This window comes from Python bivittatus, unplaced genomic scaffold, assembly GCF_059951505.1.
Source record: "Python bivittatus isolate LINGU-HERP-01145 unplaced genomic scaffold, Pbiv_v1 ctg000060_np1212, whole genome shotgun sequence".
Classification (NCBI taxonomy): domain Eukaryota; kingdom Metazoa; phylum Chordata; class Lepidosauria; order Squamata; family Pythonidae; genus Python; species Python bivittatus.
The window spans coordinates 16,490,611-17,067,326 of NW_028277044.1; the positions used below are offsets into that span (position 1 = coordinate 16,490,611).

General features: G+C 38.6%; 7 protein-coding genes, 1 long non-coding RNA gene and 1 pseudogene across 20 annotated transcripts; 3 read left to right on the top strand and 6 right to left on the bottom strand.

Annotated features, from left to right (window-relative positions):
• Window positions 1-24,976: 24,976 nt before the first annotated feature.
• On the top strand, window positions 24,977-117,199 carry EDAR (ectodysplasin A receptor). Its single transcript, XM_088136561.1, has 12 exons — window positions 24,977-25,252; window positions 94,071-94,139; window positions 97,327-97,449; window positions 99,044-99,225; window positions 100,246-100,331; window positions 103,995-104,081; window positions 106,704-106,832; window positions 107,102-107,176; window positions 107,468-107,540; window positions 108,279-108,438; window positions 112,003-112,063; window positions 113,492-117,199. Exons 2-12 carry the CDS (start codon window positions 94,089-94,091, stop codon window positions 113,809-113,811), a joined length of 1,347 nt encoding a protein of 448 aa, XP_087992687.1. The 5' UTR covers window positions 24,977-25,252; window positions 94,071-94,088; the 3' UTR covers window positions 113,812-117,199.
• A 15,369-nt stretch (window positions 117,200-132,568) lies between these two features.
• On the bottom strand, window positions 132,569-160,987 carry CCDC138 (coiled-coil domain containing 138). Of its 3 annotated transcripts, none has more exons than XM_025166314.2 (15): window positions 160,845-160,987; window positions 160,224-160,284; window positions 158,231-158,360; window positions 157,931-158,049; window positions 155,965-156,143; window positions 155,699-155,857; window positions 154,628-154,747; window positions 152,784-152,861; window positions 152,592-152,669; window positions 149,930-150,094; window positions 148,215-148,331; window positions 147,330-147,522; window positions 140,454-140,630; window positions 134,978-135,116; window positions 132,569-134,035 (listed from the first exon to the last, which is right to left on the bottom strand). In XM_025166314.2, the coding sequence occupies exons 1-15, from the start codon at window positions 160,908-160,910 to the stop codon at window positions 133,864-133,866; spliced, it is 1,953 nt and encodes a 650-aa protein (XP_025022082.1). In that variant the 5' UTR covers window positions 160,911-160,987; the 3' UTR covers window positions 132,569-133,863. The 3 variants fall into 3 exon arrangements, with proteins under 3 accessions (XP_025022082.1, XP_025022081.1, XP_087992688.1); XM_025166313.2 differs by having other exon boundaries at window positions 152,592-152,696; XM_088136562.1 differs by lacking the exon at window positions 152,592-152,669.
• A 1,085-nt stretch (window positions 160,988-162,072) lies between these two features.
• On the bottom strand, window positions 162,073-198,293 carry RGPD4 (RANBP2 like and GRIP domain containing 4). 3 transcript variants are annotated; one of them, XM_088136563.1, is made up of 30 exons: window positions 198,056-198,293; window positions 195,538-195,605; window positions 194,610-194,721; window positions 193,222-193,374; window positions 192,408-192,638; window positions 191,352-191,497; window positions 190,923-191,115; window positions 189,829-189,919; window positions 189,252-189,461; window positions 188,882-189,060; window positions 188,614-188,789; window positions 188,142-188,265; window positions 187,668-187,829; window positions 186,697-186,834; window positions 186,467-186,613; window positions 185,399-185,578; window positions 185,235-185,318; window positions 183,797-183,932; window positions 181,667-181,764; window positions 176,997-181,458; window positions 175,877-175,954; window positions 170,207-170,371; window positions 168,205-168,291; window positions 166,928-167,130; window positions 165,976-166,240; window positions 165,549-165,647; window positions 165,275-165,420; window positions 163,877-164,150; window positions 163,439-163,773; window positions 162,073-162,656 (listed from the first exon to the last, which is right to left on the bottom strand). In XM_088136563.1, exons 1-30 carry the CDS (start codon window positions 198,128-198,130, stop codon window positions 162,351-162,353), a joined length of 9,123 nt encoding a protein of 3,040 aa, XP_087992689.1. In that variant the 5' UTR covers window positions 198,131-198,293; the 3' UTR covers window positions 162,073-162,350. The 3 variants fall into 3 exon arrangements, with proteins under 3 accessions (XP_087992689.1, XP_007427690.2, XP_007427689.2); XM_007427628.4 differs by lacking the exon at window positions 175,877-175,954; XM_007427627.4 differs by lacking the exon at window positions 175,877-175,954 and having other exon boundaries at window positions 170,207-170,374; window positions 198,056-198,292.
• Window positions 198,294-200,596: 2,303 nt separating this feature from the next.
• LIMS1 (LIM zinc finger domain containing 1) lies at window positions 200,597-271,610 on the bottom strand. 5 transcript variants are annotated; one of them, XM_007427626.4, is made up of 10 exons: window positions 238,097-238,779; window positions 222,624-222,783; window positions 218,841-218,907; window positions 216,924-217,044; window positions 215,144-215,293; window positions 213,731-213,881; window positions 212,537-212,629; window positions 209,957-210,005; window positions 207,334-207,409; window positions 200,597-204,214 (listed from the first exon to the last, which is right to left on the bottom strand). In XM_007427626.4, the coding sequence occupies exons 1-10, from the start codon at window positions 238,201-238,203 to the stop codon at window positions 204,100-204,102; spliced, it is 1,089 nt and encodes a 362-aa protein (XP_007427688.1). In that variant the 5' UTR covers window positions 238,204-238,779; the 3' UTR covers window positions 200,597-204,099. The 5 variants fall into 5 exon arrangements, with proteins under 5 accessions (XP_007427688.1, XP_007427686.1, XP_025022078.1 ...); XM_007427624.4 differs by lacking the exon at window positions 238,097-238,779 and adding an exon at window positions 224,986-225,535; XM_025166310.2 differs by lacking the exons at window positions 200,597-204,214; window positions 238,097-238,779 and adding exons at window positions 206,415-206,609; window positions 271,454-271,610.
• Window positions 225,109-244,526, top strand: LOC112540565 (uncharacterized). 2 transcript variants are annotated; one of them, XR_003084657.2, is made up of 4 exons: window positions 225,109-225,228; window positions 230,999-231,133; window positions 238,893-239,009; window positions 242,263-244,526. It is a non-coding gene; the product is annotated as an uncharacterized LOC112540565 (long non-coding RNA). The 2 variants fall into 2 exon arrangements; XR_003084658.2 differs by having other exon boundaries at window positions 238,896-239,009.
• LOC112540566 (U5 spliceosomal RNA) lies at window positions 242,416-242,518 on the top strand (annotated as a pseudogene).
• Window positions 271,611-281,171: 9,561 nt separating the features above from the next.
• GCC2 (GRIP and coiled-coil domain containing 2) lies at window positions 281,172-312,627 on the bottom strand. 2 transcript variants are annotated; one of them, XM_007427622.3, is made up of 23 exons: window positions 312,509-312,627; window positions 309,354-309,416; window positions 307,331-307,415; window positions 306,978-307,045; window positions 305,592-305,696; window positions 301,935-304,412; window positions 300,414-300,474; window positions 299,424-299,524; window positions 298,257-298,355; window positions 297,457-297,576; window positions 296,725-296,889; window positions 296,540-296,644; window positions 296,162-296,324; window positions 295,610-295,710; window positions 295,433-295,510; window positions 293,138-293,275; window positions 289,415-289,530; window positions 287,938-288,114; window positions 287,483-287,700; window positions 286,821-287,015; window positions 285,731-285,870; window positions 284,456-284,657; window positions 281,172-283,778 (listed from the first exon to the last, which is right to left on the bottom strand). In XM_007427622.3, exons 1-23 carry the CDS (start codon window positions 312,512-312,514, stop codon window positions 283,708-283,710), a joined length of 5,055 nt encoding a protein of 1,684 aa, XP_007427684.1. In that variant the 5' UTR covers window positions 312,515-312,627; the 3' UTR covers window positions 281,172-283,707. The 2 variants fall into 2 exon arrangements, with proteins under 2 accessions (XP_007427684.1, XP_025022075.1); XM_025166307.2 differs by lacking the exon at window positions 312,509-312,627 and adding an exon at window positions 310,085-310,424.
• A 1,844-nt stretch (window positions 312,628-314,471) lies between these two features.
• On the bottom strand, window positions 314,472-323,842 carry SULT1C4 (sulfotransferase family 1C member 4). The gene is made up of 8 exons (XM_007427621.4): window positions 323,527-323,842; window positions 322,997-323,203; window positions 321,850-321,978; window positions 320,651-320,748; window positions 319,648-319,774; window positions 317,969-318,063; window positions 316,527-316,707; window positions 314,472-314,712 (listed from the first exon to the last, which is right to left on the bottom strand). Exons 2-8 carry the CDS (start codon window positions 323,166-323,168, stop codon window positions 314,600-314,602), a joined length of 915 nt encoding a protein of 304 aa, XP_007427683.1. The 5' UTR covers window positions 323,169-323,203; window positions 323,527-323,842; the 3' UTR covers window positions 314,472-314,599.
• Window positions 323,843-404,587: 80,745 nt separating this feature from the next.
• Window positions 404,588-433,822, bottom strand: SLC5A7 (solute carrier family 5 member 7). 3 transcript variants are annotated; one of them, XR_015795407.1, is made up of 10 exons: window positions 433,282-433,822; window positions 431,981-432,205; window positions 425,559-425,672; window positions 424,009-424,164; window positions 418,283-418,431; window positions 415,732-415,875; window positions 414,355-414,508; window positions 412,123-412,340; window positions 410,140-410,814; window positions 404,588-406,201 (listed from the first exon to the last, which is right to left on the bottom strand). XR_015795407.1 is itself a non-coding variant. In XM_088136565.1 (9 exons), the coding sequence occupies exons 2-9, from the start codon at window positions 432,156-432,158 to the stop codon at window positions 410,194-410,196; spliced, it is 1,734 nt and encodes a 577-aa protein (XP_087992691.1). In that variant the 5' UTR covers window positions 432,159-432,205; window positions 433,282-433,822; the 3' UTR covers window positions 404,588-410,193. The 3 variants fall into 3 exon arrangements, 1 of the variants encoding a protein (XP_087992691.1); XR_015795408.1 differs by having other exon boundaries at window positions 410,116-410,814; XM_088136565.1 differs by having other exon boundaries at window positions 404,588-410,814.
• Window positions 433,823-576,716: the final 142,894 nt, after the last annotated feature.

The following is a 576,716-nucleotide window of genomic DNA, read 5'->3' on the forward strand; positions in this document are numbered from 1 at the left end:
CAGAGAACATAGGATGAAACCGCTGCATGGGGCAGGAAGGGGTTTTGCCAGGCACTGGTGCCAATGAAGTTGGAGCTGCTCCTAGAATAAAATGAAATGTTAGACACCATCGGCTCTGAAGGGCTTAACGGGCCTGAGGTTACTAACACACACACCCCTTGTTGATGAGGCCTTGTTGAAGAAGAGGAGGCCAAAGGCAACAAGTTCAGAAACTTCAATGGTCACAAAAGTAATAGGAGGGGCTGATATGCATTAATTAATTTTAATAATTGTAATAAACATACACAAACTTCTATTCTTGTAACTATTCTTTTGTCCACACAACTAAGACTACATAAACTGCAGAAAAGGAAGATTGCTCATTCTTAAAGTTGCACATTATGTGCTACATTGCCCTATCTCTGTGTTACAGAACGGTAGATGCATAAATGAAAATTTTGGTGGCAAATATTTTAATAAACAGAGCATCCATCAAGTGGATTCTCAACTGGACTGCAGAATTATCCTGCCCGTATCTTTTAAATGGATTTTAAGGTAGACTTTTAGGATGATAATAATGTTCCCCATCATCTGCCTTTTCTTTCCAGACGGCACTAAAAGGTGGTAACTATTTATTTATTTCATTCCGTTTAGGTGCTATCTAATTCCAATCTGACTCTGGGCAGTGCACAGTATAATAAGCAATAAAAATCCAATGCAAAACAAAACAAGATGGGGATCTGCTCGCTCAGTACAAAAACATAGACAAAAACACATCCAACGAGAGGCTCCACCCTAATGCAAAGCCTAAACCGAATAATTTTTAGAACTTTGGACTATGAACTCCAGAATTCAAACATCTTATTTTTATATTGGCCACAAAAAAATGGATTTTTGAAACCAGTCATATAAGGACTGGTACATATAAGGATAGTTGTGTAAGGAGAGTCATATAAGTCATATAATTGCTGAAATTATCCTTTATTAGGTAAATTTTAATAATCTGTAGTCTACAGTATGTTTCCAAAAAAATTTTCTGTTGGCCTAGCAGGCTTTAAATCCTTTTGTAGTGCATGAGAGAAAAACTTAGGACATTCACAAAACAGGAGCACCAGCAGGAGCTGGTAATCCACAACATACATGTCATCCCTCCATCCCATTTTTGCAACCACACAAAGAAGATTGCGTGGCCAACATTTATAGCAAGATTGCATGGCCAACATTTATAGCAAGAGTACTGCTCTCCAACAGTACATTTTTCTTTAAACCAAGCTATGGATAAGCTTTTTAGGGCCAGATAAAATCATATAGAATGTATTTTTAATTAAACTTCCCCAGCACCCACACAACCGTGAAAGGATTGACAAAAGGACCTATCCAATGATTTGGAATAACAGCAAACTCACAATGATATTATTTGATAGCATGGTTACAAGTTATATGAAATAACTGATTGTTAGGGTTGGTTGGTTGGTTTTTAATTATCTGGGATTGGATCCAGTTAGCACTGGAATGGGAGACCAAGAGATATAAGGTCGGAAGCATTCCCTGAACTTTGGGCCATGGGACAACCTTTCCTTAATCTGGTGTTCTCATCATCCATTGAACTAAAACAGTCTGAATTCTAGTGATATCTGGAGAGGACTCCATTAAGGCAACAGACTTAGAATGCTCATCTCTCTATATCTATAAATCAGTGTTTCTCAATATTGGCTATGTTAAGCTTTGTGGACTTCAACTCCCAGAATTCCCTAGGGAATTTTGGGAGTTGAAGTCCACGCAGCTTAACATAGCCAAGGTTGAGAAACACTGATCTATATCCATGAGATAACTCCTTCCATTTTCCTTTAATAATGATGATGAAAGCTGTAGTATACTGTAGTATATTCAGTTATACTGAAGCTTATTTTTTCATCCACCACTTGCAAAACTATTGTAAATGGCTACATTTCAACTCAGTTGATGTAAAATAAAAATGAATTGCAAACTGCTTGTAGAGCTGAAGTATTTTATTTGTAGAGAGGGAGTATTAAATAATATAGGTCCTCACTTTTTCCCTACGCAGCTGACCTTAGCAGTTGAGTCTATTATCCTTCTGCACATTCACCACCTGTGCTACTAAATCAGGGTGGTCGTGGACCAAAGACACAACGGATCAACAGGCCATGTTTTAAAAATGATTACCAAACATATATTTAGAATAGGACAATTTCTCTGCCTCAGCTGATAAAGCATCTGGAGTCAAACTTAATACAGTACACGTCAAGTAATAATTTGTAAACTACTAAGAAATATGAGTAACACTATCTTGAAAAGAAACCTTCACACACATGGAATACCATTTTTATATCTGTCCACATATTCAAGCTATTTTACAGGCGTGTAGCTCTTACTAAGAAATATTATACATTAATTTAATGGGGAAAAAAATTAAAGCTGTGAGGTGGGCCTTTTTTAAATAAGCTAATTTTTGTCCCTTATATTACCTGAGTCTACAGATTTACCTTGCACATTTTCTTTTTCTTTTTTATATCCCACACTAAGGAAGTTATCTGTGCTCCTAGAAGTAATGTTGGCAATCAAAGGATAAATGTCAGCAGGCCTGAGGACTCCAGGGGACAGGTGAACTAGTGAGGTGACTCTATTACTTAATATCCCTTCACCCATTATTTTCCTTTCCTAGTTCTGTTTTTATAGTTTTTAATGTTTTTAGTAATTATTATATAATGGCTTTATGTAATGATTGTTTACAAATTTATTGTTTTATTGGACTGTTGTACGCCACCCAGAGTCACTTTTTGTGAGATGGGCAGCCATATAAATTTGATAGATAAATAAATAAATAAATAAGTAAAATAATATAAATAATCTGTCACAGAAGTGTTTGCTAAGCTAAATGTAGTCACGTTTAACAAAACCGGTAATTTATACTGATAAAATGTAAAAAAAACTCTATCTGCATCTTTTATTTCTTGTTCAATATAATGTATAGGATCCATATCATTTTTCTATATGAAAGGCCAATAAGAAACAATCGGAAGAAAATGCTACTATACAGAATGATTAATGCCCAATTAAAATTTATGCAGCACTTAAAAGCAACTTGAGAGCATAGAACCATTACATTTCTGAAAGAAAAAAAATTGTTAAACATGTCATAGCAGAAATAATTCTGCTTAAAATAGCCTCAAGAATCCTGTTTTATCTTTATTTACATATGTTTTAAACCAATTGCTTACTTAAGGTTATGATTTATAATTAGATGCTAATAAAAGTATGTCACAAAATCTATTTCACATCCAAATTTAAATTTAAATTGTTGGATGTTCCTGATGTTCATAATTTGCTTTTAAAGAGAATAATTTTTGATTACCGCAAGATAGAAATGAAATAAATGAATTACTAAAATGTTACGACCACGTTTAGATCAAAGAAGGAAAAGTCACCCAGAACAGGGTCTGGGTAGTGCCATCTCTGTTTGTGCTCAGAGCAATGGCATCTGCAGCAAACTATGATAACATCAACATGATATCAACATAATCACACATATGCTGCAATTATGTACAGCATTTGTGTGACTGTAATAATGACGTGTCATTCTCCTATCCCTACCCTGGGGATGCCCTTGGCTTCTCTTATCTAAAAGAAAAGATAATAATGCATCTGGGCAAAGTTAACAATCACTTTCTGGGGGTAATGGTTTTAAGACACTCCTTATAAGAAACAAGACTAATACAGTACAGCCTTTATACATACTTCATCATTTTCTCAATAAGTACATTTATAAGTAAACCATTTATTGCAAAAGGAACTGTAAGGATTCACTCAGTCTAAGGAAATTGGTTGCCTTAGAATTTGTTCTGTGAAGCTTGGAAACATTTGTTCTTGCAACTAGGTTCTACTGAAGTCTGTATGAAAACTTAATCATGGCTTAATTTCTTTCCTATTGCCTTTAGTGGGAATTAAGTACAAGTAGTTTGCAATGCAATCCTAACCCCCAGATTTGGCTAGCTGGAGAGGGACGAGACTAGTTAAAGATGTTTTCTGCAAGCAAAAAGGCTGTGTCCATCTTGGTTGCTCTACTCCATCTTCAGACAGTTCCAGAGATGGAAAGATGCCTCTATTGGAAGTAAGTACTGTATAAACCTCTACAATGGCACAGCTTCAAGGCAGAACAGGTTTCCTTGGACTCCAGGATTGGGTTTTCAATTTCACTATTCTAGAGTTCTTAAAGAAAAATCTCTGTCCTGTTCCCACAATAAAGGATGAGCTATCTGTTTTGTGGATTGTATATTCTTCTTTCCAGACAAAGTCTGATCATTCCACTCAATAACTTCTATTTCCTCTACATCTCTTTTTTCCACGTGCACAACTTTTTTGTCAGGATTCAGGGTATACTCACTTTGAATGAAACATTTTGATGGGAGATGATAGTGAGTCAGTTAGGGATAAAAGTGTGTAGCAAGAACCAGCAGTTCCAGAGTTGAAGGGAAATGTAATCCATAGAGCATTTCTAGCTCAAGCTTCTTCTATAAAATACTTACAGATTTTCTTTTAAAACAAAGCTTCCTAACAAAAGTTTTTGAGGAAACACATTTTGTCCCCTTTAAAATGTATAAAGGATTTTTGATGTGCCAGGTTTAATAGTTTATCTTCAATAGGACAGTTTAGAAATCTAGCAAAATTATCTGTTGGAAAGCCACCCTGTGGGAGACTGTCTGTTGTGGCTCTGTTATAGCTCTGACTTATATTTCTGGAACTATTTCAGAAAATAATTATTCTGCATGCATTATTATACTCCGCATTCTGTTTGCTTCCTTCACATTATGAATTCTCAGGTTGTACATGCAGTAGGATCTAGCACATGATCCTCCAGATTCATGCTGATCTTGATGAGTTTTACTTTAGTTTAGTTGTGTCATCGTCACTTCTAAAGCTTAATCTGATGCCTTCAAAACAATTAATCTTGTTTGTCAGAACCTATTCTTTCATCTGGAAGGTTAATAGAGTTCTACCAATTTTGCTTTAGTTTTTCTCTAAATGCTTGTAATTAACTGCTAATTAATCTTCATTACCTTTCCCTACTTTCCTGATGAAAAGTATGTCTTCTCTTGCTCTTTTTCAGTCTTCCTATTCATTTCCTCTTCCGTATGCCAGTCCAGAGTTGCAATTAGACATAATGAACTTGTTTCACATTGTCCTGATCCCTGATGTGTATTCTTTTAAAAAATTTTTGCTGAACTTGAAACAGCCACATCCTATACGATAAAAGAAAGACTAGAAGTAAATGAAGAGTTATTCTACCATCTTTGAGTGAGTTCTACGTTTTCATGTGTTTTTCATGTCAGAATGATGGCTAATGATCACCTGGACCCCAAATAAACATTAATACATGATTATTTATAGCATAGTTCAATATAGTGTAATATAGACACACTATGAGAGACTAAGAAAAGTCCTATGATTGTATGTTTTCTAAGCATCTATAAATATTCCTTTTTAAATATATTAGGAAAATATTATTTATCTTTTTTTGGATACAGTACAAAAATAAAAATAATTGTAGAGCCAAAGTGCAACACAAACAACTATTAAAACTGAGCACAAACATGTTTTCATGCCATAATGTATACAGTTTAGCATTCTTACTATGACTTCATTAAGAAACACTCTGATAATTGTTATCTGAACAGTAGTTGCAGATAAATATCTTATCATACAAGCAATGACAGGATCAGGAAGATTAAACTTAAGAACATTTTTCCTAAATTACTGCTTACATTTTCCTACAAAGTTGTTTCTGTAATTGATTTGACTTGAAATAAAATTAAAACAATAAAAAATAGAGCCCCAATTCCAATACACAAAATAAATATATTTCTTTATTCACTAAATAAAGATGTTAAGTTGTACAAAGCATTTAAAATTCATACTGACGAACTGATTAACCAAACAAATGCCCCTACAGCAAGAAGAATTCTAAATGGACATGAGAGTTTTGCTGTGAGATTATATATGAGTTATATGCGAGTCTCATAAGATTTACCACTCCAGATCTGCTTACTTGCACTCGCACATTTTCAACTGTTGTTCTGTAATCAATCTGTTATGCACCTCAGATGTGATGAAGGGCAAAGCAACCATGAAGACTGTTTCTGTCCATATAACCCACCATTTAATTTTATAAATTTACACATATATCTACATTCATAAATAATCAATAGGTTGTCTTGTTTTCATGTCCATAGAACTTTAAGGATTAATTGAAATGGGATCAAAAGCTTAGAATTGTGAAATGTTGAAACCCAAGGACAAAATGGAAACATTCCATTACCTGTGACTGGGTTATTTTTCATTTATAAATCTTAGGGTGCTTTTCCCAGTGGAACAATAATTGGAATGCATACATACTTAAGAAAAATATTTATTTATTCTTTATTTAATTATACAATTTTTAAACTGCCTCAAAGACTCAAGGTGGTACACAAGAAGCAATAGTAGTGAGCCAATACATTAATCAATACATAGAAACATAATAATGTTAATTTAAAAATTATATTAATAATTTCACATCAACATGCCTAGAACCAATAATTCCCACTAAATCAGGATGCAAAGACTCTCTGGAACAGCCATGTTTTTATTAGCTTCTGGAAGCCAAAAAGTTGGATGCTGTATACAGAACAAGAGCTCTCACAGAAAATGCCCTTTTGGGGTCATTTGCTCCCATATTTCTTGGTAGGTGGAGACCTTCAGGATGTCTCTCTTGGCTTGGACAGAGTGGGAAGAATCTGGCTGGGATAGGTGGTCTTGTAGATATCCAGGTCTTGAGCACTTTAGACTTTATAGGTAATAACCAGCACTGTGAATTGCTATCTCCTTACTTTCGCCAAATAACTGCAGCAATCTTTTGGTGGTGGTTGAAGAAGGCATCCAATCATATGGGAACAGATGATAGCACTGCCCTGCTAAATAAGGCAGCACTCTTTGTTGCAGCATTCAAACAATGATGCCAGATGATTAAATGTTGCACTCAAGTGAAGGCCCTATTCAAGTCATATAAACAAACACCAGTAGCAATGTAGCTGAAGATGCAATTGGGCCTGATCTGGAAGGAAGATCACAAGCTGGAAGACATCTACTTTACAAAGCATTGATACCAAGACTTTCCACTTTAGTAACAGACAAAATGATTAGGGGTACAACAGAAAATAGCAGTGTAAGCCATGTAGAAAACTAACCCACTGTAAACATCTAGGATATACAAAAAGCATGCTCCATAAATAAGATAAGGGCTGGATAAAAGGAAGGTAAGACAAAATATTGATTAGCAGAAATGTCCGAGACAAAGTAGGAAAAAAACTTACACAGGTTTCAACACATCATGTGAAGGAGGAGATAGAAGGACATACAGCTCACCCTTTTGATTAGCAGAAATGATGACCATCAAAAAGGCAACTTTGAACAATAAGTAATGATAGTTCACCTTTGCTAGAGGTTCAAAAGCCTTATAGGTCAACGCAGAACAAATAAAGGACAGTCTCCACATTGGTACTATTTTCCCAAACAGGGATACAAACTGATTTGATTAATCAACCAAAGTTCACTGAGAAGCAAATCCAAACATTTTTGTTTATTCGGTGCTCAAAAGGAAACCAAATGGCCAGGAAGAACCTCATCTAGGAATCAATTTCTCACTAAAATCTCCACCACTGTTTTGGAAGATTCTGATATGGGATCTGTACTGTTGCCTCACTCCTGTGGAAGATGCAGAAAAGACCACAAATACATCTAAAAATAATTGTAAAACTGGCACAGCCAATAATACATTATTCCAAATAGACAATATTTATACGTGATGTACAGACAGAATTCCATGTACTGTATATGCAATTCCATGTATACACATTTTAAAATGTAAATAACTGTATACTCTGCCTTAATACTGACTGAAATAAGAGTTTAAGGTATAATAAACCTTAAGCTCAAGGCAGATGGTGTGAGCATGACAAAAAGGGAATATAATGTTATGGCCCCAAACCTTTTCCAAGTTCAATTGTGTTTAACTCTCTAGTTGGACAATACCTGTTGTAACATATTGTATGTAATCTTATTAAAATGATCTCAGATTTGGGAAACATAATAGAAATTAATTTAGACCAACAAGATAGAACAGACTCTTTTAAATGGATAAATGTAATTTTTCATAGTAACAGCTGTCTTTGGTAAAACGGCACAGATGCTAATAGTTATTGGATACGAATGCAAGGTTGGACTGTCATTCCATTTACAGGATTTACAGTATAACCTAATGTTATATTAGGTTACACTGATGGAATTATTCAATTACCTTCAAATGTATTGTTATACATTTGTTTTAATTGTTAGAATTATATAAATTGGCACTGGATGCTGGAGTTTGTCTCTTTTAGTCAGTGTGCAGCAAATCAAAATGCTTAAATTACTATACAACATTGTTATTGATTCATATACAAACTCAAGTTGCATTTGGAACTGATTTTACATTCACTTTTATCTACTGCTAACTTGAAGCATTTTTATTTGGACATTTTGTGCTCTGAACTTTGTAAATAAAAAATAATAATATAAAACCTTTTCTTGTTCTGAATATCTATTAAACAATATTGCAATATGAAATTATAAATGTATTTAGTTATTTAGTTATTTATTAAATTTGTCCCCCACCCATCTCCCTCCAATGGGGGACTCTGGGCGGCTCACAACACATTAAAACAATAAATAAATATACAATTAAAACCTATAACAATACACATTCACAAAAATAAAAGGGAAAAAATCCAGGAGGCCGATGGTTCAAGGCAGCAACGCCAGGCCACTAAGGGACTAGCCAACCCCACACTTGATGATCCCCCTCCTCGCCCCAGGCCAGATGGCAGAGCCAGATCTTCAGATCTCTCTGAAAGGCCAGGAGTGAGGGGGCCAATCTCACATCCAGGGGTAAGATATTCCAAAGAGTAGGGGCTACAGCAGAGAAGGCCCGTCTTCTGGACCCCGCTAGTCAGAGTTTTTTTATGTGTGTGATTGGGTGGGACAGGATGAACTCATAGGGGAGAGGCAGTCCCTCAGGTAACCTGGTCCCATGCCATGTAGGGCTTTAAAGGTGATAACCAACACTTTGAATTGGACCCAGAAGCAAACCGGTACCCAATGCAGCTCACGAAGCAGTGGTGTTATATGGGTCCTTCTTCAGGCCCCAAAAATAGCTCGTGCGGCTGCATTCTGGACCAGCTGAAGCTTCTGGATACTCTTCAAGGATAGCCCCATGTAGAACACATTGCAGTAGTCTATCTGGGAGATAACAAGGGCATGCGTGACCGTTCGAAGGGCATCCCGATCCAGGAAAAGGCGTAACTGGCGTACGACCCGAAGTTGTGCAGAAGCCCTCCTGGCCATATTAAAATTCTAGCATTCTGATTCTAGCAAATGTGGACACTCTGTCCATAATGTAACATTTCACTATGTTTTTGTAGCTTATGAATGTTAACCTAAGACACAAAAAAGGTCAGATATTTTCTCTCTGAATTCAGGAACAAAATAGAATGAAGAATTCAGAAAAAGGCTAGTTAAAACAGTTGATAAAACAGCAGTGTTAATATTTTCTGCTAATTATGTGATCTAAGAGTGAAGGGGTTAAATAATTGAATGAGTGAACAGAATTCAGAATAGTTCATGGTTAAACTGGTCCCTCAAACTATAGAATTCGAGGAAAGATAACTCAGATATGACATAGTTCTATATCTCTTTATTCAATTTTTTTTTTAATCTTATTATTTAGAAAAGCTAGTTAATGAATTGGGAATTTGCTGTTGCTTGTAAATCTAGAGATTCATAAAAGAGAACAAGATACTTCAACATGTGAGAATCAGTTGGGTGTGGTAGTTAAGGTGTTGGACTAGGAGCAGGGAGACCCAGGTTCTACTCCACCCACAGCCATAGAGTCTTACTGGGTGACTTTGGGCCAGTCATTTTATCTCACCCCAGCCTACCTCACAGGGATATTGTTGGAAAAATAGGAGGGGGTGCACTATCTATGCCATCCTGAGTTCTTGTACAAAAGGCAGCATATAATCTAATTAAATAATCATGTAAATGGCTGTCTATTTGTTTACAGATAGTCCTTGACTTATGACCACAATTGAGATCAGAATTTCCATCACTAAGTGATGCGGTTGTTATGAGTCATGCCCGATCTTACAACCTTTTTTGCCGCGGTCATTAAGTGAATCACCATGGTCCTTAAGTGTATCATGTAGTCCTTAAGTGAATATGGCTTCCCCCATTGACCTTGCTTGTTGAAAGTCCCCTGGGAAAGTCACAAATGACCCTGGGACGTTGCAACCGTCGTAAATACATGCCTGTTGCCAAGCACCTGAATTTTGATCATGTGACCACAGGGATACTGTGAAAGTCATAAGTGCAAGGACTGGTTGTAAGTCACTTTTTTCAGTGCCATTGTAACTTTGAATGGTCATTAAATGAATGGTTGTAAGTCAAGGACTACCTGTATCTATAACATTTTAATCCTAATCTCCATTCAAAAATCTTGAAAATATTACTAAATTCTGGAGCTCTCACCCTCAACTTGCTATGATGGTTCCTTTGTGTCATTATGTTTATTCACTGAGCCAAGGTGGGGGAACCTTTCCTTACAGCATGCATGCAGACCAAAAATGGTCCCTAGAACACAAGAAGTATGTAGGACTTGAGAGCCAATGAGTTCCCAGGACAGGAGGGAGATAAAACCTGAGTACTGCAGGCTTCACTCCAGTTTTCTCCTGACCCTAAAGCAGGAGTCTCCACAAGACTCTTCCCCATTGGTTTGCAATGCTAAGGACTCTCTCTTTAGCACTGGGGGAGCTATTTCACTGTTAGGTGAGAGCTATCTACCATTCATAATTGAACTTAGCCTTAGGATTGTTTTTCAAATAGGGATGGATCTGCAGGGATAGTGTATTCCCACTCCCATATCTTGGGCTGGTGGGAGATCTAGGAGGCCCTGGGTGCTACAAGAGCTGGGAAAGGAAGATTAATGGATCATAAGCAAAGATCATGGCATCACAGAGCTGAAAGGAAGTCACCGAGTCCAGCCTGCTGCTTAGAGCAGGAATCCAAAATGAAGCATCCCTGACAGAAGGCTGCCTAGTCTCTGCTTGAACACCAACCAATAGAGCAGAATCTAACACTTTTTTTTAAATTTGTAAATTTTTATAATATTCTATCTGTATTGGCCATTCTAAAACTTAAACTAGTAATTCCATGTCTGGAACAATAGCAAATGAGTCATGATCTCATTTTGTGTCATACAAAATTCTATGTATTTGAAAAGTACAGTTTTTTCTTCTCAGGGTTATCTTATCCATACCCAATTCCTTCATTCTCTCTCTAAAGGGCTCGTTTTTAACCCCTAGTCATCCTCACAGCCATTCTCTGAATCTGAACCAGCACTACTATTTGTGCGGATTTAATTTCAGCTTGTTTTCTCTCAAGTAGGTCATTACTTAGATTAGGCAGAGTTCAGAGTACTTCCTTAGAAGAAAAGGAAGAGTAAAACTGGGTGTCATCAGCATACTGATGGGATCCCACTCCAAAGCTCTGAATGACCTCCTGCAATGCTTTCATGTAGATGATGAACCGCATTGGAGGCAAGATAGTACTATGGAATATAAAAGGACAATGACCCAGATGCTGAATGGTAATTCTCTAGCAGCAGTTTCTGGCTATATCCCAAAATTAAGGACCATGCTCACTGCAAAACAATGCCCCCAAAGACCAACCCTACCTGAATGTCCAGAAGGATACATGGTTAATGGTACTGAAAGACACTGAGAAGTTCAAGAAAACTAGTAGAGTTGCATTCCCCCCATTTTGTTTCCAGCACAAGTCATCCAGAAGGCTATCAAAGCAGTACCCTTGGAACAATGGAATGAAAATGCTTTACTTGTCCATCTAATTACCAGTAATGTTCTTCAGGTACAGAAAAAAAAATCTGTCTTGGATTCCAGCCAGTCAGACCTCCAACTGCAAATAAACATGGAACAAATGACCAAATGGTGAACCCGCAGCTTATGTTGCAGTACGCTATGTAATAATAGGAAGTCAAGTATTCCAAATCATTTAAGACATGGAATATATCTGACAAACTTTAGATTTTGATCATTTAGCATTCTGTCATACCAGATTGTATGGCACGGAAAATATGACAGCTGTTCAGTGTCCAGCTGTCCAGAGATGCACTATGAAAGATGCTTTGCTAATCTATTTTCACTGGGAATGGAGAATTCAGCAGTAAGTCTTATTGGGAAGAAGCTGCCAAAATCACACACAATACCATCATGTACACCAGGGAATTAAATGAAGTGATTTATGTTTCATTGTTCTGTTAGGCTCCTTGTACTATGTGAGCATGAAACATTTATTAGTAATCCCATTGGAAGTTCTTTAACAGTTAGTTTAAAGCCAGAGGCAATACATTCATATGGGCCATTAGTTGAATACTGAGCATCTAACAACATGCTCATTAATGTATGTATAAAACACATGCAGATCATTTTATGGCAACGCAATTCATTCTCAGCAGGTGAAAATACAAAATTTAATCCCCCAAAGAAAACAAAGAGATGCATGTTCTGTAGTTTCATATGTCACTCACTGACATACTGAGTATATACACTTCAATGGTTATAAAGAAACATAGAGAAGTAAATTTCCTAACCTGCATGTGAGCCAGGAAAATATTTTCCACCATCAGGGATGGAAGGTAGGGCAACCTCATAGGTTGAACAGCAAACCAACAGGCACACACACACAACACACACAACACACACACACACACTGTCTCAAAGTCATTCTAAAGCATCCTTCCAGTACTTCATTTTCTATGTGGACTTCTATCTGTTTTATTCATATATAAGAAATATATTAAATTGTGTTAAAGTCAGTATTTCTATGACTGTGACTGAATATGTTAAAGTTATAATTGCTATAATAGAGCAGAAAAGGCAACAGAATCCATTTAATTTAATTTCTATTCCTTTGGCCCATTTCATTGTCTTTTAAAATTCTTCCCATTCCATCTATACTGGTTTGTATTGAAGCTTACATTCTTTTCAGTGGATCCCTCTCATATCAGTTGCTATTCTCAGTTGCAGGGTGTTTCTATTGACTTTTAAAGAACTCCTATGATTTTCTGTAGTGACTTTCATTCTTCATTTTAATACGACCTTTTTGGACACGTTTTCTATCGTGCGTTTATTAATTTACTTATTTATCTTACTGTGCTTATAACCCACTCCTTACATGGGTACTAACATGAATTCTTTTTAAAATGCTTCTTTCTCTTTTACATTTTGTTACTTTAAATTCTTGAATATTAATTTCCTGATTATTTACTCAATGTTTATCACTATTTGTACTTGAGAAAAATATTGGTATTAGTAAAGTTTGTTTTATATTAGGGTTTGCACCATGCAAACATTCTTAGGAGTAAATTGCTTAAATCTGTCCCAAAAGACTCTGTGACAGATTTATATTTCTAAAACTGTTTATTGGAGCTATCGTAGGTTGCAAAAGTCAGACTTAGTAGCATTAGTGAATATTAACTGAAATGTTGGTTACGCTCTCCATTCTATGCATAGATTAATACCCTCCCTCCCTCCCTCCCTCCCTCCCTCCCTTCCTTCCTTCCTTCCTTCCTTCCTTCCTTCCTTCCTTCCTTCCTTCCTTCCCCAGTATATGTATCCATCCAGTGTTCATACTTTGCCTTCTTTAAAACAAATGTAGCTAAAACTAAATCCTTCCAGTTATGGCACCAAGGTTCTTGAACACTTTTCCAAGAAGGATATTTCCACCACCTGTTTAAATGACTGTAGTTGATGAGTATTGATGGCAACTGCCTTTCAGAGAAAATTTGGAGTCTGAAGGGATTTGATCATTTAGACATTCTTCAATGTTTTCTTTTTTGTTTTCCCTATCTGCTCACCCTGAATGAAATGAATGAATGGATTATTTTCTGCATCATGTTATACTGTATGTCATTTCAATATGCACTTGATTTTTTTTTTACTGCCTTGTAAGGCCTTTGTTGATTCAAGAAGCAAGATAAAAAGCAATATGCAGTAGAAATGTTGTCTGCTGTATCTGGTTTTCATGGAACCAAGGGAAGAGGAATACATTGTTGGAGGTAACCTGCAGAGTGCAGCGCTAAAAACAACCAGTAATCACAGCAGGGTTGATCATGTTTAAGTAAATGCATGGGTTTGCTCTTATAACAGGGAATGAGTGAGCCATTATCATGAAGTCAGCTACAAAATAAGGCTCCTGCTGTGGATTTTTTCACTGTGAGGAGGAGACCTAACCAACTTCTTTATTCACACTGAGTTAATTTAGAAATTCCACACAGCTTGGAATTTGGCAGATGCTCACTCATCACAAGATGTGGGGCCAATGGCTATGTTAATTGAAGTTTCTGTTTTGCTTCCAAGAGTGTAAACTCCTAAGAAATCCTTTTCCAGGGTCAGTTTCCTTGGTACAAGGTTTCACAGTTTGTAATCAACGATTAATTCCAAAAATACAGCTTGAGCGGGTAATAAGCAAGCAAGCAAAATATGGGCAGATAAGGTATAGCCTCAAAGCAACACTAATCTGAGGCTCAACTTCCTTTTCAAAGTGGCTTTTGCAAACTAGCTATCTTAGGCAACTGTTTATCATCTGGGAGGAATCAATAGTGCTCATTTTGGATGCTTAAAATAGCCACTGTCTACAAGAGGAGGACCTTTGACTTGGAATTATTTTTTAAAATATTTTTTTAATTTCTCCATCCAAAATTTTCAGGACCCTTAAAACTCTACCTTGTCCAACCAAGCTAGACAGCCTATTAAAGTAATTGTATTTGAAAAAACACAAAAATGATATGAAAACGCTCATGATTTTTTTGTTTGTTTATTTTGGTCTCTTTTTCCTAGCGATGCTTTCTTTGTGGTGATTCTTTCCCAGCTATTTTTCTCATTTTGATGGATGAGGTGATATGTGACTTCGTCATGACACAAATGTGAACTTGTGGTTCTCTAGAAATTGTTGGACGCTTATGCTGTAATTGCACTATTTATCACTGGCATCTTATAGTTTCATTTATTTTTTCTTCTTTTTTCCTTTTAGAAGGTTTTTAGAACTTTTAATGTTTTCACTAACATCATAAACTGCCCAGAAAAGACATGTTAGTAATATAATAAATAAATCAATAAAAAACAAATTGGAGGGTGACAAGTTCCCCACTCTAAGGCATGTGGAGACTATGGCTGTTGCCCAGATAAGATCATCAGCCAAGTTAAAATGGAATAGTCAACTGGATAGAATTGTAATGGTCTGGGGGAATGCCCTTGGGAGACAGGAGGAAGAGCCATAGACTAGACAACCACCATGCAAAAGGTATCTCAGTCCACAGAAGCAGAGGGGGCATGGGAAGCCTTTCAGAAGGGACCCTCCCTAGTTTTCTGGAGAGTAAAAGGAAAGGAGGAGGGAAATACTTTCAGACTTGCAAGATTTTGTTAATGTAACCTTACAATAAAGATAGAGCTAATTGTTGGGCTTCTTATCTGGATTACCTTAAAGGGCTAACAGCAATCTTGCAAGTCTGAAAGTATTTCCCTCCTCCTTTCCTTTTACCCTCCAGAAAACTAGGGAGGTCCCTTCTGAAACGCTTCCCACTCGCCCTCTGCTTCTGTGGACTGAGACACCTTTTGCATGGCAGTTGTCTAGTCTGCGGATCTTCCTCCTGTCTCCCAAGGACATTCCCACAGACCATTATAAGAATTGATAGAGAACCTCAAATGAGGTGGGGGGAGGGATATTTCTAACAATCCAACTAGTTTAGTATTCAAGAAGTTCTGGATTCTCTTTACATTTTCTACTGGAAAGCTATCTAAATTTATGTTCTGGGAGAGATGTTATTATGTATTTTCTACAGTATGTATCCATAGAAATCTGTTATTAACTCTGTATGGAGGAAAGTGGTTGTCTGTAACTCGCTTAGCATTGCTATTCACTTTGTCGACTCTAGAAAATGGCACAATTCACTCCCTATACTTATGATAGTCTTTCGGGTGTTTTTCATCTCTTGGTTTTGTGAGGATGGCAAGACAAATTTGATTGAACTCTATAGTACATTGATGGAAAAGCAGTTAGGGTTTTTTCAACAATGTTATATTGACACAAAGCCATTCTCTGCATCTTGGCAAGAAGAACTCTCAGAGATGACTATCTTGCTAAGTACCATGCTGATAAAATTGGCCTGACACTTTTTGACATTTTTTGTCACATTGCCTAATTGCATATCTAACTGTGCTTTTTCCTGGACTTCTGCTTTTCCACTGTTATATTTTAACTGTCTCTTGATTTCAGCGACCCAAGCAAGCACAGGATTTGCAAGGCCTCTATCATGTATGCGGCTGACTATTAATTATCTTGGCTAATTAGATCAGCCAGAAGGGAACTGACCTGTGGAGTTCCTGAATATCTATTTGGGTTAGGGGGAAGGCATGTCTCCAATAACTTGACAATGTGGTGTTGCCATTCCCAAGAAAAACAACAGTTCACTCAGTCCTATTAAAATGTTAATATTCCAGCAGGATTCAAGAGCAGTGTTTCTCAACCTTGGCAACTTTAAGATTGGTGAACTTCAACTCCCAGAATTCCCCAGCCAGCATGCTGGCTGGGGAATTCTGGGAGTTGAAGTCCACACATCTTGAAGTTGCCATGGTTGAGAAACACTGGTGTAGAGAGGTGAATAGCACAAAATGAAATATAAAACCCATGCATTCAATTCTGTTACTATTGCTGGCAATGTTTCCATGACCTTACTACATCTTATTGGCTGTTTGTTATCTTGGTTATTCTTCTGTCTGGGGTGGCCACTGAATTAAAGAAAAGAATTGGGTTTAAAATGCATTCTGAGAAAGTGGGGGGTAATAAATAATTATTTGAACCTTGAATTGCAAATAGTATAATTGTTAACTTCCTTCAATCTGACTCCTTAACCTAACTTTCAAGGCTACAAAGCAGAAAGCCAATGAATAACCTTGTCTTGTTTATTAATCTTAGTACAGCCTGGCCTAGGGATAAACTCCTATGTCACCAGAAGAGCAATCCATGAAGAAATTTATAACATTTTAACTAACTGAAGGGAGAAACCAAAAGGAGATTTAGGCTGTGTTAATAGAAAAGGCACTAGGGAACAGAAATTTTCTCCTCATTCAGCCTTCCCGAGGAATTCAATTACAAGTATGTAGCTATGATCTAGAATCTATTACTTGGATAGTACAAAGGCAATCAATAAAATATATTAGAAAGTATCTACACTGTGTCATCATTTCTGTAATAGACAAAGCCTCATTATTCCACTTGTTTTGCAGCTGCTGTAACCTAATTTTTAAGAGTTCCATTTTGGAATTATATCAAAGATTATTAAGTTTTACGTCTCCAGACATGGGTTATATCTACAGGAAAAAAAAATCAAGCCAATTATGTAACAGCAAAAATCTGATTAGGTTGTACTCAGAGACCAAATATATCATCTGAATCTGAAAAGGGCAGAATAGCCACAAAGTGACCTCTACATTTTATGGCAAAGAATGAACAAGTTACTCATCCTCTAATGTGCATATAACTTTGACTGGGCAGGAAGAGATGGCTGGATGAAGATATAGGATCTATACTGTAAGCAGCCTTCCTCCTAGAAGCTAACTGTGCAACTTTGTATGCTTCCAGACATGTTCTACGTGGAGAATTGCCCTGACATTGCAAGTTGATTGAGATCAATATTCTGCAGCATATTTACTATTTGCAGAATACTTAATGTTATCATATATAATTATCAGGTAAAAACTATTAAACTAACACTGGGGCTCAACCCCTTATTTCTGTACCCTCTGTAATCTAGTATTCTATCTACTATTATTAAGCTTCTGATTATTCGAATCCCCCTTTTGCACCACTTTTGATTTGTTGTTTCCATCTTTTAAATTTTCTTATGTCAATAACTCAGGGTAGGGACTTCTCTAGCATTCTGTAATGCACCATGCACTGTATACTGGCAACACCATATAGATAAGTTCATTTTTTTTTTCATCCCCACTATTAAAGCCTCTTCATCATACAACACATAGAGAAGAAATCTGTCCAGTTCTTTTTTTTTTTTTAAATCGAGCTATCCAGTTTGCACCTCCTAAATCTATATGTGAACAGGAAATCCTTTGCAGTTCGAAATCTGCACTTTGGGGAATTTATTCAGCCTTTATCAACTCTACCTATAGAGTTTCCTACCTTTATGGTATTAACATTCTAATCATTTTAAAATCATCTCTATCTTAGAGGGTCATTGTAAGGGGTTCAAGGGCGTGAAAATCCACACCCCCCATCTACCTTCCAGGATTGTAATGTGCAGCTGTTTGAGTGAAAATGAACAAATCTACATTCGAGGATGCTGTAAAGCCTCGCTATAACTCAGGGAATTGCTTCCTTTTCCCTTTATTTTTTTTCCTAGGGCATAAATCTATTACAATTTATGATCTGTGGGTATCTCCCTGCAGCTAAAATTGAAGTACTCTTTCACGTTGGTGCTACGTTACTGTTTACCATTTCCTTTGTTCTCTTTATGGCATAAAAATCTGCTGCATTTTGTGTTTTATGAACATCTGAGGATATCCCTTCAACATCTTCACACACCTTTCATAAATCTTGGTTTTGCACCCCTTTTGTATTTCTGGATTATATACCCTCATCCTGGCCTCTAATGGGTTCAACAGAGAGAGAGAGAGAGAGAGAGAGAGAGGCTGAAATTTTATCAGGCTTTTTCAGATCTGCCCTATGACATTATTGGTCTTCTAGAAAGCTCTCTTTCTCACAGTGCACGACACAGTCAGAAATATTTGCCGCAACCCTGAAAATGTTGTATCCCAAGTGCTACGAAACAGTTATTTTTCCTTTATGTTCCCTGCTGTAATGTTCGATCTGCGACTGGCTTTTATAGATACATCTCATATATGGGACTGTGGCAGAAGAATCCTCTTTGATGCTAATCCTGGCATTTCCCCTTCTCTTTGAAAACTGCCGCATCTTGTGGCTTGCGGCTATCTTCTTTCCGGCGCTAGGCAAAGGAATCCGCAGCTTGGGTAAAAAAAGTCAAAATGGCGGCTATAACCATGTGACTTATGACTCACCTCTTTTTTGCATGCTTATGACCCTCAGGAGATTTAGTAATCTCAAAAAACCTCATTATATCGCAAGGGTATACTATCTCCAAGACTTTATATCATTGGTTTGGTAACCATTATCTCAAAAAACCCGTATTTTAAAATAGTTGGGCTTCCTTGGCAAACATCTAGTGATGAACCGTTGGACTTTTTGGCTACTAATCCTTGTAATTTCCCCCCACCCCCCAAATCATTTGAATACTTAAGTTTTCCTTATTTCCTTTTTTTATTATTCATGTGCCTTAAAACATGAGGCTGTGAATGCTTCAACTCTGCAACATCTATCCCCATTTTTATTTTTTAATTTCAGGGCACGTTGGCACATTTCAGCTCTGCTGCTTGGGTTTAGTCACGCCTTCTGCAATGTAAAACATAATTAATTAAACTTAAAATTGCCCTTTCATCAAGGAAAAAAGACAGCAGCTGTACCTGCTTACAAATACAGTTGTAATATGCTCCGTGGAATTAAAAGACATGGTAGTTTCCAGAAATACAAAAGTAGAATTTGGCATACTTAATGCTACTCTTCAGCTGTTACACGTTCTGCTGTACGTAAGTGGGAGGAATTGTGCACGTCAACCTTACAGGACTGTTGTAGATGCTTAAAATAAATGAACAAATGCTTGCTTGCTTGCTAGCTTGAGCGATCAAATATAATTCAGGTCTTGAAGAGTGGAGACAAGTCTTTTCAATTTCATTGACGTTTTGAAAGGCGACTATAACGTACCGGGATATAGTTGTAAGCATGCCTATGATCTGCTACTGTCACGCTGACAAGTTATATTGTAATTCTTGCAGATATACCAGACTTCATTTTTCTAGACGTTTGAGTAAAGAAAACAGCAGAAAAATCTATTTCTGACTCTACTATCTTTTGCTAGACCACTAGAGAGATGAAACGGTGGCAAGAGAGTACATCTTTTAACCTCACCTTAATTTTGGAGGTGAGAAAGGGCCGTTTAAAAGAAACTGAGCAAACAGGGAAAATAATGCTGAGTAATCTCCGTGAATAAAGACAAGGGAGAAAAGAGCACAGTGGGATGTCTAGCTTTATTGGAAAGATTAATGTATTTGATAGTGCAACGGATGACTGATCACCGTACACAGACAGACTTGAACATTTTTTGGACGCAGATAAGAAGCTTGCTGGAAAAAAAGATTCCTGTTTTACTGACGTTATATTTTTCATATATAATGTTTATGAAAACTTTTAAAAGGGAAGATTAAAAACTAATACAAACTAATATAAAGAAAAGAAGAAAAGAGAAAAAGAAAGGAAGCCAAGAGGAAGGAAAACGTGCAGGAAAAGAAAAAAAGTTAAAGAAAAATAGAAAGGAAAGAAAAAGATTCAAAGCAGTGGCTTCTGATATTCTTCACAGGAGTTATAAGTACAATTATATTTTAACCTCGCTCTCTAAAGTTACATCATAATACCCTTCTTTCTGTTACGTTTTACTGACATTATAGTAGACAAAGTAAACTGCTTACATGAAGCTTAACTAGCCCACTAAAGTTCTCATAATTCAGCTTTGCAGAACTAGTAAAAATAATCAGAAATATTTGGCACCAAAATCTTACGGATTGCAGAGTGTTTCACCTTTCATAAACACATAGGAAAAGAGGAGGAGTCTATTGCACCATACCTAGCTGACCTTAAAGTGATGTTTTAACAGATTCATGCCAAATTGAGCCACTATACCACATTACTTGAACACTTTATTACAAGTGGAGAAGGCATGGCAGGGGGAAAACAGTGCAATCAAGCTTTCGCAGAAGCAAAGAAAATGATGACATCCCACTTATCAGTCAAATTGGCATTGGTGTGGCTATGTCACATGCCATGAAAGGCAGCAGTGAACACCCAGTACGTTTGCATCACACACTCACACACAGCTGCAGAGAAAAATTATGCACAAATAGATGGGAAGCCCTGAGGTTGGCTCAGGAAGTTAACATTTCAACCAGAATCTGTTTACTCTCATCACTGATCACCACCTACCAACAGATTAGCTGAGAGGCTTGTTCAAAGGCTCAGGAATACTTTGCAGTCAATGAATCAATAGCTTGCAAATTTTCTATTTGCATATCGCAGGACAGGAGGCACAACAAATCAAATGCCTTAGGTTGTACTTTAAGTTCAAGTCTGCCCCTTCTCAGATTTAATTTGAGAAGAAGTGTTCAGGTCAAGCAACTAAAAGAAGCTGAGAAATCTTTTCATGCTGAAATTTGATATTTATCCATGGACAAACTGTGCTAACAAGAGACTACAAAGAGGAGTAAAAGTGGACAACTGGAGTGATCAAAGAAAAAAATTGAATTACCTTTCTATGCTATCAAGATTGCTCCTGGTAACATTTGGTGATGACATACTGACTAGTTGAACAGACGAGAAGAAGGAATTGTGCCTGGTGTGGCAGGAGACTAAATCACCTCCTGAATTGCCATTTTTGAACTTCCTTTTTCTAATCTGATGACAGTAGTTATCCTAAGTTTGACCTCTTTGCAAGTTGAAATAACTTTTAGAAAGTTATGTTTGCACAATTTTGTTTTAACATTTATTAAATTGCTCCAGAATGCCAGCAATGGTGTTTGCTATTGAAAGTGGCAGACCTTAGCTGTTTACAGTCTTGTTTAAAACTTGTTAACAGAAAAATTTCCTTCAATTCTCCAAGAGCATTTTCTTCTAGGAAAACAGCTACAGAAAACTACACATCAGATTATGTTTCAATTCACATTCATTTTTACTGCAGGAAATCATACACTCTTGAATGTTACTCAGCTTGGATCTATCACTCTGGCTTTCAGCACAGGTGATCAAGGCAGGTCTCCTGGCCTTATAGTCTCTGTTTTAGATATTTACAAATCGGTCCATTCCTTTTCTAATTGCCCAGGATAGTTAAGTTTTGTGGCCTTAAAGAAATTTCCTATTAGTCCATAGGAGAGGAATAAGCCCATAGAAATATAAAATTACTTGGCTATGCCAATTCATGTAGGTGTTGAAAATGATCCTACTGAACTTTCTAATTGGTTCACCCTGGGAGTCTAAACCTCTTTTCATTGGTTCATGTTGGTATAGCTTGCTCATGGAGAGGGTTCCTCACAACCTCACTAGTACAATCCATGGAGATGCAACAACTTATTCTGGTTGTATACATCTCAGAGTTCTAAAATTATTTTCTGTTGGTCTGTAGTGAAAAAGTGCCTTCAAACAGCAGTCATATCACCCTATTCCTAAGATGCGACTGCAGGCTGGGGGGAGGGCCTTTGTTAGCATCAAGGCCATAAATCATGGGTTATCTTAATGTCTCAGGCTTCAGATCTAGTAGCAGTTGTTCTTTTCTAAGAGGACAGTCCTCCTTTTCATAGTGGTGTCTAGTTCAAGTCTGGATGAAAGAAAAAGAACCATAAAAAGAAGAAGAGGAAGCCTTAACTCTTGTTCATCAAGAGTTAGCAATATATTGTCAACTTTTGTTGCATGTCCTCTTTCTCTCCTATTTATTGATGATGCATTTCCTGGGAGAGGCAGATAAGTTAAAGGCAGACTCCAGACTTTTCCTGCTAATCACCCCCAAGGACAGTGAAAGTAGCAGAGGTATCCCAAATATATCCATTCATATAAGAAAATTGTATTGTGCATGCTTGGTGTTAAAAGTATTTGGAACATCAGACTCACACTGCTCCAGCAAAAAGTTACACAGTCATGATACACATTTTCTGACCTGGATGTAGTCCTACACAATCCTACTCCATTTACCTGAACATAAATTCTGTTGAACTCAGTGGAAGCTAATCTGAGTCCATGTAGTCTGTCTGAAATGAAAACAATTGAACTGAGCACCCCCAGCTATAGGTAGAACTCTGTCTGCCAAGGAGATTACCGGTATCTAAAATAAAATAAGCAATTTACTACTTGTAAAAATACAAAGATGTAATATTGGTTCATAGATTACCATTTATTTCTTATATAAATTTTATTAAAAGTTTTAAAGAGAAGATAAGAGGTTTCCAGTCAGCCATAAATGTAGATTTTGTCTTTTCTCTTATCAGGGAAGTCAATTTAGCCATCTCTGCAAGTTCCATCATCTTCACCAACCATTCCTCCATTATGGGTAGTGTAGATTACATTTACTTCTGTTTATCTCACTATTGGAGAAAAGAACCACTCTGATTATCTCCACCACCTCTTTCTTCTCCAGCCTCCCTTCAATTTACTCTGGATTGCTAATCCCAAAGTAGCCAGCTCTGTGGTCCTTTGCTGCCTTTCTTTCTTCACCCAGCTGGCTCTGTGCAGAGCAGACTTTGGCTGAAGCTCAGCTTGGCACCGTAAAGGGGCCCTGTGCCAAGTGCCTGCAGCTGAGCAGGTGGAAGGTCAGGATGTGCTGCCAGCACTGTAAACAGTCCCAGCACCAGTGCCACCCTGAATAAAGATGTCAGTTCCTATGCCCGCATCTCCGAAGGCCATCAAATGGCTGGATTCTTCCACTCCTGCTTCCCCCCCCCCAACGCTCCATATTAAACTAGCTTTAAAAGATAATCTTTCTTTTGTAACAATAATACTGACAAAAGAGTCAGTCTGTTGGGGGTTCAGGGTGGTGGTGTTTTCAGTGGATTAAAACATATTTCCATATCTGTTTTCCATCCACAGTGTTTCCTAATGCAGAAACTTATTGAATGCAGCTTACCCTCCTGTAAGCAGTTATTAATATAAATTCCCCAAGAACCTTTTTTAAAGATTGCAGATTTCCTACACAGACTTCTTTATAAAGCCTTTTAAAACATACATTTCCCTGGTGTAATCTCCCTCTATTATGTCAACACCCTGTTTTGTATGCAACTTTCAGAAACAAATGTTCTGCAGGAGGTTCGGTGTGGAGTTTTGAGAAAGAAAGGAAATCACTAGCAGATTCCATGCAGAGCGGCTCATGCTGTGGTGAAGACTATTCTGGTAGGTTTTGCAAATTAATTCTGTAAAAATCTGTGGACGATTTCTTTTTCACCCATGCTTGCAACTGTACAATTCTCTGCCCACAGACAGTATATGGGAGGACTAGCATTGAAAAGAAAACGCTTGCTTCTGAGTAAATGTCATAGGAGGAGCCTTGCAGTTTGCAAGATCCGTAAGAATTGCTGCTGTAAAGTCTCCTGCTCTTTATTCTATTTTACACATATAGGAATACACATAGTGGGAAAGTGACAACTACAAGCAGAAAATTATTTACTCAGTCTCTCCTCTTAGATCCCCTCACTTCCCTTAGCTGCATGTCTACCAGTATTATTGAAACTGGCCGGAGCGAGTAACTTCTGATCTACTTAGTAGCAAACTTCACTAGTAAGAAGAACATAAAACCGCTCCTCTATTATCAGGGAGGAACTGAGTGGTTCCAAGAAAAACAGACCTCCACTCTCATTTACACTTTGTACATATCCTTCACTGGCTATATTATGCTTTAATAAACTATCTCGCATTTCTTTGTCCCTTGATTTGCAATGATTAAAAACCCTTGCTAAACCTGAGCATGACATGCTGGTATCTGTGTGTCAAAGCAAAGAAGGGGGCGAAGTAAACGATACCGAACAAGCAAAGTCAACGGGTTCCCTAGTGTGAACCGGGGTAAAGCCGGCCCTAGGAGCTTTCCTCGTCTTGTGACCTCTAGATGGCGCAGGCGCGTTTTCACGAAAGAGAAGCCCCTGATGAATCGCCTCGTCTTCAGTCCTTTCAAACTGGATGGGAAGCAACTTCAGCGAAAGTTGCAGAGAAATCTTCTGAGGCTGGGAAGTCGGCGCAGGATTAGCAAAGTGGAGCCTACAAGTGGACCCTGGCTAATACTAGGCGCAATTACCTACCTAGATGGCCTGCAGCATCTGACAGTGAAATGTCCAATGGCAGCTGGAAAGATTCCGTAGCCTGAAACTGGATATTCTCCACAGTTTATTAACCTACTGATTGCTCAGAGGGGTTTGGGTGCTGGCATTTATTTCTGTATAAGGTACGGTTTTTTTTTTTTTTTTTTTTGGAATGCAAGAAATTTAACGTTGAGAACGATTAGTCGTATTCAGGGCAGCAACTGTTTCCTAGCAATCTGGTAGAGTTTTCAAAATAGTAATATTCTGGGGTGAGGGAAAGGACCGCTATGCGAGGACGTGGCTCTGAAAAGCACCGTGTATCTCTTGTTCCATGTTGTTCTCTTTGCTGGCCGTAGACAACCGTGCTGGTTTTCTTAGTCGGGGACTTGTTCCAAGTGAGATTTCCTTTGCGGCACTCGTGTAATGAAGTTTGAGTTTTATATCAAATCTGCTTTCTCTTCGCCGTACGGTTTTTCTGCAGGAGCGCGCAAATAGTTTTAGTGGACTTTGGCCTTTCAGGGTTTCTGTGGAGGGATTGCAGTTTCATTCCTTGAATTGAACAGAATAGCAATTGAATATTTGTAGTTTAGCTGTGGTCTGGAACAAAGAACGTGACTGCGAGGCAGTAACTTGCTGAGATGAGGTTGATTGAATGTGGGGAATTACATACCTGTAAATACAAGTTTAGCAGCCTGCACACTTTTGTATCTAGAGAAAAGTTTTCTCAGGGTTGCTCGTCAGGAGCAACAGAGAACCGAGCACTGGTGATTAAGAGACAATCATTACATTCTGTGGATCTCTGAGGGTATAATTTAACTTATCTGGTGAACAGTGAAAAGGTAGGTGGGGAAATTTATGAGTTGAATGGGAAAGATTTTTACAGTCATCCAGACTAAAGTAATTTCATTAACTTCTCACCGTTTCAGTAGAAAGGTTTCTAAATCTGCAGCCACCGGTTGAGGCCAAACATTTTTTCAGTGTAGAAGAACATAAGAAATGTGTAGGCCAATAGGTGATCCTCTTTTGGCCAGCAGTGGTGACTACATGACTGCAAATGGAATGGGCAGACTCAGAGGAGTTGTTTGTTTCAATCTGTTTCAAGATTTAGGGATATCTTGATCATGAGGATCAAACTCCAAAGAGATAGGCACCTTGTTAGTTATTTTGGACTACAGCTTCCATAATTTCTCATTGTTGACTGCTGATTGTTACTTAAAATTGGTAGTCCATTTAGAAGGAACCATGGAGCTTACTCTTGACATCAAACATGTGTCTGAACATTTGTAGAGATTGGGCTTTGCATGCATAAGTCCCATAATTTGCTTGAGGCACTTGGTTGAGAGTAGTTCTTATTTCCAGTCTCTTTGACAAAGCTATAAAATTGGTTTTCAATACATTTGATGGCTGTGTGATTTACACAGCATATACTTTCCGTAAAAAAGAAAAGCATCGGTCAATTAATCTCCTAGTTTATGGCAGGACAACTATTGCTCTTTTGTCACCCTGCAGCCACAAGCATCTAAAGTTGTTGATAGATTTCAGTCTTAATAATTCAGAGCTTTCAGTGTTAACATTATTAGTGGCATTAATCAGTGTAACATAGAGAAAGGTTCTTCTTGATCCCAATTCAATCAGACTCTGATCATGGGGAAATTCTTCTTGATGTCACTGAATCTTTCTGATGGCAATGTTAAGGTCCTCCTTGCCCATGGGTGAGGGCTTGGTTGTGAGAGCCTGTTATGATTTTCTTCCAAGAAGAATGGACAGAAAACAATTTTACATGCTGTTGAAAGAAGCTATTCTTAATTCTTTGACCTAGCCTATAATACCAAGGATTTTTCCTATGCATATTTCCAGGTTAATTTAATATTTTAATTTCCGCAATATATTAATTCTCTTTTTGTTTTAGCTGTTGGTATTCTAGGCATTTGCTGATGCTATTATTAAAATAATTGCAGTATTTTATTATTCCCTTAACATCTACTATTTTTACTATCCTCTTAGATTTTGTAGACTTTCTTCTTCTGTCATGATTGACTGAAGTCCTTTGGCTTCCTGAGATGGAGCAGCAATCTGTCTACCCCTGTTCCCCACATGTTAAGGTTCATGGTAGCTAAGACAGGTCAGATTATTCTGACAACTGAAGTATCCCAGAACTACACCTCCTTCACTCTAAAACTACATTAATAATGAAATTTAAAACTAACAATTTGCTGCCCTTTTATGACATTGAAAAGCGATAAGACGACTGCCTCACTATACCAAATGGCAGGGCTGGATCTTCTTTTTCATCTCTTCTTTCTTCTAACCTTTCACTGGCTGAGGGTTTTAATTTTGTAATCTCTCAATATGAATCGCCGAGCCTTTTCCTAATTGCCTTCAGTTCAAGTGAAACATTGAAGGCAGTGACTCCAATTGTGTAAATGTTGGCTTATGCATGAGATGTTGTGTACATCTGAGCCAGCGTGGCATAGCTCTTAATTGTTAGATTTGGATTGGAGCCACCCAGGTTCTATCCATGAAAGGGTGGGTGATTTTACGTCTTTCAGACCAGCCTACACACTGGGTTGTTGTTGTGTATAACAGCATGTATATATTGTATAACAGCGCGCACACACACACACGCACACACACATATATATACACACACACTGTACAACAGCATATATATACTGTACAACAGCATATATATACTGTACAACAGCATACACACACACACACACACACTATTGGAAACTTCTGTGGCAAAGATCATCTATAAATCTAAGAAATAAATGAACAAATTCTGAAAATTTGATTGTAGGATACTTTGAATGTTTAAAAAAGATCTGTTAATCAGCGATGTTAATTAAATAATATTTATTCATCAACAGCTGGATAAAAGGGGTTCCACATTTTTTATTCACCTGGAAAAAGGACCGGGCACTGTACAATTGGTTAAATTAAGGGCATGGAGCTGCTGCAGAGTCTAATTGTAGAACTAGATAAAATCATGAAAACTAAAAAGTTAATTGGTTCAGGTGGGTAAAATGAACTTTGCTAAATGACTAAGATTAGGATTTATCTTTCTTGGCTGAGAAATTCTGCAATCATTCATTTATAAAGCAGCCAAAGTGAAAATAATTATTAAATGTTAATCTTTGCAAATGCTTCCCCGAGGCATTTTTTAAAATTCCTGAGTACACGAGCAAAAACTCTAAGCAAATGAAATCACTTACCCCTGGCAGTAGCCTCTTTGGCTTCAAATTGTACTCTTTGTGCCAAAGTCTGGCCTGGATTAAACTGATGCAAATGAAACCTGGACTTTGGTCAGTCTAATAGTCTAAACAGGGAAAGCCACCATTTCTTGAGTGGCATGAGGACAGAGCAAAAGACAAGCATATCTAAACTTGAAGACCAGCTGAGGCCCCTGTATGGATTACTCAAAGTAGCCCATTCTGCTCAGTAGGATTTACCCACAGGTCTGTGTGCATAGAATTTCATCTTTGTGGATTTTAATAACATTATGATGATGTGAACATAGAAAGGAAGAGTGCACAGCAGAGGAGAAGCAATGCTACCTTCAGTTTGTTCAAACTACTGCTGAAGCATGGCATTTGGGGTTATGTTCATTTTTAACAAAGGCCAAAGGAAAAACTGCAAAAAACTATTCAGAGGAGAAATAAGGAAATGTTTAAGGCTTGGAAACCATGCCTAACTTTTCATGTCAAAAAGAGAAGAGGTGGGTTGTTTACAAGTTACAAATACTTTGATGAGGACAAAGTATTCCATAATGAAAGGCTTTCTAATCTAGAAAAAGAAACGGTGATATTAAAATACGTTTTAGCAATGAAATGCTAAAACATATTTTTAAAAGTAAGAAATAGTTACCTAGTGCATGAAAGATTTAACCATGAATATATACAGGTAGTCCTTAAGTTACGACCATTTGTTCAGCAACTGTTCGAAGTTACAATGGATTTGTAAGATGAAAACATGGATTTACAACTGGTCCCCAAAGTTACGGCCATTGCAGTGTCCCCATGGCCATGTGATTGCGATCTGTGCACTTGGCAACCCATTCACACTTAAGACTGGATGCCAAGCATCCCATGATGATTGTTATTTGCAACCTTTTCCAGAAGCAGAGTCAATGGGGAAGCCCACAGGGGAGGTTGCAAGTCACTTGGGTAACTCTCCCCCATCTACCCCCGCCTTTCTTTGCAGATACACACTGCATGCTCCTTCCTGTCTTCGCTCGCATGCATGCACTGTGCTCTCCTTCCCCCTTCACTTGCTCGCACGCACCATCCTCCTCCTTCCCCCTTCACTCACTGGCATGCACCAGTGCCCCCTCCCCCCTTCGCTCACTTGCATGCACTGTGCCCTCCTTCCCCCTTTCCTCGCTGGCATGCACCATGCCTCCTTTGTGCTGCGCTGTGGCTCTGGGGCTTTGCAGGAGGAAGGAGAAAGCCTCATGAATGGCTAGCAGCTTCCAATGTGAGCTGCAGAGTGCACGCCAGAAGTGCCCCCGGAGAGTCCTTCAGCACCCAGAAGCACCCCTGGAGTGCTCCTTCAGCACCAGAAGTGCCCCTGAAGAGTCCTCAGGAAGTGAAGGAAGGAAGGAAGGAGGGCTGTGGTGTGTGCAAGCAAGTGAAGGAGGGAAAGAGGGCAAGGTGTGTGTGAGTGAGCGAAGGAGGGAGCTGGTGTGTGCGAGTGAGCAAAGGGGGAAGGAGGGCACAGTGCATGCGTGTAAGCAAGTGAAGGGGGAAGGAGGGCGCTGGTGTGTTTGAGCAAGCAAAGGTGGAAGCAAAGGTGGAGAGAGGGCACAGTGGTTGTGAGTGAGCAAAGGGGGAAGGAGGGCCAAGAAGCCCCTGAGCCACAGCGTGGCAAGCAGCCCCAGAGCTGCGCGTTTCTGGGCCTGCTTGCTGCCCGGCAAGGCAGGGTAGAGGGCGTTTCTGGGCCTGCTTGCTGCCCGGCAAGGCAGGGTAGGGGGTGGCCAAAAGGGCAGAGATGGGGGGAGATAGGTGGGGGGGAGTTGAAGGCAGTCCCTTGCCTTACTGAAGCTCAAGGCTAGGAGGGACCGAGCCTGGAATGGCTTGGATTGTGGTGGGTCCTTGGCTAACACCCAGTGGAATTCACTTAATGTTGGCAATGGGGAATGCTGGGATTGCCATCGCTAAGCCATGTGGTCATGTGATATCTCGCTTTGTGACTACATCACTTAGCAATTCTGGTCCCAATTGTGGTTATAAGTCAAGAACTACCTATATTATCATGGAAGTGGAATTTGGTCTCTACCATCTTACCATGCAAATTAGACATTATTTTGGTCTAAGCTATTTGAGAAGTGCTATAAAGTAGCACTTTCATGGAAAATTAAGATTGCAATTATGTGTTATTACAATTAAGCTGTAATCATTGGAAGGATTGATAATGAAGCTCAAGCTCAGATACTTTGGTCACCTAATGCGAAGAGAGGAGTCTTTGGAAAAGACCCTGATGTTGGGAAAGATTGCAGGCAAAAGGAGAAGAGGGCGGCAGAGGATGAGATGGTTAGGTAGCATCACTGAAGCAATGAGCATGAAACTGAGCAAACTCAGGGAGGCAGTGAAGGGCAGGAAGGCCTGGCACGATATGGTTCATGGGGTCACGAAGAGTTGGACACGACTTAACGACTTAACGACTGAACAACAACAACAATTAAGCTAATTCAAAGGGGTTTATTCCTCTGAAGATTATAGAATGACCTAGAACCATTATTGAATATAAGAAAGCAGAATTCTATTATCCTATTTCCATGATAATTACAACTGTAATACATCAGAATATAAATGCAGATACGAATTCTGGGGAAAAAACTTTGCTGTTAGTAGAAGCTTTATGTATATCTTTGAGTCACTGTATATTCAGGTTATCTTTAGAAGTAAACAGTAAAGACTAGATAGTACAGAAATCAGGTCAGTTTAGATTAGGGATGAAGAACCCTTTTTGGGCAATTATTTGGGGGATGGGGATGGGGGAACACATAGACTCAAAAGAGTGGGTTTGGGCAAGGAGAAGTAGTTGCATTGATGAATTGATTCATTACTTTTCTTTAAAGTGAAATACACTGTAATTAAAATACTACATAAGCTTTTTTTTTTTTACTTCTCTACATGATGTTTCTCTTTCTCTTTAGCAGCAGCTAAACAGTTCACAGTTTCAGAGCCCCAGCCTCTGAAATAATTCTAGGGTATCTCTGCAGAGTGCAGACACAGATGCAGAAGGAAGAAACTGTAATAACACTGGTTTGGTGGAAAGTTAAATCAGTTCAGGGATTAGCAGTGGCTGAAGCCTCTAGACTGTCCCAAGGACTTTAGTGAAAGATTAATGATGTGCTGCCGAGCGGGGTAGCAAATTGCTAATCCCAGCGCAAGCTGCTTGGAAGATAAATGTCACATAAAAAGAAGAAGCAAGTCAATTGTCTCCCTCACATCCAGCCCCCAAGGAGATTAGACACAATACCAACAACATCAGAGATGCTGCCAAAATCACCACACTTCAATGCCATTAGCAAAAATCAGCTGACTGGGGGGGGTCACTGTAATGTCCCCTTCCACTTCAAAGTTGACTTTGTTCTTGTTCCATTGCAGCTTATCTATATGCCCATGGAACCACATTTCCCACAGGGATAGTTATAGGGGAGAAGGTCCATAGACTTCTGGTTGACTATTCCCAATTTAGACTAAGAGGAGAAAATAGAAGGAAAAAAGGACAGTGATTCATGGACTTCCATGTTTAATAATCTAGGCTTAATTTTCTAGTAGAATACACTAATTATCAAGTACTTTTAGAAGACACGAATACACATCCAGGATATAAGATTGGAAGATTAATATTAGATCTGTTTTTAATTGCATGCATTCATATTTCTTATGAAACAGAATATGGTTAACATTCTTTGCTTACTGGCCACAGCATCAGCTAATAAATAGGATATATAAATGAGCTTTACACCCCCTTCATTTAATGTCAAATCACCTCAAACACCACCTCTTTCATGAGACACCCCTTGCAACTGCCTGAAAAGTATCAAGCAGCTATTTCCAGCACATAGACAACATGAAACCCGTAAAGATAACCTCATGGCATTTGTGAGGCCTTCTCCACTTTTGAGCAAGGAAATAGCCTGAGCGACATTTTCTGGGATTGTATTATACTCACGGGATTGTAACAGATTTCAAACCAGTCGCAAGGTGAACTAGCCACAAGAGATTCACCATGAGAATAAATTCCAAAAGTGTTTGTTGGCCCCAAAGAACTGGAGACATTTCTGGGTGATCAAGGCACACGTCGTTAAGCCTATATGTCAAACAACTCAGAGATGCACCCATTACCTGTCTGATGAAATAGTTTAATCTCACTTATCACTCAGGTTATATATTTCCTGTTTTTTAACAAGGAATTTTAATTAGAAACGTAGTTGTAAATATAGGAAACAGAACACATAAAAATAGTGTATAAATACTAATCAATGAGTAAAGGAAACTCAGTGATTATTTTTTAGGGTATCATCATGGGAAAGCTTGTGAGACATTAGTATAAATATTCTTAAGGAACAGTATCTAAGTTTTGACATAACATTAATCATAGTATGAGTTTCAGTCTATAGATATGAAACAATCAAAATATGTTTACCGCAACTCTCTTGCTACAGATCTGGGGCAGATAAAACATTATTTACTATCTTTATATCAGACTCTTATGCAGTAGTTTGTATCTAATTTTTTTATTACAAGAGCAGCCTACCCTTTTCATCTCTTCCCTCATGCCCTTGAGATGCGTCGGATTGCAGCTCCTATAATCTCCAGACAAGGGACTAAGCACATCTCGAGGGTATCAGATTAGAGAATGTAGATCTGCATCCATAGAATTGCTACCAGGTCCTACAACTGAAAAAGTTTAGATTAGTGATTACCAGGGAGATAGGTTTTTTAATGAATGCATCCCACATACCCCACCACCTGCTTTTTTGGAATTCCTTTTGCTTTGAATGTTTGGACTGCTCTGTTATTTCTCAAATAGCTTCTGAAAATGCTTTTATTCTGCCTAACTTTTCACTAAATTATATAGATGGCTCCCTAGGTTTTAATCTGATGTTGTAAATCTTTTAATCCTAATTCCTTATTTTTTTAAGTGTCCTGCAAGGGACTCATAGAAGGGCAGGATAGAAATTGCATAATAAGTGATTGGGGATAGCTGTTGTAAATGCTGCTTTTGGAAATATATCTGGGGTTAATTTTTTACTGCTCATATTGCATAATTGCTCATAGCTATGGACTTGTGTTTCTATATCACCTTTAAACCATGTAAAGCAGCCTTCCCCAATATGGGCCATCCAGATCTGTTGGGTTTGCAAAAACTCCCATATTCACAAATGGCCATTTAATTGCAATTTAGCACAACTGGAGTACATTGACTTGGGAAAAACTGCTATCAGTGTTTCAGTATAGGGGACTCTGCTTCAGAATCATTTATCAATAATGTTATTAGAATATCAGTTGTGTTATATTTACTCTGAAATTTATAAACCATACAAATGCCCAATCCTAATATGAGCCATCCCAGTTCTTGAAATAAATGAGGTTGCCTGCTCTCCTTATCTTGAAATAAAAAATGAGTTGCTTGTTCAAATGACTGTACAAGTTCATGGAGTTTCTAGTCAACTAAATATCTGCTGCCAGTAGGTCAAATAAGCCAATATTCATGGCTGATTCTATTAAGTCTATTGAAGGAGACAGTAGTTTTTTTAAAGGATGAAATATCACCCCATTGTGCCTTAAATTCTGCGTGTCTAATCTTTTATACAAATTCATTGTCCAGACAACTCTCAAGAGCTGCATTTTGATTTATAATGCCTTCTTGGAATACTCTTATTGGTAAGCTTACTTTCAGTTTCTCTCCCTGTACCCCCCCTCCATGGTTCAATGAAATTATGCAAATTTACATATGCTTTCCAAATTGCCTTGAAATTATTAAATTGTTTTATATGCAGAAGTAATCCAAAGACATCTGAGTTATTTGATAATTTCCATTTGCATGACTTAATATCAACTATTAATAATCAATTATATGAGTTTAGTTTTGCTACTGATTATCATTGTTTCTAGAGCATATTCTCCACTGTCTTTGTTGGAACTAACACTGGAAGAATTTTTTATAAGCAGAAAAAATAGTTGCTAGTATGGATTTGAATGTTAAAGAATAATGAAAAATCAACTTTCACTGTTAACAACAGAATTGTGTTTGCAATATCTGCTGTGTATCCACATGCCCTTTACATACAGTTCCATTCATATTACTCATGTATTCCATTCTCTTAGGACTCATCCAAGATATTCAGATATGCATATATTTGTCACACACTTCACCTAACAATTATTTATTGTTTGTAATTTTTCTCTCAAGCTAGAATATTAATGAAAATTCATAGTTTTCATAGCAGTTCAGGCAATGTCAGGACAAGATGAAGGATTTATCATTTCAGCAATATGAAGTCAGGTCTCCTGCAGCCAAGAATGTAGGAAGTTTTCTGATAATGTAGCCTTCATGTTTTCTTTTTTGTTGGTAGTATTGGTGAGAAATCAACACTACAAATCAATTCCCAGGGCTTTAGTTTAATACATACATTATTTTATATGCTCTTAGTTTGGCTGTAGAATGTTTCTTCCCCACACATATGACAGAACCCTTACATTGCAGATGTCACTTTTGTGTGAAGTGAGGTCAGCTTCAGCCCAGCATACAGCTAACCAATCCAGTTCCAAGTGTCTTTTTAAAACTCTTAATGGCATTGTATTATTAAATATAGTAAAAATTGAAATGTTTGCTTCAATAATTGTGTACTAATTCCAGTTCTGACAATCACTTTTTTTTGCCAATGCCTAAATTTTGATCACTAGTATAACTTTCCAAAGAGCCAAGTCCCTGATTGCAATATCATTTTTTTTTTCTAGGAACAAAATGTTATTCAGGCATTCTAAACATTACTTGTTACAATGCATGATAATGAAAGACAAGAAAGAGCCTTGTAGCTCTGCCTTCCTCTCTTATTTCATGCTGCTATCCTTGCGTACAAAGCAAGTATTTGAAGCAGGGCATTTTTTTATCCACGTAAGTTGTCTGTCAAGTGTGAAACTGCCCCCAAATTGTTTTCTGCACCATACAGCAAACATCAAAGACAAACATTGTACTCTGGTTGAAGTGTTTGTCTTTACAAGAGAAGGGCAACAAGAATGGGGAACAGAGGGCAGAGACCATATTCTCTGCTTTGCACCTATGGCAATAATTTTGCAATGCCCGAAAGATTATGGACCAATATTATTATGACATTTATGCCTTATTTCAGAGCTATCAAACACAGGGCCCACTGAGTTCTTCTGTGTGGTTTGTAGTGCCTCAACAATTTAAGGTGTTGGCACACTGCTTTGCTGCCTTGTTTTTGTGTGTATGCACTGTGCTGTCATGTGTGAACCACAACAACTCAGAAATTTAAGGCCCAGCCAGAGCATTAATTCTGTAAAGCTGCTTCGCAAGCCCCTGATCTCTGCCACCATGGAGAAGTGGTGTATGCTAGAATCAGTTTTCAGAGGGAACATTGCCTGTGACATCGCCATTTGTCCATGCTAGTTTGCATCAGGGGGATGTGCAAGATGACACAGTGGTGGGGCAGGGACAACAGACAGATCAGAGATTGCAGCTATGACGATAGAGTATTTTACTATTTTACCAGAGCTTCTGGTGGCAATGGCGGGTTGAATGCATCTCTTCCAAGAGCTCCGGTCTCAAAGGACCGTTGGTGCGGTTTTTAAGGCTTGGGCAGGTCCCCTTGAGCCTGAAGATTTCTCTAGAGTTAAGGAGAACACCTGAAATTGATCATATGTCCTCTGGACAGCTGTTCCTGGCAAGGAGATCACGAAGTGGAGCTTGTTGCGATCCCCTGGTGAGTGAGCAGCTGGGAGGCAGGATTTCCACCCACTTCCAAGCTGCGCCAAAGCCAAATTCAAATGGACTCTAGATCCGACCATCCCATTTCTTAATTTTTATAGATCATCTTTTTACAGTTAAAGAAAGGCTTTTCTTGGGCACAGAGGGCTATTTCCTCTTGGCAATTATAGGTATTTCAAGGGAATATTGATCTTTTTTTAACTGTTTGCTTATTGGTTTTGCCTAAAAAAGCAAAGAGTAATGGAGTTTGAATTATTATGGACTCTTAAAGAAACAAAGAAAAAAATTCTTTTTTTTCTACTTTTTTATTAGTAATTTTTTATTAGTAATGTGGCTTCATATTCATTTGAGTTTGAGACCCCTGATTTAATTGATTGAGATCTGTGACTGTCACATGTCTTAAGACCAATCTATATATTAGTCTGATTTCATTAGTACTCCTGATCGGAGCTCAAAAGAAAATGCATCAATATGGAATGTTCTTGTCCATGACATCCTTCAGGCTACTCCGTCCCATTCTCTTTACAAACTAGTGTTCCATTCCCCTATCTAACAATTAGCCTGTATAATGTGCTCACTCAGCATACTTAGAATGGCCCATTGGGCTATATTATGGTTTCCCTCTTTATTTTTTAAATTCTTTCCAGATATAGTTGCACTTCAGCAAGCTTTGGGATTCTGCAAAATATGCTATTACCACCCTCTAATGCAGTGTTTCTCAATTTTGGCAACTTTAAGATGTGTGGACTTCAACTCCCAGAATTCCCTAGCCAGCCTTGCTGGCTGGGGGAATTCTGGGAGTTGAAGTTCACACATCTTAAAGTTGCCAAGGTTGAGAAACACTGTTCTAATGCATGAATGGCAATCTTTAGAAAAAGAAGACGATTTGGGGAATATTTTATCCAAATCTTCTCTATTATGTCTAGTGGTGTTAACTAAAGTTCTGTATAATTTTCTGTGAAAACAGAGAGAAATTATTTTGCAAGATTTAATGTGATCCACTTCTTTTTATTCTCCTCAGTGATAAGATGAACACCTAGATGCTAATACAGAACAAACCTATCCAGAAGGAACTATAGAAAGATGTGTTTTTTAAATCCAACTCATGTAGGCTCTTACATCAAAGAAGACTGTCATTTTTTTTTAGTTATGTGTTGTCTCTTTGAAGAAAGCGGAAGAGTTTCAGAACCCCAGATGTGTTTTAACAGTAAAATCAATTCTATGTAGCCTTTTAACATTGATTATTTAATTCATATTGGTAAAATCTTCATATAATCAGCATCAGTCAAAGATGCAGTTTTCTGGTAAGACATCTAGCAACACATCTCTAGCAGCATATCTAACAGAAGTAAGAGAAATCTCGCCCCCCTTCTGCAGAGAAAAACATTGCTACCAATTTCCTTATTTGTTCGCAGTTTGAACATTCTTTTGAAAAAGAAAGAAGATGACATAGTATCACACATCTATCCACCACCTCATAACTAGAAAATAAAATAGGAGTTTCAATATACACAGTTTCAAGTGCTGATAGGAAAGAGGTCAAAATACTTTTTGAAATTATAAGCCTTTTGTAGAAAGATTGGAGTTTCAGTTACTTGAGATGGAGACAATCATTCTGAAACTGCTCAGATCTGTTACAATGGAACTAGTAATACAGTAGTAATACACATTACAAAGCCTCCTGAAACCCCACTGCCATCACTTCTTTTCAAATATGCAGTTCTATACAAAGAAAGCAAATTCAGGCTTGTTCATCCCCTCTACAACCCGAAATGAGGGTGCAAGACAAATAAGGATTAAAAGGACAGGAGCATATGTCCACAGCTCAGTTGAGGGAATTCTAGGAGAAGGAGTTTAGTAAACAGCTTCATTTGGGCCTAGCTCAAATATTGCTCTTATTTCCAAAGAGAACCATCCAACAGTCTTTCAAAGTATTTATTGTTCTTGCAGAAGTAAAGCTTCTCCCAGCCATCAGGACAAGTGTTCAAAGGGGGAATGTAGCACCTTCTGGCTGTCAACTTCAAATCAGGACTTGACAGCTACAGAATAGCATCTTATGGAGGTATAGTTTTCATGGCCCACATCTTTGCAAGCAAATCTTAATCTTAAGGCTGTGACTGATTGATTAATTAATTAATTAATTAATTAGTTTTATGGCACTTAGGAAGGGGCCAGTCTCTTCCTCCTTACTTTCACACAGCCCAGCTGGGGGCTGAGGAGATGCTTGGAATGTCACTCCCCCTCCCTGTAACCCTGAAGCTCCCTTCCAGAATCCTCCCTGCTCATGCCTTCCATCACAAATAAATTTGTACGCTGTCTAACTCTCAGTGGCTCTGGGTGGATCACAACAATCAAACGAAGAAACTACAATAAACTTAAAGACAACGTACAGAAAACAAAAACTATAAAAAAACAACACTCAAATATCACAAGCCAGCCTGCATGACAAAATCTGTTCTTGTCTGAAGGTAATCAGACCTAGTATCTGCTAACAGTGATGGCAGAAAATGTTGAGATTTTTGCAGAGGTTTCAATAGACTGATTCCTTAATAGGAAGTGCATAATTTCTGATTGGGATCATTCCATATATCTGCTAGTAAGGAAAGATATTAGTTCTGCATCTCAGAAATGGCATCGATAGCAGTTCTACAGAACATGTGGAACTGATTCAGCCTCTCTAAGGTTACAAATATGTGTTCCTAGGAGGGGATATCATTGAATATTGCTTCCAACACTTTTGAAAATAGAGCATCACATCTCACTGATGTGAATGCCCTTCTATGGGTAGCAGAGACAATATTATACATTCATATGATTGAATAATAAATGAATTTATGTTATGAATTAATTACAAAAATATTCAGGGATGGTGTAAAGGGAGTGCTAAAGTCCATGAATCAATAATATAAGCTTTCTGATCTGTCCTTCTGTAGATCTCAGTCCCTCTGCTTAACTTCTATCAAGTTTTATGTGGGCCCAACATAAGTAGAGAGTGAGTTGGCAGCCACAGTAAGCCTGGTTAGAGGCTATGCGCTTCTTCCAAAAGGAAGTGTCTCTGTCTGTCAACCAAGATAAATTGGACCAGGGACTCACCCCCAAATAGTTATTTTATCTAGTACTACTACTTAGAGCAAAATTTCAAAAGTTGCAGCCAAACAATGAATGTTCTGTCAGTGGAGAACATAGAGCATGGTTCTCATTAATTTAGACTGGATTGCTTCTGAAAGAGTTAAGTGCAAAATTGTGCTTTTCAGGAGACTTAACACTTCAGCTTTAAATAAGGTGTCTGCTGCAGGGACATAGTTATTGCTCCTAAAACTTGCAAATCTGATTATTGCATTGAGGGGCTGTGTTGTGAATTCACAGGCTTGATGTTTCTAGGAAGCAGAAGACTGGAAATTGGTATCTAGGTATTTAAATGTTGTGATCTGCTTGATTTGGTGGCCATTACTTTTCCAGTTATAGAGATGGTTATTGTGGTAGTTATTAAATACCATCACTTTTGGTTTTTAGTACAGTTAATTTCCCTTTTTGTGTGTGTGACTGCAGTATGTTGTTAGCCTTGACATCTTTACTGGGGGATTACTTGAATTATAGATGATATGATGGCATTATCAACATATAAGAGGGTGGGAGCTGGATTATGGGCCAGGTCAATGGAATTCACATATTGTGAAGACCTGAACAATGTTATTGACATAGAAATTAGATAGTAAAGGAGCCATGCTGTACACTGCTTAATCCCCTTATGAATGGGAAATGACAGGAGGTGTCAGGTCATCACTAACCATGCTTTTAACATACATGAAGCTACTCTCATGGAGAATCATTACTTCTGAAGGAGGCAGTGATTGAGAGATGAAGTTGCTAATTTCCTTCATAGCTTCTCCCAGGGAATTGAATCAAAAGGCACCTTCAGTTCAATGAAGGCAGCATAGAGAGACTCTGTAGAGAGCTGGAATATTTTTCTGCCAAATATTTATTTAATCATTCTACAATTTTTATAGCCACCCAACTCAAAAGACTCTGGCTGGGTTACACACTTAAATTATAAATGCCACAATAAAATAAATCAAAATGATAAAAACAAGAGTAACGGTAAATCAATAAGATGAACATAAAGTTGAATGCCAATAAAACATACCTAGGGTTGAAAGCCTAGTAAAAAATAACAATTATTAATTTTTTTCTAAAAAATATGTGAGAGGGAGCTTTATGGACCTCTGTGGATAAGGAGATGATATAGGGTAATACACTAGTCATCAACTGAGTAGCCTATTTAGTAGCCTAAAACTGGCTTGTTCCTTGGCTAAAACGTTCTCAGTCAAGGAATTTTTGATTAAGGTCCTTGGCATATAGCTTGTGGATGATACTTAACAAGCTGATTGGATGATAGTTGTATGGATTAGACTTACATTGTACAATGTACCATTTGTACATTGGTGCTGCTATGAAATGGCTCCTCTCTTTAGGCATCTGCAAAGAGTTATTGATGTAGTGTCATGAGTGTGAGTGTCATCAATAAGGGTGCCAATACAGAGACCTACCATTCTGGGTTTGATTGAAGGAGTTCTGGGGGATTTAAATCGCATCTAGACACTTTGCCATTCTTCAATTAGGCAATAAGTTTATCTTTGTAGAGAGCCACAGAGCTGACTTTGGAGAAAATATGCAGAAACAGTTAGGAAAACAAAAGCATGTGCTTTTAAGCCCAGGGAAAAAGAGAAAGCCATTCTGTATCATTTCTCCAAAGTCATCTCTGAGGCACTCTGCAATCTCTAAGGAGGAGACTGGGGACCAAACAGGAACTGTTATGTGAAATAGCTCACAAAGTGAGTGACCTATCAGATCTCCAGCTAGATCTGAGATGAACTACATTCAGTTCCCAGTACTCTCAGAATATCCAGTTATTTAATCTTGGCAGTCTATTTAAATGAATTAGAGGACAACTCCCCCCTTAACTTTGGGTCTAAAGGAAGGTCAAAAGATAACATAGAATGGATGGAGTACAACTGCGTACAATAGTTAGAAGAAGAAAAGAGCTCCCATTCAGCAAGACAATCAGGATGTACCTACACAAATGGCATCAAGAGAGGGAGAGAGAAAAATATGCAGGAAAAAAAGGACGGAAAGAGTTAAGGCACTCTAAAACCGCTGCCCTGCACCTCACCAACACAGGCTGGTAACTTCCAGGTAACTCCTTTTAGGTTATATTGTCCCATAGGACTCACTCATGCATCTCCATCACTGAAAAGGGTGGAGACAAAGCTCTGCAATCCTTGTCTGAAACGCAAAATCCATGACTATTCAGAAGTTGTGCATGTTTGGGTGATTACTTTTGAATCAAGTTGTTCCATCTGGTAGGGTGGAAACAATTGGGTAGCTTCAGTTGTGGGAATCTGGTGTAAGCAGAAATATGCAATATATAATACAATCTTTATTGTGATCACTGAACTATACACATTAAGATATAAAAGCATATAAAAATAAATGCGCAGTAATCAGGAATATAGTACTTGATGATGTGTCTTGATTACTGCCATGGAAAATGTGGCCACAATATTGGTGACATTGTCATTAGGATCAGAAAATTTAAACTTTCTATGACAAAGGTTGGTCTGTCCAGGATGTTGTGGCAAGATAGATGAAATGAATGAGTTCCTTGGATTGGTTATAAAAACTACAGTACAAAACTACATGGGTGATGGTTTTGATTTTTTGAGTCCCTCATGGACAAGTCCCTTGAAGTAAGGAGGTTTTTGAGTATCTTCCCACCAAGAAAGCATATGGCAAGATGTTATGCCATGCCCAAAAGAAGTCCTTCCTCAACCTAGGGAATTTGAGAGATGTCCCCTTGAAATCCAGGTTCTGCTCTTATATGGAATCCTACTGACCTCTAAACTGTACTCCGTATCCTTAATGCTCTGAAGAAGTATATGTCTGGCCTTACTGTAATCCAAAGTAAGGAGGAATTCAGTTAAAAAACCATAAGATCTTAGTTTGGATTCTATAAGACCACTCCAGCTTGAATTATGTTTCTCTGTCAATACAAGGGTTAAAAGGCAGCTAGAGAAAAACAAGGTTTTAAGCAGTAGCTAGTCATCTGGCTCTAGGCCAGCATCTCAATTTTGGGCCTAGGTTTGAAGGTAGTATTGGATACACATCTTGGGGTGGCCAAAATTGCTCTTAAGATTTTCAGTTGCACCACTTCCATTATGTTTTTTGTGGCATAGCTGCCCACCTGTGCTCCATATAAAACCTGAGCTAATGGTTTAGCTTTCAAAAGCTTGAGAGCAGCAGAAACTAGCCCCCCCCCGGTGAAAAAGAATATAGGCAGAAAATCCTTCTGCTTCACTACTAGGGGATCTCAATCCTATGAGTAGGATGGAGTGGGGTACTAGTTAAACAAAAAGTTGGACAGAGATCCAACAGAACTTCTACCCTGCAACTGGTTTGGCCTTCCGTTTCCTCAAAAGTTGGCACTTTCTGATGGTGGCATTGTCTATGAGCAGCAAAAGACAATGTGATGTGGCCTTACTGGCTCTCTCAGATCAACCAACATGTTGTGTTGCAAATGCTTGCACACTGCGGAGAGGAAAAAACTGCTAAATTGGTTTGTGAGATTTGACTATATGCAATAGGCAAAAAAGTGACTAAAATGAAATGGAGAAGTACGATCCCATCCTAATCAAATTCCTAATGATGAACTTCACTAGTAATTAACAAATTAATTATTTGTTCCAGTATATTGATTCCACTAGACAATGATGATAATAATGATGATGATGATGATGATGATTTATTAAATCTATACGCCACCCAACTCCCAGCGACTCTGGGAGAAACAAAAATTCCAATTAAGAATCAAACTAGGCATAATACAGCATCAGTTTTAGCTCTGTAGAGCTAAAAGAGTTAGAGGAATAATTTGAATAAGGAAAGAGTGCCACTGATTTGCAAGGCATGGGATTACTAATTAGTAAAACAAAAACACATCTTAACTTTAGGAGATGGTAATCACAGATTTTCCTGGTCATCATGTGCAAATTGATCTTGAGGCTTGTCAAGAATTAATGCTTTTTGAAACCCAGTGCTTTATACAAATGAAATATGCTTCTTAAAGTGACCTTTGCTGATGGAACTACTGTGAAAAAACTCCATACCGTAAAGCAGTTGTGTGGACATTCTTTCTCTATGGATCACACCCTTTTTCTAACAAATGAAGTAGCGTGTCTTGTGAAAAGCAATTCCCAAATCAGCATCATTGTACAGGCATACCTCATTTTATTGCGCTTCACTTCATTGCGCTTTGCAGATATTGCATTTATTAAACAGCATTGCATGCTACAGAGAAATCTTTCTTGAAAGGAAGAGTCATTCGATGCAGCAAACTTCACTGTTGTCTTATTCTAAGAAATGTTTGAATTAAGGTATGTACATTGTTTTTTAGACATGCTATTGCACACTTGTAGATTATAGTATGGTGTAAACATAACTTTTATATGCACTGGGAAACCAAAAAATTCATGTGACTCGCTTTATTGCAATATTTGCTTTATTGCAGTGGTCTGGAACCAAGCCCGCAATATCTCTGAGGTATGCCTGTACCCACTGGAAGAAGGAAATCATTGTTTTGGAAAGTCTATGAGCTACTTTGGTGTGTGTTTGTTTTTTTAACTGAAGGTTTATAAGATGACCTTGGAAAAGTGGCATCTACATGTTTGGTGACTAGTGATGGGTGGGCAGTCTAATTTACTTTTTAAACTTAGTTGAAAGCCCACAGATATTTTCTTTTTCAAAACAAGGTCAAACTATTGCTTATGCATTCACTAAAGCAGTGTTTCTCAACCTTAGCCACTTTGAGCTGTATGGACTTCAACTCCCAGAATTCCCCAGCCAGCCATGCTGGCTGGGGAATTTTGGGAGTTGAAGTCCATACAGCTCAAAGTGGCTAAGATTGAGGAACACTGCACTAAAGTGTAGTTTAGGTACGCGGCAATCTTAGTCATTTTTTTTTCTACAAATGTGCATCAAAACATGTCAGAGAACTCATTTTTCTCATGTGTTTGTGTCTTTATATGTTTTATTTTGCAAATGATGTAGGCCAACGTAGAGCCACATATTGAGCTGTGGAGTAACTATGAAACAAGCTAAAGGAAAAACGCGACCCATTTTCAGAACCTGCCCTCTGAAACAGCATCTCCCCGGAGATTCAAACCATCAGTATCCTGCCTATCTTTAAACAAGCCTTGAATCCTAGCTCTTTCCCCAAGTTTTGAACTAGGGTAGTTGCTGGGCTCCATTAATTGGACATTGTACTGGAGAAAAAGGTTTTATTGTTCCCTCCAGATGATTATTTTCTTTCTTGATAATTTGATCTGTCTTTCTTTTAATTTGTAAGCTGCCCAAAATTGTTCTGGAGTTCATTTCTATAAAATAAATGAAAACTAAGGGTAACAGTAAGCAAAGAACATCTGAATGTGTGTAAAGATGGTGGAGTTTGGCTGCTTAATTGTGCCAAGCACAGAGCATATGCAGAAGTAGAAATAGAAAATTAACTGGTAAAAATAAAGTATAGAAATGTTGCAGGCTGGTCGGTCGGGACCAATTATATAGCAATGTCCAATTAATTTCAAATTAGGCAAGATCATTATTGATCACATGTGAAAACAGGCTTTTTGCTATATTGCAGAAAGAGATGAGGTCCTGGAGTGTGGGGCCCAGAATGATGAATTTCAGTTACAGGGCAGCAGATTCTGAATGAATGTTAGGAAACCTTATTAACAGTAAGAGCAGTTTAGTTGGAACTAATTACACAGAGAGGTGACAGGCTGTTCCCCTTCATCAGATGTGTTCAAGCAGAAGAGACTAGACTGTCTGTCAAGGAGGCTTTAATTGGATTCTTGCATTGAGCATGAAGTTAGACTTAATGGCCTAATGGTCCCTTCCTGTCCCTTCCTTACTACATATTATTCCAGTGTTTCTCAACCTTGGGAACTCTAAGATGTGTGGACTTCAACTCCTAGAATTCTGGCTGGCTGGGGAATTATGGGAGTTGAAGTCCACACATCTTAGAGTTCCCAAGGTTGAGAAACACTGTATTATTCTGTGGTTCAAGAAAGTGCTTTGCTCCTCTTTCATTTGGCACAACTATCATACTGTACTATCCCTAATAACAATACTAACTTCATTATTTGTGTTTTCTGTAGTGGTTGTTATTGCATATCCATTTGTGAAGAGCACATTCCTATTCATATTTGTTCAGATGGAAGCCCCAAGCTCTTCAATGGAAGTGACTCCTTAATGAGCAAGCATGTGAATAGGCCTTATATTATACGAATTATAATCATATCTTCCAACAACTGTCCTAGAGGCTCAAGGAACAATTTAGTAACATAAATGGCCACAGATTTCACTTTCTTTAGAACTGCATCCTCCGTTTTTATCTCTTCTAGTAGAGATTAGGTTCTGTATCTTTGTGAGCCAAAGGATCTGCATTTTTTTAAAAAGATGGGGTTGGGGGTAGGGAGTGTAGCTGAAATGGAACTAGGCAATGATTCTTTTGTTGTTGTTTTTGTAGTTGTTATTGTTAATAAAGAACATACATCAGGCTGAAATACATCACTGTATTTTATTTTACCCTTTAAGTTATGTTAGTGGAAGCTTTGAGATAAGGTTTGGGGTAAAAAAGTTCATTTATGAAACAAGATTAAAGTTAAGCAATTAAAGGATAAGGCTCATATTTAATTTTCTCCCTGAAAATACCATTTTTCATGCAGTGACAACCTCAAGCTCTTTTCAAGTTTTATAGCTATTTCAAATTTGGCAGAAAGAACAGGAAGCCATCTGTAGCAGACCAAGATCATTGTGGGCCTATGCACTGATGGGGGTTGGGATGGGGGGAGATATTAAAAGCAGTGAAATGTTAACTTTAAATGAAGGCTTTGAAATTGTGAGAAGTAGGATGCTTGTTTCTGCCTGAGGCTATGAACTTTAGAAACAAACAAAAAAAATGGTTTAAATGTTTTTTTAAGCATTGTAGTACAAGGAACACTCAAATTTATGAAATTTATCCTTTTGTAGCCCATTTCTGTGCACATTTACTAGCAAGAAAGAGTCAGTGAGGCTGCTAGGCATTAATCAGGAGGTCTTCCATACATATTCCCCAGACTGTTCCATCCTGCCCCCTCTTCTTCCTGCTCTTCCTGCCTGGAGGCCCTTTGGAGAAAGGAAGAAAAGAAAGAGTAAGTGGGGAGGGGGTTATGGTGACCCTGAAATTAGGAAACTGGGCATGGAGCACTGAAGAGTGTGTGCGGGCTCTCACCTTTCCTTCTAAATGCTAACTGCACCGTTGGGCAGAGCAATACTAACATCCGAGAATGGCCATCGGAGCACTAGTCGAGGGCAGGGTGGAAGAAGTGCCCATCCACTATTGAACACATCTGCTACAGATGTTTCCTGGATACCCCTGGAAATTTCTGTGACTGTAAAAGTAGAGTTTTTGGTGTTTCCGCCAGTGGTGATCTTTGGTCAATTTAAAAGAGGGAGAAGGTTTGCAGATGCAGAATAATCAGTGAACCAGATGACTGTGATCCTGCTATCTAATTGAATAATTACCCTTTCTCTCAAGTGGCTTCATTTACCCACGTGACATTGTCACTTAGCCAACTCTTACGGGCTGCGTACGTTCACGACTCTTTCCTCATTCACTCTGAGATTCAGATTTGGCTAATTACCCTTGTAAGATGTCAAATGTTTCAAGAAAAAGAAGCACTGAAGCAGTTTCAGGGAGTGGAAAACACGGTCCTGTCATGTTCACAGTAGGAATCTCTCCAATTATGTTGGCTGTGCATTCTCCCAACATGGCTTGTACTGAATCTGCAGAATGAACCCCTCTGCATTGTACAGGCATCATAATTCCTCTCATATATTCAGCTAGACATGTGGATGTGGTCAAAAGGGTGTGTGTGTGTGTGCCTCTCCACAAAAGGATTAATAAATGCAAGCAGGGCTTTTCAAAAGTGAAAACTTAAGAGGGGTTGGGAAATATTTTGTCCTCCACCAAAGCTCATTAAGACTGAATCATAGGAATATTGGTAGAGAGGCCAAGTCCTCTATGATAGGCCATTGGAGAAGTTTGCTCTACGTAAAAGGATTCTATATTTCAGGGGTGAAATATATTTTTGAAGCAGAAAGTTGCATGTGAGTCTTGAATGAGCTAGACTCCAATAAACAGGTAGAGCCAGGATAAAAACTAACTTGATTTAAGAACTACAATTAAATGTATTTATTTATTTAGGAAACTTATATGGCTACCTACCTTATACAAAATAATCCTAATAAACTATTATTTTGGTACAGCAGATTTTAAGATTGGGACGCCAATTTTGTGAATGTGGCATCTGATACTGAAAATAGCCTTCTGGGGAATTGCTTCCAGGAGATTCCACATCTAAACGAAACACTGTCAATCATTTTTAGTTGCTTGCAATTGGCAGTTTTGAAGTTGATGTTATTATGGGTGTCATTCTCTTAATTTAGAAGAGTAAAGGGTTTTGTTAGGGGAAAAGCACGTACTTGCTAGTTTACGGGAAGCATTATATTTCTGCAAGTCCAGGTCCACTCTCCTGAAATGAGAATGACAGCCTCCCTTCGTGTAATTAAAACAAACAGAACAGATATAACTTCAGAGTAATATTGAACATAATCCTTGCCACATAAAGGCTCACTGTGAGCTATTCACAATTAAAGTTGACAGGAAATGAAATGGTTTCTGAATTGGTCATATTTTGCATAAATTCATTGAAATTAATGGGAATTAATTATTTGTCACAAACCTTAGTTCCACTGATTTCAGTTGATGAAATGACACGGTAGGGTTGGGGACACAAATGTAGTTTGCTTCTCTTCTTGTTTAAAAGAAAAGCATCATAAAGCAAGAAGACCACAGCTACCACTTTTTAATTTAGAGACAAGCAAATACAACCTGATAGTGGAATGGGGTGTGTCTTGTCATTAATGATGTAGGATTCAGTGTCCTCCATGCGTCTTTGAAAAACATTCAGCTAGACTCTCATGATGGCAGAAACAGGACTAAAAACTTTGAAACATTTGTATAAAGACAGTGTATTTTAAACTTGTAATTCCTAGCTATTTTTATTTGATTGCAGCTCTGATTTGCAGTTTTTCACACTTGGAATTAACAGTGCCAAATGTGAATAATGCCATAGATGAAAGACTACATGCCTATCAATTCTGTCTTGGCATCTGTCACATTAATAAATAGATATGTAAATCTGATGATTAGGTGTAACTCAAATGTTAAGTTAGTGCAGACCTTTAGGCTATGATATGCTCCTATGATCTAAATTTAAACTTCTGAATTAGATGATGAGGCTTTGAGCTATGTCGGTTTTCTTTTAAAGCTATTTTGAAAAGTTGATTTATCTCTCTCCGTCTCGCACACCCTCACAAGATAGAAGGCTGTTCCACCTTCTCAACATCAAGTACTAACCCTAGCTAGGTAGAGAAGCTAAAGCTGCAGCAGTTCGCTCATTAAGATGGAGGAGCAAAAAGAAGGAAGTAGAACAATGGTAAGAAAATAGATCAGAATGATATTGTTTCATTGTTCTTCAGTAAAATGGATATTTTGCCAGAGATATAATAGATTTAATCTTTCTGTGCGCATAGCCAAATATATCTAATCTGGAAACAATGAACAAGTCATAGTTGTAAATATAAGTGAGTTTTCAAAATTAGCATGTCTTTGTGGTAAAAAGATAGGATTTCATGGTTTCAAAGCCATTATGACAACTTTTGCATGATGTCATTTGACTGTTTTATATAATGAAATATATTATGGTGTAGGTATCTCTTTTCAGACATTATTTATTTAACATATTATTTCAGACAATTATTTAACATCTGCCTGTGCTTAAACATGGCATTCACTTAAATAAATGACTTAAACTGAAGGGTGGATATAGAATTAAATTAATGAATTCTTGAATACTATGCAGGCTTGATTTTTTGCCTAAACTAAGATTTCTGAAGTTCTATGAATTGTCAACTTAGTCTCTGGGACACATTGATACAACATGAAGAAGTTTAGATAAGCATTGATTTCAGTGAACTGTTGATCCTCATAAATGTAATTTTGTCTCTGGGTCTTTAAGCAGAAACCAACAAGCTGAATTCATTCAACTTTTTTTGTTTCAGTAGAAATTGCTACCCATCATTAAAGATGACTTTGAATTAAATAAAGCAATAAAAAGAGTGACTGAATATGTAATATGAGAGAGGAGTGCTTGTATGTTTAGTTTCATCTCAGTTTAAAAGTAAAATAATGTATTTATACAACTTCTTTTTTTTATTGAAGTTTAGAAAAAGGAGAAGAAGCAATTCATTGCAATAATGTTTCCAAAACTTTTGGAACGTACATTTATTGATCCTTGGGGTATGAATTATAGCAGACAAATCTATTTTTCGGTATATATGCTGTGAAGAATTGCGATCAGGGAGTTGAAAGGAGTTGAATTTTCTCTAGTTGTTACAGAAATCTGATTGGTATTTAAGAGTTACCTTGGTATTAGTAGTTATATAGAACCAAAATTTAATCTCAAGGGCATCATCTTGTTGATGTGGTTATCAAAGTTGATTCCAATAATATATTTATATTACTTTTGTATGGCATTCAGCTATATGTTGTTGGTAAAAGAAAAAGTTCAAACACTGTTATAAAGTCTTGTAGTCATTTGGCTACAGGTACTGTTTTACTTGTGTTTTGTTTGATTCAAATAAATCACAAGAAAACATTGTGTTGTTATTTGTCAATAGCTACCCAAAATTATTTGAAATCCTATCCTTGACATAAAAAAAAAGAAAATACATTTAGAACCCAATATATAATATTCCTATACCACCTATTGCTAATGATTTTTTAAATGCAAGTGTCTGCTGGCAAATCCAGCAAACCCAGTCAATTTTTCTGTGTTTATGCTTACAGAAGTATATGTTTCTCTGGAGGGTATAATTTCTTATTGCATAGTGGCCAGATTCACTGAAGTCACTGCCAACTGCTTACTGATTTCCGCAAATTACAGTTATCCCCTTAAAGCATACAGGAGCCTATATCCCTATGGCTTTTAATAAGAAATGTCTTTCTCCATGGCCTAAGGCTCAAATTATTGAAGTATTATGTCATGCTATCGGAAGACTTGGACCCTGAAGGAGGAGGATTCATAGTGAAGGATAGCAGTTCATACAACAGAATTGTTCTCTCAGATGATACTGACAGAGGGACATTAAAGAGCTTATTAAAAAATCTGTCTTCATATGTCACTGTAGATGTGGCTTAATCACTATAAATAATGACATGATGATATATGGAAAATATATAATTTTCAGGAAAGCAAAGTGTTTGTATGTCAACCAGATTCCCTCAGGGATGCTTTCTAAGTGCCACAAGTGCCATATAGAAGGCATTTTCACTATTTCCCTTGCTAATTTCATTGCTGATAATTTGGGCTGTATCTTTTGTATTGGGGTTTAGATCTTTCTAAACCACACGCATGCGTGCATTCACGCTCACACACACACAAACACAATCAGCTCAGTCCTTTCCCTCTTGCAACTTCATATATTATGAATGGATACATTCCAAATCTTATGTGAAGCATTTTTCAGAGTCAGTGAGAGACCTATGTATATTTTATGCTGGGATTTCTGGATCCAAATCATAAATGCAAAATACAAAGTGGCAGTTGTTGAGGCACTGTTTTGTAAAGTTAGCACTTAACATTATAATAGCGTGTGAAAAAGACATTCTTCTTCCAGGGAAGATTGCCTTGATTGACATATATTCTGTAGCTCAAAAAGGAGTATGTTAAAACTGTTACTAAACAGAGACAACAGGCAAGACATTTCAGTAAGATACACCAAGAATTATCAGCCAAGGACAATATTAGGCCCAGAGCTTTTGAATGGTGATTCAGAAACAGTCCATGGAGATTATATTATACCATACCATACCATACCATACCATACCATACCATACCATACCATACCATACCATACCATACCATACCATACCATACCATACCATACCATACTATACTCACACACACACACATACAGAGCCAACTGGGCGATGTTGGGCCAGCCCTAGGAAGAAGAAGGCAAGGGCAAACCACTTCTGAAAATGTTGCCAACAATAGTGCATGGATTTGCCATATGGTCTCCAGGAGTCAAGACTCACTGGAAGGAGATACAGTAATACCTCGGTTCACGAATGTTTCTGTTCACGAACAGTTCGGTTCGCGAACAGCAGCGGTCACAAATTTTTGCTTCCGTTCGCAAACTCCGCATCAGGTGACGAACACGACCCGCGGCCATCTTCCCTGCTCTGACACGTGGTCATGGCTTCCTCTAGGCGAGATCACGGTCACAGACAGACACTTGCTGTGAAGCTTTTTGGTGTGCTTTTTAGCACATACAGTACATCCAGCATGGCTCCAAAGAAAGTGCAGAGCAAGCATGATGGTAAAAAGAAAGTGCAGAGCGGTAATGAAGGTGACAAGAAAGTGCAGAGCAAGAATGGTAAGAAGAAGGTTTTGAAGAAAATAACCATTGAATTGAAGAAGGAAATTGTAGAAAAGCATGAGCATGGTATTCGTGTGACTGATCTGGCCTCGGAGTACAAGATGACGAAGTCGACAATCTTGACTTTTTTGAAGAATAAAGGTGGTTAAAAAAAATACATATGGTTCAGAACGGATTAACCTTATTTACATTGAACCTTATGGGAAAATTTGATTCGGTTGGCGATCATGTTTGTAGGGGTCAGAACGGATTAACCTTATTTACATTAAACCTTATGGGGAAATTTGATTCGGTTTGCAACCAGAATCGTGGAACGAATTAAGTTCGTGAACTGAGGTACCACTGTAGGTAGGTAGGTAGGCAGATAGAGTGTGTGTGTGTGTGTGTGTGTGTGGAGAGAGAGAGAACAACACACTAAAAACTGCAGCAAGAGTCAGGTTCCAGTGGGAATGCTGGGGAAATCAGCCCTAGTGGGTTATAAGGGACAGTTCTTGCATGTATAGATTAGTAGTAATAACAATCAGACCCAATAAAATATATATTTTGGAGGAATCTAGCCATTCTGTTTGTGGTGACTGCTGAGCGTATCTTTTCAAAGTTTTCATGGGATGACCTTGGGATTCTAAACCAGCGGCAGACAACACGCTTTGCAAGTAGAAGATTCAAGGTTTGCGTTCTAGCATCTCCAGCTAAGATGAGGAATGCTTGGAGAACACTTCCATATCAGTATTTTGTTCTACTTTGGGATCAGTTTTGAACCTAAGTGATCTGTCAGTGTTGTTTAAGAGAAGTTAGTAATTTATTTCTGATTCAGCTGTGATTTATCTGAAACTGCAACAATGCTGGCATTTTAAAAAAAATTGCAGACATTATGGGTATAAAATGTCTTGCAGATATTATTGGTGATCTGTTTTCCCATTGGTGGGAATTCTTGCTTCACCCTTTTCTGGTCCTGGCCTCAAGACAGCAATTACTGTCTTGGAGTTTCAGCATTCTCCTCCTGGAACTTATATTTCCATGTAGTTTAGAACTTATCTGCCTGTTTCCCTAATCAAGCTGCCATAACAACATGCAACCTTGCATCTACCTATTGCAAGAGTGTTCTTTTGCAAAATTGCTGACAAGATCATTTCATCTTTGCAACTCTATAAAGTATTTTTAATACAATAAAGGAATGATGGTTAAGAAACTTGAAAGCCTTTGAGGGATTTCAGTGCTTTGGTTCTCATTTCTACAACTAAACTTCCCTCACACAGTTTCCCATCATATGAACCCTTCTGATTTGTTTTGATTTGTTCTGTTTTTGTAAACTGCCAGGCCAGGCGGATGGGCTGCTAGCTCCTTGTTTTAGTTTTGAGCGGAATTGGGGATTTTTATTACTACAGGATCAATGATAGCTCAGAAGACTTGACACTGATTGGATAACGTTCTTGCATTTTCTTTGATCGTGATGGAAGAGAATGACCATAAGTACTCATTACTCATTATTTTGACTGTTGCAGAAATGAAGATAATTGTAATTTAGGACCCTTGCGTCAGCATGGCATTCTATGGACCTTAAAGTTGTGGCCAGCTTCATGACTTTCAAGTTCTATGGCCACTTCCTCTATTTTTGACATGCCCAAAAGTTTTATTAATGCAAATTGTCTTCCCATAATAACTGCACTTATTCTATTATTTGGGAATGAAAAAGAAAATGAGAAACATGTTCATTTTGACATCTATCTACAATGTACCTGGATTAAAAAAGAATACATTTTTCCATTATGTTTCTTGGCACAAAGTGTACGTAATACCATACAGATTGTTAACATCCATGGGAATACCATTTCCCTGTGTCTCTGGTATTTTAACTGATATGTGTGTGGAACAATGTGTGTGGAACAGTAACTTCATTGACAAAATATTCACAAAAGATCATCAAAAGTATTTGAATATTTATGGAGTTAATTAACTGTCACTTGCAATGTGAGTGAATTGATAACATATACATACATACTTGGCATTAAGAAATAGAATTAAGAACATGATATTTAACAAAACAAAAATAAATCAGTTGAAAGCAAACTTAAATATATTTTACTGTACATGAATGAATGAAACCCAGTGAACTTTAGGGCATCATTTTGCTTGTGAAGCAGAAACCCATCAGGTGTGTAAGGTCCTGAGTCTTTGCACTGAAATGAGCATTAGTTTTGACCTGTGATTGCAGACTATTTCAAAGAGTGTTGTCTTTATCCCTGGTTCTTGGGTGGTGCTGTGGCAGATGGTAAATCACAATCCAGACTTTCAGTGTAATTATCTCTGTGAAATTCCTTCCAAATTTTTCCAAATATATTATCAGGCTTAGCTTGTGGTGAGCAGTAAACATCACATCTTCAGAATGTAGTTGTTTCACTGCCACCATTTGACATTGAAATCTCTTTTGTAATTTACTTCCATACTAAGCATTTTTTCAGTGAAATAATTCCTGTTTCAACCTCTGTAATGGCACAGCTATACAGTAATTATCTTTGGGTAGGACATATATATATGAGATGGGCAGCTATATAAATTTGAAAAATAAATAAACAAACAAACCTCTCCAAGCATTATTGGAAAACAAATGCATTCCAAGGACTCCAAGATATCTGCTGTTCCTAAATTGTAACAAGTGTATGCAATAAGCCCGTTTCCCCACCACCACCACCATGCCACTGAAGCGGTTCAACATTAATTTTGGATTCAGAAGGATCTCCATAGCAGAGTACTAGACGGTTTTGAAGGAGGAATTCAACAACTGTTATGTAAATATTAGCTTAGTCCAGATAGACAGGAGGAAAAAAATCAGGATTGCTTGTCCTTAATTCTCTTTAATTTAAGATAGAAGACACAGAATCTCATTCAGGCTTTCAATATTCAGTTATTATACCCTATAACCAGTGGTGCATTGGTAAATATTTAAGAACTGGCTCTGCAGGTTCCGTGGGCACCACCACACCACACCATTAGCCATGGAACAGCTGATTGATGTGCTAGGCATAGCGCACAGCTCTGCTCTCCATCAGCTTGAAAAATTGGTGCAGAAAATTAAACAATCAGCTCTTGCAAGCTGGTACAAGTCAGCTCCAGCACACCATTGCCTATAATAATAGAGTTCCTGTAGTTCATGTGGTATCTGTTTCCTGCCTTGGTCTACCTTGAAGAGCTGATGATCTCCTTGCCTAGTATCTATTAAAGGGAAGTGGGATTCCATTCAGAAAAGGCATAGAGCACCAGCAGCAAAAACTCCAGCTTATCAAATTTCAGCTTCATCTTATTCTCCTAAACCTAATCTTTTATGGCCTAGAAGCTAGTCTCTTAAAACATTCAACCCATGACTTGGATGAAAGGAGAAGACACCTGAGTATCATTAGCATCTGAGTATCATTACATCCTAGCATCAGTTGAGTCCAAACTCACTAACTTTCCCAGTGGTTTCATATAGATACAATATAACTTGGAAGACCATATGGAACTCTGGAGAAACCCTCTAGAACATGCCCAAGGCTCTAGCAGATATCTCTTAGCACTACCTTCTGAGAGTACCCAAAGAAGTAAGAGCAGAATCTCAGCAAAGCAGAACCCCCCTTCACACAGCCCCTTCAAGATTTCAAAAGGGTAGTATGATCAACAATATTAATTGCCAACTGAGAGAAGAGAATTGCATTGCCCACCTCTCTCCAGTTACAGAACATCCATCAGCAACTCCCTAGCAAAAATTAACAGATTGGTTTGGACAGGATGGCCTCAAAGAAGCAGCTGATGTTGCTGGAGGGAAAACAGTTTTCTCACAGGTCAAGACCTCTCTCCAAAGTGGATGAATGGCAGAACCAACTCCAACTTCCGTCAAATCATGTAATCTGCTAATCTGCTCTGTTATGTCTGCTAGAGCAAATATAAAGCATAGCAGAATGGGATGTATGCAGGATTATGGCTTGATAAACTGCATGAACATATTGTCTTTTCCCTTGCCTTGAAGAAAGAGAAGGGGGCCATCATGAATGGAGAAACTGCTCTCCAAAGAGTTATCCTCTGGTGAACTATGTCATGCAAGATGGTATAATCAGTTCTCCTTAAACTCTCTCAGGACATCATTGGTATATTGCTTGGGGGTTAGGTGCAGAATATTCAGAAAGCACGTAGGTCAGGATTCTGTAACTAAGCATTATGCCATGTAGGCCAGAGGCACCAGACAAAGACTTCCGCCTCTCATCTCACCTTAGAACCAAGTGGATTGATGACTCACATTGAATTCCTGTATTTTGGCAAATAGGTCATAGTTCCCCTTTAGGGGAATTTGCTAGAAATGGAATTCATCTTTTCTTCTCTGCATCTGCATGGAATCAATGATTAATATACTTTCAGGAAAAAAAAGATGTTTTCTGTGTTTGTCAAAGCAGAGGTGTTCAGTCTAAAGAATATGCATAATTACTTCTTTTAAAAGATCTGATAATTTCTAACAATTTTTGCAAGGTAAAACTTGAGCCTTTGGAAAGAAATATTTTTTTTCCTGCTTATTTAGTTGCTATAGTTCCATCAATACACCACTTTGAAAGGGGGAAACTGTTTTAGTACATTTTTAAAAAATATTTTTAAAAACCCTGTAGCATTTCACATCACTCAAATATATGCAACAGAACAGCAGAGGGCTGCAACTGAAAATTGCTATTTTCCTGCGTTCCTTATCTAGGCCTGGGGGGAATATAACATGAGAAGGGAATCATAACCTGTTGCTGCGTGATTAAAACTAATGCCTCCCACTTAAGATCTGTTCTTTGGCTCAGAAGCAAAAATATTATTTTCAACTTCATACATAAAAGTAACAGCAAAAGAGGAAGTAGAGTATCGTATCATCTGTTACATTATAACAATTATGCTCAGACCACTAAGAATTCTGTAGCTCTTTTCACATCGGCATTATCTGGAGCGCAAATAGCACAAAGTTGTCTTTGTTTCAGGTGTTTAGCCAAAGCTTTCTGAAATAATGCTGTGTTAGTTTTGAAAGCCAAAATTTCTTCTTTCTCAAGTTTCATCTGGATTCATCTAGGTGACAATTAAAAAATTGTATCCTGTAATTAGAATTTCTCCCATATGTGGAATGTGCTTGACAGAAGGCTTGTTTTCATAGCCAAAATGGGTACAGTTGGATTTATTTTAGTTTATTTGTTTTACTACATACATCACATATCAGCAGTTATAGGCTGCCTCATTCTTAATCTGTGCTTTTGAGGTGAAGGCTGGGTTTTCATGTCATAATGGTTTCTGTGTAGTGGGTCTTGCCATTTTGCTAAATCCAGCATGGATTTCTTTTATAGGTATAGAATGGGAGAAAAGATTATAGGAGTACAGTGGAAGAAAGTTCAATCTTACCCTTTTGATAAATTATATCATTTAATTCAGTTCAACAAACAGACAAATTATAAGCACCTCCCATTTCAAAACTGAAAAGGAATTCACTTTCAAATCCTTGCATTTATTCTCTAAAACTGAACAAACTTCATCACCTCTGAAGTTTATATTCTGCTGGCAAACTAGATTCCATTTTGTGAAAAAATAGAAACAAACAGCTATAGCCCAGTGTGTGTTTCTCTATTAGTAACAGTCTCTGATTTAGTCCAAGTCAGATCCACCTGCTTCTGAATCACCTTTGGAATCCAAAGTAAGCCTAGTTTAGCCCATTGATTATTCTATTGTTATATTCCATGCAACCTATCTTAAAGTGTTTTACTATATCACAATATTCTTGAAAAATTACTGTACAGTGGTACCTTGGGATACGAACGCCTCTACTAACGAACTTTTCGGGTTATGACCAGCTCCGGCCTCAAAAATTTACCTCGATGTGCGAACTCCGCCTCGGGATACGGCCATTTTCCTGCCCTGACACGTCCACGGCCATTTTCCCACCCCTGACACGTGGTCCGCGGCCGTTTTCCCGCCGCGCCGTGCCATGCTCAGCCATTTTCCCGCCACGCTGCGTGGCGCCCGGCTGTTTTCCCGCCGCGCTGTGCCACGCCCGGCCGTTTTCCTGCCGCACCGCGCTGCGCCTGGCCATTTTCCCACCGCACCGCGCCTGGCTGTTTTCCCGCCGGGCCAGGTCGTTTTCCCGCCCCTGATGCATGGTCCGCGGACACCAGAACGGATTAACGGTAATTACATTGAACCTTATGGAAAAATTTGCTTCGGGGTGCAACCAAATTCGGAGGGCGGAACGGATTAACAGGATTTACATTGAACCCTATGGGGAAATTTGTGTCGGGTTACGACCAACTCGGGATATGGCCAGAGTCATGGAACGGATTAAGTTCGTATCCCGAGGTACCACTGTATTCCTCTTTTGAATGCATTATCCACAATATTGCGTGGCCAAAGTGTAATGGACATACATGACTAAAATGTGGTGAGGTGGTATCCTTGGCTTCCTCGATTGGGAGTGCTAAGTCCCCCCCCCCCAGAATCCTTGATTTCATTTTCCCACACTCCTGAAGGAAGCTTGCTCAGTACACTGCCATTATCCACTTTGTTCCGGGGGCGGGGTGGTTTACTCAGGAGAAGGAAGTGGCAAACCTCTGCCCTCTCAGTAGCTTAACTGCTGACCAGGGAGAGGTGTGCTCAAGTTAAAATCCTTCTAGAATGAGTGGGCTGATCAGTGAGAAATGCAGATTTTTATTATGTATCTCAAGATTAAGGCAGTTGATAGAGTTGGAAGAGAATAAAACAAAAGGATTTCTCTCAGTTGCCTGTTCCCTTAGCCAGGATCTCTCTCTCTCTCTTTCTCTTTCTCTCTTGATCACACACACACACACACACACACACACACAGAGCACAAAATCCCAAAAACTCAGATCAGTCGATAAATACTCATAAATCCATATGGCATCTAGTTCCCTGCATCCCAGCTAGCTGTGTAATTTCTTGAATTCCAACACGATCTCAGATCTCAATGCATTGGGGCTCTGTGCTTATCTAGCTTTTAGCTAGCCATATTGTTTTTAAAGCTCACTTGAGGGAGGAATTTAGTCTCCTTCAGAGTTTGATTTATCTGGATTGTGGCGGTCTCTTGACTACTACCTAGACCAGTGTTTCTCAACCTTGGCAACTTTAAGATATGTGGACCTCAACTCCCAGAATTCCCCAGCCAGCATGGCTGGCTGGGGAATTCTGGGAGCTGAAGTCCACACTTCTTAACATTGCTAAGGTTGAGAAACACTGACCTCGACTGACAGATTAATCAGAGTTAAAGTTTTCCTTTAGCTGCTTTTGTATATGAACTTTTTGGAACTAGACTCTCCCCATTCACTGCACAAACATATACAGGTCTGCTTCCCTCTGAGGTCAGTGAGTCTTATTTGCAGATCATTGTCTAGAACTGCAAGTACAGGGCCATTGATGGGATCACAGGCAGAAAAAAGGTAACATTTGCAAAATTCTATTAAATTATAGGTTCTATAATCCCACTTGTTTAGTCTTTACAAAGATACATATATTAAGAACTAAACCATTCGAAGTTTCATGTCCAGTCAATTCTTATCCATGTCCACTGAGAGAAAGCATATTCTGTTATGTTAAATGGGATTTATTGTAAGTCTGTGTGCAGAGGACTACATTCTAAATATGCTTTTCACTTGATGGGACCCAGATTTGCTATTTTCTGCTTTCGCATTATGGAAAGTATTTTGGGGTTATCTCTTCTAAAGTGAATTAGCCCTTATTTCTGAATCAGCAGCACGATAAAAAAAAACGGTATTGACAAAAGTGCAGGAGAAGACTTACAATGGAATATTTGAATTCCTTTGAAAATGTCTTTCCACTGAGAAAGGTAAAGATTGTCTTAGACAAGCTCAGGTCCTTGATGACATGCTGTTTTCTTGGCAGCATTATAGAAGTGGTTTGCAATTACCACCTTTTAGATGGATGGATGGATTGACTTCTCAGCCTAGTTAATAGGAATGGTAATACATGGCTGTTCTCCTGGATTGGTAATAAGCCAGTTTATCTTCCTCTGTGCCACAAAAAGTAATCCTAATGTGAAATACAAGTAGCAGCCCATATTTCTAAGGATATTTTTCTGTAGCTGCCATCTTCATGGCCTTCCACCATGCGAGATGATCAAATGATAATAAACACTTACCCCTACCCAGTGAGAAATATCAACTTTTATAATATTCAGTTCATAGCTTGAAGAAAGCTCTTCCATGAGGAGAAGATTATTTTATGTCTAGTTTGATTTGCCTAAACTTTGGTTTGTTTTTGAAGTGTTGGTTCTTGGCAGTCACTTCCACTGATATCTTAACAGTCATTTGTCCTTGAAATAACTTTTATTATGTTGAAGGATCTCTTCTGTGTGTGATAATAGAAAAGAAATTCTCTTCCAAGGACCAAGCCTGCTACATTTAAAGAAAGATTCTAAAGTAGAATTACAGAAAGGAACAACAGTCACTGTTCTTCCTGCCTGTTTTTGTTCGTTTGTTTAAAAAAGAATTATCATTGCAAAAGGAGCATTTCTGGAGCAGTTCCCTCTGCATTTGGAATCTGATGCAATGCTAGGTCGTAATTCTATTTGGAGGTGTTGTCAATGGATTTTCCCAACCTTGAAAGGCTCTAGCATCACACTCTGACAGGGGATCAGGAGAGATATCCAGTATTTGTTGTCCCCCTTCAAGGTTCCAGCTCTGCCTCTATTGCATGAACAGAGAATCAGATTATAGGAAGCACTAATATTTGCCTGTTTAATTTTTTGAAACAGGCAAGCAAAATTTATTATAACTCTAAACTCAAATGGGCCTTGTGTTGCAATTCATAACTTGCCCATTTTTTGTTATGTACACTGCTGTTTTCATGGTGTGCATGTAGAAAATGTTCTAGAGTTTGGAATTATAACTTGCATTATAACAACCATAGATAATAACATTTCTGGATAATCCCAATGCTGCTAAAGAATCTAGATCAGCGTTTTAAGGACATTAAGAAGAAAAAGGGAGGATCCCAAAGCCTACGTATCTAGACCACTTCACATCACTGGATTTTGAACATTTGTATCATTGTAAAGATTTCTACGCATTCCAGTAACTAATAAATGGGCTATATGACTGTTAATCTGTTACTGTGGTTTCAGATATACCACAGCTAAGCCAGGAAGAAATTGGCTCCACTCCTGAACAGAGTCAGCCTCATGGGTCACAGAAACCTGGAACTGTTGGCAAAATCTGTACTTGAAGTGCCATGGGTCAGATGTGAGCGGCATGTGGGATGTTCCAAGGTGGAAGAGTATGGGTCTCTCTGGAGTGGATCAGATGCATGATTTGAAATGCAAGGTTCTCTTCTCAACAGCTATAGAATTACTGCAAAGTACTGTCTGTAGGTTTTTGCATCTCCAGCTTCCAACATCACCAGTTCAGATGACAGCTTGTAATGACTGATGGGAATTATAATCCAAAACGTCTGAAGGGTGGTATTTGGGGAAACCCACAATAGCATGCATTTATCTTCACATAAAATAAGAATGGAATACGCAATGCTGCTTATTACTCCTCACAGTTTCTGGAGTATGCCCAATTGCAGCCAGTCTTCCTAACTATTTGTATTTGCCTGAATTGGCAGTTTCTGTGGCCAAAAGCTTGTAGGGACCTTACATCTCATTCCTGCTACCATTGCCTTCCTGTGGCATTTCTTTTCCTTGTGCGTCCTGTCTACCCATCTTTAACCCAGATCCTTCGTGCTTATGAACTGCGTTAGGGATCCAATTCCTCCCCCTCCCTTCCTTTTGCCACACACACCTTTTCCTAACCCAAAAAGTTATCCAGGCCTTGTGCATTTCTCCCAGCTTATGTGGTCGTCATCAGATGAAGTACCTCGAGCAGGCAGTCTGCGGTTGATTTGAAAACAGGCGAGTCTCAACAACAAGCTTAAAGAAAGGTGTCAGGTATAAATCAAGTCTTCAAACAAGCAGGGTGCATTCCAAACTTCAGAGAAATTTCTTTGTACAAAGTGATTTTTCTCTCTCTCTCCTCTACTTTTCCTTGTGCCTGGAAGAGGATGAAAGGGCAAGGGTGGGGGGTATTCATTTAGTCTAATAATGAGGGTGAAGCTCACAGGCATAGTAATTTGGCAGCTGTTCTGCTTCCTGTAACAGTTCAACTTCATCTCTCTCACACACACTCTTTTTAATCCGGGGGCTTCTCAAGGAAAACGCCTTTTGTTGTTAAACTGCTGGTGGTTCATTTTATGTAGGAACCATGCAATTAATCTTGTTTGTATTTAAAAAGACAGGTTGCCTCAATAAGCTTTCTTGACCTATAATTAAAGCATATCAAAACTGTTACAAAGATGTAATGTTGAACGTTGTTGGATAGGTGAACTACTTTTTCAACCACCACCAAGGAAAAAGGATTCCACTTCTGCTTCACTTGAGAAAATGCCATATATTCTTTGCTACGTTGTTCTCTTTGTTTAAAGGATAGAAGCACCTAAAGCTCTAGTCTTCATTACACATTCTGGCATTTTATGTTAATTCTCTGGGGCCAGTTGTTGTACTGTTCTTTATTTCTTCTCAGTTTGCTCATGGCTGCCATTTTAAGGTGGAATTTCACATTTGCTTGGGAATGCTTCATCACACACTGAGTCATATGTGAATGTTGAATAACTCAGTGGAAAAATTAAACATATCCCAATTTTGAATATGCCAAAGAAAAGTGGCATATACATCCAAAACTCAATCTGCAGGTCTTAAAGCTGAGTTACACAATGTTGTAAGCACAATCCAAATTATTCAGGACATAGAGGAAGTAACCCTATCAACTTTCTGACAAATATTTGAACATAAAAGATTTAGCCAGATATTTCTGAATGGTCTTGCCTTAATTCAGTAACATGAAAATATTTTTAAACAGCCCCTTATTCTTAGTTCCCTCTATTTTTCAGGAGAAGTTATTCTAATATACGTATTTACATATTTGATAAGGAAATATGCAGAGAAATAAACCTCATCGGTGCTGAAGATGAGAACCTGCACATCAGGGCAAAGAAAAAATAACATTACAATTTATTTTAGCAGGAATTATGCTTTACTCCGAAGTCTGGTCAACACAACTTTCTTGGGTAGTTTGGCCATAACATCTGAAGGATAGGAGTGGAGAAGTTATTTAGCTACCTCAGTGTTTCTTTCTGAATAGGAAGGAAAGACTATCTGTTATTTCTCTTTCTAATGGATGGTTTTCGTAGCCTTAATTCCGTTCATTTTAAATATCTTCAGAGACTTCTCTATGGATTCTGGCTATAGTCCAAAATCCAAAGCTTTATATAAACATGGCTTTCATAGGAAACTTTCAGTTATTTTATTTTCATTTAAATGAACACCCATTTCACTACTGTAGCTTAAGTATTTGCAAGGCAGTATGGTATTTGATCCATTTAAACAGAAACTGAAAGCGCTCATCAATTTGCAGAATTGGACCCATAAAGAAGTTTCATACAAATTCTAAACTGAGTACCAAATAGTTTCATGACTTTATACTATATGCATTATTTTTAAACCCAAATGCTTTTGCCACTTCATAGAGCAAATTCCCTTTTGCTTTGCTGCTCCATGAAGTTATTAAGTTGATATTATTAATAAGATGCTTGATTATAAGTAACAGTAGATGAAAAATGATTCTGTAACCACTAAACCAAAACACAGCTTCCTTTGGCAGTATCAGTCCAAGTTTCTCAATTAAAAAAAAAACACAAAAACATCAGTAACCTCATGGTGGGTGTGAAATGAATAATCTGAGGTGATTTGATTGATAATATTTGTCAGTTCAAAGAACTGCAGAAAGATGTTGATTCTTCTGTAAATCATTGAAGTCAACACTGAGCCAGCTGCTTCTGAATTCAGAACATATCAGAGCTTTGGAAATGTAAGAGATCCAGAACATGTTTTCATTCCTTTGTATCATGGGCCAAAGCTGGGGGGATAAAATGGTTTCTTTTAACCTTTAGGTTTTGCACTTATGGTACAAGCCACAGAACAAGTCATTCTGATGTATTCAGGAGATTTAAGTGAGATTATTCAGCTGTTACTGCTATTCATTGGGTTGATCCCATGAAGTTGCTTTGGTTTCATTTGTTCAAATCCTGGCTTGTTTTGCCATTTTTAAGCAACATGTTGTATTTTCTTGTTCTCTGTGAGAGGGCTTGTTGATATTGAATGTTGGTACTAGGGATTGACTGAGGATTCTCTTACTATGTCACTTTTCTGTCAGATATGTAGAGACAAAGCTAGTCTCAGAGCTGGTGTTGCAGTCTTCCAGATAACATGGAATAGGACCTGGTTATTCCTCAGGACTTGGGCTAGAAAGAGTGGCACATTTTTTGTTGGGTTGTTGATGATGAACTCATTAACACAGCATTTGGAGGTACAACTTGTTCAAAAGGAGTGGAAGCAATAGAAAAAGAAAAGTTAAAGTACCCCCATCTGTACATGTAACAAATTTGGTGGCATAGCTGAGAACAACTGGGTTAAATTAAGTCAAAAAAGGAACAAAAACAAGACTGTTACTGGTATTCATTACGGACCATCGAACCAAATAGAAAGTGTGGATGATGCTGTGTAAAAATTAATTTAAGATCTTTCAAGGTGACCTGAAATAGTAATGGTAGGTGACTTTTATTATCACAGTACCTGTTGGTGGACAGGCTGGGCAAAACATGGCCCTTCCAGGAAATTCTTGATGGCTCTTGTTGAGAATGTTCTCCTTTATTAGATGGAAGGAGATCAAATATTCTTGACTTTTGATTGATTGATTGATTGATTGATTATGTGCTATTAAGTCAGTGTTGACTCCTAGTGACCACATAGATTTTCTTCATGACAATAACCTTGACTTAATACCAACCAATAAGAGAGTAGCCTGAAAAGTCGGGACAAAAAGTAGCATGAAAAGTTTGGGGAAAGTGGCTATGAGTTTAAGACAAAATAGAGGAGAGTGAACATCTTGGACTTAAAGAAAGCAGATGGCAATAAACTCAGAACAGTGATAAGTAGATTTCCATGATAGGGGACAGTAATGGGAAAAGGTGCCCAACATGGGTGAAATTTCCTTAGAAAGGAATTACTAAAAGCACAGTTGCAATTGCATGCAATTTTAATGAGGAAAGAAAATGGTGGAAAGCCAAAGAAGTCAAGGTAGCCCAGAACTGTGCAGAGCTATTAGGAAAACCAAAGTCAGGTTGAAGTGTGGACCCAATTAGCCAAAAGCAGACAGGATTTTTAAAGGATGTATTCGAAATACAAAGAGAAAAGAAATAGTACACCAGCTGCTCAGCGAAAATCCCAAAATGGAAATAAATAACACAGAACTACTCAAAATCTATTTTGGCTGTCTGTTTTGAGAAAATATATGCATTCAACTGGGTAATTATAACAAGCGGTTAAAGAAGCAGATTTCCAGCTTCTGCTTGATAGAAATTTGGGGCATTTCCATGTAACCTCTGGGTCTGATCCTCAAATCCAAGGTGGCAGTCTTAAGCCACCATACAAATGTGCCAACTGCTGTTGACTGGATGGAGATAGAGTCACCCAGAACTCTATCTGGGTAGAAAGATAGAAAGAGAAAAATAATGAAACTCTAAAGTAGGAATAACAAACCCATTCCATAACTAATGAGAAGGCACTTGCTCTGCAACTGCAGAAGGAATGCTGCAAAAAAAAAAACACTTTTTTTTTCTTTTTCTCTGAAATACTTTACCAGTTCAGCTTCCCAAGCCAATAGCTTTCCAGGAGTTGCCTGTGAAGGGGCTGGAAGGCAGATCCGCCAGGTAGATCTATAGATGGTTTGAAAATTGTGCTGAAAGAATTCTGAATGATTCCTCATCAAAATGGAGAGTGGTGTCAAATATGGTGCCATAGGGTTTGGTTTGGGGACCAGTGTCCTTCAGTGTTTTGATTAATGATTTGATTAATACTGGAAGGAATGCTAATCAAATTTGCAAGTAGCACAAAACTGTGTGGGAAAGCTAATACTCTACAAGATGCTTAAAGAAGTGGGATGTAAATGTTTGTTTCCTTGTTAAAATTATTTATATCTCACCTTTCAGGACAACAGTCTTCTCAAAGTGGCTTACAAGCAATAGAAAATTAAAAACAAAAAAACTCATCATAAATATTACTTTAAAACAACTAGGCTCTGTTTTACATAATCACCTATAAAGAAAGAAGAGAGTTCAGTGGAACCGGTATCTGTGGTGGTTGTATCATAGTTTCCCCTTTCCATTTTATTTTCTAAAACAATATCATGAAATCAATAAAGGCAAACGCAAAATGTTTCACTGCAGAGTTTCTTCACTTTTTTGCACAAAGCATCTAACAAAGGTGGGGGTCAATTGCATGATCATGATCACCATCTTACACTTCCCATGGCCCTAGTACTTGTGCAAAAGATTTGGAATTAGAATTGGTGATAAGCTGGATATAGGTCAGCAGTGCAATGTGGCTGTCCAGAAAGGGTGTAATTTTAGATTGCATCAATAGAAGTTTTCAAGTCATGGGAACTCATAGTTCCATTATATTCTACACTGATCATATCCCACAATGACTACCATATCCATTCTGAGCATCACATTGTAAAGAGATTGCAGGCAAACTCAGACAGATGCAAAGGAAGGCAATGAGACTAAACAAAGAATTGGGAAATATATCTTGTGAGGAGAGATTGAAGGAACTGGCTTCCACATGGAAGAAGGCCATGACTTTTTTATCATCTCAGAATGCAGGATAGTAATTAAGTTACACAAATGAAGATTCTAGTTGAATGTTAGGAAAGACATTCCTAACATTAAATTCATTAATGGAACCAGTTTCTGAGCTCCGTTTTGCTCAGACAAAAGCTGGACAGCTATCTGTTGAGGATGTTTTCATTTGGATTCATGCAATGACCAGGCTGTTGGTTTCATGATCTAAATAGCCCCTTCCAATTTTCTGATTTTTTGACTTCCTGCAGTATCCCTAACTCAGTAACTCTACTGGCATTGTGGGAAGTTGAAACAGGAAGGAACACAATATTCTATTTCATCAACCATTCCTTTCAACCTGAAGCCAGCCTTGGCATTAATGATGCGTTGAATCAACTAAGTTATATAAGCAGTTAAAATCAGCATCAAACTCACTTCTAGGACATTATTTGAAGGGATTAAAGACCAAGATGAAAAGAAAACAAGCTCTAGGGCACTATTTGAAGGGATTAAAGATTAAGATTGCCATAAGTAGAAGGAAGGAATATAAAGTGGGTTTATTTGATCAAGATATGTTATTTCTGATAACCCTTAATGGACTTTTGCTGACCAGGGCTGAATGACAAGGTTTTAAGGATCTGTTTATAGATAAGAGATGAGATATGGGAAGAAGAGATCATTTATTGCATGTTTAGAGAAGGTGATAAGTTGTTAAATTGGTTATACTTGTTGTGATGAAAGGGGAAGTTATTTCTTTATATATTTCTTTTCTTTTTCTTTGCTATATATTTTTTTCTTTTCTATTATTTTTTCTTTATTCTTTTTTCCTGCACTTTCTATTTTTTCTTTTTCTTTTTTGTAGTTTGTATTAGTTTTTATCTGTTTAACTGTAGTACTCAATAAAATTGTTATTAAAAAAATCAACATCAAACTCATCCATACAATATATTTCAATATATTTAAAAGTAAGGAAATGAGTACTACTATATTACCTAAAGTTTAATTAAAACAGACAAACACTAGTGTCAGCAGTTTTCTAAAAGATGTTACATATGGAAAAAATTCTATTGGAATCTGTAAGATGTGAACCCATAATATTTATGAATCCATGTTTATTTTTAAAAGAAAAAGAAAAATGGATACATCAGCCTTTGCCATTCCATACAGTTTTATGTGTTTCCATTACTTTGAACTTGTTTTAGAATGATTACTTCCTATAAAATATCAAATCAGCAGGCAACCAGCATGTTCCTTACTAATGCACTACTTATCTCAGCTTTTTTTAAAAAGAAGGCATTCAAAGCTGGAAAGTTTGGAACTGATTGGCAAACTTCGTTTAGCAAACAAAGACATGGCGATTATGAGACAATGCAAATTTCGTATTTTAATGTTGTGGTAAGCTCTGTTTTTGAGAAATACTAGAATTCTAGCCAAAGTCTGAAACCCAAATTACAGAGAAAATTACACTTAGGGGAAATTCAGTTGAGTGGCTTCATACAGTTTATATATAATAAGGCAATTATCTGAGAGTGTTTTATACATTATTGGGCTGAATGGTAAATAAAGATGTATGGTCCTCTAAACTTGGACCTGGCACAAGGTTTTTTTTTCTTTTCCTAAGTGTTGCTTCCTACAGATATTGTTTCATAAAAAATGAAAGTGTGATTTACTATATTTATATTTCCTATGATATCCAGGGGCATATAATATTGCCTTATATAGATTGGATTCACAAAGAGAAGCTAAGCTATTGTTTGTTGACTAAGCCAGGGGTGGGCAATTTGCAGACTCAGTTTTGCAACCTCCTTCCTCTCTGGATTTCCCGGATTGCATAGCTAAAAGATGGTGATTGAAAAATGGCAGCTAAAATTTGGTGGATATCTTTGTTAATGGGATTTTTCATCTTTTGTTCATGAATTAAACCCTAAAATGGTGTTTTAAGCATCTGCAAAGTTTTTGTGTACTTTTCTGTGTATTTTTTCTGTGTAATCTTCCAGCCTTCCAAAAAAAGAGGCTAAAAATGTTAACCCTTCCTATTGCCACATTCCCTGTGATTCTTGGAAGCCAAACAGCAAATAATTGAAAAAAGTTGTTTATACTTGTGTTAACCACAAATCATGGGTAGAATGGATAGAAACTACAATAGCTTTGTTCACACCACATATTAAGCCAAAACCAAGTAGACCACAGTGTGAAAATGCAGCCCTTAATAATCAATCAAACTATTGGTTAAAGTAGTGCAGTTCTGACTGAGATTCATACCACACACTAAACCAAAATATGGCCTGCTTTGTGACTTGGTGGGTTGTGTGAATCCACTGATGTTGTTTATAAACTATGATCTGTGATTTAGTATGTAGAATTCTTCCATAAAGTTAAGTTTTCTTGAGACTTAGCATCAGAATCCAGTCTTTGTTCCAGTAGGGCCTAAATATATCTAGCTGCTTGCAAGTCAGGAAATTAAATACTCTTTTTGCTATATGGTGATCAAAGTAATTGCCAAGATCTTAAGAGAAATAAATAATAGCTTTCCAATAAAGCCTATCAGGGTTCATATACAGTTAAATTCTTATTCCACATACATACAGATAATAAAATAAACACCCAGTGATATTTCTGAAAGTCTGGCAAATTAAAATCTCCTTTGTTAAAAGATAATCTCATTTTAGCCAATGAAATTCTTGGTGACCTGTCTTTCCATTTACATTTCCTCAGTAGTCTATTGATCTGAATAAAATATCTATTTGGAACTAACATTAGAATGCATCTTAAAATATAAATCAATTGGGGGTAATAGTCATTTTAATAACAATCCTACCAACTTAATGGGTTTTAATCCATCTATTAATATCTGTTACAATCTTATCTGAAAAATATTCATTTCCACATTTTTGAGATGCTTTTGTACTATATAATCCTAAATATTCGACATGTTCTGTACATATCCCAAGAACTTACATTGATCTATTGATTGATCAGATCCCAAAGAAAGTAAATCAGATTTTTCCCAATTAATCTTATAACCTGAATATTTACCAAATTGTTAAACCACCCATATTAAAGTAGACAAGGAAATAGAATAATTATCCAAGATTGCCTAACACTAAAAACCATCTACTACAGATGAGCAACCAGTAACTGAATCCAAATATTCAGAGCAGGTTTTATACAGCATTAATACAGCTCAAGGCAAGGGTGGCAACATTGTGCCACAGGAGTCAGGATGTTGAGGGTGTCCCCACCCCCATCTCAAGAGGTATCTTACTCCCAATCATTGCAAGTTCAGCATCCGGGCAACAATGGATTTCAATTTCAGGGTTTTGTGCAAGATTTCACAAGATTTGTAGGGATCATGCAAGAGTTTGGTAAACTGAAGCGAGATCTCACCAGATCTCACTGAAATCCCTTTTGCAGTTTAGGAAGACCAGCTCCAGGAAGCTCTCAGAGTAGAGATGGCCCCCTGCGGGTAGTGCGTGCTTATGTGTGAGCTTGTTTTTGTGGCTATTTGAAGCTGTTCATTATTAATAGTTACTGTGTATTGTTTTAATCTTTGCTAGGAAGCAGAGTGTTTGCTGCTTAGATTCAGCAGTGATGGAAGAGGCCCGTGAGCTAAATAAACAAACAAATACTTGCAAGATTTTTTTTTCTTTCCCCAGAGGAGTGTCTGGGATGTTTCAGTTTTGGAAGTTCAACATGTACATGTTTGTATAAGATGTAAGATTGTGGCCAGAGCAACTGATTACATCATACGGAGGAATATATTTATTTATCTGTGTGATTTGCATATTTGTAGTTTGTCATGTAAAACATCTGGTGAAGACCAAATGAGGCATGTCATATCGAGCATGTATCAAAAAATAAACAGGCTACAATTCTGTCAGAGTCCTTGGGATCTGCACGCAGAACCGATTCTGAAGAAGGAATGTTTGTTGGCACATCTATTATTCCAGCCAAACTGGCGTTCTTTTAAAGTTAAGGAATAAAATCCAAGTCAGAACCAGGTGGTAGAAGCTCCTGTTCTCTGTTTCCTAAGCTTACTCAAAAGCCATCTGATTTCAAAGGGAACCTGTTAATGTGAAACATGTGGGTAATAAATCCTAGAAGAACCAAACATTTGTACAGGTGATTAAAAAAAGATAAAGGTTCAAAAGATGAAGATCTAAGGACCAAACAAAACTCAGAACTATATACAGTGGTACCTCGGGATACGAACACCTCTACTAACGAACTTTTTGGGTTACGACCAGCTCCAGCCGCAAAAATTTACCTCAATGTGCAAACTCCGCCTCAGGGTACGGTCATTTTTCTGCCCTGACACGTGGTCCGCAGCCATTTTTCCAACCCTGACACGTGGTCCGCGGCCATTTTCCCGCCGGGCAGCACGGCGCCTGGCCGTTTTCCCGCTCCGCGGCGCCCGGCCGTTTTCCTGCCCCGCCGCGCAGCGCCTGGCCGTTTTCCCACCCCTGACGCGTGGTCCGTGGACGCCAGAACGGATTAACGGTAATTACATTGAACCTTATAGGAAAATTTGCTTCGGGGTGCGACCAAATTCGGAAGGCGGAACGGATTAACCGGATTTACATTGAACCCTATGGGGAAATTTGCGTCGGGTTACAACCAACTCGGGATACGCCCAGAGTCACGGAACGGATTAAGTTCGTATCCCGAGGTACCACTGTAGCTGCCCTTTCCCATTGTTTATCCAGATATACAATGCAGATCTCAAACATTTTATGGTACATCACTCCTTCATTTGTTCCAAGCATCAACAAATGTGCCTGAGGTTGCACAAATAATATTTGTAGTGGTTTCCCATATAAACCAACTCCAGAGTAAGCCCTATTGAATCCACTGGGGCCTACTTCTTGGTAAGCATGCATAGTATTTCAACCTTTGACAATTCTAGGTTGGACTTTTGAAGGCATTCCAATTTGGTGATATTTTATCTCTTTGCCAAAACAGAAAGTTATTCACTTTGATTTTGACTCTCTCTTGTGTCAATAGAACCATTTTTTCCTTCTATCACACCTTTGCGCTATTCAATACAGCAGTGCAGGAGTATTTGTATTATCAGTTAATGGGCCACTGTTAAGAAAGGAATTATTCTCCCTGCTTTCTGTATTTGATTTCCCTGTGATCTCACTGTTTATCATTATCCTTCCAATGTGGATGTATTCGGGAAATCCAGGAAACACTTCATGGATCTGATGAAATGGATTCTAGTCCACAAAAACGAATGCTACAGCTTCTTGGCCTTTCGGTAACACAAGCCCCCTTTCTTGTTTTCCTTCTGATAGTGCATTAAAATGCCTATTTTTTACTATCTGCATTTTTCAGAACTCATGCCCACCCCATTCCATGTCACTCGTTTGATGTTTACCAAAAAATAAGGTTCAGGTGCATATTTATGAGAGAAAGAGGCTAGCCCCAAACTATCAGTAATTACGGTAAGAAATTCAAGAGAAAGGAAAGAGGTTACTGTGGAATATCCTTTGTCATCGTTGGTGCTGGATGGGGTGGCACTGCCCCAGACAGACCCAATGTGTAATCTGGGGGTCCTCCTGGACTCACGGCTCCTGCTCAAAGAGCAGGTAGCAGCCGTGGCCAGGAGGGACTTTGCACAACTTCGGGTTGTGCACCAGTTACGCCCTTTCCTGGATCGGGGTGCCCTTCGAACGGTCACACATGCCCTTGTTATCTCCCAGGTAGACTACTACAATGCGCTCTACATGGGGCTACCCTTGAAGAGCATCGGGAAGCTTCAGCTGGTCCAGAATGCAGCCGCATGAGCTATTTTTGGGGCCCGAAGGAGGACTCATATAACACCACTGCTTCGCGAGCTGCATTGGGTACTGGTTTGCTTCCAGGTCCAATTCAAGGTTGGTTGTCACCTTTAAAGCCCTGCATGGCATGGGACCAGGTTACCTGAGGGACCGCCTCTCCCCCATGAGTTCATCCCATCCCACCCGATCTCACAGAGAGGGCATGCTCCGGACCCCCTTGGCAAAAGAACTCCAACTAGCGGGGTCCAGAAGACGGGCCTTCTCTGCTGTAGCCCCTGCCCTTTGGAACATGTTGCCCCCGGAGGTGAGACTGGCCCCCTCACTCTTGGCCTTTCGGAGAGATCTGCAGACCTGGCTCTGCCATCTGGCCTGGGGTGAGGAGGGGGATCATAAAGTGTGGGGTTGGCTAGTCCCTTAGTGGCCTGGCGTTGCTGCCTTGAACATCGGCCTCCTGGATTTTTTCTCTTTTATTTTTGTAAATGTGAATTGTTATACGTTTTAATTGTATATTTATTTATTGTTTTAATGTGTTGTGAACCGCCCAGAGTCCCCCATTGGGGGGAGATGGGCGGGGGACAAATTTAATAGATAGATAGATAGATAGATAGATAGATAGATAGATAGATAGATAGATAGATAGATAGATAGATAGATAGATATGCCTCACTGGTACACTGATGTAAAAGCATTCCAACGTTCCATTTTTTGCTCAGCACATCTACATATTGAGTGTAATGTCAAAGCATGAAAGCAGAGTTCAGGTTTCATGATGCAAGTGTTTTTAATAGTGCTTTGGGTATAAAAATAGAGTTATGTTGCCATTATGACTCTGCCAGCTTTCCTGGCACGTTCAAGCAATGTCTTCTTCATATGCCTGTTTTTCCTTCTTATTTCAGATATAGTTTTTGAGGAAACCCATACTTTTGATATTTCTTAGGGGGAACGTTCTTTTTATTCCACATCCAGTGACAATTTTTTTTTTAAGAACACAGCATTTCAGAAAAAAATAAATACTGTGCTCCTCAACTGAAAGGAGATATTCAGTTGTGGAGGAAGTCAAATGTAGAAGCAAAAAAAATCTTCAGTTTTCATTCAGTGAAAGAATAAAAAATGGACCGGGTAATTATTATCTGCTCCCCTAAAGCATGGAAGGGGCTTGAAAATGTTGTGTCATGCAGCTATGCTACTTAAATCCAATGGAAGCTGATGGAAATTTAGCAGCTTAGTTGCTTATTTGAAATATTACTTACTGATATTTTTTAAATGTATATATCATCTTAGTGCAAAATAGGAATTCTCAACAGATAACAACAACAGAAGAACAACATACAATATTGGAAAATATATCAAGTCAATCCTTTAAAAAAAAACTGTACACAACAGTAATGTAATAACCCCAGAAGAATAACATTCAGGAACTTTTTAAAGCAGGGACAATGGAGGCAATTAACCCAGCCCCCACCCCTGGAGGGAGCCCCACCCAAAGCAAAATGTGGTATTTGAAATAAGATGGATCAATATTGTTTCATTCCAGCTAGCAACATTAATCATTTAAAATATAATGGCAAGGGTTATTTCAATACTTCATTTTCTGTATGCTCCTGATTACTAGACGACTGACTTCAATCAGCAAAAAATAATGGAGAAAAAAAATTTATTCGCTGTAGCATGCAGCAAGAAGGCAGTGTAGAGAGTGTTCAAATGAAGTTTATGCCTGTGAACCTCTCAGTCTTAAAAAGGCCCTGGTAACACTTATAAACAATGCTAATATAATAAAACAAAAGGAAGAAAAATGGTACAAGATTGTAATCTCACTGTACAGGACTGTAGCATCAACAGCTTTTAAAAGATTTATTCAACAGATCTCATGAACAAATTTATTCTAGAACTGAGCCTGATATGATTTAATGGGAGTTACCTGTGTAGAATTGCAATACAATCCCCTACAGAAGTATAAATAATAACAAATTTATTTTTTGTCCAAAGGTAGGTTATATACCCCCCAGGGAGAAACAAACAATGGTTTTAAGATTTTTCCTAGATGCTATAACATTACTGTATGCTAATTACAGATCCTGCACTTTTAAAAAAAAGTCTGGTTTTTTTCCTCAGATATTAGTCCCCAAGGCCACGATATTCAATAACTTGGCAAAAATTCTATAGCAGAACAAATTTCCCATTCAATGTCTACACTTAGGTATCCTCATGCATTGTGTTGCCTGAAGTAGGTACTAGTGTAAAGTTCGTGAGTTAATGAGATGCATGTTAAGACTCCTGCTTTGGAACAATGCTGAAAAATATTCCCATAGCCACTGACAAACTGCTCCTTATATAGAGGAATCAGATCTTCCTCTGGTAAATATTCTTACATTTTTATTTGTGTAAAAAAGAAGCGTCCCACGCTTTCAGAGACTCAAGTTTGAGCCAGGAGAGGAAGAATACTTAATGGAGGATTGGATTTAAGATATCTGGATTTTAGCCATTTCAAATCCTCAGAGCTGTTACGAGGAATGGAACAGTCCATGAAGAGTGGGAAGAGTGAGAGACCAAGACCCAGAATTAGAGAGATTCTGCAGAGATTCTAGATCAGATTCCAGTTTATCTTAATTATACAACATAAAAAATACTGTAATGTAACCATTTGGGATCTGAAATCTTCCTTCACACACATTGATCATTTTCTAAAATTATGTCCTTCCCCATTCCATAAGTGGATTAGAAATAGAAAACAACTCCATTGGGATCACTTGGTGGACAGATGTGCTGAAACAGGGAATGTGGGGAAGGAAGTGGTTATGCTGGGACAATATTGGAGGTAAACAAATATTATTTCGTTGTTAGCATGGAATTGGACTCTGACTCTGGAAAGCGATTCTCAGAGGAAAAAGGGACAGGAAGGAAAGTAATAACCAGGAAGAAAATGTGGAGAACTAAAATAGGAATAGCATGCTTTTTCCCAGCCTACAGAGCCCAGCAGATATTTGTTTCATGTCCACCCTAGTAGCAGAGGCTAAGGCACCAGACAGGTTCAAAAACTAATTCCCCCATCTGTGAGTTATTGTTTCATTTCGTCTACTCCCCCATTTTGTTGACTGAAAAACCCATTGTTTAAAAGTCTTCCTCGCACACATTTCATTCTTAAACTCAATGAAACAATGTTTATTTGCATGCTGCTCATTCCCTTAATGCCTCAGGACAGCTGAGCCATTAAAGCAAGAAACATTAAAGCAAGAGAAGCACAATTAAAAGGAACCATAAAACATTATTAAAACAATCCATTTTAAAGCAATGAAAACAGTAAAAAATATTATCGGAAGGCCTAGGCAAACAAGTATGCTTTGAGCCTTCTCCTAAGGCAGTGTTGTCCAAACTTGGCCACTTTAAGATGAGTGGACTTCAACTCCCAGAATTCCCCAGCCAGCATGGGTGGCTGGGGAATTCTGGGAGTTGAAGTCCACTCATCTTAAAGTGGCCAAGTTTGGACAACACTGTCCTAAGGTAATAAGGAGTGATGTTGTGTAACGTCACCACTGACCATTTCTTCCACAACGTGGAGCTTGCAGAATTACTTGCAGGTGTCAAATCTATCTATGGTGGGACCCACAAACATTATTTCATTGATCATCTAAGAATGCAGGGCAGACTGAACAAGAGTAGACAGTCCTGTAAGTAACTTGCTTCCCTCCCCTTTCCTCCTTTAGCTGAAATGCATACAAATTATTTGCCAGCTATTTATTATTACCCTATGGGATTCCTATCAGGGAGGGCCTGTCCCCATAATATTCCAATAATTACAATTTTATCTTTATTCATAGAAATGAATGGCAATTATTCCCTTATGTGGGAGCAAAATAGTTAAACAAAAACTGTGGTTCACCATCCCAAACATGAACATGTTCAGTGTTCAATTTCAGGGGTGTCCCCAGAGTATGACATTTTTAAAAAGGCAATATGGTGACTATGATGGTGCAATTGAAACTTTGCCTGTTTTTATGGTCATCAGTCCCACTGTTGTTGCTGCTATCTTGACTTTTTTTTGCTATAACCTGAGGACACCTCAGATTCATTTTAAGTTCTCAGATGAGCAGTATTCCAAATTTGTTTACCACTTTCGTCACTTGGTTCTGTCCAGATGTGTTGAACTGCAACTCCTACATTCTTACCCATTATGGTGCCCAAATGGCAATTAGGAAAGTTGTAATCTCTGGTTGGCAAAGCTACATTAGATGCAGAGCTGCGCTCCATGATGGAGTGAGTCCATGCATCTGATGAAGTGAGCTGTAGCTCACGAAGGCATATGCCTTTTAATAAAATTCAGTAGATGGATAAGTGCTACTAGACTTCTTCTGATTTCTGATGATATATTGTTATTTCTCAGCTAACAATTGTTCCATACTCAATGCCTCATTGCTGAATGCTTGCACTGAATCCATATAAAAACACTGCATTTGCAGTGATACAAAAGTCCCATCCATGATGCTGGCTATACGATTGCTTCTCATCCTCCTGTTCAAGCTGCCACTTGATCCTACATCCATCAAGAGATTGAACCTGCGTGTGAAAACCAGTCCTATCATTATTTCTTCCCGCTCTGTAAAGCAGATTATCTTTAAAGTTGCCAAGAAATCTCTCTCCTTACACAGTGAAGAAGGCTAACAGTTAAACACCCGAGGACAAACATTAATTTGTTCTACCAATTCTTCTAGAGTTCTTTATATTAATTCTGTCACTGAAACCTGCTTGCTTTAAAATAATGCTCATTACTTTAAAAATATCCATATCATGGCCTTTAGCTGCATTTGTAACGCTCAGGGTAATTTGCAACAGTTTAAAAATCAATACAATCAGTAAAATAAAATCAATAGCAACAAGTGAACATGAGTAAAGAGAAAGACAGCTTCAGCAGATGAAAGAAATCTAAAAATAAAGGGGCAAAGATAAAAATAAAGGGGCCATAAAAGTCATGTCCACTAACATTACAAGCTAAAGTTTCAATGATAGCAAGAGATTTTCTACTGGCTTGATAATCTGATCCCTTTTGGAGCTTCTTGTTTCCATATCTTAAGTTGTAAGGCTTTTAAAATAATAATGATGAACACCCCAGACTTAACAATTGTTGATAAGAAAGACAAAGTCTGGATAGTGGACACTGCAATACCTGGAGACAGCAGAATAGAAGAGAAAGAACTGGAGAAAATCAGAAAATACAAAGACCTGCAAATAGAAGTAGAATGACTATGGCAAAAGAAAGCAAAGATAGTACCAATAGTTATAGGTGCCTTAGGTGCAATCCCAAAACATCTGGAGCACCACTTGGACACCATCGGCATTGACAAAGTCACCATCAGTCAGTTGCAAAAGGCAGCTTTACTTGGAACAGCTTACATCCTGCAACGATGCCTCTAACACCATCATACAACAACATCTGCCTATCCTAGGTCCTTGGGAAGGACTCAATAGGTGGATAAAAATGTCAAATCCAGACTAAACATCTGGCTGGCTGTGCGACCAACCATAATAGCCTGTCAAATCAACACTACTTCAGTTATCCCTGTAATGAGAATATTCCCAAGTATTTCCCAAATATTTCCCAACCAAAGCAAAACCTTCACTGCTATGGCCCCAAGCCTGTGTAACAATTGCCCTGTAGGATGGAACGATTGGCCCTCATTGCTTGCTGTAATAAGGGCCTTTTTGGACTGGCTGATCCATAGGATGCATGCAATGATGAATCATAATACTTGAGAATTTTAACTCATCAGGAACGGCCATGCACGTATGCATCCTGGTTCATCTGATTTAATTTATGCAAGTAGGAGAGATAGCCAAAGCAGGTTACTTAGTTTATGGTTTGTTTCAAGTTATGTGCAAAATGCATTTCCTAGTTTGCTTCTTTTCTAACCAACCAGAATCATAAACCAAGAACAAAAGTTGGTTTTTTAAGAGAAGAACACGCCAAAGCTTTCTTGATGCATCAGAATTCTAAATAATTATGCTTATCACAGTGAGATGAATGTTGGCTTAGCAGTTGCTTTTAGTTTTATTTTTCCCTGTTCCTGTGCTCCTTTCAAAACATGTTGGACAGAGCATTTTCAGGATTTACATATAATATTCCTCTGTTTCCAGTGCTTAGGCTCTCAGTGTTTTTGTACCTCCTACACACTAGAAGAGTACAGCCCACTAAAGTTTGGAATCTCCAAATTAATGCACAAACAGGAATGAAATTATCTTTCTATTTTTCAGTTTACTTCATGAACTGCAATTCCCTGATTTTAAAGTATGCAGGTACCGTATTTCTGTAAATTGCATACAGAATACACACACTGCACATAATGATGCATATATTTTAGGGGAAAATGCTGGTAAAACAGGTGACAAGAATACATATCAGGAAAAAAAAGCTGTAGAAATCAAAACAGGCAATTCCACCCATTTTTAATAGTTTCTGTGATATCACTAGAACCTGACGGGGAGGAGTTGGTCTGGCCTGAACAATATGCAGAGACTGAGAGTGATCTCACATTGTTCCACTGGCCCAGTAACATTGCAATAGCTATGCTAAAAAAAATGATTTTGTGAAATATTAAGTGACAGGGAGTGGAATATGACATCTGTTGCGTGACAAGGGTGTGTACCTGAGTAGCAGTAGATCTGGCCACGTCCCAGGTCATTGGCAGCATCACCTAAAGGCTGACCAATTACTTTTCAAAGGAACATACATTCTTCAGTGGCCTGAGGCAAAATTTTTAGTGTCATGGTTGCAACACAGTAGATGTCCTGGGGCACTGCAGAACATATGTGGGGACTGGCTGACTGAACAGAAGAGACCTTTTTTGGAGATCTTATTGGAACTGAACAGAATACACAGTGTGATTTTATCCACATTTTATAGCATCTTCAACAAAAGGGGAGGGGGCTGGATCCGGACAGTCAAAATTTACCTTGTACAACCCCTTTTTCCATTAGTATAAAAGAGAAAGAGAAGAATAGAATGCTGTTTTTAGATTATTAGATATTAAGACCCCAAACACCAGAAATATTCCTCCAATGTAATTTAAATGCACAGGTTTTTAATTCTTGTTTTACTAGACATCTTGGCAGCATCTTTCCAAAATTCCTGAAATATTATTCTGAAAGTACTTTGAATCAATTAATACCTTTCTGTCTCTTCACAGACTTAGACAGTCTGAGGGCTGTAAAAAAAAAAAATTGACAACACATTTCTATCTTAAATTTCAATAGCAGTAATCCTTACTTTTGAAATTAAGACATTAATAAAAGGATTAACTTTGAATCCCAATAATTCCCACGTGTTTCCTAGCCCCTGTTCTTCTGTAAACAGCAAACAAACGGTCTGGCAACTTATATTCGGTGCACAAGAAAAGTTTCCGGTCTTAATTGTTTTGCACAATCCCTTCATGTCTTTTTGTATTTTTCAGGGCATTGGGAGAGAAAATAATTGATAACACCATTCCCTCCACCTCCCTGCTTCCCCTGCAGAACCAGTTGCACAAGAAATCACATTTGACAGAAAAAAAAAATCCAGATTTATGCCTTTCTTCATTCATGTTGGACTGGAATTTTTTACCACAATTTCCTTAAGGAAGGACTTTACATGGTTATGTATAACTTCTGAACATCTCAGACACCTCCATGATCAAATACCATCTGTGACTAAGGCAGTTCACTGTCCGTGCATGCAGAAAAGAGAAGTTTCCTTAATCCTCTGGGTGGGAACAGACAGCTTCAGAATTAATTTATGAACTGGATTTATAGTTCCCTGCTCCTTAGAAGAATAAAATCCCTTAAATTCTCATGCTCTGTTTTAAACACAGAGGAGACCAGTATCTGCTGCCATCACCACAATAATTCCATTATTTTATCATCCAAACTTTCAATTTGCCTGGATTAATTCTGTAAATTATTCTCCTATTGATCTTCATTGTCATGCAGTCCAATGTATTTTTTTCTCTTTTCCTCCAGTTATCAGTTATTTAGATGCACTCAGTGATGTGCTACAACACAGTTTTCCCTAGCCATCTCTATTTGGCCTTCTCTATCTTTTGAACTTTCTCTATCAGACAGTGCAAAACTGAAACTATATAAATCCCTTAACACTTAAGAACTAAATGTTAATTTAAGCCGAGTCCCAGTATCTGTGCTGAAGTAAACAGTCTAACACAGTGTTGTCCAAACTTGGCCACTTTAAGATGAGTGGACTTCAACTCCCAGAATTCAATTCTTTGCAACTGATTGAACTGCAGTTTCAATGCATTCAATTCTGGGAGTTGAAGTCCACTCATCTTAAAGTGGCCAAGTTTGGACAACACTGGTCTAACAGGAAGTATGGTGCAAGGGGATTTGGAATCAGGACAAACCTCAAACCGTTCTTTTTAAAGTATTTTAAAATCTGGGGACCAGGTTACCATTGTCAGGAGCAAATATTCTGGATGCTAGGATGTGTTTCAGATGAAGAGCTATTTGTGCAAAGCAGCAGCCAGCAGTGCCTGCAGGAGAAGCTGAGGGAGAAGAATGGCAAAAGCAGCGTGATGCGGTCACGACACAAGTCTTACACATACAAATGGTTGTAGGAGAAGAGCCGTGTGAGTCTATGGAGGCAAAAAATCAGAAGCAGTCTGATTTAACAGGCAGGGGTAGCAGTCTGATTTTTCAGCACCTTTTCCATCTAAATTTTATTAAAAAGCATAAGCTGTGAGCTGAAGATGCCACAAGCTTATGCCTTTTAATAAAATTTGTGAGATAGAAAAGGTGCTACCAGACTCCTCCTGATTTTTTTATTTTATTTTTTTAACATAGAAAAGGTGTGGACCTTATGGTGCGATGTCATGCTGTTGCTTTCATCATTTCAACACAAACACTGGATCCTGTAGATGCTCAGGGCAACATCCCTAACTAGTGATTGCAAGCACAAAACTCCTGAAATTTTCCCCACTATTGGTGCTTTGATTTTCATTGCCAAAATAGGTCACTCAGAATAGTAGCCATACAGCCTGCAGTTGGTAGCCCTGGTGCATAAAAGTGGGCTTGTGAACTTTCAGCAGCAACCCAGCTTGCTCCAGTGGGATTCAGAAGCACAATTCAACAACGGTAAAGCTAAATTAGAGGAGAAAATGATACCTCATAGCTTATGAATAGACTTGCATCATGAATGATGCAGCCATAGCATGAAACACATTTCATGAGCGTATCACAGAATAGGACAGATTTCAGATTAATAAATTCTGAAACAGAATTTCCCTGATCAGATGCCCACCAAACTGGATGCAAGTATGCAGAACAGATGGGGCCCTTCTTGCCTGATTGCCCTCCCTCAGTTACTCTTGTTGCCTTGAGCCAGCCGGCACCCCATCCACCTGGCCAGCTCCAAAATTAAACAACAAAGCAACCCTTTACAGGTAGTCCTCGTTCAGCAACCACTTGTTCAGCGACGGTTCAAAATTATCATGGTGCTGAACAAGGGGATTTAAAACCCTCTCTCATAGTTGTGGCCATTGCAGTGTTCCCACAGTCATGTGATCACAATTTGGGTGCTTGGCAACCAGCTTGCAATTGTAACAGTTACAGTATCCCACAGTCACACGATCACCATTTATGATCTTCACTGCCAGCTTCCAACAAGCAAAGTCAATGGGGAAGTTGGCAGGAGGTCGTGAATGGTGATCATGTGACTGCAGGATGCTGCAACCACGCGGGATTCGCCGAATGACAGCAACTGGGACCGCACAACTGCTGTCATAAGTCGGTGTGATCATGTGATGTCGTGCTTTATGACGGAGTTGCTTAATGATGGGGTTGCTGGTCCGAATTACCATTTTTAAACAAGAACTACATATCTGTCAGCCCTTCAAGGTAGACCAGACTAAGAAACGAATGCTATATAAGCCAGTGCTACTTTTATTGTAAAAGCTATAGTAACAGGATCTTGCAAGTCTTGAATATGCTTCCTTCCTTTTTCTTCATGTGAACAAGGGAGTCCCGGGCTTGCGTTGAGAGGAAAGCCATGTGAACCTGATAAAGAAAACCAGAGCTAAGTACTTTGGATCTGTCTTAGCTGTGCATCATCACTGCATACACAAGCATTGGTTCAATGGTGCAAGATCAGTTTATTTTTATTTATTTATTTATTTATTTGATTTGTTAAGGGCGCTCAATTCCAAGAAGACTCTGGGTGGCATATGGTTGTATAAATAAAAGGCAGCCTCCTTTGACCTTATTTTAAGTGATCTGACTTATTTACTAAAATGTTTCCAAAGGTAAACATCTCAGAAGGGTTATTTCCATGGCATTTGGACTTTACCCCTGCTAAGAAAACTTGCAAAACTGAATATGATTTTTTTTTTAAAAAACTGGTTGTACATTAGATTTACAAATACATGAACATTGCCTTTGGTGGGAATACAAAACCTAGGTAATAAAAATTCAGAAAGCAAAATTGTATCTATTCAGAAATAACTCCCTTTAAATTCTGTGGGGCTTCCTTTCAGATCACTGGGTCCTGGACTGTGATCTTAAAATTTGCACTTCCAATCCCAGTGGATCCCCAGAAATCAATCCAAGTAGAGAAGAAAAATCCTTTTAGAGACAAAGTTCAGGCAAAAAAAGACAGATTCTGCTTCCTCTCTCTCCAACCTGTATTACCAGAACCAGACAGGCCTGCAGCCCCCGTGTTCCTTTGCAATTAAAGGATGGCAAAACCAGGATAAGTGGTCACCCCTCTAGCAGTTTTGAGTCTTCTCCCTTGTGTTCATGTCGACTAAGCACAGCATTCTCATTAAAAGAGCCCTCTTCTTGCCATTTACATTGCCCTAAATTAATTCATCTGCAGTAGATTAACTACAATCAACCGCAGCATGTAAAGGATTTTAATATCTAGCAAAAGGGTAGATTTTTAAAATGTATTCCTGATATTTCAGCAATATTTTGTGCTTCCCACTTTTTATCTGGTTCTACGTAATGTTTGATTGATATACACTTAGTTTACAGACACCCCTCCCCATCCACCCCCAAATTGCCACACTGGAATACCTTCAAGCAACAACCACCCATGTTGGCAGTCATTAAACGGCTATAAAAATCTTGACAATCCTCCAGATGAACATCAAACCTTTCCAGAGTTCCTCCAGGGCTGGGGAGAGATTAACCCCCTCAAAATTAATATTAAGACAAAAAACAAAAAAACCCACCCCACATAACTCACTACTCCCTACAGCTTTGCAACTAATTTCGAATCTCTACAACCTTGTGCCAGTACATCAGCTCTACTTAGCAGGGATGTTTTTGCTATCAAGCTAGCATCTCCCTTGACTTGCAGCCATGCACCCTCTGAACACTGGCCCGGGGGGTTGTTTTGTGTATGCTTAGAAGTCTGTCTTACGTGACGCTAAAAATGTCCTTCAAGATCAGTCGGGAAGGGGAAGGTTGAAGGAGTATTATAATCTCTTTGCTCATTTACAGCCCCCAGTAGAAACAAGCTAGGAGAGCGGTTTTGTTCTAGAGAAGTTGAAAGGCAGGTGGCCCCTCTGTCACAATGTCCCTGCACCTAATGTCCCTTCCCCACCTCCTGCTCCAGGAATTAGATTCTAATCATCTGGGAAGGATGAATTAAGTGGCTTCTGAGTTCATACTGAAGAATTATATCCATAAAGTTGGCATTGTAGAGATCCGGTGATGTGTGGTTATGTGTCAGGGAGTATTTAATGGTGTACAAGACTCCAGGTGTGCTTTCTCCCTACATTTCTTCTTTACTAAATGAGATTGATCCCCCACCCCCCGGTCTATACCTCCAGGGTTTGCCAACCCTGATTTACAGCCTCTTCGGCAGCCAGCTTGCATGAAGTGACTTCTGCAATTAGCTGGGCACGTGATGAAGCTCAGCATGGGGAAGCACTTCCAAAGCTTTGCACATGTATGAATTCTGCCTGCAGCTTGTGTGGCTTCAGATTCCTGGAGATCTTGCTCGGGCCTGTGAGCTGGCACGGGAGCAGGATCACATGCTACAGTCCTTCCAGAGGCTGCTGCTCCTTCCCTTAGCAGTGCACACCCAGCTTTTCTGCTGATTTTGCAACAGAACAAAAAGCAGATCTGACTTCCCATCCTTGCCCTCTCCCCTTTTGGACTGCCACCTGGTGCAGGTTCAGTGCATGGTGTGGCCCAATTACTGGATGCCAGAGAGCACCGGAAAACCTTTGCAGGGAAATGTATGAATCACTACCTTTTGTAGTTGCAGTATGTATTTATTAAAAGCATGAAGCATTTAGAAAGTATGAATCACTACCTTTTGTAGTTGCAATATGAATTTATTAAAAGCATGAAGCATTTAGAATGACACTGAAATACCAGCCTAGAGTATTTTAAGTGTTATTGTTTCCTATTAATGACAGCACATCCTTTACTTTGAAGAACATTACATATTTGCAAGGGTACCTGCTCAGTTTTCTTACAGAGCGTCATATAGAAAGGATGAAAGTGGTAGTGTCCATGGGTGCATAAAAATATCAAGATGACACTCACAATCATGTGATCAAAATCCTGCCTCTTTCAAAGGCACACAACTATAGCCACAATTCTTTCTGCCATCCCTTTTTCATTCAGGAGGAGGAGGGATAAAACAATCAAATAATAATAATGCATAAGAAATTATACAAATAATGGAACCCATGTTTTCCTGCAGTCCTCTTTGCATCAACAACATATTTGTCACGAAAGAAGTATCTTCAATGCCGCAAATTTTATGCTGGGGAACATGAGTGGGAGAGTGCCTCCTAGTGGATTTTTAAAGACCATCTATTTGCCAAACCAGATGCAAATGTTCTGATCTAGCAACTTTTTTTCTTATAATCTAAATACAGAAAGGCATTCCTGAATCAGAAAGTGGTGTGTTTCAGCGGAAGCCAGCATGCATCTTACTATATCGGGCTGTGCAGGGAATTCTAACAAGTGGTGTCACATCAGCATGTTTTGAACATATGGCAAGCTTAGATCTCCAAAATAGACAGCATAGCTAGATGTAATGGTATGTGGGAATGACCTTGGGAGACAGGAGGAAGAGCTTGCAGACTTGCAAGATTGATATCAGCCTTGTAAGGTAGTCCAGACAAGAAGCACAACCAGAAGTACTAGCTCTAACTTTATTGTAATGTTACCTTAACAGAATCTTGCAAGTCTGAAAGTGCCCCTCCCTTCTTTCACTTTTATTCTCCAGAAAACTAGGGAGAGTCCCTTCTGAGATGCTTTCACTACCCATCCTCCTTTGGACTGAAATTGGACCGTTGTCTCAGCTGTAGCTCTTCCTCCTGACTCCCAAGGTCAGTTGCACATACCATTACACGAGATTTGGTGGAACCATTTTGCAGTTCTGCTCTGAATGGCCAATAGGACAATACCTTAGAAGTAGGGCAGAGAGTACCACAGGCTGCACTGTGGTTTCAGAGTCTGTAAGGAAGCAGCTGTGAACATCATCCCAAGCAATGGAGAGAAATGCAAATAAATATATCCAAGAGAGGACATATGTAAATGATCTTCCTGGTGCAAAGATGATAGAGACAAGGAAGCACAGGGTTGATGAATGAAATGGGAGGGAGAATGACAAAATAATAATGTCTCAATTTAATCAGGGCTGTCAAAAGTTGGATGCAAATATCTGGACAGCCTTTTTTTTTTTAACAAACATCCAGTAAGTTGGCCACCTGTATAGGAGGAGGGATTTGGGCAAATGCACTTTGCCTGATCCTGACATTAAAATGGTGAGGGTTAAAATTCTCTCTTATTTGCAACAAAAGTGAAGAGCCACTGCTGTCCTTTTCATCTTAATTGCTGGACTCTCATGGATTGTTCTATTTTCAGCTGAATCACTACATTTGCAGTAGCTTTAACTGAATTCTATACATTATGTCTCTTTTAGACAATCTTGATAGTCTGGTTTCTTTGTGATACTGTAAAATGTAAGTTGCTTCATTTCACACATGATACGGCTAAGGAGCCTTTTAAATATGATTCTAGCTATCCAGGAACTGCTGATCCAATTCCATTCTACTCAAGCTCATAAAGGGCCTTATCACACAGGGTTGTTTTGTATGGTCAGGCTGTTGTAAATGGTTAATTGGTCATTAGACTGTTCAGGACAAATGGATCACCCATGAGTAGGAAAATTTGTAAAGGGCACTTTCATTAGATGTGTCTAGAACAGAGCAAGAGGCCAGTATTAGAATACAGAAAAAGAATGAATTAAAGGCAGAAAAAACTGATCTAAAGCACAAGCAGTGATATATGAGATTAATTTCTAGATTAGATAGAAAAGACCAAATGGAGTTACATGATGAAATAAAAGTTTGCAAATGTTATATTTGACCCAGGAGAAATATTAGCACCCCCTGCAGCAAACCCTAGATAAAAAATTGGATTGAAAATGTTTCTTTATAAGAATCTGTTAAGTTTTAAAAAGAACCTGTACAGGGTAGTGATAAACACAGATTATGATGGTTATTTTCTCATGCTTCCTTCTTGTTCTGAAATCACCCAGATTGCATTGGAAGTAGGATATCAGTTTAAAGGGAAATCTGATCAGATTCAGAACTGATGTACAATGGTTCAAGCCAAGGAATGCAATCAGGAAAATGGATCCATTGTGTGTTGTGAATTCCAACAGTTTTTGTACCGCATATGTACCTTAATGTCCCTTGTTAATACTTAACCATAGATTAAACAGTTCAGAACTATGTGAGTCTTGATAACTTGTCACAGGCTGCAATAAATCACATATCCTTTCCCATTTTGTAAAAAAGACAACTCTGTAATTCTATAGAAAATGGTACTGTTATTGGAAGCATCTAAATTGTAATCTTGTGTATGATGAGTATCCATTGTGTTTCTGGAATCTGATAATGACTCACTATAGAAACTCTTGGCAATCACTTGTAATACTTGCAGATAGAGTTATTTCGTTGTTTACATATCTATATCTTATTTGGATTATTTAACTGTGGCCTTTCTAATTTAGCTCATCTTATCAGAAAGATAAGAATCTAGCTTCTAGCCAGTAAAACCTTGGTTTGCGAATATAATTCGTTCCAGAAACATGCTTGTAATCCAAAGCACTTGTATATCAAAGCGAATTTCCCCATAAGAAATAATGGAAACTCAGATGATTCGTTCCACAACCCAAAAATATTCATATAAAAATGATTACGATACTGTAATATAATACAAAATAATAAAGAAAATACAAAATATAAAGAAAAATTAAACAAATTAACCTGCACTTACCTTTGAAAACCTTCGTGGCTGGTGTGAGGGAGACGAAAAAGAGGAGGGTTATTGTGTAGGACAGTATTGTCCAAACTTGGCCACTTTAAGATGAGTGGTCTTCAACTCCCAGAATTCCCCAGCCAGCCATGCTGGCTGGGGAATTCTGGGAGTTGAAGTCCACTCATCTTAAAGTGGCCAAGTTTGGATAACACTGGTGTAGGATGACTTTCACTATCACTAGCATGGGAGATGATCACCCACACTCCCGCAGCGAGAAAGAGAAGAACCATTGGCTCAGTTGTGATCATGTGATGTTCGGTGTCACATTCTACTTGTATTGCAAGACATCATTCGTTTATCAAGTTAAAGTTTTTTAGAAATGTTTGCTCGACTTGCAGAACACTCGCAGATCAAGTTATTCGCAATCCAAGGTTTTACTGTACTGTATCTTAGGACCACAGAATCACAAAGATTTAATCAGTCATGTCCAAACCCCTGTTCAGTGCAGGAATCCCAATGAAGATGATTCTCTAGTCTCCACTAAGAGTCTATCCAGTGAAAAAGAGCCCACCACCTCTTTGGGTAATTGATTCTGTTTTTGGAATCTGTGTGGGATCCTTTCAGGTATTCAAAGAAAGACTTTGAGAATTGCCCTCTCAGTTGTCTCTTCTGAAAGCTAAATATACCAGACCTATCACTCTGCATAGAGCTTAGGTTATCTTTTTGATTTTTGTCTTCCTTCCCTGAGCTTGTTCCAATTTCTGGAAATGATCTACTGTAAAGATACAGCCTTTCCTTCATCTTGGAAGACAGTAGCAATGGAGACTATGTGAAGTATCTTTTCTGATGGAATGGGAAAATAAGTCTACAGGCTGAGCTTGGAGCTCCCTTTACTGTAACATTGTCACTAAAGTTAGTCAAGCATGTGATTTACCAAAACTGATGAAAAGTTAGCTATCTGATTGCTGTATGCATATTTACATACATCTTCATCCACTCCTGTCCTTAATAAATTAAGGTGCTACAATAAATTTCAACCACCATCACTTCATTTATCTTTTTTTTAAAAAGCACCAGGAAATTAGATGACAACAGTAGACAGCTTTTGAAAGATTATCACATATCACTCTTCCGTACTTCTTTCCCCCAAATAAACAGGAGTTTCTCAGCTATTACCTTTCATTTCCTAGTAATGATAGAATTTAGATACATGTATCAGCTGGATAATTTTTTAAAATTTAGAAATTCCCCAAGATTATACATTAAAAAAAATAAGTGGAATCCTTGGTACTCTCTGAGCTTCGTTGTTTGATTGCAGACGTTTCATTGCCTGACTAGGTAACATCATCAGTGCTAGTGAGTGTGCGATTTGCTCCCTGTTTATATACAGTAACTTGCCCTGCCAGTGTTGGTGGGGGTGTGGTTTTCTCTTTGGTAGTTCCTTGATTAGGGTATTGTTTTCTGCTTGATTGTCTGGTGTTAATCTGGGTATTGGTTGCTGATGAGGAGGTGTCCTGGTCTTTGTGTTTCCTTCTTAGCTTTTTAATTGTCTCTTTTGAATGGTCTAAATGTAGTTTATCTCTATGTGCCTATTGAATGCTGATGTGGCAAGCTTCCAGGAATTCCCTAGCATTTTTGGATTTATCCTGGTCTAGGATGCTCAGAGTTTCCCAGTTGAAACTACGGTTGAGTCTGTCCATGTGTTGTGAGATTAAGGAGTTTTCATTGAATGTTGTGACTGCTAGTTGGTGTTCTTGGATGCATTCTGCTAGTCTTCTGCCTGCCTGTCCTACAGAGTGGCTGTTACAGTCTTATACTATACGTTGTAGATGACTCCTGTTTTTTTTTTCTTTTTGGGCTACTGGGTCTTTTGGTTTACTTAAGATGTTTAGGAGGGGTTTAGTTGGTTTGTGTGCTACAGTGATGCTGTGTGGTTGTAATAGTCTGTTGGTAGTTTCTGAGACGTTTCTGATGTATGGCAGTGTTATCCTTTTCATAGCTTGTGTTGGTTGTGCTCTAGTGGGTTGAGTGGTCAGACATTTTTTGATAAAGTTGTGTGGGTATCCATTTTTTTGGAAGATGTTGTATAGGTGATCTGTTTCCTTTTTCTGGTGTTCTGGGTTGCTGAAGTGCATTTGTGCTCATCTGAATAAGATGATATTACCTAGTTGGGTAATGAAACGTCTGCAATCAAACAACCAAGCTCAGAGAGCACCAAGGGCTCCACTAAAAAATAAGTACTGAGAAGAATCAAAACTCTGCCATTGCTCCTACCTTTGATTTTTATATTATTATTATTATTATTATTATTATTATTATTATTATTTTGGTATACTGTACATATAATGGCCCATGCATGAATTTCTGAATTGCTTTCCATGGAATAGCAATTGCTTGCCACCAAGGATGGTTTAAAAACAGATCTTGTCTTTTATAATAAAAAAATGAACTAGGAACTTCCTTCCTCAATCATTGTTATGTTCATTCGTTAGCTGAAAATGCTGAAAGATAGGACCCTTTTCATACAGTACCTATAGTTAGAATACCAATTGCACATTTTGCCTTCTACCATATTTTTTAAGATCATCTTCCTTTCTTTTCAATGAAAAGTGAGAATCTGAAATTATGGCTCATGTGGGGCAGTTCTTTCCTCCTTCTTCCCAGGGGGCCATGATAATAAGTCTGGAGAATGATATGAAGAAATAGAATTAGTCTAATCCTGTACTCAAGCAGATTCTCTACACTAGTGCAAGGTATCTCTAGAAGCATTAGTCTTGTGAGATAGTCGAGACAAGAAGCAGAACCAGAAGTACTAGCTGTATCTTTATTGTTAGGTTACATTAACAGAATCTTGCAAGACTGAAAGTATTTCTCCACTCCTTTCCTTTTACTGTCCAGAAAACTAGGGAGGATCCCTTCTGAAACATTTCCCTTGCTCTCCCCCCTTCTGTGGGCTGAGACATCTTTTACATGCTGGTTGTTCAGTCTGTGGTTCTCCCTCCTGTCTCCCAAGGTCATTCCCACATACCATTACAAGAAGTGAGCCTTGAGGCCACCAAAGTAGGGCCCTCTGAAAGAAAGATCTGCATGGGCTTCCTAAATTGCTGGAATGAAGTCAGAAATGAAATGAAATGAAATGAAATGAAATGAAGGTGACAGTGCAAAGATGAAGGGTAGGATAATGACATTGATAAAATGGGAAGGTGTGGAATGATTTGGCACTTGGTGTTTATCTTTTGAAAAGATGGCGGTGCTTTCATCTCCATGTCACTTTTCTAACAGAGTAACCTAAAAATCCCTTGGGCTATAGAGTTTCATTTGAAAATGTTCTTCAGTACCATTCTTCTCAAAGTTTACATTAAAGCTTGAATGATTCCACAAATTCTGAGACTAAGATTAAATAGGTACAATGGGCTCATGTCAGTTTGGGGGCCTTCCATTTGTTAAGATATAGAGCATGTACACTGTGCAACAAAGGTGTAGTAAACTCATGGCAAAAAGGCAGTCTCACTAGAGACTCACTAAGACAGTCATTTGGAACTTGTACAGAATTTGCTGTGTCTAAGTTGGACCCTGATGCTGGTTAAATTCTCATTTCACAACATGCTGAACAGCCTTAGTGCCCCAGGAAGAAAAACACAAAGAAATAATATTAGCACTGGAGCTGCATTCATTCTGCTTTCCAAATTAACCCTTTTAGTGGATTTACATAATTTATTTATGTATTCATATTTATAATTTCAGTTTAGAAAGCCACCAACTCAACACTGACTCTAGGTGGTGTACTGTTATTGTTTAAAGGTTTGCAGAGTCATGGTAGTCTGAACCTCAGATGTGAGGAAAATACTATTCCAAAAATCACAACAGAGAAGATGCACTTCCTAGGCCCGTCAGACAAAATTGCTTAATGAATGGGATAGGAAGACCTGTTGGATTTATGGGGTGGCCAGAAACAATCGGAGAGAGGCAATCTGTCAGATAGCCAGTCCCTATGCCAAGAAAGACTTTATAGGTAATAGCCAGCACTTTGAATTGGACCCAGAAGCTCACTGATAACTCACTGATGAATCATAAACTTTCAAAAGAGGCTGAGCTTACATAACACGCTAAGCCAGAAAAAAAATCTAATCAAGGATAACACAAAACTACCTTAAGGCAGCTGCTAGGTTTTTATTTGACTTAGTTAATCAGATTCTGTGAACATGGCTAGACAGATGTGGTGAAGGTATTTAAGAAAACTTACATAACTTCACCTTGATTCCCTGGACCATATTAGTGGTAAAAATGATGAACACAAGGGTGCCTGTTTCTCTTTTATTGACAATACAGGAGGATAGTTGTTAGGATGAGACCTGAGTTGTTACTCTAGCAACATCTTGCTGCTAGAAGGAAGTTTGCTTCAGAACAATCTAGCCTAAGTTATAATTAACACTGTGGTATCTTCATCAAGTCTTGCTTATCTCTGAGATAAATCAGTGGTATTTAAGTTAAGAACAGTTAATTTGCTTACTTTCAGTCAGACAACTACATCTTTTATGAATGGTCTGCAGAGGCAGTGTAGAATCAATCTTCATAACAGTGTTTAGGTACCAGCTGTCCACACCTGTGCTATAGCTGAGGCACAGATAAATGTAGCCTTGTTGGGAGTGATCTCCTGGAATGTGTCTAGTGGAATGATGCCTGGTTGTTAGAAGGTTAGCCAGCTTCAACATCGAATAAGCTATAGAGTTATGCAGGAAACCTTTTTCCCTCCATAGTTACGAACACACGATTCTATTCTCAGGAGAGAGAGGGGATAAGAAAAGATGTGATCATGAAATGGTATTCCTAATACTTGTATTCAGGTGACCTAAGATTTTCTGCTCTGACCTCTGCTTTGGGAATTTTTCGAGGCACCATCTAATCAAAGTTGTGAAGTTTGAACTGCATCGATTTCAGGTGAAAATATAATGTGTGTTTCATTCATTTCTGGAGAAATCAGTAAGACTTTTTTTTAAAGCCTGACATTGGTTGTGTTGTGTTGTAAAGAAATTATGTATAGATAGATCAGGTTCTTTGCCTTCCTCTCCCCATCCATAAAGTAACTTGTCTGAGCTAGTCTACTTGCTAGAAGGAACATATGCAGGGAGTTTACTACTTAGTAGTTCAGCAGTATAATTAAGACATAAACTGTATTAATTTTAAAACTAATGTCTGCCTGCATGTGAGAGAGAGTGCCATGATTTAAAAGTACACTGTATAATGCAAACCAAACTACTGAACCCTGCCTTGAGATTTAGAAAAAAAACTTAGACATATGCATTCAAAATGGATTTACAGAAAGGGAGTTAATGCTTTCTGCGAAGACCACACTGTTACAGCCACACCTCAAATATCAGAGATATTTAATTTGTTAAAACCCTGCAGCATAAGTTTTATAGCAAACGTTCTTTTTTTCTCATCATGCTGAAGGGCAGGATTTTTACTCCCCTTTTCCCAACAACTTCACTGGAGAAAAAAGAACAATTAATGATCCAATCAGTTGTCTGTCATGCTTTTGGTAAAAACAGGGTATGTTTTTGTGTTTTAAATCTGGAAGTTCTTTTTGTTTAATTTGGGAGTACATTCATACCAGAGTCTGTCTGTCTGTCTGTCTTATTTATTTATCAATTCATACTTTGAGCTACTCATCAGATCTCCAGAAAACTCCCCGAGACCCTCTGAAAACCCAAGGGATCCATTAGGTGCATGGACAGGCCTCTCTAATAGGTCATTCCCCCCTGCAGAAAGAAATGCCACTTCAGTCAACCACGGTCTGTCCATGACAAGGGGAAAAGTTCAGTCTCCCCCATGTTGTATCTGTCCCAGAACAAAGATCAGATCTAGTGTGTACCCTCAGTAAACTGGGTCAGGTCCATGGTTGCCGTAGTTGCCATGAACTCCTGGGCTACTCCAGACCCTTCATCAAGGAAGGCAACTTAAGGTCTCCAAGCACTACCAGATGGTGGAAATTTACCACCACCCCAGCATTAATGTTAAGCATCCCTGGCAAGGATGCCACAGTGTGACAGGAGGACCAATCCGCAAGCAGCAAACCCGTCTGATCCTTTGAACTAGGAAGCATGAGCAACATCATGCTCTTGATGCCAGCAGATGACATCATGGATGACAACAGTTGCCCCCCTCCCCTCCCCCTGGGATTGTGACTGATGTCAAACCCAAAACTTGGGTGGGCAGATCTCCAAAAGAGGAACTCTTCTCTCTTCTCTCTTCTCTCTTCTCTCTTCTCTCTCCCAGGTTTTGATGGGCAAGCCAGGTCTGCCATCTCATCCACAGTTAAATTGGGACCCTGCCTCTCAGGATAAGGAGAGAGACTTCCCAGTGCTATTGTGCTTTTAATTAAAAGTTTCCTCCTCAGGAAATAACAACTTCCTTTGTCTCTAATTGCTTCTTGTTCAGAACAACTTGGCATTAACTAATGAATTCCTTCAAGCATTCTTTTCCTATAAAAATAGGGACTTTTTTGTACCAGTTTCTTATTGTGCACTAACAATGATTTAAGAGTAATATGCATAAGAAAGCATTCTAAATGTGACTTTTCCCCTGCAATAACAGTTAATCTTTCTTTTCTTTTCAGATAAATTATCAAGATAATATGGTGTATCTGGGAGAATGCAGATGGACTCATATGTTCCCTTTTCTCATCGTAGGTATTTTGAATACATAAGCTGCAGGTCTAGCCATTAACTGTAGCAAATTGAAAGTAAAGAAGTGTTCATTAGTGCTTTATTAACCAGAACCAAAATTATCCATGTAGCTACTTCAGAGCAATTCATTTTAAAAATACCTTTTTTACTTTTAAAAAAGTCAAACCCATAAATGTCATTAATATTGTTGAATCTCAAGGGGTTAGGTTAATCTGATTGACAAAGCACATGTAATGTTTATTATTTTCACAAGATTCAAGGTTTATGTTGGATAGAGATGGAGAAAGAAGAGAGCAGAATTACCTGCCAGCTCAAGTAGTTTTCATTCTTCCAGTCTGTGAAATAAGACTAGAAAGGGATAGAAGAGATTTGTTGTCTGGGACCATGGGTTGTGCTACTGGATTATAGACTGCTGGGACAAGATAGATTGCCTCTCATAAAGACTGCAAAAAATGTTTTTGGCAGAAGCACGTCAAACTTCTCTATGGCAGGAGAGGGTAAGGGAGTAGCTACACAGGAGCTTATTAAACAACTCAGTTAAAAACCAAGAAGAACATGGATTCATAAAGTTCATGGCCTTCATTGTTTATATAAAACAAGGTTCAGAGCATGGAAAATAAACAAGGGGTGAGCTTGAACTCATTACAGGAAAGCATATCCAAATTAACAGACAAGATTCTCACGAGTATAATACAGCTCTTGAAAGATTCCATTTGTTCCAAAGGAACAGAAGCAATGAAAAGGAAGGAGGAGTTATATGTTAAAAATATGCATATCTGCTCAGAAATTCAAGTGGATGACCTTGGTTTACTGTAGAAAGCATCTGGGTTAAATTAAGTGGGAAAACAGCAAAAGCAATAGCGTTATTGGTTTACATTACTGACTACTCAGCCAAAGGGAATATCTTGTAAAGGGCCCGAAAGTAATAGAAAGTAACAGAAAGTAACAGCCTGATTGAGGATAAACGCTACCAAGTTTAGGAGGAAAGTTTCAGGAAATTTCTAACATGATCAGAAGGTTCCATCACCAATTAGCAGAAGAAACAAGGAGATCAAGTATTTTTGACCTGACCCCAACCAATAGAGAAAATACAGCAGATAAACTAGAAGTAGTAAGAAATCTTACACACTGCTGGAGAGTGTAGTCAAATGCATACCTTGGTCTTCAAGAAAGCATATTTGAATAAACTCAGAGCACTTTTAAGAGCAATTCTGTAATTCTATGATTCTCTGAACCTGGGGTAAAAGCTTAAAAGCTCCAGCTTATAAACTTTAGCTAACAGAGGGAAAAGAGATTTGGGAATTATTCAAGGCTATAGATTCTTCACTCTTACTTTGGGGATAAGTGAAGTTTCTAAAAAAAGAAACAAATGAAAATAACTTCTCAAAAGAAAATAATCAGTTTAATTTTCAAATGCTGAAAATTGCCTTACAGTCAATGCCATCTTATGTTCAATATAAGATAGGATTCAGAAAAGTTTTGGAAATAAGAGAAAACAGACTCCTTTGATCTTGAGAACAATAGCTGCAGAAAGTTAATTTTAAAGAGCAGTACTAAGAAGACACAGAGCGTTCAGTATTTTTTTGTTCATAAAAGCATTTTTGCTTTACCTCTCCACCCAAAGATAGGCAAACTTTTTGGACCAGCTTGGCAGATTTGAAATGCTGAGAGCATGAATTGGGCGCGCTCTTGAAATGATTAAAAATGAGGAGGCTTGCCTATATACAGAATGACTGCCATACTATCTGACTCAGTGTTTCTCAACCTTGGCCACTTAAAGATATGTGGACTTCAATTCCCAGAATTACCCAGCCAGCATGGCTGGCTGGGGAATTCTGGGAGTTGAAGTCCACACAACTTCAAGTGGCCAAGGTTAAGAAACACTGATCTGACCATACTCTCATGAATGATTGTTTGTAGTAAAGCTGAAAATACTGGTAAGTCAGTAAGAATAAAGCAATCTTAGGCTTCACTAAAGAACTCGTGAGTGTACTAAGAACAAACGCCATGGTGAGACCCTAACCTCTGACCTGAACGCACAGAGGACTTATAAACAACCTCCCCAAGTAACACATGAGGAATTTGGAACTGGATGCTGTAAACAGCGTTATAAAACTGCATCCTTGGTAAACCACATAAAACAATTCTGCAATCTTGTACATTACATCTAGAAGTCATACCCTTTTTGCCTCTTTTACATTTTATTATGCCCAGCAGATAACTTAACAAGATGACATTTGTGAAAGGAGATGCCCATCCTACAGAGCAGATGCTGGTCATTTTTGCATCTGTGTCTTATAAAATCTTCATAGCATCACCCAGCCATTGTTGAAGTGATACAAATCTTGTATGCGTTGTTGTTGTTATTTTGGCACAATGATGGATGGATGACTCTTACACTATAAGCCACTAATATGGACATAACCTTAGGTATCTTTTTCTAACAATATTGCCCTTTATATCCCATTTACAGACAATAAAAATACAATATATCTTCACTAGATATTATAGACATAATTTATTCAAACAAACCATTTGGGAGTTTCTTATTTCAGATCCACAGTTAGTTTGCAATAAATATAAATTTATATGTCTTTGATTAATATGCAAGGCTTTACATTCTCTTTAAAGGGACATAATTTTTATAAACAAAACTGAATGTGCTTTTTTTAAAAAAATGGATTCCATAATTACTCTTATATTTAACTTATTCTAGTTTTGAAATCTACCTTACAACCAATGAAAATCTAATTTCTACTCTTTCACTTCCATTGTTCTCAACAGATACTTTCACACATGCCTTAAATCGTAATGTCTCATATTTTAAAAAAATTTAAAAATTGAGAATTTTGAAAATGTAACTACTGTTCCAAATAACACAACCTTCATATTTCTGCCTGCCACCCAAATGAGGAATAGACATAACCTTGTTTGTAGTCCTTTCTATTCCAAGAAAATGTAGAATCATGGAAGGAACTCAAAGTCATCTGATTTAGCCCATAAAGACCAGAAGATCTATGACTGCTTCTGATGGGAGGTAGTTTGTTCAATGTCCAGTAGCCCATATAATTGGGAAGTCTGGGTGTGTATGTTTTAAGCCCAGTGATTCAGCTATCCATCATGTCTGCTTTTAGGTAAATGTTACAACCTGGCAATGGAAGTAACCAAGATTTATTTTTGATTCAGGTATCACTTGTGTATTCTGTTAATGCTGAATATTCTAATTGTGGTGAAAATGAGTATTACAATCAGACAACTGGGATGTGCCATGAGTGTCCACAGTGTGAGCCAGGAGAAGAACCTTATATGGTGAGTTTTCCACATCATTGTCATCTTCTTGAGTTCCTTTCTTCTAAAGTGCCAGTATGAAAAGTGGCATCACACAAGATAACAATATTATTAAGAAGTGCCTCCAAAATACTGTAAAACTGTATTTTTGAAAGCATTGCTCCTTCTGTCCTCATATAGCCATAGTCAGTGTATCTTCCATGCAGAGCAGAAACTAAAAGCGGCAAAGAGACATGTTCCGTAAGGAGAAAGGCCATAGCTCCTTGCTTGAGTATAGACCTCTCTCTGCAAAGTTCCCAGATTCAAGTCGAGTATCTCCAGCTAGGTACTGTATGGGGTAAGGATTCCTGCCTTTTAGCCAGAGCAGTAAACAATATCAGACTAGATACGTCTGGTCTTGTATAAGGCAATTTCTGATGTTCCCATTTGTCCAAATAAAAATAGGACGCTGTATTGAATCATATTCATGGGCCCAACAAAAATGCGCTTTTTTGAGTCGTGTTCGACAATGGCAGTGAACAATGTCATTTTTCATGCTGTGCAGGGTATCATTATTCTAAATTTCCTCACTGCCAGGAAAATAGCCTCCGCATGACTACTATGAAGTAAGAAAATAGCTGTCGTGTTCCAAACAGGATTTCAGACAAGGTTGCCGAGTCCAGCAAAGCAGGAACAGTTTCTCTCCAGTGCAATTTCAAATAATTACTTTACCTTACAAATATAATTATCCCTGACAGCACTTTTTTTAATGGGCACCATATCTTGACTGGGAGAGAATGAAAGTCTGTCCTACGTAAACCTAGTGGTAGGTAAGAGGGTCTTAGAACCCCTCTTTCAGAGCAAACAGCAGTACCAAGGCTTTGCCCTGATATTTCCTTTTTTTTTTTTCCCTCCCCCAATTCCTTGTACCTCACCGCCTTTCAGTTCTTGAATGTGAATGAGCGGGATGGATATACAGTAAGAGGGCTTTGACAGAGTCTCTTGTTGTTCACATGGAAGACTATGAGGTTTAAAATGCCCCCTGCCTGAACTTAGGTACCTGTAGTGCTGAGTTACTAGTGAATTTCTATGCCAGAACTGACAAAAAAACCCAAAAAGTTAAAGCATATTTTTAAAGACAAAAGATAATCAACATTTTGATTAAGTAAGATTAACTGTGCCTCATAAAAGCTTAGTGAAAAAGAACAAATGTTACTACCTACCAGAAACAAGAAAGAGAACGGGCCACAAACATCTTCTGGGGGGACAGAGAGGAATTCCAAAGATGAGGTGCCACCCCAGAGAAGGGTTGGTCTCAGGTCCTCTTCCTATAAGACTAGTCACAGACAACAAAAGGTGTGCCAGGTCATTCCTTCAGCTGACTGAGGGCATGCTTCATATTTCCTTCGAAACTGAATTTGGAGAACAACGCAATAAAAAGATCCGGGTCTTTCCACTCTGTTCCAGATCGGAGTTCTTATTTAATCCTATCAGGAAGACAAAGAGGAGACTACCAAATTAATCTTCAGTCAATCTGCCAAGGAGGGCAGTAGGGGAAGGGAGGAAGGGCCATCAATTTCCTGTTTGTAAAAGTCATGGAAAAACTGGATTCTTTGAAACACTCTTATTCTCACAGACGTGTGGGTATGGCACTAGAGATGAAGACTATGGCTGTATCCCATGCCCATCAGAAAAGTTTTCTAAAGGTGGATATCATATATGCCGGAGGCACAAGGATTGTGAAGGATTCTTTCGGGCTACGGTGATGACCCCTGGAGATCAAGAAAATGATGCTGAATGTGGGCCTTGTCTCCCTGGGTAAGGATTTAATTACAGCCTTAAAAAATAGCAAGACTGAATGACATACAGTAAGTGTATCTGTTTCATTCGTTCTGTGCACCCTCTATTTTTCTGCATTCAATTAAATCCATGATAGTTACCGGTATATGAATAATAAAGATGGTCCCAAAGATATGCGTTAAATCAAAGAAAGTAACAAGGCTATTAAAGCAAATGAAATAGCAACTGAAAGGTACACCTGAAAGGTACAACTCTGGGTCCAACCCAAAGAGATGAGTAGAGTAGCAATCTTTCCATTCTTCTCATTATAAACAAATGACTTTTTGCTTAGCGTTCATCATAATGTTGATACAAGTTTTGCTTCCTAAACGTGATAGACCAACAGTTGAAGCCTGATAGAAGGCATCATAAAGGCACGTAGAACTTGTTCCCTGATCCACATGAATGCATTGAGGTCTTGCCTTGATATAATTCCCACTAGCAAAAGAATGGATATACAGGATAAATCTTAAGTTTCTTCCCACCTTAATCTTCTAGAAAATCCAAACTGAGGATTGACAAATACATTTCTACATGTGCAGCCGTACACAGGATATTGCCAAAGCACCTATAAACTCATTGGGTGTTTATTTTAACTATCATGTTTGTCCTAATCATGTTAGACCTTAGATTTTTCTGTACCTAAGGATATTATTTTTGTGCCAGTTAGGGTTAGGATCTGCCTGGAAGATTACCTCTGCAAGAAATTTCTGGTGCATAAAATCTAATGTTAGAAACCTGAACTTTACTGCAAACTTAGTGTACAAATGTATGTCGGATTCGACTGTGAGATCAGTCTTGTCATGCATTTTCCAAGCTTGATTTAACTAATCTTATGAGGCTGCGGAGAAAAGACCTTTTCTAGTCAAGCAAGGAAAATAGACTGAACACTGAAACATTTAAAGTAGGGTGTTTATACAGTAATTCATTACTTTAACCATAGTTAATATCATAAACCCAGTTTTATTAGTTTTGCATTGTCTTGCCCCTTTTTTGCAGTTATTACATGTTAGAAAACAGGCCTCGGAATATTTATGGAATGGTTTGTTACTCGTGTTCACTGGCACCTCCAAACACAAAAGAATGTAAGTTGGTTTCCATTTCCTTCACCTTACTTTACATTTAATCTACATTTTGACATTTTGAAATGCTGTGATGTTATACATAGGGATCTGTTGACTGGGTAGCTTTTCGGGTTTTTCACAATTCTCTTTTGTAAGAATGCAGTTTTACATTTTCTGTTACAAAAATCAAAAGCTGAACAGCAGAAGACATCAGGTACAATGCAAAACTGCCTGCCTGCGTGCATATACACACTCACGCAAATGCACACACATCAAATCACATTATTTTCCAAAACCATATTTCTTTTGCCAAAACTGCATTAACAAACCTATGGATATTAAGTCCATAATCATATACGTTAGGGTCCCCTCCATCATTTTATAATTCCTGCATAATGAAGTAGATAGCCATCCTTTTGGGGTGGGTGGGTATATTCATCTCATTTGAAGAAAGAAAGAATCATACTTAATTTTTTAAAATGTACCTTAACCATTGTTTTATTAAAATAAGGTATTCCAATGGTCTGTTTGAAAGTTCTTGCACACAATAATATTCACTTTAATAATACTCTTTAATGGTCTATAAAAATGCTGTTGATTTGCAATGCCCAAAACCCATATCAATGCTGAGAGTAATTCAGAAGGAATTAGTCTTGTCTGCCTACCTGGAGCTGCTAACCCAAGTTCAGTGGTAATCAATTACAGTCCCAATATCTTTTTTCACTAGAGAGTTGCCAAATACATTTGGTCTCCCAACTGTAATCCTGGGCATCTGATTTGAACTAAATACAGAAAAATAAACTGGCATGGGATGTGATCTGGCTTGCCAGGAGTATGTGGGTAAAAACATAGCAATACGTAAGCAAATAAACAGATTGAAGATATCTAACTAGCAGTGGAACGTTGTAAAACTTCTTATTTTATGGATCTCCGTTAAATCTCCAACTTTGGATGCAAAGAACAAAACCTGAATTCAAATCAGTCCAAACGGTGTCTGCATTTTTACATAATTTATATACATTTCTGTAATTTATGCTACAATTATGTAAAATAATGTAGTGAATGATGGAAAACGTACAGACATTATGTGAACTTGGATATAATGGGACCAACTTTTATTGTATATGAAAAAGATTGTAAATGGTACATCAGTTAACTGTCCTCACCAGACAGGGAGGATAAGGATTTAATGACTAAAAATGTCCTGAAATAACTTGTAACAATTTTTTTTTTAAAGGTGTATGCGTGTGGTGGGGAGGGGGTGGGGGACAAATATATCAACTTTGCCAGGGAGAGACTAAGTAAAAAATGTCAGGGAGCTAGCTCCAGATTCACTGGACCATCAATTTAATTCACAGCAATAAATGTCAGCACAAAGTCACATTACAGATAGTGAATTCAGGCACTGCTGAAACGGGCCAGTTAAATAAAACCAGTCTATTAACATTGCATGAATACTATTTGGATTTCAAATGAGCATCCTTAAAAATTAAAGGTATACTATATTTCACAGCTAGTACTGCTTGGAAAATACCTCCTACTGTTCTAGGAAAAATTCATTCAAAATCATGGGTACTCTGTTCGGCAAATTAAAATGGATGTCACTTTCTAAAATATTTTACATAGTATAGTATATAAACTTTTATTTAATACTACATTTTATTAAAAGCCTGTGCATTACTTCACCTCTTAAGTTGCGAGACATTTATCTCATTCTATTAGAGAACTGAATTTCCTGTCCCATTTGTTTGGCGTGTCTGGGATAAGAAAAAATTCATATTCCAAAACTGCAGAATGGTAGCAATGTTTTCACTGTGGAATAGTGAATTTTTCTATCCCATATGTCCCTATGCTAACTTTTTCTTTTGTAAGGGACTGAAGTGCAATAAAAATAATAAATTATTTATATACTACATACAACAATATGCTTTTTTCCTTTTTGCTTGGACGTGATGCAACTCAGATATTCCCATACCATTTTTCCCTCCAGCACTGATATATGATTATCAATATATAGGATATACGAAAAGCTGCAGCGCATCATGACTTATGTTCCCTCTAAGGTGCACTGGGCATGCACGCACACTACTGTACTTGTCAGACCTGTGTACATGATATAAAGTTGAGTGCACACAAAATTAAGTTACCCCACAATAAGAATAGTACATTTAGGCGCCATAATGCTCCAGGCTTGTGAGTTGTGAATCAGGAGGAGCCCTGCAGAAGCTCCCCGCCTCGGCTTAACCACAGCAGCGAGGGTGACTTGGTGCTGCTACAGCGCGGACTGAGTGGGAGCTCCTGGAAGAGGTGCCTTTTGTGCCAGATAGCAGACAGATGGCCCTCTCCTGGCCTTGCAGCTGCGGCCAACCTGCTCTGGATCGGGCCCAGCCAGAAACACAACAGGTGCAACCCCAGACCCGCCTGTGCATGAAGACGCGCCTCCCTCCAAAAAAGATTTAATCAATACCTGTTGAGTTTCAGGCCACCCAAGCTCTGTGATTTAAAAATTTTCAATTGATAATAATTAAAGTTTAAATAAGTTCAGAATACATCCTGAGAGGAAGGAAAGAAAAGGGGGCAGGGGAGCATGAAAGAGAGGAGGCTTTATACATGCTTTTTATACAATGCTATCCTTTTTTTCCCTGAATTTTCATTTCATTCCAATATCAAATTCCACAAAAAAGAAAAGAAACCGTTTTAAATGCTTAAAAAATATGGATTGCAACGATCAGTTATCAGTGACTAGCGAGTTTACATTATAATCTGTAAGGATGTATAAATAAAGCCAATTTGGGGCACTATAGCAGTTAAGGTATCAGGCTAGGATCCATGTGAGCATATGACATTATTGTTATCCATGTGAGCATTATCCATGTGAGCATATGACATTATTGTTATCCATGTGAGCATTATCCATGTGAGCATATGACATTATTGTTCAAAGGAAGCAAGTTGCACCATTTGCACCATTTGTCCAATAACACTATGCCATGTATGAGGTCCCTTTCTCCTCTGGTCTCCCCCTTGCAGCTTTTCCCACAGATGCCCAGGCCTGTTTTGTTAAGGAAAAGTACCTTCTTTTGTAGAAATGTCATTCTAAAAAGACAAATTAAATATGGAGGTTTAAAATGTTTGTATTTCTCTAATCTTTCTTTCCTTTTGATCTGGTTGTTTTGGTTCTCCAACAGCCACATTACAACAATTGAAAAAACAAACCCAAATTTTGTTATGGCAAAATTTTTTGTAGACCACACTCTACTTCATCCAGTGCATAGAGGATAATACTGAAAATACACCTCTTTCAGCATAAAATACAGAGCTGATGTAATAGATCATAGCGTAAGAAAATGTATATTATGATATATATTTTTAGTTCTCCTTTAATGGCATTTCTCCTTTAATACAATCAATAACTGACTTCTGAAAAAATGTTTGGGATCATAAATCTGCCTCTCTGCTTCAGGTAAAAATGGGCGAATCTCTACATTCAGACACAAAATGTGCCAAGTCCTTATTTCACACCTTGGTGGGATAAATCTGCTCCTATAAAACCATCTTTTAAATGGACAGGAAATTCAAATAATTGGTCTCTGTTCACACACACACACACACACAGAAGCAGTTCAAAGTTGAGATTTTGCACGTAACCAGCAAAACGTGTGGCAAATTTGTTTCTTATTACAGGCGCAGGCATTACTTCTGGTGCATCAGCCAGTTTCCCGAGCACTTCTGGCACAAGCACTCATTCTCCTTTTCAACCTGTGCACAAAGGTAAGAGAAGCAGCTCCTGATTTAATTTTTCCTTGTAGCTAATAGCAGGGTTCAGACCCATAGTAGCCTTGGTAACGGTGGTGGAGGGAAATTTGGCAGATGCAATGACGCAACTAGGAAAGACGGAGGGAATGATTAGGCCCCATTACGCATCCAGAGCTCTCTCTTGATCGACAGATTGCAATTGTAAAAGGACAGGCTGTAAAAGGACTGTAATCAACAGTCCTTCACAATGACTTCTTTTCTCAGTTTTGAGGAATCCTCAAAATTATCTTCAGCAATCAGTCTACTTCAGTAAAGATGAATTATATGATTTCAGTTTGCAAATGGGATGCACGTATTCAGGCAAGTTAATTTAGTTGCTTTATCTCCTCAGGTGTAACTGACTTGGAAAGTAGAAATGTAATGGAATGTAGTCAAATGAACCACCTTTTGGCTTCTCCCCCACCAGATCCCTTCTTAGGAGACATATATATGGAAATTACATCCAGCCCAGTAATTGGAGTGTGTGGGTTATGAAGTCACCCTTTTCTTCTGATCCCAAGAATAATAATGATTATTCTGATCATTATAATGTGTGAAGAATGCCCAACAATTTCATTAGTTAATTGCAGAGAGGGAACATGCTGCACCTCCATGAAAATAATTTACCAGGCATTAGTGAGCCTTCTGTGGCCTCTTACACATGAACAGGGAACACCCACATTCAATATGTCTCAGTTTACATATATAAAAATTGGGGATCTTCCTAAATTGTGGCAACTGTACCTTCTTTGGCCATGTGAAGCTTTATCCAGAAATGTTTGGAGTCAGCAACATGTTTCAAACTAGCACAAAACAAAAATCAACAAGTTGTGGAAAAATAGATTGAGATGCCTGCATGGCACAGCAGGGTTATTCAAGGGATAACTTGTTAAAGCTCAAATAAGAACCAAAAGAATCCATTCAGAAGAATCAAGGAACCTCATGGCAGATCCATTTCTATTGATACTGCAAGTCTTACCTTTAGGCAAGAATTGTAAACAAAAATAGATGCTAGCTGCAGAAGAATTTCAACTCTAGCTTCCACTTAGTTTTGATGGCTTTTCATGGCTAACACTCAAAAGGCTGAATAGGCAAACCTGAATAGTCCGGGGGCTGCTATAAAATGTCCACATTCCACAGTGAACGTCATGTTCTGAGATGGGTCTTGACTATTGAGGATAGAGCATCCAAGACGACATTTTCTCTTATTGTTGAGGGATTGTTTCTGAATGAGCAATACACATGCAGAGAACGATGCTCTGTGGCGAATGGACAGTGAGAGAGTGATTGAGAGAGTGAAGGTTCGATTGCAATCTGAAATGTAGAGGTTTATAAAGACCACTCCTTTATTCTGCTGCAAGCAAAGAACAATTCAGGTGAATTAAAATACAGCATTGCAACAAAATCCTAGGTATAGTTACTGTATATTATTAAAATGACATCAGCTCTACAGGCTAGAAATGTAAAAGACTGACTGCTAGAAGAAAAGGGTTTGACCAAGGAGACCAGGAGCCTGTTCTCCCAACTCTAGTCATTAGCAGTAGGCATGTTGGAGTGCTTGTGCAGAAACAATACAGTCCTTCACGCAGGTTTAGTTATTCGTCTTTGCTGTAGACACATATCTATTTTGTATTGGATTGCCTTTACTTTGTGCTGATTGCATTCCATAAAAACGTGATATGACTCCATTGAAGCACTTCTATTAAAGGAGCTGCGCTCCCCAAAGCTGAGAAGGGATGTTCATCTTCTCCCTGGACATCTTTAGAACCTGCTCTGGCAGACTGGGAGCCTTCTTAAATCAATTTTTGGGAAATTGGAGGGGAGGGTGGAGAATTACACTTCTCTTCATTTTCACTAGGGAAGTTTACCCTTTTTATTGCGTTTAGTTTGATTATATTACTCTCAATTAATTGGTTAAGAGTACAATCATATAAATGTACATTCAGACAAATCCTCTGAGTTCACTTTCATTTATTCTCAAGAAATTGTAAATTATAGAGGTGAGCAATCTACAACCTCTAAGGTGTTTTCAACCTTTGATTGTATTTTTTATGGCCCCATTTTTGGCACATACAAAATTAAGACTTTTTACATAAATCTGAAGAAAATAATTCCCCGGTATCTCATACCCTCCCACTAGGATGATATCACTATGCTACTGCTGTGTGCCCTACAGTCCTTCATTAAGTGAAATAATATTAATTTTTAAAGCATTATTACCAATAGGTTGCCAATTCTTTGTTTATAGGATTGCAATCTTAGCAGATTAAAAAGTAACCTCCATTGAACCAGTTAGCAGATTTTTTTTTTAATTATTGTTGCTTATTGCTTAACCAAAGCTGGCAAAGCACCATCAGAAACAATTCTTTACCTTCTTCTAGCATCCAGAATGGCACCCTGGTTTAAGATGGTACTGGGATTGCCTGTGTGACAACAACAACACAGTGGAAAGATGTTACCTGCTTTAGAAAGATTGGGTCGATCCTATATACATTTAATCCATAATTAAATTAAATAGAGGATGGTTAATCCTGAAAATGTCTCTAAATAGGTTCTCTCTCGCTCTCTCTCTCTCTCTCTCTCTCTTTGTGGTTCCAGGAGACCTTTCTGGACAAGGGCATCTGGCTACTGCTCTTATCATTGCCATGTCAACAATTTTCATAATGGCTGTTGCTATTGTCCTGATCATCATGTTTTACATTGTGAAAACTAAAACTTCAGCTCAAGGTAACTGCCAGTGAATCACAAGGATTCCAGTTTTGAAATCAGTGGGGCGCCCGGGAGGATCAACAAGGTGAGCGGACAGTCGTGGCAGCCGGATTGGAGCCCCGCCCCTTTTGTATGTGTAATGCAATGAAGGGGCGGGGCTTCGATCACACGGCTGTGTCTGCCATCTTGCCTTTGTCTGACCTCACCTGCTGATGCCGCCACTGTTCAAAATGTCTAGATAACTGCTGTGAGTTAATCTTAACAAGAGATGTATTCTGACCTTGCAGCCTGCTGCAGCAGCCATTCAGTGAAGACAGTAGAAGCCCAGGCCGACATGCAAGAAGAAAAAACGGAAGCCCAAGGTTGGGACTGTTTTGTCATTTCTGCTGTTTATACATCAATAACCACAGGGCTTAAATTGCCTCAGTGCAACTGTGTGAGCTCCAAATGTTAGCAGAAGAATAATTGGAAAGGCATCTAAACTAATGAAACTCCAGGTCTGCATTTGGTGATTTATGCATTTATATCTAGTTGGAGAAGCTCCAAAACAATTGTATTCACAATTCAAATGCTGGGTGCTTGTGTGTGTCTGGGTTTTTTTGGGGGGGGAGGGTTTGGCCACTTCATTCTTACAAATCCTTTTTCCATTGCAGAAAATGTGGTGATTTTCTCAGAGAAAGATGAATTTGGAAAACTGACAGCAACTCCAGCTAAGGTGGTCAAAAGGTATGTGATATCTAAACAGCATGCTGATAGCGGGGATGTAACATAGCAACAGTTGCAGTCTCTTGGAAAAAAAGATGTTTGTTCCTAAACTACTTAGAAATAAGCCCCATTGAATTCAGTGGGTTTTCCTTCTTGCTCAAGTGTTTTTACAATGGCAACATCATGGCTGGTAGAAGAAGAAGATAAGATGAAATAAATTAGTAATGGCAAAGTAATGAAGGATCAAACATTATTTAAGAGGGAACAGTTTTCCATTAATTGAACTCTTTAAAATTAAAACTATAAACAAGTAATGCTGCTCACGTGCATATATGGTTCAGTCCCCATTAAATTAAATGTGAGCATTGGATCTATACGTACAGAGAATTCATTCACGGATATTCAGTGGAATATTCACCAGGGCTGGACTTGGGCATATGGTTGTCACAAGTCCCGTTGGAACTGGAAGTGCACAGAACACTACAGTCCTATACTGCTGAAGAAAACCAGAGTTGCTGGTGAATAAATATATTGCTAGACATTAATTTGTTTACAGATACGAGTGAAGAGTGTTAATGCTTTGCCCGTTTTTTTGCAGCATTTACTTATCCCCAATCTAATATTCATCATCTATATTAAGTAAACATTTAACAAGTATGCAATTTAAATCCAAAAAGACATATCTCAAATTCTGCACGGTACTGTTTTAGAAAAGTGATCCTGATTAGCATATTCATCGGTTGGTTTGTTGCTTTCCAGTGAAAACGATGCTTCTTCAGAGAATGAGAGGCTTTTAAGTCGCAGCATGGACAGCGATGAAGAAGCTGCTGTTGACAAGCAAGGAACTCCAGAATTGTGTTTGTTGTCCCTAGTACATTTGGCTCGGGATAAATCTTCAACAAACAACAAATCAACCGGGGTAAGCGAATTGTAAATTGTGTTGGAGCAGTGACCTTTTTGGTGATGTGTTACAGGAGTTAGTTGCAATTTTAACAGACAGTATCCAAACGAAGAATGAATGAAACAGCCTTTGTGATGTGCTGATGAGAAAAAGGCTGAAACCGGGAGGGGGGGGGATTAAGCTGTTTCTCTCAAGCTGCTAAAGGCTGCTCACAAGCTAAAAAGGCACCATTTTCACTAGTCTGTGTGCTTTTCCTTTGCACACCTGAATGCCTTCACCCCACTCCCCATCCTTTCCCAGATTATCTCCTTTGGCACTAACACAGACATTTTCTTTTCTTCCCATGTGGTATCATTGTAGCTCTGATGCCACATTAACATAAGCAATAGGGAACAGGTGGTTCTTTCACTCCTACCTTCCTCTGTAGGTCCATGAAAACTTTAAAGCAAGGGAAAATGGATAGTTCAGCTTTATAGGAACAAAGAAGTCATGTTCCTATGTTGCAACTTAAAGGTGTTTAAAAGATAAAGGAAAAGGAAGTTTTGCAGTAATGTGGCCACGGGGTGGGAAAGCTAAAGGAGCATGCTTCACCCAACCTGAGCAGAAACGGGAAGGGTGCACACAGGGAGATGTAAGGGTTAACCAGAACATGAACTTTTAAAGGGAGAAGATCATTGGCTTAACAGGGCATTGTTGGATCAACTGCAAGATTATAAAAAAAGGTGGAGAACTTAGCAGCCCAGTATGAAATGGCTTCATGGGGGCAGTGACTAGCTGCTGGAGGGGAGAGGCATGCCTGGCACTGATCAGAACAAAGTGCTAGAGATCATCTGTTCTGAAGAGCTTAAGGTGGCTCCAGTTGTAAAACAGCAGTTTTGAATCACAGCTGGGCCCGGGTACATTTGCAATGGCCTGGGAGTGGAAAGAGGATAACATCCCCTATTCTTGCGTGTAGGAAGGGATAAGTGGTCTGTACTGGTGATAGACCAACAAGAAAGTGCACATCTGTTCTACAACTAGTTTCTAGTATGTGCAAAATTTAAAAATTAAATATCAATGTTGCTCAAAAATAATAGGGATCCTAGGTCACCAAGTGCTACCGAAGAGAATTCCCAAGGATTGCAGAAGTGGAAAAAACTTTAAGGGAAAAGAAGACTAAGGGTGGGGAAACTGAGTTTTGAGAGAGAAAACTGGGGCAGGGGAGGAGCATGGGAAGAATAAATGTCTGAAATGCTACAGTCATCTATTTCTCCATTGGAAAAAGTAAACGTTAGAACACATTGAGTCCAATAACCCAATGAGAGAAGAGCTGAGGGTGACCTTTCTCCCATCTTGCCTTAGCCAACCACCCTCTTCCCTCCATGTTTGGGATGCCTTAGTTTTATTTCTGGCAGCAGCTCTGGAATGGGCAAGATGGGCGGTGACAAATTTGATACATAAACAAAATATAAATAAATAAATTTAATGAGATGATGATCTTACATATGTACAACTTCAGCCTGACATTGCTGGGAAACCTACATTGGAAAAAGACCTCCTGTCATAAATGGTTAAAAGTGTGCGCTTTTCAGGAGTTGCCGGGTGTCAACTGTCTACTGTAGATGTGTGCTGGTTAGATGTTGCAGGACCTTTATGAGAGAAGCTACAGATTAAGGTTTAGGCTAAAGATGTCATCCTTCTGCAGCTTTCTCTGAATGAAGTTATTTGAAAATTAGATTTTCTTTTAACAACATATTCCATGGCAAAGCAGGTTCTCTATGACATCAGTAACTCAGGAAAGCTAAGGGAGCATGCTTCACCTAGCCTGAGCAGAAACTGAAAGGGTGCCCACAGGGAGATGTAAGGGTTGACCAGAACATGAACTTTTAAAGGGAGAATAATAGAAGAGAATATATGTAGCTCAGCATTGAATGGTGGAGTCTCCAATGGTGCTCTCCAAGCTTGCTCATTTGCTTGCTTTCATTACCTGACTAGGTAACATCATCAGTGTGAGTGAGTGAGTGTGGGGTTTGCTCCCTGTTTATATACAGTAGCTTGCCCTGCCAGTGTTGGTGGGGGTGTGGTTTTCTCCTTGATAATTCCTTGATTAGGGTGTTGTTTTCTGCTTGATTGTTTGTTAATCCCTGCTTATCTGGGTGTTGGCTGCTGGAGAGGATGTGTTCTGGTCTTTGTGTTTCCTTCTTAGCTTTTTAATTATCTCTTTTGAATGGCATGTAAATGTGGTTTATCTTTATGTGTCTATTGATGGCTGTTTTGTCTGAATGCCAAGCTTCCAGGAATTCCCTAGGGTTTATGTATTTATCTTGGTCTAGGATGCTCACAGTTTCCCAGTTGAAACTACGGTTGAGTCTGTCCATATGATGTGAGAGTAAGGAGTTTTTATCATGTCTTCTGACTGCTAGTTGGTGTTCATGGATGCGCTGTGCCAGCCTTCTACCTGTCTGTCCTACATAGTGTTTGTTGCAATCCTTACACTGTATGTTGTAGATGACTCCTGTTTTTTCTTCTTGGGCTACTGGGTCTTTTGGTTTGCTTAAGATGTTTAGGAGGACTTTAGTTAGTTTGTGTCTTACAGTGATGCCGTGTGGTTGCCGTGTTGGTTGGTTCTGAGATGTTTTTGATGCATGGCAGTGTTATCCTTTTCATAGCTTGTGTTGGTTGTGCTGTAGTGGGTTGAGTGGTCAGGTACTTTTTGGTAAAGTTGCATGGGTATCCATTTTGTTGGAAGATGTTGTACAGGCGGTCTGTTTCCTTTTTCTGGTGTTCTGGTTTGCTGCAGTGTGTTTGTACTCATCTGAATAACTCTTGTGGGAGGTTGGTTTCTTATTTTGGTAATGGAGTACTTGATTAGTGTGGGTTGTTTTTCGATAGACTTGCATTTCTAATTTGCTGCCATTTCCTCTGCTGATGAGTATTCAAAAAGAGTAGTGTGTTGTTGTTTTCTTCTTCCTTCCTTTCTTCTTTATTATGACGAAGGTGTTATCTACATACCAGATCCATAGTTTTGGTTGTATGTGTGGGAGTTTGATGGACAAATATACCAACAAATCAGAGGAACACCCATGGGACCAACATTCTCAGGACTCATAGCAGAGACTGTAAGACAGCGTCTAGAAATTATAGCCCTCCCACACATACCAGCAAAAGTATGGATCCAATATGTAGACAACACCTTCATCATAAGAAAAAAGGAACAACTAGAGAAGACACATGAAACCATCAACAACATCTTCAAAGGAATAACATTTCCAAGAGAAGAAGAAGACAACAACACATTCTTCCTGGATATCCTCATCAGCAGAGAAAATGATGGCAAATTAGAAACACGAGTCAGTAGAAACGCAATACAGTAGATTTCACTTAAAACACAAACAACAACATAGACACCATTCTTTCTTCCCAACTAGGTATGTAGAAATTTTTAAACATGCCAGCCAAGATTCATAGGCAACTATGTTATACCAAAAGTACTGCCTACATCAAAGCACATGCATAAGGAATGCCATCCTTGTGTCTGTCTCTTCCTGAACAAATTATGTTCAGTCTTGAAAAATAAATGTTTTTGTCTTTTATTTTCCTTAGATACAAAGCCGGAGGAAAAAGATACTTGACCTATATGCTAATGTATGCAGTGTGGCAGAAGGTGAGTGAAAAGAAAGAAAATACAAAAACCGAAAAGATATATAAACTGCTTTCTTAAGTACAAGTCTTTATGTAGCTTCAAGACTGCCAAGGGGTCACAAATACTAGATACAGATTAATCCCATTCTAAGGAGATTTTTTTTCTTAACGTTTATTTTAGAAGCAGTAAAGCTGAATATTCTAATGCCAGAATCAGGTTGGCGTTTTATATATTTGGACGTTCAACAGGGAAAAGTCGAGAAGACTTCTTTTGTAACCAATATCCATGAAAAATTCCAGCATTCTGCCTTTATCTATGATGCTTAGGAATTAATTCAACAGTTATTCTAGAAGACAGATGGCACAAGATGGAAAGTATTAAAATATACTTCCATTGTAGGGTTCTTTAAGCTGATTGATTGATTATATCTATACCAGAAAATAACCCTCTGTGGTTTATATTATGAACCCCCCCCCCCGGTAAAATAGACATATAGACTATTTTGTAAACTGCCTAGAGTCATTCAACGAGATGGGCGGTAACAAGTTTGATATATAAAAAATAAATAAAATAAATATAAACATACCTTATATACGGCATCTCTAACTTATACCTGTGTGGATGTAAGCTGTTCACATCTGTTTTGTTTGTTTTATCTCAAAAGTTTGCTTCTGAAAAAAACAAACTTTCAGAGCTGAATTTGTTCTAAACTGTAATAAGATGTGGGAAGTTAACTAATACAGAGTGTGCATTGCTCCCAAGATGAAAAGATTTTTTAAAACACCCACACACAAACCAAAAAAAACCAAAAAAAGATTGCAGGAAGGTTCTTTTGAGTTTCTCATAAAGGGGTGCTACATATGAGACCTTTCAAATATTACTGATCTAATACTTCCACCATCCTTCATGAATAGCTGTGTGGGCTGAAACAGTTCAGACATGTAGTTCAGGAACCCCAAATTCCCAATTCTGGTATAAATGGACAATTTCTCCTGCCTTTCTTGAGGCTGGAGGCCCACACCTCTCTCCTTTAATTAAATTTTGTTGTTGCTTCATGTGAAGGTTGGCAGAAGGTTATGTCGATAAGCATCTAAAGGGGGAGAAAATCACAAGGGGTAGAGAAGCTCTGGATTAATAACTATTTCAAGAAAAGAATAAAAGAATACTTTGAAACAGAAAGTAAGAGACCTAACAATATTTATTGCTACTTCTTCTACAAGATGAAATCAAAGCAGCAGAATAGAATGAACTGTGATGAAGAATGATCAGTACTGGGAAAAAGTACCATGGAGTAGAAATGGGGACGATCCCTCAGATACTGTCAGCTTTGTAAATGCATAATGTAAATATATCTTTTCCTTTGTAATATACAGTCTACTATTATCTTAAGGGAGAGGTCTGTGAAATAACATGGCAGGTCCAATAATCTGACTGTGAACTTCCTTCCAGGCCTGAGTCCCACAGAGCTGCCCTTCGATTGTCTGGAAAAGACCAGCAGAATGCTCAGTTCCACGTACAACACCGAGAAGGCCATTGTGAAGACCTGGCGCCATCTTGCTGAGAGCTTTGGACTGAAGCGGGATGAAATTGGTGGCATGACAGATGGCATGCAACTCTTTGACCGCATCAGCACAGCTGGGTATAGTATCCCAGAACTGCTGACAAAACTGGTTCAGATTGAGCGATTGGATGCTGTGGAGTCTCTCAGTGTAGACATCTTAGAGTGGGCCCAAGTGATGCCCAAGCCTGATCCAGCTGTGACCTCCTGATTTGCATTTTTGTGATCTTCATTTCCATAGGACTGATGGGATGATTCAAATAACAAAGGGACTCAGGAGGAGATAAACTTTTGAAAGCCTCCATAGCTTTTGTTTCAGTATCGTTCTTGCTATTGAAACAATCAAGGGAACCAAGATTTGTTCTTGGTTTTCAGAACCAAATACAAAGAGCTCAAGCTGAAGACTTTTTCAACAAGACTTGTTTATGTCCCCAAAAGATATTACAATTCATTTACAGTGCCATTTACAAGCATCGGTAGAGATCAATTTACTAGTATCATTGCTTGCTTTGAAGAAATATGCCTTAATTTTGTTTGTGTCCTGGATAATGAGTGGATCACATCAAAAATAGTGTTGGTAGATACATAAATGAAGATCAGTGCTGCTACACCTAGTATTTTATGAATTATCATTTTCCTCTCATATATCATGGATTTTGGGGAGAAAAAAAATCCAGGTCTGTAGGTGAAGTTAGCTGAAATATAATTGTTGCAAGATCTATAGCTTTATTTCAAAATTTATTCAAATTTTAGCAAATAAGATTTTGTATATGTGGCCCACACAGAGATTTTAGCAATATTTTCATAGATACTAGTGGAAACATATAAAATAAGCAGAATTTATTTATTAATATTGCATTTCATAAACATCTCATTGTGGCCATCTTTTATGCACTAGAACAAACAAATGGAAACATTTGCTAACTCTTGAAAACAGATCATTAATGAAGCAGAAGCTTATAATGCATCTATCAAATTGATCAGCTTTAGATGCAGATGAAATTAATTATGGTTTCAACTCTTCTATGGAAAACATATTATAGGTTTCTTGACTAGAGTTGTTGCAGTCACCAACAGAAATGGAGGTGGTATGTTCAGTATTCCTTCTGTGCTTTACTTTACCCAAACTGTTTTTTCTGGACAACTGTAATAGGAATACTAAACAATAGTAGTTAATGGGGAAACAGAAAGTATCTACTTTTGAAATGAGTTCCCTCTTACCTTTGAATATGGTGAACTATAGTTCTTATGATCTTGGTTTTTTAACAAATCTGGCTTATGTCTGAGCAAACAAGCACACTAGTCCCGATGTTTCACAGGATGTGAACTTGCAGGGGGTTTGGGCATGTTTGGGGATGCGTTTGATTTAATTCATCTTTTACTGGGTGGTATCCATCTGCCTATGTCCCATGTGAATTATATTTATCATAGTCATCAGGGCTTCAACTGCAGATGAGGGCTCCTCAGAAGTCATCAGTGGAGACTTTCTTTCCTAACAACAGGATGTTGGACTAAGTACTGACCAATAAAACTTTATTGCTCTAAGTTATTTTATTTAATGTTAAGGTTCTGATTTTTCCAATATTCTTTAAAGTAACTCTGTAACAAGTTTGAATATGAAGCCCATGAAAATGTTGATTGTAGGAATACCATACCTATGATGATCTATAGTTGTACAGGCATAGTGCCCATAATTGGGGCATATTATCCTGGAGAATCCCCTTAGGGCCCTCCTTCTTTCTTACCTTCCATCAGTGCTTGAGAAACTTGCATCTGGACCAGTTCCTGTGACCCATCCTGCTAAACTACTTTGTGCAAGAACGAGAGAATAATATCTATTAAACTTTATCCCAGTCTCTATTTAATGTGCCCTTGGATAGAATGGGCTATGATCTTTATTTGTAGATTTAAAAGGAATAGTCCCTGTTTTTATTGGCAGGAATCATAATTACAGAGCCCAAGAGTTGGTAGAAATTTAATTAGCAAGTTTGTTAATATACCTATCAGAAACTGCTATGTGGACAGATTTCAGTAAGTTATTATTAAAAGAAACAACATGCCTTTAAAACATTTTTAATTACAAGAAGCATGACTGAATGAAAATGCTATAACACTATAACTCATGTTCGGGAAAATAATAACTAGGCCAACCCCCTAGTGCCTTCATTCTAAATAAAAAAATCAGTTTCTACTCTAATGGGGTCACTGAGATGAATATTTAATATTGTTGTGTCTCCATGCAGCATCCAATTTGTTAGCCTGTGAGTTCTTGCATTAAAGTATATTTTACTATCTCAGATGTGTCCTTTCCCCTCTGAATATGATAAAATTATCTCCTGTAATTAATTTGTGAAAGCAATATTTGTTATAGCTCTTTTTTTCCAGTGCAGCTTGAAGCAATCTTTACATCTCTTTTCATAGATACAAATAAACAGAATTCCAGATTAGCACCTTGAAAAAGGGGAGGAAGTAGCTTTGGGTTTTATCCTGAGAATCTATGGCCTGTAATCTAGTGCACAGCTTGAATATTCAGATGGATGCTCAGAGCAAACCCAAGCGATCTCTCTAGTGAAAGGGGACAGCTTCTCCTTCTCCTGTGGAATTAGCATTTGCAAATACCACACCATTAACCATTACATCATGAGATGTTGGATGGCAGAAGAAGACCATCCAGTGTTGCTATGCTCAACATCTGCCCCATGACAATTATCCAAAGCTAGGCAATTGTCATAGCAGGTGGCAGGGTCTAGCCAAGTTTGGCTGATCTTGAAAAAGCTAAGCAGAGCTGGGCCTACTAGATCAGAAATAATAATAATTTATATCCTGCAGTGATACCTTCAAACAACATCTGCCTATCCCAGGTCCTTGGGAAGGACTCGATAGGTGAATAAAAATGCCAAATCCAGTCTAAACATCTGGCTGACTGTGTGACCAACCATAATAATAGCCATACCAGAATAAGACTTTGGCAAACTGCTTGTGTAGTGTTGCTGAGAAAACAAGATGGATGTATCAAGTAATCATGAGTTGAGCTGCACCCAAGGGAGATTTTATCTATTTTTTTTTTTAAGATGGTGACACAGTAAAGTTACCCCATAGATACTTTGCTGGGAACTGGATCTGGTTCTTCATTCCAGCTCTGTAGTATTAGCTTTGGTGGAATCCAGAAGCGCTGTTTTTTTTTTAAAAAAAAGTGCCTTTGGGTCATAATTTTGGGATTACAACATGCAAGAATTTCAAATCCATATTCTGCAGCTCCATATAAACGCAGCTCCCAGCCATAAATAATTATTCAGATCCCCACTTCCTACTGACAATGTTATCTTGGAGAACTAAAGAAATGTCACTAGATTTGTTCTGGTAATTGTTTAAAAATACATATTTTATGTGTGGGGAACATCAAGGCTTTGAAATCAACAGTACCAATGTGAACAGAGGAATATTTAATATTTTGTTTAATATAGAGAGAAGCTTTTTATTGTAATTTAAAAAGCAGCAAAAAGTAAAATTAGTTCTGCATTTCTTGATAAATACTGTAACAATTTTGTGTAATTTTGTATATATAACTTATTGTTGTACATTATGACAAATAAGATAAAAAGATAAAGCAACACAACACGTGTATTCTGATCTTTTTAGATTGCACCATTTTCTTTATATAAATATACATCATTTCACTGTCTCCTGTTACCAGAAGCCAGTTTCTTTCTTTTTAATACAACAGGCAAGTTTCAAAGAGTTCAATCTGGGTTGCCAAAAGTTAACACAAGTGTGGTTACATTTTCTAAACATTTATTATATTAATTTAAAGTCTAACTAAATAATAAAACAGCAGTTCTAGCTGAAGCTCCCAAACATCTGTCTAAAATAGGCTTCAGCATCAGATGTAGTTCTCCTACAAAACTCTTTTACTGCCTATCACAAGAAGATTGTCCCACATTCATTGTGCATGGCATAACATGCAAATCCTTCAGTGAAGGGATCTAACTATGTGGTTAAGTTATGAACCACTTTTATTCTGAGTTAATTCATTGGCCAATCACGTTTGGCACTGTCCATGCACCAAACCAAGGTGGATTTTCTAGTACGAGCAGCGACTTTTTCCAATTTAAAACTCCATGGACCAAATTGGAGGTCTTCTAATGAGGCAGTATACCATTTGTGAACTATACTTTCTCTAGGGACCCTGATCATTTTTTTCAATAATTTTACTTGAATCACTGCCTAGTTTCTTCCAAGAGTCCCCCACCTTTCTCCTGTACCTTCAAAGCAGCTGTATTCCTTCAGATGTATTTAAATTAAAGGTATTAAGTGGACCACGTGCTACTCTTACTGGACTATTGAGGCAGAACATTTTTTAAAGAATATCACAATTAAACTACAGGCCTTCCTACTCCATAAAAAGTGGATCTCGGACATTTCTTTAAAGTAGTGAATGTGTGCATCAAACTGTGTGCTACATTTTCCACCAGCTCTGTGGCTTCCCTTCAGTTGCTTATTGTTGTTAAGATTCTCCTTGTCTGCTCTTAATTTTTCAGGTGTTCCAATCTGAGATGTCTTTGTTAGCTTATGCTACTGCATAAAAGTGTGTGTGTGTGTGTGTGTGTGTGTGTGTGTGTCTGAATTGCTGCATATCTTTGCTGCTAAATGTTGACAGAACTTCATGTGGGTCCCACTTATATATAAAAGAAGCAAATACCCAAGTATGGTACTTGCTTCATTTATTTCATAAACAAAGTAATTCAGAATGTAAAGTCCCAGTCTGAACATAATACTCACCCCAACTCAATAAATTACATTAAGGGATTAACTATGGGCAGTTCTTTCAGTACTCCATTAAACAATGAGGGCTGTTTTGGGTCACTCATGCTTTATATCAATCTTATAAAGTTTGGTTTCAACTCATCACAGTGAAGTTTATGCAGGACAAAATTCTAGAGACATGACATGCCCACTCAAAAGAAATTTCTGAAGGCCTCCATTAACAAAAGTCATTAATACCTATCAATCTGCAAAAGACTATAGCACAATTTCTGAAGCTCTGGGCTTCCCCAATTCACAGTCAGAGATGTACTCTTGAAATTGAGACCATCTGGGATAATAATGAGTCTTCCCAAAATCACTATAAGAATTCCACATAGAATGGTCCAGGACAACATCCATGGATTTTTCAGGTCAGTCTCATCTTGGCTAAAGTTCACGACTCACTTTCAGAAAAAGTTGAGTCAAAATAGGATTCGTGGAAGAGTAGCAAGGCAGATGCCACTACTCTGTGATGCTCATCAGTGTTCACACAACTTGTGTGCATGAACCATAAACCATCACAAATGAACTCCTAGTTTTTCTTCTTTTTGTGTCATCTCCTACCAAAGATTGGTGACCAGCAACATTATTTGTTCTTTTGATGTTTCTAAACTGGGACATGTATTTTTGCCAAACAATGCATGTAGATTTTTCAGCTAGGATTTGCGCCATCTGCCAGCACCAAGTTTCCTTGAATCTTTCCTAGATATTTCTGATTGCTTATCCTGTATGCTTAATATTTCAATGTCCTTTTTGTGATGGTATTCACAATTTCCATATACAATATCTGTTCTTTGGAGGACCATCTCATTTTGTTTACATTCATGTTATTGTAGTTTATATAGTTTTCTATAAAATCCACATTTCAAAGGTTTATAGTCTCTTTGTTGTTGCATGAATCATTGTCTATGCTTCTACTCTACATCTAAGAACTGGAAAAATGTAATAGCAGACACTGGCAATTTTTGCTCCAAAACACTCAATGGAATCACTTCCATACCTCAAACACCTATTAAGCAACTGTTGTAAAACTTACATGTGTAATCCAGCTGTAGCTTGTCTTATATCTACAATATATTCTACTATTAACAAACTTTTAAGTCTTTTTGGTGAAGAAGAACTGAAAGGACAGGTACATAGGCTTTGAGAAAGTGTGGGGCTACCAGATCTGGGCTGCAAACCTCTCCATGGTTGATAGGTGGCAGCAGAGAGTTTGAGGTTTATGTGTTATTTTGCTTCCATCTAGTGATCATTCAGATTTTTTCAGCTCAGAGCTTAAGATGGAGATTTGTCACAATCTACAGTCATTTTCTATTAATTTCATTCAATAGAGAAAACTGGACTTCTTGGGGTGATGACAGATTTAAAATCTTGCTTTGAAAACAACACCACACAAACATCAACACTTTGTGCTACATGGGGTACTTCTCCACAGGTCTTTGCATCACAGGCATGAAATAGCTGATGCCTGAGCAATCTCATGTCATCACTTGTGTTTGATGAGCTGAGCTGCTTTTGTGGGGGGGTGGCGGGGGGTTCTGGCTCAGCTTGTGTCACAAATTGCAGAAGAGATATTTTTGCCATTTGCAATGCTGAAGCTCTTGATACTTATGGATAGGCCTCCTCCACATTGGTGGGCACTCTTGCTTCACCCCAACTTCTGGCTTCTCACATCGAACAGGGATCACTCTCTTTGTCTCTTGCATCTAGCTTTAGCATCCTGTCACTCATCTGTCTGGTGCTGGGAGTTTATTTATTTCATTCTATTTGGAAGGCAGGGGAGGAGGTGTATGAAGCCCTAGGATGTTGCAACTTAGGGTGAGCAATTGGATGGGAGATGTTTCTATTCTCTCCTGTTGGGAGCAGAAGGCGAATGCTGATAGACTTGTGTTGCCTGTATATATACAGCATTTCATGACATGCAGGTGATCACAGATTGGCTTCCAACTTCTTTGGAGAGATTGGGGAATGGAAATAATTATAGTGGGAAGGTGCTCTGAAGTCCCCCCCCACCAAACAGCTGGGTTTCTCCTTCCTTTTTTCTGCCTGCCTGAAGTATATGTTAAAAAAAAGTCATTTCATACAAATGTAGGAACTTTTGGCTCATGCCAGCTGAAATGAAAACTTTTTAAGTGCTTCCTTACCAACTATCTCCTTACCTATCCCTTTTGTCAAGAAAAAAATGCTTGCTTCTTTGCTCAGCTACCCTAAAAACCTGCTGCATCACAATGTTACCACCTGATGGGACCTCAGAGATGTGCCTTCTCAGTGGCTGCCCCAGCCCTTTGGAATAGCCTCTCACCTGATATCAGAGGGATCCCTATGCTTTTAACCTTCTGGAGGGCTTGAGGGCCTGGCTCTTTCTCCAAGCATTCGGCTAGGATGGGGGTTGACCTAGGAAGCTGTTTGGTCTGGCACCTGGGGGGAAGGATACTTCTGCTTTTATCTTTGTTTTATGGGTTGTTGTGAGCCACCTAAAATCATTATATGCGATAGGCGGCCATATATGTCCTACAAATAAATATTTATTACTACAGTTACATCTCACCTTTCCTCTGGAAGCTCGGGAGAGGGTATCTGTCTTTCTTCCATTTATCATCACAACAATTTTGTGAAGTAGATTGCAATTAAAGACAACAATCTGCCCAAAGATACCCCAATGGGTTCCATTGTCCACTGGCCATTTGGGGCCTGTGTCTCTTTAGGTAGAGTCAGTATGGCAGCCCAACCTATCTTCCAGATGTGTTACATTTCCACCACTGTTAGCCATGCAAGCTTGAGGTTATGGAAGCTGCTGGCCTGAACAATTATGGTGGTAATCAAGTTAGGGAAAGATTATAATATGCAAGCAAAAGGAACAATTGGTCCATCAGGAACCAAATCATTTTGTTCTATTATAAATAATTTTCCAAAGCTCAACAATTTTGGAAAACAATTTATAATAGGATGACACGAATGTTAAAGGTGAATGTTTCTTTTCACCCTATTTTTTAATTAAACATTACTAACCTTATATTCCAATAGAAGAGAATATCTGTAGCTCAGGGTTGAACTTGGTGTTTTCTGAGCCTGGTTGTTTGATTGCAGACGCTTCATAACCTTATAACAGTTATGATTCTTTATGCTTCACATTGGAAATTATGAAATAATCCCTTCCATAAAGGAATGGCAATTGACGTTATAGGAGTATGTATCAATATCAACATTAACTTCCTATCTGAAAAACAAATCTGATTTAGAATTTAACTCAATGTAGAAATTATTTTGGATTACATTTTTATAAATGGGTTCATACCACATTAAAAGTTTGGATTTTTACCGAACATAAGGTTATAATACTTAATTCTTTTATGATTCTTTTATTATTTGTCTTATGATTATAATTTGTTACACTCACTACATTTTAAAAATTAGATAGAAATGATTGCAACTCCTTTATCTTGGTTTATAATTTATAATTTGAGCCATATAGGTCATAGTTGTTAATTATGGTATAATAACCTAATTTTTATATTGACTTACTTTAGTACTGACTTAAATCCTCCTATTGATACAAAACATTTTAATATGCAGATTTCAATCATTGTTCTTTTGAAATTTTATGGCAAATTTTATGATATGTGTAAATTCCCTATTTTCTCTTTTATTATTTTCTCTTCTCATTGATTGAATTTGTCAAAGCAATACATTATAATAATAAAAAAAAGAAAAAGGAACCATCTTTTGCAACTGATAGCAGTAATTAATTGTCATTGTTGCAACTTTTACCCTTGTAGAGTTGTTGTTTTTTTAATAAAGGAAATACTAATTAAATCAACTGTTTGCCAGTCAGTTCATTTTGCTGTGATTACATTATAAATAAAGATAATTTCCTTATTACAGAAATAACCTGTGGAGCTGTGCCACTTCCTCTGTAGCTGCTTTTTGAAAAGTGATCCTTTCCATTATGCATTTATCTGTAATCACTAAACTCCTGTGAAATGGAAAGGATGTTTAATTAGCTTGTATTGGCTTGAAACAAACAAACTTTCCTTTGAACAGAGTCTATATTATGTTCTAATTCTTGTCTCAGAAACAAAATGGCTTTTCTTTCCATCCAGTTGATTTTTATCTTAGCCCGCACGCACACAGTGAAATATACAGTATGGTATTTCTTTACTTCAGAATTCTAAATTCAGACACTTCTGATCCTGCTAGATTAAATTTAGGTGATTGATCGCTGAAAGATGTTTTTATTTGCCCTCAGAAGCACTAACAAGCTGATGTAAAGAAAGGGGCACATTTTAGCAGAGCGACTTAAAATGTACTGGTGAATGTTTCCTCTCGGTACACATCAACTGACCTCTAATATGAATCAGACATACTTGTTTTGAATGAATCTGGAAGAGTTGCATACTTCTGGAACAATGAGCTCCAGCAATTTCCTATTAACACTGATGTCTCGGAAATATCATAAGATTATAGTATCTGTGGAATAGGAGAGGCTGTCTTTGGAGACTGGACATTGAAATTGAGTAAGGAGCGAGATGCCAAGGGCTCTGGTTCTGTAAAATTTGATGGTTGAAGGAGTCACTTGTAATGCTCCCCATATGAAACTGAGTTTCTGAATGCCCCCCACATGGAACTGGAGTTGGAATTCCTTTCGTTATATTCTTCTTATAAGGAAAAAAATGAAAAAGAAAAAACAGAGCAGGGCAAAAACTTAGGGGAGGCTGTATTGAACTCCTTATCTCAAAAGAACAACTGTTTCCCAAAAGTGTATTTGGAGGACTTTACATATTTATTTCTTTACTAACAAATCTATGCTACTCTACTCCCAGTGGCTCAGAATAGTGTGCATTGAACAAAAATCTGAAGATTTAAATAACAAAAGTCTCAACGGTGTGCATTATAGCAGGACTAACCAACCTTTAACATCCCTCAAACACTTTTATTTCTTTATAGAAACTTTTTAGGGAGGAGGAATCTCTCATAGTGAGTGAAAGCTCTTCCATAAGATGGGTACCACCATGGAGTAGGCCTTACTACTTTCTCTGAGACTTTCTCTGGGTCCTCTTGGAGTTGAAGTGGGTGGAGAAGCAGAATGGGATATAATCTCTCCCCATTTTAAATTATTTTTACTGTTTTAAGATGGTTAATTACATATATGTAATAGTTGCGATTGTATGTGTCAGCCATTCCAAGAGTTCCAACCTGCTGAACAGTGAGATAAAATGTATGAGAAATAAATGTAATGTCTCAGGAAATATTCCTCAGATATAACCCAGATGTGACTTTTTGGTTAGAATAGAAAGGGATTTAACTATGTAAACATTAAACCACAATCCCTTGGATTATATGGCCTTTCACTTTAATGTCCCATTTACTCCTAGCCAGAAAAAAATTCCCAGATATGTATAATCTTGAATGAGCAGTGCAATCCATTTCAGAACATTTTGCCACCTCAGATGAAGCCTTTCCCACTTCATGTTGCAAAACCACCCAGACGAGCAACCATCTGAGTCTTATTTCAGTGACTGCCTCATTCAGCAACCATTTGAAGTTATGACAGTGCTGCCTCTCAGTCATGTGATTTCCATTACAGTCAGTATGCTTTGTCCTCTGCCTGACCTGTTGTTTTTCTTTTTCCCCCTTCCAACATGTATTCTCCCAATGGAGAATTCTCCCAATGGAGAATACACATTGAAAGCAATGCACTGATGCTGGCAACTGCAAGCATGCTATGTAAACAGCCTGGTGTATTCCCTATTGTTTGCCTGCTTAGTGTCTGGTAATCCCTTCTTCTCCAATCTCTCCACTCTGCAAGGAGTGAGGTGAAGAAAAAAAACAAGCAATTTTTGTAGGCAATCTCTCCTGTGCCTGACCAGTTCTCCCCTGCCTCGCAGAGCAGAGAAATTGGAGAGGAAGAGATTGCGAGTGTAAGGAGACACACAATGGGGAATACACCAGGCTGCTTGTGTAGCACACTTGTGGCTGCTGGTGCCAGTGCATTGCTTTCGATGTGTATTCTCCATTGTGTGCCTGCTTACTCTCTTGTAATCCCTTCCTCTCCAATGAATGTAAATACAAACATTAATTCCCTTCTTGTTAATATCCCAGCAGTGGTGTGAGCATTCCAAAGGGCAGGGAAGTGGGGAAAAGGAAAGCACAGCCGCAGTCACATGATTTCCCACTTAGCAACCACTTTGCTTCATAGCAGAGCAGAGCTGCTGGTCCCAATTGTGGTTGATAAATGAGGACTACCTCATTAAAATACCATCTTTTGTTGCATCTCAGAGCAGCCAGATTAGGGGCTGTTGCGCAGACCACAGAGCATATTCAACTCATCTAGGGATGGATATTCAAGTTTTAATTTAATTTTCATTTAGTTTCTCAGTGAGTTAAACTCCAGAGAACAATAACAGGTTCTATATACATTAATGGACAGTTTTCCCACTCATATTGACACAAAGTGGTGCAATTCCTGGGGTTTTTAAAGCCTTCTGTTGTAAGCATTGCTTTAGGAACTGCCTTCTCCAATACAATACCCTTCAAACTAGTTGGGACTGCACCTCCCAGAATTCCTAGTCAAAGACCACGCAGGCTTGGAATTCTGGAAGTTGTAGTCCCAGTGCAATTGGATTATGCCAAGTTGGAGTTTATCTGGAAGGGTTTGTGAGCAGGAAAGCACAGAGTAAACTGTAGGGCAGGTAACCAAGAAGATTCCAACCACATACTAGCAGTCCAGTTAGAATTAGATGTTAACCACAGAGAAAAGGTAATAGAAGTGAAAGTTACTGATTTTGGAAAGTATCTTTAGAACATTAAAACAGTTTTTAATTATTATTAAAATAGAACAAGGCAAAATTCAAAGTAAGCCCTTGGCTATCAAAGAACCATCATGTCATATTTAATATCACTACTTCTTTTTTTACTAATGAGCATTAGTCCCCAGGAAGTAAGATTTAATTTCCAAAAGACCATTAATCTTGTTTACCTAGCTGTTTGATATACAGGAAACAGGTGACAGCTTTCTAACCACAACTGTGTTTCTGACTAACTGAAATGCTAACTCAGCATAGCAGGCTTAACCTGCATTATTTATAACACAAATATTAGTGAAGTTGTCATTCATACTTTCTATTGTAGCCCCTTCTTCTCCTGCAGAGCCTTACATGGCATTCCCACATTTTAGGAATACTCCCTTGTGAACACCTCCAACATGACAGAGATTGCTGCAGCTCAGAGAGGGAACTGCTTCAAAGTTGCGTTTCTCCAGCTGTGTCCCCCATTCCTCTAATTCCCTGGTCTACCCTCCCCTTTTTTCTTGGGTTTGAAATGGGTTCAAAAGGACTACAGTTTTCAACAAAATTCCTTTTTTTTCCCCAGGGATTGTTCTGTTCCCACTCTCTGATAGCATCCCCAAATATCTCTTTTCCAACTTTTTTCACTGTCCTTTTATTTCCCTTGCTGGTTTTCTACTAGCCCTTACCTCCAGATTCCTACCTTCCCTCAAGTTTACTCCAGGTGGAATTGCTCTGGCCTGTACAGAGATATAAGGGGGGGGGAGGGCATGTAGGCATACAGTGATACCGTGGGCGCTCTATTGTTGGCATATAATTAGTAAATCCATTGATAGTTGACTTCTTGTAAGCATCTAATTGAACAGTGAGAGATTAAATTACAAAAACAATCATAGTTATATTTCTCTGGAAAGTAGCAACAGCCTATTAAAATGTATACCAATATAGACATTCATCTGTTATTATTTTCTTTAAGGAAATACAGCCATATAAACAGGTGGGGTATAATTATGGATAGTCATAAAGTCATCAAAGAACAAAATGGGTTCAGAAGGATAAAAGTTTTGAACAAGTAATGCAGAAAACTAGTGCAGGGTCTATGGAAGTGGGTGGCAAAAAGTAACAATTATAATAGTAACAACAACAATAACAGTAATAGTCCTTCTGAACATTGAATGATAACACAGATTTACTAACATCTTAGCGGTGAGGTTGACTTTCCTGCTGGTTTGGGTCGGCCCCAAAATGTCTTGGTTAAATGAGTGAGTGAAAGATTTTGAACTAAGATCATCTGTGAAGAGCTTAATGAATGAATGAATTTCTGGTAAAAGAAAGAAATCTCCTTTTAGATCTCTGAAACAGAGAAGTTCCAAGTTTCCTTAGTCTAGAGAAGCGTGTGAGCTATTTCTTCACCTAGTTGAGAATTACAATTGGTTCTCTCTCATCTAATTGCCACAAAGAAGGAAGATAATTTTCCATTTAACTCACAAAAAATGTTAGAATTGCCTACTTAGGCAAACTCTGCAAGAGAAGATGAAAGGAACTGCATCACTTTCCTGGGGAAAGAAAAGAAAAGAAAGTCATCTCCTAAGGGTGAGGGAAGCTGCTCAATTTATAAAAACTGCCCTGTAGCAACTATGAATTATGAGCTTTGCTCACAGCTCTTCTTTAATTTGAACTGATAAATTATATCATTCAGGATCATGACATGTAATGTGAATGAAAACTCTTAAGGGTGAGAGGAGATATGCCAGGGGCATATTTCCTATCCTTCAGTTAAAGGCATCTACTAACACTTTTTCCATTAATTTATTCTTTAAAGGCAGCCTATGAAACATGGAAAAAGAGGAACTCAGTCATACCTAAAAGTGGAATTGCTAGCTCATAAGCAGCGCCGGAGAGTTTTGGGTTTTATTAATTGTTTTATATATTGGCTATACTGTTTGAACTGAAATGTGGTAAATCATTGAGTATTGCTGCAATGTGGTGGTTTAGAGCAGTGGTTCTCAAACATTTTGGCCTCAGGACCCTTTTACATTCTTAAAAATGATTGAGGACCCCAAAGAGCTTTGGTTTATATGGGTTATACAGTATTTATTAATATTGATTGTATTAGAAATTAAAATTGAGAAATTTTAAAATGTTTATTTATCTGACTTCGCGGACTCCCTGAAAGTCTTGGAGTCCCCCAAGGGTTCCCAGACACACTTTGAGAACTACTGTTCTAGAGGAATTCTAAATCCATAAATTTTTATTTTATTTTATGTGTGTGCCTTAGAGTCAGTTTTTGACTCCTGGCAACTGCCTGGACAAGTCCCTGCAATTTTAGCAAGATTTTTGAAAGTGGTTTGCCATTGCCTCCTTCCTAGGGCTGAGAGGAAGTGACTGGCCCAAGGTCATCCAGCTGACTTTGTACCTAAGGTGGAACTAGAACTCACGGTCTCCTGGTTTCTAGGGTTAGGGTTAGGGTTAGGGTTAACCTTTCTTTAATTTGGTGTTAGAAAATTTAATTTTCTAACCATCACACCAAATGGCTCTCTAAATACATTAATAGCTACATAGCTACATAGTTATGAAAAAACACAATTAAATCATGGGTGAATAGCAAATTTCAGGATGAATTTTGCTCTTAAATAAATGAGTTTGATCCCCTGATAATCAATTTGACCCAAAATATATTTTTAAAGTCTGCTGTATTAGCAATATTGAGGTTTTGGTAAAGAGTTAAAAAGAGAAATTGATGTATATGTTTTAGTATACATATTTTTATATGTTTTTGTTTTACATTATATAACATGCATTTTAATCCTGTAGACCATGTGGAGCTGCAGAATCAATTAAACAAGATGAAAATATTGCAGTTAAATAAATCATGTAAAATGACTTACCAATAGTAGACATAAGTTTTTTTTAGTGTGGCAAATAGCATAAATTGAGATCTGCAAAGTTCCTCTTGTCAATGTAAGTTGAATAGTGTGGCTGAGAATACACACCAGTGTGGAATCGCTTAATATCCTGCAATGATAAGCTAAACTTACTTTAGAATTTCAGAGTCTTTAAAAAAATGATTGATCATTTACGTGCCATCAAGTTCTTTTTGACTCCTAGAGACCATATAGGTAGATTTTTTCCCAGGACAATCTATACCTAACCTGGTCTTTCAGGTCTTCCAACAGTGCACTCATCACCATTTTAAGTGAGTCCATCCACCTTGCTGTTGGTCATCCTCTTCTTCTCTTTTCTTCCACCTTTCCTAGCCTTAGAGCCTTTTCCAGAGAACTGGGTTTTTGCATAATGTGTCCAAAGTGGGATAATTTGAGCCTGGTTATTTGTGCCTTGGGTGAGAACTCTGTTGATTTGTTTGATGGTCGATTTGTTTGTTTTCTTGGATGTCCATGGTAACATTTTAAAAATACTTTAATTAAAAAAAAGATATAATACTTTTAAAATAGTCTACTTCAGATAAAATATGATTGTGTCTCCCATCTATCATCTCTAACGTGGAACAGTCATCCTGTCAAATCCAGTTTGGGCAAATCCATATTATACCATATCTAAATAAATGGGAGGAATTAATCATAACTTCATTGATTTTTCTGGGTTTTCTTCTAAGGATGCTTGCATCTGAATTCAACCCATTTATCACCTGGCCATTTTTAGATTCTTTTAGTTAGGAATAAATAAATGGAAATGTGACATGCTACCAATCAAAGCCCTAGCCTATGAATCATATTTAGGTATATGGGCTATAGGCTCTTTTAGGACATAAAGATGCTGGGTGACTGACACCCAGTACTTCTGTTGGGAAGTCTGCCCAGTCCACCTACCACCCAAAAGGTAAAAGTCAACTCTGAGGGGGTGTTGGGGAACACTCTCAATTTGCCTTCAGGCCAATGGGTGTTTGCGAATGAATATACCTCATGGAGGTCATGTTCTATGGACAGGTAAGCCGCCATCATCATGACATATATTTCGCAAAAGCACCCATAGTTTGATTTTAAATATGCCCCTTAGCTCCAAAAATATTATCTACAAAAATAAGGCTTCTGGCAGACAGAAGACAGTTGATTAGCAAGTTTCTTTGAAGTTTCCCACAGTTCAAAAGAAAGAAGAAAGATCAGACATGCCTTTTGAAGGATGTTTAAACAGCAGCAGGCTGTGCTGTATTTTAACAGGAGAAAAAGAAGAGTCCTTTCTGACAAGGTAGTCTGGAGGATGAACTGCCTGCCTCTATCACAAAAGCCAGCAAAGCAGACATTGTGGCATCTGGGAGACTGGTAAGACCATCCTAAAATAAGGATAAGTGAAACAACTTTTTTTTAACCTATTAGGACCTGTAGCAGCTCTTCCTATTATATGAAGGCTGTAGAATTGTGTGTGACTTTCACAGGAATATGTGCTTGCAAATATTGATAACAACAAAACAATGCCCAGTATTTGCAGAAAATATTGGCTGGTGACCTTAAACATCCACTTTAATCCAGAGTTGGCTTACTTCCAAGTGAGAAGATGACAAAAACTAAGCCATGATTGATAGATTTTGAAATACCAATATTTTAAATAGATAGATATTGATAAATCTGTATGGGCACCCATCTCAACATTGTGACTCTGGATGGTGAACAGCAGTTAAAAGACATAAAATAACTGTAACAACAAAATGTAACATTATGAATGTAATATATCATTCTTATTTATATAGGAATCCAACAAATTTCTATTCAGGGTGCAACAGCAGGTGGCTATACAGAAATTTGTTCTGAACAGGATAACAGTTCCTTCTGAATCATAAACTCCCATTGTTGCCATTATAGTCCTTCTGAACCACAGTGCTATTTACTATGAAAAAAAATGAGTTAAAATATTTGAATATCCACTAGATAACAGGAAATAAGGCTGCACAAAAGCTTTTTTTTTTTAAATTGACATCTCTCCATTCCCATCGCCATACTATAAATATTTATGTGTTCACAGAGCCAAAGTTACAAGCAAAAATAAAGTACAGATTTAGTAAAGCAAGATCTCAAAGAAGAAAGTTTATATTATTTGGGAATTCTTTTGTTTCGAAACATGGAACTAATGAAGGGAAAATGTGATAGCATGAAATTATGCCTGCTGTGTAAAAAAAAACAAAAAACAAAACCCCCCTCTCAATTCAAGTTCATCCCCCCCCACCCCAAAATCATGGTGGGAGATTCAGAGATAAAAGTAGAACTGTGTGGATATTTAGATTTGAAGAGGTAAAGGTGATTCCGAGTACATATGAGCTCACACCATACCTATCTGTACTTCCTTAAGTCAAACATTCCTGTTGTGAAGTCCAGGAGAAGATTTGGCATCTTTAAGACATCTGGTTGGTCACTGAGGGAACAAAACTAGCTAATCCTGCACAGCTATTCCCATGTTCTTAAGGCTGAATAGGAAGAGCTAGGACCAGAAATACACTCCCCATCCATCAAAAATTCTGTGACCACTCATTCAGTTAAGGTGCTGTTCCTAGAAGGAGATAATCAACTGGAATGGAGCAAAGAGCCCACTGTAGACTCAGACAAACTACACCCAGCAGTGGCGGTTTTGGGCCAGAGTGGGGTGTATTGAAAGAATACAACCAAGCTCAGAGCACCCCAAGGACTCCACAGTTCAACCCTGAGCTACATATATTCTCTTCTATTGAAAGAGAATATATGTAGCTCAGGGTTGAACTGTGGAGTCCTTGGGGTGCTCTGAGCTTGGTTGTTTTTCTTGCAGACATTTCATTACCCGGCCAGGTAACATCTTCAGCACTGAAGATGTATCCATTCAGTGTATACAATCTCTGGCTTGCCCCAGTAAATCTCTCTCCCTGATCCCCCCATGGCTGGATCTTGAATGTTCAAAGAAGAGCAGGAAGGCTGGAATAACTACCCAGAGGCAGTAATGCAGCAGAAACAAGTGCAGGACAGAAGCAAACCAAAGAAGGGCGTAGGTAAGAGAAGTGAAAGGAGAAAGACACTCCGCAACCCATTTATCAAATTAGAACATGCTGATACCATTTTATTTTTTTTCTAATTATAACCTCCACTGCGTTGCCTGCAAATAAAAACTGAATTTATTAGACACCATGGGACAAAAAGCTAGCACTTTCCTAGAAATGAAATCTCAGAAAAGCTCCCCTACAACTGTTTTGTTAACTGAGCGTTTTATCAGAAATATATTTGTGTTCTGATCACTGTGTCCCACGTTCTATTCCTCATTGTCCCAGCTGCATGTTTGCAATACAGAAATCATGCCTGGGCATGTCTGTTTTAGAGGTTAAGTGGCATGATTATCTTAGTTACAATTAAGTCCATAAGTCTCAAAAAAGTTAGGGCTATGGAAAAACTTAGCTGTGTGCGCATTTACAAAACCTTTGTAATGAGTTACTAACAAGTTCCCTGGTTTTCCGTTCCTATCTTTGGGTTTTTACGTATTCACCTTACGCAAACTGCTGTTCTCATGTAAGTTCACTGTAATCACAGGTTTACTATATGGCTGGCTTATTTTAGTTTCCAAGAAATGGCAAGTTTTTGAACTGGAGATTTGCAAAGATGAGAGAGCATGTTCCCAGATGAGTTTACCAGGGAGGGCTAGCACTAAGTGAGGAAACCAGCTGGCCTGCTTTATAAAGATGAGTAGGAGGAACTTGTAAATCAAGTGTTTACACATCCACCACCTATTTTTTAACAGTCTACTAAGCACTCTAATCAAGCTAAGAGTTTTTTTTTTAAGTTATCCCTTCCCCCCAGACCTGCTCCCCCACCTTACAGTTGCTTTTAGAACAAAGATGCTATTTCCCTTTCTTTCATTAAAAGCTGAAACACCCCCAATGAAGAACTGTTAGGGCTGTCCAAAACATTCTAAAGAAATGTTTTTGCAACATGTGGTAGCTTGCATGAAAACTTCTTTTCAGACTGTTATAGCAGCTGCATCATCTGCAAGGCTTGCCCTCCTACTTGGTGACCTACCTGTTTTTGGCTGTCTACGTGTGTCTGTGCCCAGACAGCCACTTTGCTCATCATGCTCCTGTCATTTTGCTGATTCCACCATTTCCTTGCAACCTCCTGAAAAGCTGCTGTGTGGGTTGGGGTGGTTCTATGGAGCAAAACAAGAGGTGACAAAAGGGCTGTGGGCAGAATAAGGATTCAGACAAAGGCCATCTCCTGCCCCGTTTCTTCCAGCAAGCAGTCTCAGGGTACTTAGGACCTTCTATGAATGGAAGAAGCCCTTCCTGTTCCTGGAATGGGCAATCTAAGTTCAATCCAATATATAAAGTTGTCAGTGAAAAGGCTGCACTCCCAAAAAGTAAAATTGCTCAAAGAATATCTTTTCTTAAAAGAATAACACTGTCAACATAAATAAGGGTTTAAGATTGTTATTTTATTACATTAAAATGATGTAAAACTGGATTACTCACTATAACATGACAATAGACAATAAATACACATAAAGGATAAAATGGAAATTATTTTTGAACCTTATGAGACCCTGCATATAGAAAATATCAGAGAGTAAATTAGTATCTTCCAAGATTATGGGTTTAATAACTGGGCTTTTTCTAACATAAAAAAATCAGGAAATGTTTTAAATGTTCTGCTCAATGATTCAGAAGAGGTACTTTGGAATGCATTATAGCACAAGCACACAATCTCTTTAAAGCAACTATGTCTTTAATGTGCCTTCTTATATAGCTACTTTAAATAGTTGTGTTTTCACGTGTTTTGAAGCATGTCTTTAAAATAATTTTGAAAACATGCATGGTTCTATAGATTATTGCTTAACTTGAAATGGTCTGAAGTAGGCTTCTTCTGAGGGTGACCCATAGCAACAGTCTTCAGGTACACCACATTCTTAACACTGACAAAGCAGTTCTTGGAAACTCAGCTAAAAATCAGTGCTCTCTTTCCATAGGCCAACACCAATCTTTCCAGCTACTAATAACTTCCACAAAACAGGTAAACACATATTTAATGAAAAGATATACCACTGACCTCAGTGAAACACTATCTTCTGGGATGAAAGTGCCAGGAAATCTGATCCTGTCAATTATCACTGAAACCTTGGGGTCAAACATTATGAGGAGGAAATGACAATCTGTAGAGAAGGTCCAGCTGCCCAGGCAAAAGAATATTACTATTCTTTCTGTACTGACCGGTTAAGCAACCTACAGGTCATAGGACACAGGCTGGCTTCCAACCACATTTCTCTGGCTTCAATTGACATATCAAAATTTTGTGCCATGATTTTTTCATGGTTTCTAAACAAAAATGGATGCATTAAGTTTCTGTGAAGCTCCACAATGTGTCCATTTTATCCCTATTGCCTGCCCTGTCCAAATGGATGCAAGATTACTTATGCAAAATGATGCTGTCTGTGGCTCTATTCGGCTTTGGCAGGATTGGTCACATCGCAAGGACAAGGTATTGTGGGCTGCTGTATGCCTGTCCTTTTGGCTTAAGACCAGTCTAAAACAAGTAACGTACTGACAGGTAAACAATCCAGCATTATAAAACTGAAAAATTCTCATTAAAGCAATTCTAACTGATGCATTCTGAAGGCTGGTACAATCAAGACACCTATTGTGACAATTCCCATTCCACATCTTGTTAGTTCATATAACACAAACAAGCCACTGGAAACAAGATTTAATAAAATGCAATCTGCTAGTCACTTGCATTTTGACTATTTTCAAGGGGGTTGTTTTTTATTAAACCCAAATTAAAGAGAATTGAGTTAAGGTTAATACATAAAAAGGCATGATCTGGATGTGCTGTCCTCAGTAGCTCTTGAATCATCAGGTGGATAGTAAACAGCTCAAACATCTTCTTATTACTCCTGTAACACATTTTGAAAAATATTATGCAATTTAAAAAATCAGTTCAAACAACTAGAGTCAGAAGTTCAATTTCATTTGATTCTGAAGTTTCAACTTTTCAAACGGGAATAAACAGTATGTGCTGTTATTCATAGATACTTTATGTTGTTATTTTTTAAGAAAAGTAGTCTATTAAATTTATAAACATCTGACTCCCGGTGCCTCTGGATTTTTGTTTCTACAGCCTGGAAAATAAAGTTCATAGGCTGTACACAGGATATCCCTTCTGAATAAATATGACTTTCAGTTACAGCACCATGACTCCTGCAAGACACGGCACCAGTATTCATTATTGTAGAAAAGGGAATAGAAAAAGAACAGACACAAACAAGTTAGAAAAGCCTTCAAAAGCTGAAAGAGAAAGCCGTTATTCCCATATTTTTTGCTACGAAGGATATGCTCAGATTACATTATTGATGTTTTTATTTATTTAAGATGTTAAAAATATCATCTGTACAAATATAATTTTAAAAACAAAAACTTCACTAAGTATTTATTATTACATTTGAAAGCCTGAGGACTCTCCTACCCTGCTATATGGTTGGTTGGTTTGCTTAATGCATTTTTATAGCTCCCCATCTACCCAGGGAACTCTGGGTGGTGAATGGAAATAAAAACATAACTGAACTATACCTGTAGAGCTGCTGAAAAGTTTCTAGTTTCTATAGTTACCGACCAACCTTCTGTCTCTACCATAAATCTATGACTTTCCTTGGTGGTTTGTGATTGGCTCTGCCCTATTTTATTTTGGTTGACTGCTGTCTAGTTCAGCTACTGCATCCATGTCTTTTCTGTTAGCTTTCCCATGAATGTCCTGAGCTATGAAAACCCTGGGTTGCCCCCACTTCAACAAATAGGTAATATTAATACTGAGAAAACTATGTTGAGGTTGGAAGACTTACTTGATTTTTGAAAGTTTTTGAAGCAGAATGCTGAGTTTCTCCAGGAGCTGAGTATCAAGTGTAGAATTTCGAAGTAGCACAGAACAAGTGCGGAAAAAGAGCTCATTGCTACAAGCTTCCAGAAAATGATTCAAATACCCTGCAAAATAAAGTGCTCAATAAACACAGGGAGCTCAGCAATCATACTTGGTGTGTATAAATATAAAGCATGCTATATCCAAACATCCTCCAATCTGGGATTCAGCAAACTATCAAGCTTTCTAAATTCAAATTTCAGCAGATATTATAAAAGTGATGATGTGCTGGTGTTGTCTCAAGTTTTTGCTTGAAAATCATCAGAATTCATTCCAGAGGAATTTAAATTCTGAAGTGAATAAATCTCTCATGCCCATCATGCATACATACAATCAGTTGGGGGGAAAAATGATATTATAGCATAATTCTACAATTCTTTCCAAGCTGCATGGCCCTCAACGGATTCTGGGAAATATACTTTCTTGCTCAAGACCTTTGAAAGAACAATGGCAATTGCATCTTTAATCCCTGTCCTTTAAAGAGACGGCTTCTTGGAATATTCTACCATCGTCTTGACTTTGCCACATAGGCTTTGATACTTCAGCTGAAGAAGAAAAGGTATGAAGAAGTTCCCATCCATGTGCCTCACTTTTGACTTCAGAATGCTGACCAACTGTTCTGAACAGCAGCTCACCAGGACAAATTTTACAAATCAGCCTCAGTGATAGTTCACGAAGATCTCAATCCTGAAGGTTTAAACAATACCGTTTTCACCAATCCATACATGTGAAGAGTACGGTTTTCAATGCCTTGGCTTTCTTAATGGTGGGAGAGACAGCTGTCTTGCTTAGCGTAATTCTGGTTTTTCTTTAATGGTCCTAGTGCTTGCAAAGCACAGAATTGGCCTAAATGTTTTCAGGGTTTCGTTGGATTTCTGAAGTATATTAAGTAGAAACCCATGTAATTCTGATTTCCCAGCAATATAAATAAAGCAAAAAATACCAGGAACACCCGTGTTTTCATATTCTTTGACACAATCATCAATATGGTGGTATCTTTGCAACATTATTTTTAATGAAGGGAAGTTTCATTTCTTAAGGAACTAGCTGATGTTTCATTTTTAGCAGGAAATGTTTCTCTCTCACTGTTCGTTCCCATTTCCCCTCTGAAGCAGCTATCAAATTTATTATGATACAGCAACATATTTACGCCCTGCTTTTGTAAGCAAAAAGCTGAAGAATCTTTGAGTGCAGCCCATTCTGAATAAAAGGAAAAACAAAATCTTATGAACATGTAGGAGAAAAAGACAGATTTTGGGCATCAAATGTAGGAACAATATTGGAATCCTATTTATTTATTTATTTATTTATTTGTATGCTGCCCACTTGTATAACTGTAGGTGGCTCATAATATATCCAGTAAAACATCATAAACATCCATTGTGTTACTTTTTAGTTTGCTCCAAATAAACAAACGCTTTAAATATTAGTATAGAAAAGCCACAATGTCAAATGAGTTTATAAAATGCTTTAAAGGTTTCCTATTAATGCAATCAGCGGTTTCCATATGAATGCAGATTTTCAAAGGAAACTCTGATTACATATACACTGAGTGTCAGATGTAAAAGTAAGATTCTCACTCTGCTTGTTTCCACTGCTTCTGCCCTCCTATGTAGGGTTAAGAAGATCTCCTTGATTATTCTTTTTGCCCCATTAAGGATACTGCCTTATACATAATCAGACTCTTTGCTTATTGAATCTAGCAACCTTTGCTGCTCATTCTATATAGTAGAGATGCCAACATCCAAGATACCTTAGAAGATATTACTTATTTACAAGTACCTCTAGTACTAGAAGATGAACTTAGATCAGCACTTTAGTCATTACTAAGTCAGAAAGCTACAGGACTTAATGGAGTATGTACAGAAATATGGCAAGCAACAGAAGAAGAATCAGTAAAGATTCTAACCAAAGTATACCAGCAAATCTGGGGAATGGCACAGGGGACAACAGATTGGAGGAGTCAGTCTGTGTACCAATACCAAAGAAAGGAGACTTAACAGAGTATGTAAACTATTGTACAATATTCTTAATTCTATATGCAAGCAAAGCAATGCTTAGGATCATCCAACACAAATTAGAGCTGTACATGGGAAGAGAAATGCCTGATGTTCAAGTTGGCTTTAAAAAAGGCCAAGGAACAAGATACACTATTTCTGATGCCCACTGGATAATTGAGAAATCCAAAGAATACCAAAAATAAATTGCTATGTGCTTCATTAATTATAATGGCCTTTGACTGTGTTGATCATGTCAAGCTGTGGAATGTGCTTAGGAAAATGGGAATCCCAGAACATCTTATTGCTCCCATGGAAAACCTATATACAGGACAGGAAGCCATGGTATGGACAGAACATGGCAAAACAGAATGCCCTGGTTGGCAAAGGAGTGAGCCAGGTTTGTACATTCTCCCCTTATTTATTGCTTGGTAGGGTAGCAATGAAGGCCTTAGAAAAGATATTCAGATGCAATGATGCCTCTATACCTACAAAGATCAGAATTATGCAGGCAAATGGATGTTGGAGAACACTCCCAAGAATACCATGGACAGCCAAGAAAACAAATGGATCACAGAACAAATCAATCTAGAGTTCTTATTCAAGGCACAAATGACCAGGTTCAAATGATCATATCTTGGACACAGCTCCGTTGAGAATTCCATAATGCTGACAAAGGTGGAAGGAAAGAGAAAAAAAGGACAACTAGCAAGGTGAGTGGGTTCAATTAAAAAGGTGATGGGTGTCTTTTAGAAGACCTGAAGGGTGAGTATGGGGACATATTATCCTGGAGAAGGTCTATTTATGTGGTCACTAAGAATCAACATAATCAATCAATCAATCAATCAATCAATCAATCAATCAAATCTTTCCATCCAAAAATCTATCTAAATCATGCATACCTACAATCTATTGCTATTACTGATCTTTTTTAAGTTGAGCTTTGGTTTATTCACTGTTAGTGTTATTTCTGAATACAAGTACAATCACAGAGACTTCAATCAAAGCCAACTTTTCTTTAGCGCTCCCAGAGGGGTGAAATCCCAAACTGTGTGAGTTCAGACACCTCAGTTCTGTTTTGTACTACATGGAACAGCACTGCTTGGTCATAGGCTGACCTCTGTCTTCAAATTAGAAAAAAAAGACAATCCAAACCTACCAGACAGAACATTACAGACAGGATGAGGAAGGAAAGTCTGGGATAGGGAATCCTTTAAAAATGGTATGCTGCTTATCCTACATAAGCTATAAAGTAGCTTCCTCTCTAACTTCAAATGCCTCTGTTTAAGATACGTTTGCACCTGTCCTTTAAAAGAATAAAGGATGGGACGGATTAACCCTTGCAGCAGTGAACACAGTTAATGCTATGGAGAAATAATGCTAAGGCGAAATCATATTCACAAAGTCAAGAATCCAAATCTTATCCTTTTAAAATATGTGGTAAGAATGTGTAGGTTCCTTCTTGCATAGGCAAGAAACAAAAAAGACGCATGCTAGAAGCTTAATAATTAAGAGAACTGTATCTGTAGCTACACAATGTTCACTGTTTTAATTCTAGATAACTACGTAACTTCAACCTTTCAACAAGAGTTGGTGCAAAGTTATCTTGAATAAAAAGCAGCAGTTGAATTCTTGTTATCTGCTCAACTATTCATCAGTGGCACCTTGAACTAGTTAAAAACCTTAGCAGTTGAATTGTTTTTGAGTCTGAAGGATTATGTTGTACACCTTCCAAAGAAGCAGGAGAGGAGAATATGAAATTATTTCCACCTAATTTCAGGCTAACCTTTACCCAGATCTTTCCTACTAGGATTTAGAATAGAAAGTCAAGTTGGAACAAACCTTAAAAGGCAAAAGCCTCATAGAACCTCTTATTTTGAGAAGCGTTAACACACATCTTATTCTCAGTTGTCCCTCCATATAACAAACAAACAAGCTTTGAAGTAGCCCCAGTACTGCTCTTCTGAGCAGGATGTTTAAACTGCAAGGGTAAAAATGCAATGTTTTCAAGCAAAGGTGAAGAACTTAGTTGTGATGAAGGATGCAGTCCTTCAGGGACAATTTTGTGCAATGGGAGAGGGCAAAGCCAACTCTTTTCTCTGCACCAACCTTTCCTTCTATTTCTCTCTGCAAGTTCATTTAATTACTGTGTCTTTAATAATTTCGCATATGCTACCACTTAAATGCCAAAATCTGGTAACAAATAAAGCAAATCCTGTGTGGTATCTACTTAGCAAAATGCTAGGTTCAAAGCTGCCACGTGGATTTTTTGTGCAACTAACATAAAAGAAACATATTCCCAACAATGTATTAAGTGTCAAAACAGCTCTCTTTACATTAGGATATGGGGGGATAAAGATAAAAAAGAGAGTTATTTCCTGGTTAAGATAAAACAGCATAATCACTCTAGGGAGAAATTGTGGGATGAGTTCTTAGCAGTGATTTATCTCAGTGGAAAATCAAGCTGTCTTGTTTGATAGGAATGCAGAGTTCTTTCTTTTAGCGCCACAAACTGTGAGTTCTAAATGCAGAATGATTATTCTGTTTGGCTGGAGGCACATCTGCAGTTCTTACTTAATTCGATGTTAAAGTATGACCACAGAGACAGAAATTACGGTGTTCTGTAGAATGGAACCAACAGCTGCAGTACAAGAGTGTTTACACGTGAAAGGTTATACAATTCAATCATCTAGGTAACAATTTAAGAACTCATTAATTAAAACTGTAATACAAGAAACCATCCACAAAGCAATCCTGTAGATAAAACTGTGGTGTGCGTGTTTGAGTTTATTTCTAGAGAGACAGCTTACACGTACTAGGAATTCAATAGCCATTAGAAATCACAAAGAATTTAAAGGGATCGTATTACTAGGACTGATATTTTCATAAACAGGCCTATGCTGATGCTCTCAAAGCTTGTTGAAAAGGCCAGCCCTACAATATCCAGCTGGACATTGTGCTTCCATACATCAGAACCTCATACAAAGATCCAATGGGCATAAGGCTTTAAATCATGTACTTTCTATAACAGGGTTTCTCAACCTTAGCAACTTGAAGATGGGTGGACTTCAACTCCCAGAATTCCCCAGCCACCCATGCTGGCTGGGGAATTCTGGGAGTTGAAGTCCACACATCTTCAAGTTGCTATGGTTGAGAAATCCTATTCTATAAAGTATAAATCTTTAAAGGGCATTCTATTTTTTTAACTAGCTGCCTAACACAAATATTAAACTACAATGGGGGAAAACACATTTTCTTTACAGTTTCCTGTTCTGCCTAATATTAATAATTAAAAAACTCTCCTTTGCAATAACTTGTCAAGCAATATACCCAAAAGTAAACTTGGAAGGCATACAAAATGAGCAAAACAATATAAAAAAAAGTATGAAAAGAACGATCACTTACTAGATTCTGTTGTCATCTGAAGTAAACTGTCAATGGCATTGGAAAGGAGGCCTTTCCTTGATGTTCTCAGGTGAGTCAATATAATGGGCACAGCTTGGTAGTCCAAAAATAAGACTTTCCCTTCATCTGTCTTCAGATCAATGCAAAGTGAATCAAAGGCCTGTGCCAAATAATCAGCTAAAAGATGCATTAGAATTTAAATTTAAATTAAAATAAAATTTAAGATGTACATCATTGTTTCTAGTTACCTATAAAGGCCACCACTAATGTGCATAAGATCCTACACAATGTGCTATATCCAAGTTTTTAAAGTATGCCGCTTACTAAATGAATTATTAAATGAACGTTTGCTCATTACGTGTGTCAAGCAGCAGCATATTAAGAAAGTTGACTTGAGGCAAATTACGCTCACAAAACCCTGTTATGTTTTATTAAACACAACCACTTCAACAGCTACATAAACTTTACACTTACAGCATGCCCAGGCTATTTTAAAATGATTAGAACCACCTTTTACAGTAACAAAATCCTTGCTCGCTGGAGCCAATGGTTTTTTTGCCCGTGTTCCTTTTGTCCAGTTTACCCCCCCACCTTAGGACCCCAAATTTCCAGGACAGGATGTGATTTAGTTACTATACATACAGCACAATTCTCTTTTCCTTCTTATTCATAATGGAGGATGTTTTGAGAGGACCAATATTCCAAATTTTAGAACTGACCAGATGGCAAAGTCAACTAGTTAAGGAGCAGCACTCCAACCTCAGGTAAGCGCAGGAAACAAGCTTTCCCAGAGTAACACATGGGACAGCACAGGCCCAAATTGTGTGACAGAGATAGCCTCTAGTGAACCTCTGGCCTTGCACTTTAAGCCAATAAACTGCATGTGAAATGATTTATAATCCTTAATCCCAGGGTAGGCAATCTTTTTGAGCCAAGAGGCATATCTGAAACGTGGCCTGCCTACTTTGAGTCCTCTCATAAAACAGCTGGATGAAAGATGCCTCTTCACCATGATGTGACAGGCGAGGATGGTATCACCCCAAACAACATGCTTTCTAGCATCCCCAGCTTTTTTTTTTTTATGTGTGGACTTATTTCCAAGCAAAGCTTTGGGTTGCAGCCACCACTATTTATTTCTCTTGAAGTATTTATGGGCCTATGTGAGTACAAGAGATATTTGTGTAAATAATGATGTTAGAGAATTTGGCACAGCATGCCAATTTTTAATTTAAAATGTCTAAAGCAGAGACTCAGGCGAGAAGCCTGGAAGAAGGACCTAATGGGCCCTTTGCTGAATATCCCTGGTTTACAGACCATTTAAGGCAGTGATTTTCAAACTTGACAACTTTAAGATGTGTGGACTTCAACTCCCATGCTGGCTGGGGAGTTGAATTCTCGATGTTGAAGTCCACATATCTTAAAGTTGCCAAGTTTGAAAAACACTGCTTTAAAGTGATCAATGCTCAGTAATACTCATAGAGAGAGGTTTTTGGGGGGTTGTCTACAAGTCAGGGTAGGTTTTGGTTTTTTTGGGGTGCCTTTGAGTCAGTGTTGACTATTGGTGACTGCCTGGACTAGTGAGATTTTTGGAAGTGGTTTGCCCTTGCCCTCTTCCTAGGGCTGATAGAGAGTGACTGGTCCAAGGTCACCCAACTGGCTTATGCTCAAGGCAGGACTAGAACTCATGGTCTCCTGGTTTCTAGCCTGATGTCTTAATTACTACACTAAACTGACTTTCTACTCAGAGGAGTAGATGTAATGAAACCAATGACAGTTCAGTCACAATTGATTTAAGCCCCACTTATTTCCATAGATCTATTCTAATTCTGATTACATCTGAACCTAGCCCACTTTGTCAGATAGAAGATGCTTGTTTCAGTTTCAGAGATTATAAGTATAGCTATAAGCACAAGTACTTTGCATTCAGTTTTAATTATAATCAAGCTATTCTTTTAAAAAGACAGACATTTAAAAAAGATAATAAACTTTTGTCATTCCTCCATGAGAAAAAATGCATTTAGAACAAAACTGTAGACAATGAAGCCTAAAAGATGAGAGAATATAGGAAATTTTGTAGTAGAATTCTTGTAGCATTATGATTCCATGGTCTATTTCTCTCCTTTCATCCTTTTAACAGTGTAGGCTGCACTCTACAAATGTAATAATTTAAACATACTGCAGGATTTTCTGGTTTTTGTTTCAACACGGCTTGTTCTCTGGAACGGATATAATAAAGTAGAAAAAGATCAATAGATGTTTAGATGTTTGAAGAATGCTAAGACTCCTCTACTCTGAATACACATGACTGTGAATTTTTCACTAGCCACTGAAAGAGTAACTTATTGTTCAAGGGTTATGTGAAAGGTTTTTTTGTATATATCCTTTGCAAAAGAAGTTAGGTCGCTTTGTTAAATGTTTGTATATGTATTTTTTCCTCTGTTGCTTTTCTCTTTTTCTGTTTTCTAATCTACAGTTCTACTATTTTTCTCCTTTTGCAATTCTTCTATTTCTCATGCTTTTATTGTAATCTTTTTTTCTGTCATTTTTAATTTGTATATTATGAAAAATAAAAATAATTGGAAATGTGAAGAGTAACTTATTGTTGTATTGTGCTGTATTTAACCTTCAGTGAAACAAAACAAATCCATATAGTAGCTTGCTAACATCAATCTGAATCATAAAATGTTGAGAGAGAAAACTAGGAGCAGCAAAATCCTACAGATGTTTTCTAAAAAAATAAATCCCATGGTGTTCAGGGTAGGTTATTAGTTAGTACGTTTAAATCTATACCCTAAAATAGCAAATAGGTAATAAGTCTACTCACAGTGAATTTTCCACTGAAAAATACTGGCATCTTAACCCAAACTACACTTATTCTGGACATATTTCAAATACTGTAATATGTATGTAGGTTAATAATGTAATATTGTTTTCTTGCAAGACTATATAACTCAAAAATGGCAAAACCTTACTTTGAGTGCCCCCTACTGTATCATGTCTTTGAAACAATACATTGTTTACTAATTAGGTTTCAGTGCGTTTAATTTAATTCATAATGTACACACATTTCACAATTTCATCTGAGAATGGAATTTTGGCATTTATTGAGGCTTCCCCCCTCCCCCCCATGATGGACTGAGGGCATCCTTCACTGCTCACACTTGCTTTAATACTTGCTTTAACTGACTGAAGCTGAGTGTTTGCACAGTTTAACCTCAGTAATCAGGGCAGTTCAGCTTCATTTATGACGGCATGGGGATCAAAGAACTTTGAGTAGATATGGTCTGCTCAGCATAGGATTCAGGGCTAGAGCAACCTCTGTAACAGCCTGTATTTTGACAGTATAAAACCTGGACTCTCAGGCAAGGTCCAACAACAGCTAAACATCCTTCTCCTGAACCTGACCACATTATTTGGGCGGATTGTGGGAAATTTAAATCAGAACATTCCTGCTGCTTAATCCACTGCAGCTCAGGCAGAAGCCGTGGGTGTAATTTACAACAGGCTGAGCAGTTACAGTCACAAGTGTCTCTATGTCTAAATGACCTAGCCCGTTTTTATCAGAACTGAGTCAAACAGAAATTGCCTGTCGGTAGGGCAAGGGACAGCCACTAATGAAAGGGTGAGTTATACAGCTCCTCTGAGAGAAACAAACTTGGGGTGTCTCCCAGCAATGGCTTATTAAAAGGGTAATAAAGTTTCAATGTCTAGAATAACTTATATTTGAAAAATAAATCTGATTTTTTCCAACTCTATTTGAAAACCATTTTAGACTAGAATTTATTCATGGAATTGTGCCACATTCAAAATTTGGATTTTGGCGTTTATTTTTTAACTTGACATATGAAGTACATATAATTTATAGTATTGTCTTAATGTATTGTTCATTATCTATGATTTGCCTCTCCTTTTCCTTTAATGACTTGAACTGTGTTAACCAAGTACCTTTAAGGTTTAATAGATATTAGTTACATTTTGATTAGTACTGTAGAAGATTCATTCTGAATCATTTCAAAGGACTCATTCCAAATTCATTAGCACAGCCCTAGTGATGGCAGATTTTTCTCATAAGCTTATATTTCTCTGGATGGTTGAACTTTGAAAACGAAACCAAACTACTGTGCCATTGAGTTTCAAAATCTATTATGTAACCTGCTGTCACTCTGGTAAGAAGATTAGATTAGATTAGATTAGATTAGATTAGATTAGATAGATATACAGTGCTACCTCGGGATACGAACTTAATCCGGTCCGTGACTCTGGGCGTATCCCGAGTTGGTCGTAACCCGACGCAAATTTCCCCATAGGGTTCAATGTAAATCCGGTTAATCCGTTCCGCCCCCCAAATTTGGTCGCACCCCGAAGCAAATTTTCCCATAAGGTTCAATGTAATTACCGTTAATCCGTTCTGGTGTCCGCGGACCACACGTCAGGGGCGGGAGAACAGCCGCGCGACGCGGTGGGAAAAAGGCCGGGCACGGTGCAGCGTGGCGGGAGAACGGCCTGGCGCGATGGGAGAATGGCCGGGCGCCGCGTGGCGGGAGAACAGTCGGGCGCTGCAGCGGGGTGGGAGAACGGCCGGGCGCCACGCTGCACGGCGGGAAAATGGCCGCGGACCACATGTCAGGGGCGGAAAAATGGCCGCGGACCACGTGTCAGGGCGGAAAAATGGCCGTACCCCGAGGCGGAGTTCGCACATCGAGGTAAGTTTTTGCGGCCGGAACTGGTCGTAACCCGAAAAGTTCGTTAGTAGAGGCGTTTGTATCCCGAGGTACCACTGTACATGTCTCTCTTCACCCCCTATAAGGTTACCAACAGATCTCTCTTCTCCCCATAACCCATCCTTTATCTACAAACAAATCCATAAGACGTCAACTTTTCAGTCCTGGTGTCAGCAAAAAGTCCGTAAAGAATTACCAGAATTTTATAAAAACATGTATTATTTTAACCTTGATCAATTAAACCAACTTTATATCCCTTCCTTTTACTTCTGAAAATCTTAATCTTTAATTCATTCAAATATTGTAGGATTTGATCTCCAATTTTTCTTTGTCCCATCACATAGGCTTCTTTGAAGCTTTAACAAGCCATTTTTTGTAAATCCAATAAAAAGACATTATCCAGGTCATTCTCTTGGTTTATCATTTGTATTTCCCCTTTAATTTTTAAGACTTCAGCCAGCTTCTTTTGTATATTCAGTAAAGAGTCCTTATCTGGGTCATTCTCTTGGCTTGGCATTTCCACTTTAAATGCCTTCTCTGTCTTGTAATCCATACTTTTTTTTAATCCAACATTTCTGATTCTACTATTTCTGCATCAAGCAAGATTTGTTTAACATCTGTCATTCCTTCATTAACATCCTTTAGACATAGTCTATCCATAGAAGCAGACATCATTACTGATATTGTGGCTACTAATTTCTGGCCCTATTCTTCAAAGATCTCTTTTAATATTTCAAATGTTATGGAAGTTTTTTTTTTCTTTTTGCCTGGAATCTTTAGTCCCCTCTAGTGTCCAATTTAAATCATAAAGTCTCTAATCTCTATTATAATTTACAGTAGACCAAATAATTTGGTTCCCACGAAAAGCTGTTTATTTTATATACTTAGTTCCAAAAACTTACAGTAAAAGTTTCAATATTCCAGATTTGTCTGGACCCTTAATTCGTTTATAACTTTCTTGGTTCAAAATCTTATTTAGCTTTTTTGCCATTTACTTCAAATTCTTTAAGTTCTTAAACTTATAGTTAATTTTTCTTTTGTTCAGAAATGAAGATAGACTCACCAGGTGGCTTTTCAAACTTGTCATTCTGAAGATCTCTAATAGCTTTCAGATGGTTAGATAAGCAATTTCCAAAAGTGATTAAAGTGAGGTTAGAGAACCTTTAAAAGGTTCTGCCACAGTTGTGACCTTGATGATTGATCCCATCATCTCCTGTCATTCAAACCTGTGGGAGACGGCTGTCCTAGAGCCATCTGGAGCGCATGTGGGCGATCTCCTGTCCTCTTCTTCTCTGGAGAGGTTCTGAAGAACCAGTGTACTCACCGGTTTTTCAGTCTATGCTTTGGAAGCCTTCCAATTCAGATTCTGACTTACCAGACAGGCCCATAACCTGGAACTAGTATCCCAACCCAAAGGGCTGCTTGACTCCTCCCTTAATCTTCTTCTCCCTGTTCACTCTCTGATGACAAGAAAAGTACTGCATGGTAAATCCAACTACCATTCTTGGTCATCAGAGACTGAGATGACAGGAAATGCATATACTACAGCCAATATTTCCAGGGTGGTTCAGAGTAATAGCTTATAGCAGTCTTTGCAGGTGCAGCCTAAGGAAAGACACCTCCAAGGTGCTCACTGCCAAGATATAAACTGAGCTGGTGTGTACTCTGCTGCCACTCTGGGAGATAGCTTCAAGAAGGAAAAGGAAGGGGGATAATTTATGCAGGAGGTTGTTCATCTAGAATCAAAGCTGATGGGATCCATTTGCCTGATGGTTATGTTCACAGCCATCAGAAGATCCTCAAACACGTCTCTGGAGAGAGCCAGTTATCTGCCCTGTGGTTTCCATGATGGTACTCACTGAAAACACTGAAGAATGGACCTTTCAGAGTATTCTACAAACCAAAGATAGGACCCTAACTGGTGGTGAGTGGTATCTGAGAATTTTGTGATTCTGCCTGATGCAGCAAACGAGAGGACCAAACCTAATAAAGGATAGCCTCTACCAACGCTGTAGGAAAAAGATATGTTTCTGCACCTTAAATAACTTGTATCAATTGTAGGAAATCAGCAACTTTTAAAAAAATCTCTAAAGAGACGAATAATTTTCCTAGGTTCCTAGTGTTTAATATTTTCAAAAATATTTATAGAACTTACCTTGTGTAACCACTTTGATTATAATTAAAGTTGATACAACTCGTAAAGATAAACTACAACTTTTAAAGAAAGATGCAGTCTTGGGCTTGGAATCAGTAGCATGTTCAGAAGTACTGTATTGACTTCCCTTAGGGGCAACACCTTTAAATAAGTCTTCACCCAGCCTTCTCATGGTTGAGGTCATTGTTGCATGCTATTTTTCCAAGCAATAAAAAGTAGAAAGTGATCATAGTATTCTATGTTATGTATTGTCATAATATATTTATTCTATATACATTTTATGGTAATTTAAATACTATAGACAAAGATTATCAACACTGCAATCTGGTCATTTAAAATATGCAATGTTCTTTCAAACCAGTGATCTCAGAAGATAAACACTTAACGTAATAAACCATTTAATATGTTTTATACTCTGAGTTAGAGTTGAAGGTGTTACAGTCCAGACTGAAGGTAGATTTGCTTATGGAAATGCTCCAATTATTGCCTAGCACAAATCTGTAATGAAGATGCATTGTTCCATAATGATTAATTATAAGATTGATACAAATTTGCATCAAAGCAGAAAAACAAAAGGAGATCATGATGGCTTGAGGCAGGTAAAAAAATCATGTAAATTGTATAAAGAGAACCCTACAATTTTACAAAGCAAAGTATTCAGATCTAGAATTCTAAGGGTCTCTGCAAGATGGATTTACAAAAGAACTGTGTCGTACAAGAAAAGAAGTTGTGGAATATAACTGTATTAATATTAAAAATGATTTACCTAATATTAAATAATACTGAAGCATTTCATTTTTAGATTAAGCAATGCCATAAAACTTGAAAGCTTCAAAGAAACAATTGTATCAAAAAGCACATTTCCTGCAGGAAAGCAGAGTTTACCTGGGTACTTCCATCTAACTGCCTTACAGCCCAGTAGATGCACTTAACCACAGGGAAGTGCAGGTTAGGAGTCACAAAGGGCAACCACTGAAGTTGTTCCGCAACGAGAGGCAAAAGCTCCAAAATACAAACAGAAAATTGCAATTATTTTCCAAATTGGGGTCTTACAAATAGATTCTACTTGGAAGCTGGGTCTTATGTTTTTACTCTTACGTGAAAAATAAATGTTGAGATAATAAAAAATTAAAATCCTCAAACGTTAAAGACTAATCTGTGCTGAGAAAACATCTCTCAAACTGTGAACTAGAGGAACACAACGTGCTAAGATTTTTCTCACACTGATTTCTCCCCTTATTTTTTCCTTGCAAACCTTCCAAATCCAGGCTGGAGTTCCAGCCTGCCCAACCCCTTTCTGGCTGATCCAGGTGCTAGGATTGTGATCGGATGTGATTAGCAATAAAAATGTGGATATGTCTCTATAACTTTTAATGCTAAAAACTTTAATTTTATTCAAGCAATAATGAATCCTCCCCCCCCAAAAAAGGGTTGATTCTGTCTTTTTCTGTGAAGATCCCAGTTTAAATTATCTCAATCCTTTTACAGATTAATTTAATCCTTAACAGTCTACTTTTGCTACCAGAGTCTAACTCAGTGGTTTGCCATTGCCTTCAGCCCTGGGATATGGCTTATGGTCACCCATCCAAGTATTAACCTGGTCTCTCCTGCTTATATTCCCGAGATCAGCCAAGATCAGCAAGATGGCACCACTTATTAGGGCCACAAACAGCTATACAGGGTAACATTCTAGGGACACAAATGGCATATCAACTTCTGGCTATTTTGCATAATAAGTACCATTTGGATCTGGATTTGTTTATGATGGCTGGGATGAAGGAAGGCTGCTGACGTAGCAACACCATTATGGAATGAGGATACTCTCCATTAGGGGAACCTTTACATACTCTGTGAAAATCCTGTACTAGGAACACAAGCTGGAGCACAGCGTTAATGGAAGCCTGTTAATAAAATCCCTACTGCAGCTAGGATCTTGAAACATAATTTTCTGAGAAATAATATGTTTGACATCATGCTGCCACTAATAATTTTTAAATATTTTCTGTCTGCAGCTTGGCTGAGAAACAAGTGTTTAAAAGATCTCTTTAACCCCCCCCCCCCCCCCACTAAACTCATTCTTCTGGCATTATCACAACTTTTCTATTACAGAGGAACATAGGAAGAAGCTGACTTGGGCCTATGTGGAATGGACAGGACAATCCCATGCATGCTGAATTAGAAGCAAGTCCCACTGTAACCAATTGGCTTACTTCCAAGTAAGCATGTTTAGGACTGCAGTTTTGTAATTGTATATATATTAAGTAACCATCAGCTCTAGTTTAAAAAATTCTTAAATGATGCAACATCAGAAACAGTTTATCTGAGCTGGCCTGGAACCAAGCCAAATCACAATGAGCAAGATACGCTAATTACATATCATGAAAGACACCTGTGGTTATATCAGAAGTTGCACCCAGTAAACATGGATCCCTTGTTGTAGATAACAGGCTGTCTAATGATATTAAAATGAAGAAGGGCCTGGGATCTATAACATCAAATTATTCTATTTAGCCAGCAGAGCACTTACACATACAAGTACTGAACATACAGATGATACCAACATAACCTTTTTATAAAATAAGTTGGAAAAAATCCTCTACTTTGACACATTTCTCCTGTGTGTAGTTTCTGTTGGAAGCAAGTGTGCCTGTCAGCTTGTGAATGTTTCCTTTCTCTTCCTCAACAATCAGTTTGCAGAGGTGCTGCTCCGAGATCCAGTCCATTAATACCGTCAACAGGTCATAGATATGTGAATTAAGTGGTAACTGCAAAAAAATAAATATCAGAAGGGAGATTTGAAAAAAAATCACTACAAGATGATATTGACAGGATGTGCCAACTTGTATGTTTGGCAGTGCAACACACACCTGGTTGCATGAGCTGCCCCAAAAGTGCATGGAAATCTGCCTGTGACTAGTGCTGGAGGGAAAGGAATTTTTTTCCCAACTTGACGTGCATGGATAATACATCCTACGAAACTGAAAATGGAACTACAGCTGGCTCTTCTGTGGGGAGCCCCTACAGGCAACTGGGACCAGAATTTCCGTTTTTAAGCAATGTGGTCATTAAGTGCAATGATGTGGCCACATCGCTTAGCAACAGCAATCCTGACAGTCCTGATTGCCATTGTAACTCCAGGAGCACATGGGTCATTAAGTGGGAAGAGGCAGGAGTCCCAGGCAAGCAGGTCAGCAGCTGAGAGCTGCAGGGGGGTGGGCAGGTGCCGTGGCAGGTGCTGCAGGCAGGGGCTAGTGAGTGTTGGTGGGGGTGGGTGGGTAGGTGCTGGGGAGCGTGGGAGTGCATGGGGGCCATGGGTGGGTGGGCGGGTGCTGTGGTAGACACTAAAGAGTGCGGGCGGGCCGGCAAGCAGCAGGAGTGACTTGCAACCTCTTGCCGGCTTCCCCATTGACTTTGCTTGTGGGAAGCCAGAAGGGAACACCAAAAATCATGATCACGTGACCGTGGCTTGCTGCAACATTGTAATTGCGAGCTGGGTGCTGAGCGCCCAGATCGTGGGGATGCTGTGATCATGGGGATGCTGTAGGTTTCCGTAAGTTTGAACAGTCGCTGAACGAATGGTCATAACTCAAGGACTACCTGTAATTCAGTGAGGATTTTTTCTTATTTCTTGTTCCTTTTCAGAAACATGCTCTTTTGTTTTTATTCTAGCCACCCTCAATAACTTACATGCATTCATACACACTTACCAACAATACTTACATGCATATACTGTGCACCTATGCATACAGACATATATATTCATCAGCATACATACATAAATCTCCATCATGCTACTGCCTCAGGAGATAAGTAATGTTATACAAAGCACAGAAAAGGAATAATAAATAGTAAGCCAAAGTGATTAAAGTATGAGATAAAAAAGGAGCAATGGCTGAATCTGGATTACACCAAGACCATTCACTGTGCTGCATCTTGCAAATCATCCTTATTTCCTGCATATCCATACCCCGTATCATGTAATTGTCTTTTGTTCTTTAAATTTCTCACCTCTCTTTTTTTGAGGATCTCATCAATGCCATCCAACCACGACTTTCTCAGTTTTCTTTCATTTATCTGTTCTGCAACTTGATCTTTGTTCGCTCTCTCTATATGACTGAGGCTCCTGATCATACTCATTTCACGCTGGTTGCTCACTTCTGTATTGAATCCATATTCATTCATCAGCCATTCATTCTTAACCCTACCTTTTCTTGTTTTACTATACAAATTTCTTAAATAACCCATTCTTGTTGCACTCAACTTACATTTATGTTTCTTCTGACATACCCAATCTTCCATATACCAAAGGGGAGAGAAGCACTTTCAACAAGCACTTATTTCTTGCCACAGACCACCTACTACCTACTACTGTTCTACCAGTATCCACATATCACATATTCTGCCACCCATTTGATTACACATTAATACACATTGATACACATTCTCCCAAAGAACATACATTCATCTACTTGCTCTAAGTTTTCACCACTTATGGGCAATCGTTCCCTCCATTCCCGTCTAGCACATTAACCTGGGTCTTAGATTATTTTTCATATTCATATTCTTCATTGCTTCATATAATTTGTCTAGCATTCCCTGAAAATCATTTGAGGTGTCAGACATCAACAGTTGTACGTACAAAAGTACACATATATTAACTGTCAAACAAGCATGCCTCTAGTATAACCGCAAGCACTCCTTGTGTGTTTAACCACCGCCATCTTTGTCTTACTCCCTACTCAATGCTGAACCATTTGTGAAGCATTCCATTTCTTCTCATGCATCAGCTTAATGTTGACTGGGACTTGGTTGCTGGAGGCAGAGGGATTATACATATAGCAACCAAGCTTCAACTCCATATTTGCACAAAGCATTCCATAATTTAAGCAGATTCTCTAAATCAATAAACATATGCAAAGATTTTAATTTCAGATTTCTTTAGCCCTTGATCTTTTCCACTTCTTTCTTCCTTGAACATATATGCACAGTTGTTACATAATGTAAGTTAATGACATAAGATAGCATTAGCTTATTAAAAAAAGAAAAGTTATTTGCCAAGAGTTGTTAAAATGATCGCTAGTAATTCTGAGAACTTACTGATTATCTCCAATAATCAGTGATCTCATATATTAAAAGGACAATCGTACATTTTATACGCATAGCTACCCTTTCCGCTTACAGCCCCTGACAAAATAATGCCTTTATGGCTTTAACATTCTGAGTTGGGGCCATTGGGTGTTTTATAGCATATGCCTTACTTACTTTATAAGCTTTTGATGGTGCTATCACTTTTTCTGACTTCACAGGTTTACTGTCTTGTAATGTGGCTTCTTTAGATCTCTGTATTAATAAAAATTCATGCTTTCTCTGAAATAGGTCAGAGACAAAATGTAAGATTTCTTGCAGTGGGATGGGTAGAGGGCAAGGATAACAAAAGCCAAGATTAAATGTTACCTGCAAATTTTCTAAACGAGCCTGTACTTTTCGAGACTGGACTTCCAGCTTCTTGTTTTGCTCAGTCACATCACTTAACTAGAAACAGGGAGAAAATGATGAACCCAACCTTATAATTGTTTCCATTATGTGAAAGTCTGCTTCCCAATAACTGAACTGTTAACCAAAGGACTGATTATGTATAGTTTGTTTTCCCTTCTGATATGAGGAAAAACTCATTTAAAGTTCTAACTCATCTAAAAACGGAAGACTCCATACAGGCGGTTAGTCCAGAGTCCAAAATGACCTAGGAACATCATCCATCGGTATGAAGATCAAAATCATGCTATCAAGAAATTCTGACTTCAATCCTAAATACATTCAAAGCATATTTATCTAATGGTATGTTTTACTGAAACTGTCAAGGTTTTTATTTTTCAGCATTGGTTAAAAACTATTTCACACATATTTTCACATTTCCAGCTTCATGTTGACAACATCAAATCAAATAAATCTTAATTAGAGTCATAGACCAGCATAAGGGAGTGGGGTGTGGCTAATAAAAAGAAACATGAAACAAACCTCATAGACATACTAAAGGAAGCAATAAGATCAAACTGTAATTTATACATCATAGTTACCTCACACTTTCTGGACACACACATGCACATACACAAATACCATGGCTATATAAACTTTACATCATGAATCCTAGTTCTGCTAACACAGAAGTCTTTCATTTGTCTTCCCCATAACATCTTTTTTAGTGCCTCCATATATTTATTTATTTATGAAAAGATAAAAGATAAAAATAGTCTGGCAGAAGGGGCATGTTGCGGACCCCACCAGTCAAGGAATTTCGACTGGTGGGGTCTAGGAAGAGGGCCTTTTCTGCCATGGCCCCTGCTCTGTGGAGCAACTTACCACCCGAGGTATGGTGTGCCCCCACTCTCATGGCCTTCAGGAAGAGTGTGAAATCTTGACCATGCCAGATGGCCTGGGGGCCTGATGGGAGCTTACACCATTGGAATTGGCTCATGGGGTAACTGATTCTACCCCCGTCATCTTGAATGTTTTAGTCTTTTTATGTATATGGTCTTCTGATATAGTTTGCCTTTTTAACTAAATTAATGTGGATATTTATATTTTTAACTGTTTTTGAGGTTTGATTTTAATTGTGAGCCTCCCAGAGTCACCCTCTGGGGGAGATGGGTGACATATACATTTAATAAATAAATAAATAAAGTGTGTGTAAATAATAATAATTGCGTGTGTGTGTGTATATGACATTAAAGGTATAAAAATATAAAAAGTGAAAATCTAAAAGAAGTTGTAAAGAGCTAAAATATAGAAGGTATAAAAGATATACATTGTATAAACTAAAATATATGAGACACAGAAGGTATAAAAAGTGAAAGAAAGATGAGGTGGGAACATTAGAAGAGCATACGGGAGCATTAAAAGTTAGCATGTGAAAGGCTATATTTGTTAGGTGACAGAGCACCCCAATAGCAAACTTGGGCACTTATGTCTACTGCTAAAACATATGAAACTGTAACAGATAATTTGAAAACTTTAATTTTCAAATAGAAGAACTTAAATCATTAAAAGACTATTAAGCTACACTAATTCAAATGCTAATTTTTTTTAAAAAAAACCCTATTATGCATTAGGGTATATTAACATGAATTTTCCTGGCCACTATATTTCTTAAACAGCATCATTTGTAGATACTTGTCACTGTCATCATCGTCGTCATCATCATCACCATCACCATGGTATTAATACTTCATTTTAAAAACAATAACCTTCTGTTTATTGCATTTATAACACCAGATTAATGAGTCAGTTAAAACTGTTATTGCCTGTTTTCTCAAGGTGTCATTCAGCTCCTTTAATGTTTCAAATGATGTCTTCAGCCTTTTGTTCTCCTTTGTTTTTTCTTTCAAGGTATCGGACAACTCCTGTATTTCAGCTGCATGTTGCTGCAAACAAAACTAAGAACTTTTAAAACAGGATTAACCATGGTTTTCAAAAAGCACTGTAAATCAAAGACTGTCTCTGCACATAAGGCAGACATGATATAAATGCAATATATAAGGAAATAAATAATTGTACCACCCAGCACTTTTTCAAATAAAAATCCAATATTCTCGAGATCAAATAAGAAAAAGATAAACATTCTAAAGGAAGATGAAACTTAATCTTCCTTGAGTAACCCTTCTGTCAACATTTTGAAATATAGTCCTTTCTAATACAGGGCAGAAAAACTGGCTAATAGACCATGGAAAGAAAGGAAAAAAGAAATAAAACAAAACAAACCTCATAGACATACTAAAGGAAGCAATAAGATCAAACTGTAATGTATACATCATAGTTACCTCACACTTTCTGGACACACACATGCACACACACAAATACCATGGCTATATAAACTTTACATCATGAATCCTAGTTTTGCTAACACAGAAGTCTTTCATTTGTCTTCCCCATAACATCTTTTTTAGTGCCTCCGTATATTTATTTATTTATATTTATTTATTAAATCTGTCCCCCACCCATCTCCCCCCAATGGGGGATTCTGGGCGGCTCACAACACGTTAAAACAATAAATAAATATACAATTAAAACCTTTATATGTCCTTTGATTACCCAAATGTTTGTTTTTCAGTCCACTTCCACTACTGATGCCCTCTGTTTAGTGTCTTCTGTAATTACCCAAGAAAAGGATTATTTCTCTCTAGAGTGGAGAACTGATACAGTCCAGTGGGGCCTGATTCCCCAGCTGCACTGCATTCCCAGCTACATGGGCAATGTGGATGTCCTGAGGGAAGACAAATCCGTAAGTTCACAACTTCTGTCTGATGTTATAAATACAGCCTGTATTTTAGTTAGAATAATTTTCTCAAACTTAAGAATCCTGTAAGTAGGAATACCTCCTTCATAATCTGAAATTTTGTGTGAACTTCCTCTTCAACGCCTCTTATCTTGGTCAAAGCAACTTCATGCCTACAAAGCTGGACTTCCCGTTCAGCTACGAAGTGTTCTCGCTTTTCAAGTTTCAAAGCATACTCTTGCTGACTTAATTTCTCTTGCTGCACCATAAAAGACAAAAGAACCAAAAACAAAATACAGCAACATCTGCTGACATTGAAAAAAACAAGAAAAGATACTGATATCTGAACCATTATTATTATTTTACCTGTAGCTTCTGATGGATGATAGATAATTCATGATAAATTTGATTAAACTGAGGTGTTACCAGGCTTTCCCCATTCAGCTCTTGGGTTTCAGAAATGCTCACGCTCTCTCTTACTGCATCACCTTCACTATTATAATCACAGTATGTGGCCACTGTTAAAGTGGATGGCAGAGTAGTATCTAATAGATGAAAATGGAAGCAGCATGATCAGCATGTTATTCCTCTATTTTACAAAAGCCATTACAAAGGGATTTTTCCAATATGGAAAGATTGTATGCTGGCTGTGTGACTAACCATTTTTCCAGCTGATGACATAGTAAGATAGGGTTGTGTCTGTCAATTAGTTCACATTATAAGTCATCATCAACCCGCTCTGTAAACAGGGAAGTCTAATGTTTGGAGACAGTTCAACTGAATTGCACAGTATAATTAAATTATTTAGCAGTGAATATGCGTGAACCAAAATGTTGTCCGATTATTTATTCTATAGATTCTCCCTTTTGGCAAAACTTCCCATGAGGTACCTTAAAATAGAAAATTATCCATAGGATACAAATTAAAACAGTTAACAATAGCAAGACAATGTAAACAGATCACAATTGAATCAATGAACACGCCAGATTTCACCAGGGAGAGAAAATCCTGTAGGTACTGAAATTTACATTCAATTCTTTTTCCCCTCATCCCAAAGCAACTGTGGCCTTTGTGGATCTCTTTCACATCTTAATCAGACTTTTTGATACATGTGCATCTGACTAACTTAGCATTCCTTAGGAGTGTCAAACCTTCTCTCCAGTTATGTGGGTGCCAAATATTAACAACAACAATCACAGCAATCTCTCCCCTGAGATCTCATGTTGTCACCTGAAATCTCTCAAGATTTCTGTGTTCTGATGTTTGGTGAAGTTGTGAAATTTTAGTGCAATTTTTAACTGCATGCAAATGTCATGCAATGAAATTGTGCATGATTTAGTATGCCCATGATAGTTACATTGCCAATACCTTTTACAGCTGTTATATCCTGTTATTTGGAATACAACACATCCTAGCCACAACTTTGAAAAGTACTCAGGATTACCGTACTGTTGAAGGCTTTCACAGGCGGAATACGATGGCTGGTGTGGGTCTTCCGGGCTGTGTGGCCGTGGTCTTGAAGTCTTGTTTCCTAACGTTTCGCCAGCATCTGCGACCGGCATCTTCAGAGGGCAGGAGCACAGACAGGAGCAGTTCTGTCTGTGCCCAGGATGATGTGCTCCTGCCCTCTGAAGATGCCGGTCAAACGCAGGAAACAAAACTTCCAGAACACGGCCACGCAGCCCGGAAGACCCACACCAGCTACTCAGGATTACTGTTAAAGAAATACACAAGAATCAAACCTTGAAAATATCCAGAGTGATCTCTAGTTGCTCTTATGGTTCCCTCAGAATGGAGAAAAAAGATTTATTTTTCTCCATTCTGAGAAGAATGAGTAAAGTTAAAAGTCCTGGGCATGACCAACTAAAGTAACTTGTAATGACTGTTTTGTTTTAGACAGGTAGATAAAATGAGCTACGTAACTAATACCACAAATCGGTGTTTTGTTATTCAGCAAAACACAGATTTAGTGAAGAAACTTGCCAATTCAGGACATGAGATACTCCACCCCTTGTCTGGAACTAGGGACAAATATTTCCTCCTCAATGACATGGCAACAATTTGTCATAACTAAATCCTGGAAACCTCAATATGGTAAAAAAAAAAAAAAAAAGGTGTCTCCATAAGTGAAATGCAAATATGAATTAAGAGAGGGCACAAGGGAGGGGCTTAGAATGCAATAACCATCTTGCATAGGATGACCCCAATGCTGTAGTTAAGAGGCTAGAAAAAATGTAGCAGCAGATCAAGCTAATTATAAATTCTGCATAATTTCAGATATGAAAATGTTATTTTGCTCAAGTTGTGTTAGAAACAATAAGCATTTGATTACCTGTTTCTGAGCATATGCCTTCACTTTGGATTTCACTACTTCCAAGTAAATCACCAATCAGTTCTGGCTGTATATGAAGCTGGTCTGAACTATATAGGGAATCCAAGTCATCATCTGGCCTAACAAACATAATTATTGTGGTAAACTATGCACAATATAAGACAATGCTAGAATCACCAGAATGTTTTAGGATAATAAAAGACAGTACTTCACAGGAAATTACTGAACTGAATTATTAAATGACCTTCTAGGTTATGTATTATAAAAGGATATGTTTCAAGGATTAAAGAGGTTTCTTACCAAGCCAAGTTTTTCAAAGTTTTTGAGGAGTCCAAAAATGTTCTGTTATGCTTTCTTCTATAGTACAGAAGTTTTGATTGTGAGGAATTTATCAGTATAGATGCAACTGTATCATCAAGTGAGCTGTTTCCTATGAGGAAACTTTACTTTACTGAATTATAGTTAGAGACCATCATGCATTAGTTACAGAAGAGTATCACTGAATTAATTATGGAATGTTTTGAACTGTATTACAGCAAACAAAGATAAAATGCCCAGCTATTAAATGAAGATGCACACCCCAAGTATGCATACTGCCAATTCTTTGATTTAAAGGGAATTTTCCACCCTTCCTTAATCTTCCAGAGTAGATCAGAGAGGCACAGTGTTGGGATGGAGAATCCATTTTACTAAAAATGCCACTCCATCCATGGGATATCTCTGTTGGTTAAAAGCCTGTTCCTTACCTCATTCTTTGCCCTGTAGCCAACTAAAATGTCTCCCCCCGCAACACATCATTCCAATTTCTTTGGAAGGTGAAACCCTTCCTAAATAAAGTAGTAAAATAAGGTTTGGAAAGATGTCTTTGTCTCATGGTGGCTAATTCTATCCTCTCCAAATTTGTGATGATGCTTGTGTATTTTCTAAAAAGCAGCTGATTGCTTTATACAATTGCTCAGTATCATTAAGCATTTTTGGGGGGCTGATCTTTGGCTGCAATAATAAAATTTGATTTACATACTTTCACTAAACAGAATCTGTTTTTATGAAATTGTGATATGCAAAGTCCTCTTGAACCTATCCTGTTTTCTTGGCAACACCATGGAAATGGTTGGCCATTGTCATATTTGATATCTGACATATTTATTTACTTCCCAATCTAGTCTTCAGCTCTGGAATTTCCTCATTGTTTCCCTTCCAAGTTCTAATCAGCCTGAGCTTAGCTTAGCTTTTTTGAGATCAACTAAGTTTGAGGAGGTGCTGCCACTTGGCATGACAAAACTGGTATAATACATCATTTTTAGGTCAGTACAAGTCCTACTGATTATTTGACTCTTCTGAAGTTTTCACATAGTATCAGTGTTATTAAAAAATGTCAGAATATTAGTTGTTACTACCTGATATTTTGCAATTTTAAGGTATGGAGGGGAGCAGCTAGTTTATACCTATATTTAAAAATATAAATGCTTGGTGTTGTGTAATTATTAAATGATCAATAAACCAGCCTTGGAGTCTAACTGTTATGAGCAATATATAGCCTGCAGAAATATGCTATATAGGATACCCACTTTCAAGCCCACATTTCAACACTGGTATCACTGATCAATGAGATTATTTCTGGTTGCTAAATTGGTGGTAACCCTATTGAACACTTTTAGAGGGCAGAGATCAAATATGCCATCACTCAGTTTTTTTTTACCTTTAGAGAAAATGTACCAGTAGGACTTAAAAATGACATCCTCTTTGTAAGACCATACAAAAACACTCTACAAAAACCAGTAATATTCTCTGGGCCAGATTCTATTTTTACATTAATATTTCATTATGTATCTGCACAGAGGGCAGCTATAGTATCATCTTGGTCAAGGCCCTGATCTAGAATCACTTCTCGTGACATCTCAATTACTCTATTCATACTCCGGCATGCGAACCCAAGACCTGTTTGTGTGTTTAAACTTGTACACAGTCTTCATTCATAAGTTCAGAGAACCAGTTTTCATAAATTTGGAATGAGAGAGCAGAATCATTGACCAAGAAGAATCTCAGGAAGGCATTGATAGTAGGAACTTAATCAGTTTATGATTCAGTATATTGGATGAAGTTAAGTAACTGGGTTAATTCAGTGGAATGTGCTCAGTAAATTGTCACTGTGTTGTGCAGACAAAGCTGCTATTAAGAAAGTACCATCCTTACCCATTGTTTTTGATGGAGAGACAGAAGTAAATTTTAATAAACTCTCTCTACTGTACCTATTTTTGTTAACAAATTAAACACGTCTTTTTAATCGTCTTACCTGTAGCTATCAGGGCCCTTCTACTTTTACTTTTGGCTTGTGTTACATCCAAAAAATAATCCTGAAAGAGGAAGTATATGCCAGAATTAGGAGCATCATCTACATGGTTGCTTCTTACATACACACAGATTTTTATTGTTCGTTTGCTCTCACTCTTATCGTTCGTTTGAACTCACTCTTAAGACTCTCCCACCAAAACCCTTTTCAAACAATGTTCCTAAATCGGACTGAGAACCAGTTAATAGGGCCACTGAGTGGGGGGAGATTTGATGCCCATCACTGACAGTCCAAGCCAGGGAATAAGGAGCACACACCCGCTAGGAAGGACCCTTCTCCGAGCAAAATCTGGATCTTGCTTTGAAGCTGACCTGTCTTATGCGATGCAAGAACCCACAACAAAACCGCGCGTCTCTGAACACCTGCACGTTACCTTCCCAACCCCAAGTGCAATGGCCACAGGCAAACCAAGCCCACCCTTGCATTTCAGGGCAGCGGCAAAACCGGCACTTCGGAATTAAATACGCAACGCCTCTACCAAACTCCACTCCGCGCCCGGAGCTCGTGGGGATGGAGCTACACGTATTCAGACTAGCTCCCGAGCCCCCCGCGCGCTGACCCCACCTCTCCACTCAGATAGCGCCTCCTCCAACGCTCAACCGAGCTGCTCAGCTCTGGGGAAGCCTCCATGGAAGAAAAACCAGGCAGGCAAGTCTCCCCGCCGGCCTCCCGCCTTTCACAACAACCGCCAAAGAGGCGGGCGGAGGTAGAAGGGAAGAGAGAGGCGGACGAACTAAAAGGCGCTTGCGCAAGGTGGCTCTGCTCCGCCCCCGCCATCCCGGGCCCCGCCTTGTTTCCAGGGCAACCGGGTACGCCGCGTGCTGATGGCGGGCGTTCTGTTAGCTGCCGCGCGACTCAAGGTGCGAACGCGGGACTCCGGAGAGCCGGGGGCGGCGGCTGCTCGAGGCTACTAGTAGTTCCGTTAGCCGCGCGGCGAGAACCCCAACTAGACGGGCTTTGTTTGCACGGCATCTTTATGTACGATCTATTTAGTTTTCAGGGTTGCAGGACACCAGGAACCGTAAACCGACTACAGGGGCTGGGTTTGCACAGCTTGCTTTGCAAAACTGCGATGGTGCAGAATTCTGAACCGCGATGCCGAACGGCCCTCGCGCTGGAAGATATTTAGGGAGCTTCACGTCCTTGTAAGGGCACGTCTTGTCAAATCTGATGAGTTAGAGCAGAACAAGCAACTTTGAATCTGGGGTGCAGGCCCAGGCTTTTCTCTAGAACCAAGAGACAGGCACCACAGCGTGCAAGTTGTTTGCCGTTATCTCCCGGGATTTCCCGCCCCCCCTACTTCCTACTGGCGCCGATCGCCCTTGTACTGCCTGGCACTATCCAAGTACCAATCAAGCCCAGCCCTGCTTAGCTTTCAAACTCAAAAAGTTCAGCCAGAAGTTGCCACCTGCAATTATAACTGATAAGAGAGAGAAACAGTGCCAGTAGTTCCCTTCAGTTTTAATACATTGTGCACCAGAGTTCTTAATGGCCCCATGTAAATGCTGTACAATGATGGCAGAACTAGTTTCCAAGCCGAGAATGCAAAACAATGCACCTACCACCTATAATTAAAGGCAGTAACCTTCAACCTTTACTTGAAGACATTAAAACACCAAAATAGTTTTAGGGCAACTCAGTATCACCACTTAAGCAATTAGCGACATTTTGTTTGCTATGGGAAAACATTCTCTAACACAAGGAAAATATGTAGAATAAAGTATTATACATTACTTCGTAATATTATTTGAATCATTCAATTAAGCCAAAAAGCATACACAAAGTAGAACACACAACTCCAGACACCTGGGATTTCATTTTAAATTATTTAATACAAAAATCAGGAGGAAACAAAAGTACACCTGAAGTTGACTAGTGTTTGAACATTTATTTCACAACATGCAAAGTCAATTGAAACACATTTTAAAAAGTACTCAGCTATGAGCTGTAACTTTACATTTATACATCAGAAGTGTTCATTTTTTAAACAAACAAAAAACCCTGAACATAATCTTGTCTAAATCTGCTGAAGATTTATATTTAATCTCTGAACATGTCAGCACAATCATTTTATATTTGCCCACAATCTGTAATCACAATTCTTTTTGACACTGTTCCTTTGGGAGAGCCAAAAGATTCTATTTTCTTCACAATATCCATCCCATCCTTTACAAACCCAAAAACAACATGTTTAAAGTCCAATTGTTCTGCCTTTTTGAGAGTAATAAAGAATTGAGAATTGTTGGTATCTCTGCCACGATTTGCCATTGACAATAGGCCAGGACCAGTGTGTTTTATTTCAAAGTTTTCATCTTCAAATGAATTTCCATAAATGGACTGTCCTCCTGTGCCATCATGTTTAGTGATGTCCCCTCCCTGGAATAGAAGAAATTGAGAAAGTTTAGTGAAATATGTAATAGAAGGAAACATCTCCAATACAACCCCAAACATGTTTACCAATAATAATGCATCCTTAAACAGGAAAGAAACCCCCACTTGTCAGTGGCAGTGGCAAATTATATAGGATCCAAATTGATAAAAAATATATATATTAAGGATATTCAGCCTATTCATATAGATGGTGGCATTCAAACATAACAATAAACTATGTTTTGCTTTTACATGAATGAGCCCAAAGGTTTAAGCTAACATATTCCATCTTCTAGACCTAAGATTCAATATTGCTCAAACACAATGGCAACAAAGCCCAAATGCTACTCTCATTTCCAGTTGTGTTTATTTTCAAATTGTTTCTTACTGGAAGACATAAGAAACACTTCAGGTGAGACGGACGGCAATATAGATTTGACAAATAAAATAAAATAAAATAAAATAAATAGTACCCAATAGGTAGAGGGTTACTCATGATTACTAATGCAGAAGAGAAGACTTGGAATAAATTCTGTGCCAGTCTTAAGAATTTCCCCTTCTGCTTTTTTCATATTTGATTCTATTTTCTATACTGGTAACTTTTTCTGTATTGCGTCTAAATTGGCTCTAATTCAGAAGGGTTCACATGTGGATTTGAAACAGTAACTCCACATTTTTTTTGAGTCACAATTTCCTGAGGAACTCAGACCATTATGCAGCAACACGTGGACTGCTGAAACTGAAAATTAAAGTCTTTTTGATCACACTTTGAATATATTTTCACTTACTTGACAGACAAAATCTGGAATTATTCTGTGAAATCTAGAGTTTCGGAATCCAAATCCTTTTTCTCCTGTGCACAGTGCCCTGAAGTTCTCAGCAGTTCGAGGAACAACATTGGAAAACAATTCTATCGTTACATGCCCTAGAGGTTCACCATCAACAGAAATTTCAAGATATACCACAGGGTTAGTTTCCTTTGATAATTCTGCTGCCAGGGATACATGTCCCTTCTGCTGTTCTGACAAACTCAGCTGACACTCTTCAAATCTCCTCTTGAAGGAATCAGCCAGCTCCTGGGTTTTAAATCTAACTGCAAGCTGTTCTATCTTAGCTTCACCATCTGAAATTGAAATTCAAATATTATACATAGCACAGTGTTATATTATGTTGTGTTATATTAGGAAAAAGGTGAAGCTATGGGACATCTTTACACAAATACTCACCAGCATAATCTGTTGCAGTCCAAACCATAGCATTGTTTGAAGAATTTAAGGGTTTTAAGTCTATTGTTTTTGTGATTATATGGTTTGCACAGACTTTGAGAACTTGATCCCTTCTCATTAAAATTCTGTAACATTTCTTTTGCGTGTGGAAGAGAATCTTTATTTCTCCAACACCACGTTCTTTCCACTGATTGACTTCTCTGTCCCATCTGTATAATTTTGCCCTCTCTTTGAAGATAATTTCTTCATCTTCTTCTCCAGATTTTACTTCAACCTGGCAGGAATAATTTATCATGTTGAATCTGGACACTACTACAGGAATGTTTAATTGGAAGGATAGAGTGATAAGGCCTGTGGGTTTATTAGTGGAGTCCTGAATGACAAGACTTTTTAGAAAACTGACAATTAAATGTTATCTACAAGTTTGTCTAATTAAGACAAAGTAGAAATACTTATGTGAGGAATTATATAGTTTATCATCATCACACATGACACAGAACTTAAGGGAGCTGACACTGCACATCAACTAAACTAACCCAAAGATTAAAATAGGAAGCAGATTAAACCACATTAACATATGAGAGACTCAGAGAATAAGCAAATAAAATTCCAACATTGCACTGAACAAAAGCAGTTTAAAAGATTGAGACATGACAGGTATCAATTTCCTTAGCCAAACAGGAATACCCTGAAAGGCTGCCTTAATTCCTTCAAAACATAGCCAGATTGAACCAGGAGATGGCACATTCCAGTTTGAATAATCTTTATAGATTAAAACCAACAATCAGAGTTATCCCCGCAAACATATATATAATGAAGCTAGTCTACATTATTTAAAAAATGACAATATAATTCAATGTATTGTCGAAGGCTTTCACGGCCGGCATACGATGGCTGGTGTGGGTCTTCCGGGCTGTGTGGCCGTGTTCTTGAAGTTTTGTTTCCTAACGTTTCGCCAGCACCTGTGACCGGCATCTTCAGAGTGCAGGAGCACAGACAGGAGCAGTTCTGGGCACAGAGAGAACTGCTCCTGTCTGTGCTCCTGCACTCTGAAGATGCCGGTCACAGGTGCTGGCGAAACGTTAGGAAACAAAACTTCAAGAACACGGCCACACAGCCCGGAAGACCCACACCAGCCAACAATATAATTCAAGTTAGTCTTTCAGAATTCTGGAGATTTTAGTCCCATCACATCAATAGGCTACTTTCTACAGTCCTATCACACAATAGGCTAATTGCCTAGTCTTCATATTTTAATCTTTTTGCTTATTTCATGCAAGATCAATACTGACTAGTGAAAACAAGTAGCTGACAAATAACTGGAGCAATACTGTGTGTGCATTATGCTAGGAAGCTGACAAAACAGATATATTCCTAGGTTCTGATTAGAAAACTTACCTCTGGGAGTGAGACTATTGGTTCAAAATGAATATCATCATTATGCACTACTTCTTCATCACTTCCATCATCATCATGATCCCCTTTCGTGGCTGTCTGCACTCCAAATACAGCTGCTCCTGTATTTGCCCACTTAAAGTTTTTGTCTGTATAGATGGGGAAATAAAGAGATTAAAGGTTTTATATGCAGTTCACTTTTCTTCTCAATTTTTTAAATAAAAGCTTCAACTAGTTTTCTCACATTGATGGTTGATAAACAACATGTATATCGTACCTTTAGAACCAAAAGCAAAATCCCCAGAATTGCTTGAAGCCAGATCAGCAAATGACAAACCCGATGTGTTACGAAGAGCAAAGGAAAAGAGGTTATTCTCTACAAGAAAGGAAAATGTACAATTTTATCATCCATTGTATACTAGAAGCTTTCTCGTTCATCCTCCATTGTGATAATGACCTACACCAAAGGGCAGATAGTGAGCAATACAAGTAGGATACTGCTGAAGCGTTAGGCATCCCGTTATGCATGCAAAAAATGCATGCTACTAACTGAACAAGCATATCATGCTTCTCGTTAAAGCTCTTCTACCTCCATGGAGGCCATTTTTTAACCAACTTGGAATTATCTGTGCAGTTAATAGTTTATTTTATTTTTGTCTAGCATAGGACATTTGACATTTTATATATCAAACAGATAAGTATACCTTCATTTGCAGAGGCTGTAGAACTAGAATCACTTTCCTTTTTAGTTGATAAGTCAACAGGTTTGTCATCTGTTCCTAAATTCTGAATAGCGTGTGTAGTTTCAGGAGTAGAATTGCCATCTGTTGTTAATGTATCCCATGTAGTATAAATAGGTTTGGTTGTAGAATCTGACTCCTCGGTAATGATGCAGGCCACACCTGGCTCTCCTTCCTTGCTGGAGCACACATCATCAGTTGAACTAGTTACTTCTTCTACCTGAGCTTCCTGAAAGATGAAACCACATTTGTTTTTATTGGTTTTGTTTTTGTTTTAAATGTAACATGCATTTGAAGGTTGTTTAGGTAAGATCATCAGATAGCACTTGAAGCACAGGCATGGTTCAGGTAATGCAAGTGTATAGAAAACCTACTATCTTGGCTTCATATTACATGCTTGCATTAGTAAAAAAGAATTCAAAGAGTTACACAAACCAGACTGTTATCCGTAAGTAAAGTGATTCCACAATGTTCCACAACTAGAATAAGCACTGAAAAATGTTGAGAACTATCTCATGCAAATGAACCTAGCCAGATGTGACAGAACAAAGCCAAGATCCTGAGGATTACTTCTACTGTGTTTTGAGCTTTTGCAAGTCACATCAAAAGAACTCTGGGTACATCTCTATGCCATTCGACTTAAAGTTAGTAAATGAGCAATTCTTGAGTTAACCAAAGCATATGGAAGACTCTATTTTATATTCAACATGCACAGGAAAAAAATGGCCCTGAGTACAGCACTATCAGTACACATATTTTTATACTAGTAAGACAGTTTTAGCAGCAGACCGAAGTATAAACAGCCCCTTGAATTGGAATCTGAGGGAGAATGGGAAATAGAGAAGGGACAGTAACACATCAAGACTATGAGAAAATCACTTTGCATGGATAGTACAGCCAATTCTTCTGTACTTACTTTTGTTTCTTGAGTTTTTCTAACTTCTGTCTGAAAGTCTTCTAAGTTGTCATTGTCTTCATCAGTGTCGCTGTTAATACCACAGAGAAAAGTTGGGGGAAGCTTTAGAGTTTCTGCTTTAGCTTTTTCCTCAGGAGTTGGTTTCTTTTCCCAAACAACAATACACTCATTCCTACTTTCCGGTTCAGTATGTTCTACAGCACCTGAGCAGATAATACATTATAATTTACAGAAAAGATCAGCAAAATAGGCCAATGAAATAAAGCTTCTAAATATGCTAAGTAAATTGGAGCAAACTCTTACACAGAGTCAAGCTAACATAGAGACAGAAACTTTGGAAACAATGTGAACACAGAAATCAAGATGAACTTGTTAGGGTACAAATTTTGTTTGTCTCATTTATGGCAACAATTAAGAGATATTTAAGAAACAATATAGATTCAGCCTAAGGTTGAGGTGTCAACATGTTCAGTTAGAAGAACTTATAATAGCCAAATAAAATTACCTGAAGGATAAATTCTGGAGGCCAGATGTTACAACTCATATGGATCTCAAAGTAAGTCTAATAAATTAGTAACAGTCATTTCCTTCTGTACTGATACACTCTGAACTATAAAGCTACTTTGACAACAGTAGCTTTAGAATTAACTTGTATGATGCCGAAGTGCAGTTGGTGAATAGCTCTTGCTGTGAGACTGTCCAAATCTGACGGGCCTTTTTCCCCATATACACTAGGTTCCAACACATTCAGAAGAAGAATGTAAAATAGCTTAAGCAGTATTTTTCTCATACTGCTTAAGACTACAACGAAAGTCAGAGATCTATAGACTTATAGATGTTACTGGCTTCCAATTCTTATCCACCCAGCAAGTCTGACCAATGCTCAGAAATTACTGGAATTGAAGTCCAACCACATGTGCAAGATGCACAGGAATAAGTAATATTCAAAATGTTTAGAATTCTAACCTTTTCAATTTGAAATCGTCCATTCAGAGTTCAAAACAGATGTTTCAAATTTGAAAAAACTTTCACATCCAAAAGAGTATGTTTTTGATCATTTTGTAATGGGGCGCTGTGAATTTGAAACATTTCACATAGGAACAGGAACCCAATTAAAGTTACAATAAATTTAAATTTCCCTTTTTCTTATACTTTCCAATTCTATTTCATTCTGAAAATCTGTGCTCTAGCAGGAAATCATCAGAAGAGTTCAAAATTCCTTCTCTGTTTTGTTCTTAGAAACTATAAAATAGTTAAATTAGATTAATATTATTTACTTGTATCCTTTATTTGTGTGTCCTCTTTAGGTTCATCTAAATACAATTTTCCATTAAGCCTTCTGACAGCTGTTTCATAGTCTTCATCTAAAATATGAAAACAAATAACCATAGAGTGATACAACATAAATGTTCAACTGAAGTTTACATGCATAATATCACCTTAAACAAAATCAGCAATAAATGCTAATATCTGTTTAACATAAAAATAGTATCACAGCAACAACAACAAAAGTCCAAGAACCTTGGAAAGGAGAACCCACATATAGTCTAGCACTCTCCCTAATCACTACCTGCCTTTTCCTCAGAGGCAGAAGTAGAAAAACAAGGTTTGACTGGCTTTAACAGTTCAACAAAAGTTATATACGCCTAAGTTCTTTACTTCCAAGGGACAAATCCTTGTCCTTGAACTTTCTGCAGGAAAGAATGCATGACCAGCATTCAAGAGTCTTTGAGAGACACGGAGAGATGCACAGGCACTTCTAATGCTCCTTTTCAGCTTGAGCTAGAAGAGAGGTGCACTAGTTTTCTCAACCTGTACAGGTAGTCCTTGCTTAATGACAATTGGGACTGGAATTTAGGTCACTAAGTGATGCAGTCATTAAGCAAATGATCACATGACCACTTTGCTTAGTGACCTCAATCCTGGCTGCCATTGTTAAGTGAGAATCGCAGGTCGTTAAGAGGACAGAGTCCCAGGTAAGAAGCACCAGAGTGCCTCAGGGGAGTGGGGGAGGCCCTGGGTGGCCCTGCGCAGGCCATGTGCAAGTTGGGAGGTGCTGCAGTGCAGCACAAAGCCCCAGCCGCCCCAGCAGTGCTTATGACTACAAAGGTGCTGCAACTCCCCCCATCCACCTATCTCCCCCCCATCTATGCCTTTTGGCCACCCTGCATAGTGGCATTTGGCGGAGGCAGCACCAGGGCTGGGGCTAAAGTAGAGGCCCAAGGCCTTCAGCAGTCTCAGCCAGCTGCTACCGACCCCAGGCCTCAACTTCAGCCCCAGCGCCGCTGCTGCCACTGAGAAATGCCACCTCAAGCCCCACATTGCTGGCCTTCACCACCTCGCACATTCCTCAAGCTATGCCTCTCATTCCTTCCCTAAAGCCATTGTGCCGCCATCCCATACCTTCTCCTTTGGGAAGGAACCGGGCAACAGGACAACAGCTTTAGGGAACGAACGAGAGGGGCAGCTTGGGGAACAGTGCGAGGTGGTGAAGGCCAGCAGTGTGGGGCTTTAGGTGGCATTTCTCGGTGGCAGCGGTGGTGCTCGGGCTGAAGTTGAGGCCTGGGGGTGGTGGCAGCTGGCTGCTGAAGGCCTTGGGCCTCTTCTTCGGCCCCAGTCCTGGTACTGTACAGGACAGCCAAAAGGGCATAGATAGTGGGGGGAGATGGGGGGGGAGTTGCAGTGCCTCATGTGGGGAGGCTGCCAAGCACCAAATTTTGATAACATGACCATGGGGGTGCTGCAACAGCCATATCTTCAGGCATGGGTTGTAAGTCCATTTTTCCAGCACCGCTGTGATTCTGAATGGTCGCTGAACGAATGGTCATTAAGTGAGGACTACCTGTTTATGTTCAGACTTGAAGCAAGCTTGTGCTCTTCCATCTTAAAACAAATCAATCTGCACTAGCACTCAGGAAGCGCAAAGCCACAATAAATTCCAACAATCTACAGATACTTGGGACCAGATTCACACTTCCTTATGCTCATCACACTTCCCAAAGCCTGGGACCCAGACCATCATGGCAAGTCAGATTATCAAATCCTGCTGCTTGATGTGGCACTTTAGAATTAGTTTTTTACCTCCCTTGAGAGAGGCAGATGAAAAATAAGGCAAGTATCATTTTCACCCTAAATCTTCAGATAACTTTCTTTTGGAGGGCAAATTGATGCAGAAAAGCATGGGAACAAATGAAACCTTGCAGAACTGGCTCAAGGCTTTATCCTTTCTTATTCTTGGATCCTGTGAAAGATAAATAATTTTCAAGAAATCTTCCTTACCATCTTCATCTTCACTCAGATACCCAGGTTTGTTCTTATAGCAGAAGAATGTTGGTGGTAATTTAAGAGATTCTGCAAGAGCTCTTTGCTCAGTAGTGGGTGTTAACTCATACACAATCAATACATCATCTGATGGGACTGTATTTGGTTCCTTCTTAATCTCAACTGCTAAAAAAAGTTAAAATTAATTGATTGAGCAAGTCAGAAATCAGAAATTACAATACCAGCACATTTACAAAGCAGGCAAAAGTACATAATTAATCTGAAGACAATATAATTTATGTCATTCAGCAAGAAGGAAAGCTTAGTTGATATGAGAAGGAATTTTTTGTTTTTTCCAGCCAAGAACATAGGACAAAATCATGCCATGCTTCTCATTACACAACTATTTCCAAACATATGTTATTTCCCATTCATTCCTTTAAAGAGAACAGAAATAGGAAAACAACCTCCTTACAAATGATGTTATACTGCAATTTCCAGCAGCCTCACCCTGCACTGCCAACAAGATACTGGAAGCTGCAAATCAGCAGCAATTTAGCTGCCCAGAGTCGCTTCATATGAGATGGGAGGCTATATAAATGTGATAAATAAATAAATAAAATCTTGAGTGATGCAGGCTGAAGCCTAAAGCCTAAAAGTAACTTTACATGGCTATGCACTTTGTTTCAGAAGATTCCTCTATGGAGTTAAATGAATTTTTTTTTTTTAATTTATATACCAAATTTGTCACCGCCCATCTCGTTGAAAAGCGACTTGAACAGAATCATTCAGATATTAAACTTGTAAAATAGTAAACTTACTATTCTGTTAATTTCTGTAGTAGTTTTGGCACTGGTTTTAAAATCTGAAGTATCTTTTAACAACTGTATACATCTTTAGACCGTTTATTTTAGACCTGGGTTTTTTTTCCCCTTCCCCTTTTCGCTGGAAGGTGTATTTTTTTCTCTGGGGGAACATACTGAGGGTGAGGGATAAGGGAGCTTTGGATCCAAAGCTTCCCATGATGTTCTTCTCTTCTCTTCTCTCTTCTGAGGACCTAGCATACTGATCTACTTTGGTCTTAAACTCTGCATCTTTCCTCCCCTCTGGAAAACAGGTCTGAACTTTTAATTTTGTGAATGTGCCACACTTCATTTGGCTACTTGGAATCCAATTTATTTTAATGAAATTGAATTTGTAATCAATTTGTTCTGAGAGGAACTCTCCTCTTATGGATTCTGTATGCTGCTGCTGTTCTTTGATAGCGTATTAACTTTTTCTTTTTTATTGCAATGCGTAAGCCACTCAGAATCTTGTTTGGATTAGAGCAATATACAAGTTACAATAAATAACAAACTTCCTATGAGAGAAGGCTTTATAGTAGAGTTTATTCTGAATTTTTAAATTAATTTTAGGTATCAATATTTTAAATGCCAACTCTCAGGGCCAGGACTAATTAGGGACAAGACTTGTCCAAAGATTAAATATTCCACTGATTTTAAAAAGGGAGGGGTTTAAGCGTTTGCCAATGAACTGTATTAATGGAATCACAACCCAAAAAATAGTCTATGTAATTCAGGAATTAGGGATTGTCAGCACTACAAGGCAGACCAGACCACAAAATAGACTCCTCAGAAGACAAAAAACTACTTTTATTTAGAGTGGCTATAATCCTGCATGTCTGATTGTGCTTCCTCTTCTCCTGCTTTTACATTCATGTGAAGGGGGGGGGGGGGTCTGCCTGAGACGTTTTCATAATCCTCCCCCATTGTTTGGCCTTAAGCAATATTTCCCTTGTGGCTTTGGGTCTTCCTTCTCTTCGCCAAGGTCATCTTCTTTACTCTCTACAGGAATGCAGCATGCATGATACCCCTAATATGTGTCCCTACCCTGCCAAAAGTAAGAATTGCCAGTATCTTCCCTTATCTCTGTATCCTGAAAAGGTTAGGATTTGCTGATAATGATAATAATATATACCACTGCCATCAATATTTAAGTAGCTATATATGCTGGTCTTTGACTATATTAAAGATCTGATTAAGTAGCTATAAATAAGAAATCAACTATTCTGTTCATTTCAACCAGCATTATGTTGGCTTTGTCTATTCAGGACAAATGTATAAATATTGGTTTAATTGTTCTAATTATATAATTCTGGAAAAGAATCAGAATAAAGAAATGTGAAAGCCTCCAAATTCGAAAACTTCTGCTGGTACAATGTCAATTCAGCATTGTAACATAGGCAATCAACTCTAACCTATGGTACTGCTGACAAATTTGCATGTATGTTACTAAAAAAACATAGGAAGCTGTGTCAATAAGTCCTCTGACAATACATTTCAATCAAACTCACATTACTTCCTTGTCCTGCTTAAGAATCACTCTTTTTTATAATAAACCTGGGTGGTGATAGTTGGGGGGGGATGTTATTTAAACTTCAAAACGTAGTCAACTAACCCCAAACCTGAGAATTAATTTTTTTTAAAGATTTTTTTAATCAATTATTGTTTTCATAAATAACTCAAGGTGGTGAACATACCTAATACTCCTTCTTCCTCCTCTTTTCCCCACAACAACAACCCTGTGATATGAGTTGGGCTAAGAGAGAGTGACTGTTCTCCTTTCTAGCCTGGTGGCTTAACCACTAGACCAAGCTACCCTAAACTATCCCAGTTGTGTGTGATATGCAAGCAAGATTGACTGGATTAATTAACTCCAAAGCAGAACTGCACTGAAAAAAATCTGTCTCCTACTTTTTTTCCTTCTTGTGTGCACCCCCCCAAGGGTGGAAAGAAGGTGGTTAAAAGAGGCAGAAACCATCAGTGGGTAGAGAGTGAGTTTGGTTTAGTGATCAAAGGCAACAGACTAGAAACCAAGACTATGAGTTCTAGTCCCCCTTAGGCATGAAACCAGCTAGATGACTTTGAGCAGTCACTCTCTCTTACCCCCAGGAAGAAGGCAATGGCAAACTACTTCCAAAAATGTTGCCAAGAAAAATCAGGGACTTATCCATGCAGTCACCAAGAGTCAAGGATGATTCAAAGGTACCAAAAACAACAACAACCACGAAGTATTAAGCACTGCTTCTAGTGCAAAGCTTATTTGGATTGCAAAATATCTTTGAATGGCCAATGCTATAAATGTATTGTGACACTTAAAATGTGACCAAAACACTACTGTAACAATTCCAAAGTGAAATCAGATGGGAAGGCAGACAGTAAGATATTTTAAGTTCGAGAAGAAGAAATCTCTTTTAAAATTTAATTTAATTGGTAGGTCTGAGCAGAAAAGATCCAAGTATAGTGCAATAGTATTAAATAGTTGACCAATTAAAAGAAGAAGAATGACAGGTTCTTTTAATCACAAAGATATATTAATGGTAAATAGTTTAGAAACCTTTTCAAATTTCTTCCACTCAGATACACATGAATCATAGTTATCTATTTAGTCAGAATTCCAGTGAAACCACTGAATTGTAGTTCAAATGATCCTTCCCCAAATAAACTATATGCTAGCTGCTAGACATTTAAATTTCCAACATATCTTAGACTGCATAATTCCAACATTGTGTAATCAAAATACATCCATGCCTGCTTACTGTATCAGTGTGTATGTTTCCACTAAAAATGCTAGCCAAATCCTGAATGGGTGATAGGACTGAATGTTCCAGAATTCTAACAGAAATGTAGAATTAAGGGTTCTAAAATGCATTTTTTGTGCAAAATGAATGCTTTAGGAAAAAAAACGGAATTAGGTTCAAGTTTAATAAAATCTAAGTCTGTGAGTTTTTGCTTTTTAATAATCCTACTTATTAAGCTGAAAAATGAATCAAGACATGTGGCAACAGCATAACTATTTTTAAATACAAATGCCATTCACTTCTGTTTCCACTAGGCTATGTTCTTAAGGGTACTCATTTTAGAGTAATTTATTTCTGTATAAGCCTGCCAAAAAATCGTACTACTATAGATGTCAGATCTGACAACAGAATATGTACAATTCTTTGTGTAAGTTGCTTCTATAACTGCTCATATATTAAGATCACATGAAGTGCTAGAGTGTGAACCATACAGGTTGCTTCTTGCATTACTTTCCCTCTACTTACTTCATATATGAAATTAATTTGGAAACTGCAAATATCAATATGTCATTCACTTTTCAAAGTGAAAATCAGGATTGCAATGTTTGGTTCATTAATTGATTAGATTAACAAAAATACTTCAGCAGTTAAGATGGTTATCTCCAGTAATTAGGAATAATATTTTTTATTTTAGTACAGAACTAAAGGTTGATGCCAGTTTAAAAGACATCTCAATTGGAAATAAAGGAAAATGTCTCTTTTGAGAACCTGGCTATGTATGCATTATTTAAAAATAAAGTATCTTTTGTCTTCAGATCTGAGGGCTTTTTACATATAATTATCACTTTGATGCATTTTATTTTGAATGCATAAATAACTGTACATCAATACAGTATACACATTCAAATTTGCAGGAAAATGTTATGTTTAACTTTGTAACATAGAGAAGTTGTGTCAACATTCTCTTCACTTAGGGATTTACTGAAACATAGCATTTGACCAGGAGTGCCTAAATTTTGGAAGCAACTGCATGACTATAGAGGGTATGTATGTATCTCTCCACTTATCTCTGCATGCATACATGCACACACATGTGGGGAGGGGTTGCAAGAAAGATGTATGTTTGCACATATTTATAAGTAGCCTTGAAGATTCCAAAAAGTTCTCCATTCCAGCAATGGAGAAGGCTAGCATAAAAAACTCTTGTTTCAACCAAATTTAGAAAATGTGAATGTTAGCATTTATAGAATTTTTGGCTTGGATTTAGAGATCTAAAGAGTAAAATTCTATTTATAAGATGACTGTGAATCAAATATTTACCAGAAGCTTCCTATGCTATTCCCACCTGCTAACAATCTCCTCTGGAATATTGAAGGACCTATGAAAAATAGAATAAGAAGTTACAGAAGGAAGTGGCCTCTTCCTTACTGCTTTCTCTCCATGGGAACCTCTCTTCAATCAATAACTCTTCCACAAAACAGAAGAAGCCCTTCTGTTCACCTATGAGCCAGTTTAGATTGAGGATATCGTATCTGTAATGCAAATATTTTGTTTTTGTTTCTACTAACACTGTAATTTTTTTAATTGGATGAAAAGGCACCAGCTATGAAATACTGAAAAAGAAAAATAGAATTAAAAACAAAGATTATGGATGACTGCTACTTCGGTATTCATACTTATTCACAAATAAGCCAAATCCTCTGGAAAGAATTTTGGAAAAGAATATCTCTTATAGTTTAATACAATAGACCCCCATCATCAAAGTTGACTTCAAAAGGATAGTACTTTCAACAATCCTCTCAAATTCTTTCTAACTTCCATTAAGACCAGCAAGCACCCTTACTAACTTTTTAACATAATAAATCAAGCAACAGTTGAAAGCCAACAGATAAGCGCTTGGAAGATAAAAGAACTAAGCAATCCAAAATGGTAAGGGTTTAAAGAATCAGCCTTTGTATCACAAATCAATGCAGTTGTTACTATTTTTCTTCAACATGCATGTTAATCTTTCTATTTCCATACTGTTAAAATAATAGTTATTTGACGAGAATTTGAAAGCTGTCAGTGATTTCCAAGAAGTGATGCACCACTTCATTCGTAGTAAATACCTTCACTACTGGGTTGAGAGGGGGATGAACTCGTCCAAAAGGCCATTGGGTTAGATTTAAAAAGACTAAAATTAAATCCTAGAAAATAAATTGTGTGGATATAAGTATTGAATTACCATTACTAAAGGAGAAATGGGCACTGATGAATAACTAAAAATATCACTAATATTGCATGTTTATAATACCCCAACAAGAATTGTATTATATTTTTATTATATTTCTAACTGCAGCAATTAAGCAGTAGCTACAAACTTAAAGCAAAACTTGCATGACACGCAGAGTCCTACAAGTCTTTAATCAGATCAACTGTACTTTCTTATACACATTACAAAGGACTGAGCTGACGGTGAAAATGTTGACTCTAGTTTCCACTGTCCCTGAAAATGACAGCAGAAAGAGCTCAAACACTCTATTAAGCTATCGTTTGTACTGATGCTGTTTTTCAGTAAGTCACAACGACTATGCTCACACACTAAGCTTTGACATAAACCATTATATAGTTTATAAACTATAATGGCTGGATTCATATAAAATGCAAACCGAAAACCAAACAAACTGTATTATGGTTTAAAGCAAGGTGTATTATCCAGCCAATGTTGGTATTATGTAAAACGAGATCACCTCCATTCAATTTTCTGATTCTTGCCCCCACCATTCTAGGCCTTTCTTGAGGCCCTTTAATCCTTAAAGGCGGCTTTTTAGTGGATCAAATGAAGAGAAGGAAGCCTGGATATAATCTAGGGAATTCAACTGCGCTCATATCCCTAAAATTTAACTACAAAAGAACTCTCTGTGAGAAATTTATAGAACAAATACTCTTAAAATATTAGGCAATTTCATTAATTAAGGTGATTCATCTGTTTTGGTTTTTCAGGAAGTAAAAAAGCAGCCAAGTAATAGCCAGCATCTAAAGCCATACCAGAACATGTAATTGTAGGTATCAAAAAGAATCTAAAGACAATGATAGAAATCTCTCTCTAAACCAGAACTTTAAGTTTAGCATAGTAGGTTTAGTAAACGTGTATTGATAAGCATCCTAAATTCTTGAAGGCAGGTGATACAAAAATACAAAGACTTTAACTGCAGCTTGCAAGGAAGCTAAAATTCAAGAAATGCTCACCTTTTTCTAGAGTTTTAAATGAAAAGTTAGAAACCCCTTCCGCTTTTGAGGTAGTCATTGGAGTTTCTTCTTTGCCTTCCGAAGGCTTCCAATTAACAGCACTACCATTTTCTTGGTATTCTGCAAGTCTGCAAGTGGTAGCATCTTCTGCGCTATCTGGTTCTTTCTGATTCATGGTCTGACACATTGAACCGTCACTTCTGCTCTTGGGAGGGGCATTAAAACTAAAACCAAAGAGTGATCCTGTTGCTGATGTGTTTCCAAATGTAAAAGGCTTTGATTTTTTGTTATTAAATATAGTTTTGACAGATTCTGAGCCAAATACAAATTTAGGAGGTGAAACAACCGCTTTGGTTGGCATCTCAGATGTGCCCTCAACCACTGAAGTCTCTGCAGCTTGTGTAACTGTTTCTTCAGCCTCCTTTAAATCAGTTCTCTCCCTGGTAGTTTCTTCCAATACTGCAACAGCAATCTTTCCACAGGGAGATTCCTTTGGAGTATTGGTACGGGAAGAGAGTGGTGTGATTAATATGTCTTTTTCTTGAGCATGTTTTGCTTCCTCAAAAATTTGCTTAAATGAATCAGCAACATCTTGCAGTTTAAATCGCACAGCCAAGAGCTCAATCTTTCTTTCCCCTTCGGCAAAGTCACATGCAGTCCATACCCAGGCTCGCTCTGCACCTTTCATTTGCTGGATGTTCATATCGGGGGTTATTCTATGGTTTGCACAAAGCTTTAGCACCTGATCCCTTCTCATAACTACACGAACCTGCTTAGTGTCATAGTTCTGCAAGATCTTTATATCCCCAATACCCCTCTCTTTCCATTGGTGAGCATCTTTATCATATCTATATAGTTTAGCTCGGTGACTAAAGACCACTTGCTCATTCTCTTCACCACTTGTTACTTCTACAAGGTCAGGTAAAGGTACAACTGGTTCAAAATATGGACCATCTCTTTCATCTTCTTGGGTGACATCAGACTCTTCATCTGTACCAATAGAAACCCTACTCTGATTCTGTTTGGAAGGAGATTTGGAAGGACTTAGTGCAGATTTGAAACTAAAGTTAAATCCTGTGGTAGACTCTCCAAACCTAAATAGATTTTTCCTCACAGGGCTACTTGCCCGAGGCACTGCATACACTGAACTGTCGGTACTATCATCTAGTGCTTCGCCACGCAAGTCATAGTTGTCCCACTCTAAAGTAGGTCCAGTACTTTCAGCATGTGGTTTTATAACTAGATCAGAACTGTTAGAGGAAGACACTAAAGTTTTACTGTCTTCATCTATGAGTTTAGTTTTATCATCTGTAAGGAAGGTTTTGAGATCTTTCAAACCAGTTTTCATTTCTTCTGCTTTTTGTATCAGCTCAGCTGTTTTTCCAGTATCTACAAGTTTGTGTGGGGTTTGAAGTGGTATATCCAGCAACAGTCTTTGACACTCTTCAAATTTCAGTCTGAATTCCTCAGCTTGTTCTGAAGTTTTGAATTTAGCTGCCAATTGCTCCAGTTTTGCATCCCCATCAGAGAAGTCATTAGCCAGCCACATCCACGCTTTGTCTGAGCCAGAGAGATGTTTCAGATTCATGGTAGTTGTGATCCAGTGATTTGCACAAACCTTCAACACTTGTTCACGCCTCATGAGCATCCGTAGTTTACCATTAACTTCATTCTTCAGGATTTTCAAGTTGCCCACTCCACGTTCTTTCCACTGCTTAATTTCTGCATCAAACCTGAACAGCTTCACTCTTTGTGAATACAGCACCTTCTCATCCTCTTCACCTGTCACAAGTTCCACTTTCTCAGGCATCTGAACAACAGGTTCAAAATGAATATCGTCACTATCTTCTGTTTTATATGCATCATCATCCTTTTCAAGATCAGCAGAAGTATTTAATTTGGAAGACATTTTAGCAATCTGAGAAGAAAAGAGTTTTTCACCTGCACCTGTGAAGCCCTTGAAATTAGGATCTTTTTTACCAAACTGAAATCCTTCACCTGTTTTGGCAAGATCAGCAAAAGTGAAAGTATTACTTTGATGACCAAAAACCGAATCACTGCTTGGTTTGTTACATGCATTGTGTAATTGTATTTCAGCATCTTTCTCACTGATATTCTCTTTATCATCAATACTTTTAAAGACATTACCTTCTTTATTCTGTTCATCATTTGCAACCTCTTTACTAGAGTCCTGAATACCGAATTTAAATTCTCCTGGGGGGATAGGCATTGAAAAATTAAACCCTCCCTTTATAGGCTTTGGCTCAGTAGTAGCAGGAATCTGAAATGGAAAGGGAGACTTTTCTTGCTCGGTGGGAAAGCCAAATTTAAAAGTCTTGTCTGATATTTCACATTTAAAACCTGTTTCTTGTGGTTCACCAGCAGATTCAGATAACTTGCTTTTGAAGCCAAACACAGGTGGTGGACCATTAGCAGATAAAGGTGCAGCATCACAAGATGGTTTTGGAGCCTGACAAGCCACACAAGTTAGTGAAGAGCCTTCATTTCGCACTAAACATACGCTACAGTCCCACTGTCCCTCACTCTTCATAAAAGCAGGTCCAAAATCACTCTGTGGAATTTTTGAAGTATCTTTTGAAGTATCTGTTTGGCCAAATTTGAATGCGGTTTGAGAACCAAACATTGGAGTGCTAATTCCACTGGGATTCTTGCAGCTAATACAATGAGAAACACTTGCTTCATTTTTCCGAGAACAAATCCTGCATTCCCACTGGTTCTCCACTTTAGTAGAAAGGGGTCCAAATGTACTCCGTGTTCCCTCACTGCCAGGCTTTAAAGCGACAGCTGATTCTACCGGAAGCATGGCCTGTGCTTCCCAACTAGATGGGTTTGGAGACTGGCACGCTATACAAGTTTGTGAGGTTATTTTATTCTTAACTAAACACGTGTTACATTCCCACTGGTCTTTCTTTAACATGAACTGCTCTCCAAATCCATATGTTGCATGTGTTCCAGAAACATCTTTCCCAAAAGAAAAGGATGCAGGTAGAGTTCCACTCGGTTTAATTGAGAAAGTGCTCTTGGTATTAGTGTTTTTTCCTGTACTGTTAATATCAGGACTAGGAACCTGAGAGCTACCACTGATGGAGTTTCCCCCACTCTTGAAGTGAAACCCAGAGTTCAGGAATCCAGTTTCAGCTTTACCAGACTCTTTTCTATCCTGTGTAGCAGTTTCTCTTGATGACCTAATGTTTGGAGCTGCTTGTCGACCAATGTCTGATCCAGCACCTTTCAAACTATTTTGTGCCTCCTGAAATTTATGCTTGAAAAGGATTGCTTCTTCTGGAGTTTTAAATCTGATGGCAAGTTGCTCAGGTTTTGGCAATTCATCTGCATAATCCAAGGCATGCCATACAAAAGATTTGTCTGACCCAGCATTTGGTTTCAGAGTCATATCAGGATTGATATAATGATTTGCACAAATTTTTAGCACTTGTTCCCGTCTCATAAGTAGTCGAATTTTGCCTGTTATTTTATGTCTCAGAATTTTCACATTACCAACGCCTCTTTCTTTCCATTCTCGGTATTCACTATCAAAACGGAAAAGTTTTGCTCTGTTACAAAAGATCTCTTCTTCATCTTCTTCACCTGTTTTTACTTCAATCTTGTCAGGCAGAGGGACAACAGGTTCAAAATGAGGACCATCATCATCTTCATCACCACCGTGGACACTGCCACCATCTGTTTCATGACTTCTGTTTGCTCCATCTGAGTTTGGAGTACCAAATATGGGCTTGCCAGGTTCTTGAAAGCTGAACACATCATCCTTACCAAATCCAGAGGACTTGGGTTGATTCTGTCCCATTTTATCTGTTAATGAAATACCAGAAGAAGTTTTGCCACCAAAACTGAATATGTTGCGCTGTCCTGGGACATATTCAGTAAGTGGTTTCTGTCCTGAGTATCGATCCTCTTTGATAGGTTTATCTGATGTCAAAAGACCCAATAGACTGTCACTGTTATTATAGTTTGTATTATGGGGCTGTGCTACAACTTGAGGTGATGAAAAAGTGAAGTCACCATCATTAGATTTGAAATTAGAATTAAATTTAAAAGTGGTTGGCTGGGTAGAAGTTATTAATGAAGGTTTTGCTCCCTCTGCTGATACAGGAGGCTGTCCAAAGTTTGTCTTCCCAAATTCTATCACCTTTGTTTCTGCAGATCTGGAAACTGGAGGTGCTGCTGAAGGTTTTGTAAAATAACCTGGCTCAGGGAGGGGTGGATTTGTGCTTGATGGTGGCACACTATAATTGTAGTAGTCTTCACTACCACGTGGAGACAAAATTCCAGTTGCAGGAGAATCAAAACGCAGCGGAGTACCATACATTTCTTGTGAAAACATACAAGCAGAAGTATTCTGCAGTGGAGGAGTATGCATGGGCTGTTGATATGTATATATATGTTGCTGGGGTGTAAGTCTATTCATGGCATAGACAGGAGCCTAAAAAAGGACAAGGCTCAATGTTAGCTTTAATGAATCCTTTATCAAATACTGAATACTAATTTTAACAATCTTAATAATTGCTTTGCTTTCACTATCCTTTGCTAGTTCCTGCTCTGTTCCATAAACTATGTGACTGCTTTTTAAAGATTTAACATAAAGAATACAACTGATAGCTTACCCCACCTTCAGAAGCACTGATCATTACCTTTGTGGGAGTCACATTGGTTGCTGCTGTTCGTAGAAGATATTGAGAATTATATGCTGGTGATGGGTTGTAGTAGACAGATGGCCCTGTGGTGGCAACTGAACACACAGAGAACATAATAGTTAAAAAATGTAAGCATTTACGTATCTCCCTGCATTTCTACTATGTCACCATTTTATGCCATAATATGATGTCATAGCCTTTTGATTAACAGGCTATTCCTCCACGCATGGTCCAGAAGCTCAGCATCAGCAATTTAAACCATAAACATTCCCAAAGGGCCATCCAATGAGAAGATTGTTGAAAAAAAGATATATCAGAAATACATCAGGAGAGATTCAGGATCACTTAGATTCACCAGTAAGGCTTCCTTGGTTTCTTACTAACCTAACCTTCACTCAAACTGAACCATGAACTCAAGGAAGTCTAGTCCTAACCCTAACTTCACAGTAATACAAATAGAAATTTTAAATACTGCAGTTCTCCCAGCAGACAATCTCTAGCATAACATGAAAAAATTAATAAGACTATTTATACTAATAAAAACTCATAAAGCTACCCTCCATTAAGTATAACCTTGGACCTCAAGGTTAACCACAAAACAAATTCTTTATCCCAAAAGTGACATGAGAAACAATCCATATTGTAACAGGAACATAAGACTACCAATTAAGATAACAACTCACCAAAAACCTAACAGTGCCATTAAATGTAATCCTAGTCCTTAAGGAAACCTAACCATAACTCTACCTTCATACTTATGACAAAAGAAATATTACCATAAAATTTTCAGAGCAAGCAAACTCTACCTTAATGTAAATGTAAGACTTGACTAATCATTAAAATTGACCAAAAAACCTAACTGTTCCATTAAATTTAACCTTAGACATCAAGGACATCTAACCCTAACAGCAAAAGAAATATATTCTATAGGTTCTCCCAGAAAGTGTTACCTACTGTAACATGAGTTTAAGTCTACCACTAACCAGAAAAATGTAAAGCTAACTCTTACATCAATTGAACCACATATCTCAAGGAAGTCTAACTTTACATTAACTTCACTTTAATGACAAAATATATTTTGTAATCTGACTGTGCTCTCAGAATTCTCCATTGCAGGATGAATTGAAGACTACTGATAATCATAAAAATATACCCTAAAGCTAACCTTCGCACCAAATTGAATTATGCAGCTCAAGGCAGTCAAAGTTAACCTGTCACTGTATTGAAAACAGATTTTTTTTTTTACCCCAAAGGTACCTTGGAAGCAATCCATACTGTAAGATGACCATCAGGTTAGCAATACTGATAAAAACTCACTGAAAAGTTAATAGCTCCATTAAATATAACTATATAACTCAAGGAAAGGTCTACAGTTAGACCATAATCCTCCCTTCAAACTTCTGCCAATCAAAATACAGTAATCATACAAACTTATCCTAAAGCTAACCTTCACACCAAATTGAACCTGAAACCTCAAGGAAGCCTAATTCAAATCCTACCTTCATCCTACTGGCGGCAACAACAACACAAAAATTACCTTTAAAGGTACTCTGGTAGGCAATCCCTACCATAATAAGAAACTTAAGACTACTGCTAATCAAAAAGCTCACCCAAAAGGTACCCATAAATAACCCTATGGAAGCCTAAACCTAAACCTAATATCAAGAGAAAACTCCTCCCAGACTTTAAAAGGCCACTCATGGACCTTCGCTGCAGCCTTTTTTGCACGTGTGTAAAGGAAGTGGGAACAATCTTTACATCCTTGGCTGAAAGTGAACATGTGTAATTCCTTCCACCCTTTGCTTTCTTTTCTGAGGGTATTCTAAGTGCCTTTTTAAATTATGATGGTCTCCACTTACAAATTCTAATTCCACAGCAAAAGTTACTTTGCTTGAAGTTTTTTTTCTCTTTCTCTGGCACCCAAAGAAACTGTTCATTCCACATAGCTACCTGAATGCTTCTTGAATGGCAAGAGAGGCCTCATCCCAGTCAAAACGACAGTCCACTGGTACAAGAACTGATTTTTCCCCAAGGTAACAGCGTGCATTTCTATACTTGCCTCTCCTACTAAATAAACTACTACTGGCACTAGTGCCACTAAAACTCTTATTTTCATCATGTATTTACCAGTTAATGGTGCTCCATGAAAGTTTTGCGCTCCCTGGTACCCATCTGGCATTGTCTCTGTTGCATAGCTTTCAGCAGGCCACCGATTAGACAGATTTGTGTTAGAATTGTTAAGTTTCATTTCTTGCATTTCATGCTACCAAAAAAGAGAGGGCTGACATCAGAGACCCTGACACCAATGTACTTTCAAAAAATCATAATACAATAGAAAAAGGAAATCAGTGCATATATATGTTAATATATCCTTCTTGACAGAGGTAAAATTCCATTAAACCTGTGTTGCTGAATCACCACATAAACTGTGGATCATGAAAAAGTCAAAAGTGGAACCTACAACAAAATGTTGCAATTAAAATAGTGTGTTTATATTGAAGACTTCTAGGCTGGCCAGATCAATTCAGGCTTCAAAAAGGGAATTTCAGGGGCAACAGGCAAAAGAGTCTTCACCCAGTCCCACCTCTGTATAGCTTTACCTTTTTCTGTGGTGCTCTATAACATTTAGGGGCTCCTAGCCCCAAATCTGAGCATTTTAAAGCCACAACAAAATATGGAACAGGGAGTTCTAAAGAATAGGAAAATGTTGTTATTGGGTATAACTTTGTGTGAAACATATACTTCCTTCCATAAAGCGAATCAGAGAGAGATCTAGTCTATCAATGATCTTTTCGTTCCTATCATATTCACCCCATTCTAATGTCTTTTGTTCATTTTTCTCAGAATTGGAGCCTACAAAAAGAAGGAGCATGAAAATATATCTCCTTATCTTCTTCCACATCCCACTCTGGAGTCCTTGCCTTCTTTCCTAGCTAGCCTCTTCATCCACCAGCAAGTAGCATTTCAAAACTGTGGGCCTTGCATGGCTATATAACTCTGCATCAGCTACTTCTACCTGGTTTCTTTTTTAACTGATTCAGTCATTGTTCTATAGTTTCTGTATTAGAAATTTTTTTCCCATAAGTTTTTTGTACGGCTGGGAACTACCAAGCTTGCAGTATCTCTTGAACATAGATACTGCTGTTTCACCTATATGGAAATATAGTCTAGGGAATCAAGCTCAGTGGTACTAATAATAATAAACTTAAGTGTAAACCAATTGTGTAAAAAGATTAACATCATAAATAGTCATTTGCCCAGCAAAGTGATTGTATTAGTCAAATTTGTAATCAAAGACATCAGATTTGAATCAGATTAGTAAGAGCTGCTGCTTCCAAATAGTTCATCTACTAATTTTAAAATAAATATCTTTCCTAATTCAGGAACAATTATCCTCCAATGAGATAAATCATAAATGCTCTAGGATATTATTATAATCACTTATATATAATCTTTTGGGATATCTGACACCCATCTCAATTCTGCCTTCTAACATTAATGTACCACACCTTTGTACTAGAACAAAACTTACAACATATGCTCAGTGTACAATTATCTGGTTTACCTTAATCGACTCCACTTGCTGACAAATCATCTGTAGCAGAGATTTTTGATCCTCGACCCAACGAGGGGGAGTTTTGGGAGAGAACTGAAAAAACAATGGTTAGACCAATTAAACTAATCAAACTACTTAAAATAAGATAGCTTTCAAACATTTGTTTGACGTACCTTGTAGCTTTTACTTGGAGATAGTGAAAATGTTGTGGGTGATGGAGTAGAATGTTTTACTTCTGATTCCACTGGATGGCTCAAACTATTCATAAGAAGACTCTTTTCTTCTCCACTGTCTCCAAGTTCTTGCATTACGCATTCCAGCATCTCCTTAACCGTCCTGATGGATACAGGTAACTAGGGCAAAAATTACAGAATAAGTCTGATTTTAGATCCACTGTAGATATATATTGGGTAACTGAAGAACTGTATGTTCTGCTTTGATGAAAACATATGTGATTTTAGAATTTGCTACCTCATTTCATTAATTTAATTGATCATATGCACTTAAGCCAGAGAGGTTTTTATAGAAGTGTAAATATTCTAATTTACACTATTCACAATTTTGGCTTAGTGTGATTCACAATTCCATAATCATAATCTTTCTTGGAATCATAATTTCTTTCTTGGAATGGATTCACACATCTCTTTGATCCAAAATAATCACATTATGGGCTAGCATAATGTATGACCCACAGCAAAATGTAAAAGCATGTGGTAAATTAGAGATCAAGTCATCTCTTACAGTGGGTTGAGGAGAGGGCCACAGAACCACCATGGGAGAGCACTGGAGCTCAAGAGAAGTACAGAACTGAAAGGATGCGTGCACTTGTATGATGGAAGAATAAGTTGAATGGGAGGAGGTCTACTAAAGTTGTTTATTTAAAAGAAAGCCTGGGATGAGCCTAAAACAGATATGTAGACTATGTGGTTTTGGAAGGGATGACCACAAAATGGAGTAGTCCTTGTGTGGTGTCTATTAACTTGAAGAAACAAACCTGATGGGTAAGAACTTTGGAAACTTTGAGAAAAGTAACTGGGTATCTTTATGGGAAGTGGGTTTCTATTTAAGCAGGAAACTGAGTTCAAAGGAACAGGTGTTTGTGTTGGGGCTCAAATGCCACTCTTCTTTGTACTTAGTTTCTTGAGTTTCCGTCTGTTAGCCTCTAAGCTATCAAATCTAAAATGTTTCCTTATAGAGATTTCCCTAAGAACTTTTTAAAAAAGTTTAACTAAATCATAAACCTTTTCAAGTACAGATGAATCATTGCAGCTCTCATCAATTATCTTCAGGAGATAATCCCTGCTCTTTTTCAAATATTTCCTGCCTTCTTCTTGTTCTTCTGGTGACAGACCATCATTTTCTATCTCTTCAGCTTTCCTCTGGAAAATCTATCAAATCAAAAGAGCTTGTTATTTGGAATGCAATTCATAAAGAGAGGATAGAGAGATCACATTTAGAAATTCATACTTACTAAAGCAAGATTCCAATATGCAACAACATTTTTAATAGCTTCAAATGCATGCGTAGCATCATCTGTTTTCCCATCAACGGCATCCAAAATAGCAAATGCTATACGTGCTTCTTCTTGATATTCTTCAACCCGAGAAACCTAAAAAAACCAATTTACGTTGTTACCTTTACCTAAACAATTTCTAAATATATAATTGTTTTATAAATGTCAAACTAAAGATAACTGATAGAAAATAGAATGACGTGTCACTACAATGGTTTAAATACATTAGCAGACAGAGTACCTAAATGTGTAATACATGCAGTAGAATTATCAACCTTGTTTCTAATTAAACAGAATGAACTGTCTTCACTTCTAATTCATTTCTTAAATACAGGGGAGGGCAGCCCACTGCCCTTGAAATCATGCTCACTAATATTTGGTGTAGCAATACGTGAATCTCTGTATATGTATTTGCCCTTTTTTTGATCAGCGCCATAAGTTTCATGTGTAGAGGGCATTGAAATCAGTTTTGAGTAAATGATTATTTAGACATGGAGGACACACTCAGCAATTCTTTACATTATAGTGAAAACATACAACTGGCTTAGCATGCAGTATAATGGAGAATCTTTATACCAAAGGTTAATATCCTTCAAAAAATTCCTTCTGGTTGTGAATTCTATATAGTTCCAGTAGACCATTCCTTAGACAATTTAACCTTTTCAGATAATCCAGGAAAGCTGTGAAACAATGGTCATAATTGCCATGCAGTTTATGAAGGGATAATAACTAAAACTCTTCATGACAGATAACCTTGTGGATATGGACAAGGAGGAGATTTAACTTCCAGTTCTAAAAAGTAGAGGGTGATATTTGCTTACAGGAAGGAAGGTAAGCAGGTATATATTAGAAGTGGAAACTGAACAGAATATTAAAAAAAGGATCTGATGTAGAATGGCTAGCACAGGATAATTCTTAATCTTTATTACCTGGATATCTTCACTATGAAAATGTTTGAACAATGGGTCAATAGGTTCAGAAATACTCCTCTTTTTCTTTATTGTCTCAAGCATTGGCAAAACTTTCTTCCAATAATAAACACTTCGTCCAATGTATTCTCTTTGGTCATAGAAAGAATTGAGACTGCAGCCCTATGGAATAACACAGCTTAAATTATTCGTTATTAGTTATAATTCTTGTGACCTAGCTCACATTTCTCTTAAAATTCATAATTCTATCCACACTGCAGAAATATATGTGAGTTCTGCTCTTTTTAAGTCATCAAACGTAGACCTTGGTAGACATTTGTTAGAATCACTCATTAGATAAACTACACTAAGAAACAGTATCAATTACATTCTAATCTGGATTTACCGTACCAGATCTAAACAACCCTGAATTTAATGCTATGCAAGTTTAAACAATAACTTTACATTTACAGAAAATAGCAGTGGCCTACTTACTGTTTTAAGGAGACTTTTTGCCCAGTGCACTATCAGAGATGGTTGAAGACCATGTTTTCCTAAGGCCCTGAGGATGTTAAGTTCATGTTGAACTAAAAGTCTCACTTTTGCTGCTGTCCCAGGTCTGGAAAATAGTATTGATACAGAAAACATTTCAGCTGCATAATATTCAAATTACTGGTTTCTCTTTGGTTAACAAGCCAATCCATTTTTAAACATAAATGAGAAATACAGAAATCAATCCAATACCATAAATGTATGAAAGCCAGGCTTCTCAGACCTCATATCAAACCAAATTATTTATTTATGATGCCAGACCAATACAAATCTAATATCAAATTTCCAAGAAAATTAAGAACTCGCTTGAATTGACCAATCTGGAAAATGGCAAAGAAGCAAGATCAAATGTGGGCCACTGAATAAAGGCTACTCGGGAACAACTACAAGAACAACTACAAGCCAGGCTACTTACACTGCTTGCTTATGAACGAGCGTACAAACGGCATCCCACCAAGCTCTTTGTCTTTCAGTACAAAGTTGCTTGCATATTGGCAGTGGTAGGAATCGAGGCTGATGTACAGTGTACCGAGTATTAAACTTCTCTTGTAATTGCAAGTGACTGGTGAATATTACCCCAAGTAGAAATACCTGTTCATAAAATACACATGTTAAATTGTACTAAAAATACAGTATATGCTTACGATATTTCAGTAAACTCAGTGTGGAAAACATGTTCTTACTTCAAGATCCAGCATACAAATTGATTCGGGAGCATTGGTTTCAAGTCTTGATGTTTCCTGGGGCAAATGGAAAAGCTGCTTTAGCCATTTACGAATGGTTGGCACAGCTGGTGCGGAATTCCACTGTAGACCAAGCCACGTGATGTGCTGGAGATTACCATCATGTGCTCTAATAGCACCTACAAAAGAAAGATTAAACCAACTGACTTCTGAAGATACAGGCACAATGTAAGAATACAGGAATGAAACTAGTGTTGTTTTTTTTACTTTTTTATTTAATTACCTTTAATTAGAGTTTAATTTAACTATTTATGTATCTTATATATGTAGCATACATGAAAAAATTAAGCACTCAAACCAAGTATCTTACCAATATCATATCTAGCTAGTTCTACGCATTCTGGTGCCTGTGCACAAATATTTTTGATATTGTCTGTGCCAAGAAATGAGTTCTCTTTAGAGGAAGCATCCCCAAAGAGAGCATAAAATAAAGCAGACTGTCCACTCTCATTTGCAAATGACTCAACGATCTCTGTTAAAAAATCCTGCTTGCCATAGCTCAGGTTTAACAGCATATAGCCTGAAAAATAAAGAGACAATTATTAATTACAACAACAATAGATTCTATTACACCAAATACTACATTAGAACTCTGAAACTTGAACTCAGAGACCTTAACTTTTAAATTTAAATACTCTTAATATTAACAAGAAAAGAATGTAAGTCTAAAAATATCCCAAATTGAATGTGATTTATTGTCACTGAGGGGCTAAAGACTATCTCAAGATACTTTGATTTTTATCACTTTCTAAATCAATGCAATCATTTAATTTTTTAGAATTGTGACTATTATTTAAAATTTCTTCAACTTTCAACAATTTAATTGCATATTTTACCTGACAATGCACTGATTAATTTAACAAAACTGCTATTTTAATTCTTATTACCAGACTGGCTCTGTCGGTCACAGGCTAAAATTTCCAGCTTCTCTTGTTCAGCATGATCTCCTTTTATTAGTTTTGACTTTGGTCTAGGAACCTGTTAGAAATTAGACAAATATAAGGAATTCTCTTGGCAGAAAAATATATGGAAAAATGCATTTATTTTCTCTCCACAAACTTCAAATATCTTGGAGAGTCATAAAATTTATCTTACTACATTACAACCTGAAAACAACACTCATTTTGATATTATGCTATATTCCAAGTCTACTGGATACAGAATGGTCTCAATCTCATGAAAAAGAACAGCATTTAGCACAATAAGGATTGTTTTTGCACTTGAAGACACTGACAGAACATTTAAAAATTAAATGAAGAGAGTCTAGGGAAGTATAGGACATAGGGAAGATAGAAGGAATGGAAGAGAAATCAAGAGAGACCAAAAAAAGGCTCAGGAAGAAATCCACATAGATCCAAGAAGAGGAGAAATACAGACAAGCCACACTCTTTTGCCTCTCATTCCATTATTTTATTTCATCCCATTCTCCCCATCCCACCCCCATTTAGGTTGCATTATCCTTCCACAACCAGGAGATTTATTTATTTTTATTTTTTTATTTATCGAATTTGTCACCGCCTATCTGCTGGCAAACTATTTCTGAAAAGCTATCTCTATCTTTTCATCCTAGTCATTCTGCTTGGACACCAGAAATATTGTGTGTGCCTTAGCCTGGAAAAAGTATACAAAGAGGCAATCAGGAAAAAAAAGCACTCCTCGCATTTCTAATTTTATCTCCAGAGAGGATGTGAATAAGAGCCTATTTCTTTAATTCCTACTCATGTTAATACTTTTCAAACCACTGTCTTTCTATTTCTGTGGAAGAGAAATAATGGGCAGAGAAACAGGAATGGAGAAACCCTAAAGCTGTTAAAAGATGCCTTTATGTGTACCATTGTGTACCCAGGCAATATATCAATGTACCACCTTGGTAGGCGTAACTAATTTCTAGTTTGGGGAAAAGAAAATGTATGCAAGAATACGAAGGATGGATCCAAGGTTCGTCCCCAACAGAAAAGAGACTCGCCTGAAAACGGTTTACCTGAAAAGCATGAAGATAACACAAAGCTGCCAGTTCAGAAACAGCCCTCCACTGCACCTCCCTTTGCTGTGCCATTTTCAACAGCAGAGTCCCAGCATGCATATAGAAATGTCCTCTCATCTCCAGGAAAGTAACAGAAAGTTCATCACTTCCATCTGCATGTGATTTTACCAAATGAAGTGCATGATCAAAGCTACAAAGACAGAAACAAGTACAAATAGCATTTGGTCACATTACCAAAAATAAATTGGTTCAACATTGCAAATATGAAGATCCTCCCTCCCCCCAAAGAACATGACAAAGCGATCAGTAAAATACTAGGCTGAACAAAGAATCTCTACTGAAGAGACAGCATAGAAACATAAATGCTTCTGAATCAAAAGGGACAGAATTTGAAGAGTTCTGTATTGATCATGCAAAGTGAAATACCTTTCAAGTGATTCTCTACTTTCTTCTACATCTCTAGCAGAAAGTGTCATTACTACCAGATTAGAGTATGCCAATAAAAGATCCCTTTGAATCTTTCTCCAGCTAATTTTATCTGATTCAGAGTCCTCTACAGATTCCAGATATTCCTACAGGAAATAATTCAAAGTAATAAACAACATTGTAATACTATTTAAACATCAGATCTTCATTGCATTATATTTCATTATGCAAGGACAGAGCCTATCTAATTAATTCACTCTGAATAAATTCAGTAGTCTTTAAATAAAGTAATTGGATATGAAGGTTATAGAAACTGTTTAAAGACACAGCTTAAAGCTGACTTTTGGAACACAACCTGTGGCTCACTACTTCATCAAATGCCTAAGAAAGAAGCAAAGCTAAGATCTGGGAAGTGTTATTCCCAACAGACTCATTTGAAACAACAAGGAATGCTAATACATTTTATGCACTCCAGGAGATCCTTAATATCCGCCTTAGTATCTTAATGTCAACCACACCGTAGATCAATGACACAAAATTCCACCTTAGATAGGATAAAGTAAAATATGCTGGATTCCAAGCACTGCAAGCAGGAAAAAAAATAGCCACTAGACCCATTCCACAGATGCTTCATAAATTCATTGATATGCAAGTTTTAAAGTTGTTTTTATGCTTTTGCTTCAGGCTGCAAAAATGCAACATCTCTGGCTATAAACTCAACCTTTTTTGCATAATGCTCTAGGACAGGAGGCAATTGGTGTTTTCCAGTTATTTTACATTTCAGCTCCATAAATCTCTTGTCATTGGCCACACTGAGTAGAATAATTAGCAGTTTTAAGTTCAAAACACAAGTACCGGGCCATCTATGAACTGAAAAACCTTCAACAGCTGGTAGGAAACATGAGGAATCATCACCACAATAAAAACTGTAGCTGTGTAAACCTAAGTCTATCTTTATTTGCTTGCTCAAACAAAAGCAAGAATGCATGCTATAATACTTCCTATAGAAAAAGCACAAAGATTTTTCAATATCTATAAGAACACAAGTAAACAAACCTTGAATGTTTGAACAACACAGGAACACCATTCCAAATTTGACCGTAAGGATATTTTCTTCTCTGCTTCCTGGCAATGTGCTACAGCATCTCCAAGTCTTTTATTTGACAGGTATAATTTTACTAATCTGATATTAACATATACATCATCTGGTCTAGTATACAGTTCTGTTTGAATCAAGTCAAAAAGCTGGTTCCACCCATTTTCACTTTTGCGATCCAAGAGGCTTTCCTGTATCAAAGACAAAAAGGTAAAGAGTTTTAACATTTTTTAAAAACATGACCATTTGAAAAATAAAGAATAGTATCATTTTTGTTTCCTTTTTCTAGAAAATGGCAGAGATAAATATACTCATTTAGATATGTAGATTCTAATGCTGATTACAAGATAAAAATGATCAAGGAATCTACTGCTGTTTGTTTAAAGATTTTAATACAATGATTGTTACGTAGCAATAGATTTGCTTTTTAAAAATTAGTAAAGAATCCCCAGACTCCACAAGTAATTTTGATAAACTATTATGTTATTGCCACACTTAATTTTGCAAATAATCAACACCACCTAGAACTTCTGACCAAAACTTGTGTTTATCAAGATTCAGTCTATATACTGTCATTTATCTATTTGTTACCTGGTGCAATCTTGCAGCAATCAACAGACAGAATGTTGTAATCAAACAGGAACTGGATTAAAGCAACATGCAATCCAAATCACAAAAAAATATTAAGAACAAGAAGATGTGCAGGTGATGACACCAAACGCTTGGGAATCACACAACTATGTCATGTTACACACATATACACAAAAAGATTACCTTCAACCGGAAAATTGAAGGACTTCCAGGAAAAAGTTTGGCTGCTCTCTCAACCCAGTATTTTGCTCTTCCATCAGTAATGTCATTATTGCATAACAGTTCTGCAATCTTCAATACCAGGTCTTTCTGTGTTGGATTCAATTCCACTGAACGCTAAAGCCCCAATTAAAATGATGAAATGTGTGTTCAGTTATGTTTTGAAACATATACCAAGGTATTAAAGAGACTTTAAAAGTATTTGAATATGTGTAATTATGTTAGACTGAACATAAAGGTAGAAAATAGGAATATCAGGCAATCATTTTTCTTGTGCAGTTTTTACATCATTACAAATATAGCTTTTCAAAAGAATTCAAAACAGGGGCACATTGTTTTCCAGGCCAAGAGTCATGTGTAGCTACAAATGAAATATCAGGAGCCATGTCTGAAAGAGTAGACTGACCAGGAAAAAAATCCTAAATTAGATTTAACTTAATTACAGTTAAGATTATTGTACCCCATGTGTTTCACAATTTTCTTTTTCTGTTGCACTTATAAGTTTTAGAGAGGCTCTGAGACCTACATTAAAGGCTTTGGCAAGCTATATACTACCAAGGATCAACAAGAACTGAGGATCCACAAGATACAGATTTTCTAGGCTTGAGAAATATGCTTAATAAATTTTCCATGCTTGCTGTTATTAACTCTTACAAACTCAGTTACATTATTTAGCCTCTGATTCAACTGACCATAAGGTACTGGTGTAAGCAAACTGGCAAGAACTCCTGAATGGTCAAATGACTTTGATGATTTGTGCAGGGCAGGGAGCAGTCTCTAGAGACAGTAACAGGCAAGTGTTTCAAGTAGATTCCTTGCCCAAGAGGACTTACAGCATTCTAGCTAAACTAACAGAAGTTTGGCAGGGGAGTTCGACTGAGAAAAGGGAAGATCTAAGGTGGATGAGAGACTGTATTGCTGACAGACTTTGATTGTGCATGATTAAAGTATTACTTCTTGTATAGACACTCAGTTGTATTGCATGGTGTACTTTTAAATATGTATGGTTGTTATGTTTGGTTAGTCTTAGTTGCTAATATCTGTTTACTGGTTTAGTTATTAAACTGTAAATTGATTTCATTGGATGGAACTTTGCAATTACTGTGTTATTCCAAATTGTACCATGTTTGATAAAGGCAAATAAATAAATACTAAACCTTTTAAAGCTTTATGTTTAAGCACTGCCGCTTTTGGAAGCAGCACAACATTTTATTGGACATTAGGAATTAGAAAGGTATGCTTAACAATTCTATGTTATCATTAAATGAAATATTTAAAATATATTTTATTATTTAAACATACAATAACCACTAACAGCAATGTAGGAAAAGCACTGAGTCATAATTACTTACTTTATAACAGCCTACTGCTTTTTCAATATTATCTTCAGCTTCATACAGTTGTCCCAAGAATTTGTGTGCTTTGGGATCTCTTTCTTGGACACTGAGATATATAGATATATACCTTCAGAAAAACACAGCATGTTAACATTATGGCAATTAATGACTAAATCAGTTCAGTCAGGACAAGTCATACCAATATTTTCATAATTTCTCTTTAAATTAGAATTATGAGCCCTAAGTTTTATATAAATCCAGTGATTCAAAATCACAGGACATGATATTAAGCAATGTCTACCATTAATCTTACATATAGTAAAATGATAGCATATTGATATGACTATGCAGCATATCACTAATTACAAAAGAAACTAACTGAAAATCTGGGAACCCTCTCAATTAGTAAATCTTCAAAATACAAGCAAAGCCTCAATTTAACAGACTAATGGAAGGAGTGTCCATTAAAGATGGATGTTCATTAAAATAGCAAATGGGATTTTTCATGCTGGAAAATACACTCAGATAAAAAAAGAAAAGGAATTCAAGCTACAACCGAGGAGTCAGCATGATACACAAGCATTCAAGTGCCACTGATGAAGGTCCCTTCAGCAATCACAGGTGCAGCACACTGGGATGCCAGTGACATGTTGCAGCCATGAGAACATATGAAGGATGAGGATCAAATCTAAGAAACTCTGGAGCCAGAATGATCCCTGGTCTTATAGACCAGGATGACCCAGAAACCAAAGGTGCTTCCAGAAGCAGTGAAGAAATCAGTGGCATATAGCACACTAAGCATTAGGCAGTTTCAAATGCAACACCCTCCAGACCCAGCAGATTTTGTCTGTTAAATATGAAGCCTATTAAATCAAAGGTTTACTGTATAATCATGTGTTAAAGCAACTATTTTGAAGAATAAAGCTTTAAAGAGTTTTATTACCTTTTAGCAAGTTCATATTCCTTTGCTTCATAATACAGCTTAGCAAAAAAGAATCCTTTCATGGATTTCTAAGAAGAAACAAGTAATTTCTATAAAAATATTGCTTTTGTCTCAGAAAATGGAACATTCAGAATTCTATGCACATATTCCTATTTTAAGACTTAAGCATTCTACAATAAGAAAGTAGTTTGAGTTCAGCCCTAAATCTTTAACGGCTGTACTCAGATATTTGAAAGAAATTACAAGCAATTAAATTTAGATACAATTTTAATTTCTGTTCATTGCTATGCCTTTTTAAAGTGTTCAGATTTTCTTCCTCTATAAAGTTTATTTTTTATCAATCTGATTTAGCAGTGGCTATCCACCATCTGAAAATGTGGTACGTCTGGCTTTCTGCTTTTTAAATCTTAACAAATTTAAAAAGTCAGATGAAAAGCTGTCTGTGAGTACCCCATATAACAAAAACTAAATTTGTAAATTCACCTATTCACCTCATTAAAAAAACCCACTTACTTAAAGCATAAGATACACATCATTTAAGCACTAAACAACCTAAAGAAATATTCCATGTGATGTGATTTATTGTAAGCTTGGGCTAGCAAATTAATGCCACAAACTTCTAGAAAGCCACTAGCAAAGACTTACAATTTTCTGTACCTTTTTGCTGACATAAAATTGTTGTTTGGATTTTACAATACAGATTTGGTAGCCCTACTATGTCATTCTGAGTGTGCTAGTTACAAATATTTTTTCTACACCATCATACACATGATATATTCTGATTTTAGATCAGAGAGGACTCATGTATTCTAAATCTTACTTTCTGTTAATTTTTAAAATCTAGTTTAGGAGTTCTCCAATCATTTTGGGCTGATAGACACGCTTAGAATTTTGAGATACTGTAATGGGCAGCCTCACAAAATGGATGTCATGGCTGCTGTAGCCAAACACTCATTATCCAAAGGCAAACTGGTGAAGGTGTTTCCAACTGCTACCCATCCTCTCAATATTCTCTCTACAAGCCCAGATTACTTTTGTCTTCTTTCTTGGGAAGTAATGTCAGCCCTTCGAGGTGGACTGGGTCAGGAAACAGACACCACAAGCAATATTAGAGTTCTATTTTATTGATATAAGCTATAACAGAATCTTGGAAGCCTTTCAGTTTCTCCTTCCCTCCCTCTTATACCAGAAAATCAAGTCAAGGTAATCTTGAGATTCCTTCTCACACCTTCCCTTTCCTGTTTTTCTTGGCAAATTCATGTTTTCCTAATGACTGCCACATATTTTCTTCAATGCCATCTCATCTCCAGACGGATACACTTTCAAAGAAAGCATTAGGTTGCAACTACCTACCATGTTATCTTCTAATTCTGCAGCAACATTTTATGCTTAAATATTAAATTATGCTTTGAAGCATGATAGTACTCCATTTTTTGAAAAGGCAAAAAAAACAACAATAAGAAATAGATGAAATAGGCAAGCTGGGTGATGCCAAGGATCACTGAATTTACAGTTGAATACTGTATTACCTACCCACAATCTACTTGCAAACATGTTTAAAGTGATAACTATTTGGAGGAAAAAAGTTCCACTCCTAATACAAGTCTGAAAGGGAGAGAAGTAGTTCATCACTTGGTTATGGCAGAAGGTGATGGATGCACCAATCTAGTTCTCTGGCCATTATGATCACCTGACTTGTCCTGCTTAACGCCAACTCCAAGACAATCCTCCAGAGGTTGGATCACTTTACTGAAGACTGGTTGCAAAACTATACCTACAGTATTTCTACCTTGTCTTAGTTATTTATTATTTGTCTCAAAACTGTTTCTAAATACAAATCAAGAATATCACAGCATGAAGACAACATCAGCAGTTTCATGTTGCAAGTAAGATGTGCAGAGGATTAAGACAGTCATAAGCCAATGTTCACAGAAAAGACAAAGTATCATCTTGTAGGGCTGACCTTCTCAGGACTAAAATTACTGTAACCCTACACATCCCCAAAGCCACCGTGAATGGACAGGTACCATATCCGTTATCATTAAAAGTTCAGACAAATCAAAAGAATGGCACTCTTCCCTTAGTGTCATTTTAGTCCTCAAATTAAAGCTGAAACTCAAACAATTAATGAGTGAAACTTTTGCTTGGCTGCTGCTTTTGCTTTCCATACTGATGAAATAAAGATTGTTATATCATTAGATCGGGAAGAGCCCCACTGAGTTCAAAGCCCAGCATCAGAAACTTAAAAGTCGCAGGCGACTACTCTCCGGGGTAACCGAAATTCCTCCCCCGGTTTAAGCCCTAAAAAGAGGCACGAGGGGCGCTTCCGCCCCCAACCGCCTTCCATCTCCCAAGAGGCGCAGCGCCCGGTCTCCGGCGCACATGCCGGAGCTCGTCCATTAATTGGACAGCTCCGAAACAGGCCGCCGGGAAACCCAATCACCGGCCGTCTTTGAACGTCTTAAGAACGGGGGGGGAGAGACGGAAAGCACCCGCCCCCACGACTTCCCTCACTTACCTCCTTCGGCGAAGGGGCCGAGGCCTGCAAGGAGGAAACATAGCGGTCGACTTCCGCCCTGTTGCGCCTCATCATGGTGGCGACCGAAGGCAGCCCGGCAGCGCCCAGGCCCCCGTGTCCTTCTCGGCTGACGAGGCCGAGCGGGGGATCCCAACTGAGCCGGAGCTAGACTGAAAGCAATCACCTCTCCCACAACGGTGACGCTACCAGGCGCGCCAGCTCACGCAGAACTAAATACTGCTGTTGCGTCAGCAGGACCGCGACGGAAAGGAGAAGGGAGAGAGCGGAAGTGACCTAATAATAGGCTCCGGATTTAGCTTCATAGAGATAAAAAAAATTGAAGACGCTCAGTTTGTCTCATCTACGTCAGTGTTCCTCAACCTCAGCAACTTTAAGATGTGTGGACTTCAACTCCCAGAATTCCTCAGACAGCAGGTGGACAGCCAATGAGAATTAGCGTGAGGAAACGATAGTGAAATCCAGGAAATTGAAGAAAAGTGATGTCGATACGGCAGTAAGGAAAATACGCTATTTCTACCTTCCTACAGCCTGGAGAAATCTATCTGACCGCTAACAGTCGACGCCGGCTTGATGACACAGAATGAATCAGTTACGGAGCAGCCGCACATGCATAGGCAGGGAAGGGAGGATACGTGAAAAAGTGACGCTGCTGCAACTATCTTACGTATCTTTCACTCTCTTTTGCCAGAAAATGGATATTTGAAGCCCACTTGGCAAATCGACATGGACGATATTGTCTTCTCCACATATATTATTGTGCAGCAGTCTTCTAATGAAATAATTTTTACGTACTGCAATAAAATATGGTCTATCTACTTTTATAAGCCCTATTGGCTGTGCCTCATTTAACAGGAATTAAAGGCAAATATCAGATTGAATAGCTACAGAACTTCTTTCTTTAAAAAATAATTTTATTAAAGTTTTTAATAAGCATAGTAAAACCTAATACAAAGTAAACTAAAAGAAAAAAGAGAAAAGTGCAGGAAGTGCAGAAAAGGAAAAAGACAAATAGAAAAGCAAAAAGAAGAATATAGTAAAGAAAAAGAAGTATATAAAGAAATGACTTCCCCCTTCATAGCAAATATAAACAATTTTAGTAATTTATCACCTTCTCTTAAAATACAAATGATCTCTTCTTCCCATATTCCATCTCTTATCTATAAACAAATCCATAAAGCCATGTCATTTCAGTCCTGATGTCAGCAAAAGTCCATTAAGGGTTACCAGAGATAACATACCTATTTTAACCTTGAGCAAATAAACCAACTTTATATTCCTTCCTTTTACTTCTAACAATCTTGAACTTTAGTCCCTTCAAATACTGTCCTAGAACTTGATTTCATTTTTTTCTTTGTCCCTTCTCACAAGATCCTTCAAAACTTTAACAAGACTCTTTTGTAAATCCAATATGAAAGTTATCCAAATCGGTCTTTGAAAGAAAGAGCTGAATGCAGTTGCTTGTATCTGTAGTTTATTTGCTAACAACCCCCTCTGCGGCCCCGATAAAATAAACCTCAAGATTCTGGAATTTTTGCTGGATCAGTCTGTCATTACCTTCTGCACCAACTCTGGAAAATCTGCCAGGCTGTCAAGAAGTTTTTTGTGGTAGCCACTCACTTCAAGGAGAGATGCTACTGGGTTAGGGTGACAGCTATACAGAAGCCATTCAGCTTTCATTCACATAGGTCAAGCTAGGGATTGACCCTAGGACAGGATATCTGACCAGCTTCGTAGGCCATGGTTTTGCCTCTCCATCAGATCTGAGAAATACAGTTTCTGAGGTCAGTAGTGGATTTTGAGAATGATCTGTTTAGGGATGTATCCAGCCCTCTACCAGTCTTGCACTGTTTGTCACTCTGGGGAGTATGAAAATAGTGGGAATGCCATGGAGATGGCTGAGAATTGACTGGTGTCAATGGAACAAATCACCTTGTTTAGCTGTTTTGTCAGGTGTTGTGATGGAAGACTTGAGTGAGGAGGTCCAAGGTCATAGGGAGAGGAATCTCAAGCATCTCCTCAGCCCACAGCCTGAGCATGTGAAAACTAAGAGGATGAGACTTGCACCACCCTAAGGAATTCAGAGTGTTTAGTTGCTGTCGTTGGGGGTTAGAGTTAGTTTGGCAAGATTCTGTCTAGTAGGCGTAAGCTAATAAAGTAACTGAACTATTCCTGAATTGTCCCACTGAGTTTCTTGGGCTGAACCTGACAGGTATCTTGCTTCTACTGGGCGTGCTGGGAGGAGAGCCCAGGCTTGTTCAACTGTGGCTCTGACCATGAAAAATGTTGCTATTGTCACTCTGATTATGTATACCACAGACCATGTAGCTGCACTGATATGTTTCAGGCTCTCTTCACCCCTAATATCAATGATGGAGTCTCCACCCTTAGCCTTTGGGACATGGCCATCATTTTAGCATCAGTTATGAGTGGAGACCACAGCAGTGACTGGGAAAGGTAAATACCAAGGTATTTAAAAGAATTTACTTGTTCCAGTACATTGTCATCAAGAAACCGTTTATGTTTGTCTTTTGTAAAAAAAAAAAAAAAAAAAACCTTGGTTTTAGGGTAGAGGGGCAGGGTGAGATGCCTGATCGGGTCAGGAATGTAAAGTAATCTTGAGGTTCAAGATGTTTGTCTTTTCCAAAGCTATGTAAAGAGTCACATAGAGATTTGGAAGCTTTCTGCCTAATTAAAGGCACCCATGAACAGGCACATTTTGCTTTTAGTGGAGATATGTAAGGGCAAATGCAGTGGGCTGTTGGTGTTGTGTGAATCAAGGAACAGTTGGAGAAACTATCTCTGGAAGGAGGGAATCTGCAACTGGGGATCAAAGAGAGATCTGTAGAATGGACTGGCTGGTGGAAAATGAGTGAAGCATTTGGAAAGGACACATTGGGAGTCAGAGAGGAAAGCTTGACCAAGGGGTTGGAATCCCAACCAAAGTAATGATATGAAACATCAATTTGAGTGAGATAATTAAAACTCTGTATGGAAATTAATGTATATAAATGAGCAATGTGGTATGTTAAGGACAATGCATATATTAGAAATCAACCTAAAATATTTGCTGGAGAAGCACTGTAACCGTAAACACTGCAGTAATTTAAAGGACTATGTGTGTGGGTCTGGAGAGTTCCTGTCCTCTTTTCCCACCGACAGATAATTAATTACAAGTGGCTGTAATCTACAGTTTGCTCAGGATTTTCAAAAGTCTGCATACAACAAGCTGTGTAGTTGAAAGCCACATCATCTGCATATAACAGAATAGCTACCTTGGCCAGTAGTTGGTGGAAAAATGGGGATGGGGGAGAAATGGCACTAGGATACGACTCTGCTGCATTTCCCTATTTGTTGTAATTATTCCTATAAATCTATTGGCTTGATCTATATGCCCTTGCATAAAAATACCATTGTAATTTTTATATAGGTCAGAGCCATCCGTCTTCTGTTCATGTTTGAGGCTATCAACTTTCCCCATCATCTAGCTCTGTCCACCAAGTTAAACACTACAGATCAATACGTACCACATAAAAGCACCCGGATGGTTCCTCAAGTAATTTCCAAATCAAATAGTGCAAGGTATTTATTCCCTCAAATCCTGCCTGTAGGATGGAACACTTGACTCCTCCCAAGCCAGAAGCTTTTGCCAGAGAAAGCTTGCATACAGTGTACAGCTGATACCAATCCACCTAATAGGTGATAATTTGCTAGATTTGTTTTGTCCTTTTTTGGGAGGTATCTAAGTATCACTATATAAACCATCCTTAAGGGATCTACCTCCATGGGACTGATGTAAGTGAATAAGGCAAATGGCCACTACCAAGGTGGCTATTTGTTGTTGAACTTTGATGATACAACTTTGGGCTGCTGAGAGCGGTATGTCCCTCAGCTTTGCCCACCCCTGCTATAAGATGGTGTGGCTTTTATAATTCCCTATAGCAGGGTGTTTTAATTATTTGGTGTTCAAATGATTGAGATTGAAGTTATAGGATTGAGATTTATGCTTCAGAAGTTTAGTCTCTGAATTTAAAATCCTTATTTTGGGTAAGTATGTTACATGATTATTTAGCATTAAGATTTTAATTTTTATACTGTAAGATTTCCAAACTGCACAGTCGTAAAAATCAAAATAGTTTATTAATGAGAATATAAATAGTTATTTCGGAATTCAGAATTAGTTAACAATATGTTCAATCTATATGTTTACTCAGAGGTAAATCCCTTTGAGTTCAAAGTGCTTATTTTAGATAAATGGATTATTATAAGTTTAAGTACCACTGAACTCAATGGATTTTACCTCTGAGTACTGAGGATTGGAGTATTCATCTAGGTCAGTGTTGTCCAAACTTGGCCACTTTAAGATGAGTGGACTTCAATTCCCAGAATTCCCCAGCCAGCATGGGTGGCTGGGGAATTCTGGGAGTTGAAGTCCACTCATCTTAAAGTGGCCAAGTTTGGACAACACTGATCTAGGTCCTATCTAAGTGTAAATAGACAGATAACTATAACTGTATTTTGATGATTCATTAACACAATACACTGTCCATAATAATTGAAATATGTTCAGGTTTTATTTCATGTAAAATTTAAAAATAACTGAGCCGAAGAGGGGAAGGAAGGGAAATGAAATGTGCTTTGCATCCATAATACTTTCCATTATTTTAAATGTGTTTAGTATATGCCACTTCCTAGAATACAAGGCATATATTTTCTGAATAAAATAACAAAGAGTAAATATTTTGATAAATGTTGTAAATATACAGCATAATTAAGGCACAAGGAAATAAAATACAAAAGGATCCAAGAAAAATCCTCACAAAATTCAAGTAATTGAGTTCTATTCTAGTTAACACAGAAATATGTTGGCATCTCACACTTTGGGGTTCAGTCTTGCCAGAATCTGGAAACATTCACTGCAGTTCTCAACGAACTAGTCATCAGAAACTTTCTGAACAAACCACTTCTGCATTTGTGATAGTTTGAAATAAGGTTCCATTAAAATTCACCCCCAATTTAGCTGCTTTTTAAAAAAGAGGATCTCAATAACTTAAAATTCTTTCCGTTGAGCTAGCAGACAGAATCAACAAGATGTCCCGATAGAATATGAACTCTTCCTAAATCTTGAGAATGTTTGCTTATATTATTACCATTTTCCTTATGACAGCAATATAATATTGGAAAACCATTGTGTTTCATCCGTTCTCAAGCTGAGGTTAAATAACAAGAACTCAGTGCCTACAAAAAACCTTCAATCTGTAATCTTTGGTCTCACAATTTTTAACGCCAGGGTTGACGGTTTACAATCAAAGGAAAGGCATCTCAGCATTCCTTAGAAGGAAATGCTTCTAAGACCCCACACCACAAGAGATAACTTGTCTTCTAACACACAAGTCTGATTTTTATAAAATTGTCCCCACCTGTGTTGATAAGTACTATGGCCATGAGCCCATGAATTTTTTTAGAAAATACTTAACCATGTAATCCTGTTGATGAGACTCACTTAGTTCAGTGGAACTTACAAGTGTTTGTAGATTTCCTGACTTAAATTTCTAGTTTGTTTTGCTCCAGCAGTCACTCCCTGACAGGCACAGGATGCTGAGATTTGGTCTATTTGCCAAGAGAATTTGCTTTTCTAATCTGTTGGGCTGGTTGAGAATTCTGGAAATTAAAAGCCCAGCACATCGGGAGGATTCTAGGTAAGAGGAGGCAGTGCTAGATTATGTTCAGCTGAGATCAGCACCAGTGATCTGATAGAGTGACTTCTATTGCAATTTAAAGACTATGTTTTCATCTTCCACTTATGACTGAGTTATCTAAAAATTTATAAAAGCATAGAATACATAATTTAAAGGGTAGATATAGCATTACATAAGACATTAAAGATTTTATGGTAAGGCATATATTTTTGTATCAAGCTAGTCATGCAGAGGTTTTTTTTAAAGCTTAGATTTCATAGACACAATGAAAATAAGTTGGAACATCAATCTCATTTCCTTAATTTTGCACAGCTACATGAAATCATCTCATTTCCTTCCTAGAGTTTCAGCCAATTTCTTCAGTCTCTTCTTGAGCTCCAGTGGGAACTTCTCATAGCACTTCTTACAGACAGGTTTCATATCAAATTCCACAAATTTATTTCTGGAACAAAACAAAAACACTTATGTTGTTGAAAATTAACCTTCACAATATAAATTAACATTTACAATTCACTGTAAGTTACTTATTTTTTCTTACAGCTTTAAAAACACAAATAATGAGCCCTCAAATATCTCACAGTTTAAATCAGGAAGAGCAGAACTTTACAGCTTGAGACTTGGTCAACATCAACAATGTCAGAACCTGGTCTTGGATGTCATTCCAATAAATCTGCCCAACATCCTATTATTAAAACCTAAGACCATTCTTGGTGGAGTAAGAATGAATAGTTGTTGTTTTTTTTCCAGAAAATCACCCTACCTCAGCATATATAAACATCACATTTAGTTTCTGGCATGATTCTCTTCTCCACCATACCTTCCAACATGTTATGCAGAAAAATAAACTTTTCTATGTCTCTTCCTAGTCCCACAACTTTTGCCACTTCAATGTTTAGGAATGAGGAAAGATCTGAGAAACTAAATGACTGCTTCAGGCAACTGCTAAGGATAGAAGATGAGCATTTCAGACAACTAATTAGAACTTCCAACTGTTTGGGACAGCTGCCAACAGGAAGAGCAACATCAAAGAACTACAGATCAATGAGATCAGCTGCCAAAAGCAATCTCTTAGACTGTTAAATGCTTGGTCATCTTTGGCAGCTGATAAAAGCAACTAGGAGAAACAACCTGTTCAGCTAACCTAAGCAATGCTGCTCTGTTTCCCAGAGTTGTTGAAAATTTTCAAAGTGCAGCAAAAGTCTGTTGGTAGGAAAGGTATAACCAATGCATTGGGAAATAGTTTTACAGAGACGTCTGTGGTGTGAATGAAAGCAGCATTGCTCTGTAAGCTCCACCCATTTTGTAATCAAACTATGATATCATGCATATACAAAAGGAGGGGGGAAACCTGCATTGAGACTTCTATTATTTTGATGAATGCATTGGATCCTGCATGTACCACTGCAGCTTTGATAGAGGATTGGTATTTAGAGGGCTGGTAGTTTTCCATCTCTAATTTATCTTTGGGTGCCTTCACACTTAACTTTTGAGTGGGGGCTTCTAGATATAATCCTCTTCATCATAGTGGGATATGCATATGCAGAAAAAAGAATAAGCACAGCTCCACAATCAAAACAGTCTATGACATAAAGCAGCCAAGAGAGACCTGTAGCTTCTTTGTACTAGTGTTTGCACAAAAAAGTATTTTTTTTAAATGACTTTAAAACTCCAGTACAGCACCCTACTGTGCAGCCATGTGTGAAATAGCGAGCTACAAGACTTAGATAATGTCTAACAAAGAGTTTCTTTTTAAGGGGATTTCTTTCTCATTTCTTAACAGTGTTATGGAAATATATGAATAGTGTTAATGGAAGACTTATGCACAATGACTTTACACATTCCTGAGACTATACAAACTAAGAGTTGATCTCCATGATAGGCTAATTTTCACATTTAGAGGACATATGACGTCAAAGCTTTTTCAGACAACTTTCTTGCTGAAATCTCTCATGATTGATGAATTTTAACCAATAGTTCCATGACTGGAGGTATATAATGCTTTGGGGACCCAATGAAAGATTTCATGTGGCTATTTTATCTTTCCCTCCTTAACTGATGTGGAACAAATAGGTTGGAAGCAGCAGAGGGAAAATACAGGAATATTACAAATTAAGACATAAAGCCTTGCACGCACGCTGTCTGGAATAATCCATTTTCTATATAAATCTCCATAAGAATTATAGAACACAATCTGCTTCAGCAGAAACAGAGTACATCCTGCTCCTGCAGAAAAGCATTTCTCAATCAATTTGAGAATCGAGGCCAAATTGTTTGCGGGGGGGGGAAGCAAGTTTAATCATAGGGAAGAAGACCTATCAGTCTAGTCCTGGGCTGAATGTGTTGAAATTCATTATTTATATATTTAAAAACACAGTTTTGTGGAGTCCTTGGGGTTCTCTGAGCTTGGTTCTTTTCTTGCAAACGTTTCATTACCTGGCTAGCTCTGAAGATGTTACCCAGCAGCACTGAAGATGTTACCTAGCTGGGTAATGAAATGTTTGCAAGAAAAGAACCAAGCTCAGAGAACCCCAAGGACTCCGCAGTTCAACCCTGAGCTACACATATTCACCTCTATTGGAAACACAGTTTTGCATATCACAGGTAGAAGAAACATAAAGAAAAAACCATTCTCACAAACTAACCCAAAGAAAGGGAGGAGCACAGTTGGTGAAAGATAGAAATGAAAGATTTACAGACAGACAGGCTTTTTCTTTTTATGTTTATCCTTATCCTTGGCTTCACGCTCCCGCTTGGCAAGTCTCCGTTTAAATTCTTCTGGCATTTTTTCATAACAGTGTCTGCAGACAGGTTTGAGATCAATTTCAACAAATTTGTCCCTTTCAGGTTGAGCAAAGAAGGAATGGAAGAGAGAACAAGAAAGAGTCAAGATACAAGTAAAGTAGAAAGAACTCTGCAGAAAAAGAGAAATTAAGAGAAAGTAGTGAATACATGCATAGGAAAGGATATCCTTGCTATTTCCCAGGGACTGTATTATTACAGTAAGAAAAAGACTTTATCACAGTATAAGTGCATTCCTCTATGGAGTACATGTCTAAGTTTTTAAGGGCAGCTCTTCTATTTCTAAAGGCAGAAGACACACCCCAAGTGCACTGCAGATACTCTAGGAGAGGAAAAAAATCACTCTGAACCTCTTGTGTGTTAGAGAGCAACCTGAGAAACCCACTAAATTTACAGCTGCTCTGTCCTGAATTGCTCTTCTAGTTGAACTTCTATGACTTCCATCCAAATGCAGAGTCAATAGAAAATTTATAGCAATCTGTTCTCCGCTTGGAACCACAACACATTTCTGCTTATTCTGTTCTGCAGAAATGCAGAGCAAACAGTATTATAAGCTCCTGAGCAGATTAAGCACTGATGAAAGAAAGCAGGACAACATTCCAGAATGTAACCTGGCTTCTGCCTTGATTGGACAAGGCCCTGGTTTGCCTCACCTCCTCCTCAAGACTTGCTGCAATGATCGTAAACGTTTTCCAAGGGAGCCCTCAATTTACAAGTGACATCATCAATTCCGTGATTATCCCCCAAAACTGATATACTTACTTGAGTGTTAACTTGGTGTTACAAGTAGAACATGCAAAGCAGTTTACACACCATGCTTTATTCAAGGCAGAGACAACTAAGAAAGAACAAAGAAAAGACAAGATGAATCCAAAGCTGAACCACAATACTGACTGCATTTATGATCGTACATTCATAGCATATATTGCTGAAGTAATACTGAAGAAGACAAATACAAGGCTGTCCAAATCATCATGCATAGTCTAAAATTACATATTTGCATAGGCATCATGGGTGGCAAAACCTTATTTTGGCCCTATGATCATGGGCATATGTACAGCATGTCAGCCACAACATACTCATACTTGGGCCTTACTTCAGGATGCATCACATCCTGATATGGTGAATCAAGGGCTGTAAGCCTCACCTTGAATGGCTAGTGGGTAATGGCTACAAGGCTAGCAGCTCAAAAGTCTGAAGAGCATCAGCGTGTCTATTCCTGTCCTAAATGCTCACATTCCAGGCTAAATTCAGCAACTGGTATCACAGGACAGCTGCCAGAGTTGGAACTGATGGCTGTTACAGGCTACAAGGTCTGGAGCCCAGCCAGGGTAAGTAGTTGCAAAGTTCTGGTAATCTAATTACAGTAGCAAACAGCTTGCAGCTGCCCAGTAGAAGTTGTTTGCTCTGTGGTTGCCATCCCGTGTTAAGTATAGGGATTAAACCTGACTTCCCTTACAGTGTCCTGTAACTGTTTGGTCCTTCCCAATTGCTCACCAGACTGGTTCTAAAATAATAACCAGATGGAAACTGTACAAAGACCGGAGTCTTGCCTTTATATATTACATTTTTTTTACCAGTCAGAAGCAAGCATGCAGTATTATCTTTCCAAGTGTCAATGTTGTCGTCACTGCATTTAGACATTTTTGTCGAAGTCTATGGTTTTTAAATGTTCAATGTTAGGGAAATCATTCTACACCATTCTGCCATGGAAACCCTGTGCTCTGTAGCAGAAAATTCTACAACACCCTATAGCAGTGTTTCTCAACCTTGGCAACTTTAAGATGAGTGGACTTCAACTCCCAGAATTCCCCAGCCAGCCATGCTGGCTGGGGAATTCTGGGAATTGAAGTCCACTCATCTTAAAGTTGCTAAGGTTGGAAAACACTGCCCTATAGAATGATTCAGGAACGGAAATTGCTAGGCCTTACTATTGAGGTATCTGAACTTCCCAAAAATCGGATGACCACACTAAATGCATCAAATACTCTAAATCTGCTGGAACCCAGTGAGTGTCTGAAACTTTCAGCCCTATTAGAACTACCATACAATACTATTGTGTATGTTTGTATTACATTCAAGATGGCTTACTATGTTAGATAAGCAAAAAGTTTTAATTCCTTTCTTTTACTAAAAATCACTAGAAAAATGGTCTAAAACTATGAAACCTCTGTAATCTCATCAAAGTACTCAAGCCAAGCGTCTAAAGTGATTTTCTACAATCTTGCCCTGAAGGTCTGAGAAAAGTCCTCTCCCGCTTTTGCTGGAGAAAAAAGGTCCCACTAAAGTAGTGGGCATTTCTAATCAGCAGTGGTCTGAACTAAAAAAAATGTCCAGAACACAGTCAACATTCCTCTGATGCTGAAGGTCATGAATGAGAAATGATCTTACTTTCACAAACTGTCTGCTCTTGCTGTATTTAAGGCTAAGAGCCTCCAAAGAACCCCAGATTTCCCTAGAATATGGTTTTAAAAGCCCTGCTGAAGATAAGTGAATCCATTTTCGTTTATCTCACTACTGTTATTCTACAACTATTCTGATTAAAAGCCAACTTGTGGATATGCTTGACTGAAGGGAAAGAAAGCAATGCCTGAAAGAGCCATTCAGGGTTGCATTAAGATCCTTGTAGACTTTAGGCACATTTATATTATTATTATTATTATTACTATTACTATTACTATTACTACTACTACTACTATTACTATTATTATGGTTGGTCGCACAGTCAGCCAGATATTTAGACTGGATTTGGTATTTTTATCCACCTATCAAGTCCTTCCCAAGGACCTGGGATAGCAGATGTTGTTGTTTGATGTTGTTAAAGGTATCGTTGCAGGATATAAGCTGTTCCAAGTAACGCTACCTTTTGCAATTGACTGATGGTGATTTTGTCAATGTTGATGGTGTTTTATTATTATTGTTGTTGTTATTATTATTATCCTTGTTGCAGTAAGATTCCAGATGCTTAGGGTTATAAAGATATTCCCTGGACCTATATTTGTCAATAAGCCACATAGAAAAAGTCTCAGTAAGTATATGTATAATAAAGTAGTAATACTATCTTAAATATATTTAATTTTAACTTACACAAATTTTGATTTTACTGTTACTTTCATATATATTTCATATTTTCATATCACACATTTTCATAGGCCCTAAAGTTCTGAAGACACCAGGCACTGTGCTAGTGTGCCTAATGGATAATACTGACGTGGATCCATTGAGGGAATGGGTGGTGTATCATTTGTTTAAATATATAAATAAAATACATTAAATGCTTTCAGGCCCAGGTTCAGCATTTTGGGCATTTCATGACTGTTTGGGGGATTTTATTTTGAAATGAATGTTTTAATGATAAGAGAAGTACATATCCATGGAAGCTCACCATCTCCTTCGATCACACGGTTACAGTGGAAGCACACATCGCCAAAGAGCTGTGGAAATGGAAAATATAAGTCCCAGTCAGAAATTAATAGAATTTGAATTGGCAATAAAATTAGCAATGAAACGTATTAAAAACATTTGTGGGGAAGGCTGTAGAGAAAGTGTTGGATGGTAGCTATAGGAGGAAACAGATTATCTGGAACTGTTTCAATTGGGTTTCAGGCTGGGGTATAGTATGGAGACAGCATTGGTTGCACTAGTCAATGACCTTTGGTGGAGCTGGGACAAGGGTGGCGCATTCATCCTTGTGTTCCTTGATCTCTCAGAGACTTTAGATACCGTCAACCATGGAATCCTTCTGGATTGGCTGTGGGGGTTCGGAGTGCGAGGCACTGTATTGCGGTGGTCTGCCTCCTTCCTCAGTGGTTGTTTCCAGTCAGTGTTGATGGGACAGGAGAGATCATGCCCACGGCCCTTCACTTGTGGCATGCCCCAGGGCTTGATGCTCTCCCTGCTTGTGATGGAATGTATCTATGAGGAGGAGAGTGATGTGGGAGATCAAGGCTACCAGGAAGGAGGGGCTGCATTCCAGCAGGGGAAAGGAGACAAGAAACAACACAGTCCGCAGGGGGAGCGTGAGAAGAGTAAGAGATTTAGGATAGCTACTTTCTAGAATCTCCCAGGGTATATCCGCTAGTTGCTGTAGTATAGATTTAGTTTGGCAAGATTCTGTCTATAAGGTATAAGCAAATAAAGGGACTGTATTCGATTTGACTGTTTCATTGTTGTTCGTGGGCTGGGCCTGACACCCCTTCTGTTTAACATCTACATGAAACCATTGGATGAAGTCGTCTGGCAGTTTGGGCTCTGGTATCATCAGATGATGGTGGCTACCTATCTTGGGGTTTATTTGGGTTTATTTTTGTTTCTTGGTTTTATTTTTTTTAATTTTTGACATCGTTCTGATGTACTTATTTATTATTAAATTTTATTTTTGTTGATGTGTTATGCCACCCAAAGTCCTTTGGGGTTGGGGCACATTATATGTTCTGTAAAAATTAATAATGAATAAAGCTGTGGCTCCAAGTCATCACTTGGTGGAGCACTTTGAATATGTCTAAACTCAATTGGACACAATACAAAGTTTATAATTGGGCAATACAAAACCTATGACAATCACAGAGATCTCAGATTGCCTGCTATTCTTGACTTTTAAATCTTCATTAAATTAAAAATATTTTTCTGCCCTAAAGGTAGTTTCAGCTCCTCTTTCCTCCCCTCCCCACAATGCCCCTGCTGCCCCATGGCATTTTTCAGTTAGAAAAGGAAGGGGGCAAAAACTAACGGTCAAAATTCTGCTTCTGAGCCAATGACAAAATTCTGGGGATTTTTTTTTTCTAAGAGAAAAAGAAGAAAAAACTGCTGTGCAGTTAAATTTGGAGAACCGGGGAGTGGCAGTGCTAAGAAGCAGGAAGGGTTGGGAGCAGGGATGGGTCTGTGAAGTATGTATGTAAAAAGTGATAATAAGGTGAGAAAAAAATAACTAGACTGAGTGGATCTTGAATGCTGTGAGTGTAGGGTGAGAAAAAAGTTGGAGGAAGAGATCCTTAATGAGAGAGGGAACTATGAGTTCAGAAGACTAATTTTGGATCTCAGGTCCCATATTCTCCCATATTTTCAGTATTCTGAGGAAGCTACTTATCATTTAGCCTCATCAATTCCTTTTCTATAAAATGAGCTTCTTTGCAAGCAGAATACTGTTGATTCAAAACATTATTTTGCATTTGGGGGCTCATTTGTCTTTTATCTTGCCATCTTCAAATTTTGGAAAACCTTGATCTAGGATATCACAACATATTTTATTATTATTTTAAAATAATTTTTAAAAAGCTATGGGAATGCCTACTTCTACAGAGTTTGAATTCAGTGCTGACATTCAAAACATGTCGAGTTCAAAATGCTCTTTTCCAAGCTCAAGATAATTGTTCAAGTTCAAACAGGGTTATGACCGCTGCAAGTGTTTCGAGCTTGAAATGGCTAAGCTCAAAACACTAGTTTGACACTTGAAGCAGAATGTTCCAGAATGATTGGAGAAGCATACTTCAAACCTAAAGTTCTTTTAAATTAGAAATGGAGTGTTTTGAGCAAAACAACAACAACACTTCAAATTTGAAACTTGCTGTATGCCCATGAAGAATACTGTAAGACAGAAATTAGGAAGCTGTTAATCGTTCCATAAAAAAATGTTTTGGGGGCATGCATACAGTGAGCATATTTTCTTGGAAAAAATAAAGGACAAATCTGAAAAAGGGGGAAATCTGAAAGAGGTTCACAGGGATAAAAAAATGTAATTGTTTAGGTTTATAACTTTGCTTTACAAAAGAAAATTCAAGAGCAAAACCAAGAAAATAAATAATTAAATTAAATAAATCTAGAGGACAGCTCTTGGAAATAAAGGACTGTCCTTTTGGTCACTGTAGGCATATCGCACCCTTAATTCTTATGAACTGCAGTTTTAGATTGAAGGTATTAAAAGTCCCTGGCTGGTTATTAAAACATAAAATGCAAGATGCAACGGTACCTGATTATAATGGGTTTCACAATATGCCAGTCCCTTCCTTTCGTAGTGACGATGTCCCAGGAATGGTTTCTCACACTTGGCACAAACAAAATGCTATGGGATAAAAAGGAGAGGGTTACCTTTATTTTTAAATAAAATAATTTCCTCACAAGCGTCAGTCTCTATGCAACCATGAAGATATCAAATTAAACTTTGCGTTTAACACATTCACAGGAGCAAACTGTACAATGCCTGGCCTTCCTCTCCCTTGTATAAAAAAACATCCTACTAGTTTAGCATCTACCTCCTCACACCTCACTGTTTTGCAAGGCTATTTTCTAAGATTTCCAGAGCAGATTTCAATATTTTAATATTTTAATATTTCAATATTCTAAACTAATAGTTTAACAGAGTATTCCTGCACTCATGTTACACTGATTTAGTGAAGATTTTTAAAGGAAAACCTTACAATGGTATGTGAATCTAATTCAGAAGAAAGTTATTGGTGAGTCCTCTTTTTGTGAAGATCTTTGAGCAGAGATTGGACAACCACCAATCATGGATACTGGAATGATAACTGGACCGTAGGTCTATCCTGAGCATTGAATTGGACCAAAGGATGCCCAAGAGTCTTCCATGTACTACTTCATAAGAAGTAAAAATGCAGCACGTGTCTACAATCTGGAAATAATCTCTGCTCTCTCTCGCTTTCTAAACTGCATTCTGTATTCACACTGTTATAAACAATGGTGTGATCCAGAAATTCAGATCAATCTGATGTACTGAAACTGAACCTGCTCTCTGCAACCCTTTGCGTAAAACCCTGTCTATGAATACATAATGTGCTTTTGGACATGCACTTCCTCTTAGCTTCATCTACCACAACCGAGTGTGGGACGGGAAATTAAAAGCATATGTACTTGAAATCAGCCACTCAGACTAATCTGAAAGTTAATTTCACTATAAAGCACACAAAGTACTTTCAGATAAATAACACTAGCACTCATTTTTTAACTATCAGAACATTCCCTCTTTTCTATCAGTTCAAGAAGACAAACATTTCCATTCTTATGATGGAAGAGTATGGATTTGTTCATTACAAAGGATCCTCACTATAAAACGACACAGGGCTTATTGAATGTTTTGAAGATTCTTTTTGAATCTTCCAGGTTGAATATACCCATAAATACACTAAGAAAGAAACAGAAAACTTACCTCAACATGCCACTGTTTGCCCATAGCATTTACCACTCGCCCCTCAATTGGCCTCCTGCATGCCCCACAGATGGGGACCCCCATTTTATCATGGCAAGGCAAGCAATACAACTCCCCCTTCAGTTCTCGAGCTTCTGCAGTAAGTTCCTTTCTGTTCACAAATTAAAGAAAGAATATGAAGCCATGGCGATTGAAATACAGTCACTTGAAAATGTGGCTGGACATTCTCTGAAAAAGCCATTTTTTTGTATAATAAGGATTCCCATTGTGAAAAAATTAGTATCACCAAAAGATGATAGTAACTGGTGTGTGCACAGACCACTGAATTAGTCTAATGTTTAGGTCAGGGTTGGGAAGCTTCTAATCATCCAGTTGTTGATAAAGGAGAAGGATCAAACAACATATAAGTTATAATTAGTAGTTGTGTTTCTTTTTTTTAATTAACAACAATCTAGCAGTTATTTTTTTCTTTTTCTAAAATAAACTTTAATTCATTTCCCACCCAATCCTAATCCTAATCCTAATCCCAGTCTGGGTTACAAAGCTCCCATCTGATTTCACATTAGCAAAAATAATCCATTGCTCACTTATAAATTTCAAGCATGGGCTCCCTGTTTAGACTGTGCTTGACATACTGATAGAGCTGTTGGAAGTTCAGCAAAATCTAGAAAGTCAAAGTTGCCCACCCTGATTTAGACAGATACTTCTGGAATAAAGTGAAACCATGATCTTAAAAAAGAAATTTTCGTCTTGCCATGAAATTCAAGAAGCAGAGTTCAGATTTGTGGTTCCATAAGCAATACTGTGCTGTTCAAACATAGTAGAATCCCTTCTCTTGAGAAAATGAGACACTCTGATAGAAGAGCCAAGAATGAAGAGCAGGCCTGCACCTAAACTGGACCAACTTCTTTCTAATAAAATGGTGTTGCTGAGGAACTTATAGTGATTAAAGCTACAATACTTGATCAGGAAATTGGCTTGGGATCAAAGGATCAAACCAGATATTACTTTACAAACATAACAGTTATGTATTTGTAACTTTATAGTAAATGTAAGGAACCCAATCTGGATTAGATATCTAGTCTAGAAGTAGGAGGCTTTAATCCTTTGCCCCTAGCACAGTCTAATTGGGGAGCCCATGCTTATAAGTGAAACATAACTGCTAATTATAAGTTATATGTTGTTTGATCCTAACAAAGTGACATGGTTTCAGTCCTGAGCACAAATAACTGGTGATTTAATTATTGAACATAATGGGACTTACACAAGATTGGGACGTGCGTGGCTTACGGAATATCTTGCTCATTGTTTAATCTTTGATAGAGTGGATATTTTGCTTTCAGATTTGATTATCAAGCATTATGATACCAACATTTAAATGTTAAACTTTCTTTCATAATAGGTTTCCATTACCCGCAGTTGGCACAGTTGAAATGATCAGGATGGTAAGGGTCATTCTTGAAGATGAGCGGCTGTTCATCAATTATGGCATGGCACTTTTGGCAAATATATTTACCAAGACCTCTGGCTTTCTCCCGATTATGGCACGGACGGCAAAGATGTCTAGAAGAAATCAAGGAACAAACAGTAAGAAATATTAGAATACTGCAAAAACAAACAAATATTTAACCTGAGCTTTTGCTTCAGTCTTGTATCCAGAAAGTTAACAACTTTCTGTAAGGAAAAATGGTGCCCTTTCCTTATAAGGAAAGATTAAGCCAGTTGCTTGCATTAAGATCTCTATTTCTCAAATAAGTAATATCAGAGATGATATTGCTCTGATTTTGACCATTTAGGTATCAAGAACTAGTTCAATAATACAGTCTTCTATCCTGCAATGAACAGTTTCTACGCTTCAAATACATTATAACCTTGTCATAGTTCTTAGTTATTAAGTATGTGACTTCTTAGGACATTACACTGATAGTTGTAAAATCTTTTGAGCAGAGGCAGAGTATCAGGTATTATTTTGATTTATACCCCCCACTTTGTATTCAAAAGGTACTTAAGGCCCCTAACAATAATTTTTTTAAACAATTGAAAAAACAATTCACTATTAACTAATTCACCAAAAAGCCCTGAAAAAAATTAACTCCTTTTCTAGAAGGTGAAAAAGACAACCAGTGCAGGTCTATCAACATGGGAGTAATATGCTCCCAGTATCATACTCTGGTTAGAAGCCTGGCAGCCACATTTTGTAGGAAGTTTCTAGAAACTTCTCAAGAGCTAGTATAGCTTAGTGGTGAAAGCACTGGAGAGATTCCAAGGAGATTCGATTTCGATTTCGAAAGCACCAAGGAGATTCGATTTCAAGTCCACCCACCACCCTTGAAGCTTGTTGGGTGACTTTGGGCCCGTCCTTTACTTTCAGTACCGCCTACCTCACAGGGCAAAAATGGCAGGGGGGGATTGTTTTGGTTAAGGCAGGAAACAAACAAGCAAGGAAGCAAAGCATTGCCACATACAGTACCTTGCCGTAGTCAAGTTGGGATGTCATTAGAGGATGGGTAAATTTTGCCAAATTGACTGTCTTAGGAATTGTCATAGCTGGCACAAAATACTGTAGACTTAATTGTACACACACATTCCTCCTTGTCACCAGTTAGGAATCCAGAGATAGCTAGAGGTCAAAGTGCACTCTCAAACTATGGTTTTGCTCTTTCAAGGTGACTGCAGTTCCATCTAGGACAGGCTGAAATGTAACCTATTTTCCAATTTCTTCCATCTTTTCTGAATATAATTTCAGCTTACATTTTTCCAAGTACTATTTACTACATATCTGTAGGTACATATTTTCCTGGCAGACCTTATGAAAATATGTAGCTGATAAGTTACAAATACAGTTATTTCATATAATGTGAAAAAATTCTCAGAGCATGAAGTTCTAAGTTGGAGGAACGACAGAAGAGTTGGAATTTTGGGTTGTGAGTGAAAATAGAGAACGAAGCTGGTTTTTATATATATTGGTTCCAACTTCAGTTTAGCAGAAAGAAATACATTTTCAGGGAAGAATGAATAAGGACAGAAAGAAGTAGGAGATTATTATCTGAAATTCACAGGCCTAAAAGTTTCTGATAAAAAACAGAAATAGGTCCTTGACATAATTATGGTAAAGGAGATTCCAAACATTTAAAAACTGATAGAAAATCATTATGCCCAGATTTATAATCAAGGAGGAAGAAGTAACACTGACCTGCCAGCATTCTTCACAAATCCTATGTCTGCCAGTACCTGTTGGCAGAGATCACAACAGAAGCATTCTGGGTGCCAGCTGTTGTTCATAGCCTTAATAACCCGACCAATAATAAACTCTCCTAAAATTCAACAGGAGATATTTAAAAATAAGTTAATTAAAATATTAAAATGTGAGAGAGAATATGATAGCTGTGTCTTTCCTTAACAAACAAACAAAACATCACTGTTATTTTGTGTCACTGTCTCCTTCCATACTTTATGACTATATTTAGATAAATTATGCCTAAAATGTACTAATTTGCCAAGTATAAACTGGTATTTAATTTTGATCCTGTTAATTAATTGTCAATATCAGATGTAAAGCAAAAAAAAAAAAAAAGAATATAACAACTGTTGCATTACAGATTGTAGAAATTCTGGGAATTGCAACATATTTAGATACTAAATATGACACTTTGAAGTGTAATCAATATAATTTGATACATTTAAGTAGATTTAGAAAAGTAATTGACATGTCAAAATATATTATTTTGTAATGTGGTTCTCCAATTGTTTGATATTCATATTTGTATCCCACTTTTATCTAATGGGAAGATGCCAGGAAGATGAGGGCACTGACAGCAAGATAAGGATGGCATATTGAAAAATAACTGAGGTTCAGTACTTAACATAAAAATAAATAAAAGGTTCAGGGCTATGATTCTCAGATGTTCCATTAACTACATGTTCCTCCTATCTAGGAGTTACCTCTCATCATCTAGCTTTGATATAAAATATCCTTTACTCATGTTGGCCGGGGAGGGGCACTCCTTAATAGAAATAAACTATTAAATTCCTCCTTTTCCAGGCAACTGAATCTAACTTGTTATCCTGGGTCTCTCATGATTGGGTAAAACAACAAGAATCTTGGGGCTCCTTAAAAACTAACTTATTTTTTATGGCATAACCCTTTGTGGATCAGAATCCTCTCCATCAGATACAGAGAGTATTTTATATATGATTCAGCCAACTCTGGAAAAAGATGCTAATGACTGAGGAAGATGAGCATTTATGGGCTGGTAGAGCAGAACACTTTCTTTTCAAAGCTGGCAGAAGAGGAGATTGATTTGGGCGTGAACATCGCTTTAATGTATCATGGCAAACAGAATCAAAATGGGTGCTTCCAGTTTTTTTCCTCTATAACTAGAGTAACTTTATCAAGAAACTTACATATGCAGGTACAAAACACCTACAGGCATATAAGTACACCCTCATACCTAATTTAATTTCCTCACAGTATTACTGATAGCACTTCTGATTTCTTCTGTTATTTATTTTATATGTTACAGCAGGAATTTCCCTTCTCCTAGAAACGACATGTCTGCACTTGATAAAGGGACTATTATCTCATTCTAATTAAGTTATGTGACTTGATGCTCTTGCTAAAGGGCACACCAAGGGGAAATAGATATTCTAGTCTGTTTTTTCCATAGCAACGTACACTTCATATCTAAGTGGTACAAGCTTGGGTTTAAACAGGATTATGTTCTAACAAAATCTTCAGCTTAATTTAGCATGGCATAAAAATGTACTCATTACAGAATAAATGTTTTTGTGTCAACTAAAGGTGGGTCTGGAAAAGTGTTTAATATGATTGTTCTTGGGTGAATACGATGTGGCATATAGTCATCTTTTGAGAAGAGCCCTCCCCAACCAAGATATTCATATATGTTGGATTTTAACTCCATTTGCAAATGCAGGGTGGGATTACAGAGGCTGAAGTACAATCCTTGAAGAAAACAGGAAACATTTTTAATAGACATATGCCTTGTTTGTTTTACTGTTCACCTTTCTTTTTAAAACAATGTATACTTTATCTCTCTCCTCTTGTAAAGGCCTATCAGACCTTTATGAAATATATTTTCCTGAAACTCACCACATTGATGACAGCAAGGGGCAAAAAGCATCTGAAAGTCATGTTCACAGTACTTCCTTCCTTCAAACTGAAAACAGAAAAATAGGCCAGGCTATCAGAGAGGAGAACAGGTAAGCATGTTTCACACATACTGTGGCTATACTCTTGAATTGCTAGGGTTTCTAATATGAGAAGTTCCAATATGAGTTTATACTTGAGCAAGCTACACTTATATAACATGCATTATTTTGTAAGTAGAGAATGGCCCCGCACAGAAATCTTTTTACCCAGTCTGGGTTTATGCATAGTTGCTAATGCTTCTGACAAAATGATCTATATCTGGGCACAAATCAAGAGATATTCTCATCATGAACATCTGTTTTAATGTTCAATGCAGGAAACATATTTTGTTAACCATCTATTTCTTTCCGTCCTTTACATTTCCTGAAAGGCAGCTCCAGGAAAATGGCTTTGGAAAGATGGAAATGATCATGCCAGGTCTTTTTTTCCCCCCAGAAAACATCACCTTCTTTCCAAAGTATGTGATAATATACTAAAGTAAACACAGTTATTTTCAAGTAGATGTGAAATAAATAAGGCATTCCTAAGACACCATCATCTTATCAGACAGCCTAATATTATGGATAGTCCTAGTATTTATTTATTCATTTGACTTCTACCCCAACATTACTCCAGGAGCTCAAGGTTAAGAGATTTCTCTTCATTTTACCTCCAGAACAACAAATCTAGGAAGTTGGTTGGGCTGGGACTGGCCCAAAATCAATCAGGGAGCTTCTCTGGACTTAAATCTGTTCAGTGACAGTTACTCCTATGTAACTCTATATAGAGGCATTAAGAGGATAAATGGGAAGGATGATATTTCCAAATTAATGGATAAAGAATGAGCAATGAACTAGAGAGTTCTGCTGAAATGAATATTCAGCACCACATACCTGAGCAACCCAGTGCATGTTTACTAACAAGTATGAGTGTGTACAATGAATTTACTAGGCCTAGAGCAGCAGTTTAAAGCTTGGGAAGACATTTAGGCAAGTTACATATCTTAAATATGGGGGAAAATTCACTGGTGAGTACAAAAGAACTTAAGAAACTTCTAGGAACATGTGTCCCTGACTACCTGAATGGAATGTCAGGAATATCTCTATTTGCTTTTGCTTTTTTTAAAATGGAGACTGAGGCTAGTTTGAATGGAGCTTAATTACCAAAGAGCTTAGTTATTATCCTAGTCATCAAACCTGATGTTGGTGAAGACTACTATACATTTCACAACGCACCACAATTAAAAAAAAAAAAGTTAATGCAGCATTTTAGTTGTTGCAATATAACACAAATCAGTGAGAACCATTGTGTAATCTGTTAAATGTTTTTTCTGTAGGTTGCCCTATTGCATTTTACAAGAACTGTTGCAACCAAACCACAGTTAAATTGGTGGGCATGTAAAATTGAATTTGATTCTGAGCTTCTCTTCCTAAAAAAAAACATTTGTCTGAAATTCAGTTATCTGAATAGTTTATGATTTATCTTGCTGAGTAACTGTAGCAGAGTACATTGTGGATATTCAGATGTAAGATTTCATCAAAATGGCCTTCAAGATGGGTGCCCTTGATCATAGCAAGCACCTTAAGAGGGTGGATGGCCAATAAATATAATGTGTAAGGAAGCAGAAGGATAAAGTGCTTCATGGATTAGTAGCATCAAATGGTCAGGCAAGTTTTGTAGGAGTGAAAAAAGGACTGTATAAAATATTTTTAAATGCTGTATGCAAGTTCAGATGAATATATGTATGTTTTCAGCCTTTCATGGGCGTTTCTGAACTCAGATTCACTATTCCTGATTTTCTGTCCAAGTCTACTTTCATTTTGTTGATCTATCAAAAACACCGAAAAGAGTGTAATAAATACATACTTTTGCAGTGAAGTCTGAGACTGACACATGTCTAGGTTCTCAATACTAGAGGCTCCTAAGGAGAAATCATATCTCAAGTTGCTATAAAACAGCTGCAAATCTCTAGAGCTTTTACTAAAAGTCTGGATACTCCCTTCCCCAACTACTACAATAAAATAAATCTTGTTAAGATTGTACTACAGGTCTTTCAAATAAAATACTCAATTGTGAGGTATTGGAGCTATCAATACATAAAATATGGTAACAATTATGTACATTCTTAGCTTGGGCCAAAAGAAAGCAAACCATCACATCTGATTCAAGACCTTTGAAGGTGGGTCTGTGCACTCTGTGGGCAAATCCTCTGGGAAACTGCCAGAGAAAACTATCCAGCCTTTGGAAGAGATTACAAACCCTGAACTAACAGGATCGAGGAATTCCTTGGCTGAACCAGAACTAAACCATCCATCTTTGATATAGCCTGCTTAAATTTTCAATCTACCATATTATGCACAGCAGTGCTGCTCCATTGTGATGACAGAGATCTTATATAGGCTATATAAAGTAAAAACAGGCTCTCCTCTATCTCAGCTGGTTGGGCATGATCATTTTGTACTAATTCAGGAAGCAGCACTTCTTCCTTTAGGAAACTGTCCTGACCAAAGCAAGCAGAAATATTTTGACCGTACCAAATGTTGCAAAAGTTCTTATCAGGGCTGTATTTTAATTCCTGCCATGTCCATGATTCACAGCAAGTGTGTTAGGACACACCAGTAGCTTGCAGAAACCATCTGAATATGTTTTCAGGATGAGCACAATACCCAAAATGACTCTGCTTAAAAAATAATTGAAGATGAGTTCCAGACAAGGTGAAAGACAAGAAGTTCAATTATTTTTAAAGCTGAATCTCCCTTATTAAAAATCTGACATGCTTTGCATTTACAGATAGCTAATAGTATTTTTACCTTAATCCTCTATTCTAGTAGCTTTCTTATGTAGCAGGGCTATTCCAACTATCTCTAACCAATGTAGCTGACCTACCATTCATTGAACCTCATGATAATGGTAAGTATGACAGGCATCTTTTTTCTTAGTGGCATAGTTCCTTGAACTTCCTTGTTTGTATATTACTTAGATTCAATTTCTTTGCTGCTCTGGATTTCTTGGCACCAAGATACAAGCTATAAGAAAACTGCTCCTGGTTATCCATTTGTGTATTGCTCCATGGTATGCCCTGTAGGCAAAAGCTACAGATGATCCAATTCTGCAAATGATGGTTTATGATGATATGGATGAAGTGCTAAGGTTAACCAGGGAGACAATTCAAATCCATGTTCATTCATGACCCCCACAAGATGATCCCAACCCAGATTTAATCTTTCAGTGTTGCTTATTTTACAACACTGTTATGGAGCTGAAATGGAAGAGGGGGAGTAATTTTAAGCTCTTGAAGGAAGCTGATAAATAAGTTCCCATGGTTCTTTTAACACATGGCAAATGGATATATTTATTTACTTAATGCAGTCTTTCTTAATGTCTGTTGCCCACCAGATGTATTAAGACTGCAAGTTCTAAAATCCCAGCTAGCAGGGTCAACAGCTGTACTATTTATATCATCTGGGAATTCTGGCACTTATGAACCCAGCACCCCAGGAGAGAAGCAATAAGGTGAAGGCTGACTTTATGTGAGGCTGGCAATTGGTTTCCAAAACACATTATCTGATGATAAATTTGGGGTTTCTAATATAAGATGTGCTGGGGTGCACTGTGGTTGTATGGCAGGAAAGATCACTGAATTCTGCCTGCTTTCAAAAGTGTCATCTTCTATATTTGAAACAAAATACTGAAACAAGGATTAAAACTTCTAAATGCAGAAGCAACAGCTCAAAGGAAACTGACCTCATAAAAAAGTCCCTCAGGGAATTGCTGGAAGCACTGGGCACATACAAAGCACTGTTCATGGTACAGTTCCCCGTTGCTGTTAACAATCTTCTCTGCAGGTGCAAAGCCTCCTCGGCAGCGTTCACACATGGCATTGGCAAGAGCATTGGCCATATTGCTATAACAAAAGAACAAAAGAGAACTGCATGAGAACCTAGCTCTGATGATCATGCGTTTATCTCAATAGGCAGCTCATTCAGCTTGGCAATAAACAAGGCAAGTCTTTTCTATGGATTTTATTAAGAGAGGTAATCATTTGTAGCACGCTGGCCCTACCCCAAAGCCAGTGGGGAAAAAGAAAGGAAAGATCACCCCTTCTCAATCAGCACTGGCTCCTATTTGAGAAATCAGAAGTTGGTAGCAAAGGCAGAGTAAGCAGATGAAAGAAGGAAGGAGTCAAGGAAGCTTTCACTCTCATAGAAATCCTTGGTATCTGTGGGAAAGACGCCTGGAGATGTCAAAGGTAATCTGGAGAGATGTTCTCCCCTACTTCTCCTTCCCCACCAGAATTCTCCTAGGACATGGCCATACTTTAAAGAAAATCACTGAACTGCAGTAACCATACCAAAAGGTGTGTACAGCCTAGAGATCTCACATTTCCTTCCCTCTGTGCTGGGAATGTCCCTCAGTGGCATGGGGTAATCAGAGGGGTGTACCGACTGACCATGGTCGTTTTCAGAGGTTGGAGAGAGGATGAAAGGAGTGGCCCTGATGTTCATTGTTAATTGGGCAATTATTTAATGTCACAGAATGTACTGGGCATATATTAAAGTTCTGATTTAACACATGCTATGTGTGATAAAACAATACTGAGATAATACTCTGTCCCAATTATGCATCTGTCTTTGGGCTGTTTGCTATGTGACACAGATCTACCTCACAATCTTCCTCAGTGTTAAGATGGGATGCAGGAACAAATTAATAAGTCATATGCACAGGTATTTCATCGGCATATCCAATTGGTACATATCCTTTGTCCACATTTGTAGCTTTCTCCAGCATATCTTTTATGAGTTACACATAGAAATCCAAATTTTCACATCTCACTGTATGCAGCATGTATCATGGAGTTGGTCAACTGATCAAACTATAGGAAAACTGTCACATATGAAATAGTTTGAAGTTCCCTTGAATCTATGTAACATAAGTCTAAAACACTTAAAATGTGTTTAATTTGCTTTGGATTGTGCCAAAAAGCTATCTATTTCTGCATCCCTGAGCAATGACTGTACAAGATGCTCTCAACCGTTTAGAAGAATACTTCAGACAGTTTCCACTCACTGCATACAGAATAAATAATTTGGGAAATGCCAAGCATTCTAATGTTATCTGGATGTAGATTAGAGTCCACAATAAGACACCATGCTTCCAACTACAGAACAACATAAAATGTTTGCAATGGAGGATCTATGCTAAACAGTTTGTAATCTAAGAAACTGCAGATCTTGCATTCAGCATTAAGTGAAGGGCAGTAGATACTAGCTACAGTATTACCATACAGAATTGAGACAGCTGCAGAACACAGTAGCTCATTTTCAGCTACCACTTAATTCCCCCAGCATTTGCAAAGCAATATCTCTATAATACTCATGATGTGGAATGCACATCTGCAGCGCCTGGCCCCATTTTTGCAACATAAAGTTCCTTTAAATTAAACTTTGATTGCAATATCGTTGTGAAAGTCCAAAATATGTAGCTTGTGCTATTACAGTATGATGCGTTTTTTCAGAAATAAGTTTTTACTATGCTCAATGGAATTTATATTCTGCTAAAAGTAGCCTGGGTTGCAATTTAAAGCAACAATCCTATGTATACTTCCCTGGAAATAGTCCAACAGTTTGAAGGAGGCACGTATAAGATTTTTCTGCCAGGATTCAATGCTGTACATACTACTAGGAAATGAGCCACCTGAAAATATATTTTTCCTCTGCTTAAGGATTAGGATGCATGGCTGCTTCTATACTAGTTAACCCAAATAAGGAATTTTCAATGGAATTTAGAAAACATATTTTACATTGCAGGCAAGTATTTCATACTCTTTATGAAATAGGTATTGCCACTTTATATTTGTAGACTGTAAAGTACCCAAAAAGGACATCAGGAGTCCAATCAAGGATGTTAGTTTTGGAACCAGAAACAAATACACATATTACATAATACAGTACACACAATACCCAGATTAAAATACAAAACTTCCAGAGCATCTTACTGGGTAGATCATGCTCTATTCTATCGCTCAGCCATATGAACATCAATCAAGACTATGCTTGAAGAAACGCAAGTAGCCCAAGTCCCAAAGCAACTGAGAAGGTAAACTTACAATTTTGCATAAAAGTCACATATTTCTTTGTATACTTTTACGTCACTGTGCCTGCGCTGCAGTTTTGACACGGCTCTTTCCCCCGTGTTTGCATGGCTATCATGGTTATCGTTCTGATGAGCGTGCGATACTTCTTCGTTCTCTGGAATTGCATAGGAGTGTCCTCTGCTTTGGAATTCCATTCTTAATTTGCGACCGTTTGAAAAACAACTGTAGCAGAGAGCTCTGAAGAGGCCACCAAAGGTAGGAATAAGGAGAGGAACAATCCTTAATGGGGACTTGACTAAGAACTGGATTTAGCTGCGTGCAGTTTGAAGAGCTTCAAGTTAAAAGTTCAGCTACAGAACAGTTTGAATGTCACTGTGAGGTTAGGGGTGTCAGAGGAACCTAAGCAGCAAATTCCATTGGAAGGTAGTAACAGCAACTTAGACAGAGCAGATGATCTCTTCTATTTACTGCTATTAGCAAGAGTTGGACTAAGGCGCTGCTCTTAGAAAGCTGTAAGCCTGGGCACACTAGTTGTCACTGACCGTTTAATGTGGAAAAACTTACTCCAGTATGCTGGCATGCCTTTATATTTATATCAGGACTGTTAACGCCTTTGCGAAGATTAGAAGGAAATACTGTATTAGGAAAACCTCATTCAGGAAAACTGTTTTTTAAAAAGGACCTTTTGCAAATTCTTGGTTTGTTTTCTGGGTAATTCCTTTGCACTTTACTCCCTCTCCCCTTGTATCTAGGGCTGAATAGTCTGCATGTTTTCTGCTTCAGCACATTAGCAAGAGTGACATTGGGCAGGTAGGATGCATGATCATAGTATCTTCATAGGATGCCTTTTTGATATGAAAGATGCATTTTCATGACAGAAAAAAATATTGACAGTAAGAATATAGCACTATGGCGCTTTTCCTAAGACACTTTTTTATAAGTCAGGGGATTAAAAAAAACTTAGCATCATCAACACCGCCACCATCATACAATTCCTCTAAGATAATCCAATGAGTTTATGTCTCATAAACTTTTAAATGAGGTTTGAAGCAGACATTTCCTACTGATGGTATCTTTTAACAAGGGTCACTGGGTCATGCTAACTTACTATAGGAGTTGTTCTAGTTTACTGTGATGTATTTGTGGCAAGATACTTGATTTGAAAATTCTTCAACAGGAATAGCATGTTTTTGGAAGAAATTTTTATAGCAAATCTAACTCCATGCACGGATATCTCATTATATGAAACTCATTAAAAGGTACAGATGGTAGTACTAAGGACAATGGGAGGTACAGAGAGAGGCGTACCAAGGATGTGAAAAAACAAGTTAAGGAGTATGATTTTTTTTAAGTAATAATTTTATTAAAGTTTACAAAGACAAAAGAGTAATATAACCTAAGAGAAATATAAAAAGTGAGGAAAAGAAAAAATGTGTGAGGGTGCATGGGGGTGCGCAAGGGTGCAAGGGAGGTGTGGCAAGGCTCGGGGAGGACATGTGGGAGTGCATGAGGGAGGTGCAGCAAGGCTCAGGGAGGGTGCGTGATGGTGCACTGGAGGTGTGGCAAGGGTTGGGGAGGGTATATGGGGGTGTGCAAGTGTCTGGCATGAGCACAAAGGGGCTGGGGAGGGTGTGCAGATGGGGGAGACTTACCCCAGCAACTTGTGAACTTTCTGGGGAGGCCAGTAGGGAAGGTCGCACATGGCTATCACATGATTGCAGAGCACTGCAACCAGTCATAAGTGCAAGCTGGTTGCCAAGCACCCAGATTGCGATCACATGACTGTGGGGGTGCTGGGATGGCCAGAACTTCGAGGACCAGTCATAACCACCATTCATTCAGCACCATTTGTAACTCTGAACGGTCACTGAATGAATGGCCGTAAGTTGAGGACTACCTGTAGACATGTAGATGGATATTCAAGACATGTTTGCTGTTGAACAGAGATGCCAGGAACTGTCTCCTAAGTCTACATTTATAAGGGTTTGAAATAATGTATATTCGCCTTAATGTCCATTTTATCAAGGGTCAAACTATACATTCTATCAAGCAAGCTAGTTATATTAAAGATTTGTCATTATACTACAAATATTTGAGTTTCCCATACAATTCCCATAGCTTCTGTACATTGTGGCCAAGAGAATAAAGAATTATAGTTATTACAGCCAATTTTTTTAGTACAGCATTATATTTCTGCCCCAATACAATCTCCACATTTGAATTCCCCTGAAATGCAATTTACCTTAAAAGGTCCCAGTTTCAGCAAGAGAATAGCTTCAGAAGAAGGTTTATCTCCTTCAGTGCTAATCTGCTTCTTGAGTGAAACTGTATTTTTCTTAAAAAAGAGAACTTGCAGCCCCTAAGCAGATTTTTAAGTAGCATAATTCACATGACGTGTGGTTTTGCCATAAATTGGCTTTTCTTCTTGAATCTGGTTAATATTTGCTGCTTAGCTATCACTTAATGAGTGCACAATTCTGGATGAAAAACTTGTGGGAATCCTACATAGGCATGGAAAATATGTCCAGTAAGTATTCTGTCCTTACACAGCATTCCTATTAACCCATCAGTGTGTCTTCACCCTTTTTAACTGAAGGTAGCATGAGAAGCAGTTAGAAGAGCTTGTGGGAGAGATGTAATTTAGAGATTATCACTGTTATTTCTTAACAGTAAAGCTTTTTAAAACTATGGCTTATGTAAACTTTATTTAAAGAGCTGTATAGTGGTACACACTTCCTTTACCATTAAAGGATAAAATATTTAAGAATATGGCAATCATGCAAGTAAGACCTCAGACGTTATTAGTCACCTACTTGTACATGTCTCTTCAGCATTTCAGAGAGACTGAGAACAAATAACAAAAAGAAGACATCTTCCTTTGGTTTAAAAAATGAAAGATGTTCATCATTGCCAATATTTTCCACAAGCAACTAGGGAAGTGATTTATGTTAAGTGGCATACATTTTAAAAACTTGCAACTGGTATTGGACAGTTTCTGAAATTCATGCTGTGATCTTTTCTTAGAACCTACATTTAATTCAGGGAGATTTTCTATTAAAAAGGTGTTTTTAGGGAACCAGTATGTTGTAGTAATCATGGACTGTAGTTCGAATTCCTACCCATTTGTGAAAAGTATGACACAAAATCAGCTTAAACTATTTGTTTTCAGCTTATATGATGCTTAACTATAATGTGATCTGTGAAATTATGGTAACATTATGTGTGAACCTGGTCACATAATTAAAAATCCAGATTTAGCATTATATGTAAACTCAGCCATAGAGTTCTTGCAAGAACAAACCAGAACAATCCCAAGATCCCTTAAGTACTACAGGAAAAAATGACAAGTACAGTATAGTGTAGTGATACTTTTCTCTGCTTCAGTCCTTCTATGCATTCAACTTTTCACATTACTCTTTCAGGATTTTGCTTAGGAATCATTGCACAAAACAAGGCACATGATACAGGGATTTTGACAGAACCCATCTCAGTTCACTGAGTGAGTTCACTGAGTTGCAATTTAAACTTTCATATTACAGTAAAAGTTGGATTCACAGAAGTACTTTGTTTAATCAGAAGCTTTTAAAGTATTAAGCTGCATTTCTATTCTGATATACTTACTATAAAAACATGTTTTCAAAAATTACCTTAAAACAAGACATTTCTTATTTTGAACAATGAACAGTTCACCCAGTACTATAATTAAAACCTTGATTAATCTAGGTGAAGCTTGCCATGAAAGACTTCTCATATGTCCATCATGTTCCTTATAAGGTTGGAGTAACTGTCAACACCAGACTTTCTGGCTCGAAATTACGTTCTTATTATAGTAACGACTCCATTGGAGATACCACACTGAAGATTGACCTTCATCGAAGGTGGAAAAGGCAATATTGATTGCTCTGCTAAATAGAATGTCAGTCCCACAGAGTTTGTAAACAAGCAACAAAATCTATGTTTATATCAAGAGAAATAAGTATGAGTATTTTAAAGATCACGTGTTTGATTATATAAAAATAATAGAAGAACTATTTCCATCTTATTCTACTTCTAGCTTATAAAAACTATTTATAAAATCACAACTCCACTGTCTAATTAATTAATTAATTAATTAATTCAATGAAAAACAATACTTCAACAAGGCATGTAATGACCACCAATTCAAAATGTAATTAAAACATCACAGACTGTTCAAAGACAGGCTATTTTCTCACATAGAGGAGTACTGCTGCCAAATAATCTAGCATATTAAAGACTAAGAATTCTACCATAAGTGCAGAAAACTTGCCTCCAAAATGTGTTCATCTTTAATATGCTACAAAACTTGTAGTATTTACTTACAGAGAGATGGCAAATATCAACTGTTTGATTATGTTTTAATCTGGATCCAGTTAATGATACTTAGCGTAGATGTACAGTCAGTTCCCATTATTTGCTGTAGTTATATACTATAAAGTCACTGTGAATGCTGAATTAGCGAATACTGAAACCTCAGCCGGGAACGTGTGTATTGGGCAACTCAAATTTTTTGCCGCTCTGCTAGTCTGAGAATGACCGCAAAAGCGCTGCAAGTATGGATTCCATGGTTACAAATAAATTTTAGTGAGTAGGTGAATTTGCAAGTATGGAATCTGCAAATAATGAGAATTGACCGTATTAAAATCAGTAAGTTATTAATTAGTTCTTTTTTTGTAATAATTTTATTAAAGTTTACAAATACAAAGATAAAAGAGTAATACAAAAGAGAGAAATATAAAAAGCGAGGAAAAGAAAAAATGCAGAGAGAAAAAAAGAAAGAAAAGAAATATAAAAGTGATTCCCCCCTCTCTCTAGACAAGTGTAAACAATTCCCACAACTTAATACCTGCTCTAATATTTCAATAATAAAAAAAGATCTCTTCTTTCCATAACTCATCTCTTATCAATAAACACATTGTAAAAACTCATCATTCAGCTCTATTCAGCAAAAGTCCATTAAGAGCTACCAGAAATAATAATATATATATTTTAACCTTAATGAAATAATTCCATTTTGTGCTCCAACTTATCACTTTCTCTAAGAGATAAAGCAAAAGAAATCTTTCCCCAGTTGTAAGCAAATCTTTAAAGCATCTCATTTGGTCCTGGTCATTAAAAAAATTCCACTAATACCTACCAGAAATCACAATATACATATAGATTTTAACCCTGATCAAATAAGTTCACTTTGTAGTCCTTCTGTTTATTTTTAAAAAGGTTGGTCTTTAATCTTGACAAATAGTGTTGCACAAGTTGATCTTTTTCTCTTTGTCTCCTCTCAAGGACAGCTTCAATAGTTTAACAGATCCCTTTTGTAAATTTGTTCCCAGACAGCTTTAATTTCTTCTATAGTCAATAATATTGCTCCATTTTATTAATAGGTCTCTTCTCCTTTAATTGTAATATTTAGTTCTCTCTGGTTCCCTCTAGTCAACCTTCAAAGTCCTCTTTTATCATATGTTTATCCTCCAGTCAGCAAAACTTTCCTACAGGAGAATGTCTTACAGTTAATTTCAAAATCTTCATATATACTTTTATAAAATTTTAATCAACCCACAGAAAAAATTCTTTCAAGCCCATATGGCCCCTTAATTTTCCAAAATCAACATTCTAGACACTCTTTTGCTGTTTTCCCCAAATTAAAATTTTTCTATTTATCTTTAAACTTACATAAAACTTATTTCATCCAGGACAGAAGGAAGCTCTCCCGGTGTGATGAAACTTGCCCTTTAGAAGGTTCTTAACATCCGAAAGGTCAATAATAAGTAATTTCCTAAAGTAGTTAATAGAGGAAGTGGGTGAACTCAGTGTCTGTTTGAAGGTGCCAAACCACCGCTTAGGCAAGGTGGTTTTCCCCTGGCTCCCAGAGCTCTCAAACCCAGCAGAAATTGTTATTCTGTTATCTCTTCACAGGTGAGCCTCTGTATGGAGCAAACTTGATCCTAATCCTCTCCTTGATCCAGAGAGGGGTTCCGAGGAGCTGATCCCTTCTGTTATCTCTTCACAGGTGAGCCTCTGTATGGAGCAAACTTGATCCTAATCCTCTCCTTGATCCGGAGAGGGGTTCCGAGGAGCTGATCTCTTCACCGGCTCTTCTTTCCACTGTGGCCGTCAATCTGCCATTGCTTCCCCAGAAGTCCAGGTATTAATTAGTTCTGATTAACAAACTCCATTGGTTTAAATAGGCCTTCTAAGTATGACCTAGTTGATACAGTCCATTGACAATACAACACTATACCCACTTACTGGGAAAGAAGTCCCATTTCTAACAATATATTTACTAGAAAGTAAGTCCCACTGAGTATAGCTGATTTATATCTGAGTGGACATCCATAAAATCTTCTTTCTACATCTGCTTATCAGAGAAATCAGTCTATAAGAATGAGTAAAATGCTTAGGACTGGCCGAAAATACTCCTGACTTTTTCTCTATGTATCCAAAAATGAGCTGAAAGGTAAAACGTTCAAAGTAACTATGAGCTCTAAGAAGAGGGCTGCAGTTTCAGTGTGTTTGCCCCCATCACTCATAATATGAGTATATATTATGCATTACTTTGAGAAAACTGTAATATATCACGCATAAGTGTTCAATAGAAGTCATAATTAGGTCACTGATATCATGTCATCATGCAAACTACATACTGTAATTTGTGTCAGTCCTGTCACAACACAACTGATGCAAGCTACATAATCTATGTCATTCACACAATTATATTAGCCAATTATGGTTTAGTAAATAAATCATAATTAAACAAAACTTTCTCTGAGTTTTCCTCCAGAGAACCTCCCTGCCTTCCAAATAAGCAGAGAAAGAGATTCTAACTTAGTTTACTCTATGGCACGCAGGGGACTTTTTAAAATGAATGTAAAGACATATAAACAGCATAAGAGACAAAATCTTGGAAATGTTTTATTCAGATCTTGCTATTCGTGGAAGCTTTTAAGTGAAATGCTACTCTAATGCAATACTCTTGTCACATGACCATTAGCTTAAAGTCAAATCACTACATTTACTAGATTGCCGCAAATAATGCTTAAAATAAAGATGCTGAGAACAGTTACTAGTATGTCGCTTATACCAGTGATACGGCATGAGTTGTAAAAGCTCATTGGCTCCATTTTTAATTTCGTGAAATGAGAAGTCTTCCATTTGAGGATGCAGGGAAAACTCACTGTTTACCAGAACAGAATGTAAACAGACTAGCCAAGGCTGATTCCTATCCAGCAGATGACTGATAAGAAGTTTCAGTAGTTGTTTAAGGAACATTGAGAGAGTGGATTTACTAAACAAATTTTTTTCAAGGACATTGGGAACATGCATACAACACACTGAAGTATTCAGGGTATTTCTCTCTATCTCTATCTCTATCAATTAAAAGAACAATAATTAGGGATTGAATCTAGAATAACTGGAACATTTTCAGAATATTATGCTCCTGGTGCCTTTTACCCAACCACGGCGGTTGCTTATTGTATCTTTGCTGCAAATGTGGATCTATCACACTGAGCCCATACCATAGTCGCTTCCTGCTTAGGCCACAGCAATCTGTCCTACGTGGGCTGCAAAGGAAGGTTTGAGGCCTACAGATGGTTCGAAATGCTACAGATAGGATATGGACTTTGCACAGCTCCTACATTAATTATATTAGCTTCTAATTTGTTTGAGGTCATAATTCAAAATGTATACTCTTATTGATAAAGCCGTGGCAGCTTGAGATCACAGCATTTTCTAGAATGCCTCTTCCAACATGAACTATTCAAAGGTTACCATTTTCATCTAAGTGCTTTGATTAACAGGGGGTTGCAGGACAGGGCCAACTATGTAGCAGCACCATGGTTTTGGGACCCTACAATGTAGAGAGATTCAATTAGAAATGAAATGCTGTTTAGTTTCTAGTAGGAAGAACCTTCCCCAAACAACGTAAGAGAAAATATTAAAATACATTTTTTTAAAAAATGGTTTTCCTATTGAAGGCAATATGAAGACAAACACTCATATGTGAATATCTACTGATTTCAGCCAAGTACAATTAGCTTAGTTTGTATCTCACATTTAAGTTCTGATCTGACGGAATGCATAGAAACCTATTTCATCATTTGAAGGCTTAAACTAATGAAATGGCTATATAATACATTCTGCAGGAATGTATTGGAAAATCTTTTCCCTTCCTAAGGAAATAAACTACTGGTTTTCATGCATATTAGGGATATACAATAGGAGCTGTGGTTTGGCCGAAGGCAGGTTAGCAAACCTGATGTCCCCCAGATGTTTGGGACTTCAATGCACATTAACCCAAGTAAGCATGGCCAATGGAACTGTTGAAATAAGGAGAACACTGGGCTTGCTATTCTTTGCCTGAGACGAGTCTTCCTTGAAAAGGAGTGAGAGAAACTATGAACAAATGCAAACGAAGGACAAAATTTTTAGAATTTCTTCATATTGTGGAAGAGGAAATGTTAATTTGAACCAGCCAAAAACAATCCTAAACTAGGTTTCCACATCAACTTCTACTCACACAGAATGTCCTAGTTTGCAATGTGAATTATTGGCCAGGGAAATGCTAATCTATATCTTGCCTTTCAGTCAGATTGGATTTCATTTGTTCATGTAGCTGTGGTCACAGCTCTTTATAGAGTTTCAGGAAGAAGTCTTTTCCATCAACAACCATCTGATCTTGGCAACTGGAGATGCCAGGAATTAAATCAGAGAACTCCTACATATAAAACCTACAAGCTACAGTATATCCCTTTGAGCTGTAGTTCCTGCCTTATGCCCCTTCTTTCCCCATGCTGATACTGTACAGCACCCTCTCTCAGTTGACTGCAAAAGAAAGACATCAAAGAAAGGCACGTCCATGTACCAGAAAGTGAAATCAACTTTCCTGGCTACAAACCTAAGGACAGGACAAAACCCATTGTGTTCAGTTTATGCTCATTCTCTAGGAAGAGAACAGCAAGTTGAGGATAATAGGGTTTGATTAGTCTTCTTTCTTGGACTAATGACCTAACAGCTGCATGAAATTAACTGTTTAACATTCAACATCAGGATCTAAAATGCAGTTGCTTCCAGGAGAGGAACAGCATACCAGAATTATAACATATGTTGGCTATCATACCTTTGGCTCCCTCATAAAATGTACTGCAACAGAACAGATAATCAAGTTCCACTCAAGGTGTTGTTGCCACATACTTGCTCTTCCATCTGAAAGGAGGATGTGTTACCTCCTGCTTATTTTCCCATCATGAGTGGCCAAACACAACATAGTTGGAGGATCTGCTGCTGGCATGACAGCCAGTCATATCAGGGAGTACAATTTCTTCTACACCGCTCCCCCATCCTGTCATTCTGTACTCTGGGGCTAGTGAGTAACTCTGAAGGCATTTTAAAAGAATGATTAAGCAACATCCCTGCAAAAGCGCTAAGGGTAAAGGCAAGGGCATGAAAGGGAGGGGGAAGGGGGGGAGGGCTGCAATGCTCCACACTTATTCAAGCCTTTGAGCAATAGAAGTATAATAAATATAATCAGGCTTTTCAGCCACACAAAACAAAGGTAAATGTCAGTAATACAAGAAAAACAGCAGTCACTGTTACTGTTTTTAAAACAGAAGTGGAAAAGGCTACATCAGGAACATCTAGTTGTATAAGAATCTCTCTTTCTCAGAATATCTATCTACACATATATAAACACACATACACACCCCTTCCAAAACAGTGGTTTCTTCCTGTTGGATAGGGCCTAAAGGCACAGCTGTAATTCACATCATAATAACAGGCTACATTAAAATTGTCTTAACTTTTAACTCCAAAGCTAGTGGCAACTTGTATTGAACTTCAGAAGTGATCATTCAGTTTTTAAATAAGGCATTTTTAAAGGGGAGAAAAAGGAGATTTAATGCAGTCGAATCCATCCATCCATCCATCTTAGCAGATAAACCCAACGTGATAGTCAGGCTTTTATCAAAGTTTTCTTTAAAAAACAGCCTCACCCAAACAGTGGTTTTCCTGAAGAATGACCCAAAACTGTGATGTTGCTATAAGCACCCACAGGAACACTGAAGTGGCCTGTATTCAGCATGGAGTATTTTCTCAACGTGCAGCCATAAAGCTTAAGATAATACACTTTTGCAGCTAACTCTGTCAGCACACCAAATTGCATGAACCTTTGCAATGCACAGTTGTAACATAAGTTTCCTGATCTGCACACAGTTAATTGCACATGTTTATTTATAAATGGATCACTTTGTAATTAAGATACAGTACATCTCGAAGAAGATAGACTGTTGGGATTAAGGGAAACAACATAGCTAAGAGGAATCACAAGTTATTGTGAATACACTTTATGTTTTTTTTCCTCAAATGCAAACTGCAAGGAAAGGATGACTAATGCAGCTACAGAATATTTCCAAGATGCACCAGAAATTTTTCAGGCTGCTTAAATACTGACCTGAAGATTTGACCTGAGAGTTCACATCAATGTTCTAAAAAACTGTAGGCTCACTCTTATTCTAATTTTTGAATACACACACACACACAGATTTTAAATGTATTCAATTTCTACAGTCATATTCATTTTTAAAAACAATCCCAAAGAAGAGAACAATAAAAACCAATTCATAATGAATTAACAACAATTTTAAAACGTGGTCTAACATTAATGATAAAATGCAATCAAGCTTATCTAAATTCCCACACTTTTACAACTATATATCTCCTACCATTCCTTTAAAGAGCTTGGGTTGGCATAATTGACCTTTATTCTTCTCCTCTACAAAAGATAAAACTGAGAAACAAAATTTTATTGCTGAGTGACAATTTGAACCCAGGTCTTCCTTATCTGTCAAATACAATATACTAACCCAGGAGTGGGTAATCTGGATGCCAGTTCCTACAATTCTGACCAATCTGGTTGAGGCTGAAGAAGAGCTGAATCTAAAATGTTTCAAGGCTTCCTGGTTACCTATCACTAGTCTAAACATTATTTATTCATTTATTGGAATTAAATCCTGCTTTTTCTCTGGGAGTTCTCTCTTCATTTTATCTCTTCAACAACCCTGTGAGGGAGGATAAGATAAGAGGGAGTGAAGTCAATTTCCATGGCTGGGCATAATCTAGAATCTGGATCTCTCCAATCTTAGCCAACTACTATACTTAATCCTTAATCTCACAACACATGGACAGACTCAACCACAGTTTCAACTGGGAAACTGTGAGCATCCTAGACTAAGCCAAATCCAAAAATGCTAGGGAATTCCTGGAAGCTTGGCATTCAGACAAATCAGCCATCAATAGGCACATAGAAATAAACTATATTTACACACCATTCAAAGGAGACAACAAAAAGTTAAGAAACAAAAAAGACCAGAACATATCCTCTCCAGCATAACACCCAGATAAGCAGGGATTAACACCAAACAAACAATCAAGAAGAAAACAATACCCCAGTCAAGGAATTACCAAGGAGAAAAGCCACACCTCCACCAACACTGGCAAGGCATGCTACTTGAATCAGGGGGAGAAGGGAATCTCCTTCATTGCAAGTATTTTTCTTTTTAGAGTTACAGGTAGTCCTTACTTACTGACCACAATGGGGATCGGTAACTCCATTGCTAAGCGACACGGTCGTAAAGTGAAACTTCATATGACCATGCTGACTTACATCAGTTCTGGCTGTGGCCGTTAAATGAATCACCAGGGTCATTAAATGTGAGTCACGTAACCGCAACACACTGCGACCATCGTAAATGTGCACCAGTTGCCAAGTGCCCAAATCACAATCACGTGTTTGCGGGGATGCTGTGACGGCAGCAACTTTGAGGACCGGTTGTAAATCTCCTTTTTCAGGGCCATCATAATTTTGAATGGTTGCTGAATGAATGGTTGATAAGTGAGGATTACCTGTATTTCAAACTGCTTTGGGATCCCCCAACCCTTCTGAAATCTCGCAGAAGTGGATGGTGCATTTTTTGGCTACAAAAAGAATTCACTTCTAGGCACTGCAAAAAAACAAAGTGGTGGTTGTGGGGAACTGCCAATTGCTACAAGTAAATAAACTGTCCTTTAAGCTTTTTCCTGAATTGGCAGTTGTCTTTTATTTTTACAGGCTACTCCGTATTACTCCAATGCCACAAACAATTTTGCAATTTTATTTCTGAGATTAAAGAATTAAGCAGCCCCATAGTTCTACAGACATCCAGAAACCCTTCCTTTCAATTAATGCCTTTGATAACATTTACTCAAAGATTTCTCTTTCTTTTTCTTTCTTTCTTTCTTTCTTTTTCTCTTTTTCTCTTTCTTTCTTTCTTTCTTTCTTTCTTTCTCTCTCTCTCTTTCTTTCTTTCTTTCTTTCTTACAAACAGTAGGATACAGGCACCAATTATGATCTAAAACATTGAGTTCATTTTAAAAAGTAACAGGACTTTTCACTGACCTATATTTTAAAAGTCAATATTTTTAAAAGTGTGCATTGGTAGGGGAAAAATCATATTGCTTTAAAAAAGGAATCCAATTTTTGGACTCTAGCCCATATCACAAATATTGCTTTACCTTTTTTTTTTTTGGTTATCCTCCCATTAAAAGTGGTTTTACTGCATTCTTTTGTCAGAAGCATTTCAATAAAAAATATCCAATCCAAAAAGAAAAAAAGAAGATAGAACATGACCTAACAAGTAACATCTTTTTTTTAAAGAAATCCCCTCTCGAATAATAGATTAGCCCCATTCAGCTCCCTAAAGGGCATCTTTCTTTCACTGCAAGTGGGTTTTGCTGACTAAGACTTATTTTTAAAATATTGTCCAGAAGTAATACATTGTGAAGAAAAGTAAGCTGTAATCCAAGGTCTGTGGCCACTTCTAACTGTCACTGCTAGCACTTCTGTAGCATTTAGAGTAATGAACAAACTACAGAGCTTGCTTCCAAAAGCTCTTTCCTCTTAAGTCCACCTAAATTATCTGCTCCGTGATTATTTCCGATCATGCACGTCTTGTAGCTAACATTATTACAACCCACCACCCTGTAGTCTATGTGATACTCTTTGCTAAATGGTTGCATTAAATAAAACCCGCGCTGAGCTCTCGTTAACCATTAATACCTTTTCCCTACCACTCACCTTAGCTTCTGCTCAGGTAACCCCTGAAGACCCAGGCTATCTGGGCGATCCCGTCTTCTCCTGTATAGACCTGAATGGGATAATTCTTTCAGCTGCAACGCAGTCATTCCGCTCTACCCTGTTCTCCCCCCAGAAGAGTTTCTGCTGAAGGGCAGCACAGCTGCCAAGATGCTTGGAGAAAGTACGTGGAGCAGTGTGTCTGCACACCTGCCCAGATCAGCATTAGCACTCTCTTCACACAGGCAGCTGCCGAGCTGCCTTCCTGTTTCTCATAGGTACACACCCTCTAGAAGAGAACTGCATTTCCTTTCAGCAGCAAGTCTCGTATCTAAGGGATGCTTGTAGGGTAAGCTGAGGGCAACCGTTTCGTACCTAGAACAAATGCAAATCAGGCCACTAACTGTGCTAGAAGGATCCTACAAGCCATCAAAAGCAGCAGCAAAATCTCTTCAGTCCTATTCCTGCTTCTCACAATCAGATACAAATTTCAGCCAACTAAACTGTTACGCCACCTTGAATTGCAACAAAAAGAAATCCCAGGAGTACTTTATTGATCTGGGGAAGCCTGTTGCTTTAAGTCTAGAATGAATTGATCTGATCTATCAAAATTCAAGCAGAGTGCAGTGAAGTCTAAAATAAATTAATCTGACCAGGTAATATAGAAGCCAAGAGTAATGAAAGAGAGTGAACGGATGAAAACTTTCTTTAACCTTTTCTTTCACACGCCTTCAAGGTGCCAGACAAAGACTAAAGTGGGAGGTGGAGAGAACTCTCTCAATATTCTGGTTCTGTTTAGCAGCATCAAAAGTTGCATCATGCCTTGCCTATCATCTCACCGTGCTTTGAGACAAGGTCCACAGGAGACTATGGAAACCAGAAGGAAAGAAAAGGCTTCCTGCCAAAAGAGAAACTGGTAACTAGAGATTTCCAAGTCATTTAATCTTGAAATAAAGAGTGAGCTCTTGATTATAGAAAGAAGAGACGAATGATGTAACTTTAGAGAGAGAGATTAAAATATAATTGTACTTATAACTGCTGTGGAGAATATTGGAAACTACTTCTTTATAGCTTTATATCTTCCTTTATATCTTCTTCTTATTGCATTTGTAGCGTTTTCTATTATTTTTCTCTTTTTTGTTTTCTCTGTCCTAATTTAGTTTGTATTAGTTCTTATTATTGCTCTTAAAACTTTTGATAAAAATTATATATAAAAAAAGAAATAAAGAGCCAGCTCTTCTAATTTTCAATAGGATACAAACTGACTGAAATTGGGTCTAGATTGAAAAGCAACATTGCAGCACTATCAAAATGTCGAAGCTAACCCCAAGTAGAAGCAACATGGAAGGGAATATGCAGAGAACAATATACATTGAAAACTAATATTTGTATTTATGTTTCCAAAGGAGTGTCCGTGTTGCTCTTTTGCGGCAAAAAAAAATCTCCAGCACTTACGTTATAATATAATGGTTTGTCTTTAAGGCGCCACAGGATTGGGGTTATTTAAAAAAAATATATGATAAAAAGGGGGGTTTTGCTCAAAGGGTTCTTACAAATCAATCAAGATATTTTTGGGCAACTATTCAGTGGCATAAGAACACAAGAGCAGCTCTGGTGGGACAAATCAAGATCTGTTTAATCCAGTATCTAGTTTTGTTGAGTACCCAGTTGTATGTAGGAATCCCCATAGACAACATGAAAGCTATGGCTTAGCAAAACCTGTACATTGTAGTTTGTAAACCATGGTGCATGATTTAGCATTAGGTGTGAAGTGGCCACAATGACCTATTCCAACAAATTATGCTTAAAATGGAACACAGTTTCTGCTTTCCCCATTTCTACAAAACATGATTAGGACTATCTCTACATTGTCTACATTCTCTTCCTTTCAACATTTATTCTACATGAAACAAAAACCCCGTTCCTTGCTCTTGGGTCTGAAATGGGACATTTCTTTTTATGTGTCACTTCCACTTCTCATGGACACGCCTAATACAAAGGGAAAGACCTGTTAAACAAAACCACAGTTAATATATTCAGGGAGAGAGCTGGCAGAAATATTTATTGAGGAGACTGCAAACACAGTTCACGGAGGCACTGGCACTAGTACTGTTTTATCCCCTTTAGACCCATGCGAGGAAAAAAAAATCTCTCTGCAGAGAGTTTCTTGCTACTGTGCCTAAGCAAACAGTGATTTAGCAAATCTATGGCTAAGCGTACCCAAGCAGTGTATGACACTTCCTCATTTAGAGTAGATAAAATCTGACATTGTTAACTAACCATTTTAATAAAAGTCCTAGCGATTTGTGGTGGTCAGCAAATATTCTAATCAGAGATCTTCTTTGAGAGGGGGTTGGATTGGAAACAATAATCCCTAAATGGCTTACAGTTGATTCTGATTTCAGTCTGTCTCAGTTCCTCCTATAACCTGGTTTCCATGAATATTCACATAGATTTGATTCACACTTACTGCTAAATATATATAAGATGGTGGACTGCAACTGGAGAGACCAAGGTTCATGTCCCACTTGATGATGGTCTCCCCAGTTCAGTGACTCTCTCTCAGCCCAGCCTACCTCAATGGTGGGGAGTAAAATAAGGTGAGACCCCACTTCTGTGCATGCATATCCAGAGAAAAGGCAGAATATGCATGTAACCAATGAAATGTACAAATAAATAAGCACAGTCTAGCTTGCTTAACCATGATTTACAGAATCACCCACAACTGGCTGATGCACACAATAAGGTAAGTCGAAACCGTACTGACCACATTATTGTTTAGTGCAATATGCGAATCCAGTAAATAGTTAAAGCTTTATTTAACAATATAGTTACAGGAACAGAAGGTACATGGCATAAGAAGTTGTTTCTCTTTCAGTAAGTATATCATGTAACCAAGGGCTACTCTTGTATGCTTAATTATAGAATAAATGACTTTTAAAATGCACATTAAAATGCACTGATTTTCTTCTCCCCCCTTTTTACTGTCCCATAGTCAACTGCCTCTCCTTCTTCTTATTCCACCCTTTTCCAAGTTCTCTTAGCTTTATAGTTATTTCCCTTATAAGGAAGTTGCTAGTTAACTCTTGCAGCAAACAAGACAAATATCCCACTGAAATAATTTAAATACAATTTGACAGTTTTCCCAAAATACCAGCATAAGACTTCAGCAAGAAATGCTAAAAAAAATGATCAAAATTGTATGAATGGAGTACCTTACCAGTGTTTTCAATATATACTTTAAGCTAGTAAAAAAAAAATCCAACTAATCCAAAACTGCCTCTGTATTAAGTTTTTGTTTTCAGGATAAATGTTGAATATTCAGTATTGACATAACTCCATGACTCCCTCTTCCCCTATCTCAGGCAGTTTTGGTTCTCTTCCTGAACTCCTTATATGGAAATTTATCTTCCTTAGCTTCAACACCAAACTGCTTAATAATTATTATTTAGAATTTTTATGCAACCAGAGGAAATGGGAGAAATAAAGTCATTTCATTTCTGCTGAAATATTACCTCCGGTTCCTGAGCTATTTCCATTCAGGTGTATTATTCTAAGTATTACTACGTAATATTACAGAATTGGCATTTTGCCTCCCACCCCGCACTTCCCTCCCTATCCTTTTTCCTGTCCTCCCACTTAGATTGTGCCCTAAAGGCAGGAACTGTCTTGCTTTACCGATTTTAAATAAACTGCTCTGGGTGTCTATTTCAGCTGAAGTAAAATGCTTAGATGAAGCATATACAGGTAAGATGGTTTCAGTTGGCCCTCTGTCTCAGTGGAACTAAGAGCTTGGACACTGCAGTTTTGTTACAGACCTCCTTTGCTTCTCCTTTAGGCCTAGACAATGGGAATTAATGGAAAAGGCAAGGGGTCGATGGAAGGAGACAGGCTGAAAGAAGATATGGCTGGCAGGAACTCCACGGTCACATTGCTACAGTTCTTGTTATAAGTCATACTATCTATGTGATAATTTTTTTTTTTTTTTGCCCCAAGATGGTATGGGTGGAGCAGCCCAATTGGTAAGCTCCACTCAGTGCTTGTTTTATTTGGCTTCTAGCAATTGTTTTCTGGACTCTATTTTTATCTCATTTCATTTCATCTTTGATTTATCTTATTTTAGTCCCGCATTTTTACTTATCACATGAATCCACAATTCTGCCCTACAGCATGAAAATTCCCAACACAATGGGCAAGAAGAAGAGACAGAGGACCAGCCCTGGAACTCTGAAACCAGCCAAGGCTGCCAAACAATTTAAGATGAACTAACTCTTGACTAAAAAGGCTCTTACAGAAATCCTAATCTCCTGCAATTCAGTGGATTCAACTGGTTTCTCTTCAGACTGCGTAAATCTTTCACCTTTTACTAAAGATTTCTATGGAAGGAAACATTTGCTTTGTAATTATTCAAAGCACTCAAGTATTAATAAAAGTCAAGACTGGAACTTCTTCATTAGCTTTTCCTACAAGAACCTTCCCATTTAATTGCAAGTATTTTACCCTCCATTAGAGACTGTGTGGTTATATGCTAATGTGTGAAACCACACTGGGTTTTTTTTTTTGAACAACAATGACAACAATGCCTTTTCAAGAGAGGAGTATTCAGAGCACAATAGTGTCAGCAGGTTGTAATGAAACTCAATGTTTTCGCCATGCTAGATCATATTTTCAGGGGGGCCCTGCATGGTTTAGACTGAAGTTTACAAAAAGACTCTCTGCCTTGTAGACTGGAGCAGAAGTATTTAACAGTATAAAACAGTTGAAACTAAAAGTGAATGAAGTAATGGCATGTTATATAACTATACAAAACATACATTATTATTTGCTTTTCTAACTTTAAGTTTTCAAGAAAAACCAACAGAAACTACATATGTGTGTATGTGTTAATGTATTAGTGGTGACAGCGTGGCACAATATTAACATAAGAAAAAAAAACATTGTCCTTCTACTTCTGTACAATAATTCTTCTGGCCATCCCCATGAAGAAAAGGTCCACAATTCCTGATATCCTGGGTAAGTCTAAATATTGGAGATATAACCAAGAAGAATATATGCATTGTTGGTAAGCCTGTGGATTTCCTTCTTTGCTTGCGATAACACTTCATAAAGCACAGTAAGTTTTGCAACATCTCCCTCTGCTGATAGAACAGCTGCTATGTTTCTGTGGCAACATGAATCATATCAAACTGTGTGCCTATTACACACTTTGATGCTTCAACCCACAGTCTCTTTACTTCCCTTTTTATTTTCACTGGCCTATGTAACATTTGATTTACCATGATTCTGAATTAATGTTCATTTCATATGTATCAGATTAGTCAGCCTAAAGCTTTCCTATAGTTTTTAGGATCTACTTTATACAGAGAACTGATTGATTGGTTATGTGCTGTCAAGTCGGTGTCGACTCTTAGCAACCACATAGATAGATTTTCTCCAGGAATACAGAGGATGTATTCTCCACTATTACAGAAAATGAATTTTAACTATGGAAGAGGGATATTTATTTCTGGATTCCAGGGAATGGAGAAGGGGTAAATTTGCTACTCTTCTCCCCCCACCCCCAGTGGATCTCTTGAATTTCTATTCATTAAAGTCACCAAACCTCAAACACAATGAAATTGGCAATTCTAAGACTGGCAGTTCATATTCACAAAAATTTGCAACTTGCAAACATTATTGAATAGGTAAGGAGGTTTGAAATTGTAATCCAATATTTGTGGAAGGCACTAGTCAGAGGAAGCTACAAAAAACAGAATTAAAAACCTTTCTTGTAAAAAGAAATGAGTGATGTGGACATATGTAAATATATATATTAAAACAGGAAAGTAGAGAAGTATTTTTAACAGTAAAGAAATAACAGATCAGTTGCATTTCTGCTCTTTTGCAATGAGTCAAGAACAGAATTTTGATCCTTGCACTCTCCAGAGTATGAAGGAAGGTTATAAATCAAATTAATGACTACGATCATACTCTTCTTAGAAATTAATCACTTTTCTTGAATTGCTATGCCCTTAAAGCAAGGAGGAAATTATAGAGCACTCTAGGCTACAACTGATTATCAAGATACTTGCTTTAAAATCCCATATAAATGTAACCACAGAAATCTGTCTACAAGATTGCTTCAGACACTATCACAGAAAAGCTGAAACAAACTTAATGTTACTCTGCCAAGTATTCGGATATTGCCTAAACTGTTCCTGTGCTCGGAATGGCTTTGAAATGGTTTTAATAATTTAAAACGTTTAAATACAAGAAAATTAACATCTATAACTGTATGTATATGTAAAAAAAAAAGTCTTAAAAAAACAATAAAGCTAGCAAAAGAATACCTCCCTTTCCACTCCTTCCTTTCTAAAACTAGCCAGCTAACCAGCCTTGTTTTCCCAAAAGAATAAAACTGACTAGCCCAGAACTACTTTAGTCTCTCTTGACTCTTCTTGTGAGGAACCAGAAGTACTGTTCAATACTGTTCAATACTGTTCAGTACTGTTCAATACTGTTCAAGTACAATAAGTAATCAGGACCTCGATAGTATTCCTTGCTTGCCAAAGAATCCCCGAGCTGGAAGATGATAGGGACTGTTGAGTACAATCCCTTTCTTGGTTCAAGAAGCCAATTAAAGCCACCACAACAGATGACCGTCTAGCTTCCAGCTGAACACATCACACAAAGACGACGCTGGTATAATTCTTCAGGAGGGGCCTATGTACACTCCCGATACCTATATTTTTCTTTAAATTATTCTGCAGATGTTAAGTAACATTCCGAGAAGCACCATTAAAAATACAAGAACAAGAGCACAATTGGAGGCAATGCTGTCAGATGTAAAGGGTTTAACTGCAGTAACTCAGCCAACAGATATAACCCTGCAAGTCTGTCTTCTCTAGAAATGTCTAGATATCCATATAAGGCTATGTTTGTTAAGATATCTTTCTGAAACAATAAGACAATACATTAAACAGTAACACAAACCATGCACACTGGAAGAGAATTTAGCTTCCTTAAAAGAACAACATATGAAAATGCCAATACTCACCCTGTATTATTTGCCCGTTGACAAAAGATCTAATGAATAAACTTGAGCTGTATATAGCTTTAGGCAGAACATTTAGCATTCACAGAACTTCCTCATGGTCATCGCTGACAGCGGTGATAGAAGCCAGTGTGACTTTGCAAACCACTTCCTATTATTTTTCACTCTGAATTTAACTTGAAAAGGAAAACAAACAAAACCTCATGGTCTCTGATAGCATCCACATCACTTCCATTAGCCATTTCAAAACTGAGGGCAGAGGGGATTTTTTTTTTTAAAAAAAAGAGCACTTTCTTGCTCAAAAAATTGTTATTTTCCCCCTCCCCTCTATTCCAGAAATATATCTCAAAACACGACATCATCTCAAACACAATTAGAACCTCATGTACTGCAACCATTCTGAATTCCTTGAAGGAGTTGGATACAGATGTGTTATGTAAAACAAGTGCTACAAGGCCTGAATTGCAAAAAAAGCACTCTCTATTTAGCCAGAGGTGGGAAAAGTTCTTAAAGCAACTGTATAGCAAAAGGACTGGGACGGTCCTGCAACATTATCAGCTACTACTTTTACAAATGAACTCAGGTTTTTTTTTTTTAACCATGTTTTCTTGTTATTATCACTTCCTTAACTTGCTGCTGCCAAGAGGAGTGGGACAGAGGTACACAAAAGGTATGGGACAGGTTCCAGGATAAGGAGAGAATGGCGAAGAAGTGGATGAAATTTCAGGGTGGCTGTAAACTCTAAGGAAAAAGCCACAAGACCTATCTGCGCAATGAAAGCGAATGGCTCAACAAACTTAGATGGCCATGTGGAGGGGAGAAAACCTCATACAAAGCCAAACATGATCTCCAACAGTGATGGTGGGAGGGGGCGACCAGAGGTTGATGGTCAATAGAGTGCTTGTAGGAAGCCATGGCTTGTTCCAACTATTCCTTGCGGAGGGGTTAAGCAACTTAAAGGTTCCTGGAGAAAATGGGAGCATTCTGGAATGGCAGGGGGGTGTGGGGGGTAAAACTGGAAAAACCCAGCAGCAAGAGTAGATGCCTTTGGTGGCCTGAAATGATAACTGTGGGAGCAGAAATTGAGTTTATTATAAGTAAATCCAGCCTTGGGTTAAAAGGCCAGGCCAGCTGTTTTGGTGATAGTTTATATAACAATTAAGGTACTGTTCTAAGGAGGCATTTATCCTCTCCATCTCTGCACCTAACTGTGGACGATGGACCAAGCACTGGCAGACCTTTGCATTCAAAAGTTGAAATATAGCCTTCAAAAAACTTGCCTTAAATTGTGGGCTTCTGTCAGAAATGATATTATTTCCTTCTGAAAATTTGTTGAATGAGCAGATGAGCTGTTTCAGAAATGCAATGGAAGCCATGTTGGAATGAAATGGGTTAAGAAAATAAACTGCCATCCGAAAGGTATCCAGACTTCTGACATATGGTAGGTTAGTTATAAAGTCCAAAAAACCCAGGTGGTTTCCCATGGCCCCTGCAGGAGATTATGGGATGCAACAGTCTAGACCAGGGGTCCTCAAACTTTTTAAACAGGGGGGCAGTTCACGGTCCCTCAGAATGTTGTGGGGGAGGACTATAGTTTGAAAAAAACATGAACTAATTCCTATGCACACAGAGGATCCCTCCCGCAGAGTTTGAGGAGAGGAGGAGAGCCGCCGGACCCGGCATACCTGTCATGTAGAATAGTTCAGCTCTGTGATCTCCCTCCTTGTGCATGAGGGGATATGTGATATTCTGAAGGATTGAAAACATCCCATTTCTTTCATGACTTTTAGTGGCCTTTCTATATTCGTTCTCATCCCTCTAGTTCAGTGTTCCTCAAGGGTGCAGCTCCCAACACAGCCCCAATACTTCTGCTTCTGACAGACAGCAGCGGCGGCCAATCAGGCGGGCGGGCTGGATAAATGACCCTGGCGGGCCGTATCTGGCCCGCGGGCCGTACTTTGAGAACCCCTGGTCAGTGTTCCTCAACCTTGGCAACTTTAAGATGTCTGGACTTCAACTCCCATGCTGGCTGGGGGAATTCCACACATCTTAGAGTTGCCAAGGTTGAGGAACACTGAACTAGAGAGATGAGAACGAATATAGAAAGAAGAAATACAGGAATTAATAACTGATCCAACATGAGGCCACTAAAAGTCATGAAAGAAATGGGATGTTTTCAATCCTTCAGAATATCCACCCTACCAGCTACCAGACATCTTCCTTCTAGGAAAGAGGGATGTATAAGCCAGTCGTTTTGGTGAAGTTCTTCACATTCCCAAGAACAGAGGGAGTAAGAAGGCAAACTGTCCCCCTAATGCTCACTTATCTGAGCTGGCATATATGGGTCCTGCTCCTTCTGAGTACAGATTTGATCACAAAGGGAAGGAGTTTCCCATCAAGAGTCTCATAGAGTGGGCCAAGTATCAGATGTGGGTATCAAAGTTTTCCAGATGCAGAATGGAGTTAGACAAGGGTCATAGGACAAGAAATATTCAGACTTACATAATAAAGCATCAACTTTATGTTCATGATTTAGGAATCTAAGAAATATAAATGTTAAAATGAAAACAAAGCTAAAATGAAAAGAAATCTACCTCACTTTGGACTATGTAAGCTCTGGGGAATTCTTTTGACCAATTTGGATCTTGCTAGAGTGGTAGATTCAGTCCATCTGCTATCTTGTGTGGTTTATAGGTAGTCCTCGTTTAGCAGCCACAATTGGGACTGGCAATTTGGTCATTAAGTGAAGCAGTTGCTAAGTGAAACTGCAATTGTGCTTATGATCGTACTTCAGCTTTCCTTTGCTTTACAGACCTGCGAAAGTTGTAAATGTGAGGAGTGGTCACAAAGTTACTTTTTCATCACTGTTGTAACTGTGAATGGTCACCAATAATAGACTACCTCTATTGGTTCACTGATGCCACTTGATTCTGATACAAGAGTAAGGCATTGGCAACTTGACTGACGTTTAGTGGGGTCAGCCATTGTTTTTCTTTGGTCTTGAGGCAAATGGGAATGAGGAATAGGCAGATCAAGCTATCAAGTGTCTCAGAGCAAATCTCAGTAAATGCTCTCTGGAACACTAACTCTTCTGGGTTACACAGCGAGAGTCTCACAGACACAAGTTGGTTTGATTAATTTATTGCCAAGAAGAAGGTACAGACAGGAGATCTGTCTACAGAAGACAAAAGCTTATATATCTATGGTCTGGGGTTTGTAGTCTAGGCATAACTTTTTTCCTGGTCAGGTGTCACATTTCCTTAGGGTTAATCTGTCTGGATCTTCATGCCAATGATGGGTGTTACTGGAGCATGTGGTCAATTGGGGCAAAATCAAACCTGACTGTTCTTTCTTTCTGACTCTGATGCTTTCTTCTCATTCTTCCAAACAACAGACTGTTAGGAAGGGGGCAGGTTGGTACATTTCACAGGAGTAACCTGCTTATTTGAGGAGAAATTAGCCAAAGAGCAACATTAAATCTGGCCAAGAGCTGCATTCAGTGCTAGTGTCACAGGCTGCCCACCCTTGACCTTCCTCAAATATTTCAATTAATGCTACAACTTGAAATCCTTTTAGATTACTTGAGCAGTTAAAAAATAAAAATTTAAAATGAATGCATATGCTGCTTCTCGCATTTCAGGCTTTGCTGCTACGGATTCTACAAAACAAAGTGACTGTAGCAGTTGAACTCCCCATAGATTACACTGCTGTTATATTTCCCCAAATCAAATTACACTCCTTTGTAATTGATTTATGTTATGATTCTGAAATGCTTTGAAGATAATTTTCCAGGAGAGAGTAGAAATATGGAACCATTTTTTTAAAAAAAGGCTTCCATCTAAACTTTGTATAACCTGCTTTCACTGTTGCTCATAGAATTTAAACATACATGTAATAGTGTAGCTGAAAGAACCCAAGCAAGCATGTATCTGGGATTCTTTTGTTTGAAGGCAAGGACTCAGATTGTAAAACTATTCAGGGTTTAAAACTTGAAATATCTCAAGCTAAAAACACTCTCAATTCCTGGGAAGGTTAAATATATGCTTCAATGTGTCTGGGATACTTAAAGGATAGAACTTAAGTGGAACTTAAAAGACCTTAATGTTGGTTGCATTCAGCCCATATTTCTTTGGGTACCATTTCAACAACATTTGTTTATTTATTAGTCATATTCATATCTGCATGCTTCTGGTACAAACCAGCAGCTCATTATAGATGAAAAGTGTATTTCTTTATATTGTGCAAGACTTCAGAAGCTAACCACAGTAGCAGACAGGAAATGTGGAATGTTGATTCATGATGACACTAACATTTTCTATGCCTTAAAGGAAAACTATTGTAAGATTTCACTGCATGACACTGGGGCAACTGTGAAGTTTTCCTCATCTGTTTTTCACAAAGTAACAGAGACTCTAGTCTTCAAGCCATTTCCTTTTTTCAAATCACTATGTCTGAAGTCAGTGGAACAGTTTGAAAGAAGATGAAGAAATATAGTGCTGATTACACAAAATAATACATTCTACCATCTCAAGATGAGTTTTGCAGCTTGAGATAGAAAAAAGCAAACATTCAAACAATACAAAGGAAGTGCAAAGTCCAGCTGACTAAATCCTGCTTTCCTGGCAAAACAAACAAAAATATCATACAAGGCATACTGGATTTGCCATCGTGGCCTAAGAGGTGAAGCACTGTTTTATATACTGATTTAAAATACAGTACTCTCAATAAGATTAAAGGAATACCATAGTAAGCATCAGAAAACAAGCCTGTGACAAAAATGAATGTATGTTTCCCAAAATGCAAACCCACCACTTCGCAACGCAATCAAACCCACCTTCAAGAGAAGGTCACAGAAAATGAATGACAAAAGAGAGAAACTACTGTTGCACTGGGGGAAAACATCTAGCCTGTTTCTTTTGCAGTGGGACTCTCCGTAGCAAAATCAGCATGCACGGGTCTTATGGAGATCCCTTCTTTGGGACCAGAAGTCAGTTTGAATTTGTACTGTAGACAAGGCTGTGGGGCGGGGGGGAACCCTACACTGCAACACCATTCAAGAAGTCATCTGCCTGATCCTGTCAACAGAAACCTTATGTTTAATGCATGCATAATTCATTTACCAAGCCGACTTGACTCAGTTTGCTTCATCTCAGTGAAATCCTACCCTTATCATCCAGAAAGAGGTGTGGCATAGTCAACTGCCATTTGAATCAGAAGGATTTATTTGATTCAGGGTGCTGCTGATGTTCTTCTAATGTTTTCACAATGGCATTTGCAAGAACTGTAATATAAAAAAAATACTGTGGGGAGGTAGAATTTTATATAATTGGAATAGGAAATTGTAGGAAAGCTTTACTACCTCCTGTACTACTGTAAGAGACCACACAGCATGAGGCATCCTGCTTCTACACAATACTTTACCTACAGAAGATATCAAGATTTGCATAGGCTAGTCTGATCAGTGTGCACTGAGTGGTCAAACTACCTCATGCAAATATTGGTTCCTTCTGCACATTTGATGAAGATCTTCCAATATTTGGAATATAAACCCTAATATAGAAATATTCTTTGTGTGTATGTGTGTGTATGTGAACAAAAAGTATTACATCAGCAACATGTGCTGATTCTATAAGTTTGTAAATAAAATAAATGAAAAAGTATAAAGAGACAGAATTCAAAGATTATTGCAAGGGAGGAAATAGACAGAAATGTGTTATGTCTATGACTTTAAAAATCCACAAGGGGTGAGGATTTGGGAGAAAACCCTGAATAAATCATGCCACATGCCAAAATAAACAAGGACAATTCTTTAGTTTTTGTAAAAACACACATGCAAAAGCCAAATCTTTTCCAAAAACAGGCACAGTGGGCATAACCATGCTTGAATACGCTCTTGCTTCAGCCAAAGAAGTTTCATGGATTTCTGCAAACATCCTGAGTCATGTTGAACAACCACTAGAGCAGGCCAGCACAACTCGTAGAGGGAAAAGGACCACATTGCTACATTAAAAATAATCACAGACCGCAAAGGAACAACTGGCACACCAGTCAGCTGCTTGGTGGCTAGTAGGATCTTAGGCCTGGAAGTGTTGGGCAGTATGTCTTTTGGTAAATGAAGTTACTGCATCATCCCTGAGTGCTTTTGGATGGTATCATATTCATATAATAGTATGAGTTCTAAAATGTCTTACTGCTATTCAATCATTATCATCATCATCCCAAATAATGCAATGCAGGATGAAGGCTTCTCCTTTGAAGGTTATGGTCTCCCCGTTTATACTCCAGCAGCTTAACCACTACAAAGCAAAGGTGCAAAGGAGCAAAGGTGGCTGTGAAACACTAGGTAGGGGCAGCAGATCCTTCCTTTTGGTGGCCAGGTTTGGTGGTAGTGAATTTGCTGAGTTTTCAGGAGATGCTAGTGGGCCACACAAGACTGCTTGGTGGGTCCCACCGGCTGTATGTTGCGCAGGCCTGTGCTAGAGCATATTTGGTGTTCCACTCATTCTGAGGCAATTAATTATCTGCTAGAGGGGACAGTTGTGCCACTGCATAGCAATTCAAACTTACATTGGTGGTTGAGGTTTTTCTTTTTCTTTTTGTGCCTCTGAGTCAGTGTTTGACTCCTGGAGACTGCCTGGACAACTCCCTGCAGTTTTCTTGGCAAGGTTTTTCAGAAGTGGTTTGCCCTTGCCTGCTTCCTAGGGCTGAGAGGGACTGGCTGGCCCAAGGCCGCCCAGCTGGCTTCGTGCCTAAGGCAGGACTAGAGCTCCCAGTCTCCTGATTTCTAGCCTGATGCCTGAACCACTACACCAAACTGGCTCTCTTACTTCGGTTAAGTATTTTGTATTCTCAAATACCCTTCAGCGGAATTTTCTAAAGCTTGTTGTCATCTGACCCAGGAAATAAATGTGCTGATATCCCTGGAAACCTACTGTGATAAATTTGTTAGACACTTTGAAGACAGAATTACTCATCTTTAGAGTGATCTGAATGACAAGTTAATAAGGATCTGATGAGATGGTCCAACGCACTACGTGGCTGAGGTACTATATGTAAATCTGACATACAACAACAATGCCATACCTATGCCTTCTTGAACTTTTGCCCACCTTTGCTTTTCAGACCCAGCTGTTGTGGGAGGGGGGTGCTAATGTCTTTTCCACTTCTGGAAAAGGCCTTGGACCAAAAAGCTTATAATAACTACTGTTCAGTTACAGATGCCTTCTTTTCGGGCAAAGTGCTCAAGATGGTGACAACAGCAATATTTCAGACCCTTGAAGAAGGTACACATTATTTGGGGGATTCAGTTTGATTTCAGGCTTAGTTTTGGAATGGGACAGCCTAATGAACTAGAACACCTGGGGAGAAAAGATAAGCACTCCAACCTGCATGGATTGGGCCTGATCGGGATTGGAATACCGTACACTTTCTCTTATCATCTTCAGACTATTAATTAAATGTAACATGTTCTAAGATCTAAATACTTATCTTGGCTTCCTAAGTTCTTTGATACACTAAACAGTATCCTACCATTAATGAATACAAACCCCATGATGTATTGTTTCCTGATTAATATCTGCCACAATAAACTGCAGTATTATCAATCTTTGCAAGCACTGTTTCCAACAACTTTGTGTGTAAGCATATGTACTCTCTCCTGCAGGGAGTCTTTTTATTGGGTATTTTCCTGGCCAGTGTAAATACTGAAAACTCTATGTCTAGTAAGATATTATAACTTTCTCTTCAGACATCTTGCCTCTTCCCCATTTCTCCAACAGTCATTGGCTTACATCCTTAACGATAGAGAATGTGGAAGAATACTCAATATGGAGGAGCTTTTCTATACTTAATAGCAGATGTTTCAGACTTCTAGGCCCTCTGTTTAGTTGGAATTGGCTACGCTAAGTAATGTTTCCTTTTAATTGATATCCTTAAATCTCATGAGAGGGGTTGTTTCCCAGGTCTCAGAACCCAACTTGGAAAATGCACTTTGCAGTGGGACTGCTGTGAGCTATATTCCTCTGCCAGCTATTTATTTGCTCAAGAAGTTAATTTCTGGATCCCCTGGACATCAGGGAGATGCTGAGGCCATACTGCAGCAACACACAACACAAGGACTAAGGAGACAAAGAATGTCACGTGCGACTAGAGATTATCTTTTCTAAGGTGATTAAAGACTTGGAGGTATTAGCGGCTGGAAAAGCTACATATGTGGCTTTTCACCATCTGTTTGGCCACAGTGGGACAGAATCCCTGACAAGCTTTTGGACTGAATTTGAACTATTTTTTGTTCCAAAAAGCTTAACTCCAATAAAGGTGAATTCTGAATTCTGAAAGAAATATTACTTATTACAACACTTTCCTACAGTAATACAGTATCTGAAAGACAAATGAGCCATTGGCAATGATGGGAGGAAAAAGTCTGTAATAAAATTTAGCATTATATGGAGAAATAAGGAGGAAGGTTCTCATTGTCAAATCTGAAGGATATTTGGAAAATATTGTGCAAAGCCCTTTCCTTAGGAGGCGAGAGGAGAAAAAGGAAAATATTCTGAATTTTGTTTCTTAGAAATATCAACTATGAAATGAAAGGAAAACTCATGCATTTATTTTGTAGCACATGCATTCAGAATGCAGTCTTGAAATTGTCAAAGCAGCATAAAGTGAAATAGACCTAGATGGAAATGGAAAAGTGCACCAGGAATAAAGATGGCTTATAGTAGCTGTATCAGAAAATATTCTCTGTAAAATGGAAAATAATGGCCTTTCTGGAGTAATGGTATAGTATCATAATTTTATACTCTGGATTTAATTATTTGAGGGAAGGGGGAGGGAATTAAGGTGGTATTTCATTTACTTCAAAAGATGATTGTTCTGGTAAGCGAGACCCTGAACATTTGTCCTAAAGTCCTGTCTTGCTAGCATCATTGCTCTGCAGCTGAAGAGATCTCAAGAGCAGATTAATGAAAAATAAAATGTTGCCAGCAGCTTTTCCACCAGCAGATGGAACTAAAGATCCATTGTGTTTATTACATTTATGTTATGCAATCAGCAAAGTCCAACAAATGTGACAGATATTAGTTCTGACAGAGATGCTTAGGATCATGTGGAAATCACAAATACATTCATTCTAATTTTCTTCAACTCAAGGTTCTCCCTTGTTTTCACCTTGTTGTTCAGCCTTAGAATAAACTATGCAGCTTAAGCATATTTTAAAGCTTAAACACATTTGTTTAAGAAACAGTCAACTGCAAGTCTAGACAACTCTACAAGGTAAAATTAATTCATTGTTGTCTTTCAAAGATAAAGCAATAACATGGCATATAATGCAGGAGAATGTAATACTAATCTACAGGTATTATATCTTAGCACAGAAATACCATCCATTCTTTCAATAATTCAAGAACTGAGAAAGGAAAATGCACTGAATTTTATTTTCTAGCCACTTAAGTGAGAGGCTTATGAAACTCTTTTTAACTCCTTCAGAATGGAATGCTATCAACTCTTTTTAGATGTAAAACCCATTGTGCTTAATGGATCTTATTCCCAGATAAAGTGTAGAAATGCAGCCTTCTTTCTGAAATCCAAAATGAATGGATCTTTTCTCATCCCTGGAACAGTGGCTGTTTGCTTTTAGGATTAAGGACAGAGTCTATGAAACAAGACATCTACTTCCCTCTTTTGATTCTGTGCTATTTTTAAGAAAGAAAGAACCAGATCAACATTTTTTGCTATTCCTATAATTGTGTAGCAGAAATGAGCATGTTTATTTATCTTGTTTGAAAAGGAGCAACTTTGCAGAAACTGGGAGAATGCCAAGACTTGCGACTAATCTCAGCAGAGATGGCCTTTGCCCAGTGAGTAGGAAATACTGGATCAGCAGACAATGCAGACCGTGCCTTCCTGAAGGATGACAGTGTAGATACTGGCATAAGGTTAGGGAAGAAGTGCATGGAAAAGGCAATGAAAAGCAGAAGTAAAAGCAAAGGCCACTCTTTGGAACATTTGCTTTTAGTGTCTGATGTTTATTGTGTCTAACACTAAGAACTGAAGCCACAGGCAGCTGGTTAAGAGCCAAAGCAGATACAATAATAAACATATCACCTACTGCCACCTATAATTTAAAAATAAGTAAAATAAAATAACAACAGCTACATGGAAGCAACCTGTATTAGGCAAGGGAGTTGCCTCATTTTCCTTTCTCATCATAATCCCAAGAAAAACCCACTTCTACCCAACCCACAGTTGTTATTACTTATAGGAAATGTTCCACTGTCCCCAGTAAGGACTTCCTCCCTGTGCTAAAAGCCGTCCCCAAAGGGCAACTCTCACTGAGATGGGACTGGGAAGGGTAAGAAATCTAAGGCCTTCGAATGGTGGCTAATGACAACTTCCAACAGCCTTAGTCACCATGGTCAACAGTAAGGAAAGCTAGAATTGCAGTTAAGCTTTTCCCAAGACAAGGTTAACAATTCTCCACAGTCGTAATGAAATGCAAGCATGCCTGTGCCCATCCCCACCTCACCTTCACATGCCAGCAAGATTTGGTGAGTGTGTGATTGCATGTTAAGTGTCATGCTTGGCACTTCTTTTTCCCCTTCTCACAATTTCTTTTGTGAGGACATCAGGAGCAGGCATTCTTCATCACATTAAAAAGATGCATTCAGACAGATGATCTTGTGAAAGGCTGGACTCCCAGGTTTTTTCATCAAGGGCTGTCTCCCAGCTTCTGTAGACTTAAGCCCTGAATTTTAATATTTTCCCTCTTCCAGTGTATATTCCCCTCAAAGTCTTACTCTGCTGAAGACTTTCTTCTTCCACAATTTTACCTGAGTTTCCTTCAAAGCCACATTTCTGCTTATGTCCTGTATTGGCGAACTGAATGCCTTCCTTTTACCTGTAAAAAATCCCTTTTTTACCACACAAGCTGAAATATATTACTCAAAGCCATCAGGGCATCATCAATTTTGCTGGAAGGAGAAACAAATCTCTCTGCCTGTATGAGTCACATTAAAAGTGAGAGAAATACTTTACTCCTTTTAAGGTGGAGACTGCAGTGTTCCCTAATACACAACTGGCATTACAAAGCTTCTCACAGAATAAGCATGAGAAGAAAGGAAGAATGTTCAGCTGAGAAAAAGCATGGGGTGCTCACCGTTCTCAAAGCACGAGGACAACTCTACCCACATCTCAGGCTATAGGATAAAAAGAGCGTGTATAAGAATACAGAACTTTCTTCTCGCAGTCTTAACATCAGGACTTTGTACTCTTCCACAGAGGGGGATTTATCATACTCTGCATCCAGTAATGCCTGCTGTGTACCATACACAGTGGTATTTTGGCATTCTGGGCCATGGTTAGAAATGTTCATGACAGCTCTCCACCTGCGCACTGCTGCACAAGAGGAGGGCTTGCTGAGTCTGACTTGATTCTTTTCTGAGATTGCCCCCTGCCCTGCAGCAGATCCTGTCTCCATGCAATGGTGCATCTGTGGTTATATCAAGCTAACTATGATGGCATTTTACAAATATCCAAGTTAATTTTCATGACATCCAGAGCACAGGACATGTAACTGAGTCCAAAGAAAAGTCATAGTCCAAAGACAAGAAATGTACCTTGTTCCTTTATAGAAACAGAAACTCCAACTTAGAACTGTTCACACAGAGCTGTTTATATGTATAAAGAGCTGTTTATATATGTACGTAACCCCCAGGTTAAGAATGCCCACATTACAGATGACCCATAGTTAAGAATGGAGCCTACTGTAGCAAAATTGGAGTTGAATACACAATGATTCAAGTTCAATACCCAATACTACTTATACAGTATTATGCAATAATACTGTTCCAGCTTACATACAAATTCGACTTAAGGACAGATCTTGGGAATGGAACTCGTCTTAAACTGGGGACTACCTGTATATAAAAAAATTAATCAATTAATTAACAATTGTACAACAAACTAATTAAAATTATGAAATGGGCTTGTTCTTGACAGAAAACAAGCAGGACATTGATATGTTCAAGAATATCTATCCATATATAATGTGTAATTTGGCTTGTATAACTATAACTTACAGTATGATTTAATTATTCTGGAGAATTTGCATTTGTTATACTGTTCCTACCCCACTTCTCTCACTTTATAATGTCAAAACAAAGTGGATTTCCTTATTTAATATGAGTATATACTCTCTTAGTCAAACCATTCCTCTGGCTGCATTTCCAAAAATAAGCAACATGAACTCATTTATTTTAATAATCCTTTCAACATCTCATTTTCCTGTTCTTTCACAGAATGTTGCTTCCTTCAAACTGTAAAGGAAAGACTGTCATTTTCAGTCTGGTTTTTAAAGAAGCAACAAGATAAAAGCATTTATTTTTCCAAACACATTTAATTGTAAATACAATGAATGAAAATTATGGAAGAGGGGCAACATGGAAAAGGACCAGGAGAAAAAGCAAAGGAGAAAACATTTGCTAATTTTCTTAGGCAATCAAAGAATGCCACCATATTTGTTCTTGTTCAAAAAACACAGAGAAATATTTTTTGGAAATATTGCCAGTTAGAATGGCAGTGGTTGCTTTATGCTGAAAGCCCCACCCAAGCTGTGGCGAGAAGCTGTAAGAGCATGAGAAAACTATTTATGGGCCGGTCCAGCAAAATGCCAACAGGACAGAAAAACATTCTAAGTACAGAAGGCCCACTTTCCAGGCGTTTGCTATCTGCAGAGTTTAGATCACTTCACTTGTTACACCATAGCATTAGCAACAACAAAGTAGAATAAACAGCCTTCCCCAAGCTGGAATTTTCCAAATGCATTGGATTTCAACTCCCAAAATTCTCAGATAGTATGTGCCTTTTGGCATATCTTGAGGACTTCAGGTTAGGGAAAGTTGCACCATAACCTGAAGCCTCTTTCTAAGCTTCTGCACTATTGTGATGCTCCAAGGTCACACGATGCTGATAAATCAAGTTTGACTTCTGGTGACTTCATGGCCATGGCTATGTAATTTTCTTAGGAACAGTAAGGAAATGTTTTGTCATGCCTTCTTCTGGTATACTACTAAGAAACACTAATATGGACAAAGTAAATATATCAAAAGATAGGAGGCAGGAAGACACTCAGGAAAAAAAGGGAATTAGCCAAAATAAGCTTAGTACGGGCACAGATGTAGGTCTACAACAGCTGCTAAAAAGAAGGGCAAGGGGAAAAAAAGCATTGTGGTTAACTTCCTAATTAGACAATACCTTTTTGTAGTGTCTTTGTTCTTCAAGATATGCAAGGAGAGATTTTTCAATATGGCATTAACCCAAACTGCCATTTAGTGCTTGGATTTCTGACAAATTCAATCTAACTGGTAATGCACATATACTTCAGAGCAGAAAAGTTGCCTGACCATCAGAAAAAGGGGAGTAGTTAGTTATATCATTTCTATCAATTTGAAGAAATGATAGGGACAATGGAGGACAATACAACAGAAGCTAAACCAGAATTACCTGGTTTAAAGGGGCCTGATAACTCAAAGTGATCAGGAAAACTGAAAAGGGGAAAGGAAATGACATGTTCAAAAAGAATAATAAAACGTGCTATGTGTAGATAAACAAGATTTTGCAGAATCCACAAACTTCGAAGTATTCTACTGTGTCAAGTGCTTTTTTGCAGCTTCAGGTAGGCAACAGAAATGAAGATGAGTTTTTGTAGACTGGTCTACTTGGTTGATAGACCCTGCAATCAATGGACCCACGTCCTTGTACAGGGGCAGATGAACACATTACTTGGCCCTGCTATACTTGCACAAATGTAATGGAATAATTTTTTATCTCTGTTTTATTGCTGAAAACCAGCTTCATCTTGTCTATATATGCCCGGGGGGGGGGGAGAGAAAAGTACCTAAACTGCTTATCGTGAAAATAATTTCTAAGTAGTAAATATAAAATATAAACATAATACAAGTGAATAAAAACATATCAAGCAGATGAGTTCTCCAGATATTAATATCAGCATCAGAATCAATGCAGCCCTGAAAACAAATTGTTGAAAGCACAGCACAGAAAATATTTCAGGGTTGCAATTTGAGAAAACACTGTCATGCAGCTTGAATGTTTTTGCGCTTTTGGCTTGATGGCGCACAATTAAAGCTGAATTTACTCCTCTTGCCTTTTCCAAGCCAGCTTGCCTCCGGCTGGAAAGACATTACTATTACCCCACTCATTTAAAAAGGCAATATAGGCAATATATAAGTATGTTACATCAATACAGGATGCTTATAAAGAATAATAACAAAAAAGCAGGCCTTGCCTCAAATGTCATCAGGAGGGAAACAAAGAAAGGCAAGGCAATACTGTAATACTAAAACTACATGCATTTATGGATACTAATCAGGAATTGCCACGCTCTTAGCTTGGTGAAAACAATGCCACATTCTTAATATACAATCTCACTCATATATAGGTGTCAAAAAGCCTAATTTCCATTCAATCCATAGGTTGCAGTCAAAAGGTTGTTAACACCCCAGAATAAAATTAAACACATTTCATTAAGAGTAAAACAGACACTCAGACAAGCACAAGATCATCAAGAAGCCAAATTTGTGAGGCCCTGGCCATGGATACCCGTATCACCTGCTGATTGCTGCAATGCATTTTGTGGGGCATCCTCTGAAGACCACCACTTGGAAGCTGCAGTTGGTGCTGAAAGCAGCAGTTCACTCCTTGGTCAGGTAATGCTGGTTTTGCAGGTGCTGCGTCCAGCTCCCAATAGGCTTTTGAGTACAATTCAAAGGGCTGGCTTTAACCAGTAAAGGCATTTATGATTTGGCACCTAGGTGTCTGTAGGAACACTTGTATGGTGATGTTGAGAGAGCCCCCGTGGGATCAGGGGAGGGACCAGTGTATGTATGTTGTTTTTTTGGCTGTGCTCATGTATTGTGGAATATCTTACCTCTAGAGATCTGAATTCTTACCTCTAGAGATCTGCCTTCCTTTAGAGTTTTTGGAAGGCAGTCGAGACAGTTCTTCCGTAGAGCTTTGATGACTGAAAAAAGTTACTTATTGGATGCTGAGTTTTCTTTTGGGGTGGGGGTTATTTTACAATTTTACAGATTTTATATGTAGCTGTTGGAAGTCTTTGTGAAGTCATTGGTATAAAAACGCCATAAATAAAAATAAATATATGCACGTAAAGGCTGAAGGTGCTGTTCAAAATTAATCCCTTTAGAAATGCTTAGTTGCAGATATTTCTTCACATTTATCTGATAGTTATCTAGTTACATAATCATATATGCCTCTGCCTTCTCTGAAACCTGCTCATTCATTTAGCATTACTCTCTTCTTTTTTGCAAGATTTACAAACTTTGCTTGCTAGAGGAATTAATGGAATGGTTCAATAATTTGCATATTCTCTTGTATCTTCTGGTATATGTATATGTGTGATCCTTGTATGATCTCCTCTAATTCCTAGGCCACACTGGGAGCATTCCCACTGCCTTTTCTTTCGTAATTTTAAACAACTCAGTAAGTGTTTCATCTGCATCCAGTATTTTCCTATTTCACAGCTATCCTACCTCACCTTTTAGTGGATTTAGCTCCTGAACTCTCTCTGAATTCTCTCTATATGTTTCTGTAATATTTACAATTCCGTTTATAAAAGGTTTAATTCAGAGTTTGCATCTTCCTTTATGTAACAATTGACAGTGGTGAGATGGAACTTTCTGATTCTCACTTCAGTGATTTATTCAATATGACAAATTGTCTTGAGCCTATGCATATCTTTCCCTAATTGCTTATCTGACTGAGCCCTAGTCTGCACTTCAGAGATTCTTAAACTTACTGCCCAACCGAAAAATGGCAAACTGGACAGAGAAGAACTGATCCCTCCAGAGCTACTAAAATAAACTCTAAATGGCGGGCTACCTTTATTTACGGTAGTCAGATTGACACGTCCTTACCGATAACCAAAGAGTGGAGCCATTCCACAATAATAGCAATCCAAAAAAAAGGTGACAGGTCCAACTCAGCCAACATCCAGTTAGCTGGTTAAACATGATAAGCAAGTTACATGCTAAACATTTATATCATAAGCTTCTTGACTAGATGCTCCAAGAGAATGTCTTAGCTACAGAACAAGGTTTTAGTTCAAACTACCCAAGTGGTGTTCAGTGCATCACGCTATACCATCTGGCATATCTGCTCCAGCCTCCCACAGGGATCTCTCTAGGCTGCCTTTATTGATTTGAAGGCAGATTTTGGCTCAATTCCCTGTGAACTGAGGAGAAAATTAGCAGACTCATCTATAGATGTCTGCTTCCTCAGTTGATAATGATGCTTTATGATCTGTCTCTATGCCTGTCAAATACTTGCATAATGGCAAACTGATGATTCCTATCTTCATACTTAGGGGAGTCAAGTAGGGATGTCTTTTGGCCTTCTTATTATTTAAGTTCTGCATTAAAGACAGCATGCAGATATTTACCAAATGGGAATTATACACACACATGACCTTGGCCCATGAACCAATTCCTAGTTTTTTATAAGCTGCTGCTGCTGCTATCCTATTAATGTCCCCAGTCAATTTGGGATGATGCTAACATATTATCGCAACAAAAAGTCATAAATCAGTTATTCCAAAATGAATATGGTTGTATTCTCCTAGGTGCCATTTCATCAGTTGTAATGGTATGTGGGGATGACCTTGGGAGGCAGGAGGAAGAGCCGCAGACTAGAGAACAGTCATGCAAGAGGTATCTCAGCCCACAGAAGCAGAGGGGCCGTGGGAAGCATTTCAGAAGAGACCCTCTCTAGTTTTCTGGAAAGTAAAAGTAATGGAGGGGGGAAATGCTTTCAGAACTTGCAAGATTTTGTAACTGTAACCTTACAATAAAGATAGTGTTATTAATCATGGTTTATTCTTGTCTGGACTACCCTGAATGGCTGACATCCTTACCCCAGTTTTTCATGGCCGACAAATAATCTCCTCTTGGAAGAAACCAACAGATCCTGATTTGGCTTCCTGAGGACTCTCAACCACTCTCTGCTTATGCTAGGATTAGAAAAAGGCATGGCTGAGACCAAGCACTAAGTATTTAATTTAGACCTATAAAAATATACAGCCAAAGCTTCACATCACTGCTCTATTGCCTTCATCAACACTTTCTCTGTCATCTGAAATACCTCTAAATGATCCTCTTTGTCCCACACAGAAGGTGATATTTGATGCCTTATCTTCAAAGTGACAGACTGGAGATTCAGCATCCCTTTTCAAAAATAGTCTGTGTCTGCATTTGCACAATTACAGCTAGTGTGCCAACTGCAACCCTTGCTGAGACAGCCAGACCTTGCAACAGTTATCCACACCTGGACTGAAATCCAGCTTAACTACTGCAATGAGCTCTATGTGGGGCAACTCTTGAAAAGTACCAGAAATTGCAGTTGATATAAAATGTATCAGCTGGGCTGCTCACCACTGCAAAGTATGGTGATAATATGCTGCTTGTACGGAAAGGTCTACACTGGCTACCAATTACTTCCCTGACACAATTCAAAACATCGGTACTGATGTTTAAAACCTATCTGCAGAATCACCTCTCCTGCTATGAACCTGCCTAGCTACTTAGATCAGCAGCACTTTTGAAGATCCCTCAGCTGTCATGAACTTGACTATCTGGTAGACAAAAAGGATCTTCTCCAGCACAGCTCCCAGGCTATGGAATTCATTCCCTGGGGAGATAGAAATGGCTCCCACTCTCCCAATACTTAGCAAAATGGTAAAAACACATCTCTTTTGCCATACTTTTGTTAACAGATTCAAATATTTAATTATAATTCTGATTTTAATTGTATTAACTTTTAGCCTATTTTGTAAACCCAAAAGTTTATTTATGTGTAATGTTTAGATCCTGCTTTCTTCTCCCAACAGCTCAAACTAGCTAACAATAATCCGAAGTTTCACTTTTTGCAGTTCTTCTGGTCCCTGAGTTCACATAGTATAGGCTGCTTTTTAGAGGAAAAAATGGCTCACACATATACCATTGACAAGAAGAATGTTTCCTTGTATCATGGAAGGTCTCATGATCCCTGCATGACCCCACAGGACTCAAGTTGGTTATACACAGTGCAGTGACATTATCCATACCAAATGTGACATTATCCATACTAAGTAAAATAAGTAACCTAAGAAATGTAGAGAGTGCTTGCTTACTGACAAACACGTGTAGAAGCAATTTACAAGCATCTTCCTTATCTCTGGTCTTAAAATTCTTCTTATTAGTCTGTTCTGAGCCCTTATTTACAGATTATTCTCAACATGTACAGGATTCACAGTCTGCACATACTTACTTCCTAAAGTTCTACATGGGCACCATTTAGTGTCATGTGAATTGTTTCTTTTTCAGTCAACATTATAATCCTCATCCATCATAAGATTGTAATTCCAAAGGTGTTGAAAAAGAAAAGGGAAAGCTTTGCAGAGAAAAGGGAGAACAATGCAGAGAATTTCAAAGTTGCATTTCCATTGCTTTATAGAAAGGATATATTATTTTCTGGACCTAAAAGCCGTATCTCCATCCTTCTACAAAAGTATTTCCTCCACCCTTGTTCCTTTTGGGTTGTTTTAGCTCCTCTCTCCCTCTTTGCTTAGAAGACTACTGGGAGAAAGACAGATCACTCTCACTAGAGATCCAAACTACAGGTCGTCCCCGGGTTAAGAACGCCCGATTTACGGATGACCCATAGTTAAGAATGGAGCCTAATGTAGCAAAATTCAAGTTAAATACATAATGATTTGAGTTAAATACACAATGGTTTGAGTTCATTACACAATACTACTTATGCAGTATTATACAATAATACTGCTCTGGCTTACATACAAATTCAACTTAAGGACAGATCTTGGGAATGGAACTCGTTCTTAAACTGGGGACTACCCATAATCACTTAACTTTCAATTTTGGAAAACAGGCCAAGGGCTGCACAAAGTTAGTTGAGAGCCACAGGCGGCTACATTCCTGAATTAATCTTTAAAAGGAAAGTAATAAAAATAAGTCTACACCAAAGAGTTCAGGCAGGAGCAACTGCTAAACTTATTTACAGTCAAAACATGGCAGTGCCAATTTTCTCAGCACAAAACGGAGTCCTGCAGCTTCAGTTAGCAGTGAAACAAGCCTTTTCAGAATGCTGCCTAGGCTGTTGCACTGAACTCCAGAATCCCATGCTCTGGCTCATTAACCTTTTGGTATGGCTTTGTAGGACTGTCGGAACTCTCTCCCACCAGCCATTGTGCTCGCACTGTAGGAACCCCCACTCTTCCAAACTTTCACCCTCCTTTCTTTGAACGCACCTTTTCTGGCACTACTTTTAGCAAATTTCAGCCCCTTTCTGAAAATTAGCTTCAGCCTAGCGGATAGTATAGCTTTAAATTTACTATGGAGTAGCCAAAAATGATTAAAAAACCAAGTAACAAAATGCTAATGCAAAGTAAGGAAGGGCTAAATATGATTAAATGCTTCATTTATATCAGTCTTTCATTTATCTGTTTGTGAATAAAGCACAAAAGGTGGGACTAAATTTAAGCCAAAGTGGGGATTGGAGCATGACTCCATTATTTGCCCTAGGAAATGAATGAGAGATTTTAAAAAAAATCAGTCTAGCTTTATTACAAGCAATCAGCCCTGCTGGGAAGAAGATGACTTGGAATTTTGGACCAAAAGAAGCTCCCCATGAATGGCGATATATAAGTACCCTATACACATCATAAAATTATGAAACTGACTAAGTGACTTTGGGCCACTTACTTAATCTAACCTACCTCACAACTCAGAGAAAAGACATGCAATAAAAATAAATTGTGAAAAGAGTCAGCACAATTTATTTTTATTACATGTCTTTTCTCTGAGTTGTGAGGTAGGTTAGATTAAGTAAGTGGCCCAAAGACACTTAATGAGTTTCATAATTTTATGATGTGTATAGGGTACTTATATATCGCCATTCTCTGAGAAACACAGTCATTACAGATTGTTGCATTTTGCCTTTTTCAGGACAAAGAGGAATGGCACTTCAGACATGCCATTGTATCTTCTTCATATTTGACAAACTGATGGCATAATTAGCAAACAAATCCTGTTGACAGTTACAGGTCATAATAATCCACAAAGGGAGGAAGTTCAAACTATTTAAGGCTAATGAGTTCAAAATGAGAACTCTGAATTACACTTAACAGGCCATAACCGAGGCCTTTGCAAGAACAATGACAACAATAAGAGAAAAAAATAACCTAAATCTCTGTTGAACTGACATACAATGCTAATCCAGAGCAAGAATGACATTAGGAAATAGACCAGGCATTTCATATCTCATCCTTGCCCTTTGAATGTTCTCTTGAAGACTCTCTACATGTCTAGAGAAACTGTATTTATTCTGGCAAGAACAGATGTCATAAGAAAATATTCTAACTATACAACATCTGCAGAAGATGATTTGCTATTTAGATCCTGGGAACGTGACTACATAAAGTAATTAGGTAATTAAAACCCCAAGAAGCCCCAGGTCTGGATTTAATTCTCCTTGAACTGAAACAAACCCAATCTGAATGGTGGGCTCTAGTGTTGGCTTTACTTTTCACATACATTGATAAAACAGCCTCCACCCCTAGAAACTGGGGCACATAATTATTCCCATCTGGAAGAAGGGAAAAAAGATGATCTAGGCAACAACTGCCCAGTGAAACTGTGTAGCATAATTAGTAAAATATATGATAGACACCTTTACTGGAAGCTCATAGACTGACTGGAACAACAGAATCTCCTAGCAGAGGAACAAGCTGGGTTTCAGGCAGGTCACTCTGTATTCAATCAAGGATTGATACTCACCCATTTGGTTGAAAAATATACTAATCTACCTAAGTTAGTATTTTTTGCCTTGTCTGTAAATCTCATGCAGGCCCTTGACTCCCATCTCTAGAGAAACTCTTCGGAAGAAACTCAAAGCATCTACAACTGACAGACAGCTACTCACCCTATTACAGGTAGTCCTTGATTTACAACCACAACTGAGACTGGAATTTCCATCACTAAGCAATGCAGTTGTAAAGCACGACAACATGTGACCGCATCATTTAACGATGGCAATCCTGGCACTTCCTGTTGCCATTGTTAACCAAATTCCATTGGTCGTTTAACTGAGGGGTGGGTCCCTCCCAGTCCTGAGCCTTGGTTCTTCCAATTCACCCCAACTGCCCATTCCCCCAGCATCTCTGCCCTTTTGGTTGCCCTGCATTCTGCCTTGCAGGGCAGCAAGCAGCCCCAGAACTGCACGGTTCTGAGGCTGCTTGCCACACTATGGCTCAGGGGCTCCTTGGTGTGCTGTGGCTCTGGGACTGCAAGTAGCTCCTGAGCCACAGCACGGTGCAAAGCCCAGCCCCAGCCCAGCCCAGCAGCACGGTGCAAAGTTGCAGTCACTCCAGCCCAGTCCCAGACACAGTTGCCCTCGCCACCCTGTGCTCCGAGGCCCTGCTACCCTGTGCTCTGCCGCCCCAGCTGACCTTCACCGTCTTCTTGCTCCCGCTGCTGATGAGGCATGCCCAGCCTGGCCCTTCACAAGGCAGCTGCTGGCCATGTGAGGCCATCTTCTCTAGGTCTTGCGAGGAAACCACCATGCACAACTGGGGAAGAAAGCCTTGTGCAGCCAGCAGCTGCCTCACAAAGGGTCAGGCTGGGCATACTTGGTCAGCAGTGGGAGCAAGAAGACAGCAAAGGTCAGCTAGAGCAGCAGGGGCCATGGAGTGCAGGGGGCCAAAGGGGCATAGATGGGGGGGAGACAGGCGGGGGGGAGTTGAAGTGCCCCCTGTGGTCATAAGTGTGGGCAGATTGCCAAGTGCCCAAATTTTGATCATGTGACTGTAGGGGCACTGCATCAGTCATAACTTTGGGGACTGGTTGTAAGTCCCTTCGTTCAGCACCACTGTAACTTCAAATGGTCACTGAACAAATGGTTGTAAGTTGAGGACTACCTGTATATGCATTTCTTAAGGATACCAGTTTGAGAGTGAGATGCCCTACAGTCGGGCACCTCTCAAATTTAGTGCCAACTAGCAAAGGGGTTAAACAAGGGTGCATTTTGGCTCTGTTCTTTTTAATTACCATATTAATGCAATGGTAGATGCCTTATGCTAGCAAGAGTTCCACCCCCAAAACTGGCTACTAGACCTTTATCTGTATTGCTTTATGGCCATCACACTAGCACATACACCAGTAGGACTTAGAACAGCCATGGAAGCACTGGTCTATTTCTGTAGGGAGCACTCATTACAGATTAACTATGAAAAAACAAAGGTAATTAATTTTGCAAGGGGCTATAAAAAGATCCGGCAATGGAAACTTTTAAATAAAGAATTATTGACACAGATTTACAGACAGAATATACCAGGATGTCACTTAGAGGTCAACTGAGGCACAGCTAATTTCATTTTAAATTAGTATTATTATAATCTGGCCCAACTTACAAATAACAGACTTTGGTGTTTACTCTAGTGGGATTTAATATCTTGGCATCTATGTTGGAAGGTCAATACTACAAAATCTCCTATGCTGAAACGCTTTTTCCCTGCAAAGATGGGAGCACTGATCACGGGAACATATTCTGCTATACTGTAATTTTTGCTGAGACACCTGCAATGAATTATTAGCACCTCCTCTTAGCCCATTCCCAGGTCAGACAAAAGAATTCTATGTGCAGCTTCTTTGGGCAGATAAAGATTGCAGGACGATACTTGCTGTTGTAAAGTTTATATCTGTAGCCTGTAGAATTCATGCATTATTGACAGTAAAGTAAGATATGCATGACCACAGGCCTTTTTATCATATATGCTACATATTAATTTTTATTACTAACACACACATCTTTCTCTTTATATTTTAATGAAGTTTGGGTCAGTGACATGTAATAAAGTTTGAAAAGGATCCAGGAACAACATACAAAATACATAAAACTCAGATTCTTGCAAAATGTGAAATTCATATGAAAAGATGGCTCGCCATATGCACTTTTGCTGAGGAAAATGACCTTTTAAAAGAGAATACCCAGATCAATTTATCCTAGTTTCCAATGGTTCCTCACAACTATAACTGCCCAGGTGAGCAGCATTCCTAAAGCAAACTATGAATGAAAAGAGGCCCTTAAAACTCTGTGAGCTAGCATCTAATTATTCCAGATAAACTATTCCTTGGAACACATACAGTATATGGATAGTTTAGGGATATGCAACTGATATGACTGCTTCAGGAAACAAAAATATCCGTATAAAGTATGAAGCTGAGCAGTGAATGAGAACTAAAAAGAAAGAAAGAGGAGAGGAGAGGAGAGGAGAGGAGAGGAGAGGAGAGGAGAAGCTGGATTTTTTCCACAAATTTGAACAGATCCCATTTGTTTCAGAATGTTCCACAGAACAGATCCTTGGCTTTATGAAAAAAGCTTTTTTTAAATCTTCCATCTTACTTAACAAAGCCATTCAGAAAGTTTTGACCAAAATAATTTCTACTATGTACAGTAACTACTGCAGATCAGAGCTGTTCTACTGAATAAGAAATGCTGACAGTGGGAGGAGGGGGTATATAATTTCAACCATGTACCACACTTATCTTGGGTTAGATGGGATAACAAATGTTGTGGACGAGTAGCTTTGATGCAGTTATTTGCAGGACTGCTTATAGTGATCTATTTGCTACATGGGTAACATATGCATGTAGGAATTTGAAGCACCCCACAAATGACTTTATATGTTTTCTGAGTACAGAGGTATATTATATTGATATGTTAAATGGAAGTGAGGGGTGGGTTTGTCAGGAGAAACATAAAAAATGAATGCAGCGGGAATGGGGCACTTAAGTGTGTGCGGTAAAATACAGAATCAGAAATGAACGGGTAATGTATGAATGCGGATTGAATATAACAGTGAGTGATTAGTATATAAGAGCTACGTTGAGGTATTTTGAGAGAATGCATGAGTATTGAATTATGAAACAAATATATTAAGGAAGAGTGAGTGGGCTAAAAGAAAAGGGAAGAGTCATGATTGATGAAACTGATGACATCCTCAAGAAGGTAGAAGTGAGAAGTTTAAAGAAGAACACACAACATATGAAACTGGGGGTAGTCATGGTGGAAGCAAGCGTGGTTTGCAAGGGCAGGAAAGTATGGGAAACCATAGTGAATAGTGTTGATATAGTCTTACTGCTTTTTCTTTCCTTGTCTCATGCCTTTAATTTATTCTGCTTCCTTCTCTTTTCCTGTGTTTTGTATAACACGGCTTATTCCAAAAGGGAATCACATGATGGGTATGATGTATGGAAACAGTCCTCAAGGCTGCTTCACGTATTACTGTTATTTGATTTTACAGATTATTTCATGTATTATTTTTATCTGCATATATGTGACAGAAACATGCATTTAGGAAAAAATGTGTATCACAGAGGTAGCCTTATAAAGAGAGCTGTGTTGGACTATATGTCGCTGCCTGTGAAGTGCATACTTTTTTGCAAGCTGTGATTGGCTGCATTGTAAAGGAATGTGTCAATTGGCATCCATTGCTATAATCCAAAAACTGGCAACCTGAAGCCCTCGGGGTAATTTCATTTCAGGTCTTGTCCCAACTTCAAAACACATGCAATGAATCAGTTCAGACTCTGGCAGAGCTATTTGTCCCTTCCCTGTAGCCATTGCTTGAGAAAGAAACTGGGCAAGGAAAGCGTGCAGAGCAGTGGCCGTAAAAGGCATCTGCCTATTCTTTTTAGTAGTGAGGTTTTATGTCGCATCTGCGTGTGTATTTCTGCTTCTCCTCATTCTTAATTAATTAATTAATTAATTAAAGAACTAAGAATTCTCCGCATTCTTAGTGCGGACGTGTCCACTGGAAGCACAGGGCTAGCGGTGCAGGTCCGCTCAAGGTCACATGACTGGAAGGGGGGAGGGCAGAGAATGGAGCAGTCACCAACATTCTGAGCCGCAGCCTCTCCCGCAGGGGCACACGGCGAGATTTTTTTCTTCGATTTGGTTTTATCTGCACCCCCCACACACACCTGATCTAGCCTATTTTTCAATTTATTTCTCTCACCACCTTTTCCTGACACAGTAAAAAATATTTTTATTATGGTCGGTCGCACAGTCAGCCAGATATTTAGACTGGATTTGGCATTTTTATCCACCTAGCAAGTCCTTATTGTTGTTGTTTTATTTTATCCCACCTTTTTTATATATAGCTCAAGGCAGTGAATATACCTAATACTCCTGCCTCCTATTTTTCCCCACAACAATCCTGTGAGGTGGGTTGGGCTGCAAGAGAGTGACTGGCCCGAAGTCACCCAGCTGGCTTTCAGGCCTAGAGCCCACAGTCTCCTGGTTTCTAGGCCAGCACCTTGACCACTACACCAAACTGGAAAGAAAAATAATTTCTTTCCAACACTCTGTTGGGCTAGAAAGACTAAAGAGAGCATCAGAAGGACTCAAAGGGAGAGGAGGAGTGACTTTGGGCTCTGGCCCCACCCACTTCTTGCTTCTGCCCCACCCACCGCATGGCTCCCAACAGATTCCCCCTTGAAGTAAACGTGGCTTTCCGCATCGTTGCTCGCAATCTGCATCCATGTCGAATTTAGAGGAAAAGAAATAAAGGAAAAAAGCTCCCGAACCGCCCGCCTGCTTTCCTTTCCCGGACAGCACTGCTCTGAACTTATTTATGGTTCTTCCGTTTCTAAACTGTCTCCATGTGTCTGACATAAGGTGTCTGCCGCCACGAATGCCAAATGCTGTCCCCCCCCCCCGCCCCGGCACCCGCCCGGCGTGCCTCCGCTTCCCCAGAAAAGTTCTGCTGGCCCACTCCGCACCCAGCCTCCGCTCCCCGATCCTTGTGCACGCCCAAACCTCCCTCCCACTTGCTCCAAGCCCAGGCGGCGTATTTCCCGGTCTCCCCCCAGCCCTCTCCCCAGCACAGCCTCCGCCGAATGCCGCCTCTTCCAGGGGCCTCCGCGGCTTCGGCGCGCCCTCTGGAGAACCTGGATTCCGCCTGCTCTTGGTGCTGGGGCTGGTGCAGGAGGGCGCGGTGGGATTATCTCATCCCTCCTTCTCCGCTCGGGAGGGAAGGCGATGCGGCCCCTAGGAAAGTTAGTGGAGGCGAAGAGGAGGTGGAGGGCATCTACCGCGTCTCCCCTCCGAGCAGCGGGGAAAGAATCCGCAGGAAGGAAGAGCGCGAGGGCAGGGAGGGCGGCCCGGGGTGAATTTCAGCCGAATTCCTACAATGAATGGAGAGATCGGGGCGCTGTCAGAGGCATTCGGGACAGACTTACCTGTTGGTCATTCCAGCAGCCGCGATCCCCAACATCGCGAAGCCGAGATAGTCCCGCAGCCTAAAACAACTTTTTCTTTCCTTCCTTCCTTCCTTCCTCCCTTCCTGCTGGTTCGGACGCTTTGGCTTTTCCAGGCAAGTTCCGCGCGGCAGCTGCAGGCGGGGCCGCCCCCGCAAGGCAACACAGGAAGGCAGAGGGAGGGAGGGAGGGAACGGGGGGGGGAGGCGGCGGAGGCGGCGGCGCGTCACTGCTCAAACCACCCCTGTTCCAGCCCCCTCCGCCGTCTCTTCCCGCGCCCGCGGCGGTGGAGAAAGGGCGGCCGGTGTGGTGTCCCCCGGGCGCCTCGCAAGCAAACCCTCCAGGAGGGAGCTTCGGCTGGGCGCCCGCGGCTTTCTGCCCGTGGAGCTCTTCTGAGAGTTCTTGCCTTCTTTTCTTAGCCATGCGAGAGCTAACTGACCACCCACCGCTGGAAACCCGCCTCTCCCCCCCAAAAGGGCCTGACCAGAATTCGTGTGTGTGGGCGTTCGCGCGCTTATGAGGCAGGGGGCTTATTTCCTCCCCGTCTGCCTTCACCTTTGCTGTTTCTCTTCTCTTCCCGTCGATTCCTCGTCCACGCGGCCCACCCCACCCCAGCCCCCTTTCGAGTCCTGGGCTCGACGTTCTGCAATGCGTGGAAAATGCCCCCCGCTCCTATATCCTGCTTAGCTCTTAGCAGTCAAACACCTCTAGATAAATATTTATAAGCAGGAAGCTGGTCGAAATAATTAGGAATCCTCCCGGACTTTTTGGATTCTTGAAACCTTTTTTCTTACCTCGGAGTTGTTATTCAAAAGGGTCAATGATGGGCAGCGTTAGCCGTTCCCCTCTGAAGAAACCTTGAAAAAGAATCGAGATAATAGCTGTTTTCCTGGATGTCCATATACTGTACTTAAGAGTATGTCTACATACGGTTTCAGTTACCCAAATGGCCTACTCAAGTCACTGAATTTTATTGGGTGGTCTAGATTACATCATCCTTTTAAAAAAGAAACCATTAAAACCCAGAATAGCAGCCAGATACCTTTAGATTGGTAGCGTCTTCATCCTTCAAGGATCTCAATGACCATGACAAGAACAAGGCTTTGATAGCTGTAACACACTGGTGGAGCAGCACAGCTTAACAAGAACTCAGATAAGCAGTTATTGTATTGACAAAGAGTTCAAGGCTACAAAGATTTGGAAGCAACTGCAACAATAAATAGATGCCTGGAGGGCCCAGAGTTATACACTTCTTTGTCAGCATAGCACAAGAGTCATCTAAAAAACTAAATGTCTCCAAACTGCTGTTAAATTGAGCCTGCCTGGTTTTAACCAGACAAATATAATGGGGATGACAGCCTGAGGAGAGATTAGATGAGATGTGAACTGTGGGTTTAGTAATATGGCAGAAGGAATATCCACAGCTTTCCGAGTTGAAAGATTTAAAAATATTGGCTGTTTAATTCATACAATAGATATGCTAGAAGAATGTTGGAAGTAGAAAGGGTGACAGCTGAAATAACAACAGGTCAACTCTCTAACAAGATTTAAAAGTTCAGCTGGGTGATCATTCAAACTGCACATCATAGATGATCCTAGAAGCATTTGGGAAAGTGAGATCAGTGGATTTAGTTGCTTATCACTCTACAGTAATCAGAGCCAACACTGACAGTTACGTGAGCATCACTTTTTGCAACAGTATCTCACATTTCTTTACCTGGCACTTCTACTATCTAAGATAGTAGGAAGAAAGACACAAAATACAAAAACAAAATGAAAACAAAATAAATTACATCAAAATAACAATCCAGCAGTAGGAAAGGTAATGGTATTTTAATCTTGCCATTATAATTTAAGATGATGAATTAAAAACTAGAGCGAACTGAAAACAGATCTATCTGGTGCTCTGAAGGATTCCCTTGAGCATCTGGTATGCAGAGTTGGAGAAAAAAGCTTTTGCAGTTTTCATCTGATAGAGAAGTGCTTCAGCTGGAGTGGTATCTTTAAAATAATCTAGTCCAAAGCAATATAGTAAGCACCAGCACCTGGAAACATACAGAAGGGTCAGAAATTGTCACCATTCACTGTGTTAGATTTTTAGTTTGGGGGTAATGCCTTCTTAAGCCAAGTTTGACAGTAATCGAAGCAGTGTCCTGCATAAAAATCCTATTTCCCCATCCAACCACTATGCAGATATCTGCATGCAGGATATACTGTATGTAAGTGTGCGTGTGTGTGCATGTGCACCTGCGCACCTGCAAGTCAGTATTGACTCCTGGCAACTGCCTGGACTAGTCCCTGCAGTTTTCTTGGCAAGTTTTTTTCAGAAGTGGTTTGCCACTGCCTCCTTCCTAGGGCTGAGAGAGAGGGACTGCCCCAGGGTCGCCCAGCTGGCTTTGTACCTACGGCAGGACTAGAACTCATGGTCTCTGGTTTCTAGCCTGATGCCTTAACCACTACACTAACCATGAAATAAATATTTACAATCATTCGTTTTAATAGTTTATCAAGAGAAGAATGATTTTATACACACCCATATAGTTCATACATCAGTGTGGAGCTGCTGCTGGTGGACTCCTTCAGTACAGCTTTATAAGTAAGAATCTGTGCCTTTATTTGGATTAATTAGCTAGTGGGCTGCAGCAATTCCTTACTTGGAGATATGCCAGCAAAAGGGCTTCTGAATCTCACACAGATCAAAATACTGTCAGTTTCTAAGGAAACTCTTGCAATGGTCACCAATTAGTAGCTGCAGGGGGAATAACAACCACCTACCACCCATACGCTATCCTAAGGTAATGTGGACAGGCCTCCAGGACATCTCTCTTCATGACGTACAAGCAGCTAAAAAACAGGAAAGCTCTGATGCTCTGATTTCCCAGACGTTCCTATTGTTGGGTTCAAGTTCCATGACACGTGCACGCTCAAGGTAGTCTGGTATATCCCAAATTCCACAGAGCTCCGTTGGCAGCCTTCACATAATCTTTATGGGGACAAGTGAGAGGAAAATATTTTTCCAGGCAGTGGGGATTGGATGAGGAACAAGGTGATATGTAGCTCTATAATGTCATCGGCCACCACCTATGGCTCGCAGATTTAGGGGAGAAGGCTAGAAAGCAGGTGGTTATAAGTTCAAGAGGAAATACCGACCCAGCCACTTTTAGCACACCTAGCAATGAAGTAGTTTTAGGCAAGCAAATAAAGGGAGCACCTAGGACTTCACCCACTCTGTAAACACTGAGGAACAATTTCCAACCTATAGTAATAGACAGAAAAAGCCACCAGAGGGCATCTGTCTTCCTTCAGCCTCAAGAACCAGCCTTCAATGGGAGCCCAAACTGGGTGCAAGAGGTCAAGTCTCATACGGAGGTCACTCCAGCTTTGAATTCAGCATGTAGTTCCACTTGGAAAAATGGTCAGAAGGCTCTCATATATACCATTAAACAAATCAATAGCTGGACCAGGTAGACCAAGGATGGCAATCTTTTTGAAGTTTTACTCTCCTTTTAAAGTATTTATTTTGGCCTCTGAGGCCTTCATGGGGCATAGAAACGGTATAGCCTTCTTCCTGGGGTTGGCACCGGATGTTCAGCCTTTGTGTTTTTTGGGGGAGGATGGTATCCTCTATGTCCATTCCAAATCCCGGCAATGCCAAAATAAAGAAAGAAGCATTTTGACATCATGATGTAAGGTCTGCCCATTTGACCTTGTGTCACAACGTTGCGTGGGAGTATTTAAGGGGTAGAGTTTGCACTACAATGTCACGATGCATTTTTTGCCTCCTTCCTGCCCTGTGGATGCCCATGGATGCAAACTAATGCATTAGTAAACATGACACGTAAAGAAAAAAAAAAATATGCCACTGAACACCAGTGGTTCTGCTACTGGTTTTCAGCTACATGAACTGGGCTTCTGTTGAGGCAACATAAAAAGAGCCAGGGGCACATGCAGTCCACAACCCCACAGCTGCCCACCCTGGCCACTGACTCAAGGTGGGGAAATGTCACCCTCCAGATGCTGCTGACATCCCTCAACATGGTCGGTCTTGAATGCACCTACCAAGAGTTGGAGTTCAGCAACATCAAGGGGTGGCACAAGTTCGTCAACATAAATCCGTGGCCTGTTTCCTGCTTGATTGACTTGGCTCTCCTGTCTCAGACATCACCTTGGCAACTGATACAACCAACCTCACCCTTTTACATGCCAGAACATCCCGGCAGACTTCTCACACATTGTAATTTCACCCATCCCAGATGGACTAGTGGAATCCTTTGGCAGCAGTTCGTGCTAATGAAACATCCAGTGGTTGTGCTGCTGCGCCCCAAATAAGCCCTGCAACCACTTCTGTTCAGCAGCTGGATCCATGTATAAAATACTTTTGCGGTCAGTTTATTTTTCTATAGAACTATGAAGTTTATTGTGCAAGGCAAAAGAATCCAATCATTTCTTTCAAAGAACATTATAGTGAGTTGGGGACCGTGGCACAGAAAAATAGGCTCCAATGTTACCATTAAAGATGTCTGTTTTGGCAGTTCCACTTCCACTTCCAATGCTGTGAAAAAAGCCCTAGGGCTCCTTAAAATTCTGTGAAATGTTTGACAGCAACATTTATCTTGAGTGATCATCTTTAACATATGTCTGATATAGTTTAAAACTGTTTACTTTCCTCAATGTATTCCTGCATTCTAAGTATTCAACTGAGTAGAAATCACACAGAATGTTCTTTTGCATAATTTTAAAACAGAGCCTTAATATATCTATTTTATTTTATTAGATTTAAGGGCCACCTGACTCTGGAATTACTTTGGGTAGCTTACATTTTAAAAGAGAAAAATAAAATAATAAACAGAGGAATGTATGTCTAGACAAGACAAACTCCATACGCTAGAAAAAACACACTCAACAGGGGATCAGCAGCCACCCTACCCCAATGCCTAGGAAAACAGCCAGTTTTTAAAGAGTTCTGGAACACCATCAGAGTAGGAGTAACACTGATAGCTGGGGAAATGTTATTCCAGAGAATATAAAACCTTTCCTCTGGCTCTGCATCCATAATTCCACAATCTGCCCCCCATGGTCTGTTGCCAGCCACTTCTAAATCAATCAGAATTAAGTCCATAAAGCTTCTCTTCTGTATCACAAGCTCGTTCCAGCCAACTGCATGTTCGTGCAAGTTACACTGTGAGACTTTCTAGAAGGCCCCTATGACTTGCTTAGATTGAGCTTTCAATGCATTTGGAGAAAAAGAAAATCACTTAAAACTACGTCAAGCCACTGGTTAGGAAATGGGTGTACATGTAGTGTGTTGGTGATATGTATTTTATTTATAACTATGGACTCACCATCTCATTCTATAGCTGAATCAGGGAATGAGATAACCAACAAGTTGTTGGACTCCCCGTTAGCTCCCACATGGCATATCCCAGGTTTTTTTTTCAGCATACAGTCTGCTAAATCCGCAGGACTGATACATAGTCACGTACGTTTGTACCCAGTTCTAATGCTATTTTGTACAATGAATGACGTTTGTCTTTTAATCCTTCTGTGATCGATAACACTTCAGAAGTTTTATGGTGTCATGTTTTATATCTGTTGCTCACTTGCTGGGAATGACTGGAGTCTTGGTCTAAATCATTTGGAATGCTCCGAAATAAAATATAATAAATAAAATAAAATAAAATAAATAAATAAGTATATGCCAAGAGTTTTATATTGTTTTTGATCAGATGGTAAATATCCCAACATGTATACAGGTTCTCTAGTTTTTGAGGGAGTTTAAAACGAATGAAAATAATATCCATATAAGAGTCGGTAGTGAGACCTTCAGAGAATTAGCTTCACATGTTGGCATTTCATATTGTATTTGAAGCCGTGAAGGCAGATTCATTTGTGTTCCCTAAAATAGCATTTTAAAAAGGTATGCGTTACAGAATGATGTATTGTGCTGTGCTGTACAAAAATAGAGCAAGATTACACTTAGTATATTGGCAGAGTTATGTTAGTGATCAGTTTGATTTCCTTTCTGATTCACTGCCAAAGTTCTGTCTGAACCTTATTAGAGATCCACCTTAGGAGTTTTATTCCAGCCAGCTGGCTTGGGAAGAAGCAAAACAAAATAACCAAAATAAAATATTGTCATTTGTCATCCCACCCATCCAAACTATGTTTTTAAAGTGTTTACCCATGAAACAAAACCTTCAGGAGTCACCCAGAAATTAAGTCGTCTTCTACAGTGGAACCTCGGGTTACGAACGCTTCTGTTAACGAACTTTTCGGGTTACGACCAGCTCCGGCTGCAAAATTTTGTCTCGGTTTGCGAACTCCACCTCGGGGTACGAACAGGATACGCGGCCATTTTCCCTCCCGTGACATGGTCCACGGCCATTTTTCCGCCCCTGACACGTGGTCTGCGGCCATTTTCCGCCCCTGACATGTGGTCTGCGGCCATTTTCCGCCCCTGACACGTGGTCTGCGGCCATTTTTCCGCCCCTGACGCGTGGTCCGTGGCCATTTTTCCGCCCGACACGTGGTCGTAGGGAGGGGGACTCTCCCTCCAAGCAATAGCCGCCTCCCTGTCCTCCACGCCAGAACGGATTAACGGTAATTACATTGAACCTTATGGGGAAATTTGCTTCGGGTTGCGACCAATTCGGGGTGCGACCAGAGTCACGGAACGAATTAAGTTTGTAACCCGAGGTACCACTGTATATTCATTCCCATATGCATTAACATTACAGAACAACTTGTTTAAAATATTAGGTTAGCATCCAACAAACCCAAAAGGTATTATATTACTATATTATGAACTGACGATGTGCTCATATTTAGGTAGAACACTGCAACTTTCTTATTTTTAAAAGCAGTGTACTGCCAGTGTAACACATTAGCTTTAGGAATATTTATGGCAGTAATCCTGTACAGAACACAAAAGTCAAAGATATGCAGCTGTGCAGTATTGGCAGCTCCTGATGTTCTAGTAGGCATTTGGTAAGACTCCAAAAAACACACAAACCCAACCTCAGTAAATCACAACTGACACATCAGAGCTCCATGTGACCGAAATATACTGCAAAATACTTCATGCCCATCTGTATCTTCAAATCCACATTATCTTTAAATATCTCATGTGCCTTTGGCTGAAATCAGACTCTCTGTTTTGTAGGGAAGGCTGGGGCTATTCTTTAATTCCTCCAGTTTGAAGGAGGATTGAGCAATTTTCCTTTAAAATCATGCCAGAACTTACACTAATTTTTTTTCCTATCCCAAGATGGCGGGAAACATCATGGAAACAATTTTTGACCGCTGTCCTGCTAAAATTCATAAGATCAAAGAGAACTGTGGGAAGCCAAAAGTGGTGTGGTCTAGGATCACAGGTTGCTTACTCCCACATTAGTGCATGGAAATGGCAACTTTGCTGTCTTTACAAAAACAACTGTCCCCACAGGAATTGTGCCATGTTCTACTGGTCACCCATCCTATCCATAATTTTGTTGGGCCAGCATAAGATAAGAGAATGCAACCTCCTCCACTCTCACGCTCCTGCTTAAGGTTTCCAAGGAGTCAGTGTCCCAGCATTACTGTTTGGGGGGAGGAACAGATGAAAGCTTCAAGTGATCCTGTTGAAAACTGTGTAGGGAAGAGGCATGTGGAACTTACTCTTCTACAACACCATTACAGTAGTGGTATTGTGACAGGAAATTGGACAAGATATCCTAGGTTCCTGCAGCACGACACATGGAGGCCTTGAAAGTCTGCAGGTGACCAGGGACAGCTAATGTCTGTCTTCTTGGTGACCTTCTCAGATCTAACTGTAGTATGCTACTACTTTCTATCTTGGCCTATTAACAAAGTTAATTCTTTTCCCCATAGCACGCTGCACAAATTTTCTGTTCCTGCAGTATTTCCACATAGTAATGTTTGCATTAGTGCCATCCTCAATTTGTCACAGGTGATAAAAAATGGGATATAACATTCTAGGTAAACTTCTCCAATATTCTGTGATACTTCCCTCTATCTAGCTTTGATTATTCATTTAAAGTATTGTTTAATTGCCTTCCCCCCTTTTTTTTAAAGCTGCATCAGACTGACAGCTAAGTCATGCTAAGGTTACCTGGGATAAGTAGGTGATACTTTTTTTCCCCACTCATTCTTCCATCAGCTGAAGCATAAGGTTCTGGGGGAGGTGTCAGTCAGAATATATGCATATAGGCAATTATTACGTTAAAACTATGCAAGAGCTCAGAATGTGTAGCAGATCTTATTCAGATGACACTTATTAATCTAGGATGTCGTAACTGTGTTCTGGTTTGAATGCTGTTTTTTCAGCAGAAGATAGAGAACACATGTGTGGGCTAATCTAAAACAGCTAACAATTAAATTAAAAGAAAGCACTGAGACATCACTTTTCTGTCTTGAAGCTTTGTTTAAATCCATGCAAATTATGTTAAGTCTGGTATTATCTTGCTAATGGGCAAATAGTTTGGCTATATACAATGTTTTGTAAAGAAACCAGATGTATGGAGCTCAGAAAGACTCTTTAAATATTTCAGTGACAGATGAGCCAAACTGGAAAGGGCAGAAAAGCAATGCTTCTCACTGTATTCTCTAAGAATACAGACAGGAATGTACCATGTAGCTGGGCTTTGGGAAAGTAATTGGATATCATGGCAGCCCCCTTTTGTAATTTGCAGCCCTGTTAGTAAAATTAGATTGGAAAACAAGGCTACCTCATTAGTATTTCAGTTTGGTTATGAGACTGTAATCAACTGAAACAATATTCTGCAAGACAGAATTGAAAAGTTGCAAGTCCCTTCAATTAGAAAGTCATTAGAAAAGAAGAAACAGAGTAATTATGAAACAAGAATGTAGTCGTTCTCAACTGTCCATAAATCTCAGATCTAATACTATGTAACTTTTAAAAGAAATACAATAAAATTAGGGAAGGGAAATCTGGTGGTGAAATTCTCATTTCCAAAATTCTGCCAGGTTTGCACTGGTTACGGCAGAATGTTTCTATGTGTGTATAGAAAAATAAGCACACAAGTTGCAGGGGGGCCTACCACTGTGGGGGAACAAGGATGATTTTTTCCGAAGTCCTCCATGTGCCTCTTCTCTCTCACCACTGTCGGAACACTAACCTTGTAGAAGGGATGTCAATGGACATAACTGCTCCATTGAGATGGTGATTTATAGAGGGAGACTTTCACCTACAGACAGACATAGCCATTGGTCATGATGATGGTCATGATGATGTCAAGATAATGTCTCTGTCAGCACACAAATGACATTATGTAACTAGTACTGTAATGTCTGACCCATACGTGTCATTCGCATGATATCATGACACATGTTGTCACCTCCCACCCCACCCGGTAGTTATAGATCTGTCCTGTCTGTCCAGAAGAAGGAGAAGGAGATCCACTATATTCAGTGAACCTCTGGATGCCTTCCTGAGACAAGAAGACTGTGCCCTTAACTTTGTTTTGCATTTCTCTGGAAACAGCTTTATATATTCTAAAAACAGCAGCCCAGCAAACTCTTACAAAACGCTACATTTTCCACTCATTATTTTAATTTGGAATCCCCACCCCATCACATTATCCAAAATCTTTCTCTGAAGTATAAAGTATATTTAAGGCACATTACATTTACAAGTTTTGTATTTTAATATACTGAACATACAACTGAAAATGAAAAGTAATAAACAAAGCTATATGCATAATTTATTCACAGTCTGAAACAATAAAAACAGGATTTGAAATGACCAAAAAGACAAAAAGTTCATATTGTCACAGCTATTATTAACAGTGTGCAGATAAGGAAATAATCAGTAGAAAGTATTCAGCTATGCTAATTCTGGAAATAGTGAACTATTAATGATAGTTCAAAGATTTTCCTGCTCAGATTAAGTATGTAATGTACATGATAGGGGACAAGCCAAACTATTGACTCACAAAATTCACACTTTTTAAAAAGGAAAATGGAGACATCCAATTCTATTGTTTGGGATGAGGTCAATGAGCACTCAATGACAAACTTTAACATTTCAAGCAGCTTTCCACACTTACTGCTCCTCAGATATTCAATTTCGTTTCTTTGGGCCACGCTGGCTAAGAATTCTGGGAAAGGAACTCCAGCACATTTGGAGGAGACCAGGATGGTGAAAGACATGGCTGAAGTGTGAAGGCTGGGATCTGAAAGTCACAATATTTAGCTTTCCCTTTCGTACTGCCAGTGCTATCAAGACTAAGCAAAGAGACTTATGATATGATCAAGAAATGCCACACAATTATTATTACTGAAGAGAAACATTTTACATACTTAAACTGAGCTCACCTTCCAAACACTTTCAGAATGGTGGAATTTGACAGCCACTGTAGCACGTGGTAAAAATGTGCTGAACTAGGCAGAACAGCTGAGGGCTGTGTTCTCATGTTATACTTCAATGATGAGGAATATTTTCCCCTGACTCATATTTGAATGTCTATGAAAACTGATGGCAACAAAGATATTGATTTGCTTGGATAGGCATCTCTGAAATAGCTTTGCCATTCAGATGTCATCTCTTAGTGACTCAATATTGCTTCTTTCACGTAATAATTACACTATTTTCAGATACAGGATATTCACTCATGGAGGAAGCTGGTGAATATGCACTAGATCTTTTCTTTCAAGAACAGAGATCTCCCAAAGTTCAGATTTCATTCACAGTCAACATATGGCATAATAGCATCAGCAGCTTCTTCACTGCAGACAACCAGTGTACCAAGATAATTGTTTCTTAATTCATCTTGGTTTTGTGCTGGACTGTGGCAGAAACCTATCTGACAGCACATATGGCTGGTGGTTGAGATATTCTGCAAACAATGGCTTGCCCCCCAGCTTCAGTCAAACTTATTGAAATAAATGGATTTTAAATTATTAATGGATATTAAGTTTTGTGGACTTTAAATCCAAGCATCTATATATTTCAGCATCTTTGTACATAAAGAGATCCAATACTGAAGCAGATAGTATCCAAAGGTAAGTTTGGATGTGGCAAAATGGTATTCTTTCTTTACAAACCCATAAAACTGGAGATTACATTTCTGTATTTTTCTTTGGATAATATTCAATTTATATAATCCCCAGCAATTATATTTTGGATTTGCCATCCATAGCAAGCTCTATCCCTTTTGAACTTTAGATATCACTAACATAAGCAATGTGTCAATGTGTCCTGAGAATGAGAGTAGAATGCAGTTTCTAATTGATGTTTTAATGATGCATATTTGTTTTGAATGTGATTTTTAAAAGAATTTGCTTTCAGTCTTTCTCAAGTAGTAATTGACAGTACACTGTAATAATCTGTCAAAGCAACATCCCAGCATAAGAGGGTAGAAATTAATTTGAGGAATCATTAAATAAGCTTGGGAAAATTCTTAGGGTTAAGTAAAGTGAATGAAGGGAAGACATTCACTTTATTTTTGCATTCAGCTTTCCCTTCCAGAAAAATAACCAATTTTAAACCTCAGTAAAATCTTATTTTTTTTAAGTTTTGGGTACTAAAGAAACAATGTTTTGAATGGCATAGGAAGTCAGTGGTCAGCATTTTCTATCAATGATAGGCTTACCACAGATCACCAAATTGAATCATACTTCTTCTCCCAGACAAATAAAAAGGAGGATGCAAGCGGGAGTTCAGCCTTCCAAAGCTAATACCCTCTGGATGTTTTGAACTGCAACACACAGAATTCCAACCACAAAGCCAATGACCATGTTGGCTGAATATTTTAGAAGCTGTATTCTATTACCGGAGGACAGCAGATTGTGGAAGCCTGCTACTGTCAGACAACCCAATCCAGGAATGTCAATAAACCTACAGAATTTTGCTCTGTGAAAGCTTATAGATTTATCAGATGAATGAGGCAGCTCCAACCACAAAAAGCATGTTATGTAAAACTGTCCCACCAGTAAATGAAAAGGATAGCTCTTGCTGGGAGGGAAGTTCATTGGATGTCTGAAAACTTCCATACTTGCACTAAAAAGGGAGTCAGAAACTGAGACTAAAAGACATTACTTCAAGTCCCTCAACAAGTCTTATTCAGAATAATATTATTTCTTAAAATAACCAACTGAGGCAGGGGAGAAGACTCCAAACAAGAGTTACCCATGCTACATATGTATATGGTCCATTCTTCATGGTGGAAATTCTTCCCAGTGCAGCTGCAGATTTTGAAGGCTGGAACAGTGAGAACTCATCGGAGTCCTGACCAGCTGTGTAAGTACGATGCCCATCCAGAGGTCTGGGACATGCTCTCTTCGTCACCTTACAAAACACAACACAACACAACCCATACTGGTTTTAAATATCAAGCCCCAGATTTAAATGACAGGACATAAAGCACAATTCAATCCTTCAGTAAATTACACCATATCTTTAATGTGCATACTTAAGATGATTAGTGTGATTAGAATCAAAGTAATTACCAATGGTAGGAGAGCTGTGTTAGTCTATGGTGGCAAAAGACCAGAAGGGGTCTGACAGCAACTTTTCTAACACATTTTATTAAAAGGCACAAACTTTTGTGAGCTGTGGCTCACTTCATCACATGCATAGAGGATCTACAAAGGCAGAGTTAAGCAAGAATTGTCAAGGATCTGCCATGAAACAGACCCTCTCTTATTGCATACACATTGACTGGACAATGATTTTCAGACACATCTGCTGAATGCTTTTTTAAAAAATGAATACATTAAAAAAACATTCTGAGAAAGAAAATCATGTCATTAGTTAAATGTTTCCGATAATTTGAATGTAAGGAGTCACAGATGGCTCCTTAGAAGCAGCAGTTCAGATTGTGCTATTGCTTTTGCTAAGTAGTCTTTTTTCAACCGTTTCAAATATAGGAAAACAAGTTAGGATTAGTTGCAGATATACCACAAACAAATGTTGCCAGGTGTCCCTTCCTTTAATAATGCTAGTAGCAAAATAGACTCCCATACCTTGAGCAATTGCGACAAGTTTCCCTTTTTCTTCTGGGCTTAGTTGCAACATAGTGTCTATTACTGGAAGAAGCCTCTGTCTCTCGCTGCCTGATTTTAGGAATATAAACTGTAACAGAACATTCTTCAAGTATTCCAGATTAGCAACAGATTTCTCTCGTTCTTGGTTTCTTTCTAATCGCCTTATTTCACTTTTAAGAAGCTGAGAATGAAAACCAAAGAAATACATTTCTTAAAATGAAGATGAAAAAGCATGGAGTTTATTAGACAAAGTTATATTAGGAAAAAAGCCCTGAAGAGTATTCGCAGGACTGCCCTGTTAAAAGATCCAGCGTAAACTTAATGTAGACTTAATACTTAATGTAGACTTAATACTGGGGACAGGAAGGGTCAGTCTGTGGTCCTTCAGGTATTGTTGAATATATTCCTCCCAATTCCTAATCATTAGCTATGTGTCTGAGGCTGAGGGGAGTTAAACTCACAATTTCCTGATTTCTCGTATAATCTAATACATTCCTCCGCACAGTCAGGCAAGGATTAACCAAGTGGACCAACAATCTTAAAGAACTCTGTCTGGAAGCTGGAACATTGCACTGGGCTCTTTCTGATTTCAAGTGTCCCATTTGATGGGAAAACACACCAGCCTCTCTGAGTTGCTGGGGAGATGAAGTGTCTCTCACTTCTTCAGACCTCTATGACTCTCACCCAGGCTGGGACCTACAAACTGACTTCTACTCCAGGCCAACATCTGACACACGTCAGTCAATCTCGGGACAACGTATCAGGTAATGGACTCTGTCAAATGCTTCTACCCCTAAATGCAGCTTCCAGCCTTTTCTCCTCTTTTGCAGGCCTTACACCTCCCGATGCGTCCATGTAGTCACCCAGAGCCAAACTACACACAGGGGAGAGGCTACATTATTTACCTTACATTCTCAGAAATAACATTACATTTAGCTAACTACCAATGCCTTGTTTTCTTAGAGCTTTTTGTAAATAGCTTTTTTAAAATGGTTAATACAAAAGAAAAGATTATACATCAAATAATGATTATAGAGTGAATGGGGGGGGGGGAACCCTAAATAGGTTATACTAATTAAATGAACTATATGTAAAAAATCTAATTAATAAAAGGATTCATATGATAAATATAAATACCTAAATAAAACGAATTAGTGTGTGAATTGTCAAGTTGTGCAAACAAGAGCAGAATGTCATCAAATTCAGATATACCTTTAATCTAAGTTGGAGCATGGTACGTATATGCCTACTAACCTTTATTTGTTCCATTAGGATAACATTGGTTGCTTCTGACTCACGAAGCAATCCGCTTAAGTGATCAGCACTCTTTGATGTTGTATTTAACTTCTGGATCAACTCTTGTTTTGTGAGCTCTGCTTCCCATTGTGGAGGTTCTAAAATTGTTTACAAGGAGACGATTTCTGGCTTGCTCAGTACATTTTTTAACTATATGGATTCTAATTTATGGCTATAACCCAAAGTTATATGCATTTTTAAAACTTTTTGAAAGTTTTAAAGTCCAAATTTCCATTCTCACTCTTGCAAACAATATCAAAAGCAAAACCCTTTTAATTTATGAACCTTCAGAATGCTAGCCACCAGCCATTCCAAGTATTAAGCTTACATACTTAATATTGGTCAAAATTGTTAAATTTGTCAACATTATAAAAATAATATATGAAAATTCTGCATCTAACTATTTAGAATACTATCAATTGGCACCATCAGTTTAAGAACAGCAGAGATTTGTAAGACAAAGGTACTTCATCACAAATGGGAACTTAGGAGTTTTGTTCCCTTGTATCTCTAGCTCTAGTGGAAGATGCAAAAGACCCCCAATAGCAGCTAGCTCAGTGTTTCTCAACCTCGGCAACTTTGACGTGTGGACTTCAACTCCCAGAATTCCCCAGCCAGCATGGCTGGCTGGGGAATTCTGGAAATTGAAGTCCACACGTCTTAAAGTTGCCGAGGTTGAGAAACACTGAGCTAGATGAAGAAACGTGCACCCTGAAGAGCTAACAACTGGCTATTTGGCAGACATAGTCAGGCCAAGGCCATTCTCCTCTAAATTTCAAAAGCAGCCCAGCACTGGGAGCATCTGAAGACCCATGGAGAATTATAAACAAGTTTATTCCCATAGTAATGCATAGCCTAAAGATTCAGAGGTAGAGTAGCAATCAGACTGTGCATATCTCTTAATAATTTGTCTACTTATTATATTTTAAATGCCTAGTAAATTATATTCAATTTGTTGGTAGGGTATAAAATATTTCAAATGAATGATTCTGGTAATGTGCTAGAAATAAATTCTGAACTCCCATATCCCACCATATAGCCATCTTACCAAATTTCATTTCTGGAGTATTGAGAAGCTGTTCTAAGGATGGTACATAGGTACTGGCAGAAGATACAGACTCTGTGTCAGTGGTTTCCATTCCTTCACCTTCTTCTCTAGTTACAGCATGCACATCAAGAAGAGGAAGGTCAGTGCTCCTTCGTTCTCGCAAACTTTTGGTTGGTAGATTGGAAGGAGCAGAATCTGAAAAAAACAAATGAATAGAAAATAATTGACTAGACCCCCAACTAGTTGGGGATGACATGAGCGCTATAAAATTATATAATAAAACAGCATCAAAAACACCAAGTTACTGAACAGAACTGCTCCAAAATATTTGTTTTTAAGGCAGAAAATCCATTACTACCCATTGTTTGTTGCAAATGAAGCCATTGCATTAAATTATCAATTATATAAATTACTCTTCAGAGAGGCCTCTCACTTTGCTACCTGAAGTAAACTGCAGCTGAATCTTCACAGACCACAATGAAATAATAAATCACTTGATTTAGTGAAAACAATTACAATTCACCTTAAAATTGTTTATTCAAATGTACGTGCCTCGGGAAGACAATAATCTTAATTTAAATTTAGGCAAATGAATACAATTGTCAGGTAGCCTCTGTTGAATTTTCATTTTTTCCTCAATGACAAATGGCCCACTAGCTTACTTTTGGTGCTTGGCTCATTTCGGAGTTGAAAAAGCTGGGTTTCAACTTTAGATAGCTGCTGTTGTAATGTTTCCACAGTCTTTCTGTGCTCCTCTTGCAGGTGCCTGACTTGATCCCGGAAACTATTCCGAAGAGCTTCATTCTGGGCTGTCAGCTGACTCACAGTCTGTGCATGTTCTGACTTTAGCACCATGTTTTCAGATTGTATTGTGCAAAGTCTGGAAAACATCCCACCCACCCCAAGTTTCAATATTAGAAAGAATAATAAATATCCTGAGACTAAGAGGAAGGAATGTCTACATTACCACTGTTGATCATTTCTCTTAACAGATTACTTTATTAAGAGATATTCCCATTACAGGAATATTGACTTTAGGAGATATTTGGACTCATAATTAAAAAAAATATGGCAAGTCACAAGCCAACAGGAAAAAGTATATGCTAAGGAAACATACTTTTCTCGGAGCTCTGCTTCCTTTGCTACAGTCTCTTGAAGAATCTTATTGTGCCTGTCCAGCAATGTATCATGTTCCGACTGCAAGGTCTGAAGGTCCACCACATTAATTTGTAAGTTATGTTGTGTATCTTGCAATTTAATCTTCAGTTGTTCTATTACCTTTTCCATGTGTTCTCTAAAAGAAAGTAAATATTCACAAAATATTAGAAAATGTGTAACTTGTTACAAGTTATTACAAGTTATTACCATAAATTACATGTGAGCAATTTAAACTATTCTGAACAAGAAACTTCATGAAAAGTCCTCTCTCAAGTTTGAACTGGGCCTTTTTGAGCATTTGGTGAATGTGGCACATTAAATGTTTCAAGGGATTTTATTTAATTATTTAAATAGCACCAAGAATCACTGGGAGTCAGGCAGCAAATACATTTAATATTCATTCATTTATTTATTTTGTAGGCCTCTAAAACAGTTTATTCTGTATTTTATTGGATATCACCATGGGATCTGTATCAGTAAGTAACAGAATTGTAGAACAGTAGTAACAGGAATGATTTGATTTTCTGCAACCACATCCCAAAAATATATTCACAAGTATGCATACCTCATGAAACATACACAGAAATGCCACGTTTCGTGGCTACTGCATGCATACGGGCCAAAAAATTATGCTGCAGGGGTTGAGTCCTATCTATTACTCTAACTTCTGGTGCACGTGCATGGTATGCCAGAGCAGGAGATTGCTTTCCTGGAGAGGTCTCGACCTTTGAACCAGACTTTATGAAATGGCAAAACAAAAAAACATGGAAGCCACCGAAAGCTTCAGTTGGAGGCAGAAGGTTCTGGATAAGATGCTTGGCTGATAACAAAACTAACTTTCTGCTATTATCGCTGTGGAAAACATCTAGGCTGTGGGAATCTTTCTTGTTTCCCATCTCTGGGAGAAATGGACCCTTTGGGAATCTAAGGTACTGCTGTCCAGTTATTACATTAAGATATACATATGGATTGAACTGTAGCTTTTAGTTTATGGTTTTCCTTGAAAAAGAGTATGTTGGATCTGGAACACACTGACATGACATATTTTTATATAAAACACAAACTTAAGGTCAACTATTAAGACAGCTCTATATTGCTTCTTTAGATGTTATTTTAGTTATGGTGAGGTCTTTACAGAGAAGAAAGGGAGGATAGGCAGAAAAAACTGTAAATTTTCTTTTATATTCCTTTCTTGAAGAAAGAACAAGAGGAAGACCTAATCTGATTACTAGCATATTAGCTCATTTAGCCAATTTTAAAGGTAAAAATAGCCAACTGATTACTCTCTGTTTAAAATATGAGAATAGAAATTATTTAGATTTTATAAAAGTAGTGAAGTCTAGATAACCACCCTTCCTTCTTCAAAGGTGATTCTTGAACCTGGAATTAAAAATTTGATTCAAAACAAAATTCAACCCATTATATGTAAAGCTTACCTTTCTTGTTTGGTCACATCAGTTTCAGATTGTGAAGATTTATTCTTCTGTTTTAATACATTATGAACACGGACTTTGTAGTTTTCAAACTCAGAGGTTACAGCAGAATGTTCTGCCTGCAATGAGATACAGGATAAAATGAAAATAATGACAGGTAGTCCTCAACCTACAACCATTCATTCAGTGACTGTTGAAAGTTATGACGGTGCTGAACGAATGGTGGTTACAACCGGTCCTTGGAGATCTGGCCATCCCAGCACCCCTAGTGTCACCTGTTTACAATCTGAGTGCTTGGCAACCAGTTTACACTTACAAATGGTGCAGCATCCCATGATCATGTGATTGCCATTTCCAATCTTCCCTGATGGCTTCCCCAGAAAGTCAAGGGGGAAGCCAGCAAGGAAGATTGCAAGTCGCTGGGGTAAGTCTCCCCCACCTGCGCACCCTCCCCCAGCACCTCTGTGGCCGTGCCAGCCACTCGTGCACCCCCATGAACCCTGACCCATGCCACAGCTCTACGCACCCTCCCTGACCTGTGCCCGCACCCCGGTCCCAATTCCGATCCCAACTGCTGTTGTAAGTTGAGGACTACCTGTACTTTCTATATAAACAGTTAAACAATCACTTATGATTCAATTGACATATTCACTTAAAAAAACAAGAAGCACGTAATTATTTCTCTTTCCTCATCTTTGTAAGATAAACTATTCTTATATAATGAATATACAGGTGAAACTCGAAAAATTAGAATATTGTGCAAATGTTCATTTATGTCAGTACAGCAACTCAGAAGGTGAAACCAATATATGAGATAGACGCATTACATGCAAAGCGAGATATGTCAAGCCTTACTTTGGTATCATTGGGATGATTATGGCGTACAGCTTATGAAAACCCCAAATTCACAATCTCAGAAAATTAGAATAGTTTGAAAAGGTTCAATATTCTAGGCTCAAAGTGTCCCACTCTAATCAGCTAATGAATCCATAACACCTGCAAAGGGTTCCTGAGCCTTTAAATGGTCTCTCCGGCTGGTTCAGTAGGAATCACAAGCATGGGAAAGACTGCTGACCTGACAGTTGTGCAGAAAACCATCATTGACACCCTCCATAAGGAGGGAAAGCCCCAAAAGGTAATTGCAAAGGAAGTTGGATGTTCCCAAAGTGCTGTATCAAAGCACATCAATAGAAGGTTGTGTGGAAGGGAAAAGTGTGGTAGAAAAAGGTGCACAAGCAGCAGGGATGACCGCAGCCTGGAGAGGATGGTCAGGAAAAGGCCATTCAAAAGTGTTGGGGACTTTCACAAGGAGTGGACTGAGGCTGGAGTCAGTGCATCAAGAGTCACCACACACAGACGGATCCTGGACATGGGCTTCAAATGTCGTATTCCTCTTGTCAAGCCGCTCCTGAACAACAAACAACGTCAGAAGCGTCTTACTTGGGCTACAGAAAAAAAGAACTGGTCTGTTGCCCAGTGGTCCAAAGTCCTCTTTTCGGATGAGAGCAACTTTTGCATCTCATTTGGGAACCAAGGACCCAGAGTCTGGAGGAAGAATGGAGAGGCGCACAATGCACAATGCTTGAAGTCCAGTGTGAAGTTTCCCCAGTCTGTGTTGATTTGGGGAGCCATGTCATCTGCTGGTGCTGGTCCACTGTGCTCCATTAAGTCCAGGGTCAACGCAGCCGTCTACCAGGAGGTTTTGGAGCACTTCATGCTTCCTTCCGCAGACGAGCTTTATGGGGATGCTGACTTCATTTTCCAGCAGGACTTGGCACCTGCCCCCACTGCCAAAAGTACCAAAACCTGGTTCAATGACCATGGGATGACTGTGCTTGATTGGCCAGCAAACTCGCCTGACCTGAACCCCATAGAGAATCTATGGGGCATTGCCAAGAGAAAGACGAGGGACATGAGACCGAACAATGCAGCAGAGCTGAAGGCTGCTATTGAAGCATCCTGGTCTTCCATAACACCTCAGCAGTGCCACAGGCTGATAGCATCCATGCCACGCCACACTGCGGCAGTCATTGCTGGAAAAGGGGCCCAAACCAAGTACTGAGTACATATGCATGCTCATACTTTGCAGAGGTCCGATATTGTTCTATTTCCAATCCTTGTGTTATTGATGTCATGTAATATTCTAATTTTCTGAGATTGTGAATTTGGGGTTTTCATAAGCTGTATGCCATAATCATCCCAATTATACCAAAGTAAGGCTTGACATATCTCGCTTTGCATGTAATGCGTCTATCTCATATATTGGTTTCACCTTCTGAGTTGCCTTACTGACATAAATGAACATTTGCACGATATTCTAATTTTTCGAGTTTCACCTGTATGCCTAATTTTGTGTGAATAGCAAAAAAAAAAAAACTTTTGTTTCAAAACTAGTATTGACATTATTTCACAGCCTCCCCATACACCATGAATGATGGAATAAATACAATGCTATTTGTAACCAAAGTGTACCCAGCTGCTTCCCAGGACAATTACTATGCAAGCTAGGGCAAAAATCCTACAAGGCCTGATTTTGCCATGACACATCCAGACGTAAACCAGTCCCTTTCAAAAGGTACATCCATCAAAAGCCTAGTTATAATTACATTCTGAGTCATTCAATTCTGCAAAAGCAAACAAGATTGAAAATTACACATTAAATCTTCAGGAGCTTGTTAAAGAGCCCATAAAAGCACTGTGCTATAAATGGAGTATCTATCTTTTAGTCTAGTGCACTCCACAGATTATTCAAACAGGCCTCCCATAGTACAAGTATTCTTAGCATCTTGTCATAATTTGATTTTCCATCTGCTTTTCAAAATGGTCTTCGGGAAATTGAGTCTATGCTTCTTCAACTACTATTATCAAGAACAAGCTAGCTACTGAAAATGTAAATTAGTTCTTCTTGGGTCAGTTCCCATAGAACACACACTTAAAAGGTGAATTTTTAAAAGCCACTTTTTATACAATCCTATGAATTAAACCTTGGTATTTCTGCCTAAAACATACACACAAATAGCTTTTCACAGTGCCATACCCAGTTTAAGTACCTTGCAATCAACTGAAAGGCACGCCTTGTCTATGCAGCCTTTGGCGCAATGGTATAATACTACAGGGAAAGATACCAAACGCTTACAATAGTGGATGTAAGAGACAAATCGTGTACCAACTGGCCTAGTTGTGACAGGCATGGATGATGAAGTAATACTTCTTAAGGAAAGTGATACATCATGCTGACCATGTTAGAACTTTTCTATTGTCTTTTGATATGCACTCTTCAAAGCTGCCCTCATGGCATCTATTCAGTAGGAAACTGATCTGAGAGGCCTTCAACACCAGGTGCTTAAACACTACAGTATGCATGGTCCAAATGACTGAATGCAAACCCTGAACAACTGTAAGCTGATATCAGTCCCACCTGGTGGGCCAGACTAGGAGATCTGTAAGAAGGCTAAAACTATTTTTATTGAGACTGGCCATAGTAACAGAACCTTGCGAGTCTGTGCTGTGCCTCCTCCCGCTTCTTCTATTCCACTGAATTAGGGAGGCCTCTGCCTGAGCCACTTCCAGATGGGATCTGGCTGCTCTGGACTTTCAGCCCCTTTTGCCTAAGGAACAGTTCCTGAACATCTCCATTGAGGACATCTTCCTTACCCTCTAAGATGCCTACTGAATTGTTCACAGAGGAATTGTTAGAGGGAACCGGACTAAGTTAGCTTGAAATACCTTTGCTGTGCTACATTCTTCTTGGAGAGCGGCTACTTTCTGCTGGTAAGTACTCAAAACCCGCTGATGCTGCTCTAGCGAAGTCCGCAGATGCTCCTGAATTTTATGTTTTTCGGAAGTTAGCTCAGACAGCTGAATCTGCAAAAATATATTTATTTCAGTAGAATGATTCTCGTTCACTCAAGATGATTTTTTTTTAAAGGATAATAGTAAACTGAGCCATCTGGATCAAAGCTTTCACCTCTTGTATAGCAGCTGATCAGGTGGCTGTATTCACTGTTTTGAATCGCGAGCTAATATACATGATTGTGGCAAGAGGAGTTTAATCAAACAAAACTCAAGACTGGCAAAGCCGTGAAGTGCTACATCCAAGTAAGCAAATCCAATTTACAGAGGAATGACCGAGACAACACTTTTCCTGTACAGTACAGGAAAAGTCCCCAACTGATGTAGATCCTGACATGTAGATCACAAAGGGATGCAAAAATGGCTGCTGCTGTTTTTCATATGCATAAAATGGAGGCTGCCATGTTTATGCATGTACAAAATGGTGGCAGCTGTATTTGCACATGCATGCAGCCCAGGATCCAAAATGTGCAAAAATCAGCTTATGCAAAGGTTCTTGGAAAGGAATTCTTGTGTAATTCAGGAACTGCCTCTAAAGACAGGAATTCCACATGCATCTGGGCCCAATTCGGGGATCCTCTGTAAAAGGCAGGGTAGACACGCTGCTCCTTATACTCAGGGCAACTTCCACATATTCGTCTAGAGATCTGAAGGGGAATCTGTACTTCGAAGTAGACAAACACAAATATACACACAACTCTCCTTTAAAACCTCAGCTAACCACCCAGTGGTCAGAAATGTAGAGAGTGGGTTGTGTGCATAGCCCTACCAGGTAGTCCTCGGTTAATGATGATAATTGGGACTGGAGTTTCCATTGCTAAGCAATGCAGTTGTAAAGCGTGACATCATGTGACCACATCACTTAGTGATGGCAATCCCGGCACTCCCCACTGCCGTTGTTAAGTGAGGAGTGTGGATTGTTAAGCGAGTCCCAGGTGGCTTGCTGCCAGATAGGGGAGGATGTGCAGGTAGCTTGTGAGGAGCAGCATGAGCATGTGCTAGGGGTGGCTGCTGCCGGGTCAGGGAGGGTGCAAGCAACTTACTGGAGCAGCTTACAACCTTCCCTGCTGGCTTCCCCAATGACTTTGCTTGTGGGAAGCCAGCAGGGAAGGATGCAAAGGGTAATCACGTGACCACGGGAGGCTGCAATCATCCTAAGTGCAAGCTGTTTGCCAAGCACCTGGATTGTGATCACGTCACTGCGGGGGTGCTGGAATGGCCGGAACTTTGAGGACTGGTCATAAGTACCACTCATTCAGTGGCATCGTAACTCTGAACACTGCTGAATGAGTGGTCATTAAAGAGGACTACCCATATTCTCTACATTAATATGTTCAGCTGAACATCCAGAGAGTTCTTGTAGGTAAAATTACACAGATTAAAATATATAATATTTATACGTATAATGCACATAAGCACATAGTTGAATTCACTGCAACTTTCAAAACACACATAGCAAGGAAGACAGTGTTTTTATGATAGAAAAAGATGTTATTACATAAATAGGTTTTCCTTGTGCTCATATAGAATCAAAACATCAGGAGGAATGAAGTACAATATAAAACAGAAGGTTGTTGCACATGTGCACTCAAGATGGAGGTTCTTTGGGGCAATTGAGTTTTCAGCCTCATTTACTTATATTTAATCATCATGCTGGCTGGGGAATTCTGGGAGCTGAAGCCCACAAATCTTAAAAGTTGCCAAGTTTGAAAAATACTGATTTAAATGAACACACTGGGGACAACCAGTTTGCCATTTTCAGAGGCCATCTTTATTTCAAACAGATCAGTACAACAGAAGTTGTCAGAAAGCACTTATGCCTCTTTAAATGGGACTTTAAACTGGTTGGATCACAACTACTACTATCCACGTTTTAAATACTTAACTGATGAGTGCTTTATGCTTGACATATATGAAGTGACCATATTTTAAAGCATCTGAACTCCAATTCCCACAATGAAAATAAATTTTCTAGCCAGTGCAATATCCACAGTATTGCTGGTGGTAAAAGAAACTGGAGACACATTCAGTTATTCAGAGCTCAAATTTGTTCAGTGAGTTGAAAGGGAAGTTGTGATATACACATTCCAAGCAGATACTGGATACAATATCCATGTAGACACAATACCGTCTTTTTTCTAGTCTAAAAGGGGAAAAAGGGGATCTTGCCTTATAACCTTCCATTTGCTGCTGACTGGCTTCTAGTTCTCCCTTGAGGGATGCCTGAAGTCTTAGAAGTTCATTTTCCTGGAAGAAATTATCCATAATAACGCTTTTAAACATGATATTATATACTGTTGTCAGAAGACAGTAAAGCAAAATAAATGGTAGAAGACACAGACTTACTGCTTGTTTTGAATCTGCCAACTCTTTTTTTGTTTTTACCAATAATTGTTTGAGCTTGGCGTTCTTTTCCTCATGCTCGTGTACAGAGTTCTGGAAGGATTCTAATAAACAAAATAATTCTTACTACTGACTTGTTTAGAAAAACAGCAGAAATGTCATGAAACATGATTTTCCTACTTAGGAGTTTATGCAAATTTTAAGATTCTCTTTTTTTATTATTATTTCAGTTTTCAATAGTAGGTCATATCATTGGACAGAATTTTGCAAAAAGTTTCAATGATCTGTTTTTAAGTCTAACAACAGAACTCAATATTTCATTAAGTAAAGCTTTTTAAATAAGCATTTAACTTATTAGGCAATATTAACCACTAGAACAACATTCATTTTGGGAACATGCATTCCTGTCTGTTAACTGGAGGCTATTGAGTTGAATTACAATACGTCAGTTTTATAGCTTCTTTATTATTTTGAATCAGAATTCAAAACCCTCTTGAATTGACACATATCCTTCCACAGGCAGAAAGAGAAGCTTAATTCTAAAAAGCTGCTTACTGATTTCTTCCTGTAGAATTTCGTTCTTCTGCTTTTGCATTTTAATTTCTTGCTCAAGATCTTCAATTCTGCTACTTTTTTCAGTAATCTTTTGATTCAGTTCTTTTACAAAACGCTCATAATCAGCTATTTCCATATCCATCAATGTACTCTTCTGAGCATCCTGCATATTAAAACATTCCACACATTATATTTGCAATTTTAATTTTATTCCTGGTCTAGAAGTTGTTAGCCATTTCTCTTCTATCCTAATTTAACATGCTGAGTATTATCCAAATAAAAGTTAGGATTCTTAACCTACCAGAATCAAGCAATTTCAAAAGATGACAAATAGGTAACTAGAAGCATGACAAGCAAATAAGGAAATTACTCGTCTACCTTCTTTGCCAACTCTAGCTCTTCCAAAACTTTCTGAAGATGCTTCTTTTCTTTCTGTAGTAGTGCCTGAAATTCTTCTACTTCTTTGACAGCATTAGCATGGTCCTGGAAAAATAGTTTGTGCTCTAAATTCAGATAATCAAAGTAATTATTTTGTTTTCTATTTTTATAACAGTGCTATTTACCTTTATTTTTTGTTCTTTTAGAAGCTTTTCAGCTTCAAGTTCCTTATCACTTTTTGCTTTGGCCTTCTGGATTTCTAACAGTTGGGTTTCTAACAGCTTGACATTAGTCTGAAGAGTCTCAACACGAGTCAAGAGGTCTTCATTTGCAGAACGCCACTGATCTTGCTAAAATAACAGAAGTAACAAGTTAATATAGTTACGATGGCAAACTGTTACTAGATTCTGTATATGGGAACTTCTAACCAGCTATCATTTAAAATGTTCGCATTTCCTGAAGCAAGAGCTAAGCTCCCTACTAGTTTTCCATCAAGGGCTGAGTAGGCTTAAAGTCAACATTGGGTAGGATCAGAGTACAAAGTGAGTGAAGGTTTTCCTCCCTTTGATTCTCTGTTTTCTTTTTCCTCTCTGTCAAAGAGACTGCCTGTGAAGGACAAATCATATCAAATAGCTTGCTTGCAAAACAGAAAATTCTCATTAAAAAAAAAGATGAGAACAGTCAAGAGCAGCACTTCAATAAGCCTTCTATAGGCATTTGGCTATTCGCTAGTGGAAATAGAGAGCTGGACTAAAGAATCAGAAGCCTACTGTCAAAGGATGGTCTTACATTTGAGCTTTAAAGAGCTGTCTCAGTTTTCCCAACTTCTCCCTCCATTTCTTCCAATTAGTCTTATCCTCTGTTTTCCAAATGCTAAACTAGCAGCAAATGTGTTTGTATATCTTATTAAAAAATACCTGCTGAACTGAACTCTCCAGCTGTTTGGTCACGTCATCAATCTGATGCTCAAAATTACGAGCTCGCGACTTTTCAAAATCCAGTTGTTCTGCTTGCTTGTCAAATTCTAATAAAAGGTTCTTGGAAAACACATATAATTTAAAACATTATTGGAACAGGTATAGGTCCATATTGCATTATGCGTGTACAAGGGAACATGCATTTTTTTCTTCACTCTTATCATCATGTTAGACAAACTGACTTCTTACCCCAATGGAAGTAAGTCTACATTTTGTTTTCTGTAATCTTGTGTGAAAACTCTATTTTGCTACATCTGACTACAACTATATTGTGGCTTATTTAAATAGCAATCACATTTTAGATCAGCAATGGGTTCACAACATCTTTTTCATGACGGCTGGGCTCCTCCTTTTAAAATATTTTTTTTAATTAAAAAAAATCAGAGAGCTAGTATACTTCATAGCAAAGCACCAGCCTCCAGCATCATATTTATTTCCAAAAATGCCTCTCAGCCCTATTCATTCCTCTTCAGCATTCTTTCAAAATGAAAAGAGTGGGTGACTGCTGCTCAAAGTCTCCTGGGTCCACCTGTCCAGAAAAAAGCGAGAAGAAATAGCATTTTGGGGGCACCCAGGTTTTTTTCCCTGATAAATGGATGTCTGGTAAGTGATCACATCACACCAGGGCAGCCATTTTGTGAGGATGCTTCTAACATGTTCTCAAAATTCCACTTGTGCATACCAGACCAAAACAGCTGCTTGTCCCTGAAATACATCTGGTAAAGATGAAGCCTCTTTACCTTATAGCTCTCAGCTCCCTGAATGATGTCTCCCATTGAAGAAGAGAGTTGCTCTTTTTCTGACTTTATTAATTCCAGCTCTTCTCTAAGCGACTGCACCTACATGCAGAGGAAAATATTAATCATGGTGGCAAAGATGATCTTCACTGAATGGAAGGATGTTTTTCACTGATCCACTTTTTCTTTGAAATTTTCCATAGCCCTTCTAGACAGTGTTTCAAAGACTCTCCAATTCTACAGGAACATTTTCACAGCTTAGAGAAAACCCAAGATACAAGAATGTTCTACTCCATGAATATACTTGGCCCATTAAATTCTGGCTCCCACTCAAAGTTTTAAAATTATAATCAGTACATTGCAAAAACTCACAACTACTAACAAGCCTCCAAGTAATGAGTCTAGCTCAGTGCTTCTCAACCTTGGGAACTTTAAGATGTGTGGACTTCAACTCCCAGAATTCCCCAGCCAGCATGGCTGGCTGGGGAATTCTGGGAGTTGAAGTCCACACATCTTAAAGTTCCCAAGGTTGAGAAACACTGGTCTAGCTCTTTCCACAGGAAAATCTTTAAGTGGAAAATCCATAGTAGTGTTTGTATGATTAAGAAACAGTTCCTGTGATTAAACTTGATATCTAAGTGTGTTACGTCAATAACATAGTTAACACAAAGTACTCTTTGTAGCTTTTAACAGTTGCACACAGGAATAGAAAAAAACATCCTTGAAGCAAATACAGAGTAAGTAATTGATTCTTTTAGAAGTTAAAAAGAAAATTTCTCAAGTTGTCCCTAAGATGCATTTAAGAAGCCAGTTCAAACAGAATAAGGAAATTGATAAAATATACCTCCAACAAATTCTATTGAACCCGCAGACTACTGACGCTGCATGCTTACTGCAAAATAAACCAAAAACCTGCTACCAACTCCACATGCATAAATATGTTTATGTAATTAAAATGATGTATGCAAATTAAGGAACAATATATGCAAAATAGCTTTTAGTGATCAAAGAAACTAAAGCCAGATATTCAGATAAGCTGACAAATTCAACTCTTTAAAAACAATAGAATAAATCAAAAGCAGACCTTAGAAACTTCATATGGTGCCAGGATAACATTACCAATACCTCAACATAAATGAAAATGCATAGGTTTCCTTTGATTCAAGTTACCTCTTTCTTGCTAGAATCCAGTTCTTTCCTCAATTTCACAGCAACAGCTTTAATTTTATTTATTTTTTCTTCTTTCTCTTTCAGCTGTTTTTCCAAATTCACTAAAGCAAACCAAAAGAATGCTTTAAAATGTAAAAGCAAAACATTTTTCTATAGTTAATAACAACTGTATTAGAGAGGATTCATTTCATATCAACTGCCATTTAAATTGTATTCTATATTTACTAACCATTTCAATGGACTTCAGTTTGAAATGGCCTAATGTTCGACACTTATTTAGCACCACCAAATTCAACAAGAACTGGATAATGTATATTAAATGTGCAGTAAATGTTATATTCATTATTTATTTTTCGGAGTCATGAAATTGAAATAGATTAAGGAAGCCATCACTTCCTACTTTACCCCAATCTCTCATATATATAAACCCACAAACTCCAAACTTTTTTTTAAAAGGGAAGCTGTAATTTTCATTATTTGCCTGAAAGCCTGTTATTTAAATTATCTTCTGCATGAGTTTTGTCAATTAAGCACCATATTTACTCTTAAGAGCATTATACTAAAACTAAAACCAGAAGCCTATAATTTAAGGCAGATGCAAAATTTCTTCCTTAGCAGACACTGCATTCATGCGTCTCAAGTAGTGTTTCTCAACCTTGGCAACTTTAAGATATGTGGACTTCAACTCCCAGAATTCCCCAGCCAGCATGGCTGGATAGGGAATTCTGGGAGTTGAAGTCCACATAGTTGCTAAGGTTGAGAAACACTGCTCTAAAGATTACACTAATATTCAGCCATAAAGAAACAGCAGTAAAGCAGAGACTGGTGGGGCATTATTCCATATAACAAATTCTAGAAAAGCATTTAACAATTTCTGTACAACCTCTTTATAGCAGTATCAACATTCAAAAATGAACCCCCCCCAACAAAACATTATATAGGTCTTTTTTTTTTTTTAAGAAATCTACTATCAAAATGTATATGAATTACCTATTTTCTGTGTTTCTGGTAACTGCTTATCACCATCAGCAGAAGACTTCTCCACAGACCCCTGCAACGTAAACAAAAATAAATCAGATGGGCAGTTTAGCAGATGACTGCTGCTGCTTGGTGAGGGGAAGGAGACAAGTTCTAGAGACAGAGCATCCCATCATGATCTTGACATAAAATGGTCAGACTGGAAAATTTGTTTCTAGTAGTCCTCGACTTATGATCATTTGTTTAGTGACCGTTCAAAGTTATGACAGTGTTGAAAAAAGTGGCTTATGACCAGTCCTTGCACTTATGACCATTGCAGCATCCCCACAGTCACATGATCATGATTTGGACACTTGGCAACTGTTGCGCAGTTATGACAGTTGCAGCATCCTGTGGTCACGTGATTGTCATTTGCGACATTCCCAGCCAGCTTCTGACAAGCAAAGTCAATGGAGAAGCCAGCAGGGAAAGTCACATTGAGGTCACATTATATCTTGCTTAACGACTGTGGTGATTTGCTTAATGACCATGGCAAAAAAGGCTGTACAATCTGATGTGGTCATGTGATACCTCACTTAATGACTGGACCACTTAATAATGAATTTTCTGGTCCTTATTATGGTCCTAAGTTGAGGACTACCTGTACAATAAAGAAAACCCAGCAGAATGATTTATACAGCATGAAAGGCTTCCACATAAATGCAGACATTATCATTTGGGCATTATTAAATTACAACATCAGCACTGCTGATTACTGAAGGCCATTCCTACAATGGCACTATGACAAATTTACAGGTAGTCCTTGTTTAAGCAATCATTCGCAGTTACAACAGTGATGAAAAAGTAACTTTGCAAGCAACCTTGCAGGTCTGTAAAGCAAAGGAAAGCTGAAATAAGATCATAAGCACAATTGTGGTTTCACTTAGTGACCACTTCACTTAACAACCAACTTGCTGGCCCCAATTGTGGTTACTAAATGAGGACTACCTGTATTTTGGATCAGCCAATGACAAAGAAACTTTTAAAGTTATTAACTGATATTCATGAAAATCAAGCTTGATATCCACCTCTGAAAACTAAGGAGAAAAAGACATCTTTTGAATTGATGTAAGAGAAAGGTTAATCTTTCATCATTCAAAACACCATTAATGTTTTATTATTAAAAAACCTCTCTGACTCCTGGAAGAAGGCTAAACTACAAGCCACTCCCTAACCCATGTTTGGTTAAATGGTTATTTTGAATTTGATAATACTTATTTTTTCATGTGACCATACATACACATACATAAATTCATTTCAATCCTACATTTATCCATTTTGGAATTAAGACAGATTCTCCTTTCATACATAATTGTGTCTACTGAGATGAAAAAGAACCAATGAGAGTTCAAACAAAGGTACATCTTCGCACATACTCTCTTATAAACAGGAGCAGCAGATGAAGAGAGAAATTTGCTCACATATACTTCCCCAAATATTTCCAACTTAAGTCTTGGGGAATGAATCTGAAGAGTTCAATAATAAAAACCTAACCTTTAGCAAAGAAAGTTCAGCTTGTACATTTCTCAGTTCAGTCTCTTTTTGGTCCAGAATTAAGGTTAGATTTTTCTGTTCTTCTGATTTTTCTTCCTGTTCTTTCATTTTGCTTTCTTGATTTGCGAGTTGCTCAGAAATATTTTCAATATGAGCTAGAAGATCTTGGTTCTCCTTCCTGATTTTCTCACTGGTATGTTTCAACTCCTGAATATCAAGCTGAAGTACTTCTTTTTCTGAGAAAGTCCCTTCTAATTCCTCCCTTAAGAGACATTTTTCTTTTTCATAATCATCCAATAGAGATCTGAGCTCTGTACAACAGGCTGCACTTTCTTCTTGGACCCTCTGCAATTCCTGCCGCAGATGAACATTTTCATCTTTCTGTGAGATCAGAGTTTGTTCCTCTTGCTTCATTTTTGCTAAAAATTCATTTGCAGCTTGCAATGTGCCAACAATATCTTCTTCTTTGTTTTCATCTGGGTACTCGGACCCCATCTTTCCAAGGAGGCCCTGCAGATGACTAACAACAAGAGATTTAAAGGCCTTTTCTTTTTCAAGTAGTTTAATCAAATGGCTTTTTTCTTCACAGGCCATTTGCAGTTTCACTTCTAAGCTCTCTGCTTTATCTTTGGATAGATTCCAGTCTCCTTTTTCAGATGACATGCGGTCTAGCTCCTTCCTTGCTTGATCTTGTTCTTCCTTCAATTTGTTGTTTTCACTTTTAAGAGTCTCTATTTCAGATAACAGCCGTGTTCTATCTTGTTCAAAGGCTTCCATTTGTTGTTCAAATTTGATTAGCTTCTCCTGGTTTGTTTCTTTTTCTGCAGAAACACCTTTCAGTCTCTCCCCTAGCCCTTCTGCCTGCTGCTCTAATTGATGGTTGCATTTGCTAAGAACTTCAACCTGTTGCTGCAGTTCCATTACCATCCCTTGTTGTGCTTTGCATCTTTCTTGGAGGTTTTCTATTTTCTCAGCGGAACCTTTCATTTCATCAAGGAAGCTACTATTCTGTGAGGAAAGTTCATTTTCTTTCTCTTCCATTTTTTTAATGTCAGACTCCCTTTGATGAAGGCAACAAGCCAGTTTCTCATTCTCTTCTTGAAGTGTCCCTATTTTATGCCTGAGCCCTTCTACGTCCTTGTTTTGGGAGGACAGCTGTTCTACCTCTTGCCGGAGAAAACTGACTTCTTCTCGGAGGACATCCTTTTCATTGAAAGCAGCTCGGAGCTTTTTCTGTAGTTCGTCAACATCAGAAGCCTGCTGTTGCTTCATACATTCAAATTCCCGGCTTATCTTCCCAGCTGATTCTCCCAATTCAGTCTGCAAAGTTTCTAGTGTTTCTCGCAAGTTCTCATAACTAGCAACAGCTTCTTCTTTCTCCTCTATATGTCTCTCGCACTGTTCTTCGAGATCCTGTATTTTAAGAAGAAGTGACTGATTTTTTTCCTCTGCACTTGATGTTATAGCTTGATTCAGTTCACGTATTTCTTTTTTATGTCTTTCTACTAACCCTTCAATTTCTAGGCTATTCTCTTTTATCTTTTTTTCATATTGTTCTTTTGCCAACTGGAACTCTGATTTCAGTTTTTCAATTACACAACAATGATCTTCTTTGGCAAGTTGCAGTTCATTAATTTTGAATTCCAAATCTTCCCTTTCATGAAAATACTCATCTTTTATGTGCTGGACTTCCATTTCCAGTTTCATTTTAACATTGTTCATATAAGTTAATTCATCTCTTAATATACTATGTTGAGATTCCAGTTCTTTGAAAGCTTTCTCTATATGCCCAGTCTTTTCTGCTATTTCTGTTTCTATCTGAGCATTTCTAGTCTTATTTTGTTTTTCTTCATCTTTAGTCAAGGTCTGCCTTATGTATTTCAGTTCCTGTTCATATTTCTCCTTACAAGCATGCAATTCATCCTGCATGTCTTTCTCTTTTACTTTGTATTGTTCTATCAAGTCCAGCTTTAGCTTATCTACTTTAATTCGTTCCTCTTCACATAATTTAGCAGAGGCTTCAAGCTGATGTAGTAGCTCTGATCTCTCATCTTGGTGAGAAGCCTTCAATTTGTCTAGCTCTTCACCTAAGTTATCAATTTTGTTTTGATAATGCAGAGAATGACTTTCAATAATATTTTGCAGTTTGGTAATTTCCTCCTCTTTAGATTCATTGGAAAATTCTAACTGTTTCCTTAGATTCAAGATCTGCTCTTCGTAAAAGGTCTTTGTCTGCTGGACCTCTTCCTGTAGTCTTCTAACTTCTTCATGCCCATTAGTTTGGCAATTAAGTTGTTCTGTGAGCTTTTCTTGTTTTTTCATTTCTGTATGTAGCTCCTTTTGCAATGTGGCTATAGTTTCATCATATTTGGACTGTGCTATTAACGCTTCATTTTTAAGACTTTCAATTTCTTTCTGATACGTGGTATTCAATTGTGCAAACTTCTTCTGCAGTATTTCTTCCTGAGCAAGAGCATCCTAATTAAAAAAAAAAAAATCAAATACGTAATTGGAGCAGCATAAAAGCACCTGTAATAGATATATTTTTAAAGCTTTTTAAACTTTTCACTAATTTAATAACAATTACAGAGCAAGATGCAATCTATTCAATAACCCATTCTCTCCACACCCAATGTACAAAACTAATAATCAAGGGATACCCTCTCCAGGTCCATTTCACAGAAAAATCAAGGGATATAGAAAAATTTAAAAGAAATATATATGTGCAATCTGCACAGCTACTATTACCAATATCTACCGTCATCCCAACTGAGAACAGTGAACTTTCTGATAATGGAAAAATGTACATTTCATCTAACAAGATAGGATTTCTAAATAACACATAGTAATATAATACAGAGTTCTTAAATAATGTAAACTTAATTGACTTAGTTCCTTTCCAATTTATCCTGTTTATAAAACTGAACATTTATTTTTTAATTTATTTTCAAATGTATATATGCTGCCCATCTCACTGTACAAGTTTAATATGAAATCTATGTAGCAATAGGCTTTATGTCTAATGGTAGCTGCTATTTCTTTAATAATATTTGTAACTGAACTGAATATCAGATCAGATTCTACATTATTTTTGAAGACAAGATATTTCACAGATTTTTCCAAAATGGAAAGATCAGAAAACAGTGATTGACAAATGGATAAGAATAATACAAATTTAGAATTGAATATACCTCTATATTGATATATTATATTTCTATAATGTCTGAATGCCCCATCTGTAGAATACAATAATTGCACCCTCACGTATATCTGTGCATTAGTGCACGTATATCTGTGCATTAAATTACTTTTGCCTTTTCTCTCTCTCATTAAAAAAAGTTTTTGTTTTTTTTACCAAACGCTAAGAATTTGCAAATCTTACTATGGCACACTGTTGACCCACACTTCTGTTTTCAGGACTAGAATAACCATCTGAAATAGATGCAGTTCCTATGGGATGACTTTCCTGAACACCACATTCCTGTGGGTTCATTCCTAACATCTGCACTTGCCTGTTTGCAGGAGAGAAATGGGCAGCTCATGTGAACCACAATTAGGAGCCAAAAAGCTTAAATGAAAGGGCTTTCTGTGACACAAATCTACTGAACAAACTAGAATTAGGTCAAAGATTTTCCATAAACTATTCTTATGGAATACCTCTGCTTCTTGCTGCTTTTTCACATTTTCTTTTTTCAGAGCTACACACTGCTGCTGGGCTTCTGCTTTTTCCAGAAGAATCACATCCAGCTTCTCTGTAAGAGCCTAATTTTGAGAAGAGAGAAAAAAGTTATCCATTATCTTCCAAAAACATAGAGATAACTTTATTTATTAAAAGATATGTAGCATTTTCCTTAAATTCTCTGTTTTCTTTACCAGTAAAAATACTATAACCACTCTCATCTCCTGGAGTTATTTCTCGTTTCAGCATCATATCCAGAAGTTTGAGATTTGTGGGAGTGGGAAGAGATTGATTCAGTATCATGATTTGATTGTCATGTTCTGATTACATGAAAGCCATTCAGAAATATTTGTTTCAATGTTAATTACAGTAATGGTATTTCAATGAAATTCATCTGCAGACATTCTTCATAAATAAATGACACCTTAACTGGGGAAGGAGAACAACTCTGTCATTGCCATTAAAGTGAGAAAACTAGCAAAAACACAATGTATGAGTACACATCCTACGGGCAACGTTGGTTATAGAAGATACTCATCATTACTCCCAAAATACTAAGCAAGCTTTCTGTTTATTTCCCAATGCATCAATAAACTTCATACCTACTCTATCACAGTAAGTTAGGAGAGAAGAGGAAAAATCAAGAAGGGAATGATAAAGGTACTTATATTTTTATGGTTAGCCTTGTTAGGAGGAGACTACAGTAGAAGGTTTCACTTCTGTTTTTCAATTAGTGCAAATTTAATCCTACCTGAGCCTTAAACTGTGGTTCATATGAGCCAAGGAAACCATAGTTAATTAAACCGTGTTTTAGTAAATCTTTTTCATTTTAGAGTTTGAATGCAAACCTGAACTGAGGTTGAAGGAAAATGGAAAACAGCTCCTTGTAGCTACACTATGGAGGGGAGAGGAAGGTGGGCATAAGCCCAGGTTTCTGCATATAGTATTAAGTTGCAATATAGTATTCCATCTGAAAGTTTCCATTATATCTTAGAATAGGTAACACCTTCTTACTAGTTGTATGGTGAGTTGAGTAATTAAACTTAACAACTGCTTCCACTTTTTCAACTTTAGTTTTTTAAAAAGAATACATTTTTACAACAGACATTAGGCTATCGTAAACAGTATAATATTCAATTCTAAGGCAAAGAGCACAGCAGAAGCTAAAACACAGTCCATATTAAGAGAAATTCAGTTTAAAGGATATTGATAATCAACCAACAGCCTGTATTTTATCTCTAGGCATAAAAAGTAGTGTGAGCTATATGACCCTAGGAATTATCATTCCCACTGGACCAAACAATGAATTTCTTGGGAATTAAATACCATTGCACCATATGTTATGCATTAATTTGGATTCATACCTGAATAATATCATCAGTTCCTCCAGCCACAGATGTTGTTTTTAGTTGCTCAATTTCCTTTTCCAGTTCTAGGGAAAAATTATTATTTGAATTTGAATCAATGTCTTGTTATATTTGTATCTTATTTTTCCACAATGCCAAAATACAATCTATACAACCAGCAGAGTTCAGCATTATTAGTAGGAACATGTCCAAGTTAGACCAATATACTGTACATAGTTCTTCCAGATTGCTTCATATCCTGGATGCTAATGCAAATTATGGGGAGCGTAGAGGAAGGATTGGCTGATTTTCTCCACAGTATCCTGCTATATGGCTTTTAAATAAATCTATATAATTTTCAGTAAAGATACCTGCGCATCTGGATTTCACTTTCTGGAAAAGTATCATTTGCTTCTTTGCAAATTTGATAAGATCTTCTTTGGGTAATGTGTCCAGCTGTAAAATCCATAAATGCAAATTAGAATGCATGCATGCTCAAATTTAATTTAATCATATAGATAACCATGCAGAACATGAGATTTGGTTCTGCTCTTCAACCAATACTTTTACTGCACATGGCTATCTACTTCAGGACTCATAAGAAAGCATTGCAATGCACAATGCAAACATTTTGGTTTAATATCAATGTAAAACACATTTAGTCCCAGTAGACCTGCAAGATGAGATCAGCCTTTCAGAAAAGTAATACTTAAAGGATTTAAGTCTTAATAATTACAATAGACCTGCATATTCCTCCACTGTAATGTTTCAAAATATTATTTTGGCCAATTAACTAAAGCAAGATATTTTACTTACTTACTTACTTATTTATTTATTAAATTTGTATGGTGCCCATCTCCCCTGGAGGGTGACTCTGGGCGGCTCACAATTAAAGTAAAGCCCAAAAACAGTTAAAAATATAAATAGCCACATTAATTAGTTAAAAAGTCAGACTATATAGCTTGAAGAACTTCATAATCATTGCTCTACTAGTCCAGTGACATGAAACCTTCAGCCTCCAAGTCATTACTGAACTACCACAGAAAATAATGAGGGATGCTAAAAGTTGCAACAACAAGATTTCTCATCAGAAAGAAAGACCCTTCAATCCAACCATTTCTCATAAATCCAGATCTTGGTCTCACAGACTGAAGAATAATATACTACCTGAATAAATGGATAACACTGATTTCTAACTGAATTTTCATCAGGTTTTCACGTTATTGCAAAGAAGGTTAAGATGTAAAAAAAGAAGAAGGAAAAAAAATACACACAAATGTCTTCAGACATTTATAACTCTTTTACCTGCCAAACTGATTACACACAGAAGGAAGTTTAGATGGAATACCTGAGCATTGTAAAAGCTATATTTTATTTTAATGAGATTATTGCATGAAAGACCCATAAGAAAATTTAAAAAACAAACAGAATTTCAATTACTTTTCAGGGTATGATTGGAACATCTGTTTCCAGTAAAAAATATAACCATATTTACTTGCCAAATAAACTTGTTAATAACTGCAATGACTTTCCTTTTACATTTAAAGCAAAGTCAACACTGACATTTGAAAATGAACCATTTTATTAAATCAGAGCTCTTGGAGCACTGTATCCCATTCTGGGCACCACTGTTACAAAAAGAGAAAGAGGAAAGAGGAAAGAGAGAAAGGAAAGGAAAGGAAAGGAAAGGAAAGGAAAGGAAAGGAAAGGAAAGGAAAGGAAAGGAAAGGAAAGAGTGACAAATCAGAGTAGATTGAGAGGACTACCACCAAGATGGTAGGGTATGTTAATCAAGTGTATGAAGAATGGTTAAAGGATCTGGGTATGTTTAGCTTACAGAAGAAACAACTAATAGGAGATAAGATAGCAGTTTTAAAAAGTCTGAAGGCTTGTCACATGGAAGAGAGAGCGAATTTATTATCAACTGCCCCAGAGGTCAGGTCCAACTGGTTAAAACTAAAAAGAAGCAGATTCAGACTAGACATCAGGACAAATTTCCAGACTGTATAAAGCTATCAGCCAGTGAAACAGGCTGTGATATGAAATGGTGAGTTCTCCTTCATTAGAGGTCTTTAAACAGAGGCTAGGTAGTCACCTGTTAGAGATGCTCCATTGAATCCTGCACAGAGTGGAGGGTGGAGGTAGTACTGTAGATCAGTGTTTCTCAACCCCAGCAACTTTAAGATGAGTTATCATCTATCAGAATTCCTCAGCCAGCAAGTCCATATATCTTAAAGTTAATGAAGTTGAGAAACACTGATCTGTATGACCCTGATAGTGACTTCCAACTCTATGATTACAAAGATGCCACTCAATAGAGGCATTATTTTATTTCTACAAAAATGTTTGTAGAACATTTGTATACAATTATTTACAATTGTAATTGTAAATTACCTTTGATTTCCCTGTTGTGGCTGTGGAAGGAGAAGCTGCCATTTCTTGTCCATTATCTTGCAGCTAAGCAAAAATAAAGTTTTATATTGAAAAAAAGCATGGCATATCACAGTTTGTTATTTGTTCTCCAATCATATACTTATTCCAAAAAGCTGCTTACAAAAAAAAATAACATTTTAAACAATATCATTATTAAACCAGCTAAAATAGTAATTAACATTTTAAAAATACAAAAAGGGATCTTAGCAATTCTGCAATATGTTTACCGCAACATATTCAATGATGCTTGCTAAGGCTATGTAAAATGCTTTGGATTTGACTAAGAAGTGGTGAATGTAGGATCTATTTGTCAACTGGATCACTTTGATCTAGTCATTCTCTATCATCCCTAGGAAGAAGGAGAAGGCAAAACCATTTCCAAAAATGTTGCCAAGAAAACTGCAGGGACTCCATGTGGTCATCAGGAGTTAAGACTGACTTGAAGGCACAAAATTCCTTTAATGGGGGAGCATTAGACTTATCTGCAGGCTTCCACAGCAGCCATGTGATCTCAGAAAAAGATAGATTTTTAAATGATACACAGACAGGTGCTGCATTTGTGCTCTTGTGTATTCCAAAGCACCTTTTCCACATCTTATCCAAAGCACTGCACAGTTCTATTGTGCACAGTTTACTCCTGGAAGAAAAAATTGCAGGATTATATACTAAAGTTCAGTTAGGAAACCCACTACCTGGATTTGATAAAAAGAAGAAAATTGTCTTTGGATGTTGCAAGAAACAAGAGTGTATTACGATGTAAGACATTATTCCTGGGCTCATATGCTTCTCTTCTCTCCTTCTCTGGGATAGCTATGAGAGAAAAATACCATTTTTTTCCTTCTATTTTAAATTACTGCAAGTAAATGTTTGGTTGGAACAAGCCAGTTTCATTACACACAATTTGAACAGGCCATAATTAACATTAATCAGAGTTGTCACACCTAGATGATATGGCAAGTTGTTGTTGAAAAAAATGGGCAAGGGGATTTTAATCTCTTGTTGTAGCTATGACAAGTGAGGAGAAGGGAAAGAGGCCAAATTGTGAGGGGTACATTAAGCTTATTCCTGCCATGCAAAGACATGGTATACTATAGTGCCCACACAACTGGATGATTAACTTTGCAAATAAAACTGGTCTGAACACTGTGGAAATTTCAATTCCACAGGAATAATGGGTCCCAGATTTTTACACATTCTTTAAGTTAGCAGATTTTAGGTACCTTGATTCAAAAATTGTGGCAGTATAATGCACTGTTTGGGCTAACTTGAGGGTACAAACAGATAAACACAATGAGAGTTTTAGTAGTATATAGATTAAAACTTTGATAAATAAAAGTGAAAGTTAAAAATTTTTACAAGACAAATCCTACAGAAAGAAATATCAGTCTCCCAGCACCACCTTCTGGCAGAAAACGTGTAGCTCAAGACAAGGAAGCTTACTCAAAAAATAAACAACATATTCCTAGAACTCACTGCTTGTAGGTACTAACTGACAAGGAAAGTTTAGCTCAATTTTCTTCCTATGACATTTATAACTATTTTGGCTTTGTATTTTTGTCAAATGATGAACACCTTTTTGTAGATCACTTAATCTGAAAAATCTCAAGTTGATCAAATAGATTGTGTATATGGGAAACAGTATTTAATGCCAATATTTGCAAAACAAGATATTGCCATATTGCATATTTTTTTTACTCAATGCAGGCTTGTAATGTCAATGTGCAAAAGTATTGTTTTCCACTGACTATCAGCAAGAGTTCAAAGAGTGAGGGTCTCAACTTGATCCTTAACTCTGAGTTAGAATTTTATAAATCAATATATTTTATTCTCCTGCCCTCTGACCTTCGGAATATAGAAATATGCCTCTACTCACCTTTAAACAATTACCCACTATATACACAGTGGCATATATATTTCCTAATACTTCAGTACCATCAAAATGTGTTAAGGAGGCTTGGCTCTGTACATTGGAATTGCAATTCTTCTGTTTTTAAAATAGGCAGCAGTTTACAATGAGGTATCAGGATCAAACATATCTGAGGACATCAGATTTTTAAAAACTCGTCTTGTTTCTATGCAATAGCTGGCACAGAGAAGCTTAGAAAATAAACTTATTCCAAAGACAGTCATCAAACTATCAGAGGAACAGAGGAAACTGTATTCAGTGTTCAGAGAGCACAATATAACATCCCAAACCATGGGGGGCTTCCCAATTAGCCTTTTAATAAACCATCAGCCTGCTCCATTTAGTGGGGGCGAGGGCAGATGGGGAAGAGTCCAAACATCACCATATTTACTTGAACTCATGCTCTCTACTACGGGCTCTCCTTTCCACAAATCTAGTTAAAGAGAAATATGAAGGATAATTGCAAGGTGCTGTTTGATTATACCACCTGGAGTTCATTATCTGAAAAAAAATTCAGAGTGGGTTTATATATTACGGTAAGCCATAGATTATTTAACCACAGCTTACTGAATAAACCATAGCGAGTTCACCCAACACATGAAGCCAAAATCGAGCTACGGGTTGGGCCCACATCTCAGCAACTTGTTCTTTACTGTAGTTCTGAAGGAGGTAAGAAAACCCAACATATAGCAAGTTAGGCCAAGCTAAGCTGGAGCCAAACTGGTCTTCTGTTATTTCTTCTTAGCCGCCACAGCCGACTTGCCCTCAGTCTGAACCAGGAACTGTTGGACTGCCAGGCTGCTGCAGAAGCCAGAGCTAACAAGACCGGAGATGATCAACAACGCAACACACACACACGGGCTCTGCCGAGTAGGACCTATTCCCAAGCTGCTTAAAAAATTGCAGCCTCTCAGGTAAATCCATTTTGCAATGTTTCCACTGGAATTGTGGAAAGAGAACCGAGCTGGGGACCCCCACGGGTTCTGATCGGTCATAGCAGAATATCCCGCCAACGGGAGCACCGTCCAGCAGGATCTTATCGTCCCTCACCCCGAAAAACGGGGCCACCCGCCAACGGCGGGGGCGGAGGCCCTTTTGCAGCCGGAGGGGAAGAGAACCGGAAAAGCCAAGTCAAGCCACGCCGCTTGCAGGCGCGCAAATCAGGGTAGGTTCGACTCCTCACGCCCCCCTCTCCCCCCGGCCGGGTTACCTCCATCGCGGCGCTGATCCCGGCTGAGGTAGGGAAAGGAAGGGCGCCCCACGCCTCTCCGGCAGCTCTGGAGCCGCTTCCGCCTTCGTCACCGTCCGTCTCCGCGCCCTCCGCTGACGTCAGCGAAACCATCGCGAGCGCGGACGAAGCGGAGCTCGACTGGGGCTGCAAACATGCGGGTGACCACCAGACGGTGGCAGCGAGCGTTCTGCAGTTGCTTTGCGGCCCTCTAGCGGCCGCCTGATTTTTGCCGCCCAGAGGCAGTACTGTGGTTCTAAGCGCGGTCGAGTTTCGAATTTTCGGACCTGAATTGCCATGGCAACGCACGGGCTTCCTCACCTGCTTCAAGTTTCTTTCTATATCACCCCCACCCCCACCAAGATCACTGCATAAAACAAACCACTGTTTTTTTATATTCTTCTTCCCTTCAACGACTTTACATTACTTCAATGTATAATTTCCTTGGGAGCAGCAGGGGGCAGCACCTAGCCTGCTTTGACTGAGGGTGAAAAACTAAGCCGGCTTGACCCTAGTTAGTAATTGGATGGAAGAGTAGCAGAGCCCCCAGGGCTGTTGATTACGTTGGAAAGATTTAAAAAAAACATTTTGGAAGGAAGCCAACAAAAGCTGGATGTCACGAAAATTGCATAGATGGAGTCTTTGGGTTTGCAGAGCTACACCGAAGGCTTATTTATCTTTAACCTTTGAGGCTTGAAAATAAACAGGTTGCAAACTTGAAACGTGTGGGTCATGCACTCCCAGCTGGGTGTGCAAGTTGTGACTACAGTCAGACCAAATGAAATGTATGTTGCTGTGTAAATATATAAGCTAACATTTTCAGCCTCATGCATTCCAAGTGGTAAAACGTAATAGGGAAAATACTGAGGTCAGGCAGAGCAAATTGAATTACCAAGTGGGCGAGCTTTCTTCCATGTAAGATTTCTGAAAGAGAAAATGAGAGAGAATATATTCCCCATTAAATTCCCATTCTAAACATACTTGCTCTGAGGTAATTTGTATTGATTTTTGATAATGATTTCTTTTAGAAAAGCATATTTAAAATGGGAAACTCATGTTCCTTTCCAATTAAGGATTAAATTATCATTTACATGCAAAAGTATGCAAATTTATTTTCTCTCAATAACCACAAGTTGCTCATCATGTGGGCAAGTTTTGACTCCTTCCACCCAGCATAAAACATTGCTAAGGGAGAGGGTGCTTTCAGACTAGGTTTTACTTGCAATCACCCTCTGATAAACATGGATTTTACAAGAGGTCAGGGCATATCTTCCATCTGTAATCCTCTCATTTTCTTTGTTCCTTTTCCCACCTTTTTCTTTGAAATGAAATAAATAAAATATGTCAAAGAAGAAAATAGCCGCATCTTTTTGACTGGTAGCACTAGATGTTGACAAGAAACAACAATTATGTAACTGGCATTCATTTGTACAGTGATGTTATTACACATGTGAGGCCCTTCCTTGATGCCCAGGTGCTCAGTTGATCCCAAATCTTCCAGAAAACATCACCAAATAGAAGTCATGCTGTATTGTCAGATCCTCATGGGACAAACCTAACTATCCTTACTTCAAAGGTTCTACCACAAGCGGTATGAATGCTTCTTAGTAAGTGAGGAATGCAAATTTAATAAACGTAGGTTTTTAGCTGCTTGCTAATGGTGTAGTTTATATCTTCTTTCCCATTCTGATGCTCTTCAGAAATGATGGATTATAATGCCATTAATCTACACCTAACAGGTTGAGGGCAGTATTGGCTGGCTGCTTATTTTCATTCATTCATTCATTCATTCATTCATTCATTCATTCATTCATTCATTCATTCAATTTATGAAGCTGTAGTACGGCATACATAGAGAGTGCTAGTTGGGGAAGGCTGACATAAGGTAAAGAAGGTCATTACTGGGGAGTATAAAACTATAGGTGTGAAAATGGTACATTCTGCATTGAATGAATACATTTTTATTATCCAATATATCCAGGTAAGCAATCTTGAGAATAAAAGGACTGATCCCTAGGTTTTAGACTTCAGATTTCAATGACATAAAACACTAACAAGACTTTTTTTCTTCCTCTACAGTTCCGTGCGAAAAGTAAGAGAAGTTCCTGCCATCTTCTTCTTATAGTCTGAATCAAATTTCTCATTTTGTGCCACAGTAAAATAATTCTTCCAATCCCCTACAACTCCTAGAACAGAGACAAACACAGTCAGAGAATCAGTTACCTTTTACATGTTCTCTAATTACATTCAAGTTCTATTTTTTTTTCTATGCCACTATTTAGTAACACAATCAGGTTCTATTCTATTCTGTTGCAAATAATCATCTAGGCAAGAAAGACTGCTGTCAAATTCCAGATGGATCTTTTAATGTTAAATGTACATATTCAGTATTAATTTTAATCCAGGTTACAGTTCTCTTGCTTTACTCATTCTTTAAACATCCACTTTAGTCTTTTTTCATCCAGTTTTGTTGTGACTGGGAATATTCCACTTAGGCAGAAAGACCCATGCAAATCCTGGGCCTGGTTAGGACTTGGATGGGATATCACCAGGAGTCCCAGGGCTGTTGGCTAGACCGAGAAGTTGAAAAAAAATCCCAGAAGACCCTAGAAGAAGATTATGGCAAACCTTATCATAGTATTGCCAAGGAAACTGCATGGGTATGACCATGATGTCATCAATAGTCAAGCTTAATTCCAGAATGTCTTTACATAAAGATACGGATGTCTCCTATCATCTCTGCCTCATGGATACCTGTGAGCTAGTTTCAAAACCACCAGTCATATTCATTGACCTTTTTCACAACTTCCCCTTTCATCCTGATTTGCCTAAATCAGGAATGTACATCTTTTTCAGGCAGAGGACTATGACTCTAGATCAGTGTTTTTCAAACTTGGCAGTTTTAACATGTTTGGACTTCAACTTCCAGGATGGCTGGGGGATTCTGGGAGTTGAAGTCCACACATCTTAAAGTTGCCAATGTTGAGAAACACTGCTAGATAGTATTGGGAAAAGCTTAAGGGAAAGAAAGAGTTAATTTCATTAATACTGATATTTAATTAAATTTAAATGTATTTATTTACTTACATAGATTTAAAACATGTCCGACTCCCAACAATTCTGAAGTATGATTATTCCCCTGTCATGTATTTAAAACTTTTCCTTTTCTGTCACACTAAAAGTTAAACTTTTAAAATATGGAAGCCTCTGGGGTCACATGCAAATCTCCAAGGCTTCAAAATGTGCATTACAGCGCTCAAAAGCTCTGGCGTTTGGGAGGTTGTGGGCTAGTTTTGGTATTAAATCCGTCACTACCAACCTTTTCACTTTTCTTGCAATAAATAGAGCACTGTCTTGTGTATGTACATAAAGATATTCAATATAGTATTGTAAATATGTTTATTTAAAAAAAGGATATGCCAGAACTAACTCTGAAAGTGGTTCACGAACAACACAGTTGCCAACATTCTTGCAGATTACATCTGAACCAATGTTCAGTAGGGACAATTCCTTTACACATTAATCTACTTTAGCTAACCTCATGGATCACATTCTTGAATGTTTCATTGCATAACATGGTCTTTCCCCCCATGGTTACAAAACACTGAATGTATAACTGGAAAAATACTAGCCTTGTGATAAGAGGATTTAGCAAGGCATTCCTGTTCTTTTAATTATATGTGCAGATATCTGAGACGTTGTGCAGAACAACAGAAGTGAATAGGGGTGGTGGAGGAGGCCAATGTGGGTGGAACAAGTATGAAGCAGCCTGAATATATCCTGTCATGATCTGACCTTTAGTGTGGATGGGATGCATCGACTATATAAACAGTAATCAAATTGTGTGGATGCTAAATGCAATTCCATAAGAGACAAAAATGAAAATTGAAATGTTGCAACATAATGCCAAAGATATGTTCATGTAGACACAACCAGGTGGAGGGACAGAAAGAGGAAGATAAAATATTGAAAACCCAAAGATTGCAAAATACTGTAGCACCTTTTCTCATGAATGGGGAGATTGAATGATCCATTATTTCTGGAGGCAAAAAGGTGTAGTTAGCCATGGGGTTGTCCTTCATTATTTCAAACTGGGTGTAATGGAGTATCTTCTCCAGAACATCCTTCTCCACATCTTTCTCCAGGAATTGCAGAATTTTCTGGATTTCACGCCTAGGATTCTGTTAAGTGGAAAGAAGCAAAATAAAATAGCTAACAGAATAAAGAATAACTAAGAAAAAGTAAAATAAGTCATCCACAGTTTGTATATCCAGTGATGGGTATTATGGAGAAAGGGACATTTAATTCATTCTCTCACAGTTCTTGAAACTAATTTACAGGACAAGGGCCAGAAAAGGTATTGGAAAGTAAAGTGCCACTTCAATTAATGGATGATAGAATTCAGTGCCACTACATATCTGATACATGTTGCATTAAAAAAGATAAGATTAGAAAAACTCCCCTAAGAACAGGTGGCTTACTGGCAATTAGGTATGAAAATAAAGTCCACTGAACTGAGCTTGAGTCCTGGTGAATTCGTGAGCCTGTGAGAGCTCTTGTAGGGGCATGTCAAAATCTGCAAGATGGCAAGCCAGGCTTCATGATCAAAGCTCTGCCCCTTTCGTAGCAGTGGGGCTTCAGTCACGATGCCATGCCCACCATCCTGCAGATTTTGACAAACCTCATGGAAGCTGCTGCATGGGAATATCTATATGGCTTTTTATATAACAAAATAGAAATGGTTTGTCCTTGCCCTGTTCCAATCGACTGAATATTTCCAGGTATGTTTCTATTCAGGTACTAAACAGATCTGAACTTGCTTTGCTTTTTTTGAGCTCAGGCAGTGATGACTAGTGATATATACAAGTGTGATCTCTGAATGGAATCTCTGAATTAGTCATTCAGTGTCTGATTATAGGCATATAGATAATCCCGCGTCAGAGAACTTGTGATAAAACATCAGTCTAAATGAATGGTGGAAGGCACTAAGATAATCCTTATGGCAATTCAGAGAGCCTGGGGGTACAGTTTTAGGGCTGTGACAGGGAGAACCAGCCTCAGATCTCCAACTGACCACAAAGGACACTGAGTGACTCGGAGCCAATTACTTCATCTCAGTCAGATTCATATCATAAGGTTGTTTTAAGGAGTAATGATGTGTGCTTCTCTGAACTTATGAACATTACCCTGAAGGTCCAGGTGCTGCTCTTATCACTTGACAAATTCCTGTGGATGCCACTGGAAGAGGATCCCCTATGCATGTTGTTTGTCAACAACAAAAAACGAACTATATAGATAGGTCATTGTGGTAACAAGTTAACATGATAAATGTTGAGTTAAATTAGCTCAGTTCCAATATGTTCAGTAGAATATTCACTCTTAGTTTAAATCCCAATAGTTTACTTTTAACAAGTTTGTGGATTGAATTTCTGCAGTACATACCTCTTTCATATCTTCATAGAAAAGAAAGAGAACACGATAACTGTCTTTAGCCTTCCACCATCCTTTTACGTGATCATGCCAGGAGCCCCACAGCACTGCAGTTTAGAAATAAGGTTAACTAGCATTAGAAGGTGGTTATGTTGCTGGTTAAAAGATTGTTCAAAGATATATGTTGCAAAAAACATATTTCTAAAATATACGTAAGCTTGCCAATTAAGGAAAGCATTTATCTGGGATCAGACAGATCGATGGCTATGTCCGTAAGAAAGGCAAAATTGTTTTAAAATTAGAAATATACATATAACATAGTTTATAGGCAGGAACATCAGTGCTAATCCATTGGGCTGAGTTGTTCTATTTGCCATGCATCAGAGTTAGCTATTGTCAAATAATTGAAAAAAAATCATACTACAGGAGGGAAGAATTAAATTGCTCACCATGACACTTCCCCCCATCATTTAATTGCTTCAGCATCCAGGAAGCCATGCTCCTATTTAGAATGAAGGGGGACTCCTAGCATTACAAGGGGTTAATCTGACTCATAAGCAAGTCCTCCATTTGTTTGTCTGTTCAAAATTAATACAACATTCTGGGCTCTGATAAAGCACATCATCTGTGAGATATGAATGTTTGCCATTTAGCCTCTGAAATTTCTTCAGGTGGATACTTATGGTTGATCTGAAAGGCTCTTTCAGCTTTTGGGGTGGATTGGGGAAGGAACAAAACCGCAACCCTGAAACCTGGCAGTTTAGGATAAGCCTTTAACAGGGTATTCATCCATAAAAAAATAATTGTTCTAGGGAAGCTTTCAAAACCATTTATTTATTTCAAACATGGTGCCATTTTCTAGAAAATATTGACAATGGCAAATAGCATTTAAAACCAAGAAAACAGTAACAGCAATATTATTAGGAAACAACAAACCGACCAATTTAAAAGACTGAGTAACATAAAATCTAGAAAATGAACCCAACATTAATAAAAACATTGATCTTCAGAGTACTTTCAACAGTAAGAATACCAGAATTGTATCATGAGCTGCTGAAAACAATTTTCTTTTTCTGATAGAACAAGTGCCTATGCAGGATTTTCAACATCTCAATAATCAGTGCAAATGTTAGTGAATTTCAATTAAAAGAAATGGATAAAATTTTGGATAGATTTAAAAGAAACATAAAGAAGACACTCTCTGTATACTTTTAGATTATATACTATTATGTGGAAATTGACCGCTGGATAAAAATGGTCCAGCCTTCAATTTCCATGTAATATCTATATAATTCAGAAACATACGGAGAATGCCTTCTTTATGTTTTTAAAAAAGCAGGTGCCCTTCTTATTACTAAGAGGCTAGTCCTTCAACATTAGAAAGAAAAAATTATGGCCCCATTTACTCAGTAGATTGAAGACCTGATGAATGATGTCTCTTACTTGAAACTTATGAATGAATGTTGAGAAATGTAGATTATGTACAGATAATTACAATGAAATATGGTAATTCTTTGCTGAAACTATTGTGTAAAAATATTAATATATGTATGCTAATGTATGAAGCCATTATATAGTTGTTGTACTGCTTTCTTTTCTCCTTTGCTGTTTTTGAAATTTCTTTGTTCATTTATTAAATCAACCGATCAATCAATCAGGGTGATTCTTTTAAAAGAATGAAAGACACTCACATTTTCCATCCAAATATTTCTCAAAAAATTCCTCCCATGTTCCTGGCTCAGGCATCATTAGATTCATTCTATGGAAGTGATAATAAGACACTAGATTGTCTTTAGCATTTCTTGCCACATATACGATCTGGATTGAGTGCAAAAATGAGAGGACGTCAACATTATTATAACTCAGGATGAGTTAGTGATGAACAATGTATATGTCTGTGAAATCCTTTGAAGGAGCACTTCTGTTAAGTGAAGTTTTGATTGAATTCCCCCCATTAAAGCTTGTGATCACTAAAAGTAAACCCCCTCACAATGGCCAGTCAGTGAGAATTCTTCAGCCTTAGGCCAAGCCTGCTACCCCAGAAAAACAAGTGGAAAATAATAGTTACTATTAATAATGTTTTAAAACATTTTTAAACTAGAACAGGGCAATGAGGATGGGAAGGGGGATTGATGTGTGCAGTGATGCAAATCACCTCCTGAGATGCTTCTGGGATGCACACATCAATGTATGAAACACCTCTTTGGGTACACTTACTACTGCTGTATTATGTTCGGCTAAGCTGCGGCTGGTAAGACAGACTGAGATGAACAGCACAAAAAGAATATCTGAATGAATTTCATGATGAGTTTCCTTTCAATAAAGCATTCCACAGGGATATAGTTATCCGGATACTAGGCTTCTGCTCCACAAGCAATAAAAGATGGAAAGACAATTAACATAAAGTGAGAGACCTCTCATATCTGGGCATTGGGGCTGACTAGTGTTCTGTCTGGTATCATTTCTAGTCTAAATGAAATAGATACATGTTTCCAGGGGTCTGCAAAGTTGTGTGTGTGTCCGAAAAGTCAAGTTGGCAATTGCAATGGCACCATTGAAGCTCTGCCCATTTTTATGTGCATTGTGCATATAATGCATGTGAAAAGGTTGTGAGGCTTTGATTGCAGGGTTGCAGCACCATCTTGAGTATGCTGACTGCCCCCCCCCCCGCTTGTTTCTTCCCCAACTCATTACCTTACAGTTTTTCTCCCAAAAGGATGGAGGAATCAACTGGACAGGAAGATGAGTTTTCAGTGTTCTTGGTGAAGGCATAGCTTCAGCTTTCTCCAGGCCTGTGAACCAATCACATTTTATTCAAGAACATCCTTTTAGCTTCTTTAATATTGTTTTGTGAGGCTCTGAACCAGACTTCTTAAAACTCATGTACATTGCTAATGTGTTGCTACAGCTTGTCTTCCGTGAAATACACTGATATTTATTCCCTTTGCATGATCTTTGCAGCAACTATAAATGATGTCTCCTATCTCCATCTAACCTTAGAATTTTGGAATATCCAAACTCACCTCATCTGTTAGGACAATTTGTTCAGTATTCCCCGCTCCCATATTTATAATTTTAATCTATTTATACTTTGATCCTTCTGGATAGTCTATTTTTAAATCACTTTGTTCTTTGAACAAAATGTTCATAGTGAAAAACTGGGGAGGCAATATGGTCTTAGTTTTTGGCAGCTAGGAGCATCAGAGGATATGAGAGAAAAGAAGAATTTGATGGCACTTCTTAGGAATGCTTCTGTCCCTTGATACACTAATGGGTTGTTGTTTTTTTAACAGTATGGTGAAAATGAAACACAAAATTTGGTGAGGTGGGGGATATATTTTTAACCCTCCTGTATTTTTAAAAATTAATTAATTAATTAATTTGAAAGCTACAGTTGCCTTTATGTCAGGCTCAACTCCTGGTGACCACATGGACTCAACCATGCAGTTTTCTTGGCATCTGTGCAAAAGTGGTTTGCTGTTAACTCCTTCTGGTATTATTTTTCAACTTCCCAATCTAGCCAATAAACCTGGAATTCCGTGCTGATCTCCCATCTAAATTCTAACCAATTCTGACTCTGCCTGTTTCAGCCATCTCCTGAGATTTCATCTTTTTACTTACCACAAAATACTAACAGTAATAATATAACCACATCTGTTAAGAATGGAACAGTGGAATAGTGTCAGGAGTTGCTCCTCTAGAGGCACACAGACTTTAGTTTGGTTCCCTCCCCTCCCCCCCAGAATGAGTGTTTCAGTCAGGGAACAGTCATCAAAATTGGCTAGCAAAGTAAAATATGTTGACTGTGTAGATTTTTTTTTTAATCCTTATCACCAGGATTGCACATCTTAACTAGAAAAGATAGCCAGCAAATCTGGTTCTGGAGTACTTACCCGTAGGAAATTTTGTTTTTATAATCCATTCAATGAAAGGATGTCGGTCAAAAGTTGAACCACGTTTACATTTTTCAATATTACCATCACACTGGATCATGTCTATAATCTCCTGTGTCCATGTTGTACCTAATAATATAACAAAAAAATAAAATAAAATTGTGGTACCTTAAAGTCTAGCAAGATAATATGGTGCCAGCTTTTATGGACTAAAATCCATTTCATCAGAAATGAGACACTGTAATATTGACATATTAAATACTGGCAATTAATGGAGAGCTTCTAGAGGAACATACATTAAAGACATATTTTTCAGATGGCTCGGGAAGCATGAAGAGTAGAAGTCCTGAGCCTGGTGCCTTAGATAAGAGTCTTTTGGCTAATGGGAACTGTAGTCCAAAACATTTGGAGGACACCAGATTAGAGAAGGCTGCTCTAACAAAGATTATGTATGGATAATTACAATGAAATATAATCATCCTTTACTGAAACTGTTATATGAAAAAAAGTATATAATATATACAGGTATGAGAAGATGAGAGGAAGAAAGAGAGAATTGTTGTACTGCTTTCTTTTTTCCCCCTTTTTTGTTTCACTATTCTTTTCTCTTCATTTTATTAAATAAAGAAAAAAACAGAAGGCTATTCTAGGTCATGCATTAATTCATAGATTCTCATTTTACACTGTACACATTGCTGATATAGTTAGGTTGGTCTGGGGCATTAATAGTTATTTTTAAGACCTTACATGACTGAGTAACATTGTGCCTTTAATGTTGTACATGTTGTATTAATATGTATAATGATACCAACCAGTGCAAATAAGTAATTATTGGAAACAAATATATTAAATGTGAGAAACATGTCATATTTTACAATCACAAAACACAAATAAAATCTTTCAACATTATACTGGGAACAATCCACTGGGAAGCTTTCCTGTATAAATGCTGTGAAACTGAATATTCTTGCAACTCTTCCACTCATTTCAATGTGTCATGAGCAAGATAGCTTCCTCTGGTTGGCATTAACCCTGTTAAACATTCTAGTGAAAGTCTTAGGTAGAAGGTAAAGGTGTCAAAGGACATTCCCTGTCTGTATATTACCTATGACTTAATAAAGATTTGATTTGATTTGATATTACCTACCTGCCTTTGCATAGGTTGCAATGAGTAGATCATCTGGTTTGGCTTGGAAAGCCCAGATTTTATGCCACATGTCACAAATAACTTTTGGAAGAGGAATTCCTTCCACTTCTCCAACTTCAGTTCGTTTCACATCCCAGTCCACCTTTAGATCTTCTATCTTTTCCAAAGGCATAGGGAACAAATGGTTTAACAATGATTCAAATCTCCCTGAAGAAGAAAAAGATTTAATTGCTGGGATCGGCTTTAGGAATCTGTATACAGTAGGTGAGTACAGTATAATTACAACTGGCATTTCTAAGAAGTATAAACCTATCAATCACCACTCCCATTCTCTGCTGGGAAGTTGTTCTTGGAGACTTACAAGCTCACTGAGGGACCTTACTTAGTAAGAAAGGTTGGAACTAACCCTTCAGGGTGCAGAGAATTCCTCAGATTCGGAAAGACTGAGCCACTTCCCAGTTCTAGAGCTAGGGAAGAAGCTCCCATGGGAAGCCAAAGACTGAACTCCTTAGGAAATGAAATCCACTCACGTAAGGTCTTCTCCCAAGTAGAGTGCTCCTAGGAGAACATCTGATGATCCGCTGCTTTGTCCTGGATGAGTACTGAAAACTCAGGTTTCAAAGTTCTCCACTGCAGAATCTTGTAGCTTAAATAATGATTTTTCACGAGCTTGGCATGCTTAGGTTACCCTGTTGGTGGTCAGTTTCTGCTTGATCTTGGGTGCTGACCCTTAGACTTTGGTTTGCTTGGACTTTGTCTCTGTTAAATACTGCAGCCTCATTGACTTTCTATTGCATTTTGTGTCTGCTGGAATTTCACTGGCAGTCTGCTATGTTTAAGACTGGCTCATTTCAACACAGGGCAAGGTGCTATAAGTTCTCTCAGTTTACTAAGCCACTCCTACCACATCTTCCTTCTATCACATCTTCCTTCCATTCAAAATCCACTTACGTTTCATAATAGTTGAATGAAATTCCTGTTCAAAGGTGGTGTGTACTTCTGAGTTTGGCAGGAAACAGACTGCAGCGTCACCATTTGATAAACTGTTGTTAGAATTAGGGTACTAAGAAGGTGGAGAAACACATATGGTTAGTCAAAATAATAAAATTAAGAGGTGGGATTTAGGCCTCCGAACTAGCCTTTTTCTCCTTTCTTTTGCTGATGCAATATGCATTGGACTTATAGGACAAAGTAGTGAAACAGCAGGAGAAGAAAGTGCCCAAGTCTAATCAAGCTAACAAAAATATATTCTGAGTCCCCAAATTCCTATAATTAAACTCTTCTGTAATTAATTTATCTCAGATAGCTCTTTGATAGGATTGCTATGTGTCCTACTTTCCAATAATTCTTTGAAGGACCAACAAAGGACAGTCGTCTATTTGAAGACACCTTCTCTTTGAACAATTTTCATTTTCAAGATAAAAAACCATATAAAAAGGACAAGAAGTCCTGAAATTGTTCATCAACAGTCACCTTGCCAGTCTCTCACTAAGGGAACATTTATTGTTTTTCAACTCAAATTGTAGTAATTACTAAAATATTCATGTGACCTTAGTCTTTTTTTTTTTTTTCTTCTCCTCCACCAGGAATTTTAGACAGGGGGGTAGCATGACAAATTGAGCAGTTACATTTTTTCTGAATTTTGCATTGGAAATCTAATCAAGTTAACCATTTATTTTCTTTTGTAGAGTCAAGAGTTTTGTCGCCACTTTGCTTCATCCCTTATGGATTTTCTTAGCATCTAACTCAAATATTTATATTTTATCATACATTTATTCTCTGAGACTTTTCTTTAAATATTAACCCTTCAAACCTTGTCTTCTGGGATTCTTTATATGAACATTTGGCTAGAATTAGATTTAAAAAATATATACTCCTATATAATTTAGCTTTTTTGCATATCTAACAACTACTTTCTAATAAATGATTTCCTTATATTTATTTATTTAGTAAATGTATAGGCTGCCCATCTCATATACATAACTCTTACAGTGCAATCTTATACCTGTCTTTTTAGATGTATCCCTTACTAAGTTTAATGGGATTTATTTTCGGATGAGTTTGTTTAGGGCAGTAATGAACCATTGATTTCAACAAAATAGATTCAGGCTTTGCAGAGTTATCCTTCAGAAAATCTTCATACTCAAAGGCTTAAGCCACTGCACCTTCATTGTGAAAGAAAATGCTAGAAGCTGGTTCTTCCTGAGTGCAGATTGCATTCTCTGTACGGGTTTCACTAATAGCATTTCTTGCAGTGAATATCTATAGGAGATCATAGTATCTGCAGAATAGCGCAGTGTTGACTGTACCATGAAAAACAGTCCATCTGGGGCCATGCAAAAAAGGAAAGATACTCATAAAGCTAAACTAACTAAGGCCTCCTGTCCACTTCATTATATGAGAGTAGAGTTGAGTATAAATGGCTTTTCAAAATTATTTGTCCAAGTTGTCAGCAAATGAACTGCATGGACTATTTCTCCAGGGCAATGAGAAATTCTTCAATAATTTCTCAAGGGCAGGATTTTTCCCAGGTATTAATAACCCTGCTACTAAAAAAAAAGAATGCAGAGGGAGGTGTTCCTTCATGCTGTTTTTCCTGAAGCCAGGGAGGCTGAAGATCTCTGGAGATGTTCACACATGCTCCTTTGTGTAACTAAATAAGGGTACCTGGCTCGGCTCCATATTCTTCCCCTTTCCCTTCAAAAGAATGTCTGAAACAAACTCTCTTTCATCAAACCAAGTGAGAACTGATAGAAAAACTGCAAAAGACCTTCCCTGTCCAGCACTACATAAACCTGCTTCAGTTCAAGCAGCTTTATAAGCCTTATAAATAAACATAAATATATAAATACCAATACACAAAGGCACCGTAAAATATCTATTTACTTGATAGCTCATATAAAATCATTGCTATTTACACTAGTATACATTGCATTTCTCTGAGTTATAAGGAAGATTAATTCCTGTTCTGAGAGGTTTATCATCCAGGTATACATGAAGAGAAAATAGTAGTATTAATAAAGCATGGGAGGTTAACAGCAGCAGAACAAATCTCACACATTCACATACATGATGAAAAATCAAATTGGTACAAATCCGGATTTAGCCAATCGCAACACATTTTGAGCAATGGATACACACATATACACATAGTATTAATGAAGATAAATCATGAAGAAAACAAACATGAGAGAAAAGGGACAAAGAGCAGAGAAACAAATAGATTTGCCTGAAGCTGTAATAATTTCTGTAATGCCAGAAAGCCCTAGGATTACAAACAATGGGTTTCCTTTAGGTGTCAGTTTGCATCTCCCCACCCGGACTCTTTAAACAGAACATGATCCTGACTCTTTACCCAGTTGGGTAATGCATTAATCCCTTGGTTAAATAGACTGGTATGAATATAAAAGAGAGGTAATGTTCATCCGGTTTTCTTCTTTTCTTTTTAAAATATAATTTCATGGTCTGAAATGGTCTGAAAAACTAATCTTTCATAACTTGCATGTACATGTGGTCAGGACTGCTTTATAATTCACAATGCAAAGAAATGCAAATTTACATTAAGGAATTCCAATACACATTTTATCATAAATCAACCTCATTAAGTTCAAAGGGAAATTATGATAGGTAAATGTACTATAGCATTGAAGACCAAAAAAAAAAAAAAAAGTACATGGTTGGTGACCTGTGTCCAGTGCGATCCCCTTCTTGTCTATTTATTGCTTTTAATATGTTGACTATAGTAATATTGTCTATTTAAGTGGCTTTTAATATGTTGACTATAGTAATATTCTGTCTGGACCAGGTCCAGGCATTGGGAATAGTGGGCACTGCATTATGGTGGTTCTCTTCCTTCCTTCACAGCTAGTTCCAATTGGTGTTGATGGGGGGGAGGTTGCTCCCTAGGCTCCTCCTTTGAAGGGTACCACAGGTTTCTTCCTTCCTTTTCAACATCTATGTGAAACCACTGAGTGAGGTCATTTGCTGGTTGGGGGTCAATTATTCCTTTTGACTTGAGGCTGACCGAGTGAGGCTGTCAAAGTCCTGTCCCACTGCCTGAAGGCTGCAAGGGCCTGGATGAGAAGAAACTGACTCTGTCTCAGTCCTACCCAGACCGAGTGGCTGTGGCTGTTTGGACAACCTAGGTATGGGCATTTTCCATCTTTATTCCTGGTTGGAGTTGCATTTCCCCAATCAGGAGTGATGTGCAACTTGGGGGTCCTCTTGGACTCCCAGATCCTGCTCAAAGACCAGGTGGCAGCTGTGGCCATGAGGGCCTTTGCACCGCTCTATCTGGTGTGCCAGTTGTGCCCTTTCCAGATCGCTCATGCCCTTGTCATCTCATGGCTTGACTGTTGCCACTGGGTCTACCTTGGGTTGTCCTTGAAGACCACTCAGAAATTTCAACTGATCCTGAATGCAGAGGTGTGAGCAGCAGTGGGCTTGCCACTGCATGCCTTCATGAGACCTCTGCTTTACAAGCTGCATTGGTTGCCAATGTCCTTCTGAGTACAATTCAAGGTGCTGGTTATTACCTATAAAGCCCTACATGGCATAGGGCCCAGTTATTTGATGGACTGCTCATCTCACTTCCCCTTGAATGAACAGTATCATTTTTCCAGACCCAGGAAATGGAACTTCTTTACAGTAGCATCTGCCTTTTGGAATGAGGTCCCCATGAGATCCATACAGCTTCCACCCTGATGACATTCTGCATGGCTTTGAAAACCTGGTTGTTCTTTCAGGCCTTAGGGGTAGGGTCGATGGGACTCCCCTGTTTGTGATTTTTTATATTTTGATTTATTGTCTGGATTGTCATCTTGTAATTATTTTGCCATTTGTTCTAGTCTAATTTATTGTATTTCATTGCTTTTATATTGTTCTTTATTCTGTAAGCCACCCAGAGTTGGTTGGAGTCAGTGGGCATCAAAATCAAATACATACATGCACACATACACAACTCCAATCTGAAGCATACTCCAATGTTGGTTTGATTTATTCTTCGCTGTACTTTTTAAAGCATATATTAACCTCTGTGGAAGAACGAGATCAGGATTTTAGCTAGATTGTCAAATATGAAGCAACAGAGGACAGATAATCTAAAAGTACAATAAATATAATGGAAACAGAAGGTGAAGGGAAGAGTAATGAAATCTTCATTTCCAGATAAAAATTATGCAACTGACTACGCTGTTCTGCCAAGAAGTTTTCATCACATCCATGGAAAGCTTTTACTTTAATTAGAACTATTGATTTTCAGTATTTAATTTGGTAGACTATGATTAAAACTTATTAGTAGGCATTTTTTATTCTGAATGTTATATTTAGACTTCCATTTCTTTTAAAACCATTTCAGAAAAGATGACCTTAACACCAACTTCCTTATCTTCATTTATTAAATTAATTCTACTAAAATATTTTGGGGAGGATTTCAATATATGAAGCTTAAAAAAACTGGGATCTTGTAGTTTCATTTCTCATTTTCTCCTTTCAGTATTACAACTAAATCAATTCTATGGACCTGATTTGTGCAAAATGTGGCACCATCAATGGATGTGCCAGACACTAAATATTTTGTTTACCTGGTTCTAATTTTCTTTTGTTTGCTTTATTTCTTTTATATATCACTATTTCCCATAGGTAAGGGAAGACTATGAATCTTATGCAGTTTTTGTTTATAACTTTTTTTAACAATGATTACACACTTAGAATATATCCAGATAGTAACCAGTAGACAATTTATACACCAAACTGTAATTATTAAGACAATGCTGACCCTGCAGCTTGATAATTGTTCTTCACTCTAATTTATGAGATAGCTGAATTGTATCTCTGTGTGCAAACAGATTGTGAAATTGTATTTCCAAAATGCAGTTGAATCTTTAATACAGTATTAAGATCCATATGAATCTAATGTCTCTCTTGTGGTCATATCAGAAAGCATGATGTTGATGTCAGCTACAATCCAGGATCGAAACATACTTAATTCCATAAAGGTGCAATTTCATAAAATTCAGTGGGGTTTACTTTCAAGTACAAATATATCTAATTGCCTTGTGAATAATTATTTTCAAATGTTATGCTGTAAGGACTAGACTACTTATTAACATTTCAAAAAACACGTTTGTCAGTATTAGGAGAAATATTATTATACAAACACTGTGATATAATAAAAATACCCATTTTCTAAATTATGACAAAATAAACCTTAGCAAATTGCCCCAGTTATGCAGTAGGCTCCTCCTGTTATCAGAATCCTAATCAGAGGATGTTAAAAAAAAATTACAAAAGTGAACGAATTAACGACACTCTCAAAATTCTTAATTCCTGTGGCCAAGATTATACAGTATAGCAATGTGTGTTTAATCTTCCTGTTTCAAAGGCCTGTCATGAGGATATAAGCGAACATGGTTCTATATGTGTCTCTGAACTCTCTGGAAAAAAAGATGGAAATAAAAGATTGGCCATTACCAATCTTTTATTTCCATCTTCTTTTCCAGAGAGTTCAGAGACACATATAGAACCATGTTCGCTTATATCCTCATAACAGGCCTTTGAAACAGGAAGATGAACTTGCTCACAGCACCCAGTGATCTAGAATGTGGACCTGTCTTTTCTCAACAATGTGTGGTTTAATGCATGGCACGGAGAGAATAATAGATGTATGCTCTTCTGACCTGGGTTCAAATCCCCATTTAGCCATGAAATATACCGAACTAATAGCTTTTTTTTTCCTGGAGCGTATAAAACCAGACATATCGCTGGAAAGCAAAATCACAACATTCCGCCTTACTTATTTCAGCCTTGTCAAGTGATTGACTCATTGGAAAAGGCAGTCATGCTCGGAATGGTCAGCGGTAAAAGGAAACGAGGCTGCCAAAAAACACGGTGGCTGGACACCATTAAAGCCAACACCAACCGGAACCTAAAACAGCTGAAAGAAGCCGTACAAGATTGGAAAATGTGGAGAGAGCTGGTCCATAGAATCACCAACAATCAGACATGGTAGAACAGATAGCATCACTGTCAATGGCTTTAACCAGCTCACTGGCTTAATTGCCATATCCAATCCAATGCCCTCTTATAAGGATGAAAAGGGGTGATCCGATCTAGCAATCACTTTCAGGCAAGCCCCTCACAGTTTATGTTTATAATAAAACAAAACAAAAACAGGACAGTGAGTGTCACTGAAAATTACACAATGAAACAGAAAAGCCATGCGGTGAGAAAAAAAAAAAGCCCTTGAAACTCCAATCTTTTTAGTCTGGATTTTAAGTTAGATACACCCTTTTTCCATAGCCAGGACAGTTCCTAACCGTCAGCTGGAGGAGAGAAAGCCATTTTATTTGGATCACCAGGACAGAGTGGAGACAGATGACTTTGCAACTTGCCTGTGGCCTTCAGTGTGCTAAAAAAAGTGGTGGTGGGGATTTTAAAAAATGTGACAAACAGGCTAGCTGTTACACTCCTCTGGTTCCTTCCAATGCCATTTTCTTCTGTATTTCCTCTAGGAAAACAAATGAATTACAGTGGTTTCCCAGGCTCTGCATGTACTGCTGGAGGCACTCCGGCATTAAGATATGATATTATAGTCAACAAGGATAGCCAGATAATAAAATCTCATTAGGCTCCTACAGCTTTCCAAAACACTTTTCTTGAAAGATTGCAGCTTGTGAAATGCTTCACTGTCACACCTTCCTCTGCAGTGCATGACCTCAGTGATGTTTCTTGTAAAATGCATAATGTAAAGAAATGGCTAGAGATGGAAGAGATAGCATGATAAATTCTCATGAGTAAGAGGAGATTTGGTTTTTGAAATCCAGGAGAGGTAAAAAATAAGAAGAATGAGTGATTAAAATAAACATTCACACAACCAGATATCCTTCATCTAGTCATGATGTTTTTCTTCTTAGGGTGAGGTGACAACCCTTTAACCACGGGGGCAGCTTTGAAACTATGGGGTGCCAGGTTGGCAGCACTGTGAAGAAAGAGAAAACTTTGTTTGCAGCAAAGAAGGGTCTTTGGATAAAGCAGTAAGGGAGGATGAGTGACTTCCCCATTTGTTCACCAATTCCTCATGAAAACCTCCACAGCCCCCTTTATTATGTCAGTCTTTTCAAGGAAGCACCCGCATCATCCCTTTGTCTGGATGAGATTATGCTAGTTGAGGATTATGAGCATTGGCCCAGTACACAGCTGGATGTGAGTGAGTGGGAGGGTGACTAGGTGGGGTTGGTTCTCTTTGAGGCAGACTGCATATTCTTTTTGGGAATTCACTAGGAAATGAAAGCTTAGGCAAGGGTATCCCAAAAGAAAAATAAGTTACCTTCCTTTGGTGGATCTTCTTTTCTGCATTAGCTTTCATGGGGAAAATAGCATAGATACCATTAAAATCAAGGGTTTCCCTATCTGATGTGCAAATAAGTTGGTATGGATGCCTGGGGAGTGACTTATTGATGTGCATGATGCTGACTCTCTCAAGATGCCCTAGAGTCCTACTTTAGGAGAAAAGGTGGTGGTAAGGGAAGAGCCTTTATATCTGAGTGCGGACTTCTTCTGCATGGCAATTTGTGCTTTAGTTGCACTTCATGGCTGGATCATTCCTTGGAGTTCCAGCATATCTATCTTGAATGTGCTTAGTTCTGCGGTATAGCCACCAGCCTCATCAGTATTTCCACTACTAGGTGGGAAAAACTCCACTGGGGTCCGGCAAGAGATATTCCATTAGGACTGGAAGCCCCCACAGCTGATGCTTCCTCTTTTATCTGTCCCAAGGAGCAGAGAAAGTAGCAATGAGTACATCTGAGGCTTTGTGAGAGTTGGTTTGGAAACCACATCTGGTTTCAACCATCCTCAGCATATGTTTTTAACTACTGCATGGGAAAATCCTATCACTAAGATCATAAAGCCACAACATGAATTCCATGTACCAATGTAGGATGTTAAACAGAATCACAAACAGGAATGCCCTCACCTCCACATATTTTAAAAAGCTGCTTGTTATCTGGCAAAAGGACTGGAAAATCAAGGAAAAAATGTCACACTATACTGGACAAGCTTATTATTTCATATATTATGTAGCTGAGCCCTAAACCTTGGCTAAAGTAGGTATTTGGTTTCCAGCCTATCCAAGGGCTTTCAGACTAGTGGCACTGCAGTAATAATGCATACAGGAAAAAGAAACTGGTTTTGTGTAACAGATGCTATTCCCAGTTTGCCATTAACCTTGGCTGTATTAGGTAAGAGGAACAATGTCTTACATTTCCAAGGTGCTTATTAATGGATTTGAGTATGAGGAGGCTGCATAACCCTTGCTACCTTAATTCTGGAATTATTCAGATATACAGAAGATGGAAATAAAAGACCCACTTATGCAAGAGTGCTGCCTAGTTTACATGATGAGAATGTTGGAAGTGTGAAATACCCTAGTTTTTTGCTTTCATCCAATGATAATGGTTAAATGTGTATCAAAATATACATCTCATATTTTATTAAATATTAGTAAATGTAACTTTTCAAATGAAAATGTTGACTTTTCAACATGTATTTTATTAAAGTATTGAATTATTAACAATGCGCATCATATATTTCCCCATAGATATATAATGCATTATACATGCCTAATATTTAATATGCTGAGTGCAGTTAAAATTCAAGTGTCAGTATGTCTTAATATTTCTTTTGCCCATCTCCAACTTATTGTCCTCTCAGTTAGATTAGATCAACTCAAGCCCCTGCAACAATTGTAGATAGGATCCAATACAGCTGGAAAGTGCCAAATTAGGGGGAGGCTATTCCCTGCCACATAGAACTCACCTTAAAACTGATTGAAGAGAATCAAAAATTTCTAAATATTCAATCATTTGATTGATCATTGATAATCCAAATCCATTTTTGTATGGTCAATTTAAGCATTAGTTAGCTGCTTCCTGGCCCTATCATTCTGGTCTCTCGAGCTAATGTTGTGATTTTATTTATTTATTTATTTATTTACTTACTTACTTACTTACTTACTTACTCCTGGTTGGAGCTTGTCTTTTTACCAAGGGCCTTGCCCCCGATTCTGTCTATAAAATGCAAGCTAATAAAGGAATTGAGCTGTACTGCATTGCCTTGTTGTTCTTGGGCTGAACCTGACATCAATCTCGCCAGACTAAACCTAGGCTAAAGCAACTAGTGGATATACCCCTTGAGACTCTAGAGAGGGGCCAGCCTCATCCTCTTCGTCTTCCCACACTCTTGTTGCGGGCTGAGGCGGCGCTTGCCCTGGAATGTCTCTCCCCCCTCCTGACAACCTTGAAGTTCCATTCCAGAATCTTCCCTGCTCATGCCATCCATTACAACCAGGCAATAATTATTTTGCCCTGATTCCACCTTATGAGTCAATGAAAGGATAATTAGGCCTTCTTCCCTACTTATCCCTACTTGATTCCTTCCATTTCTGCTGGATTACAACACCTACCAGTCCAGTCAGGGGATCACTGAATGTTCTGACCTGGGATGAGAAAGCTACTATTAAGCATATCTGGATGGGATCTGATTGGGCACATTGGTGAAAACCCTGGAATACATATAAAAGAGTGCAATATGAACCAAAAATATTTGGCCAAATTGGTGATAAAACCTAGGTTATAAGAAGATTCAGATAGATCTGTGTTTAGCCTGATCCTGTCAGCCCAACAAGATAGACCAAACTAAGAAGCCAATGCCATATAGGTCAGGATTACTTTTATTGTAACAGCTATAGTAGCAGAATCTTGCAAATCTGAGTGGGCTTACCCCTCCCTCCCTTTATCTTCATGTGAACCAGGGAGTGCTTGTCCGAGACGTTTTCTCAAGTTATTTTCTTGGCCTGGCCTCAAGCTCCACATATCTGACCATTGCCTCGGTAGCGGCTCCTCTCCTCTCCTTCAAGGCCATTCCTATACCCTCCATAAATCCTTAACAGGTCCTCTGGAGAGACTGTTCTTGCAATTGATAGTCTCTGCTGTTCTACTTTCACTATTTTTAGTGTTTATTCAATAGGTAATTTGTTTTGTATCTTCTGGGATTTTGAAAATGACAAAAAGAGTCAGAGGCTTTCTCCTCCACAGAACAATAGCTGCAACAGAATATAAAAATTAATTCAGATTTAAACTGACACTTCACTTCATTGCTTTTGCTTATTAAAAGGTGTAAAGATAAATGTTTTGGGGATTGTAGGAAGAAGCCCTTCTGGATTAAAGGGCTGATGTCAGAAGATGTCAGAACCTTTTTCAAATCCAGGAAAAAATATGATATCAAAATCTCAAGATCTCTATGTACAGCCTGTATGCTGGTCTATGACCATAATAAAGATTTGGTTTGATTATGTACAGCCTGGCAATTTGAAATATTTAAAGAATTAAAAAATAATGCCATACTTGCTATCTGTATCTCCATAGGATGTACGTGCATGTGTAAATTTGTGCATGTGTATATTAGGAAAGTAATAGAGATGTCCTATGAAACTATTCTGAATGGGTCAAGATTGATGGATTTATTTTTTTTTTGCTTGTGTTCCGGAGCATTGTTTATTGCTGTATATGTCCTTGGTCTGAAAATATCATGCAAGCTTCACAGCAACACTCCCAGTATTGTGATTAATGTGTCTTCCAAGAGACTTGAGCAGAGAGCAAAATAGTGTAACAAGTCAGTAACCAAAAAGGTTTATTTTGTAATAAAATATATTAATGAGATTCCAGCTCAGAGAAAAATGTCAGGGTTCCATGAGGCTGATTTACACAAGGAAGTTGTTTAAAAAGACCAACTTTTCTCCCTCATGAAAAGTAAGATAGAATTTGTTAAAGGTTTCTGAATATAGGCTAGTTCACAAATGCTTACCACTTGATTATTCAGAACATTAATACAAAACTAGCTGAGCAAATGCCTGAAATGACTCTAGCAGGGTATCCAGACATGCACTGAACCAGCACAGAGAGGAGGTTGAGCGTCTGTATGAGCTAGCTCTCCCAACAACAGTACTGCTTATCATATACAATTACCAGAAATTAAAACCATAATGTAGGACAACTGGAATAGGAACACCACAGAAATCTCAACAATCACATCAGCTACCCAAAAGCTGGGTGGGCAAACAAGTATTTAACCAAAAGCTTGCGAGTTTGGCACCAAAACAGCAACCTAACATGGAAAAAATTCTACAGTTGTGGCATCTGTATTGAGAACATCCCATTGTGGGGGAGCTGTATGGTTAAGAGAGTGTCCTTATAGAATTTAGTTACACGGAGGAGCTTTCTGTACCTACATCTAAATGGGAGATATTTTTTTCTGATGCATAGTAAATGGATCAGAGTCTTCTGGAATAGGCAGCCATAATAACATTGAAACAAACAAACAAACAAACAATGTCTACCTGAAGAACCTAATGGGAGTACTCAACAATGGTGGTGTAGAGCAGGTCTAGAGTATTCATTTTTTATTCATGCAGAATTTCTATCTGTGATCTTAGATGTATAACAGCTTACTCACAGATACAAATCATTTGGTGAATATGCAGTGATGAGCCAAACCTGCAGCAGTATTAGTAATTTTGTTATTACTACATCATTTCTCACCATGATCCTGTCCTATATCAGCCTGGCAGCAATTTGTATATGATTAAGAACCTCATCTTTATTAGGGTTGTGCAAGGCTTCAGATTTGATTCCAAAACATGTTTCATGTGCTTGAAGATGCACATCAGTCTGCAGCTCTTGAAAGTTGTTAGACTTCCCACCAGGGCTCAGCAGTAAGTCTCAGCTCTTCAGACACTTAACCCCTTATTCATACCAGGCTTGATGTCAGATGACCCGGCACTCTGATGTGACTTGGTTAAATGAGAAGCAATATTGCAGACAAGAATGAAACCTTGTACAGTTGATCTGCCCATGGTCCTGCAAGGAAGTCAGGTTTAAATTCTAGCATTTTCCCACCCATCTTTTCAATTTAATAGGTCCTTTACTGGTCTCTACTGATCTTGACAGGCAGCTCATAAATACTGGAAACTGCTGGTGCCTACAAGTCTCGGTCCTCACAAAAGTAGCCACATCTTTTCCCAGGATCATTTCTCAACTGCAGAGGGAAGCCCCATCATTCTAGGAAAGATGTACTCTAGCTATTGTAAGAACTTGCAAAGGGATGCTAGGTTTGGGCTGTTGTGTGCTTCAAAGCACCATTTCTGAAGTGCTGCACAACCTTTGTCTTTATAGCTGCTCTGAGGAACAGCTATAGGCACTGTGCTATAGGAGTACAGTTTTATATTTAATTTTTATTAGTAAAGATGAAATTTATTTATTGATTTACAGTATTACTCAGATTTCTTTACTGTTCCAATCATGAGATACTCTGACGTTTACAGTCCTAGAACAATACAAAGATCAAGAAACACCAACATATAAATATGCACAGAACATCCCACCCAGGTGTGCACACCAAGGGGTAGTTCAACCATCTATCCCATCCCAAAAGGTCCTTTGAAAGATCCAAATGTTCAAGGTTCTTCTTGTAGGTAATTCTTCTATTAGAGAGAAGCTAATCCAGAAGAAGGATGGGGTACCTGGTGATCTGGCTGTCATTAGCATACTGACAATACCTCACCTTCTTCTGACAAATAACCTCTCCTGGTGGCTTCACACAGATGTTGAACAGTGAGGGGGAAAGGACTGAGTCCAGTGGCATCCCAGTGGAATGACCAAGAATTTCCTGATCAATTTGGAAATTGCAGCTTAGAAAGGAGCATTTGATGAATGTTTCAGGGATTGATTCTTTTCAGATCCCACAATCCTGGAACTTACTACAGAGTAACATTTAAGGGCGTTAATTCATAGAATTGTTTTCTAATAGGAAAGACATGCCTGGATAGCTTTGTTAGCATTCTTTAACAATTCTTTCATATGCATGGAATACTAAACCTGTCAGAAGCTTTGAAATACTGACAGATCATCTTGAGCAAAGTGCACGGTACTTTTGACAGACCTGTTTGCTTTTTCCACTCCTGAAGCCTTGCTTCACTGAACAAGGAATGCAGTCATGTTTGGCTACAGTCATTTTTTACTTTACAGAGGTCACAACCCTGGAAAACAGAATGACAAAGAGCTGTCAGTCAACATGAGATGACTCTTGGCTCAAGATCTAAATTAAAAAAAACCCAACATGTTAGATACACGACAATCACAATTTAACCTGTGAAATAAAAATACTTTCAAAGTTTTCCCAGCCTGTGGCTTAGATCAAAGGATTCACCATTTCTGACAACACGGTTAAGCAGTTAAGCCCCAAACCAGCAGGGTGCTAGATGGATGTGCAAGCAAATCGTGCATTATTGCTTCTGGGATTTGAGTTCCTCTCTACCAATTTAAAAAAGTGATCTAGGAGTTTACTGGAGAATTTCATCAATAGTAATGCATTTCTTGCTTGGGCTCATTTGCAACTGTGGATCATGACCAAAGGGTGCAGTGGGACAGTGAGTATTTTCTGTGGGGGCTCCTCTCCCCTTGAACAGTTGGATTCTCACTCTGATGGCCTTCTGGAGGCTTGCAAAATCCTGGCTTTTCCAGAAGGCCTCTGAGATTTTATTAGTAGAGCAACTGTCACCAGAATGCTTTGATTCCTGTTTGTTTTATTACTACCGATTGTCATTGTATTATAGTTTTCATTAGAACTTAAAATGAAATGTGGGCCTAACCACCAGCTTGGCTGGCTCCAAAAAAGGGTTGGATCAATTCATGGAAGTCATGGGGATCAATGGCTATTAGCCTTGATGACTGCATGACTGCCTCTGAAGGCCATCTGCTGGGACACAAGTGGGCTTCCCTGTGCAGGTGGTTGGCCACTCTGAGAACAGACTGCTGGACTAGATGGGCCCGGGTCTGATCCGGCAGGGCGCTGCTTATGTTCTAATGTTTTTATATCTGTAAACTGTCATGTGTCCATCTGGACTAAGATAAATTTCATAACTCAAATAAATAAATGAACAAATAAATATCCTAACAGCAAAACAAAGGAACAACAAATTCCAGTGTATTCATATAGAGCAAAAGCTGCTTTCAGATAGAATATAGCACTGATCTGGAGCTATGTTCTGCACAAAGGCTGTCAATACACTGTGTCAGTGTTTCTCAACCTTGGCAGCTTTAAGACGTCTGGACTGGCTGGGGAATTCTGGGAGTTGAAGTCCAGATGTCTTAAAGTTGCCAAGGTTGAGAAACTCTGCTCTACGTAATAAATTCTGTGCTTTCTCCTTTGTTTTGTTGCCAAAACATCAGCAGAGGGCGTACAAGTTAAATGGAAAAAAAACCCAATGACAGTCAGCCTTGCAAGAGGAGACTTAATAGGAGAGGTCGCCTTACCTAGCATAAATGAAATTCCACTTTATCTTGCTTTCTTTATTATTAAAACATGAATATATTTCCTGATTTGATAAACTTCCTTTGGGCCTGGAGAGACTACATTCAGTCTGAATCTATCTTCATTATTCAGTGGAACACAGCAAAACCTGGATGTACTTTAAAAATACATATGTTAAAATAATTATGCATGGTAAATTATATTTATAGTGGTTGTGATTCATCGAACAAAAGTGCTTCCAATTTGCTGTTGTGGTTTATCTCATGAGTTTTCATTTGCTGGTTCTATTATTTGTGGTTCTGACAGTTACTAACATTTTTGTTTTAGAATGTACCACCAACAATTTTAGAATGTTGGTGGCAAAACAATTTTTGACCCTGGTTTCTCTGTATAAAAGCATCTAGAACAAAAGTTATACAATTTCCACAGAAAAATAAATGTCTTCTTAATATCTCTGTGATACAGGGAAGCTAATATGGGGAAAAAAATCAGAGGCAATTTTGATATGTATTTCCAATCTTCTTTGCAGCAGTTGTAAATACAATTATAAATTTATCTCTTGCTTTACAACATAACTCTCTTCTTTCCGTAATCTATCCTGTCTAATCATCAAAACCATAAATCAAGGGTTCATTTTTTTCTGTTTCACACCAAAAGTCTATAAGGGGTTTCCAGTCAGCAATAAACATAGAGTACTGTCTTTTCTCTGATCAAAGAAGTCAATTTAGCCATCCCTGCAAGTTCCATCATCTTCACCAACCATTCCTCCATTGTAAGTAATGCCGAATCTTTCCATCTTTGTGCGTACAATAATGTTGCTGCATTGATCTCACAGACTTCCAAGTGGTTCATAGTATGCCAATTTTCAGGGTGCTGCTGTCCAAACCCCATAGCTATTATTTGGCTGAACACAAGAATTTGGATGAGGAGGAGGTGGGAACGTGAAGAGCAGAGCTTGTACCTGTCATGGCATGTCAGCAACTTAGCAGGTCATTCTATGCAGTGAAATGCCAAAGATGGATTTCCTCCAATGTTTTAAAGGTTACAATGAAACCTACAAGTTTTAAAAGGGTCAGAGTTTATTAGCTTGAAATGAATGAAATACTCAAAATTAACTGTAATACAGAAAGTGAGTCTAAAACAAAAAAGGATGATTTACTTTATAACTTTTAAGGAATCTGTGTATTAATAGATACTGTATTTTTGAATTAGTCCTTTAATTTAAGCCCAGATGTGTTGGGACTGGTCCTGGCTGTTCAGGGTCAAAAGGAACTCTGCACATGTTCAGATACTTTTCTGTTATAAGAATTCTTCTCAGATGCTATATTAAATTTTTTTCCTGCTATTGATCTCTGGATATCTCTGTCTTAAGTTAAGCCTTAAACTTCTTAGAGTCTTTCTTCCTTCCTTCAGTTATGCTATAGCTAGAACCCCAAGTATGTATAACCCATTCAGAATTAGATGTGCCAAATATAGAATGGTGTGCTGATCCAAATACAGTGTAAAAATCATCCTGATTCTCCCTCCCCTTTTTAAAAAAAACTTTTCTTGGGTTTTTCATTTTATGCATGTAGTATTTTTTTAATAAGCATTACAACTGATACCTATATAAAGTGTTATCAAGTGCCTTTCTAAAACTCAATTCAGTTTTTTAAAAGTGATGTTGGTTTGTCCTTTACTTTATACATGGTCAGAGGCATGTGCAGAAAAGAAGAGGGTTACACTTTTTCCCTTGTACTATTTTCTTAACCTAACGTCAGCCCACCCACAAAATAAAGTTAATCCAGGGAAAGGGAAAAAAAAACTTGCTTTGGTCATACATGATAGAAGAGGAAGATTGAGTCAAACTTTGAGTTAGTCCATACCTCTCTTTAGTATAGTGTTGTATGCACTTAGTCTATACACTCACACTTTGCCCAATATTCGAATGGGGTCAGCTGCAATTCTTCTTTCTCTCCATGCCCTTGGTGAGTAGATGGTCTGGTCATTTGCTTGTCAGAAAGTTGGTATATAGCAACAGTTGACTCTAACATTGTGATGGGGTATAACGATATGTTGCTTGCAATATGTAAAAGTTCTTAGTGTTCTGAGTTAGAGTTGAGTCAAGCTGATCTTAATAAACACAATCACTGCACTTCTTATGTCCTTGCTTCTTCACAAATGAACACCCCAGAAGTGAAGTTGAATTCCTGAAAAGCAATGATGACATGCCAGAGACCAAGTTTGGCCTCCAAAGCCCAACTGATGCTAATTTAAGCACAAGGGTGGAAGGCAAATTGCCTCATTACTAAACAGATATTAGAAAATAGCACCCTGTTTGATGTTAGTTAAATAGTGACCAACTTAAATAAAAGAATTAAATGGATGTTCCGAGGCCACAGCCAGAACAACAACTCATTGGCCATATGACAAAGATGTCTATTGTACTTGAGACATTTGGCTGCCAAAAAGGAGAGGATGAAGAGAAAATTGCACTGTTCTTCACAGTGGCTGGAGAAGATGCTCTTGATTTCCATGAGACTTTTACAGTCATGGATGAAGAAAGAAATAACTTGAAAGCCCTCCTTCAGAAATTTGAGTCCTACTGTGTGCCAGGAAAAAATGTAACATGATCTGTCTTCAGATCACACCCACTTAAGGAGACTGAGACAGTTGAAAAGTTGGTAGCAGATCTGAAACTAAGGAGTAAGTCTTGTGATTCTCATACGTTGACTACTCTTTGATCAAAAACCAAAGTATTTTAGATCTAAGAAAGGAGGGGGCAAGAATGCTTGTTTAGTTCACCACTAGTGCCAGTGCGTCCTCATAAATAAACAACACACTGCCAACACTCCCTTGGCTAGAGGTCTCACTGAATTCATTTGTTGGCACTTGCTGAGTAAAGATGCAGAATTGGCTGTGTCATATACATCAGTGTTCCTCAACTTTGGCCGGTTTAAGCTGTGTGGACTTCAATTCCCAGAATTCCCCAGCCAGCCAGACTGGCTGGGGAATTCTGGGAGTTGAAGTCCATACAGCTTAAAGTGGCCAAGGTTGAGGAACACTGATATACATGAGCCAATGTGTGTGGTGGGCAAAGGGTCAGAAGGTTTTTGTTGTTGTTGTGTGTGTGTGTGTGTGTGCCTTTGAGACAGTGTTTATTTGTTTGTTTGTTTGTTTGTTTATTTATTTTCAAGATTTATAAGGCAGCCCAACTCAAACAATGTGACTCTGGGCAGCATATCACATAAGCACACAATAAACCAAAAAGAAGAAAAAACAAATGAAACCATATAACAATATATAACAACATTTATAACAATAAACCAACAACATATAAATACAAAATCTAAAACGGTGACTAAGCACACAACCAAACAACCACAAGAGGGACTCCCACTCAACTGACCTTAATGCCTGGGGGAAGTGTTGACTAGTCCCTGCAGTATTCTTGGTAAGATTTTGAGAACCGCCCTTGCCTTCTTCCTAGGGCTGAGAGAGTGACTGGCCCAAGATCACCCAGCTGGTTTTGTACCTAAAGCAGACTAGAACTTGTGGTCTCCTGGTTTCTTAACCACTACACCAAACTGGCTCTAAGAGAAGGGTCAGACCAGGACTGGGTAACCTCAAACAACTATCTCACCAAGGACATTCAATAAAAGTGTATGGCACCTTTTATTTCCCAAGTCTCAATAAAGCCAAATAAAGAGACTTGAGACGAGGCTTCTTTAAGATAACAGATGTATTTTGATCAAGACACAGCTGGGTGACCCCAATCAACACATTAACAAAAGATGTTGATGAAATCACACCTCACAAAACAAACATCAGAGGCTTTATAGACATTTAAATCTGTAATCAGATAGTACATCCCCTCATACCCATACAAGGGATTTTTGGGACGGTCTGAGCAAGTGAAAGGTGGTTCTTAGGAAGGTAAACTTAAATGTAACTTTTTCTTCTGGTTACCAAGGGAATGGCATACAAGATTTTTCTTATCTCTCTCTAGAATGTAGGGCCCCACAACTGTTGCAAACTTGGTACAACAAACAGCTTGTACTCAGCTAATTGCTTATTCGAAGACAATCGGGCATTCAGCAAAGAGATAAGGGGTGGGGGTGGGAAGAAGAAACCAGTGCTCTTTACAAAGCAGGTTAACCCTTTAGAAATAAAATAGAGTGCACTGTTACAGGTATGGTTATACATTATGTGAAGCATATATATACTGTATATATATAAAATATAAAATTGTGTATATATAGAATATAAAATTGTGTATCAAAATAATGCCCTTCAAAAGCATGGTCCTATTTTGGTATATGCAAAAATGAGCCAAAGCTTCAATCACATGGTCGTGGTTGTCATCTTGACACCCCCCCAACCCCGCATCTCACTATCTCCCAGCATTACCTACTTGATAAAGCTGTTGTTTTAGGAAAAAATTGGAGGAGGGTGTTTGTGTACAATACCTTGAACTCCTGGAGGTAAGGCAGGATACAGATGAATGAGTGAATGAATGAGATAAATAAACCTACCCATCACACCAAACTCTGATATAGCATAACAGTATTAAAATTTTCTGTATTTTCTACTTCCTCAATCCTGCCCAATTGTCTAATCCATGGAGAGAGGTGATATTGTCATATTCATATAACAATTGCCTCCTAAATCAGTAGAGAAATAAACATTACTTGAATAAAGGAACAGGCTGGGTAGTAATCCCAGTGTGGTTAAACAGAGGTCTTGGGTCAAGGTAAACCATCCTTTTTGGGTGATTTGGGGGAAAATGCTACCCACCCTTAAGGTCAGCATCCTTCCTCATTCTTGCTATTCTATTCTATTCTTGATAAATTGAAAGTTACTGTTTTATTCAGCCTATTATTAAGATATCCTTTTTTGTTGTTCATGCTACCATTTTCTGTACCAAATAGTATCAGGTCATTTTTAAAAAAATGCAATACCTTTCTTAGAATATAAAACTCTTGGTTTGAATTGTGTTCCTGTTTTGCTTCACTGAATGCTTTCAACTTCATTGGGTGCTTTGAAAGGCAATTTAGAACTGTAGAAATGCAGCAAATGCCTTCAGGAAATTCAGTGCCATACAACAAAAGACAGGCAGCATTCACTTGCAAGGATTACAGGGTAACATGCACTTATAAAATGTAGGCTTTGCAGATTAAAAAATTTCTACAAAAGGCAATCTTTTTCAAGTTGGATTTCCAATTCTTAAATGCATACAGTTTCAGGAATACTTTAAGAATCAAGGCTCCTTTTCCCCCACTATATTTTCTTTGCCCCCATGCAGGATTAAACTGATTATGTCTCCAGGAATAGTTTCCCCTTCTTTTTCACTTAAAAAATACTGATTTGAAATAAGTGCTATTTGGTTTCTCTTCAGCCAGCCAGCTGACACTTTTGTTCCTGGTGTTTTCCAGAAGTGTTACTCCAATCACCCCATCCAGAATAGCTACTGAAGTCTGCTTTCCTATAGCTTAAAGTATATCCAGACAGCTCTATTTGTAAGCCATTGGGTGTACTGTTTTACTCCTTATCATAGAGTTAAAAAGAACTTGTAGTCCATCTAGAGCAATCCTAGGCTGATACTGGAAATCCAGAAAAAAATAGCATTCCTAACAGTGACTATCCACCCTCTGTTTGAAGGCCTCCAGCCAGGAAATTTCCAACATTCCTCTAACTCTGGAGTTATCAACACAGTCCTAGATCATTTGGGTTAACCCCTCAAATTATTATTTATTAAATCAAATGGACAAAATCATGCGAGATCGTAAGATCCCACCAATTTTCAGCTTCTTTTACGAAGTTTTAGAGGTGTGATTTCTGAAATCTTGCTAGATTTGAGTATCTTGTGATATTTGGAATAATTGTCGTTTCACTCTTTAAGTGCTTACATCATTATAATTCACTTGTAATTCATAATTGCAAAAGAGTTGCCAGTCAACAGACACTATGCATTGTTTGTTGGAAAAGACACGAAAATTCCATATTGTAAGGCAGTTTGCCCTAGTGGCTTTGCAGAGCGTAAGTCACCAGAACAATTCTTCCTAAGCTTTCCATTCTATAAGGATATATAGCACCCTTTTATTGCTCTGATTTTATAATCCAACTAGTGTTACCAAAATGCTTCTCAATCTACTTTTAGATTGCCATCTTAGATTTACATATATAAAGGCAGCTAAATTTCAAGGAGCAGAGTAGAGGGGAAAAAGGCAGTTCCTCTATTTTGAGTTATTTGATGCTAAATTTATATCAACTGGTATAAGAATAAAAGCTTTATTGCAGTTTTAGACCAGAATACAAACTAAAAATACAGTCAGTAAAACACAAATGAATAGATAAAATAATAGTAATAAAAAAGTAAAGATTCAGCATAATTAGACTTTAAAAAACTTAGAATTCACATGATTAATTCAATTAAAACCTATAGAGGCTACAAGCATGTGAAGAGTCCCTGTAACTGTAAAACAAAAATTTAGAAGAAAATATGTAACTTTCGAGTCTCTGCCAGCTAATAGATATATCAGTTACATGCAAGGGCATAAACTGGTCACTGACTGAAAGTAGTTTATATGATTATCAGGTAAGGTAACATGTTGATGCCTGGTGCCTAAGATGGTTGCTGACCCTTCATTTAGGTTATTGGTTCAAATGTTGAGTTGCTTTTACTGTCATGGGGGTCCTCTAATGTTCCAATGAATCTACCCTCTTCAAAATGTGGTGCCACTCCCTAGGACAACAAAGAATAAGTCTTATTACAGCTGTATAATGAGCAATTATATTCAACAAAAAAATTATATTCTGTGCTAAATGTACCCAGTTTTTTCACGTTAATGGGTCTCATAGCTTGACTGGGTAAAGAGTTGCATTACATACTTACTGTATTTATGATATCTGAGATTTTGGTCCAGTTTGATTTCAAAGAATGTGTGTGTGTGTGTGTGTATGATTTTAGCTTCTATATCATCCCATTCCCTTGCGTATCAAGAGCTACAATGTGGATCAATCAATCAAATTTATTACAGCCCTAAAGCCAGATGCAGTCAAAATATCTAATAATAGCAGTATTATATCCTTCTATACACACACACACACACACACACACACACACACACGACAGAAAAACAGTAAATATTGTAGGGTCTAAAATAATTAAGAATAAAAACACTAAAATAAATCGAAATAAAATACTACAATGTGGATTTATCCAGTCTTCCCTCAACAGAAAAAGAAGAAGAATCATATAAGAATCTTACAAAAAGTATGATGACGATGTCAGCAGGATTGCCCCATAAAGTTCTGTGAATAAGGGAGGATGAATGCATACATAATGCCTTAACTGGAACATCTCTAGAAATCCAAGGCAGCTGCCATAAGGCACCTGTTAGGAATGTTTATGGATTGATAGAGAGCTAGAGGATGGACTATTGCTTCAGATCTCAGCATTGCTTCATTTTCTATCTTGCTATATAATAATGAATTTTCATGAAGAAGAAACCCTCCAAGTTAAGTTTCCAGATTAAGGCAAAAGTGCTGTGAAATGAAGTTTAATAGACAAGGTGTGTTTTGTTAACTAGTCTTGGCAAAAATAGAAAAACTGCTCCACTTAATGCGATTGGTTTTATTGGATGTAACAATTTTCTTGGAAGTAATAAACTTGGTTGGAATGTGCTTCTCTCTCCATAGGTAACAAAAGTGAGCTGGGGTTTCTTGTAGGTGATTTTCAGGAGGCAAGAGAAGATGATAACCCATGCTTTCATTATCAGTATACATCAGATGGTCTTACTAACTGAAGTAATGCTGATTTTTATTGCTCTTCTCTTTGTATTGTATGTACATATTTCTCTTTGCCCATATTATAGAAGAAGATAATGTTTCAATAAAGCTGACATCTTTCTGTATGATACTCAGTGTTCTCCAAAGTTTCAGAACCTTCTTAAATTAGCCTGCATGCCACAGCTTATTTTCAGTGTCATCAGGCTTACAGAGAAAAATCTGCACATGTACTCAGAAACTCGCTGCATGACATTTCTTCTTCTTCTTCCCCCTGAAGGCAATCACCAAATGGGATTACAGTTGTCAGAAGAGTGAGGAGCAAAGCTTGTGACAGCTTCAACATCGCTGCTGGTGTTTCTTATCTCTCTCTCTATGTACCACTTTTGCAGTTTGCCAGAGGAAAGAATTGTTGGGCTACTTGTTTGAGTAGGCCCCTGGAAAATGGAGATAGTGAACAGTTAGGTGATTCAGCAACCTAGACTGCCTATTGCTCCTCATGGTTCTTCAGTCTGAACAACTCAGTTTTGGAAGAAAGACCAACCTGTCACCAGACTAATCCACTGATCTGCCAAGCTCATTTATCTTCCTTGTTTCACCTCCTCCAGACTGCCAACTGTGATGCAACCAGAGGCAGGTTGTATATTTCCTATGAGACGATTCAGTGGGAAGGAACGAAAAAGATAAGTAAATGGGAGACTTGGATGGTATATGTCCAGAGATACTTAGTTGTACTCATTCATAGAGCTATTATCCAAAGTGTAGAAGACGAATAATGGGAGATTTGAGTGAAGAATGACTTCTTTACACGGGGCATACTTGAAACTAGGGAATTCACTACCATATCCCTCATCCAATGGTTTTAAATGGAGATTAGATGGGTTAGATGGAACATTGGGCTATTATGCATGATAGTTACTGTCTCCAAGATAAGAGGTAACATACTTCTGAATGCCATTCGCTGATCAGCAACAGTGGGAAAAGGATTATGTCCTGCATATCGGCTTGTCACTGGCATACAGTGTCACTGTATGAATCAGAATGTTGCACTAGAAAGGGTTTTGATCAGATCAAAGATGATGATATTGGGGCCCGGTTAGCCTATAAAGCCCTACATGGCAAATGGCCTGTTTACTTGTGGGATTGCCTGTCTCCCATAATATCTGCCTGATAGATCCAATCTGGCAGAGTTGACACCATCTGGGTTCCTTTGATTAAGCAATGCCATACGTTGGGACCCTGGAAATGTGCCTTTTCTGTAGCAGCACCTGCCCTCTGGAATGAGGTTCCCCCAAGATCCAAATGGCCCCCCAACTGTATTTTGAAGGGCCCCGAAGACGTGGCTCTTCACCAAAACCTTTGGCAAAGGTGAATGAAGCCTCCTTGGCTTCTCTTTCTTTGTTCCCACCTGGGTTTGTTTTCTCTTTGTTTCTTTTGTTGTGTTGTGTTTGTGCTTTTTGTGTTGCTTCTTTGTTTTTAAATATTTTTAACAATTTGTAAACTGCCCAGAGTTGGTGGGAGTTGGGCAGCATATAATTTAAACAACAACAACAACAATAGTTCTCCTATACTGCATTATTAATACAAACCTATTTGCTCTGTAATCATTTTTTTTTTTTGGTAGAATAGCTTCCCCTTGGTTACCATACAGTGTCTGGGTTCACACAACATGTTTAACTCATTCATCCACTAACCCTATTATAAATCCTCATTAGTTTATCTGGCAGCATATCATCAGACAAACACTTGATCAAGGGCTGCAATTTTGGGCAATACAAAATCACCAACTTCTTCTAGTCCTGTCTGGTATCCCATCAGTCCTGCACTGGAAAGTCACTGCTCAGCTTTATTAATTCAGTAACTTTTCTCTATTAAGCAGGCAGCAGTGAAGCTGCCTTGTAGATGCTGGAGCCAACCAGAATTTGGGAGGCATGTTCTGTGACTGCCAACCATGAGATCTGTAAAAGAGAATCTTGCTTTTTCTGCCTCCCTATAACTCAATCACTTTCACTGGAGGACTGACTAGGTGGAGACTGATCACATCCTTATGAGTGTCTGAGTTTTTCAGGCTACACAACATGACTGACTGGAGGAGGAGTGCCACAGTAGAGTTTAGGATTAAAGCAGCCTGGCCCACTACTGACTGGATTAATGGGTACGCACAACATGCTGTACTTAACACTGATCTGGATTAATATATTATGATAATGTAACTAACAAGTTTTGGGTGTTGAGTAGGCAGAAGAAGAGTTGGTCACAGGATTTGCTGCTTCAGAACAGGGCATTGGACTGGATCTGGGAAGGGCAACCTTGGCCCTCCAGATGTTGTTCTGTTCAGAGCAAATGGTAAACCTACTATAGCTGGAGTTCAACATCAAGAGAACCATACATTGCCCACCCTTGGACTAGATAGTCTCCAGGTTCTAACTTACTTTGTTATGTTGGGTTTCCAAAGTGAGAAGACTTAATTGACCCTCATTACATTCATCCTCCCAATCTTAGTTTGATTCCCCTGCAGTGATAGCATGGAAAAGGAAAGGAAATTACTGGACCTCAAAGGGTCAGAAGACAGTACCAGCCCATCACCAGCAACGCTTTCCATTTAGCAGCAGTAAAACAGAAGGTAACAGAGTGCTCTGCCTACAATGAGAAAGTATCAGGAGAGATTGAAGTGTGCTCAAGAACTGGAACAGAGCTTCCTGATGGGCTCACGGCCTGAGTTTGGCCATGCCTACAAACTGGCACAGAGACAAACTGTCAAGAATTACTAAGTTGTATATAGTTATAAAAATAAAGAGCAAGGAATCTAGGCTGTGACTTCAGGCAATGGAGCAACAAGTGCAGAAGGAGGCTATAAAAATGAAGTATATATTGCAGATACAGTCTGATTCTCATAACAACACATATTTCAGTAACGAAAAGATTTCAATAAACAACAAGCCTAATATAAATAATAGCTGGATACCTGATGCAGTTGTAATCATGTGGGGCCATTCCTGCCAGCAGTTGGCTTTAAGCTTGATTGCAATCAATGGGACTTGATTACATGATTGTATGAGTGCTGGACTGAAACCTTATCTTGGTATTTTTCTTTTAGGGTTAATCTTTTTTATTCTGTGTTTAATAAAACATATAGCTGTAAAAAAAATAAGAGACTTTAAAAGCATGTAACTCAATTACTGCATTAGAGACAGACAACTTTTTTATGGCCAGAGGCTGCAGTTATGCCTGTAAAAAAATTATGATTAAACTTGAACTAATTCAGTTTGAGTTTGTGATCTGAGAGCCAACTGGTTCAATATGAGCTACTCTTAGATTAAAGATTTCATCTAAAAAAATCTCCATAGGCTAGAATTAGGGCAACTTTATCGGGGCTGCAAAACTCTAGACAACCACTAGATGGAAGCAAAAAGGTTTAGGAAAAAAAATCCAACAATTTGCTGCCATCTAGTGATTACCATCCAAAGCACTAGGGAGGGTCCCTTCTGAGATGTTTGCCACGCCCCCATTCCTTCTGCCAGCTCAGCTGCTTCTTATCTGATCATTGCCTAGTTTGCGGCTCTTCCTCTTGTCTCCCAAGGTCATACCATTACAAGTGCAGAATATTAAATGTAATAATTTTGGGATACTGATTTCCTGACAGGTTCCCAGAGACATCCATAAGATCCAATGGCTTCATCAAAATGAGAAAAGCCACTGTGATTCAACCTCATCCCCTTTTGCATGCTCATACAATGTACATAGGCAAAAGAGGGAGGAGTTGTGTTGCATCAGAGCAACACTACTTTTGTGATCTTCCCCTCATTGGATCTGCTTTCTTTCAGGTTGGTGAAGCAGATTCTCACCAGCCAGAAGAAACAACAGGACAGTGAAGTTAACATGGAGCCAGAGTCTGCAACAAACCCACATGTCTACTTTGCCCTCACATCAAGTCTGACATCAGGACTCCCCAAGGACAAAATTAGAGCATTTTAATCTCACAGGGCACTTTATGGCAGAGTGACTGTTTTGGAAAGCCAACACAACTGAGAGAGAAATGCTGAACATACATAAGAGTTCCGGCAATCTCCAAAGGTCTCAATGAAAACACAATGGAGTTTTAACACATTATAATTGTTAATTGATAAGGTATTTATAATCTGTCTCATGTGTAGCCCGAATCTGCATAACCATCCTGTCTTCCCCTCACTGACTAAATCCTACATCAGCCTAGACACTCTATGGATCTGATGAAGTGAACTGCAGCTCGCAAAGCTTATGCTTTTTAATAACATTTTAGTTGGAAGAGGTGTTATCAGACTCTTCTGATTTTTTACTCCTACAAGTCCCTAACAGGGCTACCCTCCTACAATGCCTGTTGCGCTATCTATCCCAGAAGATATTCATGTTATCCAGAGGGGGAAAAATTCAGAATTAATAAATAAAACATAATTAATCATGACAACAGTCCTCTAAGAAAAGGAATAGATTACCAAAATAATGCCTAGGCACAAATGCACACAGTTTCCTTCAGTATAAATCAAAGAATCAGAAAATATTAAAGTGCCTGCCAGGTGAGTTTAAATTAAAATATAAACTAAAAATGTTCCTAGGTGATAGTGCACAATGTAAAGGCAGTTACTCTCATATTAATTAGATCATGGGAAAAAACAATGCAAGCATCAAACTAATGTTAGAAGTGTAAAGTATTTTCCATCCTTCACTTTTTCTGTTCAAGGAAAATTGAACTTGAAACAGGAAGCGCGCTAGTCCTTTTACACTGATTACAAGTGCTTTCTGTGTGTAGCGTTAACCGCAATAAAACAGTAGGTTAAAGCGATTGGTCTCCATGAAGTTTTAAAAATAGCTGTAAGGAAGTCCATGTTTCTAATGGAAGTTAAAAGGGGTAAACAGTTCTGCAATTGACAGGACAGAAGACTCCTCGATATTGTTCAGTCAACATATAATTCAGGATTTACCTGAGAAAATTCTAGTTGCAGATAACAGAAGAACCATGGGAAACTTTACTGAGAAGTAAAGTTTCCCATGGTTCTTCTGTTATCTGCAACTAGAATTTTCTCACAGTTATTCATAGCAGTATGTTGGAAGGAAAGAAAGGGGCAGGAACTTACCCCCCCCACATAATGGTTCTTCCCCAAATGTGTGTTGCTTATTATATAATGGTGCTATTCAAGCAAACAGTTGGTGCTTATGGCTATTATACAGCAGCCTTACCTTAACAAATTACTAGGTATCTATATATGGAGACTCTTTCACAGTTCATTAATTGTTTCATTCCCTTCCTCCCTTATTCACACAGGTTTTACTTAGTGCTGTTTCGTAATGCTAACTTTTACACAGCAGTTTCATTTTTGGGCTGCTTTTAGCCTAGAGAGGAGAAAGGAAAGAGGGAAAAAGAATTCTTTTCTGAGCCTCTTGGAAATCCGTACTTTTCCACACTGATGCATGGTTGGCTGGGGAATTCTGGGAGTTGAAGTCCACACATCTTAAAGTTGCCAAGGTTGAGAAACCCTGGTCTAGACTGCAAACTGGGATTTTTCTGGTGGCTTCTCATTTAAATACCTAACCATGTCAGGCCCTGCTTAGCTTTGCAAGATCAGCAGCTGTTGGGTTGGTGCTGTGATTTCTGAGGCGACCCCTGTTTTAATAGCTGATCTGATCAACCACATTGTCAGTTTCCCCCATGGCCATCTTGATTCTCAGAAGGGTCTGGCCTGGTTAGTACTGGGAGGGCAGACTGCCAGGGAGTGCCAGGGCTCTAGGCTCTTGTGCAGTGATGGTGAACCTTTTGGGCTTGATGTGTCAAAAATTTGGAAAATGCCTAACTTGACTCTGCTGGCGTGTCACCACCCGGCCCCCAAACAAAAGAGAAACAATTCTTTACATATTCACTTATTTTTAAAAAAAATACAGTCCAATCATGCGTGGTGCTATGTATTATATAAAGAAACTTCAAATAATTACAAAAATAAAATACGAGTAAAACAAACTCAGTTTCTTTGGTAACTCAAACAGAGAGAATAGTTATCGGTGTTGGTGAACGCTGGCACGTCACCCAAAATGTGGCATGTCACCTTTGACACAGATGTCATAGGTTTGCCATCACTGCTCTAGTGGGAAGTAGGAAAAACCAACCTGGAAGACCTTTTTGGCTAACCTTTTTCCTATGGTTGCCAAGAAAACTAGAAATGCTCATGGAATTACCAAGAGTTGAGCTTGATTTAGGAGTCTTTAAGTTTTATAGAAGGGACAAACAGCAATGTTAAAGCTATTGTCAATGCTCACTGGAATCCTTTTTTTAACACATATTAATTCACTGTATCTTCTCAGAACTGAAATGAAGTTAGCTTGTGAAATAAATGGCACTTTGTTGGATTCCTCCACCCCACCCCGACAGCACAGCTCCATGAAAAATGTTGTGACTTGACTTATGATGCCACGGCATTACTCTGAAGTATCCCTATTCCTGTTTTTGCCACCATTCCCTATTAGGCTTCTTGTCATACTGGGTGACAATCATTCATTATAGTTGATGGGTCAATAGTGGGAAAGCATCATTCTCTTGCTGTCCTCTGGTGGATTTTATCTTAGGCTTTTTGCATTCAATCATGGCTAATAGCTCTTCTGGCACAAATTCAGAAAAATAAACAACATGGTATTTTTAAAAACCCCTTTAACTTATTTATTTTTTAAATGAATATATTTGCATGGGCTAAAATGGGAAGTGTCAAAAGTGACACTGTGCATAATAAAGCATTCCCCCCATTTTATAAATATTTTTAAAGTTCTAAGAGTCTCTCCTAAGCATTTGACTCCTCCCTGATAAAGTAATAACACTTTGAGATGTATGTCTTTGGCTAATAATAATAATAATTTATGTTTAGCACAGAGAACAAAGCAGTAATGGATCATCATATCTTTAGAGATATAATATTCCAACATTTTAACAAAAGGGATTCCAAGTTTGGTGAATAACCATATGCCTTTGTTTTTTATTGATAATTCCTTTCTCTTGATAGATATATTTAAGATCTTCTGTAATAAATTAAAGAATGGGACAAATGTCCATTCTATATAAGATCTTGCTGCATTTGTTCTGCAGAAAAACCACTTTGGCAAGAGGCAATATGGAGGAGGGAGGGAGGGTGTCTTGCTTTTGAATTCTTAACCCTCTCTTCCATAAAAGGAAAAAAGACAAACAAAGGAACAGATATATTTGCAGATGATTCTAGAGTCAGTCTGCTTTTTCAAGTTTAAAACAAAGAATTAACTAGAAAGTGACATGAATGATGATTGTTTCAAAATTAGGCAGTATTGATCTAACAGACAGATGTAATGATCTGATTCAGAAATATCTACTTTTTGTTTCTTCCCCCCCAAACATTTAGAGTAATTACACATTCAATTTAACTTAGAAACATCTAGTTAGCACTTGTAGTATTTGTCAAGTAAAAAAAAAAAAAGGTCTTTCTAGCTTCTTTGTGTACCTCTTGGAGTGTTCGGAAAAAAATAAGTAGGGTTTGCAAAACCAGCCAGGGACTGAATAATAAATAATAAATATATTTCAAAATTAAATCTTGACTGACTGAAGGAGAAATGCATTCTAGATGCTTATGTTTTTAATTATTTTAACTTAGTGTTACTGTATATTTAGTAAGCTGCCCAGAGTCAAATGGAGTGGGCGGCTACATTAAATCTAAATCTAAATCTAAATAATAATAATAATAATAATAATAATAATAATTTTTATTTAATATCTAAAATCACATTTTCATATATTTATGATTAACACACACAAATGGCTTTCACACACACACACACACACACACACACACACAATTATTATGTCGGGCTACCATAACTGGCTGTAAAAATCATGATGACCACTACATGGTAACAAAGCGATACAAAAAAACTAGAGACTTTGGTATCCTTTGTGTCCTCTAGTGGTCTTCAGCATTTTAACAGCCAAGATATGGCTATTAAAATATTACATTCCTCCTGGCCCCTTCAGGATCCACAGTAGGACTCAACTGTGATCAAAATAGAGCCTAAATTTGATAAAATCATTGGATCCGTCAAACATTCCTGAAATATTGTGGTAAACGGAAGCCTTGTATCAGTAGTCTGGAATCTGCAAGCATTTTTGCAATGTCCGAATTGTAAAGCTCATTTACAACAGCCATAGGTCATATGCAGTCAATACTTCAGTCCACTTAAGGAGTGCGCATTTTCTAATTATATATGGAATTGCTATAAATGTATTTTGCAAATAGGTTAAATATAAAGTAATGGAAGTTAAAATTTCTTTTATTTTTTAAGATTTCTTATAAATCATCATAGGTTATAATGAGATCCAAAGCATGATTAATCTCAAGTAATTCCCGCTGAGTTTAATGAAGCGTAATTCATTAGCATTTTGATTCACATCCCACCTTTATACAGCTCAAGGCAGAATACATTATGCTCCCTCCTTCTATTTCCCCACAACAACAAACCTGTGAGGTAAGTTGGGCTGAGAGAAAGTGATAGGCCCAAAATTACCCAGCTTTCTGTGCTTAAGGGAGGATTAGCACACACATTATCCTGGGTCTAATCCAGCACCTTAACCACCACACTAAACTGGCTCTCTCATTTTTAGGGTATATGTTCAACAACTGCAGTTCCAAATAGTTTGCATTGTGCATTTAAATATCAGAGCTAGAAAAAATGAGGGCCCTGTTTTCCTTTAATTTGTTTGCAGATGGTATAAAGAACTTTGGCTCATGCTGGAAGATAAATAATGTGGATGAAATTTCTTTGAACTGAGTACACTCAGAACTGCTCCTTCAATATAAATAACTTCAGAAGTAATTTGAAAAGGAATAAATAGTAGGAACTAAACCAGTGTTTCTCAAACTTGGCAACTTTAAGATGTGTGGACTTCAAGTCCCAGAATTCCCCAGCCAGCACTGTTTGGGTGGAACCCGACAATATGCTAATCCTGTTCCATGGCTCAAAACTTTTTCCAGGAGAGAACCCTGTCTAATTTCTGAAGAATGTAGGTAAGTCAGCCTTTTCCTGGATGAATAATGATAAGTACCATTTGAATCTGTGTCTTACCAGACCTATCAGTCAGTCAAGGAAAGTTTCTAACATCCTGTCATGTATACTTTCTCAAATGAACATCATTCAAATAGAGTAGGCTGACATTGCCAGCTATGCATAGTTAAATACGACTTCAGTGACATTCAGCAGTTTTCAAAGTGTGCTTTGTATGAATAAACTTGAGGTTGGTCAAAAGTGCATTAGGGATTTGTCAATGAAATGACAAACTGTAATTCATATAAAAGATATAACTTGAAGGGGAAAGATCTAGGTCAGGGGTTCTTAATATTTGAGGCAGTGGGTACATCTAAACTTTGAGAACATGTGAGAATTCACACAAAATGCTTGCTATTTGCCATTTCCTAGTTTTGTCTGCTTTCTGGGCAGATGTGCCCAAAGCTTGGAACTACAATCCACCCACTCAGAGGTTGACAACCTCTTGGGCCCTACGGGGAACCCAGAACTAGCTTTACTCTTTGTTAGTGTTGGCTTAAGTTTCATTTATTTATTTACCTTTTTATTATACTATTGTAAGTCTTAATGATTATATTGTTTCAATACAATGATATTTGTATAGTATTAATTAAAATTATTGACATTCTATTGTTCAGATAGAGTATTAGAAATAAAGAAAAGAGAAAGAAATATTCTATCAGTTATTAATTACAATTTAGAACATTGATATTGATTGACTTTTTCATACAAAATTAACATTAGTAAAAAAGAAACTGTTGCAGATTACATCAAGGCGTTTGTTGTACAATAAAGGTTTTGTTCTTGAGTTAATTACTTAGTATTGAAGTCTCCACTGTATAATTGCTTAATATACAATAATATATATCGTTTCAGTTTTTGAATCCCAACTATTCTATCCTGTCTCTTAAGGGAATAAACCAGAAGAACCCAGTACAGGTGGTCCTCATTTAATGACCACTCATTCAGCAACTGAACTTGTGAGGGCACTGAATGAGTGGTACTTATGACCGGTTCTTGAAGTTCCAGCTGTTGCAGTGCCCCCATGGTCGTGTGATTGTGATCTGGGCGCTTGATAACCAGCCCAGATTTCCAACCATTGCAATGTCCTGCGGTCACATAATCGTGATGTACAACCTTCCCTGCCGGCTTCCCACAAGCAAAATCAATGAGGAAGCCAGCAGGAAGTCAGAAGTCAGGATCACATGAGGTCCTCACTTAACAACCCATGGTGATTCGCTTAATGACAGTAACCGTGGACTGCCGTTGTGAAGCTGTGCAGCCACGTGACTTTGTGCTTTGCTTAGCAACAGAAATGCTGGTCCCAATTACCATAGTTAGTGAGGACTTCCTGTATCAGATAATGTCATGTATTGATGCCTGGTGCTTAACATGGTTGCTAACCCTTTGTCTAGGTTATTGATTCAAACATTGAGCTGCTTTTACTGATATGCAGGCCCTTTGTTGTTCCAATGAATCTTCCCTCTTCTAAAAGTCCTTTTTGGTGCAGAAAATGTTGCAACCTTGGCCTGGGGTTCTATTAAATTTCTTCTTGCTTCACCTTGCCTCCCAGCTTCTGGGCACAGTCTATTACATCCTAATTAGGTTGGATAGGAAAGGAATTTATTTATTTATTTTATTATATTTGTATGGCTGCCCATCTCATGTGATGTGACTCTGGGAGGTGTACAAACAGACCATAGAAAATAATTTTAAAAACATTCAAAAATTAATATTATTATGAAAAGGCTAAGAGAGAGCATCAGATTATGAACAATGGAGCCACCTCATCAGATTACCGTTCCCTTGCGATCCCCAGGCCTGTTGACACAACCAGGTTTTAAGGAACTTCTGGAAGGTTGGCAGAAATGGGGCCAATCTCACCTTGTGTGGGGGGGGTGATGTTCCACAGGGAGGGTGCTATGACAGAAAAGGCTCACCTCCTGGGTGCTGCCAGATGTAACTCCTTAGCAGATGGGACCCACAACATACCTCTTCTGTCAGCCCTGATGGGATGGACAGATATAATTGGGAAGAGGCAGTCCCTCCATGAAGCACTATAAAGGTCAAAACCAGTACCTTGAATTGAACCTGGAAGCAAACTGGCAACTAATGGAGCTCGTGGAGCAGAGGTGTAACGTGTGCCACTCTAGGGGCACACATAACTGCACGCGCCACTCCATTCTGCACTAACTGAAGCTTCCGGATATGCTTCAAGGGCAGCCTCATGCAGGCAAGTTGCCCGCAGTCAGTTTTGCAGTGTGTGCAAAAAGCTAGATTTTCCCTGTTTACATAAAAATTGGAGAGGGGTGAGTGGGTCGGTCAGATATACTATGCTTGAATGCAAGCAGGGCAGCAAAGGAGAAGGAGAATTGTGGAAAGGGAGGGGTGGGCTACTTGAGTAGAGTGGCTGAGGGGAAGCAACATGCAGGGGGAGAGTGGGGCTGAACAGATAGGCCACTTTGAATGTAGCAGTTAAGGGGAGGTCAGGTGAAGTAAGATGCTGGGAAGATTGGCGGTGGGCTGGTGCCCAGGTCATGCAGAGGAAATGGGGAGAAGGGGGTGAGATGCCTCAACCTTGCCCTACTAGCCCCACACGCCTCCTCCAGATTTGTCTTGCCTGAAATCTGGAACAAGCAAACAAGATTTTGGATTGGCTGAAACACAGTGGGCCTGGAAAGGTCTGGCTGAACTTCTGAGCTGCAGGGGATTATTGCAACATGCTCTACATGCCCAGGAGCATTCAGAAGCTTCCACTGGCGCAGAATGCAGCTGCACAGGTAGTAAATGGTGTTGGATGTTTGACACATGTAACCCACTGCTTCATGAGCTGCACTGGTTGCCAGTGTGTTTCTGGGTGCAATTCAAGGTGCTGGTTGTTACCTTTAAAGCCCTTCATGGCTTGGGACTGGGTTACCTGAGGGACCATCTTCTCCCAGTTGTTTCTATCTGTCCAGTTTGGCCCTGCAGGCTGGGCATGCTACAGGTCCCGTCAGCCAAGGAACGTCAGCTGGCGGGGACTAGGAGACGTGCCTTCTCTGCCGTAGCCCCTGCTCTCTGGAACATTCTCCCTCCAGAGATTAGGATGGCTCCAGCCCTGTTGGCCTTTTGTAAGGCCTTGAAGACCTCGTTGTGTGCCCGGGCCTGGGGTCCCGAGTGTGTTAAGGGGCCCGTTTCCTGGTTATATTAACATCTGTGGTTATAATTTTTCTCGGCTGCTATATATATTTATTTTTTGTATTATGTTTGTACTTGATTTTAATTGATTTTATGATTGCTTGCTGCCCAGAGTCACTTGTTTGAGATGGGCAGTTGTAGAAATTGAATCAATCAATCGCTCAATCAATAGGCAACCAACCCTGGGGGTGGCTAGCACCTTGAAGATACTCCCATATGTTAATATCTTTTCGATCATCAGCACCTTGGAAGAGACCATTATTTACGTATGTATGTATTTGGTTTTATTGTATTTTTATACTATTTATATTGAATTTTAATTAATATTTAATTATTGTAAACCGCCCAGGGTCACTTCCTCGTGAGGTGGGCGGTGTCCAAATCTGAAATATAAATAAATAAAACTAAATAAATCAATGCATTTTCTATTCATGCACATCCCTGCTAAAAATGCTGATTGTGGTTACTTATGTTCTTTGTGTGTGCCTCTCCCTGTGTGTGTGTGTGTGCGTGTTTGTGTGTGTGTGTGTCTGCGTGTATGGAGGCAGGGTGAGGGGATTTTTGTTACTCTAGGGGTAGAATATTGTTTCCATCCTGTTTTTTTCAACTCTCCTCTTGGCCAGCCAGAGGGAGAGTTGATAGGCTCATGATATTCCTTGTCTGTTTTCAGCATTTCATGGTCTGCTGAAGACAACGGAAAGTCAGCTTCAAACTGGTTTGTGAGGGACTGGGGAATGGGAAACGGAGCAAAAAGCGTACCGTGTGCAGAACTGCTTTGGCCCTGGGCTTTGGAATATATCCTAGACTTGTGTGCAATAGGATGGGAGTTTGGGCCAAAAATCTTCCATTAGTGTAGTAAGTCTAAATACTGATTTCATGTTAATACTGTTTTTAACAGAGTCATTGTGAAATATGTTTTCAATTTCCATAAGGTAGGCTGCATAAATAACCTCCCCCCTCCTATCCTCAAGGGAACTGCCAAGCAAGCAAATAACATTTTACTATGGCTGATGTAGACAGGGGCTTAAAATATGTTCTCTTGGTTGGATTCCATTAAGTATTCCGCTATTTCGTTCAATAATGTAATTAACATTGTGGGTCTCTTGGCCCTTTTTAAAGGAATTAGGCACAATGACTCACTTGGGCTTTATGAGAACAAACTCTCCTGACTCAAAATGATTCAATCACTAAAATTGAATCTGGCAGCCTTTGGAGATATATCTAGAGCAGAAGAGCCAACACTTAACCTGATTTAGGGTCATCCTCAGTATTTCTCAACCTGCACTTAAAAAAAAAAAATAAGGGAATGAGAATAGTAAAATAAATTATTTTAGCTACAACCCAGCCTTCTCCATTATAATAACATCACTGATATTTTTAAAATACAAAGTAGCATTTAAAAATAAAATCCAAGCATATAGAATAAACCTTATGAAGTAGCAGAGGCTATACTGAGACTGAAGGGTGGAGAATATATTATCAGCATACTGTATTTATTTCAGATACATAGATTTATTCCTTCTTCTTAACATACAAATATTAATCTGCAGTTGTCCATGCAGTCCAACATGCTGAATCCATGTTACTTTTGACAGCATTTATGTGTAAAATATGAGGAAATGTCTTTGTTATTTGGTGAAAATGCTGTTATTCTTTTATGTAGATAGGATAATAATTATGGGATAACTTGGTGCATCCAAGATAACTCAGTGGATATGATTTGTATCTAATGTTATTACCCAAGCTCTTGTTTTGACCAAAAGGTGCAAATAATTTCTGTATAAATTAAGAAATAAATATGACCTGTGGTATAATGCAGGAGAAAGAATTTTCCTAGCTGTTATTTGCAAAGAGAAGGCAAATACCCTTGATCTTAACTATCACAAGGAAATGAGGTAATTTTTTTTCCTGTCCTTTCTATCAGATGACAATGGGGGTCCTTAGCAAAGAAAACCACATCTACAAATCAAAGGTTTCGGAAGGAAGACCACTGCACCATGCCTAAACTGGGGCCCTATCTGGATTACATAAATCCACACAAATACTGCATAGCAAGAGAGAGTTAGAGCGTTGTCTTCTTGCTGCCAGCTAGCGGTTACCCATATTTCTGCAGCTAGATCTGGTAATCCTAATCTAGGAATTAATCTAGAGAGACCCCCATCTGCATCCATGTCCATAGCCCTGTTAATGCCAAACTCACTGGGCCTAAAGCAGGCGATGGGTGATGGTGCCATGAAAATTCTTCAGTCGCTTTTTTTCAGATACCCCAACCAGAAGTCAAGTCCTTGGCTTTTAACTACTAATGAAACAACACTTAGTTTATATGAGCAGTGGTCATTTAATCTAACAAAGCTCCTGCTAAATTGAGTTACTTAGTGACATTGACCAAAACTCTAAATTTAAGTCTTTATCTCAAGCCACCACAATCTCAGTTTGTATTCTAGACTTCCAAGGAAATTAGTAAAGGAGAAAGATAAGGGATACAGTTACATCTGTATCTGATTTAGATAATTCCTAAGGAGCCAGTCAGTGCAAGTTATGATAAAATCAACTGCTTTCATTCAGTGAATAACACATATTGAATAATTAACCCTGGTTTGAAATAGATTCTTTAAAATATCCTACTTTCATTGAGAAGCCTCTGACAATAATTGCATAATTTAAAGTTTGCAGCAGATTGTACTGTATCTACAGTAACTCATGAGAAAATCAAGCTCTTTGTTTAAGCTTCAGTGGTTGCCATACGTACAATAATATTTTATGAGTAAGTAGATAATCACTGAAATCTATGTCTATTTATTAAGAGTTACATCAATCCAGTGAAGATGAGGTCTGTATATTACTGCTACTTGAGCTAACAAATATTTCTTCTTGCATCTGATGAACTACAGTCCATAGTAAACATGCTAGTTTTAAAGTGCTACAGGTTTTTTGATGTGGGGAATGAACTTGCCTTTGTTCAATTTAAATTGATTTTCTTCTTTTTAAAAATTTATCCCATGCCCCAAGGTTCTTTATTTTTAGAGATTTCTCCCAATAAATTATTTCCCACTTCTTTCAGTGTATCAAAATAATTAAAAGATGCCAAGAAATTGGAAGAATGCCAGATTGCCTATATCAGCTCACACAGTATCAATGATTTCTCACAGCACTTTTCATTGACACTAAAGTGCTGTGAAAAGCAACTAATAAAGATGCTTTCTATTTAATGAAGATATTGTGTATATTCTCTCCATCATCATAGAAAATAACTATCTTCAACAAGCTTCTATAACAACTCTTAGAGGTCATCCATCCAGCCTACTTTCTATGACGCGAGGATGGCCTGCTTTCCTTTTGCCAAGGTCATATCCTCACAATGGTGCCTCCATCATTATAGGCAGCCTGAAACTGGTTCAAGATGTTCTGGCATGAGAGTAATGTTTTCCCAGCTGTTCTAGCAGAAGACCTCCCATGTAGACATTTTTGGTCACGTGGAGGAAGAGTCTTCAGAGGCTGGCAATCTGCTGCGCTCCAATTGGTCTGCTGCCAGGCTGATCCCACCCATCCAGGCGCTGGGCTTCCATGGCCAGTTCTCTTGTGGCTGCCAGAGGGACCACACACCTTACCGGTACAGCCTGTGTCTACTTCTTTTGTGTGGTTCAGTCATGGGAGTATTGACCTGGAAGAAGCTCAATTGCAGGTCTACTAGATGGCTGATACACCTATCAGCACACGAACTGAAAGGCTTGGCGGAGCTCGCATGGATTTCTGCCCCCAAAAGAATGTTCCGCAGATGCTTGTCACCCGCTGCTTCTCCCAAACACACATTCAGCTGCCACTTCCGCAGTGAGAAGTTAGCCTGCTGCAGCCACTTGTTTGAGCTCTTGTTCATGTGGCAGCAATGTCTTTCATTTATTTATTCTTGTCTGGCAGCAGAGCTGTCCAGTTTGGTGTTGGCCTGTGTGGGGAAAGGCTGTCTGCCCTTCCAGCTGCTTTTTGCTGAATCAGTTGCTGCCCTAAAAGAAATCCGCGTTACTTTCTGTGATGGCCTTGCTGCTGATCTGGTCAAAGGTAGTCTGTCTCAAGGACAGGAAGAAACCACATGGGTGCGCTCTCAGTAGGGGCATCTGCCGTGTGTGGGTGTAAAACAAATCTAGTTCGCAGCTGTCAAAGCCCCACCCCTTTTTAATATGTATCTCACTAACAAAGAGCAGGGAAGTGATTGTACAATATGGCTGCCATCTTTACTTTTAACCCTCCCCTTCCTGGTGACACCCCTGGCCCTCAGTGTCACAAATTGATTGTTGTTATTCAAATTCTAGTTATATTTCTGCCTTTTCTTTTTCCTCTGAGTGAAAGCTAACAGTTATTCTCTGGCTAGCTGTCATTACTCATTTTTTGAAAATAATTAAGGGCATTTTCCCACTTAACTGAACTCTATGAGGGACAAAGCCAGCTATGGCTATTAGTGTGAAATACTACTTCCAAAATCAGAAGAAACATGACTCTGAATACAAGTTACTAGTCCAGCAGCCATGTGGGCTTCCTACTAGAACTTGGGAGACCTGGGTTCAAGTTCAGCCTTGGCCATGGAAGCTTATTGGTGATGCTAGGCCGCTCATTCTTTCTTAGGCCAGCCTACCTCACAGGGTTGTTGTTGGATGCAAACAATGAAGGAGATTTTCAGGTAAGCCACAATGAGCTCCTTATGGAGAGACGGGATATAAATGTAACAAACAAATATAATACTAGATTAACTGGCTGAATAAATGACGTTTAGTACTAAGCTAGATAAGCCTGTTGTTTATGTTTCTGCATTTGTGTATTTGTTGTGGTGGCTGTGTTAGGGAATGAGTGCCATGTTGCAGGACCCAGGAGATGTGCCTTCTCAGTTGCAGCATCTGCCCTGTGGAACAGCACCCCGCTGGAAATGGGGATGGCTCTGACCCTGCTGGCCTTCCAGAAAGCTATAAAAACCTTGTTTTTCCCAGAGGCATTAGGGCCAGGTTGTTAGTGGAGCCTAATAATGGTGAATGTTATTGATTGAGGATTATGTGTAAGGCGCTCATGTGCTGCCCAGAGTTATTTGTTAAGTAAGACAGGTGGCCATATACATTTTTAAAATAAAAATAATTACATAATCCAAACATGATCTTTTTAAAAAAGAAACAGCAGTGTTATTCTTTCTGTGTTCCTAATCTTATTAGTGTTTAAAATGTGTTTGTGTATAATCTGTTTGAATTATAGTTGAGAGAAAATCTTTCTATCCACAACACTGTCTATAGCAGTGTTTCTCAACCTTGGCAACTTTAAGATGTGTGGACTTCAAGTGAAGTTGAAGTCCACACATCTTAAAGTTGCCAAGGTTGAAAAACACTGGTCTAAATTGTGAGTCTCCCTGTGAATTTGCTTGCCAAATATTTGTCCTCAACAAACTAGAAATTATGGTACTGGGTATCCCTCTGTCTGGCCAACTTTCTCTTCTTTCTTCTTCCAGGGTCCTTTCTTGCTCCTTTGAGAGAGAGGGGACAGAATGATCACCTAAGAAGGGATGGTGTTTTTATGAGAAAACTTGTTTTCCCTGGGAAGCACTGTATTTAGCAACTGTAGCATAGCAACAGAGAGTTATGAAAAAAAGGCTAAAGTGAGGGATATTCAAATCTGAGCTGTATTCTCACAGATCAGTTTTTTGATACCTCTCACTAGTGATTTACTCTTCCATTCTTGTTGTCTTTACAACAGAAGCACTTGGGAGATTCAGTTTTCTGCAGCTTACAGAAGCCAGAATGACCACATTTCCCTTTTGCTGGCTTCAAGAAAAGGTAAGGAAATCTCTTGCTTCTGTTACCTCAGTGCCCATTCCATGTATCGTTCACTTCCCAGAGCTGTACTTCTATTGACTAGAGCAGCTTTGGCAACCTGTAACATTCTGGATACTGCTGTACTAGAAATCACAGTATCCCTCACCATTGGGTTTGCTTTGTAGGGACACTGCAAGTTGTAGTTCTGCAACATCTGGAATGCTACCACCTGACTGCCCCTTTACTAAATCTAATGAATATATTGAGAAGGAAGGAATGCAAGCCTTAGTGTTTTGCCAATTCACACCAGACAGATGAACACCCTAGTAAATAAACAGAACAATCAGCATAAATTGATTCTCGGGGTGGGAAAGTCAAGTGAAGACTTCCTCGAATGAAACTGAACTCCTGGTGACTATATGGACATGGTCATGTAATTTTCTTTGGAAATAATATAAAAGTGGTTTGTCATTTCCTTCTTCTGGGATATTTTTCAACTTCCCAGTCTGGCCTACATCTCAGGGATCTCCTGCTGGTCTTCCATCCAAATGCCAGTCCTACAATATTTAGCTTTTCATATTAGCTAGATGTGACCTCAGTGGCAAGAAAAAAAAATCCAACTCAGAAAACCAACTTTACAACTATTTTGGAATTACTTATCTGGTCTCTCTGTCACACATGAGTAAGCAAAGATATGAAACAGCTAATATGTATCATTGTTTGCCTGGAATGCAAAGGGTAGTCAACTTGTCCAGCCACCCACTATCCACTGCGGAACACAATATCACCCAGAAAGGACTCAACTATAACATAGACGATGCTAATCAGATAGAATTCTTTGCAGCCTGAGAAACAGCATTTAAAACCACAGGACTTGCCACAGAGACTGAAGAAAACATAAGGCAGACAATCCTGTCACAGACCAAAAGAACATAGAATCAGAACCAGTTGAAAGCAGAGGACAGAGCAGCCCTCAAAAACCTAAAGAAGGACCAAACCATCATCATCCTCCCAGCAGACAAAGGCCGAACCATGGTTATCATGGACAGATCATAATACATACAAAAAGCCAAAGAATTACTACAGGACAAAGAAACTTACATCCCAGTAAACACCAATGCAATACAGAAACTAGGCAACCTGGTCAAGAGAACCCTTAACAACCTAACCAAGAAAGGTCAAATCCCAAAAGAAGAGCAGTGGTGGATGAAAAGCAGTGGACCCATCCTCCCATGCTTCTATGGATGCCCAAAAATACACAAGCCCTACATACCTCTTTGTCCAGTTGCACCATTACTAGGGAACCCAATGTACAACAGAGCGAAAGAACTTGCAAAAAAGCTTGGGTATGTCACAGAGGGGAGTGAATATTCTATCAACTCCCCCCTATATTGCCTCCAGAAAATCAAAGACTTAAAAATAGATGAAGATGAAATTATGATTTCATTCAATGTCACAATATTCTTTACATCCACCGACCCAGAACTAGCAAAAGAATCCATGGCAGCAGTACAACACACCTGACCTTACCAACACACCTGACCTAACCACCTACACTAAGATGGAAATACCCAGAATCATGGACCTCATTAATCTCTGCCTCACTACCTACTAACTACTTTCAGTTTGATGGATAAATATACCAACAAATCAGAGGAACACCCATGAGATCACCACTCTCAGGACTCAGCAGAGACTGTAATGAAGCGTCTAGAAACTATAGCACTCCCACATATATAACCAAAATATGGATCTGGTATGCAGACAACACATTTGTTGTAATAAAAAAGGAAGAACTAGAGAAGACACATGAAACCATCAACAACATCTTCAAAGGAATAAAATTCACAAGAGAAGAAGAAGACAACAACACCTTCTCCTTCCTGGATATCCTCATCAGCAGAGGAAACGATAGCAAATTAGAAACACATACCTATCGAAGAACAACCCACACTAACCAAGCGCTCCTTTACCAAAGTAACAACCCAACCTCCCACAAGAGGAGCTGTGTAAGAACATTATTCAGATGAGCACAAATGCACTGCAGCAACCCAGAACACCAGAACAAGGAAACAAGCTGCCTATACAACATCTTCCAACAAAATGGATACCCATGCAACTTCATCAAAAAATGCCTGACCACTCAACCCACTGCAGCACAACCAACACATGCTATGAAAAGGAAAACACTGCCATACATCAGAAACATCTCAGAAACAACCAACAGACTCTTACAACCACATGGCATCACTGTAGCACACAAACTAATTAAAGCCCTCCAAAACATCTTCAGTAAACCAAAAGACCCAGTAGCCCAAGAAGAAAAAACAGGAGTCATCTACAACATACAGTGTAAGGACTGTAACAGCCACTATGTAGGACAGACAGGTAGAAGACTAGCAAAGTGCATCCATGAACACCAAGTAGCAGTCAGAAGACACAGTGAAAACTCCTTAATTTCGCAATGCATGGACAGACTCAACCATAGTTTCAGCTGGGAAACTCTGAGCATCATAGAGCAGGTTAAATCCAAAAATGCTAGGAAATTCCTGGAAGCTTGCCATTCAGCCATCAATAGACACATAATAAACCACAATTACATACTATTCAAAGGAGACAATAAGAAAGCTAAAAAGTAAACAAAAAACACCAGAATCCATCCTCTCTAGCAGCCTACATCCAGATAAGCAGGGATTAACACCAGACAAACAATCAAGCTGAAAACAATGCCCTACTCAAGGAACTACCAAGGAGACAAACAGTCAAGCAGACAAATAATCAAGCAGAAAACAATACCCTAATCAAAGAACTACCAAGGAGAAAACCCCACCCCCAACACTGGCAGGGCAAGCTGCTGTATATAAACAGAGAGCAAACCCCACACTCACTAGCACTGATTATGTTACCTAATTGGGTAATGAAATGTCTGCAAGCAAACAACCAAGCTCAGAGAGCACCAAGGACTCCATGTGGATCATTCTGTTTGCAGCTAACTTAGGAAACAATCATGAATGATTGGTCATGTTACTTCCCTTGAAGCAAAAGCATAAATTCTTTTTACATTGTCCATGACCTCTTGAAAAGGGAATAAACGATGAAGCATCAATTATTTTTAAATCAAACCACCTGACTTTGTTGGTTTATTATATCTGATACAACTTGTAATGTTAGCACATACTGTGGCAGAAATGGTCCTGTGAATATTCTGCTCTTTCAGATTCTATTTTTCCTAGAGAATAAGTAGGTACTGAATAAGTCAGTAACCCAAAACATGTCAACTTGATTCAGACATCGTCTGTCACCAGGGACCATTATATCACTTTGTTTTGTGACAATGTTTTATGCTGCCTATGACGACAGCAAGTTGCCAGACAGTTTGAAAAGATATATGAATATATTTTACACCAAAACAAAGCAAAAAGTAAAACTACATGACAGAAAATAGTAATGATTCTAGAAGTCATTAGTATCTATAACTTTCAGTAGCAAGTTTTTTATTTAAGCACTTACTCATAACCACTACTGCTCACTTTGTCAGAGACTAAGACATGATTTGTTTAATTGCAGTTTGTGTCCAAGGCACTATTGGTTGGGCTGGGTGTACCCAACCCACCCAGACTTCTGTATATTTACTTATGTTTTGTTGATGAAATTTCAACTGGCTCTTTTCATACAACATGATAGTTTCATACAGCTCACTAAGCTATAAACCATGACTGACAAATGACAACAGCATGAGTTACACTAACACTAGTAATGCCATTTGTGACAGATCTACCTATAATTCAGTGATTAAAGGCTCTGGAGTTCTACCAGATAAATACAGTAATTTGAAATAATAATGATGTCAATACTACCTTAAATTCTTTCTATGGCGATTATATAGATACTATTGTCAGAATATTACATCACATTATATTACTTTTCATTATACTAAGGAACACCTAAATGTTGTGCAGGGTGTGATGAACTTCAAAGTCAAATGTATTGTTTCCATAAATCAGTTTTGTAAAGTCCAAAGAAACAAATACTATTATTCGAAGAAAAGAATTCCTTATTTCTAGGAGCTGTAGTTTTGATTAGATTAAAAAAGCAATTTATCCTGAATGTGGATGAAATAAACATGATTCATATAAAATAGACATATATTTGTATTCACAGCCAAGTTGTCTGTTTGCATTACTTGCTGGCTTTTCTATATAATGTATTTCTGTTGGAGCTTTAAGTTGCATCTTAAAATCCAAACTTCATTGTTACTTTTCTTTTAGTCTCATCAGTCTGTCTTTCTGTGAGGAAGATATTTTGACTGGTCATCTATGTAAACAGATCCTTTTCCATGGAAGTCATTTGATACTGCACCATGGATACTGTCTTAAAATTCCAAAAGTGCTGTCCAGGCTCCCCCCCACCCCCAAGATAAAAGGCCCTTGGCTATAACACCTGGAGAGAATTTCTGCTAAGGTAATGATAAATTGGAACATTTCATTGCAGATTCCTCTTATTAGTAATATTTCTGTTTTCAAGTTGTAAAAATACACCTGATTAACACATCTTCCTTTAACAATGTATATGAATAAAAAAGCATGCTCAGCCTCTTACTAACAATTCTAATTGAACTCAAATTTCTGTTCAGGTTTTGAATCAGTTCATTACAAACCAGCCTAGGTGCATAGATACACAGAATATTTATTTTCCCATCATTTGATGACTGGCAGCTGAATGTAGGAAGTAAAAACCAAGCTTTTGAAATCAAGATGGTTTAAAAGCTTATCTGTGATATCTCCTGCAATCATCTGCTCTCTTTTATAAAGCTTTTCTTTCTAGGTGATTCTTTGATGATTGTCTCCAGCACAACCTGATCCTCAGGTGAAAATGGTGCTGAGTTCAAAGTGATTTAATCCCAAGTAAATAGGGATTTAAATTGCCATTTAAAAGCTTTTTTAATGTCTTCCTTATATCCATTTGTGCTGTGCTTGGTTGGTTTTATAAGCCTCTGAGGAAGTTCTTAGGCACTTACTCCACCCTGCTCTGCCTTTCTCCAACTGCTGGTTTTATGATGATGAAGAGACCATAAATTTATTGATTCTTCCCTCCCAACTTCAGCATGATATTAGTTTATAGTCCAAAGGGAGTCTTCATCTCATTAGAAATAGGTGGTTTAACTCTGGCCCCTTCAACCTGTTCCAGTTGCAGCAGGAGGTAGAAGAACTATTAAGGACAGTATATCTTTATGCATTAGCTCGAAAGACTAAAAACCTTCTGAAGGTAGTGATGCTGAATATGAGAAAACAGAGCCAAATAACTCTTGACTCTCTGCCTCATGGTAGCATGAACTGGATTAGATTGATAGTTCTAATATGGATGTAGGGTGCTTCAGATTCAAGCTGCGTTTCAACACACGTGGGCACACAGGCCTTAAGCCATCTCCATCTTTTCCCAAGATCAAAATCTTGGGAAAAGACGATTGCAGGCGTGTTGAGAGGTGTAACAGAAGCCAGCCCCTCCCCACCATCTGTTCCAAAGTATTTTTTCCCTCTGAATCTGAAGCACTGCAGAATCCTATGTTCTAATATAGTTATTAGAGCTCTCTGCTCTTTATTCAAGCAGATCGATCTTTTTCATGCATTGAGAATGTTCTTTTCAGGTTCATGTGGAAGCCTGAAGAAAGCTGGGCTGCTTTTTAAACTCTGCATGTTTCAAAAATGATTAAAAGAAGTGTTTTAGACATTCTGCAAGCACAAGCACAGTGCTGTGCTTGCAGAATGTCTAAAACACTTTTAATCATTTTTGAAACATGCAGAGTCTTAATAGTTATTTAGAGGAAAATATAAAACCCACTGAACAATATTGTTGAGAATAGAGCCTGACTGTGTGCGTCTTAAAGAACAGAATATGGAAGTATATATCTTAAAATCAACTGTGTGTAGCCCTTCTGGTCACTGGAGGACAATTAGAAGCAGTTTCTAGTTCCTGCTTTAGTAGTCTGAAACTGTAGCATCTGGAATCGTCTTAATTACTGATCTTGTTCACTGGGAGGGAGAACACAAAATCACATTCATATGATTTTAAAATGCCCTTCTTCATTGAAGTGTTTATTTCTAATCTAAATACTCTGTGTGGATTCTCTGAAGAATCTTTTTAGGTTAGGTTCTACAACAAAGCCTTAACTTGACAGCAACAGTGGCTGGGGTCCTAAGGAGCAATAAGTTCTTCATGAACAGTTACCAACCAAAGTGATCTCTGTGATGAGCAAGACTCTGGCTTTGATTACCTCCACTGTCCCTTTTAGTGCCATGATTTATGATTCTAAGACTGAAGTTAGGGGGGAAAAAAAAGAAGACAGTTAAATAGGTGGAACAACTGGACAGATCTGGCCAAGGATATTCTTTCAGTAGGCAAATTTTGAGATGTGAGAACTAAGATGTTCTAAAAAAAGCATAGTGATGGGTAGAGAGGAAGCACCATTATTCCCTCTGTCCCCATAGCCAGGAGGATGGGAAACAGCCTGGGGTGGAGGAATAAAAGGTAAATAAAAAGAGATGATAGAGTTTTGAAGCAGACTGAAGCCAGAAAGAAAGAATTGAATTTTGGAGTCTGAAGCATTTTAGCGTCCTGGTTATTCCATTAGTGATTTAATGTGGAAGCAGTGGATTTGGGGTATGGAACTTTACCTGTGATCAATTTGTATATTTTAAAGAAAAATAATCTTACATACAAACATACATACACATATCCTATTTCTCTAAAGGAAGGAAATGACCAGAGTCTTATTGATTTGTGTTCACACAAGATGCTAAACTGGATCAGTTCCAAACCTAACTGTTGCATCTTGCTAAGTTTGGTTATTTTAAATCAGGGTTAGAAATTTGAGTCTCTCTGTGTGTGGGCTTTATTTATTGTTTGAATCCAAGTCAACTGGTTAATTTATTATTCAGTTGATTATGCAAACTCAAAATATGGGTTAATTCAATAATCAGATTCATTATGTTCTGTGATAACATTTAATAATTGTCCAGTAACCACCTTCTCTTGGATTTTTTTCACACTTAAAATTGGGTAGAGCTAATAATAATTATTCTCCTATCTTGTCTTCTAAAGTCATGTGAAGAGATACTGATTCTTTGTTAGCAGTATCCTGTATCTTCTCCTGCTGCTTATTCCATTACATGATAAAAGGATCCTTTTGATTTAGCAACATATTGAATTGCTGTGGTGAGAAAGACTTCTTTCCTAAGGAAAAGCAATTAATTCAGTTCAAACAATTATCACCTTTTACTCCAAGTCTCTAAAATGCATTCTTACCTCCACCCATCCAAAGTCAATAAAAAGAACTGTAGTGCTATTCACCTTTTTTGTTCTGAATAATTTGTCCAATAAGAGCTTTTATTTAATTAATTTATAGGCCTCCTGACTTCCAAATGACTGTGGTCAGCTTAACTATATAACTATATCTATATCATATCTATATCTATATAAAATATGCAATTGACGGGAAGAGCAAAATATTCAAAGCAAGACCAAATCAAAACAAAATAAAACGAAGAAAAACAGGCAAAAAGACAATGAGGGCTTCACAATCACCCTGTCCCCAAGGCCTAGGAGAACAATAAGGTCTTCAATAATTTCCTAAACAGCATAAGGATGGGAGCCACACACATCTCTGGGAGAGATCATTCCAGAGGGCAGGAATTAGAATAGAGTAAGCACACTTCCTGGGTCCCATGAAATGACATTCTTTAATTGATGAGACCTTCTGGTCCATGTCAAATGACCAGAAATGACTAGAGATAGGCGTCCATCAGATAGTCAGACCCTATACCTTTCAGGGCTCTAAAGGTGATAACTAGCACCTTGGATTGCACCTGGAAGCCAACTGGTAACCAATGCAACTTGGAAAGTAATGGGGTGGCATAATGAGGAACCCCATTCACTGGCCATGTTGCGCATTCTGGATTAGCTGTAGCTTCAGGATGGTCTTTAAAGGCAGCCTCAAGTAGAGCGCACCACAGTAATCCAGTTGTGAGGTGACTAGGGCATGAGTGTCTGTTTAAAGGTCCTCCTGAACCAGAAAGGGTGCAATTGGCACATTAGATGTACCTGTGCAAAGACCCTCTTGAGCACCACTTCTACCTGCTCTTTGAGCAGGAGCTGAGAATCCAAGAGGACCCCAAGACTATGCACCAGTCTTGAATGGGGAAGTGCAACCCCACTGAGAGCCAATGGTGGAATATCTCTGGATCCAGGAGGCCCAAATAGACATAGCCACTTGGTCTTGCCAGGATTGAGCCTGAGTCTATTCTTCCCCATCCAGACCTGCACAGCCTCCAGGCATTGGGTCAGGACTGCAGTACGTCAGTGACCGGAGCTGCATCACTCAGCCATCTAGGGGTTGATATACAACTGCGTATCAGCTGTGTATTGAGCATACACCCACTGGTTTCATGTAGATGAAGGGAAGAGAGCATTGAGCTCTGTGGCATCCCACAAGTGAGGGGCCATGGGTGAGATCTCTCCCCACCTGTCAACACTGATTGAAACTAGCCACAGAGAAGAGAACCACAATAAAACAGTGACTCCCCACTTTCAACTCCCAAAGCTGTTCCAAAGGATACAGTAGTGGATGGTATTAAAAGCAGCTGAGAGATCAAGGACCCCATCCTGGCTCCACCCTAGGTCACCAATGGGTCCAAATAATCTGCTTCTCCAGGGTTGTCTGAAGCTGAAGCCTGACCACCATCTCTTTCACCTTCCTTATAAAGGAAAGGTTGGAATGGATGGTAGTTGTCCAGGGTCTGACAGAACCCTGAATCTCACCTTAGAATTAAGGTGAAACCTAAATATCAGGCCAAAGCATAAGAAAATATTGACCCCACATCCCAGCAAGGAGTTCTTCAATCTCACTGAAATCAACTAAATTAAGGAGACTTAATTTTACTGGATCGTGCCCTGGAACCTGTAGAACTTTGATTTTTTTTTTTTTTAAACCTGTGTGCTTCCCTCTTCTATTGGTTATATTTCCTCTTCCCCATCATATAGAAAAAAAAAATGGTCAGAAATAGCTTTTTTATTTCAGGAAAAAGATACAATTATACAACATTTTCCAAAGAAAAATATTCAAGGGAAAATCAAAAGGGATTTTCATTGGAAGAATTATTGCAACATTCATCCCCACTATTTTTAGGTTTATCTTATATCCAAGATATAAGATATTCCAATATTACTGTAACTTACTTGATAACTTACTTGAAACTACAGCTCATGTCCTGCTACACTGTATCCTCTATAAGGACTCAAGGACCTGATTTATAACTTTTTACCTGGTAAAACACCAGGAAATTCTGTGTACAAATTTCTATGTACAGTTGTTGTTTTTTTTAATAATATTTTATTAAAGTTTTAAAATTACAAAGTTAAAAGTTAGAAATGAAAAAGAAAATGAAAAATACAAATTATAAGAAAAGGAAAAAGAAAACGTGAGGTAAAGTAAAGAAAAGAAAGAAAAACATAGAAAATAGATAGCTTCCAATCTATCTCTGGTCTTAAGAGTAATAAGAATGTCATAGGTGCTAGTTTTTAATGCATTTAGTAGGAATAATTCTTTGTCAAAACATATCCCATTACATTTATAAACTAATCTTCAAATCCCCATGTAAGCTTCTCCCCGCCTGCATTTTGCAAATAGTCCATCAATGGTTTCCATTCCTTAAGGTAATAATAATTTTTATGTACAGTTGTTATCAGATCAGTCTCCTTGAACATAGCTAAATTTTGTTATACTGCCTATAAAATCAGATTTTGATTATCACTGATGAACCCACTATCAATTGTAATATTTTATCTTATTTTGTTCTATTTTTATTTTTAATGTGTTTTTATTTGCTATTCTGGTCAGTGACTGTAATAAATTTTTTTTAAAAAACCTTACTTGACAACAGTCAGATTGTCAGTATTTAAGATTGTCCTGATGGCCTCCAAGATCTTGGGATTGTAATCCCAGCATAATTGGATGGCATCAAGTTGAAGAATGTTGGCTTAGGAGCCCAGATAAACACAGTTATAAACAGGTATGCTTCCTACTTTCTCCTTAGACATTTAAAATTGTCTAAATTTGCAGCAGGTTAAGATGAAAGAAGTACAGTTCAGAGGTGACAGAACTGATGGAGGTATTTCAGATAGGCAATTGCATTATGACATACTTCTACAGGTAGAAAACCTACAAGGATTGGGCTGGGCTAAAACCATATGAATAGGGGATGTACTGTCCATGAATAATCAAATGTTGTCCACATCCTGTTTGGTTTGATACCAGTTCTGTCCAGATATCTAATTTTGTGGATATTCAGTATGTTATGCAGTGGAATAATTAGCAATGTGGGCTCCATAAATTACTGGGTTGTGTCTCCCAAGATAAATACACAACTGCTCCAACCATAATGCTTGTCTTTAATGTGTCACTATTTAATGTATTTTACCATTTTTAATGAACCTTTAAATAGGAAAAAAACCCCAACATTATAACTAAATGGATTCTGGGGAAGTGGGGTTTGTACTAATTTTGTAACTTTTCTATGACCCTATTAGTCACTAACTCAGGTTGCCTGCTGGCACCATTCTTCCCACTTCCCTTAAGAATTGAAATATGTATATGCTTCCAGAAATTCTGTTTTAAATAAAATAAACCTTTGGCAGATGTGACTAATAGGTTTTTAGCATTTAAGCTAGTAATTGCATGCCTTTTGCAAATGCTGCGTGGTTTATTAATATAGCAAAGGTAGAAGGTAGCATAGAATGAGAATGCTCACTCCCCATGTGGTTATTTTATTTTATTTTATTTTATTTTATTTTAATTAATTAATTTTACATCACAACTGCATGGAATATTATTGGATGGATGATCAATGGAGCTAAAAGCAGTTGCCATGACCTCCATATGCACTGCAGATGAAACACGATGGAACAGACATTGCTGCTACCAATGTTCTGGTAGATTTATTTCAGGAATTACAAGAACAGCAACACCAAGTCTACTATGCCCAGGCCCATTGGAGGGAAATTGAGGCCACACCTAGCAACCCCCCACAACATTGGACATTGGATCGGAACCTATTACAGTTTCAAGGCTGATATTACACTCCCACTGGATCCCTGCAGGGTATAGTCCTGAGATTGTGCCATGACAGCCCACCAGGGCATTTTGGTTACTTTTAGACTCTAAAATTGGTGGACAGAGACTTCTGGTGGCCACAACTCTAGATGGAGGTAGAGCAATGTGTTGCCTCATGTCCTGTTTGCCGCCAATCTAAGGATGTTCCAGAAAAGCCAGCTGGTAAACTATTACCATTGCCAACACCAGAAAGACCCTGGCAAGCTATATCTGTAGTTTCCATCACAGAGGTACCTCTGTCAAAGGGAGCAACCACCATATTTGGTGGTCATAGACACTCTCACCAAAATGGCTCATTTCATCCCCTGTTCAGGCCTACCCACAGCCAAGGAGGTGGCAGATCTTTTTATAAACAACATCTTTTGTTTGCATGGATTGCTTGAGCATCTAATTTCGGATTGGGGCCCACAGTTCACTGAACGATTTTGGTGAGTGCTCTTTGATGATTTGGGGTTGCAGGTCCATCTTTCCTCTGCCCATCAATGCAGTCAGATGGGAAAACTGAATGGGTGAATGCCATTCTCAAGCAGTACCTCTGATGTTACGTTAATCATCACCAGAACAACTGAGTTGAGCTTCAGCAAAGTTTGCCTACAACAATGCACAACACACCTCTACACAAATAACACCATTCTTGGCTAATTATGGTTTCTACCCTCAGTTCTTCCCTCTGGATTCTCCTAATTCAGCTATCCCAGCTGCAGATCAGTTCCTGAAGGAGCTGAAGGCAATCCCCCAAGTCCTTCTGGATCAGGTAGAGAAGGCAAAGGAATCCTATAAACACTTTGCCAATCAACATTGATGACCTGGAACCACCTGGTCAGTTGGGGACTTAGTTTGGATTTCTACCCAACATCTAGCTACCCATTGCCCATCGAAAAAACTAGACCACCTTGTGTTCCTTGCTCCTTTTTCTATCAAAGCTGTTATTAATGTAGTAGCCTATCAGGTTAAATTACCTGCATCAATCAAAGTACATCCAGTATTCCATAGATCATTGTTGGCTCTTGATGCTTCAGCAAGTCCTCATTGTTCAGATATTCTGCCTCCACCACCTGTCATCGTAGATGGTGAGCCTGTGTATGAGGTGGCATGTATTTTGGACTCCCAGTGGTATCAACCCTGATTACAGTACCTGGTGGTGGACTGGAAGGGATAAGGCCTGGAGTAACTTTACTGGGAGGATGCATCCCAAGTCCATATCCCCAGAAGCCCAAACTTCCAACTGAGTGTTGAGGGAGCTCTGAGGAGGGAGATAGTGTCATGGCCCAGGACTCAGACTGACTATGAAGAAGCTGCTCCAGCTGAACCTGTGGAATGTAAGCCTCAGGAGACACCAAGCCAGGAATCACCTGAGGCTGATCAAACACAGGCACCATCAGAACAGCTGGAACAGTCAGATGATGAGGCACGTTCCCCAAGCCCTCAGACTCAGTGAGTATAGCTGAGAGTAAAACAAAGCAGAGAGCAGAACAAAGAGCTCAGTGAGGCTCCTTGCCAAGCAAGGGAGTAACTAGCCTAATTTAAGTCAGCTGACTGATTTAAGAGGCAGCCCTGACTCACTTTTCTTTGTTGGAAACAACCATCTGATCTCTTGCTTTGGCGTGTTGTTCCTGTGAATCCTGCTCGTGAATCCCAAAACTCTGACTTTTGGACTGGCTGACAAACCTGACTTGGCTCTCTGAAATTCAGACTGGATTTTGATTTCTCTTCTGTGTGTTCCTATTGAAAGGAAAAGCATTCAGGCAAGGTTTCTTTCCCAGAAACTCTGTTTTGATTTACATTCTTTTCCTTGTCTAAGAGTTATCTACTCTGCCTTGAGTAAATAGCTATTCATACCTAGCAACTCTGTGTGTGTGAGTTAGAAATCTGAAACAGATTTCATTTCTGAAAAATGATTTTTTTTCATTTTCAGATTCCATTCTATTTATCTTTTGGGTACAATTTATGTTCCAAACCATTATCAGGTGGATTTGTTGGTGACAGAAAAAGAGAAAGCCCTTAGTTACAATCAGTAAGTAGTAGGACCAAATGCAACAGTGAGGTGGGTGGGTGGAATAAGTATATTTCTCATAATTAATTTAAGGCTGGTGTGGTGGCCTTCAGCCACCATTGGGACCTATCTGGTCTTACCCTCCAGCTCCAGATTCTTATTCATTCTTGGGACCAGCATGGAGAGATGGAGTTGAATCGGAACTGAAGCCCAGATTATGAGGCTTAGTCTTAAACCCAAAGTAGGAGAAGGAAGTATAAGTCCAAATAGATTCTGCATCTAGTTCCATTACTATTCTCATACTTGGTGTCTTTATGTATGACTGCTGTTTAAATACTGCGAACAGAGAAGTAAACTTGTCTATCGGGAGCCAAAATAGACATGAAATGAAGTATGTAAATACGTTTAATATTTCTCTTTTCTTTTAATAGCAGCTGCTGAGTGGGGAGGGGTGCTCACCTAAGGACCTTTCTAATAGTGAACATGGAAGCTTTCTTCTCAGATTAGTAGCAGGAGAGGAGATAATTTTCAGTGGGACCATTATTTGCAGTGGGGGGGGGGCAGTGTGGAAGAGTTAAACATCTTACCTATGTGTTGTAGTCCTGATTCTGCTGTATTTGTTAGAGAAAAAAAGTGATATATTAAAAATATGTATGCATTAATGTTATGACCACATTGGTTGTTAGCTGGAAAACTCAAAGACAGATTCCTTAGTTTTGGTATGGACTTACATCTTGTTTTGCTGAACAGGACCAAGTGGCTATGTCAGTAGTTTTAGAGATACAAATTGATTTGTTCAAGGGTGGCAGTAAAAGGACGTAAAAAATGTCTGGGGAAAAAAACAGACAAAGCAGATGAAAATGGACAAAGGACAACAATAGAGTAAATATAATTACTAATGCAGGAAAAAAGGTTCCAGTTCTGAAAAAGTCTGAGCTGCACTGAGGAATAAAATACCTTAAGAGAAAATGTACACAATTCCTTGCCTGAAAATACCCTGCCTTGCAAATGGCACAAGGAAATGTGATGTACAATTGGGAAGCCATGCACCCATGAACAGAAAGAATGGTTGAGGTACCAGCTATGCAGCTGGAAATTTTCTGAAGGTAATTGGTTTATCTTTCATTTGACCATAAATCCAATTTGCCTCTTTGACTTCCTGTATTGATACAAATGGAGTAAATCAGAATATGGCTTAAGCAGTCATGTCTAGGCAAGCATTTTTCATTCCTGTTTTATCAATTAAATGAGTGGCAATTGCATTACCGACGACTCTGCTCCCAGTGCCCATAAATATTCTTAATGCCTTCTGTCTAGCAAAACTCAGAGTGACACAGACAGCTGTACTCATGACTCCTTCCTTTCTGTTCCTTGACATATGGGTCAGACTGTTACAATTTGTGTTGGCTGTTTGAAAAGGAGAACTATCAAAACGGCATCTCATTCCCTTGCTTACGTGGGAACACACTGTCTGACTTTTTTTTGAATATCCATAGATGTCAACAGATTTAGCTGGAAGCACCATTTTATATTAGTGAAGAAAAACATCCTGGAGCAGCTGAACATCTGATGCTTGGGACATATTTTTCAAGCTCTCATCTGATTGGAGAGTAGAATAACAAGAAAATGGGATACAAAGTGACATTTGTTTTAATATTTTAAAATACACGCAAATAACAAATGATAAATTAGAAATGATGTAATGACTCCCTCTCAGAGATTCAGAAAAACTAAGACTGCTTTCAGCTTTTGAGGCTCCTTGTGATTAAAAAATCAATAAATGATAGCATCTGAAAATAAAGTCTCTCCAATCCATAAGTAAGGAATGACCTGGATATTTTTAAGTAGAACAAGCCAATGTTTGAATCCAATGGTTCCTTTGAGGCACTGGTGAAATAGCCCTTCAGCTCTCCTTTCCTCATTTGGCTGGGAGATTTTAAAAAAAATCTCACAATGTTTGTTAAAACTTTTGTCACTTCTTTATTTATTAATTATTTATTAATTATTCAAATTTATATAGCCACCCATCTCATATATATGACTCTGGGTGGCTTATAAACAATTAACATAAATATAAAAACAAAAAAACAATACTGCATGACAATTTAAAAACAAGAAAAAACAATATAAAAGCATATAAAAAACCTTCACAAAATGCACAAAACTCACAGCCGAGGTCATCCCATTCATCAAAACAATCGGTACAGCCACTGCAACAGCTCCACCATGCTCCCGTGTCCCCATGCTCATTGGCAAAACCTGCCAGGTTCAGCCCGAAGAACTCCACGAGACAGTGCAAATATAGTTCTGTTGTGTTTATTAGCTTTCACCTCAAGACAGAAATCTCTCCAGACTGAACCTAAGTTCCCAAGCCAGCAAGCCACATCGCCGTGAATTCCTTAGGGTGGTGCCAGTCTCATCTTCTTAAACTTCCCATGCTCCTGTTGGGGGCTAAGGGAACGCTTATCTCCCTGAGCGTGGCCTTCATAACATCATTCCATCACAAAATCATCTCTTCAGGGTCTTGTGAAAAGCTAGCAGGGCTGGGGGCAGTCTGATCTCCGGGGGGTGAGGGATGCCTCAAAAGGCTCTTCCTGGCTCCCACCAGATGATGCTCCCTGGCTGATGGGACCTGCAACATGCCCCTCCTGCTGGACCTCATGGGATGGGTAGATGTAATGCAATTTTAATAATGTAACTTGATTGAGGACCTTTTACAGCTGCTGTGTATTGAGAGCTCTTTTATTTTTCAATTAATTTTTAGTACAACAAGCATGGAATGCAGGTATGGTGAGGCCGAGCAGGTCCAGATTCAGGTGGGCCGTCTGTTTGCTGCTGTTTTCTAGAATTATTGCAAGTGCAAGGTTGGATTAAATGGACTTTTATACATTATTGAACCAGATGGGAATCACATAACATGGATTAGAAGTGGTCTCAAGCTGTGTATGAATTCTGGTTCTGGAAATTTAAAATTTTGGTGGACCATAGGCACCAAACTTTACTCTCAGGAAGCACAGTTTTTGAGGCTGATAAATCCTACTATATTGTTTAATTGTTTATTTATTACAGTAATTTTTGTGCTGCCTACTCCCTAGACTCTAGTTGAAGATCATACACAAAGTTAAAGTACTGCTATGCTAATACAGTAGCTCCTAGGAATGTTGTTTAAAACTGAAATGTGTCAGCCTTCTGCTGTTAAGGCTGTGGTACTACCTGCCTTTATCTGTGAGTGATTTCCATTGATGACAAAGGATCTAACTTTTCACTGATTTGGGCTTTATATCTCAGATCTTTCATTTTATTATTATATTTATATCTCACCTTTATTTTGTATAACTCCAAGCAGTGTATATAATGCTTTCACCTCCTATTTTCTCCCTAACAACCGTGTGAAGTGGGTTGGATAGAGGCAGAGGGACTGGCCCAAGTCACCCAGCTGGCTTCCATATCTAAGGGAGGACTAGAATTCACAGTCTCTAGTCCAGCCCGTTACCCACTACACCAAACTGGTTCACAGACGTAAGAGAAACTGTTGAAGGTCAAAGATTAAAAGCAATAATGTTTGTACCCAGAAAAGAAAAACAGGCATTTCTGTTGGATGAAACTGCCTACTTTTGAATATCATGAAGTGTATTGCCACTGGTATTTACTGGTGTAGCTTTGGAGTCAGAATATTTAAGCCCATATATTGCTCAACATTTTTAAAAATCCACAAAGGCAGTACAGTTCTCACCCTACCTGAGTTGGGATCACACTTACTCAGACATATTTTTCGTTGCTTCATTTGATTTTTTTTTTTGTTCTGTTGTCAAAAAATAAAACACTTGTGTTGATGAATCAAGCTGGTTAGGTACTGATTACGTGAACTACTGCTGTGACTAAAAGCATAAAGACACATGTCACATTTTCTGCTCTCACAGTCTACAAGAAAAGCTGGAATTAGTTTTAAATAGACAAAGTAAACAACTTTAGTTTTTCAGGTTTTTAGAATCCTCACAAGGAACACAGTGGTACTAACAATGTTCCTCAGAGGTTGTTCTCATTCTCATCAGTATCCCTTTATCTTATCTTGATTATGTACTAGAAGAATGGTAATTGTAATAACAAGACAGACAGAGAATAGGCTTCCAATAGTAGTAGTATTTCTGTTCAGATATATTTCATAATGTTTGCATTCCTCTATAGTTCTGTAAAAATATTTCTATGGGTTCAAGTATATCTCTGTTGGTAGCAATCTGTCTTACTGGCTCCATCAGTTGTTTTTTTATGACTTCTTTGGTTTCCTTGTTACTGCAAGAAAAGTAACTTGAAAAGGTTACTGAGGACTTTATGGAAATAGACTGCATGTGAGGACTTTCTATCAGAATGTTTTCTGGAAAAGCCTCTTATAAATGAGTAGAAGCTGGGTAAAAATTATGGTAGAACTAGGAACTGAGATCCAATAAGATTTTTATCTATCTATCTATCTGTCCGTCATTGGTTAGTGTAGGCCTTGCATACTCTATCCTACTGTGGGTTTCCTCCATGTTCTCCAGAGGCTGTCCCCATGATTTTCTACCCCTTGCCTGACCTTTATTTCCACCCACATATCTAGCTCACAAATGGTGAGCAAGGCCACTTCCTCCTTGTCCTCTTGACTTCTTGCCCCACACAGTGCTTTCTCATATTAAGCTAGCGTTGTGTTGGTCAGCTGACTGAAGTAGCAGGTGTCTGCCATTTTCAAGTACGTAGTGTTTTTGAAGCTAGCCACTGCACATACTCATCAAGGAAAAGCTGACCTACCTGCAGTTCTCTCCAGTACTCTTTTTGTTTCTAGATTTCCAAAGCAACAGTAGATTATTTTACTTTGCCTCTGCTATACTAGAGAAAGAGGATAGTTTAAAATGTCTGCAACCTCAGCTAGCCAGTTAGATGGAGTAATACTTGCTTTGGCCATTTCCCAGTAGTGTCTTAAAGCAGCTTCATAGCATCACTCTACCATCATTGAAATGATATAAATCTTGTCCTTATTATTGTTGCTTTCACACTGAGATGATTGGATAACTTTAGAAGATGCTCTAAATGACCTTAGTGTGGCTGCTGTGGAAAGTCTCTCTCAGGGCTCATCCACAGGTCTCCCAACTGTGCCTTCCAGATGTCTTGCTAACCAGTCTTTAAGGACATATCTTCATGATGCAGCCTTTACCTCATCTGTAGCCCATAACTGTGGTCTTAAGTTGAAGTGATGTTTTCCATCTTCTCCCAAGAGAAGCCCTGCTAAATGCATAATTTGGGTTTCCCTGCCGTGCAATACTTGTTCCTTCCCCAGCGTGAATCCCATTGCATGTTAGGGACAGCGATGGGTGAATATTAATTTCCTACAGGTAGGAAATCCATCAATCTCATTCCTTAACTTGTTGCATATTAAAATGCCTTGCACCAGCCTCATTACTGAGGCAGAATAGAAATCAGCCATTGGGAAAGAGGGAATTATTCCAGCATACCTTTGTGCTGCCTTGTACACTGGTGGAAAGCACATTAAGCCAGCTGTCCAGATCTGTCCTCAGTCTGAGAGACCTTAGAACAAAATCATATTGTTCATGTGTTTTATTTTACTTATTCAGTTTAGACACTGACTAACTCTAAATTGACTCTGGGTGGTGTACAATAAAGCCAAATAGAATAGACAATACAATGTAATGATTATAAAAAAAAGAAAAGAATAAAGAACAAAAACCAATGGTGAGTCTGGTTAACAACACCAGCACACCCAAACAAATCCAACAGGGACCCCAGCCTAAGGCCTGGGAGAAGAGCCAGATCTATATGGCCTTCTGGAATGCTATCAGGGAGGGAGCCACACAGATCTCAGGGAATCTCATTCCAGGGGGCAGGTATTGGGACAGAGAAGGCAAGCTTCCTGTGTATTGACAGGTGACACTGTTTAATTGAAGTGACCTGGAGCATACTTTTGGCTTGTACCAGCCAGGCAGACACCATGGGAGACAGGTAGTTTCTCAGACCATGTAAGGCTTCATAGCTCATCAGCAGCACCTTGAATCACACCTGGGAGCATACTGGTAATCAGTGCAGCTCACAAAGCACAGGTGTCATGTGGTCATATGATGCATGCCCATTACTGTCCATGTTACTGTTTTCTGGATCAGTTGAAGCTTCAAAGGCCGCCCCCCATATAGGGCATTGCAATAATCAAGCCATGAGATGACTAGGGCATGAGTGACTGACTGAAGGGCTTCCTGATCTTGGAAAGAGCACAACCGGTGGACCAAATGAAGCTGTGCAAAGGCTTTCCTGGCCACAGCTGCTACAGGTCATTGAACAGAAACTCTGAGTCCAGATTATGCATCACTCTTTGAATGGGGAATGCAACCCTATCTAAGGTTAAAGATGGAATATCCACAGATCTAGGTGGCCCTAACATCCATAGCCACTCATACTTGGTAGGATTGAGTTGAAGACTGTTTCTCCTCATCTAGGCCCGCACAATCTCTAGGCACTGGGGCAGAACTTTGACAGCCTCACTTAGCTGGCTGATGCTGAAAGGTGCTGATGGTTCCAAACCCCAAACCAGTGGGAAACCTCACCCAGCAGTTTCATGTTGATGTTGAATAGGAGGGGATAGTGAGTCGAACCCTGTGGCACTCCGGTAGAAGATGATTATTTTTAGTATTTATTTTTGTCCAGAGTTAATTTTTAAAAAGTGCTTATTTTGTTAATTACTACTACAATTGCAGAACACCAGAGTATACCTTTTCAGAGGATACCAGAGTATACCTTTGCCTAGAGCAATGAAGCTAATTATTCAGCCTTTGGGAAGCGAGAGGCTCTTATAACTATTATATCTAAGTTAGTTAATGCTCTACAATAAGACTGAACATGGAGTTTAGTAATATGCAAGAATTACTTTTCCTTCTAATAGGATCCATTCTCTTATAATTAATAGCAAGAAATTAATGACAAATAATTTTCATGAATGGCAATAATTCATTGAATGGCAATTGATAATGCCAGCATCAATCTAAGTGCAATTATTGAACAAACAAAATTAATCACAAAGAATTATGCAGATTTTCTTCCAGGTTTCTTTTAAAAATATAAATGGTTCGTATTGCACATTAGGTCTTTTGCTGTTGATTAAATCTGTTGTGTAAGGTTGTTACCCAACAGCCTTAATATTGCTTGATAATATAGTCCATTTTCTTTATAAATTCAACTGACTTGATTTCTAAAAATATATTTCTATTAGCAAATTAGACTCAGTCATTTGTTCAAGAAGCAATGGAACCGAAAATAGCTGAAGCTGCAAGACTTACTTAAAGCTTATGCAATGTACAACTCATCAAAGTGATTACAACTTTCTGGCTGAGTGGCTGATCAGGAGATTGATACATTTTCCCTTCTTGGTCCTGCTGAACCAATGTTTCAGGATTTGATGTACTATACTTCATTCATTTCATTGAATGCTACCTTACAACTTACAACTTCATACTAGTTTGGCATTAGCCTTGCAAGGTAGTCCAGATAAGAAGCACACCCAGGAGTACTAGCTCCATCTTTATTATAAAGTTACATTAACAGAATCTTCCAAGTCTGAAAGTACATCTCTCCCCCCTCACCTTTACCATCCAAAACACTAGGGAGGGTCCCTTCTGAGATGTTTGCCATGCTCCCATTCATTCTGTGGGCTCAGCTGTCTCTTATCTGACTGTTGCCTAGTCTGTGGCTCTTCCTTTTGTCTCCCAAGGTCATTTCACGCTGAGCTTGTTCAAAATGGCAAACATTTCTGCTGCACATGAAAGACTTATTATGGATATTCAGAATAGCCTCCTTTTAGGAAGGAAAAACATGTATGGATAGGAGGCAGACTTATTTAAGAATGGTTCACAATTCATTTCAAGATAAAGTTATTATGGCCATCAACCATTTAATCTGAATGGCTGCCACTATTGATATTTGACTCAGAGCATTTTCACAGTCTCTGCCCTTGCTTTAAGAGGTTTTTTTTTCTGCTGGTTCCTGGAGCTGGGGTGAATGAGGAAGAGAGGATAGGAAAGTAAAGTTGCTGCTAGGGCAAGAGAAAAAAATTAGCACTTTCAACCAGGTTTTTACAAGTTTTACGGAACCCTAGGATTCAGTGAGGACTTGACAGGGTCCTGTGAGAGGCTAAGCCTAAAAAAAAAAAATGTTCACTCAACTGTGGCCAATTTTCAATTCCTAGAGCTTTGGCTCTTGATCAGGGATTTTGGGATCCCCCACCCTTAATCTGAAAAAAATGGAAAACCCATGATCTAGTTGTTGTGCCACCCCTCGCCTTCCACCTTTCTTTGTTGTATTTGCTTTGGCAACAAAGGAGAAAAAGAGTGACTGTGCAGGGAGAATTGTAAAGCTGTCCCTCCAATTGCTCTGAGAATAAAAAGAGAAGGGGTAGACAGGTGCTATGTGACTTGCTTTGGGAGAAAGGAGGGATACCCCAGGAGCCAATAAATGGGAGAACGTGAACTCCAATTCCTGGGAAACTGTCTGCCCCATACAGCTCCAGAGAAAGTGCTATACAACAGTCTTTGCAGGGTCTCCTGTAGAGCAATAACTGAGCCAAAAGTTAATTGACTCAGGTGCAGAAGTTGCACCAGGCCCAGACTGCAGTAGCCTTTTTGTATCATCCATTTAATGTGACTAAGAATAGAACAGAATCAATGCTTCCTTAGTTCCTTGAGTTTTATATACCTGGTTCAACTTATTTCCTCCAACTGAGCATGCCACAGATGTGTGTGAATTGATACTTCCAGAATTTTCAGGCAGATAATGCTGTTCTGTGCAGATTTTATTTCGTTCGGCTCTCTACTGAATGCACAGAATTTTTTTTAACACTTTGCATTAAATGCATGATCTGTGGCCTTCGGTCACATTTGGTTCTCAAATTTGAATGTGATCTCCAGAGCCTCTCTAACTGTTGCAATTTAACTGTACTTTTGAACTGAGAATTGGGCACAATATTTAAATATATCAGGAGTAATTATATTAATTATAATGTTTGAATTTATATTCAGTTTTGATTACCTCATATTTCATTTTGATTCAGTCCTCACCCCCTTCTTTGTCCTGACTCCATCCCACCTTTCAGAAGAGAGCCATTGCTTAGTGCAGCTCTCAGCCCAGAAAAAGTTACTCAATCTTGTACTCCAAAGATCCTCAACACTCCCAGTGAGTTTGGCAATGAAGCAACAGCCCTATTTATCATGTCAGCATCTTCTCTAAAAGGGTAGTTTTTCAATAGATTTTATGTCATTGTAAAAGACAGAAGAACTACAGATACTATATGATAGATTGATGAACTTTATGAGCCTTTGATATAAATTTTGTGGGCCTACTCAGGAAGATCACCTACTATTAAAAAAATCAAGGTACTTTGAATTTCTGTGTCAGATTGTAAGCAATTCTTTGTGATTTTGAGATTTCTTTATAATAGGGATGATCATTTTGTTGTTCTTTTTTATTATTTATCCTTGCATGCTGTGGATTTATGAAAGAAATTGTCAACAGTACCAGATTACACAAGTATGGAATGCTTCACACTGAAACTCAAATGTTTTGATTTTTTGTTGCTAAAAACTGGAAATTTCCACTTTCTGGCCAAAACAGCATGCATAAGATTCAGTGCCTGTCATGATTTTTGGTACCAAAAGAAAAGATTACTCATCAGGAGAGAACATTGTGTGTGCATAACATTCATTTCACAGTCTCCACCATCTACTTTCTGAGGAGAAAATAATAGCAGAACTTGAAATAAATCATGGAGTAGCTGCAGTGGCTTGATGAACAGTCAATAAATCATTTCTGCAGAAAGCAGAACTCAAAGGAATTTTATTTGTGTTTCTGAGGAGGTGTTGGTTGCCATTATTGTCACAAGCAGCAGTTCTGAAAATAACAACACAACATGGGGACTGGCATTCTGTAGAATGGGCTGCGGAGCCATCCACCTGTAGGCTCTGAGGTAGCACTGGTCACTCATACTATACAGTAAATATCTCATGCTGATCTTGTGCTGAATCCAAGGCGATTGGAAAGGTTCAGATAATCAGATTTAATTGCTTTGAGTCCCCCCCCCCCTTTGTACGAACAGGACAAGAATACCATTAAGTAAAATATATTGATGGGATTATATGCCATCAAGCCAGCGTTGACTGTTATTGACTATACAGTATATACATTTGCCAGAATGATATGTCTCCAGCCTGGCCCACAGAGTCTTCCAGTGATGCTGTAATTAGGTCCATCCACCTTGCTGCTGATCATCCTTTTTCTCTTTCCTTCCACCTTTCCCAGCATTTTGAACTTCTTTAAGCTTGTTGAAGGCCCATAACAAGTTTGATAATCTGAGCCTGGTCATTTGTGCCTTGAGTGAGAACTCTGAATTGATTTGTTCTACTTATGTTCCATTTGTTTGTTTTCTTTCATGGTATTCTCAGAGTGTTTAATACAGCGTTAAAAACAATGAATACTCTTTCAATCCTGTTTCTTCGAAGTCCAACTTTTGCTTTTATAGAGGATCACAGGAAAAACAATTGCTTGTATGATTCTGAACTTCATAGGTATAGACACATCATAGCATCTGAATAGCAGGGTTTGTCAGTGAAAGGCTAGCTGCTGTACCTGTTGTCATGAGTTTGGTCTTCCTTATATTTAATCTTAGTTCCATTTTTTTACTGTGTTCCTTGACTTTCATTACTAGAGCTTGCAGTTCATTTGCATTTTCAGCCATCACAGTAGCATCATCAGCATAGTGCAGGTGGTTGATGTTTCTTCCCCCAGTTTTAAAACCATGCTTATCTTTTTCCAAACCAACCTCCCTGGATATATATTCCACATATAGGATGAATAAATAAGGAGAGAGTATACAGCTTGTCTGTAGCCAATCTGTTTTGCCACATTTGTCTGGCTTCCTGTCCTGTGTATGTTTTGTACAAGGACAATGAGAGATTCTGGGATTCCTATTTTCCTGAGGACAGTCTATGCCTTGATGTGGTGATGAAGTGGTAACAGTCTATGCCTTGATGTGGTGATGAAGGCCTTTCTATAGTCAACGAAGCACATATTGACATATTTCTGTTATTTTTTGGCTTTCTCAATTATGCAGCATTCATCACTAATAATGTCTATTGCTGCTTGGCCTTTTCTAAAGCCAGCTTGAACATCTGGCAACTCCCTTTCTGTATAAGGCTCTAATCTGCATTGGATGATTCTAAACCTTGTTTTTTAGCAAGTGAATTTAAGGATATTGTGTGATAGTTTGCTCAATCTGTTAAGTCTCCTTTCTTTGATACTTGCATGTAGACCAAGCTCTTCTAATCTCTTGCTTACTGTGTCATCCTCCAGATTTGCTGGCATAGTTTGGTTAGAACCTGTACTGATTCTTCTCTTGCTTGCCATATTTCTATAGATATTGGTAGAATATTTATAGGTTTGGTTACTGTAGCTTCTGACTTGGTAATGACTAGAATGCTTCTATAACTTCATTTACTAGTATTAGAGGTTCTTGTAAATAGGAAATAACTTCTCAAGTATTTGGATTACTGTACAGAATTTCAGGATACACCTTCCATGTTTGTTTGATCTTTAGTTACTATCTGTCCATTGGCATCCTTTAGAAAAGCAATTTGAGGTTGGAACTTCCTTCTGAGTTTGGAGATCTTTTGGAAAACTTTCTTGTTTTTCCATGTCTGTTTCCAAAAAATTGAGATAATGATAAATTATAACAGAAAATTACCAAGCTCCCCCACATGCAGTCGTCTTAACAGTAGTTCCCGTACACGTACCAGAGAAGTATCTTGTACCTCAAAGTGTCTTCAGACCATTTTTCAATCTGCTTTAGTCTTTAGTCTTTAGGGGTCTTTAGTCTATAAATCAAAAAATTGATTCTGTCTTTTCCTTCTAAAAGAATTTTTCTTTTAGTAAGAAAAAAGACAAAGCAATGGAGAAAAATAACAACAATGATAACAGTGGCATCCTATCCTCTCATTCTGGGTTTTCTCTTAGGGCCACAAGGCAATATGATAACCATACTGGAGGGAGCAGGGCTGGAAAGTTTTGGCCTCTGGGTTTTTGGTAGTTGAGGTTTTATACAAACTAGTCCAAAATTTCTGGAGGCCATAATATTGAGGAAAGATTGTTTTATTGATGGCTGGATTCATATAACCCTCTGACCCTAAAAACCACGTATTCAACATTCATTTAATATGCTTGTTCAAACAAATAACAATATAATGGGCTAATGAGATGGTTTGGCTTACGTAACATGCTAAGATAATGGATGGATTCCCACAGTACTTTGAATCACAAATTGCTTAATCAGATTTTAGTCTAGGCTAAATATGCTGACCAACCTAATCTATTATTTGTGCGGCTTTCTATTTCCCATGGTTTCTGCCTGTTTGGTAAGAGCTGGCAGAGTTGGCACGTTCTGGGTCTCCTTGATTAAATAATGCCATCTATCAGGACCCAGGAAGTGTGCCTCCTCCATCACAGCTCCTGCCCTCTGGAATGAGATCCTCCCAAGATCCCACCCTGATGGGATTCCAGAAGGCCTTGAAGACCTGGCTGTTTTCTCATGACCTGGGGCAGGGAGGATGTGGTCCCCTAGCTAGATATGTTTTAGTGTATAGTTTGGATTGATGATGATCTTGTTTACTCATATTGTATATTGTATTTTATTATTGCTTGTTTTTTATTGTGAGCTACCCAGAGTTGTCTTGGAGTTGGGGATGCCAAAATCTAAATAAATAAATAAGATTCACCTGTTGTTTTCAATACTAATATAAAATAGCTACAACCCTCAAATTATATATTTACAGCTACACCTTAGTAGGATGTGCAGTGTTTCAGATACTAAAAAGGTAGTTTGGGAAAAATAGGAGAAGGGAACCATACATATACTATCTTGAGCTCCTGAATGAAAGGATCTAAGAATCAACCAAACAAATAGTTTATCCTGGAAGCTGGAATTCTGAAATGTGGATGAGATGGTATTATTATGAAGGGCAAGGGAAAATAGGACACTATGGAATACATTCAGTGGAAGGACTTGCTTGTTTCTCAGAGCCATTATCTCTAATAAAAATGCACATTTGTTACTGGAGTCTAAAAGCCTGTCACTTGGCAGATCAGCCACTGTGCAATGTTTAGTGACTTAAATTGCTAATCAGCCAGTAGGACCATTTTAGCCAGCTAATGAGAATGCTCAACTCCCTAGAAATGCTTTCAGTCCTTGATTTAGAACTTGGTATACAGTGAAGATGTTCTAACAGAACCCTGCAGAATTTAACACAAAAGACCCAGCATCAAAGTCATGGCAATTTGCCACTTACAGCTTCCTACTGCAAAGCATGTGTGCATTTTATAATTAAAGCATTATGATATTTTAAAATATTTTAGGGTGTATATACCCATATAGAAAGAGTCTAGTTTGATATTATCTTTTTGAAATCTAATAAACTTCTACAAACAGAACTGTACCTATAATGTATTTAGGTCCCATCATATTGCATCTCTTTCATTGGATACATATTGCTACACAATACTCACACTCCGAAGGTAATATCAGAATTTGGGGTCATGAGAACAGAGTAGTTCTTACCATATGGGGTCTTGTTTTTAATGTGGAGTTTTCCTACATGCCTGAAACTAGACTGATGCTACTGTTTTGAGAGAAGAGTCAGTCTATGAGGGAAACCCACACAGCCAGATAACATGAGAAAAGATCCTTTCCATGTATATTTTTACAGTGTCCAAAACGGTGAATGTGTGGGAACGTAACAGAATACCTACTAAGAACATATGCATGTTTAGTTATGCTTGTCAAATGCCACTGTGTTCAGTAGTGGCTAAAGTTTCCATTAGATTGCAGCCTAACTTAACATCTTGACCTTGCCTGCTTTTCTTCCATATCTGATATCTGGCTGCATTTTCTTCTTATTTTTAGAAGAACATAAATTTAAATATTCTGGGTACGAAGATTTGATTTGTTGAAAGTGGGAGATTCAAGAGCTTCAGTGAACTATAAGAGTCAAAGCAATTGCTGGCCTTCACCTTCTTAAGAAGCCATCATGAGACAGAATATGCCTTTTCTTTTTGAAGCCATCAAAATAAAAGCACATTGACCAGACACATTCAAAAATGTTATTTCAGCAGAATCTCTGCTTCAAAGAGAATATAGTGTCCATGTAAGATATCAGATTGTAAGCACTACCTGCTTAATGTGTATGCTTTCCTAGAAAAACAAACAAACCTAAATAACTGGGTGGGACATTTCTTATATCAGGAATAGGATATGCTATTAATAGGAATATATAGAAGTTTTATATTAATTTAAAATTGGTCTCTGTGAGTCAGTGGAATGTATTTTGGTGGAATGTGGAAACTTACAATATTTTTTTTAGCATCCCACAAGCATCAATGAAACAATATAAAGCCTTTCCTCATTACTGTTATTTTGGCACAATTATGGTTGGATGATTCTAGAAGGTGCTGTAAGGTGCTAATGAGGAAATTACTTTTATCTAGGCTACCAGTCTCTCAGTCCAACCCATATTACAGAAGGAAAATAGGAGATGGGAGCACTATGTACGCTGCCTTGAGTTGTACAAAATAAAGGCGGGATATAATAATAATTATAATAATAGTAAGGTAGAAGTTTAAAGTATTATATATCTTTCTGCTATTTAGTATCCATCTGGATTTGGCAGCCCAGTAGTAACCCTATTCTTTGTATTCAGCATTTCTGACATCCTTGGGCTGGGCTGGGCTGGGCTGGGCTGGGCTGGGCTGGGCTGGGCAGAGCAGAGCAGAGCAGAGCAGAGCAGAGCAAAAAAAACCCTGCCTGATTGGTCAGATCAAGAATGCTTAACTAGATGGATCAATTCACTGGCCCTGTGTTCTTCTATTGAGGCTGAACAGCCATTTGAGAAGAACTGAGTCTTGTATATGATGGTTAGTAAAAGATACTGTATGTTCAGTCGACTTACTAGCATGAGTGAATGAGTTGAAAAAAAAGAGGCATCTGTGGCAATATCATCATATTAGGTCTGAAATATGTGTGACATTGGTGAAAAAGGACACCTCCTTTTTTTATCAGCTGGATTTATCCTTCTGAAAGTGCTAATGTCACAATGAATGTTCCGTGGCTATTCAGCATATGCTTTCTCTATTTAATGTGGGGCCTTGAGAGGTGGTCCAAATATCCTTCCCAATTAACATTTAAGAAATTATTTAACAACCCCCAATATGCCTGGATATCTCCCAATAAAATACAGCTTCAAAGGCTCCTGGTTATCCAGTCAGTTTTTTGTCAATTTCTCTGTTTCTCCTTCTCGCATATATCAACAACAACTAAATAACAATCATCCATCATCTTACCAGCTATGTACTGTGGTGTGCCAGGTGGTTGGGAATCTTTTCTCCCTGTCACCACTCTTGCTCCTTCCTGGTTCCAGTGCTATTGGTTGATGTTGTCTTTCTTTGGAACTTTGAAAAATAGTACTTGGCAGCATATGTAGAACATGCCAGCCTACCCCTGAGATACTGCAACCACCCCTGAATTCAACAGCAATTCAGAAATGGATAGATAGAGCATATATGCTCTTGGAATTGAAATAGATTATTTAACTGAATTAAAAAAAAGTGTCAGTTAATTATGCTGGCTGAGAATGATGGGAAATGTAATACATCTGGCAACACCAAGAAAAGGAAGGCGGCCTTAAGCGTTGCAGTTGAATTAGTCCAGATTACCGTAATTTACATAGTTTCCCACCCCCAAAAGGAAATTATGGCATAAACACAGTTTGAGAATGTAGTCTGTGAATACTTAGGACCCCATCACTGAACCAAAAAGTAGAGAAGAAAGGTGGGGGTGTGCCTTTCCATTGGACTCAGCCTTATTTCTATATGCAATCTTCTTTTAATTTCATGCATCAAATTAAATATTCCAAGAAATAATATTAAAACTTCCCCATGAGATGGATGTATTTCAGCAAACATAGCAAGATTAATTTAGTAAAACCCTCAAAGACTAGCAACTCTGTTTATTCAGTGTGAGAAGACCATGAAGGAACACCAATATTTTGACAGTCTCATTGAAGCTGAGCGTCACTGCATTTCACGCTCAGAGAGGGCAAGCAAATGTGTAATAAATATCCAATAGAATGCATATGATCATATTTTCGCTTTTATTGCTATTGAGTACATATCTAAAGAGTGCCTTAGCAGCAACAAGGCACTGATCCCTACAAGTCAGCATCCCTGCTGGAACCCCGCAGAATAAATTTTCATTCTTGGCTGATGGAGCTTCTCTCTCATCCAGTCTTTGGTGCATGTTCCATTGTGTGGCTGCAATCAAAAAAATGAGCATAGCTGAGCTTTGGAAGGTTACACTTGAAAAGAAATGCAATTCTTTCCATTCACTTGTCTGTCCCCAGGCAGGTTTTCTGCTTTTATAAGTGATGAGCTTATTAAGGCTTCTGGATCTCAACAGCCCCATGGGGAGACATTTGTCTAGGGGTATTTACAGTTTGCAGCTGCAGAAAAAGTAGAGGTCTGGCCATCAGCACCTTGCACGTCAAAGCATTATTTGAAAGCAGACTTAACAAAATGCTGAGAAATAAGGTTGTGTCCATTCTATGATACTTAAGCTGATTGTGAAAGCCAATCAACATTATTGCTTACTACATTTATTTTAGAGTTTTATTCCTTCTTTCTTTTCTGAACTCAAAGCACAGTCATACCATTTCCTCCTCTCGTTTTATCCCCACCACAACCCTATGAGGTTTGTTAGGCTGTAATATTGTGAATGGAACAAAGTCACTCAGTAGCTTTCCTGGCTGAATGTGAACTTCATCATGGATTTGATCTTCCTGGAGTACTCCAACACCCATAAATGATTAATAAAATAAAAAATACTATAGTCCTATATATAATACAATTTTTTTTAAAAAAAGGCTAATAATTCCATATGGAACCTGGTGGTCACAGATCATTCACCCACTTTGGAGAAATTACAGAAACCATTCTCCTCCTCCTCCTCGGATGCCTATGGCTCTATCTGTACCCCTTTCTCTTCAGGGAACTATGGAGGCTTCATGGTCTGATCATTCTTTATGCCAAGTCCAGAAGAAAAATATGAAATCAAGAAAAACAGACTGATAGCAGTCTAAAGAGACTTCCCTCCTGTTCATGAGCCTTACCTAATGCACATATTATGGCTTTCTTCACTGCCATGAGATTGTGGTTGAAAAGTCTGGCAGAGAGATCTTTGGGGCTGTAGGAATAAGTCATGAAATGGGAGGGGATGAGCTACAGATTGCTTATCCCAGCCTTAATAAATCATTACTGTTGTGATCCAAGACCAGTGTACATGCAGAAATAAGACTAAACTAAGACTGTGATAGGGCAAGGCCAGTACAGAGTGTGCCAGAAACATAAGCACTAAAGGTGAACAATGTTAACCATTTTTCTTTGACCTCTTTCTTTTCTATAAAACGCTTCTTGAGCCGAGGCCAGCAAAAGTATTCTTTGGGCATAGCCTGGGTTTGTATCTATTCCATATTCATAATATGGCATTCCTAATATAATGATTTTTAAAGTCTACTTTAAGTTTATACCATTAAAACTGTGATGGAAAAATAATAAAATAAAGCTGGAAACTCTCCCCCTTCCCCCTTGCCTCTCCTGCAGCAAACTCTTTACTCCCCCCTCTCCTTGCCTCTCTTTCTGCCCCCCCCCGCTTCTCCTGCAATCTCTTTTCTCCACTTCCTTCTGCCATTCTTTGCTCATGCAAAACAGGATCAGCTCTGAGCTATTGCATGACCCAAGAGTGACCAGGTTCCGCTACCAAAAATAGTCCTCTTGACACTATCCATTTATCCCCCCATTTATTTATTTTTTTATTTAATAGACTTGTCCCCGCCCATCTCCCCACAATGGGGGACTCTGGGCGGCTTACAACAACTAAAATCAAAAATACATAATTAAAAGTTATAAAAACCAGACATTACAAAGATAAAAAGGCTAAAAAATCCAAGAGGCTGATAGGGGCCACACCAGGCCACTAAGGGGCCAGCCAACCCCATTTCTGATATCCTCCCTCCCCGCCCCAGGCCAGATGGCAGAGCCAGGTCTTCAAATCCCTCCGAAAGGCAAGATGTTCCAAAGTGGGGGGTACAGCAGAGAAGGCCCGCCTTCTGGACCCCACTAATCGAAGTTCTTTTCCGTGGGGATACGGAGCATGTCCTCTCTGTGAGATCGGGTGGGACGGGTTGAAATCGTGGGGGCGAGGCGATCCTTCAGGTAACCTGGCCCCATGCCATGTAGGGCTTTAAAGGTGATAACCAACACCTTGAATTGGACCTGGAAGCAAACTGGTACCCAATGCAGCTCACGGAGCAGAGGTGTTATAGGGGTCTTTTGGGCCCCAAAAATTGCTCGTGCGGCCACATTCTGGACCAGCTGACGCTTCCGGATACTCTTCAAGGGTAGCCCCATGTAGAGCGCATTGCAGTAGTCTATCTGGGAGATAACAAGGGCATGAGTGACTGTTCGCAGAGCATCCCGATCCAGGAAAGGGCGTAACTGGTGCACAACCCGAAGCTGTGCGAAAGCCCTCCTGGCCACAGCTGCCACCTGCTCTTCAAGCAGGAGCCATGAGTCCAGAAGGACCCCCAAATTACGCACTGGGCTGTCTGGGGCAGTGCTACCCCATCCAGGACCAACGATGACAACGTCCCGGATACAGAGGAGCCATTAACCCACAGCCACTCCATCTTGCCCAAGGTTCAGCTGGAGCCTCTTGTTCCCCATCCAGACCCTCACAGCCTCCAGGCACCGTGAGAGGGCGGTCACGGCATCACTTACCTCACCAGGGGTGGAAATATATAGTCATACTGATCATCAGCATACTCATCCCATGATGATGGATGATCTCACCCAGCGGTTTCATATAGATGTTGAAAAGGAGCGGAGAGAGAACCGAACCCTGCGGCACCCCACAAAGGGGCCGAGGATGGGACCTCTCGCTCCCTATCACCACCGATTGGGGTCGGCCCCAGAGAAAGGTGAACCAGCACAAAACTGTGCCACCCACCCCCATATCCCTGAGCCGTCCCAATAGGATACTGTGGTCAACGGTATCGAACGCCACTGAGAGATCAAGGAGAGCAAGGATGGTCGCACTACCACCATCCTGCTCCCACCAGAGATCATCCATAAGTGCAACCAATGCCATTTCTGTTCCATAGCCGGGCCTGAAACCTGACTGATAACGGTCCAGATAATCCATTTCCTCCAGGACCCTTTGGAGCTGCGAAGCCACCACTTTCTCAACCACCTTCCTCAAGAAGGGGAGGTGGGAGACTGGATGAAAGTTGTCCAGTACAGTAGGATCCAGGGAGGGCTTCTTGAGGAGGGGGTGCACCAATGCCTCTTTAAAGGGGGCTGGAAACACTCCTTCCTGCAAGGATGCATTAACCATCGCCTGGATCCAACCACGTCACCTCCCGAGCTGCTTTCACCAGCCAGGAGGGGCATGGGTCCAGATGACAAGTGGTGGCCCTCACAATCTGGAGGATCCTGTCCACTTCCTCAGGAACCACAGGATCAAACCGTTCCCAGATAACTAGGCAAGAACGATCCCCTGGTATCTCCCCAGACCCTGCACCATGCTCGGAGTCCAACTTGGAATGAATCTGAGTGATTTTATCCTGCAGGTGCTCTGCAAATTCCTCCGTGCGGCCCTGCAAATGAACCACCACATCCCCCTTACCAAGGAGGGACCTGGTGATCTCAAACAGGACCGCCGGGCGGCACTCCGCAGATGCAATAAGGCCGGAGAAGTATTGACGCTTCGCCGCCCTTATCGCCACAATATAGGCCTTAATAGCGGCTCTAACGTGTTCGGTTGGATTCAGTCCGTATCTTCCTCCAGCGGCGCTCTAGACGTCTCTTAACCCTATTCAGCACCCTCAACTCCTCTGTAAACCACAGGGAGTGTCGGGGCCGACGTGATCCTGTCCAAGGCCCTGGCCGCTTCTCTATTCCAGGCAGCAGCCAGGGCCTCTGCTGGACCATGCAGCAGGTCCACGGGAATATCCCCCAGCTCCCTCTGAAACCCTGACGGGTCCATCAGGCGCTGGGGGCAGACCAATCGTATGGGTCCTGCCTCCCTGCGGAGGGGGGTGGCATAGGAGAAACTCAGGGTCACCAGGACGTGATCTGACCATGACAGTGGGGAAACCCGTACATCTCCCCTCAGATCACTTTGCCATTGCTCAGACAAGAAAACTAAATCCGGCATGTGGCCACTATCTCGGGTTGGGTCCCACACAATTTGAGACAGGCCCATGGCTGCCATGGTAGCCATGAACTCCTGAGCTGCCTCCGAGGACCATCCCAGGGATGACAGGTTGAAGTCCCCCAGAACCATAAGCCTGGGGAACTCCACCGCCAGCCCCGAGACGGCCTCCAGCAGCTCAGGCAGGGAGGCTGCCACGCAGCAGGGAGGCTGGTACAATAGCAGCACTCCCAACTGTTCGCGGGCACCCAACCTAAGAAACAGTGTCTCACAGCCAGAAACTTGTGGAGCAATGCCCCTGAAGGCCACTAGAGACTCTCGGATGACAACAGCCACCCCTTCTCCCCTGCCCTGGTATCTCGGCTGGTGCCACACCGTAAACCCAGCTGGGCACATTTCCGAGAGGGGCACCCCCCCCTCGGGCCCTAGCCAGGTCTCGGTGATACATGCCAAGTCCGCTCCCTCCTCAGTGATCAAATCACCTATGATGGTGGCCTTGTTTTTAACTGACCTGGCATTAAACAGCAGCAGCCGGAGGCCAGGGCCCCTATGAACCTGCTGGTCAGGACCTGGGAGTGAGCAAGGAGGGCCGGAACACGCCACCGGTAGCACACACCGGGGGCGTCTTCCCCAGAGATGGCCTGCTCCCCTGCTCCCGCCATAACGTCCCCTACCCATCACCACATCGATAATGTAGCCCCCCCCATCATCCCCGGGAGTGCCAGGCCCAAGTACCTCCAATCCCAGGCCCTCGGAGTCCCCAGTCTGGGGCAAAGATCCCTCCATCCAATCAAACCTCTACATTCAAAACCAAACACTCCCAGGAGAGGGGAGATCTCACCCACGCACCAGCTCACGCTCTCGGCGCAGGCTGAGACCCACCCCCACCAACCTCACACCACAATCACACTCTGCCCCCCTGCATGACCTCTCTCACTAGTTGGCAGGGCGGGCATCCCATACACACACACCTCCTGGCTCTCACCCAGCAGGTGGAGCCTCACATCCCCATACGCTCCTAGACTCCCCCCCAGACTCTCACTACCAGGAGGGAGTCCCAAATACCCACTGGAGGGACCCCACGGCTCTGCACTGGCACTGGGCGGGATTGAATAGGGGTGGCTAGACCCTGGAGCCCCAGTTTGCCCCTCTTGAAACAAGAGTCAATTGGGATGCCATTCGGCACCCCCCCTGCTGCCCCACTGTTCCTCCAAACTGAGGGATCTTCCTCCACAGTTGGGTAGCTGCCTTGCATCAGGGCCTGCTGGAATTTGCCGCACCGTCCGAGGCTCGTTGGGGTCTGCTGATCCTACTAGGCCTGGAGTCCGTTGGGTCGTTGGGCTCACTGGGCCTGGGGTTGGAAATGCCATGTCAGGCCCCGCCAGAGTTCGTCGTGTTCTGCTGTTGGTTGCTGGAGCTTGCCACGCTGCTCTGCGGTTCATCTGGGCTCCCCACCACTCGCTGCGCCCCACGGGGCGAATAGTCTAAAAGCTTGCCGCTGGTCGCTGCCCGGCCGAACTCTCTGCGCCGCTCCAGAACTCAATGGGCTTGCCACGACACACCGGTGCTTCCCAGGGCCCACCGCATCGACCCCACCCTGCTCTGGGGATTGATGGGGCCCATCGCCCCGCAGCAACACCACACCGGAGATAACCAGGTCTATTGCTTGTCGCTTGCCTGGTGTTGCCGCTCTCTGCTGCGCTTGCTCTCCGCCGCACTCCGCTGCTCCGCTACCCGTCCCAGGGCTTGCACCTGGGGGACCCATCCGAGGGGAAAACCCCTCCCAGGTCACCCCCTGCACCCAATTCAGCCCTAGGAGATGGAAAGAATCCTGGGGGGGGAAGTAATCTCACAATCTTCCCCTTTAATGCACTGGCCGCGCCCGGCGTTTAACACTTATCCAAACCTATCCTCGAATCAGATCCCTCAGGTTTCCTGCCTCTCAACCTCAAAAGTGTATAAATTCTATGCTTTTCTATTGTTCAGGGTCTCTCTTTCTTGGAAAGCAGGCACCCAATGATCATTGCAATAAACATGGTTCTTCTCCTCAGTGTTGTGCTCCTGCCTTTGGCAAAAATTCCACAACAAAACCATGCCACCCAAATCTCAGGCCATGTTCTTCTAATTCTAACAATCTCTTATTTCTTAATAACAACCATTCCTTCATCCAAACCAAACAGCAGGCAGCAAATACAATTCAAAATCAGGCAATCCCAGTTCATCTCTTTCCTTTATATCTTGGAGAACCTCATATTTAACCCTTGGTTTTTTCCCCTGCCATATGAATGTGGATATATCTTTTTACCATTGTTTGAAGAGTACATCATTTCTCAAAACAAGTATTGTCCAAAATAAAAACAACATTCTGGGTAACTCATTCATTTTTACCACAGAAGTTCTTCCCAACCATGATAATTGTAACTTTCCCCATCTGACTGTCTTAATTTCACTCTATACTTTTAACATAATTATTTTGAAATAACATGTAATTGATATTAGTTATAATAATGACTAAATATTTCACTTTTTCTCAATCTGAAACCCAGTTTTTGCGAACAATTCTTTTTGACCTTCCATCTTCATATTCTTTGTCAACGTCTTCATTTTCTCCTTATTAATTTTATAAAGGTGAACAATATAAAACTATATAAACAGGAAAAGTACAGAACAACTAAAAAGCAACTAAGCCATAAGATAGCTGAAATTAGCTCTAAATCTAGAGGAGGGGGTAAGTATTAAACACTAAGGACTATCTAATCTGAAAATAGAGATTAATATTTAGAATGTAAAAATTAGAGTTAAAAAGTTGGGGAATTAGAATAGCTGCTTCAAATTACACTATTTAAAATGTTTATAAGCCTGGGCTTGGACTTACCTATCTGACATCACCAGGGTGATCATACATGCATTTTATTTATATATTTAATCAAATTTATACTCTGCCCATCTTGCTGTATAAGTGACTCTAGCAACCTACAAGTAAAAAAGTGATTAAAAAATGATAAAATCTTTACAAAAATATACAAAGTAAAAAGATGGAGAGAGCATCGTCAAGCCGCCAACCACCCTCAGTACTGTGAACCCCCATTGGGTCCCCATGCTAGTTGACAGAGCCAGGTCTTAATGCTCTTCTGGAAGGCCAGAAGAGTGGGGGGCCAATCTCACCTCGGGGCAAGATGTTCCACAGGGCGGGGGCGATGGCAGAAAAGTTCTCCTCTTAGATCCTACCAGTTGAAATTCTTTAGCTGATGAGGTCTGTAATTTGCCCTTCCTGCCAGACCGGGTGGGATGGGATGATGTAATCAGGATGAAATGGTTCCTCAGGTAACCTGGGCCCATGCCATGAAAGGCTTTAAAGGTCATAACCAATACTTGAATTGGACCTGGAAGCAAACCGGCACCCAATGCAGCTCATGCAGCAGGAGTGTTACATGCACAGCCCTCGAGGTGCCCATAACTGCCTGCACTGCTGCATTCTGCACCAGCTGCAGCTTCCAGATACTTTTCAAGGGTAGACCCACATAGGGCACGTTGCAATAGTCCATATGGGAGATGACCAAGGCATGAGTGATTGAGAGAAGGGCTTCCTGATCCAGGAAAGGGCACAACTGGTGCATAACTCAGAGTTGAGCAAAGGCCCTCCTAGCTACAACTGCCAGCTGCTCGAGCAGAAGTCATGAGTCCAGGAGGACCCCTAGATTATGTACTGGGTCTGTCTGGGGCAGTGCAACTCCATCCAGGACCAAAGATGGTAAGCCCCAGATACAGAAGATCCCTGAACCCACAGCCACTCCATCTTACCAGGGTTCAGTTGAAGCCTGTTGTTCCCCATCCAGACCCCCACAGCTTCTAAGCATGCAAAAGAACATCCACAGCATCACTTAGTTCACCCAGGACAGAGATGTACAGTTATCCATATACTGATGATACCTCATCCTGTGGTGATGGATGATCTCACTCAGTGGCTTCATGTAGATGTTAAAAGGGAGTGGAGAGAGCACCGAGCCCTGTGGAACCCCACAAAGCAGGGGCTGTGGGCTGGACCTCTCACCCCCTATCAACACCGATTGGGACTGGCCTTGGAAGAAGGAGGTGAACCAGCACAAACCTCAGGGGACAAGATGTTACATAATGCCATTTCAGGCCTTGGTTAGGTATGTGGACCTGTGAAGCCTAGAATTCTATCAACAGCCTGAAGCTGACACAAGATTACCTACAGGCTGTATGGGTGCAGATAATAGTCTGCTTGGGCCAAGACTTAGAGTCTGTTATGGTCTGCCATGTTCTATATACTGTGCAGAATTTTGCAGTGCTGTACATAATGGCAGGATTCTCATCTGAAAGTAGCCAAGAAGCTTGTGTGACTGAGATACTTGTACGGGAGCAAAGTAATAAGATTGCATGAGCATCTCTGTAAAATGGGCAGTTGAGGAGGATATGTGTTATAGTTTCAACCTGCCCAATGGCACTTGGACACTGTCTCCCCACCATAGGATGCTTCTTACATCTGCCTTCAAGAATGGCCAAGGGGTGGGCATGGCACTGAGCCAAAGTTACCCACCCCCATGGCTTTCAGTTTCTAATTGCAGATAAGAGAGGAGACAATGTACTGAAGTCTCTTGGGACTGAAGAAGTTTGGAGCACTACTCAAATCTGTCATTCTACATCCATTATTCTGACACTTTAAGACATAAAGAAATTGTTCCAGAAAGTTATGGGCAGGGAAAAAGGGCTAGTCGAAACTGGTGATGGTAATATTTGTAGCATTCCATCAGATTGTATGATGAATAGTATATTTCTAAATAGAGTTTAATTTTTCAAAATCAAATTACATGTCATGCCTGCTTTTGCTAATTGGAGACATGCTGTTTATCACTTTACCATCTCTGGAACTCATCAAGCAGTCACATTTACCTGTTTATCTTCATCACTCAGAAAAGAAAAAAACCTTTACCAGACTCCTAAATACTGCAGGGACAGGCTTCAGCTGTCAAGTTTTCTATGTTAAACTCATTTAAAAAAATATATTAGTTCTATGACATCCTCTGTCATAATGCAACTGGCACATTCATTATTCTCTGCTTGATCTGTGTGATATATTTAAATTTAGTTCGCATTATAGAACATGTAATAAGAAAAAGGTATGAAAGAAGAAGATACATTTTAACTTCCATTGTTGCTCTCTGGATATTGGAACTTTGACCTTCTCTGAACTTTGGCCTGGTCTCCAGGCAAATGAATCTACCTAAGCTTTTTATATCCCACAATGTCCCCAGCTTAATTTCTGGGACATTAAATGAAAAGGATGACTAGACCAAGTTATCTAGTATTGTTTGAGACAAGTTCATCACTGTCTTAAGAACTGCCAAGATGGTTCTCAAAGCCAAATTAGTCAGGGTCCCATGAAACCTAGAGCTGGGCCTGCAAAATGACTAAGAGAATTTTGTGTTTGTGTGATATATGTGTACATTGAGGTGTGGTCAGTGTGCATTTTTTTCTTGTGGGAACAAAACACGTGAAGGATCACCTTAAGCTTTGTCATAGAACCACCATAAAATATAGCCGTGATTTCAGTTCTCATTGATGCTATATCATAGAGATATAGATTTGGCAGAGTATTGGCTGAATACGTATGGGAATCTTGAGCCAAAGCCAGTGGAAGAATAATTAGTTGGATGAACAATTTCCTGCATATCACTTATTCATAGCAGGTCACCTCATATCAGTCTTACTGACTTGATTTCCCTCTTCACTGTGCATGACAAGTAAGACCTGTAGCACATCAGCACAGGCTTTGCTTCTTTCTCTACGATTTCAATTATATGAAGTCCTATTTGCTCATACATAAACCTCTTTACAGTTATTTAGGCCTTGCTACTAACAGCTTCTGGGGTGAGGGTGGTGTTGGGGAGGTGGATATTTGTATTAATAAGCAAAGATTGTTCTTGATTTCTTAATGGGTTGAGGCAAAATTGGATGGGGTAAATTTAATACTATCTAATACTTAACTTCATCAATCCTAAAGGCAAGTATCTTGTTTCTGTGACATTGATTGGATCACCAATTCTTTGCTACTTAACATTAATAGGCTAATAGTACATAAAGTGTCCAAACTTGTTTAAGTAGCAAAAAATTTTACTTTACACTTTATGTACTATTAGCCTATTAATATTAACTTGTGCCAAGAAGCTGCTTCACCACCCTGATTCTCACTATAGTTTTGCTCAAAAGTTTCCTAAAATCCCTATCCCTATCTTACCCTGAAGGTTGAGAGCCACACACCATGTCTTGTCCTTATGAATAACATCCTTAGGTATTTGTTCAGATTTCTAGTCCCATCCTTAAATATTTGCTAAGATACTTCTCAGCCTGAGTTGTTTCTCATGCCTGATTAGAAATGCAGTTCTGATTTACATGCAGGTACAAATACATGTGTGCAAAGTTCTCTTGGCAACATATCAGTTTGTTAATGCTGTTAATAGTTGAACTTCTCCAAAATATCTTTAGAAAAAGGATTAGGCTGCTGTTCCCATGTACATGGCAAAGAATCCTGGTTATTCATTGTATGCCTAAAGAGAAGTGCAATTTAAGTGTTGTGTCTGGTTTGGTCAGGTTCCTTGCTTAGCCATGAACATTGTAAAATATTCTTGAGCAAATAATTATTTTGCAGCCTAACCCATTTTACTGGATTCTGTAAGGCTATTGAGTTATCTTGATGAAGGTGGTATTGTTTGTGGGTTTTCTTTTTGAAATGAAATATGATGATTTACGATATTGCTTACCATTTGTGAGAGCTATCTGGGACACATTCTGGAAAATCAGTAATAAACACTTCCTAATATGCTTGCAAATCTTTAGAAACAGATTGATTCAGTTCAATATAGTGCATTCTAGAAATCATACACAGGACACACTGCTTAATGTTAAAATAAATGTATATATTTTTAAACAGCTAGACAAAAATGAAGCCAAAACTAGACATTTGATATTTTGTTCCTGAATTTGTGGGTACTAATGAATATACTGCTGCACATGCAGAGAGAAACACAGATATTGACACCAGAATTCTTATTTGACTCAACCATTTTTAAAATATATTTATGACAGACAATATATATACATATGTTAGTAAATAATAACTACAGCTACTACCCTGTTTAAATAGCAGACTTACAGTTATATACTGACACATTTTATTGGATCAAATCAGCACAAAGTGTAGACAGGTAATTGATCATGTTTCTGCCTATGACTTAAAATATTTTAAATATATTTTAAATGTTAATGATCACTCTGAAAATAAATGGCTAAAATCCAATTGTTTTAAGTATTTCATTAGTATCTTTCAAGTATACATTCAGTTCAGTCTCTCATAACATTCATAATATAGAAATGACTAGTCTTGTTGATGATGAAACAAAGTAATTTTTTTAAAGCTTACTTAGAATCACTTCCCCTAAGCATGGAAGTTATGTAACAGGAGTGCATGTTGATTCTATCCATCTCTGTTACTATTGTTAAGCAACCAGAGCCTTGGAACTTCGAGCTTGTGCAAAATTGTACTACGGCTAGTAGATACAATGAACTCATTCTGGAGTTGCAAGTAAAGTGAGCTAATGGTGGCTTATCTTCACCTCTGGTCCTATTCTGCTCTGAAGAAGTCCTTCAATAGAGTATTTTACCTGCTTCATGCTTGTGTTGACTCAGCAGTACCAATGGGTGCTACAGTCCTGGATCAAAAAATAGGTTTTCACTTTTGCTAGAATTATATTTTAACAACCATAGACATATCAGAATCATGACAAGTTTCCGTCAATAAATATGGAATTAATGGTAATGAATAAGGTTAAGCAAATGATTCCATCCCATTGTGGGTACAATGCCAAGACACAGAAAACGTTCATAGGCTCAATAGAATCCTGTTTCCTCTCTCCATTTACTTATGCATGCCCAAGAATATAAAAGAGGAGAAAAACAGATTTTTCTATTAAACCTATGGGTTTTCATGACTAGGTGAATTGGGAGCATGTACACACTTGAAATATAACGATGATCAGTTGCCAGTGCAAGTTATAGATTTTTCTAACACATGAAAAAATAACCCAATCTTTAGCATTACTATCTTTCTGTGACTCTGAATTCTGTGCATTGGCTCAAAGATCATAGACTTGGTCTAAGGATCATAAAGGTTACAGATTTCTCTTTTTATGGAAAATTCTGCTTGAACACTGTGATGAGATCTTTCTCCTCAAAATATCTAGTGCAATAACAGATGCTCATAAAACAAGATGAGTGAGAAATATGAGTAGTGTGCCCAATGAATCTGAATCATCTACTCTGGGAGATCAATAAGGATATTTCAACCATCGATCCTTCCCTATGCACAAATTTGGTTTAGACTATTCTATAGTGCAGTATTGTGTGATGGACTCACAACATGTTCATCTTTCTTTTTATGTTGAGATACGCACTGACATTTAGGAAGATGATCAATGTTAGCTGAGTCATAAAACTTGAACATGAAGTATGGATCTGCTGTTGACTGTGAAGTGCTCCTTGGGTTCTGCAAAGATGAAAAATATGAAAATTTAAAAGGAACATGTATACACAAATTCCTAGAAAAACGTATTTGCAGCAATTAATATTAGAAGCTGTAACAATATAGTTTGCAGAATGCCCTTCACAAAATCTCTGGACATATATAAATGTAAAGAAAGGAATACTTTGGGATATTGACCTTTAAATCTAAAAATAGAACTTACAGATTTCATTAACTGGATACAGTCAGGAATAAGCCACATGTTACACTGAATGCCTGTTACTCATTTTTTATCCAAAATAACTTATTTTAAAAAGGCATGGCAATAGGCTGCATACCAATCAAGTGATTAGCTTTGGAAAAGGAAACAGAAAGAATAGGGGTATCTGACATTTCTCCTTCTGTAACCATGGGCAGATCTCTGGAGCTGATTTAGGCGAGGAGAGAAATACAATAAGAGAGCCATTCATGGATCTTCTCTTATGTAAAATCAGGTCAAGCTCCTACTTGTTAAGTTTCATTTCTTTCTTGTACTTCCATTTTCCCACGACTAGCAATCCAGGAGTGGAAGTAATTAAATACATAACCATAATGTTGAAAGGGTAATTTATGGCTTGTAACAATCCAGGGTTTGTAACAATCTCTGGTTTATAATTTGTTTAATTTGGTAGGCTTGGAAATTAGGCTGTATTTTTCTAGAAGGACATATCATGTGGCGAGGAAGTATGTTCAAGGCAGAGTATGCCAATAATGATTAGATTCAGAGACAGAGATGAGATTAAAGGTTTTTTTAAAAAAATTAAATGTAATTTATAGAGCCAATTTAATTTGTAATATTATATAGATTAGAATTAAATAAATCTGCATATACAGTGAATTAACCTTGTAAAAATTGGTGAAATCATCAGAATGATTTTTTTCTTTTAGCAGCTATTTAAACTTCTAATGTAGTCCACAATTTTATAGATTTTAACCAAAACATGTAATTGGTTAATTTCCTGCCTCTTTCCCCCATTTTTCAATTTTAAAATGGTTTTTAATAAACTAGGATCAAATTGTCTTCTCACAAGCACTGAAATTTGGGGCACGTGATGGGGAAAAGTTGACTTGCTTTCCTCTGTTATTTTTTTTAAAACATTTGCACTGTCTTCTCTGCTGTGACATTAGTCCCACTGAAGCTGATGGACCTTCTCTTTCTCTAATACTGTCTTTCAGCAATGCTCATGTAATGGTAGCAGCCATTTTCTGTCAAGACTGGACCTGGAAAATACTTCATTGTAGTAATGAGGAAATGGCAGTAGCTTGAGGAAATGATGGAGTTCATGAATCTTAATCCTCCTCCAATTTTATGACTCACCAACTCCTGAAAATCATCACTCTTTTGATGCTTTTAATCATCTGTGAATAAAGTGGACAAAATGGGGGGGGGGGGGGAAGGATCCGAGCATTCCCAATAATTCTCACCCTTCAAGAATACAAACCATTCTTTCCTGCTTTTCCTCTCAGATTGAATTCTCAATTCAAATTATTGCTGTAAAAATGCATTTATACATTTATTTTTTCCTCTAGTGTACTGCTAAGAATATTATACATTAAGATACTGTATTAACTCTTAAAAGAGTAATTAATGTACAATTCCCACTTCAGTAAAGATTATGGTATATTCTGAGCACAACTAATTTCTTTACTACAAATCAAAGAATTGTTGCCACACTTGTATTAGTCTACCAGAGAGGCAAAAAATAATGCAGAGTGGATGAAAGAAGTCATTGGTTGTGGGAATGCAGGAGAGGGAAGAAATATTCCAAGGACTACCATAATCAGCCAATGCAGAGCAGCTTTGGGGCTGCACTGGATCTCAGTAGTGCAAATGATAGCATTTCTCTGTTTTCCCTACTCATAAGGAGAAGAAAAGGAGCCATCCATGTTGTTCAAGGAAACATTCCCTGATGGCTGAGCAAACTATTTGTAGCATATACAAAATATAAAACTATAGCTTTGTGGATGATAGTTTAGGGTGGAGCACCATTTAAAAGTGACAATTCCCTCTTTTTTATTGTATCTAAGAATTAAAAAAAGACAGTGTTGGCAGCCACACAGGTTTTTAATTTTTTGCATTGATTGATCATTCTGGATACTGATGGATGGATGTGGTCTTGCTACCCAAAAGGCTAATAGTTCTATCAGATATTTAAGAGAATGCATCAAATGCTAAGACACATTTTCCTGCTATTTTCCTGTGATTAGTTTCAAAAAGATGCATAAACCCCCTTGCATACATACAATAGCTTAATAATGGCCCAACTCTGTGGACAGTAAACCACATTTATCCAAACAAACTGCTTTGGAGATAATACACAAAACATGGGTATAGCTGGGTGAATGCACACATGATAGCAATTTACCAAGGCGTATATTGGCACTGACTACATAAGGTTACATGAGAGGCGCGTACACACACTCTGAATTCACACTGTTAGACATTTATACAAAGCTATGATTTGGATAAAAGGTCAATACTGTGCTCTAATCAGGCAGTTATCTAATTAGCAATGTTCCACAATGAAAAAGAGAAGCAGAAATTCTAGATGATTAAACTGCTGCCAAGGAATATCATTTCAGATGACAAACAGATACCAAAAGTTTGAATGGTGTTGTACATAAGATGAACTCACTGCACATTTAAAACTAGCATGCTTGGAAAGCATTAACTAGCTAGTTTTCTCTTGACATGACAGTGTTGTAATGATAGAAAATGCTGAAGAGAGATACTAAAACTCCCTTTTACCCCCTTCCCAGGTCACTTTGAGTACCATTTGGGTATTCTGAATGTTTAAAAAAAACCCTCAAGGGTGCTTTTGATATAACCACTTGAAAACCTGGGTGGTTGCCTCATGGCTGTTTTTTTCTTGGCTTTATAAAGGGGTAACTGGTGAGAGAAAAGGCTTACTTTCCACAAAGGAAAAACCTGTTCTTAGTAGAGTATCATCTCAGTTTACTAGTTGCAAGGCGCTGAATCTATGATTTAAGCGGTATACTGTATACATGTTTGTTAAATCTGCCAATTTCAGGAGCACCATTTATTGCTGGAGATCATGGAATCTGCAAGTTCCTCTGCTTCCTTACTGAATCCCTTGGTCCCAGACAGGACACACTAGCTTATGTCAAACTTGTTTGATTCTGGAAGTGAGAGCGCAACCCCGTTTTTCCTGTCCTCCTAGTCCTTCCATCTTGACAATTTATTATGTTGATAAGCATTTTTCCCACTGAAACTTGCCATATGTTACAGAGATTAATTATATACTTCAAGGGTTCCTCTATTTGAGGAGATTTCATCCAAACCATAAACTAGGACAGTGGTTAGCGGTCTCACTTTCTCAATGACATCACTAAAATAGCAGAGCTGAATGTTAGGCCCTTGTTTTATTATATTTTCTTTAAAATATGCATGTTAAGATACTAGAAGCTTAACACAATCATTTGGTTTGTTATTTCTAAAAACCCCAAGAAAACTGCACTACTAAATGTTTATGATTTGAAGTTAACATTCAGCGGTACAATCTTGCTCCAGGATGCGCAAAATAAAAGCTGGGGATCCAATTCAGTTAGAGGATGGAGGGGAGCTAGGAGAACAGGGATTCTGAATTTGCAAATTACTTCTATGTGTGCAAATCAGTGCTATAAATTTTAAAGAAACCAATGTCTCTTTTCTAAACGTTGCATTTCCTTTTTTTTTTTTTTTTTGGGCAATAACCATATCTCCTCTGCAGCCTTCATTCAAATACTGGTGGAGTGAGATACTCTATAATTCCACCCAACATGTTTTGATAATACTATATAAGAGTTTATTCCAGACTGTTCCTGTTTCCAGAAACAAACAAAGAGCTGCATGGTAGTTTGTTTGTTTTTTGGTCTCCATCCATTTCTTCCCAAACTACCTTTAATTTCCCATGGCAGCATACCCTGTTGCACTGTGGGTGAGGCAAAAGCAGTATTTCTCTTCATCTGGGTTGTTGTCAATTCCCCTCTGCAGTGGATACCTCTGGACTTGAATCCGTATCACTGAAGGCCTCTTTATTTGTGAAAGTAGAGCTCAGAGTCAAACTGTGTCGAGGGTTCACTGGTGCCAGTTCATTTAGAACAATATTGTCACTTTTCACAAGAGTAGCCTTGTCCATGTTCTCCTTACTGTACTTTGCAACAACAGCATCAAGGAAGTCTAGTTTGGGCGGTAAAGTGCCACTTTCAAATAAGTATTTTGCTAGATAGGACACTGCAATGTTTGTAAAGAAGGAGGTAAGCATAGCTAATGTCTTAAAAGGAAATCTCTGAACATATAAGTCATCATCTTGATACCAACCAGGGTAGAGAATCAAAGGTTGCAAGGATAGATAAGGTTCTCCTCCAGTAATTCGAAGTATGAACCCAAACAAATATCCTGCAATGGCACCATAGGTATTTGTTCCCTTGATAAAAAGAACACATAAAAGTTGGGGGAAGATGATGATGTAAACCAGGTCAGAGCTGAGGTACCAGAGACCATAAATGGATTTTGCTACCAGAGCCATCATTGTTGCTGAAGCTCCAAACACAAAAATGGTAATTCGCATGACCCAAACTATTTCGTTGTCTGAAGCCTGTAAAATATAGAAACATTTTCATTTTGCTTTCTACTACAGATATTTATATATTACATAGGCATCAAAAAGAATTATATGGACTCAAGATGATAAAAAGAATCTTCTTGTTAATTAGAATATTTATGGCTCATAAACAAACTGATATGATCAGCACCTAGAGAATCTTAGACATATAAGATGCATCTGCTAATGGGAACAATTATTTAATGTACTGGGTTATATAATGCCCTTCCCCTCACAATTCTGGCATATTTGCATAAAGGGAATTTCCCCTGAAAGATAGGAAAATAGTATCATTATTATGGCTGATCCCAGAGTCAGCGAGATGTTTAGATTGGATTTGGTTTTTTTAAAAAATTATTATTGATGATGATGATGATTTCCTGCCTTTTTATATATAACTGAAGATAGCAAACATACCTAATACTAAAATATTCTCTGTTTGTACAATCTGGAAGGAGAACGTTATATATAACTGTTTCGGCATGTCAGCTGTTGGAAAGATTATCTCTATGCTACTTCTGATTGTGAATGTGGTCAGCAGAAGAAAATCCAAATCGCTGGAAACTTCTTTGAACACATGCAGGATAATCATTTTCAGCTGCATTCAGGCCAGAAAGGCACTTTTAAAATTCTGCACCATGCTGTATCTTCATAAATAGGCAACACTGCATTTAGTGCAAGTTATCCAGCTATGGAAAAGTTTCCACTTTGCAATTTTTTCCTTGGTCATAAAGCTAAAATAAATTTAAATTCCTATATTATTCATTCTCTTTAAACACCTGGGTATGTTACACTTTATTCATAGTTGTCCACTCAGTTATTCATAATTGAATAAAGTAAGTTACTAGGAGAAGGCTACTTCTTTAGAGCCTATCTATCTCACAGTTTTCATTGTGAAAGTTACACTGAGAGTTCACTGAAATGATCTGACTATATAAATCACTAACTCAATTTTAAGAGATAGGATTGCAGTTCATCTTCAGTAGCTAACTTAATATGATCCAGAAAATCTTCACTCACAATATTCAAGCACTTGTGTATAAGATAAGATACAGGATTACTTCTTCCCTTTAAACTTTGCAGATAAAAACTCTGGAAAACTTTTGCCTCTAGAACAACCAAAGGTTTGAGAACATTAGAAGCGAGTGAACAGAATTACCCATTTCTCAATGACTGCCACAGACTGAACACATAAAGGTTCATGGTACTCTTTCATTCCTATATATGGTAAAATATCATCAGCTGTCAACTACAGCTCCTGTGATATTACACAATGATACTGTGTTTATAATATAGTCTTACACTTTGTCGAAATGAAAGCTGGTATATATTCCGTACAAACATAGAACTTGCTGATAAAATGGAAGAGTCAGCAGAGGACATAACAGCAGCAGACACTGCCCCAAGGCCAAGGAACGAAATGTACACTGGACAAAGATATTGAAGAACAATTGGTAATATCATGTCGGCTTTCTTTTGAAGCTTGGGGTCTTGGCCCTCATAATTAGTCTTATTCCAAGCTGTAATATAAACATACATTAATTACTAGTAGGTAGATCTGAACCTGAAAAAAGAAATCAAGCGTTAACAGCTAAAAATGTGCTTTTTAAAAAACAAAAAGCTGGACTGAATTGCTGGATTCTGTGGTCTACCCCAACATTCACAGTCATATACTATGTTACAAAATATGTCTACACCAGCTTTTTATTCATGGTTTACATGCTAATCTTGGCTGCATGCTAGTATTATGCCAAATTTACAGAGGTGAAATCTAGTAGACTTTAAAAGGCTTCAGGTTGAGCTAGGTTTAATTTGAATTCATAAGGGTCAAATTATACATTAAGTGTACAATTAAAATTTAAATAGCATAAACTCAAGAGGAATTTAGGATCCAGACTGCATTGTGCAAGGAGGAAGGTTAGTCTCTTGGCTTGCATCATGCTTCCAATAAAAGCCATTTATTGGATTCTAACATAGCCTCCCTCACAGGGCAAAAGGTAGTTTTGAACAGGGTTTCCTTGAGATTGGAATGAGGGAAGGATGGTACAGATTAATTCCCATCAGTGTCTGCAGAAATTTTCCCATGGTTCCTGTGTACTTCTATTTGAAGATGTATAAAATGCAATGACTCAATTGCAATTGCCTATAAAACAAGGTACCCTGATTATATTAATCATCAAATTAATTGTTCGTCATCTGCACACACCCAGTATTCTCTTCTCATGCAAGAACACACATACAAACACACAAGAATGGATATATATTCATATTCATTTTCCCTTCCCCACTTCCACCAGAAATAGCAACAAAAGCGGGGGGGGGGGGGAAGGATGGAGATAGGATGAGGGGAGATAGTATATTGAGATGGAAAGAGTAACAGGAAACAAAATTGGATACTGAGAGGATAGGACCAGCTCACTGTATAAGAAAAGAAAGAGAGAGGTGAAATTAACCAGGCATTTAGCTCCTCCCAAGAAATAGTTAATTTATAAGCTAATCAAAGGCATTTGTGCTTTACAGTGCCATGTCTGCTACCATCTGCAGCTCCACCCACTCATTTGCTCAGCACCTGCCCCACCCCCTTTCACAGGTAATTATTTAGAGCAGTGCTTCTCATCCTTAGCAACTTTAAGATGTCTGGACTTCAATTCCCAGAATTCCCCAGGCAGATTTTGGTTGAAGGATAAGAGTAGCAGCAAGAGCAGTTCAATGGTGGAATGAAGTGCAATGATAACCTCTCTTTTCCTGCACTTGCCTCAGCAGAGCTACAAAGTGATCTGTCAAGAATGCTTTAATTTGGATTCTCACACTGAGCTCGTGGTTGAAATAAGTTGTCTAAATGGCTCTTCCAAACTGGATTCTATGGTTCTATGAAACTGTTTTGGACAGCACGATTGTTTTAATACTATTGGGAACTACACCATAATGGAAAAATAGTATTCATGTATTACAAACATTGTAAGGTTGCTACAACTCTGAGGTAAACAGCCCTCTATTCTGGCCGTTCATCTATCGTTAGAAATTAGTTTCCAAAATGTGTAAAGGCCCATTTCTTGAGTCTTCAGACCCATTAATTTTTTTACTAGGCAATAAGGCCAGAAAAATTTTTAATCATTTACACATACGCAGACACAAAACATGCAATACTAGGGCCACCAATCCCTTAAAAGGCTTTTAATCTGACCTCTCATTAGTACAAAATAAGGACAAATTTGCTGGCTGGGGAATTCTGGGAGCTGAAGTCCACACCCTTAAAGTTGCCAAGCTTGAGAAACACTGATTTAGAGGAAAAAACTACATCTCCCACTTTGAAGACAGTACATGCAGCTGTATACAAATTAAAGAATATCTCATTTCTTTCTCCTTTTCTTTATTGCTTTTTATTCTTTTGATTCAGGGCAAGGATAAAACCCCAAATTAAGAAACAGATTGAAGAAAAAAAAATAGGGGTATCCAAGGGTGGCCATTGCTGTCTCTTGCTCTATGGTTGCTGCTTTTTAAAATAACAGCAAATTGGAAGCTTGGTCAATGTACCTGTTGATGCACCGATGGCACCAATGAGTACCGAAGGTATTGCCATCACAAGACACCCAAAAGCTGCCAGAAAAGAGAGCATTTGCGCATACATAGCTGATGAAGAAGAAAGGACTCGTTGGAAATAGGCTTGCCATGGGATTCCTCCTAACATCTGCAAATAACCATAAACAATACTGCAATCATTCATTCCTGGTAAAGAGAGGCTCACTTGAGTCCAAGCAAAAACACATTTAGCCAACATGCTCCTTTGTCAAACCTATTTGCCTAGCAACTCCACCTTCAGCAGGGAAACAGTGCTTTAAACCTTGTAAGCATTTCCTCCCTAACCAAAGTATGGGACATGACATTTAAGCTAAGCCAGAATGTTGTCCCCTTTAAGCTAGACTTTCCCCCAAACCCCATTATTCTTTGGGTTACATTTCCAGAAAGCAGCAGGAGAAAAGAATGTTGCTGCACATTTTTGCCATGATCATTTACCCTTGGCTTGCCTCTAGTTCAGTGTTTCTGAACTTCAGCAACTTTAAGATGTGTGGACCTCTATTCCCCGAATTCTGGGAGTTGAAGCTGACACATCTTTAAAGTTGTTGAGGTTGAGAAACCCTGCTCTAGTTGCTTTCCTTCAGGGCAGAAAACAGTTCCAGAGAGGGATCTCCAGTGACAAGTTTGACAAATCTCAAGAAATAACTGTGTGTAGAAGCAGTTGTGTTAAGCTGTTTATCCACAGAGAAACTGGTTTGGTTTTAAATATTCTCTGGCATTAACAGTCTAGACCAATTGCTTACACACCATCTTTCTGTTTAATTTTGCACAAGGACTTCAGATATGATGTCACAGAAATTGTACTGGGAATTCTGTATATTAAGCCAGTCTCACACTGCTCCCTCACACATTTCTGTCCTGCTCTATAACCCAGAGATTAATGTATCTGCCCACTGCAAGTATTCTTTTCTAAGTACATTCATCCCATCCTTTAAATATGTATCCATGCAATGATCCTTCTCTTGCAGATCTACTGAATCCTATCACCCCCAATTCCTAGGAAGTGTTCCTAAGTCCCTTATAACAGAGAGGTCATCTGCTTTTTCACAGTGTCATATGACTGTAATGGCATATCTTCAGCATACAGTTAGATTTAAAAGGTTATTTGTGCAGTTGTTCACACTTATTTTGCTTAGCCTAGGGCAGACAACTTGTACAGTTCAATCATTTTGGATTACAACCACCACAATTCCTTGCTGGTTGGAGCTGATAGCAGCTGATGTCCAAAACATCTGGAGGGGTCCAGGTTGGCTCTCCATGGCTTAAACCATTTGCAGTTTAAGAGTTTGGAAAATAAACCTTGAGTGGTTTGTACCCTTTCACAAAAATGCTCACCAGTAAGAGGAAACTGTCAATCCATGTGTATATGTCAGCTGATTGAATGGTTCCAAGCCAGGGTTTTTGGTATACTTCATTCACAGCTGTGTACCCAATGTCTGTTACTGCAGGATGGGACAAGGCAAATGGGACGCTGATCCACTATAAAAAAAATGAAGCAAATAATAAAAGAATGGCATAAATATTTCTTGCTGTTATCTTTTTCTTTTGCCATTTTTCAACTGCAAAACATTTTTGCAGGCAAGAAAATACAGAAGTGGTTTCATTTACCTTTCTTCTCATCTTTCTACCAAATTTATCAGTCAAGGTTGCTAACAATAAACTGCAAATGTGATCATTCAAAGATTAAAATGTACCAATTATAAATGCATGAAATGAAACACATCCAGAGAAAATAAACACCTTGAACCCAGCAGCTGCAACCTTCTCCTTCACACAAGTGGGATTACATACCAGAAACGTTATCTAATTTTTTTAAAAAAAGTATTTGGGGTTGAAAGACAACAGGCATGGAACTAGAGTGATCTTCCTTGGCAGGAAGTTGCAGAATTGGGAGCAGAAGGTCCTCTCTCTGATTTTACCATGTGTGTGTCTGATGGTGGGAGAATAGAAAAGTGTTAGGGACCCTAAAACCTAAACAAGCCTTTTCTATTTAATTGGGTTTCCTTTAACCATTTGGCACAAATTTTAGGCAAGTGAAATTATTTACTTGAAAACATATTGCTAGCATTATCATATTTTGGAGGAGAGTTCCATTTTGAATTCACTTCTACCAGGGGAAATGAATTGGTTCAGAGAAAAGAAAATGCTGTTTTAGGAATAAAATGTTTGAAACTACAGTATATCCTCCTACTTAAAAGGTAATACACAATGCTAGAAAGCACAGAACACATTCAGCAAATCCATCCTGGTTCTTGGGACTGGGAGCTCCTAGCTGTGTTTATTTGGTAATAAGCACTAGTGAACCCAGCTCAACCTATTTATGCAGAGGACTGGGCTCCAGTTTCATAATAGTATATGGTTGTGTATATGTGTGTGTGTACAGGCATCTTGGAACTATGGAATGAAAAGGAAGCAGCGTGTGAGGTACTGGCTGCAAGGCAGTACACGTGAAAGCAATGGTACTGTCCACATACACTCTCTCTCACACACACAGTCCCTATTGCATTGCACTTATCGATGTGGCTGGGCAAGTCTTTTAAGGAGCATAATAAGTAAAAGTTTGCAATTAAGTGTCTTTGGCAGGGTATAACGGCAGCATGCAGCATTAGTGCTACTGCACATGGACACTAAGTGGATGTTGACCTATCTGAGATTATTATTGGAAGGCCTTCTTAAACTTGTGGTCAATCTTGCTTTAAATCTGATCCACAAGGCAACAGATAACCACAAGGTTAAGATAGTGTGTTTAGAGATGCAGGCTTTTTGTAGCATAGGGAAGGGAAACTGAGGGAGAGAAGGGATTAACTAGAGAAAATGGAAAATATAGAGAAATAAAATGTGTCAATTTACCCAACATACTTCATAAAAGTTTATTTTATGGGGGGGGTACATTCTCAGATAGGGATCTTTGCCTTTTTTTGTGCAAAAGTAGGTAGAGAACAATATTGCTTTGCAAATATTTTCACAGACAAAGGTAATGTTTTCTCTATCCAGAAGACAAGGACTAATTACGATGCCTTCTTCTGTATTGAAGGAGGACAGCTTTTCTCTTTGGGGGAAAAAAAATACTTGTTTGCCTCGGTGTGCACAGAGAGAGGCAAGACTGAGAGTGAGTTCTACTGGAGTGAGCAGAGTTTAACTGAGGGCTTCAGCTTTTCTCTTCAGTCTTTCCTACTGACAGAATCTGGATAAAACCGAGTAGAAGGGAGGGAATTCTGCCCTTGAGCTAAATGAAAGCATTCCCTCCCTGTGTTAAAATGCGTGCACAGTGGAGGGAAGGAGAGAGGGAGCAGCAGTAGTCAGGTTTGGAGAACAGAGCTGAGAGATCACATAGCCTGCCCTGTACCCTCTAAGTAAAGATGGTGCCCTCAGAAAACATTTGGTGGCCAGAACTGAAGGATTCAACTGCCAGTCCAGTCAGATTCTGTCCTTGAAACATGGATACCTCAGGCATTCAAAGGCACTGGCAAATTAAGAACCAGTTATGCCATCATCCTTCCTGGCCATTTCTCATCTCCTCTTCTCTTGGGTGCAGATTAACTTCTCTTACTATCTGCAATCTTGCAATTCATCAGCAATTGCCAAATGTGCTAATCAGAGTTCCTATGTAGCCAGGTTTTGAAGTTATAATTTTAAGTTGATTTCAAGCCATGTTTAAATTTGATCCCTAGTTAATATAAATCACAATTACGGGTGGTGCTGACTTATTCCATAACAATGGTTAAGACAAGGGGAATATAGAGAAAAATCCCTAATATTCCCTTTTCCCCACACATTAGTCAGCATGTTCTTGTAATCTGTGTTGAAATGAAGCACCTTCTTCCTCTGTTTGGTACAGAATACAATCACCTTGGTATTACATATGGAAAATAAAGATAAAACTCACCAGTCCTATGAAAATGCAGAACAGCTGGACCACATCAGTATAAGCAACTGAATAAAGTCCTCCCACTAATGTATACAGAATTGCAATGGATGCAGAAATAATAACTGAAATATTGATGCTGACGTCAATGATTACACTTATGGTGGCACCTGTAACAAGGGTTGGGGTAGAGAAATAAGTTAAACCTCTGCAAACAATTTATGCTCTTTCCAAGGTGTTTCAATGTGACTGAAAAATTCATTTTGCACCTTTTGGTCTCTGTTTCTAAAACATGGTTATAGTTTCATGAGAAAAAATAGAAGGGTCGACAGTACTTTCCGGAGACTCATTTAGTCTGATCTGTACAGTATCTTTTCAAGGATCTAATCTATCCCATTTCTTTCTAAATTAGATGTCAGTGGAAGGATCTCCAAATGGCATCTTTCTAAACCACCACAAGATGAGAAGTATAAGAAGCCATGTTATTTTGCACAACCAACTGGTACCTAAGACATGGGAGTGTGAGAATTGTGTCTGTCAGGCAGAAGAACCACTATATATCACCACCCAAAGCACCATGAAAGCATGCAGTGATCAGTATATTAAGTTATGTGAAGTGTTATCAGTATAAGAAAGTGTATGTGGAGTGACTCTAGAGAAAAGAAATAGGAAAAAAATCTAGGAAGTCCTGAGTGAAATTCTGTAGCAACAAAACTGGAAGGATATAATTGTGATGCTGATATGTTCCATTTACATTGAGAGATATTACTCTAGCTATTGTTTCTAAGCTAAAAGGTTAAATATGAGAATCATGGGGTTTGCTCAGCACATTTTGAAGTGAATGCATGTTATATAAGATGCACCCCCTTCTCCCACCATAGGTAGAAAGTATAAAATTACTTAACCGCACAACTGATCCTGTTAATACCGGACGTTTCACGGACAAAACATAGGGCTTATGCTTGAATATGTTGCTGTCCCTGGTCCTGACTCAATAAGCATGTAAGCCACTCACAGTCATACCTTAGCATCTAAAATAGTAAAATCTTAGTTCCTAATTGCAAGTTGTCTTTTTGTGAGCATAACAGGCTTTTACAATATTTCCTTCCACATTGTGAAACATGACAGAAAGCTTTCATGGACAGTAAGCTACATTAAAAGAGAACTTGCATTTTAAATTCCCTGAAAATTGTTTAAGCCACTCAGTTTCCATCACCTCAGCATGCAGCTTATTCTTGGTTTCTGGAGCACTTGCAACAAAATTATAGTTAAAAACCTCCCTGTTGCTTTCCAGATAATCAGAACACAGCTGGAAGTAAGGCTGATTATTTTATTTATTTTTAAACATGTCATTTCAACCAGCTCTATATACATAGTTATCGGTTATTAGGTAGCAAAAGTTGCAAAGGACAGTTCAGGGATTTATCTGAAGGATTCCCTCCACTCATACACCCATGCATGATTTGTTTATTTTACAATTTTGTATATTGTCCAAATTGCAAGACTTTGGATGGTGCACAACAAAAAAAATAAAGACCAATTATGATATTTAAGTGACTTGCTAAAGTGTGTTGGGGAGGGGGCACAGGGACCTGTGGCAGCAATCACAGTAGTGGTGGGGAATAGCAGATCAGTATTGGAAGGCTGTCAAATCATTATTGGGAAAGAGAGGTTAGAACTTTAAGGGCTATTTTGCCTTCTGGTGGCCATGTCAGCTTTTAAGGCTCGTAGAAAGTTTCTAGCCCTTCAAAGAACCTGGTTCTTCCTCCTGTGTAATGCAGTGCAAAATAAAACAGATCATCCAGAGTTTGATCATGGATGACTTGGCTGGAGAAGGCAGGTGGGCTGGTGTGGATCTAGCTTCTCCCAGCTGCAGGCTCTGTACTATAGGGGAAGCAGGCAGGGACATGGAGTAGTTGTGATCTGTAAGAACTTATCTCCCTTACTCAGATACTTGAGAAGACTGATAAACATTGAATGTGTTTATCTCAGACTTGGGAACAAGAATATTTTGGCCCATCTGGATGTACAGTCAACCTTGAGGATATTTAATAACTTGTCTTGTATTGTTAGAATATATCAGTTTCAATGAGTGATACCTTGCCTTGTCACTTCTAACTGGGAGCATATTAGAGATGTCTTAGTTATGATAAATGGCCCTCTGAGGGAGGGAAGGTTGGCTCCTTGTTTAAAGGATGCAATTCCTAGATCTCTTCTAAGGAGTCTGCTCTGGATACCTTGGAGATAAGGAATTATAGACCAGGCTCAAGCCTTCTATGGTTATTTAAGGGGATGGTGGCTGCTTCTTACCTGCAGGCAGCCCTGCAGGAAACAAATTTTCTTGACCCATTTCAGGTTGAGCGATGGGGCTGAGATGACCTTGGTTGACCTGAAGAATGATCTTTGTTTGAAGACTGACAGAGGGTGTGTGACTTTCTTGATTCTCCTGGATTGCTTAGTGGCTTTCAATACTATTGAACATGGGTAACTGTGAGAGTTATTTCTCATGCTGATACTGATAAAAAGGAATACTAAAAAAAAAACAAAAAAAAAATAGGCAAAGATCACCTCACCTTCACAGAAGAGGCAAGTCTCCTCCCTTTTGTATAAAAAAGCTTGAAGAAATGGGCAAGAGTTGCCATAGGCTGTTGATATATATGTGTGTGAAAGTACTCACTAGAATTCTTGTGCTGTGATCTTAACCTACCTCCTAATAAATACAACTAATCAGAGTTCTTAGATTCTTGTGCCATGGATTAACTGTTACCAGTCTAGATTATAAGGAGAAGAATCTGAAGGAATCCTTCTAGATCACTAGAGAAGATTTGGGAATAGAAGGCATGGTTGTATAGGTTTCCATTCCTATCTGTCAGGCAGATTTCAGATGGTATCAATTCTTGAAGCAAGAACTGTTACATAGTGTTCCTCAGGACTGTCTGTCACCTGTGTTTTTCAATATCTACATGAAAATGATGGGGGAAATTATCTGATTTTTTGCTGGGCACTGTCAGTATGCTGATGTATTGAATACCCAAATGTATTTCTCTGTGACATTTTTGGGAAATGGTATACTTTCCCTCAATGTCTGCCTGAAGTCAGTAATGAATTGGAAGAGGGTTAACACATTGACATAAAATCCAGACAAGATGGAGGTGCTCATTGGCCAGACTTCCAAAGTCATGGTAAATATGTGTGTTCAGGAGCACATCACAATTTAGAGGCAAGCTTCTGGACCAAACCTATCTTGATCTTCACAGATTTAAGAAATGACCTGGAGTGCCTTTTTACCAACTTTTGCTGATATGTCAGCTGAGTCCATTTCTGAAAGATAATGGCCTTAAATATGTGGTGCGTGTGCTGGTAACCTTCACACTCAACTATAGTAATGTGTTCTACATGGGGCTGCCTTTTGTCTGGTCCAGAAACTTCAGCTGGTAAAAAGTGTAGCATCCAGGTTGGTCTCTAGAGAAGAACTTGACGAGACTGTATTACCCTTATGCTTAAAGCACTGCACTAGTAACTGATTTCTTTCCAGGAAAAAAAAATAGTGCTATGTACCTTTAAAGCCCTACATGGTGCAGGCTATTTGAGAGAAAGCCTCATTCCATACACACCTCCATGTGTCTTGTGAACATCTAAGGAGATTCATATATAGCTGCTTTTAAAATTCTTCTGGAGGCAATTCAGGATTGAGCCTTTGCATACTTTTGGAACGCATTTTCTGCAGAGTGGAGGGGCCTGATATCTTTATTAGCTTTTAAAAAAATCCCTTAAAACACATTTTTTTCTGTAGGCTTTAATAATATAAATACTCAGTAATCTCAATTATTTTCACCTGCTTGTTGAAATGGCATTTTAACCATTTTTAGCATCTCAATTTTAAATTTATTTTTTAATGGTAAAATTGGCACTGGTAGTCAGCAGCACACCAAGTTAAATAAATAAGTGAATAAATATCAGGAAAAAAAATCCATCAGCTGAAGATTTCAAATTGTTCACTCTAGGTAGAAACCAGCTTTTCTTAGAGATTCATGTTGGTGTTTGCCTTTAAAGCCATAAGCAGCTATTTGAGGACTGCCTGTCTTATGAAGAACGTAATGGGTAGGCATTAAGATCTTTAGACAGGCTCCCATGGAAGATTATTTCCATACATGAGGCGAGATTACTATATGCACAGAGATGGAAAGTTTTGACAATACCTGCTATGGAGGAATAGTTGGTAAAGTTGACAGATTTTGCTGAAATGGATAAATTGACTTCTTGATTAGAGAGAAGACATTTTCTACGTTTATTGGTGACTGGATGCTCTTATGGACTTTTTGTGTAAAAATGGAAAAAAAGGAACTTGTGGATTTATGGTTTTGATGATTAGTTAGGATAGATTATAGAAAGAAGAGTAATACGATGTAACTTTAGAGAGGGAGGTTAAAATATATTTGTACATGTAACTGCTGTGAAGAATATTGGAAGCTACTTCTTTATATCTTTTTTCTTTCTTTTCTATTTTTCTTCAATTTTTTCTTGTTTTTCCTTTGAGTTCCTCCTTACTTTATGTTAGTTTGTATTAGTTTTTATCTTTTTCTTTAAACTTTTTAATAAAAATTATAGACAAAACAAAAAAAATCTTTAGACAGGCTCTTCTGAAAATCATCCCACAATCAGGAGCTTATTTATCTGGCATGTGAGAAAAGGCCTTCTTGGTATGGAGCTGGAATGTCTTCCCTCAGAAGTTTTGTCCATTCCAGCTCCCTTTGCTTTTGGAAGAGCAGTTTAAGGACATGGCACCTGTCTTGCCAGGCTTCAGGCATTAACATTTGTATTGGTTTTACTATAGGTCTTTGAATGTTTATTGTTATCGGTTGCCACCCTGAATGCAAAGATAAGATGATATTATCACTACTATTATACCAAGGTGGTAGATGAACCCATTGTGCTATGAAAGTTTTGTTATACCCAGCTTTGTCTATATATCAATCATGTTTTGTCATATTAGTTTGGTTTTCTACTGTATTTATTTTTTTGACTTTTACTGTGTTTTATTTTTACTGGCGTAGTTCACCCAGAGTCATAAATTGTGAGCAGGGCGGTCTTATACAGTCTAAATAGATAGATAGATAGATAGATAGATAGATAGATAGATAGATAGATAGATAGATAGATAAAATTATCCAATTGCATGTCTTCAGTGGGGCTCAGGCTGGAGTTCCAAGGCACATTCTGTGATGAAGTTGACAATAGTTATTCACTGGGTACACATTTAAAAGGATATATAAGTTTGCAAGGATATAAGCTCATACGCACAGATCTATACAATCCTGTATGTTGCAACTAAATAGCATATAAATGTATGATATATGCACAAGTACAATATATAGTCTTTAAGATTTTAAGGCATTCACTAAATAGGCCAAATGTTTTAAATGTTTAAAAATACATTTTGAATTTGTGGCATCCCCGCTCAAAATCTCTTTAAATCCAATTGTACAGCTAAATCCTTTCATGATTACTCTCTTCAAATATTACTATAAATAAGAGAACACCTGGCTATTCTACACAATATTTTACTCTCAGTGTTCTGATTAGTACTACCACACTGTAGTTATCATATATATTGGAGAAGGCTTGTTTGATTTTTAAGCATTTGTTTAGAAGAACATTTGTGCAAATGTATCTCATTTCTCAATTTGCATATTTCCTCCTTATCCAGAGTGATTTTATACAATTGATTTGTTCACAGAATTCCTTACCTAATGCAGAAAAGATGGCTGCTGCCCAGAACATTTCTCCCATCAGGGCGGGTATGAAGATAAGCCCTCCCATCCGTTTTCCATAAATTTGTTGGAATGGATCCAACATTGTCACATACCCTTTGGAACGCATGGGCTTTGCAAAAAACAAGCCACCTAAAAGATAAAAAAACATCAGAAATATCATAGACATAAAAAAAAAACTATTAAGTCAACTCAGTGTTTTCCTGATTCAATGTATTTTCCATCTTCAATAATCACTGTAATCTATGATTATGCATACCTTTTTCTATAGAAATAAGTTTTTATTTTAAAAAGACGCTGCAAGCTCATAAGCCCATAAAAGATTTTATTTTAACCATAGGCAGCAGTGTTCTGTTTACAAAATAAGAAATACCTGCACGCCCAGGAAATTCTTTTGCAAATCCATTATTAAAAATCATCCATATTTATAGCTCTAGAATACTCCATTTTCTAAGCATCACTGATATTGACTGGAAACTAGAGTACCTTTACAATTCAGATAATATCCTATTTTATAAAGCCTTAAAATGGAAGCAAAAATTATCTCTATGAACTGCAAACCTTTTGTGAAATTGAAAAAAGTTTGAATTCTAATTATTTTTCTGGGTCAAGTAGCCAGCCATAACAATGGATGATGATAGGTTTTATATATGTAATATCACTCTGCTTATAAGAAACATCTAAACACACACCAAATCATTTTTCCATAATATAACAATCCAATAAACCTTTCTTCTCAATGACTATATAATAATGGAACTGGGGTTCTTATAGTTGTTACTGCTAGTGCATGACCAGTGGAATGTTATAATCAGTATTAGGTGTTTCAGTAAAAGAATAGAAATTATCACTTGGACACAGACTTAATTTTACTTAGAGCAGCTCCTTTACTTAGTCTTACTCAGAGCAGTTATCCCAACAGAGGAAAAATTCAGTAGTGGAATTAATTACATAATAAATGTAATTTATTACAAAACTGTAGGTTCTCTTTTATTGGATATATTAAAACAAAGGTTGAGCTCCCATATGCTTGGGTGCTTTAATTTGTATTCCTGCCTTGAACAGGATGTTGAACAATGTCCTATGTTGTCCCAAGGCTTTGATTCTATGATTCATCAAAATCAACAGGATTTAATTTCCATCCATTTTAGCTTGTTTAGTAAATAGCTTAATCTAACAATGACTAATTCTTGATGCTACCCAATATTTGAAAGAAAAAATATCCTCCTGTAAGTTTCTTGTGCACTTTTAAAAACTGACCGCAGCAAAAACACTAAATAACACCAGGCTTTGACATGAATTGGATCCTTAATATCTTAGTGCAAGACAGCTGAACATAGGTCTGCAATACCATCTCTAGTGCTGGCTGCACCCATTTTCCCCAAATCCATTTACACTGAAAGAACACAGGAATAGACAGTGACATTGTTTTCTGGTCTCAGTGGCAGCAGAATCTTGGCTTAAGCTTTATCTTTGCCATTTTAATAATACATTTGTCTTTTGCTTTGTTTCCAGCTTTAGCTTACCTACAACTAGGCTAAGTGCATACCCAAAGGGTGCCTGAGCCCAGGCGAGTCCATAGCCTGGAACATACACTGCTTCAGCTGTCCCATTTATATAACCGCCTCCAACCCAGGTGGCTGCGGAAGAAATGGAGAACTTTAGATTACACAATGGATGGGGAAAGCAAAGGTGAATAATTTATTTGCGCAGCAAAAATAATGTAATGGAGAATGACATCGTGCGCAATCACATCTCAACTAAATACTTCTTAGTTTGCATGCCCTTAATTTGCAAATTTACATCACGCATTAAAAATGAGTAGATTTAGTCCATTTAAATAAGTAACGGGAAAGAGAGAAAGAAAAAAGAGCAAATTGTAACTGGCATATACATACAGTACATACATCTAAATGCTAGTCTTAATGCTCTTTGTTACTCTGTTTCTGCTTAGACTTATTTTTGTCTTTTAGGCTCTGCCTTGTCTTCACTCACAGAAGAAATGGCAATGTAGTTCTTTTCTGAGCACCTAGTGAACTGATTCTCAGTAGCATCACCATCAAACAGGAGATACTGAACATTTCCACCCAGCTCACAAATATATGTTTAGCTGGGAGAATATTCAAATGTTTACAGCTTAGTAAAATTCTGCATTATAATGGCAGTGATTATCTCTCCTACAGCTTGCCTTTTCCAAATATTTCAAGAAGTAAGAAATACATCATGGATCCACATTAATTCAACAGTACTTTGGCCCTCATTGGCCCTATCATCCTCTGAAGAGGCTTCGGGGTTATCAATAGCATAAAGTTGTTGGACAACAGGATTTCACATTCAACACCAGGAATCTTGGACTTAAATTGTTGGCTGAACACTAGGGAATGAGGATTGGTATCATCATGTACTAATGAGCCACCTCGGGTTACCAAATGGATTATGCATGTTCCAGGTGAAACCTCTGTATTTCTATAGGCAAGAATCAATGTGACATTCTCTGACTGAGTCTCTTCCTTCTTCGTTCCTGCCTCTCTGTATACAGGGGCTCTGTATAACCCCCAGTCGTGTCAGATTATTCCACACAGAAACGGAAATTCTGATTAAGTTCCCTATGGTCCAGGGTTGGCGGCTGACATAAGTGATGTATTTTTCATAAACAGGCTGCTTTAGTATTTATTATGAACCTCCCCAAATGAGTTTCATAATTCTGAACCTGAATGGAATTAGGCTGGGGGATTTGAAAAACTTAGGATAGAATTAAAAAAAGAAAAGAAACAAAACCCTCTAGTTGGGATACTAAGCTATGTACCTCAATGAAATACCTGAAAATAGTGGAAAATGTACTATTTATTGGAATGGCTTCCTAGAATCATAGTGGAAGCTGTGGTTAATCTGTTGCCCAAATATGTATCATTGGCTAATTCCCATCCCTGCTGATACCTCCTATACAGACAAAAAGGGATATTTTGAAACACTCAAGCCAATATATAACAGAAATGAAAAAAGTTAGATAGATATTCTGATATTACTTCCTACCAAAAGAATAGGATATTGCAAAATCAGTGGCATGTAAGCAGTCTGCAAGTTGCTATTATTGTTCTTCTTGTGAAAGATGAGGATATAAATACTACTAATAATATTGATTTATTAGTAGTAGTAATTTATCCCTCTTTTTTTCTCTGAAGGCATTCAAGCCAGATATTTTTAAAAACAATTTAACAAGCAATTCATGTCTGATAATAAATAGTTAAAACTCACTATTAACTAATTCAAAGGAAAAGGCTTGGTTAAAGAGGAAAGTCTTTCCTAGAAATAGAAAGAGTAGGAGTGAAGCATAATTTCCAAACTAGGAAGCTGTGACTATGGAATGAAGACAAAGTCCCTTTGTTATTTATTCTGCTTGTGTGGATGCCACACAAGCCGATCATGGAAAGAACATGTAACAGAATGGCTCTGGAAAGCCAATGCTGCTAGTGGAATTTTAAGCTGCATGATGGATATGCAGATAACTGATATAACATGGATATGGTAAGGTGCAACTCAGGTGGCATTGCTGGCTGTTGTAGCAAGCCTTACTCAGATCAGTTATCCACACCGCAGTCCTGCTCTAGCCAAAGTAGTACCTTCTACACAGAAACCAAAATGTCTGCAGCACCAAGAATAATATAGAAAAAACCTATACTGGTAGTCCTCTAGTTACAATCATTTGTTCAGTGACCATTTGAAATTACGGTGGTGCTGAATGTATAGTACTTACACCTGGTCCTCAAAGTTACAGCTGTTGCAGCACCCCTGCGGTTATGTGATTAAAATTTGGGTGCCTGGCAGCCTGCCTGCACTTACAATCGCCAAGGGAGCTTCAACTACCCTTACCTGATTATCTCCCCCCCATCTCTGCCCTTTTGGCCACCCTGCACAGCGCCACTCTTCGGTGGCAGTAGCACTGGGGCTGAAGTAGAGGCCTGGGGCCTTCAGCAGTCTCAGGTGGCCGCCACCCCCACGAGGCCTCTACTTTAGCCGCAATGCCTCCACTACCACTGAGTGCCATCTGAAGCCTTGTGCCGTAGCCAGCCATCCCAGTGCCACAGTGCAAAGTCCCAACTGCCCCTGCCATCCTATGCTCCACTCACACTGCCTCCCTACTGGCCCTCCCGCCTTGTGCTCCACTCACCCTGCCACCTTCCTCCTGCTGCTGACGAGGTGTGCCTGGCCTGGCCATATGTGAGGCAGCTGCTGGCCATACCAGGCCTTCTTCCTGAGGCCCCTCATACTCCAAATAGCGTGGGCTGTTCTTGTGATGCTTCGGAAAGCCTTTGGAAAGCTTCTGAGGCCTTCTGAAGCATCGTGAGAACAGCCTGTGCGATTTGGAGAACAGCAGGTGTAGCCTTCTCGCGAGGTTTTAGGAGGCTTCAGAAGTCTTCCAAAGCATTGTGAGAACGGCCCGTGCTATTTGGAGAATGATGTGAGCGGCCTTAGGAAGAAGGCCTGGCGGGGTCAGCAGCTGCCTCTCATAGGGCCAGTTTGGATGTGCCTCATCAGCAGCGGGAGGAAAATGATGGGGGTGGCAGCGCTGGTGGGGATGGCAGGGTAGCAGGCCAGCGAGCGCAGGGCAGCAGAGCTGGCAGGATGGGACGGCCAGCAGGGCCAGCGGAATGCAGGGCAGAAAGGCCAGCAATGGCAGTGGAGTGCAAGGCAGCTAAAAGGGCAGAGATGGGGGGGGGAGATAGGTGGGGGGGGGAGTTGAAGAGGAGACAGTCCCTTGCCTTACCAAGGCTTGGGACTGGGAGGGACCAAGTGATGAATGGCTTGGATTGTGGTGGGTCTCACCTAATGACTGGATTAACAATGGCAACAGGGTGTGCCATTGATTTCCGTCACTAAGTGATGATGTCACATGATGTTGCACTTTATGACCACATCGCTTTGCAATGGAAATTCTGGTCCCAATTACCATTGGGACTCGAGGACTACCTGTAGTGTAATTAGAATTTAGTGCACTCAATTGGAACTCCATGGGTAGGATGGGAAACTATTAAGAGTAGGAAAATGAAATAGAAATGTCCTGAAAAAGAACATAATTGAATAAGATAATTCTATACTCCAACCCTATGTTCCAAGTTTAACTTCTATTGGTGTAAGTTCCATTAAAAAGAACACCAAATAGAGCAATTTCACATTACTGTTCGCCTGAACTAATGGAACTGATTCCTTTTCTAAATATTATTATCCAAATAATTTTTCTGGAATTCATTGTCTTCCAAGAAATTGCAGAGAACTTATTTATTATGTTCTCAAGCTCTCTGTTATCAACATTTTCTGGGTGAAGAAGAAATAGTAAAGTCCAAGACATCAACAACATAAAGGCAAATCCTCATTTAAAATAAAAATAAAACAGCAGCAAAGAATCAAATAGTACATCATGTAACAACACTAAAGTAATGTTATTTTGTTCATTCATCTGGTTGTTTCACATCTGTCTGTCACCACAATCTTATACTCCATACCTTTAAAACTCAGTACACCACTGGGTATTTATATTAGGCACAGCCTGTTTTCTATTCAGTGTTGTTACAGGCATTGCTTAAAGGCACACAAATATGTCCAGTATAATTATTTCATTTATACATTAACTAATTTTATATCTCATATTAGCTCCCATCCTTCCCCTCTTGCCCCTTGATGGATGAATCGTTTTTCATAAGCTTATGGTAGAAAAGGTAGCAAAAAGTCCTTTTCCACCCTTTTAGGACTATTTTACAGTTGTGATGAGCAGAGTTTTGATTTTCGTTTCAGTAGGATTATTATTACCATGGTTTTTAAAAAAAATTGGAAGGTTATTTTGAAATAAATTTTAAAAATACAGGCAAAACATGAACAACATACATAATAATAGAGCAACTAGGAAAAACAAAATAAGGAAAATTAAGGGAAAAAAAGAAAACATTGATTATATTTGACAGAGTATTAATCATAGATATGCTTTCAGGGCAACTAGAGAACAACCATTTAAAGAAAAGCTTAAGACAGAGTAAAATTGGATGTGTAATTTTCATATCAATATAATTCCATGATATTAGAATGAAATCAAATGTTAACTCAGAATCTATCTATCTATCTATCTATCTATCTATCTATCTATCTATCTATCTATCTATCTATCTATCTCAACATTTGAACACAACTATAAAAATAGGAAAATAGAAATACAGCACCACTTATTATATTTTATTTTAATTTTACTGCTCAATGTTTCTAAATTGGTTTCTATGATTTCTTCTTAACTCTGCCAGCAGATCTGTCTTTCTTTTGTGAACTAATTCATTCATTTTTTAAAAAAGTCTTATTTTTACCATTAATTGGTGAAGAACTTATTTTTCCATTATAAATATTTATTAATGTAGATAATCTTAGTAGACAGTTGACACTCTTCTCAGCAAAACTGTCTGTAAAATTCTGATTGTTCTCAGGACTGGCATTCAGCTTACTGACAAAATTTTAATTTTTTTTTTACATATTTTAATATTTGAAAACCAAAAATCATTGCGGAATTACACTTAATGGTAACAAATACTTATAGGGCTGATAATCTACCAAATAATGTTCCTTAGTTCGTATGGCTTCAGAATCCAGCACTGGGAAATGATGGCAGTTGTATTTCTGGATGACTGGGAAACAGCAGTCCAATAGATGACAGCAACTACTTGCGGTACATATTTATTTATTTATCAATTAACATAACCATAGATTCTAGCAACAACATTTGAAGTTGTGAGAGGCACAGGATTTTACTTAGATAATGATTGAATTAAATATTTTCCTTATTAATTTGTACTCTTGCCTGTACCTGAATATGTCATCAAAATTAAGAGGACTGATTATAACATGGAAGTTAATCCTTCAATTAAAAATTAATCCTAAAAAATGTTATTTTCAAGGCTGAAGTCAAAGCATTAAAAAGTGGAAGGTATAAAAAGAATGATAAAATTGGGAACTGGAATGGCTTTTCTTCTGATGAAGTTAAGCCACTTTTAAGACAAATCCTTTTGTCTGATTGGAGTCATTAATATCTCATAAAATTTTGCACAATTCTTAAGTGACCGTTTGTAACATTGTCGCAGCCCTTTTAAATATTTTAGTGCATTTGCTGCACTGTGACTCATGATTTGGCATTATGGAGTCCAAGTGTTTTGAAGAAAGGAGACTTCATGATCCATCATTTCGGATATCTGTGAAAATCACATTTAGGGAGAATCCTATGTAGAGAACCAGGCCCATTCTACTTATGAACAATACCATTACAAAGAATAGTAATTTCTGATTAAACATTTTCAGGATTGTTCTGTGTGTCTACTTATGTGGGCTTAACTACAAATATCTAATCTGGGAATCACCATGTTCCGGAATGATCTGGCTAAATACTGATGATCAAGGTTCAGTAAATTTCTCATGTAATTATATTGAAGTTAATAGAGGTGTCTGGCTTGGACTAAAGTAGTATTGATGCATTATATTTTGATTCTTTCCTGTATGTGCTCATTATGCAAATAGCCATGACTTCCTTTTGTCTATATTTATTTGCTTTCTTTGGGTATTACCAAAAGTGTTCCAAAAATGGGAAATGTGATTCATTCAGTAGGTAGCTTCTGTAGTAAATAATAAGGGGATGTACAAGAGAAATGGGTGTATTTTAACGTTGTTTGTGTAGTATTATTAAGCAAAACTCAGTGGGTTGTATTTTTCAAAGACAATTACACAAATTGCCATTTTCAGTACAAATACTTGGAAGCAACTTGTTGAAGGCTTTCTGGCAGAACTATACACAGTGTAGTTTCACTGAAAACTAATGGGCATTTTCTGTGATTATGAAGTTGCGTGTTTGGAAAGGATACAGTTCTTTCACCTAATACATGACAAACACACTTGAGTAATAGGTAAAAAGAGAGAAACATACCAGTCATGGTAAATCCACCAACTAGCAAGCCAATATCTCTTCCACCAACTATAATAGCTTCACTACGATCTCCATCACTCCCACTGTTTTTGGTCTTCCAAGCAGCCCATATTCCAACAAACAGGATGGCCAAGTAGAACAAAATGAGAGCTATCAACCCTTCCACATGAAAAGCCATTCTGAAGTCACAACAGGTTTCTGGATTGCTATTTCATAATATAAAAGCTATAAAAAAGTAATCACATATTATGTACTTATTGAGCCTCAACTGTAGCTTACACAGCAAATCACATTAGAATATCAGAATTCAACGTATAATTCTTTCTGGCATTATTTTTCTATTTTAAACATAACCTCATTGATGTTCCAGACAATCAGTGTCGTATTAAAAATTCTACCATTTCCAAGCAAATTTTTTAGTCTAAGAATTAAAATAATGATTTTATTCTACCTTTATCTGATTTAAGCAAAGGAAACTGATTAGAAATCTTAAAAGGGTGTGTTAAAGCCAGCTTTAGTGTTTCACAATGAGGAACATTTCTACACTTTTCTGTTGGTTAAAATTAATTTAATTAAACAAATTATGCCAATGGAAAAACTATAAAAAATAAAGAACAAAATGGGCAAAATAGTATCTGCTACTTTTATACTAGTAATCTTTCTTGACAAAAATGGTATTTCTAACCCCACAGAAGAAGTGTTTCAAGTTTGCCATTATTCTGATAAAGTCAGCTTCAGCACCAGAACACTTAAAGAATAAATATAATCCAGCACAATCAAGAACCTCCATAAACAAAAGGTGAAAGCGTAGAACTACTGTGAATATGTGATGTACTTTTTAATTTGATTTTTGCTATTCCTTCAAATTTTATGTTTCGTTTAAGCTCAATTGTTGTATCAGGACAGGAAAAGTGTGCTTTTCAATCAAAACAGCAGTGTGCATGAGGCTTCTATGTATCATAAATATTTATATTTCCATAATAATGAAAAGAAAACCCGAACAACTGCTACAGCTGAAGAACAGGAATTTCTCTTCCCAGTCCATCTTTACTGACAATTCTCTTAGAAATTCAGTTTTCTGAAGTTCAGGCAGAAAAGGTTGCTGAGAGTGCTATTTGAGTTTCCACGGACAATTCTTAACTCCCAGAGTAGCTTCAATAACAAGTTAGATTAATTTTATTATCCCCCCACCCCCCATGAAAACACAACGATTCTTCCTGTGACTATTCAACAAATGCTCTCACCTCCCCCCAGGCCCTGTTGCCTGTATTTCACTTATCTTCATTTCTGCCCCAATTCACCTCTTTTTTTTCCAGCCGGTTTTCCCTTCTTCCTCCTTCCACCGGCTCGTCTTTACTCTCTCGGGCGGCTCTCTCAGCACCTCGCGTTCACCCACCGAGGCAGAGTGCAGAAGCGGCGTTTCCTTTCTTTAAAGGGACAGGCGCACTCACAAAGCCCTTTTGACTTACAAGAGCTCCGCGCAGGCTACTTCAGGCTCATGTGGGTCTGGTACAGCGCAGAAAGGAAGCTGCCTGCTCCGCACCAGCTGAACATCTGGCTGTCTTCTCTGGTCTTGAGAACTGTTGCCTTCCCTGCCATTTTACCACATTCTCAGCTGCTCTCTGAGACTGCAACTATCCAGGAAGAGAGCCAGCCAGCTAACTAGTTGCCCAGGCATCACCGCTGGGGAAATTATCTTGGGCTCCTTGCTTCAGGAAGAAGCATTTCCTTGGGGAGGTAATCCGTAGCTGCAGATCAGAAGCACTTTCACCTAAGTGCCCTATTTTCCTCCAGTCCACTGTGGAGAAAATGTCCTTCTCTTCCTTCCCTTCCCCTTTGTGCTGATTCTTATACTGAGGCCTTTGGTGGTTACTGGTTTTGAAAAAGAGATTCCATTATAAAGGTGTTGGGTGAGATGACTATGTCCGTCAGAAGTGGGAGAAGTACGTCAGGGGAAAGAGAGGTCTGCGGGGGTAAAGATGACTCAACAGATGGTAATCAATTATGTGGGAAAGATTTTGGGGGGGGAGAAACAAAGAACTGACAGGGAGAATTAAATGTAGACACAAAATGCTAAGGAGCTTCTTGTCAGTTAGTGATGGAGATCAGGATTCTAATCAAAATACAGCATTAGTATGTCCGTTTGGAATATTGTTCTGAAACATTCAAGAATAATTAACTGAAATTCATAATGGTTTTGTAGAATTTGTTCACAGAATATTCTATAATGTCTAGATATAGGCAATATCTCTTGATTTCTCAACAAATTCATACCAAACTGCTTTTCTGCCATTCTTTATCTGTCAAATTCTTCTACCAAGATGCCCTAGTCAAAATATAAAGTGTTTACTCCCCGCCTACTTCTTTTCTATTAATTCAGATATGCTGATAAACAGATCCCAAGGTTACAATTCTATATGTATGACCAAGGAATAAGCTTCACTGAACACAGTAGGACTTATTTTGGGGAAAAGATGCATAAGATTTCAGTGCATGGTAGGTAAAATTTGTATCCATTGGATGGTGGTTTTTTTAATAGGCATATGGAGGCAGTTGAATTAAATTTGCTGTTGGTCATCTTCTAAAAAAGGAAGTCAACCACATTGTTCTGGATAAATTAGATCCGCACACCTTATGATAAAAGAGGCAGTGAAAAGGCTTATTTGCTCTAAAAATTTAGCTTGATCACGTAATGTAATATTCAAATCTTTCAATCTTTATTGCTATGTTTCTCATCATCTTTGTGACTCTTCCTTGATGTTTTTCCAAATTTTAGTGCCTGTGATGGGATATGGTACTCCAAGCAGAGGTGTGTGATTTTACTTCTCACAGTTGCTGTATAACGTACATATAACATTAATGCAGCCAAGAATTGCATTAAACTTCTAGCCACTGCAACCCAGTCCTGATGCTTAATTTGTGGCAAATCTTAGAGCTTTTGTACATGTTCATTTAAACAGGCATAGGACTAGCACTACAGATCTGAAATGATAAGCATGTTAAAGGCTATCTCAAGGAAAAACCAGGTGATATTTACAGTTACTATTTATATTTGGGGCTCTTTTATTTTTGCATTTTGTCCAAAACAGAAACTTTTATAGTACTGTAGCTTAGAAAACTCAGATGGCTTCATAAATAAATCTTGCAATATTTGAATATATGTCATTTGTTCCTCATCTTTAACATCCTCATGACTTTTAAATGGATTCTTGCAGGTGAAATATTCAGCATATGTGGCATAAGATAATTCTTTGAGCAGAATGTCTGTCTGTCTGTCTGTCTGTCTGTCTGTCTGTCTATCTATCTATCTATCTATCTATCTATCTATCTATCTATCTATCTATCTATCTATCTTTTTAGAATAATAGTGCTTATTCTTCATAGCTCAGGTTGCTTGGTGTCTGTACATCATTCAGGAGATGTAGGTTAACATTATTATATTCATAATGCTACTTTTTAAAAAGTGATGCAACATGGCATAAGGTGTATGTTATAAAATGGCAGATGGCAAAAATTTTGTCCAGGTGTTTTTAATTGCTTATTTAAATCTCCATTTAAACAAAGTGCTATAGTGTGATTTCATATGAAGTATAAAGTCATTATCTAAATGATAAAAACAAAGCAAATCTCATCTGCTCTTTTTGAGTTTATGACCAAGAACATCATCACTGTGATATATAGATGCTCTGGGACCTCAACATTGGAGGAATGCAACTATAGCCACATTTTTTCTCAAAGTAATTGGCAATTGCTGATTTCTTTATGATGTATTTGCGTATCTGCATTCCCCTGCTCCCAATTCTAAATAGGCAGGGATTTTCTTTCCTAAGTAATGACTGAATAATTTCTGTGGCGATTCCACTTATAATGAATATCCTAGGAATCGCAATTCTAGTCTGAGATGACAATTCTCTTTTTATCCTGAGAATTTAATTATAACATCTTTTTTTTTAAACTACCCAGAGAGGAAAATCTGTAAGAGTTTAAACTTGGTTAGATAAAAAAATACCACTCTCAGAGAAAGGCTTTTTTTTAGACTTGATAAACCAAGACCATTGGCTACTTTTAGATTTGATTATTTACTCTACAGGAAATAACTTTTATAACTCTGTGTGGAAATGTTAGGACTGAATAGCAAATATTCCATCCTCCACTGATATCAGTGAGTCACGTTTAAGCTTACATAACTCAAGTCCTTCTGATATCAAAGGGCCTTCTTTAAAAATGACCACGTTTGGATACAACCATATGCATAGCTTAAATTTGTAGCTACAGCTTGTTGAAATGGCCACTGGGCTTTATTGTCAATGGTTATTAGCTGTAATAACTCAATGAAACGTCTATGTTTTGGGGAAGAAAACCACTGAAACTGAGTTCTTGGTGCAAACAACAGTAGTTGGATGATTCAAAAACCTTCATACAGGAATCCCAGTTACCTGATTACCATCTCATTCCTTGTCCAATTGAAGGTTTAAGCCTTATCCATATGCCTGCATCAGTGTGCAGGAAGGAACTGTGCATATACAAACCATGTTTGTATGATGAACGAATATGTGAATCTACACTGTAATTCAGCCACATCTCCTCTGTTAACCAAAACTTCCATTACTCATAAGCATGTCATAATTCATAACAAGAATATTCTATATTGAATCTGAACCTTATTCATACAGTCTTTAGGATTTGTACAGAAGTATTCTTGTGAACAGCCACTTTATAGATAGAAATGCCTATAAAAAGTGATAAATTAACTTACAGCTGCTTTTTAACACTAATACTATCTATTGAATTCTGTAGTTACAGATCCATGGTTGTAGGTTTTGTTTTCATACTTTGTAAAACAAATTATATTAAAAACTGTCTTTCCCTGTGTAAACATTTTACAAAAACCACCTTTTAAAAATGGTTCAAAAATTATAATGTATACACAGGGGCTATGTAAGCTAGCAATCATCACTGTTGTTATAGTTAATGAGAAAATACCTTCTACAACTGGAACAGAGGACACAGTACCTACAAGAATTTGAAATGCATTCAACTAAAGCTAAGGAAAATTATCAAAGTAAAAATCTATTAAGATTTATTACAGTATTCAATCCATGTAGCTTCTTTCTTCTGTTTATCAGGAGAATTCTCATATAGTAATATCTTTTTATTTAGAATGCTCCAGAGGTTGGGGAAACTTCTGTATGAGGAAAGACTATAATAAAGTTTGGCTTGTTTGTTTGTTTGTTTTAGTTTAGAGGAAAAAAATGGAAAGAAGGACAAAAAAGGAATATGGTATCAAGAAAATAGGCGCACTCTATATTTTTAGAACTGATCATGCAATGAAGCTGAATGACTGAGGATTTAGATTGAAATAAGGAAATACTTTGATGCAATGTATACTTAAATCCAAGAATTCACTATCACAGGATGAAGTGATGGATGTCATCTTGGATGCTTTTAAAGGAGATTGAATCATATCATGGAGGAGGAGGATGTTATGATATCTATGTATTATCTCCAGGATACATGCATTTCTGGGAACACAGTAGGAAAATCCTATTGTTTGTGGGCTTCTCAGAAGCATCTGGTTGGCCACTGAGGGAATGAAATGTTGGACTGGGTAAGCTTTCATTTAAGACAGCATGGTTTTTCTTCTATTCTTTAATTACCTCAACCAAAGTCCAGCAAGAGAGCTCTTATTTGTGGGTATTGTTTATTTATTTTATTTTATTTCAAGTATTTCTAAGGCCACTCAACTGAAATGTGATTCTGGGCAGTGTACAACCAGAATAGCCATTTAGCAAATGATGATCATCATCATATCATTAAAAAATAATCCAATATCTAACATGGCAAGCTGAACAAATATTGAGCTTCCAGGAGAAGTTGCTTCAACTTGGTCTCATCGGCAGTGCTCCTCCTTCATTTAGAAACAAAATGATGACCCTAACAATCAATACTAAAAACTTCATATATGTTTTCTAGTACTATTTCAGTTTTCCATTGGGAAAAAATATATTTGTTCTGCTATTTCATGAAAGACCTCAATGCCAAGTGGCCAAGAGGATCAATAGTAGTGTTGTTGGGAATCATTTTGTTTTGCATTCTGTGATCCAGAGGCTATCATAGATGGTCAATTGAATAAAATAACCACTTTTTGCTATACAGGTAGTCCTCACTTACTGGCTGCAATTGGGACCAGCACCTCCATTGCTAAGTGACATGGTCGTAAAGTGAAATATCAGATGACCACGCCGATTTACGACATCTGTTCCAGATGTGGTCGTTAAGTGAATCGCCCGTGGTTGTTAAGCACAATATCACATGACCACAACTTGCGACTTCCAGCCAGCTTCCCCATTGACTTAGCTTGTTGGGAGCCAGCTGTGAAGGTCGCAAATGGCAATCTTATGACTGCAGGACACTGCAACCATTGTAAATGCACACCAGTTGCCAAGCACCCGAATTGCAATCATGTGACCATGGGGATGCTGCAGTGGCTGCAACTTTGAGGACCGGTCATAAATCTCCTTTTTTAGCACTAACTTCAACCAGCCACTGAACAAGCAGTCGGTAAGCAAGGACTACCTATATGTATATTTAATGGAAACTGATTGTTTTTCTGATGCTTGTGTTTAATCTCTTTTAACTGGAAATATTTACAGTGATACCTCGGGATACGAACGCCTCTGCTTGCGAATTTTTCGGGTTACGACCAGCTCTGGCCCCAAAATTTTACCTCGGTTTGCGAACTCCGCCTCGGGGTACGAGCCATTTTCCGCCCGTGCCACGTGGTCCGCGGCCATTTTCTGCCCGTGCCACGTGGTCCGCGGCCATTTTCTGCCCGTGCCACGTGGTCCGCGGCCGTTTTTCCGCCCGTGCCGCGTGGTCCGCGGCTGTTTTTCCGGCCCTGCCGCGTGGTCCGCGGCTGTTTTTCCGGCCCTGCCGCGTGGTCCGCGGCCGTTTTCGCGCCGCGCCGGGCTGTTTTCGCGCCGGGCCGCACCGGGCCGGGCCGTTTTCGCGCCGGGCCGCGCCGCGCCGGGCTGTTTTCGCGCCGCGCCGGGCCGTTTTCACGCCGCGCCGTGCTGCACCCAGCCATTTTCGCGCCGCACCACGCCGCGCCCGGCCGCTTTCCGTGTGGTCCGTGGACGCCAGAACGGATTAACGGTAATTACATTGAACCTTATGGGAAATTGCCTCGGGTTGCGACCAAATTCGGGCGGAGGGCGGAACGGATTAACCGGATTTACATTGAACCCTATGGGGAAATTTGCCTCGGGGTGCGACCAAATTCAGAGGGCGGAACAGATTAACCGGATTTACATTGAACCCTATGGGGAAATTTCCTTCCGGTTACGACCAACTCGGGATACGCCCAGAGTCACGGAACAGATTAAGTTCGTATCCCGAGGTACCACTGTACAATGCTTCATTTTTCAGTGCTATTTTTGATTTTTTAAAAATTGTGTTGTACTTGACTAGCATTTATATTATAATGTTTTTGGAATTATACTGATACATACTGTATAAGTTGCATTTCATTTACAGCTCCTTGCCTAACAACCACAGTTGGGACTGGAATCTTGGTCATTGAGTGAAGCGGTCGTTAAGCAAGATGCCCATGTGACTACTTCGCTCAGTGACTGCAATCCGTGCACTCCTGGTTGCAGTCATTAAGCGATCTCCTGGGTCATTAACCGGATGAAGCAAAAGAACTGTTTGCTGAAGGATTTCAGCTCCTTGCGGAGCTGAAATCCTTCAGCAGAAAACTCTTTCGCTCCATCCTCTTTCCCCTCCTGTCTCTCAGCAGTGAACAGAGCACACCACTGAGAGAGGGGAGGGGAAAGAAAACGAGCGAAAGAAAGAGGATGGAGAGAAAGAGCTGTTACTCTTTCACTCTGTCCTCTTTTGCTCCGGTCTCTTTCCCCTCCCCTCAGTGGTGAACGGAGCACCTGAAGATTTGAGGTCTGCACCTTCACAGTGCTGAAAGGGGAGGGGAAACCTTGCAGTGGTGTGAAGGCAGGGACCTCAAATCCCAAACATTTGGGGTCCGCGCCTTCACAGCACTGAAGGGAGAGGGGAAATCTTGCAGTGGTGTGAAGGCAGGGACCTCCAATCTGAAGATCTGAGCTCTGTAAGTGCCCACTGCCATGTCCCCTCTGCTTGCAACCTTCCCTGTCGGCTTCCAATGGGGAAGCCAGCAAAGAAGATTGCAAATGACGATCACATTGTGGGGTGCTTGGCATCCTGTCATAAATGCAAGACAGTTGCCAAACACCCGAAATGCAGCCACATGACCATGGGGGGGGGGGTGCAATGTTTTACAAGGGCCAGAAGTGCTTTACGGGCTGTAAAGCACCCTTTCTGAGGCCATCGTAATTTCGAACCATTGTTAAACAAACAGTTGTTAAGCGAGGACTATCTCTATTTATATATTTTGATGCTTTGTTTCTTTTGCATATTGCTTTGAGATGGACTTTGTTCCTGGAAAAAACAGAACACAGATATCTAATCTACTGCTATTCTATCCTACTTAATTAAAGAACATGTTGTTTTAAACCATGTGCTTTGGAAATATCACCAGCATAAGAAGACCAAAAACAGTTCTAACATTCAAGCATGGAATAGGTCCATCTCTTACAATTTTTGAAAATACTTTCTGCCAGGAACCTTTTACTACACTTTGATTGTATCTTGGAAGGTTTCTCAGAAGATAGAGAAAAAAAAAAGAAACAATTTGGGGACATGTCCATAGGCTGCCAAATTATCTATTTCTCTAAACTGTTGAGGGAAAGTGAGCTAATTTTACATTTTTTTCAGCTTTTGCTTCATTGGAGTCTTAAATTATGAACAAAATCTCAAACATCTACTACAGTTGTGTGAAAAAGAAAGTACACCCTCTTTGAATTCTGTGGTTTTCCATATCAGGACATAATAAAAATCATCTGGTCCTTAGCAGTTCTCAGAAGTAGGTAAATACAACCTCAGATGAACAACAACACATGACATATTACACCATGTCATCATTTATTTTACAAAAATAAAGCCAAAATGGAGAAATTTATTCCACACAACTTTATCAAAAAGTGCCTGACCATTCAACCTATTACAACACAACCAACACAAGCTATGAAAAGGATCACACTGCCATACATCAGAAACGTCTCAGAAACTACCAACAGATTATTACAACCACATGGCATCTCCGTAGCACACAAACCAACTAAAGCCCTCCAGAACATCTTAAGCAAAGCAAAAGACCCAGTAGCCCAAGAAGAAAAAACAGGAGTCATCCACAACATACAGTGTAAGGACTATAACAGCCAGTATGAAGGACAGACAGGCAGAACACTATCAGAGTACATCCATGAACACCAACAAGCAGTCAGAAGACATGATGAAATCTCCTTATTCTCACAGCACATGGACAAGACAGAACAGACTCAACCATAGTTTCAACTGGGAAATTGTGAGCATCCTAGACCAAGCTAAATCCAAAAACGTGAGGAAATTCCTGGAACCTTGGCATTCAGGCATCAATAGACACATAGAAAGAAACCATATTTACACACCATTCAAAAGAGACAATAAAAAAGCGAAGAAGGAAACAAGACCAGAACATATCCTCTCCAGCAGCCAATGCCCAGATAAGCAGGGATTAACACCAGACAAATGATCAAGCAGAAAACAATATACTAATCAAGGAACTACCAAGGAGAAAACCACACCCCCATCAAAACTGGCAGGGCAAGCTACTGTATATAAATAGGGCGCAAACCCCACATTCACTCGCACTGATGATGTTACCTAGTTGGGTAATGAAATGTCTGCAAGCAAACAACCAAGCTCAGAGAGCACCAAGGACTTCACTATTCAACCCTGAGCTACATACTGTGTGTTCTCTTCTATTGAAAAGAAATATTCAAAAATACTAGAAATAGACACCCAATCTGCATAAATGGATTGTCAATATACATTAGTAAGACGGAGTGGCTGTGGATTGGAGGCCCCTCCATATCTGAGGATTTACCATCCTTGGTTTTGGATGGGGTTGCCCTGCCCTGGACAGACCCGGTACGTAATCTGGTGGTCCTCCTGGACTCATGACTCCTGCTCAAGGAGCAGGTGGGAGTCATGGCCAGGAGGGCCCTTGCCTACCTTCGTGTGGTATGCCAGTTATGCCCTTTCCTGGATCAGGAGGCTCTCTGGTCAGTCACTTATGCCCTGGTCATCTCTCAGCTAGACTATTGCAATGTGCTCTACATGGGGATATCCCTGAAGAGTGTCCGGAAGCTACAGCTGGTTCGAAATGTGGCCGCATGGACAATTTTGGGTACCCCAAGAACAGCACATATAACACCTTTACTGCGTGAGCTGCATTGGGTCCCAGTCTGCTTCTGGGTCCAATTCAAAGTGTTGGTTATCACCTTTAAAGCCCTACATGGCATGGGTCCAGGTTATCTGAGGGACCGTCTTGCCCCCATCACATCAATCCATCCCACCCGGTCAGGCAGAGAGGGCATGTTGTGTACCCTGTCAGTGAGAGAATGTTGGCTGGCGGGGCCCAGGAGAAGAGCCTTCTCTGCCGTTGCCCTCGCCCTTTGGAATATTCTCCCCCCAGAGATGCGGCAGGCCCCTACCCTCCCGGCTTTCTGAAATTATTAAAGACCTGGCTCTGCCAACCTGCATGGGGTGACAACAATCTTACCCAATCCTGGGGGTGGCTGGTGCCTTGATGATGCTCCCTGAGTGACTGCCAATTTTAACATCTATCCTTGGATTTATTTATTCTCTATTTATTTAGGATTATTGTATACTGTAATTTTAATTGATTTTAATTGATTTGTAAACCTCCCAGAGTTGTTTGAACGAGATGGGTGGTGACAAATTTGACAAACAAACAAATAAATATTCTTTGTCAATATTTGAATAAGAGTTTCTTGGTTTTTACAAAGGGGCAAGGAAAACAGCTTTTCAGAAATATGGTTCTTGTATTTAAGATACAGTTTTCCATATTTTTCCCCTTTTTATTATTGCAATTATCAATGCTAATGTTATATTAAATTGTTGGTATTGTTGCGTGTTGTAAATATGTTTACTCTGTGGATTAGTTTGATGTAATATTTTTCTTTTAAAAAAAGAACTCCAAAGGGGACATTTGGCAGGTAGAGACGTCACCCTGGTTACTTGCATTGGGTGGATCAAAGCCCTGTGGCATCCTGAGAGGCTTTTTTCAGTCTGCAGCTGTACAGGCCTGGATGGGACATAACAAAATTATCTCCACTGTTCTTTAAGGAAAAAAAAAGGCAAGGATTCTCCTGTACCTTCTGCCCTGGCTGGAAGAACGGCCTCAGCACTCTCCCTGATGGCAATTACAATTACTCTGCTCATTAAGTTGCACTTTACTCTTACTGAAATAAAGAAACCTCAAGTCATTACTAACTTTTCACGCTGCTTTCAGAGGGACCTAAGTGCAATTAACTTAATTGGAATCAGCCTGTTCAACGCATTAAAAATGTGACTAAGTACAAATACATCGACAGTAAATTCTAGGCAACTGTGACCACTTTCTAAAGAAAAGAATGCACCCTTTAGTCAGGCATACAGCAAAGAGCACATATTAGCATATTTTTCAGAAGAATTAGTGCAAGAAGAGAGCAAGTATAATTCACAAAACATGGGTGAGACCAAGTACTTTTGTTAAAGTACTGGTATGGCTAGGAACTGTATGCTACAACGTGGCATATAAACTGGCCTGTTAAGAATGGCTGAAGCTGCAGCCACAAGGGACTGATTTGTTCAGATGTGCCTTTCCTGATATAGTATTCCCTGACTGGAATTAGTTCCAACATTTCAAGCCAGCGTCTACCCACTTTTCTCAACTTTACTGACAATTGGCTATGCTGGCTGGGAATTGCAGTAGGGAGTACAGGATCGCAAAAGCTAATTTAGGTTTTCATTGATTGGCCATATTCTCCTCCCATCAGCTCCTTGGTGATTTTTATGCTTAATGTGGGTTCAGGAATAAAGGTTCCCGGTTAGCATCCAAAAGTTTCTTTGGAAGCGTTATGGTTAGAAATGCCAGATGTCAAGGAGAAGCTGAAAGCTTCCATAGATACACACAAGCATCTATCTTGGAGAATTCTTCTCCAGATACCTAGTGGCTCTCATTCAAAGGCTAAAAGAAAATACAATATGCAGCATGACCCAAACATAGTCATACCAAATCCGAACATAGCAACTTGTGGTTAGAACATTTCATGTGTAACATATTTTCTTCCAAATGATCTTCTCTAAAAGACTTCCCATGTGATGAAGCTTCCTAAAGATGTGCAGCCCCACTGGAATAAAAAACTGCATTTAACAACTTCTATCTTTGATGCTACTGTTTTTAGGGATTTTGTGGTGGTCTGAAATAGGCATGTTTGCACTTAGTCATTTCTATCTGTTCAGTTTTGTGAAGCTTCTTATGCCCTACTTTCATTCTTCTGGGTGAGACATTTTCTACCTTCTTCTCCCTGAACTACAGTGGGAATGGGGAGGAGGGCAAATCTATCCTGAAGCACATGAGCATAGAGTAGCAAAATAAGACATTGCATTTATATATTGATTTTTAAAATGGAGTTGGTGACTTTTCAATTAAAAAGAAAAAAAACCCACTTCTTTTAAAATCTTGCTTTAAATAGGCTTTACCCCCAGAACACCTTTAGAGAAGGATTTTGCTACGTACTGATATGACAGTAGGAATGTGTTCAGCAAGTTTCTGTTGGTGGGGTTCTAGATCCAATGCTGGGTAGATTTTGTAAATGTCTGGACCAGTGTTTCTCAGCCTCAGGAACTTGAAGATGTGTGGACTTCAACTCCCAGAATTCCCCAGCCAGCATGAGAATTCAGGGAGTTGAAGTCCATACATCTTAAAATTGTCAAGGTTGAGAAACACTGGTCTGGACACTTAATCTAGATGACATCTTGATTGAGTCCCAAGATATTTGTGCCATCTTATGATGTTCCAAAACTTTTCACATTGAATATAGAGAATGTACAAGGCTTCTTAAAATAAAAAAAGTCTAACTGTCCTTGCATGTTTTGTGCTGCTACAGATGCTCTGTTGATACCTGAATGCAACATATCCTACATGGGGCTTCCAATAAAGATCCTTTGGAAATTTCAACTGGTGTAAAATGCAGATAAATAATTGGTAAGGGAGCAATATTGTTCCTGTATGTACTGTGCCTGAAACAGTGGCTGTAGTTTTGTGACCCCAATTTAAAATGCTAATTGTAACCTTCAAAATCTTAAATAGTTTAGGAATAAGTTATTGTTGTTGGATGATCACCTTATCAATAGCAATGTGCCCAGCACACTTGGTTATGGACTTTCAAGTTCATCCATTTCCTGGACACCTTGCACTTAGCCATTGAATGGTCTACAGCAGGGGTCCCCAACCCCCGAGCTGTGGACCGGTACCAGTCCGTGGCCTGTTAGGAACTGGGCCGCACAGCAGGAGGTGAGCGGTGCACAAGCGAGCAAAGCTTCACCTGTATTTACAGATGCTCCCCATCGCTCGCATTACCGCCTGAGCTCCGCCTCCTGTCAGATCAGCAGTGGCATTAGATTCTCATAGGAGCACGAACCCTACTGTGAACTGCACATGTGAGGGATCTAGGTTGCGCTCTCCTTATGAGAATCTAATACCTGATGATCTGAGGTGGAACTGAGGCAGTGATCCTAGCGCTGGGGAGCGGCTGCAAATACAGATTATCATTAGCAGAGAGGTTTGATTGCACAGAGACCATAATAAATCAATTGCTTGCAGACTCATATCAAAACCCTATTATGTAATGCGCTTGAATCATCCGAAACCATCCGCCCCTCCGGTCCATGGAAAAATTGTCTTCCACGAAACCGGTCCCTGGTGCCAAAAAGGTTGGGGACCGCTGGTTTACAGTACTAAGAAGGAAAAACAGGCACATCTCAGAGAAAAAAAATTAAAAACCATTAAAACCTTTAAAAATAAAAATTTAAAACCTTAAAAAAGCCAAATGTAAGAAAAAGAAGAAAGAGAAAACATTATAGCCTTAAATCAGCTTCATAGACCTTAAAACTGCATTGCCAAATTCAGAATACAGTACAATGGTCTCTGGTATCATGGATTTTTAAATAATAAATCCTCTTCCATTCAGAACTATATGCACAGTGGCATCAGGCTTCAAAGTGCAAGATAAATTTACCCAAGTATGATAAAGAACAACTGATCACATGCAGCAAATAATGTTCCTTAGCACATAGAGCTAATAAGAGTCTTCCTTAGACTCTGAAACTGAACAATGATTTACCAGATCAACAGAGGGTAAACCCTTCCTTATTAAAAATCAATCAAATATTCCCTGGTTGTCATCTTCTTATGGTGCCCAGGGGAAATTTTTATTAAGCTAATAGAAGAGACATGATATGAATGCCTGCATTCTGAAATCCACTTAGACCCCAGATTCCTCTTCAAAACAGATTAAAAAAAAAAAAGATTAAAGTGGGGGTGAAAACAGAATAAAGAGCTTACTCACACTTTGGATATTGTGCCTTTTCCCCCACACAGCCTCGTAAATTTATGTCCAGATAGATTGTGAGGGGAATTCACAGCAGTTTTTTGCTTTAACTCTTTAAAAAGTTGCATGAAGTTCTGTCAGGCTGGTCAGTGTTGTGAGGGTCATGTGGAAATTTATTTTAAGAGTGATCGAAGGTTTTATAAAATATTTCTCAGGGCTTTGGAGCCTCTAGAGAAGCTCAGTCTTCTCCCTCAGCAAGGTGGAGCACAGGAGATTCTTCATTCAGATACAGCCCAGCAACATTTCCTAAAATGCATCATGTACATTGCTGGGCATCACAGGGAGTATTGACAGGCTGAAGAGTTGTAAAGAGTTCCTGATTACTGTGAGTGAGGTAGTGGACTTGTCTAAAGTTTAAGATCAAGTCTGGAAGCTTTCAAAAACTTCTCCTTCCCAACTTACTGGACTTAAATATGTGGGGTCAGAATTGCATACCACTCATGGCTTTTAAATGGCCTACAATGGGATCACTCTAAAAAAGTGGACGGGCCAGGAGAAAATCTAAATTTGATTAAACTAAACCAAATTTAAATTAAATTGCAATAATTAATTATATAATAGTTAATTTCATTCCCATTAAATCATATTCCCTCTTAGGTGACATTAAAAATTATAGTTCATTGGCATTTGGGGGGAATTTCAGGAGCCATACCTGACTTTGGGTGTGGTATGAAGGTTGTAAAGTCCATCATGGAGAAAAGTGTTCCTTCTGCATGAGTTAATGAGACAAGAAGTTGTTTGATTGTGGTCAGGTCCCATTTGGCCCCAAGCATAAATGGGCATTTCTGGAAAATAAGGCTTATTGGACAGACATGCATAGGATTATATTTAAGGAGTAAATACATATGTAGAATATGAGGTTTATATCATGACAGATTTGCATCTATTTAGCCATCATATTTTATTAATTCTGATCAATGATGGCTCTCTAGCATGCCATACTGGGACTGCTGCTAAGTGGGTACTAAGATTTTTTAACTGAAGTTGCCAGAAAATTGAACAAAGCGTTTGTTTTGTTCCTGGTTTGGGGCTTCTCCCAGGAGTTCCCAGAGCTGTTTAATTCATATAAAAACAAGAAATTCCCTTCTGCTAAATCAGAATGTCTGGCCTATCTAACATTCTTTAATCCAATGTTGCTTTCATTCCACATTACAGTGAAACAGACACACACACATATGCCTTCAAATTAAACAAGCATCACATTCATATCCAGCCTCGCTAATTAAATTTTTCCTTATTGGCCAACACCAGTTAAAATAACGCTTTGCTATTATTTATTGTCCTGGCAAATAGAAGAGGTAGAAATGGAAGCAGTAACAGACTTCATTTATTTGGGCTCCAAGATCACCGCAGATGGAGACTGCAGCCATGAAATTAAAAGACGCTTGCTCCTTGGGAGGAAAGCTATGGCAAACCGAGATAGCATATTAAAAAGCAGAGATGTCACCTTGCCAGCAAAGATCCGCATAGTCAAAGCTATGGTTTTTCCAATAGTAATGTATGGCTGTGAGAGCTGGACCATAAAGAAGGCTGAGCACCAAAGAATTGATGCCTTTGAACTGTGGTGCTGGAGAAGACTCTTAAGAGTCCCCTGGACTGCTAGGAGGTCAAACCAGTCAATCTTAAAGGAAATCAATCCTGATTGCTCATTGGAAGGATTTATAATGAAGCTCAAGCTCAGATACTTTGGTCACCTAATGCAAAGAGAGGACTCTTTGGAAAAGATCCTAATGCTGGGAAAGATTGAAGGCAAAAGGAGAAGAGGACGGCAGAGGATGAGATGGTTAGATAGTATCACTGAAGCAATGAGCATAAAACTGAGCAAACTCAGGGAGGCAGTGAAGGACAGGAAGGCCTGGCGCAATATGGTTCATGGGGTCACGAATAGTCAGACACGACGACTGAACAACAACAAATTATTTATTGATTAAGGTGCAATTCTGTTCACAGTTACAAGATAGCAAGTCCTAGGAAACTCAGATGAGATTTACTTCTGAGTAAATAAACCCAGAAGTGTTGAATCTTTCATCTTTAATTCTCCCAGGCTCTGGTCTAGGGTGGCTGGAACCCCTAGTAGGGTATGTCTGTATATGTTTTCTGGGTTGCTGGCTGAATTTGCCACTTTGTTCTCTATTTTTTAACTTGTTCTCTACTTTCTTTCCTTATTGATACTTTATTTTACTTTATTTGTTATATTGTAAGCTGCCCAGAGTTGTTCCGGATTCGGGCGGCATCTAAATCAAATAAATGAAATATTAAATTAAATCCTGTGCTCACTTCCTTATAGTCAGCATTTTGTAATACTGGAACAAGATTATGAGTAAACCCATTTGCTGCTTGGGTCTGGTGAGTTTTCCCCAGCTGATGATCATGCTTTAAAGGCTTAATTGGTTAGTTCTGGTTCTCCTAATTTGATGCCCTCCAAGTGATTTGGATTACAACTCTTACTAATAATTGCCTGGGAGTTGTAATCTCACATCTATATACTGTAGGTTGTCACATTGGAAAAAATGAGTCCATCTATACATTAGATCTCTCTCCCTGAAGTCCAGCTTGTCTTAGCAAAGAAGCTGCTCTATACAACTCTGAGGCTCCTTCCATATATGAGAATGGAACTTCCCTGTGCTTCCTTAGTGATGTGGGGCAGGCCTGGGGGACAGCAAGCCAAGATGATTAACAATTATCTGTATTTCTGCTCCATGGGAAACATGGTGAAGAGAATTTTACGACTTTCCATTGAAGCTGTGGGGCAGACAGTTTCCCATTTTTACCTAGTCCCATCTCCCAGAAAACCCTTCTGGATTTCACCACCTCTATCAGGTGGCAAATTGCTGACCTCTTCCCAACTTCAGCTATAAGACAGAGGCATAGCTTTGCTGGCTCAGGGTTTTATTTTTTCTGTCTCACTGCACTAAGAAATGGCAGTGAGGGATGGCGAGGTTGTCTGGTTGCCGAGTTTTCATCCTTCCATTGGCTAGTTGGAAGGTGTGTTGGCTGGCAATTTGGATGGATGGAGGTCAGTAGTGGAGATACTTAATCCAGCATCACAACGGTAGGAAGAGTGAAACCAGTGATTATATGAAAGCGTCCTGAATTAGACCATTGGTCTGTTAATCTGGGTATAATTTACAGTGTTTAGCAATGGCTCTTTGTGGACTGATATAGGAATTTCAGTTCTGTCCTGAGATGCCCATAATTCGAACCTGAGACTTCCTGCATACAGTGCATGCCCATTACCAATTTACTTCCCCATTTGACTTCTAGCTGCTATTTGGTTGGTTGGTTGCTTCTCCTGGACATTGGGAGCAGAACTTGTTCTCTCTTAAGACATTAACTCCTACAAAATCTGTGAATTATTTCTTATCATAGTTATATTAATCTGCTCCTGTGGTCCTAAAGAGGAGTGAGCTGGTTATGCTTACAGAATGTATGGGTCTTCCATAACAGGAAATGTTTTATGTGCTGCGCTGACAAAAAGGGGTCCTCTTCTGCAACTGTTACAAGAGTTGCATCATTGGTTTTTAATGAATCTCAAGAAAAGGCATCTTGTTACTTTTTTAAGAGGAATTCCATGATTTGTTTTCATCTTCCCAGGTCAGTTCCTAGGTACATTTCTGAGGACAGAAATCAAGACATTGATGAAAAGGATGGGTTTTTCTCTTCAGCTTCTTGCAATTATTCTTATTATTTTTATTATTAATATTTATTTATATTTATACTCATATTCTATCTTTCTTCCAAGGAGCTCAAGGAAGTATACATGAGGCTACTCCTCGTTTTAATTTCACAACAACAGTCCTGAGAAAAAGTGACTGACCCAGTAAGCTCCATATCTGACTTAGAGTGACTTGGGTCTCCTCAGTTCCAGTCTGACACCTTAACCACTACCACCTTATTGTCTCCCAACATGTGAGAACTTGGAAAGTCTTATCATCATCAGTGTCCTCAGGTGGGTCAAGATGTAGGTTGTGGTAGTACAATCAAGGGCCTGTACCTTTTATATGTGCATCAACATTGTGCACATATACAAAGAGACAGGCTTCAGTCATGCTGCCACAGGGGCCATTTGACTTTTTTGACCTTTCCCACAGAGGCCACTGCTTGTTACTTCAACTCTTTGAATATTTGCAACATTTGTATTTTTGCTTTAAATAGTTCACAGGTACATAAAATTACCTTAGTAATTCATCTTTCTTATACATTATAACTAAATAACATCTTGGAATGCCGAAAGAAGTATAATCTAAAATAATTCGAACTAGAGTGCCAATAGTCTTTGAAGAAACTTAGGGTATGCAAGTGAACTTTGATAGTGATTTGCCATTACATTTTCTTTCATATTTCAATTTCTTTATGTGCACACATACACAAAACATACACAAAACCTTGTATAGCCAAGTATGTTAAATGATCTGAAGAAACATGGACAGAAGAACAAGATAATTTCACAGTTTGTGACAAGGCCTGATCAAGATGTTCATGTAAAATAGCGTGTTGAGCTTGTAATTCCTGGATGAAAGCATCAGCAGCAGGAACCGAGGTGACTGGCAACACTGAGGGGAAGAACCGAGGATTGTATCCATAAGTGGCCATGAATGGAGTCTGTTGGGCTGAAGCATGTACCGAGTTATTGTATGCAAACTCAGCCAAGGGCAGAAGAGTTGCTCAGTCATCCTGCTGATGACTGATATAATAACAGAGGTATTGTTCCTGGACGCCGTTGACCCTCTCTTTTGTCCATCCGTTTGGGGGTGGTGTGAGGAGGACAGATGCCCTGCAGTCCCCAAGAGGGCGTGTAATTCCTTCAAGAAACGGAAAGAGAACTGAGTCCCTCGATCTGTTATGACCTGTTCTGGGAGACTGTGGAGTCTAAATACATGTTGCAGATACAGCTGGCCCGTCTCTTGAGCTGTAGGAAGTCCGATGCAAGGGATGAAATGACTCATTTTACCAAACAGGTCTACCACCACCAAGATACTGGTGTATGGGCCAGATTTAGGTAGTTCGGTGATGAAGTCCATTGACACTGTGTGCCAAGGATGTGGAGGTGTTGGCAGAGGCTGTAGTAAACCTGGTTTGCCTGGCTGGTTTTTGGCCCTGTGGCAGACTTCGCAGGTGCTTACATACCGGGCCACATCGGCTTGGATTCGGGGCCACCAAAATTCTCATGTGAGTAAATGCAGGGTCTTGTATCGTCCAAAATGCCCTGCAGGGCGGGCATCATGGCACAAGTATAGGAGTTCTCCCCTCAGGGGACCAGCAGGAACATACAGTTGCCCTCAATAGGTCAAGAGACCCTCATGCACGTCGTAGTCTGATGGAGCCATCGTAGGGGACTGTTGTAAGTGGTGCAGTTCGTTGTGGATCCAAGGATCACATGACTGTTGTTCCCAGAGTTGATCATGGAATGCTGGACGATTGGTGTCTGCAGCAAACACCATAGGTGCCAGTACTGTGGCTGATGTGGAGTTCAGACCTGTAGGTACTGTGTATTCTGGCTTTCAGGACAAGGCATCGGCTCATTTGTTCTGAGTGCTGGGGATGTATTGGATCCGGAAATTGAAACGGTTAAAGAACAGAGACCACCGTATTAGTCTCTGGTTGAGACATCGTGCTGTTTACAAGTGTTCTAAGTTCCTATGGTCTGTTCGAACTGTAACTGGATGTCTTGCTCCTTCGAGATAGTGCCTCCAGACTTCAAAAGCTGTCTTAAAAGCCAAAAGCTCCCACTTCCAGATGGTGTAGTTTTGCTCAGCAGGGGTCAATTGGCGAGAGTAATATGCACAGGGGCGTAATGGAGCAGTGGGGGTGACTTGCTGAGACAGGATAGCCCCGACGGCATAGCTTGAGACGTCTGCTTCCACTACAAAAGGAAATTGAGGGTTAGGATGCTGGAGCACCGGTTTTGTGGCAAACAGGGTTTTTAGTCTTTGGAATGCTTGTTGAGCCTCTGGAGACCAACAGAAAGGCTCTCGGGGTCGCAACAGCCGAGTTAACGGAACGGTCAAAGCAGCATAGCCTGCAATGAATTGATGATAGTAGTTTGCGAACCTGAGGAACCACTGGAGATCCTTCCTGTTACGTGGTGCTTGCCACTGGAGCACGGTTTCCACTTTGGCAGGGTCCATGGTGATGCCCTCTGATGTGATGCGATGCCCTAAGAAATCAATGGACCTGGCATGAAATTCACATTTTTCTAGCTTGGCATACAAACGGTGGTCACGTAGCCATTGCAGAACAGTGTGCAGGTGTTCAGCATGATGTGCTGGGTCTTGGGAATAAATCAGGATGTCATCAAGATAGATGACTACAAACCAGTCCAAGAGGTCGTTGAATACGTCACTGATGAACCTCTGGAACACTGCTGGAGCATTGCACAGGCCAAATGGCATTACTAAGTATTCAAACTGCCCATAGCAGGTACCAAAGGCCATTTTCTACTCGTCTCCTTCTTTGATACGGATTAAATTGTAGGCCCCACGCAGATCCAGCTTAGTGAACATCTGTGCTTTGTGCACCCGGTCCAGTAATTCAGGGATCAAAGGCAGAGGGTACCAGTCTTGAATGGTGATTTTGTTCAAGGCCCTGTAATCATTACAGAGCCGCAACTTACCACTTTTCTTTTTCACAAAGAGCACTGGGGCAGAGGTCGGGGAAGTGGAAGGTCGGATGAAGCCATGCTTCAAGTTTTTTTCCAAGAAGTCATGTAGAGCTTCCTGTTCTGGCTCTGACAATGAGTACAGCCGGCCCACAGGCAGGGGTGTGTCTGGCTTCAGGGTAATGCCGCAGTCATAGGATCTATGGGGTGGAAGCCGATCTGCCCCTTTCTCCTCGAAGACGTCCTGGTAGTCCTGATATTCCAGAGGGAGTTCAGGTGTCACCTCAGAGCTTGTAGCAACCAGGACCGTTTTGGAGACTTGGTGGGGGCAGGGTTCTTGGAATTTCAGCTCCTGTTGGGACCAATCAATTAGGGGGTTATGTCTTTCCAACCAGTCCATACCCAATACCAATGGAAAGTGGGATATCTGGGTGATGTCCAGGCGTAGGTGTTCCTGATGGCGGTATATACACATGGTCAGAAGCGTTGTCTCCTTTATGACGGGACCAGACCGTAGGAGTCGTCCATCAATGGCCTCAACTGGAATTTTCACCTTCTTGTGGAGGAGTGGAATCTGGTGTTGGGCAGCGAAACCAGCATCCATGTAGGACCGGGACACCCCTGAGTCCACTAGGGCATGTGCCAGGAGCCATTGCCCCTCACGAAGCTGCACCTTGACTGGCACTAGCAGGTGTTGTGGTCTGCTACTGGTAGACCTATTGGAGACTGTGGCACACCCCAGGTAGCTAGGCCTGCACTGACCTGGGGCTTGAAGTTTGCTGGAATCTTCCGCTTTTCAGGACAGGTACTAGTGTAATGACCTGGTCTACCACAGTATAAGCAGAGGTTGGCACAGTGACATCTTTCCTTCCTTGGAAAGTTGAAAACCTGCAGCCCCCACCTGCATGGGTTCTGGAGTGTCAGGGTTAGGATCTTCATGGACCCAGCTGGGTGGAGGAACAAGAAGCCAGGTGCGCCCTGGCCCTCGAACATGAGCTCCCAGTCGGGCCCGCCGTCAGTCCTCTAAGCGGCCATCTATCCGCAGACAGAGTTGGATGGTCTCTTCCAAAGTTGTAGGGCAATCCACCCTAGCTACTTCATCCAGGATATCTTCAGAAAGTCCCTCCAGGTACTGGTCCTTCATGGCACCCTTGTTCCAATCCAGATCTTGTGCAAGAAGCCAGGACTCTGAGGTGTAGTCTTTCTCTCACCTCCATATAGAGTGTGCATTGTCCCAGGAATGCAGGAAAATCCTCTGGCTTGCCCCCATATTTGTCTGGAGGACTAACAGGGCACTTGCTTGGTATTGAGGTAGCTGGTGGAGCCACTGCTACTTGTTGTTGTAACTGAGCAACAGTGGTTGATAGTTGCTGTACCTGTGCTATTAGTACCTGGTTCTGAGCAGTTAAATCTGCTAAAGCTGCAGCAGCAAGGTCAGCCATTCTTCAGAGATAAGCAGGGAGTTTTGCCTTTCCCTGTGTGTATGAGGATGGACGCAATCTGTGCTGGCTTGGCCAGGGATCAGATTATAGCAGCTGTAAGGCCAGAAGCTGCTGAGATTCAGTGTCCAAAGAGCATAGTTCAAATACAAGCTGTGGGTCAGGAATGCAGAGGTCAGAAAGTCGGAGTCCAGTCTAAGGGTCAGGAAGCCAAGGAGTCAGATTCAGAATGTCAGCAGTTTGGCTCAGGAATGTACCAGTTTGCATCCACAACCGGCTCTCTGTCTTCAGCTGACAGACTGTCAGATGCATCCTGGAAAGACTCAGAGTCCTGTGTCAGATGTCTGTGTGCCATAAGCCTAGCACTATGTTGCCTTTCCTTTCACTCAGCCCTCAGCCGATGCCTGCATCTTCCCACAGGTGATTCTGGAGAGCTGGGGGCTTGAGTGTATTCAGCTGGATGTGGGCTGAGAGCTGGGGATGAGCTGCAAGGCTGATGTGCTTCTGTTGCCACTTCTTCCTCAGCCTCCTGAGAGTCCAACAGGGACAGCTCATCTGCTGACTCCTCACTGGAGTCCTGAGGAAGGGACTGACCTAGGAAACACAATACAACTCTCTGCCATGCTTGCAAATGCCATTTTAATTTTTTTTCAGTGCTTTCAAATCATGCTCACACTTTTCAATTTATGACAAGAGGTCTGCTCACAGGCACAGCTTTCCACAAATACACACACTTAATGTCCACATAAATGCATGTCTGGATGCAGATCAATTGTGCATCAGACTCCTGCAAAAACAGATGTTCTCCCAAGCTCACATGTGTAGTATCTTAATTTTGGTAGATATCATAGTTCAATATCACTGAACTACCCTATTGTCTGTTCTGGTGCGGCCATTCTGTCTCCCGTACAAGTTTTCTTAGACTGCTGTCCAATCTGCCTATGCTTTTTGGTTATTTTGACAAAGGAAAAGATATTTCTTTTGTCTGTGGAGATATGCTGTCTAATGTAGTGTTGACAGTGATATTAAAGCTGTCAGTCTACCTTCCTTTTTTTTTTCCCCCAGCAAGGTAAGAAGTGGTACATCCTCTGCTGTTTGCTCTGATGCAATTCCCATCAATTTACAGTCAGTAAACCAACTGTGTCAGAGCAAATATTTTTGCTTTGTGCAAACATTTACTCATCAAATGTGTATGTGTGGGCACATGTGTTTGTGTGGAATGTCCACTGATCCTTAAAAATATGTATGCTTGGCTATTTAAATGCCTAGATTTCTTGACATTAATGTCGATTCTTTTAAGATGTCTGATGATAATTGGAATTAAGGTCTTGTATATTATTGTTCTTGTATGATTTGAATTTGGGGAAGGAAAGTGAGTATTTCAGTTTCATTCAATAGACCCAGAGAGAAGAGAGCTTTTTTTTCTAACTTCATAATTTGATGTTCTGAACTTTAAACTATGAAAAATTATGCATAATTGGTTGGTTAATCTTTTAGGTGCCTCTGTTACCTTTGGAGCAGCCGTTTTCCTGGCTTGTCGTTTTCCACAAAGCAATACAATCTTTCAGTGAGTCTAATTTCCAAGCTCCAAGAATAAATTTGGGGACTGTCTTATATACAGTTCCCAAAGGGGCAGCTGTATTAGCATTAGTATTTAATCCCATGAAAATGGATGGCCCTTCAAAAGGGAATGCATTTAATACAGCATTACATTTTGTGGGCTGGAAGTAACTGTTGAGTTTCAGGTTAAAACTGAAGGATAGAAATGGTAAGAATCACTTTCATACTTTCCTATGGCAGCGAGGCTTCATTAATTCTACTTAGCTTTTCTATCCCAGCTTTCTATGACAAGCCCACTCAGGGCAGCTGACATGCAAACATATACCGTAAATCAGACACCTACTTAAAATGCAAGCAAGCCTTTGGTTGATTCTCCCATGAGAGGCTTTGCACTTGTTTGCACACCCCAACTGAAAAAGCCCTCTGTTTCATCTTCGCATGCCGGCCATGCAGGCTCAAGATCATGGACAGGAGATATGGGAGAGTGCCATGCTTTACATTACACTTGTCATCCTCAGATTTGAAAAATGCCATAATCCTGTCTGTCTTTTAATGAATGGAGAGTGTCACACATCGTTTGTTTTGTCAAAACAGATCTGTGTGCCTTACTGCTCTAATGGCTAATATTCATTGACTCTCCACCCCATGCAAGAGTTTATTAAGGATTTTCCAGGGAATTGTCTATCAAGCTGTCTAATTGGACTGGATGTGAAAATAAAATGCTCTTTCTGCAGAAAAAATGTGTCATCCATCTCTTTCATGATTGCTTGCAAACAGATGCAGACTTAAGATCAAAACACCAGGATCGTAAAAGGTTCCTAGCTTTCATATGAGCAAACATGAATGGAGACAGAGCAAGTGGAATCTGCAACAAGATGTTACAGTTTGGAGTTTTCCCCAGTTCAGAATTATAGCTGCTCAATTTTCCTTTTCCACTCTTACTATCTGATTTTTATTCAGCTTCAACTATCGCTTGGCATATTACAATGACTGATTATGTACATTCATTATTGGGCTATGCCAGGGAATAAGCATCTCCCTTATTCTTCTATGTGAATAGTAAGGTTTTGTCTACATAAGAATGGGAAATCAGAACGTGGAAGTTGCTGTTGTAATACAGCTTGCTCTTTTCCTGTATTAAATTAAGTTTTAATTTTAAGCCAGGAGAGTGGTTTTAAACAAACGTTTTCTAATTTTTAGCTTTGTACAATATATTTATTACTTAAAGAAATTATTGAATGAACAATTGCAAACCAAAAATGCCAAAGTGAAACTACAATGATCTAAAGAAATGTTGCTCAGACATTGCCTCAGAAACAGCAGCAAGACTTTTAAGTGAAACCTTTGCCTGGTTTTCCACCATGACATTTGAAGCCCTATTTGCATGCAAATCATCCCAACAGGAACATCTGCACACTTACTAGATCCCATCAGTTCAATGAGCTGATGACTCCCAAGCTGGCACAAGAGCACAGGAGGTGAGGAAATAAAAGAGAATAGAGAGGTTTGGGTATTTGTCTAGTGAAGATTGCAAGGCAGGGGATGGACAAGTGTAGTCAGGGTTGGCTGAGTGGAGATTCCTTTGAAGAAGGAATCACAGTGTACGTGGCAAAGAAATGGAGCAGCAATGCAAGATTGAGAGAGAGTGGAGAATAACACTGTAGAGGTCATCATGCCAGCATTAAATTAGTTATTTTGGTTCTGTGTCCACCATAATCTCTATAAATACAGTTCTTAGCATTTGTAGTTTTTCAAGTTCTGCCTTGAAAAAGCCACAACTAGCCTCTTGGGCCATGTGCAGTTGTACTCCAGCAAACCTGGATACCTAAACATCTGTGGGATAGAAACCAGGATGAAGAACAAGATTCTCTCTGCTATGCTTTGATCGGTCTTAGAACCATTTTAAAGGATGTCTTTGTTATTTTTAATAGAAGAGAATATATGTAGCTCAGGGTTGAACTGTGAAGTCCTTGGTGTTCTCCGAGCTTGGTTGGTTGTTTGCAGATGTTTCATTACCTGACTAGGTAACATCATCAGAGCACTGATGATGTTACCTAGTCAGGTAATGAAACGTCTGCAAGCAAACAGCCAGGCTCAGAGAGCATCAAGGACTCACTCCATACTTAGTAAATTTTTTTAAAATGTGAAACTACTATATATCTGCTCATTTTTTTTCTACTGTGAATATGATCTGATTCTGTAGTGTGGACAAGACCTGCCTAGCGATAAGACTGCATGCTCTGCATGCCAAAGATCTTAGGTCCTTGACATCTCCAAAAGGATTGGAAAACCTCCAGTCTGAAGCATTACAGTAAAGATAAACAAAACAGTCACAGAGCTGGACACACCAATGGTTGGGCTCAGTACATGTCAGTATCTTGTGTTCAAACAACAAACAGAAGGGTAACTCATTCAAACCAAGAATCTCATATTTCAGAATGATTTTCTTAACATGTAAATGTACTTTATATTGGGTATTAATTGTATTATTATTATTATTATTATTATTATTATTATTATTATTATTATACTAGGTACAGTATTAAGAGGCTGAAGTGGCCATCACCAACTGAAGTGATGTTTCTGATCTGTATATCCTCCTATAACCCCAATCATTTCAGAGTGGCTCAAGAATAGGGGGGGGAAATTAGGAAAATATTTCTTGGGGAGAGCCTATTGAGTTGATGCACTGAAAATTATTTTGGACTTTACGTAATAGAAGAGAATACTGTATATGTAGCTCAGGGTTGAACTGTAGGGTACTTGGTGCTCTCTGAGCTTGGTTGTTTGCTTCCAGACATTTCATTACCCAACTAGATAACATCTTCAGTGCAAGTGAGTGTGGGGCTTGCTCCCTGTTTATATACAGTAGCTTGCCCTGCCAGTTTGGATGGGAGTGTGGTTTTCTCCTTGGTAGTTTCTTGATTAGGGTATTGTTTTCTGCTTGATTGTGTGTCTGAAGTTAATCCCTGCGTATCTGGGTGTTGGCTGCTGGAGAGGATGCGTTCTGGTCTTTTTGTTTCCTTCTTCGCTTTTTTATTGTCTCATTTGAATTGTGTGTAAATATGTTTTATTTCTATTGTCTATTGATGGCTAATATGCCTGAATGCCAAGGTTTCAGGAATTCCCTAGCATTTTTGGATTTAGCTTGGTCTAGGATGCTCACAGTTTTCCAGTGTGGCCTTGTGGATGCATCCTTGATTTGGATGAGATCTGAATATAACATTACTTAACTCCTCTGCCAGCAGCTTTACTAGATCTTCTGGCAAATCTCTGTGGATAAACTAGTAGAAAGAAGAGCATATCTGTCAGCAAAAGTATATTTCTACTAATGGAAATGATTGTTCCTCATCCTAATCCTCTCCACTTAGTGAGCCAGGATTAGATACCTCATGCAAGTGATGCTGTGTATGTGACAGAAGGATCATTGTGGAGATTATGGACTTGGTTACTGATGATTCATGAAATGTCAGTATTGGAGCACTATTCCAGTACAGCCAGCCTTTGTCTTCTATCTATCTATCTATCTATCTATCTATCTATCTATCTATCTATCTATCTATCTATCTATCTATCTATCTATCTAATTATAAATTGTACAGTATTTGAGCCTGGTATGCATGGTGATGCTGATGATAAATTTATGACCTATAGAATGAACTTGTTATAGTATAGTCACATACTGTAGAACAATATTCCCAACAGGTTTTTTAATTCTGAAATCAATTTATCTGGTCCTGTTATCACATTTCGGAATGGGGTTTTATGTCTGAACAAATTAGAGACAGGAGAAATTTTCCAAGTGATTAGGAATTCATGAAATGTTGCCCGTAAGACAAAATACAAGACTGAAAAACTGTCCCTTCCACAAATATTATGATTGTGATTGCTGTAGAGTACACACATTAATAAAACAGGTAGCATAGCATCCTCTACTGGTCACATACGTACTGTAAGAAACAAATCCTGTATCCAAACAGAAGATGGCAAATAAATATTGTATATGTGGTATAAGATACGTGATCTTAAACGCATTTGGAAGTAAACCTCTTTAAACCAGAGATTATTAACCTGGGACCCCTTAGGGGTCTGTGGATAGATTTCAGGGAGTCTGTGAACTTGGATGGGAGCAAAATTACAACTTTATTTCCAGCATTTTAGTTTCTGCATTTAAATACATTTTTCTGAGAAAGGATCTGTAGATTTCACCAGATTCTCATAGAGGCCCTGTTTTAAACAGAAGATAAAATCAAAAACAACTTCTCAATGAAGCTGTAATCCTATGCATACTTAAGAAGCCGATCCAGGATTGCATTATACATTTCAAGCAAGTACATTTGAAGCAGCCATGGCCACAGGTTATGTATCCCTGGGAGTATGATTTGTTAGTCTCTCTTGCATGATTGCTAGAAAGCATATTTCCAAATTCTTAGTCTGTTAATGTGGAATGTCCCTAAGGATGCTTTAAGACTACTTGAGAAAGTAGGGTAAAAAGCTTGTGTAAAGCTCAGAAGCTATTTATTTGTAGGCTCCCTTTCTATAAAAATGCACTCCAATTAATTTAGAACAGAGTCATATTAATGGTAGTACTGAGAAATATAGATCAACATATGAAGTGGATTAAATGAGTGAGCATGAAAATATAGTTCTTTTAGCCACAATCTGAAAGAGTAGAAGAATAATAGCTTTTGTGGAACCACTTTACAGGACAGGACTATGAGTCTGGAGGATAGTATTACTGTCCTGCTTCACAGATTTCTTTGTGAGGCAATGCATATAAATTGCAAGTGTTCATACTTGCTTATGTGTTTTGTTTGTTATACTTTCTCTCCTATTATACTCTCTATTCTAATTCAACATAAAATAGCAGAGCCAGGGGTCTAAATCTAACCTTCCTGCAAGCATAAAAAAGAATCTATAGCCTAATATGGTTCAAAATCCAAAATGAGGAAAAAAACAGAGGAAAAGAAGGGGAAACTTGTGATTTGAGATGATATTTATCAAAAGTTAGAATATATAACTGGTTTCTTGTCACAATAACTGGCATTGAGCAGGAGCACAAGGGTACACTATTCTGTTTCTCCAGAGGTTGCCTCACTGTGCTCCTCTGGAGTATTTAGAGCAGAATTGTCTCCCTGTCCACCTCTTCCTTTGACTGGCTAGAAATCTTACGTGTTTTGACTATCTCCTGGCTTGAAGCTACACAGACGATTTTGCTTTGGACTTTGCCGTTGCTGTTTTTTTCTTAAGAGAGGAAGGACATTTCCTATGAACCGAAACCAAATGTATACCTAACCCAGGGTATAAATTGCACAATTCTGTGTACACGTCACAATTCCGAAGTAATTCCCATTGTGTTCTATTGAACTTACCATGCATCGATCAATTACCGCTGATCTTCTTTTCATCTGTACCAGAGTGCTCTCAGATGGTGGTGTGCATCAGATTCAGAAGACCACAGATCCACTATTAATTTGATTAATTCAGGAAAAGTCTATGAAGCTGACTTTTTAAAAATGGACAGAATCAGAATAATATCTTCCCAACCCTTTGCTAGTAATTCTTGGGAATACTGAACATAGTATATTTGCAAATCCATTTCTTTCCAAACTTTTCATATAAGAAAAATACCTGAAAATAGAGAAGGGGATACAATTTTGCTAAACATGCTTCCCCCCCCCCCCCCATCTCTTTGCTGCCATTAGAAAACTGTCTGGATTTTTGCAGTCCAGATCTGGTAACCCTAACACAGGGGGATAAGCACATTTTTTCCCCTCTGGGGATTTCCCCAAGCTATACCTTAGGCTAGTCTATGAGAAAGATTGATTTGATTTGAATTAAGCTCTTCCACAAAATATGTGAATCTAATGATTGAAAATGGGCAAGCTCAACAATTCCCTTTTTAAAAAAATTAAAATGTTTATTTATCAAGCATTAAAAACACAAGCATATTTTTGGAATTTGTTGGGCTTCATTCCTCCTCAAGGGACAAACTTAGAAACTTCATTCAGTTCTTTAAACAGAAAATACATTTGTGGAAGTCTAACAATGGTGCAGTCTGAAAGATTTGGATTCACACCCCTAATAAAGCAGATTTCCATGAATCTAAACCAAATCAAGCTGACCAAGGGAGAAATCTTAGTACTCCCTACTGGTATGGATTCTCGAAGTAGGAGAGGGAAAAAGAGAAAGGTCAGCTGGATCACCTGGCTTCAGAATCTGTTGAAATATTCAGTGATAGACCTGCATATTACATTTGCAAGAGATCAAGAGATCTAGGACTTAACCCATCAAAACCATCAGTAGAGTGAACCTAAACTGGAAATACTTTGGTAGTACGGTTTAGTTCCAGGAAAACAATGTGCTGCATGTCTTACATAATACTGCATAGTGTAATTCTAAGAGACATTAACCAACATGTGTGTTTCATTATCTGGGGGTTGGGGTATCTTTCATGTCAGTACTAACATCATCTAAATGACATCATATGATATCTATTTTTGGCCTTAGATCAGTAAGCCTGCCATGGGCTTTTAAGGGTTCTGCAGTGTAAATCTACATTTTACAGGAAAAGCTTCATGACTCACTTACTGTAAATTTCTGTTTCCCTGCATGCCTTTGCACAGAAGATCTTTGTCAGCCACTGTAAAGAGCAAACTTGGCTGCTGGCCTGCATTGTTTCTTCCTGGATCTCAAATTAATTGAGACACAGCCAATGTTGAAGCCAAGACTAAGGGCTACTCCATTAGCCTTTTCAAACGGAATAATCACACACCATTTAGACATCATCCCCAATTACCTCTGAGTCTAACAATCCTTTCCTACATTGATTTCTATTTGTGTATGCGTGCATTGTGAATATCATCCCTGAAACAAGGCTGAAGAGGACTACATTTCCCAAGGGACTTGAGATAAGGCTATTAACTTGGTACTTGGAAGGCCTTAAAATGGAACAAAGGAGCCAGAAGGGGCTCTCCAAGGGTCATCTGCATTGGTGAATATGCCCCCCCCCCGTCCCCATCCCCAATTTACTGCAATTACAGGATTCTGTTGTTATAGCCTATCTCAACAAAGCATCATTCTGGTCTTCCTGTGGAGTCTGTTTCCTGGTCTGGTCTACACAAAGGGCTGGCACCAATCTTGTAAGTCTGATTATGCTTCTCCTTCCATCCCTCTTATACCCCAGTGAGTCAGGGAGGAATCATTCTGATTCCCTTCTTAATACTATCTCCTTTCAGGAGCTGATGGAATGCTTCAGTCCTCTTTCTTTACATAATGGTTTCTGAACATTTGCTTCAAAGCCATCTCTGTGGCTCTCTACACAGGTTGAATCCACAGAATTCAGAGGACTCACTGGTTAAGCATAAAAGACCTGGGCTGCAAACCTCCAGATGGCTACTAGTTGGCAGCAAAGAGAATGTTCCAAAGCTCGTGGCTGCTGTTTCGTAGTCCATTGGCAGATGTGGTAGGTCTTGTCTTGCAGGTCAGGCAGGTTTGGAAAAATTGGGGTAGTGGTGGTAACAATGGCTATACCAGGATGGAACCCTAGAATGGCTGAGGGGGGCTTTAATTCTCCTCCAGCAATATCAAAACAGGATCTTTGCAGTGAGGTCAAGCTTGGTATCTGCAGAAGAGGTGTTGACAGGAATGGGGTCAAAATAGACAAAATGGCAGCCACAACCATGTGATTGAAGCCCTGCCCTTTTTACCTGTGTCACGATGCACGTTGAAAAGGGGTGGGGTTTTGCTTGCATGGTTATGACTCCCATCTTGACTTTTTTGACTACCCTGCAGACACCCATAACCGCATGTATCCAGGGCTGTGTCTGTGTCTAATTTTTCTTCCTTTTATGCTTAGAACCCAAGAAATTATTTTATATATCCACCAGGGCCATGAAGTAGGGTGTGGATTATCCTGCCCTGTAAAGAAAGTGAAAAAACAGTTGGAATATATTGTATTCTGCCGCTTTCATCTATTCTTTGTATTTTAATTTATTATAAATATAAACATTTTTTTCCTGTGAACACATAAGGGGCTTAGAGCAAAAGGTTGACTGGGGATTAAGGATTTTTGATAAACGTTACATCAGTTATTTCAGATGTGTAAAGATCTCTTTGTTGTTTGTACTGGGACTGTATGGTTAATTGATTTTCCAATATTTTTAAATTTAATGCTAGTATATTACTGTGTTCGTATGATCTTAGAAAAAATGCCATTATTTGTGAATGCAGAGGGGCCTGAAGCTTATTCAGCTGAGGAGAATAATTTCCTTTAAGGTTTTTGATGAAATTGTATATTTATTATTTTAGGAAGTTAATGAGGTAAAACAAGGTAAGGAAAATGAATTCTGTATCAACTGCAACATTTTAAAAACAAAAGAGCTGTGAGATATTCAGGTTTTGGAACATTTTGTGACTGAGGAAATGAACAGCTCATGTGACACTGTTCCTCATTATTTGGAGTTGTTTTATTGAACTGTATGATGTTTTCCCAAAAGATAAACAATTCCATTACGTTTTGAAAAGTGTGATTGTTGTTAAGGATTAGTTTCTCATAATATGTAATTCACATATATTTCCATTATCCACAGTAGGAATCTACCCATATTTAAGGTTAGGATTAGTCTAATCAACCCAGTTTTAATCAGAGTTACACAGTCCTGTTTGCATCCCCTGACACACCCAGCACCACCATGTGTGGCCTTCAGAACGACAAAGGTTGTCTCTCAAGTTTAGAACAGGATTGTGAGCTGCGGTCTACCTGCATCAGGCATTTCAGCCAAGATGGTTTTCTGTAGTGACTAACCATTAAACCATCATAGGATATAATAAAAAGATGGGTAGTTATAAGAGAAGAAAGTGGGTAGGATTATTTATTTTCTTTTATTTATTTTCAAACTGTGAGTTGTTTGAGACTCCCTCTTCAGTATTCATTTTATTCTTTCTTTTTTTTTAATGTTTTGAATTGTGTGTATCATAGCTTCCATGTCTTTCTGTTCATTCTTCATGCCACCCTTCCTCAACTTGGTGCCCACAAAATGTTTTAGGACTAGAGATTTATTCATTTATGGCATTTATGGCCTGTACAGTTAGGGAGTACTTTGGATGGCTATAGCCACTGTGACTTGAGCTGGAGTTGCTGTATAGTTGAGAGTATCCAGGTAAGGTAGACTTTGAAACAGCAGGATAGGAAGAGCATTGACACTTTTGAACTTTGGTGTTGGAGAAGACTCCTGAGAATATTGTGGACAGCCAAGAAAACAAACTGATGGATCACTGAACCAATCAGGATAGACAAATCAATAACTCTAATGACAGATTTGTCACTAGAGGCATAAATTATCCTACTTCGGACACATTATGCAAGGACTGAACTCTCTGGAAAAGGCTCTAATGCTGGGAAAGGTAGAAAGAAAGAGAAGAAGAGGGTGACCAGTAGCAAGGTGGATGGACTTAGTTACAGTGGCAATGAATGCCCCATTGGAAGACCTGAAAGACCAGGTTAGGAACAGACGGTCATGGAGAAAATCTATGTGGGTGCTCAAAGTTAACGACTTGATGGCACATAATCAATCAATCTGTCAGTTAATCAAAAATCTGGGTAAGGAAGGATGGTTGAATTGTATTTCTATTCTGTTCCCTTAGCAGAACAAAGCTACAGTTCCTATAGTTCATGACAACATATAATCCCGCTGTTCCTATTTACCAGGAGTAGCCTTTGTTTTCTTATACAATTCCTATTAACTGTCTGCCCGGTTTATTTATTTTGCCTTGAGTTTAGCTTTTGAGGCTGTAGGGGGAACATGACTGGCAAATAACTTTCCTTGGCTGATTACAGAGAAGCGTAGAATTATAGGACCTGCCAGGGAATTGGTTGGGAAACAGCGAGAAAATCCCAGGGCCATACATGAGATTGGGAAATTAAAAAAAAAAAAATCCCAGAAGAAAGTAGACACTTCCATATCAATGCCAAGAAGACAACATGGCTGTGTTCACATAGGCACCAGGAGTCAAGCTTGGTACCCCGGAGAATTTAGGTTTACGTATACAACCTGATCAAATGTAGTAACTTCTGCTTTGCTAAATTACTTAATCAGAAATATAGAAAAACTTATCTTCCTTGACACTTCTATTTCATTTTTTAGGCTTCTTGTTAAAAGAAACATTACAGAGAAATCTCATTTTAACAGAATAATTGGGAAGACCCAATAATTATTGAATTATTATATTCAATAATTATATTCATTATTGAATATAATAATATTCAGTAATGTCCACTGAATTGGAGAAAAGGATGTCCTGGGATTTCTTCAAGCATCTCCTCTCCCTGTTATTTATAATATGTTCATGATAATTGCCTTTTCATGGCAGTGGACAATCTCCCATCTAATTCTGTTGATCGGAGATGTTGCAAATACACAGTAAGAAGGTGCTGAATTTCATGTGTGAAAATCTGAAGGATAAATAATAGTCAAGCCAACGTCCTCAATCTGGTTTAAAACTGGAGGGATTATGTTTGTTTGTTTGTTTATATATCAAATTTGTCACTGCCCATCTCACTGAAGCGACTCTGGGCGGTTTACAGCAGAGATAAAATCAATTAAAATACATTATTAAAAACAATCTTGATAATAAATAAATTCCAAGAATAAATCTTTATGTAACCTGGTTTGCTGTAAATAAATTGGATGTTAGCTAAGTGGATCTAATTTGAATCTGAAACAGTGCAGTGAAATCCTGGTTTCAGATTTCGTCCTTTCATCTTATACTGTAACAGGGGTTGCTTCTCTGTGCCATTTTCCCTCCAGGAGAGGGCAGTGTAGGAAAGCAATTCGGAGAAGCTGCTAGTAGATGGAAGGTCGAATCTACCTATCATTATATCTACATTAAATCTGAGCTGTGTTTGTGGCAGAATGAAATGCAACCATCGCGGAAGCAGATCAAGCCCTTTGTTGGCGGTGCATTCCTCTCTGTTTCTACCCGACATCCACCTTGAGACAGACTTTTTTTTTTTTTTGGCTGGTAATTCAGTGAACTCCTCTCTTATAAGAAATAAAAGATTTAGAGGGTTTGATCTTCCCTTGGTTTGCCCAATTAAAAAGTTTCCTCAGTCTTCTCAGACAATCCTCTCCTTGTAGCAGGGTTTTCACAGCTGACATTTGGTTTGGGTTCAGCAATTTGTCTTTCTTCTTTGGATGACTTCTACAATTTGTCTTTCTTTAAACAGCAAAATGTCTGGCTTTTTCCTTTTAATGAGCCTTGGCTTTCACTGCTACATTTTTTTTTAAGACTGTTTGGGAACCAAAATATGAATACAGCATCTTCACATACAGTATATTAATCCTTCAAGCAACATGGCGGTCTGCCAAGCTTTTTGGATAATTCCCCCCTTATTCCTTTTAGGAGATGTCTGACTGCATATTTGTGCAACTCTTATGAAAGGCAAGATTTTTTCTTGCTCTCCTCTGAAGGGCTCTACCAATGGCATTTTTTCCCCATTTTTTTCTCCTCATATTCCATTACTATTTCTAACCACCTTTTCCCAAATGCAAAAGGCATTCTGAGAAAAGATGAACAAAACCTACACTATATTTACAACCAAACGTATATTCATGGTGATGCCAATGAAATTATCTTTACAAATCTCATTTGTTCAAATCCTACTAGCAGTATTGTCTTTAAAAAAAAAAAATTAACTGTTAAAAGGATAGAAAAAGGCTTCTTTTTTTGTGAATAATATGTCTGTAGAAACTGGATAAGCAGCAGTGGCTGCAATCCAGGAAAAAAAACATAACGTGTGTGTCTGCCTGCATTCAGATATAATTAACCCTTGCACAAACAATGCGCATGATTAGTTGGGTGAAACTGGCTTTCAGATGAATTAAACCAAGAGTGTATCCGAGGCTCCCGCCTGTTTTTAACCAAATCCAGATGCTGCAGCCGGAGAATTTGATCTTTGTAAATTCAAACCCATCTGATCTGATCTATATACCTCATAACACATGTGAAGATTTGAATGTTACCCTTTAAGTTTTGCGTAGGTACATATCCATCATACTATTTCTTTGAGGGAGGGGGAAGCACTGTTGTACAATAAGATATAGTAAGATGAAGAAATTAAAAGCATGAGATAGAAAAATAAAAGTGAAGATAGCTAAAATCAATTCACACCAATGCTACTCATTATACCTCACCATACCTTCCCAACGTTGCCTGTGATTCTTGTTTACAGCACAGCCATACAACACTTCATACATCTCCTTTTGTTCTTTAGACTTTCAGCTCTCTTTTTCACAATCTCATTAACTCCATCCAACTATGATTTTCTTCCTTTTCCACTCTCTCTCAGCCTATTCATTCTTCCTTCATGTAGCTGTTACCATATATTTCATTCTTTCTCTCTGTTTGATCTCAATGCGTTTCCTTTCTGCTGGTCGCTCATCCTTCAGTTACATTCATTCTTGAACCTATCTCTTCTTGTTTTACTGCAAGCATTTTACCCATTTCAGTTGCCTTAATCTGACTTCTACATTTCTCCTGACATAGTACCCCATCCTCCCTACGACATAACAAAGGTGACAGCATGATATTAAACACAGCCATTTCTCTTCTTTCACCACACATTCATTCCTCCTAATAGAAGATGGTGCCTATTATCTTTCTACAAGCACTGCACACCTTAATATTTCCCCATCCATTTTTGCCTCTTTAGTACACGTTCTACTAAGCTATGTGCATTTACTCTAGTTTTGCACCATTTATGCATAATTTGTAATTATTCACTCCATTTTCCCTGTCAAACATAACTATTTTGGTCTTTGTTGTTTTAATTTTAAACTCCTTGTTCTCTTTGAATATTGTACATTCTTTACAACAATCATATTTCTATCTTACACATTATATAGTAGCTTTCTCTCATCTTTTTTTGTAGCCATTTTTCTCTTATATGCATTTTTTTTATCATCCACAGCCTTTTTTTCATTTCATAATTTCCACCAAACATCCTTTTTCATCCTTCCCATTACAGTAGCTATACACTTCTGTGGCATTCTCTGGCATAATTCTTTTTATTCTGTTCCAAGTAACTACTACATCCTTTTTCCTTGCGTTCACTTTCCATTCTTCGGGTTCAGAGATTAGTCTGTCTTCTAATAGTTTTTCATACATGAGTCATACTTTCTGTTCCTGCAGTTGTTCAGCTATCACTCTAGTTTCTTTAACGTCTTTCATTTTCTTCCGTATCCATTTTTCCCAAGATCTGCTCTTGGTACGACTAAGAAATGGTGTTCCTCATTCACAGTCTCTAACTTCTTTTCTGTCCTTCATTAATTCTCTCAGGCTTTTAGCAATCATGCTTTTAGATTAATATTAATTCCTGTACCTTGTGTATGTTTGAATAGACTTATTCAATACATAGCTTAAACCATGCATTGAAACAAAGAGATCTTTTTCTAAGCTGAAACTTGCCAAACAGCATTCTTATATATTCTGGGTCTCCCAGTGGCCCTATCACTTTTTGTGTATGCTCTCATTTTGCTCCCACCCACCCACTAATGTCACCTAGCAGAATAATTTTTCCCCTTAATTGCATTCATTCAGAATGCTGCATAATTTTTCCCCAGATTCATCCCTGGTTTTTCCATTATTAGTATTCATTGAAACGTAACATGCAACCATAACCAATCTATGAAATCCTACTTTGTATGCACCTCCAACCATCTAAATAATACCAATTCATACTTTTATGACATGTATTTAGCCTTTTTACTCCTAATTAAGCCTACAGCTTCACTTCTTCACGTGTATTCCTCAGTTCCACTCTACTCTGGATTAGAGTGGATCAGATTAGACCAGATTACCATATTAAGATTTTTTATTCCTTCCCTTTTCTCTTTGATTGACAGACATACACAGTATCTATATTTTTAAATTTTCATTTTTTAAAATTTTTATTGGTTTGTTTACAGTCCAAGACTGAGTCACAGAATTGAAAAAATACAGCACATCACTAATATGTGGATAAGTAACATTTGTTAATTCATGCAGATATATGCAGGCACAACAAGCAGTCACAACAAACAACTTAAAAAAAATCCTGCCATATATAGGTTCAGTTTAACTCTATGTATATATGTGTTTAAATCTATCTATCTACATGCACACACAAAAGTATGTACGTCCAGTAAGATCTACCTAGAGGAAGGGAAGTGATTGGCAACAGCTTTCATGGTTCAGCTATTGAACCATGGAGGATGCAGCAATGCCCAGCGATGAAGATGCCACCTAGGAGGTTTAGGCACCCTTCTGATACCCACTCTGAATGCTTAAAATTTGAAGTTCTTCAAATGTTGTGATGTACCTTTTTAAAAATTAGTAGCTGTTTACATCTAAACATTGTATTTTAAGATAAAAAGTATACGAAGAATATATTTTGGGAGGTAAAACCTTTTTTTAATGTATATTCAAACATGTTTAAACATATTTTTCATATGCATTTTTAAATACAGAAACAGGATAGAAGGGATTATAATAGAAGAAAGGTGCATGTGAAGCCAGTCTTTAATAGAAATGAGTGATTGGAAACCTCCTGTATTAGGATAAAGATTTGTCTAAAAAAATCTGCCTGCTTCCATCTAATGTCTTTGCATGTAGCTGTACTGTCAACACAACAAAATCAGAGAGGGAATGAGAGAGTAATTGAGGTTGATATACATGGACCCCAGCCCCTTATGCCTATGTATGTCTGATTGTGAACAGAGTACTAATTCATGTCTATTTTTTGCAACTAGAAATTCATTTGGATTGAGAGAGATTTCTATGCCTTCTTGAGATACATGGAGGCAGGGCTGAGGTGAGAAGTTGTTGACATCTTTGGATGCATCAAACCAAAGAAAACCATTCCTACAGACCCACAACAAGTGAGATGTAGCCAGTTTTAGCTAATATATTGAGGAAGAAGTAGGGCTGTCTCTTCAATATGGAAAGGAAAGTCATCAAGCTCTAAAAAGGTAAGAAATGTAAGTGTAGCATTAATGTCAAAAGCTGCAGAAACGTTATTTTAAAAAATTACACCGCTTACTTTTGTTTCATTCCAGTGCAAAGTGGAATGCTTTTTATTTCATTAAAAATGTCAGTTTCCATGTAATATGGATCAATAGCAGGCTGTTCTGGTAAACAGTGAGGTATGAACTTAACAATTCAAGCTGAATTATTTGTGTTGTTGTGTGATCTGAAATACAAAACTGAGACATTTCAAACTGTTTTTCTGAGGTTTTAAACTTTTAAAAGAAAATGTGTGTGTGTGTGCGTGAGAGAGAGAGAGAGACAGCTTTTCAGCTCAGAGGAAAATGATAGCTTCAGATGTTTGGAGACTATGATAGGGAGTAGATGTGTGAGAAATCAATATGAATAGTTTATAAATAGCTAGTATTGTGAAAGTTGGCAAAGCTTTGGATGTTGATGATTTGTTGAAACCTTGTAGTTCTGGAAAGGGGTAGAAGCCCTAGCACTTTAGGCTATGTTTTGCATTTTTAATCATTTGAATAAAGCAGATGGTAACATAAGCACATGTTCAGAATACATCATATGGTAGAAGGGGAGACTACATAGGTTGGAACCATCTGTGTTCTAGCTTTAGTTTAAACTATCTACTAATTAGAGATATTTCATCATTCCCTTGACTTGGAACAAGAATGAGCCTCCTTTTAATAATGGGGGACTGCACTTAATAGTAAGAGGAGGTCAAGGCCTATGTAGATTAACAATTCAAGGTAAATGGGGCCATAATATACATGCGATTATGGTCAGGAGTTTCTCCTTTTGGGGGAGAGGTTTTGATGGCTTGGGGCTTTTCTCTATGTCATTTAAGTGTATTTTAACTTATATTACAGTTTTCATGGGTTTGTTATCTAATGTCAGCCTTTCAAAGTAGACCAGACTAGGAAGCCAATGTCATGTAGGCCAGTACTACTTTTACTGTAAAGCTATAGTAACAGAAACTTGCAAATCTGAATGTGCTTTCCCCTTCCCTTTATCTGTGTGAACTAGGGAGGGGCTCGTCTGATAAGTTTCCTCATGTTACATTCTTGCCCCAGATTCATGCCTCTTTTATCATTGACTTAGTAGCGGCTTTTCCTCCTGTACCTCAAGGACATTCCCTCTTTCCTCTACACCTTAAAATGGCAAGAAACAAGCTGAAAGTGCAACTTGACAGTGCCATGAGCTGCAAAAATGGGTGTCAGAAGCCACAAATATTCCTGAGGCTACTAATGGTCCACCCCCCCCCCAACTCTGACTATAAAGTTGGTGCTTGACTCATATACAACACATGCATTGTTTTTTCTCCTGGATATTAATATGAGTCAGGGAAAAATTCAGGTACTTTTTCTCTTTCACATAACCCTTAGCTTCCAATCACCTTATTTCAATTTACTTGGCCTTGCTTATTTATAGTATTTAAAATGAAGAAATAAACACAAACTGTAATCTCAAGCCACATTTTGTTGGTTAAAACCAGCACCTTGAATTGGTATCAGAAATGAACTCAGAACCAGGGAAAATGATAAGGAATTGGCATGATGTGTTCGTATCACCTGGTTCCAGTCAGTATTTTTGCTGCAGTTTTGTAATAACTGAATATTTTGAACTGTCTTCAAGGGCATCCCAACATATATCACATTGCAGTAATCTAAGTGAGACTTTAACTTTGCATAGATTGCTGTTGTGATACTACCTCTATCCAAACAGAGCTGTAGCTAGCAGACCAGTATAAGGCTGTGAAGGATGCTTTGTGCACAGAGGCCACATGTGACTGTAATGTCAGGATGGATTCAGAAGCACCCACTGCTACATGCTTGATCATTCAGGCTACCTGTTCATTTAGAGAAAGTGTAACCACATCCAGAATTGTTTAAATCCCACTCTTCTGGGCATACAATCATACATGAAAAGCATCTCTGCCTAATGGCCTCATCCAATCCATTATCATGGCCAGGCACTGATTCAGCAGTTAGACTTCCACATCTAGATCCAGTATGGAGGGAGGGAGAGAGGAAGAAAGAAACTGAGAGGCAGAGAGAGCGAGAGAGCAAGTGAGAGAGAGAGATGTCACCAGTATCCTCTAAATTTCTGAACGATCTCAGCAATTTCAAAAGCATGGGGAATAAAACAGAACCTTGCAGAACTCCACAGTGTAAATGTCATGGAGTTAAGCAGAAATCCCATAGCACCATCTTTTGGAAATGACCATCCAAATGATGAGCAGAATCACTGTAAAGCTATTTTAACAACAGCTACCTGGAACAACCTCTCTAGAAGAATGGCATGGTCAGTGGTATCAAAAGCTGCTGAGAGAGCCACAAGGATTGACAAGATTGTACTCTCCCATCATCCATCTTGTTTTCTGAGTATTTTTCACATATTAATTAGTAATCTCAATATATTAGATAAAGCTAAAGATAAAAATTATTCATAGTAAAGTTATGACAAGAAAAATCTCAGTAATATAAATGCATTTATAAAGGAGTACTTTGATAATTTCCACCTAATATCTGTCAACAGAACCTTTCACAGAGGGAAAATATTGAGTACCTGGAATAGTAGGGGGCAGGGAGAACTCTAGTGGGCACTGTGGCATGGTCTTGTGGGTGCAGTAGCATTATGTTGAAGAAATTGTCTAAAGCAATATTTCTCAAGCTTGGCAACTTTAAGATGTGGGGACTTCTTCACACTCCCAGAATTTAATTCCCCACATCTTAAAGTTGCCAGGCTTGAGAAAAACTGGTCTAAATCATTCCTGTAGCCCAGTTCTCCACATATATTTTTAAATGGATCAAAGTAAGTTTAATGGAAGTTACTGCCAAGTAAATTGGGATTTTTTAATACAAGAGAATGCATCAGGGTACAGTCACAGCTGGAGTGACTTTATTAAGTGGAAAGAATGAAGAACCTTATGGCACCTTAAGGAGTAAAAAATATTGTCACATAAACTTTCATGGATCAGTCTTCACTTCTGCAGATAGATACAGGCCTTTGGTAATTAGATGGGATGCAGATGGCCTTGTTTTGATGAGCTAGTTAACACATGTAGCATGATAACACATGATAACACATGAGCTAGTTAACACATGATAACATTGTCTCTGCTCAATTCATGAGAACTTGAAAGGATCCATGTGTTAGAATTCTGACAGTCCTAAAGACATTTACAGTAATTAGATTGTGTGTATTTAATGATTTATCCATCCTCACTTAAGCATATTTTCAGATTTTCTTAATTTTAGTTTGCCTTTACAGATCTGATATGCAATCTATATTGTTTGGAGCTTTGCATTTATCCAGAATCACCACCATAGTTGCTATCCATGTTATATCTACTGATGCATAAACTATATATTTGTCTTGTACTTATAGTCCATCAGATTCTTGACACTTAGAATATTAAATATGGTCCACGGCCATTTTTCCGCCCCTGACGCGTGGTCCGCGGACGCCTGAACGGATTAACGGTAATTACATTGAACCTTATGGGAAAATTTGCTTCGTGTTGCGACCAATTCGAGTTGCAACCAGAGTCACGGAACGGATTAAATTCGTAACTCGAGGTTCCACTGTACTATATATACTGGAGTTCAATCCCAAACATTTTGAGAGCACCGCATTCTCTAGAATATAATCCAGATGACCTTCATCAAGGATAGACTTCCAAATAAAGCTGTTATCTTATTATTGTTATTCATGGGATTTAATGTAGTTCAGCTGATGCCTTATGTATTTTCTCAGTACTTCCTTTATTTCTTACTTTCTACCAAAAATAAACAATAACCACAATGAAAGAAATAAGGAGAAAAAGACAGGAGGGCTGCATAATCTTGCTGTTGGAGTGATTACAATACAATTTATCTGGAGGCATCATGGTATCCATATGCCAATTTACTGCTTGACCAATAAGGGCAAGAAAGGAATTGCTGAGAAGGTGGGAAGAAGAGAAAATCTGGAATACCACCATGATCATTGCATATCTACCTAGGAACAACTGTAATAATAATCAGTGGAGATGTTGATTATTTAATTTACAAATGTATATGTTGCCCACTCCCAAAAGGCTTGGAGTAGCTTACAGAATCAATCCATTAACTCTCTCTCTCTCTCCCCCCCTCCTCCAACAGCCCAACCTTTTAAAGGCTCCCAGAAGCCTTGATCTGAAGGCTTCTCCTAACCTGAAAAAGGAGAGGGTTTGCCCCAATTCTAGGGACAATTTGTTCCACAATGAACCCTTCCTTCCCCAAAATCAGAATTGATAATTGGTGCTAGAATATCCATAACAAAACTGTAAAAGTGATTCAGGTATGACTTAAGTGTGTAGGGCAGACTGTATGGGAGTAGATGGTGTTGTAGATAATTTGGGTCTAATCTAGACAAAAGTTTATACACACAATGATCACCTTGAATTTGGGCTCAGAAGGCAACTAACAATCAGTAAAGCTGTTTCACAGAGAATGATTATTATCTCATAAGGTGCTATTTGTTACCTGTGCTGCTACATCTAGGCCAGCTGCAATTCTGGATCACTTTTAAGGGCTACCCCATGAAAAATGTATTCTGATAATCTAGTTTTGATATTACCAGTGCATGTGTCACCAAGACCAGATCTCTATCAGGTAGGGGCGCAATTGGTTGAATAGCCAAAGCTGATAAAGGGCCTCCCCTACCTTGCTACAGATATGTAGGTACTAACAGGCAGGTAGTGGCCCAAAGAGATCCAAGAACCTTTTCTACTTCTTCAAAAGACAAACAATGAAATAAAGAAGGTCCCCTACATACGAACTTTGAAGTGTGAACTTCGGCCAATACAAACAAGATGGATCTGGAAATTGGAACCGGAAGTTGGGCTGGAAGTCGGGAGAAGGTACGCTGCAAACCAACCCTTTCCTGCCATCTCCTGATTTTTGGTTCCGACTTCCGGTCCTGACTTCTCGCATGGTCGGTTGTGTTTGGTGTGTGGCGACTGCAAATTGCAGACTGCAAATGCCTGCAATTAAGCGCAAGAGTCCTGAAGGGGAGCGGGGGAGCGTGAAGAAGTGGCCATCCATTATGATGCTCATGAAGATGGAGATATTGAAGAAAATAGAGTTCCAGACCAAGCTGATGGCAGAGGGGCTCAGCGTAATTGAGAAAGCACTATCATTGTTTGAGATGCAGGACCCTAACGCAGAGCGCTTCACCAAGGGGTCTGCAGCTGTCCATGATGCAATCCAGTGCTACAGCATCATTTATGAGGAGAAGAGGAAGACTGCCACCTAAAGTTCACTGGACCACTTCTTCAGGAAGGTGGAAAAAAGTACAAAGGACGAGCCTATGCTATCTCCACAAGTGCCTACGCCATCGCCGCCATCGCCTACGCCATCGCCGCAAGTCCCTACGTCAACGCTGCCGCTTATGTAGGATGCGAACTGCTCATGTTTTTTTTGCTTGTTGGACTATGAACAAAATGGACTTACAAACAGCCTCTTGGAACGTAACCTGTTCATAAGTAGGGGACTGTCTGTAAAGCAGATGTTCTTGAATATTGCACTGGACACCTTAGATACAGCACTATCCCCAAAATGACATTAAGCTACCTTGTAAATTATTCACAACAGGGGCCAGTGGAGTCCATCAAGAACCATGTAATCAGCCCAACCACGCTGATGAGCTCCAGTTGGTGGTTCTTAGCAGGCCTAATCAGATAACACAATTTCTCTTTAGGCTAGCTCTATAAGAAAAGAAAAGAACCCAGTTAGGGAAAAAACATTAGCAGGATCCAGTAGGACAGGAGTTTCCAATTCTCTGTATCCTGCATATAACAAAGGCTTTATCTTGGGGAAAAAAGGGGAAGTGACAGGTAGCCTTAGGTTCAGGGAGAGGGTGCATGTTGGTTTTCTCCTTTTAGGTGCAAAAATATTTTAAGGCCAACGTTGCCAGAGAATTTCATTTTCTGAGAAATCTGCATCATCATCATCATCATTATTATGGTTGGTTGCACAGTCAGCCAGATGTTTAGACTGGATTTGGCATTTTTATCCACCTATTGAGTCCTTCCCAAGGACTTGGGATAGGCAGATGTTGTTTGATGGTGTTAGAGGTATCGTTGCACGATATAAGATATAAGCTGTTCCAAGTGAAGCTGCCTTTTGCAATTGACTGATGGTGACTTTGTCAATGCTGATGGTGTTTTTTTATTATTATTATTATTATTATTATTATTATTATTATTATTATTATTATTATTATTATTATTATTATTATTATTATTATTTATTATGGTTATTATTATTATTTACCATCAAGTCATTTTTGATTTCTAGCGACCACATAGATAAATTTTCTCCAAGATGATCTATCCCTAACCTATTCTTTCAAGCCTTTGCATTAGTGCCTCTCAAAGAAAATTTCTAATGACTTCAAATAAGAGTACAAGCAAAGTGCTTTAGCTAGAGTAGAGAAACATAAAAGCAAGTTTGTAAACATGCTTGTTATAGTTAGTGCTTGATAATCATCAATCCTACAGACATATGGGAGCTCTTGCCTCTTCAAACAACTTCAGCAGTTCAATTCAAAATTAGTTACCTATAGTGGATTGCCACCTTTTAAATCTTCCTAATAGGGAAGGTTATTTATTATACTTTTATTTCTTCAACTTAGGGCACTGTTGTCCAAACTTGACCACTTTAAGATGAGTGGCTGGCTGGGGAATTCTGGGAGTTGAAGTCCACTCATCTTAAAGTGGCCAAGTTTGGATAACACTGACTTAGGGGGATTGTGAAGACAGGTTGCACAATGATAGTGTGGGGTGGACACACTATTCAGAAAGGGGAAAAGTGTGATGTTGGGTTTTAACCATTTTCACAGCTATTTTCAGGCGTGTCCACGGGGAATTCATAAAAATCAAGATGGCAGCTATGACTGTGTGATTGAGGCCCTGCACCTTTTTTACATATGCTGTGCATGCAACACATGTAAAAAAGGGGGCAAGGCTTTAATTGCATGGTTGAAGCCACCATCTTCACTTTTTCACGCTACCCCCCCACCCCACCTTGCAGATGGCCCTGTTCAGTGTCATGGTTAGCAATAGACATGGAATACTATTTAAGACGCTCTTTTCAAGATGTCAAAAGTGCTGCTGCATCAAAGCAGCTACTTTAGCTTATCTCTTATTAACCAAGATGATATGTACCTGCTTAATTCATAAACAGAACAAAACACAGATATCTTCTGTTTCTCTCATGCCAAAAAGAAATATTGCTTTGGTTCCACATTTTTTTTGGCCTGTTTTGTTCCTTAATAATATTTCAAGGCTTATTTGTAATGAGAGATGAAATTGCCTTTCAGCAGCATAGTTGTATATGCTATTTGTTGATTAATTATGTTTCCTTTGGTACTATGTCTCTGTGAAACAGCCAGGGCTATATAAAATAAGAAGCCCTACTGATAGCTTCTGTATAATCTATTGTAGATCTCGTACACAACTTAGATTCACATTGTTTTCATTATTCAGAGCCTTTTATGCAGGGTGAGGGAACTTCCAGATTTTGCTGAAAAATAATTCTAAGATATGCTGGCTGGGACTACAGGAAGTTGTAGTTCAGCATCATTTGGAGAGCTACCAGTTCCCTGCTTGAATTCTACACTTATCTGGATATCCACATCACAACAAAGGGATCATATTGCTTGGGGTTGTGTGTGCTGCCATCCACTCCTCCCTCTCCCGCTTGGGTTCTCATTATCATATTTTCTACTATCCAGGCACTCAGGAATATATTAGCAGTTATGCACTGTATGTTCCTAGGTATAAGTTGAGCTCTTTAATGTAAGGAGGAAGATGATAGGGCCAGCTCTCCTTGGTCAACATGTTTGCCTCATAAAGAGGAGCCAAGTAATCAGAACAATTTTGTTAAGCCGTAATGCCAAAGAAGAGTGTAACTTTGGGGTTCTAAGAGTTAAGTTGTTGTGTGTAGTTGAAAGCACATTGATGGCACTGGTAAATTTGTTAGATTATGTTTGATAAAACAAATAGAGCTACTGGCAGTAGCATTTTCTGTTTCTCTCTGCTGCCATCTAATGATCATCTGGATGATTGCAGGCCGGGGTTTGGTCCCCCTAAAATAAATGACTCTGACGTCTCATAAGATTGTGCCTTAAGGTGAGTCAGGCCAACTTCTGTCCTTATATATTTTTCAGTTCTGATAGATATTCTAGTGCAGTCTTGGGTTCTTTCAGGGAGTATTCATCTAACTTCTGGTGATCAATAAGAATGCCAAATTACCAAGTGTTTTGTCTTCCAGCTTTAACAGAGGGCTAAGGTATGTCATCAGAACTATTGTGACTAGTACCCACTGAATTCATAAGGCAGTGAGACACTTAGCTGCTTTGGAAGAAGAAAACCAAGTCATTCTGCCAGCTCCCAATTTCTCTACTTATTTCCCCTGAAGGCATGCAACTCAATAGACTGTCAAAGAATTTTGAGTGAACAATGTGGTTATGATATATTAATGTGGGGGTATGTGGGGTATGATATGTGGGGTATGATATATTAATGTGGGGTATGATATATTAATTCAGAACCTATCCATCTCAGAATTCTACTTTTTATTTAAAGACACAGTGTATTTGTTAATAAAAGCAGTCATTTAAATGCTTCTAACACCTAAGTCTTCTCAAGTTGTAAATGTGTGGTAGTTGTGACCCAGTATGTATCCTCCCATCTCTTCCTCAGATAGGGCTTTGCATTTTTCTATTTTTCTTGCAGAAAAATAGCACAGACTCCTAGCTGCCTAACTGCAACTAGAAGTTAACTTCAATGCACAAAAATACTAGGTTCTCTTTATAGAAATTACCCTGTGAAATTTACCCAGCAGCTTTCCTACTTCCATGCATTGAGTAAGACTGAAATAAAGATCAATACTAATTGCAATATCTTACATTCCCAAGAAAGCAGGTAGAAGAGGAAACATGGGGGCATAGGTGTAAAGAGCAAACTTACATCTGTATGTGCATTTTACAAGTTCTTAATTTCTCAGTTCCCCAAGTCATAAATGGAGAGAGGAGAAAGGGGAGCAAGAGATACTTTTCCTTTCATCAGCGATGTGATGAAGGAGAATCTAGGCCACAATTATTTTATCTCAGATTCATAGTCCATGGGTCTTGAGGCATGTTTGTGACTAAGTAAAAAAAAAAATTAAAGGTTTGTACATGTTGCTTTTATAGTAAAATGTTATTCAATAGTTGCCAACCATCATAATCAAGCCAGCCACCACATGGAAGCATAGATGGCCAATTCACTACCCTTATTAAAGCACAAAGGAGCTCCATCTTCTGACATTTTTACACTTTCCTCCGTGTTAGAGATCTCTTAGATATTCCTGGATTCAGTTGCAATTGCTAGGGGTAGATTTTCTAGTAAGTGTTCCAGGTCAGCCCTTGGCACAAATTTTTGCTCTGTATTGAATTGCTGGGATCATCACTAAAAAACTTACAGAACATTCTGCAGTGAAAGATTGTTCAAATTCAGCCACACCAGCAATTGCTGTCACTTTTGGCAGCCAAAGTATATTTACATAAAGAATTCTCTCTATGACCATGTAAAACAGGATCGGTCTGGAAATACTATTAAGCGGCGAGTATGCGGTTGGCAGTCAGAATATATATGCCTATAACTGTAAGGTATGAACCATATGGGAGATTCATGACCAAATCTCCAAGCAGCATTTTCTTTTGCTAATGATGGACCTAGAGAGGGAGGAAATTCCAATTTATATTATATTGCTATAGGGCTACCACATCTGCGTGGTAAAAATACAGAGATTTCTGTATCTCTTTGCAACCATCTACTGTTCGTCTAGATTTTTGCAGCTTAAATGTGACAGTACTAAGTACAGAGGAAAAGGGTTTAATCCCCCCAAACCAATTCCTCCATGCAATCACAGATTCACAGAAAATGGGATGGGAAATAGCCCCCTGGCTGTGCAGCTAAAGCAGAAAGTTCCTTGGAGATGAAGGCAAAGATCTGTGCCCTTTGTAGTTTGACCTAAGAGGAAATAGAAAGGCTAATGTAGATTGGAAAAGATGTTCAGAATGAAAGAATAGTTATCCCAAAAGATCCTAAGATGGGACCTGCTTAGAACAGGGCTATGCATATGGAAAGTCAGATCAATTCAGAGAGGAACGCTCTGAAGCAGGGAAGTAAATACCACTTTATGGTTCCTGAGTTCACAGACTGCTGTCACCAATTGCCATGTATTGCTAGGAGGAAATACAAAGGGAGAAACTGTAATGTTTGGTCTCCATCTCTAACTTTGGGTGATTTGGTTGTCACTGAAAGTCTCAACAGGGATGAGCAGGAGCATAGAAGCAGACACAGAGGTGGTACTGGTCCTTTATCCATAGTTATCCACCCTGCTATAGTGAATCTGTTCAATCAAATTCTCCATTTTTGGCTTTATTTTTCCAAATTTTGTTACCCTATTTTATTTGTTTGTTTGTTTATTTAAAAGAGTTGTACGGCCACCATCTTAAACACAACTCTGGATAGCTCACAACAATAAAACTAATAATTATAAAATCCTAAACCGTAAAACCATAAAATCAAAAAACAAAAACACGGCACTTCAGTCATCCCCTTGGGATGGCCCACAACCAGCGCTAGATATCCTCATTCTATTCCAGCACCTGGGTAAAAAGCCAGGTCTTGATGGCCTTCTGAAAGGCTAAAAGGATAGGGGCCTGCCGAATCACTGGGGGGAGGGTGTTCCATAAAACAGGGGCAGCCATGGAAAAGGCACACTTCTGAGTGTAAGCAAAGGTTAAAGTCAGAATGCAAATATGCAAACATGCAGAAATATGCAAATATGTAGAATGGAAAAAATGCAAATACGCAAAAAGTCAGAATGGAAATATAGGGGTGAATGGGAAGCAGGAGGTAGCTCCTTTGTAGTGGAGAAAATAAATCTAACAAACAAAATGGAGGTTGCACCTTTTTCCTCCCTGTCTTTTAGATGTGACTAGGGTAAAACCGAATTCATTTCTTTGCCTAATCCTATCAGGCCCAAATTGACCCTCCCTGTCCCCAGGCAAAGCCCCTGCAAGCCCATCTAGACCAAAGAATAGAAACCCCCTCACCTGCTCACAGCCCAGCCCAAGGGCAGCCCTTACAAGGGAAATGCAACATAGAGAAACCCCATCCTCTGTCAGCTGATGACCTCAACATTCCATCTCCTTCACAATGGACTTCCCCAGCTCTGCTGCCCTCCTGAAAGGTCCATCTTGCCTGACAATAAAACTAACCCCAGGTACACTGACAAGGATCTGCCTAGCTTCCCCAAGCAGCCAGCAAACCAGATTCCTAGAATTTCTCACCTTGTAGCCCTCAACTCCTATCAAAATCTTTGCTTTTCCATTGTTCAGGGTCACTCTTTCTTGTAAAGCAGGCACCCAGTGATCCTTGCATTAAACATGGTTCTTCTCCTCAGTGCTGTGCACCTTCCTCAGATTGAATCCATGACACCTATCACAGTGGGAAGGAAGCCTCTGTTTGTTCTTCTTCTTTGTGATGTAGAAATCTTCTACATCACTTTCATTTTTAGTCAGAGAAAGCAAACATTGGCTAGGGGTCTTTGCAATACCAACTGTAGTGCTGGTGGTTCCACTGAAAGATTGCTGAGAAGGAATTTCTTTCCCTTAGGTGCATGGTACATAGAACTCTATATGATTTTACATATATTCTCATGTAATCAGTTAAACACACATTTATTTTAGTCACTAAAGGGTCATATTTGGGCCATACTTTGTTTTGCCCTATCCTTGGTTAGATCTTTCTCATCTTTGGTAAAATTAACCTTGAGAGACAGATACTCCTTAACTATGAGATGGTCTTATTGCTACCTGGTATAAACAAAGACTCCTTAGCCTTGGCAGGAGGGCAAAACATACCAAGAAAAGATAGACTTGTCCTCCTTGTCCTTGTTAAAATCCAGTGAGATGAAACCGTTGAAAAGCAGGTTTGTTTAATTATGGTTCAGAACCCTTATACGCTAATCAGAAACCTCCATGGGATGGAGCTTTGATGCAAACATAATTGGGAGGGGGCTGCATGTTTGCTGGCTTTGAAGAGGTCCATCCATCATCATCATCTCTCTGTGGTTCCCTGACTGGTAGAAGGGATGTAAGGTTTTTCTTTTTTTTGTCTTATTGCATTCTTCAGTCTCTTGAATATTGTCCTGGGTTATGCTATAATCTTCAATATTCTTGCATATCCTTTTATTGCTGTCTCATGTTATTATGTTATTTTCTAATACCCCCTTGGAATAAAGCCTTAGGTACTCATACTGTGGTCATTCAGAGGGAGGATATGTTGGGGGTCCCATCATTGAGGGAAGTACATCTGATGGGACCACAGAGAAGGACCTTTTCCATGGTGGCCCCCTTCCTGCGGAATGTTATTCCCTCTGAGTTAATATTGGCCCCCACCTTGATGTTGTTCCAGAAGGCCCTGAAGACATGGTTTTACCAGCGGGGCTGGGGACCTCAAGCTGCAAAGGAGCCGATCAAGTGGTTGTTTTGATTGTGTTTTTTGGCTGCCGTAGGGGTGGGAGTTGATGGGTTTTTTTATATTGGGGATTTTACTCTGTAAGCTGCCGAGAGTCACTGTGTGTGAGTTGGGTGCCCATATCAATTTCTTAAATAAATAAAATAAACAAATTGCTTATGGATTCAAAAGAACCTGTGATCTAGCTCTGCTGGGTTGGGGACAGAGCAATAGAACAACGTTCTTTCACTCATCAGAATGATGAGCATTGTGTTAGTCATATGTGAAATAGTAAAAATAAGATGATGACAAAAAAGCAGAAATATTAGAGTGCAGTGAATGCTGCAATTCTATTTTTTCCTCTAGCTTCTGGCACAGGGATTGAAATAGGCATTTTATAATGTGTACATCCATATATATGCAGATGATAGTATTACAGAATAGAAAGTGCATTCTGTTACTCCAGTTAATTAATGCTATCCTTTCTTCAGCTGAATCATTTAATTTTGATACTATCCTGAAGCAAATAAACAACAAAAAAATCTTATTTTATTTCAATTCATTACTTGTACCATTTCCAAAACGATTACAATGAGTTCATTAAAAAATTCCATTATCTTGTTATATTTAAGTGTCAGTCATTGCTAAATTTTCATTTGGAATTTGATTTAGAAGCAATGTCACTTTCTGTTTTATTGGCTTATTTGCAAAAATAAGAACAGCCTACTGGAATAAATGCTCACAGTTCATGTATGGAAGAAAACAAACAACATCTGGTTCACACAAGTGTATTAATAAACTTAAAATAAAGGTTTCCCTTGATTACAAGATCTAGTATTGATGCTTTGCTGTCAGAGTTGATAGCTGTTACTCAGTCTCAACACAGAACTGGATGGAAAGAAGCTCCTGAACTCAGAAAAGGCTTAGATCTGGAACACTGAAATGTGAACAAGGTGTCCTTACCCATTTTCTTCCGCATGTCACCGCCCACATTATTCCAAGGTGTTCCACCAGAGCAAATTTGAAGAGATGCAGTTGGTTGAAGGGAGAAGAAATTGAGATCTGAAGTTGCTGTTCATTGAAGTCTGGATCCAAATATTGCCTGGCTCCTTTAGACATAAAAACCAAGTTTCTAGTGTTCTATAATTTGTTAAAAAGGGAATAAATAGGAAGACATAAAACCTTGAGAAGGTCAAAAAGAAGTTTGATGTGAAAGTTACTGTACTTTTGAAAAAGAAAGCAGCTCCACGCAGTCTTTTTCATATATGGAAATGGACTAACTAGCTGATATTCCTATGGACTGAGTGACATTTGAATCTTCCCTGCCACTTATTTGATCATGGCCACTTTTTCTCAAATGAAAGTGTTGGAGGGACAATAAGTGAGATACTATCAGAACTCCCCAGGAAGACTAAAGTTATCTTTTGTTGCTTTTGGGGGGAGAGGGGAGTGACTTCAAGTCAGTGTTGACTCCTGGTGACTGCCCGGACAAACTCCTGCAGTTTTCTTGGCAGATTTTGGAAGTGACTTGCCATGGCCTGCTGTCAGAGTTGTGTTTTGTGCCAGTCCTCGAGCGGCGCCAGAAGAAAGACAACTTGGACTCTGCTTTAGTTGTTTCTACAGACTATATTATGTACAACTATATACACAAGCTAGTCTTCCAGTTAAAGACAGCACTTTCTATATACATACAGCAATATACCTTACCTATGAACCTACAATACTCAACAGCTCTCAGCAACACCAAGCAGCATGCGGACTGCTTATACCCCCCCACATTGTGCTGAGTCAGTACTCGTCAGGTATAGGCAATTAGCTCATTAGCCCCGACTACCTGGTTTGCCTCGTGCTATTCACACAGTAAAATTTCCTTAGGAGCGTACCTTGACACCTGCTTCCTAGGACTGAGAGAGAGAGACTGGCCCAAGGTTGCCCAGCTAGCTTTGTGCCTAAGGTGGGACTAGAACTCACCAGTCTCTAACCTGGTGCCTTAACCGCTGTACCAAACTGGCTCTCCATCCTTTATTGGTCGTCTATAACAAAAGAATTTTGCAAGTCTGATTGTGTTTCTCCTCCCCTCCCAGTGAGTCAGGGAGGGCCTGACCTGAGTCCTTAATAATATCTCTGTCCCCAGGACTTTTGTCCTCTTTGCTTACATAATGGTTTCTGAAGCTTCAAGGCCACCTCACTGGCACCCTACATTATTCTAGAGCTATCATAGTAAAAATTCAGACAGCCACTAGACAGTGGCAAAGAGTCACAGTAAACGATAACCCTGTCTTCAAATTCCACTCCCTCTTGTTTTCTTAGTTGACCTTTCCCGTATTCTTCGATCTCTACAGTATCCTTTTGGAGATGCACAAAAAGAGATGCAAATAGTATAATTAGAAAAATAGCTCCTTGTAATATCAGTATTGCTAAAAGAGATTAGACCCTTTCTTAACCGTTTTTACAGAATAGCTGTACTCTGAATTAACATCTCCACAACTCCAAAATCTCTTTAATTGGGAAAGAGATTATTATTAGTTCTGACATTATCCATCTTTATATGTGGTTAACATGTTTTGTCCCAATATGCCTCATTCACATTTATTTACGCAGAACTGCATTGAAGAACGTAAGAAGAGCCATGCTGGCTCATATCAAACTGTATATTAATGGAAAGCCCAATGGTAAGCTCGGTAGCTACCTCCTGCCACTGTTCCCCAGCAAACTGGTGTTGACTCATTCTAGTCATATAGGTGTGATGCAACTGCATAGTCCTCATGATCAACAGCAATTGATAGCATTATTTTTCATAGGTTTGTGCAATCAGAGAAGGCTAAACATAATACAAGTCACAAAAAGCATGAGACAAATTAGGTAGATAAAGATGCTGTAGAGATAAGTTTAATTCCTGATGACTACATGGACTTGCCAAGGTAGTTTTCCTGGTAACAATACAGAATGGTTTGCTGCTGTCTTCAGGATATATTTTTTTTAAAATTTTCCCAGTGGTCTCCCATCCAAGGACTAATCAGACAACCTTGCTTAACCTCTGAGCTGTGATGAGGTTGGCCAAGTGCTGCCACATAATACAAGTTACAAGTCAAAATATGAACAATGTGATTAATTGTTTAAACCAGTGTTGTCCAAACTTGGCCACTTTAAGATGAATGGACTTCAACTCCATGCTGGCTGGGGAATTCTGGGAGTTGAAGTCCACTCATCTTAAAGTGGCCAAGTTTGGACAACACTGGTTTAAATGAATTAAATAATGACAGTTTCTTGCTCTGATTCTACAGAATCCTTTACCTGTGAATATCCCTACCAGATGAGTATCTCTTTTCTTTATGCAAGCATTTTATAGAGCTCTGATTGCCATTTTATTTCATAGGAGCTCATCAAAGCGACTCCTCCAGTATAAAACTTATTCTGAATTAAGAGCCCATTCTTTCCAATCTATTTAATTATTAACGGACAAATTACTCTCACTAGGTCTGATTAAAAATAAATCCGTACTGGATTACAATGTGGGAGAAATTTAGCAAGATGCTTTCATGTTTTGATGAGTTAAATTAATTCACTTCTAGTTGTTTTTGTTTTCTATTTTTACACTGGCACAGACTGTGACTGTCAGATTTTCCCAACCATCTTGTTATTCTTTTCGGTCAGTCTCTTCTGCATATCCTCACGCTGCTATTGCTACACGTCTTTAATTAGTTTCAACACAGTCATCAGCTTTGTGATTAGCTTTGCATCTTGAAACACCTGGTGTGATTTCAGAAATTACTTGCCATCTGGCTTAATATTAGATAATTATAGTAACTTAATGGCAGGATTTAAAAAAGGAGCACCGTTTGCTGAGGCACTTGATAATTTCTTCACTTTAAATCATTCACACTTATTTACACTGGACTACATTTCAGAATGTAACATATACCAAAGATTTTGGTTGCAAAACATTAAGTTCCTTCCTTGCATGTCTTCTCTGATCATGACCCCTTTGTGAACTTTCCAAGTGAAATATTGGGTTTTACTTTATTTTAATTGTTGGAAGTCTTGTGTATCAAAAGGTCTATATGAATCGCAACTTGAAGTTCCCTGGAATAATACTTATTCAACAATTTCCTGTGCATATGAATAAATGAGGCAGCAAATGTGTCTTTTTGGCAAGTAAATGCTTCGACTACTGCAGGGGGCTATTTCCGAGGCATATGCATAAATGGAAAGTCTGTAAATGTGCCACAGATGTGTTCTTTCCTCCCTGTAGAATGCAATGCTGTTAGAGGGCCAAAAATGGCTCGTTGATGATACTCAGCACAGTGCTATGTAAAGAAGTCTTTCCCCCTCCTCTCATTCTGTGTGTGGGGGTACGTGTGTGAAAGTCAGTGGATTGGGTAATGAACTTGTGGTTTATTTTATGATTAGCTCTTTTTATTATACTCAAGTTTTTTTCTTCTTGTGATTAACATAAGGAATGAATCACCCAGTCAGACTTTTCTCTTAACATCCTTTAGCCAATGCCATTGTGAAAACACTGTGTTACTTAAGGAAATGTTTCATGTGCTTTCCTATTCTTAAAGTTGTTTAGTAATTGCACAAGGGGGAACCAATTCTCTCTTTGTAAGGGAAATAAAGGCAGGGGTCCTGCTTTAAAAAATTGGAAACTCATACAGACTAATTTATATATCCTGCCCAGACCTAGCAAGGCAATATACAGATTCATTCATTCATTCATTCATTCACTCACTCACTCACTCACTCACTCACTCACTCACTCACTCATTCACTCACTCATTCATTCTATATAGACTCCCAATAACTAACTTTTTCCTCATGGAAAAGTGGGATCGCCATCAGCTTCTCTAGGGGTCTACACAGGTTAGAATCAATGGCCCTACAGTATATTGAGTCAAATCTAGCATTTCGAATTGCACCCAGAAACCTATTAGTAACACATTTAAGGCCTATACAATAGATGTACTATGATCGTGGTGATAAAGACCTTCCTGGCTGGTCTTCAAAGGCAGCCTCACATACCACTGCAGAGGTCCAAATGCTACCTAGTGATAAGATCATGAGCTACTGTAACCAGATGCTCTTGTCTCAATACATATTGGTATTTCCAATAGTGTGCTATATTTACATAGTTCTAATGGAACTGGCTGGCCATGATTTTGAAGCACTTCAGATCATATTCCCAGTTGAACCATAATTAGAAATATGAAACACGTTCCTCTTAATGACTATTAATAAAGATTGAAACCATAGCCATTCATGACTCCCTGCCAAAGCCTAAATAATTGATGTACACAAAACATTGGAAAGGAGAAAAACAAAGAACAATCAATGCTTTGATAAGAGATTGGATTTATTTTAATTGGTTAAACTGACAACCTCCTGAAAAGCAGGGATCATTTATCAAATTATTAGTGGAATATGAAGAACTAACATGAATGTTCTTTTGGATAATGCTTAAAATTGTGGATGGAGTCATACTCTACGCTAGTTTTAATATATTTATTTATAAGGTTTATATCTCCCTTATCTCTTTGGTACAGAACCTTTTTTTAGATTTTTTATCCCGCCTTTATTATTTTTATAAATAACTAAAGGTGGTGAGATGGGGACGCGGTGGCGCAGCGGCTTAATGACGCTGAAAGTTGCCGGCCAGAAATGGTCGACGCTTCAGCGGTTCGAGTCCAGCCTTCGCGTTAGCAGGGTGAGCTCCTGTTTCCTCCCCAGTTCCTGTAAACCCAACAGTTCGAAAACTCACGTGAGTAGATAAAATGGGTACTGTCACTCTGGTGGGAGGAAAAATGCTGGTGGCGCCTTGCAAAAAAGGAGTCGGGAGCAGTTGCCGGTAAGCACAAAAAACCGTGCACGCCCGAAAAGAGTGCGAAGCAATGGAAACCCCGCCTCCTGCGCTCGCCAGCTGGGCTCTGCTCTAGGAAGGAGGCTCTGGCAAGCCACTTCCGAAAAACAATTGCCTTGAAAACTGCAAAAGGACTCGTCCAAGCAGTCACTGCAGAGTCGGTAACGACTGAGCGCAGATAAAAAAAAAAAAAAAGGTGGTGAACATACCTAATACTCCTTCCTCCTCCTATTTTCCCTACAACAACAACCCTGTGAGGTGAGTTGGGCTGAGAGAAAGGGACTGGCCCAAAGTCACCCAGCCGGCTTTCATGCCTGAGGCAGGACTAGAACTCACAGTCTCCTGCTTTCTAGCCTGGAGCCTTAACCACTAGACCAAACTGGCTTAAGATGGTGTACAAAGTGTTCCTCCTCCTATTTTTCCCTACTACAACCACCCTGTAAGGTAGGCTGGGTTGAGAAAGAGTGACCTGCCCAAACTCCCCCAGTGAACTTCTGTGGCTGAGGATATACTAAAACATGGGTCTTCCCACGCCTAGTCAAACACCTTAGAGCAGTGTTTCTCAACCTCGGGAACTTTAAGATGTGTGGACTTCACCTCCCAGCATTCTCTGCTGGCTGGAGAATTCTGGGAGGTGAAGTCCACACATCTTAAAGTTCCCGAGGTTGAGAGACACTGCCTTAGACATTGCTCTCTCTGTCTCATATATACTGTATGGCTTGTGCATTGCATTGAATTTTGACATGGATCAGGGTAATTCTGAATGATTGCCATTTACACGAGACAAACCAGATAGACCTAATCTGCTCTTTTCTTTTTCTGTGAACCTTCATCACTGATTTGTTACTCTGGAGCACTGATGTTCTATGAATGATGGCATCATGGCAGCCACAGCAACTGGGGAAAAACAGTTGGCCCTTTGCAATAAGGCACTGGGTGGAAGGGAGGGGGGAGATTGAACTCAGTAAGATTTGTCTTTAACTCACAGTAGTTCTTGAAATCACATCAGTGCCAGTCACCTCAATCACAGTGGCTTGGATAAGTAATGAGAGGATAGGAAAAAAGAGAGGCAATTCTTGGGTATGACTCATAGCTCAGGGTAACTAGAGACATTAAAAAAAGGCAGGAGCATTTTAGTTAAATTACAAGCACTCAGCAGATTACTGGGAATGCTGGGAACCCTGCGGAAGAAATCTGAACACATTATTTTTTAGCTCTGGAGATGAAAACCAAAGTCACAGACCAAGGTATCTATGAGTAGCAGCACGGGACTGAAAAAGCACAGTGCTCTGACTGAGGAGACGTTGGAATCAGTGGTGCCAAGACAGTGTCAAGGTGATATTTTGGGAGAAGAAATTCATTATACGTTTCCCTCTCACCTTACATACAAAACAGCCCTGTTCTTTCTACAGAGCTGGGCAGTAGGGCTTATGTTTGGGCAACCATACATGGGCTGCAGAATTCTAAATGGACACCAGAGGGCACCAGAGAGAATCAGAAAATGCTATTTCTTTGCTGCCGTCTATCTGTCCTCTGGAATTTCACAGCCCAAACATGGTAGCCCTACTTACGGTGGAGAATGGATACATATATGCAGTTCAGTCTCTATAGAGAGCTTTGATCTAGAAAATATTTTAAAAAGAGGATGTTAAAAGATGCTAAAAAAACAAGGTCCGGCTGCATCGCATCATTACTGCTCAATAGGGCAGTTGCTGTCTCAGTATACTTCACAGTTAAAGAAGAGAGGAGAGGAGAGAAACATGTCCTGAGAGGGATAAGGTGTTTTTTTTTCCTGATATGTGAAGAATCCTCCCAGTGAAAATGGAGCTCTTTGTATCTGAATCACAATCTTGAGTTAAGAAAAGCATCAAAACAGACTATCCCTGAACCAACTCAGAGAAGGGCAAGAGGTTTCATAAGCCTCAGGTTTGTCCCTTGAAGTGGGCAGGACAATCCTGATACATCGCCGAACCCAAGCAAGACCACCCGGTCTTCCCTCCCAGCCCCAGCCTAGTGGAGACTATTAAGGGACAAAATAGTGGGCAGCAGCAGAAGGAAAAGCTGTAGTAACAGTGGCCTGGGTACCAGTACTAAATGGAGCAGCAATGCGTAACTCCAGTAGTTCCTTCAATGCAGCACTACAAAGAAAAACACTGGCTGAGGGAGGTGGAGCTGCTGCCATCTTTCCTAAGATTTCCTTTGGCCCCCAGCTTGAGAGTAGGACCCCAAAATACTGGCAGTAAAGAAGAGGGCCATAACTCTAACTGCCTCACCTAGTGCAGCTTTCTTCAGCAGGTAGATTAAAATCGTGGTGAGGGTGATGATGATGATGGTCATGGTAGATGTTGGCATCATTTGTAGAAGACTTTCTTGCCCCTGGCAATTTCGTCTGTGCCAGTACAGCCTGCTTAGGAAGTTATATTAAACATATGCTTGTGCTTTGTACTTGCAAAATACATGTATATTTTAAAAGCACTGGCTGCAGATGTACTTTTGTTTCTTTGTTAATGTTGATATCCATAACTAGTGGAGACTAAGGGCTGTTAGCCTTAAACCGTTGCCATGTGTAAACTGGCTGGAAATGAAGCCAGCTCAAGCAGTCCCTTCCCAGGTTTAACCACTTCCTCTGTTTTGGCCATGGAATAATGGCCTGGGGTTCTGCCGAGACCACACCTACTGTGACCACTGATTGGTGGATCGCCCTGCTTCTTACCCTCCCATCTATGCCATGGAAACAGACACCAGTTGATTTCCTTTCCATGGGCGGGTCTGTGGCTTTGATTGACAGACCCTTTGTCTGAGCACCCTTTTTGACTCTTCTTGCACTTGACAACTTCTCATCGGTGTGACAACTGAGGAAGCAGAACAAGCAAACCCAACAGCAGTGCTTGAGTTGGCACAAGAAGGAAGCCGCTGCTTTTGACCTACAGCAGGAAAAGGTGGGTGTAAATTGTCCTGAGAGATTAGAGGCAAATAGAGTATGATATTAGGAAATGGTTACAATGGTCCATACGCACACTGGGGCCACCTGGTTGTGTAGATCAGCCTTAAATCTTTATAAAAGTAGCCAGAATGGGAAAAGGAAAGAAACTGGAGGAAGAAGAAGAAAAAAAAGAGATATACTTCATATTTTTTAAAAAGTCATGTATTGACACATAATAAAAGATCCACTAATCTGGCTTGTCAGCAGTTCCCTTCTTGGTCTCTGCCCCTTCCTGCCCTTCACAATAATCTTTTTCTGGCCTTCTGAGGATTCAGAGAAAGGCAAAGAAAGGTGTTCTTTTCAGCAGCCTCTGCAGTTCCCAAAGAATTTGGAAAGGTGAAGAACAGGAGAGAAAAACAGTCCCTCTTTTTCTTTAACAAAAACCTAGAAAAGGAAAAGAAGTGATTTTTTGTTGTTGTTCCTTTCCCTGATGTCCATTGGGTGCTGGCAGTGGGAGGCAACAGCTGTGCTTGTGTTCCCCCCCCCCCCCAAAACCACAGGAATAAAGAAAAGAGCTACTTGAGAGAACCAGAAACAGAGTAGGGGAAAGGTTTGTAACACCCTATTTCACTTATTAAAAAATAAAAAAGGTAAATCAACTTAAAATAATACTTCAGGAATGCTCATCCTAAATCAGCATGTGGGTTTGTAATGCCGTTGTCCATTAAAAAATAGATACAAGCCACTTTGGATCAAGATATAAAACTGTTCACATTACCAGTGAAGGAAGCATGGGAGTCCACTGGGGGTGGGGGTGGGGGGCAAACACCTCTCTTCCATACTTGTGTCATGACATCACATGTAAGTATGAAAGGAGTAGAGCATGCCTCGTGACATCACCGCACACATTTTGTCATCTTGATGTAATCTCAGCTTGCTAGGGATTTGGGTTTTCTAGAAAGGACCAAGGTAGTATAAACCTGGATGCATTATTATGCTGGTTCAATACTTATCTTGGTCACTAGTTTGTTAGGTGGCCTTAACCCAGTGTTTCTCAACCTTGGCAATTTTAAGATGTGTGGATGAATTCTGGGAGTTGAAGTCCACACGTCTTAAAGTTGCCAAGGTTGAGGAACACTTCCTTAACCAATTGATAGAACTCATTCACAGCCTCCAACATGCAACATGGATCAATAATACTAGCCTGCCTTCAAGGTTTGTTGCATTGCTGAAGAGATAATATTTGTGCATGTAAAATTTTCTCCCTAATTTTTGAGTACTGTTGGAGAATATCAGTTGCTAAGGATGGCAAGCGGGGCTGGTGTGCTGTTCATGAAACTCCCTCCTATCTGGCATTTTCCAGTTTCTCATAATCAGGGCCGCCAAGGAGTATTTGATCGATACCTACATTTTTCTTTTTCTATGGATAAGACCTTTCTTTAGATAATGAGTAACCTACCGACATTGATTATTCAGCTCTGTCTTTTAGTTTCCTCTATCTCAGCATAGAAAGCACACTTAAAAATCTTCACTGACTTAGGTAGGAAATGCTACAGAGAATTTGAAACCCAAGAGATCATTCTTTTCCCAAAGTGGAGCTCTCTACTATACATTTTAGGTATGGGTGCTGATGGTAAATCTATATATTAAATTTTCAGAAAGCTTATTAAATCAGTATTTATATTTCATATCTTTCTCCATACAATATTCATAAAATCCTCCTCATGGCAGAATAATATGAAAATAACTTGGATAGGTTTGCCAGACCAGTGAAATTAATGTGATGAGAATAAAGATAGCTTTTCAGCATCATATTAATAGGATTATAAAATATATTAATGAGTGCAGAAGAACCTGGAAAATGTCTTAGGATCAAAGCTAGAAGTGTTTTGAATTGCTTATGAATAATATTTTATTGATCATTTTAAATATTACATTGTATTGTTTTCTGTACTAAGAATTTTAGATGATACTGAATCTAATTTTCTTTTTAAAGCTGGCATTTGTGCAAGAGGAAAGTCAGTGATACTGAAGTACCTTTTATCTGAATATTTTCAAGCTATGCTTATCATATTTTTATTTTTAAAGCAATATAACTTGTCTTGTGAATAATTTTGACGGCAAGCTGATTATTTCAAATAAATGAATTAGTAATTCAGAAAACATTCCTTCGCAAATTTAAATTTTTGGAATATGGTTTCATTTTAAAAAGTTATGAGACCAATGAAAAGTAACAGTTGAAAGTACTTATACACACCAGCAACAATGCTCAATTTAAAGTATAAATATCTAAACTGTGATTAGTGGTTGGGGATACAAATTGAAGAGAAGGGAGAATGTGTCAGTAGAATTTTTTCCCACATTGCTTTTTATTCATGCTTAGTAGTTTCTTTTTGTTCTATCCTATTTTTATTTTTGTATTTAATTATCTTAATAGTAAAATGTTTTTTTTAAAAAGAAATAATTCTTTCACCATCTTCTATACCATTGAGAAATATTCCGGTAATTATGGAATAATACATTAATGTTTTATTGTTAACAATTACAAATAATTGGTTTGTGTCAACATGCGTGGAGTTGTTTGTGACAACTCAGTAGGAGCTGTGAGGGTATGTTTGCAGCCTTCCCATATGGCACAGCCATCTGCTTTGCCCATTGTGGAACTAAAACTCTTTGAACTGGGTCGTTCCCTCCTCAACCTTGAGTTTTATATCCCAGCTGATAAAGCTGATTACTTTCCTTCCTAGAAGCTGGACAGAAAACCATCGCTATTCCTAAGCGTTCTGTGTCCTCCCTCCAGCTCTAGCATTTGACCTCTCACATCTTGCTGGAGACTTCATGGCCACAGATGCAATTTAATAGAGATAGTGAATTTCAGTTTGCTACTCAGAGGTAGCCTTGTCATTTTCCCCCCACTGGCCATAATTTGAATGATGTCGACTCATTTTCCAAATGAGCTATCTTAGCAGTAGCTGCTTAGAGCAGAGCTAACGCTGGATGACAGAGGTGAACAATGGCTGCTTTGTCAAGTGACTGAATCATTTGAACAGCTGCAGCTCCTTGGAACTGTATTGGGGCCCCGAGCACCGTATTGCTCTTGTAACAAATGTGAGCTATGCTTGTAAGCCACAGAAACACCAGAACCATTATATTCTGTTTCTCCTGTAAACAGCAAGTGTTAATAAGTAAAGGAATTGTCATACCATAGCTTCGTACTGCTTTTTAATGTTTTCACCATAGGTACATATAACAACACATTGGCCACTTGACAGAGAGATTATGGTGGAAATATTGTCTGGTTTGAAAAAGCTGCTTTTACTTCATGGATAGGATCTGCAGTAGCTCTGTGGAATTTTTGCAGTTCTTCCTTTTTCAAAATGCTGATTCTCATATCACATAAGCTGGTTTCCCACATTCATCTATTTAATATTTTACAGACAAATATTAAAATCTAGCAGTGGTAGGCAACAATGTCCCCAAGGGCACTAAGGAGCCCATAGATATCTCCATCGACTCACACTAGATTCCTTATCCCACTAGACTTTAATTTTTTAAAAAATATTCTTTTAAGAATAATTATAATTATTATGCAATATAGCATGCTGTCAAGGAAAGTACCAACATCTATCACCACCTGCATACGAGAATAGCTCTGGATGCCATGTAGGACACACAGGCATTCATAAAAAATAAAACAGGGAGTGACTGCAGCTGAAAATTTTGTTTAAAAGAATACCCACTTGCCAGAGAGAAAAAGCAATGAAAATGTAAGCTGGGATGATAGAGAGTATATTAGGGATAGAGGAAGCCACAAGGAGAAAGCCTGTCAGTCTGTATGACTGGCCATCTCCTCCATGGTAATTATTTTGTGAATGGCCATGACATATTCCCCAAATTTAAATGTGCCCACCAGCCCAAAACTGTTGCCTACTTTTAAAATAAATCAAAGAGAAAATGAATGCTTGTCAGAGACATCCAAGCAGAGACATCCAAGCAGATTTCCATTGCCATTAACAGTGACAGAATGGCACAAAATATTCTAACACTAGAAATATCAAAGGATATTTTCAAAAAATGGAGTCAGAAATTAATGTTAACAATGTCAACAGCGATATCTGCCTATAGACTGTGTCTAAAAGTTGTTATGGAAGAGGAACAAGTTTTACCTGATAAGACAGAGACTGAGTTGAAAGTGGATTTACAAATGACAGGCTACAAGAATGACATGGAAAAAGATATTACACTGGACATACAAAAGAAACTGGCTGGTGTTTTAATAATCCAAAGGGACAGACAAACAATAAACCAAGAGAGTAACCTGGATAATTTTGCTATATTGTATTTACAAAAGAGACTTGGTGAAGCTTTGAAGAATCTTGTGAGAAGGGACAAAGAAGAAATGAAAAGAAATTAAGTTCTACGACAATACTTGAATGGACTAAAGATTAAGATTGTTAGAAGTAAAAGGAAGGAATATAAAGTTGGTTTATTTGATCAAGGTTAAAATAGACATGTTATTTCTAGTAACCCTTAATGGAATTTTGCTGACACCAGGACTGAAATGTCGATGCTTTATGGATTTGTTTATAGATAAGAGATGGGACAGGGGAAGAAGAGATCATTTGCCATAATTTAAGAGGAGGGGAAAATTTACTAAAATTGTGTATACTTGTGATGAAGGTTGGGAGTAACTTTATATATTCCTTTTCTCTTTCTTTACTATATTCTTATTTTTCTTTCTTTTCTTTTTTCTTTTTATTCTTTATGTCTTTCCTATTTTTTCCCTTTGTACCTTTTATTCCTTTTTATTTTTCTATCTTTCTTTTAGTTTGTATTAGTTTTTACTATCGCAATTATAATCTTTAATAAAATTACTTGAAAAAAAGAAAGTAAAAGTAAGGGAGGGGAGAAATACTTCCAGACTTGCAAGATTTTGTTACTGTAAACTTACAGTAAAGGTACTGTTGATACGCATGGTTGGTGCTTCTTGTCTGGACTACCTTGAATGGCTGACATAGGGATGTGACTGCTCAATACTAAAGGGATACTAGATCAGGACATATTTTAAAATCTATCATCTTTACAATGCTATTAGGGTGTTCATTGGATGGATGGATGGATGGATGGATGGATGGATGGATGGATGGATGAATAGATAGGATAAGTAGAGTGATTAGCTTTAAAAGTAAAATAGCTCTTTTTCAAACATACACATACAGAGACAGAATAACACAATCCAACTTTTTGGTAGTATTTTGAAGACTTTTCCCTTCCACAAATACATGGGCAAAAATCCCTCTTAGAACTAGATGTGATTCAGCACCTTTGAAATCACATCAGTTTAAGTACGCCTAAATCTATGCTGGATTGTGGCCATAATGTTTTTGCATTATACTTCATGTTGTTATGTTCAGAGCTTATCTCCTGACATTCTGTGTGCCTCTTACCTTTTTGTCACCAGAGCCAATTAGTTGTTCATGACTACTCCAATTCTTAAACAGCTAATGAATACTGAGCATATCTAAATCCTAGTTAATGAAAAGCTTGGATATTCAGCCGTCTCTCCATTCCAGTATAATTCCAATAAAATGAACATGGACAGTTTGCACATTTAGATATAGCTAATTTGTACTCAGCGTTTAAATATAGCTGAGTTATTATTATTATTTTGAACCTGATGCCATAGTATTATGTCCCTCAACTCCCTGGATACTTTAGATCTGTGTTACAAATCAGGAGAATGAATTGTTTAAAACCTCCCTTTCTTCAATGGTTCCCCAATTAAAAAAATTACAATAAACTGCCAGCAGCTATGCTGAGGCTCTTGACATATTTCAGTTTGTCCAGCTGGGGAGTTCTGACCTTTTCTACTCAGGATTCTCCCTGCAGCTCACCTCCGGAAAAACAGAAAGGAAAGGACTTTGCATATTCTCATACAAAGCACAGAAGGACACTAACAAATCTTCTGTCACTCCTGAAACACAAGGGCAAACTATGAAACTCTGCAATCTTGCATATGGGGAAGGGTTTAATGAGAAATTCCCTTCTAAAACAAATGAAGCCTGATGTCCAGATAAAGTAGGAGTATATTTGGAAAAGAGAAATATAGGGAAAACATCAATCACTCGCAAACACCAAAACTTTAATCACTCACCCAGAAATCCAGATAAAATCAATACAGACAGCCTAGCTAAAATAGTTACTTAGGACCTCCAGTTTGGATGTTGTAGGTAGGCTCTCCTTCAATTTCATTTCTTCTTTCTTCTGACCATGAAGGTTTATTCTAAAGTGCAGTTAGATACATTTGTGCTGTATGGGGAAAAAAAAGTGCAGCGGGAACCTACTGTAGACCTTTCTGCAATTGGGAATATGCAGCTTAATGAGAAGCATAGTTGTAGAAATATAGGAGAAAAAATAGTAAATTAAAACAGAAATGAAACCCTCTTAATAATTTCATATTACTAATATATTATTGGAACCAACTGACTAGTCAAAGCATTTATTAACTGCTTGAATTGAATATATACACTACTGTATGTGTAGATGTACAACAGTTCTAGTATATCATAGAAAAGAAAAGAAATCTGCGGCATAATACTGTGTGTCATCCTTGATTCACACTATATTGAACATTTCGACATTTCCTTTATTTCAAGTTGTTTGGATAATCACCATTTGGATTTTGGTGAGAGAAGCACTAGTGCCTGCAAATCTCTGAGAAAATCCCTTTAAATCTTATCTGCTCATTTGCTTCTGCTGTACCATTATTCTGTTAGACTCAATTGATCCACAACTGTACTGATGCTTCAGGATTACAGAGAATGGAGGTATATTATGATAAATATACCAGTATTAATTTTTCGACTCCATGGAGATTTGGTGTCTGGTTATGGATTTCAACATGGCACTTGTGCTAATGAGATATTCATCAGCAGGACTGTGAGACTAAGATGCTAGGTTTGTCATGGGTTTTATCACATTGCTGTATTTGTTGGGTAATGCATGAAAATGGATTAAATGGGATAATGCCACCTTGCAAATGTCATTGATATTGTTAAGTTGAAGTGAACTCTTATATTCTAATGACAGTTTTGCCAGATAGATGTCTGTTCCTAGCACTTTTTGATCTGCTTCAGGGTTTAGTGGAGGCTGGAAAGTAACAAAATCTTCATAATCAGTAACAGGTCAGTATCATCTGCAGAGCACTGATTCAAGGACTGAACAAGACAGTCAACTTTATTATTTCAGACAGCACCGACATCTTTCCTGTCAGGTTCACACTGGTAATGCTTCTTGTGTCAGAGTATGTGTTTTGTTGCTGGCTGAATTCCATTTAGCATCATTGTTCCATCTGGCTAGGTTTGTGCTTCATCTCTAAAGACCTTGACTCACCCACCCACCAAGGAACTACTGATCTTTCAACACCAATACCTTTGCTTTTACTAATATCATTTCTCCTATATCAAGCATGGCAAAGTCACCTCCTTGCAGGTATCTACTGAGGACTGCGAGTACAAAGAAAAGTGTGAAAAACATACATGCTGCCTTATCAGGTTTCTGCATGAACACTAATGCACTAGGACTGAATGCATTGACTGAGAAAGAAAATTCTCTCCACCTGACCTCAAAAAGCTTGGGGATTGAAAGCGATCTCTAGTTAGTAGCTTCTGCAATGATCTGAATTTCTTCAGATCTGAGGCCTGATATGTGAAAAGATGTACTTAGCCCAACAAGCTGGTAGAATATGTGCCCACCTTCACTGAGAGCTCCGGACTTCCAGCGTAAGTTCAGTGAATATAATAGATGTGAACATGTTTGTACCTTTCAGAGATATTGCCAATAAACAATTGCTACTGATTCACTGCAGAAGATACGCTTCATTCTGGTTCCTTTGACAGGGTCTGTTCCATTGTTTGCATTTCCCTGCTCCCTAACTCACTCTTTTGTATTGTACTATATGTAGCTTCTGAAGATTCTCCACCATTTCCTGACTCCTGATGTGCTTATTCCCAAATGTTTTAACATCTAAAGATGCAAATTAGATCTCTCTGAGCTGTAGCCAGATCTGCTTCTACAACAGGTTTGCAACAGCAGTTACCAAGCATCCATTCTGGTGACATTTTGGACCCTACAATTCATACCAAATGTCTTTTACTGGATAATCATCTTATTACATATCAAAAATACATTCTAGAGGATAAAATGTAATTCACTCTGTCAATCCCATTTCTTGTGAAGATGGACTTTCAGTTCTGAGATGTTATTTAGGAAAGGAAGATAATCTCATCCAGTCTTTGCAAGCCATCCTCTTTTTTCTTAAATATCCTATCCTTCCATCCAGTGTCATGTTCGATCTCTTTCTCACACATTCTGCATCCATTCTCATTTTGCCTTCACTCTCTTATGCTTTTCTTCTTTTTCCCCCCCCAAGTTAGAAACCATTTGGAAAATGGTTTATGGATTACATTGGGGTCGAAGGCTGCACCACTTTGCACAGCTGGAAAAAGGTTTGGAATAAATCTTTCTCTGTAGCCCAGTCAAAAGCAATATTTCATCTATGATGTCGTAGTCTAGCCAGAAAATCCTAAATTATCTAGAAGGTTCATCCACTTTCCTAACAACCCTCAGTGTGTTGGAGGTTTTGAATTCATCAGGAACCCTTGTTAGAAGATATGCTCCTGAACATAAGCAGAGTGCTGAATGACAGCTTAGGAATTAAGTAGCAGAAAATCCCATTTAAAAGTAAAATGCTCATAATACAGTTGTTTTGGATGCAAAGTAGGGACTTAGTCCAGCTTTCCCTGAATACTAACAGACATTCATTAAATTTCAAGCAAAATGTAGATTTATGAAGAAATACATGAAGATAGAAAAGCGTTGTCTCATCTTACATCTCAGAGGGAAGGACAAGAGAGAGAAAGCAGCGCATTCTCTTTGTCTCTTAAATACAGAGACTCGTCTGACTAACAATCTTTTGATTTTTATGAATTTGTGAAAGTTATTGAATTAACTTCATATTTTAGCCCATGGGTAGAGGTAGGGGTCAGTGGTTTTTGGAAGGATCTTTTTTAGACCTTAATATACTATTAGCCATAAATAGCAAGTCAAATACTGTATGTCTACCATAGCTGGCCTGCAAAAATAAAAAAATCCAGATGACCACTAGATTACAACCAAAAGTTAAAATGTGTAAAATCTGTCTTTCTTTCCTGCCATCTAGTGGCCACCTTGATCTTTGAGCCCTGCTATGGTAGCCCTAATATATATAAATAAATATATTTAAATTACTTTAAATTACTTTAAAGTACTTTAAATTACTACAAATATGTCATAATCAGTTTTGGGATAGACTTTTCCATATTTTCCCAATCAGGGTCCAAGACAAGTACAATTGATCAGAAAAGATTCATTATTTTGGATTTTTGGATATGATTTTGGATCATATGGATTTCTCAGAATTCTATTTATGTATGCAATCCCTAGAAATCAGGTTTTAATCTATGATCTGGAAATTACGTACAAAACTGTACATATTTTTCCCACTGTAAGACAATGACCAGTGAACCAGCCCATGTCTATTGAGGTAATTTTCCTAATATAAAATAGAACTGCCCTTCATTTATCGGCACAATTCCTTCCAAATGTGTGTTTTAAAAAGATAGCTGGCTCTGGCTGCAAGGATTAAGATAGATATTTTAGATATCAGAATAATGAAAGTACTGGCTCTGAGGATCATAGATACTAAGTAGTTTCAACAAATCACCAATCCCCCCCAATCCTTAATTGTGTGCGAAAAGAAAAAAAAAATGAAGAAAAAGCTGAATATTACACTCAAATGTGGAAATGTGAGCATAAGGCAATAAAACAACGTGGCAACTGCAGTGCATTTAATATGAGTTAACAATAATTGAGAATGGTACTTTTTATTATGTCGCTCTGCTGCTACTACAGCCACATTCATCATTTCAGAACAACAGCGAGGAGGAAGAACAAAGTTTCTGGGATAATGGTTGACTAATCATAGAAGGTGCTGTCATCACGCTTCTTTCAAGGACGAGATTCAGATTAATGTAGAGTTTTGTGTCCTTGGCTGTCACAGTGCTATATATACACTTTTGCCGGGCATGCCAAAGCGTTCTTCACGCACTAACACGGAGGGCTGCACCAGGCGGTTTATACGCTCAGCACAACAGATGAGAAACTAGGAGAATCAGTTTCCCAGTCATTCATTATACAGTAAAAACATCTGCCACCACCCATTCATTGCCATCTGGGCCTGAAATATGTGGAGACTGGGTCAGGCAGCCTGTCCAAATAACTCTAGAATTGTTTCATCAGTGAAAATCAGGATAGAAAATGTGTAAATAGATACAAATAGTAAATAAAGGATGAGATCTGTGCTTTTTGAAACAGAAAAGATATAAGGTAATCTGTTATGTTCTTAATGCTATATGAATAGCATATAAAACTCTCAAGGCACATCATCTTGCCTTTGCATCTAAGGGCGCTCAAGATTTATTTCCAATGAAACTTATTACTGGTAGCCACAGTAAACTAATAAGTTTATTGGATCTCAGGCTATTAAAGAAGTGTTATCTTGTTTAATCCTACCACGTTATTGATCATCCAGGTTGATTTCAACATTGAAATCTATCTATCTATGCAATTATTTATAGACAGCTCATTTCACAAGGACTCAAAAGTTTACAATATAAATAATAATAATCATCAATAAAACACTAACTGAAAGTATAATGGTGCAGAGGATAAGGCTGAAGGGCTGAAAATTGTTGGTCCTCCTTCCCTTGTAATGGCTCATCCAGAGTTTCCCATCAGTTGATTTCTGAGTCCAATTCAAGGTGCTGGTGCTGACCTTTAAAGCCCTTCATGGCATGGGGCCAGGCTATCTGAGGGACCACCTCTCCCTCATTTCATCTGCCCATCCTACCAGATCCAGCAGAGAGGGCATGTTATGGGTTCCATCGCCTAGGGAAATACGTTTGGCAGGCCCCAGGCGGCAGGCCTTTTCTGGTGCCTGCGCTGTGGAATCTTCTCCCCCTGAGGTGAGACTGGCCTCATTGTTGAGCTTTTGGAGGTCCCTTAAGACTTGGTTATGCCAGCAGGCCTGGGGACTCCAGAGGATGGGAGGTGGCTTCCATATTTTTAACTTCCTTTTATTCTCTGTTTTATTTTGTTTTATATATTTTTAATGTATTTTACTGTTTTTAGCTTTGTTGTATGCTGCCCAGTTGCCTGGGGTGAGATGGGCAGCTATATAAATTGATTTAATAAATAAATAAATAATAATAAATATGTGCCAGGCCCAACCATGGAAATATAGTTCCCCATATCCAAATCACATTCCTAGAATCCCAGATCCTCTCTAGCACAACTCTACTAGGAATGACTCCCCTCCCATCAACCTCCTTCTTCCTACTAGATGTGGTCATCTGGAATCCCAGTCCTATTGTTTCCTTCCTCTCATGCTCACCTTAACGTCCAGCCACAGAAACCCAGTCTGACTTCCCAGTCCAATAACCTACCAAACAACCAACTCTTTTCTCTTCCTTCAAATCTTTCTGTCATGTAGGCTTTGGAAACAAAGCACCTCATTGTATCCTCACTCCATGGTTTTTCATCCTCTAAGGCCTCTAGCAGTCTTCTTCTGATTACCATTGAGCTCCTCCAGTCCACTGGTAGATAACGAAAGGGAAACATCTCAAGGCCACAGCACTCAGTTAAAAGCCCGCCAGGTGTCCCTGGAAACCCCAGCTCCACTGATTTCCCAAATCCTCTTTCAGTGCGGCTTCTCTCACTGTCTTTCCTGTTGCCTTGCCAGCCACATGAACCGTTGTCTGTGGGAACCAGCTCAGATGCCTCTGCCAGCTCAGTTGGAGCCACAGTGCCTGGCAGACTCCCATGCCCCTTGCTGATCTTCCTCTCACCACCAGTATTTCTCCAAACAACCATCTAATAGTGTGTGCCACTGCCTACCTTTGCCAACCACAAACTCAGCAACACTGTAGATCTTATTTGCTGGCACCAATTTTTTTTGCCCTAGACATGTAAACATGTAATTAAAGTTCCACCACCACCACCACCATTATCATGTAGATTACAAACAAACCACCAGATTAAATACAGTCATAAAGAACAAATAGACAATATCGTTTTTTTCAATAAAAATACAACTATTATTACATTGCTGCTTTATATTGTTTTGTCCCTTTCTCCTTCATCCTAGAGCTGCACTGTACTGCTCTTTTAAAAAATATGAAATCCTAGGTATTAGGAATCAGCCTTTGTTCAAAAGGAAGAATAGAAAAACCCATAGGAGGAAAAGAAGTAAACAGACATGGGATATCTTCAGCACTGCCCTATTTTGCAGTTACTGATCTGTGATATTTCAGAGGAAAAATGATGATGTATTTCTAAAACACGGGCTTTATAAGAAAGGGTTCTTATCCTTCATGCTGCAGTGTGCTTTTAGTGAAAATGTAACCATTATTTTAAGTGTGCTTATGAAACATTTATGATGCATATTTATATGGATAGATTACAGAAAAATTCTACAGCATCAGAAACAAATAATTCTCAGAATCATTTAATTCTCAAGTATCAAAGCTCTTTCAGAATCCAATCAAGAAAAAATGTAACTTCATTTTGGCATAGAGATTTATGTACTTACCCACACTAGCTTCCTCTCTTTCTTCCATAAAGAAAACATACACATTCTGTGGAAATTGTTGTGATGTACATGAATGTTGGCAGGCCATGTTTTAAAATTATGTCTCTAGAGTCTTGCATGCCTACAGTTATCTAACAGCCAAATAAGCATTTTTAAACCAGATATGCTACATTTAGGATCTGGGATTCATAGACAATCCATCCAACATTACTGGTTCACTTGATGTTTCTAGCACACAAAAACACTGCAGTCATTGGAAATCTAATAAATTATTAGGGTAATAAGATTTTTCCTCTTTTAGAAAGGAATTCAGATTACACTGCTAAGAATTCTGGGGCTACCATGTTTCAGTTTAAGCTTCTTTACCTAGATGAATTGGTATGAATTAATGAAACGAGATATTCCATTTTACTATAAACAAGTGCTTGAACAGTAATTCTGTTCTGTTGTATTGGATGAGCAGCTCCCACAGTCTTTAATCTGCACAGGCAAGGGCTATGCTGGCAAAGGATTATAGATATTGTAGTGAAACAACACCATATTTGAGAAGTCTAGTTTATTATAATACATTCTGATCCACAAGTTCACATTATCCCATGTAACCCATACAATACATGAAGAATAAATCCTGCTTTGAAGCGGCAAAAAAATTATTCCAATCCCAGCTATGGTAATCAGATCCAAACTGTTTACTTTGGATTAGATGTTATCAATGAATTAGACATTTAAACTTATGAGAAGAGGAATGAGATGAGCCACAACCAACACGGAGCATGGGATGCTATTAAGAAAATGCCTCCCTTGGTCATTCATTCTCTTCTTGCTGGAAAATTAGGAAATACACATTCTGTGGACCAGGGCCATCACTTTGCATTATATAGTGTCCTCACAATTTTCTGATAACTATGCAGTACAAAAGCAGAAATGTTGTAATATCGGTGATCAATATGCTAGCTGGAAATTGTCCAACTTATCTGTACCTGGTTGGAAGGTTGGAGAAGTATGCCATAAAGAATTCATTTTAAACAGAGCCGTGACCAAGTAGTGACTACTTTCATATAGAATATCATAATTATATGGGGGTTGAATGGAATGGAATGCCTCTACCTCCTTAACTTTAAATAGGGATATTTTAATAAATTAAACAGAAAAATAATCCTTGAAACGAACTCTTTTCATAGCTTTGTTTCTTCTCCATATAATCTGCCATTCATTATACTTCTGTCAATGATGGACAAGTTTCTCAGAACCATCATGGAAGAACTTTACATTTTGTCTCTTCAACCAGGTTCTGGTTGAACCTGGTTGAAGTCCTTTCCATCTCTTTATTTCTGTCAAACAGATGTCCATAAAAGTATTATTTTTGTTTTGTGAAAAGGTTGTTGCATGGCACCAAGTGTGGACTGTATGGCAGGTGGGATAAGACAGTGAGATCCAACTTTGCAATTACTGCTTCGATGGCTCATGAAGTATCAGGCCTAGCATTGTTACACTGCAGCAAAATTTCCTTCTTATGCTTCTGAAATCTGCTTAATTGTTGCTTCAAAGTTTTGAGTGTTACAGTGTAGTGTTGTAAGTTGATAGTGGTGCCAGGTTCAAGAAAATCCTTGTGAATAATACCATCTGTGTCTCAAAAAACTGTAATCCTGAGTTTTCCTTCTGAAGCCTGGGTTTTGATTTATTTTTTGCCAGTGAAGCTTTGTGATGATATTCCAGGAACTGATGCTTTATTTCTGGTTCATAATGGTGAACCCATGTTTTATCAGCTGTCACGATGCTGTGAAGAAATTTCTCACTTCATTCTTGTAGCATGACAAATGCTGGCAGATTTCAACTTCTGAAATTTTCATCTTGAAGATGCCAGTATGTGAGGAGCCCATCATGATGAACTGTCCAATATTGAAGAAAATCAGTTATGTGACCACACATTCCTGTGAAATGCCAAGCTTAACAGCAATTACCCTTTGGATGATCCAGTGATTGTCCTTAATCACTTCATCAACCTTTCTCATGTGAAACTCATTGGCTGCTGTCACTAGTTGTCTACTTAGTTCTTGATCACACAAATCAGGTCTTTCCGGCTCACTGTCTTTATATTTTTTGGCTCAGTGACACACAGTACTAGCATCAACATAGTCATCAACATAAAAAAACAACCTGGATTTGGCAGTGATTCAATCATGAAGCATTGCTTAAAGCGTACAGATGAGTGCTCACTGCTGGTTTCCATTTCACAAACAAGAGCAACACCACCTTTTCTCACAGCAACTCCCCACCAACTGAAGTAAAATAAGGGATACCAAAGAACATATCAGAATCTCTAGCTTGTCAGTACTGCCATCTGATGGTCAGTTATAGCATTGGAGGTAATACTTTTTGTTCAGTACTCATACTTTCATCTTTGTGAGCACAGTTTGCAAAACTGACACAACCTAATTCTGTGCCAGTGATAAATGTTTTATTTCTGTCTGCATTCAATTAAAGCAAAAGTTAATTTGGGCTGAACTGTTTGTTTATGGCAGCGCAGACACCAGTATATTTAATACGTCTGGTGCTAAATATTATTTGTATGCCTTTACATGGCTATATCTTCATATCTGAGATGTAACTAAAAAAACCCCCAATAATACAGCTTGGCAAGCTAAGTATTGCCCTCAGTGAATACAGACAGGGAGATACCCACAAGCCATGCATGTTATCCTTTAAGCAGAGCAATTGGAAGGAAGAATCTTTTGCTTTAACCATGATTATCCCAGGGAAGAAATAATGAGTTTGCACATTGTATCATGTCTTATTTTTAGCTTCGGTTTCTCAAATGATCTGCTGTGACTGAACTTATATAGTACACTAAACCATAATGTGTTTTATTGTGTTTTGGATTAGTGTGATGTATAAATCAAGCTGCTATTGTTTGTTCTGCAAAGCATGTTAAGACAAACCATAACTTAGCACAATGTGCAAGCCAAACAGTTTAGCCAAGATTAATACAAACCAATCATGATTTCTGTCAGACTATACCCAGGATCAGGTTACCAGAGATTAGGCTTATGGGTCCAGTGAAGATCAACTGGCAATTCAAGAGGTTAGAACCAAGAAGTATTGTTCCAGGAGTCCAGAATCATGTTCAAAAGCAGCAACTAAGACTAGGATCTGAAGTACATAGTTGATCAAATCAGACCAAGTTCAAAAAAACATCAGCTAACTATTTGAAGGGTTTGAAAGCATACAGAGTAATTAGAAAAGGCAGCAGGGCTATTCTGGAACAAAAGAGAAGAGATGGAGTAGGTGGTTGGCTAAATAAGGCTTTCTTTAGTGAAACAAACCAGTCTCTGAGGATAAAGCTGCAAAAACCTTATTGGAGTTGGACCAGTTTTGTGAAGTACTGACAAATTTAGGCAGCATATTACAGCATCAACAATATGCTAAAGAATGCTGTTCATTGAAGTTTGTAGCAGATTGACAATTTTGGTGGTATAAGAGATAAGCTACTATATGAAAACTTAAAAGATATGGCCCTAGCATAGGATCAGTTTGAAAATACACAAATAAGAAATAATTTGTTAACAGTGAGTACGTTTCAAGGCATTCTGAGAGCTCTTAGTGGGCTAATTTTCAAATAATGCTGTTAGGCCACAGCAGCTAGAAGGAACTAAACCCATCAAAGAAGCCACATTGTACTTAACTGCTTTATGTAATCAGAGACACTATTTTATTTTGCAGTTCTGGAAATTTGTTATACTGCCACTACCAAAGCAAATACATTTTGAATCGATATAAAGATTTCTTTATTTGGTTAGGTTTCAGTGAAGGTAAGGTTAACCTTGAGGACAGCTTAATGTTTGAAACGCCTGGTCCAGGGGGCTTGAATTATAATCCACTTTCTGATGAGCATGACTGGTTTCATTTATTTGCCTTGACAATGGCCTGTCTTTATGAAATTATGCTTCCCCAGTCTCCTGAGAATCTGGTTTTGGGTCAAACTTATATAAGTCCGTGACCCTGCTTTGTATTTGCCTCCTATTTCCAGCTTAATGCCCTGACATTTGTTATGTATCTCTATGCCTCCTTTGCTCTTTCCCTTTAGAGTCATCAATTTCTTGTTCCCTGCTATCTGCTCTCCTGTTAAAGGTTGTGACCTTTAGTTCTTTGTGGTTTTACTGAAGTCCATTTTCTCTGTTCCTTTTGGGCATTTTGATTTAGATTCAGGGATCTGTAAAAGTTTTGTTTCCCTTGGTTCCTTGTGGCTGGCAGCCCACCTACCTAATCAATAAGGTACATATTTCTCATGATCAATACCAACATATTTTTTTGCTGAAAGCTGCTATGCTGCACCTGTACAGTAATACCTCGGTTCATGAACGCTTCTGTTTGTGAACAATTTGGTTCATGAACAACAGCGTTCGTAAATTTTGCTTCCGTTCGCGAACTCTGCATCGGGTGACGAACACGACCCGTAGCCATCTTCCCTGCTCTGACACGTGGTCGTGGCTTCCTCTAGGCGAGATTGTGGTCGCAGACAGACACTTGCTGTGAAGCTTTTTGGTGTCGCCTCAAGCAAGGTTAGTGTTCTCTCTCTTCATACTGTACTGTACTGTACTTTGTTTCATATTTTTGTGGTTAAACAAAAAAAATACATATGGTTCAGAATGGATTAACCTTATTTACATTGAACCTTATGGGAAAATTTGATTTGGTTGGCGACCAATTTGGTTGGCGACCACATTCGTAGGGGTCAGAACAGATTCACATTATTTACATTGAACCTTATGGAGAAATTTGATTAGGTTTGCGACCAATTCGGCTCGCGACCAGAATCGTGGAACAAATTAAGTTCGTGAACCGAGGTACCACTGTACTCAACAGTCTCATTCCAGGTTTCATCTGTCCATCTGACTTCAGCTTTCAGTCCTGCATGAATTTTATCAAACATACACAGACTACACCAGTGTTTTTCAAACTTGGCAACTTTAAGATGTGTGGACTTCAACTCCCAGTATTTCCTAGCCAGCAATTAACTATATTCTATCAGTTAAAGTAATGTTTATCCTTTATTCAGTAGCTCTTTTCTTTCTTCATTTCTACTAACTTGCACTTTCCTGTTTCTTGTAAAATGCTGGTAGTTTCCTGGGTGGAAAACTGGAACTGTTCAGTACTTTGTGTTGGTCAGGTTCTGTTCATCACAAAGAAGAAGAATGATTTGCCTGCACATATGTTGAATGCTAATCAATACAGCTATTATGTTTAGATTGCTCACAGATATGGTCACAGTATGTATGACAGGAGGAAAGCGGCTGCAGCTCAGATATGCTCTTATTAGTATAAGGTTTGCTTTGTTAGGGGATTTTTTTTTGAAGGGCCATGGTTGAGTAGGTCCTGTTCAAGGCTTAGTTAGAGTCCCTCTCCTTTGGTCTGGAGACACTGACCAAGGAATTGCCCAAGCACGATCAGCCCTTCCCTATGGCTCAGTAAAGTGCCATTCCCCTGTCTTTGAGCTGGCAGAAAACTAACTTGGCATACAATTTGCTATCCTCACAGCTGTAGAATTAGCTGCAGATTATTCAGCTACGGGACAACATTGAATAACTGTATATAGCTCTAATTCTTAAACTGGATTGCTAGCCAAGACCACACCTGATGGGTAGTTAGTAAGGTAAACTATTTACATTAATTCTTACAACTTCTTCCCTAGGCTACATGGATTCTCTTACTGGCTTTCTATCCCATGATATATATGAATTAACATAACAGAACTAGAATATTATCATAAATTAATGCTCCTGAGAATGGGCACTATGATCATTTGGTATTTAAACTTCAACACAGTTGTCACAGACTGTGCTCTTTGCATTTTAGTTCCATCTGACCTTACGGCTTATCTTTTTCCCTGCAAGCATGTATGCCAGCTGAAATTGTAACCCTTCATGTATCTGTTGGAAGAGTCTCTAGTATGTGAAAGCTTTTGACAATTAAATGAGATAGTCTTTTAAGGCACTGCAAAACTAACATAATTACTCACTTCTCCAGAAAGGTATAGATTTGAGTGAGAGAAGGAGTGAGAAGGTGTATGCATTTATAGTCCAGGCAACTTGCTGTGATACTAGCATTTAAATACCCCAAAAATCAGTCTGGGGACCCTAGTCATGTATACTCAAAAACAGTCCTACTGAATTCTGTGGAACTTAATTCCATGTAAACATGCTTTAGGCAGTAATATGTTGTGGGTCTGCATTCTGATACACATTTGTTTGTGTTGAATTAAGTAAAGCTTCCATCCAAGTAAATACATACTGTATTCCAATGTAAGGTATACCTGCCATAAAGTAAGTGCCTCTAATCGTTGTGGGATTCACTTTCTTTTTTTTTTCAAATATAATTTTTATTAAGAATTTTAATTACAATAATAAAAAGTAATACAAACTAAGAGAAAGAGAAGAGAATGGAAAGAAAAAATAAAAAGTGCAAGAAAAGAGAAAAAGGAAGAAGAAAGAGAAAAGAGAGAATATAATAAAGAAAAAGAAAAGAAATATATAAAGAAGTAACTTCCAACCTTCATCACAACAAGTATAAACAAATTTAATAACTCTTCATCCCCTATAAGGTTAAACAGATATCTCTTCATCCCATATCCCATCCATTATCTATAAGCAAATCCATAAAACATCAAACTTTTCAATCCTGCTGTCAGCAAAAAGTCCATAAAGGGTTGCCAGAACATTGCAAAGAAAAAAAAAAGGGCTTATTTTAACCTTGATCAAATAAACCAACTTTATATTCCTTGTATTGTTGAAGGCTTTCACGGCCGGAATACGATGGCTGGTGTGGGTCTTCCGGGCTGTGTGGCCGTGTTCTGGAAGTTTTGTTTCCTAATGCTTCGCCAGCATCTGTGACCAGCATCTTCAGAGGGCAGGAGCACAGACAGGACCAGTTCTCTCTGTGCCCAGGATGTTGTGACCCTGTTGTGGGTATTTATAGAGATCAGCGAGGGTGCCTGAAGGGTGTGTGTGTGTGGGGAGGGGGGGGGGGGTTGGGTTAACGATTGGCTGCTTGTTTTGGTGTCAGAATATGTGGGTATCTTCCTGGGGGTTAGGCAGGGTTTTTTCCATTGAGTTGTTAACAAGTGGCTGCTGAGGGTGATTAGCATGTTCATTGTGTGAATTGTTCATGCATCCTGGTGGTTGAGCTGAGTCCACTGACCTTTTGCAGGCTGTATTTTTCAGGATTGGTAGCCAGGTTTTGTTGATTTTTAGACTTTCCTCTTTTTTATTGAAACTTTGCTGGTGTTTGTGAATCTCAATGGCTTCCCGGTATAGCCTAGTATAGTGGCTGTTGGTGTTGTCCAGTATCTCTGTGTTTTCAAATAGGATTTTGTGTCCAGTGTGCTTGAGAGCATGTTCAGCTACTGCAGATTTTTCTGGTTGCTGTAGTCTGCAGTGTCTTTTGTGTTCTTTTATCCTGGTATGGATGCTGCGTTTTGTGGTCACACAATTCACACAATGAACATGCTAATCACCCTTTCTTCTTTACCCCATTGCACATTCTTCTTCAAGGCTTTAACAAGCCTGTGGAGTCTTTGGGGTTCTCTGAGCTTGGTTCTTTTCTTGCAAATGTTTCATTACCCAGCTAGGTAACATCTTCAGTGCTAGAATGGGATGCGGTTTGCTCTCTGTTTATATAGTGTGGCACGCCTTGCCAGTGTTGGTGGGGGTGGGGTTTTTGTTTTGTTCCTCTGGTAGTTTCTTGATTAGGGTATTGTTGTCAGGTTCAGCCCAAGAAATTTAGTGGGACAATTCAGGAACAGTTCAGTTACTTTATTAGCTTACACCTACTAGACAAAATCTTGCCAGACTACCTCTAACCCCCAAAGACAGCAACTAAACACTCTGAATTCCTTAGGGTGGTGCCAGTCTCCTTCTCTTCACTTTCACATGTTCTGGTTGAGGGCTGAGGAGATGCTTGGGATTCCTCTTCCCCTCCCTATGACCTTGGACCTCCTTCCTCATGTCTTCCATCACAATTGTTCACTGCTTGATTGTGTGCCTGGTGGTAACCTCTGCTTATCTGGGTGATGATTGCTGGTGAGGAGATGTTCTGGTCTTTTGTTTTCTTTTCTATTGTCTCTTTTGAATAATGTGTAGATGCTGTTTATCTCTATGTGTCTGTTGATTGCTGCCTTGTCTGAATGAATTCCCTTGCATTTTTGGATTTAGCTTGGTCTAAAATGCTGAGTTTCCCAGTTAAAACTATGGTTAAGTCTGTCCATGCGTTGTGAGATTAAGGAGTTTTCATCATGTCTTCTGACTGCTAGTTGGTGTTCATGGATGCGCTGTGCCAGCCTTCTACCTGTCTGTCCTACATAGTGTTTGTTGCAATCCTTACACTGTATGTTGTAGATGACTCCTGTTTTTTCTTCTTGTGCTACTGGGTCTTTTGGTTTAATTAAGATATTTTGGAGGGCTTTAGTTGGTTTGTGTGGTACAGAGATGCCATGCGGTTGTAACAGCCTATTGGTGGTTTCTGAGACATTTCTGATGTATGGCAGTGTGATCCTTTTCATAGCATGTGTTGGTTGTGATGTAGTAGGTTGAGTGGTCAGGCACTTTTTGATAAAGTTGCGTGGATATCCATTTTGTTGGAAGATGTTGTATAGGTGGTCTGTTTCCTTTTTCTGCTGTTCTGCGTTGCTGCAATGTGTTTGTGCTCACTTGAATAATGTTCTTACACAGCTCCTCTTGTGGGAGGTAGGGTTGTTACTTTGGTAATGGAGTACTCCTCTGGTGAATTGTATTCCTTTGAAGTTGTTGTTGATGGTTTCCTGTGTCTTCTCTAGTTGTTCCTTTTTTATTATAACAAAGGTGTCATCTACATACTGGATCCATACTTTAAGTTTAACAAGCCTCTTTTGAAGATCAAATGAAAACATTTTCCAGGTCATTCTCTCGGTTTATCCTTTGTATTTCCCTTTACATTTTTAAGATTTCAGCTAGTTTCTTTTGTATATCCAGTAAAGCATCCTCTTCCAAATCATTCTCTTTGCCTGTCATCCATAGTTCCACATTCTGTACTTTCTCTATTGCAGTGATTCTCAACCTTTTTGAAGCTGCTGCCCCCCTAAGGAGCGGAAAATTTTTCAACGCCACCCTCTGTGAAAATCCTGTAATTTAGGGTTTGGGGAGCAGGGGGGAGTTACTGAATTATAAAAGGCAAAAATTTTAAGTAATTTTTTTCAGTAGACTTACACACCAAATTTGTTCGATTTAACTCGATACTTTTGCCCTGGAAGGTAATTGCATTCCTTTTATTAAAATTAAAATGACTAATGCAAAAAAAATGCTTAAATGCTCTTTTATGTAAATACGTTTATTTCAAAATGCTGTAAATATGTTTATTTATTTTTTTGATGCTCGTTTTTTAATTTTTTAATTTTAATTTAATTTAATTTTTTTTTGCAAATGCTTTTTTAATGTTTAAAAATTATTTATTCTTAATTAGATAATTAAAAAAACAGCAAAAAAAATACGCTAAAAGAGTAATATCAATGAAACATGCTTGATTATGTCAGTGGGATGGTTGTGCTTGATGGTTCAGAGCCATTTTCTGAACGTTCGGTTCAATATTGTTAGAGAGATGAAGGCGCAAGTCCCCTCTTTCCACGATTTGGAGTCAACTTCTCTTTTTTGTAATTAGATCAGTCACAGCACTGAATCCTCGCTCGACAAGGTAGGAGGAAGGGAAGGCAATTAAAATTTTTTTGATGATAGTCCACAGTCCTGGGTAGAGTGATTGATGTTACTTTGAAGCCAAAATTCTGTGAGACGATCACCATTCTGGAAGCTGGCTTTCAAAGTTTCATTCGTTGAAAGTTCGGCCAATTCCTCCTGAATCTGAACCTCTGCTGTCTCAATATTCATAAAAGGGTTCATGACCCATTGAGGGACTTCCAGGGACAAAATATCCTCAAAATGCTCAGAAAAGTCCTTGTGCAAAGACTCAAGGTGTTGACAGTAAACTTGTGTTTCATCGAAGGGGATTTCACTGCTCTTATGCAGATCTGATAAGATTGGAAACTAGCTGAACTCGTTGCGACCAAAATTCTGCTTCCACAAAGTGAGTTCTTTTAGGAAGGCAGAAATAAGAGATTTTGTTGTGATCAAATTGAGCTCTTTGCCTTGAAGCTGCAAATTAATTCCATTGAATTTTGCGAATAAATCGGCCATGTAAGCAACATCAATCTTAAATTGTAGCAATCTGTCTCTCAGAGCTACATCTTTCTCTTCAAGGAACTCAAGTACAGAGTCGAAAAGATTCCAGAACCTATTGAGGCAGGCGCCTTTGGAAAGCCAGCGAACCTCGGTCTGTAGAAGCAAGCGATTGAATTCTTCATCGTTGTCCTTACACAGCTGCCCAAATAATCGATCGTTGAGAGCATTACTGCGAATTTTGTTCACAGCAGAGATGACATATTGTAATGACTGATGCAAACGATCGCTGAGGTTTTTTGCAACTAAATGCTGTCTATGAATCATGCAGTGAACAGCTAAAATACCTGATACCTCTTTCTTCAAAAGGGCGATGAACCCACGATGATGACCCACCATTGCAGGAGCTCCATCGGTGGCAACAGACATAATGTTCGCAAGAGGAATATTTTTCTCTTTAAAATAATCTTTGACAGTATTAAAAATAGATTCACCTTTAGTATCTGCAATCAAGCTTCTTGCAAAAAGCATCTCTTGAATAATTTTTCCTTCCTTCACAAACCGGACGTACGCTAACAGTAAGGCCTCATTAGTACTTGGCAAGGTTGATTCATCAACCTGAAGAGAAAATTCGGTGGGTATCAAAAGTTTGCATAAGGAAGCTTCAACATCTTCAACCATCTCATCAATTCATCGTCGCACTGTATCATTGCTTAATGGGACATTTTTTATAACATTGGATGTGGCTGGATGGTGTAAAACTGTTTCTAAAACTTCCTTGACAGCTGGCAGTATCAACTCTTCGCCGATGGTATGAGCTTTCCACGATTTAGCAATTAATTTTGATATATTATAAGAGGCTATCAAACCATCGTCGCGTTTTTTTGATGAGGTTGCTAGTAAGCCTGAGACAGACGGTGCCTTCAGAAACTTGTCCCTGATGTTTGTGAAAAACAACAAATCTTTATTTTGTTTGTCAGGATGAATTTTTTGCAGATGCTCCTGCAAACAAGATGGTTTCATTGCCTCATTAGATAACACTTTGTTACAAAGTAAACACATGGGTAGTTGCGAGTTCGACGGTGAAGGAACAAATCCGAACTTCAAGTACGTGGAATTGTATTGACGACACTTCTTTTTATTAACCGACATCGTTGACGGCTGCAAAATATGATGAGGGAAAGATAACTATTTCTCAAAATTAATAATTCACAACCATGATAAAGAACTAATAAGAGCACTTACCTAGCCGACTGGCCAAATAAACAATTAAAGTAAATCGAAACTGAGGGGAAAAAACAGAAATGAAGCGAACGAAAAGCAACTCAAGAAACACGGGTCAAATCAAACATTCATATTGAAAGGATGCTCAACGCACGCACTGCGATTAATCGCGCAGGAAAACAGCTGACGCATGCGCTGTGCTGGTTGGGATCGGAGAAGAATCGTAGTGTCGAGTTCTTCAAGGTCAGCCTACCTAGAATACAAATTCGTCTCACCATTCTTAGAAGTGCGTGAGGGCAGCCATCGCATAAGTTCGTTTTATTGCTGGTACAAATGGTGTAAACCGGATAATCGATTTAATAAATTTTTTGGGGAGTTTTAAAATTAAGTTTGAATGCCAAAACATGCTCATCGCCCCTCTACCGCCCAAAACATGCCCACCACCCCCCTACCGCCCAAAACAAGTTCACCGCCCCTCAGCATCCTCCCACCACCCCCGTTGAGAACCAATGCTCTATTGTATCAGATAAAATTTGTTCCACATCTGTCATTCCTTTATTAACATATTTTAGACATAGTCTATCCATAGAAGCCAACATCATTACTGACAATGTTGATACTGTAGTTACTAACTTCTGGCACCATTCTGCAAAGTTCTCCTTTAATATGTCTGATGTTATAACGTTTTGTATCATTCTGTAAGTCCCAGTATTAACTGACATCAGCCTTGTATTTTTTCTTCTGCTTAAAATCTTTAGTCCCTCTAAGTGTTCAGTTTCTAAAATCATCACTTATCTTTTGTTATAACTTGCGATTGCCAGTGTAAACCAAATAAGTCTGTTTCCCATGAGAAGTTGTTTATTTTTTATAGCTAATTCCAAAATCTTATAGGAAAAGTCAATATTCCAAATTTATCTGGATCCTTAATCCATTTATAACTTTCTTAGATCAAAATCTTATTTAGCTTTTTGCTGTTTATTTCAAATTCTTTAAGTTTTTATTTATTTATTTATTTACAGGACTTATATGGCTGCTTATCTCATACAATGACTCTAGGAGGCTCACAACAATCCATAAAACATAGTTAAACACATACCCTCCCCCTGCCAGGTGCCAGATCAAACATACTTACAGCTTAACCCCCCATCCTAGCCCTGTGTTTGGGGGAAGAGCCAGGTTTTCACAGTCCTCTGGAAGGCTAAAAGGGTACGGATGCCTCTGATCTCTGGTGGAAGGCGGTTCTAAAGGACTGGGGCAGCCACTGTGAAGGAACACCTCTGAGGTCCCCTCAGATAGCAACATTTAAGGGAGGGGACCTGGAGTGCACTTGCCCTATCTAACCTAGTAGGATGGGCAGATACTCTCAGGGAGAGGTGGTCCCACAAGCAACCTGGCCATTTGCCATGTAAGGCTTTAAAGTTGATAGTCAGCACCTTGAATTGCACCCAGAAAGCAACTGGAAGCCAGTGCAGCTCATGCAGCAGTGATGTTACTCAGGTGAACTGGGGGACTTAGATGTTCTTGATGACTTGTAATTTTAATATATCAGGTTTTAAGTACAGCATGGAATTTTACAGGATTTTTGAAAAGCGATTTATTTAACAGTATTTGTTGAGCATGCCAATCAGTGAAGACTCTGTGGTTTACCACAAAGAAGATAAAAGAAGGAAAGGCAACAATATAAATTCAAATATGGAAAGATATACGGGGCTGCAGCGGTTGCCCACAATCAATCAGGACCAATTACCTGCTGGAATTGAAGGGTCTTAAGACCTTCTGACATGCAAGAAGGGATGTTGCCACACATATGTCTACAACAACTGAGCTCCAAAGTATGGGGGTCACTATAAGGCAGATCTGCCACTTAGCACACACTCCATGTACCTTGTGAGCAGAGGGATTTCTTAGCAAGACTTCTCTGGAAGTTTGATGGGATGGACAATTTCAGTCCCTGGCAATGCTATGCCTGATGGCGCCTGGTGGTCATTGCTACAAGCTCCTCCTCCTATGTTGAATAGGAGTTTGTAGCAATGACCACCACTTTGAATTGGGCCTGGAAACCTACTGGTGATCAGGGCAGCAAATGTGAAGTTGGTGTTATTCTGCATTTGTGTCTTTTCTACTTCACGAGTGATTGAGTAAATGGACTTAATTTCCAGATCTAGGCACAAACACATGAGCTGAATCCCTCCCTCCCTCTTACTTTCTCTCAAAAATTACAAAGCAAACATACATGTTTATTGTCAGGAGAAAAAATGTTATATGATGACATTCTGCATTGTTAGGTTGTCCAAATCCCTTTGAGAGTTCATGAGAGTTAAGATCTTTATGCCCACAAATATTATATGCCATAGCTGTAGTATATAGTCTTTAACAGGGCTTAGCATATAATGAGTTAGCAGATTTCATACACACACATATATCTCCATGTCTGTGGCAAGTAGCTGCTTTTCCTTCTCTTTCTGGTGCTCTCCCTTCCTCCTTTCTCTCTTTAAATAAATATTATCCTACAATACTTGGATTATTCTGTGGCTCGCTGCTGATAGACACGACAATTACAAAATGGTATTTTTTTCAAGGATGCAGTATATACTGAAATGTTCATACTATATTTGACCTCAAGCAGAATATTTTCTTGTTTCTGCTAGCTGTTGTTGCTTGCTCAGCTTGTAAACCACTATTGTGCTTCTGAGGCTATTCAGTGAATTACTGTCCTTGACATTTATTGCATGCATTAACACTAATTTACCCATCATTAATCAGAAGTATCAGATCTATACTTCTCAATCACTCTAAACCTTTCCTTTACTAGTTGGCTAGAATATTTTATACTGCTATTAGTCTTAAAATCTCAACAAACATCCTGTAAATTTAGAAAGAGCCTGCGATCTTGAAATGCCAGTCCTCTCTTTGTCTCTAATTTATAGTCTGTGTTTATGTTTGTGTCAGATCTTGGTCATTACCAGTGTTCAGGTTCTGAAATATGGTGTCATAAAGTCTGTTGTTGTGTTGGGCCATTAGATTAACAGAAGAAAAAAAATCATGGTCTTTTTCCTGAATTCATTAGTTTCAGGGTAAATAGAATATATTGGCATGCTCCTATCTAAGAAACAGCCTGAAATTAAAGTGCCTGTCACATGGCTAACATAAGGTCTTTCCTCATAATCATATTATTGTTTCTCCATTGTTGTGTACAGTCCTGGGTATCCACAGATAAGTCAACAAGGTGGTGGTAACCTGCAATTGAAGTCCCATTCCTTATTTACGTGTGTTGTGTATATGACACACATAAAAAAAAGAATGGGTTTTGATGGACATGCTGCCATCTTAACTTTTTTGACAAGCTCCCCCTTGAAGGTCCCTGGTCTAGTCTGTATCTTTTTCTTGTGTTGCAAACCTGAATCTCACCTTCATATTGCACCATCAATCTTCATTTTCCCAGACTGCATCAAAGTTACAGAAGAGTGAGCTATGCCTGCTCTCTTGGTTCTGCTGTCCCAGATCTTCTTTGCCTGAGCTGCATCTACCTTTGGATGTTTACCTATTTATTATACCAAAGATGTTCCAAAGAGTGTCAAAGAATTTACTTACTTTTCACTTATTTCCCTTTTTGCATTTTTCAATTTGTGTTGTGTTTATTATACCAGTTAGCCTAGGGCAATCTTAGTGATGTTCTCATTAGAATCAGAAAGTAGAAATTACCAAAGATCTGTCTGGAATGTTGTTGCACGATAGATAGAATAAATGAGTTTCTTAGATCCCTATAAAAATTACAATACAAGAGTAAATGAGTGATGGTTTCAGTTTTTCCTGAACCGCATGAACAAGTCCATTCAAGTAAGGGAGCTTTTGAGTATCTACCCAGCAGGAAAATGGATAGCAGAATATTATACCTGAAAAAAGTCCATTTTCAACCTAGGGAAAGTGAAAGATGTCAGGTATTTGGCTAAGTTCTGCTGTTGTACAGGATCCTATTTTTTCACTAGTTATGCTATTGTCCGGTATGAGTGAGATGAACTGTATCTGCCAAGATAACATATTTTGCAAGACAATTAAAAATATAGGCTTCTTACTCTCCCAATGCATCTGTTCATCCTTCTGCATTTTTGCCTTCGAGATAGACCATCCGATTTCTCTCATTATTCACTATTCACTGTATGAAAAAAACTAGATAGGAATTCTGGCATCCTGTAGGCCTAAAACAAGCCATTGTATGTTATCCAAAGTTTCACTATTCTAGGTTATAAATACAGTTCACTGTGTCACAACATTTGGGTTGAACACTTGGCAGTGATGATGATAATTATGACTGTAATAACTTAGAGGAGAATCCAGTTCTTCAGAGGACCCATCTCTTCCCACTGGGAGTCCCACCACCATCCCTTTCTTTGCAGTGGTATCTACAGAAGGATCTGCAGACACATGTAAATTGGGTAATTATTGTTAACCTCTGATGTTCTTCTGGACTCATAGGAAGCCCATGAGAATGTAGCTTGAGAAATGGCTTTCACTAGGATAACTAGGTGAACAAGTCTTGGCTTGTCTCTGTCACGTTTTTGACGTTTTCCTGTGGAATGTTGTTCACTGGATGGAAGAAAAAAGAAGGAAAGTAGTACCCTTTGTACAATCCAAAAGAGTATAGAAATCAGCATGAAGCAGAATATGGTTATACAGAATGTATTGACTAAAGTCTTGCATGTGCTATTTTTTTTCTAAACAGCAGAATAACAACAGGGAATTTCTCCCAGCAGTGTTTTCCCTTTATCCAATGAACAAACAGTGAAGGGTGCTCATCTCAAGGTAGACTCTCTTGAACCCAATTAACACTCTTATTTAATGGGTGGCCCTGGGATTTGGTTCAAATGTGGTTCATTTTATTGGCGATTTTGAATGAGACTCTTTTGGTAGCGAGCAAACAGAAATACTGTTCCGTGGCTCCTTTAAGATTATAGCTATTCTGAGAATCCCACTATGCTAACTTGGAATATGTTCAGGAATATATACCAAAAGACTTTTGTAAGGCTGGGTTATAATAATAGCCTGAACTCCTTTGAATCTATAACCCCTGGAAAGGGACGGCCAGAATAGGAAGCCAATCTGCGTGAAAGGCAGCTTTGCCTGCAGGATATCACTATGCGCTGAACCATTAAAACCTAATTTCAAATAGCAAAATGCAGAAGTCTACTTGCATTAGGATAGGGATCCAACACTGCTGTTACCTCTGCTTGTGGCAGACTGAGCAGGCCTTTTTCTATAACACTCTCAGCGTTGGAATGACAACACATTTTGTATGTATAATATTTGTCACAGAAAGTATATCCTGTAGGAGATACTTGGGCCATAACTGGACTGAAGTTTAATCAGTAGGATCCAGTGCTGATCCTATGGAGTGCCCTTGGCTTCGGCACTTGTGTACGGAAGAGGAACAAGAAGAAATGTCTGCTCCTACTTCTGCTGATGCAAGCAGTTCTGCCAGCAAAAAGTCAGTATTAGATTCTACTCATTATGCTTTCCAAATGCATCTCTACTGTTATTAATGTAATGTTTTTTTCTTTGCAGCTTTTGTTCAGTGTCTTTCTGAATAAGAACGTTGTCTCATATCTCTAGAAGAAAATGGTTTAGAAACCTTTTTAAAAAAATGAAAGCTGGAAAGTTAGAAAAGGCCTCCCTTGTCATCAGCCAACTGTTGATTATAGGCCTGGCATATAAGAGGGATCATCTCACATCCCCCTAATCATGGCACAGAGATTCCCAATTATCTTTTTTTTTTTAATGCTAGATCCTCATGATGTTGCTTTCCTCTCCTCTCCTTTCCTCTGGTTCTGGTTCTGGTTTTAAATTTTTCTCTCTCCCAAGACTGTTTTGGCTGAGGATATGATACTGCACAATCCATTGACAATTACTTACTACTGAGGGGGATGTGGCTATCTTCTGTTAACTACTACAGGCTGCTATGGACATGTCCCCTCCTCTCCAGTTGCCAGGAACTGCCCTCATGGGCACATGGGCTGCAGAAGGCACTGGACATCCACCTTCTGCAGAGGCATCTGTGTGTCCAATGCCTGACTAGCATTTATGAACTATATGTCAGGTGTCATGCTGGCTCCTTATAAACATGGGATTAGGGTTTTTTTTCTGAAAGAGCAGAAGACCTAGGTTTAAAATCCAGGTTCAGTGTTCCCTTGAGAAGAGAAAATAGGAAGGGCCTTAATGTTGTTCTGTGATGCTGAGAGAAGGAGCTGGACCTTAATGAACCTTCAGCCTGAAACCTCTCCTGCTTTATCAAGCAATGTCTACCAACCTGTGAAACAGCTGCAAGCCTTGATCTGCGGGGTGAGGGAGAGATGCTGATTAAAGCAGGAGCATCTTTTCTTGTTTTACTGGACAGCCCTCACATACCCTAATCATCTCTCTTGATACTGAGTTTTGGCAGATGGCTATTTTTTAAAACCAGCCTCTTTACCAGCTCCACCCCATCCCACATTAAAGAGGATGATTGATGGCTGTTCACTTGGCAGGAGATGTTTGAAGGGAGGAAAATGAAGCCGAGGGATTCCACCAACTGTTTTCCTTCACTTGTCCTACATTAAAAGTGTAAGGACAGGACCGGTAGCTGGACTTCTTCATTCATTTATTTATCTCCTGCCTTTCATTCATGCTCAAGGCGGCATGCATAGCACACACCCCTCCTATTTTTCCCAACTACAACAACTCTGTGAGGTAGGTTGGGCTGAGGGAATGATTGAGCCCAAAGGATGGAGACTAGTGACTAGGTGGGTAGACTAGAACCTAGGCCTCCCCACTCCTAGTCCAAGACATGAAGCACTACCCCATACTGGATCTCAAGCAGAAATAAAAGGTTCCTGTGCAGAATAAGGATTGGTAATAAGAGCATGCTGGAATACTTTTGCTGGTGGGCTGTACATTAATGCAGCAATCTAGCTATGTCTGAAGTCACAATGGAAACTTAGCTCCTCTGACATTACTGGATATCAATTCTGGATGTTAATCCAGAATTAAAGTGTGGAGGACTGCTATCATTTGAAATGAGGACAAGATTGGGGTTGGTGGACCCAAACCTTTCCAGTATATGTTCAGCATATTGGAACATAGCCTTCCTCACATGTCAACAGAATGCATCAGGACCAGTCACTTACACCTTCCATAGTTAGCTGTGACAGGATCACTTCTTAGATGCCTGAACTTTCATCTGATGTGGGAAAGCGCATAGTGCTTGTCCTCACCATGGTAGCAGGGAAACTGCTGTGGACATTGCACTCCACAGAAGTGCATCAGAGATAGCCATCTTTCTGAACACAGTGTTACTGTGGAGGAATCATGTATAAGATTATCACATGGTCACTGTTATGAACTTAAATCTCTAATTATAATAATTAGAGAGAGGCCTGTATGACAAAATGAATATAGCCTGATGACAGTTTAAGATTTGAACATAGTCTCATAATCAGCCATTATTTAGTTTGAACAGATTATCATTACACAACATGCCAATCATTATTAATTGTCTTAGAAACTCTTTATTACCCTGAGTGGTGAAAAGTTCCAGGTGCAGTCCTCTTAGATTTAAAATCCTTTAGATGATAGAACACTGGAGATTTACAGACTTCTCTGAGATTTGCTTTTCACAAAGCAGGCAGGCAGAACATAGTAGGCAATTTAGGTGCTCCTTTGAGACCATAGATTTGCTATCTCATATTTTAGCTGAGAAAGATGGTCTGTGTTACCAGCAAAACTCTCTTTGCTTCTATCCTTCCATTAAAAAGATATACTTCTTTAGGTGCAAAGTCAGGGATGAACCTTTCAAGTTCTGACTTGATTCAAATATACACTGAAATTTCCCCAAAATATGTATCCCCTAATTATTAGCCCTGGAGGAAATAAGCATGGTTTTAAAACTGGAGGAAGAAACATCAATAACCTGTGCTATGCTGTTGACACTACTCTGATAATCAAAAATGCAAAGGATCTGCAAACCTTAGTACTAAAAGTCAGAGCACAGTGACAAAAATGGGACCAAAATTAAATATAAAGAGGACCAAACTAATGGCAATCAGCCTTAGAATTGGCAATGAAGATATCAGTTTCTGCCTTTTACGATCACCCATCAACAATAAAGGAACAAGCAGTCAAGAAATATGCTGCAGACTAGCACTTGCTAGAGCAGCCATGAAGGCCTTGGAAAAGATATTCGAATGCATCTATACCTACAAAAATCAGAATTGTGCAAGCCGTGGTGTTCCCTGTGATGTTCTATGGAAGCAAAAATTGGACTTTGAAGAAGTGTGATAGGAAGACTATTGACGCTTTTGAACTTTGGTGTTGGAGAAGATCCTGAGAATACCATGGACAGCCAAGAAAACAAACGGATGAATCATTGAACAAATCAACCCAGAGTTCTCTCTCAAGGCACAAATGACCAGGCTTAAATTACCCTACTTCAGACATATTATGCGAAGACCCAGCTCTCTGGAAAAGGCTCCAATGCTAGGAAAGGTGGAAGGAAAGAGAAGAGGATGACCAGCAACAAGATGGATGGACTCAGTTACAGTGGTGATGGATGCTTAAGACCTGAAGGACCAGGTTAGGAATAAGTTGTCATGGAGAAAATCTACCTATGAGGTCATCAGGAGTCAAAAATGATTTGATGGCACGTAATCAATTGATTTATCAATCAGTCATTAGCCCATATTTGCCAAAAGTTCTAGTCTTTTAACCAGCAAGCTGTTAGCAGAGGAATTGTACTATCAGGAGGATAGTACTATCAATGTACACAAACAAATGAAAAATAACTTGTGAATAATGCTGTTCTAAATCAACAGAAGGGAATATATGCAGCTCAGGGTTGAACTGTGGAGTCCTTGGTGCTCTCTGAGCTTGGTTGTTTGGTGGCAGACATTTCATTACTCAACTAGGTAATATTGTCAATACAAGGAGCAAACTCCACACTCACTCGCACTGATGTTACCTAGTTGGGTAATGAAACATCTGCAAGCAAACAACGAAGCTCAGAGAGCACCAGGGACTCTGTTGTTCTAAATCAAGCTTGTTTCTGTTTCTGTGCCAAAATCTGTTTTCTCATTTGCATCAAGATATTTTTCTTCTGCCTCATTTTCAGTTTTGTTTACATTTCCTTTCGTTGTGATAAAATCAAGAGTGGGGGATATGCTTTTGTTTCTGGTTCCCCCACCTCTCACTGTTAATTGTACGGCTCCCCCTCATTCAGTCACCTGCATTTCTTAATTGTGAAAATTTCAAGAAAGCTTGAAGTGTTGTCCTGAACTTCAGCTGATGTGCGGGTGCCTGGGAAGCCTGCAAGGAGCAGAGGACTCTTACACAAGTACTTCCTTGACTCTCTCAGAGGTAAAGTAAGTGCATCTACAAGAATTTCACTGAGATATTAATAGACAATTCTTTCTCCATCAGATTAAATGAGGTTGGCTGAAGAATCTGGGTGTGAATGCTTCTAATATGATTCATATATGAGCAGTATTTTGGTTACAGAATAAATAAACTCTAAGAAAATGCATTTTTTTCTGAAGGAGATTGGGAATGACAACTGATGGCCTGATTTATGGGGCTTTCTCCTGTGGCAGAGATTGATGTGAACTTCCTAGTGGCAGAAACAGGGATAATCATTGAGCTTGGAGTAGAACTAGAATTTCCAACTGCAGTGGGAGGTACTTGAGCTGGGCTAATGCTGCCCACCAGTCTACAGATTAGAACATTTGGGCAAGGAGAGATGCCAGCTCCTAAATGTTATTTTGCAGCCTTTGGGGTTAGTGCAAAACTGTTGTTCTGGAAATTAACCAACAGTAGTTCTTCTCCAGTTGGGCTTGTTTAACCAGCTTTCCTCAAACCAGTCCCCTATAAATGTTTCAAGTGACAGTGCTCATCATCCCTAGCAAACACATTTGTTGGCCAAACTGGTAGGAGACAATGGGACCAATAAATCTGAATGGCCCCAGGATGCAGAAGGCTGCTCTAAATTGCTCCTTTCTATTCATTGCCCCTCTCTAATGCATCCTTTTTTTCCAGGTAGAATATTATCAGTTCACAAAATTGGATATGCATCACACTGCTTTGATTGTGGCCAGGATATTCTATTTTTAACACCCTTTTGTTTGCTGACTTTGAGAAGGCTATGTTGTCGGCATTCAGCACAATGTCCTTGTTTGCAAGGAAACTGTTTTTAGCAGCTAGGCATTGGTGAAATTTTGCCAGTGGCTAGGAAAGCAGTAGATTGGTTTCTCCTTACAGTGTCAATTCATTCACCACAGGTGATGTTCTTTTCTGCCATTGTAACGCAAATAATGGATTAACCCTCTGTTTGCTGAATGTCGAGCTCCAATCCTATGCACAGTTAGACAGCACACCTTACATAGAACAAGACATAACTGTAACAAGGAAACTGTGGCAGGTTATTGTCTGAGTAATCTATGGTTTTTAGGAGGGTGTGGATTCCTAGGTAGGCATTCTGCTTTTGAGTTTGTCCAACTGTATGCAATCCAACCATCCATTGCATTTGCTGAGCAAGTGGAATAGACATCTCAATGCATTTATTGCAATCATTATATGGTCATCAGTATGTATTTGTACTGCTTTTTATGATGCAGATGGTTAAATACAGAACTGGAAAACATGCCCTTAAGGCAGAGTTTCCAAACCTCTCTTCATGGCACCTGTAGCGGTTCCAAAACTGGTGCCACAGCAAACTCACTAACAGTTCCATTTATTATAGTAAAATATCCCATGATGCCTCTGTGAGTTTGTTGTGGTGCCCCAGAGTGCCAAGGTGCACAGTTTGGGAGCCATGGCCTTAATGTCTAATTAAAAATGGGCATTCCTATTCAGAAATTTCAGTTTTTAGAATGAGCATAACCAAGTACCATAGAGTGCACATTTGCTATTATTTAACTAAAGGCAGTAATGTAAATCAGGGTTCCTCAACCTCGGCGACTTGAAGATGTGTGGACTTCAATTCCCAGAATTCCCCAGCCAGCATGGCTGGCTGGGGAATTCTGGGAGTTGAAGTCCACACATCTTCAAGTCGCCGAGGTTGAGGAACCCTGATGTAAATTACTGATCTTGCATGGACTGCAGGAGACAGAAGATGTAAGAGAGAGAAAAGGTAAAGGAGAATTTGTCTATGGTAAGCAGTTCAAACTGGATCTTGTTTTATGATAGTTTCGTAAGACCAAATTAAGTCTTCTGAGATTACTGATGTCCGGTGGCTTGCACATATATTCTCATCCCAAATGTAGCTTTCACTGCATTGTAGAATGTATGTGTAGGGGAGAACATTTGGGGGAGCTATGGGCCCATGGAGGTTTACTCCACTCTCAGTGCCTTAATTCCCACACAGGGACTAAATATCTTTATACAGTTATGAAAATCCAAAGCTCTATTCTTTTTAAATGGATTGCACATACTGCACATACAGTTCCTTCGCCTTTTTCACTCATTTTGAAGGAACTTCTGCCTTCAATGCCTCCATAACCCCTTTTCTCTCTCCCATACATAGTGCTGGAGCCCAAGTTTTCTTTTCATTCATTCATTCCCCAGTTGACATAATTCCATAAATATTCATTCCCCGGTTGACATAATTCCATAAATAATCATGGAATCCTGGTCTCTAGAAAGATGGTCTCTAGCAGTATAAATCTTATCCCAAGTCCATATTGCCAGGCTAGAAAGACTCTCTATGTTCAGATAATTTATTCTGGTGATAGCAGTGGAAAGTTTTTGCTTTTGTTTTCATGAAGGTCTGCTTGGGAAATGAATCAAAAACTGAAGCAGGATGTTCCATAGAGTCCTAATGGGAAGAGGAATCAATCAAAAATCAAAAGGAATATGTGAAAGCAGCAATGAATTAACCCAGAGCAATCTTACGTCGATAAATTCTCCTTTAATAACAGATCTTTAATAACAAATTAGAAAAACATGATTTCTAATATTCACTGAAAATTCAGTGAAAAAGTACAAAAGGAGAGTTCTGTTTTTGCAGTCACAACTTGCTAGGTAAGAGAAAACTGGACATGGCAGATGCAGGATATATGAGACTCTGAGAAATGAATGAACAGCAGACACACCATGTTTAGGAATCTTGCGCATGGAAGAACATTAATTCATTGGCTGCTTTGAACCAATGGATAGGAATAGACAAAACAGCAAGTTCTCCTTCTGGTTTTTTTGTTATGATTCATTTTTGTTATTAATTTATTATTGATTTAATTTATTATTATTAATTCTTGAGCAAACATATAAATGAACCCAGGGAATTCTCAGTCACCTGCACTGGCCAAATTCTGTAGCTCTAACTATTATTTCTGAAAGGAAATGAACTTTTAGGTAGCTATAGGTAGGTAGATAGGTAGAGCCTATGGTGTTGGGGGTGGGGGTGGGAAATGGCACAACAACCATAGTGGAATACACAGGTCCTAATCAAGATTTAAGAGCTAAGTACTCAAAGCCCTCTGTCAGGATGGGCATTCTGTTTTTCCCCAATTTTTAAAATCTCAAGTCCTCTCTGTGTTTTTGTGAAGTCGCTTGAGAAGAACTGGAAATATTTTAATTAGAAAACAAAATGGGAAAAAAGTATTCTGACTCTAGACTCCTGGATTTTTTTCCCCCTGTCATATATGCGTTCTACCAACTTGCACCCCAAGATTAGCAAGACAGTTTTCTGTACACTGCCCTGGATTAAAGAAATGTTTCTGGGGATTTCAAGGTGTGAGTTTCATATTATTATATATCCTGTAAGTCAATATTGCTCACTTTGGAGTCTCTGGCGTGGAGAGATATGATTATGAGATAGTGACAGAAGAATCAAAAAGGATAAACCAAATTGTTATATATTATGACAGGATCATATATCAACCCTATATCTGATATACCACATTTCTAATAGAAAATTAAGCAGTCAGTCTAACAAGGAACATATACAAACTTGTACTAGTTCAAAAAGGTTTATTGTAATGCACAGAGTCACTAACAAAGCTTTGGCAACTATATGCTACATGAGTAAATATGGTTCAGATTTAGGGAAAGACCTGAAAAATATCACTGTGGATTTATCCCTTTTGCAGCAACCATTCTTCAACCTGCTGTTCTATTGGATTAAACTGAACAGATGACCAAAAACAAAACCCCACACACCTTTTCACTAGTTCTTTAATATCTTATATCTGTACCATGCATAAAAATATTCTAGCATTTTTTTCCTCATTCAACTGGAAGGAAGAGAATTGGTTTTCAAAATTTCTTTTGAAGGTGAAGAGAATTTTGGAGAAGATTGTGAAGAATTTCTTGTATGGATTTATTTATGAGGTACCCCAGAAAGCTATGTGAATGTCCATTCTTTCACCATCCCATCATCTTTCCAGTGGTCTGCAGCTTCCAGGGACATCCCAAGAGAAGAGATTTTGAGAGAACTTTTCTCATAGGACTTTTTTGGGAATGGAAGTGTGAGTAGTTTCAACGTGATGGAAAGATGTGTAAACAATAACACCAGTAGTAATAACCTTTGTCAGTCAAAAATCTAAAATGTCACCAAGAAAAAATTGAATGTGGCTTTCAAATATCCTGAGAAGAAGGTAGAAAAATAGAAGTCTCTTTCATAAGGGAAGACAGCTTTTAAGAAACTGCAAGGTAGATTTCAAAAATGCATTAATTTCAGCATGACCACCTTGCAAGCCACATTGTCAGATTAGGTCAGGTGGCAAGATAGGAACATTTCTATTATCCTTAACTCTGGCCTTTAGTGCAGGGGTTTTCAAACTTTTCTAGGCCATACTGTAGAACCTGTTAGGTTAAAAAATGCAACCCTCAATCAAGAGGCAAAGTACACGTGATAGAAAATGAACAATAAAATGAAAAGTAAGTTGTTTATTATAAATGTGAATTAACATTTCGAATGTTCAGAAAATAATACCTGAATTATCTGGGAGGCTGATGTTTTAATTAAACAAATCAATGCTTCTGGCATTTTTCTTATTGTTGCGCAAAAAATGTACAAAATGCTGCCTTCTTCTCATGGTGTTCTGCACATTTTCCTTTGAAATTCTCAAGGCTTTTATTTTTTCACTTTGGGATGTTTGCTGTCCAGATGTGTCCATAATTTTGCAGGGTTCAGGTGACGCTCATGTTCAACATACCATTCATTTGGTTCATCTTGTTTGCCAGTCCACGTAAAGCCAAACTTGATAAGCCTTGGATCATATTTCCATACCTTACCTCTGTTGAAGCTTAAGTTCTCAATAATTGTGCCATGCTGTAAGAAGAAGAAGCAATACCAGCAGCCCTGGAATTTGTTTTGTTTTTCTGCTGCCACCTTTTCCTGTGTCGACCACAACTGTACTAGTTTGTAACCGGTGATCCATATCTAGAAAAATGTTAGGCCTAATTTAAAAAAAAAATAGAGAGAGAGAGAAAGAAAGAGAGAGGGAGGGAGGGAGGGAGAATGGGTGTTGCTAGCTTGGATATCTTCCATAGTGAATGCCTGGCTGAAGCCACTCAATCCTCTGCTTTCTCCTGCCTGGCTGCCTGCTTCTCTTTGCCAACGTGATTATCATATGATGAAGTCCCACTCCAAAGGGATATGAGACACATGAGCCCTGCAGCAAAACAGTGCAATCTTAAGTTTCTTTATTAATTCTCACACAGCTCAGTAGGGCTTATTCCCCCAGGAAACTACCTTGATGATTAAGCAGACCTCTTGGGGAGATGCATATGCATACCTACAATGTGGAAAGTGAAGAGGGAGGCATTCACCATGATTGCTCTTTTGCTGTGAAGCAAGTTAGAAATGTTTGTCAAAGTTTGGGGGCAGGCAGGGAGTCTGGTATTGTCCGTGGGCACATGCTGAGGGAAAGGCAGACAATTATCTTCTCCATGGAGAGCTTGCAAACACTGGTGATGACAGACGCTGAGTCTGTCTCATAACCAGCGAGACGGGCCAGGTTGGATGGCTGAATGTGTTTGGGGATTTTTCCCCCCTTCGTGCCACATAGAACCCATTAAAATTGATGGAACCCAGTTGGAGAAAACCCACTTTAATGGAGAAGTGCAGTTATACATAATGATGTACTGGAACTCGGAGCTTCTGCTTGTAGTATGCCCAAAGGGAGGATTTGGCTTAGAATGGTCAAATAGCAGTACATTCGTCTTCTGACACCAACAACTCATAGTAACCATAGCACGAAGCTACACAAAAAAATACATTTTCTTAAGTGCAATACACCAGCAAAGAAAATAAGGGGGGGTACGAGAGAGAGAAAGAAAACTTTGCAGCGTGTGAAGTCGTGTTACATATCTTGCAGAGGCAAACGTGGCTTTGCTACAGAAGAGACATCTCAAGGGAGATTTGCAGTTCCTCACTGGATCACGATCAACATGCTGAGACCATCCTTCTCAGGAGTTAGGGCTCACACATGCTCATTCTTCCCAAATGTATGGAACCTGCAGTATGTGCCAGGCTGGGTGATGACTTTCTCTCTGCTGATATTCATGTTAATGTGTCAACATAAGGGACAAGAACACATCATTAGGGCATATGTCATGCATCAATTAATGAAGAATTCTAATATATATTTAAAGGGTTTGTGATACATGTGTTTGCCCCATTCCACTGTGTAATTTTAAGTGCTCGGTTTATAGTAACTTAAGGAATAACCTAATAAATGTTTTATGGGAAGTGGCCCAAAACAAGATGAGGTTGGGAGGAAATTGATTGGGCTGGAGTTTTGTGTCTTGTTTCCTGCCAGACTGTTGTTGGGATGAGAGCAGTCTGTTCCTTACCATAATCAGCCTTCATCAATTCTGAATATGTGAATGGGAAGACGGTGCCAGAACTGAGTTTGGGATCCCTTTTAACCAGCTCCCATAATTTGTTTGTCCTTGTGAAAGACTTCTGCTTTCCAGCACTACAACTTCCTTCATTATTCTGCATTTGGGTAGATACCTAAAAGTATGATGTCTGAATGCACCAAATATGGCCTTGCAAATGAGGATTTCATGCAGCTATACTTGTTAAGGAGGCAGAATTGGCTCTAGTTCCCAAATGAAGGTGTATCCAAGGTCACATCACAAGGCAATTGGTAATTACTATATTATCACCTCTCTTTTGATTCAGTTCTGTCAAATTTGGATTATTTTTACCTTTACCCTACTTGACAAAAACAATAAACAGCCTGACCAAAACCACAATTAAATCATTGTTCATTGCTTGAGTTCTGAAACAAGTGAAATGAACTGTCATTAAACTCCTTTTCAACACAAATGCTAATTGCATTTTCCTGTGTGAATACTCCTCTCCAAAATGAAAGGCAGATTAGATACTCTTAACATTGGCTACTTTAAGCTGCTTCTCCCAGCCTTATGAGAATTGGAAGAATCCAGCTTAAACAGCAAAAGACATTTGCAGAGTAAAAGACAGAAACAAGAAGGGCTGTGACAAGGGAGGCAATGCCTACTTCAACCCATCGCTGAATTATTTAACTTAGTGCTGAACATTACTGGTCAAAGATCAATATTAAGAGAATGAAAAAGTCCTCTCTTTCACTACGATAGTTAAAAAAAAAACATATAGTTTTTAGACAATAGAAACAAAGAAGCTAGAAAAGAGAGAGAGAGAGACACTGGTAAACTGATTAATTGATTTAATTACTGGAAGGAAAGGATTGCTATTCTGATCATTTTCAGGTATTTTCATCCACATTTTAGGAATATATCTAAAATGTATTTGGAAACACCTGGATGGAGAAGGCAAATGTACAGGCTGTGGCTGCCTTTCAGACTGTTTTTATTGTGAGAACATTTGTGTAGAATTTCCCAGTATAATCCTTGATTGCCAGATAAAACATGAACTGGCTTTTGGCAGCAAATCTAGGCTGTCACTATGTAAAACATGGGAGAGCTGTCATGCAACATGTTCATTGCCTGTGTGTTTCATTTGCGCTCAAATGATTGTCTAGATTGGGCACTATATATTTCTAAGGGAAATGGTCAGTTTTATGAAAGAAATGAGAAAATACTTCTGTTGCACCTCCAACATCAATAGGAGAAAAGAGAACGTGAGATACAAAAACAGGATACTGAATATTTGTTAAACTTGTGTTTTCTTTGTGGATGAGCATAGGGAAAAATTGAAACAGACTTTTAGTGAGTAAAATTCAAAGGAATATTCCAGCAAAAATAAAAAAGGGAGCCAAGGAACATTTGCTCAAGACACTAGGCCAGTGCTAGAGGATACCTGCTAGATGCTGTAGTAATGATAAAAAAAAATTGGAAAGAATGCATACCCACCTCTTTCAACCTGGATAAACCATATTTATCCCATCCTACCTTTTCTGGGCTGCGTTTAAGACCATGAAGGTAATTTTCAAAAAACACCTGTAAAGGAGAGAAGAATTATTTCAGAAAATATTCTAAAGGCTAATCCTGCAAAAGCAAATGTGTGTTTTTATGTGCGCGTGTGGTAAATTGTACTTACCCTGCCAAAGAGAAATTTCTTCTGATCTGGGATTAGTGGCAAAAGGCAAAGTGCTGTTTAATAAAGCTCAGTTGTGTGTATGACTGTAGCAAAATCTAAGAGGTTGAACTATTCAGTATAATGAAGAAGTGGAAAGAAAACAGAGTGAGGTGATTTTCCTTGCCCTCTAGGGAATATCTACTCATTAGTGGCAAGAAGACATGGCTGCTTTTACAGCATTTTTTTTAAATGAAAATTTACTCAAATGACAAAAAAGTGGATTGGTTCAAAGGCACACTTTATTACTCAGATACTAACGCACTGAAGTATTTGCTCCTTCCCATAATCTCTTCATATCCAATGCTGCATTTCATGTTTATTAATGAGAGATTAACATTAAGACCAGTGTGTGTTCTGCATCCTGTAAGATCATGTTGATTTCTGTCCAGACTCTGAGCTGATAGAAGGTTGATCACGAGGGAGAAAATGGGAAGAAAGAACACGAAGGTAAATTAGGGCCATGTCAGAGGGACGCTAAGTTTGTCTTATTGCAGCAGAAGACATATTTTATGTGCTGACTCTGTCATGCTGTGCTGCTGAAGTGGTGAATTTTCTTTGTAGTTTCATTTGGAGTTCTGCCTAAATGGCCACTTCAAATTCTTCACAAAAAAAAAAAAAAAAAAGTGGGGGGGGGGAGAAGGATCTTTCACCAAATTTCTCCAGGGAAAGAAAAACCCATAAACGGATTTTTAAAGTTGTGAAATTCAAAATTAATAATGGCACTTCCTAACTCTTGGGGTTGTGTATTTGGTGCTATTGCAAATGCTGACAGTAGCAACTATATTGGCAACTTGACTGCCATTTTGCATCTTTTGTCCTGCATTCCATAGTAGTAATCCTTTTTAACAGAAAATCAGAAATATGGGCTAAGCACTGAATAGCTAGTCAATCAATGATAGAATTTCCATTTGTATCATCCATCATCACAAGTCCTCTGGTAGAAAAAGTATTTTAGCCACTAATGTTGGTGTTTTTTTTTGTTTTTTTTTTAAGTAATGGGTACTTTAGGATAGATATTTTTCCAGCTAATTTTCTAACTATTTATTTATTTATTTGAGCCTTCAAGTCAGTGTTGACTCCTGGACTTGTCCCTGCAGTTTTCTTGGCAAGATTTTCAGAAGTGGTTCATCACTGCCTTCTTCCTAGGGCTGAGAGAGAGGGACTGGCCCAAAGTCACCCAGCTCTGGTTTTGTGCCTCAGGAGAGAGTCTCCCAATTTGTAGCCTGGTGCCTTAACTACTACACCAAACTGGCTCTCTCCTTCTTTATTACAGGTAGTTCTTGCTTAACAACCACAATAGGGACCAGAAAATTGGTCATTAAGTGGGGCAGTTGTTAACGAGTCACCATGTGACCAGACCCGATTTTACAACCATTTTTACAATGGTCGTAAAGAGAATCACTGTGGTTGTTAAGCGAATCATGTCATTAAGAAAATCATGTGGTCATTAAGGGAATCCAGTTTGCCCAACGGATCTTTTTTGCTGGAATTCACTTAACAACCATGGAGATTCACTTAACAACCACGTAATTTGCTTAACGACCACAGTGATTCTCTTTACGATCGTTGTAAAAAAGCTAGCAAATCGTGATGGGTGGTGTGACAGTTTGTGACGGTTGCAAGCGCAAGTACAGGTCATAAAGCACTTTTTCCGAGGCCGTCCTAACTTCAAACTGTTGTTAAACGAACAGTCGTTAAGTGGGGACTACCTGTATACTCTTTCAAGTGCCTAATCTTATAACTATCAAAATAACTCCTGAAGAATTTATAGTATGCAAAGACATGTACTTCTTTTTTACCTTCTAAGAAAAACAAACAAAAAAACATTGGAATAGAAACTGGAAAAAATAGCAAAGGATATCAACTATAATTAAAAATACATATTTGAAGACCTTCATATATAAAACTGCCAACTAAGTTTTTCTATCATAATTTCAGTCTATTAGAGAGAAATTTTTCCATGGGAGAATACTATATCAAAGAGTTAAAGTAAGAAATACCATGAATCTTTTCAGGGAGTATGAAAAATTGTTGCTAGTTAATTTTGGAAACTGTGAGTTAAGTGACCAGCTAACTTCTGTGCTATTTGGATGAGTGGTGGGAAACGAGAAATCCAAGGTCACATCTTATTCATGGGTGATGCTGAGCTATTACATTCTTTCCATCAGCCTATCTCATGTTGTGTAGATACAGCGAAATCTAGACTGCATTTAACAATAGTGCGGTCTGTAGAAATCAGCATGTGAAAGCTCTTTGCAACGCAGATGAAAGTATTAGAAACTGCAAATGTCAGCCCGTCCAGCTGCTTCTAGGAATAAAGGGGAAAAAAGTTAGCAAAGACGAAAATGGACTGTTCTTTCAGAGTGAAATGATTAATAAATGTGTTTAGTTAACTTAGTTTAATTTCTCTTACAGTTTGCACATTTTGTAAAATTATGCCAGGCATCGGCTAACTTAATCTACTTCCATTGCCTCCAGCTTCCTTAGGAATTGAGCAGTACCTTGCTATAGCTTTGGTATTTAAAGTCCTTCATTAGCTAAATTAGTTCACTGTCCTTCATATAGACATTATAGAAGTTGTTTTTCATTTGTGTACTTATTTTTGAGCTAACAGATGTCTTATATTTTAGGAAGGCAATGAAGTGCATTCTCCTTCCCTATAAAGAATTGTGTGTTTTCATGGTGATGAAAGTTAAAATTGTATTTTGGAAGAAGTGAGCAGATAGCATGCATTATGATTTAGCAGAACAAATGGATTATTTATACAGAGAGCTAAAACCAAGGCTATCCTATTTTTCATTTTATTCTGAGCAGCTGGAAGGGGGTGCCCCCCTCCTTTCTGCCCTCTCCCATTTTAGAATTCTCCATTCCTCCCCCTTCGTGACTAGAGGGAGAAAGGGGGGGGGGCATTATCCCTTATTGTGCTCTGTCAAAAGTCCACCTATTTCAGAACATTCTCTTTCAGTTTGGGATGAAGCAATCTCTGAATCTTACTAGCTAGTTATACATTGTCTTCATCCAAATCCTCTTCCCCTAAGAATTGGGGCAGGAGATTTTCTTATGAGGGTTTTGCCAATGGAATTCTCTGAGGAGGAGGGTTATGGATACATTGTCTGTTGCCTCCCTGGAATGGATAGTCTGAGTAGTCCTCCCAATCCATGAGATATTCCCATGGGCCACTCCTGCTTCAAGAGTCCAAAATATGCTCTACTTCAAGTTCTTCCTCCTCCACCCAAGATAGTGGGAGAAGGCAAGAAGGAAATTCTGGGATACAGGAATAGTAGTAATGGCAGTATATTTTCAACATGTCCAGAAGCTGAGGTGAGAGGCCAGAAGACTGATCAATGCTGTTAAAGGGGAATGGTGCAATAACCTGGCATCCAGTTTCTTAGACCTCCTTGCAGAGGGGAAGAATGTGGTAGAAAGCCAGATACGATTTTCAATAGCAATGGGGGCACTTCCTGCTGATGACAGTCAGCAGACCCTATGTAGGAGGCACTGGCATGATTTAGTTCATCCTTAAGAAGACACTGAGAGGCCAGAAGTTCCTGGAAGAAGCAGGAATCCTCTAGAATGGGGAATTTTTAATTTAAACATCTGTAGAAAAGCTCGCCAGACTCCTTAAGGGACAGTGCAGGAATTGCCAAGGGAAGGCCACTCTGCAGAGAGCCTCATGCTGCAATGAGTATTCATGGCATTTTCCCCATTAGATAGAAGAAGATGGAAGACTCTCAGCTAAGTTATGCACCACTGTAACCTATGATTTCCAAAGGAAGATTAATGCTCTTAGGACTTCAGTACAGTTTTTCTCCCACATCAGTCTGTTGGGAATGAAATATTCAAATTCAGTCCCAGCAGGATCTATACGGTATCCTTTTTAATCTCTGATCGCTGGCTACCATACACATTTGTGATTATGGCAGCCAGTAAATTGTGTATAAAATCCAATTCAGCTGCTCTGTAGTTTTTTAATGCACAATCAAATGGAGGAATGCAGCAGTGGGATGGGGTCCAAGGATTTCAGATTGCATGGAACTCACAGGAAGTAAGTAACGGGCCAAAATTTCTCATCAGTTGAATTTAGAGTCTTCTCGATAATATTTGCCAATTAAAACAACCTCTAAATCGGCCCCAGATGTGTACTTTGTCAATGAATTCATGGCAGTCTTTCAGCTAAAATCCAATAGGACTTATTAAACTCCACACTCAAATTTCCAGTAGCAGACTGCATATTATAAACCTTTAATTTCTATTTCCTCAGATACCCAGGCTTAATAAATTGCAATTTGAAAAGGTAGTTGTGGGATCCCTAGAGACTAAAAAAAAACCCTCCCTCCCAACTTAGTAATTATGTACAGTAGAATCTATGATAAACTGATTCAAACAGGAAAGTTGTGTTCAGAAGAGCATGGAAATGCTGCTATTGCTCTGCTTTTTGTTTGAGCATGTTGTTTACTCTAATTACGAACCAGAGAAAAAGCAAACCTGCATGAAAAGCTTGCAAATGTCTGATTTTAAAACACCCCCCTCCCACCATTAATTGATAAGATGTCCTTGCCTCAGTGGATAAATCATGCAGTTAGGCCACTCAAAATTGAATATCGCAAAAAGTGGGGATAGAAAGTATAGCTGTCTTACAATCAGGTCCAAAGTAAAGATGTTAGCTACTGCCTGCATTTAAAAGCTGAGCTTCATCTTCAGCAAATTAAATGGCTCCCCCACCTGCAATGAAGGAGCCTCTTGAGGTATTTGGTTATCTTTGGCTTAATAACGAAAGCCGAATGGTAAACTCATAGATCTGACTACAGGATTCCCATACAGCTTCAGTATTTTGGAGGATATTGATTGATTCTATTCTTCTGGTTGTGTTTGGGACAGAAACTGTCTAGCTGGACAGTTCATGGATTATTCATGCCATATGACAGTTGTGTGGAATGCATCTTTGTTGTTTCCAAACTTTACGTAGAGACTTTGTGAACTGGAATTTGAGAACATCAAAGTAGCTCTAATCTAACCGGGGGGAAGCATTGTGATGGATGAAAAGTCTTATCTGGTCCCCCATTCTTCTCAATATCTACATGGAACTAGTCATCTGGAGATGTAATCTAAAAAATTACTGATTACAGATGACTTGCAAATGTATTAATAAGTAAATAAATGCTTCCCATATCAACTAATCTCAAGGAGGTGATGGAAAAATGGTTTGGGAGTGAATGATTGTAAGTAAATGAAAGCTGAATCCAAACAGGAAAGCATTGTGAGTGTGGAAAACAGCTGATGTTGGTAGAAATATGGAGCTGATTCTTGCTTTCTCCTAAAGAGACAGGTAGGTGATTTGGGAGTTCTTCTGGATGTGACCTTTATGAAGGAGGCACCAGTAATACCTGTGCTTAGAAATGTATTTTGATCAGCTTGGCTGTTTCACAAGTAGTAATCTTCTCTAAAGAGCCCGTATCCCAGTTCGCCAATGCACGCTTGGTAATTGTAATATATTGTCCAGAAACCGCAATGAGCGCAGACTCCAGCAGCTGTAATGCTTGCTAGATTTGGTTCCTGCTACACACATCTATTGTGTGCACCAGTCATATTGACAGTTTATCAAGATGTGGGACGGTATACACCCTAGTGTGGTGCCTTTGTGCGTGTATTCCTTTTCCGGCTGTAGGTCATCCAAATAGCCAACTGCCCTTACATAAATCTGTCAGAGCGTTAATGTCAGCTTTATAAGCCTTGCTTTTTGGTCCATCAATAAAGAGCTGTGGGATTAGCCAGCATTAGAGATAAGGTCTTTTCTGCAGTAGCTCTCTGTCTTTGGAATGCTAAGGTTTCCTGTTTGCTGACTTTTTAGAATATTCTAAAGGCATGTTTGCTTTTCAGCGGTTGCTGTGATTGACATATGTGGGTTTTATGCCTGCCCAGCTGCCTTCTGAACTTTGTAGAGTTTATTGATTTCTTGCTTTCAGGATGATTGTGGAGATTTACTTGTTCTAATCCTTGTTTGGTTAATTTTACACGCTGCATTTTTAACTAAGGCCTTATCTACTGCTGCTATTTTGCGATAGTCTATTTTATATTTTAATTATTTCTTGTTGCTTTTAAAATTGGGCGATGTCCTGTGCATTTTAAAGTAGTATCTGCTGTGTCAAAGTTCCTAAGGGGAAAAAAATGGTTATAAATCTATTAAATATATTTAATACTTTCAAATCATTGTTGTTGGCCCCTTTTTGAGTATCACTGCCAGTGGCTTAGAGCAAGAGGTCCTTCTGAGCTAAAGAACTGTGGAAACCAAATACACACACCCTTTGCAAAATTACCTGGCACTTATTTTATAGCTTTGTTGTTGCCTGGTGAAAAATTTATTTTAATAAGCAAGGAGCCCCCAGAGATCCCCAGGAGTCACATTTGCATTGTGTTTTGGCATTTCCTGGGTTTGGGAATTTGAAGAACAAAACGGGTGCTTATTAAAGTCTTGCAAATGTTTAAGACACCCATTTCACATGCTAAGTCCCCTGAAACACATCCTAAAACTAGTTGCCAAGCTTCTGGAATACAGCCTCAACAGAGAAGAGCTGGTGCAACCCTCAAGCCATTGGAAGATATACACTTCTGTACTAAATTTTAAGGGGTCCTTTGGGAAATGTCTGATTTCTTTTTTAAATATGTTTTCCTGGTTGCTTGTTTGTAATTTATTGTTTAGAACTTTAATACAAGTTATTGTTTATACCACCATATCTTCTAATATGAATATATACTGTAAGACTGAGTTGCTCATTCTCTTCTGGTGATAAAAATAATATTAGTTGGCTAAAGACAGCACTCTTAAATATTTTTGAGTGAGTCTGATGAATTGTGGCTTGGTGGCTTTGGCTCAGTCCAAATTTAGACCACAGTAAATAACGAATAAAGGTAGGAGGAAAACCAATAAACATTTAAAGTTACATTCTGTAACAGCAATCCTTCATGAATGAATGCCCTAGCTAATTTTCATGATACAAGAATAACCTCCCAAATTATTCCTTGTGCCTACAATAATAGCTTGGTTTAAATTAATGGGACATGTACCAATTATTTTTAACAGCAGTAGAACTAGGGCTGATTCACTGGTTTTATGTGGGTGATGACTGTGGAACAGAATGAGTGACTGAATTCCAGAGGGCCAGATGCATGAAATGTTTAAAACACCTGTTTATATTTTTGTATGAAATATGAATGATAAAGTTTGCAATTGGAATCGCTTACGGTGTAATAGACAAGAAGATGTATTAATGCTGATCAAATCACCATTTCTTCAACAGACCCAGGAAAAGTTATATGCATATGGCAACACATTTACCAGTACAGTTTTGTGAACAATTTATAACACATCTACAGTTTGGGGGTGCTGAAACTACTACAGTTTTCTAGTTGTTTTGGAAAGACATAGTACTCTCCTCAACTATAGTGAGAATTTATATGGTCCTCTTCTCATCTAAAGTTCATCTTTCTGGAGTATACAGTTCAGCCTAATCACCTGGATCACATTCTCCATGTTCAGGTACAGGAAGCACAGGACCTCAAGCTTCACAGAGACATCGTGATTAAAATCTGCTCTCTTGATACGTTAAAAAGGTCCTATTCTGCATGTACAAGCTAGTTAGGAGAAGAGGTGGGAAAGCTAGATTAAGCATTAAGACATATAGAATATTTCTTAGTTCAGGTAACATTTGGGCCTTTTCCAGATACAGGATGAAGATGGATTCTACAGAGTTGGCTACAAGCATATCCAAATAATACATTTTGAATGCTTGGGGAACATGGGGTCAGATGTAATGACATTTGGTGAAGATGATGGACTTTGGTATCCACACTTCATACACTGCAAGGTTCCAGAAGATTTTGAAAACTCAACTCTTAATGTGTGCAAGATCTGTACATTCTGATCTGTTATTATACAACTGTGTGAACAAGTAGGGGTACACTTTGATGCAGCATTATAACACCTAGAACAACTTTTTTCCACTTTCCTTATTTTGGAAAAGGATTAAAGTGTTGAAAGTCCAGTTCATGTTTTGTGAGTATAAATGTTTCCTAACTTCTTATAGCAAAGCCCTATTACTTTATTCAAGATTCATTCATTTCCAAGCCGTACTGCAGTTCTCTCAACTGTAGAAGAGTTTGGAAATAAATGAATCTTGAATAAATTAATAGAGCTTTGCCATAAGAAGTTAGGAAACTAACTTGAGTGCCAGGAATTTGGTAGGAGTTAAAAATAGAGGAAACAGGGTTCTCAGAGGTTAAGGTGAATAAAGGCAAATAGATCCTAGAAAGAGAGATACGGGATTTTTAGCAGGCAAGGTAGAACTTGCAAGGAAATTAAAATTGGCAACCTCCAGGAAGGACGAGGAGGTTGTCTCAAAGGGTAGAGAGGACAGAAATGAAGCTTGGAGTTCTGGAAAGGGTGTAACACTTGTGGAGCCATTGGCCACTGACAGGGACTCCACTTGGCAAAACAAGTTTGACCCAGGCAGGCAAAAGGGAGAAGCAGAAGATAGCCTGGAAACAACAGCCAGAGAAAGGAGAAAGGAAAAGAGGGAGTTGCCTTAGAGCAGAAGGCCATGGGAGGAAACAAAGGGAGAGAAGAGACAAAGTGCTCTAGTGAAGGACGAGCCAGAAAGACCCAAAAGAGAGAAAGCACAAAGCTTTTCCCCCAGCGGCTCTGTTTGCCACGGCCTCTGGAAGGGGAGGGGGCAGCTTGGAGGGGTGCAAGGCAGCCAATGGAAAGAAGAGGCTGTCAATGTCATCGGGGAGGAGTGCCCGGGGAGGGTGGGATGGGTGAGGATCGTGGCCCAGAGGAGGATGAGCAGACTGCCGGAAGGAAGCAGCTGAGTGGAGAGGGGAGCGGGAAGAAAACTCCGACAATGAAACAATTCAAAACAATTACAGTAAGCCTATTTGCCAAGAGGAGGGAGAGAATTGGCTTCTGTGAATAGTATGTGTTTTTGAAAGGTGTGTCCCTTTAAGAAACTGGTTTTGGCTGGATGAGAGAGAGAGGGAGGCTGCTGTCTCTGAACGAGTTCTTCAGGACATTGGGATTCATCCTTACTGAGTCCCATTGCTCCTGTTGAGACTGCTGCCACAGCCATTCTCTCAGCCAGAGAGTCTAATGTTGTCATTGCATTTGTGAACCAGTGTGATGCTGTTGGTCTGTCTGGTTACTGGCTGAAATGCAAAAAGTATGGTAAAGCAGTTCTCTTCTGTTTGTAATTAGAAGTGTGTCTGTGTGCCTCTTATTAGATCCATGGAAGGAATGGGGGAATCACCCCTTAAAGCTCTGCCACTAATTGGAAAGTTGGGAGCAGGTACGATATAGTCAGTTGGGCTGAAAAGATCCTGTTGGGAGGATCCCCGGCAGAATCAGCTTCTTGAACTCAGGATTAGCTGCTGTGTAAGAAACAGGGCTGCCCGTGAGCTGCATGAGTGTTTGCAACTGGGCAGGATTTGGAAATAATCCAGTCCAAGTTTGGAAGTGGTAGACCCACGCGGGCAAAGAGCAGGAGAAACGACTAGGTGCCACCTCACAGTTGGACTGATTCACTACAGTGAAACTTCTCTGTCTTTCATTTGAACTTCAGTCCACAATTTTACACTGTATTAGTCTTATGTAGCTCAAAGATGCAGGGATTCTATAACTCCTTCAAAATTAAGCAGTTTATTGAGCCAAGAAATAAAAGATCCAAGAGGGCAAAACTGGTGTGTCTCTTTCATGATGGTATATAATAAAGAGGAATGTCTTATGAATGTCTTATCCCGGTGCCTGGAGGCTGTGAGGGTCTGGATGGGGAACAACAGGCTTCAACTGAACCTGGCAAGACTGAGTGGCTGTGGGTTTTGGAGCCTTCTGGTGCTAGAGTTATGCCAACTTTGGTACTGAATGGGGTTGCACTGCCCCAGACGGACCCAGTGTGCAATCTGGGGATTCCTGGACTCACGACTCCTGCTCGAAGAGCAGGTGGCAGTCGTGGCTAGGAGGGCCTTTGCACAGCTTCATGTTGTGCATCAGTTGCACCCATTCCTAGATCAGAGGGACCTAATCACTGTCACTCATGCCCTGGTCACCTCCCGTTTGGATTTCTGTAATGCTCCCTACATGGGTCTGCCCTCGAAAAATATCCAGAAGCTTCAACTGGTGCAAAATGTAGCAGCGTGGGCAGTTATGTGTGCCCCTAGGGTGGTACACATTACACCTTTGCTTCATGAGCTGCACTGGTTGCCAGTTTGCTTCCGGGTTCAGTTCAAGGTTCTGGTTTTGACCTTTAAAGCCCTTCATGGCATAGGGCCAGGTTACCTGAGGGACCGCCTCTCCCTGATCACATCTGCCCAGCCCATCAGATCTGGCAGAGAAGGCATGATGCGGATTCTGTCTGCTAGTGTGATGGAATGGAATTATGAAGGCCACACTCAGGGAGGCAAGCATCCTCTTTCGTCTCCAGAGGGACAAGGAAGAGATTAGAGGATGAGGCTGGCACCTCCCTGAGGAATTCACTCTGTTTTCATAGCTACTGTGGGAACGGAGTTTTCAGTCTGGGAAGTTTCTTGATAGAGGTTGTAGCTAATAAACATTGATGAACAGGACTTGCATGGTCTCCTGGAGTTTCTCGGGCTAGGCCTGACAGCTAGGGAATTACATTTGGCAGGTCCCAGGAGGCGGGCCTTCTCTGCCGTGGCACCCGCCTTGTGGAATCTTCTCCCCCCAGAAGTGAGATTAGCTCCATCCCTCTTAACGTTCTGTAAGTCCCTCAAGACCTGGCTATGTGATCAGGCCTGGGGCTCCCAGGGACTGGAGAGATTTTACGATGGCTCCCTTATTAATTTTATCCCATCCTGTTTTGTGTGTGTGTGTTTTTTACAGTTTTTTATATGTAATTGTTTTTATGTATTTATTTTTTAATTGTTGTACGCCATCCAGAGTCACCTTGTGTGAGATGGGTGCTATATAAATATGATAAATAAATAAAATAAATAAACAATGCTGGAATGACCCTGATTTTAAGCATGGTCACCTTTAGTTGTGAATGAATGGTGCATAGGAATATAGAAAATTGTCTCAAACCTGAGGGTGCTTCATGAAGTCTATCCTTGCATTCTTAATTTTTTTTCTGCAGATTTTCACTGCTGGCAGAACATACCTTCTGCTAGCACTCTATCCTCCCGTATTACTGGATACGAGTCCTTCTATCTAAGCAAGGAAGGGTGTGAAAAAGAAAAGAAGGGAAGGAGAGTAGCAGCCAGCTGATGGCCTACCCCTGCTCTCTAGTTCTTCCTTTGCTGTATTTGCTTTTTGTAGCAAAGGGGGGAGGGAGTTTAAAAATTAGCTATCAAATTGGGGGAATGGTGGTGTGAACTCTTGGCTACAGAAAGGAGGAATTTTCCAACTACGGGAAACATGGATTTTGTGGTGTTCCCTGTGGAACTGTGGAGCAGACAAAGGGAACATTGCAAAACCAATATGTACAGTATATTGTTCCTTCTGCCTGGCCCAGATGAAGCCAATCATGGCCAGTATTGCCTCAGGTCCCAGAAGGGCTGGACTCCAAGGAGTCAATGTGGACACGCTGCAGTTTGGATTAAAGCTGACAATGGGCTGTTTCTCTGCCAGCACTTTCTCCAGCCAAATCCATGTCCATTCCTCCACCCTTTGGGCACACTGCAAGAGCAGCCATTTCATAGAGGCCAAGAAGGAGTTTTGTTTTGTTTATGCCCATTATCTATAAAAATACTGGAGACCTTTTCTTCTCCCACCTCACCAATGATAGGGAATTAGGGGGTCTCCAGTAAATAGATGAGCAATCTGGCACAGCAGTAGGATCAAGTAGGTAAGACACAGGAACTGATAGGGACTTGTAGTCTGCAAAATCATGAAGGAGGAACAGTTCCACGGGAGCTGGGGTGTGGAAAATAACCTTTGATTCAAACATTCAGGCAGTGAGAAGTCTGTTGTTCCATTATTCCGGATATGGGTATCAATATAAGGAAAGTTTTAGTATGGCAAAGTTTTAGGATTTGTCAGATACGTTACTTATATATAATAAGAGTAGATATTGGAAAGTTCAGCTTTATTTTTATGCTGGCTCTGTAGAAGCAAAATACTATTTACCATATCACTTGTGGCAAGATGATCTGGTTATCTTTGTACTGCTTGTATCTTCTAATTGCCAGCCTTTTCAGAAGAATACAGTAAGTGCTCCAACATACCCATTCCATTCACTTTCCTTTCTTGTCCTTAGTTCAACGATATTTTAACTACGGCCTTTTGGGATTAGTTATAAAGACATGGTATAACTAGGCTCCATTTCGTTCTCCATTGTAACTTTGCTACAACTGAAAGCGCTTCTCTTAAAGATCAGATATTGTGTCATGGAACTTTGTTTTTATACATGACAACTTCAGCAAGATCGTTATATGCTCAAAAGTGGAAAGGTTCATTACTACCCACAATGGAGGAATGGTCAGTGAAGATGATGGCTAAATTGACTTCCTTGATAAAAGACAAAATCTACATTTATGGCTGACTGGAAACCCCTTATGGACCTTTTGCATGAAGCAGAGAAAAATGATGTCATGATTTGTGGTTCTGATGTTTAGAAGAAAAAAAATCTAGATAATAGAAAAAAGAGAGCTTTCCTTTCTGTATCCAGAGAGGAACAGATAATTTTGTAATCATGCTTGTATTTGCTGCAAAGAAAATCAGAAGCTTCTTCTATTTCTTTTTATCTTTCCTTTTTGCACTTTTGTCTTTTCTTTTTTCTTTTTCTCCTCCTTTCTTATCTTTCTTTACTTTATATTACTTTTTGTTAGCTTTTATCTTCTTTTAAAATCTTTTAATAAAATTTATATATATATACACACACACACACACACACACACACACACACACATATATATATATACTGTATATATATGAAAAGATCAGATATTGTAACGTGCATTTTCCTGCAAAAAAGATTTTGTTCTTGAAGGAAAGTACTGTTAGGTGACATATAGCAAGATAGTAAAATAAGCATTATCAATATCAGCTTGCTTAGACTAAATCTTTGGTTTTGTGTATCATGTGTTAGAAATGTAGAAAGTTTGACATCAGAAACCTAATGCGCTTTCACCCACAAGCCACATCTTCTCTGCATTTTTAAATCTCTTTTGTAATTCAAAAACTGTAACCTCAGAGCTTTTTTTTGATGTGTAACATTCTTTATAAACTAGGAATATGAAATATGATGGATCAGGGTTTTTTCTTGCTAGTGAAACTCTGAACAGTATAGTTGCCTGGGAATTGTAACCAAATACTAGTGGAAGGAAACAGTTATCCCTCATTTATGATCTATCTGTCTATTCCTGGAGCTTCCAAGACTGATCCCAAAAGACAGTAATAGTTCTTTGCATGTCTTGAAAATGCATCTCAGTAGGATTTGTTGTGAGATGAATTGGTGACTTGAGTTTCATCACCTTCTGGGGAGTGCTTAATGAGCAGGTTTGCTTTATTGTTAGGAAAAAATGAAACAAAGCATGAAAAGATTCCAATCAAAAGTGGTGAGATAATCACATATTTTATTTATTATGATTTTTTCCCCCTCTGAAGGTTACAGTTTAGCTATTTCAATGCAGATATTTAAATGTCTTCATCTGATTTTGCCTCTACCTTATTGCAGGTGATGTAGGTCACTTGCTTGAACTTTCTGAAGAGTTGGCTAGTGCCGCACTGCCTACAATCCACCAACTCTGGGCTTGGAGCCTGCGATGGAGAAAATTGTCCAGATCTTTCAGAAATTGCAGTGATTGTACATGGGGAATGTGCTTAAGTACATGCCACAGACCTGTGGTAAATAAAGAGTAAAGATCTATAGAAAAGGCCATCTGCCTGCCTGAGGAGAAAGCAGCAGGGGACAAAGAAGCCCTTGTGGTTGATTTGTTACTGCTAAAATGATGACTTGTGGTTACAGGCTGTAGCCTCAATGGAATTTTGATAGTAGAATATTGCTATTTTTCTAAGAAGCTGCTTGTGTTCTTACAGGAAATAAGAATTCTGTGACATTCTGTGCAAGGGTAGGAACGGCACATACAGTCTTTATATGTAAAGAGTCAGAGACATTCCAGCTATTAGGTAGAGTGTGGCCATTATTAAGGGTGGGAGGAATCTTTTTATCCATTTCTTGAACTCCCTTCCATTAGAAAATACAGCTGCTCCTTAAAATACTCCTTAAATTATTTTGCTGCCCTCACATGGAGATGTCAGAGTCTCCTCATCAGTACTGAAGAAAGGTTTTCCAACTTGTTTTTTAACCTACCTATGTTCAGTCTACCAATTTAATTAATTCCCAAGCCTATAAATGCCATCACGTAGCTTTGTTAATAAAACACCACAAAGTCTTTTCATCTCTTATGCCTTGTCTGAAATATAGATTATAAGCTAATGATTTCTTTAAATAAACATTTTAGGATACTGGCTTTAATCTTCTGGAATGTCTTTTAAGGTAATTTCTTTTGTTGCATCATTTCTGGTCAGCATCAGTTTGTGAAGGCCAAACTGTTTTGTGGGTAAAGAACTGTGATAATTGACTGCAATGATTAGTAGATTGGCAGGCTTCATAGGGTAGAGTACCATACATACAGTTATTTATTATTCACTGTCCAGGTAGAAAAAATGAAATGCTCTCCCTTGCAACCTTGTAAAGACATTAGAAGAACAGAATTGATCTTTTTCATGATTCATTCTTGCAATGAGCTTGTGCTCATCATGTCCTGGATCCACCTTCTGCCTTAGGTATGTAGCTTAGTAGTTCCCACTGCCATCCCCAATCTTCCAGGGGTGTCTCATCTGTTATCCTCCCTCAAGTCTGCTATGCTAGGGAGGTAGCACTCTCACAACCTGTACTGTCTTTCTGGTGATTGAAAGATAAAAATGCAAAAAAAAAAAAAGAAGAAGAAAAAAAAAAGAAAGAATCCCATTAGTGTACCCTCTTGACCATGTGGTATAGAGGCCTGTGACTTTTCTCGGAAGATACACCAATCTCACCAGAGAATTAAAAAGAAATCATGTAATTTTTAAAAAAAAGTAATATAAAAGCATGTATTAACATTTAAATGCAAACGTTTAAAGGTGAATAGGATACATTCCAGAGCTGTCTAGTCTGCAATAAAAAGCTGTTTGAAAGAAACGCCTAAAAGAAAATCCCATGCTTCAGGGAGACCAGAGAATAATGCTGGTCCAAGCTGACAGTGTACACATATTGGGGATCACACGTTACATCTGGTTTTTATCCTGGGTCAGTTGCAATACGATCTGGCAGAGGAGGACATTATCATCAGTCCTTTGCCATGATCTGATCATTTTTCTGATTTTTTTTGGCTTGGTGGTGCTGCTACCAACCCCTCCCCCCACTTCCCAGTGGTAGGACCTATTATATTACTCCATCAGGCAATTAATAGAACCTGATGGGATCCAGCAGGAGTTTAGGGTTTTCCCTGAGGATCTGATGGGTAGTTAGTCACTCACTGCCTAGAGTGGGCCTGGGACAAAGGTCTTGGATCAGATTGTTTCTATGCAGCCTTTTGATGTTTGTCAATCGCAGAGGAGCTCTGGCAGATGAAACACTAGAAGACCGCTGCTGGAGAAAGATGAAGAATGAATCTGTCTAAGTGAGTAGGAGCCCACATTAGGGATTACATTGTGGTGATTAGAACAGTGAAACAGTTATTTTTCTGCTCTTATTGTATCTGCAGATATCCATTCAGTGATCCTATTTAAATGATCTTCCTGGGGACATCAGACACAAGATCATCTGCTGGGTTTCTGTGAAGTATATTCTAGGTGTCTGACAGATAAATTCACCCAGATTCACTTTAAGTTGCAGAGCAGATCCTGTCAAGATAACTGAGGTGTGGTCTTGTGTGGTTAGCTGGAATAAGTTCAAACCTGTAACTTTGAGGAAGGGTTAGCCAGGGTCCTCCATACTGCTAACCTGACCACCTGACTGTTAGATCCATGCCCTCCTGGCTGGTGAAGGCCACCCAGGAAGTGACATGTGGTTGGGTCCATGCAATAGTGTCAGTTTCTTTGAGGGAGGAATGGTTCCACCTGTCTTGAAGGAGACAGTGGTACACTTCCTCCTCAAGAAGCCATTGCTTGATCCAATAATTCTGGACAACTTTTGTCTAGTCTCCAACATTCCCTTTTTAGGGAAGATTGGTGAGAAGGTTATCAGGCTGTGACTTCAGAGGACCATGGAAGAAACAGATTATCTAGACCCTTTTCAGTCAGATTTCAGACTAGGGCATAGTACTGAAATGGCATTGAACGTATTTGTCAGTGAACTCTGGCGGAGGCAGGACAGGGGTAGCACAACTGTTTTGGCTTTCCTTGATCTTTCAGTGTCTTTTGACACTGTTGATCATGGTATCCTTATGGACCATTTGTGGGGATTGGGAGTGTGTGTGGGACACAGTGTGGTGCTGGTTCTTCTAATTTCCCTGCGGCAAGTTCCATTTGGTGTTGACAGGAAGGGAGAAATTGAGCCCAAAACTTCTGATGTGTGGGGTGTCACAGGGTTCAATGTTCTCACTCCACTTGTTTCATATGTACACGAGATTGCTGGGTGAGATCATCTGTTGGTTTAGAGTTAGGTATCATAAATTATCATAAATCAACCCTGATTGCTCATTGGAAGGATCGATAATGAAGCTCAAGCTCAGATACTTTGGTCACCTAATGCGAAGAGAGATCTCTTTGGAGAAAACCCTGATGCTGGGAAAGATTGAAGGCAAAAGGAGAAGAGGACGGCAGAGGATGAGATGGTTAGATAGCATCACTGAAGCAACTGAGCAAACTCAGGGAGGCAGTGAAGGACAGGAAGGCCTGGCGCAATATGGTTCATGGGGTCACGAAGAGTCGGACACGACTTAACGACTAAACAACAATCATAAATTAGATTGATAATAGTTGTAAATCTTGACCCTAGGTTGACCAAATGATGTTATGTGATTGAATAGAGGTGGCATGGTTCAGATCACACCAAAAAACAGTGTCATTTGATGGGATCCAGGAAGCATCTCTTGGCTGTCTTAGTACCTACCTCTGGAACAGCATTCCCCCAGAGATTTGTATAGCCACTACCCTGACCTCACTTCAAATCCTGACTCTTCCCCTCAGCCTTGGGCCAGAGTGAGGAAATGTTAGGTTATGGTTTTATTGCTCTTACTGGACGTTTAGCTTTTTATTTGTTATGTTGTTTCTAACTCTTTAATTTTGGGACAATTATTGAGTTGTTATGGAATCAGGCAGCCTTAGAAACATGATAGAGAAATAAATGTTTAAAAGATGGATGAGAAGTTGATTTTTTAAATGGAAATAAAGCTAAGTAATCCTGTATTCTCATAATGTATGTTTATGTTTGGATTGCCAATTAATTACTTTTTTTAAAAAAAGACATGAATTATACCATTAGGCATATATTTTGACTAGAACCAATTTTGGATGGGTTCATTCAGTATAAATTTTTCCTGGGGGCTTTTGGAATATTCATACATAGAACCTCTAATTATTTGGACAATTTGGGGTTTAAAATATAGTAGATTAGATATATCTCCTGTCACTAGCACATTGATTTGAAAATTGTGGTATACTTCTCTGGAAAACTGCATTTTGATTCCTTTTCTCATGCCAAATTGATGTTATGGAGTAATCCAGGCCTTAAAACTGATTGGAAATATATCCCCAAAAACCCAAATCCAAAAGATGTGGACGGGTGTTCGGATTTTTTTTTTTTTACTTTAGATCAATTACTGGATGATAAGGAGGAGTTTTCATTATTTCATATGTTAATATTTAATATTATTAAATATTAATATTTAATATTAAACTACAATAATATTTTGGATTTATTGGGCCACACTATGCAAAGAAAAGTAATGAGTAAATCATTGTGTTGTTGGAGATGCAGTGAGAATAAGGCTTCATGAAAAGATGTTTAAGGCTATGTTTGGCTACTCCTTGAACCAAATGCATCTTTTCTTAAAAGCGCATGGCAGCTACGGAGAGCCGCTAGCGGATGATCCTGGAAAAGACACAGCTGCACACACTGAAGCATCTTTTTCTCTTTGGATCAGAAGCCCTGAACAGCTGTTATATAAAGCCTCCCATGAGCGAAAATTAACTCCTGGGCACTGCATGGATCTGGCCATGTTGTTTACTTGGCAACAGCATGGAATCACTGTTTAAACAAGGACTAACCTTATTTGCCAATGGCTTTAATATATAAAAAAAATGTTGAAATCAGAAAAGTAGGTAGCCAGGACATCTGTTGATGAACAGAACATTCCATGTGTTCTTATATAGCTTGAGGCTTAATCGACCTGAAATCTGGATAATTACAGACAGCACCTTCCAATTTACATATGGTTGAAATGCTAATGATGGATGTGACACTTAAACTGCAATCCCACACACCCTTATCTGGGTGTAGGCATATACTTCTGGGCATACTTATATAGACTTGGGTGGTTAGGCAAATTGTTGTAACATCTTCAGCTATAAAGGCTCTGGACATATTGATTTATTTAATTAATTCAATTTTGAGGCTGCCTGATTTCCCAACAACTCTTGGCGGCTTACAATTAAAGGGAAACAATGCACACACACAATCACAGCTGACTGGAATATCCCTCCAAAACCATGGGGACTCAACTACTATCCTATCCCAAAGCTTTGGGGAATAACCAAGTTTTTAACAGTTTACAGAAAGTCAGTAAGGTGGGACTTATAACATTATTCAAATCTCTGCATTAAATAGGAATAGGAGCCATATGAGCCACCCTAATTTGCCCTTTCTGAATTAAAATATTTATTTTACTTTTCACACTTTCCAAATGCTGCAATACATACATTAGAAAAATCTACATTCGTTCAATTTGCTAATCTGAAAGCTGTTAAACTATCACAATTCAGGAGATGGATTCTCCTTGTAGTGGAGGCCAACTTTCCAACATGGAACAGACCCACACATGAACCTGCATGTTGGGCTGTGCACGATCCATCGTTCTTCTCTTATCTATGAATCAGCTGGAGAGGACAAATTTGCAGCAGAAGTCAAGGATATGACTATAAAGCTGCTGTGGATATTATTGATTAAGCAATCCAGTATAAGCATTTCAAATCACTTTGAGTTACATCAGTGAAAATTGTGAAAGGAAATTAAGTCACTGTTTCTTCTTGCCAAGCAGAAAATATAGTATTTCTTATCAGCCTTGTGGCTAACGGAAACAGAGAATCATATGCGCCATTAGACAAAATGGAGACCAATTGTATATGCCAACTTATGCACAGATAGCAACTTTCTATGTAATGGGAAATAAAAAGATTACTGGTGGGGTTGAAAGAGAATAACTGGCCCAACGTTATTCAGTGAGTTTCCAAGGAAGACTTGAAATCTGCACCTCCACATCCTAGTCCAACATCTTAACCTCTATACCACAACGGCTCTCCTATGAAGATATTTCTCCTCCTCCAATCTTCTATTATTTTTGGTTCAGAATTATGTGTATTTTTCTGGGTTCATTTCCCTCACTATTGGTGTCTTAGCCCAGACCTTGTCCTCATTATGGTTCTCAAGAGATTTTTAAAATTAAGTGGAGACTCATGAACAGCAATTTAAGGATGCATGAAGGAATTGCTGGTAAAGATAAGTACTAGAAGGTGGTATTTATGTTCCAGCCACTTAACAGCATCACAACCATAACAATAACGATTCTACAATTGTACTTTATTTCTTTCTCTCTCATATGCACCATAAATACTTTGAAGATAAAAGGCCCATCGATGAATAGGGAGTCAGGTTTCAAAATACATGGCAATGCAGCATTAAATATTAACTTTAGATATAAAGCAGTCAGAAATAATTTGCAAGATAAGACATACTGTCAAGGATAGAATTTAGAGATAGAGTAACATGGAACTTTCTGTAAGAAAGTTTTTGAGCTGAGGGCCATTGGAGACTGTTACTGGTTCTGAATTATTTTGGAGTTAATAAATTACAATATTTAATGGGCTGCACTATTGTCATTTGTTACATTCTGTCTTCATTCATTTATGCTTATCCTGTTCTGGCCTTTGACACCATTCCTATGTCTGGAGGTCTGAAGGAGAACCGTATGTCTGTTTGCTTTCTGTAAAGACGATGAATGGATGGATGTCAAAGGTCTCCTGTATAAACTGAATTCCTTGTACAGATAACATATACCTGTTGCGTTGTTCACTTTCTGTTCCTACTTGCAGAGCTTCCAGTTGACGGGCACCGAAGTGATGTGTATTAACCTTTCAAGCTGTCATCAACTTTCTGTCTGGTGAACCTGATTATGTGTGTGTGTGTGTGCACGCGCATGCCTATGGCTATCAATCATGCTGGAAAGAATGACATCCCCTCTGTTTTAACATACTTTTTTTCAGAATTCTTATTCCAAAGGTGAAATGAATTTGTTCAAAGAAAAAAAAATGGTGTATTTGCATAGGTGCAAATTGTGCTTTCATACCTTACTTTAAAAAAAAAAATCAAAAATGTGTGGTAGAAAGATTTAAAAAGCTGCCCCTATTTTGCATTAACGGTAGGTGCATAAAACTTGTTGACACTTGTTATTTGTTGCATTTAGGTTTTATTTTTTGTGGAACAATCCTGTCCTTTTCTGAAAATAACTCTGAAGTCAGAGACCTGGCAGTTTTCCTGTAGTCCTGCAGGATAAATGAGGAATGGGGGGAAAATGGGGAAAAAATGAGAGACATTTGTATATTCCCATCTATTTATTTTTTCTTTTTAAAGTATTGCAAGATATGAGAGGGAAATTACATTAGACCAGATAAGGAGCAAAGTTCAAATTTATCAGTCCAAATTTACTAGGTGAGAAAGTTTCCTGGAAATTCTTATAATAAAATAAACGAGAAGTTAGAACTTAATCTGAAGCACCAATCATTACTTGTACTTACCTAAATTATTACTATGAGGCAGTGGTAGCAAGTCTAATTTACAACAATGTATAGAGTAAATAGGATGTACCAAACTCATGTATTAATGAAATTAAGAACAGAAATCTCTGGTCTATTGTTAAAACATAAGGATTGATACATCATATAATCTTATACTCTCATCCCTTGCTATAATTCCTCTAACGTTTTCAGAATTTCTCATTATACAGTTAAGAGACTTTAAGCCAAATACAAAAGAAAAGAAGAAAGCGGTCATCTTTGGAATATACCTTTTTTTACATGGTAATTTTATTGAATGTTACAGTTAAAAAGATAAAAACTAATATAAACTATAAAAAGTAAAAGAATAAAAAGAAAAAATAGAAAGTGCAAAAATGAAAAAAATAGAAAGAAAAATAGAAAAGAAAGAAAAAAAGAATATAGTAAAGAAAAAGAAATATATAAGGAAACGACTTCCCCCTTCATCCCAACAAATATAAACAATTTTAGTAACTCATCACCTTCTCTTAAAATACAACAAATTATCTCTTCTTCCCATATCCCATCCCAAATTCTTAAAGCTTCATCATTCAGTCCTGATCAGCAAAAGTCCTTTAAGGATTACCAGAGATAACAACATATCTATTTTAACCTTGATCAAATAAACCAACTTTATTTTCCTTCCTTTTAACAATCCTGATCTTTAGTCCCTTCAAATAATGTCCTAGAACTTGATTTCTTTTCATTTTTTCTTTGTCCCTTCTCACAAAATTCTTCAAAGCTGTAACAAGTCTCTTTTGTAAATCCAATATAGGAAAATTATCCATGTGACCCTCTTGGTTTGTTATTTATATATCCCTTTTAATTATTAAGACTTCAGCTGCTTTCTTTTGTATGTCCAGTGTAGCATCTTTTTCCGTATCATTCTTGTAGCCTGTCATTTTTAAATCCACTTTCAGATCAGTCTCAATCTTGTCTGGTAAAACTTGTTCCTCTTTCATAACATCTTTGAAACACAGCCTATCTATAGAGGCAGACACTCTTACAATTAACTTCTGGGTCCATTGTTCAAAAATATCCTTCAATATGTCCAATGTTAAAATATTTTGCTTTATTCTGTATTAGTAAACCAAATTTAAGTGTTCTTCTCCTTTAATTGTAATCTTTAGTTCCTTCTGGTTTCCTTTAGTATCCAACCTTCAAAGTCTCATCCTATCATTTTTTTTTTTTAAGAATTAAAAACAAAAGCATTTTCCCATGGAAAGGATTCTTATAATTAATTCAAAAATCTTATTTCAAATCCATCTGGACCCTTAGTCTGTTTGTAACTTTTTAAAATCAAAGTTCTAATCACCATTTTGCTGTTTATTCCAAGAGAAAAAAAATTAAGTCCTTAACCTTGTATTTAAACTTCTTTCACTAAGGTTTGAAGAAAACTCATCTGATGATATAAAGCTGATTGATCCAAAGGTTCCTAATAGCTGAAAAGGAGTTAACAAGCAATTTCTGAGAGTGATTAGAAAAGGAAGTATGTGAACCCAGTGTCCTTTTGAAGGCGCCAACCATGGTTTGAACAAAAAGATTGCAATTTCCTCATCTCCCAGACCTCTAAACCCACTGGACACCGCTGTCTTGTGGTATCCTTGTGAGGAGCAACTGTATGGAGCACTTGTAGGAAATCTCAAGTTCTCTCCTTGTCCAGAGAGGAATTACAAACAGCAGGTCTACTCACCGGCTCTTTATTCTGTCACAGTGGAAATGAATAATGGAGCCATCTTCAGTTTGCCATTTCTTCCCTGGAAGTCCATCTTTGGAATATACCTTGATGGAGAGGGCAGAGCGTTAATAATATATGATTTAGAAGTAGACTAAATCATATCAATATAAAACTTAGGGGAAATCCAAAACAAGTCAAAACCTATCTCAGAACTTCAAAGAAACTGTATCAAAGGTTTTCTCAGCATCTTAAGAAATTATAGCTGCTGGGTATAATCTATTTTGAATTAAAGCAGGATCTGCAGAGCATCATTGATTAAAAGTCTGATATTGTCAGAAGCTTGACAGCCCTGCATAAAACTAGCCTCAGCTGGATGCTTAATAGTTCAAAGAACCCGCTGTGGACTAGGGGCTAAAGTGGCTATTAAAATCTTAGCATCCACTTTTATCAAAGAAATCCATGTATAATTAGAATACACAGTAGAATCCTTGCTCTGTTTAGGCATAATGATGATAACTGTCTCATCATCAGTAAGGGGTAAGGAAAAATATTACCATTTATTTTCAGTAGAATTTGAGATTAGAATCCAATGTTGGTACCAATCCACTGGGATACAATCAGAACAGGGGTCTTCCCCAATTTCACCTCTAGTGAATTTACTGCCAGAATCTATGAAGTATATGTGACAAATAAATTATTTGCTGGTGTCCCTTACCAAGTCAGAAATGTAATTGAGTTCGTATTTATATGGAAAAAAGCGCAAGTTCTTCTTCTGTTTGCTTAAAATCTTTATCAGTCTGTGAAGATGCATTCAAGGACTATTACTTAAAAATGTATTTATTTTTTTAAAGGAAAAAAAAATCACTGCATCTCTTATACAATTATCCATAAATATATTAAACTTGCTCCCTGCATGAACCATTCGCTAAACATCCCACTAATTCTCACATATACTTTCATTCCATTATATGCTGCTCTTACCATGTTTAGCAACCAACCTTCAACCTCATATCTGTGCAGCACATTCCGTAATTCAGGCTTCCATGCTTTATCATGAAATGCTTTATTCATGCTTGCTCTGAATCAACAAATGTACAATAAAGTTTCATAACTACATTCATGTATTTCTCAGTGATGGGTTGAAGCGCCAAGTTGGGACCGTGCACTACTTCTCTGGGATAAAGTTTTACCAACTTTCCCAATGTTGCTCGTTGTCATCTCTTGTAATCTTCTATCCAAATTTTGCAACTCACCTTCCCGGGCACTCTGAACAAACCAACTTCTCCCTGGTTGGCATTTATTCTTACTAGTTTTGTCTTTGTATAGGAGAATAATCATGCATTCTTCCAATGGTCAGCACGGATGCAGTCATCACCAGGCATGGGAGACAGGTCACACTGATGCTCCATAAGCAAACTGCATATATATTTTAACATTTCTCCAGTTCTACCATCCACCCTTGCAGCTTTACCATTTTTCAACATCCTCACAATATTTATTACTTCATTTTATCAGTTTTTTCTTTGACATCTTTAACGTTCATTTCAATTCAGTTACGATGATCCCTATACAAAATATGGGAAGCAAGCCTTCCAGTATTTCCTGACTTCGTTTTCATTCTAAATCATTTCATTTACATTACTTTTATTTTTCATTGCATTCACTATAGAGATTCCGCTTTTCATTCATTTCCAAAATTATTTTTTATTTGCATCAACATTATTTGTTACTTCCATCTGCCGCTGCTATCTGTTTTTCTTTCTTTCACTTTGTATATTAATTAATGTTTTAACCATTTAGTCCTCTTACATTCGAGTCTTCCAAAGGACCCATAGGTCCAAAGGATGGGCCCATAAATATTGACCTCTGCTACCCATCGTGGCTTTGATGAAAGCCTTCTCATAATACTATTTAGTAAGAGAAGAAAAGAGTAGTCTAGGTCACTAGCCGTAGTTCTTCTCTGCTAATATGACAGTTCTGGCAAGTTCTGGCACATTTTGTCTAGTATGCCCTGCCACATGTGCAAGCAAAGCTTCGTTTTATTCAAGCAAACTTACTCCATTCAAGTTCTGTTTGTGCCTTCAAGTCAGTGCTTGACTCTTGGCAACTTCCTGGAACTAGTCCCTGCAGTTTAGTTGGCAGGATTTTGGGAAGTGGTTTGCCATTACTTTCTTCTTCCTAGGGCTGAGGGAAAGTGACTGGCCCCTGGTCACCCAACTGGCTTCGTGCCTAAAGTGGGACTAGAACTCACGGTCTCCTAGTTTCCAGCTTGGTGCCTTAACCACTACATCAAACTGGCTCCTATTCAATTTAGGATGTCTACTTCAGTGAATACTTTGCAAGCCAGGATATTTCATATTAATAATATCTTGTTTTCTATTTTTCTTGAATTTATACTCAACTGCACTCCACTAATCTTGGTGATGATTGGGGAGGCAAATTTTGATATTCTTTTAAAATCTTACAAAATAAGAAACCTTTGTTTCTTATCTGGAGCATATATTGATGCAGTTGAAATAAATTTTCCATTCATCAACAGTTGTAGAAAGTTATATCTTTGTTCATTATCTTTCAGCATTTTTTACCATTTAAAGTTCCTTATTGTTTGGCTCCCCAACAATTATGTGAAATGGTTGCTGTAATATAATTAATTCCAAATCACTCATCATTTAGTAAGATCTCTTTCTGTTTATGCACTCCTACCAAAGAAATCCAGCCTTATTTTTTTCAGGTAATGTGCTATTCAAAATCTTTTAACAGTGCATCTCATTCCCTTAATATTTAGAGCAACCACATTCATTTCTGATATACTTAATTTTTTAAAAAGAAATTTTAAAAATCACTTACAATTTCAACTCTTCTATTTTTCACCTACCAAGCCTAGGTGAACTTTTTCAGTTCCTTGATGCTACTTTACTAGATCAACCTGTACAATTGACTCAACACCTTACCAAAGAAAAATAACTGCAGAAAAAAAAAACCCTACAAAAAAGGAGACTCACATCAAAATAAAATAAAGAAAAAAGAAAACTCCAATCTTCAGCAGTGGATATAATTTCCAATGAGGTCTATACAAAATGGGATGTTTGGAACTCTTTGATGGATTCGCTCAGTCCCTAAAACTTTAACAGGATCAAAATATCAATAGAACATTTCTTCTCTGCTGACATTTTATTATTTAAACTTTGTAACTATACATGTATCTAATTCTTATATATGCCTAATTTCTCTCCTTCAGTCTTAGAGGTTTAGAATGTCTCTGAACTATGTTTTTTCCCACCTCCAAAATCTTAGCATTCATTAGCTGCTGCAATATTTGTTAGAGTCACAGAAAACCAAGATTGAGATATCTTTGGGATAAGCTATTAAATCATGATTAGTTAAATTCCCTTAAGTTTCCATTAAATTAAATTTAGAAATTTGGAATTAATTAAATTGGGAATCAATCAATCAAGCCAGCCTGGGCTAGAAAGGAAGCCAGGAAAGAAAAAGAAATAATTTTTCTATTAAGTTTTTTTCTGGAGAGGAGCTAACCTGACCTGATCTGTTATATATGAAGGACAGATAAAATATCTGGTTGAATAAATACTTCAGGAGAGTTTTTATGGTGTTTTTTCACAGTTTTTTAATTTATTAAAATGGCATCTTATTACAGAGTTTTACATACTGTCCCCTCCCTGTCCCACCCTGTTCATGTGCTCTGGCTGAATTTGTATGCAGTTTACCTGAAAGAAAGCTTTTCTGAATATTCATAGGCCTCACTTCTGAATAAGGATGCTTTAGATTGTATTACTAACCCTGTAACTATCATCTCTTACGTGAAGATATTATTTCTTGAGAACAATACTGAGCAATTTGTGTTTGTAAAAAGAATCTGACAATTTTCATGTAAGGATCAAAGTTAAACTCTGTTTTGACCAATGCCTTATCAAACATATTGCTACTCTTGTGGCTACCACATCTAGGCTGCAAAAATCCTCATAACCATTAGACCAGTGTTTTCCAACCTTGGGAGCTTTAAGATGTGTGGACTACAACTCCCAGAATTCCCCAGCCAGCATGGCTGGCTGGGGAATTCTGGGAGTTGAAATCCACACATCTTAAAGCTCCCAAGGTTGAAAAACACTGCATTAGATAGTTCCAAAGAGCTACAGAAATTGCTAAGATGTTGCTACCATCTAGAGATCATCTGGATTTTTGCAGCTGTTGTAGGCCTAGATGCTATGGTTTATGATAATACACTTTTAGACTTAATGGTTTTGAAACACTTCTGATAGCGAGTCACTTTTATTGCTGAATTATTTCAGCTTATTTCTAAAAATGAATAAGGACGTTGCCAAAAATCCCTGCAACCCATTCATGCTGGATTCATCCAGAATAAAACAACCAACCACAGACTTTCTCATGTATTTATTTTTTGCTAAGGCTTATATGCTGTTTGAATGCAAAATCACTTTGAGCAGCTCACTTTCTCCTCTTTCAACAGAAAATTAAAAGGACCAAAAAAGAGTATAGCAATTACAACTAAAATTACTGTCAGTAGCTGAGAATTACTCAAACCCCAAACGCTACCCATTTCTTCAGCATCACCTTCATGGCTGGGTTTATGGGCTTCACCAATTTGTTTTCACTGTTTTCCCAAGACCAGTAAAAAGTAAACAGGATTATTCTAGACCATCCTCTGATGTTTTGCTCCTTGTCACATTCCATTCATTTATCAAGCTGGCCATTTAGCAAAGCAGCAGGCTTCTACTTAAAATTGGCTGATAATTGCTTTTTGCTGAATGACTCAGCCTGTCAGGAAGCATGTTTTATTATTGTGACTTTCTATTTATTTCAAGCTGTCTTTAAATGTGCTGGGATAAGCATGGGAAATAGAGCTGATGTAAGTTCCTGTTTGATTCTTCTCTCATCCCTCTCTTCCACTTTCATCTCTCTGTCTAGATAGGATAAAGGAGGGCCCTTCCAATGTCATTTTCATCAAGGCTGATGGGTAAGATAGCAGTTACTTGCTGCCAGTTATCTCAGAGTCCATCAGTCCCCCCATTTGGCAGATGATCCAATGAATGTCAGGAAGAAATGACAGCTTGTGATGCAACAGAGGGATCAGAGGAGAGGGTGTGCAGAGCCCCAGGGAACGGAAGACTAAAGGCCCTGTCAAATCATTCCAATTGGCTGGATAATTAGTATAGATTTCAGACGTAAAAATGGAGCATTTCAAAATATCTTGTCGGGGAAGGGCACAGCAGCACTCTCTGCAATTTCCAAAACAGAAACGAATAGTTGTGCAGACAGAAGTGATTGCTTGTGATTCATTTTCACTGAAATGGTATGTTAGGACCTACTAGGTCCTTGCAATTCATCAGGAACAACTCGGCAAGTTAGAAGGCTTTTCATCTATGGGTGGTACCTTGCATTTGAGCCTCTCTTAACCTGTACAACTTGACATCAGCTTCACCCATCATCAGTTAAGAGGTGGGCTGGTTTATTTGTTTATTCATTTAGAAAAAAATATCTGACAGCCCATGTAGTGTAGAGGTTAAAGTACAGGACTTGGAGTGGTGAGACTCAGGTTCTAGTTGTCCCTTAGGCATGGAAGCCGGCTAGATGATGTTGGAGCAACCATTCTCTCTCAGCCCTAAGCTGGGAGGACAAAAAACATCTATGTCCCAAGCCACTCTGAATCTGCATAGTAGATTATAAAGAAGCCATTGCCTTCAGTGAAGAAGCCTTCTTTTGCAGTGGATATGAAACAACCTTTACAAGCCTTGTATTTTGTACAAGAAGTGATAAAAATACAGAAGCAAAGTCTCTAGATATGACAACCTTTAACTAAATTATTTTTTTTAAAAAAAACAGGATGGCTGGACAAAATATGTTCAATGGAGCTCTTGGGGATTTTGATTGTTTTGGAATTCTAAGCAAAAGGACCAAGTTTTGGTTCCCTGTTTGTGGCCACCCAGAGTTTTAGTTTTTATGAAGAAACTTGGCTTTTCTACAGAGCCTTGGACAATGAATAGTTATGAATGGTGAGGCCTTCTGGTTATGGGTTTCTGTTTGTTATGATGTGTTGACTGTTCCTTGAGCACTCGGTTTTTTGCAATTGTAATGTAAATGTTACATTGTTTTCTTTGATGTTTTTAACCTTACTCTAAGAGTATGTAAACTGCGGAGTTCTTTAGGAATTGGAGTGACATGTAAGCTCAAATAAGTAAATAAGTAAATACATATATGCATACATAAACCTAATTATAGTTTGGATTCCTTAATTCTCTGATTATTTTTGTGCTTTACTGAACAATCGACAAATAAGTGATTACAAGACGAAGATGCAATTAAAAATAAATACAAATATCAAATTCATTTGTCAGTGGTATGGATACATTGGCAAACCATGCAATCTAAATAAAAGTACAATAGTCCATAAATGATTTAAAATTAAAAATTATCCAAATGTGATGCATTCTTTAGCTTTCCACACATAATGCATATATTACAGGACAACTACAAAAAGAAAGGAAGCCCTATGAAATGTATGTATATATTAAGGAAAGCTTTATATTGTATGAAAATGAAGGAATTTTCTTATAGAATGATGTGGGATTTTGACAGGACAAAGTTATGATGTAACAGAATGCATACAGACTGATATATCCATCCTTATTTTCATAAATTGTAAAATACATCTGGTGATGGCAAAGTGTTCTCTCCATGTGCTGTGGCCAATGAAAAAACCTGTATTTTCTTACAATCAACCATGCTTTTATCCAGGTGTGTTCTCAGCAGGGGTAAAAAAAAGTCGATGGAGGGATTTGGACCATGTGCTTGAAATCACCATCGTGACTTTTTGACCATCCTTATGGAGGCCCCTGCTTTCATCCCAAGTGGAACATATACAATGGACTTCTCATGCAACAGTGCTGGAACTGAAGAAGTCAGAATCTTATCAAGAAGTCTGATGGACATGCAGAAAAGGAGAATCTGGATGGAGGCTTAAGGAACAGTTGTTTTGTCTACATGGATCCCTTTTCACCCATGAAAGTACATTGCGGAAAAAAATCATCCCAGATAATCATTTGGAAAGAGATTGAAAAGGGAACACATCACTGCACTGCTCCTGAAACTAGAATGAGGAAAAATGTACTATTGTAGGTATTTATTATTGTGTGTATCCAGAGTCCCCACTGCCTTCAAATAATCATTATTGTTACACACTGGTAATATCTTTGGTATTTATCAAGGATCTATAATCTTGGTTTGGAGCCCAAGTCAGTGGAGGGATGGAAAATTCAGATGACCTCACTAGCCATCCATAAATACATAAATAAATAAGACGGTCTGAGCCAAGTTTTTCTTGGGCAAGGTTGGCTGCATTTTTGCTGCATGAACTTAATGTCTTTCTACTTGTTCTCTTGAATTTGGTCCAGAACTTAAAGAACAGAATACAACAAGGCTAAATTATAAAAGAACTTGCTGAGGAAGAAATCAGCTGGATATCAAATTAATTACCAAATGTTAGTTCATTTTTTTTTAGTAGGAGAAATGTAGAAATATACTAACATTATAAAATGTTGGATTTTTCAAAGGGAATTGTTTATGTTAGGGCACTGAATGCTGTATTTTAGAGAATGTTTTGGATCCGAGTGGTAACAGACTAAAAAGAAAAACAACCCATGGGTGAAACATTTGTCAGCTTGAAGACGATGGTCCACAAAGGCATGGAGTTTATGAGTTTATGGGCAACTGATGCACAAAGAAAACTTTTAATAGCAGCAAATGGCCTGACTGATTAAGATTAGCACAAAGATATGCTAACTTTTCCTTTGCAGCAGATCAATAATGCTCCTTAGCTGATGGTATAAGAATCAGCCAGAATTCCTACCAACATTATCTTTGTTCTTAATGACCACATTGCAGAAATAAAGGTTTTGTAGCATACAGTGATATTCACAGTAATTGCTTTTGCTATGAATATTTAACCAACATAAGAATGGCAAAATTGCTATTATACAAATGTGCTTTACATTTACTATCCAAAAAGGCCTCGAGTGCTGTTATGTAAGTGGATTTTATTGTTTACAACTGAACTAAATAAAAACAGTGAGCATCTTCCAGGGAAAATTAGGCACACTTTAGACCTACTAAATTAAATGAAACAGAAGCATGCAAAATGAAACTCATTAAGGTGTCCCTAATTTTCCATGGGTTGCATCTATTCAGGGAGCAGAGAGTCTCCAAAAGCCTCTCCCAGCCATATCACCTTCGGCTAATTGTCCCATGGTGCAAAGTCCTTCATACTTTCTGTCCCATTTCTGGGTCACACCAGATTTAAATTTGTAGTTGAGTTTGGGCTTCAAATTTTAAACTGCTAAGTCTATAGTAGAGAGTCAGTTTGGTGTAGTAGTTAAGGAACCAGAATAGAAACCAGGAGACTGTGAGCTCTAGTCCTGCCTTAGGCACAAAGCCAGCTGGGTGACCTTGGGCCAGTCCCTTTCTCTCAGCCCTAGGAAGGAGGCAAGGGCAAACCTCTTCGGAAAATTTGCCAAAAAAAATGCAGGGACTTCTCCAGACAGTTGCCAGGAGTGAACACTGATTTGAAGACAAGGAAGGAAGGAAGGAAGGAAGGAAGGAAGGAAGGAAGGAAGGAAGGAAGGAAGGAAGGAAGGAAGGAAGGAAGGAAGGAAGGAAGGAAGGAAGGAAGGAAGGAAGGAAGGACCATAGCATTCTTAAGAAATCAGGTTTATAGCTGTAATCCTAAATATTCATTTAAACACAACAGTAAGAAGTAATGCAGCAAGGGCAATGGGTTACATCACATTATCTGATCTTTGTCCAGCCTACTCCTTTCCTTAGCCTGCCTCTAAGGATGGAGGAGAATTTCATTCAATCCACATTTTTATGCAAATGTGTATTTCTAACCTTATAAATGAATTGGGACTTGAGAAAAGTGTACACTCTAGAAGAAGTTCATAGATGGACATATATGCATATATGTTACATGCAGACCAGACCAGTATGTCACTGATTTCAGAAAATATGAATGCCTCACTTTGTACGCACAGATTCATAGAGCTCATACGTCCATTCTTTTGGCTGCTTGTTGATGTGTTGATTTATTTGTTTGATTTTCTGCTTGCTTGCTCCCTTGCTTATAAAAATGATGTGGCACAGCCCACAAGAAACTAGAAGTGTGGAAAATGTGCTCAATCAAGCAAAAATAGTCCTCAGTGATGGTTTCATCATCACAACATCCCTGTGCTGATTAGGCTTAATTTTTTAATTGGGAAGGTGAACTTCGATCTCTCCAATCTTAGACTGACAATAAGTATTAAATCATTACAGCTAGTAGGCTTCTAAAAGGATTTGTTCCATCTTTATTAGCTTCAAAAACTATTTATAAAAGGCTTTGGGGCATAGTGGACAATAATGTGTTGTTGATGTTGCTGCTGCTGCAGCAGCAACATTTATTCATTTATTCACTTGCTGGGGTTTATATAAAAACTTACTCTGAGTGGCTTACAATTCCAAGATACAGATTAGGAACGTACAGCAACAAAAGCAAGTCAAAACATCCTATGCAAACACTCTTCTCCAGGAGGACCCACAATCACGTCATCCCCAAAAGGTTTCTGGAAGAGCCAGATCTTGATGGCTTTACAAAATCCTAGCAGAGTCAGGGCCCTTCTGACCTCTAGGAGGATGCTAGTCCAAAGAAGAGAAGAGCAAAGAAGAGAACGCCAAGGCTGTCTTCCAGCCCTGATGGGAATACTCAGAGCCAGCCCTCTCTTTTCGATCTTATCAGAGATAAGGAGAGCAACTACAAAACCCAACTTGCAAAAACTGCAACGAAGAGGCTTTAGGTAAAAAAAAATAATTGTGCAGTTGTTATTAGTATTATTATTCAAGTGCCACTGCTGCTGTTCTTTGTATTTCTGAGCCAAGAGAGAGAGAAGGGAGGGAGGAAGGGAGGGGGAAAGAGAGAGAAACAAGCTGGTAATAAAACGAAGCAATGAGGCACTGTGGACACTTTTGCTTTGATAGCAAAAGCTAGAGTCAGCATTAAAATACGGAGAGTCTGTATATTATCAATTTCTTATAAGTGAAGTATTATATTACTGTATCAATCTAATTGACATCCTCATTGGAAAGCAGTTGAACAAGACTTTTTGAAATTGATATGTTTATTTTCTCATTTGCTGCAAACATGCATGAGTTCTATAAATCTGTGCATGCAAAGTGAGGCGTTTATATATTAATTCTGAAATCAAAGACATACTGGTCTGGTCTGCATGTAGTGCTAAATTATGGTTTAGTGCTATGTGCTGCAACGATGTAGGCATCTCTCGTTTCTCATCCCCCCACACAGTTAGAATGTTGACTAAGTCACCACTTACCCGCTTTGAAAAACTGGAGGATTGATGGATGTCCTTTAGATCCTTTTTTAAGTTCACTTTGTTTACCCTGTTTGGGTTTCTGACAGCCTGATTTCTATTTATAACCAGGCATGGCAGTAGAGTGCATGTGTGAATGAGAAACAGTGATTGGCCTTGTAAATCTTCCAACATTCCTGGTTCCCGAACGGCCCTGGGATCAGAGTCCCTGAGGATGATCAAGCTGTGCCCTTCCACCAGCTACAGATCTCTCTTCCCTGTCCAAATAGTGGCTAGCGGTCCTTGAACACACGTGCCTCATAAGAAGGGATGAATCTCTTTGTCTCTCAAGCTGTTCATCTTTAATTGATTAATTAATTCAATTAATTAATCTTACTGTAATTTAATTAATCTTACTGGAAAAGGGCCAATAACTGGTTTCCCAGTGTGTGGTTTTTTCATTATAATATTGCTTCTGACTGGCTTGAGTTATGGTACTCCCTTTGAAAACCACACTTCCTACAAAGAGGAGTACTATATGCTCAGGTGTGACATGGTAAGGGAATTGCAGCATGAACTACTCCTGTCAAATGTGCATCTCTGACTTTTGGATCCCCTATAGATTGGACGCTCTTCTTTTCTCCTTGACACAGTCTGTGGAAGAAGAAGGAGGGAAGAAAAACCAGTCACTTCAAGTCTGAGTTTTGTGACATCACAGGAGAATAGCAGGATAAGGAAAGGGACCTACTCAGATAAGGAGGCTTTTTTTTTTAAATTGCAACTTCCCCAGCATTGCCAATGAATGAAGAACTGAAGAGAGTGAATGCCTTTCTAATAGCCGGGGAGGTGTTTTTAACTGATGCCCTATGGCTGAAGCAATCCATGCAGCAGCCTTTCCCATCACTGAGTCGTTCCAGTATTTTGGCTATCATCCCTAGTCTAACTGGCTTTGGCCCTGGTGGTTGGGGATTGTGGTTGTTGTAGTCCAATCCATCTGCAGGACATTTGGGAAAGCTAGTGCACTGTGCAAGTTCTTAGAACTACAAATAAATAAATTGAGATCACTGTGATATTGGAGGGACTTTGAGATCCCCTGTCTATTATGTATTAGTGCTTTAGATCCAGTCCCAGCTGCATGATAAAGAACTTTGGGAATCTCTGACAAAAAGCTGGCTGTGCCTTAATAAATTAAGATCGCAATCCTATCCATACTCTTCTGTGGCCAGCCGTCCTCTTTGCCCTTCTGTAATGGGGATTTGCTAAAGATAATCTTTAGGATTATTTCAATGACTGTATTTTAAACATTCATTTTTCAAGCTGGGTTTTTTTTTTCCAGTGCTACTATTTAATATTAGTGCTTTGGCTAATTTTTAGCAGTGATCAAGCTCATTCTGAGTTGGATATTATTTGGCATTGTTAGAACAGCTTGATGGAAAGAAGACGTGTTTACCATGTCTCATGAAGAGAGGATCAGGGATCGTGAAGAGGAATACTTGGAGCAAAACCAGATAGATTTTGTCCTGGAAAATCCTCTTTGTGTACATTTAATTTTTATTAGGAATGTTTACATAAGTAAAAAGCAAAGGTAAAGAAAAAATCTGAAGAAAAGAGAGAATGAAATAAGGAAAAAAAGAAAAAGAAGTGCAAAAAGCAAGACAGAATAAGAAAGAAAGAAAAATAGTTAAAGAAACAAGAAAAAATAAGTGACTTCCAACCTTCCTTTCAACAGTTATAAATAGACTCATTTTCCCTCCTCCCTCTTGGTACTACAAAGGTCCCTTCAGCCCTTATTTAATACTTCTTCAATCATCAAATCATCATTACTTCACTTTTTTCCATTTTAAGCAAAAAGTTCACAAAAGGTTTCTAGTCTTATAAAAGTACTTTTATAAAAACTTGTTTTGTCCCTGACCAAACAGGGACAATTTCTGCCAATTCTGACATCTTCACAATCTGTTCCTCCATTGTGGAAGCTTCAATATTCCTCCATTGCTGTGCATATAATAATCTTTGCGGCAGTTACCATATATAAAATCAATCTTTACTAAGTTTTTTCTAATTGGCTATCCATAAGTGGTCCTGGAAAATCCTTCATCACAATCCTGCTTATAAGTATATTGGAGATATGTCTCCAAGGTCATATCCAGTATGAACATTAATTTATTTATCATGGTATTTTAACTAATCAGTACACTGCCATCAAGAATGGATGTCCTTTTCCAGGGCCATTTTCTACATTTAGGTGATCCCCAACATCACTAATACTGGCTAAGGTCCTATATTAAGTAAGAAAGTAAGTAAATGCTTTGGAATGCAGGGATTAGAGTAGCAGTTCTCAAACATTTTGCAGTTATAGACTACTGTATAATCATTCAGAAAATGAAGAGACCTCCCAGTTAAACAAATACCTTCTCCTTATGTTTTATTTTGTTCAAATGTGGGAGTTCACATTTTTTGGCCAATAAGATAATGATTAAAGTGACATTTATTTTATTTACCTAACAATTTATTTTATTTACTGAACCATTTACATTTATTATTTTATTTATTATTACATTTATTATTATTTACCTACAATTGATCCAATTACATAATTATTTACCTCTTGAATTGCTTTGTTATCTGTGCTTTAATAACAACAGCTTTTAACTTGCTGGTCAGGAATGTTCATCAATAGCAATCATTGATCACTAAGGGGCCATGGGTGAGTAGATCTGCAACCAAATGAAAACCCATTTTTTAAATATTCATTGTGGTATTTTCTGTTCTTTTCTTTTAGAACTCGATTTCAAGGTTTGAGTAAGGACATTTAAAGCAATAATTTAGACCCCTGATATTTGAGAGAAAACCATTTCTTAGTAAGTGCCTGCCCAAATCTTAAGATGTGCAAGTGGGAGACTCTTCAACAGTCCACAGCTGGGAAGACATGCAGTCTGGGAAACTAGAAGAGGTCTTCTCAGCTTAAGATGGCTTTTTCCTGGAGGCTGAACTGGCTCAGACATTATCTGCCTTTCGGCACCAGGTGAAGACCTGATTTCTTACATTGTATTTCAGACTTGTGTCCTGATTTTGGTCTTCCAAAGTCCTCTCTATTAGTGGCAATTGATTATTACTATACATTTTAATTGTTCTAATGCATTATCCATTTTATTAGGTTTTAATGTTTTATCTGAATCCAGTTGATTGTAATGGCCCATGAGTCCTCTGGATAATGGGCAGACTAAATATTTTTAAATAAATGAATTCCAAACTGTTGTTATTTTGATGTCTGACGGCAGATCAATAGGCCTGTTTTCATAATTTAGGACAGTGAATGCTGTGAAAGGATGAGTAACACAGTCCAGAAAGGTTGCTTTATTAGTCTATTGTAGCAAAAATCACAAAGAGGCTTACAGTACTTCTTCATCTTAAGTTTTTGCACAGGGCTGGTTTAAGGGGACCATACTGGGCACCAAAAAGGTGGGTCCTAATCAGATGGGCAAGAGAAGCAAACTGTGCGTGACCCTGCCTGCTGCTCCACCATCAAGACAGTAGTTCATATTCACCTTGGCTTGATAAGGTTCTCAGGTAGGCTTGTCCGACACTGCTCTGTGTAGCTAACAGGTAGTTTGCACTGGAGCTCTTTTCAGGGGATGAGGTCCACTCATAGATTAACACAGTCCCACAGGTAGACCGGGCCAATGAAATTTAAAGTAGGCTGGTCTATCCATTAGTGAATGCAGCTCTGTGTTATCCAATGGATAAATCATGTCAATGGGGTCATTCTTCTAAGCAGGATTTGTTGCATGGCGACTTTTATATCCAGTATGTTTCTTCTAGACGTTTCTTTACTTTTTAGATCAAGTTATGTGGGTATTCTATTTTCAATGCATAACTTTAATATCTTATTATGCAGGAATCCAGCTGGGGGGGGGGCAGGTGTCCAAGCCTGGCATTACTTTGGGCCTCCAAATTCCTTAAACCAGCTTTGCTTTTATGAATAAAAATGAGAAAAGATTTTTTTCATGCATTTGATAAAGTGAACTTAAGTCCAAAAAAGCTTATCTCATAATACACGGATTAATCTTCAAGTTGCTAAAAGCTCTTTATCGTCTTCTGAACGACAGAGATATGTAAAGTGGGCAGCTAATCAATTGAGAAGACTGGTATATTTAGTCAATCCATTTTTAAGCCTGACAAGGGAGGCTGTTCATTTTGGAAAAAGCTATGGCTCAGTAATTGTACATTGACTTTTAATGCAGAAGATCTGTTTCAGTCTTGGGTTCTCCAGAAGGACCAGGTGCTAGAAGGACCCAGCCTGATACTCTGATGTCAATCGAACGTAGAGAATTATGGAACAGAAGGACCAATGGTCTGTCTCAGCATAATGCAGTTTCTTATATCCCTGTGCTGGAGGCCACACAGACCAGTGGAAGGACATGGCTCATTTTTTTACTTTGTTTGGCAACTGAGCACAATTGTGCCTCCTTTTACATGAAGACTAAATCAAATCTGTTTGCCTGACTGTAGCTGCAGACCTATAGCTTTTGGCTGCTCTGATAATTTCCAAAATGCAACATTAACCTTTTTCTCTGTTTGAATTTCCATAAGAATTTTTTTGCGTACATTTCAGAAGAGTTTATATCAGTCCCAAACGTGGCAACTTCTAGGTGTCTAGATTTCAACTCCCTGGATAAAAATTGCCAAGGATAGGAAATGCTGCCTGCATTTTCAAGCATGAAAGCTCTGTTGATGCTTCGCTAAACTCTACCCTAAAAAGCACTCATTACTTTTAATTAATTAATTGACAGAGGCCAATAACTGACGTTTCAGGGTATATAACAATAATCAGTGATAGGTAACACATCTGGCCCTCCAAAAATTGTTGGGCTGCAGCTTCCTTAATTTTGCACATGGTCATACAGATTAGGACTGATGTAGTTCAGTTTGGAGGTTCCCATGTTCCCAACCCCTAAACTGTGTACATAACCTCCACCCTGCAGGAAGGAGGGGCTAATTAACATGGAAGGATGTGGAGGGTTTCCAGGCAGTGATTGGGGATTTCCCCAGCAACTTGGAGGTTAGTTTTCTTGAGCATGTTGTTAATCATTAATGTATTTGTGTGTGCGTGTGTGTGTTTATATTTATTCTCCATTGCAATTCTGAGAAGACAACTGTTTGCAAGGTAATATTTTTCTCCATACTATTTCCTTGGTATCAACTTCCCTGTAAGCATGGAGGACCTGCATCAATAGACTTTTCCTTTTCCATAGAAGTAATAGATCTATGGCTGCTGAAATGGTGCTTGGATTTCTGAAGCAGATCAAACAGTCCAAGTGACTTAAATCAGCTTCAAGATGAGATGAGATGAGAAACAATGAAGTCTTTTTTTCAATGGATAAAACAGAAACCGCTACTTCTGTCTTTTAAATTCCAGTGACACACAGTTTCTTCGTTATCAGTCCAAAATGGCCAGTTCTGTTAAATATGCCAGCTAATTAAACATGCTACTGAAGCTTGACTTAGTGGCATTCAGTGCAATATCTCACTCAGCACATCAACCCATTCTTGAAAGCAACAGTGGCTTTATTGCTCTTAAACAATTTATGTTTTCAGAAAGAGTATCCAAATATTTCTCAGAACAGCATCTCCTCTATGATTAATCTAAAGACAGTGGAACCATATTGATATGGTTGAATAGTATTTTAATATGATTAAAGAAAACAATGGATTAGGAAGCTAAAAAATGAAAATAAAGCTATAGATCAGCTCTAAGAAACTAAAAAATGAAAATAATGCTATACATCAGTTCAGGAAGCACTCAATGTTTTTGTTGCTACACTTTACACGGTTCAGACTCATTTTCTCCATATATTTGGTCAATGTACTCATTTTCTATATATCTTTAATTACACCTACTGTATGTCTGTTTTGTTTTTTTCCCAGACAGTTGAATTTTTATACATGGTTTTCCCAATAGCTGCGTTTTGTTCGATTTTCCCAAATATATATTGTGCTCAGCCATGATATATTTTGAAATGGATATTAATGGACTCGGTGAACTATATGATTCTCTTTGGAATGTTTTCACTCTGGAACTGCCTAACTATGTCAGAACCTTCTCTTAGGTCTCCCCCTCTACATGATAAACATGCTTACCCTTGGGTTCAGGGATGGTAGAAATAGTCGGGCATGTCCTATTATTCTGCTTACATTATAGGAATCCACACAACAAACTTATTACAATGCCCTTGCCCTTTTTAGCAAGTTTTCCTAACCATCCAGTTGAATTCTTGCTCATCCTTGCTACACTGGCTTGTAGGTAATGAGGTAATGAGGGGCTACCAACAAAATCACTCTATACAAGAGTCACTTGTATAATGAGATGGGCGTCATATATAAATTTGAGAAATAAACAAATAAACAGACGCAGTAGCCCATCTTTCTCAACAATTGTAGCAAAACTGCTTTTGTTATTATTTGTTTTATGAAGATTCTATCGGTTTTATATATTCTTTATTGTATTATATATTCTTTATTGTCTGGACATTTTAATGCTTTCTGCCTGTTTTAAGTTCCTGGTCTTTGGTCATAATAAAGTGTTGATTCAGTATGTACCATGATTCAATCCACTGGTCTATCACATGATTTCACTCTAATGTCCCCCCCCCCCCGATATTCCTACTTGACATACTTTGTGAAGGCATGATCCTTAAAAGCATCTGAGAAGCTTCTTAATAAACCAAATATCCTCAGATTCCCAATAATTTGACTTCACATTCTGGAACAGATAGGGGAGAACATTTGTCAAAAGCACAGATACCAGTTTCTGACCTCTCTTGTAAAATAGGACACCCATTGCTTATTAAGCATTAAAATTAATGATCCTTTCCTAGAGACTTTTAAATATGCCCTACTTCTTCATACTTTTTAGAAATTGTCTGTCAAGAAAAAGCCTGCATGACATTGCTGCTGTTCAAAGTTGTATGATGAAGCACATTTGGGCTGCCAAAATCTGCTCTCGGAGTGGCTTCTTTTGTCACTTCATAGTTTGAAGGATGTTTCATCTCACCAGCGAGCTTTCTTTCCATTCAATCACCTCTCGTTCAGCATCTGACTCTTAATCCATATTTGATGTTGAAGAGCAATCGCATGGCTAAGGCTGCAGCAGAATTTATCTTCCCTTTGATTTTTCAATATTCCAAAATTGCTTGCAATGTAACAATAGCCTGCCACTCTGAGGATAACACCGAGGCATTGCCATCATTTCTCCACAGCAGTTTTTAAAAAAGGAAATTAAAAGAAAGGAAATTCATTCCAATTTCAAAAAGGATTTAAGTTTCTCCAGAGAAGTATGCTCTCTTTCCTTTGTTCCCCTGAAAGGACTGTGGGACTGAAATCCAATGTTTCATCATTGGTGCAACTCACAGGTGTTTGAAAAGAAAAGAACAGAAGATGATGTATTAAGAGAAATTCCATATAAAACTCTTTGTACACCGATGCAAGAGAATATATTAAAAAAAGATCTTGTACTTTGGAAATAAAAGGTACACATGAATAACACTTCACACTCTGAAGGATGAGTTTCGGTGAACTAAACAGCTGCAAGGCTAGTTGAAAGGCTGGAAGATATCTGTATCTGTCACGTGGTGAGGGAAGCATTATATCTTCCCTTTTCTTATTTTGTACCCATCACCAGCCGAACAGAGAGTGGATTTTGAGACAAAGAGCAAAATCCACCGAAACGTTTTCTTGTATAATCTTAATACAAATGAATGGAAGGAAGCTCATAGTACGTGCCCTTGTGCTATTTCAAATTCATTCAGTATTTTCCTGCAGTAACCACAGAAAAACAATTCACAAAAGGCAAGCTAATGCTGAAAAAACAACCACCCGGATATTTTGGTCTAATCAAACCTTGTATCTAGTTACTCAGAAGTGGATACCATTGTTGTCAGTGCAGTTTTATGTTGGAATATTAAAAAAAAAAAAAGATTAAAGGTATGAAGAGTGATTCAGTAGTGCCACCAAACCAGCAGTGTTTAATTTCAATCTAGCATAGCTTGAGCCCAGCTACTACATCGACCGGTGATATGTTTTAAAGACTCAAGATAGCAAAAGCTATTGACATGCTAGGGATATTCCTGGAGCCAAATTCAAGCATGATTTCTGAAGAGTTTACAAGTCGACAATTCTCTGTCCACATGGTCAAATGCTAGTCAGCAGCATCCCTAGAGGGGTCAAAGCAGGCAAGATGGCGGCTGTGGCAGTGCAGTCCAATCCATCCTCTTCTCCTAGGCATGTACAAGGAGATGGGGCTTTGATCACAATGCCTATTTTGAACCCCTCGTCCTGGTAGTCCACTGCCAGGTGAATAAAGCTGAAGTTCAGAAGAACGTGAAGAATAGGTATGAGCACATGGCCCCAACATTTCTGAACTTGCCATGTTAAATTTGAAAGTCTATGACAAGCTTTAATTTTTATGTCCTTGAATATTAAATAGAAGCTTCCATATGACTCTCAGGTGACATTGGACACACCCTTTTTGACTAAAATAAGAACAAAATCAGGTGAGATATGACTGATACAAACGATACATCTAAATACAGTAAGTTGGTAGGAATCACTGATACAAAATTTCATCATGTGAGGGCCGTTCAAGAGATTTATGCTTAAGAGGAGTTCATTTTAGTCCATTGCTGTTAGGAATATTAAAGTCAAGGCCAGTACAGATAAAGATAAGAGAAAGATATGCCAAATGAGATGGTAAGGTGACAAAAATTGTTCCCCAAGCAGCTGGAAAGGTTCTTCAGTACACAGAGACTTGCTATCCTTCACTTCATGAAAAATGAACCAGCCAGTTGCAGCCTTCATCTGCTTCATCTAAAGACCAAGAAAATACGTCTCCTGCAAAGGAAGAAGGAATCTGTAAAACTACTTTTAACATCTCCTTTTTAAATGGATCTCCTCATATCTTTATTTTCTACTTTCTCATTATAGAAATAATTTTACTGTTTTCCCACTATAATAGTAGTAGTTTTAGAAATCAGATTAAAGGATTAGAGGTGGAAAGTGACTTGGTGTATTGGGTATAAAAAAAGGTCAAGATGACAGCTGTAATGCATATAAAAAAGTGTCAGCCATCTTAAATTTTTTGATCCCACCCTCTCTTGCCCAACCTGAAAGTTTCTGTAATTTTACAAGTTTCTTATCTGTCCAAATCTACTCATGTATTTACTTGCTTATTTATTATGATTAGTAAACTTTCCAATAACCAGGGTTTTGGGGGGGGCAGATGTATTAAAAATAACCATTAAATAGCAAAATATAGACAATATGGTACTTGCTATTACATTAATATTGCTCATAGAATAGTAGGAAGTTGGGCATTTAAGCTTTTCTTGTTTATTTAATCACCCAAAAGATTGCCCAGATATGGTAATCTGATACCCAACTTTTTGATATTTGACAATCTTTTCAACCAGAGATTTAAGTCTGCCAGTGTTA

What these genes read in the sequence shown, in the direction of transcription:
- EDAR (XM_088136561.1), top strand. Translation starts at nt 94,089, where the DNA reads ATGGTGTATCTGGGAGAATGCAGATGGACTCATATGTTCCCTTTTCTC. An exon ending in CAGGAGAAGAACCTTATATG is followed by an intron (nt 97,450 to 99,043) that starts GTGAGTTTTCCA and finishes TTATTCTCACAG; the next exon opens with ACGTGTGGGTATGGCACTAG. An exon ending in TGTGGGCCTTGTCTCCCTGG is followed by an intron (nt 99,226 to 100,245) that starts GTAAGGATTTAA and finishes CCTTTTTTGCAG; the next exon opens with TTATTACATGTTAGAAAACA.
- CCDC138 (XM_025166313.2), bottom strand. Translation starts at nt 160,910, where the DNA reads ATGGAGGCTTCCCCAGAGCTGAGCAGCTCGGTTGAGCGTTGGAGGAGG. An exon ending in GGCGCTATCTGAGTGGAGAG is followed by an intron (nt 160,285 to 160,844) that starts GTGGGGTCAGCG and finishes TTCCTCTTTCAG; the next exon opens with GATTATTTTTTGGATGTAAC. An exon ending in AATTTCAGATTATGAAGGAG is followed by an intron (nt 154,748 to 155,698) that starts GTATTCCTACTT and finishes TTTTGTTTGCAG; the next exon opens with CAACATGCAGCTGAAATACA.
- RGPD4 (XM_088136563.1), bottom strand. Translation starts at nt 198,130, where the DNA reads ATGATGAGGCGCAACAGGGCGGAAGTCGACCGCTATGTTTCCTCCTTG. An exon ending in ATTTAAAACTCTAGAAAAAG is followed by an intron (nt 175,955 to 176,996) that starts GTGAGCATTTCT and finishes TTTATTTTCTAG; the next exon opens with GATTTAATTTTAGTCTTTTT. An exon ending in TTTTGCTTTTGGTTCTAAAG is followed by an intron (nt 165,421 to 165,548) that starts GTACGATATACA and finishes CCATCTATACAG; the next exon opens with ACAAAAACTTTAAGTGGGCA.
- LIMS1 (XM_025166308.2), bottom strand. Translation starts at nt 225,167, where the DNA reads ATGGAATTCCAAAGCAGAGGACACTCCTATGCAATTCCAGAGAACGAA. An exon ending in CTGAGGGACTTTTTTATGAG is followed by an intron (nt 218,908 to 222,623) that starts GTCAGTTTCCTT and finishes TTCTGTTTTCAG; the next exon opens with TTTGAAGGAAGGAAGTACTG. An exon ending in CCGTGTGATCGAAGGAGATG is followed by an intron (nt 207,410 to 209,956) that starts GTGAGCTTCCAT and finishes GTTCTTTCTTAG; the next exon opens with TTGTCTCTGCCTTGAATAAA.
- GCC2 (XM_007427622.3), bottom strand. An exon ending in GAACTGATGATATTATTCAG is followed by an intron (nt 305,697 to 306,977) that starts GTATGAATCCAA and finishes TCTCAAAATTAG; the next exon opens with GCTCTTACAGAGAAGCTGGA. An exon ending in TGGATTCTAGCAAGAAAGAG is followed by an intron (nt 298,356 to 299,423) that starts GTAACTTGAATC and finishes CTCTGCATGTAG; the next exon opens with GTGCAGTCGCTTAGAGAAGA.
- SULT1C4 (XM_007427621.4), bottom strand. Translation starts at nt 323,168, where the DNA reads ATGCCTTTGGAAAAGATAGAAGATCTAAAGGTGGACTGGGATGTGAAA. An exon ending in TGCAACCTATGCAAAGGCAG is followed by an intron (nt 321,979 to 322,996) that starts GTAGGTAATATC and finishes TTATATTATTAG; the next exon opens with GTACAACATGGACACAGGAG. An exon ending in TTTGGGAGAAAAACTGTAAG is followed by an intron (nt 319,775 to 320,650) that starts GTAATGAGTTGG and finishes CACTCAATCCAG; the next exon opens with ATCGTATATGTGGCAAGAAA.
- SLC5A7 (XM_088136565.1), bottom strand. Translation starts at nt 432,158, where the DNA reads ATGGCTTTTCATGTGGAAGGGTTGATAGCTCTCATTTTGTTCTACTTG. An exon ending in TGCCATCGGTGCATCAACAG is followed by an intron (nt 412,341 to 414,354) that starts GTACATTGACCA and finishes TTTATATTACAG; the next exon opens with CTTGGAATAAGACTAATTAT. An exon ending in AGCTTTCATTTCGACAAAGT is followed by an intron (nt 410,815 to 412,122) that starts GTAAGACTATAT and finishes TATATTTTACAG; the next exon opens with GCTTCAGACAACGAAATAGT.